Here is a 576,716-nt window from a genome sequence, read left to right as displayed (position 1 = left end):
TCTTTATTATTATTGTATTTATTAACAATAATAGAAGACAATGTTATCTCTGCTTCTAATAGTCTAATTGAAATAAATCAAATTGAAAGTTGTAAATAATTAATCTTTTTATTATCTTAGCTCATTAAGAAAAACGAAATTCTTCTATTAATTACATTTTTCAACATTTATTTCGACAGTTTTTTTTTCTTGAGAACAAGTGTAAAACGGTTGCGAAAACCCAATTTTTTTGGACAAAATCTTAACCCTGTCATAAATAAAAATCTGGCATGTACTGTAGAGCCTATGTGAAAAGAATTCTAAGCTTTATTCTGAGTTCACATTTTGGAGATGTTCGTAGTATTATTTATGACACTCTAAATCTGAATCAGTGAAAATTTCACAGATTTCAATTTAGTGACCCAGTTTTCTTTGATGAATCAGTGGAATTTCACTGACAATCAGTGGTTTTTACTGATTCTTAGTGAAATCCCACTGATGAATTAAAGAAAACTGGGCCACTAAATTGAAATCAGTGAAATTTTCACTGATTTAGATTTAGAGTGCAGGGTTAAGATTTTGTCGAAAAAAATTGGGTTTTTGCAACCGTTTTACTCTTGTCCTCAAGAAAAAAATGTACAAATAAATGTTGAAAAATGTAATTAATAGAAAAATTTCGTTTTTTTTAATGAGCTAAGATAATAAAAAGATTAATTATTTATTTACAACTTCCAATTTGATTTATTTAAATTGGACTATTAGAACCAGAGATAACATTGTCTCCTATTATTGTTAATAAATACAATAATAATTAAGATTTTTTAATAATTATGAAGCAGATTCGTTTAGACAGATTAAGTTAATAAGTAGTCCTTTTTTCGAATTTTTTGAATATTCGCTTCCGTTTAAAATCTTGTACCAAAGTCGATCATTTTTTAAACTGGCGAAAAATGGGGTACACTGTGATGTAATTTTGCACCTTTACGGTACAAAATTATTTTTTCAATATTATCCTTTCGTATACAAAAATATGAGATTCCACGCTTTCCAAAAATATTTCTTATTTTTTTCAAATAATTTTTTTAACAGAGATATTTCATGTCAAATTTGAACATTTTTTAGGGGCCTATCATTTTCTCGCGGATAGTAGGCAGTTTGCCTACTGCCGGATTATGCTATCTGCCTACGACATATACACGTCATGGCCCAAACAAGAAAACATCTTAACGTATATTTGCAAAAATTTTTACTCAGGGGTTTTTGGGGTCGCTGATCACGATTCTGAAGTCATATTTTTAAAATAAATAATTTTTCGAACAAAATAACCTCCAAAAATTTTGAAAAATTTTAAAAGTGGATAAATTCTTTTAAAAATTCTTACCATTTAAACTTTGAAAAGCTAATAACAGATTCGTAATCAGCGACCCCAAAAACCCCCGAATAACGAATGTTAAGCGTATCCAATGAATTTTTCAAAATCGTGACCGCTATTTTGTATCCGCCATTTTGAATTTAAAAAAAATAATGTCAGATTTGTATTCAGCGACCACGAAAACCCCCGAGTAACGAATTTTAAGCGAATCTAATGAATTTTTTAAAATCGTGTCCGCCATTTTAGATCCTCCATTTTGAATTTTAAAAAACTAATGTCATATTCGTAATCATTGACCACGAAAACCCCCGAGTAACGAATTTTAAGCAAATCCAATGAATTTTTCAAAATTGTGTCCGACATATTGGATCCGCCATTTTGAATTTTTGAATAATAACACCGGAATCGTAATCAGCGACCCCAAAAACCCCTTGTACCTAGTGTCATGAAAATTTATTGACAAGAAGGTCTTACACATTTTGGGACCATTTTGTTATATTTTAGCTACACACTGAAGGGGTTAAAACGCCATGAGAGCAAATTGGGATTTAAGAATCAAAATTTTCTTACTTTTGAATTCTAGAAATATTTCAGAAATGACTTTGAAAAACGATAACAAATTCCTATTTATGAATTAAAATTCTGCTTCTTAAATGTTAGAAATGTTTGGGGTATGTTGTTGCTTTCTATAATTCTATCCGGGCATTACTACGCAAAAACGGGTAAAATGTAAAATCCCATGCGGAAATTTTGGATATGGAATATGGATATGGAAAAATTATACCTACTTGGAAAATGAAAATAGATTTTACTTGGGATTTATTCTTAAAGAAATATAGGGTTTTTTGGGTTTATTTAAAGTATATTTATTAACTAAAATTATTATTAATGGATTAATTGAAATACTAGAAACGCATAAAGTACTACAAATTGACAAATACTATTCTATAAATCTGAATTAGTTAAAAATAATACTTGATAGAAAAAGTCATTTACTGATTCAAATAGTGATATTTTCCTAATGTAATAGTTAATAGTAACTAATTATTAGTTTTTCCCAGTCAAATTAAATTCCCGATTGGTAGACACCTCTTCAAATATATTAGTAAAAACTAAAACCCGTCGAAAACGGGTACGACAGCTAGTCTAAAATAACAAAAAAATAACAGAAAAAAACAAAAAGAACTACTTTAAGTTTTAACACTTTAGGTCAAAATCTTCCAAAATTAAAAAACGGAAGGGGGAGGTGAAGGCTTTTAACTGAATTTTTAGGTTTTTTCCTGAAAAAGTTATATATATATATATATATATATATATATATATATTTATTTACTCTCCCTGCATTATACAGGGTTCGAGATTTCCAACCATACATAAAAACTTAACCTATTATACATTTTTCTTAAAATCTACCGCAACTTATAATACCTAACTTAAAACTACCTACTCTTACAATCTAAAAACAAACTAAAAACTAATTGCGCTTCTTTAACCAGTGCCAGGGCTTCCGTTTCCGGTTCTCTTATGCCCTTTCTGGCATCGTCATATGACTTAATGATCCCTCCCTACGTCACGACACTAAATTAATCCCTCTTTCCTTTTTCTTCTCACTTCCTCTAAATCATTCATCCATCTTTCACCCTGCCCATTCTCATCCAATATCCACATCACTCTTTCAGTTACGCTTTGCCCTTCCTCCATTCGTCCACTACAACACCTTTCCAAAACATGCTCCCAATCCTCTCTTTCATACTCACATATTCTGCATTTTCTTTCATCCTCTTCCATCCAGTACTTACATTCTCTCATACCTTCCCCCATTCTAAACCTACACACCCTACTCCACTTTTCATACTTCATCTTTCTCCCCAAATATTTCGGCAATCCCTCTCCTTTTATCATTTTGTACCATCTGTTGTACCTGGACTCCATTACCTTTTTCCATCTTTCCTCCCTATCACATTTACCCCAAATCTCTATTATTTCTTTCCCTTTTTCTCTACTTTTTCCCCCTTCCCTTAATGCTTTCTTTCTTTCCTTTTCCCACCTTTTACACCCTTCCTCTCCTTCCTTAATTAGTCTCCAACACATCCCTGCTATTTTACTTCCCCTTCCTTGCTCCAGTTTTTCCTCATAATTCCTAGCTCTCCTTCTCTGTTTCGTGACCATCTTCTCCCTACCCAATTCTTCCCTCACCATATACCCCGGGCAATTCCAGCTTACCCCCATCGTCCATCTCAAGAATTTCTCATGCATACTTTCCAATTTTCCTATTTCACTCCATCCCCATACCTCCACTCCATAATTTATTATCGACCATACCAACGCATCAAACAACCACACTCTTTTCTTCCAATCATCCTGAAACCTTCTTTTTCCAATTCCCCATACCTGACCCATAGCTTTGCCCCTCTTTTCTACTCTCATAGCCACATTCAGATCCTGCCTTCCATTGCACATAAACCAATACCCTAAATAACAAAACTCATTCACCTCTTCCACATTCTTCCCATTCATCCTCCATTCTATTTTTTCCTTATCATTCTTTTTTCTGAATCTTACCACTTTCGTTTTCTCTACATTCACACTTAAATCTTTCTCTCTCACATATTTCTCAAACTCTTTCATTAATAATTTCATTTCACTTTCATTCTCAGCCATCAAAACCACATCATCCGCATATGCTAGAGTATATATTCTTCCATTCCTTAAAATCACACCACCCTTCCCTCTCTTACTCATTCTTTCTTCCAGATCCGCAATCAACATGTTGAACAATATTGGACTCAGGGGGCAGCCCTGCCTTAGCCCTCTACCCAACCAAAATTCCCGTCCCAAACTTTCCCCAATTTTTACCCTTTCTTTGGTGTCCTCGTATAGCTCCTTTATCCTCTCCACCAACCCATCCTCTATACCCCTCTCCCTTAAAACCCTCCATAAAATTCCCCTGTTTACTGATGGAAATGCCGCTTTTAGATCCGCAAATGAAGCTACCAACTTTCCATTACTTGTCCCCAAATTCCTATTAACTAAATAATTCAGGACGTAAATATTGTCCATCGTTCCCATTTCCTTTCTGAAGCCAGTTTGGTTATGTGGTATGCATCCTAGCTCTTCTACCTTTTCCTCTAATCTCCTTCTTATTATCTCTGCATACACTTTATAACCAACTGGCATCAACGTCACTCCCCTGTACTCTTCCACTCTCTTTCCTTCTCCCTTTTTTATAATCGGTGCTATTAACCCTGTCTTCCATGCTTCTGGCCATCCCTCCCCACTCCACACCATATTCACGATCCTCAACATCTCCTCTCTTACTACTTTCCCCCCAAATGTTAAACATTCACCCTCCATCCCGTCTTCTCCTGCTGCCTTCCCTCTCTTTAACCTTTGTATCGCCTCATTCACCTCTTCCCTGCTTATCTCTGTCTGCTCCTTTTCTACTTCTCTCTTTCTTCCCTCTCCTCGTATTCTGTGTCCCATTCCCCCACTTAATCCCTTAAAATAGTTCGTCCAATCCTCCATCTTAATCTCTTTATTTATTTCTCTTCCTTTCTTTCTTTCCCCATTAATGACATCCCATTCCCTACCCTCTTCAATTGCCTTTTCCACCTCCTTTAAATAACGCTCCTTACCTTCCTCCCTTTTCTTTTCTACCAACCTCCCGTGCTCCTTGTGCCTTTTATTATACTCTTTTTTACTCATTACCCCTTTTCTCCACTTTTTTATACATTTCCTACCTCTAATTTCGTTATTATCTCTTTCGTCTTTTCATCAGCTATTACGTAATCAATAACCGTCTGACCTTTTCCCACAAACGTAAGCTCTCCCTCCATGTCCCCCTTTGTACACCCATTACAAATCGACCAACCACCCTCCCTTATTAAATTTAACATTTTTCTACCCTCTTTATCTACCCCCTTATGTTTCGATTTCCTTTGATATTGTTGTTCTTCCGGATTCCAATCTCCCCCACCTAACTCTCCCGTCCATGCATTAAAATCCCCTCCAATTATAGTTAATTCATCTTTCCCTCTTTCCATCCATTCCTCTACCACTTTCCAACCCTTATTATCCCCCCTTCTTCTATAAATCCCCATCACATTCAAATTCTGTCCCCCAACCCTAATTCTTCTTACCATACTATCCTCCTTTCTCCATTCCTCTTTGCTCTCAATTTCCTTAATATTATCCTTTACCCCCGAAATCATCCCTCCAGAGCTTCTACCCCTTATGTGATCCCTTTTCGCCTCCTGCATTGTTCTTCTATACCCTTTCGGTAATTTTTTCTTTGTTTTCTCCCAATCCCTCCCCTCCACCCATGTTTCACTCAAAATTATAACATCCCATTTTTTCAAATCTCTCCAAAAACCCTCCTCTTTATTATTTAAACCCGACACATTCCAGAATATTAATTTGAAGCTTCCGGATTCTCCCCTTCTATATCCTCTCTCTCGACTCTTTTCACCCCAAACCCCCTCTCTCTTCTTTCTTCCACCACCTCTTCCGTTCCTTCCTTTACAAACCACTTTATACCCTTAATCCACAAACATTCTCTCCCCCAGTTTACTGGACTCCCTTCTTTTCTCGCCTCCCATGCCTTTCCCAATAGCTATATTTTTCGTAAATTCTATACTCGTTAAACTAAAAATTTCTATATACCAAATTTCAACAACTTAGGTCAAAATTTCTAAAAATTTTAATATTAATTATTAGAAAAATACAATTCGTACCTGGTCTTCTTCTCGACGCACGCCTGTTGTTCATACTTAAGGGTGAATCAATGACATGCAGCTTTTGTACAATGTCTTAGATCAATACCTTTAAATAGTCAGCCTAAATTCCCTCATTTTAAGTAAACTCTCTTTTGGAAAAATAAAACGTTCGCAATTTAAAAGAGAATCGTACGCGCGTGGAACGATTTGTCTATTTAAACGCGCAGACAAAAAACGTACGTTTCAAAACACCCTATAAATGTCAATCGCGATTTTAAAAAAATTCGAAACACTCCCGGAGCTAATTTCCGAAACCGAACGCGGCGCGGCGCGACACGAATAGGATTGCCAATAGAGGTGTGCAAAAAGCCCGAAACGTCGGGTCGGGTCGGGCCGAATTTTTTTCGAGTCGGGTCGGGCCGAGCTCGAGCTTTCTCGATGTATCGTGTACCCGAAAATTTCGAGAACCCAAATGTATTCGGGTACTCGAAAATATCAGGTTCCCCGAAATTTTCGGGTACCCGAATCCATTCGGGTTCTCGAAAAATTCGGGTACCCGAAAAATTCTCGAGAACCCTAATGCAATCGGGTCACCCTAAAATTTCGGGTTACCATTAACTATAATTAAATTCTTAAAGAACTATGCGATCAAGTTTGGCATTCTATTTTTGTGTTCACTACAAAAATGAATAATCTTGATTTGATCTTGGCTAACGCATGCTTAAGCGATTTCGAGAACCGGAATGTAGTCGGGTACCCGATAATTTCGAGAACCCGAATGTAGTCAGGTATCCGAAAATTTTGAGAACCCGAATGTGGTCGGGTACCCGAAAGATTTCGGGTATGTAAACAAGCTCGACCCGGCCCGAGCTCAACCCGAACGCGGAATTAAAAAAAGAGTCGAACACTCCCGGTGCTAAACAGTTTTAATCACTGCAAAACCGAGACGGCACTACCGAGGGCAATCACTATTTGAAATCGCTTACCTGAACACAAAAAAGCAAATATTTATTATCAAGAAATTTAGATAAATAAATAAACATTTATTATCAACAAATTTAGATAAATAAATAAACATTTATTATCAAGATAATTTAAATTCATAAACATTTATTATCAAAAGATAATTTAAATAATCAAATGTGTCGCCCTTTGAAGAAAGATACCCAAAGAAATAAATCATTTTTAGGTTATGCTTGTGTGCTATTTTAACGTAAATTAAAAGTTTTTGCTTCTACCTTTTTTCGGAGCGCGTTACAAATATATTTAACAAAAACATTTCTGGGCAAAATATTAAAATAAATATTTATTGTTAAGATAATTTAAGTAAAGAAATAAATGTTTAAAGTCAAGATAATTTAAATAAACAAAAGTACAGTTTTTGCCAAAAAATATTTTATCACTAAAAAATTAAAAATATAAACCAATGTATATAAATAAACAACATTCAAACTTAAAACAAAGTCGCGAAAGATATTTTCATAGAATTAAAGAAATTTGTTTTCCTGAACTTAGAACTAAATTTCATTTCTATGTCCTGGCCTTGATAAAGTATATCTCTATAGTGAATTTATAAAAATTGCAGAGAAACTCGGCCATCCGCGTGTGCCGAGCATTTGATAACCTCCTACACTCGTGTCATAAATTCTTATTATCTTCAAACTAACAAGGCAATAAAATTGTTTGTCAGAAATATTAATAGCAGTTATATTTGAGAGCAGTCGATCACGCAATTTTTTTCTCTCCTTTTGTAACATCCTAATCGCAAAAAATAAAATATCGATTGTTTCAATCGAAACAGTACGTATCAACATTTGACAGATGTTGCATCATTTTTATACACATGTTTATTCGGATCGAAATATTTCAAAATTCTTCTGAAATGAAATAAAAAATAAATATTAAAAGTTATTAAAAAAAACTGTATGACCAAAAAAAGGTTTCCGTGCTTTTCTATTCCGATAAAAATAAAAATTTTTTAATAAGATATATTTGTCGATATGTGTCAATTTTAGAACGCACCAAATAGTCATCGTGTTCTGATAAATTTTTAATACCCTTCGCGGCTTATTGAATGGCGCATAATTTACGTGAAACGAATATATAGGTACTAAAATTTAAATGAAAGAATGAAAATTCTATGGAATGCATAATAAGCCCTTGAATTACACATTCCAAGTGATTCAGTTGGTGATCGAATTTGAATTTGGAATAGGTTGAGAGCACGACACCATATGGTCATCATAATTCAGAAAATTTTGTCTCCCTCAAGAATATATTTATATATGTTATATGTATAAAGCCCGAAATTGTTCATAGCGCGCGGGGTGTACAAGCCAATTTGTAAAGAGCTGAAATTTCTGGGCTTTGTACATAGAATTTTCTGTACTGAGCTGGCTCGGTACAATAGTTTTTGTACAGGGCCTTCGATACCAACAGAAAGTCGATTTAAATGATGTTTATTATTTACGTTCGATCCATTAATTGTAGTGTTTTGATAGCATGTGAATAGATTGTAAGTATCTGCGATTATGAGCAATCGATTATTGTATAGAAAAAAATTAAAATGTGACAGAATACACATTTAACGACTATACATTTTGATAAATGTATGTTTCTATATTCTATTAATTTTATTATAACTATATAGTTTATCAAAAAGTACTTTATAAATAAACATTTAAGTATTTATTTAATTTATTATTTGACATCGTTAAAAATAAAACGCTACAACGAACGAAGGACCAGATTCAAACTAGAGGTTATTTTTTAACGAAAAGTTTTGTTTTCTTCAGAATGACATTATTTAATAACGATGTGTTATAAACTCTTTATATTTCATTTATAAAATTTTAAGACACATGAAACCGTTTTTCTGGGTTGTTTCTTTTTGGACGGAGTTGTGTTCATTCCCAATAAACTGAAACAACTAGGTTTGTTTTTCGTAACAATCGATAGTAACGAGGGTTAGAAAAACGAATCAGTTCCAAATCATTTTAGCATGTGTTCTGTTTTAATGGTTTAGGAGCAGACAATTTTGAAGCACGAAAAATATTTAATGACAGTTTTTCTAGTTTTTTGACAAACAACGAATGTTTATTTTAAAATATAATTAACAATTGGTTTTTAAGGTACCATTCACTTGAACAGCGAATTGGACATTACAAAACGAATAGATAAGTGTGGAAAAAGGGTCAAATCCAGTTGGCGGCGACGTTCAATAGCGTTGGGAATTTAAAACCCAGTGGATCATACCACAAATAATAAGTCTGAATATGCGAGAAGGTTGACAGAAAATTTATTTTCTGATTCAATCAAGGAAACAAATTGTTTCGATAATTCAGAATGTTATAAATGACTTTATAATTTCTACAGGTGCTAAACGATTGGTAAACGAATAGAAAACGTATTGTTTACGACAGTATGCGAATAACGAATGTGTATACGATTTATTAATATCTAACGACTGTACGAGGGGGTTGTCGACAACATAAATTTAAATGACTGTTCTATATAAACTTTTTAATTTGTCTGGTAAATGTGTCACCAGAAGAAAGTATAGGACCTAGAAGCAGCTACTACGAAGAAAATTGATTAACGAAATGATTGATATTTTGATCTCTCAGAACGAAACTGAGACAATTAGTAACGACTGTTATTCATAGACAACACTGTCAAAGAGGGTTATAACAACAAATTATAAAACGACATGTGTTATAACGACAGTAGAGACGATTGTTAATTAAATAATAATAATTAATCATTTTTATAAATTAAACAATGTCATACAATAGGAAGACAGTAAATACGAAAGTTAATATGGAGACAGTAAATAAGAAAGAAAATTAAAAAAACGAATGTTCATAATTTAAATGATATGCAATATAAATTTATAAAAAAAAATAAAAGTATTGTTAATAAAAACGATGGTGATCACGATAAGTTGAAAGACAGTATTGACGATCAATCAGAGACGATAAAGGCGGTAAGTCAGGCAATAACGAAAGGATATTTGTTAATTTTTAATTATAAATAACAGTTTAAATATAAACGATAGTGCTGACTCAAATTGACTGAATCTTACCCCCTTTCTTATATGACCTTGACGATGCATAATAAAAATAAAACTACAGATTCAGCAACGAATGAACGATGAAGAATAGCTAAAGCGACTTAGAATTATAGATAAATCTATTTGTTCAGTACTCTTAGATAATGACTGTTCCTTTAATTCAGACGAAATTTAAAAAATAAATAAATTTAAAAAAAGGACATAAATAAACAAATTGTAAACGAAAAATTAAACGACAATTACTAATAATAACTTTAAACCAAATGACTGATCTTTCCATGAATTAATTTGCTTCAGAAAAAAAACTTAAAATAAATTTTTATTAGCGAATTAGTAACGACAGTATAGTATTAATAATTTAATAATTAATAATGGTTTCAATAAATTATAATTATTCTATAATTTAATAATTAATTTAATTGTTAACGAATAAATAATTAAACTTTAAATTAATCTATAACCTTATGTGTATTTTTACGAGTTGTTGGCGGATAAATTACAGACGATAGATTTGTTTCATATTTTAAATACGACAGTTATTTCCTTAAAATTCTCTTTAACAATAAATAAAAAAACGAACTTAAATTGCAAGAAATTCTCATAAATGGAATAAGTATAGTTCATTGTATGATAATTTTCTATACTTACGATAAAAACGAAACATTAAGTAAAGTAAACAAACGATGCGAAATAAAATTTAACGAGTGTAACTAAAACAAATATAATTAATTAAATATGATACGAAATGAGATTCTATAAATTTTCTTTTTAATAGACGTGAGAAACTTATTTCTAATTATAAAAACAAAAAATAACGAGAAGAGAAGAAAAACAATTCTTGTTTTAAAAGGTTTAAATAATGAAAAACAGACGAAACTCTTTTTAATTTAATAACGAATAAAGTATTAATTGTTTTTAAAATTCTATTGTTTTGGACTAAAACAAATCGAATACTGTCAGTTTACAAAAATCCTTTAGATTTTAATGTGATAGTAATTATTTTAAATTACTTGAAACTTAAACAAAACGAAATGTTCAAATAAACGATATAAGTCACAAAAAAACGATCGCTCTTGAAAGAATCAAGAATTCAAAAACAATATTTTTACGAATGTCAAAACTACTTTTTATAAGACTGCCATCAGACTATGACCACTGTCGCTCAATAAAAAATTATAATTAAAAAAAAATGTTAGGAAAACAAAGAGGTATTACCGGTAAGAGTTTAGTCAGCTCGAATAATAAGCCTAAGTGTTACTGATTCAGCCAATAATGAAAGACAGTTTTCAAAATTAAATATTATGTCGAAAATGTTAATTTTAATCTATTTGAATGATCTTGTAATAATATTATGGTAAACACTTTTACAAAAAAAAGTAACGACAGTCAACTATTAAAACAATTTGATTATAAAATGACAGTTTAAAAACTCAACAACGAAAGACACAAACAAGTACGAATGGATAACTAAAAATTGATTTCACAGAACATCGGAACCGAAATGTAAGAATGTTAAATCAAATCATTATTCCGTCAATGCCTAATAACATTTTCACCTTGGTAGAAAAATATAATTCAACTAATTATTTCTTCAACCATAAGAAAGTCCGATTATAAATGCAGCAATAATTATAACGATATGTCTCGAAAATAATATTTATTATTTCGATAATAATAAAATAATAATAAACAATTAGTTTGTCCTAAAGTAATCACAAGATTGATTTAAAAATATAAATACACGAATTTATGTTTTCAAAGAAACAGTAATCATTTCGACTATTATTTTAGACAGGTTTTTCAATTTATTTAAACGGTATTTATGTAAATAGTTTTACTCCTAAAACGAACGAATTGTTTGCATCAAACTTATATATACAAAACTTTATAGGTTTAACACTTCAGATACTTCGTATTGTTTTTGACACTACTGTAAATTACAAAAAAAAGCAAATCAAAATAACGAAATTCTCAAAAATAAGTGAAAGCCGAAATAACGATTGTACAAAAAACGACTTAATGAAAACAACTGAAAAATATATTAATACTCTAAAAATTACATTTTTACCAAATTTTACAAAAGGACAATGATAAAATGGTTAACGAAAGTTTCTAAAATGTCAGCAATTGCAAAGGTTCAAATTTTTATATCACAATAAAAAAGCGAAAATTAACGAACGTAAGTAAACAATATTCTAGATGAATTCAAATTATTCTCATAACGATTTTGTTAAAACAAATAAAGCTAATATATTGTAGCGTATACAAACTGATTAAATAACTATTGGTTATTTACGAAAGTTAGAGGAATATAATAGAAATAAAATAAAAGCCTAAAATCTAAATAATTTTCGACGACAGCCTTCTAAATTGTAATAAATACATATATGTAAGAATTTATACGAAAAAGTTTTTACAATACAAAAATATATATGACAGTTTAATAATTTCGATATTTCTTGACAAATAGAATCCTAGAAAGATTTAACCAAATGATACGATAAATAAATTAACTTTCGAATTTCTCTAAGTAAATTTATAATAAACGATTATTTTAACGAAATAAAATTAAACGATTCAAATGTTTAGATTATTTGTCAATAACAAAAAAAAAAATGTTCATAGTAAGAGATGATAAAATAAATACTTAAAGCAGAACAATTCCATAAACGAATTTGTCATTAAACGATTGGTTCATTAAAATAAAAATTAATAAGACCGTAAATTTTTAGAAAACCAATGATATATTATTAAAAACGGAGGGAGTTAAAATAAAGAACAGTTTACTAAACCTTAAAGACGAATTATTAGAAACGGAGGAAGATGAATAAAACAAAAGTATAAAAAAATAAATATAAATCAAATTCACACGAGAAAATTACGAGACTCATATAGTCAGAAAACAGTTTAAATTGGTAAAAACTAAATTTTCTGAATTTACGATTGTTTTAAAGAATCTAATATAAAAGACGAAAAAGAACAGAAAATAAGACATAGAAATTTTATTTTACATTTATATTAAAGATTAGTAAAAACCAGTTGACTGTTAAACAAACGATAGAGTCTAAAAATTAAAACGATTGGTTGAGAAGAATTAATAACCAATTGTATTTGACGACAACGTATAAATTATATTCTATAATAGATTAACTAATGATAGTTAAGAATAGTAAAAGGTCAAAATATTTATTTAAGATGAGTTTTTTCAATCGAAAATACGACAGTTTAAGATCTCTTAAATTGAAAGCAAGGTCAAATAATTCCAATATTTAAAACGTAAAAATTTATATGATTTAAAATAAATTTATGCGACAGTATCTAAATATTAATTTTATACCAACAGTGTTAACAACGATAACTCATAACGATCTTAATTAAACTTATGTGAACCTGAATGTCTGTCAGATATGAAAATACGACTTAGAGACAACAAAAAGCATGACAGTTATACAAGAAGCAGATGTGAACGAAATTCTGATCAGCTAATAAATTTTATAAAATCAACGTATTAGAACAGTTATCAAATCAAGTACAAAAGGAACGTGGAAATAAATAACAGTTTGGAATTCTATGAAAAAGCTCTTGATATTCCGTAAAGAATAACGATTGATTAGTTTTCTATCACGTAGATAAAACTATAAGTTAAGATAAAATTTATATTATAATCTTACTGGAAACGAGTGGAACTTGATCAAATGAATAATTTAACGTTTGACTGAAATTAAAATTATATTTGAACTTCATAAGTAGACGAAACGATCTGTTTGCTAATTTGAACATAAGTTTCTTTTTCTAACAGCAAATAATGTTTTTCAAATGTGATTCTTGTAATGCGACGGTTTCAAGACATTATCTCTTCAAATACTAATAATCAAATTTACATTGTTTATTGAAATTTGAGATTGAATATTGCTATTGATGAAAGTCAATATTGTAACAAAATTATGACGATAAGCGAATCCCCGACGAAAAAGTTTGACAAAGTTTTATTTACAACGACTAGTTAAATATGATAATAAAGCTGCAACGATATGTACAAAACTATTGGCGAAATAAATTAAGGCATATGACATGACGGATGTTCATCAAGAATGTATGAAATAATATGTTAAGTACGATTGTATAAATATCGAATGTTTTTCAATTACATAATAATTGGCTGATATAATAACGAACATCAAAGTTGTGTGATAAAATTTCAATGCGTAACTATTAGAGTTGTGCAAAAAGCTCGAAGCTCGAGGCTCGATCGAGCTTTTTCGAGCTTTTCATTTTTCGAGCCGAGCCGAGCTGTGTAAAAAGCTCGAATATTTCGAGTACTCGAGTTAATTCGAGTACTCGAATTTTTCGAGCACTGGAGGGAATTCGAGTACTCGAATTTTTTCGAGCTCTGAATAAATTCGAGTTCTAGAGAAAATTCATAGAATTTTCGCATTTATTATATTTAGCAAATAGAAATATTGATTCAGTGATTCAAATAAATTTGAAATTTTTTACTTATTAATAGTTTTTTTAGTAAGTCAAAAGCTCGAATCCATTCGAGTACTCGAATTTTTCGAATACTCGAATTCACTCGAGTGCTCGAATTTAATCGAGTACTCGAATTCTTCGAGTACTCGATACATCGAGCCGGCTTGGGCTCGGCTCGAAAAAATTTCGTCTCGGCTCGACTTTTCAAGCTTTTTTTATATATATATATATATATATTCAGATTCCTCTGAGGTAATTTCAAAAAAACCAACTAATATATAAGACAGTTTCTCTTCTAGACAGTTTGAATAAACAAATGATTAAACGACAGTTCTTCTAAGAAAAATTTAAATGAACAACTGAAATACACGACAGGATACGATATGTGACGATGGTAATAAATATACTTAAATGACAAAATTAATTTTTTTAAATAATTTTCAGATACTGAATAAAACTCAGACATAATGATTGGTAGATTGGTAGATGAACTGTTCGAAAGGTGTCCTAAGATTTACAGAAGTTATATATGACGGGTTCCACGTCAAGTGACCCAGGTCAAAAATTTACATGGAATATTTGAAAAATTTGTAATTTCTGTAAAACAAAACGAAAATACGTTTTCTATTTTGGGTTTTGCTGCTGTTTTTCAACACTTTCTAATAGTGTGAACAAATGTAGAGAAAAAAAATTATTTGACCTTGAAAAATTAAATTAAAAAATAAAATTTCATTTTTTTATCAAATGGGCAGTTTTTATTTTTTTAAAAAAAATTTTATCATAAAGGTGAGGTTTTTTCCTAAAAAAAATGTATAGGTCAAAACGTGGGACAAGAACTTTTAACTGGTCAAATTAAGCATTTACTTCTGCCGTGCACCGTCCCACAGTGGAATTTTTTTTACAATTTACTATTAAAAAATGTCTATAGCTTACAATTTTAAACCGATTTGAGTGTTCTTTGTCTTAAATTAAAGGGGAATAAATTCTTAAGACATCCTTCGAGGCCGATTTTGGAGATTTTAATTATTTATAATTTTTTTTAAATCAAAGTTAACAAATTAATACACTTTTTTAAAAAAGGAGGTTTATTTTCTTATTCCGTTGATGCACATGATCTAAATAAATTTAAATTCATCCAATATGACCACCAGATAATTAATAAAGCATAAAATAATTTATTTCAATTGTTATAAACAATATATAGCCCAACAACGAGCAGGGGCGGTGGATTGCAGAAGTAAATGTTTATTTTGACCAGTTAAAAGTTCTTGTCCCACGTTTTGACCTATACATTTTTTTTAGGAAAAAACCTCACCTTTATGATAAAATTTTTTTTTTAAAAATAAAAACTGTCCATTTGATGAAAAAATGAAATTTTATTTTTTAATTTAATTTTTCAAGGTCAAACATTTTTTTTCTCTACATTTGTTTACACCGTTAGAAAGTGTTGAAAAACAGCAGAAAAACCCAAAATAGAAAACGTATTTTCGTTTTGTTTTAAAGAAACTACAAATTTTTCAAATATTCCATGTTAGACCAAAAATTTAAACTTTGACCCCCTCCAGTTTTTATATTTGTTTAAATAAATTAATAATATTTGGTATTTTTAATTGTATCTAATAGGACTACTGTTTTTGCAAAATTTTTACCCGATCCCAAACATTTAAAATTTTGACCTGGGTCACTTAACGTGGAACCCGTCATATGTATATTAAATTCGACAATTCTGAAATGTCCAGAATATTCAATTTGAGAAAGGATGGACTTGAAACGACTATATTTAAAATAAATTGAGAAACTTATAAATTATTTTAGCTTGAAATTTGTAAAGTTGATAATTTTTATTTATATTGTAAACGAGTCAATCTCGGGAGGGAGTGTTGAAATATTGTATATTCGCGCCTAATATCTCGCTTGACTCTAACAGTAGTTGAATCTACGTCACTGCCGTGTGCGCACGCACTCCTTCATCTTCTCGATATCGCTTCGACCGTAAACGTCTCTATCGTCAACGAGCTCTTAATAAACGACCGATTTCATCCGTATTTGTGTATTATTATTGACTACATCCTGCTCTAAATAATCTACATGCCAACAATATTATAGTGTGGCACTTCGTTAGAGGACTATTGTTTGTTGAACGGAGCAACATAAAAATATCCTCTGGGTAATGAGGCCCATATTTTGATCCTGAGTTCACCTAAATCCCAGGAAAATCTTTTCTCACAATCTTGCATCACCCCAAAAAGGAATTCGAGAGTCTTGATGAGTGAGAAGTAATTCTTTAATGAAAAATCAACGAATTTAACAAAAGTATTGTGGTAATGTACAACTCAGCTGTGCCTTTATTTATAAAAATTCTTTGGAGTGAATGATTACTATCATATTTAATTTAATATTATTTCAAGAATAAATTACTCAAGTTAAAATGAAATACGTATGATTATTTAAATTTATAATATTTTTATACACAATTTAATTTATAAAAAAAATAATTTAATATTAATTGAATTATTGTGAATTCTTTAAAATTTATTTTCGTATTTAATTTTAATATATAAAATTTGAAAATTTTTCTTTTAAACTATTAAATTATTACATATTACAATTTTTAAAAGAATTGTGACTTTGAGATCAAACGAAAGATTCATTTTCAAGTTTTTACCATTGACTCTGTAAATTTATATAATTAACGTTTTTTTTGATAAAATTATTTTGAAAAATCTGTTACCAATATTTTACTTCTCCTAACTTTTCTCTGACCTGTGGCAACCCTATTTAAAAATATATATATTTTTCTACTGATGGCTTATAGATTTTTAAACTTTCCTAATTTTCTTTTCTTTTTTCCCTAAAAAATATTTGTCGAGGGTGAAATTTTCAATAAAAGACGAAGGGGTGCACAATATAGACTGTATGCTACTATCATCTTCTACTTATATGAGAAAATAGATGTGAAATGGGATATAAGATGGGTGAATTGAAGACGTAAGTCAGCGGGCGATAAAAGCTGCTCTAAATAAAGCGGTATGTATATGGTAATCGCGGAAAGAAGAGCCGATAAGATGATGCTACGTCGAACATATTCTATCAGACTGATAGCTCTCAGTGGGACACTCAAATGGTGTGGTGGGGGTGTTTAGCGGATGCGTTGATATATCTAATACTGTACACCTTTAATGCTCAAGCAACCCTCTGCCTGTATTCTTGCTATATGACTAAACTTTCCATATAAGTAGAGCGCCACCTGGTAAATAAGAGTACGAGCAGTGTGCGTCTTGGGCACCATTTTATCCTTATATGCAGCTGCACCATCCTCCATATACCGTTTTTCGATACTTAGAATATGAAATATTTAAATGAATTTTTCGATAAAAAATACTCATAAATATTCTCGTTATACCTTAAATTACAGTTTCATGAAAATAAAAACAAGGTAGGTAATAAATTACCTACTTGATTGAAAGAAGTGATTTTTATCCTTAAGGGTATGTCCAAGGTGTGAAATGTAAACAAACCAAAAGGTAAACAAACCCAACACAAAAATCGCACTTTTGTAACAGCCATTTCTCCTACAAAAATTAACATTCTTACACTTTCTTTACAAAAATGGAAAATTAGAGTTTCAAAGTGTCCAAAAAAATCATTTTTGACTATGAGTAATAAAAGGCAATTAGTAAAATAACTAATTAAAATGACCTGTAAAATGGCATTTTTGACGCGTCGCGAAATTAAACTGTTTGACTATATCAACTGCACGGATGATGAAGAAGTCTTATGTCAGCGATTGGACCTTCAATATGTGGAAAGGGAAATTTTTCCCTTTCCTCCTTGAAATTACAAGAGAAAGGGTAAAAACTTCTTCATCGTCCGTGCGGTTGATATAGTCAAACACTTTATTTTTTCGCGACCTGAGACTTTGTTGCTCTCTGCGCAAGCGCAGAGCGTACTAAGAATGCATTGACAGCACCATGTGGAAGTGCACATTTTGTTTTGATTGATACTCAGTGGTTTTCTCATTTTTTTCAGCTATGCAAGGCGTAGTAACCAAATTCAATACGTCAGTTCATCATTTTTAAAAAGAAAATGTGAATTTCTATTTATGTACGAAAATGAGACGTACAAAAATGCTTCACTATTCGCTATTTTGAAGCATTTTTGCACGACGTCTCATTTTCGTACATAAATAGAAATTCACATTTTCTTTTTAAAAATGATGAACTGACGTATTGAATTTGGTTACTACGCGGTTGTAGAGAAAGTGTAAGAATGTTAATTTTTGTAGGAGAAATGGCTGGTACAAAAGTGCGATTTTTGTGTTGGGTTTGTTTACCTTTTGGTTTGTTTACATTTCACACCTTGGACATACCCTTAATTTGGAATTTGTTTCTTGTTTTCGGTTTCCAATCGACATCTGGGTAATAATGCTGTTCAAAAACCAGTAAGGGAACCTACATCTTTGGGTTTCGTGGCATAAATAAAAAATCTAATTAGTTATACACAAAAAGTATTAGACACATCTTACAACCTAAAATATCATCTGGTATTTTAAGACATCAGACTTAATAAAATAATTATAGGTAATTAACATCGAAGACACAATTTTTAACCTTATATATCTTATTCGCCCACTTTAAGACGCAACGAGAAGAAAAAAGAAATTACGTAAAATTTTTATAATAATAGAAATATTTTCGAAATCATTAAAAATTCATTTATAAACTCGTTCATGAAAATGGAAATGTCTTGTTTGAAGGGAAAGGAAAAAAATGCGCCTTTGTACTCCCTCCTTTTGGCGCGCTAAGGAAAAATGTCCTTCGAGTGCCGACAGCATGCCTTAATTACAGGCAACAAATCTCTCGAGCATCTTCGCGAATACTGTCGCTCTAACGCACACTCTATGTCTTTCAAGGAAGTTGTCTTTGTTGGTCGACTTCTAAATTAAATTTTATTCAATTCATTCACCTCGTGCCAAGAAGCAAGGAACGCGCGTCGAAGACAGTCGATGAGTTTCTGCTCATGACAGCCACTGTCTATTTGCAATGCGCGCGTTCCCATTATACTTTTTAAATTGGAAATTGAGAGGGGGACCTTAAAATTCAATTCAATCGTAGACAATATATCGATAATTTACTTATATAAATATACTTCTCTTATATTCACTTATATTATATATTTGGGGATGTTAATTACGTAAGATATCTTTCTTGGCAATTTTAACCTTCCTTAAGGTCAATGTAAAAAAGTGTTACATACATTAGGGGTATTTTTTTCGTTTCCGTTTTATGTAATTTATTTTCCGCTCTGCTTTTGTACAAAATAATTATATAAAATATTTTATGTAAAAATTGAAGATTCTCATGCTTAAAACAGATGATGGTTATCTAATTACAAGTACGTAACTAATTGTGCTTTTGGGCAAAGCGGAATTTGAATGATGGGGTTCATAAGCTTAGGGATTCGATATTTAAAAATTGTGTTCTTGAAATCTTGAATTAGAGGAAACATCCACTGGTTGGACGAACCCGATTTTCTGCATTGCATTTATACAAAACTAGCTTTCGTAACCGTCTTCGACAGGTTTTAGTTTCTACTAATATATTTGAAGAAATGTCTACCAATCGAGAATTTAATTTGACTAGGAAAAACTAATAATTAGTTACCATTGACTATTTCATTAGGAAAATATTATTATTTGAATAAGTAAATAACTTTTGTATTTCAATTAATGTATTAAAAATTAATCCTAAATTTCCACCAGCTTTTGGAGTTATGTAGAATCTAATTCAAACTAATTGTATCGCAAGTAGACCATATACGTTACGACTGCTAAAATCTAAAATAAGACCTATATTGTAGGCTAGGGCTTAAATTTTGACAAATAAAAATATTACATCAATAAAAATTAAAACAAAAAGCAATTTTTTAAAAATGAATTAATGTAATAAAACTTTTTTTAATTTCTACTAGCGACATATCCTCACTCGCGAACGCTCGCTCGGTTGTATTTATAATCATTTGTTTTTATTTATTTGAGATAAGTAAATGTTTACTGAACATAAATATTTTATTTTATAGCATCAAATAAATAGTTATTTGTACCAAATATGAAATACTTAAGTATAAATATGCAATAATTAAATATAATATTACTTATTATTAAATATAATAATCAATAATTCATTCATTCTGTTTGTCCATATCTGAAGTTTGACTTTTGCGTATGGTTTTGTTTTTTTTTCTTTAGAAAATATTGTTTGACAAATAGAAAATATGCAGGTATTTTTCATGATTTATAATAAAATAATATTTGAAATTGGAAAATTAAAAATTTTTTTAAAAGTTATGATTAACAAATAAATTTTGTTTTTTATACGCTTTTTATAAGAAACTTCGTTTGACTGATCTAAATTATACAAATTTGAATGCTTTTTAGGGGAGAGTGGGGCAAGACTAGGTACTTCAGGTTTAAAGCGCAAAAAAAACGAAAATTATCGAATATATACTTTATTATTATTTTTAATTATCATCTGTTTCTTAAAAAAGCTTAGGGGAAGTGCGCCGGTTGTGGGCACCCCTACGTAAACTTCGACGGCAAGCAGACTTTACTGATCTAAGTATTGCAAGTCGTGTTCGTTGACAATACGGACTTTTCGTATTGATAACGAAACAAATATATGCATTTGTGTAATAGCTGTGAGCATAATAAAGAAAATTTGCATTAAATAAATAAAAAAGTAATTTTGTATTGTTTTCGAAGAGCAACATATGGGTGTAGATTCGTTCAGAAAAAAGGGTTTAATTTTTTTTTTGCAGTGTTGTCATTATATTTTGTGATTTACCTTCGTGTTTAACCAAAATCCTGCATCACAAAATGTGTTGGTCTTTTTAAAAAATGACTGTCATTCCCGGTTGTGGGCACCTTTATGTTAAGGAGGCTCTACCATCTGACAATGATGAGGACTACTGTCTCATCTATCTAAACTTTCTGCCAAGGAAAGTGACAGCCGCAAACTCTATTAAATGCGATGAATATAGTCGTTCAGTGCATTCGAAGTGCGTTATGTTATGCGTACTAGCTACTTCACATGCAAGCATTATGCTTTTGTTAGCGATGAGCATAGTGTGAAAACGTGTCATCATTTTTGTTCTTTATCCCGGCAAATTCTCTTAAAATAAAGAAACTTTCATTTCTTCTTTATTTGTGTTGGTTTCCTTTAATATTTTTCCATTTTTAGCGGATTTTTCAAGGGTGCCCACAACCGGGTACAAAATTTTTTTTGTCAAAAAATTCCCATTTCACTAAATTTCTAATAAAACTTTTTTATTTAAAGGAATCAATTTAATTCCTTCACTGACAGTCACCTTAGACCTCTAGCTTTAAATTCGTACACATATATTTGTATAATATGCACATGGACAAATGTTATGAGGCAAAAACAAAAGGGTGCCCACAACCGGAACACTTCCCTTATAATTAATAATATTGAAAAAATTGCAAATCTCCCCATCTTGCCCCACCGGCGGGTAAGATGGGGTACTAACAAAAAACAACCTATTTCTGTCGACAAATTTCACAAGTAAACGTAGCATCTTCATCTTCATGTATAACTGCAGTGAGCCCATTGGCCGCAGACAAAAAAGCAGGCCAGCCTTCATTTGAGTCTAAATAATAACCATTACAATAGAGACAAGGTGTATTTTCCACTTTACCATCGCTAATTAATGATTTAACCTGACAAGCTTTTTTCTTTTTGGTCACTCTTATTTTATTCAGTCTTGATTTTAGTAGTTTTCTTAACTTCTCTTATTTCTCTTTTTTTTGCTTAATTTGTGAACCCCGTCTTGCCCCACTCTCCCCTACCCCATCTTGCCCGCACCTACGAAATTTAATAAAACGATTAATTACTACAATTTACGATTCAACAAACAAAAAAAACATATGCTTCTCTTCTTCTGTAACCCTTGACAGTTAGAAAAAAATTTATACAGTTCATTAACTGTTATTATTAAATAATAAACACCTCCTAAAAAAAGTGAAAAAATGACAAGAAAATTGTCGAAAACAGTTTTTTTAGTAAAACAGATAAAAGATTTGTTCTCATGGCTTTTGGGTTTTGTAAATAAGAAACTATCGCCTCGGTGCAGTATTATGTAACATATAATCGCGATTGGTGAATTCGTTTGTTAAATAAGGCCGGTACCCCGTCTTGCCCTACTCTCCCCTATTTATAAAAAATATTAGACAATTGTTAATTGTTAAAAATTATGATTAAGAAATAGGAAATATATCCATTTTATGCATAATTTTTATTTCTCAATGGGTCAGAATTTCTGAAACGGACCACCTAAAACTAAAAAATTTTTTTTTGAACGAAAATAGTTTTTTACTCTTATTTTAAAATTTTTTTTATTTTTTATAATTTTTTATATAATTTGTTTATAAAATGTTAATAAACAAATATGTTCTTCACGTCGTAACAAAAAAATTAAACTTTTATTCTATTCCTTATATCCCAGATAACAAAATGTCCGCTAATAGGGTGCGTATTTGCCGGACCTCGGGCCGATTAATCGGACCGAAATGCCGGCACATAAGCAGCTGAATGTGCGCGCCATAGCTAGCGATATTGCCAGCCCGTCAGTCTGGCACGAACGTGCCTGCTATTTGTAAACCGATAAAATTATATTTTTATTAATTTTAATTATTATTTTTTATTAATTATAAGGAATTATTAATTAATTATTAAATATATTAATCTCTGTGATTTTTCATTCGTTCTGTTCGCAGTGTGAAGTTAGTTGTTGTTTCCTAACATTTTTCATAATTTTCTTTTTCAATATTTTTAATTTTCATTAAAATTAATATATTGAAAATCATTGAATTCTTGCAAAAAATTTTAGAATAATGGAATTCCTTCAAAGAATTTTATTATTTATGAAAATAATTAAATTCTCGCTAAGAATTATTAAAAAATATTTCAAAACCCTAATTAAATTTTTTTAAGAATTATTTTCAATTTTTTTTTAAATAATTTAATTCCTGTGAAAACATTTACTAATTTTTATAAATAATTGAATTCCTTAGCAGAATTTTACAGATTTTAGAAAAATAATTGAATTTCTGTGAAGAATTTTTGAATTCCTACGAATAATTTTACTAATTTTAGAAAATAATTGAAGTCTTTCGAAAAATTGGAATAATTTTTTATTTTTGAAATTAATTGAATTTCTGTGAAGATTTTACTAATTTTTTTTATTCAAGAATTTAATTACATTTTCACAAATATAATAAATTTCCTGGAAAGAATGCAATTATTTTCAACAATTAATAAAATTCCTCACAAAAATGCAATTATTTTCTAAAATTAATAAAATTCTTCACAGGAGTTCAATTATTTTCAAATATTAATAAAATTCTTTAAAGAAATAAATATTGATTTGTGTTTCTTCTTAATAATACAATATTGTCCATAAATAATAGATTTCTTCAGAGTTATTCAATTATTTTCAAAATTCAATTTGAAAATAAAATTTCTTCAGAACAATTTTATTATTTACAAAAATAATTTAATTTAGCAATTAATTTAACTGCAACACTTAAAAATAATGGAATTGCTTCCAAGGACTTATTAAAATTTTAGAAAATAATTTAATTCTATCGAAAATTTTTTTAAAAATTAAAAAAAATGAATTCTTTCGTGAAATTTTATTAAAATCAAATTTATTTTATTGAAAATTATTGGTAATTTTTGCGCAAAATTTTATTATTTCTAAAAATAAGTGAATTTAATTTTTTAAATATTTTATTTATAAAAATAATTTAATTCATACAAAGAATATTGTTCTTTATGAAAATAATTGAATTTTTGCGGAAAGAATTTTATTGAAAATTTAGGAATTAATAAACAAGAATAATTAATTAGTAGATTAGTTAAAAATTTAATTTTTTGAAAGTTTGAATCTGAAACTTTTCAAAAATTCATATTTGAAAATAAAATGTTTTGTAATTTGCATAATAATAATAAATTCAACAAAATATTTCGCGCGTACCATTTACTTGTACATATATTAATTATAAGGATTCAATTTTTATAAAAAAATATTTTTATTATTCGTAATAATACAAAATTATTATTATTATTTTAATAATCTATAATAATTTTTTATATTATATAATTTTATACATTATATATAAATATAAATTTTTAAGAAGAATGACATTCATTTTTTTAATTAATATATTATACCAGAGCAGATAATATAATAATTCAACATTAATTCAAAAGGAACAATGTAACTATTAATTCTGTTAATAATTATTTTAAGTATAGGGTAAGTGTACCAATTGCCGAGGGTGTTCCATTTGTCGATGTTACCATGGTAATAACCAAAAAATATTGTCTAAAATGTCTCATTTGTTTGTTTATATAATATTAATATATTTTTTTCACATTTATAACGCATAAAAAAATTAATATTTATTACTTTTTTTCATTTACAATGTGCTACACTGTTTAAATAAAATTCAAAGTTTGTTTACTCGACAACAGGAACCATCCTCGACAATTGGTACGTTTACCCTATTTATTATTATTTTATTAAAATATATTAAATGTAATTACTAAATAACAAAAAAAAATAATTAATAAATAGCAAATTATAGAGTGTTGGAAACATTCCGGCATATTGCAGGCACACTTGGTCTTGAAAATAATGAACGGCAAGAACGGTGCGTAATAGCCGGCACGCGGTCCGCCGCCCATCGTGCCTGTGACGTGCCAGGCACGTTTGTTATCTGGGTATGTCTCCGAGTGTAAAACCGTTTCGAAAAAAATAAGCCTCAATTAGAAAAAAAGTTATTAATTAAAAACTGCAGCTTTGTAGAGCTTTATATGACGTTAAACACGCCTCGCGCACATATTGGCATTTTTTACAATTTACTGTTTAAAATTGTCTGGAACCTACAAATTTTATCGGATTTTCATGGGTTTGGTCTTAAATTGAAGGGAATAAAATTTCTAAGAGATTCCTCTAAACCAATTTTTGAATTTTAAATTGTTTATATTTTTTTTTGTTATTCAAAGTTAATAATTTACAATATTTTTAGAAAAAATCATGTTAATTTTTTATTTTTTCATTGCAGATGATTGGAATCAATTTAAATTAGTCCAGCATGACCACCAGACAAATAATAATGTATAATAAAATTTATTTAAATTGTTGCAAACAATGTTAATTAACAAATAGAAATTTATTTTATAAAAATTTTTTTTTCACACAAATTTATGTTTATTTAAGTAATATTTGTCGATTTTGGTAAAAATTATTTTGAATTTAACAATTACATTAACAATAATCTAGTTATCAATAATCAAGTAGAGCTTTACATGACTTTAAACTCGTTAACATACAAAAAATAATTTTTCTTTTTGCCGAAATAAGCCATTTATTTGTTTAAAAAGTAAATAATTTGTTTATAACAAATGTAATTGTTTGTGCGAATAAATTTTTAAAGTTTTTGAAAGAATGTACATATTATATAAACATTTTATGTTTAAAAACTGCATAAAATGTTTACAAATGTCAAAGAAACTAGATTATTGTTAATGTAAACATAAATTTGTGTGAAAAAAAAAATTTTATAAAAAAAATTTCTATTTGTTAATTAGTCAGAATTGGCATCTTTCTGCACCCAACCGACGATATATTGATAAATTTAACTAATTTCAAGAAGAATTTGAACTATTAACATTTTGAAAAAATCTAAGTTTTTTAAAGTTTCTAATTACATTTATTAAAAATTGAAAGTTTATGAAATTTCAAATTAAAGCCTTTTGAACTTCATTTATTTTTGAAAATTCTAAACTCAATTCTTTTAAATGGCAATTAATATTGAAATATTTAAATAAAATTATTCAATAAATAATTTATAAATAACAATAATTGTATGATTGTAAAAACATTTAATAAGAAATATTACTGTCGGAAATAGAAAAATTTGAAAGTTTTGTATTAGAATTCGAGGTGATTTCATAGCAAAAAAGAAACCAATTTCGATTTTTTAGGGCAAAAAATTAAGAGTTTCCAGGCAGCTATTTTTTTGAAATTGTGTAGGAATGTTAGGAGACTCACTAGGAGCCATTACCAAAAATAAAATCCTTGGTCAATTGATAACTCTAATTTTCCCATTTTTTTCTCTATTTTTACCTAATTTTTCCATTTTTTAGGGCAAAAAATTCAAAGTTTCCAGGCAGCGATTTTTTTGAAATTCTCCAGGATAATTAGGAAACTCACTAGTAGTCATTTCCAAAAATAAAATCCTTGGTCAATTCATAACTCTAATTTTTACATATGTTGTTGTCAAGTTGGTCTAGTTTGCATACAGATTGTTGGTATTTTTAGTTTGTAAGTTTGTTTTTTTGTTTGTTTTGTTTGTTTGTTGTTTTTTTTTTTTAATTTTTTTTTTTTTTTTTTTTGATTTTGAGTTTTGATATTTGCTTTCTGTTGTGTTTGTGACTTTCCTTTTGATATCTGTTAATAAAATCTTTAAAAAAATTTTTTCGTTGATAAACGTTGTGGACTTCAACGTCGTCCAAAATTCAGAATTTTCTTAGGAATTCATATGTGTGAGTATACCTGAGTATTCGATTTGTGTAAATGTATAAATAAAAAAATATTATATATATATATATATAATATATATAATGTATATTATATATATAATGTATATATATGGTCAAAATCGCGGAGCATGTAACGTACGTAACAGTCTTTTTGTTTTGTCCATAACTTTTAAGGAGGTTCTATCGCTTGACGCAGCTAGTCAAGACAGTGAGAAATATTTAATGTTTTGACTTACTTGGTAACGTCAAACGTTTGGCAACGTCGAATTATTTCTAACCTGTGATGAAAATTATCATTTAAATTTCGCGCTCAAATTTAATGTGTATAGTGCATGCAACGTTGCCAAACGTTATAAGCGTTGTTTATATTTTCAGATGAAACGTAAATTTTGTTTACAAATTGATTTATTGTAAATCTCACAGGTACCTATTGACAATTCTTTTAACCCTTTTAGTCATACATTTTTCATTTCATTGAAATCTATTGAAACTGGTTACTCGGGGGTTTTTGGAGTCGCTGAATACGAATCTGGCATCAGATTTTCAAAATTCAAAATGGCGGATCCAATATGGCGGACGCGAAAATAAAAAATGAACAGAATTTGCTTGGAACTCGTTACTCGGGGGTTTTTGGGGTCGCTGAATACGAATCTGGAATCAGAGTTTCAAAATTCAAAATGGCGGATCCAATATGGCGGACGCGAAAATAAAAAATGAACAGAATTTGCTTGGAACTCGTTACTCGAGGGTTTTTGGGGTCGCTGAATACGAATCTGGCATCAGATTTTCAAAATTCAAAATGGCGGATCCATAATGGCGGACGCGAAAATAAAAAATTAACAGAATTTGCTTGGAACTCGTTACTCGGGGGTTTTTGGGGTTGCTGAATACGAATCTGGCATCAGATTTTCAAAATTCAAAATGGCGGATCCAATATGGCGGACAAACAAACAAATGACAAACGACAGACTTACACGAACGATTCTCTCCACAGATAAGTACCGACTTTAATCAAACAAATGACAATCGACACAATTAACACAAACGATTTCCTCCACAGGTGAGTATCGGCTACAATCGGACAAATCACAATCAACAGACTTACACGAACGATTATCTCCACAGGTAAGTACCGACTTCAAACAAACAAATGACAAACGACAGACTTACACGAACGATTCTCTCCACAGGTAAGTACCGACTTTAATTAAACAAATAAAAATCGACACAATTAACACAAACGATTTCCTCCAAAGGTGAGTATTGGCTATAATCGGACAAATCACAATCAACAGACTTACACGAACGATTATCTCCACAGGTAAGTACCGACTTCAAACAAACAAATGACAAACGACAGACTAACACGAACAAATCCCTCCAAAGGTAAGTATCAACTTCATTCAAACAAACAAAATTCGAGAAACTATTACTAACGATTCTCTCAACAGGTTAATATAGCTTTTTCGTTGAAAGAAGGTATTTTGTTGAGTAGAAGCAGTATTATTGTATGTGTTTTTTTACATCACATCCTGCATTAAGTTTGACATTTTCAGTTACTTATCGGTTAGCAATTCTTTACTAATATCTACAGTTTGTTCAATCGGATTGTCAAAAATGGTACATTATATTCAGTATCCAAAAATTAATTCTTTTTTTTATAGACAGAAATACTATGAAGAGGATTTTTCGTTAAACGAGTTACCTGACTGTGGATTGTCAGGATTCATTCACTTTTGATTTTACTCTTTAATTTTATCCGAACGTTTTGAATTATCTAAGTTTATTAATAAATTTATTAATACTCATGCCAGATTCGTATTCAGCGACCCCAAAAACCCCCAAAAAAACGAGTTCTAAGCAAATTCTGTTCATTTTTTATTTTCGCGTCCGCCATATCGGATCCGCCATTTTGAATTTTGAAAATCTGATGCCAGATTCGTATTCAGAGACCCCAAAAACCCCTGAGTAACCAGTTTCAAGCAAATTCAGTTCATTTTTAATTTTCGCGTCCGCCATATTGGATCCGCCATTTTGAATTTTAAAAATCTGATGCTAGATTCGTATTCAGCGACACCAAAAACCCCCGAGTAACGAATTTTATGAAAATAGGTTTGAAATTTCATCTGAAATACTTTTATTTTATAAAATATTACAAAAAATTGTTATTTATTATTAAAAATTATTTTAAAAAAATTTCAAAAAAGTAATTGTAAATATAGTTTAGGATCTAATTTGTAAAGAAAAAAAATTATTATCATAAAAATTAGTAAGGATAAGTAGAAAATGAATTTTTTCTGAAAAAGAAGCATTATTTTTTGTTATTTATTTGTTTATAATATTTTTATTATTAACAAATTGTGAATCAACAGTTTTCTTACACTTATTTAGGTATGAGGAACATGCCCGGAAAAAAACCCTAAATTTATTAATAAATATGCCATAGAAATACTGAAAACTGAGAAGGAAAAGGTGGGTCGCTGAGCGACCCACTGTGACGCAAATGGTTAACAGATATGTACACGGAGAAAAAGGAATAGTTGACACATCCAGATACATGGATATCACCCGGCCAAAAAACCGTGTACAAGATCATACGTATGAACTTATGCAAGAACATTCACAAGTACTTTGTATGAACTTACACACGTTCGGCCCAAGGATTTGGAACAATGAACATATACAAGAATATGCAAATGTTCTTGCAAATATAACTCAAGATAACGAAAAACACTAGTTCTCTCTTGTATACTTGTACAAGATCGTGTATAAGTTCATGTATAATTAATAATATTATCTTATTATTATCTTTTATTAACTTTTTTATTTATGCAAAATAGAAGGAAATTTTTAACATTGTCTTTAGTCACTCTCCACATGTGCGATCTAAAAATAACTGCGCAGCTTTAGAAGCCATAGGAAACTACTGCGCAGCCTTTAAAGTTTTTAATTAAATTGTACAGGATCTTGCATATGAACTTATATATGATTTGTACAAGTTCATGAGTCTAATAGATAGTTTTACTCACTCTCGGTATGGACTCTTATGCATGTTCTAGCACATGTTATTTGTTCCAAATCCTTGGGCAGAACATACACAAGTTCGTGTGCAAGATCATCTTATCAACGTTCTTGCACATGTTCTTACGTATGATCTTGAGCAAGGATATTCAGCCGGGCACAGCCATATTATATTGAAAAATACGGGATATCCATAGTTAAGGTTGCTGCATCCATATTCTATGGCTGACTGTATATTGTTGGAGCAGCAAAAGATCTATGATTGGGTGATCCATAGTAATGGAAATAGGAAATAAAAAAATTTGAATCACTCAATTAATTAAATTTCATGTCACTTGAGATATTTTATACACATTTTTGTTAATTAATACACACCACTTATTGAATAACCGCATATTTACGAAATAAATTATTAATCGATGTGGGAGACACGAACCCTAGACCTAACGCATACTAAACACTAACGCTATCCACTACACTATACACTCAACTCTAATATTTGAGCATATAATATTCCTTATATACTCTGCACATATTTCATGAAAATGAATTTACATAAACAGTAATAAACAATAATAAATAATAAACAATTATAACACTATTTATACACAATAAACTCACAACGCGATTATATAGACTCGACAGGAGACCGACGCGAAGGACAAATTGAGACGTCCATTTTTAAATGGATGCCATGATAATGAATTGCGCGTAATATGTATCAAAATTTTGAACTAACTATGGATCTCCCAACCAAAGTTTATATGGATGAGGCAGCCATATGTGAAAGTCCATAGCATGAATTGTAAGCCCAACCATGCCTATGGATGTCACATCCATATTTCATTCAACAATATAATATGGCTCCCTCATCCATTGAATATGGAATGTGCTTCCATTCTGAAAATTATCTCTTCCATTGAATTGGATAACACAACAATATTCTGCTCAACAATATTTTTATGGATATCTCTTCCAGACCTTTTCTTTCCGTGTAGACCTAACGCATACTAAACACTAACGCTATCCACTACACTATACACGCAATTACAATATTTAAGCATATAATATTCCTTATATACTCTACACATATTTCATGAAAATGAATTTACATAAACACTAATAGACAATAACGATAATAAATAATAAACAATTATAACACTATTTATACACAATAAACTCACAACGTGATTATATAGACATGACAGGAAACCAACGTGACGGACAAATTGAGACGACCATTTTTAAATGGATGCCATGATAATGAATTGCGCGCAACGTGTATCGAAATTTTGAACTAACTATGGATCTCCCAACCAAAGTTTATATGGATGAGGTAGCCATATGTGAAAATCCATAGCATGAATTGTAAGCCCAACCATGCCTATGGATGTCACATCCATATTTGATTCAACAATATAATATGGCTCCCTCATTTATTGAATATGGAATGTGCTTCCATTCTGAAAATTATCTCTTCCATTGAATTGGATAACACAACAATATTCTGCTCAACAATATTTTTATGGATATCTCTTCCAGACCTTTTCTTTCCGTGTAATTGTTGCATATCGGTTTATTATTTAAAAAATTTAGATCAATATCTGTTCATTTAATACTTTGCAGTTTGTAAATATATATGACAAACTACTTAATTCCCATAAGACTCAATGTAAAATATTGAAAATCAAAAATGTTTATAACTTTTTTCATAGGTACCTAGAGGTCACAAAAATTTAACTACGCCTTTATATTAAGTTTATCTAGCTGCTCATCAAGTTTTATCAAAATCTGTTCATTAAATCAATTATCGATAGAACCTCCTTAAATAACAAGGAACTAATAAATTTTTATGTTTGCATCTTAAAATATATTTTTTTTAACAATATTGCATAGGGATATATATTTTTTTGTATTTATTAGTTAAAAGTTATAAACGTTTTAAAAAGACTGTTACGTTACAAAAGTTTTGTTTTTCGCGATTTTGACCATACACGGAAAGAAAAGGTCTGGAAGAGATATCCATAAAAATATTGTTGAGCAGAATATTGTTGTGTTATCCAATTCGATGGAAGAGACAACTTTCAGAATGGAAGCACATTCCATATTCAATGGATGAGGGAGCCATATTATATTGTTGAATCAAATATGGATGTGACATCCATAGGCATGGTTGGGCTTACAATTCATGCTATGGATTTTCACATATGGCTGCCTCATCCATATAAACTTTGGTTGGGAGATCCATAGTTAGTTCAAAGTTTTGATACATATTGCGCGCAATTCATTATCATGGCATCCATTTAAAAATGGACGTCTCAATTTGTTCGTCGCGTCGGTATCCTGTCACGTCTATATAATCACGTTGTGAGTTTATTGTGTATAAATAGTGTTATAATTGTTCATTATTTATTATCGTTCTTGTCTATGAGTGTTTATGTAAATTCATTTTCATGAAATATGTGCAGAGTATATAAGGAATATTATATGCTCAAATATTGTAGTTGCGTGTATAGTGTAGTGGATAGCGTTAGTGTTTAGTATGCGTTAGGTCTAGGGTTCGTGTCTCCCACATCGATTAATAATTTATTTCGTAAATATGCGGTTATTCAATAAGTGGTGTGTATTAATTAACAAAAATGTGTATAAAATATCTTAAGTGACATAGAATTTAATTAATTGAGTGATTCTAATTTTTTTGTTTCCCATTTCCATTACTATGGATCACCCAACCATAGATCTTTTGCTGCTCCAACAATTTACAGCCAGCCATAGAATATGGATGCAGCAACCTTAACTATGGATATCCCGTATTGTACAATATAATATGGCTGTGATATCCATGTATCTGGATGTGTCAACTATTCCTTTTTCTCCGTGTATATATGTAATATATTATATATGTATATATATTTTTTTAGTGTACATATTGCTGAAAACGTTGATCGAAAAATTTTGTGGACGAAGGAAACATTTTAATATAAGATTTCTAATTTGCTATTTCTCGGATTTTTTTCGTGGTTGATAGACACTTCTTTTAAATGTATTAGTAGAAACTATAAAACGTCTTCGACTCCCACATGGGAATCTACAAAGACCCTACCATCAAAAACCATGTAACAGCCCACTTTCATAAAGGAAACCATATGGATTCCCATGTAAAACCGTATGGGAAATTAAAACACGATTTTAGTTTATAAATATACCTTAATTAAACCCAAAAAACCTATATCCCGTGTAGAAATTGCCATATCTAGGCCATAACATGGCATGAAACACCTTCCCAGATCGGGCCCAAGTCCGGCCAGACTTGGGCCCGATCTGGTTTCATGCCATATGTTATGGCCTACACAATGATCATAAAATCTGGCCCCGATTTGGGCCATGGTTAAATTTCTACACGGGATTACTTTAAAAATACTGATAATTTTAAAGTAATTTATTGTAATAATTGATTTTAAAAATATTAAAACTTTTTCACATCACTGCCCTTCTTTATTGTATTTTAGACTTTTGTACAAAATTTCAGCTCAATTTATTAAATATTTGAAGAGAAAAGTGGTTGAAAAAATTACCATTGGGAGCCTAACAATATCACACGCTGTTAAATACTCTAGAATTTAATAAATAGGGTTAAAATCCCGATATATGTTCCAGGAAATTCCAATACATTAAGGCTATGTCCAAGTTGTGAAATGTAAACAAACCAAAAGGTTACTATACCAGCACTAAAATCGCAATTTTCCGACAGCCAATTCTCCCACAAAAAATATCATTTTTACACTTTCTTTACGAAAATGGAAAATTAGAGTATCAAAGTTTCCAAAAAAATCATTTTTGACTATGAGCAATAAAAAGCAATTAGTAAAATAACTAATTAAAATGACCTGTAAAACAGCATTTTTGACGCGTCGCGAAAAATAAACTGTTTGAGTATATCAACCGCACGGATGATGAAGAAGTTCCATGTCAGCGATTGGACCTTCAACATGTGGAAGGGTAAATTTTTCCCTTTCCTCCTTGAAATTACAAGAGAAAGGGTAAAAACTTCTTCATCGTCCGTGCGGTTGATATAGTCAAACAGTTTAATTTTTCGCGACGTGAACTCTGTTGCTCGCTGCGCGTGCGCAGACCGTACCAAGGTCGCAATGACATTGCCATGCAAAAAGGCACATTTTTTTTTGACTGAATCTCAGTGGTTTTCTCATTTTTTCAGTTATTCAAAGTTTAGTAACCAAATTCGTTACTTTAGTTCACCATTTCAATAAAGAAAATATGAATTTATATTTATTTACGGAAATGGGAACGGCGAAAAAATGCTTCACTATTCGGTCTATAATGAAGCATTTTTTCGCTGTTCCCATTTGCGTAAATAAATATAAATTCACATTTTCTTTATGGAAATGGCGAACTAAAGTATCGAATTTGGTAACTACACCTTGCATAGCTGAAAAAATGAGAAAACCACTGAGTATCATTCAAAACCAAAACTAAGAATGCATTGACAGCACCATGCGAAAATGCACATTTTGTTTTCGACTGAAACTTAGTTATTTTCTCATTTTTTTCAGCTATGCAAGGTGTAGTTACCAAATTCGATACTTTAGTTCGCCATTTCCATAAAGAAAATGTGAATTTATATTGATTTACGCAAATGCGAACAGCGAAAAAATGCCCCATTATAGACCGAATAGTGAAGCATTTTTTCGCGGTTCCCATTTGCGTAAATAAAGATAAATTCACATTTTCTTTATAGAAATGGTGAACTAAAGTATCGAATTTGGTAACTAAACTTTGAATAACTGAAAAAATAAGAAAACCACTGAGATTCAGTCAAAAAAAAAATGTGCCTTTTTGCATGGCAATGTCATTGCGACCTTGGTACGGTCTGCGCACGCGCAGCGAGCAACAGAGTTCACGTCGCGAAAAATTAAACTGTTTGACTATATCAACCGCACGGACGATGAAGAAGTTTTTACCCTTTCTCTTGTAATTTCAAGGAGGAAAGGGAAAAATTTACCCTTCCACATGTTGAAGGTCCAATCGCTGACATGAACTTCTTCATCATCCGTGCGGTTGATATACTCAAACAGTTTATTTTTCGCGACGCGTCAAAAATGCTGTTTTACAGGTCATTTTAATTAGTTATTTTACTAATTGCTTTTTATTGCTCATAGTCAAAAATGATTTTTTTGGAAACTTTGATACTCTAATTTTCCATTTTCGTAAAGAAAGTGTAAAAATGTTATTTTTTGTGGGAGAATTGGCTGTCGGAAAATGTCGATTTTAGTGCTGGTTTAGTAACCTTATGGTTTGTTTACATTTCACAACTTGGACATAGCCTTAAGTATATTTTTTGAAATATTTGAATTTTTTCTAAAAAAAATTGGATTTTTTGACATTTAGACAAATGTAGAGCCAGAAGTTTTTGCAAATGTCCAAACAATTAGTGAAATAAAAGTTTACCAAGTAAAATTTATAACTAAAGTTTTAATATTGAATTGTAACAAATATAAAATTTAATTTAATACGCATTAAGTCCCATGAAGAAACTAGACGTTTTATTTAAAAAGTATAACAATTGGATTCATAGACAAATTGAAAAAAAGATAGACCTGTTTTTTTGTTTTTAATTTCCAATTGTTTAATAAAATAATTGTTAAAACAATTGTTGTTAAACAATTAAAAACAAAAAACAGGTATTTTTTCAATTTTCCTATGAATCCAATTAAGAGCTTATTTTGTCACCTTTCAAACGCTTTTTTAAAAAGCGTTGAACCTCACTTTGACCTAACATTTTAACTTTTAATTCATATTTACTAGGGACCGTTACGAAAGTTTAGTTTCGTTTTAGTTTCTGAGTTGGCACAAAACTATTAAATTAACAAACTGAGTTTAGTTTCGTGTTGAATCGAAACTAAATTAACAAACTGAATTTAGTTTCGTGTCGACCCGAAACTAAATTAACAAATTAGATTTAGTTTCATGTTGACTGGAAAATTAATTAATAAATTGAATTTAGTTTCGTGTCGATTTGAAACTTAACTAAAAAAAATAAATTAGAATTTTAAACACTTGAATTTATTTTAGTACAGATAAAAAAAAATATCTGAGAAACTCAATTATCTAGTTCTAATTAAAAAATCACAGCTAACAATACAATATTTAAAGAAATAGTAGAATAAAAACTTTAATGATAGATATAAAGTAGTATGAGGAGACTTCAATAGAATTATAATTTATTTTCCAGTTGACATGAAACTAAATTAAACTAAAATAAAATTTAATTAATTCATTTTTAATGAAATTCATTAAAAATTTAATCTAAAATTTCAAATTAAAACCTTTTGAAGTTAATTTATATTTATGAAAATTATAAACGCAACTTTTTTAAGAGCATTTGAACCATTATGACGTCTTAGTATGTGCAAAGCATGTGTTTTAGAACTGTGACGTCATTGATGGTTCAATGCCCTTAAAATTCAATTAATTTTGAAATATTCAAGCCAAATTTTTTATTAAATAATTTTATATGGTAGTTCTTGAAGAATTAAGTTACAAGTACGTAACTAATTGTTTAGTGTCTTTCTTCGTTTACGTAATTTCGTGCTTTTGGGTAAAGCGGAATTTGAATGATGAGATTCATTAGCTTATAGGGATTTATTATTTAAAAATTGTGTTCCTGAAATCCTGATTTGGAGGTACCATCCAACTGGTTGGATTTAACAGCTTCCATTCCGATCTATCTTGCACCAGGAGCACTCGGTGAGCACTTGCATGGATTGGAGAGGGAAAAAGGGGTGAGAGGGCATGCATGAAAGCAGCATCCGCGTGGGCGGCCCCATCGAGTCTGTCTGATCGCTCTGGGTGGCAAGCGACTATCCCCGTCGTATCTCATGGCTGCAGCAGAACGAATACTCGCGAATGCATGGACCAGTCAGGTATTATGATAATGCACCACTATCTATGCCTCGTATCGACTTGTCGAGTTATTGTTGCGCCTTTAAACCAATGCTACTCCAGCATTGGGAGTTACCGACTCCATTGGGAGTATAACTTAGCGAGCAATGGTAGCAGTGTCTCCAACACACTTGGAGAGACCCTCTATATCTGATCCTATAAAGTTCAACATTTCCAACGTTGGTTGCCTCTTTATCTTCGCACATTATACAGTGCGTGTCCAGCATATCACCTAGTGAGACAAGCAACCAACCTCATTTACTCAAGAACCTTACTATCTTCCATAGCATGTGCTTCGAACCTCTTTTAACCTCGCTCCTGAACTACAAGAATAACCTCTAAGCATGTATTCTTAAGAGCTCTCACGACACCGCACTAACATCAACTCACTCTTGTTTGTAACTACTTTTATACCTTTATTGTTGGTCATAAAAAGTGAAAATACACAATTCACGCTACGCTGACAGCGTTAATTGGATCCTAAGATAAGAAAAAAGGTTTTCTATTTCACAACCTCTAGAATTTTAACCAAAAATAATGTACAGTATTTAGAGAGTAAATCATGGGGTCATTGGAAACAATTACACTTTGAGATTCTTTTTTTTCTCTTCATGAAAAGACCGCACTGGAATACCGGAGGCTATAATTTCGTGATCGAATCGCAAAGCTGAAACAGCTCTCTCCCTCTAATTTGCAAATAACGCGCGCGTCCCTGAAACCTGAGATTTTTATTCAAACCGCACCGCACCCCTTTTTTTTGATATTGTCAAACCATGTCAAAACTGATCAAGCTGAAAAATATTAAATGTCTAAATTAGTTCATGTAAAGGAAGGGGGGATTCTAAAGAAATTCTGATGATTCGGTCGGACCTCGAGTATCGACCTTTCTTGACCGTGAACTTAACTCTCGCTCGTCACGTTCTTGAGCGCGAAAAATGTAGATCCTTTAGACATAAACGGGTAGTCTGGCAGGTCGACGGACAGGCAGACAAGTAGAATTACGAGGGGTAATTGGTGGTTGCATTTGCTGCCATCTCGTGGCTCGACACCTCGTCAGTCCGCGGTCATTCATCACTTACGAAGTAACACCACAACATTGCTCTCTCTCTCTCTCTCTCTCCTGATTTACGAGAAGTAATTGCACGTGGTGAGACTGCCTCATCGCCTCGTCTCTCTCCTCGATAATTGTACCCACGGGTAACACTTCTAACAAAACAGTTAAATCTACACTATCCCAGAACGGGTCTGTAAACCCTTGATATATGAAGGAAAGTTGGAGAAAGTAAATTTCAGAAAAAAAATCTGTTCGATAAATTTATTACGTCATGATAAGGAAAAAGTTTATAAGAACCAATTTTTGTAACAATATATCGAGTCCCGTAACGAACATCGTGGACTGTCAGTTTCATTTGACTACATCGACAAATATAAGGCTAATAGTTAGATAAATGTTTTTTGTGGAATATTCCACAAATTAAAAAGGAAAAGTAATTTTACTGCAATTTTCTACAAAATAGTAAAACCATATAAATATTATCCAAAGACAATTTTTCACCCAAAAGGAAAGAAACTAATTGGTAGTGTTGTAAAATTCAGTGGTACTATTTTATTTAACGTAATTATAATTTTGCATTTAGATTTAGTATTTAAAAAATATTTTTGTTCACTTGCAAGAATAATACACTACCGTCCACGAGTATCAGGACGATTACACGCGACTCTATAAAAAAACATGTCATCACTTTTTCAATCATACCTCGTAAATAAAAGGAGATATAAAAAAATCATAAATACGGTTAGAAAGCTGATTAAATTTTGTGTAAAATAAGCTGTTTTTGAAGTAATTTCGTTAACTATTTTTTGAGTTGTAGAGTGAGAATGAAATAAAAAAAATTATTAAATTTTCTAATTTTTGTCTCTTGACTTCAACTTTTTCAAAAATCTAAAAAAATTAAGATAAAAGTTTTTTAAAAACAAAAATCTTCGTTAGAATTTCAGCTTTAAAATAAGCCTTCAAAAATTAAAAAAGATTAATCCGTCTTCGATATATCATTAAAAATGTGAAGCAGTGTTTCGATCCATTGGTGGATTGAAATTCAACTCTGACAGCTCGACTAAAATGAGAAAATTTGATAATTTTTTAAATTTCTTTCTCACTCTACAACTCAAAAAATAGTTAACGAAATGACTTCAAAGACGGCTTATTTTACGCAAAATTTAATCAGCTTTCTAACCGGATTTAAATTTTTTTTGTATCTCCTTTTATTTACGAGATATGATTGAAAAAGCGATAGCATGTTTTTTTATAGAGTAGCGTGTAATCGTCCTGATACTCGTAGACGGTAGTGTATATTAAATTAAGTATTTTAAAAATTTGTTCAAAATTTTTTAAGGACATGTCCAAGTTGTGAAATGTAAACAAACCAAACACTAAAATCGCAAATTTGTAACAGCCTTTTCTCCCATAAAAATTAAAATTTTTACACTTTCTTTACGAAAATCGTAAATTAGAGTGAGCGATTGGACGTTCAAAAAAGGGAATAGGAAATTTTTGAACATCCACTCGCTCTCTGGGTGACAATATAAATTTCCATTTTTAATTATTAAAATTTTACTTCAGATTTGTACTCAGTGACCTTAAAAACCGAAATGTCCTTGCATTCAGAATATTTAGAAATATTGCAAACGCAACTTCTCCAAAACGCAATAATTTTTTTTTTTATTCTTACCCAGGTAGAAATTGACGACCGGGATGGTACCGGCCCGGTACAAACGGCGGATTATAAGTGCCGCACAGTGGAAAAAAAGCGACTTATTTTATTCAAAAATTCACCGACAACACAAGTTTCAATGGATCTCTATGATTTTTATTTTAAAATCCTCAGAAAGGATTAGGCTAAAACATGTCACTGCGGAATCGTGGTAATTTCTTAAAATAACCTTAAAAATGTCAAAAACTAAGAGAATTACAAAAACATGGTTGTTTAAATTTGTTGCCTATTGCAAATACTCAAAAGCTAAACACCACAGAATTTTTTAAATCCTTAAGTATAAAATTAGTACCAGATTTTAAAAAGTAAAAAAAGGGAATTAAAAATGGTGCATCAATTTTCCAAGTATTGCTAAATACTTACGAAACTTATTATATGAAAATTTTTGAGATAACTGGTTACGAAAATATGGGGTTTAAATTAAAAATTCCAGATAGCACGTAACCTTGTAACAAACTTGTGGGCAAGCTTGCCATAAGGTTAAAATTTCCCACCTTGCAAACATTTTTCTGTAATTCTCTTAGTTATTGACATTTTTAAGGTGATTTTGAGAAATTGACACGATTCCGCAGTGAAGTGACATGTTTTAGTCCAATCCTTTCTGAGAATTTTAAAATAAAAAACATAGAAATCCATTGAAATTTGTGTTGTCGGTGAATTTTTGAATAAAATAAGTCGCTTTTTTCCCACTGTGTGCCGGGGCGGTACCGGCATAAGACCGTAATTTTTACCGTCTCGGTACCAGCAAATTGCCGGATGATAACTGCGGCAGGTATCCGGCATACGTACCGGGCCGGTACCGAATAATCCACCGGGGCGGTACTGGCCCGGTTATTGTTGGAAGGCATTTGGTGCCGGTTTATTACCGGCTGCACAACCGGCTAGGTACTGGTCCAGTACCGGCATAAGTCTGTTCATTCCACCGGCGCAGTACCGGTAAATTGCCGGATGATAACTTCGGTAGGTATCCGGCAACCGTACCGGGCCGGCACTAATGAATATCTGACACAGTACCGGGCCGGCGCTAAAAAACAACCGGTGTGGTACCAGGCCGGTTAAAAAAATTACATTTCAGTCTGATTAATTGTTTAATTATTATTATTATTATTATTATCAATGTTATTATTAATTTTAAATTGGAAACAGTAAATATATTAAATGCTGAAACAGAGAAACATAAACAATTATAGAAAAATCTGAAGACTCGAGGAATTGAACTCAGGACCCTGAGGCTGCAAAGTCGACACCACATCCGCTAACCTAAACCTGCATATGGAAAGTAAATGCAAAGTGAGCTTATAAAGTCCAACCGACATTCCACCTGACAGCAGTACCGGGCCGGCACTAATATTCAACCGGTGCGGTACCGGGCCAGTATTTGTATTTTCTAATTTATTTTAATTCAATTTAAATCATTAAAAATAAATAAATAAAAATAGTAATTATAAATAATAATAACCGCCCTATTCACCGGCTAAATACCGGGCCGGCACCAATAAGCAACCTACTCGGTATTAATATAATTGCCGGCATAACTAACTAATTAATTTATTATTAATAATTATATTATTAAATTAATTATTAAATTAATTTTTGAATTTTTTTTCCTCTTCTTTAATTCTTTTTCTGCTAGTTTAACATTAGCAAACAACCGGGACGACACTGGGCCAGTAATAATATTTTTGTCGGCAAAACTTCTGTGCCAGTAGAAAGTATTAAGTAAATTTTTGTGCTGGGCGGGTGCTGGGCCGGTACAAATATTATCACCGGCAAATCTCCTTCGTCCGTATAAAAACAAAACCAAATAGTAGTACCGGGCCGGCGCTGCGACGGTACAAATATTATCACCGGCAAATCCCCTTCATCAGTATAACAACAAAACCAAATGGTAGTACCGGTCCGGTGCTGGGCCGGTACAAATATTATCACCGGCAAATCTTCTTTGGCGGTATAAAAACAGAACTAAATTATAGTATCGGGCCGGTGCTGGTCCGGTAAAAATATTATCACCGACAAATCTCCTCCGGCGGTATAAAACAGAGCGAAATGACAGTACCGCGCCGGTGCTGGGCCGGTAAATATATTATCACCGGCAAATCTCCTTCGGCGGTATAAAACAGAGCGAAATGACAGTACCGGGCTGGTGCTACGCCGGTGCTGGGCCGGTAAACATATTATCACCGGCAAATCTCCTCCGGCGGTATAAAACAGAGCGAAATGACAGTACCGGGCCGGTGCTGGGCCGGTAAATATATTATCACCGGCAAATCTCCTTCGGCGGTATAAAACAGAGCGAAATGACAGTACCGGGCCGGTGCTACGCCGGTGCTGGGCCGGTAAAAAAATTATCACCGGCAAATCTTCTTCGGCGGTATAAAAACAGAAGTAAATTATAGTACCGAGCCAGATATTTTTTATCAACCGGCCCGGTACACACTACCAGTACCGGTACAAATCCACATTTACCGCCGGGTCGGTACTGGGCCGGTATTTATTTTATATCCGGCCCGGTACCTTTTTGCCGGTACCGGCATAAGTCCGACTTTACAACCGGTTCGGTACCATGCCGGTCGTTAGTGCTGGCACACCTCCAACTTTTCTGCCTGGGTAAGTAAAATTATTCTCTGCATAATTTATAAATAATAATATTATGAAAGATTTTCAAGAATTAAATTATTCTTTACATATTACATCTATAATATATATATATATATATATATATATATATATATATATATATACATCCTTCTTTACATCTAATTCTTTACATATTATAAACTTTTTTTATTTTAAGAATAAATTCTTAAATTATTTTAATAATATTATTTAATTAATAAATATCAGAAGGTACATTTGAGTAATTTTTGGTTTCTATAGAAGAAATTATTATTTTCTAATGTCCTTATGTATTAGAAACAATTTTAAATCATTTAATTAATTGAAATGATTTAATTTTATGAATTTGCCCCAGATAACAATCGTGCCTCGCACGTTAGTGGACCGATGGTCTGCGGACCACGGTCAGGCTAATGTTATGGCAGTGCACCAGACAATTGGTCCGAAGACCATTCGTGCCTAGCACATTGGTGGACCGATGGTTTCCGGACCATGGTCAGGCTTATGTGCTGACTATGTGCCAGGCAGTTGGTCCGATGACTATTGTGCCAGCATTGTGCATAAATATAATCTGTCTGACTTATTTACAAAGTAAAGAAGTTTTAAACCTGTGTTCAAGTTATATCTTTTCTACAAATTGTTTTTATCAACAATTTAGTCATTTTGACCAATTTATATTACTTTGCACTATTTCTATATATCCCTAGTAGAAATTTGTCCTAGTTATTATGAAGGAACTGTCCAGTCGCGCTTAAAATTGTCTAGTTACTTTACAAGCCAACTGGCTAATAACTGGAATGGAGTGTCACGTTTTTTTCATCAAGTTATTATCTAGCCCAACTTTATAAATTCTGGTCAACGGTTCTGTAGAAAAACTAAACAAATTAATTCTTTTGAAATACTGAAAATTTGTTTAATATTAATATTTACTGTAGTTAACACATTTATTTCATGCAATTAATATAAAATTTCTATTTAGCACCAAAGAAATTCAATAAAAAATATTTTTGGAAAATTTCTGTATGCATTATAATATATACATAATAAATGGAATAGAATAAAAAATTATATAATATTTTATAATTTTTAATTAATTAGTTGAATTATTATATTAAAAAAAATGTGAATAGTAAATTATTACTTATAATTTTCTACATTACTTTTTGATTTTTAATTGAATTAAAAAAAAATTCTTAATTCGAATATCCTAAATATTTACTGTTTTCAAACAACTTTCATTTTTTTAATGCACTATTATTAACAATAACACTGAAACAAATATTTTTTATTAGTATAAACAATTATAATCTATATAAACCTTAAAACGATAACGCAATTTCACCGAAAAAATCTTGGGGGGGGGTAACGGGGAGCGAACCCGGGTCCCGCGGGACTAAAGTCGCACCGCTTAACGCACTCGGCCGTTCAACGCAATGGATACTGAGAATTAATAACCACTGCACATATGTTTCAGTTCAGTGCCGTAACTAGAGATTTTAAGCATTGGTATATACTTTTAATATTTTCTATGTAATAAAACATTTTAGATGATTTTTTACTTATAATAACTTTTTAGTAATTTAATTTGCAACGTTAACAATTAATAAATAAATTGATTACTGTAATTAAACTTTTAATTATTTTTATTAATTTATTATAAATTATTATAAATATTTATTAATTAATTTTATTATTTAATATGATTAATTGATTATTAATTAATAATTATAAATTAATTAAATTTTTAATTAATAGAAAATTATAATTAAACTAAAATGGAATTTAAAAAAATTAATTTTTAACTAATTTTATTCTTTTTATATTTATTATAAATGATTGTAAATATTTATTAATTTATTTTATTAATTATTAATATTACTAATTAATTTTATTAATTAATATTGTTAACTAATTTTATTAATAATTATTAATATTTTTTATTATTAATTAAATTTATTAATTAATATTATTAATTTATAATAATAAATTAATTAAATTTTTAATTAATAACAAATTAAAATGAAAAGTTTTAAAATATTGGAAAGAATAAGAACAAATTTATCTCCAGCAAATAAGCAGTCGAGCTGTCTACTATCCGCGAGAAAATGATAGGCCCCTGAAAAATGTTCGAATTTGACTTGAAATATCTCTGTTAAAAAAATTGGCTTCGGCGTACACGAAAAAGTTGGCTTATATAAAAAGAAATGTTTTTATATAAACCAATCGGCTTTTTAATATTGCATGTTAAAAAAATTGACTGTCTCACAACTGGAGACTCTCCCCTACTTTAAAGTAACGTTAAAAAACTAGACAGAAGTTATGTCTAGCCAATATAAAATTCAACTTGAATCTTTGACGAAGAGCGTTGGTCAGTAACTTTACAGTTACTTACTAGTCCGCCTAGAATCAGCATCCGTGACAAAAACTGTCCAGTAACTTGAACAATCGAGTGGCTCCATGACAAATTTCTACTAGGGATGTGACCTGGTCTATGAAAAGGGCCTGCTTACGTGCCAAAAAAGCATTTTTCACTTTTTTGTTGATTCGAATAGTTTTAAACGTTTTTTAAGATGGTGAAACCAAAAAGCTATACTTTGATTAAAAGTTTTTAAACAAATTTTTTAAAGTCAAAAGAAACAAAGAGCGTAAAATTACGAAAAAACTCATTTTTTGTTATCATACAAATTAAAATAATTAAATATAACTAATTAATAATGTTACTAATATAAATTACATGTGGACGAAATTTTAAACAAATTTTAATTGCAATTTTTAAACAGTATTCATTAAGAAGATTTTCTTTAGTGGCCGACTACTGTCTGGTTTATCCTATTAGTTCATTAAAAAAAATTGCACTGTACCAACATTGTTACTTAATTTCTTTTTGGGAAAAATTAGAATTTATGTTTAGTATTAACCTGACTAATATTTAGATTTATTCAATTTCCAATTAAAAAGTAAAAGTTAATATATTCTAAAATATAAAAATTAAATTTCATAAATTATTTTTGTATTACCTAGATTTAAAAATTCTTTTTTAATCAACTCAATTAACAAATTTAAAATATTTACATTGTAAAAAATTCTTAATATTCGTTATTATTATTCTTTGATTTAAATAATAAACATTTGAAAAATTGTTTAATGACTTTAGAGCAATTCCATGTGAAATGATCGACGATTTTTCGACATTGTTAGCAATTTTCTTGAAACTTTCTTTCCTTGTAGCTATAAGAATAAGATATTATAAAGTGAAGGCGATTTTGAAAATTTCGAAAAAATTTTGAAAATTTATGTAATAATTTTTTAAAATTAAGATAACTCCGATTGTTTTCAATATTTTTTCAAAAATTTTTTTTAAATTTCTCAGTATGACTAGTACTTTTTAAATAAATTTTTTAGAATAAAAATTTATTATATATTATTAAAAATTTTTCAAAAAAAATTTATTTTTATTTTTTGAAAAACACCCCCCCTCCGATTTTTTAAATTTTTTTTATAGTGATAGCCAAAAGTAATAAGAAATTTTTTGTAAAATTTTTATAGTAGGATCGCGATAACTTATCGAGAAATTAACGAAAAAGAAGTGTAAAAGTCTATGGCGCGCCGTTGAGACTGACGCGCTCACGTACGTATATGTCCAAGAAGTTGGCAACGCCATTTCATTTTTTTCTCAACAAAATTTTGATAAAACTAAAAAACGAAAATTGTGCTACACTTAGCAAACGATAACAAATATTGTACTGGAAAAAAAATTAAAATATTTTTTAAAAATTAAAAAAAATTTCTTTTATACTTCCCGTGTGGAAAAATATTGTGGCAGTCTAGAGTCCAATGATTTCCCGATTAGCAATCATCAAGTCCGTCTAATTCTAGACGGTCCATCAAGTCCCGAATCAGTGACTTAACAGATTGGCTTATTAGAAAAAATCTAAGTCAAATATGTCCGTCTAGTACGGTGTTATTAAGACCGTCTAGATTTGGTCTAGGATGTTATATGCGCATGCGTCGATGAATGCCCAGCTGTTAAGTAACATGGCGCCTAATGGCGTCGCGTCGTTTGGCGTCGTTAGATCAGTCAGTGTGTGATGCATTTTGTTTGTGAATTATAGTATTTGTTGTGGTTTCTGTTTTACGTGAATAATAATGTGCTATGTTGTTGTTGTTTTCTGTATAATTTAATTTTAAATGTGCACTGAAAAAAATAGATTTTGATGTGTATCTATGTGTTTTGATTAGTCGGCTGAAGCTAGCAGTCGTACTCAGCATCAATGTTTAGGCGTCATCTACCAATATGCCTCTCCTTCAAATTTTGTAATACTTAATGATTTAAAAAACCATCGAGTATTGTTATTTGAGAATCAATATCCACTAAATAGCAAATTTAGTAAGTTTTTATTTATTAATTTCATTAATTAGTGGTTGACGCCTAAAGATTGGTGCTGAGTACGACTGATAGTTTCATCCGGCTGTTTTGATTTGCAGTAAATTTTATTTTACAAAAAGACTACTATCTCCAATGCCAAAGATTGAGAGGGACACAAAGCCTTACGCTTAAAGAAAGTTGAAGTGAAAAATACAGAAAGTTAAAATATTTTTTAATACTTTTTATATAAAAAAAAGTCATTAAAATTATTTCAAATATAATTAAGTTTTATTATTCTAAGAATAGTTGTCATAACATATAATGAGAAATTTTGAATAGACGTAGATTAGAATTTACTAGCACTGCTGATCAGACCAGAAACGCTGGTCTATTCTAGACGATAGCGTGGAAGTTTCGTTTCAATTCTGAACAGCCGCTCGACAAGACCGTCTGCCCTGGGTCTAGAAAGACGTTAGACAGTCTATTAAGCGCTTGGTCAGCGCCCTAAAATTTTTCCACACGGGTTCAATTTTTTGAATATTTTTCAAAAATCTAAATTTTTAAAAATAAAATTTCTGCTGAATTCTTACAAAAAGCTTTGTATTATTTTTTTATTTAAATTTCATGCAATTTTTTTTTTTTTGGAGTCGAAGTAAAAAAAAAGAAAAAATGTATTAAAATTTTTTTTAAGTAGGCAATTCTTAAAAATTCTTGTAAAAACAATGAAAAATATTTAAATAAAATTTTCAGTGTTGTGAAAAAAATGTTTATAATATATATATATATATATATATATATATATATATATATATATATATATATATATATATATATATATATATATATATATATATATATATATATATATATATATATATATATATATATAGGTTATTCAATAAGGTCCTTCGTTATTTAATTAATAAAACAAAAGTTGTAGCTTAATCTTCGGTTCACAACAACCACTTAAAATGAATTTAAATGTTTTTATTTATGGGATCGTGTATTCTTCTTCTCTTTATATTTTAATTAAAATGAAAATTTTTTAATTTTTTTTTAAAATATATAAATAAAAATATGAAATATAATATTGAATAAGAAAAGTCATAACCCCATTACTACTATATATTCATAGTTTTTGGTAAATATATTATTGTTCAATTTAATTTTTATGTATTTTTATGTCAATTGTAAAAGGTAAATAATAATTTATTTTTACAGTATGTTGTTGGACAATCAACCCCCTAAAGGCAATATAAACGGAGAACTTTCGCATTACACAAAGACTATTTGGAATCCGAAAGCAAAAAATTAATTATTAATGTTGTAAAGTTCAGATGTAGTACTTTTAATATAAGTACTTATCGTTTACTGACAGTACCTAATATAATAAACAGTATTTAAAAAATTTGTTCAAAATTTATTCAACCTTACAAACCAATCTTCCCAAATATGAAAAGGTAAAATTTACTTAAAAATTCCGTACTATTTTACAGTAACAATATCCTAACGTTCGAAGAGAAAAATTCCATAATAATTTAAAAGAGAAATTTTCTAAGAATTTACAAGAGAAATTTTCCAAGGTTGCAAAGGGAAAATTCCCCAAGATTTCAAAGGGAACAGTTCCCAAGGTTGCAAAGGGAAAATTCCATAAGATTTTAAAGGGAAATTTCCTCGAGTTTCTTGGGGAAAATTCCCCAAGATTTCAAAGGGAAAATTCCTCAAGTTTTTTGGGGAAAATTCCCCAAGATTATAAAGGGAAAATTCTCCAAGGTTTTAAAAGGGAAAATTCCACAAGATTTTAAAGGGAAAATTTTTCTAGTTTTCTTGGGGAAAATTCCCCAAGTTTTCTTAGTGGAAATTTACCTTTTTTGGTTAAAATTGCGTCACCAAGATTTTGGGGAATTTTCCCCAAAAATTTTTTACAGTGTATACAAATAAGTTTTTAAAAATTAATAATGTTTAACTCTATACAGTGCAATTGTATACAGACAATTTTGATAAATTTTAAGTATTTAGATTAGTTTAACTGTATACTCTACACAGTTTAATTAAATACGCGTTAATTGTACACAGTTCAACTCTATACAAATAAGTTTTTAAAAATTAATAACGTTTAACTCTATACAGTGCAATTGTATACAGATAAATTTAAGAATTTTTAATTTTTTAGATTTGTTTAATTCTACATAGTTTAATTAAATACGCGTTAATTGTGCACTGTTCAACTCTATACAGATAAATTATTAATAATTAATAACGTTTAACTCTAAACAGTTCAATTGTATATTTTTTTTAGGTTCGTTTAATTCCATACAGTTCAATTCTACACAGGCATTAAAAAATTGTATAATTTTAATTCCATAACAGTTTAATTAAATACGCGTTAATTGTACACAGTTCAACTCTATACAAAGAAGTTTTTAAAAATTAATAACGTTTAACTGTATACGATGCAATTGTATACTAAAAATTTAAAATTTATCAAATTCATCTGTATACAGTTGCACTGTATAGAGTTAAACATAATTAATTTTTAAAAACTTATTTGTATAGAGTTGAACTCTGCACAATTAACGCGTATTCAATTAAACTGTGTAGAGTTAAACAAATCTAAAAAATTAAAAATTTGTTAATTTTTATGTATACAATTGCACCGTATACAGTTAAACGTTATTAATTTTTAAAAACTTATTTATGTAGAGTTGAACTGTGCACAATTAACGCGTATTTAATTAAACTGTATGGAATTAAAAAGTTAATTTTTTTCAATGCCTGTGTAGAGTTGAACTGTATGAAATTAAACAAACCTAAAAAAAATATACAATTGCACTGTATAGAGTTAAACGTTATTAATTATTAATAATTAATTTGTATAGAGTTGAACAGTGCACAATTAACGCGTATTTAATTAAACTGTGTAGAGTTAAAATTAAACTTTTTCAAAATTCGTATGTATAGAGTTGAACTGTATAGAATTAACGGTGTACAGTTGCACTGTATACAATTAAAATGTGTAGAGTTGATACCGCGCCTCAAACTTTGAAATATTGTTTACTAATTTTTTAAAATAATTATTTAACTTTTTGAAAAATTGTTTTGAGATTTTATTATTGTGCTCACGAGCATAATTAGGCACAAATTTTATTTTTCCAAACTTTTAATTTTTCAAAAAGGTTCAAAAAGTGTGATTATTTTAAATAATTATTAACTTGTTGTACAAAGTAGATATACAGGGAGCGTTCCAGACGCAGATCCCTGCACCGACATGTTACCGACACTTTTAGCCCAGACTCAAACCATTGGGGGGGGTTAAGATTCTGATGCTGAGGCGGAAATGACGTCATACACATTCCTGCACCGACACTTTTAGCCCAGATTCAAACCATTGGGGGGGGGGGTAATATTCAGACCATGATTCTGAGGCGGATATAACATCACGGGCGGGGAGCAGACCATGATTCTGAGGCGGATATGACATCATGGGGGGTAATATTCAGACTATGATGGTGAGCCGGAAATGACATCACACTTCCTAGAATTTTTGCTTGTGTAATTTGATATCTTGTTGATTAGATTCTTATCTAAAGAATTTTTACCATTTACTTGTTGTTTATAATGTCTTTGATTTATTGCTTCCGGTTTGGGATTTATCTAAGGAATTTTTCCCACGTGTAATTTGATACCTTTTTATTTCTTGGAATTATTGTCTTTATTTAAGTTATTGTTTTACATGTAATTTGATATCCTGTTTATTAGATTCTTATCTAAGGAATTCTTCCCATGTACTTGTTGTTTATAATATCTTTGATTTATTGCTTCCGGTCTTATTATACAGTTTATTTATTTTGTTTTGACTAAGTTTTATCTAAGGAATTTTTACAAACATTTTCGGTACTTTTCATAAGCTTTTAATCATACCTCAATTCTACGAAATATATAATTAACTTCAAGGAAAAAACAGGTCATATCTTTTGTATATAAAGAGAGCAATTTTTCTAAACAAAATCATTCTTGCAGTTTTAGTTGGCTGATGAACATATTAGCAAATTTTAATTTAAATTGACAATTTAAATACAAGTGATAAAAATGAATTTCGATAAATTAAACAAAGCAAGCAAAGTTATGGAAACTAATAAAAGCTCCAGTTATTGTAAAGATTTTGTGAAAATTATGAACGATGCTTTTAAAACATTAGGTAAAAAAACTACAACGGAAGAATTAAATTTTTGGAAAAATAATAGTGTAAAGAACATTAGATTGCTGAATAAATTGTTAAGAAATGGATCCGTGTCATGTGGAAAGAAAAGAAAGATTTTGTCAACTATTGGACTACTGAAAGCAAACAGCAGAAAGTTTAAGAAATTAAGAAGAACAGGAACGGGTTTATTTAAAAAGGATGAGAGATGGATCAGGTGGGAAAAATTAGAGAATGCTTTCGAGAATCGAATTAGAACAGGTGTAGTTATAAATTTAAAGCATAGATCATAATCATCACCATAATCATCACCGTTATCATCATCATAATCATCATCATAATCATCACCGTTATCGTCATCATCAGAAGCTGTTGCAAATGATAAGTCATCTCTAAAAAATGAATCATTCTCTCTCTTGACTTCTTGATCTTCTTCAAACTCTGAAGGAAGGTCTCCCTTTCTTTCAATTTTTACTGGTCGAATTTGTTTGACAATTTCAATGTCGTCAACTAATTTCTGAATTGGTGTCACTATAGGTTTAAAGGTATTATTTAAAGTGTGTTCAATTTCTTCCTTGCCCAATCTCATCACTCTATGCTTTCGTCGAATAGAATCACTGGCTTTCGCAATTTGACCAAGAATATCTTTTTGCTTTCGCAAATGTTTCAAGTGTATAGAAGACATGTTAATAGACCAATGTCTTGAATGAAACTGTTTACAAAGAATATCATTTCTCTAATTTTATAAAACAATCAAAACATTTTCTATATCTACCTTCATTAATATCACGATCTTTATCAATCACAATAAAATCATGCTTATTTTTCCAACAAGAGTTGCAAAGTTTTTTAAATTCCATAAATGTCATATCAGTATTTATATGATCATCATAAATATGTCTAAGATTCATTTCATCTTGTTTGAATAAAACTAGTAAATTAACATTGTCACGTATTAAATGTTTTGGAATGCGCGCATATGTTTGACATAAATAAAAGCAATCCACCGCTTTGTGTATTCCCATAGCAAAAATGGCCTTAATATTATCTTGTTTTTCACATGCTACGTCATCAAATATAAATATTGAGTTTGGTAACGCATTATTTGGTTCTACAACATCCGCATGTTCATTAAATGGAAAGTAGCCCACACCCTCTACTGGTTGCAAAATGTTTTCTAAAAATTTGTATTTTGGTTGATATAACGATTTTGAGTACACATAAACATTTTCAAATCGTAATCCATTGGGATGTTTAAAAAAAACAAGTAAAGCATTTGTCTTTCCACAATTTGACGGTCCACAAAATATTCCTCGCACACTATTTGGCAATAAATTTCCATGACGATTTTCTGTTTTCTTATTACAATCTTGAACAAGAGTGTCAAAATTGTAGACGGGCAATTTGATCGATTGTGCTTCAAACTCCATTCTTACGATAACTGAGGTTAAAACTATAAATACAAGGTTTTTAATAGTTTCAATGTCAGTTCACTGTAGATACTTGTAACGTTTGAGTGCAAGTCCAATAATGACGTTTATTTGGATCTAATTTCTTAGGAGATGTTTGCGATTTTGTGTCGATGGTTAACTCTTTCATGCTTTGGGCAAGATCCACGTTAGACCCTACTGTCGGAGGCAACTGGGATAATTGACTATTACTGTGATAATTGACTATTACTGTCATAATTTTTTTGCTAGATCATTAAAGGTCGACTGTTTGTAGTCAAATGACAAAAAACTATAAATACATTGGTTATACAGTACGAAAACCTACCACGTCAGTCATGTCCCATGAGTGGGAGTGAGACAGACTTATGCGATTCCCATACTTTCCTATGACTGACGGATAGCTTTTCTTACTGTATAGATTTCCACTTTAGTCTTGAAAAAGTTTTCTCACCGAAAAGAATATAAATATGGGTGTAAATAAAAAACAAACTAGTTTAAAGAAAACTTCGAAAAGAGTAAGACGAGGTAGAGGTGTCTTGAATTGAATTATCAACAAATTACCTTTCGAACTTCATATACCTGGCTATCAATACTGCGGTCCAGGAACAAAGTTGTCAAAAAGATTAGCACGAGGTGATCCAGGAATCAACCCTCTTGACGCTGCTTGTAAACAGCACGATATTTCTTATTCGAAAAATAGGGAAAGTGTAAAAACGAGAAACGCAGCTGATAGAGTACTTGCTGATAAAGCTTGGCAACGTGTGTTTGCTCCTGACGCAAATTATAGTAAAAGAGCTGCAGCTTACGCAATAACAAATGCAATGAAGGTCAAATCAAAATTGGGCATGGGAATCAAGTCAAAAGAAGATAATTATGAAGAAGAAGAGGGAAAATAAAAAATCAACGTTGAGGAAGATTGTAACCGCAGCTAAAAAATCTATGAAATGAGATACAAATGTACAGTCTACTATTAAATCAGCACTTGAAGGTGCACGTTTGGCAGTTAAAATTGCTGGTGGCAGGCGAAAAATTAATAAACCTCGAGTTTTACCGATACCTTCTAAAGCGGGAGAAATTTTACCTTTTCTTATTCCTTTATTTGCTAGTTTAAGTGCAACAGGGGCTCTCGCAGGAGGAGAAGCTGGCATAGCAAAAGCTGTAAATGATGCAAATTCTGCAAAACGTCAACTAGAGGAAAGCAAGCGACATAATGAAACTAGGCCTTCATCTAAAACCATACAAACTAGGACAAGGATACAAAGTCAAAAAACTTGAAGTAAAGCTACCTCACCGTGCGCTAACAGACTTAGATTTATTAAAATTTGCAAAGCGCTTAAAAATTCCATATTTTCGAGGAGGTTTTATGCGAAATGAACTACCTATGCGTGGTCCTAAAGAAAATGAATTTGCAATAATAAATCTAGATGATAAAGCTGGTTCTGGTATACATTGGTGTGCATATAAAAAGAATAAAGATAATATCGTATATTTTGATAGCTTTGGTAATCTTCGACCACCTTCGGATCTTGTTAAATATTTTGGTGTTGGTAGCATAAAATATAATCATAAACGATATCAAAACTATAATACATATATATGCGGACATTTATGTCTTAAATTTTTATGTAATCAATTGAATATTCCTGATTTGTATACTTTGCATATAAATAAATGATATTCTTGTTTTAAATGTCAGTTATTAATTTGACCTTATCATGGACGATTCACTTATTTTAACGTTGTCTGGAAATTCTTTCATCTTAGAATCTCAATTTTTTCCACCAATAGAGTTGTCTAATTTTAAAAATTATGCTCTTTGTCTTGTTGAATTTTTAACTTTTAATTCTATTTCTAATATAGATGTTGGAAAGAATAAATTTTACGTAGGAAATGAAGAAATTATTATACCCACAGGAAGTTATGAAGTTAGTGATATTGATCAAGTTTTGCATTTAATTTTAAAAAATAAAGGAATTAATTTTAGAATCAAACCAAACAATAATACATTGAAATGTACAGTTTATTGTGATGAAGAAATTAATTTTAAACCCAATGATTCTATAAGTAGTTTGTTAGGATTTTCTCCTCGCATATTAAAAGCTCAAGAATTCCATGAGTCTGATCAACCAGTATCAATCATTAAAATAAATTAATTAAGAGTAGAATGTAATATAACAACGGGAGCATACATTAATGGTGAAAAAGTGCATACAATTCATGAATTTTTTTCCTATTGTTCCACCAGGATATAAAATAGTGGAAGTACCAAATCATGTCATTTACTTGCCAGTCGCTGTCAAGACAATAGACTATATTCAGTTGCGAATTGTAGACCAAGACGGAAATTTAGTTAATTTTCGAGGAGAAGCTTTAACAATAAGGCTTCATATTAAATCCTTAAAGTAATGGGTATTGTTTTTAATAATAGAAAAAGGATTGGTTTTGGTTATAAAATTAAGACACCATGCCAGAAGCAAATCAGTCATCGGCGAATCTTGAAGAGATTAACACCTCAGAACATACAACTCCTAAAAATCTCGATCTAAAGATTGTAAAAAAGGAAGAGAGTAAAAAAGAGTTTTAAGGTTATTTTTACTTGTATTTGTGCCTTTGTATTTCAACGTATTATTATTATTTGCTATAGAAGGGGAAATTTTAAATATTGATTCACCAGTAATTTTTGATGAATCTATTGCTCATTATGAAGGTCATGCGCAACAACCATACACCTCATCAACATACAACAATAGTGACGAAATCCGCATTACGGTACAAAATCAGGATCATTGCTTATTTCCAAGCAAAAGCTCGATTCACATAACTGAAAAACTCGTGAAACCTGATGGAACAGCTCTAGAGCGTACAAATTTAATTTGTAATGGTATATGTCATTTATTTGAAGAAGCAAAGTATGAACTTAATGGTGTAGAAATTGATAAAAATAAAAATGTTGGACTTACAAGTTTAATGAAAAATAATATTTCTCTGGATGCTAGTCAAAATAAATTTCTTTAAAATGTTGGTTGGTTAGAATTTACGAATGAACCAACCTTAACAAATGCATAAGGTTATTTTGATGTTTGTATTCCTTTAAGTATGATTTTTGATTTTGCTGAAGATTACCAAAAAGTTATTATTAACGCTAAACATGAGCTTATTTTAATCAGATCAAGAACGGATGCTAACGCAGTGTTGCAAGTAGCACCTTTAGAAGAGTTTAAAATTGTTATTGAAAAAATTGAATGGTTATTACCATACATAAAATTATCAGATGCTCGAAAATTTAAATTATTAAAATATATTGAAAAAGATCCATCTATTCCAATAAGTTTTAGAACTTGGGAATTGTATGAATATCCTTTATTACCAATTACTCCTATAAGCATATTTGGAGTGTAAAAACTTCAAGTCAATTAGAAAAACCTAGATTTATTGTATTAGGGTTTCAGAGAAACAGAAAAAATAATACAGTTCAAAATTCTAGTTGTTTCGATCACTGTGATTTATCTGATGTAAAATTATTTTTAAATTCACAATGTTATCCTTATGGCAACATGAATCTGCAATATTGGTAGAAATCAGTACTCTACTTTATATGAAATGTTTACACATTTTCAAGCATCTTATTATAGTGAAGAGTCTCAAGCAATTTTATCAAAAAAAGAATTTTTACAATATGCTCCTTTAGTTGTAGTAGATTGTTCAAAACAAAATGAGTCTTTAAAAAGTGGACCAGTTGATATTCGCTTAGAATTTGAATCAAAAGAAAATTTTCCCGCCAATACTTCAGCTTATTGCTTAGTTTTGCATGACCGCATCGTTGAATATAAACCAATCAGTAGAATTGTTAAAAAAATTGTTTAACTTTAAGCTTATATATATTTAACTTTTTACGCGTAATGAGATTAGTTGATTTAAAAATGCAGTACTTGATAGATGTGTAAGGATTCAAATTGCCAATTAATAAATTTGTTTTAAAAGAATTAGCTATAGTTTCTGTAAATAATGATTCAATACCAATAAATATGGTTTTCCAACCTCCTTGTCCATGGAATTGCGTCACAAACAAATATAAATGTATCAATCGTTGGTTAGAAAATAATTTCCATGGTATTCGTTGGAATGCTGGTGATGTACCGTACGTTTATTTAAAAGAAATTTTAGAAAATGTGTTTAAAGAAGCAAAGACAATTTATGTTAAAGGTTTAGAGAATAAAAAATGGTTAAAAAAAGTATTTTAGTTTAAAATGTGTATTCTATTTTTTTCCTCAATAAAATTACAAAATATCAATTGGACTGTAATTATTATTCCTAACCTAACCCTATTATTTTCAGGTATAAGAAACAACAATATTTATTTTGATTACATTTATTTATTATAATAAATTACAATATTTTTAAGTATAATTTATTGTAAAAATTGTACAAAGTAAATAATAGAGAACTAATACAAACTAACATTTTATACATCAATTTCATCTATTTCCATTGGCTCTTGGTGTTGGTAACCCCAAGGAAGGGTGTCAGTTTTCCCTGGTATCAAAATTCTTTTATCATCCTGCCAACTTAAAGCAATTTTATTTTGTTTTACAGTAAATACTTCATGTTTTTTGCTGCGTATAAAGTGCTGAGATCGGATCAGGTTTTCATTTTCATTGAGAGTATGCTTAAAATCATCGAATCCTATTTTTTTTAAAGTTGAATATTTTACCCCTTTTGCTTTCTTTTTAGCTTCCTCATCACCCCATAACTTGAATGCATATAGTTTTGATCTTAAACCTATAAATTCGTCTACAATTTTACCGTTATTTTCGTCTTTCATAAGACCCAGGTTTTCTTGTTTGCAAGTGGTATATTATAAATGTTGTTTTCAGGATAATCGGATGTGTCGAATTTATGTAAATCTCTTTTAATATAATCATAAAAATTTGGCACTGTAATATGATAAACAAGACTGTCAGTATCTGTGTAGAGTAATTTTGCAGAATCACTGAAAGTCTCTTTAATGTAATTATAATGAAAGTCATATGTTATTATTTTTGATATGTCTAGAATAGTGAATCCTATGTAAATTGGTTTGTTAAAGTATACCTTTGTTTTATTCATCTCAATAATGACCATATCTTTATCGAATATGGTGCAACTATGAAAGTTTGGTTTAGCAATCAAATTTTTCGCGCAATACCTTTCCTTCCATTTTGTAATTAATCTAACATCTTTGTGTTTTCTAACATTTTCCATTGTCTTGCCAAATACGGAATTGTTCATTAGCTTGTAAAAATTCTTCTCAAATTCATTACTCGATTTTTTTCTAAGCTCGGTATTTAAATCAATGTAGGGTTTTAACAATTGCTTTTGCTTAAATTTTAAAACTCTATGTATTTTAGTTAATTTCATTTCCAAAGATAAATATAGCTTTAAATTTCTATAGTGAATTGTATAGTTCTTCTTTGGTAATAAATTTGGAATTAATTTAGGAATTGTACATTTTGGGAGAGGTGGTATGAAATGTTCAGGACATAAGGGCAAGTCTTTATGTGAATCATGAAGTTGAGTTGGATAATCTAAATCTACTTCAAGAATATATCCTTCAGGAGAATCATCTGGAATATTCAAGAAAAAGTCATTACTATAATTTTCTAACTATTCAAAATCTGTATATAGCAAGCTCTCGCTCATAGAAGCACCATACTGATTATTTATATCAAAATACATAATGTAAGATTCTGGTATTAGGGGATTAAAATCTTTTTCCATAAATCTATTATTAGCTTTCGCGTATCTGTTTGAGCATTGTGAAACTCCACCTCTTATACCTTTTTCAATAAAAAGCAACATTTCCACATCTGTCAACAAATCAAGTTTTATGTCTGCGTACTTGAGCATAGCGTCAAATGCTAGTCCTGGAGCAGTATAGTAATGTAACGCGTCCAAGTTACAAGTTGTAAAACAAGTTTTTCTAAAATTTTCAAAAATTTCAGCAAGTAGAAGAACGTTAGTCTGTATATACAAGTCAGAGTATTCTCCTATTGTTTTTGAATTAAACTTTTTCCATACGTTACAAGCATGCTCATAGTCTTCGTCTGAAATGTGAGAGTCATTTAATTTAGAGTAGAAAGAGTCTTTTACTGGCAATTGACCTTCTTCTAATTTTTCCCAGCTACTAACATATTCGTAAGGAAATATTCCTTTTCTTATTAATAAAGTAAACTCGTCCATATTTTTACAATACTTTTTAGTAATTTTTTTCTCATCATTTTCAAGATAGGAGGATAATTTGTCTAAACTACTTGGCATAAATCTAAATGAATCAAGAAATCTTAATACTACTTTTGTACCTTTGACATACTTTGAAAATGAAATGTACTTTTCCTTGTTTATTGGTAACAGTTTCATTTCACCCTCAACAGACGTTGCTAAAGCTTTAATAATGAAATGTGCACCATATCCTGACAAGTTATGAAAAATTATGGGAACAACATGTGAATCTTTATAATTTACATTGCAACTCTGATGTGCCGGACCATGATATTTTCCCGTGAAGTGACAATGATCGCGGTGTTTAATGTCATCTATTTTAAAAGGTTTTTCACAAATATGACAAACTGTTGCAGTATTAAATTGAATTTGTTGTAAAATAGTTAAATTTTCCATTGGAATAATATTATTATTTTATCACAATCCATTTTATGATTATTAAATGATTTTTCGTGTACAAAATGACATAAACATCTATCACAAAGTAACGTTCTGTGACTGTTTTTTGAGATTTGTGAACTTACTGAACGAGATAAATTATTAATTAATGCAAAATGATAAACTTTGATATTTTGAAAATTATTATTATCATCATCGTCTAAATCAATTTCAGTATTTTCAATCATTAACAAGTGATAAGTAGGTTCATTTGATTTGTTTTTACTTAAATAAAGTGGAACAATTTCATTCTTTTTATTATTTTTATCAATTCCATAAACATTAATACAATAGTTTAAATAAAGACAATAATTCAAAGAAATAAATAGGTATCAAATTACACGTGGGAAAAATTCCTTAGATAAATCCCAAACCGGAAGAAATAAATCAAAGACATTATAAACAACAAGTAACTGGTAAAAATTCCTTAGATAAGAATATATCAAATTACACAAGCAAAAATTCTAGGAAGTGTGACGTCATATCCATCTCAGCATCATGGTCTGAATCGCACCCTCACCCGTGATGTCATATCCGCCTCAGCATCATGGTCTGAATCGCACCCTCACCCGTGATGTCATATCCACCTCAGCATCATAATCTGAATCGCACCCCCGCCCCCAATGGTTTGAGTCTGGGCTAAAAGTGTCGGTGCAGGAATGTGTATGACGACATTTCCGCCTCAGCATCAAAATCTTACCCCCCTTAAGATTTTGAGCCTTGGTTAAGTGGTTTGAGTCTGGGCTAAAAGTGTCGGTAACATGTCGGTGCAAGAATCTGTATGACGTCATTTCCGCCTCAGCATCAAGTTCTTACCCCCCCACAATGGTTTGAGTCTGGGCTAAAAGTGTCGGTAACATGTCGGTGCAGGAATCTGTGTCTAGAACTGGCACTGCCTATCTACTGTACAATTGTTCTTAGACTTTTTTATTGTGCTCGCCGAGCAAAATTCAGCACAAATTTTATTTTTTTTAAATTTTGTTTTTTGAAAAATGTTTAAAAAAATTGAAGTATAAAAGATAATTTTTTTTTAATTTTTAAAAAATATTTAAATTTTTTTTCCAGCACAAAATATTTGTTATCGCTTGCTAGGTGTAGCACAATTTTCGTTTTTTAGTTTTATTATAATTTTGTTGAGAAAAAATGAATTGGCGTTGCCAACTTCTTGGACATACTTTCGTGAGCGTGTCAGTCTCAACGGGGCGCCATAGACTATTTCGTTAATTTCTCGAAAAGTTATCGCGATCCAACTATAAAAATTTTACGAAAAATTTCATATTACTTTTGGCTATCACTATAAAAAAATAAAAAAAATCGGAGGGGGGGGGGTGTTTTTCAAAAAATTAAAATAAATTTTTTTTTAAAATTTTTAATAATTTATAATAAATTTTTATTCTAAAAAATTTATTTAAAAAGTACTAGTCATACTGAGAAATTTAAAAAAAAATTTGAAAAAATATTGAAAACAATCAGAGTTATCTTAATTTTAAAAAATTAGTACATAAATTTTCAAAATTTTTTCGAAATTCTCAAAATCGCCTTCACTTTATATCTTATTCTTATAGCTACAAGGAAAAAAAGTTTCAAGAAAATTGCTAACAATGTCGAAAAATCGTCGATCATTTCACATGGAATTGCTCCTTTGCAAAATAATAAACGTATCTATTTTTCACGTGTTTGTTACGAGGGATATTTTATGAGAAACCATCATAGTCTCCCTTGGTCGAGCGCGTCTAGGCGCCTCCCAGTACGGTTGAGCCCTGTATGGTCGCGTGTTCTAATCTTAGAAGTCTCAATCGTTCGGGAAATTCTGAAAATTTTTTTTTTTATTTATTCTGATTTTTTTATTTTATTAACATTATTAATATCAAATTTAAGCAAAATGTAACACCCTCTTGATTTATTACATTTATTTTAACTGCGAATTATATTTTTATTGGCCAACCGCATTTCAGTCCTTTCGATGGATCGCACCGCGGGCGGGCGATATTGCCAGCAATGGCGCGCACATTTAGCTCATCATGGGCCGGCACGGCGGTCCGCTTGATCGGACCGTGATCCGGCATAAACGCGCCTTAATAGCAAACATTTTGTTATCTGGGTGTAGGGGAAAGGCTTGCAGGTTGCCACACCAAAGCTTTTTTGCTCATAACTCATTAAAAAAAGACAATAACAAATTTGACCCATAGATAATTTAAATTGTCAAAAAATAAAATTTTTATCCCACGTGCATAAAAATGGCGCTTTTAGATAGCTGACGACAGGAAGTAAAGTCACTCATTTGTTCGACCATATGAAAATGGCGTCCATTTTCTCCCGTGTGCAAACATAACAGCTGATCCCATGCGTTATTTTTGCCCATGGGAGAAAACGGCCGCTATTTTCATATAAGTCGAACAAGTGAATGACTTTTACTCCCTGTCGTCTGCTATCTGAAATCGCCACTTTTGTGCATTAGGAATAAAAAATATCGTAAGTAACATGGGAATAAAGGCATCCCGATTTGTTTACGATAATTTTTGTGACACGAGTGAAGGTCTCGGGGCGCCCTCGACCTCCACTCGTGTCACAAAAATCACCGTAAACAAATGGCTGCCTTTATACCATTGTTGCTTAATATACTATTTTACATCTGCGTCAAAATCTCCTGGCTTTCTTTTCAGATCTACACGTTTTTTCAAAAATCAGAGCACGATTAGTGTTTTGTTTAAATCTTTTGTTCTCTCAATTAAATGACTTCCCAGGTGGAAAAGTTAACGTTAGTTAATGCTACTAACGTTAGACTAACGTTAGACTAATGTTTATAATCTGATATTAGTGATCAAAAAATGTCGTTAGACTAACGTTAGCCTAACGTTAGTCTAACGTTAGTAGCATTAGCTAACGTTAACTAACGTTAATTTTTCCACCTGGGTTATGCTTTCAATATTTATAATCCATATTTTGATAAATATGAACAAGATCTGGAGAGAATCCAAAAGAGATTTTTAAAATATTTAGCTTATAAGTCAAATTAATTATACTTGCATTTAAATGATTTAAATTTTAAACGATTATCGAAAAACAAATTCTAGTCTCGCAATTATCTCCGCCAAAATTATTAATTGGTCATACAGATCTAATTTATTTTACGTGCAATCACATTAATTGTATGTACAGACTTTGATCCAAATTTGGATTTATTTTTTTATCACTAAATCAATTTACATCTACAATAAATACTTACATCAAATACTTTTTGTGATTCAACATTGTAAAACTAAGTACCAAATGTTTGTTACGATTATGCTTTTCACTATTATTATAAAATTGATTTTCTGATATTTTTACTTATTTCTTTATTAATTATTTTATATCTTTTATTAGTTGATTACTTAATTATATTATTATCACTGTTTTTGACGATATTTTTGAATTCCCTTTTATGGTCCCTTACAGGACTGCGAGAATAGAGCCACTGATTCTCAGTGAAATTTCATTGATTCAGTTTTAGAGAGTAAATAAATAAATAAAAAGTCAGTTACTAATTCAAATTAGTAAACATTTTGATTAATTTTAGAGATTTTTTTGAATTAGTAAAAATTTTTGCTAATTTGAATTAGTGACTGACTTTTTGCTTTTCAACTGTGTCACAATTCGGTCACAATAATTATGAATAAGACGATAATGTCAAGCAGAAAAGAGTCTCTGAAAACGATCGCGTGCTTTAACGAAGGGAAGATTCAGAGAAGATTGGCTGACGAGGGTTTGCCAATTGCATTTTTTTGCACATAAACTTCTGACCGTGTCGGATGTTAGCTGAACGTGAAGCACGTGAGGCCGATTCGCTTGAGATGCTTATACGATCGTGCAGACGATAAGAGAATTTAATGAGTCGACTGCTAGTTGTTTTGCTTCACCTAATGAACGTTAAGTCCAAGTTTGCCGAGGAGTCACAAGATTAGTGCCCATATCGTTAATAATTTATTTCCCCAGCAAACAAATTTTCTATTACGAATACAGTCTATTCGTGCGTTTAATTCGAAAATTTAATTAATAGCAAAAATTTTTTAACATTTTGTTAAACATTTGTTCCACCTTTAAAAAATATTTCGCATTTTAAAAAAATTCCATGTTCAAAAATAAACTTCCATGCGCATAATTTCAAATTGTGGGAAAAATTATTGGAAAAAAGAATCTAATTCATGACTATAGAAAATAAATAGTTGATGATTTCAGAATGTCAGAGGAGAAAATAGGTTCGTTGTTTATTCCAGGAAATATTTTGCTTCGACGATTTGTTAACTCTCGCAGTGCGGAGAAAAAGCGCTGGGAACAATTTGGGTATATAGTAAAAATCAAAACTGTTGAATAAAACAGAAGATGTTTCCAACTGCTGCACTTACTCCTGGAATTTTTTTTTTACTCTCGACTGTAAATGGAAGAGAATAAACCGCGGTGACTTATTTCTGGTGGGTTGTCTATATAAATATGCAAGAAATAATTTTACACTTAAGGATGACAACTTCTCCTTGGAATAATTTATACTGTGAGAAGAGTCGTTGCTCTGGAGGATTCAAATGTTCAAGAAGCGTGGGCCTATTGTCTTCAAGTCGAAGTCATAATTCGCAACTTTTGTTGATCGTAAAATATCTGCTTGCTCGAGCTTATAACGATTCAAACCAGTTTCCCTTCGGAGCAGAGCATGAGTTATACGTGTCAATTAACATTTCATAAACTTTAGCCACTCCCTATTTATCTTCTCAATTAAAAAGGAAAATGAACAGACCAAAAATGAAAAATTACGGACCATTTGCGGAACAATTACTGACAAAAGTATAACCAGTCCGAGTCAAATGAACGAACATTTTACTTAACACTATAACTTCATGTTTTATAATAATTAAAGATGGCCCAGTGATAAAATCTCATTATTTTATATTTTAAGAATATTGTACTTTTTCAAAACTATTTTCATCATTTCAATTCAATTATTATTTTCAAGACTTTTTAACTAAAATTCTACTTCAAATCAATTACACAGCCACACAAAATAAAAAAAGTGTCAGGGTTGGAAGATCAGAGTACCCTATCCCCATGTATTTTGGACCGCTGAACACAAATCCGGTGTCCGTTTTTGTCCAGCACGTGTACATTTTTTCCTAACCTCAAAAAACATGTCAAATTTTTCGTAGTATACAAATTTTTTTAAAAATTGATGGATTTTGATCAAACTTGGTACCTAGGGGTTTTTGAGGTTGATGATTACGAATATGAAGTTAGATTTTCAAAATTTAAAATGGCGGATGAAATTATTTAGAAATTGATGATTTTTTAGAAATTTTCTTAAAAGTTGATGGATTTTGATGAAACATTTTATCTAGGGATTTTTGAGGTCGCTGATTACGAATATGAAGTCAGATTTTTTAAAATTAAATTGGATGATGAGAATTTGAAAATCTGTTGCATTTTTATGAATCTTGGTATCTGGTAGCTACTCGGGCTGCTAATAGCGAATCTGAAGTGGGGTTTTCAAGATTCAACTGGCAGTTGTATTTTATTATACCTTACCTGTGTCAGCATCCAGGGCACCTCCACGCGGTGACGGTGGGCAACGGAGATTGTCCGCTATCCGTCTCATAATTGTAGCGAAAATCGCCATTTTAAAGTTTGAAAATCTGACTTCATATTCGTAATCAGCGACCTCAAAAATCCCTAGATAACATGTTTCATCAAAATCCATCAATTTTAAAAAAATTTCGTCCGCCATTTTGAATCCGCCATTTTGAATTTTCAAAATCTGACTTTATATTCGTAATCAGAGACCTCAAAAACCCCTAGGTACCAAGTTTTATCAAAATCCATCAACTTTTACGAAAATTTCTAAAAAATCATCAATTTCTAAATAATTTCATCCGCCATTTTGAATTTTGAAAATCTAACTTCATATTCGTAATCAGCAACCTCAAAAACACCTAGCTACCAAGTTTTATCAAAATCCATCAATTTTTAAAAAAATTTGTATACCACAAAAAATTTGACATGTTTTTTGAGGTTAGGAAAAAACGTACACGTGCTGGACCAAAACGGACACCGGATTCGTGTTCAGCGGCCCAAAATACATGGGGATAGGGTACTCTGATTTTCCAACCCCGACACTTTTTTTATTTTGTGTGGCTGTGTTATTTTTAATAATTTTCGAAAAAGTTCTTTGGCAATTTTCAAATCTATTTGTTTACAATATTAAATTTTACGAAATTTCAATTATTCTTAAATTCTTTAATTAAATGCATATTAGAAAATAAAAACTCCAAATAATATAAAAAAATTGAATTAAACTTTCAAGAATAAAATTAATTTCAAAATTCAATTATTTCTGAAAATTCAGGCTATATTACTTTTAATATTTAATTATAATCTAAAATTTTAACTAAAATTCATTATTAAATCAATTTTTATTAGAAATTCTACGAGAATTCCGGAATAGAATATTATAATAAAAAAATATATAAATATATATATATATATATATATATATATATATATACATATATATTAATTATATTATTATAATATTATATTATATTAGGGTAGGGTGGGGCATTACTATTCTTGTTTGGATTTTTGAGTCTAAAAGATGTATTTAAAAAAAAATAAAAAAATGAGTAGGACCGTTTGAAAACTTGACTTCTTAGCTACAATTTTGCTATGTATTATTTTGCTGTAACTCGATTCTGTTCCGAACTACAGCGATTTTACGAAACCCATTTTTTTATGTAGAAAAAAACAAGGGGCGAAACTATTCTTGCAACTACATTAATGATATAATACTAAAAAGAATATAAAAATTAATTTGTTAATTGGAGGAGTTTTTCTGGTTTTTCTCTTCCAATTTCTTACCATTCTAACCTAAAAACAAACACACACAAAAATCCATTTTCATAAAAATTTTGTATTCAGTCTCCAAAAAACTGATAGGAAAATCGAACCTACAACTATATTTTCTGTGGGGTTTAAAGCAAAGGCTTTAAAGAATATTAAAGATAATTATGTTTAACGTTTCAATATTTTACTGCGCATCAAAGAACAATAAAGTTGTACAATAATTTATGAAGGATATGATGATGGCAGATCGATGAGAGAATTGTATATATATATATAGTTGTGAATGATAGTGTACAGCTGGTTGAATCGTCTCATGTCCTTTTCCTTTATATTATTCTCAAAGCAACACACAACATCGATCAGTCTATTAAATAGCAAACTCTCATTCATCACTGTCGTCCCCCTTCTGATCCAAAGCTGAGGGAGCGCAAACATTCGGTTCCAATGTCAGTTTCACGAGAGAAGGTCTAATCACCTTCCCCAAACACAGACAGTTCCGACTCCTCTTGACTTTGGACCGTGTAATCAATATATCGCTGTATCCTATCGAATAAATATGTGATTTATAACCTCAAAGAGAAATGCCTGAAGCAAACATTAAAAGTTAAAGGGACTAATCGAAGCATGTATGCGTATACTGCATACTCAAATTGATAAACTTGTCAATCAAGCTATACACGGAAAGAAAAGGTCTGGAAGAGATATCCATAAAAATATTGTTGAGCAGAATATTGTTGTGTTATCCAATTCAATGGAAGACACAACTTTCAGAATGGAAGCACATTCCATATTCAATGGATGAGGGAGCCATATTATATTGTTGAATCAAATATGGATGTGACATCCATGGGCATGGTTGGGCTTACAATTTATGCTATGGATTTTCACATATGGCTGCCTCATCCATATAAACTTTGGTTGGGAGATCCATAGTTAGTTCAAAATTTCGATACATGTTGCGCGCAATTCATTATCATGGCATCCATTTAAAAATGGTCGTCTCAATTTGTCCGTCGCGTCGGTTTCCTGTCACATCTATATAATCACGTTGTGAGTTTATTGTGTATAAATAGCGTTATAATTGTTTATTATTTATTATCGTTATTGTCTATTAGTGTTTATGTAAATTCATTTTCATGAAATATGTGTAGAGTATATAAGGAATATTATATGCTCAAATATTAGAGTTGAGTGTATAGTGTAGTGGATAGCGTTAGTGTTTAGTATGCGTTAGGTCTAGGGTTCGTGTCTCCCACATCGATTAATAATTTATTTCGTAAATATGCGGTTATTCAATAAGTGGTGTGTATTAATTAACAAAAATGTGTATAAAATATCTTAAGTGACATTGAATTTAATTAATTGAGTGATTCCAATTTTTTGTTTCTTATTTCCATTACTATGGATCACCCAACCATAGATCTTTTGCTGCTCCAACAATATACAGCCAGCCATAGAATATGGATGCAGCAACCTTAACTATGGATATCCCGTATTTTTCAATACAATATGGCTGTGATATCCATGTATCTGAATGTGTCAACTATTCCTTTTTCTCCGTGTATATATAGGAAAATATAACGCACTTCTGTTTACAATATATATGATCATAATTTTTTGATAAAAAATACAGACATACACACCCTTAATAGTGCGATGAGGCAGACAATGAAACTGTTTAGGTGAAATCAAGAAAATGTCAAGGAATTCTACTAAATGTACACGGAAAGAAAAGGTCTGGAAGAGATATCCATAAAAATATTGTTGAGCAGAATATTGTTGTGTTATCCAATTCAATGGAAGACACAACTTTCAGAATGGAAGCACATTCCATATTCAATGGATGAGGGAGCCATATTATATTGTTGAATCAAATATGGATGTGACATCCATAGGCATGGTTGGGCTTACAATTCATGCTATGGATTTTCACATATGGCTGCCTCATCCATATAAACTTTGGTTGGGAGATCCATAGTTAGTTCAAAATTTCGATACATGTTGCGCGCAATTCATTATCATGGCATCCATTTAAAAATGGTCGTCTCAATTTGTCCGTCGCGTCGGTTTCCTGTCACGTCTATATAATCGCGTTGTGAGTTTTTTGTGTATAAATAGTGTTACAATTGTTTATTATTTATTATCGTTATTGTCTATTTGTGTTTATGTAAATTCATTTTCATGAAATATGTGTAGAGTATATAAGGAATATTATATGCTCAAATATTGTAGTTGCGTGTATAGTGTAGTGGATAGCGTTAGTGTTTAGTATGCGTTAGGTCTAGGGTTCGTGTCTCCCCCATCGGTTAATAATTTATTTCATAAATATGCGGTTATTCAATAAGTGGTGTGTATTAATTAACAAAAATGTGTATGAAATAATGGATAATGGACATGGAATTTAATTAATTGAGTGATTCAAATTTTTTTGTTTCCCATTTCCATTACTATGGATCACCCAACCATAGATCTTTTGCTGCTTTAACAATATACAGCCAGCCATAGAATATGGATGCAGCAACCTTAACTATGGATATCCCGTATTTTTCAATATAATATGGCTGTGATATCCATGTATCTGGATGTGTCAACTATTCCTTTTTCTCCGTGTACTTGGAAAAATATCAAATATAGATAATGCCCGGAATCATTTTTAAAATACTTAATACTTTGAATCTAGATTTTTTGGTTTTATACGTTTTTCTTAAAATACTCATTAAAAATGAGTAAACTATAAACTTGAATATCCACCCAATTAAATAAAGTAAAACTTACATTTAGTATTCTTTAATAATTTCTATTAAATTCGGAGAAATTCGCAGATTTTTGCACTTTCTTGTAATAGCCTTACCCAAGTGCGAAATGCCAAGACTCCAAAAACGGCCCATCATTGGAACGTAGATGGTGCGTCAATAGTGCAGCGCGCGCGGTCACAAAAATATTAATAACTTTTGACCTAATGCAGTATACTAACTTTTTTTAGAAATACTCGTGACACTCACACTTTCACCTTCCACTTTTCACTCTCACTTGCCACTTTTAGATAGTGTTGTAATAACCATAAGTGCTGTTGTTTTAAATATTTTTTTGTTTTCTCAAGAAAATGATGTTGTTGTGGGAACAACATGGTTCTAGTTGGAGTGATGTAGTTGCAATAACTACAGTATTTGTACCTTAACCACAGCTATGGTTACAACAGCATTGATATGATTAAATTATTAATCTAATTAATAATTAAAATATTTATATTTTATTTTATTATATTTTAATTATTAATTTGGTTGTGCCAAAACCACAACTATGGTCACTCCAGCGTTTGTATGTTGTTGTGGCAACAACATAGCCTTACTTGCAGTAATGTCAGTGACGGATTATTATTTTCTGAATCATGGGGGTCAGAACCCTGTGGAGTCTGGAATATATATTATATATGTATATGTTACGGTAAATGTACAAACTCTGGTAAATGTGTACATTGACCAGGCTGTTTGGTAAAAGTGAATATAATCCCGTATTCAATGAAGAAATTATTTACATTTACCAAGCAAATTGGTAAATGTGCACAGTATCCATCGTAGGTCGCTAAATGTGAATATTTTGTTTTGTATCGATTTTAATTGATATGAATCAAACTTATACACAGAAATGAAAAAAATTGCAAAATAAACGAATTTTCGATTTATAATTTTAGGTAGTGATGCTAAAATCTCGATACGAGATTTTTAATTATTTCACTTCATATTGATCGTTTTCAAAAAATGTTAAAAAAATAAATACCGTTCATTCACTTGTTTTTTTATATATCGTATCGGACTGAAATATCGATCGACTCCGACCGATAATCTCGGTTTGTATTATAGAAATATAAATAAATATAAACCTGTCATTGCAATGGCAGAAGAGAATTTAGACAATTCTAAAATAGGAAAAGACCTTCTTCAGGGTAAATATTTATATTTTAATTCAAAATACTTTTAATCTGTTGTAAATTTTTAATTAATTGTTAAGACAAAATTTGAGATATATTGATAATTTTACAACCTAACAATTCTGCCGTGTGATATAAAAACTTAGTTAACTGACATTTTGGTAAAAAATGAGTTTTTGGTATCAATGAACTCGTAAGAAAAAACTGCGTCTAATAGTTATAGTTTAAATTTTTTTTGCAAATTATTGTTTGTAAAAAATTAATATTAAAAATCTAAGAAATTGCAGAAAATGAAGAAATATTTGATAAAAAGTTAAGGAAAGGACTTTGCGTAGTCCAAAAAACAAACGAGGCTACGAGCTCGAATGTAAGATTTGAAGGAAAAACTTAGTTAAAGGCATTTGTGTGTTTTTTGTATCAAATAAGTAGTCGAGTCTGAGCGTTGGATTTGAAATAAAAACTTTGCATCTGCAACGCTTGCAATTACCTAAGTTATTCCGTCAAAAAGTCAGTCGAGACAGAGCCGAACGACTACTTAACTGCATTCGGCTAAACTCGGTTTATCCTCGGGACGCAAGCAGCAAGCAGCCGTCCCCTTACCACATGACGTCATTGTCAGTTAGGTAAGTTTTTCCATCAAATCGGAGGACCGAGCTCGCGTACATTTTTGTTGAGCAACTACGCAAAGGACTTTACCTAACTTTTTACTTCATATTTGCATTCGGAAAAACACGCAAGTGCATTTTTTCATATAATTTGTTTAAATAATTAATTTTTTATTTCATAATTAAATAGAGCACCATCATTATACCCAGTATGTGAAGTTGAATTGAACAATTTTTTAATTTTTATTAGGGTTCTGAAAGCAAACAGTTTTTCCTTATTTTCTCGTTTCGATATAAATGTCAGTTAACTGTATTCCTATGAGATAGAAAGAGATAACATACATTACATTGATAACATTACATTGATTTCAATTTTTCAATGGATGGCCCCCCCAAAAACCTTTTTTGGAATGCTTGACCCTCCCCAGAAGCCTTGTCTGGATCCGCCACTGTTTCCAAAAAGATGAAACAGTGAAAATTATTAAAATGAAAGACGGGAATACTGTCGGGACAAACAGACATCTGAAGCTGTATCACAAAGAATATTTTGTAAAGGCTTTTCCAGATACACGGAAAAAAATGGTTTGTTTCCGATAACCAAACTGAGTATGGTTGATGCTAGATAGGTTGTTAGAAACAAAGGGCATGGTTACTTCAACCTATGCAGTTTGGTTGTATCAACCTTAACCGTTTGGTTAGAGCACAATCGGTTATTCAAACCAAACCTTCGGGTTACAATGACCAAACTGTGACAATCCCCACTTTTTTAAATGCGAACTTAGAAAATTTCCGGACTTCCTTTTTTATTTTTTATACAGAATTAAAAAATTCAATTGCTTATTGTTGCAGCAATTAAAATTTTTTTAATAAAGAAGTCACTTTGTATATATATTATTATTATTAGGTATTAGTAATTTTAATTTTAATTATATCTAAACTTTATTTCATAAAAACTGAAAACACCAAAAATTTAATTTCAATTTTAATTAAAATTTTTAATAATTACATTAATAATAATTATATTATTAAAAAATTTATTGAATGTTTTTATAAAATATATTTAATATTTTATGACTTGCGTAAAAATATAATAGTAAAAGCCACGCTATTAAAATTTTTAATTTTAAAATTAATAATTTCTTTATATTTTCGAGTAAAAGGTTTGCAAATAGACCAATCAATGCGATTTTAAATATATTCTTAGGTTGATTCGTTTTTTATGAGAAAGCAATATTAAAAAAATTAATTATTGTATTAAAAGAAAACTCTACTAAACAATATTAATGAGAATAACAAAAATTTAATACTTAAGTTAATTTTTTTACTATAAATTTAATTTAAAGTTAACTTTATTACAACAACAAAATTTCAGATTGTTAATAATTGCAGTAAGTTTTTAATATTGTATAAACTTTTTAAAATTTTCTTTTAAAAAATTTTAAAAAATTTAATTTAATTTACAAGTTTCTCAAAATCTTTTGTCACATAAAACATGTCGTTTTCCTTGCAATAAAAGATGCTGAAAAAAAATATTAGAAAGGAATTTAGTGGTGTTTCGACGTTTGGAAACCACATGTTGGACCATGAATCTGATCCTCTGTAAGGAAAAGTTTAAGTACCCTTACCAATTTCCAAACAACTGAGGGATCTTTTTTTATAGTTTTTAACTTCGGTCCTTTTCGTAAAATATCGGAAAATATAAGAGGCATCTATACTAGTGTTAATCTTTCAAATTTTCCTTTATTTCGCAATATCTCGTTTACGTTTAAAGTCTTTGGTTCTGAAGCTGTAAGCGTCACGGAATAAATATAATTTCTCAGTGCAGTGATAAGTGTTTCTTTAAAAGTAATGTTTAATTGTTTTAAAAATAGTATTTTCGTGTATTGAGTAGAAATTGATTTAATTTTAACAATTTTATTAAATAAAAATTATCAAATAACTATTATCTTAAAAGTGACTACGTGAGATGGATTATAAACAGCTCTTTAAAAAATAGGGGTTTAAAAAAAATATATTGATAAATTTGAGGGTATGATTTTTCTATTTGCAATAAAAATGATGCCTTTTCCTTTTTCTCGTTAATGACAAATGATAATAAATTAACAAGTAATAAATGAATACATTACTTGCATTTTCTAAATTTTATGTAGATAAAATCTTGTAAGAAATCTCAATTCTACAAAAAATACTATTAAAATGAGCCTTTTAGTTAGGATTGATTTAAAAAATTAATTTATTATTATTAATTTATTTTTTCTCAACCTTTTAAATTTCTTTATAGCTTGAAGCGGATTGATGTATCTAGAGACAGAAGATAACTTGCTTTTCTTTTGGCCAATGGAGAAAAAATGTGTCTGTTTCCTTAATTTTAATAAATTATGGTTTCGATGACCATCTAGGGGCAAATGAAATTTAAAATAGCAGTAATTATAAATGTATTTTAATAAATAATTTATTAAATTCTCGTCCATGTATATTATAAATATTTTTATGAATGAAAATAATTAATAAATTTTGTTATTCAAATATGAGAATTTTTACTTTCCGCTGAAAATAATAAATTTTCCATTTTTTTATTTTTTCCAAGCAAAAAATATTTATAAGTAGGGTTGCTTTAAAAAAATTATTTGTTTCACACAACCCAATTTCGAATGGTATTTCCAAACTAACAGTTCGGTTGGATGAACCGAACTCCGTGGAACCAATCTAGTTTGGTCCTGGAATATACAGGAGGAATGGAATGTACAGGAATATACGAGTATATATGCAGGCTAATTGTTTATAACATTTTTATAACAATAGGTCTTTTTTAAAAAATTTTGCAACATATGTTCTTGTAGTAGTTTTTTGCGTAGAATCGGATGGCGCTATCAGTTTTTTATGAAATTCAATTTTTTAAAAAATTTTTTATAACAAATTTAAAAAAAAAATTTTTTAAACAAAATTTTTAACGTCAAAAATTATTATTAGACCCCATGCCAGGATCCCACTTGTTGTTTTTTCGATATCTTTGTTCCTGTGCCCATGGGCATTAATGCACTGAGAAAAATAATATTGTATTGTTAACAAAATCGTTTTGTTGAGCACTTTTTGTTGAGATTACTAAAATTTGGTTGTCTGTACTAAATAATCTACAGAATGCGATTAAATCGTCTGCTGCGCACGCGCTGTTCTAATAAATATGGCTGCTCGTGAAACCATACACACTTTGACAGTTCACGTTGTTTTTTTCTTTCTTTTCATAATTTAACAAAAACAGTAAGATCAACAATATTTTATTGAATTCAATTAATGATATTTATAGTCTTTATTTATAAATTTACATGTTTATACCAAAATACTAGTGTTGAAATTTGTTTTGGAAAAAGTCGACAAAAGATAGCACATTTTGCAACGGCACATTTTGAACACAATTAGCCTAACTTGTGTATCACTATCTTTACATGTGTGAATGGGACTCCCTGTTAGGTGACCATGTTTGAGTCTCGAAGCAGAACCTTCGAGTAGTCCACGCCGGTATCGTCCGATTCCTTATTTAGCAGTCCGAAGAGGTCGAAGCCTAAGGCTTTTAAGACAGGATGACGGCGTCGAACTGCTTCTCTATTTTATTGGGCATCTTTCATCTTCTTTGAGTGGGAACCTTCTCAAAAGTGAATTTTCTTGCATCAGAAGTGCTATTCCATTCCCTCTTTTGGTTGTACTTGACCACTCATATGCTAAGGCATTGATTTGTCAAGCATTGATTTGCTCTGGATAGGAGTGGAAATAGAAAATACTTGTTGTAGGACTATGAAAACCAAAACGACGATAAACTATAAACTAAGGTACAAGCATTTCGACGACCTAGACGTGGTGAATTACTTTATCAACTCGGACGGTTACTTGCAGAGTAACATGGGATTAAAAAGGTCCCGCCCTCACCAAGAAGCCGGAGATGAAGTACCTCTTTGAAAAGAGAAATTCCCTGGAGTTTGGAAGACAAGAAATAAGAAAATAGTCTAGTCGCCGTGTGGTCATGCGGAACAGTTGACTCAGTTATGATCGTACACGGAAAAAATTTATTCAGGAAACATTCCTGAATTAGTTCAAGAACGGTGGATATGAGAAAAAGTCAACAATAATACTTTTACTGTAAGTGAAATAGTTGAAAACATTCTAGAATTATTCCTGACCTTTAAAGGAAAGATTTAAATTAGATACAGTATAGTAGAAATAGGATATACTAATAGTAAGATCAAGACAGAGTTTGAAAAAATTAAGAATGGTTCTGGATTTTTCGAGAAAATCACATTATTTTGAAAAAGATTTCTAGTGTTTCCAAACAGTACCAATCACTGCTTGTTGTGCATGAAAAATTCCCGAACTCTAAACGAAAATTGGAGTGCACAACGGTCACTTTGCGCAGAATATATTCAACAAGTAATTTCGATTATCTATATTTTTTAGTACTTATAATTTTCAATTCTAAATATTTCGTGATAAAACCTTCTTTAAAAACTGACCTTGATATTTAAAAATGTTTTCTTCTTTTTAGAAACAAATTATTTTTTAAATTTATCTTGTTATTTACAAAACAAAGCAATCCAAAAGTGGTGAAATGTCCTATACGTTAGTATATAAGAAAATTCTAAACCAATCGTTCACAGCGATCTTCGTGTAGCGCGTGCGTGCGATATTTCGATAAACGTTGTAGATGCGTGCGTATATGTATATTATGTTTACTAGTATAGGTTATATTCATAAGTATAATTTGTGTTTATATGTGTATTAGATGTATTATATTTACAGTGTATCTTGTTTGAATGTATGTTGGTTTGTGTATGTGAATGAAATGCTGTGTTTCTCTTCAAATCTCTGAATTTTTTTTTCTTGAATGCACCCGGAAATTTTCCCGAACTGAACAAGAGTTGTTGTCGTACTATTCGTATATTTTTACTGAACATGACAAGAGATTGTTAGATTTACCTTATAGTTTCTACTGGTTACAGTATTAGAAAAATTCAATCTATTGCTTTAGAGTCTCTCTTGAATTATTAACGAATTTTCACAGAAATTTAATTATTCTTTCTTGAAATGTGTTTATGATATTTTAAACTAGTTGATCCGTAAATCTTAGCGACTTTTTCTCATATCCACCGTTCTTGAACTAATTCAGGAATGTTTCCTGAATAAATTTTTTCCGTGTACTTCCGAAACGAAACCAACTGTGTACAATGATAGAACACAAATTTACGAATCTACAAACTAAAGTAAAAGAACTGTTACAGAAAAACTCATCTAAAATATCATTTAGTGTTGATGGATGGACTTTAATTGCCCAAAAGTCATTTTATGGAATACAAGGTTAAATATATTTATTAATAAATTTTAATTGTTTAATTAAAATATAGGGGAGAGTGGTCCTAAGTTGGCCGCCTAAGCAAATTGGTCGAAAATAGTAACAAAATGAAATTTAATCACTTCGGCAAGTATATATTAGTGTTCAAACCGACAGATTAGCTCAGTCGGATGGATGCCTCGCTTGGCGGTCGTTTAAGGACCAAGGGTATAAGTACCCTTGGTTCGCGCCCATTTGGCTTGGTATTTTTCCGGCACGTGAGACAATCTGAGCGGGAGGTTTGACGTCGAGGTATAATGATGTGCACCGTCGATTATAATTCAATTATTTTCAAAATTTTCAATTAAAATTCTTCAAAAGTTGATTTTAAAAAATTGTAACAAAATACTTGAAATAAATTAATTATTTTCAATTAAATTTTACAAAATTTTAACTATTCATTTACAATTTTCGAAAGATTTGTTTCGTTATTTTTTGCATTATGAAAATTTCGAATTTTTGAAAATAAGTCGGAAAAGTCTCAATTTTTTTAATTTCCCTGACTTAACTGACAAAACTTTTGTTTTAATGCGCCATGGACATTTTATCATTTATCACCTGTATACAATCGAAAAATTATGGAATTTTATAAGGAGAAATTTGTAGAAACCCTGTTACATTAAATTTTATTTTCTTATTTATTTATTAAATATTTATTTATATTATTATTGTAATTGTATCATTTATTTTATTCTATACCAAAATAATTAGATAGTTTAATTTTTAAATATTAGGGGAGCGTGGTCCTAAGTTTCCCGTGGGCCTAAGTTGGCCACCCTGCATTTCTCAGAGATAGTATACTGGACGAATCTATAATTTTGTGGTATGATATATTGATAAACCATGATATAATTTATGGACCTAATTATAATCTAAGATTCTTCTACGCATTGTGAGGACAATAATATTGTTTACGACCAAAAAAATTTAATTTTTCTTGTTTTTTCGAGAGCAGCTACAAGAGATAAATAATTAAAATTTTCTAAATGAGTGTGTGCGCTAATTCCTTTATTTAATGTTGTAATAAGAGGTTCTGTTGATTTTTTAATTAAATTTTTTTTATTAGCGTAATAATTTGAAACTTGTAAAAATGTACAGTGGTCCTAAGTTGTCCACCTATTGTTTTTGCTTGTTTTCATTTATGTTTTACATCTTTTTTGTGTTTTCATCACGAGAAAGACCGTAAAAGTGTAACGTAGGAATTAAACAAAGACAAAAAACAAAAAAAATGGTTTAAAAACATTAGAAAAGACATACTACAAAAACGCCTGTCTCCACAGCCATCCACCACTCCAAATAAATGAAATAAAACAATGCTTCATTTTCTAAACAAAAATAGTTAAATAATGCGTTTTTATTCTCCTAAATGTATCAAATTTGTAAAATTTCTGCGTAATTGAAAAGAATATGCATTTCTTCCTTATACACAAGCGAAAAAAAGTGGTGGCCAACTTAGGACCGCTATTTCTGAAATGTCCAAAATGCAGCTTTTCACTATTTATTGTATTAAGACTACAAAAGCCATTCTATAACGTTCTAATTACCACAAAATTATAGCAAAACGATCTCTGAACACTAATATATATTATATTTATTGGTTTATACACCTGTCTTCAGCCTTACATTCTTGGCTATTACAATTTTTCTCTAACAAAATATTTCTTATGTACATTTCCTAATACTAAGTTTTTCGCCTACAGAGCGACTTGAAAATTAGGAGTACTTGCATTTGCCTGGACCACCCGTCTAATGGGTTTTCTCGCCAGTGGAGAGAGAAACTGTAGAAAACCTCTCCTGAGTACAACCGGTTTATCGACAGTCGAGTTCTAATGGTGTGTACCGGACAATAATTATCAAAAATTTTAATGAAAAATCTTTAAAGGTAAATTTAAAAATGAAAATAAGCTTCTAATTTTTTAAAATTCAATAATTATAATATTTTCAATTACATATTTCAAAAATAATAGCATTTTAGAACTATTTTTTAAATTTTGGAGAAAACAATAATGTTTAAAATCTCTTATTATATTAAGTTGAAGAACGACCGACCGACCGACCGACCGACCGACCCTAGCCGTATATATATGTATATCTTTTAAAAATAATATTAACACAAATGTATACATATTCACAATGTCACGCATGCGCAGTAGTGTTCTGTCAATGTTACGCATGCGCAGTAGTGTTCTGTCAATGTTACGCATGCGCAGTAGTGTTCTGTCAATGTTACGCATGCGCAGTAGTGTTCTGTCAATGTTACGCATGCGCAGTAGTGTTCTATCACTGTTACGCATGCGCAGTAGTGTTCTGTCAATATTACACATGCGCAGTAGTGTTCTATCACTGTTACGCATGCGCAGTAGTGTTCTGTCAATATTACACATGCGCAGTAGTGTTCTGACAATATTACACATGCGCAGTAGTGTTCTATTAGTGCCACGCATGCGCAGTAGTGTTCTGCCAATATTACACATGCGCAGTAGTGTTCTGTCAATGTTACGCATGCGCAGTAGTGTTCTGTCAATATTACACATGCGCAGTAGTGTTCTATCACTGTTACGCATGCGCAGTAGTGTTCTGTCAATATTACACATGCGCAGTAGTGTTCTATTAGTGCCACGCATGCGCAGTAGTGTTCTGTCAATATTACACATGCGCAGTAGTGTTCTGTCAATATTAGGCATGCGCAGTAGTGTTCTGTCAATATTACGCATGCGCAGTAGTGTTCTGTCAATATTACGCATGCGCAGTAGTGTTCTTTAAATATCAGGCATGCGCAGTAGTGTTCTATGAATATCAGGCATGCGCAGTAGTGTTCTATCAATGTCAGGCATGCGCACTATTGTTCTATGAATGTCAGGCATGCGCAGTAGTGTTCTATCAATGTGAGGAATGCGCAGTAGTGTTCTATGAATATCAGGCATGCGCAGTAGTGTTCTATGAATATCAAGCATGCGCGCATAACACCCACACATGTATACTCACACATATACACTAATCACATGTACATGTATACTCACACATGTTCATAAATTACATACACATGTATACTGCTCATATGCAGATATAAACTCCTACATATACACAAATCACATATATGTATAGATTTAATAAACGATTGATAATATAAATTGTTGAATTTTTTAAGGTTCGTTGATGCACGTAGTGTCTGTTGAAATTTTTTTAAATATACGTAAATACCTCACTCGCTAATGCTGCGCTGTCTGTGTTGTAATGGAACTTATTTATTTACTTGTGTATTTACTTATTTATTTCAGGGTTGCCACAAGACATCGATTTTAAAATTCCATGACTTTTCCAGGTTTTCCAGACCATTTCTTAAAAAATTCCAAACCAGAAATAAAATTGTTTTGGTATGTTTTTAGCTAATTACGACAAAAAGTATAAAATCCTTTAAGTAAATTGTTAACAAAATAAGTTATTAATTTTTAATTTCATTATTAACAAAAAATTAAGTTAAAATTTGTAAGGTTATTTGAGATACGCTCCGAAGAAAGATGAGGAGCAAATCTTTTTAAATTTAAAAATTTAGTTAAGTTTAGAATTTTTCACAATTATTAAACCAGTATTTTAAAAAGCATTTTAATAACATTTTATGAAACTGAAGTTACCTACGTTTATTCAATGACAATTTTTTCTTTGCTAATTATTTATTTTAATGTTAGAAGCCTTTTAAAAAATTTTAAAAGATCGAAGTCGGGGAAATTATTAATTTTGATTTTTTACACAGATTTTCGAAAAATCCATATATTATTTAAACAAAATTATTATTTCCTCACCTCATAAGCAATTTTTTCTTTTACAAATTATTTATTTTAATGTGACAAGTCATTTAAAAAAATTGTAAGAGGATCTAAGGAAGGCAAGGAAATTAGTGATTTTTAATTATTTTTTCGTAGATTTTCCAAATATCCCGAAATTTTAACTAAATTATTATTTCCTTGCTTCAGAAGCAATTTTTTTCGATTGCAGTTTTTTAAAGGGCTTCTTACATTAAATAACAATTAGCAAAAGAAAAAATTTTCATTGCATAAAAGTTGGTAGCTTCAGTTTCATAACATTTTGGGGTTTCTAAAATGTATTAATTTAAAAATTATTTAAAGGAAGATAGAGACCAAAAGAAACTAAAATTTAGAAATGCCATATTGATTTCAATTGTAAGCACTAAATTTAAAATCAAAAAGTTGTATGTCAACTTGAAAACTTGAAATTTTTACGACTCAAATACAAAAAATTGAGCTTTTAGTATCAGGCTTTATAAAATTCCCTGACAATTCCAGATTTTTCAGGTTTTCCATGACTGAAAAAAAATTCCATGACAATTCCGGGTTTCCCAGGTTTTCCAGGTCCGTGGCAACCCTGTATTTGTTTGGCAGACATCAACAATAATTTTTTAAATGGATAATCAGTGAAAAATGACTTATATTTCTGTAAGTTAGTGTTTCACTTCGATCCGCGAATTTCATTTTTTCGAGCGATTATTTGGTTATCGTCTTTGGTTTTCAAACGATCATCTTGTTTATTCTTTTGTTAATTGTCAAATCGTATCGTCTAATTTTCTAATTGTCATCGACCGAACTTCTCGACTGCTTCTCGACTTTCCCATAACTGACAACTAAAAATAATACAATAATAACCTATTTTTTGAAAAAAATCGATATCCAAAAACATTTAAATTCTTTTTTATTAATTCTATTAAAAACTAAAATTAAATTCATTTTAGTGAATTAAAATTATTATATCAAGTTAAAAATTAATTCAAGGTGTCTAGTGAATTATTATTTTTAAATTCCCGGACCAAAAATAAATATTCCCGGATTGATTTTTTAAAACAGCAATTACTATAAAATTTAAATATTAATACTTTTAATAAAGAAATTTTTAAGAAAATCAATTTTAAAAAGTCAATAGACATCTTTATTTAGAGAAATATATATAATATTACTTGTTATATATTACTTAATAAATCTATAACATTGTAATAGTTGGATCTAAATTTAAAATTAACCTACTTTTTTATTTTTCTATTAGTTGGGCTTTTTTGCGGAGTATTATTATTATTTTTAATTGTGTATTTAAATAATAAAAATTAAAAATAATTATTTTAAATTTTTATTATTAAAAAAAAAAAGTTGTCTGTTCATTGAACAAGACCTACATGTCTAATAGTATTTTGGCCCCCTGAATACGAATATGAAGTCAGAATTGCTCCATCACCCTCTGTTTTCTTTTAAATCGAAAAAACTACCCTTAAGTCTAAAATTCAAGAATTAAAGTAAAAAAAATAAAAACACGGCTTTCTTCGGAGTAGAAGAATATATTTATGCGTTTTCTTCTTTCAACAACTCAAATAATGTCAAAATTGCTCCACCACCCCTACTTTTTTTTAAATCGAAGAAAGTACCCTTAAATCTAAAATTCAAGAACTAAAGTGAAAAAAAATGAAATAACCGGTTTTCTTCGGAGTAGAAGAATATATTTATGCGTTTTCTTCTTTCAACAACAAATAATGATAAATTAACTCTGATTCTGCTTTTTAGTTATGAGAACAAAAATAAAGGAACGTATGCTTTTGTCTAAAACTAATTGTTTTTATTGTTGTTAGTATACTCTGGGTTCATACTTAAAGGGGTAGTTTTTTCAATATAAATCAATAAGAGGGTGATGAAGCAATGCTGATGCTTTTTTAAAAAGTACATAAATATATTCTTCTACTTTGGAAAAAACCTGTTATATCATTTTTTACTATAATTCTTGAATTTTAGATTTAAGGGCAGGGGGTGATGGAGCAATTTCGTCATTATTTCTAAATTGTTGAAAGAAAAAAACGCATAAATATATTTTTCGACTTCGCAAAAAAACTGGTTATTTCATTCTTTGACTTTAGTTCTTGAATTTTAGATTTAAGGGTAGTTTCTTCCATTTAAAAGAAACAGGGGTGGTGGAGCAATTTTGACATTATTTCTGAGAGGTTAAAGGAAAAAAACGCATAAATATATTCTTCTACTCCTAAGAAAACCGGTTATTTCATATTTTTTTACTTTAGTTCTTGAATTTTAGATTTAAGGGTAGTTTCTCCCATTTAAAAAAACAGGGGTGGTGGAGCAATTTTGACAATATTTCTGAGTGGTTGAAGGAAGAAAACGCATAAATATATTCTTCTACTTCGCAAAAAAGTGGTTATTTCATTCTTTGACTTTAGTTCTTGAATTTTAGATTTAAGGGTAGTTTCTCCTATTTAAAAAAACAGGGGTGGTGGAGCAATTTTGACATTATTTGAGTTGTTGAAAGAAGAAAACGCACAAATATATTCTTCTACTCCGAAGAAAGCCGTGTTTTTATTTTTTTTTACTTTAATTCTTGAATTTTAGACTTAAGGGTAGTTTTTTCGATTTAAAAAAAACAGAGGGTGCTGGAGCAATTCTGACTTCATGTTCGTATTCAGGGGGCCAAAATACTATAAGACATGTAGGTCTTGTTCAATGAACAGACAACTTTTTTTTTGTGTGCCTGTGATTGTAATCATGCCTAAATTAAAAAAATTTAACATTTTTAGGTATAAAATAATTTTTTAATAAACATTAATAAAAATTTAGTTTTCTAAACATTATTCAAAAGTAGACGAAAGAACAAAGTTTTGTCCTCTTGATGTAATTTTTCTAAATTTTCAATAGATTAAGTTATAGATAATTAGAAATAAGTATACTTAGATTTCTTTGAATAATTTTTTAACACAATTAAATTTTTCAAATATGTCTACAATAGAAACCTTTTTGAATAGTTGAAATTGTGCAAAATTTAATTGAAAATAATTAATTTATTTCAAGTATTTTGTTACAATTTTTTGAAGAATTTTAATTGCAAATTTTGAAAATAATTGAATTACCAAAAATTTAAAAAAAATTTTTAAAGGTAAATTAGGATATAAGAATTATTTTAAGAAATTCAATTATTTTCGAAAAATAACATTATAATATTTTTAAAAACTAATATTATTAGAATTTTTTTATAGTAATTTTTTAAGATTTAATTATCTTCGAATAATGTAAATAAACATTTATGAAAATTTACTTCAATAAGACGAGCGAACATGACAGCTTGGTTATCAAAACAAAAAGAAAATCGTTTTTTTTTCGTTTCTCGGATCGTGTTGCTCGAATGAAACACTACTGTAAGTGTAATTTTCAACTGACTTTTAGTAAAATTATTTGTTTGACAGAAATTTACAATATTAATAAATAAATCACAATAAAATAATAATCAGTGAAGAATGACTGATATTTTAGTACTTTTCAACTGATTTTCAGTAAAATTCCACTGATTATGAATCCAAAGTCACTTTTTAAAAATACAAAATGGCGAATCCAGGATAGCGGACGAAAATGAAAGGTTTAGTAAGAGAATACGTAAAAATAACATTTCGTATAATGTACAATGACATTTTTTGTAAATGTCACTTCATAATTTTTGTCTTATTACACAATGATTTTAAATAAAATAATTTATATTTTTATAAATATTAATAATTTTTTACATTTTCTAACCACTATAAGGTTTTAATTTTGTAAATGTTCAAATTCTGGTTTAGAAAGAAAAATTTATATTATTATACAACTATATTGTCTAGACTTGCAAAAACCCAAAGTCTAGACTTTGTTGTAACAATATTGTTACAATATATATTGTAACAATATTGGTGACGGTGACATGCGTAAGAATAGTGCAGTAAAAATTTCAAAAAAACACCCTGATCATTACCTACAGAAAATCCTATTAGTAAGAAAAGAATGGACGTATCTTCGCCCTTTTCTTACTAATTATTCAGAGAATCAGGCTAACATTCAAAATCTAACCTTCTAAGTTTAGTTATTTCAAAAAAATTATTTTATTGATGCAAATAAATATTTATTTTAATTAAAAACTATGCATTATTTAATCAAGTAATTTTTATAATTGATTTAAAGCAATATTTATTAAATTAAATTATTCTATTTAATTGACTTAAGTAATTTGTATTTGGTTCAAATAACTATTTAATAGATACCATAAATTAAAATATTTATGTCCAGTAAATATTTACTTAGTTCAAATAAAAAAAAAAAATAAGTAAAAACTAATAAGTTTAAATACAACCGAACGAGCGTTAGCGAGTGAGGTATATGTTGCTAGTATTTAATTAAAATTCATCAAAAAATTCATTAGTTATTTTAAATTATACAAAAATTCTTTTAAGAAAAACAATATATGAATGCATCATAATAAATTACAATATATATATATATATATATATATATATATATATATATATATATATATATATATATATATATATGTTAAATACTTTAAAAAAGCCAATTAATTAGGATCCTTCAAGAGGTCGTTCCCTTATATTAAAATTTGACAAAATACACATAGATACACATATGATAAAATACACATAATGTAGAAATCGTTATGGACCTTTTAAACCTATATGTCAAAAATTAGATTAAATTTTGACTTATATTTTGACTCTTTTTAATTTTAAAATTATGTTGGCTTTCCCACCTATTATTTTGACCTAATTTTGACGTTTTATTTTCATTCTCTCACCTATAACTTTTGAACTAAGTTTGAGGTTATGTTTACTGTTTGACATGAACTAATTTTGAGGTTATGTTTACCTTTTAAAAGAAAATTAATTTTAATAGAATTTTTAAAAATACATGTCAGTTTATAACATCTTTTATTGAATAAAAAATTCATGAATAATAATAATAATAATAATAATAATAATAATAATAATAATAATAATAATAATAATAATATAAGGGAACGACCTCTTGAAGGATCCTAATTAATTGGCTTTTTTGAGGTGTAGGTTAAAAAATATGTCAAATTTGACCTAAATTTTAAGGGAAGGTTAGGTCAGAGGGAGTTTTCTCGACAATTTTTGCGGTGTAGATGAAAACTGCCCTTAAAATTTACCTAAATTTTGAGACCTGTAGGTTAAATCTTCCCTTAAAATTTACCTAAATTTTGAGAGCAGAGGGAAATGTTTGTTAATTTTTGACCTCTAGATTAAAACTGGCCTTAAAATTGACCTACATTTTAAGGGCAGAGCGATAAGTGTGTCAATTTTTGACTTTTAAGTCTAAACTACCCTTAAAATTGACTTAAATTTTGAGGGCATAGTGGTTAGTTTGTCATTTTTTATCTGTAGGTTAAATCTGCCCTTAAAACTGACCTACATTTTGAGGGCATAGTGGTTAGTTTGTCATTTTTCTACCTGTAGGTTAAATCTGCCCTTAAAACTGACCTAAATTTTGAGGGTAGAGGGATTAGTTTGTCAATTTTTGACCTGTAGGTTAAAACTGCCCTTAAAATTAACCTGAATTTAGGTCAAATGTAACTTTTTTCTGACGATTTTTTTTAACAGTGGGCCAACCTTGACTATGTTCCCTTTTCTAAGGGACCCTTAGAAATCCTGACTCTGCGGCGGCGAAATGTTTTTATATAATAGGGAGATATATACAAATTTCATAACCCCCCCTAGACCGTCGGCTGGATCCGCCATACTAAGTAATGTAGATTCTATTATGTTAAAAACATTTTTATAAATGGGCAATTCCACGTGAGATTTTAGTCGACCTCTTAAAATCGGCTAAACATATTTTTTTTCTATTCTGTATCGAAAAAAAACAGATGCGTATTTTTTTATTTTTGCTTTATTGTCCAAATTTTCGAGTTATGAATTTTCGAAATTTTGGACTTTTAATTGCAGACCTATATTTAGTAGCTTATAAGTCCAAAAATATTGAGTTTAGGAAAAAGTTGTCTAAGAATGAAAGTTTTAGTTTTCTTTCGTCTTTTAAGAAATGTAAACAAAAAATTTTTTTTAATTTTTTTATTAAAAAATAATTTTTTTTATAAACAAATTAATTTTTTTTAACTTTAAGCCGAATTTTTTTTTATTTTTTTAAAATTGATTTATACCTTATAATATAGAGAAGATTTTCCAAAAAGTCCCGAAATGAGCCTGATGTGTTAAATAAGTTTTAAAACATTTTTAAAAATCACTTGCAAGCATCACAGTGGGATTTTTTTACAATTAACTTTTTAAAACTGTCTACAGCGTAGATCCTTTAATTTAAAACAAAAAACACTCAAATAGATTGAAAATTATACGCTGCAGACAGTTTTAAAAAGTTAATTGTAAAAAAATCCCACTGTGATGCTTGCAAGTGATTTTTGAAAATGTTTTAAAACTCATATAACACATCAGGCCCATTTCAGGACTTCTTGGAAAATCTTCTCTATATTATAAGGTATAAATAAATTTTAAAAAAATAAAAAAAATCCGGCCCAAAGTTAAAAAAAATTATTTTTTAATAAAAAATTAAAAAAAAAATTTTTGTTTACATTTCTTAAAAGTTGAAAGAAAACTAAAACTTTCATTCTTTGACAACTTTTTCCTAAACTCAAAATTTTCGGACTTATAAGCTACTGAATATAGGTCTACAATTAAAAGTCCAAAATTTAGAAAATTTGGACAATTAAACAAAAATAAAAAAATACGTGTCTGTTTTTTCGATATAGAATAGAAAAAAAAATTTGTTGGCTAATTTTAAGAGGTCGACTTAAATCTCACGTGGAATTGCCCAAATGTAAAATGATTCTGACAACAACACTATTCAGTTGTTACAACAACAAAATGCGATTTTGAGACCAAAACTGTTTAGGGAGCGTTCACAAATGATGTCACGCTTTTGGGGAAGGGGGGGGGGTCATACTAAACGTGACACAATGTATTTTTCTTATGTGAAATTGCAAAAATTGCGAGACAGGGGGTAGGGGCGGGGGTGAAAATCTCCAAAAATTGCGTGACATCATTTGTGAACGCTCTCTTATAATTGCCTCAACCACTCAGAACGATACTGGCAACTACACTCTGTGGTTTGGTTAACCACACAAAACGATTTTGACAGCAAGACTGTGTGGTTGTCCCAACAACACGACTTGATTCCGACAACTACATTGGTGCATAAAGTTCAATGTTGTTGTGACAACCACAAATGTAGTTGTCCCGTATTTTACAATTTATTGTGGTTGTGGCAACCATATTTATGGATACCACAAACATTGAGTTTTTACCTTGTTCTTCTCTCACTTTCTACCTTGCACTCTTAATCTTTAATCAGATATTAGTGGGAAGTGAAAGTGTAAACTGGGAGTGAAAAGTGAGAGTTAAAAGTAGAAAGTGAAAGTGGAATGTGGGAAGTCAAAGTGGGAGTAGAAAGAGGAATGTGGTAAGTGAGAGATGAATGTGGAATGTGAGAAGTGCACAGAAAAAAAAGTCTTAAATCTGTGAAGGACTAATTTTTAAATCAGGCTTAATTTTAGTCTGTAACGATATTTTAGCCTCATGATTAACTTAAGAGTACTGTTAACACGCCTTAATCTTAAAGCAATACATCTTTATGACTTATTTTTATATGTAAGTCTTAAATGTAGTCTCAGAGAGACTAGTAGAAACTTTAAGAACTCAACAGATAAAATTAAGTCGAAATGTAGACTAGTTTTTAGTCCCCAAGCGTCTATAGTCTTCTGGAAGGGGAGACGCGCTTGGGCGTGATCACATCAGATGACGTGTCATTAGTTGTCATGGCGTTTCCTTGAGTGTAAGTGTTTTTTTGTCTATTGTTAATCACCTGTAGATATGATATTTTTGTGTACCGAATAAATAAATAAGTTTTTATTATATGAAGTGCAAGCATATAGTTACACTGAACTGAAATGAATTTTATTTAATTAACCGATTTCTTGTCTATTATTAAATAATGATTACTTATAAGGTACATGTTAACAAATGTCATTATGAAAGAATATGAAAAATTGGACTTCAATAATAAAAAATAAATAAGTAATTTCATTTTATTATTTTAAATAGTTAATGTAACTTTTCTTACAGATGCTTCTACACAGGAAAAAAAAGTCTGACTCCGTTTACACCTTAAATTCAGCCCATGTATTTCACATAAGTCTGTCCTTGTTTAATGGGGCTGACTCCGTTTACACCTTAAATTCAGCCTCGAAAACAGGCTAAAAGTCAAACTTTTTTTTTAGTGTGTATTATACAATCTGTTACTAGCATCTCCTAAAACTGCAATAAAAATAGTTAAAAAGCAGTCAAATTAACCAGGTCTTCTTTATGTGTAAAACTCTGACCAGAATTATGATTCATATCTTCTGCTAAACGTTTTTTATTTAGAAAATATAGTTAATAACTATAATTTTATATGCAATAGAAAAATAAATTTGAACTGTATTATTTACTACTTTTAAGTACTTAAGAAAGCTTTATTTTAGTCACTATTTTGACTTGCAGAGTAAATTGAAGTTTAAAAGGAAACTACTTTTAAGTCCACTTTTTGGCTATCAGCTATTTTTAAGACTACATAGCGACTTCATTCAAGCCTGAGTACTGACTTTTTTTAAGAATCTTTTTACAAACTAATTTTAAGTCTACACTGAAAAACTGTTGGTAGAGCAGTTCCGCTATTGACTGTTGTGCAGCGCTACTTAACTTTAAACTCACAGCTCTATCAAAATTAGGCAAGTTGCTCTCCTAAACTTGACTACCAATGGCGTTGGCGAGCGGCTGCTTGACAAAAAGGTCAGCAGCTCTATCAAAAAGGAGAGTTGCTCGCCCAAAAAGGAGAGTAACTCGCCCAAAAATAAAGTGAGCTGTGCGTTTCTTTTTAACGCAGCAGTTCACCGCATTGGGCGAACAGCTCTACCAACAGTTTTTCAGTGTAGGATGACTACTTTTTGTTACATCTTAAAATTAGCTCGTTTGTAGACTTTATTCAAGACTTTTTTTTCTGTGTGGAAGGTGAGAAGTCAAAATGGGTGTGGTAAGTGAGAGTGGGAAAGTTACAGAATGTGCGAAGAAGAAGTGCGAAGTGAGAGTGGAAGGTGGGAAGGGAGAGTGGAAAGTGAGAGTGTGAAGCGGGAGTGGAAGGTGGGAAGTGAGAGTGAAAAGTGGAAGGTGGGAAGTGGGTAGTGAAAGTGGAAATTGGAAGGTGGGAAGTGGGAGTTAGAAGTGAGAGTGAAAAGTGGAAGGTAGGAAGTGAAAGGTGGGAATTGGGAGTGGGTAGTGAGAGTGGAAAGTGGAAGATGGGAAGTGTGAGTGAAAAGTGGAAGGTGGGAAGTGAGAGTGGATAGTGGAAGGTGGAAAGTGGGAGTGGGAAAGTTACAGAATCGACCCCCTGGGTCTATATATAGACGATAGATTCAGGTTTAACGAACATGTGGAAAAGTCACTGCAAAAGGCACGAGCCGCCTTTTTCAGTCACAAGAAATTGTTCTTTTCCTCAAAATTATCTCCGAGTGTGAAAATAATATGTTATATGCTTCTAGTGAGGCCCATTCTGACCTATGGATGCCAGATATGGTACGGAATAGCACCTTCAACTATGGAAAAGATTAGAGTGTTCGAACGTAGTAGTTTACGGGCTTGTCTCGGGAAGTATAGAAGCGCCAAGACTGGTTACGAGAGGTACATATCCAACGCAAGGTTGTACGGGATGGCGGATTAGGCTGTAGTCGACCGATTTGTTGTTAAGCTTATTCGAAATCACATTTCGAATGCTTGCAAAAATCGAGCATATCCGCTTATTTTGTCTCCCTATGCGAAGGATAATAGGCGTTTGAGTAAGTTAGTCTTGGCATTTATTTATTTAGATAAAAGTAGCTTTCTTTCTTAGTAAATAAATAAATCCTAAATTCAGAAATAGTGCCTATTTTGTACCACGTCTCAAAGCACTCATGGGACAGAAAAATCACATACAATGAAAGGGACGTGCTGGAAGATCCTAGCATTTTGAAATACTCTATAATTGTATACCTAAAAAAATTATTTTGCAAATAAAGACATAAAAAATATGATTATTGGTGGCTGCGATAAGTACTAAGTGTGATAAAATGTGAATGATGGATTTTTTTGGAAATTGGCGAATTTGGTGTGCATAACCCATACCTTTTTTTATTTTTGTAACTGCTAATGGAGTTTTTGTTAAAGAATTCTTCTTTTTTTCTCCCCGTGATGTAATAAAAATACACAGACATACATGGGTGATATATATTCAATTCTTATGTTATTAAAGTCACCCCAGGCGCGAAAGACCAATGCTGACGATGGGTTGAAGCTTGATTGAGTCTTGAACGCCCAGCGTGGGTAACCCAGAGTTGAAGCAGTCTTTATATCATTGTCACTCAATATTGGTTCAGCATGGGACACCAATGTTCGTCCCATGCTCGATTCAAGACTCGGTCAATCTTCGTGAGTGAAGCTTAAACATCCCATCTTTATTCAAGCTTGAATCAATCTTGATAGTTTATTTATTACCTTGTGCACTTAACAATATTAGATATAAATATTTATAAATTATTTAATATTTAAATATTTTTTATGGTAATTTTGTATACTATTTAAAAATTATTATTAATTATTATTATTAACCCTTTGACTGTGGATGACGTGTATACACGTCATGAAAAAAACTGGCCCAAACAGTGGATGACGTGTATACACGTCATGGCCCAAGCAAGAAAACATCTTAACGTACATTCGCAAAAAAATTTACTCGGGGGTTTTTGGGGGTCGCTGATCACGATTCTGAAGTCAGATTTTCAAAATAAATAATTTTTCATCCAAAATGGCCGCCAAAAATTTTGGAAAATTTTAAAAGTCGATAAATTCTTTTGAAAATTCTTACTCGGGGGTTTTTGAGGTCGCTGATCACGATTCTAAAGTCATATTTTCAAAATAAATAATTTTTTATCAAAAATGGCCGCCAAAAATTTTGAAAAATTTCAAAAGTGGATAAATTCTTTTAAAAATTCTTACTCGGGGGTATTTGGGGTCGCTGATCACGATTCTGAAGTCATATTTTCAGAATACATAATTTTTCATCTAAAATGGCCGCCAAAAATTTTGAAATAGTTTAAAAGTGGATAAATTCTTTTAAAAATTCTTACTCAGGGATTTTTGGGGTCGCTGATCACGATTCTGAAGTAAGATTTTCAAAATGAATAATTTTTCATACAAAATGGCCGCCAAAAATTTTGAAAAATTTCAAAAGTTGATAAATTCTTTTCATAATTCTTACCATTTAAACTTTGAAAAACTAATAACAGATTCGTAATCAGCGACCCCAAAAACCCTCGAGTAACAAATTTTAAACGAATCCAATGAATTTTTCAAAACCCTGACCGACATATTGGATCCGCCATTTAAAATTTTAAAAAACTAACACCGGAATCGTAATCAGCGACCCCAAACACCCCCGAGTAACAAATTTTAAGCGTATGCAATGAATTTTTCATAATCGTGTCCGCCATTTTGGATCCGCCATTTTGAATTTTAGAAAACTAATGTCAGATTCGTAATCAGCGACCACGAAAATCCCCGAGTAACGATTTTTAAGCGAATCCAATGAATTTTTCAAAATCTTGTCCGCCATATTGGATCCGCCATTTTGTATTTTTGAAAACTAACACCGGAATCGTAATCAGCGACCCCAAAAACCCCTTAGTACCTAGTGTCATGAAAATTTATTCACAAGAAGGTCTTACACATTTTGGGACCATTTTGTTATATTTTAGCTACACACTGAAGGGGTTAAGATATCAATTTGTAAATAAATATTAATATTTATTTAGTGTATAACATTTATATTAATTAATAATAATAATAATAATAATAATAATAATTATTATTATTATTATTATTTTTATATTATTATTATATTATTTATTACTATTAATTATATAAGATTCATGTAAATTAAGTTAAATTATATATTATTATTTTTTTCTTGCACAGTGTCAAATTATTGTTTTCAAAGTTCAAGAGTTTCGTTTTTCTGAAAAATTTTTAGTGAAAAAAATATTCATTAGGGTGTAATAAATATTTATGCCTAGTAGTTGTACACTAGGATCAACTGTTTAGTAAATATTATCAAAAAACTATTTTTTGTCAAACGCGTGCGACTAAATACAAATAACCTTGAGACTTTAGCATTGCCAACTCAAGAGTTTAACGTATGTGTTGAGTTGGTAATGCTGGAGTTTCAAGGTTATTTGTGTTTAGTCGCGCGCAGGGTTGCACGGTTGCGCGCAACTCGAAGTTTTTTACGTATACAGTCAGGTCTCGCCAAGTGTCGTTTTCAGTAAGTGTCATGACTCACAAAGTGTCATCGTTCAAGACCCGACAAGTGTCACTTTCCCCACTTTTTTTTACCCTCTCCAATGCTAAAAATGGACTACCCAAAACCGGTTTGCAACATAAACCAATGAAATGACCACTTTTATTAATGGGGCGTGGCTTAGGCCACTGACACTTACTGAGACAGACGGTCCCAAAAGATTCCCAGTGACGACACTTAGCGAGACCTGACTGTATTACGTAAAATATGTAATATACGTAAGAAACCTGTAATGAATGTAAAAAAAGATGTCGGACAATTAATAATAATAAAAAAAAAAAAAAATAAAAAAAAAATAATAATAATAATAATAATAAATAATAATAATAAAATAAAAAAAAAAAAAAATAATAATAATATAATAAAAATAATAATAATAATAAAAAATAATAATAAATAAAAAAAATAATAATAAAAAATAAAATAAAATAATAATAATAATAATAATAATAATAATAATAAATAATAATAATAATAATAATAATAAAAAAAAAATAATATAAAATAATAATAATAATAATAATAATAATAATAATAATAAAAATAATAATATTAAAATAATAATAATAAAATAATAATAATAATAATAATATAAAATAATATAATAAAAATAAAAAAATAATAAAAAAAATAATAATAATAATAAAAAAAATAATAATAATATTTAAAAATTACATGTACGTCGTCAATGTCATGCAATAAATTCGTCAGATTATTAAATATAAATTATATACAATGAATCGAAAAATGCTTGTTGTGCAAGAAAATTATTCAAACCTCTGCTTATAATCGCCTTATTGCTCACAGGTATATGTAAAGTTTATATTTAAATAAATAATGTTTTGAAAATATGAATTATTATTTTATAACCCAGTAAAAAAAACTAATTCAAATGAATTGAAACGAATTAACATTTTTGGTAGGCTCCAATTCGTATTTGTCACAAAGCGGGATTCACTCAAGCTCTTTGTATATTCAATTGAATTTAATTCAATATGTACCAATTTGTCCAAACGAATTCGCATTCGAAAGAAATGGCCAAGGAATGCATTGAATTCGTGCTAACGAATTGAAAAAAATTAAAGGCTCAAAACTTGTCCAGTGAATTGGTACGGATAGAAGGTTCGGAAGTTCAATACAGTTTCACGAATTCAGGAAAATTGCATCATGGCTCCAATTCGTATTTGTCACAAAGCGGGATTCACGAAAGCTCTTTGTGAATTCTTTTTAATTCATTTCAATTAGTTTTCGTTTACTGGGAATTCATTACTCTTTAAATGTTTAAAAGCGCATGATGAAGATGATTTTGACAGGTTTATGACGGGACAGTATATTGTATAGGTTATGTTTACGAATTCTATTTGTACCATTTGTACATAAATTTAGAAAATTTAGATAAATAAGTAATAAATAAATAACTCAATCATAATTTGTATACATATGTATTCAAAATACATTTGTGACGCTCCACGAGAAAAGGGACCTTATGACAAGAGTAAATAAGGTCCCTTTTCTCGTGGAGCGTCACCAGGAAGGAAGAGTAAGGAGACCGAACTCTGCTTCTACAAATGTCTGAGAAATATGCACGAAAAGTGCCAGACTCACTGTGTTCTAGTTGATCACCAATTAAGTCGATCATGCGCACTGAACTAAAGTTCAGTGTTGACATAGATGAAAAGTGTGGTTATGTCAAGGTAAATATTATATAGTTTAAAAAGTGTTAATTTTAAAAGCAAATTAATTTATTTGCAATTGTGATATTATTTAGATTTTCAAAATAATAAAATTTAATAATATATTTATGAAAAGGGAAAAATTTTGCGAAAATGGTTAAGAAGAATTGTGTTTATAACTAGAGTATATTTACATACCGTAGAAGGATAGAAGAGACTAATGTTTTTAGACTCTTTTTCTTTCTTTACATCCTGGCACACAACACGACATTTTTTAAATAAAATAAATAAATAATTTATTAAAACGAAATGTATTGTATAATTATGTATGTATCTCACTAAGACCGGCTAAATGTAAACATTAGATCTTACATCTCACTCGCACAATTTTTACGAGAAACAGAGACACAACACAGCTTATGCGCATGATCAACTTAATTGGAGGTCGACTAGAACGCAGTGAGCCTGGCACTTTTCGTGCATATTTCTCTGAGATTTTTAAAGCGCTTTCTACACAGAGTTCGGTCTCCTTACTCTTCCTTCCTGAGCGTCACATTTATTCATATAACAACATATGAGGCTCCGGATCTTAAAAGGGCACTTTTACCATTTAAAATCAATGCTGAAAGTGCCCTTTTAAGATCCGGAGCCTCATATAATCTTCATTCAAATTTGAATGTAGGCTCTTATCCTCTCTTCGAATGTATTAGAGAAGGTTTGTTTGCATCCTTGACAAAAAGCCACACTTTTCCCATTTTCCTTTTGTGATATAAATGGTAGTTCATTCCAAAAGTTTTGACGCGGCCTTGCACCTCTAAACATTTTTTAAATGCAATTTGTTGGGACACAGAATAAAGAAATAGTCAACGGCAATCATGTAAACAATTCAGCTATTTTGAAAAAGTAAATTACGTATAAAACTGAGCACGTAAATTACGGACGTAATATACTGTAAAAAACTATGTAATTTACGTCAGGTAAATTACGTACGCAACCCTGGTCGCGCGCGTTTGACAAAAAATAGTTTTTTGATAATATTTACTAAACAGTTCATCCTAGTGTAAAACTACTAAGCACAAACATTTATTACTACCTAATGAACATTTTTTTCACTAAAAATTTTTCAGATAAACGAAACTCTTGAACTTTGAAAATAGTAATTTGACACTGTACAAGAAAAAAAATATATATAATTTAACTTATAAAATTATCATAAAAAATATTTTAATATTAAATAATTTATATAATATTGTACAGTGCACACGGTAATAAAGAAACTGAATATTGTATCAAGATTGACCGAGTCTTGAATCGAGCATGGGACGAACATTGGTGTCCCATGCTGAGCCAATATTGAGTGACGGCACTAGCATTGATATAGTAGATTAGGCGAGAAGCCTTCCAGCCTTCTGTGGCCGAGCGGTTTAAATGCGTGCGTTAGATACTTCCGGTATGCGTTAGGGGTGGGGGGCGTGAGTTCGATCCCACATGCGAGAGCGAATATTTTTCATTCTTTGTTTTAAGCGTCATATAAAATAATAAAATTGTGTGTTGTGTTGTGAATAAAAAATGTGAACATGGTTTGTAAATAATGATAAAAGTCTGTTAAAAAATCAAGAAAAAAATGTATCGATTAACAGAAAAATTGTATTTTTTTACTAAAATTATTTTTTTAGTATTACTATTTCAAATGACATTTATTGTTAGTAATATATTATTTATATGAAAATAATATAATTATTATAATAGTAACTTATTGTCATTAAATATATATATATATATACACATACATGAATTAAAATAATAACAATAATATTTATTATTTAGTATTGTTGAATTTATCACTTGGTAAAATTATATTAGTATAAATAAGAAGTTATCAATCCTCCAAGTCAATCAATAAAAAAAGAAAAAAAAAAGAAAAAAAAAAGAAAAAAAAAGGAAAAAAAAAGAAAGAAAAAAAAAAAAAGAAAAAGAAAGAAAAAGAAAAGATTTTTTCTTTTTTTATTGATTGACTTGGAGGATTGATAACTTCTTATTTATACTAATATTTATTATTATTATTAATAATTCATATATTCATATTATATTGAATAAAAGTGAGAAACGAGTAAATTTGGGAACAGAGGAAGCAGTCTTGTTTCAGTCCTGCATTAGGCGTCCGCAGCATTGATTGAGCATTGGTGTCCAATGCTGAATCAAGGCTCGCGCTGCAGTCTGGAATCGGTGTTACATTAAAGCTTCGATCTTTCCTGCTCTCGCTGATTCACTCATGCTCAATCAATGTTGACCAATGCTCGGCCAATCTTTATAAAGCCTGAACTCGGCGTCACTTCGCGCCTGGAACTGCATTTAAAAAAAACATTCAGAAGAACCAAAAATTCAGCTTTATTTATAGAAATTAAGTAAATCCCCATAAAAATCAGTTTCTTTAACTGCACCCCTCCCCACCAAGCCTGTAAAAAGAGAACACAAACTAACTTTTAGGTCGGACAATGTTTTTCTCCTATTAGATACACCTTAAGGAAGAAAACCTACCACATGGCAGTCCTGGCAATCCAAATACACTAAAATAAACACGGAGAAAAAGAAATAGTTGACACATCCAGATACATGGATATCACAGCCATATTATATTGAAAAATACGGGATATCCATAGTTAAGGTTGCTGCATCCATATTCTATGGCTGGGGTTAAATATCTATGGGGTTAAATGGACCTCGGATTCGGATTCAGCGACCCAAAAACCATAAAGTCTACATAGTGAGACCCCCAGATCAGAACTTTTTTTTTGTGTGGCTGTGTTATTAACCGATGGGGGAGACACGAACCCTAGACCTATAACGCATACTAAACACTAACGCTATCCACTACACTATACACACAACTAACCGATGGTATTGCTCGGTTGGTGGAATCCCGTTGCTTGCGATCACAGAGGTTAAGCCACTTTGAGTGCGGTTAGTACTTGGATGGTGACCCTCTGTGAATATCGCTACAGTCTCGGTTTTTTCGCTGATCGAGATATATCATACGGGAGGTTTGACGCCGAGGCTATGTTTGTGCATTTGTGATGGCTATCCAAATGTACATTCATGACTCGACGTCAATAAACCGGTTGTACTCGGGAAGTTTAGGTTTTCTGCAGATTTCTCTCCCCTGGCCAAATGTCCAGACGAATGCGAGTACTCCTAACCTAAGTCGGCTGCAGCCGCAAAAGTAGGGACCCCAAAGAGTTTGTGAGTTACTCTCTAAATTTGAATCAGCGAAAAGTCGCTGATTCACCAGCCCAGAGTATGCAGCTGATGAAATAGCGTATATACACTGATGAAACAGCGTATATGCACTGATTTTCCAGCGTATATACGCTGTTTCATCAGCTGCATACTCTGGGCAAAAAAAAAGAAAGTTTAGTAGTGATGTTGAAGAGATTGTAAAGACCCGAAAGGGTATAAGTTAAGAGTCTGACGTTTAATTTGCCTATATATTATTTGTGAAAAGGAGGAAAATTATTGCTTTTATAAATAATTAAATTTTATTTATTGACCCGAGTAAGAATTTAATTTCATCTCCGAAGCCTTGCTTTTTATTAAATAATTGAGTATACGAGTAACTTTGACGAAATATTTTTGATGATAATATAAAATTTCAGTGTGAAATTTGTACATTTTACTAAAAAATATATTTTAATTCTGCCCTTATGTGAATAAATGTGAAAAAAAATTTATTTTTCATTTCCGAAGCTTTCATCTCCGAAGAGTTTCCTTGAAATATGTAAGTTTTTCTTTTGTTTTTAGTATTTATCTGCATTGATTTGAAAATATTAACCTAAATAACCATCAAATCAGATACTTTAACTAGATTTATATTTTAAACGAACTGAATATACCCAATGGGAAATGCCAGTGTAGTGCCGTTGTTCACCACTGGCTTAGTACTTAGACGATTGTTCGGCCGTAGTCTAGCCGAGTCTCGACAATTAGTACTTACGCAGTACAGAATTTTTTGTTTCGCCAAAGCTTGAACAAGCCACGGCGGCAAGTGCTGGGTGCTGGCTGAGTATAGAAAAATTGTTCACCACGCTCTTTGCCAACATTGCTTTTTTTACATAAACATCAATTAGATAAGTTTTTCAATTTGGCTGTCCGCCAAGAGATTCGAAATTAAACTTTTTTAAAACTATCATCAAATTCGTAATCAGCGACCCCAAAAACCCCCGAGTAACAAGTTTCAAGTCAATTTAATCAATTTTAAAAAATTCGTCCGCCATATTAAATCCGCCATTTCGAATTTTTGGAAATAAAGTTCATATTCGTAATCAGCGACCCCAAAAACCCCCGAGTTACAAGATTTAAGCCAATAGAATGAAATTTGAAGTTTTTTGTCCGCCATATTGAATCCGCCATTTTGGATTTTTAAAAATGAAGTTGATACTCGTAATCAGCGTCCCCAAAAACTCCCGAGTAACAAGTTTCAAGTGAATTTGATCAATTTTAAAAAATAAATCCGCCATATTGAATCTGCCATTTTGAATTTTTAAAAATGAATTTCATATTCGTAATCAGCGACCCCAAAAACCCCCGAGTGACAAGTTTCAAGTGAATTCGATGAATTTTTATAAAACTCGTCCGCTTTATTGGATCCGACATTTTGAATTTTTGAATATAAAGTTTATATTCGTAATCAGCGACACCACACGAAGAAAATTTGTTCCTTATATTTTACCGAATTTTTCAATAAAGTTGGGATATAGTAGCATAATCGTAATTTTTAATAATTTTTATATTATTTTTTCGGTAACAATATTTAAAATCTAATGTGATATCTTTATTCCTTAAGAACTAGTACTGTAAAAGTTGAAAAAAAATTGAAACTGAACGTTTAATGTAAATTAAATAAATACCTCCTTGATGGGCACTAACGTTTCAGGAATAGTTCGGTAAAACTTTCTTGACTTGCCTAAAGTGTTAGTTTTCAGGAATAGTTCGGTAAAACTTCCTTGACTTGCCTAAAGTTTTAGTTTTCTGGATTGAAATACTTTATTTCAAGTGTCCCGCAGTCAAATGAAAGACTTTCACACTAATAGTTGATTTTTCCAACTTATTTAGACTTAATTAATAATCATTTTATTATTATTATTTAAATTAAAATTCAATTAATTAATTATTTTAAACACTTATTAATTGCCAAATATGTAATAAATGCTTTCAAATCATATAAAAAGAAAATATAAAATAGCAATAAAATACTTATTTTTTTAACATATAATTTATTCATTTTAATTAAACATGAATAATAGTAAGTAAGCAAACAAGCAAACAAGTAAGTAAGCAAGTAAACATAAGTAAGTAAGCAAAAAGGAAATAAATAAGTTAGCAATTAAACATATAAGTAAGTATGTAAGTAAGTAAATAAGTAGGTAAGCAAGTAAGCAAAAAAAACTTGCTTGCTTACTAGTTTACTTTCTTATTTGCATACTTACTTGCTTACCTACTTATTTGCTTACTTGCTTATTTCATTCCTGCTTACTTCCTGCCTTATTTACTTACTTCCTAATTTCCTTCTTGGTTACTTTGCTTACTTTCTTGTTTCCTTTCTGCTTACTTACTTCCTTATATGCTTACTTGCTTACTTTCTTATTTCCTTCTTGCTTACTTGCTTATTTCCTCCTTGCTTACTTTGCTTACTTGCTTATTTCCTTCTTAATTACTTACTTTCTTATTTGCTTACTTTCTTACTTGCTTATTTCCTTCTTGCTTACTTAATGCCTTATTTGCTTACTTGCTTATTTCCTTTTCGCTTTTTAATACCTCACAATTATTATTTAATATTTCAGAAAGATTAATTTTCTATTAATTAATTTAATAATTTCCAACTTGCACTTTTAATATGTATATTTTTAATTTTAAACACAAAAATTTGAAAATAATAAGGATTTTCATAAATTATTGTTTTATTCCATTAAATACAAATTTAAACATTTTTTAATGTAATAATAATAATGTAATTTTAATGTAATTTTAATTTTAATTTAATGTATTTAATAATGTAATAATTTTAAACATTTTTCTTTATAATAATAAAAACATAATTAAAAAATATTTCATAAATTAACCTTGAATATAGTTAGAAATGATTCATTAATATAAATAATTTTTAATTTTGTACAACGATAGTTTATTAATTTGAATCTTTCTCACAAGCGGTGAAATAAAATTGAGATTAATATATAAGGACAGTTGAAACTTCCTGAAGCATTAATGTAAAGCGTGCGATGTGTGTATTAGTGTATGCGTTTAGAATGTACTGTAGGCAGGTGTATCAATTAGTATTTGTTCGTAAACAATTGTAGGGGGTTTAGGTAGTGATTAAAGTAGGTAAATTGAGAGTTACGGCAGTATTAATATAGATCTACTGAAGTAACATTATTTTTTATTTTTGATCTTCAAGTTTTACCGAACTTTCAGTAAATTGCAACTCGTCAGTTTTACCGAAGACTTTATCTTACGTTTTACCGATCTATTCAATAAATATGAATGTAGCGAGCACTTGGCTTACGTTTTACCGAACTGTAAGTGAAGCGTTAATACATGTATCGTGAGCTTTATGATTTTTACATTATTTTTCAATGCAATTTCTTTTACAGTCTAGTTCTTAAAAAATTACTGTTTTGACACTTCATCCCAGCTTTACTGAACTAAATTCAGTAAAATTTCAGAAATAAATTTTCTCCGTGCAAAAACCACCGAGAAGGTAATTTTACTTTACTTTTCTCGAAAGTCTATAATTTTTATGCGAAATTTATTTTTGACACCGAAATTGGAAAGGGCACATCGAAAACCTTTAGAAAATGTACCTCTGGTAATAAATTGTCAACCGTTTTACTTATAATTACGTAGCTTGAAAATGACCAAAGAATGTTTACGAGTTGGGCGTTAATGGGTTAAGAGCTTGAAATAGAAGTTAAAAATCAGCACATTTGGTCGTTAAAGGGTTAAGAAAATAAGCCATATAAATATTATAAATTAATTAGTTAATTAATTAAAAAATATAATTATTTTTTAAATTTTGCCAAGACTGGGGGAGTAATGGCAGCCAGTATTGGGCTATTAATTTCTACCGATCTCGGCTAACGACCGACCGCGGTTATCCTCCCAAGATTCGGTACCAACTTTGCCAATACTTGCCCATTATTGGGCCGTATTTAATTTCGCACTTAGATAAGGTTATTTTCACTTTTTTCAAGTTTTACATGTTTTTTACTCATGTTCAGTGGCAATAAAAATATAACCACTTCAATATTGCTTTGTAGGAAAAATATTAAACTATTATTTAAAGCAAGAACCAAATTAAAATAATTTACTACAAAATTTCTGCATAAAAAAGAATGGCTTGTTCCATATTTACTTTTGATGTTTCTATATATAACTACACCTGTCGATGGTTACTTTAATTTTTTTCTTATACATCTTTATACTAAAAAAAAACTTTATTTGATTCGAATAACCAAATACTTGTCTATTAGCAAATTTAAATATTTATTAGAAGTAGAATTTATCACTCCGTAAAAGGTAGGGTAATGTCACCTTGAGTGGACCGTCTGAGCTTTTAAGTTATCTGACAGCGGAAGCGTGAAATAAATAGTGCGAATAGCAGCACCGCACCGAGAAACCGTAAGAAATTAAGTTCCGCGATAATCATATACGTTATAATATCGTTTGATGTAACGAATTTCTAAGAACACAAACTAAAAAAGAAGTCTCTCTTACAATGAGTGAAGTGATTCGGAAGTGTAAAAGTAGTGTAAAATTTAAGTTTTAAAAGGTAACTTATTTTTTTCCTACTACTTTGAACATTGAAATTGATTGTCTAAGTTTAATTAAGTGATTATTTTGATTAAAAAAAAATTGTGGTGGCTGCCATAAAAAGTTGCATGTCACCATGAATGGACTGCCTGTTTTTTTATATTTTTAATGACAGTTTACCATTTTTATGGATATAAATTGACAATAAATTGTTTTGAAACTATGTTTTATGTTCTTTATTAATTTTTTTATGATATTGATGTGATATGTGCCAAAATTATTAAAAATGGTTTCACTTGTAGACATTGCGACACATACAGGGTCTAAAGCTGCATAAGCACACGGAAAGAAAAGGTCTGGAAGAGATATCCATAAAAATATTGTTGAGCAGAATATTGTTGTGTTATCCAATTCGATGGAAGAGACAACTTTCAGAATGGAAGCACATTCCATATTCAATGGATGAGGGAGCCATATTATATTGTTGAATCAAATATGGATGTGACATCCATAGGCATGGTTGGGCTTACAATTCATGCTATGGATTTTCACATATGGCTGCCTCATCCATATAAACTTTGGTTGGGAGATCCATAGTTAGTTCAAAATTTCGATACATGTTGCGCGCAATTCATTATCATGGCATCCATTTAAAAATGGTCGTCTCAATTTGTCCGTCGCGTCGGTTTCCTGTCACGTCTATATAATCGCGTTGTGAGTTTTTTGTGTATAAATAGTGTTACAATTGTTTATTATTTATTATCGTTATTGTCTATTTGTGTTTATGTAAATTCATTTTCATGAAATATGTGTAGAGTATATAAGGAATATTATATGCTCAAATATTGTAGTTGCGTGTATAGTGTAGTGGATAGCGTTAGTGTTTAGTATGCGTTAGGTCTAGGGTTCGTGTCTCCCCCATCGGTTAATAATTTATTTCATAAATATGCGGTTATTCAATAAGTGGTGTGTATTAATTAACAAAAATGTGTATGAAATATCTCAAGTGACATGGAATTTAATTAATTGAGTGATTCAAATTTTTTTGTTTCCCATTTCCATTACTATGGATCACCCAACCATAGATCTTTTGCTGCTTTAACAATATACAGCCAGCCATAGAATATGGATACAGCAACCTTAACTATGGATATCCCGTATTTTTCAATATAATATGGCTGTGATATCCATGTATCTGGATGTGTCAACTATTCCTTTTTCTCCGTGCATAAATTTTGTTTTAATATATCAGAAATATTAAATACATTAAAGAATTTAGAATAACTTTTGCAATTTTTAGGAGTAGTCCACTCAAGCCTACACTTTTTTCATTCCTTAAAAATTAGCTAAAATAAAAATTATTTGATTCAAGTAAATATTTATTTATAATATCAAGAAAATTATCAATTCTCTAAGTAAATTAAATTAAATTAAATTGTATTTGAACCAATATTTTCATAGTATATGGAGCAAATACCACAATTAATTTATTTAAATAAAAATTATTTGATTTGAGTCAATATTTATTTGATAAATAATCGATTATTTGCCGTAATTAACAATATATATAATATTTATATATAAAAATCGTTTATTTTTTTAGCGTTTCGCTTGTGTATCTTAAGGTGCACGTTTTTTCTCACTTTTCTCAAAATTCTAACGTGATAGGCAATTTTGGGACTCATGGTATAAAAAATAACAAATCCATACTGTTCTGAGTAATTGAATTTTTAGAAAGAAGTAATTAAAATTTTTTAAAATACCTACTTGAAAATTCATAAAATTGTATTAAAAATAATAGAAGTTTTAAAAAATGTTATTGTTTTTTAAAATAATCAAAGAAAGTTGGACACAGTAACTAATTTTAATTTTAAAATATAGACACCCTTAAAGTTTCAAATAAAATTTTTGCTTCTAAAAATTATCTTGTCTTATAATATTGAACTCCTGTTGAATTTTTACATTCTCATCACATGAGAAAGTATTAGTTTTGGTCGAAAATTGACTTTCGCTAATTTCATGAAATCTCGACGTTTTGGGGTCCCCTGAGTCTGAAAAACATGGTCTAAAAAAAGTGTCTGTCCGTATGTCTGTCTTCGTGTCTGTCTGTAGACACAATGGTGTCGCCACGATAACTGTTGAAAAACTTATTGTATCAACTTGCAACTTTGCATGCACAAAGTTGGTGTTAAAATACAGATCGAGTTCGTTACACTGAAAAAAATTCTTAGTAGATTTGACTGCTTTTTAACTACTTTCCTTAGTTCAATAAGTCCCCAAAGATAATTTTGAACTTACATTAATTATCAGATATGTAGTTGAATGAAGTGATAATACAGTTGCATTAACTACTTTTCTTAGTTAAATAGGAACCAATGACAGTTTTGCAGTAGAATTAACTGCTGATATGTAGTTAAAGTTACTAAGATAACTCAGTAATAAAGTAACTACTGAAAATGGTAAAATAAAATTATTTATAATTTATTATAAATATTATCGAGTTGTATTTTTTTATATTTCCCCCTACCCACTTTTGTTTACCTATACCTTATTTATTTAATGTCTATATACCTAACGGAGAAAAATCTCTAAACGTCGGGAGTTGAACGCTCGACCCTAACATTCGTAAACCGATAACCCAACCACCTAACCACGCTCGCTCGCTTCGATGAGTTGCTTAATACTTATAGGCATTCCAGACACAGTTCAACTGATAACTGTAGTTAATTTTACTACTTAAAGTAGTTGCATTTACAACTTTTCACAGTTGATAATCTTCTATAAAAATCTATAACATAAATTGCATTGAAAATAATTCAACTCCTAGAAGAAGTAAAAACTACTACAAAATTAGTCTATCGAAATACTTTAAGTAGTAGAATCTACTACTTTCTGTAGTCATTTCTATAACATACCTGCAGTTACAAAGTTAACTGTAAAATTACATTAATTTAATTAATAATTTTTAACTACATAAAACAGTTAAAATAAGTATCAAAAGTAGCCAGACTAACTAAAAAAGTAGTTCGTTTTATTACTTTTTACTCTACTAAGGGGATGTAGTTGAAAATGTCTCATGTATTTTTTTCAGTGTAGCCAGCCATTTTCGTCGAAAACTACACAAACTACAGTACTTTTAAAATTTTAAAATTTCAATTTTTTCAAATTTCAATATTTTTTACTTTATATTACTTTAGATTAGAAAAGTACAAACAATTTTCCTCTATAACATTTTTTCATAGAAATTTAATTTTTTTAAAAAGTTTTTGGGTCAGGCTAGCTCAACTGGGTTAAAATTGTTTTATTGATTTTATAAAATGTTATAACTAAAATATATTCATAAAAGTTTTAACATTTTAGAAAATCAATGAAATTTTTTTTACACAGTTGGGCTGGTCTGACCTTTTTTTAACATTTCAATTTTTGGTCCTATCTTGTTGGAAATGGTTTTTTACATTCTCATCACATAAGAAGGTATTAGATTTGGTGAAAAATTGACTTTTTATACCTCAGGCACAAAATAGGCGCTTTTAGATAGCATCCAACAGGAACTAAAAGCCATTCATTTGTCCACTTGAATGAAAATGGCGACCTTTTTTTCCCATGGGCAAAAAAAACAGCTAGTACCATGCGTTACTTTTGCTCATGGAAAAAAAGGCCGCCATTTTCATATAAGTCGAACAAGTGAATGACTTTTACTCCCTGTCGTCTGCTAGTAGAAAAACTGTATTTCACATATGAAAGTAACTTTTCAAAATTTTCATTTTTTCGTTCTAATTTTTTAAAAATAACTTTAAAAAAGAAACTAAAATCGCGTTTTAAGCTTGAAACATTTTTTTAGGGTCAATTTGAGATTTTTGATTCACACTGTCTGTATTGATAAAAATTACAAAATATTTCCCAAGTACCCTTAGGGCGTGTTGGCTAATGCAACACGCTATGCATAAAGAGCAACCTACGATACCGACGAAGTGTTCGTTCATTGTAGAAAAAAAGTAAGAGTAATTTAGGGACGTTCGTTTTTTTAAAAGAAAGCTGAGATGCCAGAGTAACTTTTCTAGAAGATAAACACTTAATTAAAACAAAAATGTCCGAGTACATCAACAAAGAGTGAAAAGTCAGCCATTACGCTCCGGTCTACACTACACAAAAACCTTGATACTAATACTTTAAGAATATTTTATCTGCTTCTGCAAATCATGTTTCTGCTAAGAGAGTTAGTATAATTAAAAATAACTTTACAATTTAAATCATCAAGACCAAAAATATACATTTAAATCCACTTTATCTCGCAATCATCAGCAAACAAAAACATGTGATGAGAATGTAATCCTTAAAGTCGTAGTAACTTTAAGAAAAAAAAATGTTTTATGAAACATTTAATAGGAAACAAGAATAATAACACAAATAATGCACAACAATTGCAGACCACCGCGAGCGAAGCGAGCCATTTGCGCGCGAAGCGCGCAACAACACACGGAGCGCGAAGCGCGACGTGTAAAATAATCGCCGGAGCGCGAAGCGCGACGATCAATATTCGCGCGCCCCGAGGCGCGCTGAAACTTGCGAGCGAAGCGCGGATGAGAATGTGTCCGCGCTTGCGCGGGCAGATTTTTTTTTATTATATAGGGTAAGTCCGGGGGAGATGGCCATAGTTTTTTTAAAGTACTGTAAAAATTATAAAAAAGCGATTTATGTCTAAACTTTATTGATCATCTCCGGGGGAGATAGCCATAGTTTTTTTAAAGTACTGTAAAAATTATAAAAAAGCGATTTATGTCTAAACTTTATTGATAATTAAACATTGAGCACTTAACTTAAAAGTAATGAAAAATAAAATAAAATATTTTCATAGGAACAATCTCAAAATTTACCTTTTGTAAAAAGTGCATTTGGCCATCTCTTCCGGACTGTCCGGGAGAGATGGCCAATACTTATAATGTTTTACTTTTAGCCTAAACTTAATCGTTCAAATTACTTTTCTCTTATTTTGGTCACATTTTGAACATTTATGAACACCAAAAATTTCAAATACTGCACTGAATCCAATCTTCAATCAATGTCGTTTGATTGTAACTTTCCACTCAACCTACAAATATTTCTCCATCTCTGGTGTCAATTAGATCAATTATTTTGTTCTCAGACATTCTTAATTTATTTTTCTTTAATATTTCTTAAGTAGGGAAAAGGTGTACGAGATGATCCCCTGGGGCAAGATGATCCTTTTGAATTTTGGAGAGCCTATTAGCGCTACCTTTTAGGCAAATACGGTAATACGTTGCCAATGACATATCTATGAATAAGTCAAACTGTCATGACAACACGCGTCATTAAAAAAATTTTATTGGAAAAAATAAAAATTTTATACTTTTGATCTAAGGAAAGCTTAAGTTTGGGCTTAGATAACTTTTGTTGTAGTAGCTGAAATTCCATGTTTCTTGTACTCACGGCTTCAGTATCTCTTCAACTATAAGTGTTCTGATTAGTATTATGGAATAACAGAGCTCGTAGGTTAAGTTACGAACAAATTACAAAATAGTGGCATTTGGGGCAAGATGATCCCTCAATGGGTGTACAAGATGATCCCCCCTGATTCCCATGTATTTCGTCTCACCTCAAAGTGAATTTTCTAGTATTAATAAAAAATTCAATTTTTCTCGCTTCTTATATGTTTTTATTATGAAAACTAACTTATCTAAAACAAAAAATTGACATCTACATCTATTTCATTAATTTTCTCGTTGTAGACAATGCCTCGTAATTATAAGATAGGAAAACGAATCATGGTGAGTGGTCAAAAGCGTTTATGGCCTAAATAAAGTATATTTAATAGTGATACACTGTTATTCCTTCAATTTAGACTCCTTTTCCAATAATTGGGGTAAGATAACCCTACGGATCATCTAGCCCATAGCATGGGGATCATCTTGGAACCCCCGGTGTCCAAGATGATCCTTTTGTAAGGTTTTAGAAAAATTAAATCTAATAGTAAAATATTAATTAGCTGCAAATATTTCAAATCAGAATTTCAGAGAAAATCAAATTTTTTAGCGAACCTGACGAAGGTTCACAAAAATTACACTTTTTATATTCTTTAAAAGTATTCTCAGTTATTGAATATTAATCAAGTTCTGAAATAATGAAGAAAAAAACGAATGAAATGATGACATACTATTTCACGATAATTAAATTGCGATTGAATGATAATATTTTACAACAGATTATAATCCTTTGGGTGTATATATAAAAACCAGCTTTAAAATTGACTTTATCATTGATCTGCGATTGCATTCACCTACGGGTTTCATAAATGAAAAAAAATTCAACTGTTCAGCATTAATACTTTATCAAATAGATCGACAAGCTGACACGCGATTATACAGTCAATGACATGGTCAAAAAATAGCGATTAAAAACGTGTCGAAGAATCTTGAGTAATCGATCTGCTTGTATATTTTTTTTCTATATAGACTATTTTATATTGTACCATGTGAGTCAACATTGCTACACGGAGAAAACTGGATGTTCAAAAGTAGATATTAAAAAAATATATTAACACTCAACATCATCAATATTAAACTTTAATATCTAGATATTCAAATCACATTCTAGATATTAACGCTTAACATACAGATATTTACTTTTAATATCTAGATAGCTGTCCTTATGTTAAAGAATAAAAATATTAAACTTTAACATCTAGATATATTCAATCCAATTCAAAGACTTAATCGGGAATAATTTTTGTATAATATTGACTTTTTATATTAAAAACAATTTGTATTAAATGCAGATAAATTCAAACTATAAAATATAATTTCGTATTATAAAAACCTGACCAAAACCATAGTTATACACAAACCGCATTGAGTTTGGATTTATCCGGACTAATTCCGAGCGACAAAAACCTGACCATAAGCAGACTGTTTCGGATTAGCTGCGGATTCACTGGTTAAACCAACTGGATTACTTCTGCATTTACTAGTTGCATATAATCTGACTAACTTCGGACTAAATAGGACTAATTACGGATTTAATATAATTATAAAAAACGGTATTGATTTTCAAATGAATTCAGGGTGAAAAACTCCACAATAAACTGTACTATTGCGGACAAATTCCGGATTAGTCCAAAATCGGTCCGACTTTTTATTCAGGGTATTTACTTATGGTAAATAAAATATTTACTTTTACAGTAAATTTGATTTTACACTAGTATTATTAGTTATCTTTTTTAATATTATAATTAACACTGATGCGTTAGTTTTTTGTCATTTCTTTTCGTGGCACTTGATAAATTCCATTATGAATTTAAACTCCCATGCGAGCGTGGTATAGTGGTTAGTGTATTCGATTTCGGTGCGATATAATGTTAGATAGGTGTAGGTTCGAATCCCCAAGCGTTAGAAATTTTAAGTTAATATAAATAAAATTGCGATAGGTAAATCGAAAAATATGTTCAATGTACCATAAAGTAATAATAATTAATATGTGTAACTTGTATAATTATTTTTTTATTAACCTTCACTAAATTGTCTGGACTAATTTTTGACTGTTTCGGACTAATTCCGGATTCACTATAGTTGTATACAAACCGTATTAGCTGACAATAAACCGCACTATTTTGGATAAATTCTGGATTCACTAGTTAAAATTAACTGATTAATTTCGGACTTCATCGGACCAACTCCGGATTCACTAGTTGCTCACAAACCGTATAGAGTTCGGATTTTCCCTGATTAATTTCGGGTGACAAAAACCTGACCATAAACCGCATTGTTTCGGACAAATTTCGGATTAGTCTATATCTAGAAATATGGAGCTATTTATTTAGTTTTTTTGTCAGTTTCTCTTATTTTATGACTAACTAGGAGGGGCAGCAAGATAAAACACGTAAATTACGTAAAAAACGTAAAAATATTTTTTTTAACTTTTGTCGAATTTTTTAAAATATTATTTTTTGCATATTATTATTATTTAACAAGTGAGTAAAACGAATAAAAAGATAAAATACATGAATTACGTGAAATACGTAACATTCCATTAGAAAAAATTCCTACCGTACTTAAAATTTTTTTCATTTTTTTACTTTTTTATTATAACAAGGTTATGATATAAGGTATATTGGTTCGAAATATTCATTAATTAAACTAGTTATCGCCTTACCGATTTAGTGACATCTATGAAGTGTTATTTAAACTTGATCGGTAAAGTATAAAACATCTTTTAATAATATAATATGTATAACAAACACCATGCGTGTCATTACTACCCAACTCTATGTTTATTAGTTTGATTGCCATTTATAAATCCCTGGTGCTAACCTATTTGACAATAATCAACCTTGTTGTCATTTGACTTCAGAGTCTACAACGAGATACTTCGGTATAAAATGGAGTGCAGTCAATGCAAATGAACTCTTTTTGAGTTTTTAAAACTTACGGACAACGTTGACAATTTGTTGGATTTTTTACAAAAACACAATGTTTTTGAAAAATCGATGAATTGTCCAACGTTTGAAAAACCAGCAGTATTTAATAAAAGTGATTTGTTTTGGCGTTGTCAAAAAACAAATCCTTTTAAGGAAGGCAAAAAAATAATTTAAAAAATGCAATTTTAAATTATCGTTAAAAACAAATACTTTTGGTTTGAGAGATCTGCTCTTTCAATAGAACTTTGCTGCAAATTCTTGGCATGGTATGTTTTTCTCCCACCACCTCATCGTCAATTTATATTAATGAGAGAATTGAAAATTAGTGAGCATACTGTTGTGGATTGGGGAAATTTTGGCAGGGAAGCCATATTTTTATGGTGTTTAGAATGCAGTGTTAAAAAGATGGGTGAACCTGGCAAAATTGACGAAGCGAAATTCGGCAAACGTATAAGTATCATCTTGGGCAGAGCTGTAGATGGTGTGAGCGGGACTCTGAGTTAGCGCCACTATAATAGCGCCACTATAATAGTGCTCACTATAATAGCGCCACTATAATAGCGCCACTATAATAGCGCTCACTATAATAGTGCCATAGTGCTCACTATAATAGCGCCACTATAATAGCGTTACTATAATAGCGCTCACTATAATAGCGCTCACTATAATAGCGCCACTATAATAGCGCTCACTATAATAGTGCCATAGCGCCACTATAATAGCGCTCACTATAATAGTGCCATAGCGCCACTATAATAGTGCTCACTATAATAGCGTTACTATAATAGCGCTCACTATATTGGTGCCATAGTGCTCACTATAATAGCGCCACTATAATAGTGCCACTATAATAGCGCTCACTATAATAGTGCCATAGCGCCACTATAATAGTGCTCACTATAATAGCGCCACTATAATAGCGCTCACTATAATAGTGCCATAGTGCTCACTATAATAGCGCCACTATAATAGCGTTACTATAATAGCGCTCACTATAATAGCGCCACTATAATAGCGTTACTATAATAACGCTCACTATAATAGCGCCACTATAATAGCGCTCACTATAATAGCGCCACTATAATAGCGCTCACTATAATAGTGCTCACTATAATAGCGTTACTATAATAGCGCTAACTATATTGGTGCCATAGTGCTCACTATAATAGCGCCACTATAATAGTGCCACTATAATAGCGCTCACTATAATAGTGCCATAGCGCCACTATAATAGTGCTCACTATAATAGCGCCACTATAATAGCGCTCACTATAATAGTGCCATAGTGCTCACTATAATAGCGCCACTATAATAGCGTTACTATAATAGCGCTCACTATAATAGCGCCACTATAATAGCGCTCACTATAATAGCGCCACTATAATAGCGCTCACTATAATAGCGCCACTATAATAGCGCTCACTATAATAGTGCCATAGCGCCACTATAATAGCGCTCACTATAATAGTGCCATAGCGCCACTATAATAGTGCTCACTATAATAGCGTTACTATAATAGCGCTCACTATATTGGTGCCATAGTGCTCACTATAATAGCGCCACTATAATAGTGCCACTATAATAGCGCTCACTATAATAGTGCCATAGCGCCACTATAATAGTGCTCACTATAATAGCGCCACTATAATAGCGCTCACTATAATAGTGCCATAGTGCTCACTATAATAGCGCCACTATAATAGCGTTACTATAATAGCGCTCACTATAATAGCGCCACTATAATAGCGTTACTATAATAGCGCTCACTATAATAGCGCCACTATAATAGCGCTCACTATAATAGCGCCACTATAATAGCGCTCACTATAATAGTGCCATAGCGCCACTATAATAGTGCCACTATAATAGCGCTCACTATAATAGTGCCATCACTGCAAAAACAAGTGTCTCATTTTGAGACGTTTTGTATCATATTTGAAACACATAAGATGTCTTAGTACACATATTTGAAACAGATATGTGGCTCATTTTAATACGTTTCAAAGTGTCTTACACATTTAGCAATGCATTTTGAGACACGAAATGTGTTTCGAGTATCCGTCTCACACTAAGAAGACGTTTTACGTGTCTTATACGCATTGAGTTACTATTGAATTTTTACTTAGTTTTATTCTAGGAGAAATAAAATAAATCAATTTAATAATACACAAAACAAGTATATTTATTTTAATAGAAAAAAGCAAGACAGAGCAATGTACAGAAGTATACAGAATGACTGCTTGTAGTTAACTAACTCATACCTGACAAGGGTTTTTCGCAATTACACTCATTTTACCAGAGACATCCAAATCGGTCTATCGAAAAGTGGGAGGTTTGCATGAACCCTTAAGATATCTGCTAGACATCATAAAAGTGAAAGTTTTACAATTTTAATATTTTTACTACTTTGCCTGGAAAGAAACATTTTTAATCTTCTACACTTAGATTTTAGCACGTTTAAGTTTTTTCCAAATCTACATTCAAAATATAATCCTAAATATAAATCTTATTCTAAATTTATAATCTCAATACTCTCACTTATTTTGAAAGTTCCAATTTTATTTTATTCTCTAATATTTATGCATTCTCTCAAATAAACAAACTGCTGTTTTGCTAGAGGCTTTGTAAAAATGTCAGCTAACTGATCTTTTGATTGAACATAATTAATTTCAATATATCCGCGATTCAAAATATCATGTACAAAATGAAAACGAACATCAATATGCTTAGACCGTTTGTGAAATTCAGAATTTTTAGCTAATCTAATCGCTGATTGATTGTCAACAAAAATCGGTATACAATTGCATGAAATTTTCAAATCACTAAAAATTTGGCGCAGCCAAATTGCCTCTTTTGTTCCGTGAGTTACGGCTACGTACTCAGCTTCAGCAGTTGACAAAGAAACCATTGTTTTTCGTTGACTAGACCACGATATTGGCCCATTATTAAGCAACAAAATGAAACCGCTTCTGGATTTTCTTGTGTCAAGGCACCCTGCATAATCGGCATCTGTAAATCCTTTTATTATATCTGAACTCCCACTGTTTTGAAAAACTATACCGTAATTTCGAGTCCCGACTAAGTATCTTATAATTCTTTTTACAGATTGCCAGTGCTCTTGCTCAAAAGAATCCAGAAATTGGCTTGCATAATTTACAGCATACTCAATGTCCGGTCGACTTACTCTTGAGACAAACAAAAGTGATCCGATTGCTTCGCGATAAGGAACATCTAAACGAACTTCTTTTAATTCGGTCCTTTTTAAAAACTGACCTGGCTCCGCGGGAACACTCAGTAATTTCGCATCTTGCATTCTAAATCTTTCAATCACTTTTTCAACATAATTGCGTTGACTAATTTTAATCATTTTCTTTTCACGATCACGCTCAATTTGCATTCCAATGAACTCACACGCTTCATTCACTGTGATTTTAAATTGATTTTTCAAATGATTTAGCACTTCTTCAATAGCACTTTTGCTAGCACTAATTATCAAGCCATCATCGACATAAAGGGCTAAATAAACTGTGTCATTTCCAATGACACCCACAAACACACACTTGTCACTGTTGATCGCCGTCAAATTGAAATTCTTGAGGAAACCTTTGAATTTTTCGTCCCAACATCTTGGTGATTGTTTTAATCCGTAGAGACTTTTATGCAGTTTTAACACTTTATTATCTCCATCGCCGATGACATATCCTTCTGGTTGCTGTAGGTAAATTTCCTCCTCTAGATCACCATAAAGAAATGCAGTTTTCACATCAAACTGGGATATTTCCAAATCTTCTTTTGCTGACATTGACAAAAGAATCCTAATAGATTCGTGACGCACAACGGGTGAAAAAGTTTCAAAATAGTCAACCCCTTCACGTTGACTATATCATTTTGCCACTAATCTTGCTTTGTATCGATTAATACTGCCATCAGGATTATTTTTAATAGAAAATACCCACTTACTGCCAATTGTCTTCTTTCCTTGAGGTAAAGAGGTCAAACTCCATGTTTTGTTATCCTCCAGAGCTTGGACTTCTTCGATTATGGCCTTTTTCCATAATTTTTCATCTGCGCTAGAAATTGCTTCATTATATGTCATTTGTATGACGTCAGCTAAATACGCAACAGGAATACCGTAATAATCCGGTGCTCTCATCGCGTTTCTGTCTCTCAGCTGTCTTCCTTCTACAACTGGTTCCTCGATTTCTACTTCTGGTTCCGGTTCAGCTGCAGCTTCCTCAGGTTCGTTCTCTTCTTTAACACCAAAATCGATTTCTATATGACAGGTATTGTCATTTTTCTCTTGCTTTTCAACTTTGCCGTTTTCTTGAAAATCAACGTCACTGCTTATATGTATTTTCTGTGTGCTTCCATCCCACAATCGATAGTTCTTTGATTCTCCATCGTATCCTACTAGAATCAATTTCTTACTTTTCGGGTCGAATTTCTTCCTTCTCTCTTTAGGAACATTTAGATATCCATAACTACCGAACACTTTCACATGGCTTATCTCAGGTTTGCGATTAAACCATTTCTCATAGGGAGTTTGTGTCTCACCTTGTTGAAACACAACTCTATTCAAAAGATAACACGCTGTGTTAATTGCTTCTGTCCATAGCTTTCTATCCACATTACTGCCGAAAAGCATGGCTCGCGCACTTTCAACTATTGTTCTTATTTCCCTCTCTGCTCGGCCATTCTGCTGATGAATGTACGGAGAGGAAAATTCATGAATGATTCCTTTTTCGCGTATAAAGTTGCTGAACTCTACCGAAGTGTACTCAGTTCCGTTATCTGAGCGCAAACATTTAATTTTATTCCCGGTCTGTGTTGTTACAAAGTTTTCGAAATCTTTAAACCTCTCAAACACTTCCGACTTATGTCTCAAAAAATAAATTTTTCTAAAACCCGTGCTTTCGTCTTTAAACACTAAAAAATATTTTGATCCTCGCGGGGATTCAATATTAATTGGACCACAAACATCAGTATGAATTCGTTCACCTGGCAAGGCATCACTAACTTTATTTCTCGACGGATGTGGTTTACGTGTTTGCTTCCCGATCACGCATGCTTTACAAAAGAAATCACTGTCTTTATCTCGCGCTATATTGTCAATTTCGTACACTTTACACGTATTTTTTAATGCACAAATATTCACATGTCCCATACGCTCATGCCAAAGCTGTAGCATGTTTTTCTTGTCATTATTGTCACTTTGAGCTACGTTGCACTAAATTGGCACTTTCACTTGAAACAACATACGGAATAAATCTCCGTGGCGAACACCAAGTGATGACAGCTGTCCATCACTATTCCGAATTTCACACTTATGTTCGAATGAATGAAACATAAATTTCTTTTTATTCACTGTCCCGATAGAAAATAAATTTTGTCTCAATTCTGGCACAAATAGCACATCTTGTAATTCTCTTTCAATTATTTTTCCATTTATTTCTTCTTGAATTAACACTGTGCCAACACCTTGTGCTGTTAGAATTTTATCATCTGCGATTACCACAAAATGTTTTTCTTTTACCGGTTCAAAACGAGTAAAAAAGTCTCTTCTGTATGTCGTGTGCTTGCTAGCACCAGTGTCCGCAATCCAGAAATCCTCACTTTTTTCACTTTTTCCGGAATATAGCGCGATTGCTTCAGTAATATATGCTGTTGCCAATTTATTGTTATTGTTCTTATCTTTTTTATCATTTCCAGCTTTTGGACATTCTCGAACCCAATGACCAACTTCCTTACAATATGCACACTTAGTTCGCTTTTTAAGAGCTTCAATCTTCTTATTTTTCCCTTGTGCTTGCTTTCTATTTTCTTCCTTTTTTGTACTCTTGCTGTTAAGAGTTTCTTTAAATTTAAGAGAATTAACCTGCAGTGCAAGTGTAGATACGCTGTCCTCCACATCAGTTAATCGTTTGTCTTCTCTCAAAAGTCTTGAAATAAGATTTTCTTTTTTTCTCTCCGCTTTTGGAGTACACTCCCAGGCCATTCTGAAAGGTGAAAATCTGAGCGGCAAGCTGCTTAATATCTTTGATTCAACCGCTGAATCAGAAAGACTTTCTTTTGCATCGGAAAGCTTTTTACAGATGCTCTCTAATCTTTCTATTTGTAGAGATATGGATTCGCCATCTTTTATTCGAAACGCATAAAACTCTTCCCACGCACTTTGCTTCATATCTTCACTACAATCACAAAAAAGAGTTTGCAATTTATTCCACATTTTCATCGGACTTGAACAGTTTATTAAATGTGGATGTAACTTCTTTTCCACCGACTGAAGTAAAATCATTGAACACGTCGAATTTGCCTTTTCCATTTTTTCCAATCTGCAGGTTTTGTGGCTTTGTCTGGTTCTTCTGCTGTACCATCTATATGATCCATAACATCCTTTGATTCCAAATCAATTGTGACGCCAAATTTCCACATTGCATAGTTGGTACCGTTGAGCTTAGTTATGTCAAACATTTCCTTCTCTTCCGCCATGGTAAAAAAAAACTTAAACCACTCGTATGTTCAACAATGTGGAGAAAAAGTAGTTCACTTGTAAACACGCGGTGTCACAGTTTAAAGGCACTTAGTTTGAGCGAAAAATCACTAACACTTCTATGACGCGAGGATGCTACAACGCGATGCTCAATGTCTCCGACTTTGTTTTTATTTAGTTCTGAAAAATACACTTGCGCAGCAAAAATGTTATGGGCCCATAACCTATTGAATTTTTACTTAGTTTTATTCTAGGAGAAATAAAACAAATCAATTTAATAGTACACAGAACAAGTATATTTATTTTAATAGAAAAAAGCAAGACAGAGCAATGTACAGAAGTATACAAAATAACTGCTTGTAGTCAACTAACTCATACCTGACAAGGGTTTTTCGCAATTACACTCATTTTACCTGAGACATCCAAATCGGTCTATCGAAAAGTGGGAGGTTTTCATGAACCCTTAAGATATCTGCTAGACATCATAAAAGTGAAAGTTTTACAATTTTAATATTTTTACTACTTTGCCTGGAAAGAAACATTTTTAATCTTCTACACTTAGATTTTAGCACGTTTAAGTTTTTTCCAAAACTACATTCAAAATATAATCCTAAATATAAATCTTATTCTAAATTTATAATCTCAATAGTTACCTTTAATGTCTTAAAATGAGACACGAGATGAAATTAAATGTCTCAATATAAAACAGATTTTGTATCTCAATGGTTTAAACACTTAAAGCAACTCATTTTAAGACACGAGTGAGATACCAGTTTTTGCAGTGATAGCGCCACTATAATAGCGCCACTATAATAGTGCTCACTATAATAGCGCCACTATAATAGCGCTCACTATAATAGTGCCATAGTACTCACACTCTAAATCTGAATCAGTGAAATTTTCACTGATTTCAATTCAGTGGCCCAGTTTTCTTTAATTCATCAGTGGGATTTCACTGAGAATCAGTAAAAACCACTGATTGTCAGTGAAATTTCACTGATTCATCAAAGAAAACTGGGCCACTGAATTGAAATCAGTGAAATTTTCACTGATTCAGATTTAGAGTGCACTATAATAGCGCCACTATAAAAGCGCTCACTATTATAGTGAGCACTATTGTAGTGGCGCTATTATAGTGCGCGCTTACTCAGAGTCCCGCTCCTGGCGTGATACCAGAGCAGCCATTCCAACGTACGATCGTCGTGAAGATCACATGGATGGTTACATTGCGGAATACACAGTGCAACACATAAAATGTGCACTAAGTTTTGACTTCAGTTTCTGAAAGTACTTATCGAAACTAGCAAAAACCTATTTCAGATTTGCTAGATTAGCTCGGATTTAAATTTTATCGACATTTGAATTTTTTTTGAATTTGCACATTTTTCAGTTTTCTGATACGGGCGGATGGGAACACTGGCTATTAAAAGTTTATTAAAAAAATTCGCAATGGTCAAAATTTGAAAAGCAATAATCCCTCTTTAATTAGAGAGAAAGAAAAAAAATTTGGTCGAAAATTGTTCCAGTTACGAATTTTTTTTTGGCTTTTTTACATTTTTTGGTTTTATGATAAAGCGGGTGGAAACGCTGGCTATCAAAAGTTTAAAAAAAAATTTGCAATGGTCACCATTTGAAGAGCAGTAATTCCAACCTAGTTTCTGCCATTGAAAAAAAAAATTTGGTCAAAAATTGTTCGATTTATGAATTATTTTCGTACTTTTTCATATTTTTTTTGTTTTTGATCTGAGCGGGTGAGAACGCTGGCTATTAGAAATGAATTAAAAAAATTCACAACGGTCAAATTTTAAAATGCAATAATCCTTCTTTAATTTCTGATAAAAGAAAAAAAATTGGTAGAAAATTATTAGTGTTATTTATTTATTTTTGTACATTTGTATACCCGCGGTCCTGTGCAACCGAGGGTTTTGATTTTTTTTGACTTTTTTCGAAACCAAATATCTCGAATCAAATATTTTATCTTGGGCAGAAATTAAATAGGGATTATTGCTCTTTAAATTGTGCACATTACGAATTATTTTTATAAATTTTTATTATTTAGTATTCCCACTTCCGTTATCATAAAACCGAAAATTAAAAAAAAGTAAAAAAGAATTCATAACTTGAACAATTTTTGACCAAATTTTGTTTTCTTTGTCAGAAATTAAAGAGGAAGTATTGCTCTCCAAAATGTGACCATTGCGTTTTTAAAAAAGAAAAATTTAATAACCAGCGTTCTAACCCGCCCGGATCAAAAACAAAAAAAATTTGAAAAAGTTCGAAAAAAATTCATAACTCGAACAATTTTTGACCAAATTTTTTTTTCAATGTCAGAAATTAGGTTGAAATTACTGCTCTTCAAATGGTGACCATTGCGAATTTTTTTTATAAACTTCTAATAGCCAGCGTTTCCACCCGCTTTATCGAAAAACCGAAAAATGTGAAAAAGTCAAAAGAAAATTCATAACTCGAACAATTTTTGACCAAATTTTTTTGTCTTTATCAGAATTTAAAGAGCGATTATTGCTCTTCAAATGGTGACCACTGCGAAATTTTTTTTAATAATCTTTTAATAGCCAGCTTTCTCACCCGCCCTTTTCATAAAACCAAAAAATGTAAAAAAGCCAAAAAAAATTCGTAACTGGAACAATTTTCGACCAAATTTTTTTTCTTTCTTTGTAATTAAAGAGGGATTATTGCTTTTTAAATTGTGACCATTGCGAATTTTTTTAATAAACTTTTAATAGCCAGTGTTCCCATCCGCCCGTATCAGAAAACTGAAAAATGTGAAAATTCAAAAAAAAATTCAAATGTCGATAAAATTCAAATCCGAGCTAATCTAGCAAAACTGAAATAGGTTTTTGCTAGTTTTGATAAGTACTTTCAGAAACTGAAGTCAAAACTTAGTGCACATTCGATGACCTCAAAAATGTTGCACTGTGATATTTATTCAAAAGAAAATATCCGGACCACACTGAAAGATTTCAGGCAATCTTCAATGTAATTCAGATGTTTAAAGACTTAAGTGAAAAATTCGTCAAAGCTTGAAGTATTCAATTCCAAACGGTCCTCTTAAGGACTACTGCTGTGGTAAATTTTTAATGCCTAAAATTTAAATTCCAATCGGTCCTTTTAAGGACTACCTACTACTGTGGTAAATTTTTAATGCCTAAAATTTAAATTTCAATCAGTCCTTTTTAGGACTACGCTGTGGAAAAATCTAAGATTTATATTTTAATCAGTCCTTTTTAGAACTATGCTGTGGTAAATTTGTAAAACTTAGATTTAAATTTCAATCAGTTCTTTTTAGGACTACGCTGTGGAGCTCACGAAGGCGTCGAAGCCCGCCGCATCTTGATTCCTTCCACGTTTTTAATTTAGAAAGAGAGTCAAATTGACTTCCTAGTTGGTACTAGAAGGTAAACTAAACCCAGACCCGATCCCTCTCCAACGTGTCGTTACAAATAGTATCAACGTATGTTAACTAGAAACTTCTAGTATCAACTAGCAAGTCAATTTGACTCCCTTTCAAAATCAAAAACGCATAAGGAAACAATTACCATAAAAAATTTCAAAAAAGGCAATTTTGTTATTGTTTCCTATCCCTGGTATTCTGAAAATAAATGTTACGCATGTTACGGAACTGATGTGTATTATCCTGCACCTCTCTATTCTCTATTATTATAACATCAGAGAAAACAAACAAAAAAAAGGTAATAATTCTTATTTACGACCTGAATTCCTTAAAAGAAGAGTTACGTAATTTACGTATTTCATCTTTTTATTTTTATTTACTTGTTAAATAATAATAATATGCAAAAAAATAATATTTTCAAAAATTCGACAAAAGTAAAAAAAAAATTTTTACGTTTTTTACGTGTTTTATCTTGCTGCCCCTCCTAGTTAGTCATAATATAATAGAAACTGACAGAAAAAAGTATTAAAAAAGCTCTATATTTCTATACATATACTAATTTTCGTTAGTCTCCTTATGAAGAACTGTAAAATATACTAAATTTGTATATTTGATAGTCTGAATAGCAATTTCTATAACCTATGTCGTTTTTCCCTAGAATCTGACCTAACATACTAAAATGTCTAATCAGTTTTATGAAATAGTGGTATTAAAAGTTTCTCCGTGTAGTGAGCATCAGAAATCGTCAAATTGGACTATAGGACTTTCGTTCCCTAATGATAGAGTGGGAATAAGTTACCCAAGGTTAGGGGGTAAATGATGGTTAATTAACATCAAATTATAATATTTAGGTAAAATTTCAAGAAGGTCGTAAAAAATACAAATAAACTCATTATTTGATGAGCTTACCTTAAATTCAGAAAATGCTTGCACAAAATGAGTTACTTCGTCGTTGGCATTTCGCGCCTCACTCAATTTTCTTTTGTATAGCATCTGCGCAGCAAAAGCCAACAACACCATATAAGCAAGAACGCAGTAAATTCCCGGCAAACGTTTTACTCAGGATCGGTATACTATATGTTCAACACAAATTCCTCGGATAACTCCACCTTATGCCCTCGCAGTCTTAGCACCGGTAACTTCTCGTTCTTCTTTTACTTTATTTGTTTTGTCCCTTTACTTGAACCCTTAATAATAAACGTATGTGTATACACAAATTCAAAAGAGTTTAGATTCATATTTTCGTCTCGTTGCACACTTCAAGGAGTATTTTGTTTTGCCTCTACCAATATAATATCCGTCGCAGTGAATTAGCGAAATTTTTTTTCAGAAACGATCTCCACCTCTCTATTTAAAAAAGAAAATAAAGGCTCGCGCACATTTTGATTTAGTATTGCATGAAAATCAATTTTCTAAAGCGTGTCTTTTGGGTAAAGAAATAAAACTTCATAGGAGGGCTTTCAATCAAAAGACGCGCTACGGGGTTCTCCTGTTATTGAGGGTGGAGACCTAAAAACCAGTATAAGTCTCATTACCTTTTTTTTGTATGCGATCATTTTTTTAAATTTCACATTCACAGAATAGTAATTCGAGACTGAATTTTAATTAACAGGGTTTTGTAATTGCTAGAAATTGATATTTTCACTCTTCAAGCTTTTATAACTGCAAGAATTTTTTTTATTGTTTTCCAGAAATGTGTTTGTGTAACTTTTTTGTCTCTTAACTTAAGCAGACCTCGAACAGTATGACTTTTTACCACTATTCCTTAAAAAATGACACTTTTTTCAACTTTTCCAACTTATTTTTTTAATCAACTTTCCACATATTGCAAAAAAATACTAATTTTCTGGTATAAAATACTAATATTTATTTAAATGGTTAATTAAATCGTTTTTCGACCTTTTTTATACTTTGAATCGACTAAACATTGACAGTTGACGGTGTCAGCTAACAGTAAAAAAAAGTCCAGTCATAAAAATACCCTCTGAATTTATAAAACTTTAATTATCTTGACAACAAGGCGAAATTAGTTAATTCTCCGCCTGTTGCGTAACGAATTATCTTCGACTCACAGTATAAATAAATGTAAACACTATAAAAGAAAATCAGATAAATTGAGAACAAACTCCTATAACACGCTTTACAACAAAAACTATACATAAATTCAGCGAGAATTAAGCCAAGGCTCATTAACTTTAAATTTTATTTGATTTTTATTCCTCTGTAACACAAGCATCTAATTTTTTTTCATACACTTAAATTATTTATATTGAAACTAAATTGTGTATACACATATTGTTTCACGATAAGTTGGATAATTGCATTCATTACGCCTTTAATGGAATAAGTTCAAAATCACAAAAAAAACATATGGCTTTATTACCCAACTTTATATAAATATATGTATACATACAATAATAATGTATTCTTATAAACCGCGCGCACCTTCTTTATATGATGCCAGAGGGGAAAAAGAAAGATTCGTCTAATTGCTATCATTAAATTAATTAGTTGAAAAATATTTTTTTTTACAGAATCTCTCTAAGTTTCGTTGATAAAATCACTATATCATGCATATGCTTTTATCGCCCTTATTATATCCCGCATGTGAGAACCATCCAAGCGATTTATTCTCGTGGAGCGCGCTCGTTAATGAATCGTTTGATATATTAACAATTAACAGAATTTTTTCATTTGGAAATTAAATAATCATTTGCATCTAGATCAAATTGTAATGCAATTTAATTTTTTTTATGGAGTTACTTTTTGTAAGAGAATTTTTTTTTAATTTTTTAGTTACTAATTTTAATATTCAAATTTTGTCAACCGGATAGAAAAAAATGTATTTATAAATAATTAATGTCTAAAAATAAGTTTAAACACAGTATATGAGTATAATACAGACGCTTATAACCATTTCTATTTTGTTGTTGGTTTCATGCAATTTTTATAGATTCTAACTGATATACCCTATTTGGATCATGTGCTTATTAATAATTCCTTGTAATATAGAACAGGCAGTTGTCATTTCTCATGTCAATCAAACTATGTATGCAAAGTAAAGGCTGAGAACTTTTAAGCCAATTATAATTAATTATTTACTAGTGCACTACAATACCTGACATAATTATTTTATTCAAGGATAAATGAATATTTTATAGACGATTTCAATCTAAAGTGAACTTATCGATTTTTTTCTGCTATAAACAATCGTCTATACTTAAATGTTCATAATTATACGTTTAGTTGCAAATTAAATTTTAAACAAGCTTAAAAGTTTAATAAAAAATTGGAATTTTATAGATTATTTGAATATTTTTCGCCATTTTTGTTCTTTTTCCAAATTTTAAAGTAAGAGTAAAAATTTTATTGGTTGTTTCAAATTTTAAAAATTTTATTTTTCTAAGTTATCCAGACCATTATTTATAAAATTTGATGACCAAATATAGAATCATTTGAATAAATTTTTATCCTATACTCTCTTAATCTGAATCAGCGATAAGCATGCCACTATATTCCAATTAGCGTATATGCCCTGTGAATTAGTGAAATTTCACTGATTCAGATTTAGAAAGTATAACGTTAAGGTGAGACTTCGACTACATTTTTAACTATATCGAAAAAATTATTCAAATCTTCCATAAAATTATTTTTCTAGTAATTTTATGAGACAAAATCAATGGTCAGAACATATTCTGACCCTTCTTGAACTTTTGTTTTTTTTAAATTGATAGATTTTAACATCCATTCGTAATTTTTTTAAAAATATGTTTTTGTATCTACAAATAATTACCGAATAAAAAAATGATTTTTATCAGTTTTGAATCATTTAAAAAAATTGTTCTTAGCTTGAAAATGATAAAAAATACCATTGTTATTCAATTTTATATAAGTAAATTTACTTGTTTATTTCTCTAACTAATTACAAATCATAATTTTTAAAATATAAAATATAGAAAATTATGATTTGAAGTTAGTTAGAAAAATGAGCAAGTGAATAACAATATAAAAAATGTATAACAACACGGAAAAAAATTTCATGACGCGAACGAGCAATTTTGGGAATATAATTAAAATAAAGAACGACATAACCAACGTTGTGAATTAAGCTTCACTACATTAGCCGAATGTTTAGCCAATTCAGTGAAAGTGAGCTTGAGTGCAATTTATCAGGCATATTGGAAATATATGGAAACTTACCGCTCTTACCAAGAAATATTTCTAACAGCATAAATATCAACTTTTGTGTTTTTTCAGGTGTTAAAACCGTATTAATTTCAATATTTTACTTTCAAATGATTGTAATTTGAAACATACGATTGAAAAAAATTAAAAATAGGCATTTAATTTTACTTTTCACACAATTTTAATTGTATCTGTCATTTTAGGGTTAGATTGTCTTTGAAGTAAAATTGAATATCGCGATTCTGTCGATAATGCCAATATCGCCTGGCTCGTTTTTGACGAAATGTTTAGCTGATATGGCGAAAAATTTCTCAAATTCAGTTGTACTTTTTTTCCGTGAATGTTTTTTGCATTTTCAACCTAAAAATAATGTTCTTTTGTTAAAAAAAATGATTAAAAAATTGTAAAAAACAATTTTGAGTAAAACATGCAAGAAAAGTGCTACTTTACGTTAGTTATTGATTTCTGTACTTTGAAATGAGTGCAGGAAAGTATACTTTCCCGCACTCTTTTCTGCAAAGCATATAGTATACTATATACTATAGTATACTATTCTTATTATATAGTATACTATATACTATAGTATACTATTCTATAACCGTTTCAAATGACGTTTTTTTATACACAGGTGTTACACAAAGCACAGTATACACCTCGTACGAAAGAAGCTTTTCTTTCCATAGTTTGACAGACTTTGCCAATAGTTCAAAATTTTGATAATAAGCTTTAAAATATAAAAGAACTTTTTTTCTTCTCCCCTTGCTTTGCCATCATTTGCATATTTAACCATGGCATGCGCTCATTAGCAATACTTAGCCATATTTTGTCAATCTTATTGCCATATTTCGCCATTCTTTACCCATAGTTTCCCATAGCGGGCTTTCTTATTGCTGTTTTAACCCTTGGGCGGGCAAGCTGAAAAAATTACGTAAGCGGACAAGCGGTGTCCATTGAACCCTGTAAAATTTAGACGCTTTTGTGAATTAAAAAACGTAGATCTTTGTGTGTTTGGTTTTCTTTTAAATATATTTTGAATTTTAATGCATTAAAGTATAAAAATAATTATTAAAATTTTAAATTTAACAAACAGCAAGCGGGATCCAATGAACCCCGTTGCCCGCCCAAGGGTGAATAAATTTAATTCAAGATATTAAACCGTCTACAATTTTAAAATTGGAAGCTTTTAACAACAAACTTTAAAGTTCTCAATTGTACGATTTAATTTTAAGAAATCAAATTTTAAAAACATTTCATAAAATATTTTTTCCGCAAGTTTTCCCTGCCTAAAAAAATATTCCATATCTCCAGATTTTTTAGAACCGTAGCTTTTTTTATTTAAAAAAGCATGTTTTTCTGCTTCTTTATAGTTAGACACAAAACAATAAAGAAAAATTCAAAACTGACTCTCGGTGTATATTTATGTAGATAAGTTTTTGGGATTTTGTATACCATATATATATATATACATTTTGAATATGTAAATTATTCTTCACCATAAATACAGAATTTTGAGGCCAAAGAGTCTGTGAATAGTTACAGCTGTAAAATTCACAGTTTGTTTCACACTTGAATAATTGCCAATGGTAATGACCATATCTCTCTGAAATTGCCTCTGGACATCTTGGAATGTTATATACGACCCCGCAGGGTAACAAACAAATGAGAGGAACCCTTTTTGAAAAATGCCAGTCTAAAAAGATAATTCTCAATATCTTGTTGATGTTCCATTCAAGTCATATTTCAAAGTAACAATAAACATATATATACGTATATGTTTTGTTGAATTTCATGTCAAAGCGGCAAACAGTGTCATACATGATAAATGCGCGCATAAAATATGTAATAACTTTGTTTGGGTCGCGTACACACAATGGACGACAAGGAAAGGCATTTAGTTTTGAAATTTAAATAAGAAAGTGACATTGCACACTTATTTATGTTGATATTTATACAGCTTCCTGAAATGCTGCTAGAATAAGAGGATTGTAAGAATTTGCAAAAGTTTCTGGTTTGTTGGAAATTGCGTTCATCTCTCTTTCTCTCTTTCTCGCGAAGAGTTTGAAAATCGTGTGGGCTTAACGAATAAAATTAAAAGCTTCCTTCTCGTCACAAGCCTGTTTTGTTACTATATACACATTTTGCAACGCTTGCATTCACTGCATGCGATTCAGTTGCAAATTAGCCTATGATGCATCATTCTGTACTGTCAGAATTCCACAATACATCATCGTTCGAGCGTGACTCGGTTGCACATAAACAAGTTTGGATTCGCTCGTGAACTAGATGCTGTTGATTGATTGATTACCCAGACAAGCTGGTATAACTTCGAAATCAATTTATTATACAAGCAACGATATTCCAATCTCGCGAGTTTGAAAAAATTCGCATATAAACCTACAACTCCGATTATGGGAATTTAAAATAATTTTTACAAATAAAAAAAAATATTTGTGCGCGCGATAAAAATAAAATTAAAATATGAAGAACAGAGCTATAAGGGAAAGAGGGGAAAGAACTAAAGACAAATGATAATTAAAAAAGTTCTCAGCTTTGAAAAGGAGTCAAGGCGGAATAATTTTCGCAGGTGAGGATGAGATGTAGATAAGAGAGTGAAGTTTAAAAAGTTTTCCGCGTCGCAATGCACTGATAGGTACATATATAGTGCGCACATTATTAAGAATGGCTTTCACAATTCCCACGACGATATAGTCGATAGTTTGCTTTACATAAAATAACCAAGATCAGCGGATTCAGGAGTCGCATAAGTACTCATCATCTTGCGTGGTGTGGACCAACCCTCCCTTACATCCTCGGATTCCTCCGAGCGCTCTTCCATTATCGACAGAGCCACCGCATTTATGCATGGCCGCGTACATAATAGGTCCCTTTTCACCGACGGTCTTATTAAAATTTCTGATCAGCTGGTGCTGAGCGGTATGCAAATTGCTTCAAAAGGGCTTCAACACAAGAGAAATGGGGTGCACTTGAATTCTCCATCTCCCTCTCACCCACTTTATTTTCACGTTGTCAGTCTAAAAAAAAACCCATGCAAAGAAATCTCCAATTGTTTGAAGAGTCGATCAGTAAATGAGAATTTCAAAGTTTCTTGTTAAAAGCTTCCAATTTTAAAATTGTATACCCTTTAATATCTTGAATTAAATTTATTAAAACATTAACAAAAACACCCACGTGGAAATGGAAGTATGGGTAAAAGATGGGAAACTATGAGCAAAGATTGATGAAATATGACAATTGGCAAAGTATTGCTAATGAGCGAATCCCATGGTTAAAGAATGGCGAAATTGTTTTTCCATTAAATAAAACAGTTTTTTCTTCTTTTCCTGTTACGCCATACTTTGTCCATAGTTTTTAATATTAAAAAATTGTTTATTTTCATTCCTATGTGTCGCCATACTTTGCTTATAGTTCGAAAATATAAAAAACTTGTTTATTTTTATTCCCAATTTTTTCTTCACCATACTTTGCCCAAAGTTCAAAATTTTGCTAATAAACTTTAAAAATATTTTTAAAAAATATTTTTTTTCTTCTCCGCATTGTTTTTCCATACTTTGGCCATGGTTCAAAAATAAAAAAAATTAAAAGATTTTGTATTTACTTAATGGAAAATTAATTTTTGTTGGCGCCATTCTTTACCCATAGTTTAAGTTTGCTATCTTTAACACGCATACTTCCATTTCCAAGCGGGAAATTAATCTAATTACCATTCTCAGAAAAAAAACACTTATTATAAATCGCACGTTATCAACGAGGTATATTAAAAAAACCTGATTATCATAAAAAGCAAATCCCTTTTCACCGTTCTTGATTCGTAGACAGGTCAATTATGTGAAAAAAATGATTGCAGTAGAGAGATTATAGAGATACTATTATTAAACAAACGTCTAATCACAATTGACAAATAGTACGCTCAGTGATTGTCTTATTTACATTGATTAAATCGCGTGGTAAAAGAAGAAGTCATAAAGAATGCTAATTAATGAATAATTATAAACCATCTCAGTTTATTCTGTATGAAATTCTATTTTTTCAAAGACATAATTATATTTGTGAACAGCAAATAGTCTTTTTATTACATATGAACATAATACACCTATACATGTGATATAGTCTAAAAAGACTCAAAGTGGAACGGAATGAATAAATTGCTTTCTCAAAGTTTCATTGCTGGCAGTTGTATGCGTTATTAGGGCAATATAGCCCGTCATTATACAATTTAAATCGCGACTGACTCCATTGCCGACAAACGTATCGTGGCACATCGCACTGTTATTATCTAGATAAATAACAATGCTTAGTTTACATTTCGCACCCATAAGGGCGTTATATATAATAGTTGCATTAAATTATCATAATGTACTAGCATTCATTATTAGGGGTACCATACACTATTCTGTCTAAAGTAATGTATGAATTGCTCCCAAGAAGTCTTGAGTATCATATAATACTATTTAGGAAATAATCTCCTGACGTGTTTTAAACGTAATTTATAATTGACGCAATTAATTATACAAAAAAATTACGTGTAAATTTTCTGCGGAATTGTATATCATCAAGCTGTATAGTTAACTTTCTTTTTTAAACTTTAATTATTTAACTTAAATTGTGAGAAATTTTCTCTATTATGGTGTTTGATTAACACATCAAAAGTGAGGTTCACTATTACCATTTAGTTCAGTGTAGAATGGATGATTTCCTTCAGTGTGCATGTAAGGAAATAAAACTGTTTTCAGCAGTTGAGTAAATGCTGTGCTGCTTTAATTAAAATCTACTTAATGTGTAAATACTTGAACGAATAAATAGTTGTTCTTAATTTACCAGAATTAGGTACTTAGGTTCGTTTCAAAATTTTCGTTCAAACGAAAAGGGGTGATAATTACTTTGAGTTTCTATTACAGTCTAGAAATGGTTGAATGTCCGAAATAAAAACGGTCGGAAGACTGATCTTATCTCATAAAGCTAATTAGGGTTGGAGAGTTCTAGTTTTATGTAAGCCTGAAGGTATAGATTTTGTGAGATGAATAAAATTTTAAAGGATATTAATTAATTCTTTATATAATCAATTTTTAGAAACGTATCTAATCTTAAAAGAAATAAAATTCTCCTTTTTTATAGAACTATCTGCTCTCTGATTTAACTATATCATAAAATTTGAATATTATTATTCATCGAGATCTATTATTATTGCCTTTGTATATACTATCTTGGAGCATGGCTAGATGACAGCTACGAAAAACAAGACTCCAACTCTATATTTAGGTATAGTATAGATATGTCTTTAAAAGATCTAAGAGGAAGTCGCAAAGATAGTTCAGATTCAAGACATCTAATAGTTAAGTCAGAGGACGTTGAAAGGTGGATTAAAAAACTTTCAGGATCTCATCAGGGAATCAAAGGCAAAGGCTGATGAGCTACAAGCATTTAGAAGCACCTCTTGTCTTTGCAGAAAGAAGCCGAGGAATCGAAGGAAGCGAGTGTATCTATCAACGCCAAGACGTGCTGTCAAAAGGTGGCAAAGATCTATAGAAACTCCGGCAATGTAGTAGACAAAGTCAAAGCCTTAAAAAGGAGAGAAAGAAAAGGAGGAATCGCCACCTGAACAGATGGAGCAAAAGGCGACAAGAAGATCAACACTAATTATCATAGTTGTCAAAGGAATGCTGTGTTAAGCAAACGTTGCTAGGAAGTTAATCAAAACATCAGCGACCAAAGGAGTTGAGAATTGAGACTTATAAGAGATGTAACCTACTCTGGAGTTTATTGAACAAATTCAACATTTGATTGTAATAACCATTTGGGGAACGTTCACAAATGATGTCACGTTTTTGGGGTAGGGGGGTTCTCTACTAAACGTGACACAATGTATTTTTCACATGTAAAATTGCATGAAATTCTGTGACATCATATATGAACGCTCCCTTGGAAGTTTTTTGTTTCCATTGGTAACCAAACTTTAGGACCTTAATAAAACGCTAAACCCAAAGATTCCTTAGAATGTTTTGAGAATGTCCAGAAGACACAGCTTAAAGGATATCTTTCGAACAAAAGTGCCTAAGTACCTTAACCGTGAAGGATAATTCCACCAACCAATATTTCGTAATGTAAGTAGCAGGAAGGAATTATTTCCTACACACCATCTTAACAATGATTATATATTTTTCCGAATCTGCAAAAGAAAACCAGATGCAGACAATCTACACTTATCTATATCTATAATCTCCATCATATCCTTTTTATCAAAAAAGAAAGAATGCAGTACTCTAATTGCAAGACAAATAACGATCAGTCAGATAAAAATGATCAAATCGATTATTAATTTCATTAAGTATAAAGGAGCCTGATGCCGTAAGACTGTGTTCTTAACACATCGGTAAATTTATAAGCTCTCAGTAATGTCCGTTGGGTGTGCGTATTATTTTGTAGATGCATAACATATACTTAAATCCCCCTCGACTTAGTAACGCCTCTTAGTGCCCTCGGTTCCGCAGTATGAGACAGGCGCAATAATACAGACAATACACGAGAACACGAGCATGTTGGAGTATTAACGTAATCGTCGACTCGACGGGCGTCCAACGGCTGCATTAATATCCATGTAAATTATACAACGGCCACAGAAACCTATAATGTTGGAACATTATTCCGTAATTTATTGATGGCATAATAATTACCCGCGACTATCATAATTACTGTAATGTATCATAATACTGTAAACAACGATGAAGCATTACCGGCCGAAGCAAGGTACATCTAATCACCAAGGAATGATTAAGGCGAAAGTTAAACTCCACACACAGAGGCCGGTAAAGGAACGTTTATAATGTGTATGTGCGTACAAAATATTATCGCCACGATGTTCTAACACCTTAACCTTCTCATCCTTCCCGCCGAACATTGCCCTACCTCATTACATTGGGCTTTCAAGGCGATTTCGCCAAATTGGAGAGTGAAATATGTACTTTATGGCCCTTCATATTTCATGCGGAAGATCTATCTTAACTTATATTATACGTAAAGAAGATTCGCTGTTTTCAAGTGAAAAGTAAAAATTACGCTCATTTGTATAAATCTGTGACTCCCGGTGATTTTATACCAGTATGTATACACTACCATTATATGCAAATCAAGAAAAATGTAAAAGCGTAAAATGCAAAGATAGGAAAAATTTTTGCTCTGTAGGATCAAATATCATTAATTTAAACAAATTGCAATTGTAATTTTCTACAAAATAAATTTTACTAGGGTAATGTCACATTGAGTGGACCACCTGAGTTTTTAAGTTATCTGACAGCGGAAACGTGAAATAAATAAAACGAATAGCAGCACCGCACCTAGAAACAGTTAATTAAGTGATAATTTTGACTCAAAAAAAAATTTTGGTGTCTGGCATAAAAAGTTGCATGTCACCATGAGTGGACCACTGTTTGTAACCATGACTAGACTGCCTGTTTTTTATATTTTTAATGTCAGTTTACCATTTTTATGGAAATAAATTGACAATAAATTGGTTTGAAACTGTTTTATGTTCTTTATTAATTTTTTTGTGATTTTGATGTGATATGTGCCAAAATTATTAAAAATGGTTTCACTTTTAAACATTGCGACACAAACATGGTCTGAAGCTGCATAAGCATAAATTTTGTTTCAATAAATCAGAAATATTAAATACATTAAAGAATTTAGAATAACTTTTACAATTTTTTAAGAGTGGTCCTTTTCAAGGTTACACTTTTTTCATTCCTTGAAAATGAGCTATTTTTTTAAAGTCAATTGTTTTTCTCAAATAAAAAAAAATCAATGCTATTATGATATAAACACTTATCTAGGGATCTAAACTAAAGCTTCTCTCTAAATTTGAATCAGCGAAAAGTCGCTGATTCAAATTTAGAGAGTTAGAATAGAAACCTCCGATTAATTTGCTGTCATATAGAATTTTTTAGAAAAAAAGCTTAGGCGGTCCACTCAAGGTGACATTACCCTACCTATTTCATCCATTAAGGATGAACGTGCACGACTTTCCCTGACAAAAATATAAACCTAAAATGAGATTTTTCATATGGGATATATTCATACTTCAGAAAAAAAAATTTTTTTTGTTACTGTCACACACACTAGACAAATTTTACATTTATAGTACCTACATCATTTAAAGATAATTTTGTCAAAATTTGAAAGCTATATGATGAGAAGGAACTGATTGGCACGCGATTTCCGAAGACGCCTTCAAAAAAACCATTTTGCGGTGTTCACTGTAAGTCGAAGCTGGATCATCCGTCAGTTTTGCTCGGATCTGCTTCAAATTTTCACACAATACTCTTGAAATATAGTAGATTAAAATAAAAAAATAAATGAAAAAATAAAAGCTAAAATACTATACCCTCCCCTTAACTCATTCTAAACGGTTAGCTTTAAACGCGAACTGGTTCCTAGGATTCTAAGGGCAATGGGGGACCATGTCCATGTCCATCTCCATAACAAGTTCTCACCTACACATAACATTATTTTAAATAATGTTATGTGTCTTGTCTTTGTGTACACATTTTGTGTATTTTGGAGTGGACATGGCGTAGGATTTTTATTTTTTATTACCATTTAAGCAACATTTTTATGTTTATTATTTATTTTTTCCGTTACAGAACACTTTTCTCAATCCGTTTTTCACAAACTTTTTTTTCCAATAACCAGTATTCCCAAAAACAATTATTCACAATTTTTTTTCCCAAGACCCTTTTTCCCAAAGTATTATAATTATAATATATAATATATGTGACCTGGTAAGTTAAAAGGGACCTTACGCCCAAAATCAAGTTTTTGAGAAAAACATTGTTAAAGTTATCAATTCGATATTCATTCTTCTGCACATTAAATTGGTTTGAAACTTATTATTCGGGATCCAATGAGGAGCCAAAAAAATTTAAGAAGCAAATAGATTCGTATAAAACATTTTGTAAGCTTTAGAGCTGTGCAAAATAAAAATAATAAAATAATAATAATAATAATAATATATAATAATAATATATAATATATAATATAATATAATATTATATATTATATATATATAATATAATTATATATATAATATATAATATATATAATATATAATATATAATAATATATAATAATAATATAAATAATAAAATCGAATTTTTTCGCCTAGTTCGAATTTCGAATATTCGACATTCAAACTAGCCCAGTTCGAATGTCGGTTTTTCGACATTCGAACTAGCCCAGTTCGGATGTCGAATATTCGACATTCGACATTTCGGCGCCCCAAAACCGAACAAAACTCGGTTCGGTTCGAATTTTGCACAGCTCTAGTAAGCTTATCTGATTTATTTGATACTTGCTCGTCGAGGGTTTCTGGAGTCACTGATTATGAATCTGGCACCAGATTTTCCAAATTCCAAATCTGACTTCAGATGTGTAATCAGCGACCTTAAAGACCTTCATGTACTAAGTTTCATAAAAAATCATCAACTTTTTAGTTTAAATGGCCGCCATATTGGATCTGCCATTTTGAATTTTGGAAATCTGATAACAGATTCGTAATTAGCGACTTCATAAACTCCCGAGTAACAAGTTTCAAACAAATCCAACCAATTTTTCAATTAAATACATTGCGCTTCCTTTTAAATAGAATATTATTTTTTTCCCAAATAATTTTGGGGAAAAAAAGGATTTTAATAGAATTAAGAAGAATGTCTTGGGAAAATTATTTTGGGAATTCTTTAGTTGGGAAAAATTGTATTGGGAAAAAAGGATGGGGAAAATTGTACTGTAATCATTTTTTTTATTCCACGCACTTAGGTATTCACTACAAGTAATTTTAACAATGCCAATTTTTAAAAATTATTGAAATATAATTTAGAAATAAAACTTCATATCATTGTATTGTATCTAATGCATTATTTTTTAACTATTGATCATTTTCCTCTGCCTGTATAATGTGTATAATTTTCTATATTTCCTTACGTCCAAGGGAATACTTTATATTACCAATTATATTCATATGCCAAACTACAGTATTATCTTTGCTATATACTGCAAATAATAATTATATACCACTAGTGTTTAGTCCGTTTTATTCTTTCATCTCGAGGAAATATATATCATTGTATCGTCATATCAAAAGTTTTGGGGGATTTATTCAGAACAAAAACTTAAAAAACTTTTATAAATAAACTATACGTGTAACAGTATTTCATTGCGTTTTGCATTTACCGCAATTCATGAGCATAATAGTCACCTGTCAAAAACGAATCGCTCTTATAATATATACTTTACTATCGACAAATCAATACTTATATTTGAAGTCTGTCATCAAATTATATATAATTAGAAAAATTATTTTTCTGAGAAGTTATTCAACGTATTTAAAGCCACTAATTATTGATTCTTGTACATATATTAAAACGAATAATCTTTAACTTCCTTTTACATTTTAATTTTTATTTCACTTTTTAGAAATAATTTGCGTAATTCAGTGGCAAATCGAGTAATATATAAAAACAAATATTTATTAATTTCGATAATATTAAAAAATATAGTACATATAACCAGGAGATTTTAATCCTCGTATTAATGAGAAAATTCGATATTTTATAATTCTCCTCGACCAAGTACAACGAAAATCAATTTAATATTTTAGTATATTTTTGTTTATCAATTTAATAATCGAACACGTACAAAAATATATGTTTTACTTTTACGCATTGTGTGGAAATTTGTCTTGGAAAACTAGAGTTTTTAAATTTTCTATACTGGTAAAGTCAAATTCAACTGTTCACGCAAATCTATCTAGAAATTTTTAATATTCTATCTAGTAATTGTAGACAAAACAATTTTTGACAGAAAAACAAACGTGTCGATTGGATGTTTTTGAAATAAGCTACATGCTTTCAAAGTAGGCTATTCCCAAAATCATAAAAAAAACCACGTATTTTTTTCAATTAAAAATCTATAACTTAAACAACATTTTTTTGGGTTATGGAATTTTGTATATGAACGACTAGATAATTAAGCTACGTATTATACTTTGTCTTAACTCTCTATGGTTTTCTTACCTGCGTTGTGAGCCTTTAAAGTCAGGGGCCTGTTTTTTTTGAGCCGATAGTGGTTGTACGGTTCAAATCGGTACCATTGAAATCGGTCGCGAAACTCCTGGTTGCACTTGCCTGCATAAGACGAATTCCAACACGTGTATCATTCGTGAATCAATTTGCATTAGAAAATTCGAAATAAAAAAGGGAAGGATCTTTGTTAGAGCAGAGAGTATTTTTTTTGAAATCAACCTGGACACATCGCTCAGTACAAGAGAGTAGTTTTTGGAAATTGTTGAAAGAGCAACGATGTTTTTAGAAATAGTATTAGAGAACGATGCTGAAAAATGGTCAAAATTTGCCCCCGAAGGGGATTGTAAAAGAAGTATATGTTTTTATAGATTTTGACCTGCTGAATCCGAAAATCACCCTTAGAAAGTTCTAAACCTTTGGGAAAGGGTTGAAAAACCACCCTTAACTCAGAGACACCGTTTTCAATAAACAACAGTAAAATATGATAAAATTATGTAAATAAGAAACGTTTACACTATAATTTAATAAATTAAGGTAACAGTAATAACAACCGCATAATTTAAATCACGATTACGACCCTTACAGTTTAAAAAACTACCCCATCATACATCAACACTTATGCCAAAACCCCAAAAAGTTATAAAACGTCAATATATTGATACATAACAAAGCAATAATTAATCCTTTAAAAATAAACAACGTTTACCACTACTGTAGAAATATCGGCCACCCCTAAATATGTTAAAAAATCACCCCTAAACAACCAAAAACGAAAAAAAACTTAAAATGTCATGGACTAAGATTCTAATGTTTTTGTTAAAGAGTTATCCCTACCAATAACAAATAACCCTTAATCATGATCAGAAACTACCCCTATATCATCCCTAAAAAATTACCTCTGAAGTTACAAATTAAAAACCAAATTATTTTGCTATTTATGACACTTTAAATAAATATTTGATATGGTGATAATCAATTTATTGCAATCAATAAAGAAAACACATAAAATATTCAAACCTTGAAGGTACAGTCTTTTGTGGTCCAATTAATAAAGATCAGAGTTTATCAGATAAAACCACTGAAGGTAAGAAACATTGTAGTCCAATCAATAAATATAAGGGTTATCAGGTCTAACCACTGAAGGTAAGATACATTGTTGTCCAATCAATGAAGATCAGAGTTATCAGGTCCAACCACTGAAGGTAAGAAACATTGTTGACCACTTAATCAAGATCAGTGTTATCAGGTCCAACCACTGAAGATAAGAAACATTGTTGTCCAATCAATGAAGATCAGGGTTATGGGATCCAACAACTGAAGGTAAGAAACATTGTTAACTAATTAATGAAGATCAGGGTTATCAGGTCCAACCACTGATTAATTGGACAACAATGTTTCTCACCTCCAGTGGTTGGCCCTGATAACACTGATCTTCATTGAGTGGTCAACAATGTTTCTTACCTTCAGTGGTTGGACCTGATAACTCTAATCTTCATTGATTGGTCAACAATGTTTGTTACCTTCAGTGGTTGGTCCTGTTAACACTGATCATCATTGAGTGGTCAACAATATTTCTTACCTTCAGTGGTTGGACCTGATAACCCTGATCTTCATTGATTGGTCAACAATGTATCTTACCTTTAGTGGTTTGATCTGATAACCCTGATCTTCACTGATTGGACAATGTTTCTCACCTCCAGTGGTTGGACCTGATAACATTGATCTTCATTGAGTGGTCCACAATGTTTCTTACCTTCAATGGTTGGATCCAATAGCCCTGATCTTTATTACTGTTACCTTAGTTTATTAAATTATAGTGTAAACATTTCTTATTCAATAATTTTATCATATTTTACTATTTTTTATTGAAAATTGTGTCTCTAAGTTAAGGGTGGTTTTTCAACCCTTTCCCCAAGGTTTAGAACTTTCTTAGGTTGATTTTCGGATTCAGCAGGTTAAAATCTATAAAAACATGTACTTCTTTTACAATCCCCTTAGGGGGCAAATTTTGACCATTTTTCAGCATCGTTCTTTGGAAAGAACATATAACAAACTTTTGAGTACAAATACTTAGGTATGAAAAGTAATAAATAAAGGTTCTAAGGTACGGTAGTCTTTGCCTGACTACAGACGCGAACGGTTACGGATACTTTCTATGAATGTACTCATGTTTTCTCATTTCACTGAACATATTACAATAAATATTATATTGTGTTTTATCCTTACAATTATTGATGATTTTAGCAGATATACGGTAGCACGTTTAATGGAACATAAGAACGAAACTGCTAAACTAATTAAGGAATTTGTTGAATTAATGAGGAATCAACATTCGAAGAAACCAAAAATAATCCGTTCAGATCAAGGAAAGGAATATGTAAATAATGATCTGAAGAATTATTTAAAGCAAGAAGAAATAACCATACAGTATACAGTCGCGTATTCACCGCAACAAAATGGAGTGTCAGAAAGGAAAAATAGGTCACTTATGGAAATGGCAAGATGCATGCTTATAGATGCGGAAATGGATAATAAATATTGGGGTGAGGCAATAGTTACAGCAAGTTATTTACAAAATTTATGGCCTACACGGAGAGAAAAATCAAGCGTTTGTAGTAAGACATGGTCTATACTTAAAAAGCACGGCGCTGTTTATACTCGATTTGTAGAAATCTATGCTAAAAGAGTAGGGACCTATACTCTTTTAGTAGAGACCTATACTCTTTTAGAAACAGAAGAATTTCATGATATTCAAGATAATTTCGACACCAACTCATCAGCAGAATATAGTGCAATCAATTAAACAGAACGCCGGTACCCTGTAAGAACAACGAAGGTATACCTTCCCTGAACCAAAACACAAAGCACGACTTGTAGAACAAGGTTTTTCACAAAATACGGAATCGATTACGATAAAGTATTTGCACCTGTTGCGAGGTCATGTAAGTTTAATTTGACAATGTTAACCATCGCAGGTAAAGAGAAAATAAAATACCACTACGATGTCAAAACAGCATTTATCAATGGGATATAAAGGAAACCATTCTAATGAGTTAACCCGAAGGCTTTGAAGAAAAAGGTAAAGAAAATTCTGTATGTAAATTATTTAATTCAATCTATGGATTAAAACAATTAGCAAAAATTTGAAACGACAAATTAAATGATGTTTTAAAGAAATTAAACTTTATTCAAGGAACAGCTGATTTTTGTTTATATATTAAAGAAAACAAAAATGATAAAATTTATTTAATTATTTATGTTGATGATTTATTAATTACTTATGAAAATGAAATAATCAATATAGGAAATGAACTAAAGAAACATTTTGAGTTAACAAATCTAGAGAAGATTAAAAATTATCTCGGTATTCAAATAAATCAAGATAATGACGGTATTTTTAAAATTAATTAAACTCAATACATAGAAAAAGTAATACAGTTAACAGGATTAGAAGATGCAAAACCTTCGAAAATTCCAATGGATGCAGGCTACATGAAGATGAGGAAGGAAAAAACACCAATGGAAGATATCAACAAATACAGAAAACTCATCGGAAAGCTGCTATACATAGCCATCAATACCAGATCAGATATCATGGCAAGTGTTGCAATATTAAGTCAACACAATTCAAAAGCAACTGGGATAGACTGGAACGAGGCTAAGCGAGTGGACAGGTATTTAAAAAGGACAAAAGATTAAAACCTCAAGCTAGGAGAAACCCAACAACAATGAAGAGTTACTGATTGGATATGCCGATGCTGACTGGGCGCAAGACAGAGAGGACAGAAAATCCAACAGTGGTTTCATCTTTAAATTTTGTGGAGGGTCAATTAGCTGGAAAAGCAAAAAAAATCAAGATTGCGTATCTCTATCGTCAACTGCAGCAGAATATATCTCCGTTGCAGAAGCTGTTCAAAAAGGTGTATGGATCAAACAACTTCTTGAAGATTTTGGTGTAAAACAACAAGTAACATTTAAAATATTCGAAGACAATCAAAGTTGTTTAAAATTGTTGGATAACATACGTTTTAGTAATCGGGCAAAACATATAGCTACTAAATTTCATTATGCTCGGCATTTTAAAGAAAAAGATTGTAGAGTTCGAGTATTGTCTAACAGAATTTATGACAGCTGATTTATTAACAAAACGTTGTGAAAATGTTTTTAGAAATAGTATTAGTAGTTTAGTCGATAGGGTGCAAATAATAACAAATAAAACACAATTATTAAAATTTAACAAATTAACAATTTATTTTCGGATTCTCGGAGCGAGGTTGTGCTCAGGACGAGAACGGGTCTAAGACTGTTTTCAAAAATGGCGATCGCAAAGGAAAGCGTCGCTTCTGAATAGAAAAAAATATAAAAAACACCAAAATTAGTGTATATTAGAAAGAGATAAAAAAAGTAAAGAGAGAGGGTAACGTTATACATTGCAAGTACTTCACCCGAACCGATTTTTATGATCGGGTCTCGGTAGGTACACGTTGACCGCGAAGCCTGAAAAGGTTTTAGAAGTGGAAGAGTGTAAGTTAAGGAAAACTCTAATTTGCATTTAGAAAATTTAGAAAACTACATTTCACAAAAAATAATATTTCCGAGCACAACCAAATATTAAATACAATTACAGAAATTAATTTGTAGTGTGATACATTTTGTGTATGTGTATGTGTGTATGTTTGTGTTTATTTCGTATTAAAATAAAATATTGAAATTAGTTATAAAATAATTTCATGATACTCACACAAATAAATACAAATATTCATATTTCATACTATAAATTTTTCTATTAAAACACAACACTTGTTAAAAATTATACAGTCTCTAAAAATGTCTATTAGAAAAGAGTTTTTACACTGTACCCAGTATTGGCAGTACTGTAGCTCAGTCGCCACAGTACCCCCTTACCAGTGATGAAATCACGAGAAACCAGCTTGAAGGCGATCTGGAAAACGTACTCGTCGACCTGATCGAGTAAGAAAATTTTGATCTGGAACTAGTTCTGGTTCTGGTATTGGAACTGGTACAATTTCTGGTTCTGGTACTGGAACTGGAACAATTTCTGGTACTGGAACCATCTCTGGTGGTGGAACTGGTACGAATCGGTACGAAGAAACACATAATTCGTTGTCATCAAATCCTTGAAAACAAATTGTGTTTTTTTTCGTGCCTGGAACCTTGTGCTGGACGGAATGTTGTCATTTGCTCACGTAGTCCTTGAACAAATGCTGTTTGCGTTTCCAGAGTCGATTTTCCAGAAGATGAAAGAAATTCTCCAGGAAGCCGAAGTGGCTGTCCGTACAGCATCTCTGCGGCTGTGGATTCAATATCCTCTTTCCACGCTGACCTAATTCCTAGCATGACTGATGGTAAAATCTCCGTCCATTGAGAGTGATTATGGCACTTGATGACGGCTTTGAGTTGCCGATGCAGCCTTTCCACCATTCCATTTGCTTGAGGGTGGTAGGCGGTTGTTCTCAGATGAGTTGAACCAGTCAGAGAGTTCAGTTCTCTAAACAGGTGCGATTCAAATTGTCTTCCCTGGTCCGTTGTTACTCTCAGCGGGGTCCCAAAGCGCGAGATCCAAATGGAGTAAAAGGCACGTGCAACCGTTGAAGCTTCTTGGTCCTGCATCGGCGCAACCTCGGGCCAGCGAGAAAATCGATCGATGCAGGTAAGACAGTACCGGTACCCTTCCGAACTCGGCATGATGATAATGTCCAAGTGTACATGTTCGAAACGTTTCGATGGCAGTTGGAAGGTTCCTGTTGCGGAAGTAACATGGCGCGTTACTTTGGCTCGTTGACACTCTAAACAGTGTTTCGCCCAGGTGCTGCAATCCTTTTTAACTGACGGCCAAACATAACGCTGTGTTATCATTTTGACCGTAGCTTTGGTACCAGGATGACTGAGGTTATGTACGGAATTAAAGATCCTTTTCCGAAGTGGTTCCGGAATGTATGGGCGAGCAGATGAAGTGCTTACGTCACACACTAACGACACGTCAGCTTCCGGAATTTTAATCAGTTTTAGTTGCAATAAAACTGATTTTTTATTCTCTAATGTTTTTAACTCGAAGTCATTCTTCTGTGCTGCCTCCAGTTGTTTCAAATCAAAAGCAGGTTCGATTTTTTTAATCTGTGAGAGGGCGTCAGCGACAACATTATCTTTTCCAGAAATGTGTCGGATGTCTGTTGAAAATTGTCCGATAAAGTCCAAATATCGAAACTGGCGTGGAGTGCACTGGGTGTCCTTTTTCTTGAATGCGAAAGTAATTGGCTTATGGTCAGTAAAAATCGAGAAAGTACTTCCTTCAAGCATATGTCGAAAATACTTTACAGCTGCATAGATGGCAAGCAGTTCTCGATCATAAGCAGCGTACTTGCGTTCAGTGGTGCTCAATTTTCTGGAGAATAAAGCCAGAGGTTGCCAAGCACCGTCCAAGTCCTGGTGCAGTGCTGCGCCGATCGTGAAGTCAGATGCATCACAGACAATTGCAAGCGGGCGGTTGACAGCAGGGTGGGCGAGAAGTGTAGCTTGCGCAAGGCTTTCCTTGGTTTCCTCAAACGCAATTTCCGCTTCTTTTTTTCACAAAACCGGAGCTTTGTCTTTCACATTGCCATGAAGAAGCTCATTTAATGGAGCTTAAACTGCTGCAGCCCTAGGTATGAATCTTCGGTAAAAGTTCGTCATGCCTAAGAACCGTCGAAGTTGTTTAACTGTCTGTGGTCGCGGATAGTTTCTTATCATTTCAACCTTATCCGGTGGAGGTTGAGTACGACTTTCACTAACCGTATACCCGAGAAACTTCACACTAGTTTGTCCGAACTCACACTTCGCGGGGTTAATCACCACACCATAGAGTTTTAAACGTTCAAATAAAATGTTCAGATGGTGAAGGTGTTCCTCTAGTGATGAAGATCTGATTAAGATGTCGTCGATGTACGTGTAGCAGAAGTCCAAATCACGCAAAACTTCATCCATGAACCTTTGGAAAGTTTAAGCTGCGTTCCGTAATCCAAAAGTCATGAAGGGAAACTCAAAAAGTCCGAAAGGTGTCGTGATTGCAGTTTTGCAAATGTCCTCTTCTGCGACAGGAATTTGGTGAAAAGCCTTCACCAAGTCGATAGTTGAAAAAATTTTCTTGCCAGCGAGGTCCTGTGAAAAGTCCTGTATGTGACGAACGGGATAGCGGTCAGGTTTGGTGCAAGCATTCAGTCCTCGGTAATCGCCACACGGTCTCTACTCGTCATGGTCCTTTGGCACGAGGTGGAGGGGGGATGACCAACCACTTTTCGATGGGCGCGCGATTCCGAGTTTCACCATTGCACTAAATTCCTTCTTCGCGGCCAGAAGTTTCTCAGGTGATAAGCGTCGTGGTTTGCTCACAACAGGGAGTCCTGCTATTGTTTTAATATGACGCACGGTTTTGTGCTTCATAGATGCAACACCCGCGGGACGCGTGATTTCGGGAAACTTAGTCAGAAGTTCATGGTATACACTCGAACCCGATACAATTTTCACATGAGGCACATCACTGTACACTATTTTTCCGTTAGAACAGAGGTTAGTTTTTCCGTCAATCAAACGTTAATTTTTGACTTCTACGAGCAGCTCGTAAAATGCTAAGAAATCAACTCCGATAATCGGTTTTGTAACATCAGCTACCACAAACCGCCACAAAAATTCGCGACGAAGTCCTGAATTAAGAGATATCGTAGTCGTACCATATGTTGCGATTATTGAACCGTTCGCCGCAGAAAGTTCATATGACGACTTTGCACGAGGCTCACGGATTGAAGTTCGCGGAAAAACACATACATCGGAGCCAGTATCCACGAAAAAATCAAAATGCGAATTTTTATCTTCTATAAAGAGTCGGCGTGAATTTACTGGTCCAGTACCGGCTGACGCCATTATAGACTGGCCAGTGCGTTTCCCGCAACAAATTTAAACGGTTTTGTGCACTTGGTGGGATTGTTCCCGAAACACGCGTGGTACCAACAAACTCCGTCACTCTCGTAAGGGCCACGAGATTGCGATCTACCGTTCGGTTTCTTGTCACTGCGCCCACGAATTTCCGACACTTCCGATTGCAACTTTGTCAGCTCTTGTTGCATAGAACTCATCATCTGGTTAAATTGATGAATTAAGTTTTTAGTTGCTGATGTGGTCTCAGCAACAACAGGACGATTTTTTTGTCAAATCGTGTATGTGATCAGTCATTTTTGCAACTTTGTTTAACTCCGTATCTTTATGTATTGCCAAGATTGGCTGCATACTGGCAGGAAGTCGGCCCGACCATAACGTGCGCATCATCGTATCTGGAATTGAAGAACCCGCGAGAGTTTGAAGATGACGTAAAAACTGTGATGGTTTACGGTCACCGAGTTCCTCTCTTTCTTAAAGTTTCCGAGTCTTTTCCTCTTGTGAGGAACACATTCTTTTAATAATTTATGTTTTTAATTTAGTATACGGAGTCTCTTCTGGTACATTTACCAGTAAGTCACGAACTTCACTAGACACTCGCGAATCTAGCATTTTCGACACATGTGAATATTTTTCACGTTCTGCAGTCACTCCCGATGTAGTGAATGCTTCTTCCGCTTGTGCGAACCACAATTCGGGATCGGAAACATTAAAATTTGGAAGTCTGAGTGAAGGTCTATTACCAGCAAGAGCGCTGCGTAATAAATTCACTAACTCATTTTGATTACCTTCAATCATTTTCAATAATTAAAATGTCACTTTTATATTAAAGAATATAGCACTAAACTTGCACAACACACGTGAAAGTTTAAAAAGTTACGTTACGGAACTTGTGAGACCCGAGTTAAAAAAAATTGCAGGTTTTAAGGTTATTAAAAGCACTCATTATGCAAGACTATAAAGAAAATAATCACTTCGGGGTTACCACTTTAGTCGATAGGGTGCAAATAATAACAAATAAAACACAATTATTAAAATTTAACAAATTAACAATTTATTTTCGGATTCTCGGAGCGAGGTTGTGCTCAGGACGAGAACGGGTCTAAGACTGTTTTCAAAAATGGCGATCGCAAAGGAAAGCGTCGCTTCTGAATAGAAAGAAATATGAAAAACACCAAAATTAGTGTATATTAGAAAGAGATAAAAAAAGTAAAGAGAGAGGGTAACGTTATACATTGCAAGTACTTCACCCGAACCGATTTTTATGATCGGGTCTCGGTAGGTACACGTTGACCGCGAAGCCTGAAAAGGTTTTAGAAGTGGAAGAGTGTAAGTTAAGGAAAACTCTAATTTGCATTTAGAAAATTTAGAAAACTACATTTCACAAAAAATAATATTTCAGAGCACAACCAAATATTAAATACAATTACAGAAATTAATTTGTAGTGTGATACATTTTGTGTATGTGTATGTGTGTATGTTTGTGTTTATTTCGTATTAAAATAAAATATTGAAATTAGTTATAAAATAATTTCATGATACTCACACAAATAAATAAAAATATTCATATTTCATACTATAAATTTTTCTATTAAGGCTATGTCCAAGTTGCGAAATGTAAACAAACCAAAAGATTACTAAACCAGCACTAAAATTGCAATTTTTCGACAGCCAATTCTCCCACAAAAAATAACATTTTTACACTTTCTTTACAAAAATGGAAAATTAGAGTATCAAAGTGTCTAAAAAAATTATTTAGGCTATGAGCAATGAAAAGCAATTAGTAAAATAACTAATTAAAATGACCTGTAAAACAGCATTTTTGACGCGTCGAGAAAAATAAACTGTTTGAGTATATCAACCGCACGGATGATGAAGAAGTTCCATGTCAGCGATTGGACCTTCAACATGTGGAAGGGTAAAGTTTTCCCTTTCCTCCTTGAAATTACAAGAGAAAGGGTAAAGCTTCTTCATCGTTCGTGCAGTTGATATAGTCAAACACTTTATTTTTTCGCGATCTGAGACTCTGTTGCTCTCTGCGCGTGCGCAGACCGTACCAAGGTCGCAATGACATCACCATGCAAAAAGGCACATTTTGTTTTTGACTGAAACTTAGTGGTTTTCTCATTTTTTCAGTTATTCAAAGTTTAGTAACCAAATTCGATACTTTAGTTCGCCATTTCCATTTAGAAAATGTGAATTTATATTGATTTACGCAAATGGGAACCGCGAAAAAATGCTTCACTATTCGGTCTATAATGAAGCATCTTTTTGCGGTTCCCATTTGCGTAAATAAATATAAATTCACATTTTCTTTATGGAAATGGTGAACTGAAGTATCGATCTTGGTTACTAAACTTTGAATAACTGAAAAAATGAGAAAACCACTGAGTTTTAGTCAAAAACAAAATGTGCCTTTTTGCATGGTGATATATCATTGCAACCTTGGTACGGTCTGCGCACGCGCAGCGAGCAACAGAGTTCACGTCGCGAAAAATGAAACTGTTTGACTATATCAACCGCACGGACGATGAAGAAGTTTTTACCCTTTCTCTTGTAATTTCAAGGAGGAAAGGGAAAAATTTACCCTCACACATGTTGAAGGTCCAATCGCTGACATGGAACTTCTTCATCATCCGTGTGGTTGATATACTTAAACAGTTTATTTTTCGCGACGCGTCAAAAATGCTCTTTTACAGGTCATTTTAATTAGTTATTTTACTAATTGCTTTTTATTGCTCATAGTCAATAACAATTTTATTGGAAACTTTGATACTCTAATTTCCCATGTTCGTTAAGAAAGTGTAAAAATGTAATTTTTTGTGGGAGAATTGGCTGTCGAAAAATTGCGATTTTAGTGCTGGTTTAGTAACCTTTTGGTTTGTTTACATATCACAACTTGGACATAGCCTTAAAACACAACACTTGTTAAAAATTACACAGTCTTTAAAAATGTCTTTTAGAAAAGAGTTTTTACACTGTACCCAGTACTGGCCAGTACTGTAGCTCAGTCGCCACAGTAGAAATTTGAAAAGAACTTATAACAAACTTTTGGGTACAAACACTTAGGTATGAAAAGTAATAAATAAAGGGTCTAAGGTACGTTAGTCTTTGCCTGACTACAGACGCGAACGGTTCCGGATACTGTCTATGAATGTACTCATGTTTTCTCATTTCACTAACCATATTACAATAAATATTATATTGTGTTTAATTGGCTGCCTGCATTATTTAACTTCCTGAATATACATTACCTGTGATACGGACAATTCAACTGAAATCAACCTGAATACATCGTCCAGAAGTTAACTAAAGTTCATCCCCAAGTATTATTATTTTTGAAACCATCTTCGGGACAACATCTAGTAAAATACATCGATTTTACCACAAGTAATAAGTGAAACTCAAGAAGAAATAATTTGGAAATAAGTCCAAATTTTAGTAAAAGTTTCAAGACCTAATATTGAGGCTCCTTTGTGTCAACTCCATATCAGCACTTAAGGTCGGAAATCGAGATAACCATCACCAGTTTCAACAATTGCACTAATTGACTTATCCTGTTCCCAAATAAGATTTAATTCTGAAACTATAATTTGAAACGAGAAACGTAGGTATATTTAAAAAGGTTTCAGTTTTGACGTATAACATTACTACAAAAAAAAATATTTAAAATATTAATTTTTTGTGTTGCTGACTGCCTCTAATCCCTTGACATGTAAATATACTTTAAAACCATTTTTAGACATTTTTTAAGAATCTTTCTAAAATAATGTTAAGTTATTATATGTTAATCTCAAAGTTTACAGAAACCTTGCAACGTATGCTTGATGGAAATGGCAAATTTTCCTTACAATTTTAATCCTTTAGGCTTATTGCAAGCTTGCACAGAAAGTTTCGTAAACTTCCTGCAAGCTTGCTTAAAAATTTCAAGATAAATTGGTTCTTTTAGTTAAAAAATATTATTTTTTATGAATGAAATAAAAATTAATTTTTTAAATCTAATCATTATTAATAATCTACTGTAATTATTTAATTAATTAATTTAAATAAAATAGTAATAAATTTTTTTTTTAAATACTTGCATAAAATTTTCTAAAGAAATAAAAAAGAATCTATTACTGTGAAATAATGGTTTTCATATACTATAGAATGGGAGGAAAGAAAGATTAAAATAAAGATTTACAGTGTAATTAAGTTGCTTGACATTTAGAAAAGGACGGAGATAAGTCGTTTCCGTTTGTCGTGATTAGGCACGCGTTGTTAGTTGCTGAAGCGTTTACTAGTCTGATATACTATGTCTATCATTCTGTCAGTTCAAAAAATAATCTAATATTATTCAGTAAAATCTAACAAAAATAATATTAACCCTCTCATCCCTGAGCCTTTCTTTCAGAATGAGGAGGAAATTAAAAAATTAATACTAAGTGGTAATTTGCCCCCTGAGGCTTTCATTTATCTAGACAAAAAAGGTTTCATCATGAACGACGATGGCACCCCTATAATTTATCATATACTAAGACACGCAAGAGACAGAAAAATAAAATATAACAAAATAGATTACAATAATAATTTAACAGAAACAAGATACTCAACAAGCATACCGCTTAGAGATAAAAAAGCAATGAACAAAAACATATTGGCACAGAAATATTGGTGGTTAAATATTAACTAAAATAAGAATTGAAGAAAAATAAATAATATTGTTCTCCGCATTGGCGCGTTTCGCTGGACCGTCTCAGTGAAGGGGGACTTTAAATAGGGAAAAATCTCATAAGCGCATTTATGTAATGTTATACGCACTATAATGTGATGACATGTCACACTTGTAATGGCCCAATCCCCTCCCATACAAGTCGAGTGACTATCGACTTACATTCATGGTAAACATATAATGAAAAATGTAATGCGACGTTTCACAGAATTACCCCTCAAATTTTTATTGTATAAAATCACCAACGATTTATTTGTGTTCAACAAGCAACATTGTAATTTTATATTATCTTTCATTCCCTCTTTCTTTCCCCACCTCATTCCTTAATCCTTTTCTCTTCTCTTTTTTTTTCTTTTTTTACCAAACTTTCTCACAAAAAGTCTATGTCAGTTTTTGTCTCGATTGCTATAGCAGTCCCCCCTTTTTTTCTGACGAAAAAGTTACCAAATTACACAATACCTGCGTTCTCCGCAACAATAATAGTCAAGGCCAGTGAGAATATATTAAACAAACAAACAAAACAAAAATCGACTGTCGACGAAATGACTTGGTCTGTTCGACGAATTAAAAACTCAAATATTTGTTATCGACGCTCTTTTTTTTCTTTATTTATGGCGTTATTAATTATGTATTTTATCTCTTTGTTATATAAATAAATGAAAAAAAAAAAAAAAAAAAAAAAAAGTAGAGCATGAGACTCTTAATCTCAGGGTCGTGGGTTCGAGCCCCACGTTGGGCGAATTTTTTTTAATTTTAGATACTTTTTTACAATAATAAACGTGGCAGAGAGATTATATTTAATAAATAAAATTGATTTTTTAAACATTTTAACTCTTTTAGTTAATTAGTTAATTAATAAACCTAAATGTTTGATAATAAAAATATTTTTTTTCATTTTTACGACACTACTAAATCTTTATTAATTAACATTAATTTTTTATACACATTTTTCAAACTCATATTTGCCAAGAATTTAAAAATTATAGTCTAATTGATTTACGCAAAAAGTATGCATTTTAAAATTTACAATAAAAAATTCAATCACAATAATAGGTAAATAAAGTGTTAAATGCATTTTTAAAATAAAAAAAACAAGTCATTAAAATAAAAATTTGCAATTTTAATTCCAATCATAAAATTTAATATACAACGTTGTAAAAACAACTTTGACATTAATTATTGATATTATTTATCATCAATATAATATTTGCAATACATGATTTATTAATTAACGTCGTAAATGTTCTTTGGAATAATAAAAATTTCTCATTCAATTAATTATATATTCTAGACAATCAAATTTTTTTAGAAGAAAACTATAATTTAGAATTGGATTTTGATGATGTGAAATATTACATGAATTTATAATAAATTTTAATGCAGATAATGATAAATTGTTACTTATTCAACAGTATTGAAATTTTTAGAAATATATCATTATAGATTGTTTAAAGCATTATTTTGTGGTCAGTATATAAGCAAAACTCAAAAATTATATCGAGAATAATTTGAAATTTTTCAAATTCCATTTTCAACCTCACAAATAAAGGGAATTACAAAATCAGTTTTTAACCTACACACAGATCATCACACTGCACTGGGATTATACACTAAAGGTTCGTGTGGGTTAGCGTTAATTGAATCTACCTCTGCGCATTGTTAAGTCAAACAGGATGCTATAAATTTATAATCGAGTTCAGTGGAATATAAAATGTAGATTATTACTCGTTAGCATTTGCATCAATGTGTAACCGGCATCAGCTGCTAATCTTTTTGAAAAAAGGCATATTTAAAATATGCATTCTTACATACATTGTAATTTAACATTCATAATTATTATAAAAAACTAGTAATTTTACTTATCTGTTTCTATGAAACAAATTTTACAGTACGCAATGTTTAATTTTTGAAAAAATTATAAATTAAACTTTATCTATCGCAAGATGCTTATTCCGCATAGTTTATCTGTAAATACATTGTCTTTTGAAAGAAATTATATGAACAACAAACGATTCTTTGTACTGAAATTCAAAAGAAAAAATGATGCTTTTGTCTTGAGACCTGTTCTTGTATATATTTCTCGACTCAAATTTGTAATTTCCATATTTATGACTTTACATAACGCGAAAGTGCTTCTTTCAACTTTTTTCGAATGCATAAATTATAAAACACTTTGAGTTTTGTACAATGTTTTACTGATTGTTAAGTAAACAGAAAGGTATGTTAACATATATAAAATTTTCACTTGCATGGATGAAAATTTATAAATTCTAAAATGAAAGACTAAAAAGGACAAATAACATCCGTGACAAAAATTGCGACATTAGAAAATACTTTTCAAAATTAAGAAGAAAGTTAATCTTAATTTATTAAATTCAAATTTAGGATATATAAAGTGTAAAAATTCGTTTTTGGAATAATACGATCGAATATACTTTATAGTATTTCTTACTTTTATTTTTATTAATTGTTTTATATTTTATTCACTCTTTTACCCTTTGTCAATTACTCTCGACTCAATTTTTATATATAAGCTTATTTTTTGCCAAATTTGGCTAATACAAGCGGAGGTTCGCACTACATAAATTAGTTGATATAATGAATTGAATTTTTATAAGTTAGACGATCATTCATAATTTTCATTAAAAGATTGATAAAAGACTTAATACGTGAGCATTCAAAAAAATCTAGAATAGGTAGACAAACATTATAGGGGAGACCGGGGTGTAATGGCTAAGTGGCGTAATGAATAATTGTAATTTATTTAAAAACCGTAAATCGAAATAATTTCGCTCGATAGACAAGTTATTGTACTTGGTATACTGCAAGTTTGTAGGAAGTTGCATTAATATTCATTTACTATTGTACCGTAGAGTGTTTTCAGGACCTTAATTTTTGTCAAATAAAATTGTTTATATTGTGGCCTCGGGTCCAAAATATTTAAAAAAGTTGTTAAAAATCAGCAATTATTACTTTATTTCATCGAATGCATTTTCACTGTGAACACAGCTCATCAGGACTACAAAAAAAATATAAAAAAGTTGTGTTAATAGAAAATACGAATTCAAGAGCAACATTGTGTGTGGATTAGACTTACCACATTGTTCAATGATACAAATTTATAAAAATTTTAAAAATTTAAATTAGAAAAGTTTTTTTAAGGCCAACATAACCTCAAAGTCGAGACCTGTCAAAAAATGGAATAAAATTTGTTTGGATTTACTGGATTCTTGTTTGAACAAAATCCATTGAGACTTCCTTCATTCCAGAATAAATAAAAATCCAACAGAACATTCCAATTGATAAATAAACATAAAAATAATAAACAAAATAAATAACACATGTCCTCATCATTACAAAGGACAGTGATACAATTTCAAAAAAACATAAAATATACAATAGTAAAGTCTATGACACAACACAAACTTAAGAAGAAAAAATATAAAGATTGATTCACAGTGACAGAAATTCCTTCAAATAATATGAAGGTTATTTCATAGATGTATATGTATGCACCGGAATTATTGTCCTTTAGTGTTCGAAATTCTATCACATGTTCCAATAATGTCAAAATAAATTATTGATAGATTGTCAATATCAGTTCGAAAATTTACGGAATTTGAGTCCTTTGCGAAGTAATACATTTCTAAAAAATTTCTGTTTCTATAAGAACTTTCGACATCTAAGATTTTAACGCTGGTTTGGTCGAAGCAAAATGTATGTTTTAAATTCGTAGAGTGTTTACATAACGCTGTGTTGGTTTTTTTTGCGTAGTTGTGAATGTTTATGAGCAGAAACTCTTTTTCTTAGTTCTTGTATTGTCTGGCCAATATATATGCCGTTACAATCATTACAACTTAATTTATATATAACGTTGGTCTTCTCGAATTTTGGAATTCTGTCCTTAGAGGATGGAAGTAAATTGTTATGAAGTTTCATAAGGGTTGAAAAGACTATTGAGATATTTAATTTTTTACATAGGTTTTTGGTTGGTTTGAGAACATCAGGAACATATGGAATTACTATAGTGCGTAAAGGTTCGATCAATTTTCTGTCAAAATTTATAAAGTTATTATTATTATTTTTTAAAGTCAAAAATTGTATTCTTTGATCGATATTCCTTTTTATGAAATTATAAGGGTAGTTGTTTTGTTTTAATTTTTCAAAAATAAAATTTAAATTTTCAGCATGGAAATGTGGTTCCGATTAATAAAATCAGACATATGAATGTTCCAGACACACATATACTATCATATCTTTGGACGCTGTTGCCATGTTTTCGAATATAGATCCTACTTTGGTCCTTAAATTGCTTGAGGTTAGGTGGAATGTGATTAAAGAGCACACAGATCTGAATTTTAATCAATTTTATGATGGAGTCAGTCTGTGTGTGAATAATGCATATTTTCAGTATGATCACGAGTATTATAGACAAAAGTTCGGCACTCCAATGGGTTCTCCGATTTCATCATTCTTAGCAGAATTGGTGATGCAACATATTCAAGAGGAAATTTTAAATGACAAATCCTTGGATGTCATTTTCTACTTCAGATATGTTGATGATACCATTGTTTGTGTCAGGGAGGGACATATTCGGAGACTGGTAGATGCTTTTAACGAGAAAGGTGGTTCCTTAAAATTTACAGTAGAGTATTCAAAAAATAAAGAAATCAATTTTTTAGATTTAAAATTGATTTTTAAAAAAGGTTTTATTGAGACAAATTGGTACCCAAAACCATATTCCTCGGGTAGATATTTAAATTTTTGGTCTAACCATCATATTAATATTAAAAAGGGAATCATATTTTCTTTAGTGGATAAAACTATTTTACTATCGAAACCACATTTCCATGCTGAAAATTTTAATTTTATTTTTGAAAAATTAAAACAAAACAACTACCCTTATAATTTCATAAAAAGGAATGTCGATCAAAGAATACAATTTTTGACTTTGAAAAATAATAATAATAACTTTATAAATCTTGACAGAAAATTGATCGAACCTTCACGCACTATAGTAATTCCATATGTTCCTGATGTTCTCAAACCAACCATAAACCTATGTAAAAAATTAAATATCTCAATAGTCTTTTCAACCCTTATGAAACTTCATAACAATTTACTTCCATCCTCTAAGGACAGAATTCCAAAATTCGAGAAGACCAACGTTACATATAAATTAAGTTGTAATGATTGTAACGGCATATATATTGGCCAGACAATACAAGAACTAAGAAAAAGAGTTTCTGCTCATAAACATTCACAACTACGCAAAAAAACCAACACAGCGTTATGTAAACACTCTAGGAATTTAAAACATACATTTTGCTTCGACCAAACCAGCGTTAAAATCTTAGATGTCGAAGGTTCTTATAGAAACAGAAATTTTTTAGAAATGTATTACATCGCAAAGGAGTCAAATTCCGTAAATTTTCGAACTGATATTCACAATCTATCAATAATGTATTTTGACATTATTGGAACATGTGATAGAATTTCGAACACTAAAGGACAATAATTCCGGTGCATACATATACATCTATGAAATAACCTTCATATTATTTGAAGAAATTTCTGTCACTGTGAATCAATCTTTATATTTTTTTCTTCTTAAGTTTGTGTTGTGTCATAGACTTTACTATTGTATATTTTATGTTTTTTTGAAATTGTATCACTGTCCTTTGTCCCTTTATGATGAGGACATGTGTTATTTATTTTGTTTATTATTTTTATGTTTATTTATCAATTGGAATGTTCTGTTGGATTTTTATTTATTCTGGAATGAAGGAAGTCTCAATGGATCTTGTTCAAACAAGAATCCAGTAAATCCAAACAAATTTTATTCCATTTTTTGACAGGTCTCGACTTTGAGGTTATGTTGGCCTTAAAAAAACTTTTCTAATTTAAATTTTTAAAATTTTTATAAATTTGTATCATTGAACAATGTGGTAAGTCTAATCCACACACAATGTTGCTCTTGAATTCGTATTTTCTATTTACACAACTTTTTTATATTTTTTCTGTAGTTCTGATGAGCTGTGTTCACAGTGAAAATGCATTCGATGAAATAAAGTAATAATTGCTGATTTTTAACAACTTTTTTTAAATATTTGGGACCCAAGGCCACAATATAAACAATTTTATTTTACTATTGTACGAAATATAGTAGAAAAACTATTTTTGACATACGAAAATAGCTTTTCAAAATATTTTCGTTCTAATTTTTTCAAAAATAGCTTTAAAAAAACTAAAATCAAGTGTTGAACTTGAAACATTTGTTTTTAAGGGCCAATTAAAGATTTTTGATTCACACTTACTGTATTGATAAAAAATTACAAAATATTTGCCAAGTATCCCTGGGGCATAATGGCTAGTTTTTCCCGGGGCGTGTTGGTGAATGCAATACTCTATGTATAAAGAGCAACCTACCATATCGGCGAAGTGTAGGTTCGTTTTCGCGGTTACTTGTCACTTAGTTTAAGTATATTTTGGTGTTTTTGTCAAAATTTTTAAGTTTTGGTCTAAAATTTACAAGTAGTTTAGATTTCAAGCTACGATTATAATAAGAAATTACAAAAAAATGGAGAGAGTGACAATATCACAGGATGTTATCGAAAAAGCGATAGGAGAAGTATTGCTAAATATAAATAGCATTCACGAAATACACAGGAACCTTAATTTACAATATACAATAAGATTGGAAACTGTCACTACGCCCCGGGAGTTATATATATATGTATATATATATTATGGGTGTTTACGAGATTCTCGCCCTAGGGCGCCCAAAGGCGACCAAGGGTTCTCAAAGTCACTTTTATTATTCTTTATTTATATGAAAACAAACGATAATAAAAGTGACTTTGAGAACCTTTGGTCGCCTCGAAGCGCCCTAGGGCGAGCATCTCGTTAACACCCTATATATATCGTAGGCAAATAGAAAAATCCGTCGTTTAGCTTAATTCCTAGGCTTTAAGCCTAGGAATTTTTTTTTAGGAATTTTTTGTGGCCACACTTTAAAATAATTAATAACAAATCTTTTTCCACATAAAATATATATATTTCAAGAAAATTTTCTGAAAATATAGTCCATAAATATAAAGAAATATGCGAATGATAGAACATTTGCGTGAGCTCCTTAAATAAAAATGGTTTCGCGGTGATCACGCTATCTCTTGACTGGATCATCTAAAATCAAATCGCAAAGAAGAAATCGTTAGGTAATGATATAATGCGGTACATGAACGAAGGGATTTGAAAAATTGTGATTTTTCGCAAAATGGCGGATGTTGAAAGTCAAAAATTGTTTTTTGACCAAAATTTTACTCACATTTTCAGCTATAAAAAAATTATTGTAAAAAAAAATACTTCGTTCAAGTACCCGGCCAATTATATAACAAATAAGTGGTAAAAATTTCAAACCGATCGGTAAAGCCGTTCTCAAGTTCTCAAGTTCTCGTTTTTTTCACCGACTCCCAAAACATGGTTTTGAGAAAAACGAGTTGAAAGTTTTGAATCCCGCCGCCTGGCCACAGTAACGGCTGAGACGGCTCCATTCAAAATTCTATATCTCCATAAATAATAGTCCGATTTGTCTCAAATTTTCAGAGAATACTTTTGAAATGGTATACTTTTAAAAAATGCATTTAAAAAAATCGATTTTTTGTAAATCCGAAGTGTACGTAACCCCTTAAGCTAAATGCCTAAAGAGCGCCAGGCGAATAGAGAAGTTGATCTCGATTGATGAATAATAAACATTGTAATGAAATTCCAATTGATAATATTATATTACAGGTTTTTTGAGTTGAAAATCGTTTCTTAATTTCTGTTTATATTCTTTGTTTTCAAATATTCTTAGTTGAAACTACCTTAAAAAAATTTAATATTATAGAATATTCCAAATTATATTTAGTCTCTCTTTGTTTTACACGAGTGCCAGATTACTTTTATTTAAAATGGAAAGTCTTTCTATAAATAGAGATGAGTTTGAGAAAAAATGTAAAGAGACAATTAAAAAAACGGGAAATAATCGGTGTATGTGGAGTCGTAGTCACCTAGAAAAAATTTAATCTATTTTAATGAATGCGAAAAATGGATTAAAGAAAGATGCAGCTCACTACCATTACTTAAGAAAATATAAAATTCTGCATACTGGGAATGAATCACATATTTTGTGAAACAAAAAATGATCTGATCAATTTAATATATGTGACCTGGACAGTGAAAAGGGACCTTACGTGCGAAAACAAGTTTTCGAGAAAACAGCAGTTAAAGTTTAACTTAGAAAAACTCTTGTAACTTTTTTAAATATTAATATTTTTTAATCAATTTAGGCTTATTTTCTTTACCGTGGATCACAGTATCAAAATAAAAAACATACAAGTAATGGAAAATTTTTTTTAATAATTGTTTATATAAATTAATAACATCAAAAAATGAAAAAAAAAAAATAGATTAAATTTTTTTCATTCATTCTCTAAACTTTGCTAAAATGTTACTATTATTAGTAGAAGTGTAAATATTAATTTTTTTTGAATTTGATAAAATATTTTTTGAGTTATGAAGTTTCAAAATTTTGATTTTTTTGAAAATATCTTTTTTTCAATTTAATATATTGATAAGTAAAATTAATTAAATTTAAAGTATGAATAGTGATTTTTAAAGGGGTTTTCACGGGCTGTAAGCTGGTGATGAAAAAAAGTTGTTTTCTTTCAATTTGACCTTGAAATTCAAGGTCAAATTCTTAATTTCAATATATCTCAAAATCGATGTTTTTTATTTTTTTCAAACCTATCCCAATCGAAAACTTACCTTTTTTCCTATGAGCCATGTAAAAATCAGAGTGGGACCATTGAAATTTTTGAAGAAATTAATTATAAATCATCATTTTCTATGTAAAATAATGATAAATTATTATTTGCCTCAAAAATTTCCATGGTCCCACTCTGATTTTTACATGGCTCATAGGAAAAAAGGTAAGCTTTCGATTGGAATAGGTTAGAAAAAAATAAAAAACATCGATTTTGAGATATATTGAAATTAAGAATTTGACCTTTAATTTCAAGGTCAAATTAAAAGAAAACACCTTTTTTCATCACCAGCTTATAGGCGTTAAAAACCCCTTTAAAAATCACTATTCATACTTTAAATTTGATTAATTTTACTTATCAATATATTAAATTGAAAAAAATATATTTTCAAAAAAATCAAAATTTTGAAACTTCATAACTCAAAAAATATTTTATCAAATTCAAAAAAAATTTATATTTACACTTCTACTTATAATAGTAACATTTTAGCAAAGTTTAGAGAAAATTCATTTTTTGACCTGGACAGTTGAGGAATTTTGCCCCATATACGCTCGGGGCGTATTCTGGTACTCTGCATTGCTCCAGGAAAACCATATCAGCAAAAAAGTAAGAATCATATCGGGACGTTTGTAGTTTTAAAAGAAAGCTAATATACCAGAGTAACTTTTTTGGGAGATAAACATTTAATTAGAACAAAAATGTCCGAGTAAAACAACAAAGAGTAAAAAGTTACCCATTACGCCCTAGTCTCCCATACCGATCAAAAGTAAAGGCTGCTTAATAAGTTAGAAAATTCATTTCGAGCTAGTTCAACTCAAAGTAGACAATTTGATTCATCGCGTGTTATTAAGATACCTCGAATAGATTTGCCAAAATTCTCAGGTGATTATCTTGATTGGCAAAATTATCATGATCTTTTCCAGTTAATAATTTACTCAGATCTCGAATTGTCTGACGTTCAAAAAATGCACTACCTTAAATCAAGTTTAGAGGGTGAAGCGGCTCAATTAATAAAACATATGGGTATTACTGCTGCACAAGTTTCAAGTACTTGGGAGATACTTTCTAATCGTTATAATAGTCCAAGAGCACATTATTAACGCACATTTGAATTAATTTTTATATTTTACAACTGCAAAAAAAATTGGCTAAACTTTCTCTAATCGAGTGGGAAAAATATTTAAGTAATTAAAATGATTTTCCTAAATAGGTATAAGGAATTAGGTACTTTCTTAACAACTAGAATTAGAACTTTAGAAGCATTAGAATCCTCAAACAATACACAAAAATTTGATTTACAAAAAAAAGTTCTGTTAGTTTGACAAATAAAGGTCACGTGCTACAAAAATGTTTAATATTGCTTCCTCAAATTCAAAGTGTATGTGTGATAATAATCACTATCTATATCAATGTGATATTTTTAAAAACTCTTCCGTAGCCAGTAGAAAACAATTTGTGAAAGAAAATAAGCTTTGTTTCAATTGTTTTTGAACGAGTCATAATGCACGAAACTGCACTTGGAAAATGACTTGTAAAGTTTGCAAATTAAAACATAATACTTTACTACATGATTCATTGTTAAAAGTGAATCAAAATGTCCAACGACAAAAATTAAGTAATAATGTATTGCCTGAATCCTCTAGTTAACATGATTCCTCCTCCTTAAATAAATGTTTGTTCGGATACATGATCAAAATCAAGTAAGGATGCAGCATGTGCGATGTAATCCAATTCTATTAGTTACAGCTCGAATTTTGTTAATTGGTAAAGAGGGTAGAAAAATTAAAGCACGTGCCTTACTGGATCAGGGATCAGAAATCACTTTTGTTTCTGAACATTTAGTACAAACTCTTCAACAAATGTTTTAACTATAAACAATGTTCAAATAGGAACTGCGAAATCAAGTGTAAATTTATCGATCGGTTCACTTTATAATAAAAAATACCCATATCAGCATTAGTTTTTGCACAGTTAAACAGTTATAAACCTCCTCGTGTAACAGATAAAACATCATAGCATCATTTACAAAATTTACCCCTAGCGGACCCAAACCCGCTAATCAAAAAATAGATATACTAATCGGAGCGGCTCTCTTCTACTATTAATAATAATATTATTATTTGAAAACAGGTCCTTTAGGTACGACGACAGGTCAAAGTACTGAGGGAGAAAGGAATAAATAGGTACTCAAATTATTTTATTAACATAAATAATAGGTTTATTCAAAAATAAGTTATTGTCGATGCATGGTGGGAAAAACGTCTTTTCCAATCGAAAGACCAAGCTGTACTGTCTTTACAGAAAATAGTCAAAAACCCTCTTTGGGTTGTACCACACTTTCAATTATGGTGGGAGGCGAATGAGATGTTTTTCGCAAAGTTTGTATAATTTTTGAAGGCTTAATTTTTGCCTTTTTACCTAGGTTATTCAATTGTAACCCGGATGATAATCCGGGTACCGCAATTAGTAGGGACGTACCGATGTACAGTAATAAAATACTATAAACTTAATCCCTAAAACATGTGCTGAAAAGTAATTAAAGTAAAAGTGTTTCGGAGAAACTAATTTAGAAATATATCCTTGAAAATAAAAAATTCTAAATATTTGAAAGCCTTAATCCTGAAATAACATCTCAGTTTGCTACAGTGCCTTTTTTTTACTTAGGGATTTTTGGGAAATCTGCATACAGATACCTTGGAATCCGCACTCCAAGGTTATGTGGGGTTAGTAAAATAAAAAATAAAACAATATAAAATAATAAGCTTAACAAGCTGGCGACCTACTACCAGCCTCGACCCACTAAAACCCGTAACCCTTATTTTGGAGCCCTTTACCCACCCTCGGAACTGTCTTAATACTTTAGCCTTCGAGGGCTCCTTGCCCTGCGGATCTTCTGCGTCAGTAGTTAAAATTAAAAATAATTCCATGTCAACGCGGAATATACAGCACAATAACAGAATAAAGAACCAAATTGTAAAATATAAAATTGTGACAAGTCAAAAGATAAACTTGTAAACGGACATAAAAACAAAAATAAATTAAATAAACATGGCTGTTTCTATTTCAATTCATGCAGGGCGAATAGGTTGAAAATTCTAAATCAAGTTTAATATGATTTTTCTTGTTTTTAGGACAAATAAAGAGATAAGTATTTTTTGGTTTGGCGAAAAAAAATTTTTTCGCAGAGTTATGAGTATTTGAAAATTTTAAGGCACATAGTGATTTTAGAGTTAAACAGCTGAAAAATTATTTTTAAATCTTTCTAGTTTTTACAAAAATCAATATTTTTCAATTCTGTTTCTTGATTTTAGTAGTGTTTTTGATACTCTTTCTTTACAAACTTGAAAATTTGAAAAATTTTGAAAATTAACAAAATGGCGGCCATTTTTTAAAAAATCAAAAAAGTCAATTTTCTCAAAAACATCATTTTTTAATTTTCTGCAAATTTTTGTGTGGTTTCTAGATGGAAAAATAAACTTTTTCCAAAAGGTCTCATGTTCGCTAAAACTTTTTGGAAGTCGCTATAATTTTTTTTAGAAAATAAAAAAACTCATTATTTTGAGTAATGTGTCGACATATATATTTTTCATGTATACAAGGGTGTTCATCTTTTTTAATAGTGCTTTTGACACTTTTTTTTCAAATTTGCAAATTTCAAAAATTAACAAAATGGCGGCCATTTTTCAAAAAAATATAAGATCTCAATTTTCTCCAAAACATTATTTTTTATTTTTCTGAAAATTTTTTTGGGGTTTCTAGATAAAAAAATAACCCTTTCAAAAAAGGTGACTTTTTCTTAGTAAAGTTAATCTTTAATATTTTATTTATTAATAAATATTACAATAAACATAGTTATTTTTAATAATTTTTAAAAATGGCTGCCATTTAGTTAATTTTTGAAATTTTTCAACTTTACTAAGAAAAGTCACCTTTTTTGAAAGGGTTATTTTTTTATCTAGAAACCACAAAAAAATTTTCAGAAAAAAAGAAAATAAAGTTTTGGAGAAAATTGAGATCTTATATTTTTTGAAAAACGGCCGCCATTTTGTTTAATTTTGTTAATTTTCAATTTTGAAAAGAAAAAGTGTCAAAAGCACTATTAAAAAGATGAACACCCTTGTATACATGAAAAATATATATGTAGACGTCCACATGAAAAAGGCCCATTTTGTTGGTCATTTTCAAAAGTAATCCGTATTTTAAAAATGGAGGTGTGGACAAATTTAAAACCTTTTGATTTTTCATCTTTAAGGTGTCCTGGACTGTAAACAATTCTTATCTGAATAACTTTCTAGAAGTACCAGAGATATTGATGTTAGAGTCTTTTTTTTGTAATTGTCGAAATGAAAATTTGGATATTGCGTCAATTTTTTTATAATAGAGACTGTCCAAATTTTTTAAATAAGTTTAATATCCATTCTTTTTCTTCAAATGACACAATAAAATTGTACCTAATCATTAATCTTGTAAAAAATGTTTTTTTAATAAAAAAAACTGTCCTTTTTAGAAAAGTGACTATATTGTCGATTTTTCGTATTTTCAAAATTAAGAGGGGGGGATGGTTTTAAAAATTAAAAACCTGTTGGTTTTTTATCTTCAAAGTGCCCTGAATTGGAAACAATTCTTATCTGAATAACTTCCAAGAAGAAACAGATATACAACAATTAGTTTGTATCGCAATCTTTAATTCCGTTTTTCTCGAAATGAGGTTTTTGGCGTCGTGAACTTTGAAATTCCGTAACTCAGCAAATTTTTAACCAAAAAAGTTCTAAAACCAATAAAAAATTTTCCAAATTTTGCCAGGAATACGCCCATATAGATAACTCCAATAGTGCCAAAATGGGCCCTTTTCATGTGGACGTCCACACATGTCGACACATTTCTCAAAATAATGAGTTTTTTTATTTTCTGAAAAAAATTATAGCGACTTCCAAAAAGTTTTAGCGAACATGAGACCTTTTGGAAAAAGTTCCTTGTTCCATTTAGAAACCACACAAAAATTTGCAGAAAATTAAAAAATGATATTTTTGAGAAAATTGACTTTTTTGATTTTTTAAAAAATGGCCGCCATTTTGTTAATTTTCAAAAATTTTCAAATTTTCAACTTTGTAAAGAAAAACACTACTAAAATCAAGAAACAGAATTGAAAAATATTGATTTTTGTAAAAACTAAAAAGATTTAAAAATAATTTTTCAGCTGTTTAGCTCTAAAATCACTATGTGCCTTAAAATTTTCAAATACTCATAACTCTGCGAAAAAAATTTTTTTCGCCAAACCAAAAAATACTTATCTCTTTATTTGTCCTAAAAAACAAGAAAAATCATATTAAACTTGATTTAGAATTTTCAACCTATTCGCCCTGCATGAATTGAAATAGAAACAGCCACATATATATGAAGGTCAAAAGACAAAATTGTAAAAGGACAAATAAAAATCACAGAATAAGTCAAATTACAATCCACGACCTGATGATCGACTTCTCCGCACCTAAAGCACGCAGTCGTCGTGTTGCATTCTCTTGCTAGGTGACCGTAGCCGAGGCATCGATGACGCCTCACTATCATAAACCTCCTTCTGATCGGGCATGACATAAAACCAACCTTTATGCGTCCGAGCACCTCCAGCTTCTCAGCCTGATTCTGATCTGTGACAACAAGTCACCGAGTTTCATCTCCCGCTTGTTACACGGAAAGAAAAAGTCTAAAGAATATTCTAATATATTATAGAAAAGTTGGACAAGATGGACAATTTATAATATTTATTTAATTTCCTAAAAATTATTTCAAGATGTCTAAGAAACTTTATGTTGCGTATGATAAAACGTTTGAAATGTATTAAAAAATTATAGATTATAAATATTCTCATATAATAGAAAAAATGTTTTTTAATTGTCGTAAAATTATTATTATATTTTATGAAACTATCAATATACAGAAGTAAAATTATTTTAATACTTACACGGAAAAACCTTTGAGAAGTCTGCCTTCCCACTGTCACAAAATTTCGCTTCTCACTGCATGGAAAGTCTGATCGCCCGCCACTGGGTGCGTAGCATTACCGTTTTCGATAGACAAACTTCCCAAAAAGTTTAGAAAATTACAACTGGGTACGTTGGTCACCCAGTTTGGGAGTGCAGATGAACAAGTTTAGTGGTGGCGCTGACGCATAAGTTTCGGGTGAGCAGACTGCTTAAAGGTTTTTCCGTGTATAAGAAAGATGAGTTCAGATGTGTATTCCAGACAAGTTTAAAAAAAATTACTATACTGTATGAAATATTTTGAAGAATCGCGCACGCGTCAGTTGCGCAGTAGTCTGCTGCGCATACATTTTCACAGTGAGAATGTCCTCTAGTATCGAAGGACCACCTGCAGCGTGCGTTGCGTAGCTAGTTGGTTAGGGTTGCGTTCTATTAATATTAGGGTTGTGCGTTCGATTCCAGTCGTTAGTAGATTTTCTGTTAGGTAGGCTATCATTAAGTATAAATAAATGTTTAGAGTTTATAGTGTATGAATTCTGGGTGCCATATCAAGATACGTGGTGCTTTAAAAAAGTTTAAATCTAAAAGGTAAACTATATAAATTTTTTTAAAATAAATTTTTTGTATGATAAGTTATTATACATTTTATTGTCAGGTTTTACATTTATATACAGTATAGTAATTTACTTTATATTGATTTAACATATTTACTTTACTGTATTAAGAATCTTTCAATGAATGTAAGGATTAAATATTTCATAGAAAGGCTTTGTATTTTAAAACAGTATTGTAATTTATTTCATATTGATCCAAATTTTATTCATATTTGTCTTTATTTTCTTTAAACTTTATTGTAATTGTTATGAATATTATTTAGAGATACAGTATTGAAACATTTTTAAAAAGTGACTCTTGTCCAACTTTTTAATACAAACATTAAAATATTCTTTAGACTTTTTCTTTCCGTGTAGGTCCAAGGATCGTCACCCTTCTGCTTCCTGCCGGTTCCTTCATGAGACCTGATAGTGCCTCCTGCACCTCGTCCTCTTGGGTAAGGCAATCCAGGTCGTGGATCTCCAGAGTGACCTTTCGATCCGCGTTCTGCACCTTACCCATGTCACCCACCACTCTTTTCACTTCCTCAGTAAACCCGTTCTTGTCTGAGGAGCCTCCTATCCTAATGAGAAGGTCTCCCTTCTTGGTTGGTCTTGCTCCAACTACTCTTGTCTGACTTGCCTCTGAGTTCACCTCCTTATGGACCTTTCCCAGAACCTCGACAAATGATCTTCCTTCCGCGACCCTAAGAATCATTGTTGATCCTCCAGCCGCTAAACTCGCCCTACTACCATGATCTGGTCTTGGCTTTGATGTCGTAGAAGGCGCTTCCTTCCTTTTCTTTACCTCCTTTGTCACCTATGGACTACTTTCAATTTTCTTCCTTTTCTTAGAGCACTCCAGCACGACATTTCTAATGACCTTTGCTTGGAATCGCTCTCGTCTTCTCTTCCGATCCTCACGCATCTCTTCCGAAATGGACATACCGAGGTAGAAGCGCGCATCCTACTTCTTCGCGGCTTCATGTTTCTTTCTAACCTCCTGTACAATTTCTGTCAGGATTTGTAGACCGATTTTGATCGTCATATTCACGTTTGTCTGTACCTTGCAGGACTCTAGCATATTGCGTACTTCTTCTTCGATCTTTTCAATGCAAGCCACCTCCTCTTTCTCGCAGCTTAATACACGTGTCCCTGTCCTGATTTTCAATAGCGATAGCATTAGCAGAAGCGTTGCTGAAAACGCTAATGCAGCTGCCCCACTTGAATCGCTACCTCTTCTGGGTCCTAGTATACCACTTTTGTCTACTTGGATTCTTTCCAGGATGATCTATGGAATCTTTAAAGCGTTTTTGCCCTCCTGCATCCACGGGCCACCGGCCATCGCCCCCACGCTATGCGCTTGACGATCAGAACCGGAGAGGGATTTAGCCGAAGCATTACCCTGCAGGTAGTAATTTTCTTTAACGCTCATTTTCATGATTCGTTCTGTTTTATTCCGTGTCGAGGAACGAGCGAGCCTAAACAGGGTACTACCCATCTGTCCAAGATGGACCCTGAACCGCCTTCGTTAGTTACATAGACGTTATAGCATTGCCTAAGCATTGATGCGACGTCTATGATATCCAAGGGCACGTTAACATGTTCGTTCGGACGTGGAGGTCGATGTGTCTCTCCAAGATAGCAGGAATTTTTAGCAGAGAGAGTGCATCCTGGTATCTCTTCCTAGGTCAAAATACCTTACTTGGATAGATAATTTCAGGTCCAATTAACAAGGTTACATCATGTAATAAGTCTCAAATTTCAATTAGACATTGTGTAGGACTGTTGGATATACAAAATGATCTTCAAAAGTTTTAGGAAATCGAAGAAGTTCTGAAACAAACGTTTCTTATTCCCGAAGAATTGGAGTGTGAAGAACATTTTAAAAATACTAACAATCGCAATATTAGTGGGCAATATGTTGTACGACTTCCCGTGTAGAAATTGCCCTACTAGGGCCATAGTAAGGAATGAAACGCCGCGCCCGATCAGGGCCAGATCGGGGCGACAAGAAAATGTGGATTTCCTGATCAGGGCCACATCGGGCGCGGCGTTTCATTCCCTAATAGGTCGGCCCTATCCGGCCCTGATCAGGGCCCCAGCGAAATTTCTACACGGGTTCCTTTTAAAAGCAAAAAAAATTGAGTTAGGAATTTCGTTACGTTTTGCAAAAAGGATGCTTATAAAAACAGAGTATGATGTAAAAAAAATTAGACCTTAAAAAATAGTTATTATGCCTTTCTTAGAAAATATCTCAATCTTCAGCATATGGTAGAAGTAAATCCAGAAAACCTTAGTATAATAAAAAAAATCCTTTCTATATGTCGTAGGCAAATAGAAGAATCCGGCAATAAGCCTACTACCTAGGCAGTAAGCTTACTACCGGCAATTAGACAAATGCACAACGAAGTCGTTTAGATTCATCTATTTGCCTAAGCAGTAGGCCTACTGCCTGAGGCGGGTTCGGCATTTAGACGACTCGCATCAGCATCCACGATGTGTAGTTCACATAGGTGAATTACAATAATAATAATAATTATTATTAAATTATTTTAATTATTTTAATTATTTTATTATTTTATTTTTATTAATTATTATTATTAAGAAATACGGAGAAATGTAATAGAAAGATTGAATTTATTGATAAATAATAATTAATAATTATTATTAATAATTTTTATTTATGTATCAAACTTCTGATAATTGAAGTGATGTCGAATTATTTTTAAATTGTGGATTTTTTACATTTAAAATTTTTAGTGCTATATTTTTATTTATTAGTACACGAATTTGAATTGTGGCTAAAGTATATTATTTTAATCTAATTAAAAGAAATGTTTTGAATTGCTACTTTTGACTAACACTTACTTATAAACACCTACTAGAAATGTAATTTCTTAAGTATAGATAACCAAAGTATATTCACTGGGTAACAAAAAAATGACCATGTCGTATTTATTTCAAAATTTTTGTGTTTATTGAAAGTTTGGGTGTCAATGAACAAGAAAATACCAAAAAAAAAAATTTTATTTATTCAGACCCCTAAAAAGGGGGATTGAATTATTAAAAAATGGTGTTTTTTGCAATTTTTGAAGTCCTGTAAAAAGAAAATGGGAAGACATAAAAAGCTCTAATATGGCTTAAAAGAAAGCTCAAACCTTTATCTTTAAGAACAAAAACTGAAAAGTAATGCAAAAATTGCAGGGAACCTCTATTTACCGACTACGCCCCTAATGTATCATACATTCTGGTAAAAATGACTGGGAATCTAAGCATATCAATTTTTCATAATCGGATTGGCTTCAAATTTCTGTTTGCCTACGACATATATACCACATTTTTCTATTATTCGAGAAACTAGTTCTTCGACTCCTGTAAGAGTAGTTTTCCACGGTTCTCATAAAACTTCAACTGGTTTTTAGAATAACGATACATTACATATTGGCCTAAAGTTACAAAACAACATTACAAGTATTATTTTACGCTGGAGATCATATTTTGTTCTTACTACTGATATTTGTAAAATATTTCGGCAAATATTACTTGATTCTCGTGATGTTGACTTTCAGGGTATAGTTTGTCGCCTTGAGCCACAAGACATAATAAGACATTTTTAGCTACTGACAGTTACATACGGTATGACTTCTTCCCCCTTTTTAGCAAATAGAGTTCTAAGACAAATCGCAGAAGTTGAAGGCCTTAAATTCCCTCTTGCCAAGGAATCACTTATTAGTGATTTCTATGTTGATGATCGTCTTATTGGTGCAGACGATGAGGAGATAGCTCTTGCATTAAAATCCGAACTCATAGAACTATATTCTTCGTTGGACTCAAAAAAATAATTTGAGTTTATGCGAATTACACGGTTTTTCTGAAACCTAAGGTTTTACTTCTTATAGGTAAAACTAAAGTTGCACCACTTAAAACGTTACCGTTACCAAAGTTAGAACTTTGTAGCGTTGTATTATTAACAAAATTAATAAGAAAAGTAGTAGATGACCTCAACTTAAAAGACAAACCAATATGTGGATGGACTGATTCAACAGTGGTTTTATCATGGCTGAGTAAACCACTTTCTTCCTGGCCTGTATTTAATCCAAATAGAGTATCTGAAGTGTTGACATTAATGCTGGAAGTGAAATGGGGTCATGTATCTACAAAAGAAAACCCATCCGACTGTGCATCGCGCGGTTTGTCTCCATCTGCGTTAATTTCTCATGATTTATGGTGTCAAGGTCCACATTGGCTATTAAAATCCGTTTCAAGTTGGCCTTCAGCACCTATTTTAAAGCATCAAATAGAAACTCTTCAAAATACCTGTGTTATACACACAATCGTATCAAAAACAGTCGAACTTCTATTACAAAACATAGTAACTGATTGATCCACATGGCCTCGACTTTTGAGAATTACAGCATATTGCTTTCGTTTTATTAAAATTTGTAAACGGGAGAAAATTAAAAAGGGAAACAATTGTATTACTGCTATTAAATTGAGAGAGGCTAAAATTTGTTGGTTAAAAGTGATTCAAGCAAAACATTTTTCTCAAGAAATTAAGTCTATATGAGAACAAAACTCAATAGGGAACAGTCCTCTTAAGTCATTGTGTCCATTTTTAGATAAAGATAGATTATTACACTACCGTCGGGAATTATCGGTACGGCTGCACGCGCACGGCCTAAAAACATACCAATCTATAAATCACGATATTTTTGTAAATACAAAAGTCAGAAAATTAACAAATATACCATTTAAAAGATTATTAAATTCTACTATTAATGATACATAACTGAAAATTTTAATAATTTATACAAAGATTGCAGCAATCGACAAATTTGACAAAAAAAATTAAAAAATAATTTTTTTTGGAAATTTTTTCAACCCCCGCACATTTTTTAAAAATTGTAGAAAAAATGTGAAACTTACATAAGTGTGATAACTCAACTCTTATCTTTAATTCAAGACCAAAAGAGTTTAAAAATCTTATTCCGTTCGTGAGATATCATTATAAACGTCCGAGCATGTTTTTTGACAAATGCATTGAATTAGTCGATTTTGAACGATTTTAGGCTGGAAATACTCGGCCGTTTATAATGATATTTCGCTAACCGATTAAGATTTTTGAACTATCTTGGTCTTAAATTAAAGATGAGACATAAATGATCACTCTTATGTAAGTTTTAAAATTTTTCTACAATTTTTAAAAAATGTGCAGGGGTTGAAAAAATTTCCAAAAAAATTTTATTTTTTAAATTTTTTTGGCAAATTTGTCGATTGCTGCAATCTGTGTATAAATTATTAAAATTTTTAGTTATGTATCATTAATCGTAGAATTTAATAATCTTTCGAATGGTATATTTTTTAATTTTCTGACATTTGTATTTACAAAAAAATCGTGATTTATAGATTGGTATGTTTTTGGGCCGTGCGCTTGTAGCCGTACCGATAATTCCCGACGGTAGTGTACGTATCACTGGTCGTTTGAATAACGCTTCTATTACTTGGGATGCCAAAAATCCTATTATTTTACCAAAAAACCAAACAAGTAAACTGATTGTAGGGCAGGCACATGTAAGATCGTTATATGGAGGTAATCAGTTAACCCTTTTTTATTAAGTCAAAACTTCTGGATTATTAGTGCTAAAAACATAGTTAGATTTGTCATACACAAATGTGTGACTTGCACAAAACAACGTTCCCAAAATACCTGTACAACTAATGGGAACATTGCCATCCGTAAGAGGGAATCCATCATGAGCATTCTTGCACACCGGAACTGACTACGCTGGCCCCATACAAATTAGACAGGGAAAAGCTTGTGGACATACATCAACAAAAGGATATATTTGTATTTTTATATGCATGTCTACTCGTGCTGTACATATAGAAGCTGTGACCGACTATACAGCTAAAGGCTTTCTTGCAGCTTTTACACGTTTTGTTGCACGTAGGGGTTTACCTTCCGAAATTTACAATGACAACGGAACAAATTTTTGTGCCGCTGACAAGGAATTAAAAAATAATTGGCGACACAAACCATTTCGCTTCGAGAAATATAAATTGGCATTTCAACCCACCATATGCTCCACATTTTGGTGGGTTACGGGAATCAAGTATAAAAAGTATCAAGCAACACTTTCGTAGAGTGGTTGGAGTGTAAAAATTAACATACGAAGAATTGAGTACTTTATTGTGCCAAATTGAAGCATGCTTATATTCGTGATCCATTGGTGCATTCTCTAATGATCCAGATGATTTTACATATTTGACTCCAGGTCACTTTTTAGGAGGTAGGGGAAAGTGGGGCTAGTTGTACCACTTTTTTTAAAAAAATTAATAACTTTTATAATATCAATTATTTCATAGGTTATATACGATAAATTAAAAAAGCAATCACTCATTTATGATTTAAAATTATATATATGTCTCGTTATAAAAAGATTCAATTATGGCAACAACATTGAAAAAAAGTCGCTATTGATGCAAGACGACCCACAGATGGGGCGTCTTGCACCACACTTTTTATAATTAAAGAATTTACATCAAATCCACTATTAAATGTTGTTAAGCACGTTCATTAATTTCAAAAAGGCAATAAATAAACAGTAGACTAAATTTTTTTTTATTATAAAGTAGTTTAATTAGAAAAAAAACATTTTTAAATTAAGTTACGAATATGAGACAAGTCACACCCAGAAAGTCTCCCCCGGACAAGTCCTCCCAGGACAAGTCTCCACAGAGACATAACTCCCCATGGGACAAGTCTTCCCATGGACAGCTCCTCCCAGAGGACAAGTCTTCCCAGGGACATCTCTCCCCAAATGTAAATATTAAATGTAAATAATGCCATGAGTAGACAAGTCTCCCCGGGACATCTCTCCCCATTAAAAAATTGTTTATTAAAACAGTGACAAATTCAAGACAAGTCTCCCCAGGACAAGTCTCCCCGGGACATCTCTCCCCAGTAAAAAATTGTTTATTAAAACAGTGCCAAATTCAGGACAAGTCTCCCCAGGACAAGTCTCCCCGGGACATCTCTCCCCAGTAAAAATAATTTATTAAAATCGTGGCAAATTCAGGACAAGTCTCCCCAGGACAAGTCTCCCCGGGACATCTCTCCCCAGTAAAAATAATTTATTAAAATCGTGGCAAATTCAGGACAAGTCTCCCCAGGACAAGTCTCCCCGGGACATCTCTCCCCAGTAAAAATAATTTATTAAAATCGTGGCAAATTCAGGACAAGTCTCCCCAGGACAAGTCTCCCCGGGACATCTCTCCCCAGTAAAAAATTGTTAATTAAAACAGTGCCAAATTCAGGACAAGTCTCCCCAGGACAAGTCTCCCCGGGACATCTCTCCCCAGTAAAAAATTGTTTATTAAAACAGTGACAAATTCAGGACAAGTCTCCCCAGGACAAGTCTCCCCAGGACAAGTCTCCCCGGGACATCTCTCCCCAGTAAAAATAATTTATTAAAATCGTGGCAAATTCAGGACAAGTCTCCCCAGGACAAGTCTCCCCGGGACATCTCTCCCCAGTAAAAATAATTTATTAAAATCGTGGCAAATTCAGGACAAGTCTCCCCAGGACAAGTCTCCCCGGGACATCTCTCCCCAGTAAAAATAATTTATTAAAATCGTGGCAAATTCAGGACAAGTCTCCCCAGGACAAGTCTCCCCGGGACATCTCTCCCCAGTAAAAAATTGTTAATTAAAACAGTGCCAAATTCAGGACAAGTCTCCCCAGGACAAGTCTCCCCGGGACATCTCTCCCCAGTAAAAAATTGTTTATTAAAACAGTGACAAATTCAGGACAAGTCTCCCCAGGACAAGTCTCCCCGGGACATCTCTCCCCAGTAAAAAATTGTTAATTAAAACAGTGCCAAATTCAGGACAAGTCTCCCCAGGACAAGTCTCCCCGGGACATCTCTCCCCAGTAAAAATAATTTATTAAAATCGTGGCAAATTCAGGACAAGTCTCCCCAGGACAAGTCTCCCCGGGACATCTCTCCCCAGTAAAAAATTGTTTATTAAAACAGTGCCAAATTCAGGACAAGTCTCCCCAGGACAAGTCTCCCCGGGACATCTCTCCCCAGTAAAAATAATTTATTAAAATCGTGGCAAATTCAGGACAAGTCTCCCCGGGACATCTCTCCCCAGTAAAAAATTGTTTATTAAAGCAGTGCCAAATTCAGGACAAGTCTCCCTGGGACATCTTTCCCCAGTAAAAAATTGTTTATTAAAACAGTGCCAAATTCAGGACAAGTCTCCCCGGGACATCTCTCCCCAGTAAAAATAATTTATTAAAATCGTGTCAAATTCAGGACAAGTCTCCCCGGGACATCTCTCCCCAGTAAAAATTATTTTTTAAGGGGGAAGTCTACTGTGACAAGGAAAAGAATAGGCCGATTTTTGCAGATTTTTTTTCTATCAAAATACGACTTCGACATTAAATTAAATTAAACCGGCCTGTATTATATATTCAAGTATTTGTAAAAAAAATTGTAATTCTAAATATTTAAAATTGCCGTGGTGGCACTCCTTTAAGCGCAATTTTATTCTTTTTTAGGTGCACTAACCCATTAACGCCTAAAACTTCAGAAATTTTGCGTTTAATTAAAGATTTAATTTCATATACTAAAAATGCTTCAGGCAAGTAACTAAAGTGTTTCTTTATGTTTTCGGGGTCGCTCGAAATAATGATTAATTATTAAAATATGTAAATAATTATTTCTTACTGAAAACATTTTTTCACACGAATACATGTGTCACAATTTGGCACAAACTTATTGAAGTTTCAAAATATACAAAAGCGAAAATAAAAAAATAAAATGGCGGCTCCAAAATGGCGCTAATTAAAGAAAAAATTATTCAATTTTTTATGGTGCACCGATATTTACCATGGCTATGAAATCTAACAGAACTTAGTGTTTATATGTTTTTGAGGTCGCTCATGACGAATATAATCGTATTTTCAAAATTAAAAATGGCGGATCAAATATGGCCGACAAAATTTTTTGAAATTTACTTGATTGGATTAAATTTTGTTACTCAGGAGTTTTTGAGGTCGCAGATTATGAATCTGCTATCGGATTTTTAAAATTCAAAATGGCGGATCCAATAAAACGGACAAAAATTATTTAAATTTACTAGATTCGATTGATACTTATTTCAAAGGGTTTTTGAGGTCGCTGATTATGAATCTGCAATTGTATTTTTAAAATACAAAATGGCAGATCCAATATGACGGACAAAAATTATTTAAATTTACTAGATGCACTTGAAGATTTCCTATCTGTCATCTCAAATTGTTTCATCAACATTTTCACGTTTTAAGTTTAAAAATATTAAGTCTTATGATAGAACAGTGTTAAAAGAAATTTTCAAAGCTGAGCCAGTTAGATTTGGAACAACAATTTTTTGATTGTGTTCTTCTAATGGATTTTCTTTGTATTTTGCCTTATTCTGACTATTCTGCCTAATAGATGGTCATCATTTTAAAATTTCAGGCGAATAGAATTGATAAAATAATTTTTGTCCGACATATTGGATCCGCCATTTTGTATTTAGAAAATCCAATTGCAGATTCATAATCTGCGACCCCCAAAAACCCCTGGGTAACAAAAATTAAGCGAATCGAGTAAATTTTAAAAAAATTTGGCGGACATATTGGATCCGCCATTTTGAATTTTGAAAATCCGATTATATATTCATCATGAGCGACCTCAAAAACATATAAACATTATGTTCTGTTAGATTTCATAGCCATGGTAAATATCAGTGCACCATAAAAAGAATTAAATAATTTTTTCCTTAAATTAGCGCCATTTAGGAACCGCCATTTTGTTTTTGAATTTCCACTTTTGCATACTTTGAAAGTTGAATAGTTTTTGCCAAATTGTGACACTTGTATACGTGTGAAACAAATGTTTTCAGTAAGAAATAATTATTTAAAATAATTTTTTAATTTTTTTGCAATTTGATGCACAAAATTCGCCATATTTGATTTTCTTTGCAAAAAATTTAAGATCTAAGCCCGGAATCTTGTACAGCGACCCCGAAAACATAAAGAAACACTTCAGTTACTTGCACGGAGGATTTTCTGTATATGAAATTAAATCTTTAATTAAACACAATTTTTTGAGGTTTTAGGCGTTAATAGGTTAAATAAAAAGATATCAACAAATCCTTCATCAGACGAGATTCAATACTATGTAGATGACAACCATATTTTGGTTTTTTTTGGTTTAGATCACCAAGACGTGAGATTTCATGTACACGGTTAGTGCGCCTAAAAAAGGACAAAATTGCGCTTGAAGGAGTGCCACCACGGCAATTTTGAATATTCAGACTTAAATTTTTTTAGAAATACTTTAATAAATAATATAGGACGATTTAATTTAATGTCGAAGTCGTATTTTGTTAGAAAAAAAAATCCGCAAAAATAGGCCTATTCTTTCCCTTGACAAAGTAGACTTCCCCCTTAATAAATTATTTTTACTGGGGAGAGATGTCCCGGGGAGACATGTCCTGAATTTGGCACGGTTTTAATAAATTATTTTAACTGGAAAGAGATGTCCCGGGGAGACTTGTCCTGAATTTGTCACTGTTTTAATAAACAATTTTTTACTGGGGAGAGATGTCCCGGGGAGACACGTCCTGAATTTGGCACGGTTTTAATAAATTATTTTTACTGGGGAGAGATGTCCCGGGGAGACTTGTCCTGAATTTGTCACTGTTTTAATAAACAATTTTTTACTGGGAAGAGATGTCCCGGTGCGACTTGTCCTGGGGAGACTTGTCCTGAATTTGCCACGATTTTAATAAATTATTTTTACTGGGGAGAGATGTCCCGGGGAGACTTGTCCTGTATTTGTCACTGTGTTAATAAACAATTTTTTACTGGGGAGAGATTGTCCCGGGGAGACTTGTCCTGGGGAGACTTGTCCTGAATTTGCCACGATTTTAATAAATTATTTTTACTGGGGAGAGATGTCCCGGGGAGACTTGTCCTGGGGAGACTTGTCCTGAATTTGCCACGATTTTAATAAATTATTTTTACTGGGGAGAGATGTCCCGGGGAGACTTGTCCTGGGGAGACTTGTCCTGAATTTGGCACTGTTTTAATAAACAATTTTTTACTGGGGAGAGATGTCCCGGGGAGACTTGTCCTGGGGAGACTTGTCTTGAATTTGTCACTGTTTTAATAAACAATTTTTTAATGGGGAGAGATGTCCCGGGGAGACTTGTCCTGCGAAAACTTGTCCTGAATTTGCCACGATTTTAATAAATTATTTTTACTGGGGAGAGATGTCCCGGGGAGACTTGTCCTGGGGAGACTTGTCCTGAATTTGGCACTGTTTTAATAAATAATTTTTTACTGGGGAGAGATGTCCCGGGGAGACTTGTCCTGGGGAGACTTGTCTTGAATTTGTCACTGTTTTAATAAACAATTTTTTACTGGGGAGAGATGTCCCGGGGAGACTTGTCCTGGGGAGACTTGTCCTGAATTTGGCACTGTTTTAATTAACAATTTTTTACTGGGGAGAGATGTCCCGGGGAGACTTGTCCTGGGGAGACTTGTCCTGAATTTGCCACGATTTTAATAAATTATTTTTACTGGGGAGAGATGTCCCGGGGAGACTTGTCCTGGGGAGACTTGTCCTGAATTTGCCACGATTTTAATAAATTATTTTTACTGGGGAGAGATGTCCCGGGGAGACTTGTCCTGGGATGACTTGTACTGAATTTGCCACGATTTTAATAAATTATTTTTACTGGGGAGAGATGTCCCGGGGAGACTTGTCCTGGGGAGACTTGTCCTGAATTTGGCACTGTTTTAATAAATAATTTTTTACTGGGGAGAGATGTCCCGGGGAGACTTGTCCTGGGGAGACTTGTCTTGAATTTGTCACTGTTTTAATAAACAATTTTTTAATGGGGAGAGATGTCCCGGGGAGACTTGTCCTGCGGAGACTTGTCCTGAATTTGCCACGATTTTAATAAATTATTTTTACTGGGGAGAGATGTCCCGGGGAGACTTGTCCTGGGGAGACTTGTCCTGAATTTGGCACTGTTTTAATAAATAATTTTTTACTGGGGAGAGATGTCCCGGGGAGACTTGTCCTGGGGAGACTTGTCTTGAATTTGTCACTGTTTTAATAAACAATTTTTTACTGGGGAGAGATGTCCCGGGGAGACTTGTCCTGGGGAGACTTGTCCTGAATTTGGCACTGTTTTAATTAACAATTTTTTACTGGGGAGAGATGTCCCGGGGAGACTTGTCCTGGGGAGACTTGTCCTGAATTTGCCACGATTTTAATAAATTATTTTTACTGGGGAGAGATGTCCCGGGGAGACTTGTCCTGGGGAGACTTGTCCTGAATTTGCCACGATTTTAATAAATTATTTTTACTGGGGAGAGATGTCCCGGGGAGACTTGTCCTGGGATGACTTGTACTGAATTTGCCACGATTTTAATAAATTATTTTTACTGGGGAGAGATGTCCCGGGGAGACTTGTCCTGGGGAGACTTGTCCTGAATTTGGCACTGTTTTAATAAATAATTTTTTACTGGGGAGAGATGTCCCGGGGAGACTTGTCCTGGGGAGACTTGTCTTGAATTTGTCACTGTTTTAATAAACAATTTTTTAATGGGGAGAGATGTCCCGGGGAGACTTGTCCTGGGGAGACTTGTCCTGAATTTGGCACTGTTTTAATAAACAATTTTTTACTGGGGAGAGATGTCCCGGGGAGACTTGTCCTGGGGAGACTTGTCTTGAATTTGTCACTGTTTTAATAAACAATTTTTTAATGGGGAGAGATGTCCCGGGGAGACTTGTCCTGCGGAGACTTGTCCTGAATTTGCCACGATTTTAATAAATTATTTTTACTGGGGAGAGATGTCCCGGGGAGACTTGTCCTGGGGAGACTTGTCCTGAATTTGGCACTGTTTTAATAAATAATTTTTTACTGGGGAGAGATGTCCCGGGGAGACTTGTCCTGGGGAGACTTGTCTTGAATTTGTCACTGTTTTAATAAACAATTTTTTACTGGGGAGAGATGTCCCGGGGAGACTTGTCCTGGGGAGACTTGTCCTGAATTTGGCACTGTTTTAATTAACAATTTTTTACTGGGGAGAGATGTCCCGGGGAGACTTGTCCTGGGGAGACTTGTCCTGAATTTGCCACGATTTTAATAAATTATTTTTACTGGGGAGAGATGTCCCGGGGAGACTTGTCCTGGGGAGACTTGTCCTGAATTTGCCACGATTTTAATAAATTATTTTTACTGGGGAGAGATGTCCCGGGGAGACTTGTCCTGGGATGACTTGTACTGAATTTGCCACGATTTTAATAAATTATTTTTACTGGGGAGAGATGTCCCGGGGAGACTTGTCCTGGGGAGACTTGTCCTGAATTTGGCACTGTTTTAATAAATAATTTTTTACTGGGGAGAGATGTCCCGGGGAGACTTGTCCTGGGGAGACTTGTCTTGAATTTGTCACTGTTTTAATAAACAATTTTTTAATGGGGAGAGATGTCCCGGGGAGACTTGTCCTGGGGAGACTTGTCCTGAATTTGGCACTGTTTAATAAACAATTTTTTACTGGGGAGAGATGTCCCGGGGAGACTTGTCCTGGGGAGACTTGTCTTGAATTTGTCACTGTTTTAATAAACAATTTTTTAATGGGGAGAGATGTCCCGGGGAGACTTGTCCTGCGGAGACTTGTCCTGAATTTGCCACGATTTTAATAAATTATTTTTACTGGGGAGAGATGTCCCGGGGAGACTTGTCCTGGGGAGACTTGTCCTGAATTTGGCACTGTTTTAATAAATAATTTTTTACTGGGGAGAGATGTCCCGGGGAGACTTGTCCTGGGGAGACTTGTCTTGAATTTGTCACTGTTTTAATAAACAATTTTTTACTGGGGAGAGATGTCCCGGGGAGACTTGTCCTGGGGAGACTTGTCCTGAATTTGGCACTGTTTTAATTAACAATTTTTTACTGGGGAGAGATGTCCCGGGGAGACTTGTCCTGGGGAGACTTGTCCTGAATTTGCCACGATTTTAATAAATTATTTTTACTGGGGAGAGATGTCCCGGGGAGACTTGTCCTGGGGAGACTTGTCCTGAATTTGCCACGATTTTAATAAATTATTTTTACTGGGGAGAGATGTCCCGGGGAGACTTGTCCTGGGATGACTTGTACTGAATTTGCCACGATTTTAATAAATTATTTTTACTGGGGAGAGATGTCCCGGGGAGACTTGTCCTGGGGAGACTTGTCCTGAATTTGGCACTGTTTTAATAAATAATTTTTTACTGGGGAGAGATGTCCCGGGGAGACTTGTCCTGGGGAGACTTGTCTTGAATTTGTCACTGTTTTAATAAACAATTTTTTAATGGGGAGAGATGTCCCGGGGAGACTTGTCCTGGGGAGACTTGTCCTGAATTTGGCACTGTTTTAATAAACAATTTTTTACTGGGGAGAGATGTCCCGGGGAGACTTGTCCTGGGGAGACTTGTCTTGAATTTGTCACTGTTTTAATAAACAATTTTTTAATGGGGAGAGATGTCCCGGGGAGACTTGTCCTGCGGAGACTTGTCCTGAATTTGCCACGATTTTAATAAATTATTTTTACTGGGGAGAGATGTCCCGGGGAGACTTGTCCTGGGGAGACTTGTCCTGAATTTGGCACTGTTTTAATAAATAATTTTTTACTGGGGAGAGATGTCCCGGGGAGACTTGTCCTGGGGAGACTTGTCTTGAATTTGTCACTGTTTTAATAAACAATTTTTTACTGGGGAGAGATGTCCCGGGGAGACTTGTCCTGGGGAGACTTGTCCTGAATTTGGCACTGTTTTAATTAACAATTTTTTACTGGGGAGAGATGTCCCGGGGAGACTTGTCCTGGGGAGACTTGTCCTGAATTTGCCACGATTTTAATAAATTATTTTTACTGGGGAGAGATGTCCCGGGGAGACTTGTCCTGGGGAGACTTGTCCTGAATTTGCCACGATTTTAATAAATTATTTTTACTGGGAGAGATGTCCCGGGGAGACTTGTCCTGGGATGACTTGTACTGAATTTGCCACGATTTTAATAAATTATTTTTACTGGGGAGAGATGTCCCGGGGAGACTTGTCCTGGGGAGACTTGTCCTGAATTTGGCACTGTTTTAATAAATAATTTTTTACTGGGGAGAGATGTCCCGGGGAGACTTGTCCTGGGGAGACTTGTCTTGAATTTGTCACTGTTTTAATAAACAATTTTTTAATGGGGAGAGATGTCCCGGGGAGACTTGTCCTGGGGAGACTTGTCCTGAATTTGGCACTGTTTTAATAAACAATTTTTTACTGGGGAGAGATGTCCCGGGGAGACTTGTCCTGGGGAGACTTGTCTTGAATTTGTCACTGTTTTAATAAACAATTTTTTAATGGGGAGAGATGTCCCGGGGAGACTTGTCCTGCGGAGACTTGTCCTGAATTTGCCACGATTTTAATAAATTATTTTTACTGGGGAGAGATGTCCCGGGGAGACTTGTCCTGGGGAGACTTGTCCTGAATTTGGCACTGTTTTAATAAATAATTTTTTACTGGGGAGAGATGTCCCGGGGAGACTTGTCCTGGGGAGACTTGTCTTGAATTTGTCACTGTTTTAATAAACAATTTTTTACTGGGGAGAGATGTCCCGGGGAGACTTGTCCTGGGGAGACTTGTCCTGAATTTGGCACTGTTTTAATTAACAATTTTTTACTGGGGAGAGATGTCCCGGGGAGACTTGTCCTGGGGAGACTTGTCCTGAATTTGCCACGATTTTAATAAATTATTTTTACTGGGGAGAGATGTCCCGGGGAGACTTGTCCTGGGGAGACTTGTCCTGAATTTGCCACGATTTTAATAAATTATTTTTACTGGGGAGAGATGTCCCGGGGAGACTTGTCCTGGGATGACTTGTACTGAATTTGCCACGATTTTAATAAATTATTTTTACTGGGGAGAGATGTCCCGGGGAGACTTGTCCTGGGGAGACTTGTCCTGAATTTGGCACTGTTTTAATAAATAATTTTTTACTGGGGAGAGATGTCCCGGGGAGACTTGTCCTGGGGAGACTTGTCTTGAATTTGTCACTGTTTTAATAAACAATTTTTTAATGGGGAGAGATGTCCCGGGGAGACTTGTCCACTCATGGCATTATTTACATTTAATATTTACATTTGGGGAGAGATGTCCCTGGGAAGACTTGTCCTCTGGGAGGAGCTGTCCATGGGAAGACTTGTCCCATGGGGAGTTATGTCTCTGTGGAGACTTGTCCTGGGAGGACTTGTCCGGGGGAGACTTTCTGGGTGTGACTTGTCCCAACCCCCCTAAGATTACAAAAATGGTATAAATGGTCTAAGATTAATACTAATCTAAAGATTGGAGATCTGGTACTTATACGCAATGCTACTAACGTAAAAATAAATTGGGCCATGGACAGAATAGTCACATGTCATCCTAGAAAAGATGGACTAGTGCGAATAGTATCTGTAAAATCATCGACAGTCATTTATAAAAAGCCCTATAACTGATTTATGTCAACTTCCAGTATCTAACTAAAACTAATTGCATTAATTATGGCATGGTGGACGGACAAAAGCCTAGTTTACTATCACATTATGTTAATTTATAAATTGTATTAATTGTTTCTATGATAATTATATCTTGTTCTATCATTAAAAAATGAATAATACTTTAAGATGATAAGTGTTGTTATATTCAAGTAATATTGTATAGAAAAGAAGTATGACATAAAATTATGTAAAATATGAAACGATGGTTGTAATCAGTTTCTTTACAATCACAACAACAGAAAATTACACAGAGAATTACACTCACAATAACACATACTTTCAATCGAAAATAATAAATGTTTAGTGTTCACAAACTTAAATATAAACAAATATTATTGAAAAAATGTATTGTTTTCTAACTTTAACCTTGAAAAAGGAAAGATTTCTTTGTTTTATTTTATAGCCTTCAAGGTATTAACATTATCGTCTATTGAAGAGAACCTTTTCAAAAGAAGATAACGTTAGCAGAAAAAGGTTTACCTGCAATGGAAAGGTTTTCGGAATAAAAATAAAATTTAAATAGTCAGCACTACAAGAGTGTAATTCTAGAAATATATTTGTTTAGTAATCTTACTTGAACAAAAACTCTTTAAAAAATAAAGATAACCGAGAAGAAAGATAGGATTGTGTACCTGGAAGCAGACTCAAATGAGGATAAATTTAATGCACTGAAAAAAATGATATAGTCTGTATATATATACTGTACCCGAATGTTTCGAGTACTTGATCTGTTCTTTATTTCGCGTAGTAGTATTCAAAGATAAGTCATCCCCTACATTCAATTCGCCCCTTGATATAAGAAAATTTTGCCATTGGGCATACCAGTTTTGTTTGTACTCAGGGTTCTTCTTCACCAGAGACTTCAGCCTTTCGAAGCACAGTCTGGGGTATCTAGAATTTTCCATACGGGAAATTCTGACAATCCAGTTAAGTGTGTACTTCAAGACGTCATGCTCAAGACTCAGAGAAACTGTTTCCAATCTAACTGTGTAACTTGGAGTGTTCAATGTCAACCAAAGTAGTCTCTTTAAAAAGTTTAATTTTACTCTCTCTCTATCAATTGTTAATGCTTAAAACCCTAAACTTGAATTCTATAAAATAATGTGCTCACAGCTAGACTATGAAAAAGTCTACTGTGGACGCTCCAAGGTACATTCCCCAAAGAATTTGTAATCCCGAAAATGCTACCAACATCGGTGTTAGCTTTACTAATTGCCCCTGTTGCCTCCGGGAGAAACAAGCCTAAATTGTCAAAAGGAACACCCAAATATGTATAATACTTTACAACCTGGATTTAATCCTCACCAAATTGGAAAGATTTAAATTTATGCGCCGATGAATTCGCAGATTTTGTAAAAATAATAATTTTAGTTTTTTGCGTATTAACAGATAATTTGTTTAATTTACAATAGGTTTTTAAAGCATTCAGTTTTCTAGAAAGGTCCACAAGAGAATCACAGAGGACATAGTCGTCAGCATAACCAAGAACCAATACCTTATTCTTATTGACAAATGAAAGACCTCTGCAATTATTCTTCAAAAGAAAATCATCAAAATCATAAATGAACAGCAAAAACAAATATGGACTCAGAACCTCTCCCTGTGTAACTTTAACAACTGTAGAATAAAAACTCTTCATAATATTAATCATTTTCGTAATCAATCTGAGACTATAAAATTTGTATCACAATAAAGAATGTGAATCAGATGGGAAGGCCCCCTTGAAGTCAACGCAAGAAGCATAAACCACCGACCCTAGATTTCTTAAATGAATTTGACGAATTAACGATAAAAGCGTAAAGAGATTATGGAGACAACTTCTGCCTTTTCTTAATCCGGATAGTGATTCTGGAATCAAATTGAGTTCTGATGCCCATATTACTCAGATAAATTAACATTACAAATTCGCGAAGAAGTAATTCCTCTTGAGTTTACAATTTTTCAAAATTGACCAGAATCTTTACAATTCTCAAGTTTATTTAATAAATCTTTGCGATAACAATTTGACTTAGCAAATAACAACTTACTGAATTCACTCTTTTTAAATAAAAAATCATCTTTATAATGAGCAGAAAAATTATTAGTTTTGGCCACCTTCAATGCAGATCGAAGTTGATGTTTTGCGACTTCGCATTTCCTGTCAAACCAAGGTTTGTTAATATTACAAGTACAACGTACAGTCTCACGAAAGACTAACATCAATCAAGGTATCATTCAAGCCCTCCACATCCTGAAACATGTCTGACACCTCTCTCATCCATGCCATATATGATTAGCAAAAATGTCTGCCTTTATAATATAAAAAACTCTCTTTTTCTTTCATAAAACAACTGACAGTTATTTACAATATTAAAATCAGAAGATAAAAACAAAGCAACCGGCAGGTAATCAGAGAGTGGGGATGTATAAGACCTGAAAATACCGACTCATAAACAAGCCTTCAAGTGAACATCAAACCAAGTCAATAACACTATGTGACCTTACGCCCGTGCGACAAACATTGCTACGTTAGAAAATACTTTCTAAGAAATTGAAAATAGTACATTTCGTAACAAGTTTGAACTGATGGCGTTTTTGAAACGAGCGCAATGTTTTTGAAACGAGTTATAGGCGAGGCACCGAGCCGGAAACAAGTTTCAAAAACTTGCGCGAGATTTAAAAAGCAGTTCACGCAAGTTACGAACGATACTTTTTATAATAATGTCATAAAAAAGGGTTAAAAACGAGACACCCAGATTTGTCACAAAACTAGTTTACCGATATACATTCAAACGTACAAAAACGTTTTGTCGCGCGGGGGGGTTCGGGGGGTCGCCCCCCGACGGGGTCCAGGGGCGGAGCCCCGGCTAGGGGGTTCGGGGGTCAGAGCCCCCCGACTGCAAAAAAAACGACTCAAAAGATTAATTTTCATTGACAATTTAAAGGTGAACAATTCATTTCAGTATTAATGTTAAAAAACCATTGGTGTGGCCCACAAGGAGAAGGGTACTTCGGGGGGCGAAGCCTCCCGTTCTCAAATAACCATCTCCAAATCATAGGCTCCAAATATTAATTATTCTGACAGTTGATAAAAAAAGTAAGGTTATGTTGAGGAAATGTTTTGACAATGATAGCGAAATCATAGAGATTTTTAGATTTCTAGCGAATCTTAGGTTGGTAGTGCTGTCCATAATTATTGCTATATATATCTACGCCTGCGCAAATGAGTTTATCGCGACGCGTTTTTGCAGTAGTCTGTGTACTACTATTCTCGATAAAAACGTCGACTTATTCTGTCCTTCTCACTTGGTTCATCGCAGTCGTTACATTATTTTTCTTTTACGTACTCTGGGGTAGTCTTATTTGCACTCCGTACGAATAAGAGCTCTTATGACGCTCTGCTCAGGAAAAGGCAGTTTTCTACTTATCTCCGGAGTACCAAAAAACGCCGTTTTTATGACTGAGTTATAAAAAAGCATTTTTGTAATGCTTTTAAAAATTGAGAAGAAAGTTAATCTTAATTTATTAAATTTCAATTAAGGGTGTAGTGTAAACATTATAATTATATTCTATTATTTAAATTTTAATAAGTATATTAAATAAGTAAGTAGGTATGTAAGAAGTTTTTATTAAATTAATTTGTTAGTTTGAGTTTAGTTTCGTCTTGTTAAAAATTTGATAATTACAGTTATAAATTATTTGTATTTCTTTTCCTTCTTTAAATACTCAAATAAATGGCCAAAGAAAATGTATTGTTTCGTTGTAAATAATTGTAATAATTGTAAACTAGAAATGTGTGGGACGGGGTAGGGGATTGTGTGCTTGGAACTCAGGTTGGAGTTTTCTAGAGATTGTGAAAACAAGGAAAAGGTACCTTCTATTTTTTAAGCGTTGATTAAAACTTAAAATTGGAAGGCTCTGTGTTCGAAACTGTTATAAAAAGCAAAATTGAGCACAGAGTGGGGAGCAGGTACTCGGTAGACGAGTAGGCCATAAAGATAAGAAGGGTGAAAACAAAAGGATGGCCTGGGACTCGGTCGAGCTGTTCACTTACCAGTGGAGAAGGGACTCAGGCACAATAAAAATCCCCTCCTTTCGTCAATATACATATTTCTGGTTGAAAAACCTCAGTTTTCTTTTCGACGTTGTAATAAGTGGACATTTAAAATAAAACCAAAAGGCGTTCCTGTATATCTATGTGTTTTCTTGTCATTTATTTAATGCACCCTTCCTTGTAGTCAACGAAATTTAAGAATTTAACAAAAAAAAATTGGTGCCGAAACCCGGGAATAATTTCGGGATTGATCAGTAGTGAAAGTGTGTTAATACATGCAGACAAGAAGCAAGAAAATTTACGGCAACGCAATGTCACAGAGGAATCCGGCTGCTGCTCATGACAGTGGTGCTCGGGCACCAACCTCCAAAAGGTCACGAAGAGTCGCTAACCAGGAAATCGAGGATAGGGGCTTGGAGCAACAATCAGGTTCTTCATTGGTAACACGATCTTGCATAAATGGATCAATGCGAAGAGGGGTAAGTGGTACTAATAATGATGGTATTTCTCATTCTCCACCACCTTCTAGACTGTCACAAATGTCATCTCGTAAAAGAAGGTTAGAATTGGCAGCTGCGGAAAACATGGCTGCCGTTAAACGTAGAGCTATAGAAGAACGCGAGCGCGTAGATTTAGAGTTAATTGAAAGACGTTTAGCCTTTGAGTTAGAAGAAGAGAACTTGTTAAGCGCAGGGAGTAGGGAGGGCTCAGTTGCTGCGATGTTAGCTTTGAAGCACCAAGGCTATCTTCATAGCCCCGAATTGGTGAGAGAAATCCTTTCTAAAATTCCGTCGGCAATGATTTATCATTACAATAGATATGTTTCCTACAGACCAGTTGAAGAACCTCGATTAGTTACCTTATCCGAGTTTTTATACTCAGAAGCAGAGTTGGCCTGTAAAGCAGGAACCACCCGATTGCAATTTTCATCCAATCATTCTAATAACCGTAATACAAATCAGGTTAGAAACTCGCGAGCGGTATTAAATATAATAGAAGAGTTACCTGAAGAGGTAAATAAAGAAAAAGATAAATGCATGCTCTGCGACTCCCACGAACACCCTATCTGCGAGTGCGATGAATTTAAATTAAAGTCTGTTAAGGAGCGCTGGGATTGGTTACGCGGCAAAGGTCTTTGTTTTCGATGTTTAAAAAAAGAACACTTGCGAATTAATTGCAAATCAAAAAAATGTGGCAAAAACGGATGTAAGAAGATGCATCATGCATTGCTACATGAATCTACATCTCAAAATTCAGCATGACAATTAAAACACATTGAATCACCACTTGTCTCAAACCCTGCTTCTGAAGTTGTAAATAATATTAATTCCCAGAGTGAGTTAAGAAATAATAATAAAACGATGCCAAAAATAATTCCGGTTACTATTCGAGGGACTTTAAGAAAAGAAGTAGTTGTAAATGTGTTGTTAGATGAAGGCTCTACGCTGTCGTTAATAGAATCGACGTTAGCTGATGAAATCGGTTCATTAGGAGAAAGGTCGATATTACACTTTAATGGGGTTTGTAACATTCGATCGACGCAGTACGATAGTAAACGGATAGATCTAGAAATACGAGGTCAGTCTAGCAATAAATGGTACAATATGAAAACTGTTCACACTGTAAAGGGTTTACTTTGCCGAAACAATTCCTAAAATATGATGATTTAGGGAACTATAACCACCTCGCGAACGTAAATATAGAATTTTACGAAGAGATTTCACCCAAAATCCTAATAGGCCAAGACCATTGGGATTTGATTGTATCAAGAGAAATACGTCATGCAGGTCGAAATTCTCTAGTTGCTTCGAATACAGCGTTAGGATGGGTGATACATGGCAATATTGATGTAATACAAAGGAACCTTTCAATTAATCATTTATCAATATTATTAAATACTAACGACGAAGCGAGAGAAATTGAAGACAGTACATAATGCGAATTAGTCAGATCGTCGTTTTTGTTAGAATCAATTGGAATTGCTCGAACAGAGAGGACTAACCGTGTAAATGAAAGGGCAATAAAATTATTAAACGAGTATACGCAAAAAACATCTAAGGGATGGGAAACTGGTTTATTACGAAAAGAGAACGCAGCTCCTCTCCCTGACAATAAAACATACGCATTGAAACGGTTAAAAAATATAGAAAATAGGCTAGATAAAGATTCCGAGTTTGCTGAGCATTATTACAGGGAAATGGAAAAATTGTTTACTCGAGGGTACGCGGTAAAGGATGACAATTCATGCGATCGACCAGGAAAAGTATGGTATCTTCCACACTTCGGTGCAATTAACCCACATAAGCCAGGAAAAGTTAGACCTGTGTTTGACTGTTCTGCAAAAGTACAAGGAATTTCTTTAAATGATACATTATTATCAGGGCCCGACCTCCTAAAATCAATCCTTGGGGTATTGCTTCGATTCCGCGAAAAACCTATAGCAATTAAAGGGGATATAAAGGAAATGTTTTTGAGAGTTAAATTACGAGAAAAGGACCAGTGTTCGCAGAAATTTCTATGGCGAGGTAAAGATAGGAGTAAAGAACCAGAAACTTATCGTATGACCACACTCGTGTTCGGTTCGAAATCGTCACCTTGCTCGGCTCTTTACACGAAAGACACGAATGCAAACCAATTTCAATCCCTAATGCCACGTGCAGTTGCAGCTATAAAAAATAAAACATACATGGACGACTTTTTAGACTGCGTTGATTCTGAGATCGAAGCATTAGAGTTAATTAAGCAAGTAACGGAAATAAATAGTCAGGCAGGTTTCGAAATGCACCAATGGGCAAGTAACAGTCCTGAAGTAATGAAAAATATCGCCCCTGAGAAAAGAGCCGAAGGTCTCATAAATTTTACAGTAAAAAGTTCTCTCGAATGCTACGAGAATGCATTAGGTATATTATGGAATCCTCGAAGTGACGTGTTTCGATTTAATATAACGTTTACTACTAACACCGCGAAACTTAACTTAACTCGTTGGATTGGATGAATCATAATTTTTTGTGTTTAAAAATATTTGTAAATTTTTCTTTACTTTTATATGGAGGAGGAAGGAGTCATTCACCTTAGGTTGGAAATTTTTTTTTATCGTAATTTAATTGATTGGAGAGATAATTGTGATATTTATTGTTTTCTATTTAATTCTGAAAAACCCAAGGTGGATAACTCCTTCCCCCTCCACATAAAAGCAGAAAAAAATTTACAAATATTTTTAAACACAAAAAATTATGATTCATCCAATACAACGAGTTAAGGACGCTGCACGGTGGGAAATATTTAAAAGTACGCATAGGCGTAGCGATCGATTTCTCCTCAACTTCCCCTCTTTTCACCTCACTTGGTGCAATTTTTTGACTTTGATAATTAATTTAAAAAAATCCAGATTCAAAATGAAAAAAGGGCGATTTAATGAAAAATAATATTTAATAGTGAATATAAAACAAGTTTTCTTATGACTATTAGATGTTTCTATAGGCGTGAATATCAATCCGCGTTTTACAAAACATATAGCAAACTGACAGCTCAATATGGGAGGTTAGTCATGACCAACTATATCAGGTTGCACCGTTTGCGTAGTACAGTAGGAATGAACGTGAGGAACAAAAATATTAAATATCAATTACACTTATTGTTTACTATTATATTTATTATTTGTTTATTTATTTATTATTGTTATTATATCTTATTATTATTTATTATTATACTTACTTTTTAAAGATATTATTATGAAAAAGTATTAAAACAATAAAGGAAAATTTTTTATGAAAATATTATTAAACATAAATTTAGTAAACAAAAAAAAAATAAATAATAAAAAATTATAAAGTGCATAATTTTTAAAATTTTTTATTGCTATTTTTATTATTGATATTTTTAGGTAGGTATAAAAAAATATAATTTAAATATTCCACAAAATTAGTGTTAAAGTAATTTTTTGTAAGGAATTCAACGGTCATAAAATAAAAGCGGACAGAAAATATTTTGATCCTTTTTCAATTTTCATTTTGCTTAAAAATTGGTGGATTTCGAAACACACGCGTAATTTGGTAGAAAATATGTTTTTAAATCCATAAAAAAATTCCAAATGAAATCGATGATTTTAATAATTACCTAAGAAAGTATTGTTTTGAAAAAAATCTTTGTTTTTAAAGTGAAAATTCTAAAAATAACATTGTTATTCAATTTTTCTATATGGAAAATTTTTTGTTTATTTATTTAATATCTGATCAAAATTTGATCTTAATTTTTCTGTATTTTCTATTTTTCATGAATAAAAATTATGATATGAAATTATTTAGAAAAATAAATTTTTAAAAATGCCCTTTTTAATAAAAGAAAGCAGTAATGTGTTGAAAAAAGACAAAAATTTAATAATCGACTTAAAAAATAGTTGGAAAAAATTTGCAAACATCAACGTCGTTTTCTCAAGACAAAAATGGTTTTCGTAATTGGAAATAAATTCTGAGTACTTCTGTGTTTCGTAAAAAGGACTTTTTTCATAAAAAAGATCCAATTTTATGACAAAAATTATGTTTAATAATATTTTCATAAAAAATTTACATTACTTTTTTTTATACTTTTCCATTATAACATTTCTAAAAAATAAGAATAAAATTAAATAATAATAGATAAATAAACAAATATATATAATTATTTATATAATATTAAATAATAAAAGACTTTTGGTGTAATTTTTGACTTTGATAATTAATTTTTAAAAATCCAGACAGAAAATGAAAAAAGGGCGATTTAGGGAAAAATAATATTTAATAGAGAATATAAAACAAGCTTTTTTATGACGATTAGATGTTTCTATGGGCGTAAATATCAATCCGCGTTTTAGAAAAGATATCAAACCGATAGCTCAATATGAGAAGTTGGACATGGCGGAACATAACAGGTTGCTCCGTTTGCGTGGTACAGTAGGAATGAACGTGAGGAACAAAAATATTAAATGTCAATTACTCTTATTGTTTACTATTATATTTATTATTTATTTATTTATTATTGTTATTATATCTATTATTATTTATTATTATACTTATTTTAAAAAAAAAAATTTTAAACAAAATTATTTCAAATACCAAGATTAATTTTTTTATAGACAATAATATATAATATTGACATATTTAGAAAAATTAAATTTTAATGAATAATTTTTTTCTTTATTCTTTATCAACTATAGTTTATTCCTAAAAAGACTATTTTTAGAAAATAAAATTGGTTTTTTTATTTCTAATGATTTAAAATTTTATGCTTCTATTCCCAAATTTTTACTTTGATAATTTATTTTAAAAAATCCTGAAACATTTTTAAAAAAATTGGCTTTTAGAAATAAACTACAGTCAATAAACATTCTAAGAAAATGTTTTCTTTAATTATTTAATGTTTCTATTACCGTCAATATGAATCCGGGTTTTACAAAGCAATACAAATAAATTGCTGTCTCTATATAGAAAACGTCCTTATATATTTAATTATCACTTCATTGTAAACGATAGTAAACAGACATAGGATAAGTGCGCTAATTATTGCTGCGGATGCTTAAATTTCTGCGCGTTTGTGAAATAAGTCATTATTTATCACTTAAGAAATTATTAATGTTTTAAAAATGTTGAAAAAATTATTTTGAACAATTCTTAATACAATTTTCTTTAAAGATATACATTTAAAATAAAAGTACTTTATTTTAAGTTGCTGCGGACAAAATGATATCTAAATGCATATTATTTTGGCCTCAGAAACTGAACGCGCTCGCACAGCTCTACTGCCTGCAGGTAGTCATGGTAACACATAAGAGTAAGAGAGTCAGAAAATTCAAATTAAATGTTTTTTCTCCCTTACTCTCATTGCTCCTGCCTGCGCAGGCAGGCAGGCAGGCAGTAGAGGTGAGAGAGCAGAGCTGGGTAAAATGGTTTTTCATATCTATTTAAAATACAAAACGCCAAATAGGTTCATAAAACCTATTTAAAATGGAAAATTATTTTCTGTTTCTTATTTAAAATGAAAAATGCAAAATGTGTATTTGAAATAGATTAACATAAAATGCAAAATGGTTTTTTTTAATATTTATTATAAAATCTGTATTATGTTGACAGTTTTAAAATAAAATACCGTACCACGGTCAAAATTGTAAGTCTATTCATTTTCAAGGAAATAAAAAAAGTTTTTAAAAATAAAATTTATGAAAACTAAAATTTGTTTCGACATATGGTTTGAAAGATGATAAAATTTTGAAAATAATAAGACCTTACAGAAGTAATTTGGCCAGTATTTTAATTAGATCCTTAATATGAAACGAGTAGATATGCAAATTAGGTAAAGAGAGACAGTTTAATGTTGCTTATCCTCGAAAGAGAAAGAAAGCAATAGCGTTATATTTTCTGCGTTATAAACAGAGACCGATTTATGTTAATTCTATTTGGAAAGAGGAGGAAAGCAATAGCGTTAGATTTTCTGCGTTATAAACAGGGACCGATTTATGTTATTTATTTAGAGAGAAGAAGACAGAAAGATATTTGAAAGATATATATATATATATAAAATTTAAAGAGAAACGAAAGGTCTGCTCGAGTATCTGGTCTATTGTTTGAAGGGTTTCTTTCAACCAGTAGGCAGTCTATTGAGTGACCAGAGAGAGAGAGAGAGAGAGAGAGGGGGGGGGGGAGTTGGTAGTCTATTTTATACTTGAGTATACATATATACACTGTAAAACATTTAGGGAGTTAACGGACTCGGGAGTTTGGAGTGAAATTTTTCGAGTTAAAAATAAACTCCAAAAGAGAGTTAATTTCTAACTCCCTTTATTCAACACCCGCGCGAGTTATTTTTTCATTGGGGAGTTAGCATTTGGGTGTGAAGTTTTAACTCTCTTTATTTAACTCCCCTGGCATTAACTCCCCAATGGGTGCGACTTTTATAGAATCCCCTGGGGAGTTAAAATTTAACTCTCTTTTTTTACAGTGTAGTTATAGTTTATTAACAGATTTTCGCATTATATAATACAGAAAAATAAAAGTGCAATGTGAAGAACACATTTTTTTTTTAAATTAAAAGACGAAAAAAATTTTTGTGATTAAAAATAAGGATAAGGAGGTAAGTTTTTAAAAATTGTGTAAAATACTACTTTTAAGTGATATAAAGTGATTTTTCTTTTTTGTAATTAAGAAATGCAAGTAATAAATTAACAACTTTCCCGTCTAAGTCACTAACATTATCTACTTTTTCAACAATTAAACTTGTAAAGAAATTTAAATAACTTTCTAGAATCATTTTAAAAATGCTTGATCTCGTCCTTTAGTTTGCCTTGTTTTATTAAAAAATTAATATAATTTCAGAAATACTTTACATGGTTTAATATTTTTTTAATAAATCTTAAACCAGTACCCAGTTTTTTATTATAAAAAAGTTTATGTTGTCTTAAACAAAAAAAGAATATTTTTTATTTCAGTTCAAAATTAGAGTCTTGAAGGTAATAAACAGGTGCCATAATAATAAGGTGCCAGTTTTAGAATCATTATAATAATAATATTTATTTGCCAAAATATGACTATCAAATAAACACAATTTAATAGCTTCAACAAGAGCATTAAAATTGATTTCTTCTGAATCAATTGACTTTTTTCCACTTGACATGCCCAAAAATACTAGAAAAAAAATAAAAACAACATTTAAATAGTATGCCTGCAAAGTCGTATTTTTTATGCTGCCCAGATGGGTGTTGACACCGTCTCACAACTGGTGATATGCCGTGTCTCACACCCAGAAATTGGCGCTATTTTGAAAAAGGAAAATTAAATTATTTTCAACCGTAGATTGGAACAATGCAATATTGCATCACAAAATATAAAGAAAACACTAAAAGAAAATGCATTACATTTACCTTTTCCAATTAATTAACTTGGAAAAAAAGTACTTTTCATTTATTGAAAAAACGCTTTTTAGTCGATTATCACACACAGTGTTGGTATTTAACAAAAACAGTTTTTATATATCCGCTTCGGCGTACACGAAAAAGTTGGCTCATATAAAAAGAAATGTTTTTATATAAACCAATCGGCTTTTTAATATTGCATGTTAAAAAAATTGACTGTCTCACAACTGGAGGTGTCTCACAACTGGAGACTCTCCCCTAAATATCAATTTTTGATACTATTTTTTTAAATGCGTTTTTCTCAAAACAGGATTTTTAAAATTGCCGTGCAGTGTAGCTCAAAAAGTTATTGACCGATTTTAAAATGAAAAATTGGAAATTGTTCGTTATTAAATTTATTATTAAGTGAACTAAACTTAAAAAGAAAAAAAATTTTAGTACCTTTTTTAAAATAAAAAAGTTGCAAAAAAGTAGGCAAAAAATCGAATTTTTTTTAAAGTAGTGTCAATTTTTAATATTTTTACTTAAAAGTTAGTTCACTTAATAATAAAATATTTATAAAATATGAATAAACTTGATTTTTTGCTTTCGGACAAAATTTGTGGGCTCAGGACTGCACGGCAGTCATGAACTCCGGCGGAGCAGCTCTATATGCAATAGCTCCTAATTTGGAAGATTTTTGATATAAACGCTTATAAAAAATATGAGTTACAGTTAAATATATGAACAACATAGTAGAAATGTTTTATTTCATTCAAAAAAATTCTTACTTTAAAAAAAAATTCACGAAAAACGGCAAAAAACATTTTATATTGTAAATGTTTTGAAACAGACAATTTTTGTTTTAGCTTGATACTTTTTTTAACTAGAAATGGCCAAGCATTGAAGTTAGGATAATACATAAAATTCTGTCATGTTTGGCTTTTTTATTTACATATTTACTTGTACATTTTAATGTTAAATACTATTAGCATAAATTAATACTATTAACATTAATTGTATTAAAATAAACTGAATGCTTATTTCAGCTTTATCTAAAGAACATTAAAACATGTAAAGTATTTCCAAAATTATATTAATTTTATTAAACAAGACAAAGTCAAGAAATTTTTTAATGATTTTGGAAAGTTAATTAAATTTTACTTTTAAGTTTAATTTTTGAATACTTATATTGAGCAAAATGAAAAAATTATTTATAGCACTAAAATGTAGCATTTACATAATTTTTGCAGATAGTGTACAATTAATTAAAATTGATTTAATAAATGGTAATAAATCATTAATTAGAGAATAATTTAATCCCAACAAAAACATCTTTGATGTTTTAATATAATGGGTTTTGACCCAATAAGGAAAAAATAAATTTTTTCCAATAAGGGAAACTTTTTCAAAAAAAAATTGTATTGTTAAAGTAATTTGGTGTTAAAGTTTTAGATCATTTTATTTTCATGTTATTATTACTTTGAAACAAATAAAGAAACCGCTGCCAAGTTGTATATTTTTTATAATTTTGATGCGCTCATTTCATGAACACTTTGCTTCCATAATAATAATAGGAAAATATATGAATAACTTTTTATAAATATGGTAAAAGTGATTAAATCTTAGGTCAATCAATGTATTTTTAAACACTCTACAAGATAGTTATAATAGTTTAATAGTTAAACAAAAATTTTCAAACAAAAAAGTTGAGAAAATGTCATTTTCCACAATTTTTGGTTTTTAAAATACCAATAATTTCGAAATTTATTATCGAATTAGGTTCAAAAATAAGTCAATCGAATCGTTTTATAATGCTCTACAAGTTGGTAACGATAATTTTAAGATTACTTCTACATTTTTTAACAAAATTTTCAAAAAAATATTTTTTTCCAAAATTTATGATTTGTAAAAGTTTAATATCTCCGGTAATATGGACGAAAAATGTTCAATTAGAACTCAAAAGATGCGTTTAAAAAAACTCTACAAAATTATGGAAAAACATTTATAGGTGTCCTAACATTTTTTTAAAGTTATGGGCAAAAAACGTGTTTTTGGAAAATTAAAAATCCAAAAAAAATTTAGTTAAACTTTATTAATCTATCACAAAGTTCGCTCACTTTATGTCCGCAACTCCTGAGGTCAAATAACATAAAGATATATCAAAAAATCGAACTCGAAAAATTTTGGTATTACAATACTTTCTCTATGAGGAAGTAATAATTAAGTAATTTTTTTTAATTAAAGCTTAAAGTTTATACTTTAATGATAAAATAAAGGGATTGTTAAAAAATGAAATTTTAAAATTGTTATTAACAATTCTTTAAAACAATTGCAAATTCAAGAATGTTCTCAATATTTTGGGAAAATTAAATTACCCTGTATTGATGTGCAAAACTCCAAGTATTAATTTAAAAAAAATTTCGCCTGTATTTTGGCAGAAAAATCTACACAATTTCTGTAATATAGAAGGTTACTGATTTTTCTCTTTTTAAATTAATCCTTGGAGTTTGTACATAATTTTTCAAGTCATTTAATCAATATTTTATTTAGACATTTCTAAAAAATGATAATTTTCAATGTTTTACAAAAATTTTAATGACTTCTAAAATACTGAATGCTTTTAATGATTTTAGGCTTATTTTAAAGGTGATTTTCTCCAGAATGAGAATTTTTTATAGGCATTAACGTGTAATTTTTTATAGAAAATTCAATTCGTCAAACTTAGATTAAAAAAATTAAAAAATTTTTAAACAATCTTATTAACAGAAAAATAATTATTAAAATATAAACATATATTTTTTTATTAAATTAAGATTTAATGTAAGGTTACATTAAGGTTTTATTTTGTGTGTCAAAGGACCAGGAGTGGGCGCGCAACGCGCGCCCTTTTGGTTCTAGTATTTTAATAAAATAATAATTTTCAATGATATGGTGTAGATTTTTTAAGAAAATTTAATAAAAAAATATTTTTGAATTTTAAAAATTATTTTTCTGTTCAAAAGATTGTTTCAAATTTTTAAAATTTTTTTGGTCTAACTTTGACGACCTGCATTTTCAAAGAAAAAAATTATACGTTAATGACTATAAATAATCCTCATTCTGTAAAAAATGACCTTTAAAATAAGCTTAATATCATTAAATAGCGTTCATTACATTAGAAGTTATTCAAATTTTTGTAAAACATTGAAAATTATTATTTTTAGGGTTCCGTACACCTACGGTGTATCGGCGGAACCCTGTTGGTGAGACTCTTGTGTCTGTAGCCAAATCGTGCCCCCCTAGCAGCTAAACTATTTGACCTAAAGAGCTCAAATTTTGTCCAGATATGTATTTTCACTCGTAGATTACAGGAAAAATATAGCGCATGTGATTGGACGTGATGGTCATAGCGTTGTCAAGGAAATAAGAAAATTTTTGGCCAAAAATGCATAAAAAGTGACCATTCCCCCCCCTTAACTTCTAAACTATTCGACATGGAGAGCTGAAATTTTGCATGCTGGTGTATCCTAGTGTATTATTATAGTCTGACGACAAAAAATTTATTAAAGGAACTTTTTTAAAAAAAATAAAAAAAAAAATTTTTTTAATTTTTTTTAGTTTAAACACGTGGCATTAAATATTTTAAGGAAGAGTGAAGTTTTTAAGAGAATTCTTCTTCTCCTTATTCTTCTTAAATGACTTCTGGCTCAGCAAACTGTTAGAACAAACAAAATAGAATAGAAGAGTGTAAAGTGATTGTATTTGATTCGTGTCCATGTGTACATGACTTTAGTTAAGAGTAAATCCTGTCCAATTCAGCAGGATGTGTCCAACCCATTTGAATGTCTTTTAGGATAAGGAAAATAAGGAATAGGCAGTCCACATAGTCAGTCTAGTTGTTGTCTATATAGTCTAAGTATGTATCTGTCAAGAGTCTTTTGTTCTGTTTCAAAAAAATATTGCGAGAAAAAAATAAAAAACATTCTTTAAGGATAGTACTGCCAGGGATTTTTTTTTTGGATCAAAGAGAAAAAGAGCCGCAGCACCATACATCAATCCCTCCCCTTACTTGGGTCCTTTATTTAATTAATTCATAGTAAGTGATCGTTTGATATTACATGAACGGTCCGAAGAAGCAGAGGGAATGAGCACCAAGGCACTCGACCCCATATCTCACAGATTAGTTCCGCCAGAGGTTATGAAGCCTCCCAGCTCTCTGACAAGTTCCTCATCTGGATTGTACACTAAGTCATCCATCAAGATCTCTCTCGGATTCAAACCTGGAAATTTTTTATTCAAAAATCGGATGTATTTTGGTCTTGCTTGTTCCAAAATGGGACAATCATAAAGAATATGCTCGAGACTTCTCCACATCGATCCACATCCGCAGGTCAGGTTCGCATTATTATAAAATCTACTTAGATGATCCGCAGTTGAGATGTGTGTTGATCTCAGTCTAGTTATAGTTACAATTTCCCTTCTGGGTCGCGATATATCCTTGAACCAGGGTCTGCTAGATTCAAAGTTTACTCTACCAAAATAGATATTATTAGATTGTACCTCTGTGTAGGGTCACAACTTTGAGAGCCATGCTTCCATATCAGGAAGGATGACTTCTTTTTTAAGATCTTCAATTGGAGGTTTAAAATATATACGTTTTGTATAGCAATTTGTTAGCTTCGCAGTCATATCAACCCTTTCGTTACCTACTAGGCCTGAGTGACCAGGAACCCACAAAAAGCTTATTTTGTTGTTTATGGAGGAGTTTGTAAAAGTATAAATATGTGTGAGTATTTTGTAAGTAGTTTCTGGTATATTTTTAAATTTTAGGCAATTAGAAATGATACTTAACGCCGATAATGAGTCAGACACAATGAGGACCATTGTTAGTGAGTGCATCTCAGCGTACAGCATCGCTCTAAAAATGGCATACAATTCCGCCGTAAGAACTGAGGTACCAAACTGGAGGGGGGTTCCAGAGTGGTAGTCCCGTTCCTCGACAAAAATTGCAGCTGAGGCCTCAGAATGCTTCCTGTTGTATTAAGCGTCAGTGTAAATGACAGTATAGTCCCGATATTCCTTTTAAATATGCTCTCTAAAAATCTTTCAGAGTGAGGATTATTTTTAAATTTATAACCAGTCAAGAGATCACAGTCCACCGGGGAGGAAATCGCTCTCCAATCCCAGTCGAAATATGAAGTCGAAATGGGGGTAGACCTCACAAGTCCTAGAGCTATCCTGAGGGAAGCGTTTTGTACTCTCTCTAGTATTTTTAAATTAGTTTTTGTAGTGTCAGCAAATAAGGGCGAGCCCCAGTCTAGTATCGCGCGAATTAAACCCTTATATACCATTAACGCCAGAGTTGGATTAGTTCCCCAGAATGTTCTGGTCGTAATTTTAAGAATTCCCAAGGCCCTTGTAGCTTTGTTTGCTATGTATGTTGTATGTGGTAACGAAGTTAATTTTCTATCCATAATTATTCCCAGCAATTTTAGTGAATGTTCACATTTAACGAGTGTGTTCCCAACGTAAACTCCCAGATTATCAAATTGAGTTCTGGATCTTGAGAACACGCAGCAAAAAGTTTTGCTAGGTGAAATCTCAAGGCCCAGGTTTTCGAGCCAGGTACTAAGGGTATTTAGGACCGCAGTGGCCTCTTCGGCAACCAAGTCGGGGTCATCAAATTTTACATATAAAAGCAAGTCATCCGCATACATGACATATTTAAAATTGATTGGTAGTATATTTCCGATTTTTCTAAGATAGATATTAAATAATAATGGAGAAAGAACACCACCCTGTGGCACACCGATACCACAGAGTTTTCTATCTGGTCCGTTTGAGAAGGTGATCCATCTTTTTGTTGTTAAAAAAGTAATAAAATTGATATAATGTGGATTTATATTTAGGGCAATGAGGTGTCTATGCAAAATTGAAGGTCGCACGTTATTAAAGGCCCCCTTAATATCTATTGAAATAGCTAAAGTGTGTGCAGATTCCGCAAAACCTCCCAGAATGTCAGCCACAAAGGTGGACACACAGTCAACTGAGGACCTCTCCCTCCTAAAGCCAAACTGGTATTTAGGAATAGCTCGAGATGTCTCAACATCATGCTCCAACCTTCGCTGGATCAGCCCCTTGAATATCTTGCAGAAGACGGATGTAAGGGCAATAGGGCGGAATCCCTTTCCACCAGGTTTAGAAATTGGAATGACCATGGTCTCCTGCCAGTCCTCCGGGAAGGATGAAAATAATAACATTCTATTATATATTAGAAGAAGGAACTCCAAAGAAATAGAACCTATTTTTTAATTACTTCACCAGTGATTTTATCCTGTCCCGGAGCAGAGTCAGGTTTGGTAGATGATAAGACAGCATCAAATTCGTTTTTTGTGAAAGGAGAGAAATCCTCCGTGTAAATGTGAGATGTAGGTAGGAATTCCAGTTCTGAGGGTGGTATGTCTTCTCTAATAAGGTCATTCTTGAATTTAGTCATATCAGGATGTGTAGGGTCTGTGGTGATGTTAGTATACCTTGATCCCGATCTAGAGGATAATGCTTTTATTGTTCTCCACAGCACCTGTGTTCCACGTGCTGGGGAGATAGTCTCACAAAATTTCTTAAAACCTAACGTCTTTTGAGCTCTAAGTAACTTTTTAATCTCTTCATCTTTTCTTTTAAACTCAATTCTATTATTTAAGTTTTGATTATTTTGATACCATTTATAATTTTCCCTCCTGATTTTTATGATTCTGTCACATTCTGCATTCCACCAGAGTGGTTTGGAATTGTTAATATTATGTGTAATTCCTTTAGGAATGTAAGCCCCACATTCCAAGAGTCGGTTCTTGATGTTAGTGACAAAGCGATTGTATATAACACTTGGACTTATTTCATTAATTATGACATCTTATAGGTGGAGTAACTACCAAAGTTAAATTAAATGAAAATCTAGAAATCAATATTGTATCAGGAAAGTTAACTCCATAAAAAGTAAATTCAATTTGTTCTGATAAAGTTTTTTCATAGGTAGTTCTTCTTCGTATAGATATGATTCGTGTCAGAATAATTATTATTTGTAAGAGTAGGAAAATCATGATCTTTTGTAGAGGGGTCTATTGTACCTGGAATATAAGGGATAAGTTTTATTTGTGTATGATTAAGTAAATTAGTTTGTTGGGTATTTTGTGTAACTTGAGGAGTTTTTAATTTTTTAGTTGTAGGGCTTCTTCCATTTAGGGAGAGAGCAGGAGATGTTTCATTATGAGTTCTTTTAGTTGGAGAGTTTTGTGGAGATGACAATTCTATACTTTCTATAGTTTTAGTAGAGGTTGTAGCAGATCCTGGTTCAAACTGTTGTACACGTCTATTATAATTGATTCTTACAATTTTGACCGTGGTACGGAATTTTATTTTAAAACTGTCAACATAATACAGATTTTATAATAAATATTTAAAAAAACCATTTTGCATTTTATGTTAATCTATTTCAAATACACATTTTGCATTTTTCATTTTAAATAAGAAACAGAAAATAATTTTCCATTTTAAATAGGTTTTATGAACCTATTTGGCGTTTTGTATTTTAAATAGATATGAAAAACCATTTTACCCAGCTCTGCTCTCTCACCTCTACTGCCTGCCTGCCTGCGCAGGCAGGAGCAATGAGAGTAAGGGAGAAAAAACATTTAATTTGAATTTTCTGACTCTCTTACTCTTATGTGTTACCATGACTACCTGCAGGCAGTAGAGCTGTGCGAGCGCGTTCAGTTTCTGAGGCCAAAATAATATGCATTTAGATATCATTTTGTCCGCAGCAACTTAAAATAAAGTACTTTTATTTTAAATGTATATCTTTAAAGAAAATTGTATTAAGAATTGTTCAAAATAATTTTTTCAATATTTTTAAAACATTAATATTTTCTTAAGTGATAAATAATGACTTATTTCACATTTTACATTGAAGTGATAATTAAATATATAAGGACGTTTTCTATATAGAGACAGCAATTTATTTGTATTGCTTTGTAAAACCCGGATTCATATTGACTGTCATAGAAACATTAAATAATTAAAGAAAATATTTTCTTAGAATGTTTATTGACTGTAGTTTTTTTCTAAAAGCCAATTTTTTAAAAAATGTTTCAGGATTTTTTAAAATAAATTATCAAAGTGAAAAATTTGGGTATAGAAGCATAAAATTTTAAATCATTAGAAATAAAAAAACCAAATTTTTTCTCTAAAATTAGTCTTTTTAGTACAGTCAATCTGGCATTTTTGATGGAAAAAAATACCTTACTCGAGATTATTTCATAAATCGTTAGTGGTATATGTGACTAGCTTAAAACCAAAAAGTTGGGACACCCCCCCCTTGGGGAAGGGGGGGAAACTCAAAATTTCTTTGGATTCGATTTTGTGCAAAAACCGTAAGTCTTACTAAAAAATTTCTCAAACAAAAGTTGTAGAGAACATATTTCTCTACATTTTATCTCATTGGGCCACTACTGTACAACTTAATGTGCGCAAGCTAGAGGGCGCCAAAATTGCTAAGAATCAGTTTTTCCCCTTTTTCGTACCAAAAAAACCATTTTTGCGTTTTGGTGTAAATAGAAAAGTTGTAGAGCTCAAAAAAACCTACAAAATTCATATACATAATTTTTTTCCACGTTGCACTCTTTCGGAGTTACAGGCTGTTTACTAATTGTTACGTATAGGTAATACATATAATTGGCGGGAATGGAATGACCGAAGTTCTATTTATTGTTCTCGAAGTTTGTGATTATAGCAAAATGTTAAATTTGGTTTACTATTTTAGCGGAAAAAAGTGTTTTATTGAAAAAATGACAGTTATTTGAAAATCATCCATATATTATAAATAGTAGTTTAGTAACGTTCGAGTTGAAACCGGGCGAGTGCACTGTAAAAAAAGGGAGTTAAATTTTAACTCCCCAGGGGATTCTATAAAAGTCGCACCCATTAGAGAGTTAATGCCAGGGGAGTTAAATAAAGAGAGTTAAAAATTCACACCCAAATGCTAACTCCCCAAGGAAAAAATAACTCGCGCGGGTGTTGAATGAAGGGAGTTCGAAATTAACTCTCTTTTGAAGTTGATTTTTAACTCGAAAAATTTAACTCCTAACTCCCGAGTCCGTTAACTCCCTAAATTTTTTACACTGTGTAAAGACGAGTTCGTAGATCATTTTTCAAAGGAAAAAACGAGGTCCACCCTTGATTATACAATACTTTGTCATATATGATCAAAAGCGTAAAGTCATCCTAACCTAAAAATTTCGACTGAATCGTAAATTTTCGAAAAGAATGCACAATTAATAATCTAATCGAAATTTTTAGGTTAGGATGACTTCACGATTTTGAATTTGAACAATGTTCTACGAACTCGTCTTTACACTCGCCCGGTTTCAACGCGAACGTTACTAAACTGCGCTTTACACCCTTGGTGCATAATACACTATTATGTCAGCGTTATATTTATATTTATAATATAAGGATGATTTTCAAATAACTGTCATTTTTTATTAAAAACACTTTTTTCCGCTAAAATAGTAAACCAAATTTAACATTTTGCTGTAATCACAAACCTCGAGAACAATAAATAGAACTTCGGTCATTCTATTCCCGCCAATTATATGTATTACCTATACGTAACAATTAATAAACAGCCTGTAACTCCGAAAGAGTGTAGGTTTTTTTGAGCTCTACAACTTTTCTATGTACACCAAAACGCAAAAATGGTTTTTTTGGTACGAAAAAGGGGAAAAACTGATTCTTAGCAATTTTGGCGCCCTCTAGCTTGCGCACATTAAGTTGTACAGTAGTGGCCTAATAAGATAAAATGTAGAGAAATATGTTCTCTACAACTTTTGTTTAAGAAATTTTTTAGTAAGACTTACGGTTTTTGCACAAAATTGAATCCAAAGAAATTTTGAGTTTTCCCCCCTTCCCCAAGGGGGGGTGACCCAACTTTTTGGTTTTAAGCTAGTCACATATACCACTAACGATTTATGAAATAATCTCGAGTAAGGTATTTTTTTCCATAAAAACGGCTTTTTCAAGCTAGATTGACTGTACTATTTTAGGAATAAACTATAGTTGATAAAGAATAAAGAAAAAAATTATGCATTAAAATTTAATTTTTCTAAATATGTCAATATTATATATTATTGTCTATAAAAAAATTAATCTTGGTATTTGAAATAATTTTGTTTAAAAAATTTTTTTTAAAAAGTAAGTATAATAATAAATAATAATAGATATAATAACAATAATAAATAAATAAATAATAAATATAATAGTAAACAATAAGCGTAATTGACATTTAATATTTTTGTTCCTCACGTTCATTCCTACTGTACCACGCAAACAGAGCAACCTGTTATGGTCCGCCATGTCCAACTTCTCATATTGAGCTATCGGTTTGATATGTTTCGTAAAACGCGGATTGATATTTACGCCCATAGAAACATCTAATCGTCATAAGAAAGCTTGTTTTATATTCTCTATTAAATATTATTTTTCCCTAAATCGCCCTTTTTTCATTTTCTGTCTGTATTTTTAAAAATTAATTATCAAAGTCAAAAATTACACCAAAAGAGGGGAAGTTTTCGACTTCAATAATTAATTTTTAAAAATTTAGACAGAAAATGAAGAAAAGGGCGATTTAAGGAAAAATAATATTTAATTGGAAATATAATTCAAACTTACTAATGACGATTAGATGTTTCTAGGAGCGTAAATATGAATCCGCGTATTACAAAACAAAGCAACAGCTCGATGTAGGACATGGCCGACCATAACAGGTTGCACCGTTGTCGTGTTGGAAGTGTTTACGCTATGGTAGTGTAGGGACGTAGATGATCAACAAAAATAATAAGTTATTACTTTTATTATTTAATATTATATAAATAATTATATTTATTTGTTTATTTATCTATTATTATTTAATATTATTCTTATTTTTTAGAAATGTTATAATGGAAAAGTAATGTAAATTTTTTATGAAAAAATTATTAAACATAATTTTTTCATAAAATTGGATCTTTTTTATGAAAAAAGTCCTTTTTACGAAACACAGAAGTACTCAGAATTTATTTCCAATTACGAAAACCATTTTTGTCTTGAGAAAACGACGTTGATGTTTGCAAATTTTTTCTAACAATTTTTGAAGTCGATTATTAAATTTTCGTCTTTTTTCAACACATTACTGCTTTTTTTTATTAAAAAGGGCATTTTTTTTAAATTTATTTTTCTAAATAATTTCATATCATAATTTTTTTTCATGAAAAATAGAAAATACAGAATAATTAAGATCAAATTTTGATCAGATATTAAATAAATAAACAAATAATTTTCCATATAGAAAAATTGAATAACAATGTTATTTTTAGAATTTTCAGTTTAAAAACAAAGATTTTTTTCAAAACAATACTTTTTTAGGTAATTATGAAAATCATCGATTTCATTTGGAATTTTTTTTATGGATTTAAAAACATATTTTCTACAAAATTACGCGTGTGTTTCGAAATTCACCAATTTTTAAGCAAAATGAAAATTGAAAAAGGGTCAAAATATTTTCTTTCCGCTTTTATTTTATGACCGTTGAATTCCTTACAAAAAATTACTTTAAAACTAATTTTGTGGAATATTTAAATTATATTTTTCTTATACCTACTTAAAAATATCAATAATAAAAATAACAATAAAATATTTAAAAAATTATGCACTTCATAATTTTTTATTATTTTTTTTTTGTTTACTAAATTTATGTTTAATAATATTTTCATAAAAAATTTTCCTTTATTGTTTTAATACTTTTTCATAATAATATTTTTAAAAAGTAAGTATAATAATAAATAATAATAAGATATAATAACAATAATAAATAAATAAACAAATAATAAATATAATAGTAAATAATAAGTGTAATTGATGTTTAATATTTTTGTTCCTCACGTTCATTCCTACTGTACTACGCAAACGGTGCAACCTGATATAGTCGGCCATGACTAACCTCCCATATTGAGCTGTCAGTTTGCTATGTTTTGTAAAACGCGGATTGATATTCACGCCTATAGAAACATCTAATCGTTATAAGAAAACTTGTTTTATATTCACTATTAAATATTATTTTTCCTTAAATCGCCCTTTTTTTCATTTTCAATCTGGATTTTTTTTAATTAATTATCAAAGTCAAAAAATTGTACCAAGAGAGGTGAAAAGAGGGGAAAAGAGTGGAAGTTGAGGAGAAATCGCCGCTCGCTACGCCTATGCGTACTTTTAAATATTTCCCACCGTGCAGCGTCCTTAAAAGCAAAAAACCACAATTTTATGGTGTTTTTTTATGGTTTTTACCATAAAGATGACCTAGTCGCCAATTTTTACTATGATTTTCGTAATCAGGGCACAAAATTACGTAAGTATACCAACATTCATTAAAATCGGAAGTATGAGCTTTTCGGAAATATATAATATATTACAATTATAAAACTCAAACGAACCATACATTTTACTATAAGGTCACGTTTGATAAAGAAAAATTTTTTTAATTAAGCAAAATACAGAGAAAAGTGAGTTAAAAAGAAAAATGACATTTTAATTTCGCCAAGAAAATAAGAATTTGCTATTAATATATTATTTTATGACTCTGTTCTAACAGTTAATGCCATTGGTAAAGTTGAGAAAAATAGTTTTATGTCTATTTATTTACCATTTTAGAATTTGTTGAAGGTAAAACTTGGGCTAAAGGTTTGGGACACTCAACCCATTTCAATTAACTTGTTACATTGATTCTTCAACAAAGTTTATGTGGTGAAAATTTTTATACATGTTTGTGTGCATTTTTATTTTTATGCAAAGCAAGAATCTAAACTGAACTTTAGGGACATTTATACATAAACAAAAAAATTTTAAATTGTAATGCAATTGACATACAACTTGTTACTCGGCGGTTTTTGGGGTATTACGAAACTGAAGTCGGATTTCAAAAATTCAAAATGGCGAATCCAATATGACGAAAGAATTTTGTAAAACTCATAGAATTGAGTTGAAACTCGTTACTCGGGGGTTTTCGGGATCGCTGATTACGAATTTGAAGTTGAATTTCAAAATGTCGGAATCCGACTAACGAGTTTCAACTGAATTCCATGAGTTTTTACAAAACTCGTCCGCAGTACTGGATCCGACATTTTTAATTTTTGAACTCCGACTTCAGATTCATAATCCGCAAACCCGAAAACCCCCGAGTAACGAGTTTTAATTGAATTCCATGAGTTCTACAAAATTCTTTTGCCATATTGGATCCGACATTTTGAATATTTAACATCCGACTTCAAATTCGAAATTAGCGAATCCAAAAACCTTCGAGTACAAAGTTTTAAGTCAATTGCATTATAATTTGGATTTTTTATTGTGCCTTTTCCACACCCTTTTTTGAAAAAAACACTTAGTATCAAAAGGCTAATCTGTCCAAAGCTCCCCCGTTTCGCCTAAAATCGACAAAAATATAATTCTTATTTATTGTATTTTTCAAATTCGTCAGTGTGGAACTTTCTTAAATGCCCAGTAAAAAAGTTCGATACACGGACCGCGGAGTTCGTATACGAGCTCGGTAGCTCGTATGAGAAATATGAGAAATCTCTCATACGAGCCTTTTCCGTAATGAGAAGTGTATAGATGCTTGTATACGAGGTGACTTTTAAAGCATTTTTCTTAATATAACACCATTTTAAAGTAAATGTAGATAATAGAAATGAATTTTTAAAGTAAAACAAAGCTAAATTTACCTATAAGGGAAATGAAGTTTTAAGAAAAAAAGGATAATTTTGTTCAAAGAATTTATTCACACTGAAAAAAGGTTAGAATTTGATAATTCCTTGTTACTCTAACTTACCGACATTAGATATTTCTCGGATGCGGTAAGCACGATTTTGTATTGGCGGTAGAATAAATAAGTTTTTCTTCATTGCTAATTAATAATATATTATTATTTATTTATTAAATAAATGTTCATATAAAATAATTAAATTTAATACAAAATCGTGCTTACCGCATCCGAGAAATATCTAATGTCGGTAAGTTAGAGTAACAAGGAATTACCAAATTCTAACCTTTTTTCAGTGTGAATAAATTCTTTGAACAAAATTATCCTTTTTTTCTTAAAACTCTATTTTCCTTATAAATTTAGCTTTGTTTTACTTTGAAAATTTATTTCTATTATCTACATTTACTTTAAAATAGTGTTATATTAAGAAAAATGCTTTAAAAGTCACCTCGTATACAAGCATCTATACACTTCTCATTACGGAAAAGGCTCTTATGAGAGATTTCTCATATTTCTCATACGAGCTACCGAGCTCGTATATAAACTCCGCGGTCCGTGTATCGAATTTTTTTTTACTGGGTTCACTGCAAAAAATGGCGTCTAAAAGTAAGACGTTTAGACGTTTATAAACGTCTTATGTAAATAAGCGTCTTATTTGAGCGTCTTAAATGAAAAACATAACCTCCAAATACATGCATTTTAGAAGGCAAATAAGACGCTTATAAACGTCTTCAATGTGACCACGTAAACGTCTTAAACCAAGACGCTCTTTTTTTACAGTGTTTTTGTTTATATCTATGAACAGGTTATATTTTGTATATCGACAAATCTGGTCTCATTCGAAAGAGAATCCAAAACTATTATTAATTTCATTCTGATATTGAATATAAAATATTAATTTACCCATTTTAAGACGGGACACTCATATGACAGTTTTCTAATTACATTAAAATCTTTTTTTTCTGCCACAACGTAAAACTTTCACATTTGGAAACACGACATTCAATTTTTGGAAGTTGATTCGTCGTTATCTTTTGCTGCGTATTCGTCAGTAAAACAGCTTTTTTGCTCACTGGATAAATTTTTAATCACGCATAAATACAAAATTTTGCATTCAAAGTAAAATAATGTAAAAGTGAGGGACACGTCATTTTTATTTTTTTAGAAAGGTTAAACAATTAAATAAAGTTATCAGCAGATTGTTATCATTGATTTTAATCTTTTATTAAATAATACTACAGTTTTTTTATCATTTCTATTCGTCCCCTCTCAACTAACCTCCGAGCCACACTTTTAGCTCAGTTTTTGAAAAACTATGCACTTTTTATGCACTTATTACACAAAATAGTGTACGATACTCGTTCCCGAAAGCGGAATTTATAGAAAATATTTCTTTAATTTAATAAAACTAAGTCAATCTCGATCTTTAAATTTCAGTAATAATTATGGTTGGTGTAACAACTTGAATAATTGAGGCATTTTTTGAAAGTCAAGATTTGTTACTAATAATTTATTTATCTTATTAAATTTTTGTTACCTTAGATATAAATAATAAACTATTGTTACGTAATGAAAAAGGCTTAATTCACGAATCACTAACTTTGTTCTTTGTATTTTTTGAAATATTCCAAAATCGTAAATACCATAAAGGGATAAATTATTGTTAAGCAAAAGAATTATTTAAAGTCCAATAAATTTCAATCTAAAAACCATGAAGACTAACTAAAAGTTGGTAAAGAACCAAATATTATACGACTTGGGTGAAAATATTAATACTATTCCCAAGAATAGAAGTGGTTAATTTAATAGATAAATAACGATTATTACTTAATCGTTGGTTACTATCTTTATGATAATCAGATAGAATATATATCCCAAAGGATTTGCGCGCAGATGATATCAGTTTTTTAGTGGGATGAAATAAATGGAGAGAAATAAACAGAGACCGCGCGTTAGAGATTAAGGAGCGTTGCCTAGTAATTTGACTCGAGCAAACTATAAATCCATAGGGATATCTTACGTCGTAAAGAGCATGAAGAGAAAAACTGCGAACCAAAGGAGTCGTGTCGACTTTGGTCTCCAGCAGTTGCTCCATGTATATATAAGAATTGAGTCGGGAGTAGTGGACAAAGGGTAAAAGAGTGAATAAGGTTTCAGCCCACCTCCGATCTCTCGTAAATTTATTATACGAAAATATCGGTGGGCAATGTCTCGTAAAACAACGCCTACTAAACGAGCCGCTGCTCGCGGACTTTCGTATATCTCTCTATATTATCCCTTTTCTCAACGCGCACACACTAGTTTGCCCAGTTATTTAAGGTAAAGCCTCCTTAATCTCCGTTATAGCTGTCGGAGCCGCCAGTAAGATGAAACAATTGCCGCCACTGTATGACAGCTCAACGCATATGTCTTTTTAATCTTTTTTCTAACATGTTTCTTGTTTTCTTTTTTGCACATCATCCACGACATTTGTACACGCGTGATCCTATACGCTACAAGTGTTAATCCCTGACAGATTGAGAGAATATCAAATCAATTTCTTTTAACAAAATATACCAAATAACTCACCTTGTTGGTTCATGATGTAGTAGCAGCACAGTAGTAGCACATGATGGGGTCACTTCCCCAGAACGAGACTAAACAGTTAAAAATGATAATCATGATTAGTTTATCTAATCATCCAATGTCAATTCCGTTGTTTCCTCCATTCTGACGAAGTATGCACACTGAAAAACTGTTGGTAGAGTTGTTCGCCTAATGCGGTGAACTGCTGCGTTAAATAGAAACGCACAGCTCACTTTATTTTTGGGCGAGTTACTCTCCTTTTTGGGCTAGCAACTCTCCTTTTTGATAGAGCTGCTGACCTTTTTGTCAAGCAGCAGCTCGCCAACGCCATTGGTAGTCAAGTTTAGGAGAGCAACTCGCCTAATTTTGATAGAGCTGTAAGTTTAAAGTTAAGTAGCGCTGCACAACAGTCAATAGCGGAACTGCTCTACCAACAGTTTTTCAGTGCAGGGACCCGGGTATTCGATCGTATTATTCCAAAAATGAGTTTTTTCACTACTACCCTAATAGAGCGCAATTTAAAAAAGTTTTCAAACACTCCCGAAGCTATTATAACTGGTGCTCATGATGATAATTTCCTATTCCTTGTCTCCATGCTCATCTTCTTCATTTGAATCTAAAACAAAAAATTTTGTCGCAATTACAAAATATCCAAATGCTCTGGGAACAAATACATTTTAACCACCTGTGGTAAACAATTTGGAAAAAAAATTTCAACCCCGTTATATCTCGGAACTTGCCGACCTCGGTTTCTAGCAACTCGTGATGTTATTATCTCGCAAAAAAATATACACGACAATTTAGTATGTAAATTGAGCGTTTATCCGGCAAGTAATGCGCGATAAAAATTAACATATTTAACACTTAGTCCGGAACTGTGGGGCGACAGCCACGTCTGCTGAATCCAAAGAGATAAGATACACCATTTGCCCCATCTCATTTTCAAACCAAGCCAGAACTACACTCCCTTATTCGAGGCGGTCATATTAATGCCCCGCTAACCCGGAGATTGCGGCATTCACTAAATTAAAATACCCTGTGTAAATTAAAACCCATAGCAAATGCCATAGTCAGTCGTTAGTCATGGTTTTTGGTTCTTAAAGAGAATAAAAAGAAGAGTAAAATAAACATTTTAAAAATAAATTCTCTTCCTCTTTTTTTCGAAATGCAAAGTAAAATCATGTTTGGACTTTTTTCATCGAGCCTAATTAAAGGGACCTTTTAATACATTATGCATTTTGTATAATGTTGGTTCCACTTTTTTATTTATTTGCCTTCCTTTCGAATTACTAGCGACTAATTTAAATTGGTTACGTTTAATTCAAATGTTGTTTTAAAAGAACATTTCGAGAGTCATTATAAATCACGGATATAAATACTTTAATTTAGAAAATTTGATTTGAAATTCTTCAAAATCTAATTCCTTTTGTCTACCATGTTAAATTCGTAAAATCTAACACCATATTTGTAATCAGCGGCCCAATAAACCTCGAGTAACGAACTTCAGGCATATTTAAACAATTTTTTTAATTTTATCATCTTCTTAACCATTATAAATATTTTTGTAAATTCACACCAATCCCCCTTGGATTTTCACTTTTTTATAAATTTTAAATTTTGACGTAACGTAACGGACCCTAGGGGAGGCGTTACTTTGAATGTCCCTTGAAGTCTAGGTAAAAAATAGGTCACATTTGACGTAACGGATATAAGTACTGCTGGAGTAATCAAATGACCTTTAAATTTAGAGAAAAAATAGTCGCTTTACAATTGCAGCAGTTTCGCGAAGCAGTGATGTCATGTAAAATACACCCACTGCACTCAATATTTCACCACCGTGATATAAATAATATAATATTAGAAACAATAGAACCAATAACAAGAGGAAAAAATATACACATCAATATTAATTGACACTTATGGCATTATATATATATATATATATATATATATATATATATATATATATATATATATATATATATATATACGACTATTGAATGATTTATATAAAAATATCATATTCATTAACAAAAATAAAAGCAGAGAGGTATTTTTGGGAATGACAAATTTTTTTTGATAAATGTCAGTAAAATGGAAATGTAATGAATAAAATATGTTACATTTCGACTGTCAGCGATTTTTCGGGTGCTTTATATATAATAAAACCGACAACTTCAATATATATGGGAGGGATGGAAACAGAAAGAGAGAAAGAGCGTCACGCAAACATTAGCAAGTCGAACGGGCCGTCTATCTCTGCCAGATAACACGATTAAAGTCACGGTGTGGTGCAGTCACACAGCCGTCGCTCACTTTTTTCCAAAACACGAGATTGCATTACGAACTGTCACGGAACGCGACAACCGTGTGTCAATTTTCCCTCCTTTCGTTGCCAGTTTTAGGTTAGAAGGCGTCCATAAAATAACTACGACTGCTGATGCAAAAAAAATCTCTCTAGAGATACAAACTGGATTTAAATATTTTTTAAATACACTAAAAAACTCTTAAATCAATACAATATTTGGAAAGAAGACTATAGTCTTCAAAATTAATTTACAAGAATGAAATTGTAATCTAAATTTCTAATTTAAAAGGTTAAGGGACATTAATTACGCAAGACATTTTTGGGAAATTTTAACACACCCTCTACATTATAAAATTTTATTATACTTACTTAAAATATTCTAGCAGTAATTTGAAAAGAGTTCCTAAATTTTCTAATAATTAAGTTGATGATCTGCTGATCTACACGGAGAGAAAAAAAAGTTGTAACTGCTTTCTTTTGACTTGGGTATCAGAGATTATGTTAACGCCTGTGTCGGTCAAGTAGTTTTAACCTGGGTCTCCGGTTGGTATAACCTAAATTTTTTCTCCGTGTATATACACTTTAGTCTGGATGAGTTAACCCATTAATGCCCATGGGAACAGAAACGCAGATATCGAAAAAACAACAAGTGGGATCCTGGCATGGGGTCTAATAATAATTTTTGACGTTAAAAATTTTGTTTAAACAATTTTTTTTAAACAATTTGTTATAAACAAATTAAGAAAAATTGATTTTCATAAAAAACTGATAGCGCCATTCGATTCTACGCGAAAAACTACTACGAGAACATATGTTGCAAAATTTTTTTAAAAAGACCTATTGTTATAAAAATGTTATAAACAATTAGCCTGCATATATACTCGTTCCAGCCCATAGGCACAAAAAAGAAGATATCGAAAAAACAACAAGTGGGATCCTGGCATGGGGCCTAATAATAATTTTTGACCTTAAAAATTTTGTTTAAAAAATTTTTTTTAAACAATTTGTTATAAACAAATTATGAAAATTAGATTTTCCTAAAAAACTGATAGCGCCATTTGATTCTACACGAAAAACTACTACGAGAACATATGTTACATATTTTTTTAACAATTTCTTGTAAACAAATATAGAAAATTTAAGTGAAATTTTTTAGTATTGGAGTATTTACATTATTTACAGCATATCTATTATACAATTTATTATAAATAAATATGAAAATGTTGAATTTTTTAAATTCAACCATGTTGTTGCATGTGAATTGTGCATAAGTAAATGTTGCACTTTTTACAGAATTTTTCTGTTCTTTTATTACATTTCGAATTATTTTCGACCACATAGGAGCATCTAGACTGTACCCCTAATCTTATATCATGATTGTCGGAGGATTTAGAATCATTACTATTTTTAGGTTTCTCAGCTGTTCTTTGCCGTTGTAAATTTTGTAAATAGTGTTGGCATATAGTTCCTCTACAACATCTTTGGTACCTTTACGATCTTCAGGATGTAGCAAATTTTATAATACAGTTGCGTTTGTCACTGAAGCTTGCAAAAGTCTTTTAAATAAGCACCATGTCCACTTTTTACCGCCAACTTCTGGAAGTACTGCATTGCAATGTTGGTCGTGTAAATCCACTCCTCCCATTTTTCTGTTATACTGTGAGAAAGCATCAGGAAAATTTATAATTCGTTGCGATTTATCAACCCAACGTTTCATTTGTGCCTTAGGTTCGATTCCATACGTCGTAGATAAAATAGACACAGGCCGAGAGTCCATTACTGTAATATAATTTATCTTTGAATTTGAATCAAAAACACTTGAGAAAGTTCCTCTAACACACTTGTTTAGAATGTTAATTTTAGTATTGACTCGATTTTGTCGTACTGTGCCAGTTACAGAAATTCCAATTTTCTTTAGATGAACCAGTAAGTCGGGGGAAGTGAAAAAGTTATCGATAAGTAAATCATAATTGTGTAGTTTATCACTATAGGAACTGATTCCAAAAGATTATGCAGCATTTTCAGGACCATACTCGAGAACCTAGCTCAATATTTTGTAAAGCAGTATCAGTTGTAGAATGTGACTTCCCAGTGTAGATTTCTAAATCAAAAATGTAACCTGTAACTGAACAAATAGCCCATAACTTTATACCAAATCTAATGGGCTTATTTCTTATACATTGTTTTATGCCGAAATGTCCGAAGTATTTCACCATAACTTCATCAACTGATAATAATCTGTGGCTAAACCAACCAAACTGTTGTATATTTTTGCGAAACAAATTATAAAGGCATCTCACTTTCCACACTTTATCATTAGTATTTCGATCGTCATCAGTGTAAAACTTAAGTTTACTTTTTATACTGCAAAATTCATTTTGCGACATAGTTTTTTGAACTAATGGACAACATTATATTAATTTGGTAGACCAATAATCGCGGTAGGATTTTCTGCTATTCATTATTGACAATAAAATAATCCCTAAAAACTTATCAAGTGAGTCATATGATAAATCAAAATCGTTTTCTTTAGTAGCTTTTACAATATGATCTTTCATTCATTTCGAAAAAAAAGTTTGAATAGGTCAACGGAGGTTTTTGTTGTAAAGCTTCGCGAAAATTTTCATCAATCGAATCATCATCGTCAGTCATTGCATTGTTTTGAGAACAACCTTCCTTCCAATTATAAATGTGATCCATTTCCAATTTTTTCTGTGTGCTATTGTAGCTACATTTTACGTGTTCGTAATAACCGCGAGGCAATGCAGTATTATTACTGATATCTTCTGTATCAGAATCAGTGCTTGAGCCACTGTTTGTGTCGCTGTCAGGAATAAAAGCAATATCAACAGTTTCTTTATTATTTATATCGTCCTCAGAAACAAAAGTTTCTAAATCTTTTACTCTTCGAGTAGATTTTCTTTTTTTAGGTGGCATGTTTGTTAGAAAGAAATTATTACCTATGAAGAAACACAAGGAAATCAAAAAACTAACAATAAAAACACAAACAAATGAAAATAAAAAATTCTGATCACCAAGGGAAAAAAAGGAAATAGTAATGAGGGAAATAAAAAAAGTACAAACCAATACTTACAACTGTCACCGAATATGAGTAAAAATTATTGAATAGCAGTTCGAAAAAGAACTAAATAAGAGGTAAATAGCACATAAAAAGTGACCAACAAATTACAATAAAAAATAAAACCACTGATACAGCACTAAATCACAAAATAATGAAACCAACCAATCTAGCCTGAGAACAAAACCCTATATATCTGCTAAGCAACAAAAAAATATTATAGTAGGGAATTTAAAGCCAAAGAAACAATTCTAAAAACAAAATAAGAAAAAAATTTTATGCTGACACACACAAAAAACAATTGTCCTCTAATACAGAAAAAACAAATGAAGACATACATCTACTATCCGCGAGAAAATGATAGGCCCCTGAAAAATGTTCGAGTTTGACTTGAAATATCTCTGTTAAAAAAATTATTTGAAAAAAATGAGAAATATTTTTGAAAAGCGTGAAATCTCATATGTTTGTATACGAAAGGCCAATATTGAAAAAAAAAAATTTTGCACCGTACAGGTGCAAAATTACATCACAGTGTACCCCATTTTTCGACATTTTCAAAAATGGTCGACTTTGGTACAAGATTTTAGATGGAAGCGATTATTCAAAAAATTCTAAAAAAGAACTATTTATTAACTGAATCTGTCTAAACGAATTTGCTTTATAGTTATTAATAAATCTTAATTATTATTGTATTTATTAACAATAATAGGAGGCAATGTTATCTCTGGTTCTAAGAGTCTAATTGAAATAAATCAAATTGGATGTTGTAAATAATTAATCTTTTTATTATCTTAGCTCATTAAAAAGAACGAAATTCTTCTATTAACTACATTTTTCAACATATATTTGGACAGTTTTTTTTCTTGAGAACAAGTGTAAAACGGTTGCAAAACCCCAATTTTTTCGACAAAATCTTAACCCTGTCATAAATAATACTACGAACTTCTCCAAAATGTGGACTCAGAATAAAGCTTAGAAATTTTTTCACATAGGCTATACAGTGCATGCCAGATTTTTATTTATGACAGGGTTAAGATTTTGTCAAAAAAAAATTGGGTTTTCGCAACCGTTTTACACTTGTTCTCAAGAAAAAAAAACTGTCCAAATAAATGTTGAAAAATGTAATTAATAGAAGAATTTCGTTTTTCTTAATGAGCTAATATAGTAAAAAGATTAATTATTTACAACATCCAATTTGATTTATTTCAATTAGAGTAATAGAACCAGAGATAACATTGTCTCCTATTATTGTTAATAAATATAAAAATAATTAAGATTTTTTAAAAATTATAAAGCAAATTCGTTTGGACAGATTCAGTTAATAAATAGTCTTTTTTCGGATTTTTCGAATAATCGATTCCATGTAAAATCTTGTACCAAAGTCGACCATTTTTGAAAATGGCAAAAAATGGGGTACACTGCTGTGTAATTTTGCACCTGTACGGTGCAAAATTTTTTTTCCAATATTGGCCTTTCGTATACAAACATATGAGATTCCACGCTTTTCAAAAATATTTCTCATTTTTTTCAAATAATTTTTTTAACAGAGATATTTCAAGTCAAACTCGAACATTTTTCAGGGGCCTATCATTTTCTCGCGGAAAGTATAGTGAAATATGTTTAAAGATTTAAAGGCAACAGATAAACATATTTTAAATTTAGAGTTTTCAAGACAAAAACGGAAAAACGGTTTACTGATACACTATAAAACATCGTCTTTACAAAAAACCAAAAATGAAGAGATTCCATAAAATTCTTTTCTTTGAAATCTCTGCAAGAACTTCTTTTTCGAGAAACATTTAAAACGTATCAAACATTTTCTAAGAAATTTCGCATAGAATAGAATAGCGCTATTAGCTTTTTATGATAATCAATTTTTCATTGCTTAGAACAAAGTTTATAACAAGTTTAAAACAAATTAACAAATAAAATTTTATAACTTTTAGCGTCAAAAATTAGTATTATACCCCATGCCAGGATTCCAATTGTTAATTTTTTATATCTGCATTTCTTTGCCCATGGGCTGGAACGAGTTTATATGCAGGCTAATTGTTTATAACATTTTTATAACAATACACGGAAAGAAAAGGTCTGGAAGAGATATCCATAAAAATATTGTTAAGCAGAATATTGTTGTGTTATCCAATTCAATGGAAGAGACAACTTTCAAAATGGAAGCACATTCCATATTCAATGGATGAGGGAGCCATATTATATTGTTGAATCAAATATGGATGTGACATCCATAGGCATGGTTGGGCTAACAATTCATGCTATGGACTTTCACATATGGCTGCCTCATCCATATAAACTTTGGTTGGGAGATCCATAGTTAGTTCAAAATTTTGATACATATTGCGCGCAATTCATTATCATGGCATCCATTTAAAAATGGACGTCTCAATTTGTCCTTCGCGTCGGTCTCCTGTCGAGTCTATATAATCGCGTTGTGAGTTTATTGTGTATAAATAGTGTTATAATTGTTTATTATTTATTATTGTTATTGTCTATTACTGTTTATGTAAATTCATTTTCATGAAATATGTGTAGAGTATATAAGGAATATTATATGCTCAAATATTGTAGTTTTGTGTATAGTGTAGAGGATAGCGTTAGTGTTTAGTATGCGTTAGGTCTAGGGTTCGTGTCTCCCCCATCGGTTAATAATTTATTTCGTATATGAGGCATTCTCTAACATAAAAGCCACCCTTAAAAAATTTCTTTTTGGAAATGAAGTATTTTAAAGTATACATAAAAACAAGTATGTATAGTAGGTTTTTAGGTCTGTGTAGTGCGTCGTTGCCATGTTATCAGGGGCTCAATTTTTTTAGTATAATTTTCAAATGGCAATATCTTTTACCTATATCAATGGATTTTAAAGTTGTACAAGTGTTTTTAGTAGAGAATTTTCCAAACTTTTGAATGAAATTACTAATTATTTAAAAAATGTAGTTTCATCAAAAGAAATTAAAAAAAATTTTTTTTCAATTTCCCTCCCTCTTTCCCCCTTTCAAATTTTTTTAAAAATACCCAAAAATGTTCCTTATTTTATAAGCTTTTTACCCCTCAAAAGCCATTTTGGGACATTGAAATGCGTACAAGCTACAGATGATTTTGTAACCCGGTGCAACTTATCAATTTTGCCCTTATTATTATAATTTTTACCATAGTGTTGTGCAGTGACAGTCAATTAGGAATTTTTTAGTAAAATATATTGTTTGGAACATGGGAAGTAGGTGTTTTACATTGCACTATTAAAAATTCATTATTTAAAGAAAATTCTAGACTACAAATCTGTGTTTAATTATACTTTAAAAAATACTGAATCACCATATGTCGTCGGGTTGGTGGAAAACTGTACCATTTCGGTAAATGTTATTAAAACATACCAATTCAAGAAAAAAGTTTTTTTCTTTTTTCCAAGTTTGTCAACACTGCTGCTAGACATAAAATAAGGTTATGCATTTTTAAAAAGCGGTATCTTAAATATTCTCTTGTTCATCTTTTCAATGTATTAATTCAAAATTTCTAATAATTTAAATTAATTGCTTGTGAATCATTATAAATTCTTTAATGCGACGCTTTTCTAGATCTTCATCGAAATTGTATGTTTTATAATAAACTTTGAAATGGTATTGTATATAACGAATTCTTGAAATGGTACAGTTTTCCACCAAGCCAAAGATGTATTTTACTTATTCATAACACTTCATGTAATTAGAATATCACTGCTTTTATAGAATTTCGTTAATATCAGTAGTTATATTAGTTGTAATATATATATATATATATATATTACAACTAATAGTAAAGTAAATATATTTATTTACTGTGTAAAAATCAACGGATATTAACGAAATTCTATAAAAGCAGTGATATTCTAATCACATGAAGTGTTATGAATAAGAAAAATACATATTAGGGTGGTTCTTATTTTGGAAAAGTTGGAATTTCTTAGGTCGCCGGCCGTAATTTGAATTAAAATGTGAAAAAAATGAGCTACCCACAAGAACAGTCCATTTGATATAGGTATTTAATATATTTTGGCAGTTGACAGCTATCAACCGTCAAAGTGTATTAAATTGCTAGATATAAACTGAAATTTTCACAAGAAACCGTTTTATTCGTAGAAGTTATTGTAAAAGTCGTGAAAACTCTCATTTTCAAAATTTGACAGCTTTTTGACAACCGGTAGCTGTCAAAAGATATTTTTGACATCATATTCGTGTTCAGCGTATGAAAAACTGTGGGAATACATAGACCCAAGTCAAATTTTTAAGAAATAAAAAAGTTATAATACAAAGTTTGCAGAAGTGCACCAAACCCATGTTAAACCCCATTTAAACTTTAACCCTTCGTCGGCACGGGTAAATATTTATCAAATGGGCTGTTCTTGTGGGTAGCTTATTTTTTTGCATTTTAATTCAAATTCCGGCCGGTGACATAAAAAATTCCAAATTTTTCAAAAATAAGAACCACCCTAATTAATACATATGGTGATTCAGTATTTTTTAAAGGAATTAAACACAGATTTGAAGTCTAGATTTTTTTTAAATAATGAATTTTTAATAGTGTAATGTGAAACACCTACTTCCCATGTTCCAAACAATATATTTTACTAAAAAATTCCTAATTGACAGTCACTGCACAACACTATGGTAAAAATTATAATAATAAGGGCAAAATTGATGAGTTACACCAAATTACAAAATCATCTGGTAGCTTGTACGCATTTCAATGTCCCAAAATGGCTTTTGAGGAATAAAAAGCTTATAAAATAAGGAACATTTTCGGGTATTTTTAAAAAAATTTGAAGGAGGGAAAGAGGGAGGGAAATTGAAAAAAAAAATTTTTTAATTTTTTTTTATGAAACTACATTTTTTTAAATAATTAGTAATTTCATTCAAATGTTTGGAAAATTCTCTACTAAAATCACTTATACAACTTTAAAATCCATTGATATGGGTAAAAGATATTGCCATTTGAAAATTATACTGAAAAAAATTGAGCCCCTGATAACATAGCAACCACGCATTACACATATCTAAAAACCTACTATACATACTTGTTTTTATGTATACTTTAACCAAATTCATTTCCAAAAAGAAATTTTTTTAGGGTGGCTTTTATGTTAGAGAATGCCTCATATATGCGGTTATTCAATAAGTGGTGTGTATTAATTAACAAAAATGTGTATAAAATATCTCAAGTGACATGAAATTTAATTAATTGAGTGGTTCAAATTTTTTTATTTCCTACTTCCATTACTATGGATCACCCAACCATAGATCTTTTGCTGCTCCAACAATATACAGCCAGCCATAGAATATGGATGCAGCAACCTTAACTATGGATATCCCGTATTTTTCAATATAATATGGCTGTGATATCCATGTATCTGGATGTGTCAACTATTCCTTTCTTTCCGTGTAGGTCTTTTTTAAAAAATTTTGCAACATATGTTCTTGTAATAGTTTTTTGCGTAGAATCGAATGGCGCTATCAGTTTTTTATGAAAATCAATTTTTTTTAATTTGTTTATAACAAATTGTTTTAAAAAAATTTTTTAAACAAAATTTTTAACGTCAAAAATTATTATTAGACCCCATGCCAGGATCCCACTTGTTGTTTTTTCGATATCTTTGTTCCTGTGCCCATGGGCATTAATGGGTTAAGTGAGAATTTAAAGCTGATTAAAGCGGACATTCTTTCCGTCTGTGATTGTACAAAAGTTAGTATCTTTCTAAAACTTATGCAATCTTAATGGGGTCTATACATGGTACGTTAACTCTATTTGATTTGAGTGACTTTCCTCCCATTAAAATAGATTAATGCAAGTTCCGGTAATAGAAATACATACCCTCATGTGTTATTTGATGATGTCAAACATTAAATGTTATAAATTAAATTGCAGTTTGGAGCTGTTAAATAATATATATTCTAAGGAACTTTTTTCGATCTAGGGGCAATTAGAGACTATGTCTATCTCCATAACAAGTTCTCACCTACACATAACCTACCTGAGACTAGAGTTATAGTGTTCTGAAGAAGTAGGTAGTGCCATGGTATACTGTCAGATCAAATAATTACATAGCCGCAGTCATGCGTTCCATAAAAGTCATCAGCAACGGCACATTTTGAACACATTTAGCCTATCTTGTGTATCACTATCTTTACATGTGTGAATGGGACTCCCTGTTAGGTGACCATGTTTGAGTCTCGAAGCAGAACCTTCGAGTAGTTCACGCCGGTATCGTCCGAATCCTTATTTAGCAGTCCGAAGAGGTCGAAACCTAAGGCTTTTAAGACAAAATGACGGCGTCGAACTGCTTCTCTATTTTATTGGGCATCTTTCATCTTCTTTGAGTGGGATAACCTTCTCAAAAGTGAATTTTCTTGCATCAGAAGCGCTATCCCATTCCCTCTTTTGGTTGTACTTGACCACTCATATGCTAAGGCATTGATTTGTCAAGCATTGATTTGTTCTGGATAGGAGTGGAAATAGAAAATACTTGTTGTAAGACTATTTGCTCCACGCCGCAAATTAATTAGAAACTCATTTGTAATATATCTATGTATATATTAAGTATAACATATAATGTTGGCCATCATCAGATAACAGATGAGGTACCTTGTCACCCTCAAGATTCAGGTATGATTTGAAATTTAATCATTTAAAAACCTTCAGCTGAGTAACTGCATTTACTCGTGTTTCTTGTTAAACTTATGTACTTATTGTCACGAAGACTGTATTATAGAAATAAACATATTTCATATTTATTAAACAAATTTCAGTGTTTTAATCTGTGGAAACTAATAACCCAACACGTATATCAATATTTTATGTATTATATTAGATTGTTCAAATTTTATTATTAGCTAAATAGTTTTTCGATTTCAAGAAGTTCAAAGAGTAAAATATACCTATTGTAGAGAACAAAGGAATTAATTAATAAACTACCCGAGTCGAAATTTAAGCCCTACTTTCACCCTGAATTTTCAGGGTCTATTGAGTGTTAGGAGTAGTAAAGTAGGGTCTAATTCTAATACAATTAGACCCTACTTTGACTCCCAAAATAGGCGGAAATTTGCCAATCTTCCATTTGGAGAAGCAAAGGAGGGTCTACTTCTAAGAAACCTATACCGTACTTTTAAACCTCGTAGACCCTACTTTCATACTCCTAGACCCTACATTCTAAAAGAAAATTTAGAATTGTTTTTTAATGCATTACTTGAAACACTGCAAATGCAAAAAGTACTCCAAATTCATAAATACTGATGTGTTTTATAGCGTCTATATACACTTCGTGTATATAGACGCTATAAAACACATAAAATTCCACTTTTACTCATCCCTAGTGCTTCAATTGAATCTGAGCAAATCTCCAAATTTTTCTTTTTCTAATTGTAGGGTCTAGGAGTATGAAAGTAGGGTCTACGAGGTTTAAAAGTACGGTATAGGCTTCTTAGAAGTAGACCCTCCTTTGCTTCTCCAAATGGAAGATTGGCAAATTTCAGCCTATTTTGGGAGTCAAAGGAGGGTCTAGTTTTTAAAAATTGTATTGAAATCAGACCCTACTTTACGACTGCTAAACCTGAATAAGCCCTACATTTTCAGAGGCTAAGTAGGGTCTAAATTTCGACTCGGGTATATTTACTGGTGAGTAATCAAAAACCATTTCAATAATATATCATGCTGTAGACATTTGGGGGACATTTTAACTGGAGAGTTGAATATGTGCAGAGGTTAACGAGTGTCAATAGTGTTACTATTAGAAATTCGGGAGTTGTAGTTGACGTTTATGAGCAATGTTCCTTCTACCCCTAAACTATTTTCATTGTCATGTCAATGATTTCCATGTGCCATAAACCCCTCAATTTCATGACAAGCTCTTTACTACTGAAATAAATCACATATGCAGCTCGTACTACATTAATAGAACTTATTTTTAGTTTATTCTAGGAAATAAATTTTTCAAATTGAAGACGATGAATTAAAAATTAAGGTACTACTACTTTTTAAGAATTCAAAAAACACCTCCTAAAGTGTTCACAACCAATTGTAAATTATAAAAATAAATTTTTTTAAAAGTATTCAATAAATATATAATGAGCCATTGACAAATTAAGTAAGGCTTTAAGGGGATGGTGGGGGTCTAGCTATTTGTTACGACCAGCAGAAACAGTGGGGCTAATGTATGTAACAGAGTCTGACATGCGAGAAGTGAAGGGATTTCAATTTCCAAAAAAATTTTAGGTAATTTATGAATGGCCTCTAACGATACATATAAGTTTAAACGCGTTTTTCTCAAAATAATGTTTTCTCAAATGGCGGACACTTCATCTCTAAATCTACTGAACCGATTTTCATAAATCTTAGGTCATTTTGTTTGTTAGCTGGTCCTGTATGTGAATTCACCAAAAAATAGTCCAAAAATTCTAAAAAACATTTTTGCAGACTAGAAAAATAATGACAAACATAATGGTATATTTTGAAACAAAATATTGAAACATTTGCTATTTTTTATTTTAATCGATTTTTCATTATTGGTGGTGGATTTCTATGCAAGACACCTTCCTTTCTAAATGGCAGTTTAAATTTTTTGTTTAGGATTTGTCAATCTTGAGATTAACTGTCCGCCATTGGACAGTTAACTTTTTGAAGATTCGAACTTGATGCTATCTGTAGATTATGATATTAAATAAAAATTAAAAACAAACCATTAATTTTATTCTCCAAATATGTACTAAGGTGGTCAAAAAGTTTTTTTTACATAATTATTTATAATAAAAGAGCTAAAAAAACTTAAAAATTTGGTTTTTTAAGAGCCTTCTAAAGTGTAGTAGTACCTTAAGTCCCATTTTAATTAAATAGTAAACTTAGATTAAATTATTTCAATTATATATTTTACTACTATTTACTACATGGAGGTGAAACTATTTTCTAAATTTTAATAGTCACTTGATGAAGACTCTAGTGATACTTTACTAGGTGGGGTCAATCTAGCACTAGAGAATTAGCCTCTGGTCAAAAAATAACCACATCTCCCAATTTCAATACCAAATCAAAAATGTGTCACAATTTAACGGAGCAGTTACAAAGTAAGAAAAGTGGAAAATGAGATGACAAGATGATGGTTTATAGAGGGCGGGAACTTAAAAAATTGAAGTGGCGGTAAATGTATATATGCCGACAAGGGGTGAAGGCGGACACGATGGGTGTATTTTGCAAGAGGGATGGCGCGAGGGGAAGGGAACTTGGCCATAAAACAACGGGCGCAGTCTGCTTGTTATCCAGACGCCGTAAACTCTGAATATGAATCTGAATTATGGAATTATACGGAGCAGTAATTCATATCGTTGGCGCATGTAGGGTGGGCTTGGAGAGACCCCCTTAAATCATTCGCTACACTCGTTTGCTGAGTCTCCAGAAGCGAGGTGCTCGCTTAGCAGCAAAGGAGGACACGGGACCCTATAAAGAGACGCGTTGACGCACCTCATAAAGGCGGACCGAGACCGATGCCGCGGGAGAACTTGCAATGGACATTAATAGCCTCCATAAAGATCTGGACTATCCTCTGTCCAAGGCGTATCCACTCGGTTTATGTATATATTTAAACACACACATTCTCTTTCTATCTACACTCTGGGGGTGCTCTCGGAATCTGCTGACAATCCCTTAGGCTCAAAATCCCTAAAGTTAACTAAAACTATTGGAGATAAGGGTTTGCTTCACTATTCTCGAAATTGTTTAAGATTCTGATGCTCGAGGTTGATTTTACAATGAGCGAAAGGTATTAACTGCCGTTACGTTAAACCAATCCCGTCAACACCAAAGATTTAAGGAAACGTATTAATTGCTAAATATGGACGTACTTTAACGAGTCGGGTAATTACCCGAAGCTTCTGATAATTTCTAGTGGTAACTGCAATAAGTAAGACCAAAACTGCCATGACGTTGACATTGATTATTATTGACAGGATTGTCAATGCTAAATATTTAAGGCGATATGTAGCCACTAATGTAGACGTTCCTTAAAGTGAGTGTAGTTACTCGACGCCACCGAGAGAGACGCTAACTTTTCACGACTTGAAAACCACGCCCCGGGATAAATAACTATAGATGTTAATTTTTCTCCTACAATTACACAAATATTACTTTGACGCCTCCCGTTCATATAATATGCTTACCCACATAGCACAGTTTTTTCCGGGAAGTTTCCCACGTTAAGTTCGGAAATTTGACGTGTTAAGTTCCTGGAAACTTGATATGTCTCAAGATTTAAAGTTTCCACTGTTAACTTCCAGGAAATTATCAATGGAAATTTCCTGAAAAATTTAAGGAAGTTTTTTTGGAAGTTTCTCTAAAATTATTTCTGTTAATTTCACAATTGTTCAGTAAAGTTTCTTGTATAATTTATTCGTTAATTTTACATTAATTATTATTTAAAATAATAATAAATATTTAATACTTATACAAAATGGAGTTTTTTCATAAAAATAAAATTTAAAAAATTATTTAATTAACTTATTTATACTTTTCCCGCAGTTGTTTCTACTATTTTTGTTTTTGGAAACCTTATATTAAAGAAGACAAACTTTGAAAATAAATTCGGGGGAACGGGGAATCGAACGCGGGTTTCGACGGACGCAACGCAACTACCTAACCAACTACGCTAAACTAACATGTGTGTAGAGGAAAAGAAAATCTTTCTCTTAAGGTACAAGTAATCTTAATGGTTGGTAAATATGAATGGCGGAATAATTTAAAAATTTTATTCTCTCAATTCAAATATATCTTATATATAATTGTTAGAATTTCATTTTTATGGAGATTAATAATTTTAAATAGTGCTTATTACTGATTATTTTATACATATGAGAATAATTAAACAAGTAATACAAGCAGTTTTAATACGTGAAATTAAGATATATTAAATACAAGTTTTTCTTTACCAGCATTAATTCTTTTCATTGAAATAGTCTGCCTATTGAAATTGAAATCAATATTAAATGCATTTGTTTTTAATAAATGCATTTCATATTATTATTATTTTAATAATAATTAATAATTGTAATGATAGAAATTAAAAAAATAATATATCATAATAATATTATTATAATTCACTCGCGCTAACGTTCGTTCGGTTGCATTTAAAGTTACTTGTTTTTATTTATTAATTTGTTTTTATTATATTTTGAGATAAGTAAATATTTACTGGACATAAATGTTGTAATTTTAATTAATTACTATTATTAATTATTAACTATAATTATCTTCGCACTTCATTCTTTCATTCATGCCACAGTTTGACGTTATAATTGTTGTGTATGCTTTTGCTTTTTTTTCCTTCGGAAAATATTGGAAAATAGTGTTTGAAAAATCGAAAATATGCAGGTATTTTTCAAGATTTATAATAAAATAATATTTGAAATTAGAAAATTTAAACAAAAAGTTATGATTAACAAATAAATTTTGTTTTTATATGCTTTTTTACAACAAATTTCGCTTGACTGATCTTTAAGTAATTCTCATTCTGTAGAAAATGACCTTTAAAATAAGCTCAAGAGCATTAAAAAGTGTTCATAATTTTAGAAATTATTCAAATTTATGAAAAACGTTGAAAATGACGATTTTTTAAGCATATTTTGGAAAAATACTGTCCAAATGACTTCTGTAAGGTCTTATTCTTTTCACAATTTTATCATCTTTCAAAAAATAAAAATAAAAAAATTTAATTTGCATAAAATTTTGTTTTAAAAGTTTTTTCATTCACCTGAAAATGAGTGGTATTTCAATTTTGACCGATAGTGTATTTCTAATAATAATAATTAAACAAAATACATACAATTTTAATTAAATTCGTTAAAAAAATTTGATAAAGAAAAAATTTCACATTCTACAAAAAAGTGAAAAATTCGTCAATTTAGATGAATTTTTTTTAAACAATATTATCACAAAACAAATTTGAGTTCGTGAAAATTTGAACTAATTAAAACAAAAGTGATACAAATTTTCTAAAAATTAATTTTTAAATAATATATGAAGTTAATAAAAGATAAAAATAGATAAGATTACATTTTCTTATACAAGCTTGTATTAATATTAATTAGTTTTCAACTACAATAATTTATAAATAACTATTTATATATTTTCGAATGTTAAATTATTATTATTTATATTAATATTGATTGAATTTCAAAAACTTTCAAATTAATGTTTCAGAAAAGTTGAAAATTGTAAAAAAATGAAATTTATTATTTTCTAGAATTTTTAACTAAAATTCTTCTCTAAATCAACTATATTTAATAATTTTTGAAAAAGTTCTTTGAGAATTTGGAAAAATTCCCATGTTTTGAAAAATTGCCATATGTAACTTCCATGTAACTTCAAATTATTTTTTTTAAAAATTAAATTAAATTTTTTCAAAAAAATTAATTCTTTAACTTGTGAGTTAAAAGTGTACAAAATTCAAATTTTCATATATTTTAATTTGAAACCTTTTCAAAATTATTTACATATTTAAATACAGAAGTAAACAATTTTTTGAATAATAATTCTTATAAAGAATTTTATCAACAAATTTTTAAATAATTGAATTCTTTTGACGAATTTTAATCAAATTTTTAAGAATAATTACATTTTTCTACATAGGAATTCGATTAAAATTAAACTAAAATAATTAAAATTTTGCGACTAGTTTTAATTTAGGAAAATAATTTAATTCCTAAAACAAAATAATTTATTAATCAAAAAAAAAATTTTTATTCATAAAAAAAGTTTATTATTTATGAAATTATTTGAATTATTGCGAAGAAATTTATAAAAAATTTATTAATAATTGAATTGCTGTGAAATATTTATTATTTATGAAAATAATTAAATGCTTGAGTACAATTTTATACAAACTTTTTCTAAATATTTAAATTCTTTTGGGTTTATTAAAATAGTAGATATTGAAAATCATTGATGTGAGCAAAATTTTTGAATGTAATTGATATAATGCTGGTAAAGAAAAACTTGTATTTAATATATCTTAATTTCACGTATTAAAACTGCTTGTATGTATTACTTGTTTAATTATTCTCATATGTATAAAATAATCAGTAATAAGCACTATTTAAAATTATTAATCTTCATAAAAATGAAATTCTAACAATTATATATAAGAAATATTTGAATTGTGAGAATAAAATTTTTAAATTATTCCGCCATTCATATTTACCAACCATTAAGATTACTTGTACCTTAAGGCCGCAGTCCCATGGCAGCGTTTTGCGTTGCGTTGTAATAAGAGAGAATGCAGCAAACGTATATTTGCGTCTTTTTCTCTCCCATTACGACGCAACGCAAAACGCTGTCATGGGACTCCACCCTAAGAGAAAGATTTTCTTTTCCTCTACACACATGTTCCCGTGTAGAAATTTCGCTGGGGCCCTGATCAGGGCCGGATAGGGCCGACCTATTAGGGAATAAAACGCCGCGCCCGATGTGGCCCTGATCAGGAAATCCACATTTTCTTGTCGCCCCGATCTGGCCCTGATCGGGCGCGGCGTTTCATTCCTTACTATGGCCCTAGTAGGGCAATTTCTACACGGGTTAGTTTAGCGTAGTTGGTTAGGTAGTTGCGTTGCGTCCGTCGAAACCCGCGTTCGATTCCCCGTTCCCCCGAATTTATTTTCAAAGTTTGTCTTCTTTAATATAAGGTTTCCAAAAACAAAAATAGTAGAAACAACTTCGGGAAAAGTATAAATAAGTTAATTAAATAATTTTTTCAATTTTATTTTTATGAAAAAACTCCATTTTGTATAAGTATTAAATATTTATTATTATTGTAAATAATAATTAATGTAAAATTAACGAATAAATTATACAAGAAACTTTACTGAACAATTGTGAAATTAACAGAAATAATTTTAGAGAAACGTCCAAAAAAACTTCCTTAAATTTTTCAGGAAATTTCCAGTCCTTTTTCCAGGAAAATTCCAATGATAATTTTCTGGAAGTTAACAGTGGAAACTTTAAATCTTGAGACATATCAAGTTTCCAGGAACTTAACACGTCAAATTTCCGAACTTAACGTGGGAAACTTCCTGGAAACTTCCCGGAAAAAACTGTGCTATGTGGGTATAGAAAAACAAAATATGCAAGATCATTCTTATTCATATTTTGATGCAAGATATAATTTTTAGTAGATTTTCCATGCAATAAAAGTCTTATTCAAAATTGTGTCCAAAACAATTGCCATTGACAGAACTATAAATGTAACCTAAATCTTCCTTCTAATATTATATTACATTTATTTTTCTGATAATTTCAGTGGATATCTATTGTTTATAAGAAGCTTTAAATAAATATCCTCTCTTATGTAATAACATAATTATTTTATAAGCAATTGTAATTAAAAATTACATTAAACTGAATATTTCATAAAATTCATAGTGTAAGCTAATTTCAGAGTGTTTTTTTCGCATAGAATTTTGAATAAGCATTTTATTGCAGGGACACTCCAATAAGAATTATCTTGCATTAAAGGTTGAATAAGAATGATCTTCCATTTGTTTTTCTATAAGCATTATAATTATGAACAGGAGGCGTCGACTTATATTTATCTATGCACGTCAACAAATTAAATAAACGCGTAAACTTCTTAAGTAACCGTACCTTAACGTGAAAGTAATTACCCAACGCCATCGTGAGAGGCGCTGACGATAATTTAAATTTTACTCCCCGATTCTTTTATTTATTCTTTTATTTAACTATATTGTCATTTTTTTGTAATTTATGTCAAATCATTCTGACAAAACATATATTATCGAATATAAAAAAAATTACTATTCATCACTCTAAGGGGAATTCGTAAACAGTCAGGAAATAACCAGAATTCAAATTTGGCCCACAACCAATATACAAGAGACTAATTCAATATGCAAGTTACGTCCGACAATGACTGACCAAGAGAGCGAATGAAATATTGTTCTCAAAATCTCACTGGACATATACTTTGAAAAAAATGAATCTCTCGTTATTTTCGTGGAGTAATAAAAAATAACTGTCAAAAGAAACGCTTACAAATATATTCAAGGCATTTATACTTGAAATTGCATAATTTTATTGCTTTATTTTTTTCAAGAGCCATTAACTTTTTCTTTTATTTTACGTTATTATTCTAGTTTATATTTTTATAAAAGCGATGAAATAATTGGAACATAATATAATGGAGGAGAATGAATTGGACATGCGTAATAGCACTCTGTTCATAACAGGCATGCGCAGAGAATTATTCTGCATTGTAGGCATGCGCAATAGGATTTTATCGACAATAGGCATGCGCAATAAATTATTTTGCATTGCAGACGTACGCAGTAAGACTGCATCTATCAAAAACATGTGCAATCAATTATTTTGAATTGTAGACATGCCCAATAAGATTACAAACATGTTTATAAACTTTATGAACATATTTAGAAAATGTAGCAATTTTTTAATGTGAAAGTTTTATAAATATAATCCGAAAAGTTCAATTGTATCGGTTCCTATAAAAAATAGAGTTAAAATTGTATGTTTAGAAAAAATTTATTTTTTCTCTGAGTGGATTTCTTTTTTAAATCCCTCATTTCTTCGGTGTTCTTTAGCATGTTGATGGTAAATGGCAGGGGCTTTCGTCAAACGTGATTTAATTCCACGCGTTGACGACCAAGTGTTTACGCGTCAAAACGAGCCACCTCAAAGCTCACGAGGCGTCATAAAGAGTCTCGAATTAGACTTGCTTTATTTTATTTTCCATGGAGTTTTGACCATACGCACACACTTTTTGACAATATGTGTGTGCAACTTGCCGCTCCACATTGCAACCATGAAAGCCTATGTATTTTCAGGCACATAAACTTGTGTGTGCCCGGTATTTGTTTCACGCCTATATCCTGTTTTATGAGTTTGTGCCACATGGTATATTACACTTTTGGTATAGCAGCGACGCACACTCGCTCCTTTGGCTTTTATAACCATCAAGAAGAATTTCAATGTGCCGTGAAAATGTTGGCGTGTTGAGAAACACCTAGCCATGTAGTTTTCCTCACCTTCCTCTCTTTGTTTGGGTACTTTTCAACTCTCTTAGATATTTTGCCAATTTACAAAAACCTCTTTACACTTTACAGACTCTTAAAGGCGCGGAAGATTGTTTATCTTTCTCTCACTATCTTTCTCTTTCTCTCTGAAAGCTAGAACATAAGCTTTCCCTTACAAGTATATATGTTTTACGAAAATTTTAAATACGCAAATGTTGTTTTACCATCAGAGATTTTCTTCACAATAGATAATTTACTGTCTATTTTCTCATGCACTTGAAAATTTACACAAAAGTAAATAAGGTTAGTGTGTTTTTTGTAGAATAAAAAATCCTCATCGCTAATAAATTCAAAATGACGAGAATTAATCATACTTAAATTTTGCTGATTAGAATTTGCAGTGCGCTCTAGAATTCTCTCTATTTCGAATAAAATTAGACAAGATAATCGAGTTTAACACCTCATTCATTACACAACTTAGTGAACAATGCTCTAATTTTCATTTGATTTGGTCAAATGCCAAGTAAGACTATAACTTTATGCATATTACTAATGTCTACAGAAGAATTTATGTCTCTTAAATGTATATAAATAAAGATAATTTTTCAAAAATTTTTATTTAAATATTTTTAATACAAATCTAAATCGAATAAAAAATATGTACTATTTATCTTTTATCACGCAAGGAACAAATTTTGATCATTGAAATCATAATTACATGATATTTAATATTTATCATTAATCTTGTAAGTAAAGTCAAAAATTTTACTATATTTTTTCAATAAAATTGTTAGAATTCAAAAAGAAAAAAAAGACTTTGTAATATAGGGGAGACTGGGGTAAACCCGCTCACTTTTTTTCAGATCGGTAAAAATCTAGGAAATTATTCTCTAAATCCAAGTTAATTTATATCATTTGAAAGCTTATGATTTCTACTAAAAAAATATAAAAGAGTTTTTGATTTATCTTTTTTAGTTTTACTTAGAGAAACTTTTTAATACACATATACCAAATTTCGAAATCACAATTTTCCAGGGTAAACCCGCTCACTTTATCTTTTCAAGACGGAACAGTTTTATTTTTTAAATATTGAAATTCGTCTTATTCCCGTCTTAAGTATGATTTATTATTGATAATTTATGAGTTATATAAACATTTCTATAAACAACAAATTGGTTTAATAAATAATGAACATAGATTTCATGAATTACAACTATGGATTTAAATAGTGTTATATCTTATTAAGAGAAAGTGAAATGTAGTTACAATTTTGGTTTTAATAAGTCATAAATTGTGTTATTGTTGAAATATAATACGTGAAATTATTTTATTCTAAATTTTAAATTTAAAACTAAGTGAGCGGCTTTACCTCGAATGTATTCCTCACATTTCAGAATAAATTTAATTAAATCTTTTTGAAATAAGATAAAACTATACATGTACTTCGAAAAAGGACACCCAATAGCAACAAAAAAAAATTTGCCAAATAAATTAAGGGTCCGTACACATAGTACGTCACGCGGCTAGGGGGAGGGAGGGGGTCTGAGAATTGTGACTAAGTGTGACATGGGGGAGGGGGGGGGGGTAACTCATGTGTTACGTCACAATCTTTTAAATTCAAAGATTATAAGAAATTATATGTGACAATGTCACTTTTTCTAAATAAAACAAGTTAAAAATGATTTGAACTATTTAATATCTATTATGTACCTGTTTAACATTTATTCGTATATTATTTATAATATGATAAATAATATATTCTCTTAATTTGAATCAGTTAAAAATCATGGTTTTAACTGACAATCAGCAGTGACTGACTTTTCTAAATATGTATGCAAATCTAAAGATTTGCTTGCATACTTCGAAAAATTTACTTGCAAAGTTTAGTTAAAATTGTGTAAAGATTTAAATTTTTCACTCCAATAAATGTTTATTGTCAAATTTTCTTAAAAATATAGCTTAAAACTTTCCTGAACATTTGAATTACATTTTCGACTATATATGCTTTCGTGAAAATTTTCCTGAAAATTTAAGTTAAATTTTCAGGAAAGTTTCGCGCTCAACATTTATTGAAGTGGGATATTTAAATCTTTACACAATTTTCACTAAACTTTGCATTTAAATATTTCGAAGCTTGCGAGTAAATCTTTAGTAAATTTTTAGGAAAGTTTCGGTGCTACACGGAGAGAAATTTATAGTAGTGGGTAACATAATTGTGGTTAGGGTGACCATCTTTAATGCTACGTATACAGACAGTTATCTAGATAGTCACCGTTACCATCAATATCATCAGGAGTAACATCTTGGTAGTACGGGGTAGCATAACTATATTTTTTTTAGCATCTGTGATGGTTGGCAGTAGCATAATGATAGTATCGTGTAACATCATCTTTTTAACATCAAAATCTGACTATCCATTTCTCTCAGTGTATGTAGTTAAACGTGACTAATTGAATCAATCAAAAACACTTGTATTGAAAAATCAGTTATTTTTAACTAATTGTCAGAAAAAAAATATTACCATTTGAATTAGTGACTGACTTTTTGCTCCTAAATCAGTTATTTTTAACTGATTCAATAATTTAGAGTGTAGGATATAATATATAATATCCAATGTATAAAAATTACAGTGAAATAACGTGTGTGACGTGACGTTGTAGGGGGAGGGGGGGGTTCCAGGTTTGTGACGAAGTGTGACATAGGGGGTGGGAGGGGTTAAAAATGGTCAAAAATCGCGTGACGTATTATGTGTACGGCCCCTAAGACTCAAAAATAATGATCGAAAAACTTAAAAATCCAAAAAACGTTTTTTTTTCTGATACCTCTAAAAACATTTGATTGCCTCTGATTCTATGTTGAATTTATGAAACTAAACGAAAGTTCGTTAATATAAGTTGAATGGTAAGTACTATTCACAGTATCAATATCTCCATCTTAAGTTGAGTTCATCGCGTTAAATCGCTGGTGAGCGGGTTTACCCTGTGCGCGGGTTTACCCCAGTCTCCCCTACGTTTATTTTCCTATTAAACGAGACATAATATTAAACAAGGATGATATATTGCTTCATGATTCACAGTTACAGTAATTAGAGATAATTCTCAACTATGTAGAAAACAGCGCGGTTAAAAGGTAGAAATAAAGATCATGTCTTGTTGACCTCGCTGTTTTTCAAAAGCTGTTAATAAACAATTTCTACTCGATCAAGGTTTTACACCATTAAAAGTTTATACACAACTTTAAGGAGAAGGAGAAGAAGAAGAGAGAAAAATATAGAAGAGGTGTATTTACCGTTAAACTTGGAAAGAAACGACTTCTTCATCTACGCGCAACGTACGATCGTTAAAATTTTATTACTGTCCTTAATCCAGTCATATTCCAGACCAATTTACTTACAATCCCAGAAGCAAGCATGTCGTGTTAAGGAAATCGTTTCTTCGTTCCAAGCTCCATATACTTAATATTCCTCTCAACCCAATGCTTCATGGCTCTCACTCTTCCACCTTGTACTTAATCACATTGCTGGATATATATACACATGGATATATAGTACATGTATATATATATATATAATATTCTTGTTCTGATAAATGCATTTATCTGTTTCTGACAGCTTCACACATTCACTTAACTAGCATTCAACCTTTTTAATCTGTGAATTTCTCTTTGATCATTAAAAAAATGCACTGTTGAGTCAATTTCGATGCTTTCACTCTTATTATTTAAAGCAAAAAAAAATAAAATTATATATTGGCACTTATAAAGCAGTAAAAATTTTTGATCGTGTTAAAATTCGCAGTTGTTAACTCAGACATCATTAGCTTCAAATAATATTCTCAACAAATTTTATATCATTAAAAAAATCAAAAAATTTTTTCGTTTAAATAATTTTGTTTTGAGTAATAAAAATGTAAATTTAGTGCTAAAAATCTTAATGCACTGATATAGAGAAGAGCAGCAAAAATAACAATAAAATAAGCAACCGTAAGATAAACGACAATAACAAAATCAACACAAGAAAAAAAAGTCTGACTCCGTTTACACCTTAAATTCAGCCCATGTATTTCACATAAGTCTGTCCTTGTTTAATGGGGCTGACTCCCTTTACACCTTAAATTCAGCCTCGAAAACAGGCTTAAAGTAAAACTTTTTTTTTAGTGTGAAGACTATTTGCGAACAATATCAAAAGGCAATAAACATAAAGAAAATAATAAACTAAAAACAACACTAATAATAAAAAATAAAATAATAAAAAGTAATAACAAAAACAAGAAAAGTAACAATAAACCGAAAAAAAGTGGAAAGGTCGAATGTATTGAAAATTTAGGGAATGCGAAGTCGATTTCGATTATCGACTAAAATCGATTATATAACTAAAATCAGCTTCGATTAGTCGATAACTATGTAGTCGAATACGGAATTTCGATTATTTAGAAAAATCGAATATTCCTGTCGATTAGTCAAAATTCTCTGTCACTTTCACTCCAATTGACTTTCTCTGTTCTAACAGTAATTGGCCCAGCTTTACCACTTCAGCGGCATAGCGTTCCAATTGGCGTTGCGTGAGAAGGTGACAGAAGCGGCAAAAAATCCTCTCAATTAGTTCATCGCAACTTAAACACGTACGAAATTGTGAATCATCGCGTGATGTGTGGACCAAGCTACAAACCATCTACGCATCTCAAGGACCAACTCGAAAAGCAACGCTGCTTGAACAATTATTATCGCAAAAAATGCGCGAGGGAGATGACGTACAAGATTATTTATCACGCTTCATGTCGACTGTCGATAACTTGCAACAGATGAACGTCGATATAAACGGTGACTTGCTTACCATAATGCTCCTGCACAGTTTACCAAGTAGTTACGACAATTTCTGTTGCGCAATAAAATAGCGTGATACTCTTCCCAACGACAAGAAACTAATGGAAAAAAAATTGAAGAAAGCTTTGCGAGAGAGCACAAATTCGACGATAGTGGCGGCGCTAATCAACGACGTTCAAATTCAGGGAATCAATCCAAATGGCGCGACGACCAAAAATCTCACAATGCTCCAGATCATCGAGGGAAAGAAAAATGTAATTTCTGCGGAAAGACAGGTCATCGTACTTCGAGATGTTTTAAAAAGAAACGAGCTGAAAATCAAAAAGCCAACACAGTTGACGACGCCTTCATCACAATTGAAAGTTCGAAGTGTCATATAATTCACCGTTTAGTGCCGTGATCCACTAATCAAATAAATGGTGCCTTGACAGTGGATCAACATCACACATTTGCAAGGATTTACATCTATTCACAGATTCTCACAACGTTAAAAGTGACGTGAAACTCGCGAGTGATGCCGTTGCAGAAGTGACTACAAAAGGTAGTGTTCGTATAACTGCTTCAAATAGTGAAGAGGATCGATTCTTTACACTTAAAGATATCCTTTTCGTGCCTAAATTACGTACCAATCTTTTGTCCGTGTCCAAAATTGTTGATAAGAACCACAGTGTCACTTTCACTAAAACGTGTGCTTATATAAAAGACGGGAACGGTGATTTAAATATTACCGCGGATCGCGAAGGTGATCTCTTTTTAGTAAAAACTGAACCCGAAATCGTTAACGCCGCTACCCGTGCCAAAAGTGACGAAGTGAAGTTGCATATTCGTTTAGGACACTTAAATCGCAGAGATTTAAATTTGATGATGCAAAAAGAAGCAGCTACGGGTTTAAGATTCAAGACTGACGCCGCTTTTCCATCCTGTGACACCTGCGCTGCCGGAAAAATCACCTCCACACCTTTTCCCAAGAGATCACTAGGAGCATCCACATTGCTCGAGATAGTTCACACCGATATTTGCTGCCCCATGAGAACAGAATCAAAAGGCAGACCTCGCTATATCCTCACCTTCACGGACGACTACAGTCGTTGGACAGAGATCTATCCTGCCGTCCTTTTTAAAAAAGACACTATCTACATTTTAGCTCAATCGGAGATATTGAAGGAAACGCGTCTGGATCTCTTAATAAAATTAAAAATTTTGTAAACAAACTTATGTTCTTGACTAATTCGTACACGCTCTTTTCATTGGTGCAAAAAAAAATTATTAATTTTAATTATTTATTAATAAAACTGTAGATAGTGCACATTTTTTATCCAAAAATTATGGAGAATACACGAAAAGTGCACTATATGTGGTAGATAGTACGTTTAAAATTGCTTTGTCGGTCCACTTTCCTGTTTAAAGCGTCACCATCTACATTATTTTCTAACACAATCCTTTATTTCTGTTATATTTTTATTATTATTTTATATTTTATTTTATTTATAATTATACTATATTTTTTAATTTTGAAAATACTGAACGAAAAATGACGAACAATAGAGGGGCTGATAGTAAAAATGGTTTATAATAATAATAATGGAAGCAAAAGTAGAATAAGTGACTTGAGAGCAAAAACGGGTGAAAATGATTATGTATTTTCTTGATAAATTAATTATATTAATGCTTAAAAAATATTGTCAATAATAAAAAAAACTTATTTTATTTGAATTAATATTTTGTAATTATTATAATTAATTTATCAAGAAATTACACAATCATTTTAATCGGTTTTTGCTTCTAAGTCACTTATTCTACTTTTGCTCCCGTTATTATTTTAAACCATTTTTACTATCAGCCCCTCAATACATAAATTTTATTTACCATTATAACTTTATTTTATTTGATTATTATGTTCTGCATGAAATTTTTATTAAATTAAATGTTAACTTTACAAAAAGAATAATTAAAATTGCTTTTAATTTGCATTAAATATATGTGTTAATACAAAATAAAACCTTTATTTGCAAATTATTGTATTATTTTTATTTTATTTGCATAATTAAACTTGTAGATAGTGCTCTCTCTCGCGGAAAGTTAACCAAAGTTCGAAAAAAATATGTACGAAAAACGTCACTAAGTACATAGTTCTCTACTTTTGTGACTAATTATTATCTTCTAATCTAATTAAAATTTTCAATTACGAATACGACTATTAGATTCGTCTTTTCATTACGAATCCAACGGTATAAAAAACTCATTTTTCATAAAATATGTAGATAGTGCCTTTTTTAAACTGGACGGCAGTATCTACTTCGCCGCAAATCTGAGATTACCGAAAAATTCATTGAATATAAGAACTACGTCGAGACACACACTGAAATGAAAATCAAAACTCTCCAATCTGACAACGGTCGGAAATTTATTAACTCAGATATGGATCGAATATTAAAGAACTCAGGAATCCGAAATCGTCTGACAGCTCCATACACCCCGCAACAAAACGGTATTGCGGAGCGCAAAAACCGGACACTCGTAGAACCAGCAAGTTAGTTATTGATCGACTCTGGATTGCCAACATCATTCTGGGGGAGGTAGTTTCAGCAACATGTTATATCAAAAATCAATTCATCACCAAACCATTACGTCTTCAAACACCTTACGAGAGATGGACCGGAAAACGCCCTGACGTTCGACACCTGAGAAAATTCGGAACAAAAACATTTATTTTGGACAAATCGATTAACAGAGACAAATTGAAACCGCGTAGCATTGAAGGAATTCTCGTTGGCTACTCGAATTCAGCCAAAGCATACAGAATATAGGTATTTGCAGAGATAAAAATTCGTATCATACGCGACGTTCATTTCATGGACGAGACTCCGGACGAAACACTCCTGAAGGATCCAGCAATCAAATGTGACGTCGAATTTTTCTACGATCAATAAGAGCATCCGGAACAGGATTTTGGAATCGATCAAGCGCCAATCTTGCCTAACCCTCCTCCAAATCTCGAAAATCCTCCCGAAGTCTTAATCGAGCAGAAACGAGGACCAAGAAAATCACGAACCAGCTCAGGCGAGCTCCGACGACGTCGACGAATTCCTCGGCTGGGAAAGTGCCGAATTGGTCATGAGTGCCTGCGAAATTTACATTGATCACGCCTTGTCAGGACGTGACAGCGGAGAATGGGAAGATGCCATTTACGCAGAAACGCGACGGAGAATTGGAGAAAAGGAAAGCACGTGTTATTGCAAAGGGTTTCGCCAGTTGGATTTCGAAACGGCTTACTTGAATAGTAAGATGGATACGGTCGTGCACATGGAGCAGCCAGAACTTTTGGAAAAGATGCTTCGACGGATGACTTCTGAAGATCCAGATCTTACTCAACGAGTCAACAGCATGCTAAGTGAGATGAAAGGAAAAAATGCCAAGTAATGCCGATCCGTGTGTGAATATCGACAAAGAGATAATGACATATGTTTTGGTATTTGTCGACGATATTCTCATTATCTCAAATAACCAAGGAAGAGAAAATCAAATCAAAATGTTGCTTTCCAAGGAATTCAAAATCAAAGATCTCAATGATGCTCGCTACTGTTTGGGTTTAGAGATATCTCAGGACAAGGATGGTGTGACACTTTCGCAAACAGGTTATATCAAGGAAATTCTAAAGAAATTTGGAATGAGCTACTGCAAAGCTGCAAGTACTCCAGTCGCTCCAGGATCGAAACTAACGAACGACCTCGACAAAGAAATAAACGACGTTTTTCCCTACAGAGAGCTAATTGGAGCGCTCATGTATGCCATCAGTGTCCTTGGCCAGTTCAGCAGTGATCCAAAACGTCAACATTGGACTTCCGCAAAACGCGTGTTGCGATAACTTCAAAGGATCGCTGATTTTGGACTAAAATATAAAAAAAACGAACCCTTGACTTGGTACGTCGACGCCGATTGGGGAAATTGCGTCATGGATAGACGCTCCTTAACAGGATCAGTTATCATTTTCAGCGGAGCAGCAAACTCATGGGAGTTGCGTAAACAGCAAACAGTCGCGCTGTCCTCCACCGAGGCGGAATATATGGCCATTACCGATGCCGCCAAGGAGGCCATTCACGTTACCAATTTCCTGCGGGATTCTGCAGCTTTCGAAATTCGCGAAAGTAAATATGTACAACAACAATCAAAGTGCCGGGAAGCTAGCCGAAAATCCAGTTTATCACGCGAGGTCTAAACAGATAGACATTAAACACCACTTCATTTATCAGGATTTAAAGGCACATCCAATCGAGTTGAACTATCTTCCTACCGAGATGATAGTTGCAGATTCTTTGACTAAACCTGTACCGAACTCAAAGCTCATCGAACTTGGGTTGATGTCAAATAATTCAATTAGGGCTGCTAATTAAGGGGGGCTGTTGAGATTTGCAATGCGAGCCCTTCGATTATTCATTTAATTTCATATAGACGTCGTATTTATCGCCTTTCTTTCTTTTCATTCAAATCTATACGTTTTTCATTCGTTCGCGATACGTCGTGACTAACGCGTCTTGTTTTGATATTTTGAACATTCCTAATGTATAATAAAGTTTGTTTAATTAAAGTTATTTAATACTTAATATCGTTTATACAACTCAGGCGTATTATGTACAGGTGCGTACTAAGTTCCCCCTTATAACCCAGCAGTCAATAAAGTAACCATTATAGCCCTAGGGAGATAAAGGGTATATTATTGACCGCTCACAGGTCAATAAAGTACCCTTTATCTCCCAAGGGCAATAATGGTTACTTTATTGACCAGCTGGGTTATATGGGAGAACTTAGCATGCACCGGTACAGGTAGCATAGAGTAACCATAATACGCCTTTGTTGTATAAAGCAAAGTATGCAACAAGGGAGGTAACCTCGTTTATGACCTCGCACAATATTAAAAAATTCGTCTTCGCACTCGTTTTTCAATATTGTGCTCGGTACATAAACTCGGACGTACCTCCCTTGTTGCATAATGTACTATTTTATTATTCGTCAGACCACTCTTGCTTTTATACTTTATATATATCGAGATATATATATATGGGCAATTCCACGTGAGATTTCAGTCGACCTTTTAAAATCGGCCAAAAATATTTTTATTCTATTCTGTATTGAGAGAAAACAGATGCATACTTTTTTTAGAGGCAAAATTTTTGAGTTATGAAATTCGAAATTTTGGACTTGTAATTGTAGACCTACATTCAGTAGCTTATAAGACCGAAAATATTGAGTTTAGAAAAAAGTTGTCTAAGAATGAAACTTTTAGTTTTCTTTTGACTTTTAAGAAATGTAAAAAAAATTTCCTTTATAAACAAATTAATTTTTTTTAACTTTAAGCCAAATTTTTTTTTATTTTTTTAGAATTTATTTATACCTTATAATGTAGAGAAGATTTTCCAAAAAGTCCCGAATTAGGCCTGATGTTCTAAATGAGTTCTAAAACATTTTAAAAAATCACTTGCAACTATCACAGTGGGATTTTTTTACAATTAACTTTTCAAAACTGTCTACAGCCTACAATTTTTAATCTATTTGAGTGTTCGTTGCTTTAAATTAAAGGTGAATTATAATAACACAGCCCCACAAAAAAAGTGTCATGTACTTTTAACCGGAATACCCTAGCCGTATGTATTTTGACGCGCTGAACACGAATCCGAAATCCGTTTTGCTCCATCACGACAGGATTTTTTTCTATAACTTCAAAAAACATGTCGGATTTTGAGAGGTAGGTGATTTTTTTAAAAATTGCTGGATTTACTTCAAACTTGGTATCTGGGGTTTTTTTGGGTCGCTGATTACGAATCTGAAGTTTAGATTTTCAAAATTCAAAATGGCGGACGAATTTTGAAAAAATTTTAAGATTTACTTCAAACTTGGTATCTAGGGGTTTTTAAGGTCACTGATTGCAAATCTGACGTCAGATTTAAAAATTTTCAAATGGCGGATCCAATATGGCGGCCAAATTAAAAAAAAACATATTTTTAAAATAATTCTTTAATATTGAATCAGACATATCGAACTTGAAAATCTGACGTCAGATTCGCAATCAGCGACCCCAAAAACCCCTAGATACCAAGTTTGAAGTAAATCTTAAAATTTTTTCAAAATTCGTCCGCCATATCGGATCCGCCATTTTGAATTTTGAAAATCTAACTTCAGATTTGTAATCAGCGACCCAAAAAACCTTCAGATACCAAGTTTGAAGTAAATCCATCAATTTTTAAAAAATCGCCTACCTCTCAAAATCCGACATGTTTTTTGAGGATAGAAAAAAAATCCTGACGTAATGGAGCGAATTCGATACAGAATAGAAAAAAATATTTTTGGCCGATTTTAAGAGGACGACAGAAGTCTCACGTGGAATTGCCCATATATAAATTTACCAGAGTTAAAATTGTGAAAATTAAACAGAAGAGAAAACGTACAAGTCTGCGGTACGAATGAATTTGAATAAACAGAAAAATTATTTTTCAAAAATATTTCAATTTCGCGCCTAAAGATTAATTCCAAACTATCCGATAGATCGATGTTTTTTCACAGTGAAGCTAAATCTAGTTTGTTAAGGTACGGTCTCATCTCGGCTGCCTGGCTGCAGGTTTTCATGGTAACACATAAGAGAAAGAGGAGTCAGACATTTCAAATAAATTATATGTTTTCTCTCCCTTACTCTAGTTGCGGCTGCCTGCGCAGGCAGTAGAAACAATTGAAAATTAAACAAAAATTAAAAAAAAAGGACTTTTTTTATAAAAAACATTAATAACTTTTTTGTTTATAAATTTTTGATTCTTTTTATAACGCCATTCGATAGAACGCATATGAAAACATAAGAAATTATGATTGATGGATTTTTCTTTTGATTTTTGAGTACCGAAATAAGTCCTCAAACTTCATGTCAAAATTTTGTACATTTGAGCGTTTAAGGGTTAAGAAGATAAATATATTCATCTTTAAGATAAACTTTTTAAGATTATAATTGACCAGCAAAAAAGTTGAATACTCTAAAAATATTGTTTTCTCCAAATTCAAAAGAATTAAATAAAAAAATTTTCAAATTTGAATTTATATAAAAATACATTTAAATAATATGGCTATATAAAACAAGAGTATCGATAAAATTTTTTTTCAAAATTCATCATATGCGACATAGGTCAAATGGTTAACAGCTTTCATGACACAGTGATGTACAAGCTTTTGGCAGTAAGCGATTTTTGACGTTCCCACGGACAGGCTGACACCTATAAATCGCTCCTCATGTTTTCTAAATTAGTGAACGGGCGCGCGCGTTGTTAGGGTGAAACGTGATAATTAATTCTGGCAGGGCTCAGTGCTGCTGCCTCGCTAGAAGGTGGAACGGGGGTGGACAGATCCGTGAACGTGATTGTGCCACTTACACAAGTGACGAAATTGTATATATCTGTGAGTACGCTGTTCCGCCACCAGTTGCTAAGTACAGTCTTCACTAAAAACGTTTAATACTACGGGGGGTTTATTTTATATATAACGTCATCACTGACGTCTTATAAAAATTCGGTTTATAAAAATTCAGAATGGCGGCTAGAATATGGCGCCAAAGTTGGGCAAAAACACGTCCGTGGACAAATTAACTTTTAGAAGACAATTTTTAACCAATTGACACAGTTTTTTAAATAAAAGATAATAAAATTTTGTATAAAATGTATACTTTTTTATTATTTGAAAAAATTACGTTAATTGTTTATTAAGCATTAAATAAATAAAAAGATATTTCTTGACTTTAAACAAATATTGTTGCTTATGAAAGGCTATATAATATTATAAATAAGAACTAATAACATCATAAATACACTTATCTATTTTGTCTAAAAAAATTGTTTAATTTGTTATAAGCAAATAAATAAACAATTAAGTTAATTGTTTAATATTATATAAATATAGTGATTAAATTTAACATAATTTTCTATATATAATAAAGCAAGTGAATACCAATGAAATTTATTGTTATAAACAATCAATTTTTGTTATGTATAAACAATTTACTTGTTAACAATTTTTATTTTTTAACACAAAGTTGATGATATTGATGATATTATAATTTTTCCGAATCAATCTCACAAATAACACAGCCACACAAAAAAAATAAATTGTCTTGAACTGGGGTCGAGACATATGTATTCCGATGTATATCGATGCGCTAAATCCGAATCCGCCATCAGAATTTTGCCAATGGGTCTTGGTTTCGCCCTAACCTCAAAAAATACCCTAAAATCGTTAAAATGGTCACTTTTGATTCATCAAAATTGAATCAAATTGAATCTAACCGCATATTGATAATTTTCTAAGATCCCTTAATTTAAATAAATTATTCTATAAGCTTTTCAATTGAAAATTCATACAAAACATTAAATCTATCGAACCTAACCTCAAAAACACATCTAAGATTCAAAACAAACAAATTATACCATACACGGCGTAATAAAAAATAGGTAAGCTCATAAAAGTTACAACTTAGGTGTTTCTATGATTGCTGATTACGAATCCGGTGTTAGTTTATCAAAATTCAAATTGGCGGATCCAATATGGCGGACAATGTAATTAAAATTTGTTTGGATTGGCTTGAAAATCCTTACTCGAGGGTTTTAGGGGTCGCAGATGATGAATCCCATGTCGCTTTCTAAAAATTCAAAATGGCAGATCCAATATGACGGTCTTTATTATTTTAACGATTTTTTTAAATTTATTACACGCAGATTTTTGGGACCTTTGATAACGAATCCTATGTCAATTTTTATAATCTTAAAATCTTACGAATTGTTAGAAAAAATGTTAGAAAACAATTCGTAAGACTTTAAGATTATAAAAATTGATATATGATTCGTTATCAAAGGTCCCGAAAAACCGCGTATAATAAATTTGAAAAAATCGTTAAAATAATAAAGACCGTCATAATGGATCCGCCATTTTGAATTTTTAGAAAGCGACATGGGATTTATCATCTGTGACCCCGAAAACCCTCGAGTAAGGATTTTCAAGCCAATCCAAACAAATTTTAATTCCATTGTCCGCCATATTGGATCCACCATTTTGAATTTTGATAAACTAACACCGGATTCGTAGTCAGCAATCATAGAAACACCTAAGTTGTAACTTTTATGAGCTTACCTATTTTTTATTGCGCCGTGTATGGTATAATTTGTTTGTTTTGAATCTTAGATGTGTTTTTGAGGTTAGGTTCGATAGATTTAATGTTTTATATGAATTTTCAATTGAAAAGCTTATAGAATATAGTTAATTTTTTTTTTTTTATTGTTTATACTCCTGCCCTATTGGCCTTACGCACTTCGACAAGAGTCCCCGAGAAATACTTTTTTGGATTAAGCATAACCATTCTACATATTAAAATTCTATATATTAACCTAATTTTGCGTCTACAGCCGACTTTATTAGGAGTACTCGCATTCGCCTGGACCACCCGTTAATGGGTTTTTTCGCCAGAGAAGAGGGAAAACTGTAGAAAACCTCTCTCCTGAGTACACTGCAAAAACAGGTGTCTATATTTGAGACACTTTTGTCCTCATTTGTAAGACGTTTTGGGATGTCTTTCAGGAAGACGTTAAAAGTGACTATTTTGGAGACGTTTAAAGTGTCTTCATTCAGATGAAATTTCTGCTTGAATCGATACATAACCTAAAAATGCATGTATGCATTGATATTGCGCGGGAAACTTTCATCGAGACGAGGCAAGACGAATATTACCGAAGATACTCGAATACAAAAAATGTCTTTTATTCAAAGTGTCTTACTTCGAAAACGTCTTAAATTAGCAAAAATGACTTAAATGTAGACACTTTTACCGTCTACATTATATGTCTTAAATTATAAGCACTGAAAGTGACTTGTTTACATTTGTAAGACGCAAGAAGTGTCTCAAATTTTTAGACACTTTGCATGAAAGACAGATGAATTAGTCATTTATTCCAGACTAGACGTTTTCAAAACGTCTAATGTCTTAAAATAAGACGTTTCGAAGACGCTAGTTTTTGCAGTGTACAACCGGTTTATCGACAGTCGAGTTCTAATGGTGTGTACCGGACAATAATCGACGGTGCACATCATTATACCTCGACGTCAAACCTCCCGCTCAGATTATCTCACACTGTTAGAAATTTTTGTTGGAATTTTCAGAAAAAAGCAACTGAAGTTTTCTGCAGTTACGTTTTACGTAAAATTTTGAAACATTTCATAATTTTCAGAACCATGTGACTGCATAAATCTTTAATCACAAGTCACTGAAAATTTTGTTACAGTTTCGTAATTTTACGAAACACGTAACTGCATAAAACTTCAGTTGCTTATTTTGGAAATTTTGTTACAGTTTCGTAAATTTCTGGAACACGTAACTGCAGAAAACTTCAGTTGCTTATTTTGGAAATTATGTTACAATTTCGTAAATTTCTGGAACACGCAATACAATAATACTTCCGTTACATACCTTATTGAAAAATATGTTACAGATTCGAAAAATGCAATTAATTCTTGGAAATTTTATTAAAATTCTTCAAAAGAATTCAATTTTAATAAATTTTGATTAAGTTCCTTATAATAATTAAATTTTATGAAAATTCAATAAATTATATTTATTTTTGTATTTAAATAATAATTGAGTTCTCGTAGAATTTTTTTATAAAAATTTATTTCAAAATGAATTTAAGTTAAAATTTTTGATAATAATTGAATATTAAAAGCATTACAGCATAAATTTTTAAAAATAATTAAATTTTTGTATCACGTTACAGCTTAAACTTGCTGTTGCTCCTTTCCGAAATTTTTTTTTAGTTTCATAATATTTCATAACATGTCATAGCTTGAATTTTTTTATTTTTACTAAAAATTTTGCTACCGCTTTTTCCAGTTTTGATTATTAAACAATAATATGTAACTCAAATGTTACATATTGCTTAATAATCAGAACTGAACAAAACTGAAACAATAAATTTTAATGACACTCATCAGTGATAGCGAACATAATTTACATTAAAATACAAAGTACAATTTAATATGTATAACTTCATTATTTCTAAGTTTGTCTCACAATTTTTTCTATCCCACTAGATTTTCAGTAAAAAATTATTTAAACTTAAAAATATTTAATAATAATGTTATTGTTTAAAAATTATTTATTTATGGTTTATAAATAAATTTGATCAAAAAACAACTGGTAAATAATATAAATAATATTTATTTCTCACTTTTTATGCACAAAAGTATTTATTCAATCAAATAATATTAATCATTCATTTATTAATAAAGTATCAAAAGTATCATAACTTTGATTGCTCTGAATATCAATAAGCTCATCATAGTTACGGTACTGGTTCCTAGCATGGACATTCCATTTTGCAGGAAGATTTTTCTTCAAAAATATCTAGTACGTGTAATGGAGCATGAATAAAAATAGATTTTGTACATACTTTTTATATGTGGAAATATGCTTCAACTTTTTAATCCCAAGAATGATCACTTATGAAACTTTAAAAATAATTTATAACACTTTTTTACTTATTTAAATAACTTTATACAATGAAACATTTTCTACGCACAACCACTTTTTCGAAGGGCATTTTCAGTTATGTATTTCCTGCAACAGACCCAAGCGGCGCGAAAGTAATTGTGCGCATCTTAATTCAGCTGTGGTAACTGAAAATTTTGTTACAGTTTCGTAATTTTCAGTTACTCTTTATACTTTTTGAAACTATTCCCAAATTTTCAGTTACATTTCATTAAATTTCCTTAACTAGTTACTGATTTTAGTTTGGCTGAAGTTAGAATTCCGTTACTCATAAGGATTTTTACTAAAAATTTTGAATTTTGAGTAACATTTAGAAATCATAAGAAACGTGTAGTAAATTTCAAGCAAATGTAACATATAAATGCTTTCAGTACCATCATTTGGAAAATTTTGTTACATTTGTGTCTGAATTTTATCGGAATATTCAGAACATTTTTAACAGTGCACGTGCCGGAAAAATACCAAGCCAAATGGGCGCGAACCAAGGGTACTTATACTTATTCTTGGGATTAAAAAGTAGAAGCATATTTCTACAGATAAAAAGTATGTACAAAATCTATTTTTATTCATACTCCATTACACGTATTAAATATTTTTGAAGAAAAATCGTCCTGCAGAAAGGAATGTCCATGCTAGGAACCAGTACCGTAACTATGATGAGCGTGATATTCAGAGGAATCAAAGGAACGATACATTTTGTCAAAGAAAACTTTTGTTTCAAACTATTAATTGAATTATATTTATGAAATTTAATTACTAATAAATGAATGATTAATATTATGTGATTTAATAAATAGTTTTGTGTATAAAAAGTAAGAAATAAATATTATTAATATTATTTACCAGTTATTTTTTGACCAAATTTATTTATAAACCGTAAATAAATCATTTTTAAACATTAGCATTATTATTAAATATTTTTAAGTTTAAATAATTTTTATACTGAAAATTTAGTGGAATAGAAAAAATTTTAAGACAAACTTAGAAATAATGAAGTTGTACATTTTAAATTATACTTTGTATTTTAATGTAAATTATGTTCTATTTAGCTATCACTGATGAGTGTCATTGAAAATATTTTTTGAGTTCTGTTCAGTTCTGATTATTAAACAATATGTAACATTTAAGTTACATATTGTTAATTCATCAAAACTGAACAAAACTGTTGCAAAATTTTCAGGAAAAATTAAAAAAATTTCAAGCTAATGACGTGTTACGAAAAATTACGAAACTGTAACAAAATTTTCAGGAAGGAGCAACGGCAAATTCAAGCTGTGACGTGTTACAAAAAATTACGAAACTGTAACAAAATTTTCAGAAAATAGCAACGGAAGTTTTATGCTGTTACGCGTTACTGAAAATTACGAAACGGTTACAAAATTTTTGGTGAATTGGACTGAATATTTGTTCAGTCTTATGTATCTGAAAATAATTAAACGTTTCTAAATTTTACGTAACATGTAACAGCATAAAACTTCCGTTGCTTGTTTCTAAAAAATCCTACAAAAATTTTTAACAGTGTATCCGACTGAGCTAATCCGTCGGTCATAGAATAGTTCATTTAAATCAAGGGATCTTAGAAAATTATCAATATGCGGTTAGATTCAATTTTGATAATTCAAAAGTAACCATTTTAACGATTTTAGGGTATTTTTGAGGTTAGAGCAAAACCGGGACCCATTGGCCAAATTCTGATGGCGGATTCGGATTCAGCGCATCGGGATACATATGTCTCGACTTCAGATCAAGACACTTTATTTTTTTGTGTGGCTGTGTAAATCTCTTAAATAAGTTCATGAGTTTCATATGATGTATCGACAGCACAGCTGCCCTAATACAGAAACCTGCTTAATCTGAAAAATATTTTTCGAAATTAATTAATAATTTCAAAATTATCAAAGAACTCAGAAAAAACGGTAGCATGGTGGGATACAAGCCCACGACCTTCCTATTGCCGGTAGACTGCTCTGACCACTGAGCTAAATGCACACCGAGAATAATCAAATAATGTAGGAAGTTAGTATATTTCAAGGAACTCGGAGAATCTCGGTATGCATGTAGCTCAGTGGTCAGAGCAGCCTACCCGCAATAGAAAGGTCGTGGGCTCGTATCCCACCATGCTACCGTTTTTTCTGAGTTCTTTGATAATTTTGAAATTATTAATTAATTTCGAAAAATATTTTTCATATTAAGCAGGTTTCTGTATTAGGGCAGCTGTGCTGTCCATACATCATATGAAACTCATAAGCTTATTCAAGAGATTTATTTGTGAGATTGTTTCGGAAAAATTGTTAACTTCTACCACCTTTAATATTGATTACCGAATGATAAATTCATTTCCTTTGATTATTATTGTTATAAGTTACGATTGATAGGAAGTACTTTTCAGTTTCATTTATTAAATCAACATTGTTTAAACAAAGCTTAATTAACAATTTCATAGTCTCTTTATTTTAATTGTTAAGCCTCATTTTCTTTTAATATTTCCTTGTATGTAAAGTACTTTCTTACCATCTTAACTTTCACGTTTGTTATTAATTGAAATTGTTATTAACAATTTTTTAAAAATATTTAAGAAAAAGTACTTTTAAAACATAGTGTGGAACCCAAGCAGAAGTCAAGCATTCATTTAAGAAAATAACAATTGGATTCACACGGAAAAAAAAAGTTTGAGGATTATTCGGGAACTTCGTTCTTAACTCTTGGATACGGCGGGTAGTACACAGATAACTAAAGGTTGCCTCGTTTAAATATGTAATTTACTATTTCTCTACAAATTATAACTATTTCACCACTTCTCAGCAAACTGTTCTTGAAAAAGTCGGGAACTGTTCAAGAAAATCGAAAAGTTAGGCGAATGCAAGAAAAAATGGATTCTGCTTCCCCCCTCCCACTTCCCCTCCTTGACACGTGCACACACACACACACACACATTTATCCTTGAAGGTCACATACAATTTTTATTTTTTATTAAGTTTCTGAAATAGAAAAAACCATATTAGAGAAAAATCGACGGCGGCTGGAACAGAACTCGCGTACCCGAGAATAGAAGTCCGGCGTCTTATCCAGCTGAGCTAAACAGGCGAGTTAAATACCTCAGCATAAAATAAATATATAAGGCACGCAAGTCTTACTGACGGTGAGACTTGTTGAGACTGGTGCGCACAGTTTCTGCGCACCAAGATTCCTTGACGAGTTCCCGAATATTTCAGAAACAGTTGCGGCCAGTGCCATGAACTTTACATGAGAAAGTAATGAAAAAGAGACTAATGGACTATTTATAGCTTTTTCTAATACAGTTCCCGAATTTCTTTCAAACATTCATTGATTACCATTGAATGTTCGTCGCTAGTTCAGAGCTGTTACCACGTATCCAAGAGTTAGGAAATAATTCCTGAAATATATGGGAACGTTTTTTTCCGTGCATAAGCAAATAAAAAAACACTTGTATTTTTTAAGTTATCATTTGAATTTTTTTTTTGAATTTTTTTTTAAGTTATTTAAGGCTATGTCCAAGTTGTGAAATGTAAACAAACCATAAGGTTACTAAACCAGCACTAAAATCGACATTTTGCGACAGCCAATTCTCCCACAAAAAATATCATTTTTACACTTTCTTTACGAAAATGGAAAATTAGAGTATCAAAGTTTCCAAAAAAATCATTTTTTACTATGAGCAATAAAAAGCAATTAGTAAAATAACTAATTAAAATGACCTGTAAAACAGCATTTTTGACGCGTCGCGAAAAATAAACTGTTTGAGTATATCAACCGCACGGATGATGAAGAAGTTCCATGTCAGCGATTGGACCTTCAACATGTGGAAGGGTAAATTTTTCCCTTTCCTCCTTGAAATTACAAGAGAAAGGGTAAAAACTTCTTCATCGTCCGTGCGGTTGATATAGTCAAACAGTTTAATTTTTCGCGACGTGAACTCTGTTGCTCGCTGCGCGTGCGCAGACCGTACCAAGGTCGCAATGACATCACCATGCAAAAAGGCACATTTTGTTTTTGACTGAAACTCAGTGGTTTTCTCATTTTTTCAGTTATTCAAAGTTTAGTAACCAAATTCGATACTTTAGTTCGCCATTTCCATAAGGAAAATGTGAATTTATATTTACTTACGCAAATGGGAACGGCGAAAAAATGCTTCACTATTCGGTCTATAATGAAGCATTTTTTCGCCGCTCCCATTAGCGTAAATAAATATAAATTCACATTTTCTTTTTGGAAATGGTGAACTAAAGTATCGAATTTGGTTACTAAACCTTGCATAACTGAAAGCATGAGAAAACCACTGAGTATCATTGAAAAGAGAATGTGCACTTCTACATGGTGCTGTCAATGCATTCTTAGTACGGTCTGCGCAGGCGCAGAGAGCAACAGGGTCTCAGGTTGCGAAAAATTAAAGTGTTTGACTATATCAACCGCACGGACGATGAAGAAGTTTTTACCCTTTCTCTTGTAATTTCAAGGAGGAAAGGGAAAAATTTCCCTTTCCACATGTTGAAGGTCCAATCGCTGACATAAGACTTCTTCATCATCCGTGCGGTTGATATACTCAAACAGTTTATTTTTCGTGACGCGTCAAAAATGCTGTTTTACAGGTCATTTTAATTAGTTATTTTACTAATTGCTTTTTATTGCTCATAGTCAAAAATGATTTTTTTTGGAAACTTTGATACTCTAATTTTCCATTTTCGTAAAGAAAGTGTAAAAATGATATTTTTTGTGGGAGAATTGTCTGTCGCAAAATTGCGATTTTAGTGCTGGTATAGTAACCTTTTGGTTTGTTTACATTTCACAACTTGGACATAGCCTTAATAACTGTTTAAACAAATTCTGGTTTTTGGTTATTATTAATACTATTATAGCCTTTCATAAGCAACAATATTTGTTTAAAGTCTCGAAATTTCTCTTTATTTTATTTAATCTTTAATTAACAGTTAACAATTATTAATTATAAATAAATTAATAATTAATTATAAACAATTATTCTTATGTAAAATTAATTAATAGTTGAGCTAAGCTTTTGAAAATCACTTACAGGGTGTTTGTGCTGTCAAACATATTTTAACCCAAATTTTTAAATATTAAAAATAACCACTGAATTTGTATCGACAAAGTCAAGCAATCTTAAAATGCGTAAAATTTCTAAGAAAAGAATATAATTATTAATACTTTTTTAGAAATTTTACTCACTTTAACACATTAAACACATTTGTAATCTTTAAATAAATATTTGTCCATAAATGTTAATATCTTTCTTAGATTTTTCACACAAAGCAATAAATTAACTACTTAATTATAATTTTACGTCCAATGATAGATAAAAAAAAGTCGTAAATTTTAAAAATACCATTATAAGAAATAATATATAAACCTGTATGCGTGCGGATCTAACATTTTTATGAGTGTTTTTACACGTTTCTTTGCTTTAAAAAAAAACTACGACTATATGGTCCATTAAGGGAAACACACGTGACGATAATAATTTTTGACGTAGATTTTAAAATGTTTCGAGTTAAAATCCAATTTTTACTCGCCTTTTTGAGGGGGTCACATATATATATATATATATATATATATATATATATATATATACAATATATATATATATATATATATATATATATATATATATATATATATATATATATATATATACGAAACAGAGTCTCTTAATTAAATACTATACACAAAATGTTTTCTTAACAAATTGCCGCGGTAACTTAACGGCATTCAAGATGAAAGGGACACGCTAGATGAGAGAAGATTACTGAACAGCTGTTGACATACATCACCATCTATTAAAGTTAAAAAAAATTAACTTAAAAATTTTATCCGTTTCTCGAATTTTGTGAAAAAGGAGAAAGAGATTCATTGCGGGATTAATCTAAATCTGCGATACGTGTGGTTTCTGAGAAACAAACTGACATTCAAAGTGAATAAATTTTCAGAAATCCATTACATAAATTTTTCACTTTATCTACAGGAAATCTTTTGTAATTGAAATCTTAAATTTCGAAATTTTTATATATCAATATACTTTGTTTGAAAAACTTATTTATATACTTAAGTATAAATATTACGTGAAAAAAATACGATAATTTAATTATTGAAATATATTGTATATGCCTTTATATATTTCATACAAAGAACAATATTTCTTTTTTCCCGTCAATAATATTTCGAATCTATTATTTATAGGAGAAGATGAAGGGCTGGAGGAATATTTATAGCTTACAGCGATTGGTTAAATCTCTTGGAGAAGTAAATGCAACAAACTGTGACAGTGTCGACTGACAATTTCTTTACGATTTCCTCTCGAATCCATGTATTTTATGGGCGACAGGTTTATATTCTTGAAAACTTCTTTAAAAAAAAAGTTTTTAAGTCCTTTAAGATGTTGTAAAGCAAACTTTACCTTTTCTTAAATAGAAATCTACGAAGATTATCTCAGATCCTAAGATTCATTATCACGATATATGTGTTCTATCCTCCATAAATAGATGTTATTTTAACATATATTGACTATTTAGTAACACACAAAACGATTTCGAAGAAAATTTATTAATATCATTCAAAAATTTTCGACATAATAATTCTATTCAACGATTTGCATCTTTGAGATTTTAAATAATTATTTAAAATTAATCTCAAAGATGCAAATCGTATATAAAAATATAAACATTCTTGAAATTAAAAAGCGGATTCAAAGGAAAAAAACGAGACTGAATTGAAGCACTTTACCGGTTTTTTTTATTAAATTTCTTCCCCTTTGGATATAATCCGTGACATTTGTCTTCTCATGGAGGACAAAACTATTTATCGTCTTTGGGGTTTGCCTAAAAAAAAGAGGAGAAAGGTGTCATCTCGTAAATTGGAGCAAGACGAACAAACGGAGATCGTTGGAAGATAAACGAGGAACGAAGGGTGAATGCGAAGGGTGTAACGATCTGTCCTACTAGACAGATAGAAACAAGCACGTAAAGAAGTCCATGTTGAAGAATAGTGAGTGAACGAGCGACGCCTTTCACCCTCGACCCTATATAGAGCTTTGGCGAACTTCTTAGCCTCACGAGGGAGAAAAAGGAGGAGAGAGAGAGAGAGAGAGAGAGAGAGAGAGAGAGAGAGAGAGTGAGTAACAGAGATGGTGTGATGTATGAGCGAAGCGATTGCATGTGGACTTTAACTATAAATCCCTGCTAGAGACCCAGACCAACCCCCAGGATCTCGTCTCTTCCGAAAACCCTCCACAATATTTTTCTTTCAAAATGCGGACATAAAAAATGTGTACAGATTGTTACTCGACGACCAGAAAAAAGAAATCTCTTCACTTTATTATATATCTAAAGGAAAATCTTGACAACATTATAATAGGATATATATATATATATATATATATATATATATATATATATATATATATATATATAAGAAGGAAAAAATATATTTGAAAAAGTACTTAAATTTTTTTAAATTAATCATTTCTCTTCATTTATTATCCAGAGAAAGAAAAAACAGAAATTATGAGGGTCGTGTGCTCAATTGAAATAGATAGCCACTATTTAAAATTACAATATATATATTTGAAAAATGAAACTAATTTTCCTGAATTAGGAAATAAATTATTCTTTTCAAGCAACCCACGTCGTTTTTTGTGGAAAGCCCAGTTCTAAAATTCAATGAACAGATGAATAAGATCTAAAATTAAGTGCCATGGCTTTTACATTGAGTTATAATTTCCATAAATACTCATTTTAAAAGCAATTAATTAGACATATTTTTTTCACAAATATAAATAAATTATGGATGAATTTTAAAGATCAAGTATTTAAGGAAAAGTGGTAACAAAGTAGTTATATCAGTAACGATAAACATAATGTCGGAGTGGAAATTTTTGTGAAATGTCTTAAACTCGCTTGACAACAACTTTGGGTCTAACTTCACGGAAACAATGTTCGAGGACCATATGATAACCATATGGTCTATGCTAGACAAGGACAGCGAGGGAGAGGAATTTGGCGACTCCCAAGGAAAGCGCGGTTTTCCAAGGGATGACTTGGGCAGTTGCCGTTTTGGGTCCGAAGTGTCAAGATGCACTTTATCTGTTTGAGAATTCGGCATCTCAAAATATAATTTAACTTGGCGATTCATGTATCCTGATTCGAGCTTCGTGGAATAAATTCTTTATTAATTTAAAAGCTGTGTTTGATTTATTTATTAAATTGATATTATTATTATTTATTTATTGTGGTAAAAACACTTTACCACAATAATAAGAACGGAAATATCAATAACAATAAAAATAGCAGCAACATAAATAACTAAAAAAATATAACAAAATTACAATAACATCAATAATAAATGCAGTGTTAATATACTAGAAGCAATAGAAGTAATATCAACATCAATTAATATTAAGTGTTATTGACATTAATCAATGCCTGCAGTAGAAGAAACACCAATAAAAATAACAGCAATATTAACGACAGAAAATATTAACAAAACAATAGCACTTTCAACAATAAAACAAATTATAAAAACAACATCTACAACCAGTAACAAAATCATTGCCAAAGCAACAATAATTTTTACAAGAACAGTAACATTAATATCAATAACAGAATTGTCATAGTAGCGACAAGATAGAACGTCAATGTAACAGTTACAACATTTGCAACAGCAGCATCAAGGTTACACGGAGAAACTTTTTCTTCTAATATTAAATATATTTGGTTATCTTTATTCTAAAAGTTCTTTAGAATATGGGGATTTTTAGTGCATTGTGTTAATAATTTCAACATTAATACGAAAATATGATAAGTTCGTTATATATTAAGTAACCTTCGGTGTACAAAAATTACTATCTGCATTAGAAATACATGTTCGCAACCGAATTTTAAAATGAAAAAAATAGTACTTATTCATTGATTATCACTGAGTAATATTCCGTTAAGAAAAAAAATGGCACGGCTTTGACAACTGATTTATTTAAACATTGTTGATCCTGATCAGGACGGGATTTACATGTGACGTCACGCACAACTGTCCTTTGACGCGAGAATATAAAAGAATATCAAAAAACCTATTAAAATAGGTAATATTTAAGTGTTTCTTATGCACGAAAAAAAAATAACAATTTATAAAATTATTTAAACAATTAATTATTATTTCTTCATGAACTTTACTTAGGGCTAGAAATTTCTAGTTTTTTTTCAATTGTGCAATTTTTCAATCAGTAAAACATCTAGGGGAGAGTGGGGCAAAATGGGGTAGGCGGGTCAAATGGGGTCTGTTTTTCTATGATATACTTTTAATTTTTTTATCCCCGACATATATCATTCATGTTGATGAGAAACTGTTATTAACCACTTCACTGGCGGGGCGTTCCAAATGGCGTTCCACGCGCCGAGGCCCAGACTGGCAAAAACACCGAAATGGCGTTCCTAATAAAACTTTATTTTTAAAGAGTGTACACTACTTTTTACTACTACAAAGCAATATTTCTATAGTTTAGACATCAGGGAACAAGATTATCACAATGAAAATTTCAGTTTTTGAGATTTTCAATGTTTCTTCGAACGTTGAAATAGTCGATTTTTAACACTTTTTAACAAATGGCGTTCCACTTTTGTTATTATTAATAATTATTAAATTTTATTTATTAATTATTTATATTTATTTTTTACTTATTACATTATTATAATATAATGTTTTGTATGTAAATATATTTTTTAAATAAAAAATATTAGTTTTACTGTGTAAAAATTAAAAAAAAGTGGAACGCCATTTAATGAAAAGTGGTAAAAATGGACTATTTCAACGTATGAAAACACATTGAAAATCCCAAAAACTGAAATTTTCATTGTGATAATCTTGTTCCCTGATGTCTAAACTATAGAAATATTGCTTTGTATAAGTTAAAAGTAGTGTACACTCTTTAAAAATAAAGTTTTATTAGGAACGCCATTTCGGTGTTTTTGCCAGTCTGGGCCTCGGCGCGTGGAACGCCATTTGGAACGCCCCGCCAGTGAAGTGGTTAATTATGAAGACACACAAAGAAACATTTTTTTTTAAAGTTATACAACTTTTAAGTTTTAAGCAAAAAGAAATGAATGTTTTTTGAAATTAAAGTGCTTACAAAAGTTTTTGGGATAATGCATTTAATTTGGCAAGTGTGGGATCTTTTTAAGTACTTATTCTAGAGTAATTTCCAATAGAATAGATTGTTAAATTGGGGACGCATGATTATTCCCCAAATGTCATTTTTCCGAAATGTCATTTTACCGAACTGCACTTTTGCGAATAGTCATTTTTGCGAAAAGCCATTTTTGCGAAATGTCATTTTTACGAATAGTAATTTTTGCGAAAAGCCATTTTTGCGAATAGTAATTTTTGCGAAAAGTCATTTTTACGAATTTTCATTTTTGCGAATTGTCACTTTTGCGAATCGACATTTTTACGAAATGTCATTTTTGCGAATGGCCATTTTTGCGAAAAGTAATTTTTACGAATTGTCGTTTTTGCGAATTGTCATTTTTGCGAAAAGCTATTTTTGCGAATGTCGATTCGCATAAGTGACAATTCGTAAAAATGGCGATTCGTAAAAATGTCGATTCGCAAAAGTGACAATTCGTAAAAATGGCGATTCGCAAAAATGACAATTCGCAAAAATGAAAATTCGTAAAAATGACTTTTCGCAAAAATTACTATTCGCAAAAATGGCTTTTTGCAAAACTGACAATTCGCAAAAACGACAATTCGTAAAAATTACTTTTCGCAAAAATGGCCATTCGCAAAAATGACATTTCGTAAAAATGTCGATTCGCAAAAGTGACAATTCGTAAAAATGGCGATTCGCAAAAATGACAATTCGCAAAAATGAAAATTCGTAAAAATGACTTTTCGCAAAAATTACTATTCGCAAAAATGGCTTTTTGCAAAACTGACTATTCGTAAAAATGACATTTCGCAAAAATGGATTTTCGCAAAAATGACTATTCGCAAAAGTGCAGTTCGGTAAAATGACATTTCGGAAAAATGACATTTGGGGAATAATCATGCGTCCCGTTAAATTGTTTACAATAACTTAGAAACATTGCATTTTGTTTTAATATGCAGTGTTGGGCAGAATGGGGTACCTAAGTGTGGGGCATGCCGAAAGCTACGCCGTTTCATTAAAACTATTTAAAAACATTATATTATTATGTATATTTAAAGGTTTCCTGCAGAAGAATCAATATTTTTGTCTCGAGACATTTATACTATCGATGTTTCACTATCGATATATCGACATTTTGCAATATCGATGTTTTTTGTTAAATTCTAATAAATATTACTTGTCTTTTCATAGTAATAAAGAATCCTACTTTTTGTTTGTATTTTTAATCTCATACAACATCATAATTTCCTCAAAGCTAAGTGTACAAAGAACAATTTTGAAGTTTAGCTGAATCGGTTTATTCGTTCGGGTCTCTGTAAACAGCCAATTTCAAAAAGGTACCCCATTTTGCCCCACTCTCCCCTACTAATGATAAAAAATAAATTAATTAAACATTTTTTAAACAATTAACTGTTGTTATTTTTTCATAAACTTTACTTAGGGCAGGAAATTTCTAGTTTTTTCTCAATTATGCAATTTATCAGGATTAAAATATATCTATTAACCCCTTCAGTACGTAGATAAAATATAACAAAATGGTCGCAAAATGTGTAAGCCTTTTTTGTGAATAGATTTTTATGACACTAGGTACTAAGGGGTTTTTGGGTCGCTGATTACGATTCCGGTGTTAGTTTTTTGAAATTCAAAATGGCGGATCTAATATGGCGGACACGATTTTGAAAAATTCATTGGATTCGATTAAAATTCGTTACTCGGGGGTTTTCGTGGTCGCTGATTAGGAATCTGACATTACTTTTTTTAAATTCAAAATGGCGGATCCAAAATGGCAAAAATTATTTTGAAAAATTCATTGAATACGCTTAAAATTCGTAACTTGGGGGTTTTTGGGGTCGCTGATTTTAAGGAAAATTTATCCACTAGGTATTTTAGATTTTAGTTTATTTTATTATTTCTAGATTTTAGTAAAGCTTTTGACTCGGTACCTCATACTATCTTGCTATCGAAACTTAATAAGATGGTTTGCTTCGTACTTGTCAGGTAGAACCCAGGCTGTTGTGGGTCCAGATGGAGAGTTATCTGAGTGGGGACATATTGGAACTGGAGTTCCTCAAGGATCAGTGCTCGGCCCTCTATTGTTCCTACTTTATACTAATGACTTTAGGGGTGTTCTCAAGTATTCTAAGCATATGTATTTTGTGGATGATTTGCAATTCTATATACATTCCAGTTTGGAAGACTTGCAGAATAATATAAGGTTAATAAATGAGGATGTTAAGGCTGTATTTGATTGGGCGAAAGTAAATATTCTTAAAATAAATTTTAATAATACTTATTCTATGATAATCGGCTCTACTTGGTATGTAAACAAAATAAATTTGAGTGATTTCTCTGTAATAAAAATTAATAATAATATCATCCCTTTTGTTGATTTAGTTAAAAATTTGGGTGTTATCTTTACGCCAACTCTTTCTTGGGATAAGCAGGTTGGCAAAATGTGCAAGAGCGTCTATGCCACCTTATCACAATTCAAAACAAATAGGAAAGCCCTTACTGTTGAATTGTAGACGAAACTTGTTACGTCATTGGTTTTCCCCTATTTTGATTACTGTTGTGTTGTATATAATTATATGACTGAAGAATTAAATTCTAAACTTGAGAAACTCCTAAATTCATGTACAGTAAAACCTCGTTATCACGAATTCTTAGGGGGAAAGAGAGTCGTTCATGTTAACCGGAATTTCGAGTTAACGAGGAAAGGAGCTCCCCATTTAACACAAATTTTTCGGGTTAACTGACACAAAATAAAATATGTATATTGTTAAAAGTCGTTTTTTATTTCAACGATGATATAAATGTATATATATTTAGAATATTAAAAAACATTATAGTCATCTTTTAATTTGCGCATAAAATAATTAAATTACTTTTTTTCAAAGAAAGATTTTATACTTGTTTGGGTTTTAAGATTACGCGAATAAAATACACTCCAATCAGATAGAATCCAAACAACTTATAAATTTTCTAGAGACAATGTTAGTATTACCATCATACTTGATGATAATTCGTATTAACCAGGTAATAATGAAAGTGGGGGACCAAATCAGACCAAATTGACTTCGTGTTACGTGTAAAGCGGGATTTTCGTGTTAATGATAGGTTTTGCCCCATACTTGCAGAAGTACATAGGTACTTCTGCCGGGGACAGAGATGTCGTTCGTGTTAGAGCGAAATTCGTGTTAAGCGGGTACGTGTTAACGAGGTTTTACTGTATAAGATTTATAGTTGATTTAAAGAGGAATGAACATGTAACTCCATATAGGTTACAGCTAGGTTGGCTTAGTGTTAGTAACAGACGACTTTGTCCGGTTCGGTACCCTTCCCGAATATAGACGGGAGGCTGTCATACCGATATCTCGAGATTGGTGCAACCTCGTATTGAGCACGCGGTATTCTCTCGCGGTGAGGTAGTGTTTCCTTGAGAGCTAATCTCCCTTCCGAAATCGGGATAGTACTTACCATCTGATCTGTGTGGTAGCTACATTCGTAGATAATGTATAGCGACAGAGAATTTTTTTCAGTGTACTACACTTTAGAATTCAAAAAAATTTTATTTTTTAATTTTATTTTTTAACCTCTTATGACTTCAGAAAACACCTCCTAAAGTATTTATAACCAATTGTAAAAAATAAAAGTAAATTTTTCAAAAAATATTCAATTAATGTAAAAAGTCATTGACAAATTAAGTAAGTCTTTAAGGGGATGGTGGGGTCCAGCTTTTTGTTACGACCAGTAGAAACATTGGTGCCAAAGAAAGTAACAGTGTCTGACATAAAAAAAATGGTGGGGTTTCAATTTGCAAAAGAATTTTGGGTAATTTATGGATGGCCTCTAACGATACATATAAGGTTTAAACGCGTTTTTCTCAAATTGCGGACAGTTTATCTCTGAATCTACTGAACCGATTTTAATAAATAATAACTCTTTTTGTTTGTTGGCATGTCCTGTGTAAGAATTCACCAGAAAATGGTCAAAAAATTTTTAAAAAACATTTTTGCAGACTAGAAAAATACTGAAAGACATAGTGTATTTTGACAAAAATTATTGAAACATATGCTATTTTTTTATTTTAGTCCATTTTTCATTATTGGTGGTAGATTTCTATGCAAGACACCTTCCTTTTTAAAAAGAAATTTGGATTTTTCGTTTCCGATTTGTCAATCTTGAGATAAACTGTCCGCAATTGGACGTTGGATGTATAGAGTATATAGAGTGTATCTTGAATGGTATGTTATCTGTATGTAAGTTGCTGTGATAATTTGTAAATCAAAGTATTTTATTGTCTTGATGAGATGTATATGGCTTTATTTAACTTTATACGATATATATTTTATTAATTACTGTATTTTCAATGGTTGTCCTCGTGGTATTTACCTAGGACATAATAAATATATTCTATTCTATTTCTATTCTAAAATTTTGAAAAAATTTTGGTGGCTATTTTGGATTAAAAATCATGTATTTTGAAAATCTGACTTCAGAATCGTGATCAGCGACCCCATAAACCCCCAAGTAAGAATTTTTAAAAGAATTTATCCTCTTTTGAAATTTTTACAAATTTTTGGCGGCCATTTTGGATGAAAAATTATTTATTTTGAAAATCTGACTTCAGAATCGTGATCAGCGATCCCAAAAACCCCCGAGTAAGAATTTTTGCGAATATACGTTATGATGTTTTTTTGTTTGAGCTGGGTCATTTCATTTAAATTGTCATTTTCATCCTCAACAAAAGTTGAAGTAGCAAGTTTCGATTCTGTAATTTAAACCAAATTCTTCAAACAATTATATATATTAGATTAACGAAATTCATAGTGGTCGCGCAATTAAAGTGATATATTTCACATAAGAGACATTTTTCGTCAGAAATAGTAAAAATTTTCAAAACAAAATTTTCTGCAATTTTCCATTTAATGATGATTAATTTGTTAGGGACAAGTATTGTTTCGTTACTCTTACAATTATGAAACTCAAACGAATCATAAATTTTACTATAAGGTCACGTTTGATAAAGAAAAAATTTTAAATTAAGCAAAATACAGAGAAAAGTAAGTTCAAATGATAAAATTACATTTTTATTTCGCCAAGAAAATAAGAATTTGCTATTAATATATTATTTTATGACTCTGTTCTAACAGTTAATGCCATTGGTAAAGTTATGAAAAATAGTTTTATACCTATTTATTTAATATTTTAGAATTGTTCAAAGGTAAAACTTGGGCTAAAGGTTTGGGACACTCATGACATAATACAACACTCATTACATTCGTTGGGAAAAAAATATTCAACCCATTTCAATTAAATTGTTACATTGATTCTCCAACAAAGTTTATGTGGTGAAAAATTTTTATACATGTTTGTGTGCATTTTTATTTTTATGCAAAGCAAGAATCTAAACTGAACTTTAGGGACATTTATACATTAACAAAACAATTTAAAATTGTAATGCAATTGACATACAACTTGTTACTCTGCGGTTTTTGGGGAACTGATTACGAAACTGAAGTCGGATTTCAAAAATTCAAAATGGCGAATCCAATATGGCGAACGAATTTTGTAAAACTCATAGATTACGAATTTTAACTTGAATTTCAAAATGTCGGAATCCGACTAACAAGTTTCAACTGAATTTCATGAGTTTTTACAAAACTCGTCCGTCATATTGGATCCGACATTTTGAATTTTCGAACGCCGACTTCAGATTCGTAATCCGCAACCCCGAAAACCCCCGAGTAACGAGCTTTAATTGAATTCTATGAGTTCTACAAAATTCTTTCGCCATATTGGATCCGCCATTTTGAATTTTTAATATCCGACTTCAAATTCGAAATCAACGAGTCCAAAAACCCCCGAGTACAAAGTTTTAAGTCAATTAACTATAATAATCTTCGTATTCTTTCATTCAGTCTGTCCAGAGCGTGTACATTCTGTCCGCAGTGAGAGAGAAAGGTTGATAGAGAGAAAGAGAGGTAAGTATCGCCTGTCCTTTTAGTTTAGAGTAGAAGCGAAAGAGAGGCGAATATTATTATTATATCTATATATATATTAAGTTAGTCTTTCCTTATATACTCTGTTCACAGTGAGAGAGAAAGAGAGGGAGGGAGGTATTGTCTCTCCTTTTAGTTTAGAGTAGGAGAGAAAGAGAGACGAATAGTTAAGAAAGTAATTCCCACTTTTTGGGTTTAGAAGAGGGTACCATGTTTTCTCCATTTTCCGTGTCAGGTAGAAAAAGAGGAACAGAATTTGATAGGGGAAGGAAAAGTGGGGAATTTTACTTTCAAGCCAAAATACGAAATGGGCGTCTTATTTCCTTATTGGCTAATTATTTTTCTTTTTTCACTCACAGATAGATTAAGGAGTAAAAGAAAGGCAGATCGAGAACGAAGTATGAGTGAGAGGTATAAATTTTATCGTTGTTCCATAAACCAAATGGACAATAATTTTTCATCAATTTTTGACTCCCACCCCGCCTCCAGTTGTGAACAATCGCAAATATTTTAAAAAACTAATTCGTATAATTATTTAAGATTCAATTATTTTTGAACAATGGGTAAGGCTTTCTGAAGTGTACCGATGGTTTTTTAAGCCTGTTACGCGCTGTAAAAAAGACATGGAGCGTGCAGTTTTGCGGGCGGTTGCACTGCCGCGTTACATGCGTTGAATTGGTTTCAATTTGTTAGTTAATGCTTTATTTATTAAGCATTTGACACATAATTTCGAAAATTTTACTTAAAATTAAATTCAAAACGGCGGATCCAATATGGCGAATAATATGGCGCTTAACAAAAATATAGCTTTATTTTGTAAATAAAATGCGGGCCCAGAAATTTTTTTTTTTTTTATTTTCGGATTTTTTATAGTGTCAAGAATACTCTCCTAAAATAATATTGCAAAATTCGAAGTAAAACAAAAATTATACATCCTTATTCTTCGCCATGTCAAAGATGTTTTTGTATGCGGATAAGCAATCGTATGATTTAAATGTTTTCTCATTTGCATTTTTTAAAAAAGACAAACAAAAATGTATTTGGTGTTGCTGATCAAAAATTAGATATAAAATTTTCAAAATTGAAAATGGGGGATCCAACAGGGCGGAAAAGAAAATTTTTTTATTTTAATTTTTTTTTTCGTTTAATTTTTTTTTCGTCCACCATATTGTATCCGCCATTTTTAATCTTTAAAAAATTATGTCATATTCGTAATCAGCGACCCCAAAACCCCCTGTAACGATTTTCAAGCAAATCCAATGATTTTAAAAAAAGAATGTCCGCCATATTGGATTCGCCATTTTGAATTTTAAAAATCTGATTCAATATTCGTAATTAGCGACCTCGAAAACCCCCGAGTAACGATTTTCAAGCAAATCCGATAATTTTTAAAAAAAAATTTCAAAACTTATGAACAAAGACTTAAAATGCGTTTTTCTCAAAATGTCTTTTTTTGATCTGGAAAGAGTGATATCTCGAGTTCTTCTAAAGCGATTTTAAAAAATCAAACGGCTTTTGATTCAGCGTCATCATGCCTATAAGTGGAACCTCAAAAACTGGAAAATTTCAAACTCTCTTTATTTTATAAGGGAAATTCTGAATAAAAACACCTTTTTGCATATTTTAGAGAAAAAGTACTCTAAAAAAAGAGGGGGAAGAAAATTCCACTTTTTTGAGGTTCCACACCTAAAGAAATATCTAACGAAGAGAATGCCACTTCGTTTTTGGTTTTATCTGTTATAGAAAGTTTGGAATCGATCTTACCACCGAGAATGGGCATTTTCGAAAATAGCGTATATCGCCGCCATTTTGAAATAAAATTGAAAAATTTTTTTTTACAAATTCTTAAATAAATTATTTTTTACATGTAAAAGAAATTTTTTAAATAAATGTCATAGTTATTTTAATAATATATACTAAAAAAGCCTTCTTTTTGCCTGTTTTGAACAGTCATTTATTTGTTCGACCGTATGAAAATAGCGATTTTTTTCCAAGGGCAAAAAAACAGTTGGTCCCATGCTTTTTTTGCCCAAGGTAAAAAGCCCGCCGTTTTCATACAAGTCGAACAAGTGAATGACTTTTACTCCCTGTCGTATGCTATCTGAAATCGACACTTTTGTGCATTAGAAATAAAAAATATCGTATGTAATACGGGAATAAAGGCAGCCAATTTGTTCACGATGATTTTTGTGACACGAGTGGAGGTCTCGGGGCGCCCTCGACCTCGACTAGTGTCACAAAAATCATTGTAAACAAATGGCTGCATTTATACCCTTGTTGCTTAATATAATATTTTTACAAGATTAATGATTAGGTACAATAATTTTATTGTGTCATTTGAAGAAAAAGAATAGATATTAATCTTATTTAAAATTTTTTTACAGTATTTATTGTGAAAAAATTGATGCAATATCCAAATTTCCATTTCGACAATTACACAATTACACCTCCATTTTTAAAATAAGGATTTTTTTTGCAAATGACCGACAAAATGGGCCCTTTTCATTTTTTTAAAGATCCAATGAAATCTATCAGTTTAATTATCGATAAATTAATGAAAACCGCAAATTCCTGGTAATGAGAAAATTATGAAAAACATGTTTCCCGACATGAATTTTTAGGGAAATAAGAATTTAATATAAGTGAAAAAAATTTTAATTTACTTAAAATAAAAAAACCTTTTCATTTTTACAACTCTTTTTAGTTTATTTATTTTATATTTTGACTGACTCGATTATAAGATTGCAAACTTTTTTTTATATAAAGATACTAGTGCACCAATAGAACCTTTTGCTACAACGTCATCGAATTACGAAAAAAGTAGCCATGGTTCCTCGAAACGTCCAGAAAAGAAGAAAGAAAGTGCAAGAAAACTTGATATCTGCCTTGCAAGTCTTAACTACCAAGACAGAAAATCTGGTATTTCAATAATTATAGAAAAAATTACTATTTACATGAAGAGAATAATTTAAGAAGGGAACCAGTCAAATTTTAACTTATTGAAATTATTACTGTTTGCCCCATACGCTCATTTTGAGTATAAATGTTAGTTTAAAAATAAGGTATACTACACATGGTTGTTTTGAAATTCTAAACAACAGTTTTGACAATCTCGACATTTCGGAGATATTGACATCTGGACGGTCTGTCCCACTCTCCCCAAATATTATAATATTATTTTAATGATTAACCCATTAACGCCTAAAATAAGAAAATTCTTTGCGCAAATTCAACCTATACTTTTATGAATAAAACAGATTATATTTTATACCGCAAGTATGTTTCTTATAGGTATTGAGTGTGCTCTTTTCGATTCCGGGGTGAAAAAAAATAATTTCGTTTAAAACAAAAATTAAATATAGCGGTTTTATCTTTAAAAACAGAAAAGAAATTTCATTTTTTCAAGTTTGGTTATTTTTTTTACCCATTTACCCATCCAAATATTTGGATTCAGTAACCTTAAAAACATAAAATATAATGATATCTGTCATTAAAAGAAATAAAAAAATTTAGCAAAGTTGTGACACGAAAACTTTATTTTGACTACTCTGCTAAGGAGTTAAACGTGCGTGAATAATATTCAATTCTCATCCATAGAGGCACAAAAATTGTATACTTTTAAAAAAAGTAAATTAGAATGTAAAATTTAAAGATGGCGGACCAAATATGGCCTAAAATATGAAGGGAACTTTGAAAGGGGTGGTGACTATTTTTCAAAATACTAAAATGTAATTAAATTCGCCTAAGTTTTCCTACTTGAAGGCTTTTGGGGTCACTGATTACTAATTTAATGTTATTTTTAAGAAATTCAAGATAGCGGATTTAATATATAGAACAAAATTTTTTTAAATTTATGCAATAAACCTTAATTTTGTCACTCGGGAATTTTTGTGGTTGCTGATTACGAATTCAATTTTAGTTTCCCATAAATCAAAATGGCGGATCTAATATGGAACAGAATGTTTACTTTATGCAATTAATCTTAATTTTGTCACTCGGTGGTTTTTAGGGTCGCTGATTACGAATGCGATGTTTGTTTTTAAAATTTCAAATGACTAATATAATATGGGAAAGAGAAATTAAAAAAAATTTTCTATACACGCTCGCTGGTCGTGAATCGACGCAAGTGCTAAAATAATTGTCAGTAAGCGCTCCTATGACATTTACAGCTAACTGACTGGTATTAGAACTCTCGAGTAACAAAATTAAGGTCAATTGCATAAATCTAAAAGAAAATTCTGCCATATTGAATACACCATTTTAAATTTATGAAAACTTACATCAAATTCGTAATCAGCGTCCCTAAAAACCACCGAGTGACAAAATTAAGGTCCATTGCATAAAGTAAAAATTTGTGTTCCATATTGGATGGGGGGAGGGTCAAAAATTAATAAAAAATTGTCCTCGTGGTTAATGGACGGCTTATACCTCGACTTATATCATGACTATTAATAAATCTCGGTGTCAATGTTTTAACAAAGAAGGAAGAATATACTGTATAAAACATGAAATTTTTTTACAAATTAATTTATTGCAACTCTCACAGGTACCTAATGACACTTTTTAAACAGATATTTAACCATTATATATCTGTCTCGTATTAAAAAATGTTTTATTAATTTCTTAATTTTAAGTACTTTGTGGTGAGTAAATATGTTTGAAAATGTACTCAATTCCCACAAAACTCAATGTTAAAAGTTAAAAACAAAGACGCTTATAACTTTTTTCACAAGTCCCCACAGGTCTAAAAAATTTAACTACATTTTTTAAAAACTTTTATCTAACAGTGGTACAAATTTCAACAAATTGGTAATGTTAATTCTATTTGCGAAAAAACCTTTCTATTATCTTGAAAAAATCTGTAATTACCTTAACGTTTTATAAACATTTTACAATATAGCCCAGTGTGTTAAATTTAATTTTTGGTTTTCGTGTTTTATGTTTTTTAATTCTTCAAAAAAAAATTGTAATCTTTTTCCAATATTTTAGAAAAAGAAGAAAACGGATCATAAGGTCTTACATTTTTATATACACACAATAAAATAAGGTCTTGAGTATCAAAAGACAGAAACAGAAATATCGCGCGCGCTTTAGCGCGCGTAGCTCTGCTAGTTGCATTATAATTTAGAAATTTTTTTGTGCCTTTTCCACATCCTTTTTTTGAAAAAAAAATTTGTATCAAATTTGATACTTTAAAGGCTGATCTGGCCAAAACACCCCCGTTTCGACTAAAATCGACAAAAGTATAATTCTTATTTATGAAAATATACATTTTAATTATTTAAATCAAAACCCCAAATAGCCAAAATATAAGCATAGAAAAAACTTGGACTCATTTTTGTTGCAACTCAAAATCAGTCCATGTTAAGTGACATAGAACGTGGCGCCATCTGCCCTACTCATTTTTGTTGCAGCTCATAATGAGTCACTTTTCCGACTCATTTTGAGTTCAGTTTTTTTCTGTGAGCCTTATGGGACCTTCTCCTTTGTGGGACGCTCATGACATGGACACTCATGACATTTTGCTCGTTTTTGCTTATATCTATGAACAGGTTATATTTATATCGACGATTCTGGTCTCATTCGAAACAGAATTCAAAACTATTATTAATTTCATTCTGATATTGAATATTAAATATTAATTTACCAATTTTTAAGACGGGAAACTCATGACAGTTTTCTAATTACATTAAAATCTTTTCGTTTCTGCCACAACGTCAAACTTTCACATTTGGAAACACGGCATTCAATTTTTTTGAAGTTGATTCGTCGTTATCTTCTGCTGCGGATTCGTCAGTAAAACAACTTTTTGTTCCCTGGATAAATCTTTAAACACGCATAAATACAAAATTTTGCATTCCAAGTAAAATAGTGTAAAAGTGAGGGACACATCATTCTTATTTTTTTAGAAGGGTTTAACAATTACTAAAATTATCAGTAGTTAATTTTTCTTACATATGTAAGTTATAGTTCACTGCAAAATTTTTGTTTACTTGTGATAAATTAATATAACGAAAATACGTGCACTTGAAAACTAATAATTCACTCCTGGACATGGGACACTCATGACATTTTGCTTGCATTTCGTTCTGCCATTATTATACATAGCATCTTTACATGCTTGCAAGTTGAAAAAATGTTAAAAGAGATTGCATTTCACGACATTGGAAAATAAATTTTACCAAAAACTATAACAAATAGTTTTTATTGGCAAAGGAAATGATTATGACAATTTAAATGAAATGACACATGCACGTAAGTAAGTAAATAAGTAGGTAAGCAAGTAAGTAAGTAAGTGCCCACCGTGCCCACTCTCCCCTACCAATTAAAAATAAAAGTGTAAACAAAGCAGCAATAATTTTTACAAAAATATTAATAGTAAAAGTATCTGTAGCAATAGCAAATATCATTAAAGTAAAAAACAAAAATAACAGTATACCAACATTAATTACATATAAGATGTGATTAAAGCATCAGTAATTATTATTATTTGTATTATTATTATAAACAATAAATTTGATTAAATCAACAGTAACAACAATATGAATAAAGTCAGCGAGACTATAACAAGAGCAGCAACAATAATAACAGTCTTGATGGCAGTATAGCTATAAAAAAGTAACAGCATAGCAATTATTTTAGTAAAAATAGAGAAACAATAAAATAAAAATAATAATAACAGTAACAACAACATCAAGAATAACAAAAATCATAATTAGAACCAAAGAAATAGCAATAAACAACAATTAATGTTAATTGTTTTCGATGTCAATCAATGCCAACAATAAAAGTAACATTTAAAAAACACCAAAAGGTGGTCGAAAAGGACTATACCAGTCAGACATCAGTGAGAGGCCTAGAGGCGCTTACTATTGTCTGGCTGGTATAGTCCCTTTCAACCATTCGTAGCAGGCAGTTATCCCTTCCACGCCCTCAATTAAATTCTAATTTACAACCATAAACGAATTTGATTACTATTTAAAAAATACAACTGAATTAGATTTACATTTACAAAATACAACTCAAATTTGATTTCTATTTACAAATAACTAAATTAAACAACAATTTTTCACTGATTATGGATGGATTCAAAGAAAAATATCCTAAGGATATATAAAGTTTAAAAAATGAAAGTGTCGCTTATTTTTAGAAATCTCGTTTCCTGGTGAATTCACGAAGAAAACATGTATGTGACCCTTGAACAGAGGGGTTAGAGGCTCAATGGGATGACGAAGGTGGTCGCTGTTGGCTGGTGATGGATGGACGACCTCCGACAGCCAGCCATTAGTTTCCATCCAACGTTGCCTGCCACCTACGTTTCTTGCTCGATAACTTTGAGCGCTAACGATTGTTTGTTTGTTACACTTTATCAGGAGCTTAGCTTCCTCCTTTCTCTCTCTCCTTAACCTCTAAACCTCTTATTGGAAAACTCCTCATATTACATCGTGTGCAGTAAAACTTGATTATTAAATTGTGTCAACCACATCATTCCAAAAGTAATCGACACAATCTGCATCAATCCATAAACATCGCATTTACGAAATACTCACTTTCTATAATTGACAATTAAAACCCACGAAAAATATTTCAACGAAATATTTCAACTACTTAAAATAAATTGTATATCTATATTTGTAAGTCGATTTATGATAATTTTATTTTTAATATATTGAAAGTATTTGTTAGAAATTTTAATTAATATAATTAAAATATAAAAATAATAATTGAGAATATGAATTTTCTATGAAGTCAATTTGGAAAAAGAGGAGAATTTAATGGTAGTTGGAAAATCGTATATCGTTAACAAAAGTGTGCTAGTGAGTGTGAACAGCAGTTAGGTGGCCAGTGAAGCTTCATGGCATATGCCAGTATTATACAAAAAGCCAGGAGGATGGACAATTTCATTGTCTGCATTGTGCCATGGTTGGATGTCCCTGTCGGACGTTACGGCAGGCGTATGTCACCAGATAAACTTCAACGTCAATCGACTCAACACGCAGTGTGTGTTCACTTTTCAATATATTTCGCCACCTACGCGAGCATAATTCTCTGAATCACACACGAGATTGTGACGTCGATCCGTAAACGTTACAAAATAACAAAAAATCCAGATTAAAAAGTCAGACACGTCAAATTTTTATATTACAACATTTTATTTATACAACATTTTTATATTACAAAAGGGGTCTCTTTGTTTACTCGACATCTAAACTTTAGTTTAGAGCTAATAAAAGCTTTAGTTTAGATGTCGAATTTTCAAAAACTCGCCATCTAAACTAAAATTTTTAATCGCTCTAAAGTACCTACAATTTATTAATTTGAATAAAGGTATTAGGAAAGTTATAAGACGCTACTGAGAGAGGCGCTGCTGATGGTGCTTAAACGCAGGGAGTTTCAAGTTTAGAAGTTTATTAGAAAAAATATGCTAATGAGGTTACATGACGCCACCGGAAGAAGGAATTTTGAATTAATTAATTAAAGTCCGTATTCCGTTCGCATATATATATTTTGTCTGTTTGCATTTATTTTGTCTGTTCGCAGATATTTTGTCTGTTCGCAGTAAAGGCGCGTATCCACTAGACGAGCGCAACACGAGCTCAACACGAATGACCGATATTTTTCTATTGTGTGTTCGATTCGGCCCATGCTCCAAGTCGATCCACCAAATTTTCCATGCAAAGTCACAGGGTTTCAACGTTCGTCTAGCCTTGCAAGAAAATGTGTGCTACATGTGTAGTTATTTTGAAGCATTCGTCAATATTTTTATGTACATGTAGAAAAAAGGGTAGAAAAAAATTTGGGTCCGTTCGGTTCGCGCTCGAAGCCGATCCATCGGCTGTCGGTTTATGACAATACCTCAAAGCAACAATAAAAATGTGTCCCCATTTTTCTATTTGCGAGTCCACTAGTAAACCTAAATTTCCCATAAACAAAAAAATTTATTTATTATTGAAAAAATAATTATCAGAAAAATTTTTGCTAATATTTTTCTTTGCAACTATTAAAAAATAACTCATTAAAAAAAGGAAACCAAAATACTAATTATTACAAAAAATTACTTATTTTAAAAAAAGAAATTTTTGTAAATTTGTCGAATTTAACTAATTATATTAATAAACATTTAGTCGCCTTTAACTGATTCAAATTAAGGTAACGTATTATTATTAAAAATTAATTTTTACTTTAAAAAGTAATTAAGAGTATTAATTATATATATGATTATAATTAAATTAATCACCTGAAATTTTATTTATCTTTTACTATATAATAGTTAAAAAATAGTACTTTCTGAACTCTACTGATTTCTTACTAAAATTATACATATTTTCTAGATTAGGAAATAATTTTAAAAAATGTAAACTTTTTTTTACAATTTTTTTAGAAATTAATTAAAAAGTTCAAATTTTTCAATTTAGATTTTTAAATTTCAGAACAAAATCTTTATTAATTATCGGCGTCATTATTTTTGCATAGCCAATAAAAATTGTGAACATAAAATTTTTTAATTTATGACAGAAATAAAGAAGTGTCGAAAAACTTTAAAAAAAATCATGAGTTGAGCCCTTTTCGAAGTTTCCCCTTTTTTTTCTTGTACATTTACACATAAAAGAATTTTAAATTCTAACTTTTCTAAATCTTTATTCTTTAAATGTTCGCTCAACGTTTTGGTACGTCCCAACTGGGTAACGTTCGGTTCGTGTTGCGCTCGTCTAGTGGATACGCGCCTTTAAGAAGGGACCAAGCGTCCCCCGCTGCGAGCGCTACTTGGAATTGAGTCCCGAGCAACCTTCACAGCGGGGGTCGCTCGGATCCTTAAACCCTCATTAAGGAAAACTGTTAATGACTTTTCTATAATAATAAAAATATAAATTTTTAAATAGTAACATTTTTAATTTTTAAATTAACATATTTCAATTCCTTACTTTTTCACGATTTTATACAAATGTTGTCTACCAAAAAAATGTTAAAATTTAAAAATTAAGTTAAATGGTATTTGCTTTAAATACTGCAAATATTGGGTCAAATAGAATTAAAGTGATTTAGATAAAATCTATGTGATACAGTAAATATTTATTTAATAATAGGTATATGGTTTTTGGTAGAGTTAACTTTATTCTATGTATCTGGAAAAAATAATAAATTTTTTTAATTTTAACTTTTTTTGGTAAACATCATATGTATAGAATTGTGAGAAAGTAAGGAATTTAAATATGTTAATGAAATGTGTCCCTCTTCTCTGGCGAGAAAACCCATTGACGGGTGGTCCAGGCACAATGCGAGTACTCCTAATAAAAGTCGGCTGTAGACGCAAATTAGGTTAATATATAGAAAATTTATGTAGAATGGTTATGCTTAATCCAAAAAAAAAGTATTTCTCGGGGACTCTTGTCGAAGTGCGTAAGGCCAATAGGGCAGGAGTATAAACAATAAAAAAAAATATGTTAATGAAAAATAAAAAATGTTACTATTTAAAAAACTTATATTTTATAGAAAAAGTCATGAACAGTTTTCCTTAATGAGGGTTTAAGGAGTCAGTTTCGACTTGGTGTGCCGTATGGTGGGGGAAGGCTACTTCCCCTCACGGGACTAACTTGGACATCTTTCCTTGTATGTACACTGAAAGAATTTTGGGGAGGCTGCTGACTTTTCATGTCCGAAATTAGTGCCCCTTGCTCAGGGCTCGCAGCTCACCTCAAAAAAGCGAGCATCTACTCCCGAAAGGAGAGCTGCTGCCCCTGAGAAGTTGCTGCTTACCTTTCGGGAGTAGATTCTCGCCTTTTTGAGGTTAACTGCGAGCTTGAGGCAGCGAGTTCTAGCGGCACTCATGTAAAGCCTGCAGCCTCCCCAAAATTCTTTCTGTGTAGTGTAGAGAGTTAACGATCGTGTTTCGTGAGTGGTATATTCATTTTTTGAATATATCACATTATTATTTGATATATTTTTTTTTATTTTGGATAACATTAGATATTTTCTTTTTTTTATATAATTTCTCTACAATTTGTAGAGAGTTAATTAAAGTGTTTCGTGAGTGGTATAGTTATATTTTTTTAAATATTATATTATCATTATAGTTTTTTCATTTTGAATTTAAAGGATAAAGATATTGACATTTTTTTTTTTCTGTTTTGAATAAGATTTGATATTTTTTCTGTTTTGAATAACATTTGATTTTTTTTATTAAAAGATAAGAAAATAAATATTGGATAAAATTGAAATTTCGATTGATTGGATATTGGATGGAATTTGAAGTATTTAAAATGTATTAAAGAGAAATATATTGGAATTTGACGTATTTAAAATAGATTAAAGAGAATACATTGGATAAAATTGGAATTTGGCGAATTTAAAATAGATTAAATAGAATATATTGGATTCGTTTTTTTGAAGTATTAGGGGTCGCTGATTTCGATAACGAATGAGTTTCAAGCGAATCTAAATTTTTTTTTAAATTTTTGTAGTCGCCATTTTGGGTCCGCCATTTTGAATTTTTTTAATGTGACATCAGATTCGTAATCAGCGACCTAGAAAACCTACAAGAAATAAATTTCTGTTGAAACGCATCAATTTTAAAATTATCTACCATATTGGATCTGCTATTTTGAATTTTAAAAAACTAACCTCAAATTCGAATTCAGTGACCCCAAAAACCTTATATATCATTAAATCATATTTTTTTGTAAACTTTTTTTCGGACCGTTGTTGGACCATAAGCGGTTTTTAACTGGACTGCGAAGGGGTTAAAATAAATATTACAATTTTTTGTAATTCACTATTTTTTTAATTGTAGCAGGATCTATTCGAAATAGAAGGCAATTTATTGCAAATTAATTAGTTAACTTTTATAAGAACTTCATAAAATTTTCTAAGTGGGAAATATATGTCTGAAATATCTAGACAAAAAATTTATTGAAGCAGAAACAATTAAAAAAATGTTTAGGCAAAATTAAGTTCGATGCATAAAATAGTCCCATCCCGGGGGTTATTTTGTGCACGACTTTGAACGACTACAACCTAGACAAAAAAAAATTTTTTATTGCCCAACTCATAGGAAATCTTTAGAAGAATGTCCACAAAATATATCAATAATTGATTTTCTTTTTTCATTTAATTCTGAATTTGAATAAATCATTGAGTCAAAAAAACGCTATTTGGTGCACAAAATAGCCCCAGTTGACGGTATGTTATAAAAAATAACGGTAGAAAAGCAAAAACATTAAATAAATTGAAATTTTTTTTAAAAAGTGATTTTTCTCAATACCAAATTTATCGATTTTCGATTTTTTCCTTTCATTACAATCACTGATATTAATGAAATTTTTCCCACTTATGCTTAATACGTGTTCTTTTGGGTTTAAATGATATTTAAAATTATGTCAGTCGTTGAACAGTTTTATTCACTTGCTAGAAAATTAACGACTGACATAATTTTAAATATCATTTTAACCCTAAAAAAACACCACTTTGGCATAAATTGGAAAAATTTCTTTATTTATCAGAGGTTCTAAATTCTAATGAAAGAAAAAAATCGATTACTTCGGTTATGAGAAAAGTCACTTTTCAGAAGAAATTTCAATTTATTTAATGTTTTTGATTTTTAACCTTTTTTTATTACATATTTGAAATATTCAAGAAAAAATAAATAATTTCCATACATTAGGGGAGACTGGGGTAAACCCGCTAACTAGCGATTTGACGCTATGAACTCATATTGGTACTGCAAATAGTACTTAACATTCAACTTATATTAACGAACTTTAGTTTAGTTTCATGAATTCAACATAAAATCAGAGCCGATCAAATGTTTTTAGAGGTGTCAGAATAAAAACAGTCTTTGCTTTTTTAAGTTTTTTGATAATTATTTTTGAGCCTTAATTTATTTGGCTAACTTTTTTTATGCTATTGGATGTCCATTTTCGAAGTACATAATTATATAGTTTTGTCTGATTTCAAAAAGATTTAATTAAATTCATTCTGAAATGTGAGGAATACATTCGAGGTAAAGCCGCTCACTTAGTTTTAAATTTAAAATTTAGAATAAAATAATAAAATTTATAACTTGTTAAAACCAAAATTATAACTACATTTCACTTTCTCTTAATAAAATGCAACATTATTTAAATCCATAGTTGTAATTCATAAAACTAAAAATGATACATTAAATCCCTATTTAATTAAATTATTTAATGCAAATACTGGATTATTTAAGGGGGGGTAAGGTTTGTTTCGTCTAAAAAAGACCTTTTTTCATGAATTTTTTAGAAGAAATTATTGCTGTCGATTTATTTTACATATTATTATATGATAGTGTAACATTTGAAGAATATTAAAAAAAAATTTTGTTAAAAAGTAGATAGAAATAACGAAGTTATTGCAGATCTCCGCAGGTGCCTAGAAAAAAGTGTTTGTGCGGTGACCAGCCTACAGCATCACTGGATCAACTAAAACCAAAAAGTGAAAATGTTTTGTTTAGTTTATTACTTTATCTCTCAAGTGACAAAGAGTTTTTTAAATTTTTTAAATTTTGACACCATTTTGAAGTCAAAATGACGATTTTTGACGAAAAAATCGACCTATTTGTTATTGTAAAATTGTTAATAGTTTTAAAAAATTTAAAAACTCGACGTCACTTGAGAGCTATTTATATGTAGAATAAGTGTACAAAATTTCAAAACGATCGGTTCAGTAGTTTTTCCGGTAGGCTGGTCACCGACTTTAAAAATGACACTTTTGGGAAAATAGATTTAAAGTTTTGTACACTAAAAAAATTAAAATATCTTTAAAAAGCTGGACTTTCTTATAAAATACGTACGTGTCATCATCGATGCCGGGTCCATACAGAACGTCATCTAAGGCAGCTTTTTGCTCCTTTCTACGTAAAATTCTGCCTTCTTTGGTCAAAAAAGGCGCGCCAAACTAAGTTTGAGGTACGGTCATAACCTACTGTAACTTCGTTAGTTTTGCTCTGAATGGTCTAAAAATTTAATACAATATTCCTCAGATATTGTACTTTCAGTAAAAAAAATAAAAAAAAAATGGAAAAAAAGTTGTCAAACCTTACCCCCCCTGAATGCAAATAAAGTAGTTAACGAAAACAAATAAAAAAATATTTAGATAAAATAAGTCGGTTCCGTTAACGATGTAGTTTATTTTTTCTCTTTCTTTAGTACAGCAGAGTTAGGAGTCTTGGGCTAAATAAGTACGCCTAGGTTTCGATCCCGTAGATTTCAAATTTTAATTATATTGTAAGGATTTAACCCTTAAAGCGCACACTTACGAATCCATCCCTAAACCGCACACTGGGTGTGCGACACCCGGGGACTTTTAAGTGTGTTCTTTAAGCTGGAATAGAATATTATCTTTTGGAAAAATTATCTCATGTAGCTCAGTACATTTATTTTGAAAAAATAGGTTTCATAATGATATGTTTAATTTCAATAATTAAAAAAGAATTTTTTAAAACTACTGAAATTACCTTAAACCAAAAATTGGGTGTCAAACAAGCAGAGATTTTTCGCCGTCAACTTCATAATGTTATCAATTACACAAAGACACTTGACAGACTAATATCACTCACGAAACATAAAGTTAAGTACAAAATGTACTGTCCAATATCAACACATGTTCAATTATCACGAATTTAAATGAGATATTAGAGTATAAAGCTAGAATATGGGTGTCGCACACCCAGGGTGCGGTTTAAGGGTTAATGTTAATATTTCCAAGCATGTGAGTCCTTAGAAGCATTTGAGATAAATAATTAATTATTTTACCCAATGAATGGTATATTAGTCTCAAATAAAATAATGATTTATTATGAATATTTGATACAAATAAATCTGTAGTTCTTTGAAAAAAATTATTTTCTTGATTCAAATAAATATTTGAATTAAAATAACATGAATTACTGAATCAAGCAATTTTTATAATTGATATGAAGCAATATTTATTAATTCGAATTATTCCATTTATTTGACCTAAGTAATGGGTATTTGGTAAAAATAACTAAGTAATAGATAATAGACAAATAAAATATTTAATTAAATCAAACTATTTTTTTCAATTTTATTATTAATAATATTAATAATAATAATTCAATATTAATAATACTATAAAGAAAAGGGCCCCACGATGGTCATGGTTTTAATTTAATTTTCTACAATTTGAACTGTATAAAATATTTTTTAAATTGTATGTTGAATAAAAGTAGGGGAGGATGGGGCAAGAATAGTTAGGTAAGACCTTTTCGGATCATGTTATAAAAAATCAGTAAATTTTCGTTTTCTTTATTTTATTGGATTTAGACTATTTATTTTATTTATTTAACATACACTTGTCTAGTGAACAAGAAGTTCATACAAGGCGAGTTCGATATAGCGCGAAAACAAAAAGAAAAAACTAAATGATTGGACACGAAAATAACATATACAGCTCACACTACACACCAATGGCACTACTCTCTAAATTTGAATCAGCGAAAAGTCGCTGATTCACCAGCCCAGAGTATGCAGCTGATGAAACAGCGTATATATGCTGGAAAATCAGTGCATATACGCTGTTTCATCAATGTATATACGCTATTTCATCAGCTGCATACTCTGGGCTGGTGAATCAGCGACTTTTCGCTGATTCAAATTTAGAGAGTACTAATACGGATCTTTCCCTTTTAACATCAAAATAAACATTTTTAACATCTCCTTGATTAAAATGAGATCCGAAGACGACATGATTTCGAACAATCTATTGTAGGTTTCAGTAGACGCATTTAAGGGAAACAATGACTCGCGAACACACATCCAAGCAGGACAATCAACAATTAGGTGATGCAGACTTTCATAGTCTTGCCGACAGCATCTACATAATTTTTCCGGACTAAACACAAACTTGACTATTTCAATCAAAATTCTGGTAACATAAACGGGACCCATGAATATTCCCCAAATTGAACTTGCAACAATTTTTGTGGTATCGAAATAAAAAACTTAAAATATCTACTTATTAGAACTGCAATAATTCGAGTTTTCTTTTAAACAAATTTTTATCACAAGAAATTAGTATTTGAAGAAATATTTATTAACTACTTTTTTCATTTGACTGTATTTTAATTTATAAAAATATCCATGTAGGGAAATATGAAAGAATAGAACATTAAGTTGTTCATAGTTTTTTATAGTATGTATTTTAAAAAATAAAAATTTTGCTTAAATGAAATTTTAAGTACATAAAAGTTTATATAAAAGGATTATAACCTAAAAAATTTGTCAATTATCAGAATTTTTATATCGTAGTATTTCTATATTATCGAATTTTTATGTAACGTAAAATACCTATATGTAATCAAGTTATAATCTCACAGAATTTATATTTAACATAATTTTGATGTACAACTATTTATATTTAGTTGAAATTATATTTAAAATAATTTTTATTTAATCAAATTTTTATTTAACCATATCTGTAGTTAACCAAATTTTTGTATGAGTGAATTTTCAAAGTACCAAATTTATAAAACATAGAATTTTCAAAACGTCGAATTTCTAAAGCATTAAACTTTTAGAATGTCGAATTTACTACAGATATGGTTAAATAAAAATTTGATTAAATAAAAATTATTTTAAACATAATTTCAACTAAATATAAATAGTTGTACATCAAAATTATATGTTAAATATAAATTCTGTGAGATTATAACTCGATTACATATATTTTACGTTACATAAAAATTCGATAATATAGAAATACTACGATATAAAAATTCTGATAATTGACAAATTTTTTAGGTTATAATCCTTTTATATAAACTTTTATGTACATAAAATTTCATTTAAGCAAAATTTTTATTTTTTAAAATACATACTATAAAAAACTATGAACAACTTAATGTTCTATTCTTTCATATTTCCCTACATGGATATTTTTATAAATTAAAATACAGTCAAATGAAAAAAGTAGTTAATAAATATTTCTTCAAATACTAATTTCTTGTGATAAAAATTTGTTTAAAAGAAAACTTGAATTATTGCAGTTCTAATAAGTAGATATTTTAAGTTTTTTATTTCGATACCACAAAAATTGTTGCAAGTTCAATGTGGGGAATATTCATGCGTCCCACATAAACATTCGACAATCGTAGTTAGGCAAAAATTCTCTTATAAAAAAGACTCAGTTTAGACACCAAATATGGCTGCGTACCCGGAGACAAGGAAAGAGAAGGATAAAACAATAAGCTACTCGATGAAGACAATCTCTCTCTATCCCTGTCTCCAAGATGCGCCCGGTATAACACGAGAATGTTCCCGCAGTCCAGGCTCTTGATATCTTGAAAAAATTTATCCCAATGAGGGGTCAAGTCCTCGTAATAAAAAAAGACCTGCAACTGATTAATCTAGTTAAACCTATTATCCGGATCCTTGCGGGACAAGCTCATTAATCTTATCAAACAAAGCTTGGGGAAACGCGAATTGATCATCGTAGCAATCCTTGTTATCCAGGATAAGATGTTTTTTAAAATTATAAAGGATAGGTGTAACGATCCCGATTCTATCCTCAACTCGTAACCCGGGGTATTAGCCTGCAGCCACATTTGCCGCGCTAGTAAATTTATTTGCCGCCATCAAAAACGAACAATCTCCACAAAAAGGTACACCTAAGTATTCGTAGCAATCGACTACATCAATTTAACTTTCCGCGTATTTAAACGACTTAAAATTTCTTGCAGGAGAATTACGCTTTCTAGAAAAAATTACAATTTTAGTTTTGTTAGTGTTAACCGTCATCTGATTAAGGACGAAATAGGAGTGAAGCGCATTTAGTTTCTTATTAACCTTAAGAGGCGTATCTGACAAAATAACATAGTCGTCTGCATAACCAATTACAATAACTTCACTATTAATGGAAAGGCCCCTGCATCCTTGGGCGACAAAGTGGTCCTCGAAATCGCTTATAAACAAGAGAAACTCCAATGGACTTAAAACCTCACCATGGGGGACAGTACCTGAGTAAAAAGTTTCGCGATATTTTTAACCAATGAAATCTGTCTATAAATTTCTGGGTCCTCTGGGTCGCCCTTTTTAAAAATCATTCTAGTTAAGATTTTGCCCCAATCTTTTGGGACAGATTCCGAGTCCATAATTTTATTAAAAAAACTACAGATAAAAAGAATCCAATTCTGAGGTAAATTCTTATAAAAGTCGACCGGAATGCCGTCCGAACCAGGAGCCTTCCCACTTTTCGACCTTCTCACGCTATCAACAATCTCTTCCAAAGTTATGGCGCCATCCAAAATTGGATGAGACACCTTTATAAAAGCGATATTACACGAAACAGGAAGACTGATACCCAGATAGCATTTACATAAATATTCCTGCCATGTCTTGAGATCGATGTCCGATCCACGAAAAGGTCTACACCTGAACGAATTAATGACCCTCCAAAACTGCGCAGAGCTCCCACAATTAGCCAAAGCATCTATTTGTTAGTTACGGTAATCCCTCTTCTTCCCTTTTAGAATTTTTTTTAACTTGTTTTTTGAAGAAAGATATGACCTTTTTGAATCTTTAGAAAAATCCGAAGCCCTGCACAGTCCTAGACAATCAGAAACCGCCCTCCTAGCGACCCTACACTCGCGATCAAACCATGGTTTACTCTTAGAACAGTTATTAAAAGAACGATTATGTTTCACCATACCCAGATCTGTAGCCACCAAACCTATCAAAGAGATAAGTACATCATTCAGGTCATTCACGCTGCCATCCAGATGACCCACCTCACTTCTGAACGCCATCGAAGTTGAAAACTCTTGTGCTTTATCCGATTTAAACAAAAAAGTAAGGGTGTCTAGGTCATATATGACGTAAGGGATGGGGGGGGGACTTTGAAACCAATCCAGTTTAACAGGCAGATGATCCGACAGTGTAGGCATCTCCAAAACCTCAAAATCCTTAAACAGTTGAAGACCGCTGATGGAACACCAAACGAGGTCGACGACACTCTCACCCTGAGGACCAACAAAGGTAAAGCAGGCCGGAGAATCAAGGCGGGAACGACTATTTAAGAGAACAAGCCCATTAGACTCCATCATTTCAACAAGTAGCCTTTCTCTACTGTAGATAACAGGGGCCAAAGATTTCCTTTCGCAATAGAAAGGTAGCATACTTTGACAGAGATCTGCGCTTACTTGGTTAAGATCAGCTACTCTGCAATTGAAGTCACCAACGATCACAATGGGTAACTCAGGGTGAGAATTTGTTATACAATTTAAGGTAGCACACAATTCCTCTAGATTCTCTTTACAGTCCAAGATCGGGGACCAATATACAGCACCAAGAATAAAAACAGAGTTAAAATATATAAACTTTACGAACAAATGTGCAGCAGAATTACTAGATAACTGCTTGGAAACAGATAGATCTGCATTATTATTCCTCGTAGCGACCGAGCTTATAAAATAATCAAGAGTCTTCGACTGAACCGGGTCCAAAGAAGCTTTAAAAGATTTTCCCTTCTTAGGGGTTACAGTTTGGGATGTTTCTTTACTCGAAATTTTTCTCTAACGTAAGATTTTAAGAGTTGCTGGTGAAGAGGAAACTGAGTCGTTCACGTTCGAATCTTTAAGAAATGCAGGGTTTGTCTCCTTGGCCTTAGCCATTTGGTTTATTAGTGAATCAAGAGAAGGTAAGTCCAGGAGCTTCTCATTTATTAGAACTCGATTACCCTTCAATTTCGCTAGTATACCAAAATCGTTCAACTTAATGACTCTACTTCTTAAAATTCTGATTTCCTCCCTCTCCTCCTTAGATCTGTCATTTGCTATGGAAATATTATATTTCCTAAAGTCCCTGACCTTAATGAAAACATTCCTAACCCACCTTTCAGCGATAAATTTAATTAATATTGGTCGGTTACCTTTGACCTTACCAAGTCGGAAAAATAGCTCTAACTATTTTTGACCCATGGGGAAGCAAGAAACCCATATTTCAAATTTTCCTAAATTTTGTGGAACAGCGTGAATTTAATTAAAAATAAATACGATATTCGTGTTCAGCAAGAATATAATAAAGCGTGATTAAGATTACGTTGACTTTTTAGAAAAACAGGTGTTTTATAAAAATAAACTCCTAACTTCGCAAATGGTGTCAGATTGACTTCCAATTTTACTCTTATCTGTTAGGGGTCGTCCATAAGCCACGTAGCCCAATTTTTTGGGAATTTTGACCCTCCCCCCATGTAGTACGCTATTACATGTATTAGCGCCATTTTTTCCTCTTGTCGTAGTCAATTGCTTGACCCCCCCTTCCCCTCAAGAGGTTACATGGTTTATGAATGGCCCCTTAGTGTTAAGACACGAAAATATCATGAATGTTTTAACGTTTAACATGGTTCTTAGAATTGTTAAAATTTCGACATCCATTCTTACATTTGTGGAACGCTATCAGATTTAATTTTCTAAATATTACTAAAAAGAGGAATGAAATTAGTTTGAAAAATATGTTAAAGACTAAATAAACACACGATTAATTAATGGAAAAGTAATATTTATTATAATGAATTGGAAATACACGAAGTGCACATTTCGTCATGACTCGCCATGACGCCGATTATATCGGAACTGAAAATTATACGCCTACTTCCGGCTTTGTAAGTTCCTAGTTAGTACAAGGAATAAATGTCCCTAACATTCGGCCATCCGAAATTTAAATCTCGACCTCGAGATCGTAGTTATAAATGAAAATGATTAACGTAGAATTATAAATGAACATAATAAAATATAATTTTGATTTAAACAAACGTATGATATTTTTTTGACTAACTGACATTTTTTAAGTTCATAAAATAAAAATTTTCTTTATTTCTTTTAATCGTTAATGCCTAAACGTTTCAAGGGTTTTTTCAATCTTTTTGGTCTTGAACGTGATTCTTTATCGTCCGAGATGGTCTTCAATGGTTTCGTTTCCGAGTTGCTCTTGACGCATTTCGTATCGTCATTTTCGGAAGTTGATGAGTCTGAATTCGAGTCAATCTCGATCAAATCCAATGAGTTGTCGGGTTTCCACATTTTTATTTGGCTAACGTGTGATGTTGATGCGTATCTTCTGCCTCGGCCATCGTTTCGAAGTGTAGGGACTCCATAAGTGTCGCCTGGTTTAATTTTCATTATGACCAGTGGTTTGTACCTTGCTCGAACCTTCGATGATTCTCCCGATGCATATTTCGTTGCTTGCATCATGACTATGTCGCCTATTTTGAATTTGACGTTTTTGACTCGGTTTTTGTCGAATCGTGATTTATATTCATTTTGTCCATCTTCAATCTTGGCTCGAATTTCGTTTTGGATAATTTCGGGAAGTGTGTAACGGCTGTCGTCGTCTAACGTGAGCTTCCTTAGTTCTCCTTCATCATGTCGATTTATAAATCCGTAGAGCATTTCAAATGGACTTTTTCCTGTTGTTTTGTTCGGGGATTCGTTGAGATCTCTCTGCACTTGCTTTAATCTTAAATCCCAATCTCGCCCCTTTGAATGTCGAATACTGGCAAGAATTGCTGGCATCAAGGTGCTGTTCGTTCTTTCGACCATTCCGTTTGCCTGCGGATGTCGGCTGGAGTTCAAGATGTGTCGAATACCGTGTTTTTCACAAAACGATTTAAATTCCTCTGATGTGAAGCTGGTACCTCTGTCTGAAATAATTCTAACAGGTGCTCCAAAGTCTAAAATTACATCTTCTAAAATTCTAATCGTTGATTCAGATTGAACGTTTTTTACTGCCTTAATTATTACAAACCTTGTGAGATTATCGGTGATTACCAGAATGTACTGGTTTTTACGTGCCGTGGTTGGGAGTGGACCTTCATGATCAATGTGAATCGTTGCAAACGGACGTCCTCCTGGTGGTATTGGGTGTAGTTCGCCTGCTTGTCTTCCAGTTTTGGGGTTTGTCATCAAACATTGCAAACAGGAGTAGATATGTTGTTTCACGTATCTTCTCATGTGCGGGAAAAAATAAAATTCTCTCATTTTAGCTAAAGTTCTGTCGACTCCTCCGTGGCTGCTGAAATCATGAAATCGTAAAGTGATACTTTTGCGTAATCGATCGGGTACAACATAGATACGTTTTCCATTTTCGCGTTTGTACAAAATTTTGTTTACGAGTTCGTAATTTGCTACCTCCGATTCTTCACGTTGTGTCCGTTTTTTTTTTTTTGCTTCAATAAGATTGATTTTTTTCTATCGAGTTTTTCGTCTGCATATTGATATAGAAGAATTTCTTCGTCCGGTTGAATGATTGTGAATACACTTGCTCTATTTTCGATGTCCTTCATGTCTTCCGGTGGTGAAACTGGATCTCTGTTTAAGGCATCGACATGAGCCATTTTAATTCCTGCTCGATGAACTAACTCGAATCTATACTCACTTAATTGATTTTGCCAACGAATGACTTGAGGGTTTTTAATTTTTTGCGAATTAAGATAAACTGCGGCTTGACAATCTGTCACTACTTTGAATAGAATACTGATTAGAAAAATTCGAAGTCTATTTATCGCCCATACTATCGCAAGGAGTTCTAATTTGGAAGAGTGGTAGAATTTTTCGCAATCGTTTGTACGTCGACTGATGGAGTAGACCATGTGGAATTTATCATCGAGTCCCTTTTTAAGGAGCATTGCTCCTAAACCTTTAAAACTTGCGTCCGTGTGTAGTTCTGTTTCGGCGTTTGCGTTGTACAATTGCAAGATAGGTTTACTACACATTATGTCAATAAATTTTCGAAAAACTTGTTCTTGCTCATTTGTCCAATTAAATTTTATATTTTTTTTAATAATCAAAATAACGGTTCATCAATTTCTGAAAATTTCGGATTAAATTTCCAAAAAATTCCTAACATTCCGAGAAAGCGACGTATTCCGTGAATGTCTATCGGTCGTGGAAAATCTCTAATACTGTCTAATTTTGATTCGGTTGGCTTTATTCCGTTTTTTGACAAATTAAATCCGAGATACTCTACTTCGCTTTTCAAAAATTTACATTTCGATAATTTTAAAGTTAATTTGGCCTTTTTTAGTTCGTTGAAAACTAAAATGAGTTTTTCTTTCATTTCTGACCAAACCGTGGCTGTAATCAAAAAATCATCTAAATAAAATTTTACAATGTTATTTAGTGGTCCTAAAACTTTTTCAATGAGTTTACAAAAATAAAACGGAGCATTTTTAAGGCCGAAATAAACTCGAGTAAATTCACCTGTCTCATCGGGTGTTATAAATGCTGTTTTTTCACGTGCTTCTTTCGATAGTGGTATCTGAATATAACCTTGAGCTAAATCGAGAACTGTAAACATTGAACATTCCCCTATTCCTGCTAAGTGTTCCTCTACATTTGGTAGCGGAAAATTAATATCTTCGGTTTGACTATTTACTTTTCTATAATCAACAACTACTCTGGGATCTCTATTTGGTTGTCTCCTTAAAAAAGCGGGGCTTGCATATCGCGATTCTGTATCTACTACAATACCTGCTGCTCTATAATTTGCGAAAATTTTTTTCATATCCTTACGGTGTTCGTCGCTCGTATGATGCGGTTTCAGACTTACTGGTTGACTTCCTGGTTTTTCGATTATGTTCATTTCGAGTACATTTGTGCAACCTAACTCACTTAAGTTTTTTGAAAAACACTCGCGATTGTCATTTAATAATTTTAATAAATCATCCACTACCTCTTCTGATGCTGCTTCTCCAACATCGATTTCTTCTTTCTTGATAGGACTGCGTAAGAATAACTCTGGAATTGTTGTCGGTGGTTCTCGAAGTTCTTCGTAGGTGATGGGTCCATTGCTTGAGAGTTATCGGGAACAATACAAATTGGAATATTTTTCACAATGACACCATCCACTGATATATCCGCATTGACAATTTCCGTTGAAATCACTTTAAAGTCTTCTGGTCCAAATGATTTAAGTTTTGTTCTCACATTTTCGGTTTTAAAATTAGAGTTTCGAACAGCTGATTTCCTCATGGTGCAGTCCGAACTTCCGGTGTCAATAAAGGCCTTGAATTTGCTGTCGTTGATCGTCACTTCCTTTAAAAAATTTTAAATTGTATCGTTTGCTGAATTAAAGATTTGCAGTGTCTCACCTTGTTTTTCGCGTGTTACCGTGCAGTGTCTTCTCGTGTGACCTTTCCTATGACAGCTTGTACATTCCAATTCTTTCTTTGGTTCGGGACAGTCTTTGGCAATATGTCCATATGTGTTGCAGTTGTAACATTTTAACTCTCCTTTTTTATTTTTCAATGGTGGACGTTTGTCGGGGTTATGCTTTTTAATCGTTTGTCGTTGATCTTTCTCGAAGTTTTCAAATGTTTTCTCGGTCGTTGAATTTTCCTTCGGTTTGTTTTTCTCTAAGGTTTTTTGAATTCGGATTCCTCGTTGTGTTAATAATGTTTCTTGTCGTTGTAGATCGTGAAGAAGATCGTCCGTGTTGAGGTGAGTTTTTGCTGTCAGTGCTGAAACCAGATCCTTCGACCAAAGTCCCAGAAGAATTTGTTCTTTTGTGTCTTCCATTGAATGGTTCATCTTTTTGCACAAGGTGTATTTCTACAAAAAATATGAGATGAGAGATTCTTCTTTTCGTTGACATCTTTCAATTAGTCTATTCCATTTTTCATTCATAAACTCGGATCCGATGAAAGTGTTCCTGAAAGCTGTTTCAAAACTTTCCCAAGTTTTAAGTTCTTGAAATCTTGCTTTGTACCAATAAAGTGCACCTCCTTTCATATGACTGCGTGCGGACTCTAGAGCGACTCCTTCTGGCCATCTGTGTAAAATTGGCATTCGTTTTAGATTTTCTATCCATTCTATCGCTGCACTGACGCCTTATTCGCCGTTGAAATCCATGATTGCTTTGCTCAAATCGGTCATGATATGAAAAAGGTCTGACGTTGCTGGTGTCGCATTTGTTGCATTCGGTGAAATGGTTAATTGTCCTAGAATGTTTATAAGTAGATCATCACGTCGTCTATTGTCTTCTATTATATGGGCCATTACCTGTTCAAGATTATTACTCGAATTTTGTCCTAAGTTGAATATTTTCTGGTTGACTGATTCGTTATCGACTTGTTCGTTATTTGTTTTTCTGGATTGTTGACGATTTCTCTGTTCGTATAGATATGAATTATCAAAATCACTGAATGGAGTTAAAATCTCGTTTCTCGGTGTATGTGCTTCTGGTTTCGTTTTTTGTGATGTAGAACTGAAAAGATCTGCTTCGTGTTTCATCCTGATATCTACTTGTGAAAGATATTTGCTATGATCGTTCACCGCAGAAGGGCTAAATGTCACTAAGCTGTTACATGATGAAAAATCAGAGAAATTCATTGTACTCCTTGAGTTTTGCTCATCGATTTGATTTTGACTTCCTTGATGTTGATTTTGTAATGAATTGTCGTTTCCTTGGACACTTCTAACGAATCGTTCGAATTCGTCCTGAGGTGATTCCGCCATGTTTGTTGTTGACAGTAGCTCTACTCGTTGTATACTGTTAACTAGCGCGCTCTGGTAGATTTTCGGGGAAACAATTTAATAGGTCGCACATGCGCACAAATTTTTCGTACTTTTTCGAAATTATTCTCATAAATTTCTATTCACTTTTTAATATTTTCCCTATCCGAACTTTATGACAGCTTTTTATTCCACGCACAATAGGTATCACATTGACTCTCTTTTTCTTTTAAGAAACACTCTCTTTTCTTTTTAAAAAAGACTTTTTTTCTTTTTAAACGCACATTAGCCGCACTTTCACATAGACGTAATTTCAAGTTCTCGCACTCTTGATTTTCGTAAAACCGCACTCCTAAATATTTTTAGATTGATCCGAAAAAAATGTCCAGTCTCTTTTTGCACATTTCGTACAATTTTCAAGTTCTTTTATCAAAAGGCGCACTCAATTGTTAGTCGGCGTCCCCATGACCACGCCGTCGACTAACCTCACTTTTTTCTATCTCACTTTCGCACGAAAAGAAAAATTTTAGCGAGCATTTTCGGTTATAATCCCACTTCTGATATGTTAAAGACTAAATAAACACACGATTAATTAATGGGAAAATAATATTTATTATAATGAATTGGAAATACACGAAGTGCACATTTCGTCATGACTCGCCATGACGCCGATTATATCTGAACTGAAAATTATACGCCTACTTCCGGCTTTGTAAGTTCCTAGTTACTACAAGGAATAAATGTCCCTAACAAATACTTAATTGAAGTATTATTGTTTCTGTTTGACGATAAATATTACTATTTAGAAATATGATACAAACCTTTTTTAAAAAAAGGTTTATGAGAAATAGTATTCAATATTATGATTTGTTTATTTTATGAAGTAGACAGAAAATTTTCCAATAATTGTTAAGTAATTATTATATAAGACTATGTAAAAATTATGCATAATTTGTTAATTTTTTTTAAATGATATTGAATGCATTGGGCACAATTAATTAAAATTATTGCAAAATCTATTTATTTTCTTACATTATTTTTAAGGTAATCAAGGTTCTTATGTTATGGCAGTTGTGCCCAGCAAGTATTCACGCGCGTTTGTTTTAGCTAGTTAAAGTTTAATTGCATTTTACTAAAATTCATCAAAAACTAATTACTTTAATATTTTAGCGAATAAATAATTATTCTATTTTTCTTTCCTGCAAATCTGGTATCTTTGGTTTCCACTATAAAACAATAATTTAGAAGGAGTTTATTCCGAGACATTTGTTACTGAAGTTATATGACGCCACCGTTAGATGCGCTGCAGATATTCCTTAGATGCGGAAGTTAATTAAAATATCTATATGGGCAAATCTGAAAAACTCTGTATTTTTCATTGATCAGATCAATAGTAGAGTATGCTATAGTCATTTGGGTACCATATTACACCTATAATATTATAAGATTTGAACGCATTCAGAATAGGTTTCTTCGTTTCATTGCGCGCCAACTTCACATACCATTCGATTTACATGCTCATGATTACTGCAGCTTGCGTTCTGTGCTGAATATACAAAGGGTTTCTTTAATATTCCTATAATGGGTGATTCTCCAAAAACCGGTCACTTTTAAGTTGATAAAAATTTTTTTTTAATGTTTAAAAATTGAACTTTCTTTTATTAATTACTGTTCATTGGGATTTAAATAAACTATATTTGAAGTAGGTACTCAACAAAACTATTTAAAGTTTAAAAATAATATTAAAATTATTTAAATTTCACCAGGATCATTTTGAATTTTTTCACGTCGCTCTTTTTCGACATTTGCTTTTTTCTGTTTGTTTAATTATTCTTTTATGTTAGACAATCCATATCAACTATATTTATTTTAAATTACATTTATTAATAAACATTAGTTTTCGTGTAATTAGCACTTTTCGCGTAATTGAAATGAGATGTGAAAAGTAAACAGGAAAACTAACCTCATCAGAGGCGTATCATCGAGGGGCACTGAAATTCATATTTCTTCTATATAGGTATTATTAATTGAATTAAATGATTTATTTTTATCATTTTTAAAATTATATTTAAAAATATATGAAAAGATTAGATAAATTTCAACTTTATTACCTATTTTAAAAAAAGTTTTAGGCACGGGCATACTTTTTACTTGTTTCGCACCTGCCACGTGCAAATGTTTTGACACGACAAAGGACTCCACGACAATGGAAATTTGTACGAATTCCATTAATACATATTTTAAACAAAAGTAAATAAAAAATGGCTAGGTTTACACTTTTGTCCTACCAAACTGTAAGTTTTCATCAGTTTTTTATTGATATTTATATTGAAATATTAAAGTTATGACAGCGCACGACAAAGGAATGAATAAAAATACGCAGTGTTTTTCTAGTGTTTTTTCTTAAAAATATGAAAAATATAATTTATTTTCCAATTTCTCTTGGAGATTTGAAAAGTGACATGTTTTTTCTTTAATTTCCAATTGATTTTTATAAAAAAAGTGCACGTCTTATAGTTTATTTATACACGTTTATCCTTTGTCGTGCCAGCATGGAGATTTTTAAAGACACTTATATTTTAATAATTATCAATAACTATATTGATGTATTAAAAAATTTCATCGATAAAAATTGAAGCTTTTGAGTTAATCTTTCATAATATTTATTGAATAATTAAAGATAGTTCTTTTTTTATAAGTAATAGTACTTTAAAGTTTGGTACTCAGAGGTAAAGACATATTGAATTGCTGTTTTCCAGCTGTTAAATGTTGTTTTCCACTAAATTTGTGTTAAAAAATTATCGTTTTTTATAAAGGGTATAATAAGTGATGTTTAAATAATATGTTTGTCCAATGTTAATATTTAAATGTTAAGTTGTTTAGAAGATATAATTCAAAGACATGAAATTGCCCACTTTCAGGAGAATCACCCATATAGTGATTTATCATTTTTATATAAATTATTAATTAATTTACGTGTGCCATTAAGACCTTCTAGGTATTTTTCTTTATTCTCTGTTCCATTTCATAGAACGAATCATGGAAATCATTCTTTGATGACTAGGTTCAGCCACTTATGTTTCATTTTTGATAATATTTAGTAATTTTGCTTAGTGCAATAAAATTAGTATTAAGAGTACTTTGTACGAAAGGGCATAGTCCCGTTTACTACTCAAATAAATAAATCTGAAAAACATGCTCACTTCGACAAAAAAAGGGAAATTTTTTAATTTGTGAGCACTTATGCATTATTTACATCATTTTACTCATAATCATTCAACAATTCAGAAAATATTAATGTAATTAATGTTCATAAATTGCTTCAAAAGTTAGACAGAAAATAAACTTTGGGTTTGTTATATCACAGCTACGAACGACCTGAGGTGTGAAATATTAATCAAGAAATAAATAAAATTCTATTTATATTTTATTATTCTTACACGGAGAGAAAATTTATTACATATTAACACATATCATATATATTTTGTAAAAGTTTTTACAGTTTAGGGAAAAAGTGCACCAAACCGAAATTTTGGTATCAAAAATACTAAACAGTGAAAGAAATAATTTGAAATTTAGTAAAGTTAGGTTAAAATTCTTGATATTTGATATTATTATACTAAATTTCATATTATTCCTTTCACTGTTTAGTATTTTTGATACCAAAATTTCGCCTTGTCGCATTTTTTCCCTAAATTGAGAAGCACTTTTACAAAATTTAATATAATTTTCTTTCCGTGTAGCATTATATTCTAATTTTCTTAAACATTCTTCTTCCCTTTCCAATGATAGTTTTTTTCTTTTTTCTCTCATTCTATTCCGTTTGAGAATTTTTAAATCTAGCGAAACTATTAAAAAATACATGTCATCAGCAAATGCTAATCAAGAAAAAAAGTAGTTTTAAATTTAATAAAAAAGTATAGAAGACTATTAAATTACCTGAAAACATTGCGTTTTCTTTATTTTTGACGTTAGTGAATAGGTTACAATTCACAATTCCTATGAATATCGTCATTTACAAAAAAACATAAGAGTTGTCTAATTTAAAAATCATAACTTTGCGTCAACTTCAAAATAGATACATGAACAACCACACGATGCAGCAAATCATGATTTTTATGCATTCCTAATAAAAAAATTTTTTGAAGCATTTTACGAGTATATGTAAAACTAAGAAAAATATCAGTTACAAAAGGAATTAGGTGGTTTTGAATTATTTTGTAAGAGTGCCTTCAAATAAGGTGTCATTTAAATTAAAATTACACTCTACTTATCAGAATATTTTACCATTAAAGGTCAATTTATTTTACTGGCACACGTTTTGTTAACGTACCAAATTGTTCATAATCATTTGTCAAATACAATGTGTAGGGGAGGATGGTGCAAGGATAGTTAGTTGCTGTTATGCTTAGACGGCTTGCTCAAAAATCGCGTAATTCATAGTAATTCGCGTCTTAACACCAAAAGATGATAGTAAAAATTGGAAGACAATCTGTTTTTTTCGAAGTTAGGAGTTTATTTTTGAAAAAAGTCTGTTTTGCTAAAATGTCAACGTAATGTTTATCATATTGTTTTCTACATTAGAGTTTCAGAATATTTATTTACTGATTTTCTATAACATTTTTAGCATTCGAATTCTTTTAACTATCTTTACCCCGGTGCTGGGGCAAGGATAGTTAAAATTTTTTTTTTACTTTTTCATTCGTATCTTGTAGGGATTTGAGTCTACAGTAAAATAATTTATAGCAAAATTATAGCCAAATAACTAGGCTTTCCAAAAATACTTTTCGTTTACAGATACATATTCAAGTTTGGCCGTTAGATCTGAAAAGGTCTTACCTAACTATCCTTGCCCCATCCTCCCCTATTTAGAAATTTTTAAAAATAAAATGCTTCAAAAACTACATGCAAAAAACCTATAAATTTTATTATGGTTGAAAGTAGAATCACACCTTATTAAAAACTCACCATTTCGCTATTCTTTAATGCACACTTTTCTCACCTAGTATATTATTTGAAATTAATAAATAAGAACTAATAATGCACAAAATAACAGATTAATACATCAATTGCTTCAAAAGTTATTTTCAGTTCAATTTTCCATCGCCTAAAAATCATAGAGAAATTTTTGAGTTTTTCTATTACTTTTTGACTTCTAAGTCGCATAACACATAAATTATTCAATCAACCACTCCAAACTTTTTGTGAGGCTTTAAGGAGTACTGTATGTATTTTATCCAGAAGGAATAAGGTTTGCTGTAGGCCATTCGTACAGAAAAAAGGAAAATCACATGAAAGTTGACTGTTTTTTAGATTTGTCCATATAAATAAAACACACACAAACTTTTGTCTGTACATTGCTTAGAATTTGTAAATTCATGTTTAGTTTTTTGTTTCGAATAGTAAGAATTCCAAAAATGCCAATAAAAAAAATTATGTGTGTATGTAGGGGAACGTGGGGGAATTGGAGCTCCTTAAGGAAAATTATTAAAAAAACCAACTTATCTTTATACCCAGACAGCACGTAATGTTTCAGTAAGCTTGCCGCGTAAGATTGCCAATATTGCCGAGCAAGCTTGCGGCAATATTGTGGCAAGCTTCAAATGTCCCACCTACAGGAAGCTTGCCGCGTAAGCTTGCAGCAATATTGCCTTGTAAACTTGCTGTAATATTGCACGGCAATATTGCCGCAATGTTGCACTGTAAGGTTGTGGTAAGGTTACACGTAAGGTTGTTGTAAGGTTGAGGTGAGGTTGTGGTAAGTTTACAAATTATGGAAAAAAATTAACAAAATAATTAATAATTTAAATAATTAATAAATATTAATTAAAAAATGAAGTTTGTTGCTCTTCTATATTTTTGATACCTAACATGAAACAGAAAATTTTGAAAACAAACTTGGGGGCACTGGGATTTGAACCCGGGATCGACGCGCATAAACCTAATACCCTAACTAACTGAGCTAAGTGGGGAACTGAGGAAGAGAAACTCAATTTTGCTTTTAAGGTGTTAGTTAGCTTCTTGGTGCACCTTAAGAGCAAAATTGAGTTTCTCTTCCTCAGTTCCCCACTTAGCTCAGTTAGTTAAGGTATTAGGTTTATGCGCGTCGATCCCGGGTTCAAATCCCAGTGCCCCCAAGTTTGTTTTCAAAATTTTCTGTTTCATGTTAGGTATCAAAAATATAGAAGAGCAACAAACTTCATTTTTTAATTAATATTTATTAATTATTTAAATTATTAATTATTTTGTTAATTTTTTTCCATAATTTGTAAACTTACCACAACCTCACCTCAACCTTACAACAACCTTACGTGTAACCTTACCACAACCTTACAGTGCAACATTGCGGCAATATTGCCGTGCAATATTACAGCAAGCTTACAAGGCAATATTGCTGCAAGCTTACGCGGCAAGCTTCCTGTAGGTGGGACATTTGAAGCTTGCCACAATATTGCCGCAAGCTTGCTCGGCAATATTGGCAATCTTAAGCGGCAAGCTTGCCACAAGCTTGCTGAAACATTACGTGCTGTCTGGGTAATAATATGTGGACGTCCACATGAAAAGGGCCCATATTGTCGGTTCCAGTTTTCGAGATAATCGCAATTTAGTAATTTTAGAGCAAAATCTTAATTTTTTTTTATTTTTTATTATCAATCTACATGTTTTGATAAGTCGAATCATGCGGTTTTCATTAATTTATCGATAATTTAACTGTTTGATTTCATTGGTTCTTTACAAAAATAAAAAGGCATTTTGTCGGTCATTTGCAAAAGTAATCCGAATTTTAAAAATGGAGGTGGGTCAGTCCATTATATTTCACCTGAAGCCATTGCGGCCTATTTTTAAAAAAATCTCATAATTTGTAAAAATGATGTTTAATATCCATAGAATTCATTTTTGAGAATTCTTTTATAAAATTTTTTGAATTAAACTTAGAATTTTAATTTTTAAGTTGAGTTGCACAGTAAAAAGGTTAGATTGACAGTTATGAAAATTTAATAAAAAAGCATAGAAATAATTTAGATAATACAAATTTCTTGATTAATATTTGTTAAAAATAAGCTAATTTACTTGTATAAATAGATTATTATGTAAACATACCTAAAATAATAGATAAAAATTGATTTTAAAATTTACCTATGAAATGTCAAAAGTCACTACATTTTATTTACACTTTTCTAATATGTGCTAACTTTTTAATTTTATAATATAGAAATATAAAAAATTTTACGTTTAATATTGAGTGTTTCATGATTTTCAGTGATTTTAATCACTTATTTCTTCTCAGGTGCAAGACCAAAAAATCCCATTTTGGTCTTAATATTAAAGTTTGATCTTCTTTTCCATTCTATTAAATTTTGGTGATGGAGAACAAATTACTTTTCAGTTTAAAAAATCTGCTGAAAAGACGAATTTGTTGGTTAAAATGCAAGTAGATTTTTGCAAAACTATTGAGATAGCCAACTTCAGTGTTATAAAATTACCTGCATTTTAACCAACTAACTCGCTTTTGGAAGCAGATTTTTTAAACATGAATAAAACTACAAAGTAGCTCGTTCTCCATCACCAAAATTTAATAGAATGGAAAAGAAGGTCAAACTTAAATATTAAGACAAAAATGGGATTTTTTAGTCTTGCACCTGAGAAGAAATAAGTGATTAAAATCACTGAAAATCATGAAACATTCAATATTAAAGGTAAAATTTTTCATATTTCTTTATTATAAAACTAAAAAGTTAGCACATAATATGAAAGTATATTGAAAGTACTTTACATTATGTAGTAATAAATTTTTTAATATTTATAAACTTTTTAGAAAAGTGTAAATAAAATGTAGTGACTTTTGACATTTTATAGTTAAGTTTTAAAATCAATTTTTATCTATTATTTTGGGTATGTTTACATAATAATCTATTTATACAAGTAAATTAGCTCATTTTTAACAAATATCAATCAATAAATTTGTATTATCTAAATTATTTCCATGCTTTTTTATTAAATTTTCAGAACTGTCAATCTATCCTTTTTACTGTGCAACTCAACTTAAAAATTAAAATTCTAAGTTTAATTCAAAAAATTTTATAAAAGAATTCTCAAAAATGAATTCTATGAATATTAAACATCATTTTTACAAATTATGAGATTTTTTTAAAAATAGGCCGCAACGGCTTCAGGTGAAATATAATGGACTGACCCAGGTGTAGAAAAATTTAAAACCTCTTGATTTTTCATCTCTAAGGTGTCCTGGACTGTAAACAATTCTTATCTGAATAACTTCCGAGAAGAACCAGAGATATTGAAGTTAGAATCTTTTTTTTGTAATTTTCGAAATGGAAATTTAGATATTGCGTCAATTTTTTCATAATAGAGACTGTCAAAAAATTTTTAATAAGTGTAAGATCTATTCTTTTTTTTCAAATCACACAATAAAATTCTACCTAATCATTAATCTTGTAAAAAAATGGTTTTTTAATAGAAAAATTCTCCTTTTTAGAAAAGGGCCCATATTGTCGGTTTTTCGTATTTTCAAAATTAAGAGGGGGCGGATGGTTTTAAAAATTTAAAACCTATTGGTTTTTAATCTTTTAGGTACCCTGGAATGTTAAAAATTCTTATCTAAATAACTTCCCAAAAGAACCAGAGATCTTGATGTTAGAGTCTTTTTTTCGTAATTGTCGAAATGAAAATTTGGATATTGCGTCATTTTTTTCATAATAGAGACTGTCAAAAATGTTTTAATAAGTTTAATATATATTTTTTTTCTTCAAATTGCACAATAAAATTGTACCTAATCATTAATCTTGTAAAAAATGGTTTTTTAATAGAAAAATTCTCCTTTTTAGAAAAGGGCCCATCCCAGGCGGAAATTTCCAACCGGCGCGGATCCTAGCCCGTACTGACGCCGGTGTAACTGTACTGGCTCGGAACCGCCTGCCAACCGAATGTGAACGGGCATTCTACCGAATAGTGACTAGGCCAGGAGCGCGCTGGCAACCGGCTCGGAACTGGCATTCTACCGCCCGCTGACCGGCCGGGAGAAGCCGTTCCGTGTATAATTCAACCGGCTGGGATCTGGCACTCTACCGACCGTGGATTTTTCATTTAATAGCCAGCCGAGCGCTGGCATTCTACCAACTGACAACCGGATCGGATCCAAATGATAATTTCAACAAATATCAATAAAAAAAATAATAATTAATTGCAAAAGATAAATACTGATGACAATTCATTGACAGTTCACTTTACACATTTTTTTTATTTTTTTATACACTTAAACGCAATTTTTTATTACATACACATTTGAAAAATCCTAACGCTTGGAGGTACGAACCTACGCCTAACCGAATATTTATGCACCGAAATCTCGCACGCTAACCACTATGCTACGCTCGCATGGGACTCTCAAATCTTAAATACTCTCAAGTGTCACTAGCTCAAATAAAACTTGCAGAATTACTACGCGTCAATGATACCGCTATATTTTCAATACTTTATTGAATGTATATTTACCCAATGGGAAATTTACAACTGGCGTAGTACTGCGCCAGCACTGGCAGCACTGGCGGCAAGGCTGAGAGCCAGCATTGGCATGGCACTGGGATGATAACGCCGTCTGGCGCTGCCGAAGTACTGTTTGTCAGTGCTGCCAGACAGTGCTGGCTGAGAATATTGCGACAATAAATGCCGTATTGTTATTAATTAGTCGCAAATTAATAATTATAAATAATTTAACAACAAAATGGTAAATAATATTAATAAATAGTTATTATTCATAAAATATTTCTCTTCTTAAAGAAATTGTATTAAAGATGGAGACTAACAATGGATATAGTAAATGAAGTAGAAAAAAATTGTTTATAACATTTAAAAATTAAATAATAAACAATTACAGTAAGTGTGCATTTGGTTTTCATATTTTAGTACCTAACGATTGGAATCTAGAAATATCGCAAACCCATGAAAATAAACAAAATTGCTGACGAGGGGAATCGAACCTATGACCTACGGACTAACAGACTAACGCTCTAACCACTATGCTAACGACACATGTGTACAGTAAAGTATTAATATCTCAGTATCATTCAGACATACAATTATTGAGTCAAAGATGAGAAAAAAATAGGGATACGTTAGAAATAATAAATTGAAATAAAATAAATTAAACTAAATTTTTAAAAATTAAATTACTTTACTTATTGCATTTAACATTTTACGTAATTCTTAAATTACGTCGTAATTTTTTAATAATTTTTTATTCATAGTAAGAAGTATAATAGTATTTTAATAGAAACCAAATTATTATTGAGATTAAAGTTTAAATTTTGTTTATAATTTTAATTTGTTTAAATAATTTATTATTTGCAAAATTAGACAATTGTGTTAAATTGTTATTATTAAATTTAATAAGAATAAAAAATGAACAACTGAAAAGTAAAATATTAATTTTTTTCAATAAATTTATATTTATAAACATTTATAAACTTTTTTTATAATTTTTTTCAAGTTTATGTCAAAAAAGCAATGTTGGCAAAGAGCGTTGTGAACAATTTTTCTATACTCAGCCAGCACTTGCCGCCGTGGCTTGTCCAAGCTTTGGCGAAACAAAAATTCTGTACTGCGCCAGCACTAATTGTCGAGGCTCGGCTAGACTACGCCGAACAATCGTCTGAGTACTAAGCCAGTGGTGAACATCGGCACTACACTGGCATTTCCCATTGGGTAGGACTATTTCAATATTTCGTTAAAAAAGAAACTTGTTATATTTTTATTATTATATAATACATATTATATTGAATAATTGTTTTTCAATATAATAATATTGAACGTAATAATATTAATAATTTTAATTAACATGTCAATAATAATAAATTTAGTATTATTAAGATATTATTAATTAACATTAATATTGTTGAGAATTAATAATAAATTATCAATATTAATATTAATTAATAATATATCAATAACAATAAATTTATTATTATTAAGATATTAATTAAAATTATTAATATCATTACCTTCAATATTATTATATTGAGAAACAATTATTCAATTATTATTGAGATATTATTAATTAATATTATTATTAATATAAATAATTTATTATTAATTCTCAATAATATTAATGTTAATTAATAATATATAATATTAATTAATAACGAATTTTTTTAATTATTTAATTTTTAAAAAAGTCTCAATAAATAATTACTTAATATATTGATTAGATTTATTTAATAATAATTATTTTCTAAAATAATGCAATTACTTGTAATAATTATTTAATTTATAATGTGACAATAAATGACGAGATCCGCAGTCGGATCCTCCCCAGTACCGAGCCAGTACTGACAATAGTGGGAAGACGGTTCCGACAGTCGGAGCATAATCTGTACCGCGCCGGTTGCTTTTTCAGATCCGAATCGGTACAGACCGTCGGTACTTGCGGTCTGTACGGGCGCGGATCCCAGCCGGTTGTAAACTCCGACGTTCGTCCGACTTTTCCGCCTGGGATATTGTCGATTTTTAGTACTTAAGTACGAAATTTTTGAAAATTAAGAGGGGGGATGGTTTTAAAAATTTAAAACCTGTTGGTTTTATATCTTCAAGGTGCCCTGAACTGGAAACAATTTTATCTGAATAACTTCCAAGAAGAACCAGAGATACAACAATTAGTTGATATCGCAATCTTTAATTCCGTTTTTCTCGAAATGAGGTTTGTGGCGTTCTAAACTTTGAAATTTCGTAACTCAGCGAATTTTTAACCAAAAAAGTTCTAAGTCCACTCAAAATTTTCCAAATTTTGCCAGGAATACGCCCATATAGATAACTCCAATAGTGCCAAAATGGGCCCTTTTCATGTAGACGTCCACATATATTGTTTTTATCTATTTTTACTCATTTCGTTATTTATATTTAACCACTTGAGCGGCAGGGCGTCAGAATTGGCGTCAGCGTGCAAGTGACAGAAGCGGCAAAAATGCGTAAAAGGCGTCAAAATTTGACTACTATTTTCTCATTCTGTAAGGAGATTTATAATATCACAACAAAGTATTTTTCTTTTTTAAAGTAAATGAGCAGATCTTTAAACAAAAAAATGCTTTTTTAAATATTTCGATTTCGTGAAGAAAAATTGGACTTTTTGTGGTAGAAATTGAAACGCCACTAATATCAAACTATTAAATATTGTTAGCTTTGATCCTTGAAAACTTATTTAAATATTTTAAAAAACATTTTTTTTGCTTACAGGTCTGTTCTTTCACTTTAAGAAAGAAAAATACTTTGTTGTGATATTATAAATCTCCTTACAGAATGAGAAAATAGTAGTCAAATTTTGACGCCTTTTACGCATTTTTGCCGCTTCTGTCACTTGCACGCTGACGCCAATTCTGACGCACTGCCGCTCAAGTGGTTAAATTATGTTTAATTAGAAACTTAGAAAAAGAAAGTAAATTTGAAAAAAAAATTTCAAGAAAAATACATTTTTTGCTATCACCCAATTTGTGGGGTATTGGGAACTTTCACTTGAAATTCAAAAAAATTTATTTAATTTCTATTTTTTAGGAATATTTTTGTTTTCTAATAGAAAAAAGTGCTAATACTTAAAATCAAGCAAAAACTTTATACTTACAATAAATTTTTCCCTAAACTATAATTGAATAAAAAATTTTAGATATACATTTGTTCCACCAAAATTTTTTTTTTACTTAAAAGTTGTTTCATAAGATGATATCTTTTACAATTTTCAGAGAAATAAGAAAATCCGTAACATGGTAACAAAAATTCTCTGGGCTGACACTAATTCTTCCATTACCCCACAGAATTCTTACAGGCCATAATTTGTATAAAAAAATAAAAACAAACAAATTTTATTATTACTTGGACTTTTATACATGTATACATATCTGCACATATTCACCAATAATAAAATGATAAAATATATAATTATAAATAATACAATTTTAACTGCTTATTGTGATGTTTGGAATTATTTCCCCTACAGGAGTGTCTACAAATGCCTTGTACTCTAAACAATGGATTCAATAATAATTTTATTGTTTAGCAAAAACTTCAAGGCAAATAAAGCATTTGTAGATTCTACTTATGTCTGTTCTCAATATGTTTTCCGGGAATAAAAGAAAAACGGCTCGATCGATTAAAATCAATGAAAGGCATAAATTTTGATAATTCCATAGAATGTATTGTCATATTTAACGTAGAAAATAAAAAATATATAATATATATTTTTGAACATATTATGTTCAATAAAAAGGATACAGTAAAAGTATCAGTAAAACTGAAATTTGACTTCAGCGGGCATTAGGAAATAAAATATCCTTAGGGCGCCATTGGAGCAAATTGGGATTTATGAATCAAAATTTTCTTATTTTTGAATTATAGAAATATTTTAGAAATGACTTTTAAAATAAATAACAAATTCTTATTTATAAATTAAAATTTTTTTTCTTGAATTTTAGAAATGTTTGGAGTCGATCCAATTGACATGGGATACTAAGTCAAAAATCATGTAAAATCTCACTTCCATAAAGGAAATCATATGGATTCCTCTGTAAAACCGTATGGGAAATATGTGATATGAAATCCTATGTGAAATCTCGCATGAAATTCTATGTCGAACCTTATATGCAATCCTATGTTAAATCTCATATGAAACTCTAATATGTAAAATCCCATGTGGAAATATTCAGTATAGGGATATGGAAAAATTGTACCGGAAAAATGGAAATGGATTTTACATGGGATTTGATGTAAGATTTAATATGGAAATATTTTTTAAAAATAAAAAAATTGCACATGAGGAATGATATAGAAAAATTATTGTCTAGAAATGAAAGTGTAATTCACATGAGATTTGACTTGGGAAATATGCATTAAAAATTTTCTTGAAGAAATATAGGGGTTTTATACAGAGACGAACGTTTTAAATTTCCTATGTATATTTCCTACCTGAAATAGTGTCTCAATTTCCCATACTGTTTTGCATGGGAAATCATAAGATTTCCATTAAGGAAGTGGGCTTTTACATGGTTTTTGAAATAAGGTCCCATATGTAGATTTCCATGTTATAGGTTAGAGTTATAGGACGCTACCGACAGAGGCGCTGATGATCACCCCCCAAATGCGGATTAATTTTTAAATTCATGTTCTAAATACAGTGATTTATCAAAAGTTTAGTAATCCTTCTCAGAAATTAACCATTAATTAATAATAATTATTCCTTTTGCTAATTTTTCTTTTCATATTGTAGTAAATTATTCACATTTTTCTGAAACATCCTGTTCCAATATCTTTAATTTTAAAAATTAGGAATTCGTAAATTTTTATGTCGTTTTTTCGAATGAAAGTGTTCGTGAAATAGGAAAACACAAAAGGTGTTGCAGCATTAAACATAAATTTAGAGAGTCTTTTAGTGTAGTTATAGGATGCCACTTTTCGATTCCATACTGCATTAAATATAAATTTAGAGAGAGTCTTTTTGAATAGAAATTTAAATGTAGTTATAGGACGCCACCAAGAGAGGAGCTGCTTACCTCTGAACTAGTGATGCATTACGAGCGAGTATCGTCGAAAAAGACGAAAAAGACAATGAAAACAATTCAATTGTTTTCATTGCCTTCTTCGACATATTCTCGTTTTCGCCGAGACGATACTCGCTCGTTATGCATCATTACTCCGAACGCGGAACTTTTGAACTCACTTTTCGATTCCAGTGCTCTGTCCAATAGTTTTGTAATTTTACCAGAAATTAACGATTTGCTATTTATTTAACAATTTATACTATAGCGAAAAACAATCTTTCACTTTCAAAAAGTAACATATTGAAACCTGTGTCGCAACAATATACAACATTGCCGGCAATTTGATTTTCTTTCAATTGCTGACAATTTCAGAATAATGAAAGATCATTTAAAGTTAAGATCTTCTATGTTAACTCAAGGAGGAATATAATTTTAACAGTTACAAAAGAAGCTGTTCGCAACTGATTAAGTGCATAGATATAGAAAATAGCGTTTTGCTATGGGATATTATGCAAAATGGAACCGCAAGGAGCATTACCGTCATTCAGATAAGCTGATCATAAAAGATGTCAACCCATTCGCAGTCGGAGGAGGAAAATATAACCAACCATTTCGTGGCATCTGATTGGCTTAATGATCCCTCCTATCTTCTCGTAAATATCCTCCGATAAACACTATGCGATGCGCTAGGTGTTCTCGGCATGTTTAAACGGCACTATATTTTCTATAGTAGAAAAGAGGTCACAATGTAGATAACTAACTTTACACTTTTAACAGGTACATATATGTATGTATACCTTCAAAGTGCAACTATCCATTCAATATATTTGCCTCTATATACACAATTCCAATGTATTTAAATTTTCTTCGAAACAAAATCATAATGTACGAAATTTTTATTTTAAAAAATACTTTTCTTTATTTCATCTTTTTTTGGTCTTTTGATTTTATTTCAAATCACCTAATAACTTTTAAAAATAAGAAAGAAAATATTGCGTAAATAAGAGGAGAATATAAATCAATAACTTAAGAAAGATTTTCTAACTGAACCATAAAAGAGTCTCAAATTATTACTGGAAGCGCTTTTAAAATAAATGTCAACTATACAAAATGACAAGGGTTACGCTATTAACTCCACTTTAATCAATTATAACTTTATTCGTTCAGAGAAGTAATTGACAATAACTATATTTCATTTCGTTTATTGTATAAGTACCATAAAATCAAGTATTCTTATGTGACAATGTATAAATATAGTCACTTCTTCAACACATTGATTTTAATTTGTAAATATCGTTCCTTAAATAAAGAGCATAAAAATTATTCTTTTATTTTACAACCTGATCTCAATTATCAAAAAATCAAAAATAGAGTAAAAAAATTATTTCACAACCGAAATAGTAGATGTTAAATAGATGTTAAATGTTATAGGGAATCTTTTTAAGAATGAACGGTGACGATGAACAACGAGTGTCTTCTCGTCCATTATAACCAACATGCACTCATGGGGCGATATAGCCTCCAACTGCGACTTGTGTGGCTTGAAATACCTTAATAAATTATTTATAAAGAGAGGATTTATTTGCGCTAAGTGGCAACCAGAGGAGTCAGAAGCATCTTATTACAGCCACACGTGCATTTGTGTCCAATTGCAAAAATAAAATAAAAATCAGTAATTGATGAGGGGAAATGAAAAATAGAGAAGAGAAATATTGAACATGTCTCATAAAGTGCAAAACGTCTTTTTGCGCAATTTATTTAGTTATTGAGGTAATTATTCAACTGTTTCTCTGTGTATTTCGTTACGAGTGGAAATGTTAGTGAAGTTACGGGACGCCACTAAGAGAGGCGCTGGTGATGATTCGTATTCTTACTTGTTTATTTACTAATTTTTATAACAAATAAAAAATTTCTTTTCATAAACATGATTGATTTGATAGTAAGAAACAATATCATCTAAAAGAATTTGATAAAATATGAATTGCACCTTTTAAACAATGTTAATTAAAAAGATTGCTTCAGGTGACCGACTACTGTCGTATTCTAACTTGTTTATTTGTAAATCTTTTTAACGAATAAGAAATTTTTTTTGTAAACATGATTGGTATAATAGTTTTGTAGGATCATAAGAAAAATTTCGAGTGCAGGAACCTTTTATAAAAACCCATTTCAGGCGCACCGTGGACTTGTTTGAATATAAACTTTTGATTTCTAAAGGTTTTAATCGGTATGAAATGAGAAAAAATTTTCGATTTTTTTACGTGTTTAACCCTTTGCCAGACGTACTTTCCCAGTAATAAGGGGTGAATTAAAGTGGATTGGCACTTTAATGCTCTTAAATTACAAACCAATTCCGTTTTTGTCCGCAATCTTAATGAATTCCTTTTCTATTGTTAAATTGATAATTTCTATCCAATTCAATTCTCTGTAACCACGTGACCAGAATTTGAATCCCCTTTAATGCCCTTTAAAGAATTCAATGTTAATTAAAAGGCATTAACTCCACACAAAATGATTCCCTTAAACGGCATTAAAGTAAATTCAGACTCTGGTCACGTGGTTACAGAGAATTGAATTAGATAGAAATTATCAATTTAACAATAGAAAAGGAATTCATTAAGATTGCGGACAAAAACGGAATTGGTTTGGAATTTAAGGGCATAAAAGTACCAATCCACTTTAATTCACCCCTTATTACTGGGTTGCCCCACCCCAGAATTGCCAGACGCACATTTTTACACTCGTGTAGGTGTAAACTTTCGAGTTATGAAGGTTTTAATCGGTATGAAATGAGAATATTTTACATTATTTTTCACCTACTCGCCCCCCTGCCCCAGCACCGGCCTGCCAGACGTGGGTTTCTGTTATTTACATGTCTTCAGTAATCTATACTCAAATTTTCAGCCGGTATGAAATAAGATAGTTGATTTGGTCGCTAGCTCCCGGACTATTACATAACGCCACCAAGAGAGATATTAATTTTGGGGTATCCTAATTTTGTTATGAACTGTCAAATTTTCAAAAAATCAAGTTTTTCAAATTCGGAAAAAAATAGAAAATTTTTTGAAGAAATGTAAAGTAGATCACAGAAATTTTCTTTTTGAATTGTCAACTTGTCAACGAATCGATAATCTGTTGAAGATGACGCCACCGAAAGAGGCGCTGGTAGTGGTTCCTTCACGCGGGAAATTTCGAATTCCAAAACATAATGTGACGCGATCTGAAGAAAGGGACCTTAGAAGCAAAAAATTATAGGTTATGTTTGCAACTTTTTAAATGAAAATACAAAAAAAGGATCAACTGTCAATATAAATCATTGATGTTTAAGTCTTCATTAAAACTAAAATATTTAATAAACACTGATTTTAATTCGAAATAAGTAAAAAGAAACTTTCAAACAAAAAAAAAGTAACTCTAACCCAACCTTAAAATGATTTGCTTCTAAGGTCCCTTTCTTCAGATCGCGTCACAATTATACCTACATAATACTCAAATTTCTATAAAAAAATTTTACCAGGATATTAATTTTGTTCAAATTGTTATCAACTGGCAAATTTTCGAAAAATTATGTTATTCAAATCAGGAAAATAAAAGAGAATGCTTTTTGGGAAGTTATTTGTCAACGAATCGGGAAAATCTGTTGGTGAAGTTACCCAAGTAGCACGTAATATTGGGAACATCCCAGCAATATGCCACAACATTGAGGCAATATTGGTAATGTTAAGGCAATGCTCCCAATATCGCTGTAATATTACGTGCTTCTGGGGTACATGACACCACCGAAAAAGGCGTTGGTAATTAAAAATCTTATTCATAGCATTCAAATTTCTAAAAAAATGACTTAAATATTTATTTAGTTTTTCAGTAACAATTCCATTTTACCTATTCTACAAGTTTGTCATTATACATTTATTATACATTCCAAACAAAATGTTTGGGGGAAATTTTGAATTCTGAAACTTATTTATACCTGCATAGTACTCAAATTTCTGTAAAAGTATTAATCTGGATACGTATTTCGCTTTTCAGTAATTATCTCATTTTTCCTTTTCAAAAAGTTCCTTCTATTCCATTCCAGAACATAAGTTTCAACTAAACTATAAGTTTAAACGTAAGGTATTACATAAGTGTAGAAAGCTTTCGAACTGAGATTATACGGTAGTCATATAACGCCACCCAGAGAGGCGCTGTCGATCGCCTCTAAAGCAGATAATTTTTTTTATTTTAATTCCATTGATTTCTTGAACAGTTCAGTAATCAAATTTCTCAGAAATTAACGATTTGTTATTTACTTAATTATTAGAGTAAATTATTCAACTTTTTCATCTACATTTGTTAATTATTTTAACATTACAGTAAAATATTCTTTTTTTCGCTTCTCAAAATTATATTTAATTCTAAAAAATGTTAAAAATAAGTTAACATGGTGCATTTTGAACAGGGGTGTTAGTGAAGTTATACGACGGCACTGTGAGTGGAGCTGCTGTTGGTTCTTAGACGCGTGGAATTTCGAATTAAATATTTTGTTTAATTGTATTTTATTCGAATTCATTTAAAAAACTATTTAAACTCATCATATCGTCACGAAATCAGGACCTCCTATTTCCTGTAAGGCGAGAAGGTTGGCACCAGATAAGTTCAAAATCGCAAAACATGAATTCGAGACTATGGTTAAAATGGGAATTGCTAGGCGTTCTAAAAGTAAATTTGCTTCGCCTCTTCATCTTGTTCCTAAAAAGGACGGAGGTTGGAGACCTTGCGGAGATTATAGAGGTGTTAACAATATCACGGAACCCGATAATTATCCTCCTAGAAATCTTCAAGATTTTTCCGCTAATCTTGCTGGTAAAATAATATTTTCTAAAATCGATTTAATGCGAGCTTTTAATCAGATTCCAGTTCACCCACCAGATATAGAGAAAACTGCAGTTATTACACCGTTTGGTCTATATGAATTTCCTTTCATGACCTTTGGGCTTTCTAATGCTGCACAAACTTTCCAGCGATTTATTGATGAGGTGACAGATGGACTCGATTTTTGTTTTCCGTATATAGACGATATTTTAATTGCGTCTAAAAATGAGAAAGAACACGAGGCTCATATTAGAGAATTATTCCAGAGATTAGAAAATTTTGGTGTAGTTATTAACATTTCTAAATGTACTTTTGGAGTTTCAACATTGGAATTTCTTGGTCATACTATTTCAGTCGATGGTATTAAACCCCCTGAATCTCGTGTTAAAGCTTTACTAAATTGCCCACCTCCTAAAGATGTCAAACAATTGCGTAGATTTTTAGGTTCTTTCAATTTTTACAGACGAATTATTCCGAATGCGGCGACTATTCTCGCTCCATTAAACGAATGTCTCAAAGGACCTAAAAGCAAAGGGAAGAAACTTATCGTGTGGACACCTGAATTGTCTTCTGCTTTCGAGGAGTGTAAGAAAAAGTTTGCTGAAGCTTCACTCCTGGCCCATCCAGACATTAACCTTCCTTGGGCTCTTTTTACCGACGCTTCAAATACCGCTATAGGAGCTGTTCTTCAACAGAAATCTGTATTTGGATGGCAACCTTTGGCATATTTCTCGAAAGGTTTGAATCTCACGCAACGTAAGTATAGCACTTACGATCGAGAATTACTAGCTATTTATAAAGCTATTAAATATTTCAGTTTTATGCTCGAAGGTCGAAATTTCGTAATTTATACCGACCATAAACCTCTTGTATTTGCTTTTAAGCAAAAACCCGAAAAAAGTACGCCGAGACAATTTAATCACCTCGATTATATTTCTCAGTTCACGACAAAAATTTACCATATTTCCGGAGCTGATAATATTGTTGCCGATATGCTTTCTAGAGTAGAATCTATTGCTTTACCTGTTAGTTCGGAAGAGCTTTCAGCTGCTCAAAATGATGATAAAGAGTTAAAAATTATTTTAAAATCTGATTCTTCTTTAAAACTAATTAAACATAAGGAAACTAATGTTTATTGTGATTTCTCTACAGGCACATTACGTCCTTTTGTACCCTTGCAACTTCGACACAGAATTTTTGAAAGTCTGCACAGCTTAAGTCATCCTGGCTGTAAAGCATCTGTAAAATTAGTTTCGGATAAATATGTTTGGCCAAATATCAAAAAAGATTGTTCGGAGTGGACACGTGTTTGTATTCCTTGTCAACGTTCAAAGATCACTCGACATTCAGTTACTCCACTCAGTGAATTTTCTGCACCATCAGCTCGTTTTGAACATATTCATATCGACCTGGTTGGACCTCTTACTGTTTCACGAGAATTTAGATATTGTTTAACAATTGTTGATCGATTTTCCAGATGGCCAGAAGCTTTCCCGCTTAAAAATATTGAATCCAAAACTGTAGCTCGACAACTCTTTTCTGGTTGGTTTTCTCGATATGGAATTCCCCTTCGAATCACCTCAGATCAAGGTAGACAGTTTACCTCAGATCTTTTTCAATCGTTGGCAAAATTTTTTGGTATTAATCATCTTCGCACTACTTCTTACCATCCACAAGCGAATGGGATGGTGGAACGTTTGCATCGTCAGTTAAAGGCAGCTATAGAGTGTCATGAGGATGAAAATTGGGTTGATTCTCTTCCTATTGTACTTTTAGGAATTAGATCGTCTTTTAAGCCTGATATCAATTCTACTCCGGCAGAGTTAGTTTTTGGAGAACCGATTCGAATTCCAGGAGAATTTTTGACTCCAGCAAAAACTGAAAATTCGCAAATAGAATTTGTTAATAATCTTAAAATGCATTTCAGATCACTTCAACCTAAACCTGTTCTTCGTCATGGTACTCAATCAACTTTTGTGCATAAAGATTTGGATCAATCAACTCACGTTTTCGTTCGACGAGGATCAAGAATGGTACTTCAACAACCGTACGAAGGACCGTTTGAAGTAATTAAACGTACATCAAAATATTTTGTTATACGAATACGTGAAAAGGATTCAACAGTATCGATTGATCGACTTAAACCTGCTTATTTGTTGTCAGACGATGTCTCTGATTTAGAGAATGTTCAGAAAAATCCGAATATTATTAGTAATAAACTTTCGTTACTGCCTACGAATTCTTGTAAAGAATTTACTACGACTCGATCAGGACGTAAAGTTCGGTTTCCTGATCGATTGACATTTTCATAACTTATATCAAGTTATTGGGAAGGGAGTAATGTGGTGTATTCGAATGTCTTATCATCGAATGTGATTTTTCGGTACATTACGAGACACCTTTCGTCTTTCAAGTGGACCTATGTTTCATTTCATTTTCACACGCACACACATATGTTTTTCCCCTCTTTATATATTTTTGTATTCACGAAGTTGTGCGTTGCTACGACAATCGCGCATGACTTAGATTCTTATCTTCCTTCGAGAGATTTACTTGTTCGTGATACTACGATTTCTAAGTTTCAATTTATCAAGAATTTTATATCTAAAATTATCAGTGTAATTTCAATTAATCCGAAATTGATTGTTCAATAAAATTAAATTGTTTATTTTATTGATTTTTGAAATATTAAATAAATTCTATTATTTGGTTATTAATTCTGTGATTTTCCTTAAAAGAATTTAAAGCACATGTTCGTTAAAACATAACCCCACAAGGGGAAACGCTTGCAGGTTGTCCCACTTCCGTTATTTTTTATTCTAAAAGTGCCATAATTAAAAACGCGATTGATATTGTTGTCAAATGATTAGTTATTATTTTTTATGCTCTTTTGGACCAAAAAGAAGCAATAAAAATGTTCTTGTTAACCACTTCGGCGGCATGGCGTTCCAATTGGCGTTCCATGAGTAAGTGGCAGAAGCGGCACAAAATGCGAAAATGGCGTTCCTACTTGAACTCGATTTCAAAAGTCTGTAGTCAAGTTAAACTTGCCAAAATTGAATATTCTTATTATTTAAGATAAATGAAGATGAATAGACCAAAAAAAATTATTTTTTGGAGGTGTTAAATGGTTTTATAAAGGTTTTAATGTAGCCAATTTTTAACACTTTTTACGAATGGCGTTCCAATATTCACCCAAAATAGTTCACAATATTGGATCCGCCTATTTGAATTTTTGAAAATCAATTTAAGATTCATAATCTCAAATAATAAAAAACATTTGGTTTGGTAAACTTAATTTGTTTACAGAGTTTAGAAATCAAGTTTAAATTGGAACGCCATTTTCGCATTTTTTGCCGCTTCTGTCACCTACTCACGCGACGCCAATTGGAACGTCATGCCGCTGAAGTGGTTAAACAAATTCTGAAATTGACTTGTGGAAAAATTGAAAAATTAAAATTGTGACTTTCCATGTGCTAACAAATTAAATATTTTTATAGATAATTTAAGTTACAATTTTTTCTGAGTTGTTTTTAAATCAATTTGGATAAAAAAAGGAATTTTTAAAATATCATGAATTATTATTTTAATAATAATTAATAATAATAATAATAATGCAGTTGATAATTTGGAGTAAATTTACACGATTTCCGAAATTTAATTTTTTTCCACATTTCTTGTTTTTCGTTTAATTTTTAATTAAAAACCAAATTTTTATTTTTCAAAATTTTTTTTTTTATTTTTAATTTTATTTACAAATAAATTGTTTAAAAAATTTTATTTAAAATTATTATGTTCAGAAACATTAAATGTAAGTGAAACTTAATAAATTTATTTGAGTTTTTCCACATTATTATCAATTTTTGAAGGTTGGTCAACTTGCAAGCCTAAATTTCAAAACGTTGATTTTACATCATTTTTAAAATTTGATATGAACATTTTATTTTTTGTCAATTTAAATTATTTATAGGTCAAATTTGTAGCTTTTCAGGTCCTCTTTCTGATGGTATGTTGATATAAATTAATTATTTTTATTTAATGAGTTATGAGCAAAAAATCTTAGGTGGATCAATCTGCAAGCCTATACTTTAATATTTTAGCTAGTAAATAATTTTATTTTTTTTATCCATCAAATCTGTTTTTTTCGTTTCTACAATAAAACTGAAATTTAGAAGGGGTTTATTCCAAAAAATATCCTAATGTATTTATTTGACGCCACCGGAAGAGGCGCTGCTTTTGGTCCATAGACGCAGAAAATTTCGAATTAAATATTATGTTTAATAGTATACTACTCAAGTTTCCTGCTAATCTGTTTTTTTGTTTCTACAATATAACAGGAATTTAGAAAGTGTTTATTCTAAAAGAATATAAAGTTATATGACGCGACCATAAGAGGCGCTGCTGATGTTCCACAGATGCGGAAATTAATTAAAATATATAATAACAATATAAATAATTTCTTTGATATTTGTTTAGTTAATGCACAGGTTCAGACACCCATTCCGTAAAAATTTCCGTACGGAAATTTTGCAAATATTCCACATTGTATATTTTTGTAGAATTTTCGATAACTTTTAAAAAACTGTTAAACTGTTACCAACTCCAATTGGAGTTGGTACCAGTTTAAAAGTTTTCTATCATCTAAGGATTTTTTTTCGTGTAAAATTGATAGAAAAAATTGAAAATTAAAAAAATATAATAATAAGGAAATAATATTAATAATTATAAAAAACTGAAAATTACATATAAAACTGAAAAATTTAACGGTTTTTATCAACTAAGGATTTTTTTTCATGTAAAATTAATAAAAAAAGTATTAAAATTTTTTAAAAATATAATAATAAGGAAATAAGATTAAAAAGTATAAAAAACTGTTACCAACTCCAATTAGAGTTGGTACCTGTTTAACAGTATTTTAAAAGTTATCAATAACTCTGCAAAAATATAGAATGTGGAATATTTGCAAAAATTCCGTACGGAAATTTTTTACGGAATTCCATAAGGAATTTCCATAGAACAGTTTCCGTAGAATCGTTTCACGTGTTAGTGTAGTTGCAGGACGTCACCGCTAGAAGCATGGACAATTTTAATACCACATTCCCCTACACTGCAGTTTTAGCATTGTAAAACTGTAGAAGTAGCAGGAAAGCCATGCTAATACTGCAGTGTTTCACACAATCGTTTCAGCATGCCATGGCGTTTCTAAACACTGTCAAATTTCAATGAGTAAACGGCGCCATTTTGGCAGTTTTTTTCTTTCAGTGTATAATTAATTTCTCCCAAAATATCAAATGTTTTCTGAAAAGAAAAATTATCGAATGTCAAGAATAAAAAAAATTTTTCAATGTCTATCAGAAAAGAAAGAAAAGAAATCTATTTTGATAATGTATGGTTATGTTAACATTGGACAGAAAACGATTATCGAATCCTAAAGCCCAACGCACAATAGGTTCGTGAAAGTCGTTCGCGAAAGAGACGCATGAGATAGACAAGGACACAAATATATCTCTGTCCTTTTCTAACTCATGCTTTGCGTTCGCGAATGACTTTCGCGAACCTATTGTGCTTAGGCCATAATTCTTAACATTTATCAAATGTTTTTACGGCAAGCAATTTTCCCTTTTACGCCCCGTGTAACATGCTCCATTCGGAGTGTTGGTTGTTTTTTACCTCTTGCCGAAGAAATAAATTGTCGCGCGTCAAGTCCATCTGTGGTCTGTGCCGTTTATATTAATGTTTCATAGTGGAGGGCAAAATGTCTGTTGTAGTTTTTCTCTTAGCGGGAAGCGCCGCGCGACGACTTTGTCCAGGCGAGTAATTAAGCGCAGATAGTCACCGGTCCTCGGAGGAGGCCCAAGTAAAGCCTGGACAACAAATGATTAACAAGGAAGATAAAAAGCGGGACACGATGTTAATGTGGCGTAACGACTCGAGACCCTGTATAAATATATATATATATATATATATATATATATATATATATATATAGTGTCAGAGAAGAGGTAGGTCCGCCGCGCCGTGTCTGATATATAAACGCCCTGGGAATGAGACTTTCCATCGAATTAAGCGATATTCATCAGGCGACCTAGCGAAATCCAGGAACCGAAGAACGAAGAAAACGTGTCTGAAACCCAGAATCAATTCTTATCTTCTAACATTGTAAGCTCATTAAAGATGTACTTGCTTTAACACTCACTAAAAAGGGGTTATTTTTTACCCTTTTCTTATTATCAAAAGAACTTAATTTTTATCGCTTCTTCGGATTTTTATGGGAGGATAAAATCTTCTTTGAATCTTGACAACTATCAAACTAGTGTCTAATCCTAAAGTCTTGATTGTATGAATTAACTCGTTTGTTCCATTGGTAAACTCGATTTACAGAATTCACCTAATTGCAACGGCAGGGTTTCATTTACTCGGACACAAATGAGATTTACACTGATGTGAACTGCTACAGATCCCATTCCACGATTTCAACCCTTCCAAGTTAGAACTTTGGAATTCAATTCTAATTAGCTCCTTGTTATCCAATAGGACGTTTTCAATTAAGTTAAAATTTCGTGTTCTATTAGTTGCACTCAATTTGATAACAAATAATTCTCTAAAAGGATTGCGGTTTAATAAATTCTCGTCAATTTATTCAAATATGAATAAATAACCAAAAAACGATGAGGCGGATTAAAATTCCAATAGGAGTGGTAAAGATAAATTAACTGCACTGGAAACTAATAATTTTGTTGGAAATACTTAGCGACGATTAATTGGTCGAACCGTGAAAGTGAACTTGATAAAGGAATTACGTAACAGACCATCGTTTCGATCTCTAAAGTAGCATGAACCTAGAGAGCCACAGGAGCGAGGTATAATTTACAAAGTGTCGTTGGAGCGTTGTGTTAATCGAGTAACACGCCGCTAACGAGGCGAGTATGTTTAGTTCACATCTCCCACCCACTGTACCCTCCAATTCCCGAAGCAGCGTGTAAACTCACCATCCACAGCGAGCCAGCCAGCGCTCCTCATATTTCTAGCTAATTGCCAGCATCTAATCTCCTCGAGCCCTCTAGCAAGGAACACCACTTCGCATCCGTTATCGGGGTTAAAGTTGTCGCACTCTCAACCCTTCTATACCTGCTTTACTCTGTCGCGATGCTTTTCCTTAACCCACACCTAAAACCATTCCTGTAACCCCTTTCGCCACTTAGACTAAGAACTGATAAGCATAACTGTCTACAACTTGAAAGCGTTAACTACTTAGTTTCATCTAATGTCTATTTAAAAGTAAACATTTACATTTCATTTTTCTCTTTATTTTCACATTTTCAAACCAATAAAATAAAAAAATGCACTCAAAAGAAAATCATCTATCTCTTTTTCTTCCTTTTTTGCTTTTTATGGCCTCTTGTAGAAAGAAATAACCAGTACCATATAAAATTATCTATCTCAAATAATAGCAACAACAGCATTACCAATAAATAATAAAATCATTAACAAAACAACAATAATTTTTACAAGAACGTTAAGATTAATAACAAAAGTATCTATAACATCCATCCCCTCAATTGCAAATCACATCAACGTAAAAAACAAATTAAGCAGTAACATTATGGAACTAAAGTGATTGAAGAATAGAATGTCAGTAATAACATCGTTGATAACAGCTAGTAGTAGCAATAAAAGTAACAGCAGCAACAATTAACATTATAAGTGTTATTGACGTTAGTCAATGTCAAAAATAAAAGAAATATCAAGAAAAACAACAATTTACAACATTTAAAACAGCAACACTAAAGACAGTAATAGTTACAATAGCAACATTAATAACAAGAGTAACAATATCAACAAAAAAAATATCAGTAAAAACAATAAAATATCAAGAATAATAACAGTAATAAGAGCATTAACAGCAATAGAAAAAATAAAAGTAGCAATAGTAGTACGAGAAAAATCAGTTACAATAACAAGAACATGCATGAAAAAAATAATATTATCAGAAGAATAAACAATAATATCTAAAAAAAACAGCAGCATAGTTAGAAACAAATAATTATGAAAACGAAAACATTAACAATAGAGTCAAAATACGTGAAGAGTACCAGTAAATTTCAAATTTACTGAAGTCTATTGAAAACACATAAAATGCAAGCTTCATTATGAGTTTATTAAACAGTTCAAAGGATTTTTTAAAAAATTAAAATTTCTCTGAGTTATAAACAATTAAATTTTTTTACAATGCTTAATTAAGAAATTCATATCTCGTGATAGAATCAATGGATTTTAATGAAGGGATGTCTTAAGAATTTATTCCCCTTTAATTTAAAACAAAGAACACTCAAATCGGTTAAAAATTGTAGTCTGTGGGCAATTTTGAACAGTAAATTGTAAAAGCATGAACACTGTGTGGACGCGCTGTCAGTTAACGTGCTGCGCGGTAAAAAGACGTACCGCCCGCCAGAAAAAATGTAACTACTTCTTTCCTAATTGCGGCTCACGAAATTTGGAAACGGGTATTGAATCTTTATAAAATTCTCTTTCCAATAGAATTTGATCGAACTTTCTAAAATGTTGAGAACATTGTTAATTTTGTGCTGGTACACTTAACGTATTTTGACTCAATAACATCATCTTAGAAAACAAGAATAGCAGAAACAGTTACAACATCAACATTAATAATATAAGTAATGATTAAACAATAGAAACAACAATAACAGTATATGTAAGAGCAGAAAAAATAACAATAACAACAACAAGAATAACAAAAATGTCTATTAAAACAAAAGAAACAACAAAAAAACAATTATTAATGTTAATAATTATGGATGTTAATACATGGTATTACAATAAAAACAATAAAAACAATAAAAATACCAGTAGATGGAACAGCAATCAGAATAACTAATTTAAACACCAAAAGAATTATTATCAAGAACAGTAGCAATATTAACAATAGCAAAAAAATATCAATAACAACCAGTAATAAAAGCATTAACAAAGCAACAATAATTTATACAAATACATTAATATTAATAACAAAAGTTTTTATGACAAAATAAAAAAAATCACTAGCCTAAATAACAATAGCAATATAAATCGCAAAACTGTCACTAAGACTAAAAACGATAGTGACAACAACGAAATCTATTTTTTTCCGAATAAGTTACGTAGTAATTACGGAATGGAAATTTCTGAAAATCAACAAATCTTTAATTAGACCCAAAATTAAGTGCCTGTACTTGCATTGAGTCATAATGTCAAAAAGTTTTCATTTTAAAAGCGAATTAGTACAGAATCGGCAAGGTAGATATCTATCCATTGCTAGATTAAATAGCTAAATTATATTCCTATTTACAAACATAACCGAATTAGATTTCTATTTACAAAATACAACTGTATTTTATTTCTGTTTACAAATAACTAAATTAAACATAATTTTGTCCCGAATTTTTTAAGCATAAAATTAAGGAAAAGTGCCGTGTACTTTTAGAAATCCCTAATCCCCTCCTAAAAAACCATCTATCCCAAATCGTTTAAATTATACAAGTCGAGTGACATTTTCCAATTACACTTTCCATTCAAAAAAAGAACTTTAAAAAAAAATGCTATATCCCGAGATGAAATATTGTGACCACAGCGGGAGTCGGTTATTTCCAAAAGATCAGCATCATCAACACGCTTCACTTTGGTCCGCGGTGTTAAACCAATGGAAAATGACAAACGGACCGTGCGTGTGCCGAGAGTTTTATATATATATATATATATATATATATATATATATATATATATATATATACACAAAAGGGTCGAAGCAAGAATAAACCTCGGATGGAGCTCTTTGGAATGAACGAGAGAAGTCAGCTCGTGTACAAGATAAGAATATCGTTGATTTAGAAGCGTGTGGATCTCCTGCTGCGCTGTCATGACGAATGGAATATGAAAGCACCGCCACCTCTGAGGATAACTATTTACCGCCAAAGACTTCTACATGCTACCAACTCGATGCCATCAACGCCGTACGTTAGAAAAGTAAATTATTATTCCAAACTCGAAAAATATACAAACTTTTCTATCAGGGTAATTAATATCTCATACATGTTAGGAAGAGATATTTTTGTTTTTGTAAGAAAATTTTTTTATAGTGCATAAAATATTGGTATTCGTTTCTAAATATTCTCTGCGTTTAAAGATAAATTGCCAGCAAGGGTTCCATCCTTTAGAATCTCTTTAATCTTAAACTTTGACTTTAGCCGTAAACTTAATTATATATTTGAAGCCTTACTTTGCGCCTAAGATAAAGCCTTGTCTATTTTCAATATCAGCTTTAGGTTTAGTCCTAATTATAGTTTAGCCTTTATTCTAGCCTCACGAGTAGCTTAAGCCATAACTTTGTTAGCTTAAATTTTGTCCATTTTGAATTTTAGCCTCAGTTAAAGGCTGAATTTCAGCATCAATTTTAGTCATAATTTTACTTTTAGCCTTAATTTTTGCCTAAACTTTAGTCATGGTCTTTATTTAAAATTTTCCCTCAGCCTTTAGTTTGCAACTCTTATTTGACTTTGGCCTTAGTATTATTTTTATCTTCAGATAATAATTTTTTATCGGAAAACAAAAAATTACTAAACTTCAATAAAATCTTTTTAGATTTTCGTAATTAATAACTGAACTATCCAAAAAATTGTGTAACCTAGTGGCTATGTAATTTTTTCGACAATTCAATTATTGTGATAAAAAAACGATTAGTTGAGATTTAGCAAAAACAAATCGAAAAGATCTCGTAAAAGATTGATTCAACGAATTCGAGTGATAAATAGCAAACAATTTTCGTCGAATTGTTTTATGAAGATGAATTTTTGCATTAATGATTCTGATCGTACATCTTGAAACAGAAGACTTGTCACCGGAATACACACATAAACAAGAGAGGGATATAAAGTGTGCGCGCGAGTACGCGCAGAGAAAGAGAGTTTCGAGGCAGGCGACCTCGCCGGTTGCGGAAATTAATGAGCCATCGCGAAGACAATTGCCAGTCGTTAGTCACTCCAAGTATCCTGCATGGATCCCGGAGAACCCAAAGAGGAAAGGTGGAACTTAATGGGGAATGAGAAAGGAAAGCAGGTGTTATATAGTCACAGAACAAATCACGCAAATATTATCTGATACATAGAAGACTTTCATTTCAGTAATTACTTCAATTTGTTATACTCATCATCAATTTTCCTTCTCCTTTTACAACAAAAAATATTGTTCTCTAATTGTTCCCGAATCAATCAGTTTAGAAAAATTTTTCTTATAGAAAATTTTATTAAAAGTCTGGGAAAAATTGGATTATTCAAATATTGGAGTAACGAAATAGTAGAAGATATATTATGAAGTAGATGAGAGAAGTTACATGACGCCACAGAAAGAGGCGTTGGTTGTCACCAGCGTCATGTAACTTCATGTTCAAGCTGGAAATTTCTTATTTATAAAACTGAAATTCTTTTAAAAATACTGACTTCGATATTTATTTACTTTGTAATTATTCAATTCTTCCCTCTTTACAAGTTTATTAGATTTCAATTAAAACTTGCGGCATTAAACATAAATTTAAGAATATTTTTTAGGGACCGTACCCATAATACGTCACGCGATTTTTGACCATTTTCGACATCCCCCCTCCCCATGTCATACACTGTTCCATATATTAGCGCCATTTTTCTATAGATCGTCACAAATGTCTTGACCCCCCCCTCTCCCTGTTAGAGATTGAAGCTTAGTTTTAAGTTTAGGACGCCACCGAAAGAGGTGCTGAACGCGGGTAATTTTAAATTTGTATTTAAATTTCAGTTACTTCTCTAACAATTTAGAAATCAAATTTCTCAGAAATTGAAGATTCGTTACTTATTTAAATATTAACACAAATCACTCATCAACTTTTTCTTCAACATTTTGTTGCATTTTGTTCCACTATCAAAAACTACCGTAAGTGAGGCTAAATTCGCTCAATTTTTCAATTCTTTTTTAAATAACTTCGGGAAACGATGAAAATAAACATTGGCACTGAAAATATATAATCTTTAACCCTTTATCTTTCCTATTACTGCATAAAGAAATTGAAATATGTTGCAGAAAATTATTTATAAGCCGTTTTTTTGTGAGCGAATTTACCTTTAAATGATGGGTAAATTCGCTCACCATTATTATTCTGGCAAAATATATTATAATCTGCAAAAATGAAACTAAATATTCTTTAGAATCAATAAAGAAAAAAATTAAGAACTATATTCAAAGTTATTGGAATAAATATTTAATATTGTTTTATCAATAAGTAATTAGATTCAATCATTCAATCAAACGTACTCATAACCATAAAAAAACAAGGTTAAGTTTGACAGTTTAGTGCTTAAACCGTTTTAAATCGTTTAATTTTCAGTTATAAGAGTACTATTATTTCAAAAAATCGAATTATAAATTAAAGTAATTAACATACTTAAAATATCCAGGCCCAAACATCTTTTTTGTAGACTTATTTCCTGAGCGAATTTACACAACAAATTTGAATTTTTTTTTTTAATTGATTTTTTGCAGAATCTGTTTATTGCTTTAATTTTTGTGCTTTATGAATATCATGTTGGAGATACAGGAAATGTAATGTTCAGAAGTATTCAGCTTAAAAATTTTGAAGTAAAGCTTTATTTCCTACTTTTTCATACTACTTGTTCAATATGAAAATTATTCACTTGTGTTTTAAATATAATTTCTACTGAAAGTTACCAATGAATTTGCTGCAAATAAATTTTAAATTAAAGTTTACCATTTATATTAACCAAAACAATTGTAAATCTTAAATATTTCTGTCTAAAAAGTATGTTAATCGAATTTTAAAAAATAGACATCGGTTGAGCGAATTTACCCTACATGAGCGAATTTAGCCTCACTTACGGTATATAAAAAATGAAGTATTTGTAAATTTAGATATATTTTTGAATTTAAAAAATTATTAAATGTTAAATTTCTGATTGTGTTAATTTTTAAATTCGGAAAATTAAATAGACAGGAAGAAGTTTGTTAAATGCCAAATCTAATTTTTATAAAACTTAGTATATAAGGGTTTTTCAGTTTACTCATTATATTACTTTTGAATCAAAGCAGTAGATGTTTTCTATATATATTGGGACTAGGCTTATAAACTAATTTCAATTAAACAAAATCATCTAAAATTATTTTTGTATTTGAATTAATTATGTTTTCTCAGTGAAGTTGCTATCATTTTTTAATAATAAACTATGTTCATTTAATTTCAGCAGCAATTTTTCTTAGCTTGCCCGTCGTTCGTACCGACAATTTCTCACGGTACTGTATTTTAAGATTTATTTATTTTAATTTATTTATTATCCTAGAATTTTTTTTAAATAAAATTATATTTATATTATAAGAAGGTTTAATAATGTAGCGATATAGTATTATGAGAGAGTAAGAGAATGATGTTATTAAAGTATGCGTAAAGGCAGAGTATCGAAAACTATATGTGAGTGCAAAAATCCGGAAAGCCTCGAAAATGCCTTCGGGAACCGACGTAGAAATAAGTAGGGAGAGACGATTGAATTTTATATTTCGTCGTTTTAATAGCTAATGTCTCGTCGCCCTTTGGTCGAGTGAGCGATCTTCGCCACAGCTTATGTATCTCGCCGAGAACTCATAAGGTAAAAGTGTAAAGTTGAATCTATATTGAGTGATCGGTTGTAAAATATTATTTTGTCTTATAGAGTGGCGAATTATTTGGGAAAATCGTTCCGCTTTTGATGGTTGTGATTTGGGAGATTTTTGATGCACAATTGGGATTTTTGCTTGCAAAACCACATTGCTAGAAGAATCACCTGTACGATTTAGCGTTTGCAGTTGTCATTACTCCGGATAAATCTTGGGAACATTGTCATCTAACGTAACCACGGAAATAAACCGTCAATCTCCAACCTGAGATCATACCACAAATCCAGGCGATCGATCTAATTAACCTTTCGAGGGCGGCGAACATCAAATGACATTGGTCCGTATTTTACTGTATTTTTTATAACGTTTGTTCCTCTCTCTTTGATATATGTAAAATTGAATATGTGTGTATAGAATGAATGTGTGTATGATATCTTATTGTATGTGTGTGTATAATATTTTATGTTTATCGTGATACTTCGTTTAATCGAACGTTGAATATTGATAATTGATTATAAAGTGAATAAAACGATATCTCTCTTTGTTAAATAATTTTATAATAATTTTATGTCTATGCTTTTGAATTAATTTGTTCTTTTTGCTTCATTTGCTCGAGTTATTCTAATTGAAATCTTATAATTATTTATGTGACCATTTGTTCGTGATTTTTTTATGTTCGATATTTCTGTAAAAGTAAATTGTATGGTTACAATAATAAATAATAGGGGAAAGTTTAATTTCGTGTCGACTCAAAACTAAATTAACAAACTGATTTTAGTTTCCTGTCGACTTGAAAGTTAATTCAGTTTATTAATTTAGTTTCGAGTCGACATGAATCAGTGAAATTCCCCTGAAGATCAGTTAAAATTTATTTAAATTTCAGTCATATTTTCCTGATTGGTCAATTAAATAATGACTGAAATTTCAAGTAACTTTCTAATTAGCCAAGCAGTGAAAAATGACTGATATTTCAGTGATTTTGAACTGATTTTCAGTGAAAAATGACTGATTCAAATCGCGAGAATAGAGTCACCGATTTTCAGTGAAATTTCACTAATCTTAAGCAGAATTTCACTGATTCAGATTTATAAATACATTTATTTATTTTATAATAATTTTTCCCTTAATGTTTGTATAATATTTTAGTTATTATATACAAAAAATTTATTTTATTTTTTCTTCATTTTTAAAAAATTTATTTGATTAAAATTAGGCCTAATTTTTAAAGATTTTGTTCGTATTACTTCATGTGTAAAAATAATTAATGAATGTTTTTTACACTAAACAAAATTGATCATTTATTTTATATAAGTATTTCTATTTTTTATAAATTATTTTTAATTACACTACCGTCCAAAAGTATCAGGACGATTACATTCGACTCTATGAAAAAACATGCCATCACTTTTTCAATCATATCTCGTAAATAAAAGGTGATAAAAGAAAAACTTAAATACGGTTAGAAAGCTGATTAAATTCTGCGTAAAATAAGCCGTCTTTGAAGTCATTTCGTTAATTATTTTTTAAGTTGTAGAGTGAGAAAGAAATAAAAAAAATTATCAAATTTTCTCATTTTTGTCTCTTGACTTCAACTTTTTCATAAATCTAGAAAAATTTTTCTAAAAACACAGAAATCTTCGTTAGAATTTCAGCTTTAAAATAAGTTTTCGAAAATTAAAAAAGGTTAATCCGTCTTTGATATATCATTAAAAATGTGAAGGCGTGTTTCGACCGATTGGTGCATTGAAATTCAACTGTGACGACTCGATTGTGGCTTCGCGCGGCAGCGAATGAGAGATTTATCTCCAGCAAAAATTCGTCCCTGTTTTCTCTCATTCGCTGCCGCGCGAAGCCAGAATCGAGTTGTCACAGCCTAAGTAGAAATGTCCGGAGTTAGAACGGAGTTAAACACCGGCATGGTACTGACTCAGTACTGACCGTCGGTACTGACTTTCAGAACCCGATCAGTACTGGGAGTATACTGACTCCAAAACCGAATCAGTAATACGTCGGAGTTAAAAAAATATTAAAATCAGTACTGGCAGAAAACTGGCATAACACCAAATCAGTACTGCGAAGGAGTTAAAAAACATACAAGATTTGTTATAATGGCATTAAACCGGCCACTATTAATAACAACATCGTTTGATTTATTAACTATTAAAATATTTTCCAAAATTTTTAAAAACATTATTCATCAACAATAACATCAAACACTTAATTAATATATTATTAATTATTAATTATTTTTACTATTATGTATTATTAATAATAAAATTAAAAAAAAATTTTTTTTTAAATGTATAAATATATACATTTTTTATTATTATTTTAATAAATAAGGGAAGTGTTCCGGTTGTGGGCACCCTTTTGTTTTTGCCTCATAACATTTGTCCATGTGCATATTATTCAAATATATGTGTACGAATTTAAAGCTAGAGGTCTAAGGTGACTGTCAGTGAAGGAATTAAATTGATTCCTTTAAATAAAAAAGTTTTATTAGAAATTTAGTGAAATGGGAATTTTTTGACAAAAAAAATTTTGTACCCGGTTGTGGGCACCATTGAAAAATCCGCTAAAAATGGAAAAATATTAAAGGAAACCAACACAAATAAAGAAGAAATGAAAGTTTCTTTATTTTAAGAGAATTTGCCGGGATAAAGAACAAAAATGATGACACGTTTTCACACTATGCTCATCGCTAACAAAAGCATAATGCTTGCATGTGAAGTAGCTAGTACGCATACCATAACGCACTTCTAATGCACTGAACGACTATATTCATCGCATTTAATGGAGTTTGCGGCTGTCACTTTCCTTGGCAGAAAGTTTAGATAGATGAGACAGTAGTCCTCATCATTGTCAGATGGTAGAGCCTCCTTAACATAAAGGTGCCCACAACCGGGAATGACAGTCATTTTTTAAAAAGACCAACACATTTTGTGATGCAGGATTTTGGTTAAACACGAAGGTAAATCACAAAATATAATGACAACACTGCAAAAAAAAAATTAAACCCTTTTTTTCTGAACGAATCTACATCCATATGTTGCTCTTCGAAAACAATACAAAATTACTTTTTTATTTATTTAATGCAAATTTTCTTTATTATGCTCACAGCTATTACACAAATGCATATATTTGTTTCGTTATCAATACGAAAAGTCCGTATTGTCAACGAACACGACTTGCAATACTTAGTTCAGTAAAGTCTGCTTGCCGTCGAAGTTTACGTAGGGGTGCCCACAACCGGAGGGTGCCCACAACCGGCGCACTTCCCCTAATTAAATAATTTAAAAATAATAAATAAATAATTAAATTAATAATTTGTACCATATTTTTATGCTATACCTATTAATTAATATATAATGAGAATGTCTTGTTAAAATGTATATAAATATGTAAAACATATATTTATAATAATTTTTCTTTAAATAAATATAATATACAGTGAATTCATTATTATAGCACTGTATATATCCTTCCCATAGATCAAAAGGAAGTTTGAGTAAAATCACTTCCAAGCTTGTGTTGCTGTGCGGTTAGTGTATTCGACTTGCGTCCTCGAGGTCTAGGGTTCGATTCCCCGTGCGTGCGATATTTTTCCGTCTTAGTTCTTAGTGTTAAGTGTATAATTCTCAACAGTGTTACATAAAATATAAATTTAAATAATTATAAACAATAATAATAATAATTTAGTAAATAATTAAAATAAATAAGATTGTATCAATTAATGAAAAAAAAAGAAAAATTTTTTTTTAAAACTTATTTCAATAAAAGCAATTTTGCTAATTATTTACATTTTTATTGTTACTCATAAAAGTTTGTTTACTACAGAAATATTAATAATAATTATTAGTATTCAATAAATTACTCCTTTTTCTTTAATACTGACTTAGTGCTGACTGCCAGTAAAAAATCAGTACTGGACAGCGTTACCAGCCAGGGATTTCCCAGTACTGATTTAGTACTGGAGTCAGTACTGCTATACTGGCAGTCAGTACTGGGTCAGTACTATGCCAGTATTACATTTCTCTTGGGAGTTGAATTTCAATGCACCAATCGGTCGAAACACGGCTTCACTTTTTTAATGATGTATCGAAGACGGATTAACCTTTTAAATTTCCGAAGGCTTATTTTAAAGCTGAAATTCTAACGAAGATTTTTGTGTTTTTAGAAAAATTTTATCTAAATTATTCTAGATTTTTGAAAAAGTTAAAGTCAAGAGACAAAAATGAGAAAATTTGATAATTTTTTTTATTTCTTTGTCACTCTACAACTTAAAAAATAATTAACGAAATGACTTCAACGACAGCTTAAGGTACACTCTCACCTCTACTGCCTGCCTGCCTGTGCAGGCAGGCGCCATAAGAGTGAGAGAGAAAAAACATTTAATTTGAATTTTCTGACTCTCTTACTCTTATGTGTTACCATGTCAACCTGCAGGCAGGCAGTAGGAACTGTGCTAGCGCCTTTATTTTACGCAGAATTTAATCAGCTTTCTAACCGTATTTAAGTTTTTTTTGTACCTCCTTTTATTTCCGAGATATGATTGAAAAAGTGATGGCATGTTTTTTCATAGAGTCGAATGTAATCGTCCTGATACTTTTGGACGGTAGTGTATGTGTTAAAAATTAATTTTTCATTACCAAATGCTAAATACCGTTGGCGCGCGCAATTTTCGTCTAGTATACAAAAAATGTGTGGTGCTTCGTGCTAAAAACGTCCCCGTTAGCGATGGCGAACAGCTTGCATAACCATTAGTATTCTTCACGACGGGAAGTAAAGGCGATAAAAACGTGCGAAGAACGGTACACTATTTAAGTAACTAAATCATTCTAATCGTCGAGACTAGTTGCGGGATTAAGATACTCTTGATCGATTTAATCCCACGATCTTATTCGAGATAGGGACAAAATTTACACATTACTATCATAGTGACAGCGAGAGATACATAAAAATAAAGAACATTAAAAGCTGCCTCGCCCAGGTAGAAAAATTTAATGAAAGCCTAGATATATGCTAGCGCCACCACTGGAATTTGCATGGTAGTTTATCTCGCCGACGTCTTCTAGCACCTTGCATGGCGCGAGCACTTTCCGCTAGAATGCAATATAACCTCAAATTTCTGTTGCATAAAGTGTCAAAGGTGTTTGTTTTTATTTTTAAAGTAAAAGGAAATGTTTGCTTGTAGAATATTGTCGTATTTAAAAACAATATATATATATTAAAGGATTGTAAGTATTTATATATTTGTAATTGTATTAAATTTAAACATAAATTAATATTGCATTATAAATTTCTTGTTCATTCGTTAATTTATACACTTATTTATAATAGAATTTTTAGTATATGAATGTTTTATTCAACCTCCAAGAAAATTTTTAAATATATTTTAAGTAATTAATCTAACGATTTATCACCAAGAGTAACAATATAAATACTTTTTGATGGATCAAATATATTATTAATTTTTCTCCATTCGAATTAGAAAACATAACCTCAAACTGAATTTATTTTTTCTTTATTTTTAATTCACCTGACAGAAAAGATTTACTGATTTTAAATAGGAACTTAATTTTTGCAATTTTTATTATTATTATAAAAGAAATTGGTTAATTTCAAAAATTTTAATTTCAATGTTTAACATGTGTAACTATTTTTGACACTGTTACTGTAAAGAAATAAATAATTTTTAATGGAAATTTAATAATAATTTATTCTTAAAATTTCCATATTTGAAAAACAATTTTATACAGCAAATAATGATCAAAATTTTGATTATAGGCTTGGGATTAAGAAAAGGTTGCCGTTTTCTAAATTAAAATCTTACCATAACTTTAAACGAAACGTGTATTAACTCTTCAAATACGTTAAAACTTCATTGTAGGCAGATAATTAGTAAATGTTTTTTATATGTACACGATTTTTTTAATTATATTCGGCAAAAGAAATGACATAGGAATCATTTTTTAATTCGCGAAATAAAGTTTTGGCAGGTGAGGTTATGTTCATTCTAGCACTGCGAGCAGAATGCGAGAAAGGCGCTAGACTAAAAAAGTGTTTCAAATGCTCTCAGCGCCACTACAGCGCAATGGAACGCAAGAGTGGCACCATGCTATAGCGCCACCAAATTTTTCTACTAGGGTCATGAAAATTATATAATTATATAGCGTTATACTTGCAATTTTCTGAAAATAATTACACTACAAAAATTAGCATACTAGAGTGAGTAGAACAAATTTTATTATTATTATATTATTTTCCCGAACAGCATAATATTGCGTGTGTTAATTTGTATTTTGAAAGCATATAAATATCTCTATATTTTACTTTACTGAGAATGTAATAAAAATGGATTTAAAGACCATAGAACTTCAAAGCCGCAAGCTTGCTGCAATATTTCGAGTTATCCAGTGAGTCATTTTTCATTTTAAATAAACTTGATTAAAAAAATTCAAATAATTGAAATCAATTTGATATGTTTAACATCCAAATAAATTTATTTAAACCATTTTTTAAAATAATTTATATTTAAATTAATTTTTTTTAGTGTCAGGTTATGAATATAAAGGATATCCTACAATTTCCGGCATGTGGTTTGTTTTTTCACTTTTTTGAGGGAAAATTTTTGTGTAAAGAAAAAAAGAGAGAGGTCGTCAAAACCAAGTTCTATGGTACATCTTCCAATGAGGGTTTATTTTTGGGGGGGCCATGCCTTTTTTTTCTACCTGCACTATCGCGGCTATAAACGAATCCCTAAGGATTGGTTTATAACACAGATAGGATAAAGTGATTCATTGCGTCAGAAGGGGAACAAAAGTTAAAAACATTAAAAAAAAGAAATTTTCAGCTTTTTCTCTCGTCAGTTTTATGAAAAAAATTTTCGTTTCATTAAAGAGGAAAGAAAATTGTTTGATAAAGTTTTTTGGAAAAAATTATCTTCTTTTTTAAGAGAAAAATTGTAAAAATGATATTAAGTATATATGGGGCAAGTGTTAGAATTTGTTTTAGTTTAGATTTAGTTTAAAAGAGGTTTTTTGAGGTAGAGAAGAAGAAGAAGGAGGAGAATGGAAAGCCGAGCGGAAAGTGAGGGCAGAGGAGTCAAGAGTCAAGAAGATGAACAGAGAGGATAACGCGGGGTTAACGGGGACGCGAGCAGAGAGATTAGGGAGGCGTTGGCCCGGGGGCACCGTGGATAAATCACCCTCTGGTGCTACTTTGCTCGATCTCGTTTCTCCTGGCTTGTCCTTCTCTAACTTTAGTTTCTTCTCTTTTGCACGGCACGACACACTACCTCGAAATAATGGACGAACAAATGTGCTCCGACACATAAGTCTTCCGGCCCATCAATAGAAACGCCGACAACTGCGTTTTCAAGGCTGACTCGTTTTTTTCAGGAGTGGGGGCGGGGGTGGAGAGAAGGCTCTCTATACTATATTGCATTTGTCGCCTCCGCCTCTTTTTATTGCCCTGGAACCATCTAATCCAACAATTCCCAATGTCGATTTCTTCGGTATTCCAACTTTTCTTACGAAAAATTTCCAATTCTCATTTCCACTTTATTCTCCTTGCTTTATTGTGTCAAATACAGATCAGTGGATTTAAGATATATTTTATTGAAAAGAAATTTCCGTTATTTAGTATTTATAGATTTTGACTTGAGATTTGTAATCTATGACCACGAAATGGTTTGAAAAGCAAGTTTCTAGGAAGTTTAATGGATTTTTAGAAAATTTACCGCTGTACGTATACTTTATTTACTATGAGACAGTTTACACGGAAGCCTTAAATATATATGCCTCCGCGTGCATAAACGGATATACCTCCAGGAGCATATATTTGCGCCTGCGCGAACACGTGGTCAAGGCAAACTCTTTCACAACACAGCTGCAGGCAAACACTTTGCGCAGACGCGAGTATATGCTCATGGAGGCATATCCGTTTATGCTCGCGGAGGCTTATATTTAAGGCTTACGGTGTAAACTCCTTCTATACTTTTTTTATGTTTTGTTCGACTTTCGACTCTGAATTTGTTATCTTGACAGATTTCAATTTTTTATAGTGAATTTTACAGCATTTGTTGTATACTTTTCAATTCAAAAACTCTTTTTCAAAACTAAACCTTATTTTTCAATTTTCACAAAGATTACCTATTTTTTAAATTTTTTATCATTTTCATTGCACGGAAAAAAAAGTACGTGAATCCTTCCTTGAAAGTGCTTGACTTTTGGATAGGACACAAAATACAAGGCTGTATTATATACTTTTTATTAGAAAATATAGAAAAGTCCTAGAGTTATTCTAGTAATAGTATGGACAACAGTGTTTTTTAAATTTTAACGAAAAGTCATTTGTTCAGTTTTATAAAGTACGTGAAAGATTAGTTGACTGCGCTTGAAAATTCTGTAGAGCATGCGCAGTGTGCGTTGCGCGATTCTACCCAAGGTAAATGCCAGCTGATCGTCTGTTTCCATTTGTGTTAATTTCAGATGTGAATATACTATTATTTTATGAAAAACAAATAGTGTTAATATATATTTGTCTTCAAGAATTGACTTTCAAAAAAATATTTTTAATTTTGTGTTTCTCACAAAACAGAATGTTATGTACACGGAGAGAAAAATCAAGCGTTTGTAGTAAGACATGGTCTATACTTAAAAAGCACGGCGCTGTTTATACTCGATTTGTAGAAATCTATGCTAAGAGAGTATAGGTCTACTAAAACCCAGGCGCGAGCTGACAGTCAGTTCAGGCTTTACGAAGCTTGATTGAGGGTTGGTCAGTATTGGTCAAAGCTTGGTGGGACAGCGAAAGCAAGGCTGCTTGAGTCCGGAATAGTAACATCGATGTAAACCTGACGCTCAGTCTTTGTTGAAGACTGGCGCTCAATCTTCAATCAATGCTGCGGAAGCCGAAAGCAGGACTGAACAAGACTGCTTCCACTGTTCCCAAATTTACACGCTTCTCACGCGTTCATTCAATATAACGTGAATATATTAATTATTATTAATAATAAACAGTATTGTTATTAATATATATGTATTTACATATTTAATGACAATAAGTTATTATTATAATAATTATATTATTTTCATATAAATATTATATTACTAACAATAAATGTCATTCAACATAATAATATTGAAAAATAATTTTAGCAAAAAAAGACAATTTGTGATAATTGGTACATTTTTTAACTTCATTTTTAACAGACTTTTAATATTATTTACAAACAAGTTCACAAGTTTTTTTTCACAACACTTATTAATTATACAGATTAAATAGTAATTTTATTATTTTATGTAAACGCTTATAATGAAAAAATCCGCTCGCATGTGGGATCGAACTCACGTCCCCCCGCACCAGACGCATTCCGGAAGTCCTTGACGCAACCATACTTAAACCGCATGGCCACTGAGTCTCGATGAGAACTCGGGCAAATCTAATATATTAATGCCAGTGCCGTATATTTTGTTACTTATAAGGGCAAAGTGAAAACTATGACTAAAAATTTTACACATACTAATCCTGAATTATTTTAATTATTAAAAATGAATATTAAATAACTCATAATAAAATTATAATCATTACAAAATTCAACTTTTAAAACATTTTAAAATTAAAAATATTTAATGAATAATTTAATAAACATCGATAAATAATTGATATTTTTTATTATTCAGTAACAAAACTATTAACATTTATTATTAGATATATTAATAATATATTATTTAAATAAATATAATTTGGAATAATAACACAGGCACACAAAAAAATAAAAAAGTCAAAACCCAGAGGTCACATCCCCCTATCCCCATGTTTTTGGGGTCGCTGAAACCGAATAAGACCATGAAAATTTTTTTTCATCGGCCATTTTCCCGCTACCACCCCCTTACACCTGCTCCCGGGGATTGGAATTTCAGTTTAAAAAAAAGTGGAGTAGGGTGTCTATTCCTATGTTTTTTGGGTCGCTAAAACCAAAAAAGACTACCAAAAACAAATTCTTTCCTCCCTTAATCCCCTACAACCCCCTTAACACCCGAAAGGTGGGGGGTCGAAATTCGAATTTTCACGAAAAGTCGATTACGGTGTCTAAACCTACGTTTTTTGGGTCGCCGAAACCAAAAAAGACTACCTAAATCAAATCCTTTCCACCCTCAACATCCTACAACCCCGTGCAATAATTTTTGATAATTAATATTTAATTTTCAATCTCCCAAAAATCGGTTCGTTTTATTTGAAAAAAATTATTACAGGGGGTTGTAGGGGATCGGGGTGGAAAAGATTTGATTTAGGGAATCTTTTTTGGCTTCAGCGATTAAAAAAACGTAGGTTTAGACATCGTAATCGACTTTTCGTGAAAATTCGAATTTCGACCACCCACCTTTCGGGTGTTAAGGGGGTTGTAGGGGGTTAATGGAGGGAAGAATTTGTTTTTGGTAGTCTTTTTTGGTTTTAGCGACCCAAAAAACATAGGAATAGACACCCTACTCCACTTTTTTTAAAACTGAAATTCCAACCCCCGGGAGCAGGTGTAAGGGAGTGGTAGCGGGAAAATGGCCGATGAAAAAAAATTTTCATGGTCATATTCGGTTTCAGCGACCCCAAAAACATGGGGTAAGGGGGGTGTAACCTCTGGGTTTTGACTTTTTTATTTTTTTGTGTGCCTGTGTAATGAATTATAATGTTAAATATTATAATTATTATTAATCAGTTTGATTATGGCTTTCAAGCTGTACGGACGTGTCAACAATCGTTCCGCTTTTCATATAGTATATTTACGTATATTTATATTTTGTGCTAGTCTTGTGAATCTTTTTTCGTATTTTCAATCTTGTTTTTGTTAAATATAAGCCTAAAAAATGGCTACAAACGACGACATAATGAAGTTGCTTTTAGAAATAAAAGTGGACGTTAATAATAGTAAACAATCTTTGTCAACTGTCGCTGCTGATATATCAAGTTTGAAAGAGGTAAATGAAAATTTATCATCGGCTTTGGAAGACTGCATGCACAAATATAAAGTAGTTAAAAACGAAAATCGCCAATTAAAGAGAAGATTGGACCAAACAGAATCGGCTATTCATTATCTTATGAGAAAGGATAAGGAAAAAAATATCGTTATGTTTGGCATCGAGGAAACCGAAAACGAGGATCTCTCAAGTGTAGTGACCAATGTTTTTGATTCAATAGATGTGCATCTCAAGAAGGAGGATATTTGTTCTATTAAAAGACTAGGCATCAATCCTGGATCAAGACCTCTTCTGATTGCATTCAAGGAAGTCCTTTTCAAATCATTGGTATTTAAAAATGTAACGAAATTCAAAGATCGAAAAATTTTCGTTTCTAATGACCTTACAAAGGAGCAGAGAATCGATAACAAAAGAATCCGCGAGTGTCTCTTTGAATATAAACAGAAGCTCGATTCTATAGGAAAAATTTCACACGTTCATAATACAAAATTATTGTGTGAGAATAAATTGTATGACGAACATTCGGCATTGAAATTTATACCGTCTTTAAATTTGGTCGATGACAAGGAGAGAGAAGATGATAGTGACAGCGCGGAATCCATCAAATCGAGTGTTTCAACAATTCCTACCATTACTCGAAAGAGGGGAAGACCTGAGGGGTCAAAAAATAAGTCTTTAAAATTCAAAAAATTAAAAAACTCTAAGAAAAGTTCGTCGATTCCACCTTCAGGTAACTTAAAGGATTTTTTCCAAAAAGAGATAACTGATGTTAAGGAAACAAAAACCACCCCCGAGGCCTGACAATCCAACCACAAGCTGGGCCCTAGGATTCTCTTCTGGAATACAAGAGGAAGGAAAAACATCTCAGAGTTATTGGAAAATTCATCGAATGAAGATATCTTGTGTTTGACGGAAATTTGGTCCACATCTTTGCCAAAATTAAAAATTTGTCATCCAAACTACAAATTGGAGCCTATTTTTTCTCCGGCAACGAAGTGTGAGGGAAGAGGAAGGCCCAAAGGAGGTATGCTCATTTTAATCAACGCGCGAATTTATAATGTTAAAATTTTACATAAAAGTGACTCATTTATTTTTATTTTTATTTCTGACAGGAATTGTAATGTCAGATTTATAGTAGGCCTTTTATATTTTAACCCCACTGATCCTATCTCTAATAATTTGGAAATTTTAAATGATATTTTTGATACTATAAATGAGAATCTTATAGACACGCCTATATTCATTGGTGGGGACATGAACTCTAGAGTTGGCAATTTAAACCAAATTGATAAAGATATAAACTTACTTAATAATAATTTATTTAATGATAGATTAACCTTCGACAAAGAAATAAATAATAGGGGAAATAAATTAGTAGCTTGTTTTGAGAGTTTGGGTATGATTTTAATGAATGGGAGAACCACCGGAGATATACCGGCGACTTATACATTCATGAATGCTATAGGCGGAAAATCGATAATAGATTTGGTTTGGACTAATATGTTCAGTACATTTATGATTAATAATTTAAAAGTAATGAATATGGTGTCTGGGTCTGATCATTTTCCGGTGGCTCTTTCACTTAGTTTTGAGAATGAAGTTATAGTTAATAAAGCAAAATATAAATGGAATGATAATTTTATCTCTGAATATAACAATGCTCTCTCATTGTCTCTAAAATCTTTACAAACTGACGCTGACATTGACTCTCTATCTACGAATTTTGTAAATACTATTAAAAATGTTGCTGATAATTTGGGTATGTTGCATGTTCGGAATAATAGAATTGGCTTCTCTAAAGTATGGTACGATATGGAGTGTTTAGAAAAAAGAAAGTTTTTGAAAAGTAAGTTAAAAGAGTGTAGACTGCAAAATTTTCCTCCAGAGTTGACTAAAGAATATAATAATCTTAGGAGGAGTTACGTAAATTTATTAGAGAAAAAGAAAAAAGTTTATAATGATTATCGCATTGAAATTTTAGCGTCGGCAAAAGATCCGACAACCTTCTGGAAAATTGTTAATAAATCCCGCCGTAAAGCTAACGTAATAAATCTTTTGGACCTGAAATCATGGGCGAAATTTTTTAGTGAATCTTTTCCACAAAGGAGCGCTAATCTCTATATTTTGAACAATTCTGAGTCTTATAATGAATTTGTTGACCCTCCTATAACAAAAGAGGAAGTAATTATTAGTCTCAGAAATTGTAAATTTAATAAGGCACCGGGGCCCGATGGTATAACATATGAATTTCTGAAGGGTCTGCCTGATAATGGAATTGATTATTTGGTAAAATTATTTAATAAAATAATGGATTCACAAAAAGTTCCTGAAGATTGGACAAATATTGATTTAATAATGATTCATAAAAAAGGAGATAAATTTGATCATTTAAATTATAGGCCAATCGCTTTATTAAATTCCACACTTAAGGTTTTCACGCAGATTCTTTCGAAACGTCTTTCCTCATGGATAAATGCGAATAACTTAATGCCTGAATCGCAGTCGGGTTTTCGAGAAAAGCGCTCCTGTTTGGATAATTTATTTACGCTGAATGCTATGATTCAGAATAGAATAAATCTGAAGAAGGGGAAATTATTTGTCTTGTTTATAGACTTTAAAGGCGCATTCCCATCTTTGTCTCACTATCTAATTAAAAAGAAATTGAACAATCTGGGCATTGGCTCGAAATTCATCAGAATACTGATGAGTTTGTATTCTAGGGCATCCGTTTCAGTGAAAGGGAGGGATGGTAACTCCGCTAATGTTGAGGCCACTGAAGGAGTGATGCAGGGTGAAGTTTTGAGTCCTTGGATTTTCAATTTATTTATTTCTGATTTAGATAAATTTTTGATTGATAGAGGGGTAAGGGGAGTTGCTATTAACCATTTAAAAGAAATTCTCACTCAAGCCTACGCAGATGACATAGCCATTCTTGCAGATAATATAATTAAAATGAAAAAAATAATTGAAATTCTCCAAGATTACTGTCAAATTAACAAATTAACAATAAATGTCAAAAAAACAAAAGTCATGGTTTTCCAGAAGGGTGGTCGAGGTCACACTAAAAAATATCCTCCTCTAATATTTGATAAAGAAGAAATTGAAATTGTAAACTCGTACACATACCTAGGAATACCGTTTGCGGAATCTGCTCTCTTTGCATCAGCGACGCAGCAAGCAGTATCTAATTCAAAACTAGCGATTGGTACTACGATCCCTCTTATTAATAATCTTAATCTTCACTCTTGGCGACCTATTGATAGATTTTTTGATAGTCTTATTGCCAGCATATTATTGTATGGAGTTATAATTTGGGGACTTAGGTATTTAGAGGATATAGAAAAAATGCATTTAAATTTTTATAAAAGAGTTCTTAACCTTCCCCGGAATACTCCAAATTATGCGGTTAGAATAGAGACAGGGAGTCATCATATCTCTCTAAGAATATTTAAAATGTTATTAAATTGGTTAGAAAAAATTTATGATATGGAAGTTGAGAGATATCCTAGAATCTGTTTTGAGCGTCTTAAATTTTTGTCGGATTGTAACAAGAGTGAAGAGAAGTATAATTGGGCCTCTCAAGTCAAAAGAATATTTTTTGATAGCATAGGGGAGGAGGAGACCTGGATTAATTTATCACCTGAATTATTAAAATTTTCTAAAAGTAAATTATTGGAAAAATATAAAAACTTCTTATTTAATGAGGATATATTGAGTCTCCAAAAGTCCTCCTCCCTTAAGCTTTATAATCAATTAAATTTATATGACGGTACTCAGCCATACTTATTGGCAAGATTACCATTAGAGATCATGAAGGCATTAGCGCAATATAGATTACTCAATGTTTTTCAATGTAGAATAATAATAAAAAATAAATGTTTTAAACTCTCTAAACAACAAAAATGTAATTGCGAAGATCAGAAACTGATTTCTGATGAATATCATCTCCTTGTTCAATGTAAGGCTTTGGTGGGTATTAGGAATAAATATTTTGTTAATCCTGACGATGAGGAATGTGTGAGAGTGTCTTGGCTAGAGTTGTTAAATGATAGAAATCCTGCTTCGTCTAAGAAAGTGGTATACTATGTTTACGAAATTTTAAGTAACATCTTTTACGAGTAAAATTCTTTTTTTTTTGTATTTAGTTTTTAAGTATTATGTATCAAACTCTTTTGTATGGGTTCTCAAGCAACCCTATAACAAATAAATAATAATAATTATTATTAATTATAATAATATTTATTAATTGAATAATAATTATTTATAATTATATCTAATAATTAATTAAATTAATATTAAAAGTTAACATAATTAATAAAGTTTTTAAATATGATGCAGTGCCAGGAATATTTATTGCACATTTTAATTATTATTTATTAATTATCTATAATAATTTTAAAAACATTTATAAAAAAAAATTTTCCATTTAACTTTTTTTAAATATGAATGTTACAATTATAATAATATATTTATACTAAATAAATATAAATATTCATTTATCAATTGATAATTTAATGTTAATTATTATTATTTGAAACAATTATTATAATTATAATTATTATAATATTATTTAATTAAGTGAACACGGTAATAAATAAAGATAAACTGAATATTGTGTAAAGATTGATTCAAGCTTGAATCAAGATTAGATGTTCGAGCTTCACTCATAAAGATTGACCGAGTCTTGAATCGAGCATGGGACGAGCATTGGGTCCAATGTTGAACCAATATTGAACTAATATTGATGCAGTGATGTAAAGACTGCTTCTACTGTGAGTTACCCACACTGAGCGTTCAAGACTCAATCAACCTTTAATCTATCGTCAGCATTGGTCTTTCGCGCCTGGGAAGAGTATAGGTCCCTACTCTTTTAGCATAGATTTCTACAAATCGAGTATAAACAGCGCCGTGCTTTTTAAGTATAGACCATGTCTTACTACAAACGCTTGATTTTTCTCTCCGTGTAAGTATCAGTTTTCAGTGAAATAGCATGTCTCAGAAGTCGTGAAAAATTTCACCATGTGGTATATAAGAACAATTCGATACGTACTTTTAAGTGTTAAGTGTGTGTTTATATTTAAGTTATACGCGAATATATGTGTGTGTTATAGGTTAGTTCATAAGTGTTGACGAACGTCGAAAAGTGATACAATAATTGTTCTTTGTTTGTGTGATTAATTATCAATATATGTGAATGAATGAGTGAATTTCAGAAAAACTGTGTGAACAAGTGGAAATTATTTTTTTTATTTTACAATTTTTTTGAAAGTCAATGAAATTCTCAAGCAAGGTACTAGAATATTTCATTGACTGCTTTTGAAACTCTCATGGAAAATGACTAGACTGTTTTTAGTATTTTGTGTCGTATCCAAAAGTCAAGTACCAAGTCAATGAAACTTTCACGTACTTTTTTTTCCGTGTGGAAGATGAAATTTTTCACATAAATTATGTAAATTTAAGAAATGGGATAACAATGAGTTTTCAAGAAAATAAAAAACATAAACTTTTTAAACACTTTTTGTTTATTTTATAGAAAACCCACTGTTATCCCATTTTTTAACTTTAGGATAGGTGCGGTCGTTACGCTGTGCAGTTGTTACAAATGAAATATCTCAAAAACAGTTAATTATAAAGATGGGGTTCCAAAGGGAAAAATGTTTACTTTTTATGTACGAACTTACTGCAATATGTTTAAAAATTATATGCAAACTTTACAAGTAAAAAAATAGGCATATTGGTTATTAGAGGCCAAAAGTAAATATTTCTCTGCTTGATATTTTTTAAATAATTAATAGACCTTTATACTTAACAAAATAAATTTTTTAATATGATTTTCTATGGGGATTAAGCTTCAAAAAACTACCTTGGTTGTCCATATTTAGTGTATACTTTTTAATAAAGTGATTTAATGTATAAAATGTACATGTTGTGCAGTTGTTACAAGTGATGATGAGAACGGATATTTTTTCAAAAATTCAGCAGATTCGTTTGAAATGTAAAATATTTGTCAAAAATGTAATTACACTCATTTTTTATGAAATATCTCATGTTTTTTCTAAATTTGACTTAAAAATGAATGAAAAAACAACTTTAAATTTTTTTTTAATTTTTAAATAATATTATTGCTGTTATCTCTATGGAACTGTCACGTACGTGACATACGTCGAGCCAAACATTATGAATAATTAATAAAAGTTGTTATAAAAAAGTATTTGTCTTCAGTTTATAAATGTTATAGATGATTCTTGGTATTGTAACAACCGAAATTCACTTTGTGCAGTTGTTACACGTTGTAAAAAGAAAGGTACTAATTTAGTACCAATTTTGGTACTAAATCGTAATTTGGTTCTATTTTAATACCGAAATCAGCTCTAATTTAGAACCTTTTTTTATAGTGGCAATTTAGACGCTGTCACTCAAATGCTTCTAGTTAATTAAATAATAGATATAAAGCTAAATCAATTATGGCCTTTTAGAACTAGATAATATACCTTTAATTCAATCGTATGACCAAATAAATTGGAGTTAAACTCTAATCACTTTAACTGATTTTATCAAAATTGTAACAACTGCACCTAGTCTCCTCTACATAATTTACATAACAATGTCCCTTAAAATCTAAGTTGTTTTTATTGGTTTAGTTAAGGCGTACTTGCGTTTGCGAAGGCAAAAAATGGGCCCCACATAAATATTTTTTTTTCACAGTCATTTTATTTAAAATATTAAAAACGATTTTTGCACCTTAAAGTACATTATAAAAACTAAAAAAAGAAAAAATTGTTTCGTTTTTTAACCGTTATTTACGATTCGTAGAGTGCCCCAAAAATTGTCGATCTCAAATTTGTAAGAGTTTGCGGTGCCCCGCATAGAGCCTCTCCTGACTGTCTAAAATCAAAAAAACAAAATTTATTCTTTAGTATACATTAATACCTAGTGGACTAACCTGATGAAATTAAAAAAAAGTAAAAAAACGAAAATGCGGTACTTTTAAAGTCAAAAATTCAAAAGATCAAAATCATCATTTCTTAAAAATTGACTTTAAAAGTACCGCATTTTCGTTTTTTTTACTTTTTTTTAATTTCATCAGGTTAGTCCACTAGGTATTAATGTATACTAAAGAATAAATTTTGTTTTTTTGATTTTAGACAGTCAGGAGAGGCTCTATGCGGGGCACCGCAAACTCTTACAAATTTGAGATCGCAATGTTTGGGGCCCTCTACAAATCGTAAATAACGGTTAAAAATCGAAAAAAAAATTTCTTTTTTTGTTTTTATAATGTACTTTAAGGTGCAAAAATCGTTTTTAATATTTTAAATAAAATGACTGTGAAAAAAAATATTAAAGTGGGGCCTATTTTTTGCCTTCGCAAACGCAAGTACGCCTTAACGTGGAATTGTTCACACTGCAAAAAGAGGTGTCTTATTTTGAGACGTTTTTAATGTCTTAGACACCAAAAACGTCTTAATTTAAGACGTTTTTGGTGTCTTAGACACTAAATACGTCTCAAAATAAGACATCTTTGTTTGAAGTGCAATAATAAACATTTATACTCTATCAATAGTGACTGATTATAAATTGTGTTTAGATTTTCTTGCAAATGATAACCTTTAAATAAAAAATGTATAAAACAAAATATTACCAGGTTATGAAAAAAAATACAGAGTGGAGAACCAAGGAGAAAGAGGTTCTTTTATAAGGACCAACGCAACGGGAGAATAGTTAGCTTTGCACGGAGGTATCGATTTACTTAAATCAAATCATCCTTTTACTTAATTAAAACAAATTGATGAAGTTGAAGCTGGCACCCAGTTATCAGCAACCAGTTAATTTTTAAAAATTTTGTGTAAGCAATAAAACAAAAGAAAACTAACGTCAGGCGCTCAACTGGCTCTAAAGGAATGCAAACAATTCAATTAATATTCAATAATAAAATTAAATATCATTAGCAAATACAAATAATACATAATTATTATTTATATAATTATATTATTATATAAATAATAAATAATTGTAGTTTGAAAGAAATATTAATATTATAATAATATAAATAAATAATTTTATTTTTTTCAAGATAAAAAAAGTTTAAAAATATAGAAAACATTTCCATTTTTTTCCTTGACTAACAATAAATGGTGAACTATTTTTTCTTATGCTTCTGGGAGCAAAATAAAGTACAAAAGCATATTTAGCAAAAATTAGAAATTTAAAAAAAATTTTATAAAAATTTTTTTCAGAAAAAATAAAATTTTTGCTATCCAATGTTCGCGTCTTCTAACCAAAAATAATTTATCTACTTTATTCTTCTCCTAGAAGTATAAAAAATAGTGCACCACTTATTTTAGTCCAATTTATTTCAGAAAAAATTGATTTTTTGCTATTCAAAGTTCGCGTCTTCTAACCAAACATGATTTTTCTACTTTATTCTACTCCCAGAAGTATAAGAAAAAATAGTGCACCACTTATTTTTAGTCAAGGAAAAAATTAAAAAAAAAAATTTTTTTTAATTTTTTTCAGAAAAAATTGATTTTTTGCTATTCAAAGTTCGCGTCTTCTAACCAAACATGACTTTTCTACTTTATTCTACTCCCAGAAGTAAAAAAAAAATAGTGCACCACTTATTTTTAGTCAAGGAAAAAATTGGAAATTTTTTAAAAAAATTTTCCAGTTTTTTTTAGAAAAAATTGATTTTTTGCTACTCAAAATTCGCGTCTTCTAACCAAGCATAACTTTTCTACATTATTTTACTTTCAAAAGTATAAGCAAAAATAGTGCACCACTTATTTTTAGTCAAGGAAACAATTGGAAATTTTTTAAAAAAATTTTTTCAGTTTTTTTTAGAAAAAGTTGATTTTTTGCTATTTAAATTTCGCGTCTTCTAACCAAACATGATTTTTCTACTTTATACTACACCCAGAAGTATAAAAAAAAATAGTGCACAACTTATTTTTAGTCGAGGAAAAAATTGGAAATTTTTTAAAAAAATTTTTCCAGTTTTTTTTAGAAAAAATTGATTTATTGCTACTCAAAGTTCGCGTCGTCTAACCAAACATGATTTTTCTACTTTATACTACTCCTAAAAGTATAAGGTAAAATACTGCACCCCTTATTTTTAGTCAAGGAAAAAATTGGAAATTTAAAAAAAAAATTTTTTAATTTTTTTCAGAAAAAATTGATTTTTGCTAATCAAAGTTCGCGTCTTCTAGCCAAACATGATTTTTCTACTTTATACTACTCTCAGAAGTATAAGAAAAAAAGTGCACCACTTATTTTTAGTAAAGGAAAAAATTGGAAATTTTTTAAAAAGATTTTTCCAGCTTTTTTTAGAGAAAATTGATTTTTTGCTATTCAAAGTTCTTCTCTTCTAGCCAAACATGATTTTTCTACTTTATACTACTTTCAGAAGTATAAGAAAAAATAGTGCACCACTTATTTTTAGTCAAGGAAAAAATTGGAAATTTTTTAAAAAGATTTTTCCAGTTTTTTTTAGAAAAAATTGATCTTTTGCTACTCAAAGTTCGCGTCTTCTAACCAAACATGACTTTTCTGACCTTATTCTACTCCCAGAAGTATAAGAAAAAATAGTACACCACTTGTTTTTAGTTAAGGAAAAAATTAGGAATTTTAAAAAAAAATTTTTTCCAATTTGTTTCAGAACAAAATGATTTTTTGCTATTTAAAGAAGGCGTCATCTAACCAACCATGATTTTTCTACTTTATTTCACTCCCAGAAGTATAAGAAAAAATAGTGCACCACTTATTTTTAGTCGAGGAAAAAAATGGAAATTTTTTTAAAAAATTTTTCCAGTTTTTTTCAGAAAAAATTAAGTTTTTGCTACTCAAAATTGGCGTCTTCTAACCAAGCATGATTTTTTTACTTTATTCTACTCCTAGAAGTATAAGAAAAAATAGTACACCACTTATTTTTAGTCAAGTAAAAAATTAGAAATTTAATAAAAAATTTTTTTAAATTTTTTTCAGAAAAAATTGATTTTTTGATATTCAAAGTTCGCGTCTTCTAACCAAACATGATTTTTCTGCTTTATACTACTCCCAGAAGTATAAGAAAAAATAGTGCACCACTTATTTTTAGTCAAGGAAAAAGTTAGACATTTTTTAAAAAAAATTTTCCTGTTTTTTTCAGAAAAAATTGATTTTTTGCTATTTAAAGTTCGCGTCTTCTAACCAAACATGATTTTTTTCTTTATTCTACTCCTAGAAGTATAAGATAAAATAGTACAACACTTATTTTTAGTCAGGGAAAAAATTAAAAATTTTTTAAAAAAATTTTTCCAGTTTTTTTCAAAAAAAATTGATTTTTTGCTATTCAAAGTTCGCGTCTTCTAACCAAACATGATTTTTCTACTTTATACTACGGCTAGAAGTATATGGTAAAATAGTGCACCACTTATTTTCAGTCAAGGAAAAATTGGAAATTTTTTTTAAAAATTTTTCCAGTTTTTTTAAGAAAAAATTGATTTTTTGCTATTCAAAGTTCTCGACTTCTAACTATACATGACTTTTCTACTTTATTCTACTCCTAAAAGTATAAGAAAAAATAGTACACCACTTATTTTTAGTCAAGGAAAAAATTAAAAATTTTTTAAAAAAATTTTTCCAGTTTTTTTTTTTAGAAAAAATTGATTTTTTGCTACTCAAAGTTCGCGTCTTCTAATTAAACATGATTTTTTTACTTTATACTACTCCTAGAAGTATAAGATAAAATAGTACACCACTTAATTTTAGACAAGGAAAAAATTTTTCCAGTTTTTTTCAGAAAAAAATGATTTTTTGCTATTCAAAGTTCGCGTCTTCTAACCAAACATGATTTTTCTACTTTATTCTACTCCTAGAAGCTTAGGAAAAATTAGTGCACCACTTATTTTAAGTCAAGGGAAAAATTAGAACTTTTTAAAAAAAATTTTTTCAATTTTTTTCAGAAAAAATTTAATTTTTTGCTATTCAAAGTTCGCGTCTTCTAACCAAACATGATTTTTCTACTCTATTCTACTTTTAGAAGCATATAAAAAATAGTGCAGCACTTATTTTTAGTCAAGGGAAAAATTAGAAATTTTTGAAAAAAATTTTTCAAATTTTTTTCAGAAAAAGTTGATTTTTTGCTTTTCAAAGTTCGTGTCTTCCAAACAAACATGATTTTTCTACTTTATTCTACTCCCAGAAGCATAGAAAAAACCACTTATTTTTAGTCAAGGAAAAAATTAGAAATTTTAAAAAATATTTTTTCTAATTTTTCTCGGAAAATATTGATTTTTTGCTATTTAAAGTTTGCGTCTTCTAACCAAACATGATTTTTTTCTTTATTCTACTCCTAGAAGTATAAGATAAAATAGTACAACACTTATTTTTAGTCAAGGAAAAAATTAAATTTTTTTAAAAAAATTTTTCCAGTTTTTTTTCAGAAAAAATTAATTTTTTGCTATTCAAAGTTCGCGTCTTCTAATTAAACATGATTTTTCTACTTCAATCTCCTCTTAGAAGTATAAGAATAAATAGTGCACCATTTAATTTTAGTCAAGGAATAAATTAGAAATTTTTTCCAATTTATTTAAAGAAAAATTTGATTTTTTCTATTCAAAGTTTGCGTCTTCTAACCAAACATGATTTTTCTACTTTATTCTACTCCCAGAAGTATAAGATAAAATAGTACACCACTTATTTTTAGTCAAGGAAAAAATTGGAAATTTTTTAAAAAAATTTTTCCAGTTTTTTTCAGAAAAAAATGATTTTTTGCTATTCAAAGTTCGCGTCTTCTAACCAAACATGATTTTTTTACTTTATTCTACTTCTAGAAGTATAAGATAAAATAGTACACCACTTATTTTTAGTCAAGGAAAAAATTAAAAATTTTTTAAAAAGATTTTTCCAGCTTTTTTTAGAAAAAATTAATTTTTTGCTATTCAAAGTTCGCCTCTTCTAGCCAAACATGACTTTTCTGACCTTATTCTACTCCCAAAAGTATAAGAAAAAATAGTACACTACTTGTTTTTAGTTAAGGAAAAAATTAGAAATTTTTTTAAAAAATTTTTTCCAATTTGTTTCAGAACAAAATGATTTTTTGCTATTTAAAGTTCGCGTCTTCTGACCAACCATGATTTTTCTACTTAATTTTACTCCCAGAAGTATAAGAAAAAATAGTGCACCACTTATTTTTAGTCAAGGAAAAAGTTAGACATTTTTTAAAAAAAATTTTCCTGTTTTTTTCAGAAAAAATTGATTTTTTGCTATTTAAAGTTCGCGTCTTCTAACCAAACATGATTTTTTTCTTTATTCTACTCCTAGAAGTATAAGATAAAATAGTACAACACTTATTTTTAGTCAGGGAAAAAATTAAAAATTTTTTAAAAAAATTTTTCCAGTTTTTTTCAAAAAAAATTGATTTTTTGCTATTCAAAGTTCGCGTCTTCTAACCAAACATGATTTTTTCACTTTATTCTACTCCTAGAAGTATAAGATAAAATAGTACACCACTTATTTTTAGTCAAGGAAAAAATTAAATTTTTTTAAAAAAATTTTTCCAGTTTTTTTTTCAGAAAAAATTAATTTTTTGCTATTCAAAGTTCGCGTCTTCTAATTAAACATGATTTTTCTACTTCAATCTCCTCTTAGAAGTATAAGAATAAATAGTGCACCATTTAATTTTAGTCAAGGAATAAATTAGAAATTTTTTCCAATTTATTTAAAGAAAAATTTGATTTTTTCTATTCAAAGTTCGCGTCTTCTAACCAAACATGATTTTTTTACTTTATTCTACTCCTAGAAGTATAAGATAAAATAGTACACCACTTAATTTTAGACAAGGAAAAAATTTGAAATTTTTTAAAAAAATTTTTCCAGTTTTTTTCAGAAAAAAATGATTTTTTGCTATTCAAAGTTCGCGTCTTCTAACCAAACATGATTTTTCTACTCTATTCTACTTTTAGAAGCATAGAAAAAATAGTGCACCACTTATTTTTAGTCAAGGGAAAAATTAGAAATTTTTTAAAAAAATTTTTCAAATTTTTTTCAGAAAAAGTTGATTTTTTGCTTTTCAAAGTTCGCGTCTTCTAACCAAACATGATTTTTCTGACCTTATTCTACTCCCAGAAGTATAAGAAAAAATAGTACACTACTTGTTTTTAGTTAAGGAAAAAATTAGAAATTTTTTAAAAAAATTTTTTCCAATTTGTTTCAGAACAAAATGATTTTTTGCTATTTAAAGTTCGCGTCTTCTAACCAACCATGATTTTTCTACTTAATTTTACTCCTAGAAGTATAAGAAAAAATAGTGCACCACTTATTTTTAGTCAAGGAAAAAATTGGAAATTTTTTAAAAAAATTTTTCCAGTTTTTTCAGAAAAAAATGATTTTTTGCTATTCAAAGTTCGCGTCGTCTAACAAAACATGATTTTTCTACTTTATACTACTCCTAGAAGTATGAGGTAAAATAGTGCACCACTTATTTTTAGTCAAGGAAAAAATTGGAAATTTTAAAAAAAAATTTTTTTAATTTTTTTCAGAAAAAATTGATTTTTTGCTATTCAAAGTTGCGTCTTCTAACCAAACATGATTTTTTTACTTTATTCTACTTCTAGAAGTATAAGATAAAATAGTACACCACTTATTTTTAGTCAAGGAAAAAATTAAAAATTTTTTAAAAAAATTTTTCCAGTTTTTTTTTCAGAAAAAATTAATTTTTTGCTATTCAAAGTTCGCGTCTTCTAATTAAACATGATTTTTCTACTTCAATCTCCTCTTAGAAGTATAAGAATAAATAGTGCACCATTTAATTTTAGTCAAGGAATAAATTAGAAATTTTTTCCAATTTATTTAAAGAAAAATTTGATTTTTTCTATTCAAAGTTTGCGTCTTCTAACCAAACATGATTTTTCTACTTTATTCTACTCCTAGAAGCTTAGGAAAAATTAGTGCACCACTTATTTTAAGTCAAGGGAAAAATTAGAAATTTAAAAAAAAAACTTTTTCAATTTTTTTCAGAAAAAATTTAATTTTTTGCTATTCAAAGTTCGCGTCTTCTAACCAAACATGATTTTTCTACTCTATTCTACTTTTAGAAGCATAGAAAAAATAGTGCACCACTTATTTTTAGTCAAGGGAAAAATTAGAAATTTTTTTAAAAAATTTTTCAAATTTTTTTCAGAAAAAGTTGATTTTTTGCTTTTCAAAGTTCGTGTCTTCCAAACAAACATGATTTTTCTACTTTATTCTACTCCCAGAAGCATAGAAAAAACCACTTATTTTTAGTCAAGGAAAAAATTAGAAATTTTAAAAAATATTTTTTCTAATTTTTCTCAGAAAATATTGATTTTTTGCTATTCAAAGTTCGCGTCTTCTAACCAAACATGATTTTTCTACTTTATTCTACTCCTGGAAGCATAGAAAAAAATAGTGCACTACTTATTTTTAGTCAAGGAAAAAATTAGAAATTTTTTTAAAAATTTTTTCCATTTTTTTTCAGAAAAAATTGATTTCTTGCTAACTAATGTTCGCGTCTTCTAACCAAGTATCATTTTTCTACTTTATTGCTTCCTTATAAAGGAAGCTTTGTATTAGCAAAATTTTGGATTGTCATTTTTTGACATATTTATAAATTTTTTTTATTTCGCCTAATACTTTAGTATTTTATATATGCACAGGAACTCCCCGTATAAATGTTCTAAATAAATAAAAAAAAATTTCGACGTATTTTGATCTCCTAAGTCCAAAAAATGGATTTTAAAAATTTGTCCTGATGTGTGTGTGTGATTCTTTACGGTGATTTTTGTGACACGAGTGGAGGTCGAGGGCGCCGTAGGCGCCCCGAGACCGGAACGAGTGTCACAAAAATCATCGTAAAGAAATTGGCTGCCTTTATTCTCGTGTTACTTACGATATTTTTTATTCCTAATGCACAAAAGCGGCGATTTCAGTTAGCAGACGACAGGGAGTAAAAGTCATTCACTTGTTCGATTTGTATGAAAATGGCGGCCGTCTTCTCCCTTGGGCAAGAAAAATGCATGTGAACAGCTAATTTTCTTGCCCTTGGGAGAACACGGCCGCCATTTTCATACGATCGAAGAAATGAATGACTTTCCTCCCTGTCGACTGCTATCAGAAAGCGCCGTTTTTGTGCATGTGGGATAAAAAGAGTATTTTTAGCCCGATTCATGAAGTTTAACTATTTTTTTTTGCAAATTTATATTACAATATTATCTTTTTATAAATAAAATTTTACAAAATCCTCAAACTGAAAGGATTTTTAAAAAATTTCTTTTATATCTACTATATAAATTACAATGTAATTTTTTTATAAAATAAATTTTATAAAAATCCTTTCAGTTTGAGTAAAATTTTTTTTACCTTCACGTAATTTTGAACAAAATTTTACCACATTATGCTACCGAGCAGATTGCATTAAAACACTCATTAAAATTTTAATCTGTTTAGTAGTAAAATATATTGTATTACTACTTTTTGGAGTTCTACCCGAACCTTCGTAAGAGTCAGACGTGTTTGTTGTTTGCTCGTTCGAAACGGTCGTTTAATTTAATAAGTTCTTTTAATTGTATCTCGCTGTCTAATTTTATCGAGTTATTTTATCCTGAACTTATGGTGAACTTTATGGTGTGAAGTGTTGGTGTCGTGTAAAGTGGTTTTCTCCTCGAATTTGTTGTGTGGTTCTTTTTTTTATGAATTTTGTTCAATCATAATGGAGCTCTCCATACAAAAACAATTAAGTAAGCTCACGGAGTGTATCCAGAATTTAACGAAATCACACTCGGACTTGAGGCTGGATGTAAAAAATTCGTGCAATTTTATACAGAATCTAAATGAAAAGGTCTCGGCTCTCGAGAAAAGCACGGTTTCTTTGGAAAAAGGTCTCGACATCGTAAACCACAAAGACAGAGCCAACAATGTCATTGTTTTTGGCTTAGAGGACAATGAAGCTAATAACACGAACTTGTGCTCAACTATGATGTCGATTTTCAATGACACTAACACTGATATACCAGAGATAGCAGTTGCTGACACTTATAGACTGGGAAAATTTGCGGGAAACCGTCCTGTGCTCATAAAGTTCATCGCTTCAAGATGGGTGAAGGTCATCTTTACAAAGGTTGCTGAGTTTCGCAAACTTAATTTGTCAATTTCCAACGACCGCAGCAAGCAAGAAAGAGAGTTGCGTAAATCTCTTAGATCGCAAGCTGAATTAATTAAAAAATCGGGTAGAGAGGCATTTATAAAAAATAACAAAATAATTATAGACGGCAAGCTGTTGAATCTGGAGGAAGCGATGGACTTGTCAAGAAGTTTCGATAAAGATCAGGATCGTGAGAAAAAAGAAGAAGACAGGGAGACATTTACTACCCCCGGTATGGAGTCGAAGAGGGGTTCAGGGCGTCCAACTAAAAAAGATGTATTGAAAGAATCTGCTACCATGGACAAATACTTGAATAAGGGCGACGCCACATCTGTGTCCTTCAAAAATCTGCGTTCACGCAATCTCTCCCAAGCTTAGCATCTAACGCCCTACATACAAGAGGAAGTCGATTTGAAGGTGCCAAGTCCGGATCGGTACAGAAGTCATGTGCAGACAAAAATCATCTTTTGGAATATGCGCGGGATTGCGAACATCGACGACATCGGTCATCTTTTTCGAAGCCACGACGTCGTTTGCTTATGCGAATCTTGGTCGGAGTATGATGTCGCAAGATCGGTGAGGTTTCCAGATTTTTTGGATGTTTTTTATGCTCCAGCGGTGAGGGATGCGAAGAAGGGAAGAGCTAAAGGAGGTTTGATTTTAACTGTAAATAAAAGATTTTATTCTTCGCATTTGATTTTGTCAGAACCGGATATTATGATTGTAAAGTTATGTTTTAACAGTTTTTCGTTTTTAATTGTATTTGTATATGTTTCACCCGCAACAGAAAGTATTAGTTTTTTAACAATTTTAATTTGAAATTGAACTCCCTGCAAGCGGATTTTGAGGATCTCCCTATAGTCATTGGAGGTGATTTTAATGGCAGGGTGTCTAATTTAAATTATCTCGATGATAGTATTTTTGAAGGAAATAATCATTTTACTGCCAGCAGATCGTCGAGTGACTCATTTGTTAATTTCAGAGGTAGATTTTTAATTGATTGTATGGAGGAGAACGAGTTGATTTTGTGTAACGGGAGGTCTACAAGCGACTCGCCAGCGCACCATACATATTTTAGCAGCCTAGGTACGAGTGTAATAGACTTAGTTTGGTGCTCATTGTCATTTCTACCGTTTATTCGAGATCTTAAGGTATTGGAGTTGGTCACGTGCTCTGATCACCTCCCGGTCGCGGTTCACCTGTGCCTCCCCTCCCCTTCGACTGGTTCGAGGTCTCAGGGTCCTGAGAAGTAGAAATTTTATTTTGACTTCGGTAGGGCGGATGAGTACACCGAGCTAATGAGATGGAGGGGGGAGGTGGGGATGGGCGCTGGTGGGGGGATCGAGGAGTCTAGCGAACTTTTGTCAACGGCGATAGTTGAAGTTGCGACGAATTTAAATATGAGAAAGAGTGTTTCACGTTCTGACATCATTGTATCGCAAAACAAACCATGGTTTGACGCTGAATGCAGAATGATGAAAAACGGCCTAATCGACTCCTTTTCTTTGTATAAAAATTCTAAATTTGATCCTACCTTTCGTTTGCAATATACCAAGTTACAATCTGATTACAGAAAATTGTTAATCGCCAAAAAAAATATGTATGCAACCGTACTGACAAACCAACTTTCCCAGGCAAGAAACTCTAAAGATTTTTGGGCTGTAATTAATAAAAGGAGAAGAAAATGTAATATAAATAACAAAATTAGCGTCGAGAATTGGTACAGTTTTTTAAGAGATTTATATCCTATTAAGGTCTCAAGGTTCTTTTCGGCTCCCTCGGTGAAACACCCTATTCTGGATAGTGCTATCTCGCGCGATAAAATTTGTAATAGTCTTAGAAAATGTAAGGAATCCAAGTCGCCCGGTTGTGACGGAATTAATTACAGTTTTTATAAAAACCTCCCTGAGAATTGGATTATTTTCTTAGAAAATTTTTTTAACATAATTCTTGATTCTGAATCAGTCCCAAACTCTTGGGGACAGTTAAAAATGTGCATGCTTCACAAAAAGGGGGACTTTGATTCTCCTGAAAACTACAGACCAATTACTCTAGTTAATTGCGTAGTAAAAATATTCACTCAAATTTTAGCGAATAGACTTTTGGCCTGGGAAAGAGAATATAAAACAATTCCGGAATTCCAATCTGGTTTCAGGAGAGGTAGGGGCTGCGTGGACAATTTATTTACACTTTTCGCGCTGTTGCAGATTCATTTAAGTTACCCAAAGACGATTGTCTACGCAGTCTTTATAGATTTCAAGAGTGCATTTCCCTCGGTGAACCACGATATTCTTTGGCATGAGTTGCACTCTCTCGGAGTCAGTACAAAATTTATTAATTTATTAAAGAATTTTTATGATAGTTCTATGGCCGGCATAAGTACTCGTAAAGGGGATACTGAGTTTGTGAGGGTTTCACAGGGGGTCCTGCAAGGGGAGACTCTTAGTCCACACCTGTTTTCCTTATTTACGAGTGACTTCGAGAATTTCTTAATTGATAAAGGCTGTAGAGGTTTGTCAGTAAACAGTGCGCCGGAAGTGATCTTACTCGCATACGCAGACGATATAGTACTATTGTCAGATACCCCCACCGAACTGAATAGAAAACTGAAAGCTCTGTGTGAATATTGTGAAAAAAAGCAACTGGTTGTCAATACCGAAAAGACCAAAATTGTTATTTTTAGGAAAGGGATGAATTCTTCTGTGAAAAATTTTAAGGCTTTTAATTTTGGAAAAGAAAAAATAGAGGTTGTGGATAGCTACACCTACTTGGGAGTTATCTTTAAGAATTCGTGTTCCTTTGAAACTGCAAAAAATAAATCTGTTGGGTCGGCAACTATAGCGTCAGGTTCCACTCTACAATTAATTAATAGCTTCAAGGCGGACACATGGGCAACTTGTGACAGACTATATGAGAGTTTTGTTTGTAGTAACCTTTTGTACGCGATCCAGGTTTGGGGACTGAATTACTGTCAGGATATTGAGAAAGTTCAGTTGACCTTCTTCAAGAGACTATTGCACCTTCCCAGATGTACCCCTAATTATGCTGTACGTTTGGAGACCGGAGTGCTGCCTTTGTCATGTAGAGTCCTTGGTAGATCTCTCTCTTGGATTGAGAAAATTTCCAATATGGATAGTTCTCGATATCCGAGGGGGTGTCTGCTGAGACTAATGTCACTGGCTCGCTGAAATCGGTCGAAAATGAGACACAATTGGTTTGGGCAGTTAAAGCAGTTTTTTGTGGGAGAGGATTTGCAGGTTTTATGGCAGACTGGTCCACTGGACTTGATAGTGAGTAACCTAAGTAAAATTAAGCTCAACTACGAGAAGTTCTGTTTTGAAAAATGATATTAGCTCACGTTCAAGATCTAAGAGTCTACAGGTCTGGCCGTTTGTCCGCCTGTTCCCGGGAACTCAACCTTACTTAAAAAAGAGACTGCAACTGCAGGTGAAGAGATCGTATGCTCAATGTCGGTTAGTCAATTGTCATAATCGGTTTTTTAGAGTGGACCTGGAAAGAATGGAACTTCCTAGTTCTGAGCGCTGTATGTGGTGTGCTGAAGAGAGTGAAGATTTCCATCATATGTTATTTGTGTGCAATAAATACTCCACCATTAGAGAGAGCATTTTCCCTGAGATACTATCTTACGAAAACCTTAACATCTTTTGGACAGAAATTTTATCATGTGATGAAGTAAGATTGATTAAGAAATGTACGAGGATGCTCAAAGCTATTTTGTTATGTCGTCGAGGATTATAGTGTGGTAGAACATCGTTTATTATATTTGTATATTTTTCAAATTTTAGTTTATTTGTATGTAGGCCGAATAGCCAAATAAAGAACCAATAATAAAAAAATAAAAAAAATATTACTACTTTTTAATTTTAATAGGTACGGAAGTTTGAAATCGATCGACCTTGAAATTGATCTTATGTGACGTGCGGCAGGTGTGACACCCTTGAAATTGATCTTACGTGACGTGTGACAGGCGTGACACATTCAAAATTGATCATACAGGACATGCGGCAGGTGTAACACCCTTTAAATTGATCTTACGTGACGTGTGACAGGTGTGACACATCCATAATTGATCGCACGTGACGTGTGACAGGCGTGACACACTTTACATTGGTCATACGTAACATGTGACAGGTGTGACATGTGACAGGTTTGATCATACATGACGTGTGACATGTGTGACACCCTCAAAATTGATCGTACGTGACGTGTGACATGTGTGACACATTTGGAATTGGTCATGTGTGACATGTGACAGGTGTGACATTTGTGACATGTCTGTTCTTTTTTAAATAGGAATAGGTACGGAAGTTTACAAGTAAATTAAAAATATTTTTAAATTATATAATACAAAAAAATTAGTTAAAGCTTGTTTTTCTGGAAGCAAGAAATATTCAACTGAAAACAATTAAACAATAAACTTAAAATAGATTACATAAATAAATATAAATAAAATAATATATTACTAATTTTATTATAAACAAGTATTCCAATTGAATTTTAGATCAAAACATACAAACCAAATTTGAAAAAAATTATGAAAAAAACCTTCCAAAATAAACAAGTTAAAGCGTGCAAAGCGGGGCACACGACATTCGTCAGACGCGGGAGCCCACATCACGGAGCTTGCGCGCGCTTACAAAAAAATTCATAATTAATAAAATATTTGCTTGAAAGAATTTTTTCTTTTTGATATGCAATCCTTAATAAATTCTCTTAAAGTTCTTATTTATAAAATTGAATATGGTTATCCAAAACACGTTTTATTTTTAATTTGTTTATAATAAATAATTATTTTTTATAACAAATTAAGAGCTTCGATGGAGTAAACATTATTTTTATAAAGTTTGGAATTGCTGATTACGAATTTTATGTAAATTTTCAAAAATTTAAAATAACGGATTCAATGTGCCTGGCGAAATTTTTAAATGTCTATAATTTTAATAAAAATATGTGCAAATATAGATTTAATGGTGAATAGACAAAAGTAAACCATTTAATTTTATCTATTAAATTTTATTTGATCTAAAGAAACTTTTTTCCGTGTGAAATAACTGATAAAACTTCGTTTATTCGATTTTTTTCTTAAATTTCTGTTTGTTTGAAAATTAGCAGGAATTCTTTGAATAAAAAATAAATTAGGAAAAAGTTCAAGTGCCCTATTGTAACCACCCTCGTTTCTTCGTATTTACACACACACATATATATAGTCTCCAATAATTCAGACGATCCATTGCGAAGCTGTTTTAAAATGCAAATCGGAACGTTAAATTAATTCAAGAACCTCTTATTCTTCTCTTTCAACCCCTGAACGAGAGTCTCGCGTCGATTTGACTCCGAAACCCTGTGAACGATCGGTCCTTCGTAATTACGCGTCTCAACTGTATTTTATGTTTGGCTTTTATTTAACAAGCTTCGTATTTATTAATTCCTATTTGATCAATTGAAATCAATTAATTGAATCAATTAATAATAATCGCATTATTCTCCGAGGAGACATATGTACATATATATTTTCACAGATAAATTATCAATTAAAAATGGGAATGATTCAAAATTTACATATTTAAATATAGTATTTAGAATAACATGGTTGCAAAAATAGAAATAAATGTTACTTATTTCCTTCTTTGAATTTACATCATAAAACACTTGAATTTTCTCAGGAAACTTCTCATACACAAAAGAATTCATTAAAAACTTCTTTCAAACAAAAAAAAAGAAAAAGAAATAAAAAAAGGAAAGATAAATTTTTTTACTCCTTTTGACATTTAATCTTTATAGTTGATTTTTACTGCCTTGAAATAAAAATGATTGATTTTGATGGCAAACTAAAGATTATCGTCAAAAATAAATATGATTGATACTATTGTCAATAAAAAAGAAAAATATTTATTTTAGCTGGTTCTTGTTAAAGTAATTAGTATTTTGATTAATTGAATGCCCGTATACGTTACTATTATTAATTATATTAAGACATCTATCAGAGCTAAAGAAATTATAAATAGTTTAATAATATTTTAATTAATTCCATATATCAACATAAAATATTCTTTTAAATTAAATATTCTACTAATTATGCAATTTTAGCTTTTATCTGCTCAAAAAAGTGAATTTGTTTAAACAATAATAATTCTTTAAAAAATAACTGTATAAAATAATAATTCTTTAAGAAATGTTTTAAACAACTATAAATGAAATAATTAATGTTTAAAAAATTATTATTTGAAGTATAATAGAACAATAATAATTAATTAAATAATTGTTTAAATACTTCCTGAAATAATAATTGTTCTTGCAATTATTATTTTAACAATTTTAATTTAAATAATAAATGTTAAAACAATTGTTGTTCTATATAATAATAATTATTATTTAAATAATTCGTGCAAAATTCAGTAAAATAAATATTTTTAAAAATAAATATTTAAACATAATTAGTACTTTTTAAAAACTTTTTCAATTATTTATAGTATTGATAACACACAATTTTTTATAACAACTTATTACAACCAGTACGTAGATAACAGATGTTCAGATATGTAAATATTTTTTTCATTAACAGTAAAATAAATTTTAAAAAAACAATATCAGTTATTAAAGATAAAAAAATTTTAAAACATGTATTTAAAAAGTAATTGTTTAAACAATTAGAGCAAACATTCTTTTGAGTAATAAAATTTCTTCTTATAAATTACATTTATTAGTAGAATTATTTACAAAAATTCTAATTTTCAAATATAGAGAATTATTTAGAGAATTATTTATAATAATTTATAAACAAATACTACTTTGAGATGTATATTTATTTTTAAAAATGCATTATTTCAGTAAAATTATTTACAAAAAATGCAAAATGGAAGCTGATTGAATCCTAGACATGAAAATAGTTATTTTTAATTATTTATAAACAAATACTAATATAAGTTGTATATTTCGTTTTAAAAATTCCTTTTCGTAGTTGAATTATTTGTAAAAATTATAGATTTCAAACTGTTTACAATACACGAAATGTAAACAATTATTTATAAACAAATTTATAAACAATTATACTATTTTTCGATGTATAAATTTATTTTTAAAAATTCATTTTTTCAGTGAAATTATTTACAAAGAATGCAAAACTAAATATTTTTAAATAATCCTAGACATGAAAATAATAATTTTTAATTATTTATTAACAAATTTATAAACAAATACTATAGTATAATTTGAATATTTAGTTTTAAAAATTCGTTTTTGTAGTAGAATTATTTGCAAAAATTATAGTTTTCAAACTTTTTAAAATACACGGAATGTAATTAATTATTTCTAATACGTTATAAACAAACTTAAAAACAAATACAACTTTTAGCTATGTATATTTATTTTTAAAAATTCAATTTTCCAATGAAATTATGTACCTACAGAGAATGCAAAATAAAATAATTTTATATCCTAGACATAAAAATACCTATAGTTATTTTTAATTAGTCATAAACAAATTTAAAAGCAAATACTAGCATTAGTTGTATATTTATGTTTAAGGGGTCTTGTAACTTTTTCAGGCATTAAAATCGGAAGTTTTTTAAAAAAATTTTGCTGATAAGTTTTAAAATATAATTGATTAAAAGTTTTTACATGTCATTGTGTATGTTAAGAAGTCTTAAAAAAAGAATTTCAAATTTGAAAAAATATATATATCTTTCTTCTACAGAGGGCGCTTTGGCTACTGGTAAAAATTACTGGTTGTCATTGTAGCTCATAGCAGAATCGTCTAAAATTAAAAAATCAAATTTTATTTCAAAATGGACGACTTAATACAGGACCTAAACTATTTACTACTAATGTTAAAAATTACATTTTTTGTGTATCATTTATGTTAAAAAAATTGTGTTTTTCAGATTTTTAGATTCAAAAGCTTGCCATTTTCTTAATTTTTTATGTTTTTGAGTATTTCGAGGTTCATGTCCTGTATTAAGTCATCTATTTTGAAATTATGTTTGATTTTTTTATTTAAGATAATTCTGCTATATGAGCTACAGTTAAAATTGTTGAAAATTTTTTTGAAGAAAATTTCCAGTTTAAAATTTTAAATTAAAAATGTTTAATTTTAAAGTCTAATATTTTTTAAACTCTTGCATAAAAGTCCTGGAATAATTAATATTCTCATGACAAAATTAGCCTTCACTTTTTAATATAAGGAAATCGTTAATTTTTTCTATTTATCGCGTTATAATATCAAATTAGTGGAAAGTGTCTACCGCGTATAAACTTAATAAATCTTTCTCCATGAGAATCGCGTGTTTTATAAATTCACTGTGCATGCGACATGATGGCGGCGATCTTCTCGTTATAAAATCCATAAAACCAGCGCCCGAGTTCTCAATCAAAGTTTTATATCGTAATCGCAAACTTGTGCTCATTTGTTATAAAATAAGAAAATGGTGCAAGTATATAACCGCACCACACCGCTCTCTCTCTCTCTTTTTTTATGATTCATAAAATCTCCCAACAAGTTATTGCGCACACCTTGCATTAATTTTTTTCTGCTCAATAATTTTTTTTATTCGAAAAAAATATTTTTTTGTTTAAAAAAAAAATTGCTCACTAGTATTAATATTGATAACACAGGCACAAACAAAAGTCAAAATCCAGAGGTCACATCCCCCTATCCCCATGTTTTTGGGGTCGCTGAAACCGAATATGACCATGAAAAATTTTTTTCATTGGCCATTTTCCCGCTACCACCCCCTTACACCTGCTCCCGAGGGTTGGAATTTCAGTTTAAAAAAAAGTGGAGTAGGGTGTCTATTCCTATGCTTTTTAGGTCGCTAAAACCAAAAAAGACTACCAAAAACAAATTCTTCCCTCCCTTAACCCCCTACAACCCCCTTAACTCCTTGGCAGTCGATGAAGTGTATACACGAGGTGCAGGTGAGCTCAAACTGTCGATGACGTGTATAGACGCAAGCAGATTTTTGGCTACAAAAACACACAGATTTGTCCACAAATTGATACTCGGGGGTTTTTGGGGTCGCTGATTACGATACCGTTTTCAGATTTTAAAAATTCAAAATGGCGGATCCAATATGGCGGACGACATTTTCAAAAATTCATCGGATTCACTTGAAACTTGTTACTCAAGAGTTTTCGGGGTCGCTGATTACGAATCCGATATCAGATTTTGAAAATTCAAAATGGCGGATCCAATATGGCGGACATTTTCAAAAATTCATCGGATTCACTCGAAACTTGTTACTCAGGGGTTTTCGGGGTCGCTGAATACAAATATGATATCAGATTTTGAAAATTAAAAATGGCGGATCCAATATGGCGGACATTTTAAAAAATTCATCGGATTCACTTGAAACTTGTTACTCGGGGGTTTTTAGGGTCGCTGATTATAAATCCGATTTCAGATTTTAAAAATTCAAAATGGCGGATCCAATATAGCGGACGACATTTTTAAAAACTCGTCCGATTCATTTAAAACTCGTTACTCGGGGGTTTTCAGGGTCGCTGATTACGAATCCGATTTCCGATTTTAAAAATTCAAAATGGCGGATCCAATATGGCGGACGACATTTTTAAAAACTCGTCCGGTTCATTTAAAACTCGTTACTCGACGGTTTTCGGGGTCGCTGATTACGAATCTAGCATCAGATTTTTAAAATACAATGTGGCGGTTCGAATATGGCTATAGCGCCATTTTAAAAAATTTATCAGATTTACTTAAAAGTTATTACTTGGGATTTATTGATGTGGTAGATTAAAAATGTAATATCGGTTTTGAAAATGGCGGATCCAATATAAGAAAAAACAAAAAAAATATTTAAAAAACAAAATAAATAAAAAAGTGTAAAATCCGACCGCATACTTCCACGTGGTAAACTCTGGGGTCGTAAGTAAAGTAGTAGATTTAACAACTGACTGCGGCGGAAAATTTTGTATTTATTATCGTTTCAAAAGTTTTTCGTAATCAGCGAAAACCCTCTAGTAACGAGTTTCAAATGAAAACGATGAATTTTAAAAAACTTCATTCGCCATATTGGATCCGCTAATATGAATTTAAAAATCTGAAATCGGATTGGTAATCAGCGACCCTAAAAACCCTCGAGTAAAAAGTTTCAAGTGAATCTGATGAATTTTAAAAAATGGTGTCCGACATATTGGATCCACCATTTTGAATTTTCAAAATCTGATATTGGATTCGTAATCAGCGACCCCAAAAACCCCTGAGTCACAAGTTTCAAGTGAATTCAGTCGATTTTTCATTTTCATGTCCGCCATATTGGATCCGCCATTTTGAATTTTCAAAATCTGATATCGGATTCGTAATCAGCGACTTCAAATACAATAGTATGCTCGTTTGCGCAAATTTTAGTTTTCTAAAAAGTTGTCGACATTTTAAGCCCACTCTTGAGATTTTAGTCTTGACTGCGAAGGGGTTAACAACCCCAGGGTGAGGGGTCGAAATTCGAATTTTCACGAAAAGTCGATTGCGGTGTCTAAACCTAAGTTTTTTGGGTCGCTAAAACCAAAAAAGACTACCAAATTCAAATCCTTCCACCCTCAACCCCCTACAACCCCCTGCAATAATTTTTGATAATTAATATTTAACCCTTAAACCGCACACTGCCGAATCCATCCTTAAACCGCACACTGGGTGTGCGACACCCGGGGACTTTTAAGTGTGTTCTCCAAGCTGGAATAGGATATTATCTTTCGGAAAAATTATCTTGTATAGCTCATTACATCTATTTTGAAGGAAAATAGGTTTCATAATGATTTATTTAATTTTAATAATTAAAAAATTGTTTTTTAAAACTACTGAAATTACCTTAAACCAAAAACTGGGTGTCAAACAAGCAGAAATTCTTCGCCGACAACTTCATAAAGTTATCAAATACACAAAGACACTTGGAAGACTAATGTCCCTCACGGAACATAAAGTTAAGTACAAAATGTATCGTCCAATAACGACACATGTTCAATTTTTACGAACTTAACCGAAATATTAGAGTAAAAAGCTAGAATTTGGGTGTCGCACACCCAGGGTGCGGTTTAAGGGTTAATTTTCAATTTCCCAAAAATCGGTCCGTTTTATTTGAAAAAAATTATTGCAGGGGGTAGTAGGGGGTTAAGGGTGGAAAGGATTTGATTTTGGTAGCCTTTTTTGTTTCCAAAAAACGTAGGTTTAGACACCGCAATCGACTTTTCGTGAAAATTCGAATTTCAACCCATCACCCTGGGGTTGTAGGGGGTTAAGGGAGGGAAGAATTTGTTTTTTAGTAGTCTTTTTTGGTTTTAGCGACCCCAAAAACATGGGGATAGGGGTGTGTGACCTCTGGGTTTTGACTTTTTTTTGTGCCTGTGTAATTGTTGTTAACCAAATTATTTTCATAATTCTTCAGCCTTAACATGACAGAGAGATTAAATCATTTCTCCTCATCGTTAAAATATCAACGTCATATATAAAAAAAACACGCAGATGCACAAATGACACTTGAAAATTGATCACACCATGCAGAAAGAAATTCCACGAAATTGACGATAAAATGTGTCAATAGTAAAGATTAGTTATTACTCAACTGTTTCCTATGATTGATAAGGTTTATTACAGACGTAATTATTCTTTTTTTTTACCAAAATTGACATTTATTAATTATTTTTTTATTAATAATTTTTCAATTGACGATTTTTCATTAAATATTTGCAAATTGAAAAATTTTCGTGTCACTTTATAATTTAATAAATTTTCGTTATAATAATATTTTCATCCAATAATTCTCCATTCCAATTTTAGAGAAATATTATACAAGAATGAATTAAAATTTATAAAGTTATAAATAAATTAAAATATTCGCGTCTCAGAAAGTAATTTTTAAATAAATCAATATTATTTCCTATTACACAATGAATGTCTTAAGTCGAGAAATATATTTGACACACCTGACAGATTACGATGAATTAATTATAATTACGGTAATATCTCTTATCATCATATACAGGAACGGTTTTTGCAATAGATTGAGAAAACAGGTGTAGGCTTGTTGGTATATAAATACAAAGTGTTACGGAAGTTGTAATTAATCTGACGTTACGATCATGGGCGGTCCATGTTTCGTGAAAGATTACATCCTTTACTTGTCATTGTTTATCAAATATATTAAGAATGATAATTTTCATTCTCTATTTACTAACTATTCACTATTAGAATTTTAAATTATAAAAATATAAATAACAGGACTCACCAAATATTCGCGAGATAAAACCCATTTCATTTAAAGTGAAATATTCTTTTTCAAGTGCGCCAAGAGAAGTAAATCAATTAAAATGTGTAAAAGAAAGCAAAATATAATAATAACGTAAAATTAAAAATTTAATGTAATTATAAATTTTTTTTAAACAAAAATGAATAAATGACTAAAAAGTAATTAATTATACGCCATCTTAGTTATAAAACCAGAGATAAAATAAAACCGGAAATAAACTTCATTTGACAATAAAGCCAATTAACGTAATTCTCATTTCACATAAATTTCATATTAGGGGAGACTAGGGGCGGTTGTTACGCTGTGCAGTTGTTACAAATGGAATATCTCAAAAACAGTGAATTATAGAGATGGGGTCCAAAGGGAAAAATGTTTAGTTGACATAAATAATAGGCACATTGGTTTTTAGAGGTCAAAAGTAAATATTTCTCCGGTTGATATTTTTTAAATAACTAATAGACCTTAATATCAATTCTATGAGGATTTAGCTTTAACAAACTGCCTTGTTTGTCCACATTTAGTGTATACTTTTTTAATAAAGTGATTTATTGTAAAAAATGTACTTGTTGTGCAGTTGTTACAAGTGATGATGAGAACAGATATTTTTACAAAAATTTTAAACAATATTAGTGCTGCCATCTCTATAACACTGTCACGCACTATTACGTTGAGTCAAAATTATGAATAATTAATAAAAGTTGTTATAAGAAATTATTTGTCTTTAATTTAGAAATGTTATAGATGATTCTTGGTATTGTGACAACCAACATTCTAGATAATATAGGGGAGGATGGGTCAAGGATAGAGGTAAGACGTTTTCGGATCTAGCGGTCAAACTTGAATATATGTATATGCAAACGAAAAGTATTTTTCGGAAAGCCTGGTTATTTGGCTATAATTTTGCTATACATTATTTTTCTGTAGACTCAAACCCCTACGAGATACTAATGAAGAAGTAAAAAAAAAATTTTAACTATCCTTGCCCCAGTACCGAGGCAAGGACATAATAGACATAATAGATATTTATTTATTTATTTGGTAGATAAACGGGTGAAAAATACCCTTTACATAATATAATATATATGATTAATATCTAGATACTATAAATTAAACATTGGCCAGAACAGAAAAATATCGAAACCTTGTGTGTAACTTAGGAATTTTTAATTGCGAACGTAAAGCATCATAGTTATGGGAAAAAAAATCGTAACCAATACCAAGTTGCCTAGCAAATAGTTTAAAGCATTTTTAACTTGTTTTATTTAGAAAAAGTGGCATTGTCACAAATAATTTCTTATAATCTTTTAATTTAAAAGATTGTGACGTAACACATGAGTTCATTCCCCCATGTCACACTTAGTCACAATTTTCAGACCCCCTCCCTCCCCCTAGCCGCGTGACTTATTATGTGTACGACCCCAGATGCCATTTATGTTTAAGGACTATTACGTCAAATGAATTTTATGTCAAATATAATATTTATGCTCTACTAATTTTACGTCAAATGAACTTTATGTCAAATAAAACTTATGACAAAATGAAGTTCATGTCAAATGACATTAATTAATGTTAAATTTATGCTAAATAAGATTTGGGGAACATTCATACAGGTAGACAAGTACAACTCAAAATTTGTCAATTTAAAAAAAACAGATGTCGAAAAAGAAACCATCTATTTCTGTAAATTTTAAACTGCAAAAAAATGTTTCTCGTGAAAGTGGTAAAATTGTGAAAATCGTGAAAATATGTCGACCCATTGAAATAACACAACGTTAAACATATTTAACGTGCCCACGAGAGTAACAATTAATTATATGCTCGCTATCTATGAACACTCGAACAGACAGGACGGCAATGCACATTTGCATGACTAAATCATTCAAGAGAGTGAAATGCATTAACAAGAGTGTGATAATTTTTTGTATATAACATACGATCGTGTCGATGCTTTCACTCTCATAAGCGGTGCTTAGACAAATTTATTAAATGCGGATATGTGTGTAAGTGAAAAACCCAGTAAAAAAAGAAAAGAAAAAAAAAAGAAAACGAAGATGGAGCTCCGAAGGGTAAAGAGAAAAATCGTGTAATGTACCAGATCCCATGAGATTTACTTTCACTGAATCGTAAAGTACAACTGCGCGATTTATCCTCGAATAACGTGCCACGCTCGTATTGTCAGTATTTGTTTTCCAAAAGGCCATTATGCCGTGATTTACTCGCGCAAACTCTTTGGATACATTCGTGCTTAAAATTGAAAACTAATGTGTGTAAGCGAAAACTATATATTAAAGTTTCGTTCATCCAAAAATTTTTTCCTGTCATAAATTTTTTTCTTTTTTGTTTTACGAAACAAAAATTAGACCAAGAATTTATTGCTTTTGTTCCTGTATACTTAATTAACGAATAAATAGTGAATACAATTTTTTTATATACTATATTTAATTAATATTACACTTTGTATAGGGTAAGTCCGGGGGAGATGGCCATATGGGAGAGATGGCCAGTCAAAATATTTTACAGAATTTGTTAATAAATATCACTCATTATGGGTTATTCTTCAACCTTTTGTGACTACTAATAAATGTAAAAAACAAATTGATAGATTTTGTTAATATTTTGTTATTTTGAAGTGTTCAGGGTCCTAATTAAGTATGCCAAACAGTTTTTTAAAATTTCGATTATTTTGCAAGATATTTGCAATTAAACAATTATGACACTTTTTAAAGATTTTTTTTTTAGTAAACTATTGGTCGTAGAAAAAATTGTTGTTAATACAAATAATAGAGAATAAACTTAAATTCAATAATATTATTTTTAAAAATTTATAAATTCAATTTTCAAATAATTTGTTTAAACAATAATTTTTAATTGTTAATTTAAAACATGTTACCGGTGATGAATTTTTTTAAAACTTTTTTAAAATAAACTTCGATATGTTATAAAAATGTAGTATAAATATAAAAATGGGTTTTTCGTCTTTTTCGAGAAATGAATTTTTTAATTTTGCTCTGCATTAGACACTCCGTGCGGCGTCATGGAATTCGTCAATACAGCAATGGAAATTAACTGTGACTCTTAATTAGTACATTTGAATTGATATTTTTCTTCTTTCATATCATATTATTAATGAATTAACATTTCTTTGTTAACAATTATACTCATTTCTGCACCACCTAGGAGGTAGAGTAGGGAAAGGCTTGCAGTTGACATATCTAAGCTTTTTTGCTCATAACTCATTAAAAAAAATAATAATTTCAATGAACATACCTTCTGAAAGAGGACCTAAAAAGCTACAAATTTGACAAAGTGTCAACCTGCAATTTTGAACTCTATTTTTAAATCGATGAAAAAAATATTAATTTATGATATTTTAAAAATTCCTTTTGGATTATCAAAATGAATTAAAAATCAACTCAGAAAAAAATTGTAACTTAAAATTATCCATAAAAATATTTCATTTGTAAGCACATGAAAAAGTCACATTTTTAATTTTTCCACAAGTCAATTTCAGAATTTGGTCAACAATAACATTTTTATTGCTTCTTTTTGCTCCAAAAATCATAAATAGTAATAAATAGTCATTTGACAACAATATCAATCGCGTTTTTAATAATGGCATTTCTACAATAAAAAATAACGCAATGGGACAACCTGCAAGCCGGAAAACTTGCAAGCCTTTCCCCTACTTTTGGCGCGTTAGTTTTTCACGTGTAGAAATTTTTTTTAACAAAACTTTATTTAAATAAATAATATTTTAAGAAGAAAAAATTTAATTTTTTGTTAATTACTGTTACGATTTTAACCCATTAACGCCCGAATGTACAATTTTTTGGACCTAAGTTTGACACTATATTTTAACATAAAAACTCAACAGAAAAAATTCCGCAATTGTAATTTCTTATTGGCCAAAAACCACTCTTTCGAATAGCGTTCCAAAAAATTTTATAAATTTATAAATAAACAAATTACGTATGTTTTAAAAAAAATCAGTCATAGAAGCAGGCGAAATGCGCCTACATTATAGGGTTTCGTGGCCTAAAATGACAAAAAAATAAATAATAATTTATTAAGAAATTTTTTTTGTACTTAAGATTGAAATTTTTTTTTATTACCAAAGTAACGGTTGCCATGGCAACGGTTATTATGACAACCATTAACATAACAACGGTTGTTATGTCAACCATTAACATAGCAACGGTTGCCATGGCAACGGTAGTTATGTTGTCTTAAGACTTAAGGCATAAGACTTAATACATAAGACTTAAAACTTAAGACGTAAGAACTACGGACGAACACCGAAGTCTCGCTATAAGGGTTTTGGCCTTTGGCCACGAAACCCTGAAAAAATGAAATTTATAGGTTTTTTTTTAGTTTCTCTAATTTTAGTACAGGTATTCGTATTGGAACACATCTAAAAGCCCTAAATAACGCGTCAAAAATATATTTCCTATCAGATAGGGGTATTCCGAAAATTGTTTTTTCAAATGGCGGACATAACACTGCAAAAACAAGTGTCTCATTTTGACGTTTTGTCCACATATTTGAAACACGTATGTAGATGTCTTGTGTCCACATATTTGAAACAGATATGTGTCTCATTTTAAGACGTTACAAAGTGTCTCACACATTTGGCATTGCATTTTGAGACACTTTATGTGTTTCGAGTATCCGTCTCACAGTAAGAAGACGTTTTATGTGTCTTATACGCATTGAGTCACCTTTAATGTCTTAAAATAAGACACGAGATGAAATTAAATGTCTCAATATAAGACAGATTTTGTATCTCAATAGTTTAAACACTTGAAACAACTCATTTTAAGACACGAGTGAGATACCAGTTTTTGCAGTGAAAATGGCGTCTAAAGTGAATTTTTATTTGCAATATCGTAGCCATGTGAACAAAATCGGAAACCTTGATAGATTTCATTAAAATTTGGCAGCTAAGTGTTTTTGATGTCCCTGATCACGAAAATAAAGTCAGAGTTTAAAAATTCAAAATGGCGGATCCAACATGGCGGACGAAATTTTTTGAAAATCTGAGGATTCGCTTGAAATTTGTTATTGGATTTGACTGAAAATTGATACTTGGGGGTTTTTAGGGTCGCTGATTACGAATCCAAAGTCAAATTTTGAAAATTCAAAATGGCGGATCTAATATGGCGGATAAAATTCAATAGGGCGAATAAAATTGTTAAAAACTTATTGGATTCACTTGAAAATTGTTGCTCAGGAGTTTTCAGGATCGCTGATTACGAATTCAAAGTCAGATTTAGAATATTCAAAATGGTTAGTGTTTCATTCGAACACGACACGATACGAGTAACGATCTCAAAACCGATTTTGTTTTTGGTTGACAACTGAACTGTTACCGATAATTGTTTTATATAAATGAACTTCTCGCCAAGTCAATCGATCTGAAACACAAACCGAGAAGCTCGGTTCAAAATATTAAAATTTTGAACTTAGTAGTTATATATTTAATGAATAAAATAGAATATATTAAAAACCGCATGAAATAATTTTCTCAATAACATATATATTATTATAATAGTAATTTATGTTTTATACTTTTATTTATTAAATGTATCGTTCGATTTATTTATATTACTTATTTTTATATTATTATTTATTTATATTATTTTATAGTGTTGTATGTGATTTTACAGAATTTTTTAAAGAATATATATTTTTATTTAATCGAGGTATTATATTTAAAAAACTCACTATATACTCCAAAGATTATGTATTTTAAACTAATATATTATTCATATAAATATTTATTGTTTAAGTATTTTGTATTAATTATCTTTGGAAGATTTTATAATAAAAAAATTGTTTGTCTCTTACACGGAAAAAAAAAGTTCACGAATCTCTCGTGAACTAGTATATCACTTTTGGATAGGACACAAAATTCTTGAAAATCAACAAACACAGTTCGTCAAAATTTCATCAACTCCTTCACTAGAAACATAGTACGGTTTCCGAACTTTTCGTCAAAGTTAACGAAAAATTCGTGAACTTTTAAAAAATGCTAAAAACAAGAAAACCTTTAATTTATTTTATGAATTATTTGTTTCACAAAAGAAATTACCAAACAAAAATATTCACTAAATAATAAAAAACACTGTTTCTAAATAATAACTTTCATCAAAGAATTTGCCCGAATGTAAACACCGATGACACCGACTGAATGATGAATGCTTGATCAACCATATTTGATGCGCATTACGAACTGCGCATACTACTGAAACTCGCCAGTTCACGATTTTTTCGTGAACTTGTACCTCTACTTTTGACGAACTACTCATCTTTAACACAGTTCATCAAAAATTCATTAACTTTGTTTCAGTTTTTCGTTGACGTTCGCCATTTCTAATCAAAAGTGAATGAAAATTTTGAAATTTTGTGTCCCATCCAAAAGTGAGAGATTCGTGAACTTTTTTTTCCGTGTATGCAGCATTGTTTTATTAGAACTGATTTATTTTCTAGTAAACAATAATAATACAACGATGAGAATTATCTACAATTAATCACAGACAGTAATGATTGTAAATAGATAAATTTTTACGTAAGAAAAACATAAAACAAGGACAATTTTTAAATGAAAAATCAATCTATTAATTTTTTAAATTTTTAATTAGAGCATTGGAAAACTGAATACGTTTTCTTTTCATGCCAATCGTGTAGGCAAAGAAGTTCTCGAGCAATATCATTTTTCAACCTATTTCGATGTTTCCGTATAATAAGAAAGAAGATCGGGAAAATAGGCGTTCGACAGGTACCGATGTCGCTTGGATGCATAAAAAATCGCGTGCCATGAGCGCTAAATTTGGAAAAGTTTTTTCGAGACTTTTCCACCATGAAAGAACGTTGACAGTTTCATCCGCTCGATCCGTTTTTATATACTTTTCGATTTCTTTCCTTCATTCTTCTTGAGGTTTATTCCTACGTCCACGTACTTTACGATTATATTCATTATCGTCCTTTCTAAAAAACTGAAATATGTCAATTTGATCTTCAGAATCCGAATCTTGAATTTGCTCAACAATGGTACCAGTCGGAGATCCCTTGTCATTGTTCTCCTGCACTGGTGGAATATAATATTCATTTTTATAAATTCCTTAAAATTTTTTGACTGATTCTGCCTTCATGCTTTTTTCCCATTCCGTTCTGTCAAACATTTCAATTTTAAATCTAGGGTCGAGAATAAGAACAATACAGTAAATCCAGTTACACTTGTTGTAATGTTTTACTAGTCACTATTTTTGCGCGCTGCGCACGCCCCTTTTCTTTCTGCTATTAAAAATGGAAATGTTTTTACACCGAAAAGTCTCTAATATTACTCTAAAGATACACACATAGTTATTAAAAACATTTTATCTTTAAAGGATTAAATTTTATTTTAAATTTTGTGTAGCTATTCCCTTTTTGAATAATATGTTCTGGTAATATAATATTATTATCTGCATCATTTAATTCACCATTGACAATTTTAAGTAAAAAATCTACAAATTTCGTTTCTTGTTTCTTCTTGCTCTCATATTATCAGTTAATGTGTAATTTTTGAAATATTTCTATAGTGTACTATTTTTTATTGAAAAATTTACTATTTCTGATTTAGTACCCCGTTCTTTAATTGGTAAAGTTTGTCGAAAATCTCCGCCTAGAATTACAATTTTACCACCAAAAGGTTCGTTGGAATAGATAACACAGGTCAACAAAAAAAGACTTACTTTTTTTATGAGATAGCGGAATGGTTTCCTATGTATTTTTGGACGCTAAACACGATCCCGACTTCCAAAATTGCCCATCACTCTTTAACCTGACGTGCTAGAGACTTCCACAAGGTCTTAAATTAAAGCTTGTAATGTGCACTAAAAGACCAATATCCATAAAATAAAAAAAATTAAGATTTTTTTCAAAAAATGGGGTTGAAGACACCAAAAATTTGTGTTTTTGGATTGCTTTAATAGACTTCTTGCAATCGCTTGGATTCGCTTGAAAATGGGTACATGGGGTTTTTGGGATCGCTGATTACGAATCCGATATTAGTTTGCAAAAATTAAAAATGGCGGATTGGTAATCAGCGACCCCAAAAACCCTGAAATAACAATTTTCAAGCGAATCCAAGCAATTCTTAATTTTTACATCTGCCATCTTGGTTTCGCCGTTTTAAATTTTTGCAAACAAATATCGGATTCGTAATCAGCGACCCCAAAAACCCCAAGTACCCATTTTCAAGCGAATCCAAGCGATTGCAAGAAGTCTATTAAAGCAATCCAAAAACACAAATTTTTGGTGTCTTCAACCCCATTTTTTGAAAAAAATTTTAATTTTTTTTTATTTTATGGATATTGGTCTTGTAGTGCACATTACAAGCTTTAATTTAAGACCTTGTGGAAGTCTCTAGCACGTCAGGTTAAAGAGAAAAGAAATGTTGAAAATCCTCAAAAAAGCGTTTTTGGGCTCTTTACCCCCCACTTTTCTCAAAATCCTGACGTGATAGGCAAATTGGAAGTCGGGATCGTGTTCAGCGTCCAAAAATACATAGGAAACCATTCCGCTATCTCATAAAAAGAAAGTAAGTCTTTTTTTGTTTACCTGTGTAATCCATAATTTCTAAAGCATATTTTGGAGCCATTGGTGCTTCATCCTAAATAAAAACATCTATATTTTTTAAAAAGAGGCTTTCTAAAGATTGAACTTTAATGTTTGAAGATAAATCACTGTATAATAGAACGGGTAAGTGTTAAACTTTATAAACAGTTTTTCCATTAGGAAGCAGAGTCGCAGCTATACCTGTAAATGCCATGTTGCAAACATTTATTCCTTTACTTCTTAACAATTGCAATAGAACCATCAAAAGAAGAATCCTTTAGGGCATCAAGTACATAATCAACTTCAAGTTTTTGTTTTACATTTAATTTAGCATAATTCTGTTCTCCTATGTTAATATGTTCTGCAATATTTATATCATTAACTTGTTCAGTAAAAATTGCATCTTGTATATCTAATAACCCCTGAAAGTCAGTTAAATTATATCCTTCGTTAAATAACATTGTTTTAATATTTCTACAAGCCCTTTGTTCAGCTTCAATGTCGTTTATTTTTTAATAATCTTCTGACATTTGACCCTTAAATTGTTCCCATATATAGTTTATCCTGATGTACAGGATGACATTGAATTAAAATTCTTGTGAATAATTGGCGAAGTGAATGTGGCATCATCCATAATGCAGCTTCTTCGATTGTCCTAATCCACTCACTATCATCTTCTACAAGTCCTAATGCCAAACAAGCAGTTCCCTACATAAACTGTCGTATTCAAAAGTATTGCTTTGCATTGGCGATAACATGCCTTGAATCGCGTTATTCGACAATTACGCAATCAAACACAAAGTTAATATTTTTTAATGTGAAAGCTCACATTACATCTAATGCAATTGAATGTCAGTGAATACAAGAGCAATTTTAAAAGAATGTGAATACTATTTAATACTGTTTATCGCTTTGAAAGAAATGTGATTTAATACACGAAAAATACAAAAAAATATGAATATTTTTTATTATGAAACTTTGCATTACTTTCAATGCAATTAAATGCGACTGTATACAAGAGAAATTCTTAGGAAATATGAATGCTATTTAATACAGTTTATCAATTTCGTTTGAATGCGATTAAATATTACTTTATACAAGACTCGTTCAAAATAACAATCAATACATTTTAATGCAATTTAAAGAATTTAATTCGCATTAAACTTGATGAAGTTGAATACATTTTAATACTTTTAATGGCGTTTCGACGCATCAGAAAACGGGATTAAAAACGCATTCAAATTATCAATACATTTAAATACTTTTGAATGCGACGTTTTATGTAGGGTTGTAAAAGATTCATGAACAACTCCATTAACTGTTCTTAAACTTTCAAAAGAAGTTGCTCCTTTTACTGTAAGCAACAATAATTTAAGATGAAATAACTCCAATTGATGTGGATTAACTAAATACATTCTTCCCTATACTTTTACTTTACAAATTCTTTGTTTCCATTCAAGAGATTTTGTTACCCATGTATAATGCTCTGGTATTTTTGAATAATAATACTTTTGAGCATTACTATCTCGTTGGTTAAGTTAAGCGATTAACGCTATGACTCTTTTTCTCTAAAGGTTTACTTAGAATTCTCCAAACTGCCTCAGCACTACCAAGATATCTATTTTCTTCATAATGATGTATTTCATTACGATTAACAGTTACCTCACCATTCGCATTTGTGATAACAATAGATGCATCATCATGCCCTTTGAGAATATATTTATATAAATATTTAACAGACTTGATACTCGAAACTATTCCTACATTAATATGGCAATTAAATTTTTTTGAAAGTTTAGGGCAATACGGAACAACATTAGAATTATCAACAATAAATCCATTTGGTCGTTCATACGCTTTATTATTATTTCTTCGACGACAATGAACATAGCAATTTCCTTCAATTGTAGTTTCTTCTTGGTAACTTTTTGGAAATTTTTTTGAATATTTCTCATCAATTAAACACTAATCTCCACAAGGTCCGTGAATATTATTTTGCATTATTATTTTATGTAAAATAGGATTTATATTTCCATCAGGAATTTCTGCAGAAATATAACGATCAACACTTTCAACTGTTAATATTTTAGAATTTTCTTTCAATATAACTAAAAAATAAATGTGTGGCAATCGTCGCTTTTGAAATTCAATAACATAAACATAATATTTGACTTCTCCAAATAATTTATTATCAACAATAGGTTTAAGTAGATGTTTAACTTTTAATGCGAAAACCCTAGTTACTATATCAGGTCTATCAGCAGCAGTTTGATAGGGGAATAAATTTTCCTGTATCTCTTTCTAATTTGGAAATTTATTGTGATAAATAAATCTGATCTACCATGACGAGCAACAATAGCCATCGAATCCTGATATTGTTGCATCATATAACGAGGTGATCCTATAAAAGTAGAAGGCAATATAAGCGTTTTTCACATGTGTACATCATTTTCCAACACATGATTGTGTAAATAATCCATCAGTCCTTTATATCTTTCACATCTCACTTGAGCGTGATTATTTGCACAAAATCTTAATCTATCATTTTCTATTTTTACATCATTTTTAACCACCCATTGTTGAAACAATCCACCTCCATATAAAAATTGATTAAATTCTTTATCTCTTACAGCAATTTTGTATTTAATGAAGGCCGACCTAGAAATAGTATGATTTCTAATTATCTAATCACTATCACTACGAATCATATTAATATTATAACCCTTATTTCCAAGTGGATAACATATGGGATAAATCCATGGTTCAACATTCGGATCTAAATTACTAACGAATTTCAATTCATTTGTAGATTTATTATAAACCGTTACATAAGATTTTGTTGTTTCTCCTTTAGAGTTTGTATTAAAAATTGCAGCAACTTTATTAAAACTTTGAGAATTGTATCTATTTTTATCAAAGCTTTTTTTCAACGTGAACAATAATTGTAACTCAGGAATTTCTTCATTATTTGTCTTGCTAATTCAGCTTCTATTTGAATTACCTCTGACATCATCAAGTGAGATTTTGTGTATGCATTAGAATTTCTCATAATATTTTCTATATAGATTTTAAACGGTTTTCATCCAAATTTTCGTTACTTTTTAATCTGTATCTGATTGATTCCTCAGGGTCATAAATAAATAATTGACCAAAACATGGATCCTCACCTTTATCCGGATATAAAGCACTATTAATTTGATACTAAATTTGACCTTGAATTTTGTAACAAAATGGTCCTTTTCTTCTGCCATTAAAATTAATTACATTAGCATTTGAAGATGCAAAAAAAATAATTATTATACAGCCTTATATTCTTTTTAAAACGACCTGATTTTTTATGAAACCCTTCTAACAAAAGCCTTAATTTATCTGGATATTGTATTAAAGTTAACACAACACCTCCATGACTGCAACAGACATTAAAACTAACTTTTTTACCAGTAACTTTTTCATCTTTAAAATGTTTAGCTTGACAATGTGTGCAGTAATTATTTATCGGACCTAGATAATCTTTAACATTCAACTTATTTTGAATTAGAAGCTTTAATACTCCTTCACAATAATTTCTTTGACATCGAGTATTCTTTGTTTTTAAAAAAGAACTTGTATCACTATTTTTATTTTTTAATTTAAGGTTGTCAGCATATTCTATTTTGGATTCGACTTGAAGTTTTTTCTTAGTTGAAGTGTGTTTTTCACTTAATAATTTACGTTATCAATTGTACGTTTTAATTTTTGCCTCTCACGATAATTTTTTTTAATTTCAGCCCTACTTTCTTTACGTGTTTTTGATGCAATATTTCTTTCTTTATTTCATTTATAATTCTCGGGAAAGAAATGGATGTGTATGCTTCCTCTGAATAATTTTCATTATTAATTTTTCGTTTTAATTTTTGCCTCTCACGATAACTTTTTTGAATTTCAGCCCTACTTTGTTTAAGGGTAAAAATTTGCCAAGTGATATCGCCAAAAATTTTATAGTCTCCAATTTTTGTATAATTACTTTTAAATTGTAGTATTAGTGGACCTCTTTGAAATCTGTAAAAATGGCTGACCTAGTATGACGGGTTGCCAAGTTACAGGGGCCCGAATTTATCAGATTTCATTGCGCACGGTGAATTTCAATTAATCATAACTTTCATTACAATTAGTCGATTTTAATTTTTGATGAGTGCTTTTTAAAGCATTTTTTACCAGATTTTCAAAAATGCTATTAGTTTTTTTTAAATAAAAAATTTAAGTAATTTTTTTTGAATTTTAATAATATTTTATAATATTTATGTGTTTTTCTCCCCATGGGCCCATTTTGATTTTTTAAAAACTATAATATATCGAAAGCTTGACTCTTTTCCTACAAAAACATGTAAATCCGAAAATGGGATTGAAAGAATTAATATTTTTTAGAAGGTTTTTCATACGCGTGAGAACGCTACTTAAGTAGCCGCAGTGTTATAAAGCGTTTAACAGTATTTATTTAAGTTACAAGTGCTAACTGAAAGTTAAATATTAATATTTTATGAAGTTATCATTCCCTATGGCTAATACAGATGACTAAAAATTTTCACTTCTTGATTAAGTTAAAAATAACATTGTTTTTAGATTGGAGTTTTTGACCGTTAATCCAGCTTTATTATATTTTCATGGCGTATGCGTATGTCGCTACTTCTTGATGTGTACGTTGAGTTAAAGTTGAAGTTTTGTATTAGTTGCTCGCTGTAGCTTGAGTTTATTTTCAGTGCTTTTAAACTGTAATTATTAAATTTCTTTGAAGAACTTCATATACATTCCTTAGTAGCTGGATACGTAACAATATTGTATAGAATAACAAGTTTTGATTTTTCTTTGTAGTACTGACATAATGAAACGACAGAAAAGTCATAGTGATCGATGTTATAATCATTTTAAAAAGGATCATCACAGATCTTGTGGTGATATAAGAACGATGTCTAAAAATTTAAGAAAAAAATATATTAATGTTCCACTCGATGCAAAATTATGCTCATCATGCAGAAAGGAAATGTCACTACTTTCCTCTATGTCCCCTTTACAGGAGAGTAAAAAAGTGTCAGTTAACAACGATTCTGAATTTTTCGTAAGTGAAAACGAAAGCGAAAATGCAGTCAATACTAAAACATCATCAAAAGTTGCTTCCGATATTGATGATTTTATAGAAGATGAGCCTTATCTTCTTTCTTCTTTAAAAAAATTAAAAATGCTTGTGATGACGAACTGCATAAAGCAGAGATTGAGGTTTTCGCTACGACCCCAAGATTTAGGGGCAAAGGGTTAAAAGTAATACTTTCTCTAAATGACTTGTACAGATTTTAAATTTTTCTTTAATTTGATCGAAAATCTCAATCGCTGCTTTATGCTGTTCGTCATCACTAGCATTTTTTAATTTTTTTGAAGAAGAAAGATAAGGCTTATCTTCTATAAAATCATCAATATCGGAACCAACTTTTTATGATGTTTCAGTATTGACTGCATTTTCGCATTCGTTTTCACTTACGAAAAATGCAGAATCATTTTTAACTGACACTGTTTCACTCTTCTGTAAAGGGGACATAGAGGAAAGTAGTGACATTTCCTTTCTGCATGATAAGCATAATTTTGCATCGAGTGGAACATTAATATAATTTTTTCTCAAATTTTTAGACACCGTTCTCATATCATCACAAGATCCGTGATGATCCTTTTCAAAACGATTATAACATCGATCACTATGACTTTTTCGTCGTTTTATTATGTCAGAACTACAAAGAAAAATAAAAACTTGTTATTCTATACAATATTGTTACGTATCCAGCTACTAAGAAATGTATATGAAGTACCTAAAAGAAATTTGATAATTACAGTTTAAAAGCACTAAAAATAAACTCAAGCTACAGCGAGCGACTAATACAAAACTTCAACTTTAACTCAACGTACACATCAAGCAGTAGCGACATACGCATACGCCATGAAAATATAATAAAGCTGGATTAACGGTCAAAAACTCCAATCTAAAAACAATGTTATTTTTAACTTAATCAAGAAGTGAAAATTTTTAGTCATCTGTATTAGCTATAGGGAATGATAACTTCATAAAATATTAATATTTAACTTTCAGTTAGCGCTTGTAACTTTAATAAATACTGTTAAACGCTTTATAACACTGCGGCTACTTAAGTAGCGTACTCATGCGTATGAAAAACCTTCTAAAAAATATTAATTCTTTCAATCCCATTTTCAGATTTACATGTTTTTGTAGAGAAAGAGTCAAGCTTTCGATATATTATATTTTTTTAAAAAATCAAAATGGGCCCATGGGGAGAAAAACACAAAAATATTATAAAATATTATTAAAATTAAAAAAAAATTACTTAAATTTTTTATTTTTAAAAAAACTAATAGCATTTTTGAAAATCTGGTAAAAAATGCTTTAAAAAGCACCCATCAAAAATTAAAATCGACTAATTGTAATGAAAGTTATGATTAATTGAAATTCACCGTGCGCAATGAAAGCAGATAAATTCGGGCCCCTGTAACTTGGCAACCCGTCATACTAGGTCAGCCATTTTTACAGATTTCAAAAAGGTCCACTAATACTACAATTTAAAAGTAATTACACAAAAATTGGAGACTATAAAATTTTTGGCGGTATCACTTAGAAAATTTTTACCCTTAAGTGTTGTTGATGCAATATTTCCTTCATTTATTTCATTTATTATTCTCGAGAAAGAAATTTCTTTCTTAATAGAGTTTTTAGAAAAGATTGATTCTCCATACTGAAGTTGAATATCTTTTTTATTTAAAAGGCAATTTCAGTCATACACAACTATGCAAGATCTTCTATAAGAAAGTTGTACAGAGGGAAATTTTCATAAACTATTGTTTTCGAACATTAACATTAAATGATTTCTAATATTACAATAATAGTAATTGACACAGTGGGGCAGAATATTAAAAAACAACGATGTTGCAAATGCTATTGCATATACTCCATAAGAAAGACTGTATTCTGGTTGTTAATCAACAGTTGTGAAAACTACTGGTGGTTCAAAAGGATATAATCTAATTAAATAACCTCTTTGATCATAATTTAAACATTTTTTATTAAGACTATCAAAAATGTAAAGGCTTATTCTACAATAATAAGTACAAATCCAATGACCAGATTTATAAGATCCACTAAAAAGTATTTGAATGTGCTGCTTACTTTTCTCGATTGGAACTATCAAATCAATTGTTTGTAAACACAAAGTATTTTGCATATTATAAAAAAATTTGATTGTCTTCGCAATAGCTTTTGAAATTCATACATATGATCATTATTTAGCATTGCTCCTTTAGTGACAACAATACTTAAATCATGAGTAGTCGAATTAACAGTTTCTCCTTTATAATCAATGAATTTATCACTTGGTTAAAATTTAATACGAAACAAGATGTAAAAATATCAATCCTCCAAGTCAAATTATAGTGTTATTTTAAATAAATAAAACACAAAAAACTTATTTAACGTTTCGACGGTCCCACCGTCCTCATCAGAAACTATAAAAAATGTTTATAACAATAAACATAAAAAAAAAACAAAAACATAAACAAACATAAACAACATAACATAACATAACATAAACAATAAACATTTTTTTTTTTTTTTTTTTTTAACATTTTTCATTAACAAATGAAGACAAATTAAAAATTACATAACAAAATTAACAAATTTTTTTTGAATTTTGCACTAAAACTAATATAACATTTACCATTAGAAATTTCGATTTCCCGTGTGATCAACACAAGAACGTTCGATTGACTGAAGAAATTACAAACAATTAATCGATCAATATAAGTAAATACACACATATACACATGGGGCATTCTTTCTGAATCCGGCCATTCCCCTGCACACTTTATTTTTGAAGATAAAATGTTGTAAGTATACTCAAAATTTGCGTAAGAAAGTCAAGTTTTTGATGCCGTCTGGTGAATTTTATTTCCATTTAGGGGTTGGGCAGTATGTCCAAAAAATCGCCCAAACTATTCTAAAAAAATGGCCAATTGAGTGAATAACAAAGAAAAATAAATTAATCTTACTTGTAACAGAGAAAAACATTTTATTTATGTAGTTTTAACACTTTACCCTCAAAATAATAAAAACCACCCCTAAAAATTACCCCCTAAACATAGGTTTAAAAAAGTTCCAATTTTACTTTAAAAAACTGGCTAAAAAAAAATAAATAACATTTATGAGGCTCGTGATTTAATCAGAATATATTTTAATCAAATTTACCCCTATAAAAATAATTACCAATGAACAAAAATTATCCCCTGTACAGTATTTGGTCAATTTTGTAATTATTCTCATGAACATAAAGATAACATTTTTTTATACATTCTATAAGTTATGAAATTTTCTCACAATATATTATGTTTAAACTAAAACTAATATTAATAAAAACAACCCCTAAAAATCATCCCCTAATCATAATTTTCACAAATTTCCAATTATTCTTAAATAAATTGTGTACAAAAAATTTAAATACGGTTTCTAAGGTCTAAAATATTTGTTCTGAGTATACATATTTCAATCAAATTCACCCCTATAAAAATAATGACCAATGAACAAAAATCATCCTCTGTACATTAGTTGCCCAATTTGGTAATTATTGTCCTGATCATCGTATTTAAATTTTTTGTACACAATTTATTTAAGAATAATTGGAAATTTGTGAAAATTATGTTTAGGGGATGATTTTTAGGGGTTGTTTTTATTAACATTAATTTTAGTTTAAACATAATATATTGTGAGAAAATTCTATAACTTATAGAATGTATAAAAAAATGTTATGTCTATGTTCATGAGAATTATTACAAAATTGCGCAACTAATGTACAGGGGATAATTTTTGTTCATTAGTCATTATTTTTATTGGTGTGAATTTAATTGAAATATATTCAGAACAAATATCCTAGACCTCAGAAACCGTATTTAAATTTTTTGTACACAATTTATTTAAGAATAATTGGAAATTTGTAAAAATTATGATTAGGGGATGATTTTTAGTAGTTGTTTTTATTAATATTAGTTTTAGTTTAAACATAATTTATTGTGAGAAAATACCATAGTTTATAAAATGTATAAGAAATGTCATGTCTATGTTCAAGAGAATTATTACCAAATTGCGCAACTAATGTACAGGGGATGATTTTTGTTCATTAATAATTATTTTTAATGGTGTGAATTTGATTTAAATATATTCAAAACAAATATTTTAGACCTCAGAAACGATATTTAAATTTTTTGTACACAATTTAATTAAGAATAATTGGAAATTTGTGAAAATTATGATTAGGGGATGATTTTTAGGGGTTGTTTTTATTAATATTAGTTTTAGTTTAAACATAATTTATTGTGAGAAAATTCCATAGTTTATAAAATGTATAAAAAAATGTCATGTCTATTGTTACGTCCGTAACCTATTACTCTATAAATTATATTACTAATGTATGTGTGTTCTTATAATATATTGTATTTACCTTATATATTTTTAACTCTTATAATCTATATTTTAATTATTGCATTATATTCAGTATATTTCTCTATTAAAATATTGTAATTATCATTTATACACATTTCTATTTTAGTATTATATTTAATACATTTTTCTATTTTAATATTGTATTCTATTGTCATATATTATTTGCATATTTTACTATGTATTTTGAAACTGTAACAATCCAAGAAAGGAAAGTAATATTATTACTCATGTAAAAAGAATAACGATGAAGCGACAATTCGACAACCTTCTAAAACATAGGCCGGACGAAAGAAAGGAAAAGCAGCAAACCCCGAGAAGTTTAGGTGAACAACAAACGCCGAGAAACTTAATGAAAGGCGATGCGTACAATCTCCTGGAGAAAATATCGACAACGCATAGAGAAATTCTTTCGCTATTAACTAGCACAAGGAGAAACAAATTTTAGCACGTGTACAATTTTTCGGCATCATTACAGTTATGAAAATCCAATATAAAAAGGGCAAGCAGTTTCATTAAAGCAGAGAGTAATAATTTGAAAGCCAACCTCATAACATCTTCAGTACAGAGAGTAATTTTTTGGGAATCAACCTGTACACATCGATCTAGTATTGCTCTAGTGTAAAGAGTATATCATCAACGAGTGAATTATATTTTCAAGTTTTATTTTGAAACAAAGTTCGAATCAGTATTTTAAAGTACAACTTAACCAGGCGAGCTTAAGGTAGGGTAAAATTTACCCTGTAAAATATTCATTTCTCCATAATTCGAATTTGAATTGATGAATTTACCTGTAATTTTTAATAGCTGCACTGAATACGGTAACAAATCAATAAAGAATAAAAAATTTTTTTTTTGCATTTCTTATTATTTATTTATAATTATTGTCAACACATGCACCCTGAATATAAAACCCACTACGAGTATTGTTCTTTGTATAATTTAAAAAAAAGTTGCAATCATGAATGAATTTCACTATTATTGTTTACTAAAGATAAATAATGTACTTTACTATCATTACAATTAAATTTTTATTTGTTTAAACAAATTATTATTGTTAATTTATAACAATTCCAAAAACAAAATAGAGAAAAGTAAATTTCTGACAATTTGGCAGCTGATATCGGTATTTTTTAATGCTAAATTAATAAATTCAATAAAACATTAAATTAAATTTGCTATAGTTATTAATTAACATTGTTTAAACAATAAATTGTTGTTATTTATTAACTTTTTTTTTTAAATACAAATAAATATATATAAATAAAATAAATAATAATAATAATAATAATATAATAATAATATAATAATAATATTATAATATAATTATGTTAATATATTAATATATATATATATATATATATATATATATATATATATATATATATATATATATATATATATATATATATATTAATATATATATATATTAATATATTAACATAATTATATTATAATATAATTATAATAATATAATAATAATAATAATAATAATATTTAAATATATAATTTTTTTTTTATTTTTTAACTTTTTTTTTTTTTTTACCTAACAAGGTGCAGTTTTTTTCTAATTTTGCAATTTTGGACCTAAGATAGTAACCGATAATTATTAAATGTCAATTTGATATGTTAACAATTGTTTAAACAATTAATTGTTGTTATTTATTAACATTTTTTCTATTGCGCCTAGAAAAGTGCAGTTTTTTTTTTAATTTTGCAATTTTGGATCTAAGATAATATACGTTGATAATAAACGTTGTTGTTGTTGTAAACCTTACCAACGTTTTTGTTGGTTAGAAAAAACTGCATCTTCCTAGGTGCAATAGAAAAAAAGTTAATAAATAGCAACAATTAATTGTTTAAACAATTGTTAACATATCGAATTGACATTTAATAATTATCGGTTATTATCTTAGGTCCAAAATTGCAAAATTAAAAAAAACTGCATCTTTCTAAGTGCAATAGAAAAAAGTTAATAAATAGCAACAATTAATTGTTTAAACAATGTTAATTAATAACTATAGCAAATTTAATTTATTACCAAATTGACCAAATAATGTACAGGGGATGATTTTTGTTTATTAATCATTATTTTTATGGCGGTAAATTTGATTAAAATATATTCAGAACAAATTCTGGACCTCAGAGACCGTATTCAAATTTTTTGTACACAATTTATTTAAGAATAATTGTGTTTAGAGAATGTCACGTATTTTTATTTAAGGAAAATGATAATAATTTAAACACAGAAATACACCAAAATATGCTTAGTTTATTATTGTTTAATAAAGGATAACATCACTGATTTTCGATGATAACACAATAAAGAGCGTGATAACTTAGAACAAGGTGACCACACGTTTAATAGATTGATAACTTTCAAGAGAATAATAACTACGTTAGAGAATAACCTTTTTAGAGAATGATAACCTTTTTAGACAATGATAACTTTGTTAGAGAATGATAACCTTGTAAGACAATGATAACTTTGTTAGAGAATAACCGTTTTTAAGAATGATATCTTTGAGAAAATGATAACACTATTATTATTATTATTAGTAAAATTGTATTCAAAATAGCAACAAATTATTACTTTTTGAAAAGGAGAAAAATCAGAAAGGGCTTGTATTTTTTCAAATTCGTCAGTGTGAAACTTTCTTAAATGCCCAGTAAAAAAATTCGATACACGGACCGCGGAGTTCGTATACGAGCTCGGTAGCTCGTATGAGAAATATGAGAAATCTCTCATACGATAGCCTTTTCCGTAATGAGAAGTGTATAGATGCTTGTATACGAGGTGACTTTTAAAGCATTTTTATTAATGTAACACTATTTTAAAGTAAATGTAGATAATAGAAATGAATTTTCTCATCTAAAACAAAGCTAAATTCATAAGGGAAATGAAGTTATAAGAAAAAAAGGACAATTTTGTTCAAAAAATTTATTCACACTGAAAAAAGGTTAGAATTTGATAATTCCTTGTTACTCTTACTTACAGACATTAGATATTTCTCGGATGCAGTAAGCACGATTTTGTATTAGCGGTAGAATAAATAAGTTTTTCTTCATTACTAATTAATAATATATTATTATTTATTTATTATATAAATGTTCTTATATAAAATAATTAAATTTAATACAAAATCGTGCTTACCGCATCCGAGAAATATCTAATGTCGGTAAGTAAGAGAAACAAGGAATTACCAAATTCTAACCTTTTTTCAGTGTGAATAAATTTTTTGAACAAAATTATCCTTTTTTTCTTAAAACTTCATTTCCCTTATGAATTTAGCTTTGTTTTAGATGAGAAAATTCATTTCTATTATCTACATTTACTTTAAAATAGTGTTACATTAATAAAAATGCTTTAAAAGTCACCTCGTATACAAGCATCTATACACTTCTCATTACGGAAAAGGCTCGTATGAGAGATTTCTCATATTTCTCATACGAGCTACCGAGCTCGTATACGAACTCCGCGGTCCGTGTATCGAATTTTTTTTACTGGGTGCCGCATTGTCCTGGTCGTGTTACCATCCTTCATTTTTATTACAATTTCATTTTCCAAAACAGAACATTTTCTGCATTTCGCGAATTTTTCTTTATTGTCTGTGTAACCATATTCGAAAATAGTTTCATGAATTTCGCGTTTTCTCTTCTTTTTATTTTAAAATTTTTTTATAATTTTTAAAATTTTTAAATAATTTTTAAAATTTTTAAATAAGTTTAATTTCTATTCTTTTTCTTCAAATGACACAATAAAATTTCACCCAATCATTAACCTTGTTAAAAATGGTTTATTAATAAAAAACGCCCTTTTTAGAAAAGGGCCCATTTTGGCGAATTTTCGTATTTTTCAAAATTGAGGGGGGGGGGGGTTGGTTTTAAAAATTTAAAACCTATTGGTTTTTTATCTTAAAGGTGTCCTGGACTAGAAACAATTCTTATCTGAATAACTTCCCAGAAGAACCAGAGATATCACCATATCAATTGGTATCACAATCTTTAATTCCGTTTTTCTCGAAATGAGGTTTTGGCGTTCTAATCTTTGAAATTCTGTAACTCATCGAATTTTTTACCAAAAAAGTTCTATGACCACTCAAAATGTTCCAAATTTTGCAAGAAATTCGCCCATGTAGATAAGTCCAATAGTGTAAAAATGGGCCCTTTTCTCTCTAAATCAGAATCAGCGAAAACTCACTGATTCTCAGCGGATAGTCGCTAATTCAAATAGCTATAAGTATGCCACTGAGAATCAGCGAATAGTCGCTGGTCCAATCAGCGGTTACGTATTATCGAATATGGCAGCTGTATTAATTTTCTTTTCAATCAATTTATAACCAACAATTATAAAATTTTGCAATAATATGTGTCTAAAATGTTTACGGGTATATGATTTATTATTTTTTATTATACTTAAAACACTAATATTTTTGTGAATTTAGAGTTAGATTTTCATTATAAATTTATTTTTCCAATTCAAGGAAAACCACTTTAAAATTTATTAAATTCACCACCGAAAATATGCTCACTTTAATGTTTACTTTAATCACTACTCACTAATCACTAATTTCATCCAATTTAAATTAATTTTGTCACTAATGTAAAAAAAAACATTCCGCGTAACGTGACACATTTGCATATAAATGACGCTACGAGCATTTTACACTTCTGCGCACACGCAGAGTTTACTGATTGCTTCAGTGACATCCACTGATCTTCAGTAAATTCCACTATTTTTCAGTGAAAACTTCGTTCACTGGTTAAAACAGCGCTTTTTTCGCTGATTCAGATTTAGAGAGTTCATGTGGATGTCCACATATTGTTATTTTTTAACGGATTTTTTAATTTGAAGTTTTATTGAGTAATTCATAACCCACGCTTCGAAATAAACAAAAAATGAATGGAAAAATTATTTTATTTATTTAATATTTTGATGTTTACTTTCATCATGATTTATTGGGTGAGATGGCCATTAATGACTTTTATGTAAAATTTTTTATGTTAATGTTAGATACTTAAGAAATATTAAAAAAAAACAAATTGAAAATGTCTGAGAACAAAATAATTGATCTAATTGACACCAGAGATGGATTAATATTTGTAGGTTGAGTCGAAAGTTACAATCAAACGACATTGATTGAAGATTGGATTTAGTGCAGCATTTAAAATTTTTGGCTACATGAAAACTGCACTGAATCCCATAATAAATGTTCAAAATGTGACCAGAATAAGAGAAAAGTAATTTTCAACGATTAAAAATTAAGTTTAAGCTAAAAGCCAAAAGTTGTAAGTATTGGCCATCTCTCCCGCACACATGTGGCCATCTCTCCCGGAATGTCCGTTAGAGATGGCCAAATGCACTTTTTACAAAATGTAAATTTTTAGATGGTTCCTATGAAAATATTTTATTTTATTTTTAGTTACTTTAAAGTTAAGTGTTCAATGTTTAATTATCAATAAAAGTTTAGATATAAATCGCTTCTTTACAATTTTTACAGTACTTTAAAAAAAACTATGGCCATCTCCCGTGCAGAAATTTTAAACCGGGCATTATAAGGTTCGGATAAGGTTGCCTTATTATTGTTAGGGACCCTGTAGGGCAATCCTATGCGGTCCCTATAATATTTGTCCCGCAGTAGCTTATCCGGGCCCTATTAGTAAACCCATTTTCACCCTAAATATATTTAGAACCTAAAAAAATTATTAAAAAATACAATAATATTGTTATTAATTATTTAATGTTACATTTTACTTATTATTATTAATATTAAACACAGAATGCTTTGAATTACGATAGAAAAATCTTGCACACACTGGGGACCGAACCCTAGACCTCGAGGACGCAAACCGAATACGCATACCGCATAGCCACGCAAGCTTGGAAGAAACTTTTTGTATATTCTCTTTTGAATGAAGGGACGGTATTATCCACTGTTAGAATAATGAATTGACTTTAATGTATTTTCATTTTTCCTTCTAACAATATTGTATAGATTATTATTATTATTATTATTATTATTATTATTAAGAAGAGGGTTGTGGACCTAGGACCTTGCAGGTCAACGCCACTAACGCTTGGGTAATCCCTTTACGTTCCCCATAACCACCCCTATATCCGAAGTCCTTTCCACAACAGGAGGACTTCGGCCAGGTTTCTGGTAGCGATAACGGTCTCTCCCAGAAAGAAGTAGCCCGTAATGTGTTCCCGCTCCTTCACAAGTGCAGGGCAGTGACACAAGATGTGTATCGGGGTTTCATATTCCTCTCCACACCTACGGCACTTCGGGTCATCTAGGATCCCCATTTTGTGCCTATGATAGCGCAGATCACCATGGCCAGTTAATAGCCCCGTTATGATATTTGCCTCTTTTCTATTTAATTTGCGGAATTCCGCTTTCCTCATAGGGTTAATACTACTTCCCATGAGTACCTTGGCTTGTCTACAGCCCTTAGTTACCTGCCATTCCCTTTGGTGTTCCGCAGCTATCCACTGTTTAATTTCCAGTGTCAAGCATTTGTTGGAAACACCAATGGGAGGTTCAGGTCCAATAAGTTGTTTTCTAGCCCCTTCTTTGGCTAGCTCATCCGCCCTATCGTTTCCCGCGAATCCACTGTGACCAGGGATCCACAGGAGGGTAACGCGGTTCGTTTCAGCTAGTTTGTTAAGTGATTCATGACAATCACCGACCAGCCGTGATGTTGATACGTATCGTTTCAAGGAGAAAATGGCCGCCTTGCTATCCGAAAGGATAAAAATATCTTTGTTGTGACAATTTTTCAAGGCTTCAACAGCACCATAAAATATTGCCACAATTTCGGCTTATAACACAGTAACAGTGGTCCCTAACTTAAAGGAGTGTCCCATTTGGGAGGTTACATGATAGATTCCTGCACCGACTCCATTCCCGCCTTTTGATCCATCTGTGTACCAGACTTCACCGTCAGCTGGAATACTTGTCAGTCCATTTATCCAATCTTTTCTACTAGGTATATTAATCCTATACTTTTTGTCGAAGAGATACAAAGGGACAGTTCTGTCCCTAATCATACTTAGAAGGGGGATTCTCACCAATTTCTTTGGGAGACGCCATCTGCCCACCTCCCTGCAGCCCACAGGACCACTCAACCGCAGGGCAGCCTTAACCGCCGCTGCTTTAATTGTAAGGTGTAAGGGTTCTAGCCCCAAGAGGGCACCAAGGGCAGCAGTGGGAGTTGTACGCACCGCCCCCGTTATGCCTCTAAGTACCATCCCCCTTACCCTTTCCAATTCTGTTTGTGCTGTTTTTAGCTCAACTCTACCCCACCAGACCACACAAGCATAGGTCAGCCTAGGGAGCAGAATTGCTTCATAGATCCACAATAGTGTATCCGGTTTCAGACCCCAGCTACCACCAATGGCCCTTCTACATTGCCAAAGAGCAGCTGTAAGTTTCTTACATTTTTCCTCTAAATGCTTTTTCCAGAGCAGTTTGCTATCCAGGATTACTCCTAGATATTTTGCCTGCTCTGTGTATTTGATCTCTTTTCCGGACAGCGTAAGTGAGCACGAGGCTTTCCACTTGTACCGTCTGGTAAAGATAACCGCTTCCGTTTTCCCCGGATTTACAGATAAACCCACCTTCTCACACCATTTATCTACCAGGTTTAACGCTTTTTGGGCCACTTCGAGTATAACTTCAAGGTGGGGACCGCGAACGATTAACAAAATGTCATCCGCATAACCAATTACATGGTATCCTGCTTCGGTCAGAATTCTCAGTAGTTCATCCACTACCAAGGACCAGAGCAAGGGTGAAAGAACACCTCCTTGGGGGCATCCAGAGTTGACTGTCCCTTTCAGGACTGAGTCTCCTTTAGTTGATAAGAGGTTCCTGTTTTTTAACATATGACAGGTCCAATCAACCACTCCTGTAGGAATATTAAAAGCTGTCATAGCTCTTTTTATGGATTCCGGAGAGGCCTGACTAAAAGCTCCTTCTATGTCCATAAAAACACCCACAGCAAAGCCCTGATTCTGCAGTTGCCCATCAATTAGGTCTACTGCTCTAGCCAGAGCTGTTTCCGTAGAGCATCCCGCTCTATACGCATATTGATCCTTTTGTGGCGGGAACCGCTCCAAAATCTCACTGCGAATATATCTATCCACCAACCTTTCAACTAATTTTAGGATAAAGGATGTAAGGCTAATAGGACGGAAATCCTTCGGTGAGGTATAACCGTTCTTGCCCGCTTTAGGTATGAATACAACTTTTGTACCCCTCCACGCTACTGGGACATATCCCAGAGTCAGACTCGCCCTAGCAAGTCTTACCAATGGTCCAACAGCCTCATCTATCGCTCTTTGCAAGAGGACAGGGTAGACGCCATCAGGACCCGGAGACTTGTAAGGGCTGAAAGATTCCGTGGCCCATCTGATCCTCTCGGCAGTCACAATCCTGTTAGCCAACTGCCTCCGAGACCGGTAATCAGCCTGCGGAAGGTTTGTTGGCGGCTCAGGATCGGATCCGCCCTCCCCAGACCTCGAAAAGCCCGGGAAGTGTTCCTGGACCAGGCAAGCCAAGGTTCCATCGTCCGACTCAGAGAAAGTCCCGTCCGGCAACATTAAATTGCCCAGAATTGCATCAGGGTTCTTAGCGAGCAGCTTATCCAATCTGGCCGCCTCTTTCCCTTTTTCGATGCTAGAGCAGAAAGCATTCCAACTGTCTTGTTTTGCTTTCCTTACTTCATACCTATAGTCGTCTCTCATTTTCGTAAAATCAGACCAACCATTAGTCGTGCGCCTTTTCTTGGCACGCTTAAAGAGTCTCCTCGTTTCTCTCCTGAGATGTTCTAATCTCTCGTTCCACCAGCACACCTCTTTTCCCGAGAATACTTTTGTCGGTTTGCAGCTACTTTCATAAGCTGCCTTAATAGCCTTTGTAAAATCATTGGCCGCCTCATCCAGGGTCTGATAATCTCTTATCTTACCCGGTAAACCAGAAAGTGTCCTTCGAAGTTCTGAGATATAACTAGCCCAATCCGTCCTTCTGGGATTACGAATCCACTTAGTTTCGGATCGGACCGCAGACTCCACCTCGAAGACTATCTGTGAATGATCAGAAAGAGAAGGTTCATTAGAAACTTTCCATCTTCTTACCTTATTTCCAATGCTTTTGGAGCAGAGAGTGATATCAATCACTTCCTGCCTAATCGCATTGCTAAAAGTCGGGGTCGAACCCGTGTTGAGAATATCTAGATTCGTTCCGATTAGATATTCCAGTAGCTCCTGTCCTCTCTGGTTGTCCTTTGAGCTCCCCCACACCGTATGTTGTGAGTTTGCATCGCAGCCCAGCAGCAGAGGAAGTCCTTTTTCCATACAGTAGTCCACCAACCTACGAACTTCAATTTGCGGATTATTTTTATTATCATATGGAAAATATGCCGATCCTACGACCGTCTTACCTATACCCTCCAGGTTAGTTACCACCACCATTAGGTCCCTTGAACACAGATCCAATAGTGGAGTTGCGTTGACACCCTTAGTAAGAATGCACGCTCTGGGTTTGGCAGCTCTGCAGTCCCTGTAACAAACTAGACCAACCCCACCAAGCCCCCTAATGACACCTCTTACTAACCATGGTTCTTGGATTAGTGAGATGCCTGTGTGCAACTTAGCCATGCTCCTCGTCAGTACTGATGAGGCGCCTTTGCTATGATGCAAGTTAATCTGAATAGCGGAGAGTTTGCAAACAGTGAATTATGTTTGCTCTTCTCCCTCCTCTACATTGCTTGTGCCGTCACGATCAGGGACAGTTACCTTAAAGGTTATCCGCCCGAAGTGATAGTGAGGCTTAAATTCGAGGGCCTCTATAGCCCTCGCCTGACTTTCAGGGACTTGAGCGACAAGAAGAAAACTCTTGTCCCCCCTGTTCGCCACCTGAGACCCATCAACATTCAGCAAACGCCAAGTCGATGTCTTCAACGTGGGGTTGAAAGCCTCCAAATGTCTCAAGACCGTCCGCGCGTCCGCCGTTTCTCCCGGGAACCACGCAGTAGCCTTTACCATTCTTTGGAGCATCTCAACCCCACCAATTTTCAACCTCGCTCCCTTCCAGGGCTCATGGTCGGCCACACATTTTGTCAGCCATTCCACAGCCTCCGAATCTCCTCCCCCACCTAAGACCACATTACCATCAGATCCCGAAGAACCCGAAGGAGCAGCCAAAGAGGAGGGGGGAGACTGACCCACGACTTCAGGATTCGAGACCGTCACATCCACAACTTCCGAGGAGGTTGTAGACGCAGCCAACGAGACCCCTTTGTCACCCAAATTTAAATTGTTGAATTGATTCTCCATTTGAAGACCCACGAGTAGCAAGGGAAAAGAAAGTCCACTCCTGCAGAGCCCCGCTTGCAGGAGTAAGGCTAATACTACCGGAAGGTCGCCCGGTGTTCCGGAGCCGCCGTTTAAGACACCTCCGTTCACATCACGCCAAGACCAGCCGCCCGCCCGCCTGCCGGAACCCCAGCCGGATCGCTCCCCCGAGCTTTACGGGATCACTCACCGACCAGTACAATCCCGAGAGACAGACAGGCGGCTGGCCCGTCGTGAGCGACAGATTTGGTAACCCTAGTGCCATTCATCCATCGACACGGCAGAAACATCTTGGATTAGGGGACCGTTTCTTAGTTGGGGCCCCGCAGGCAGTACACCCCTCCGCTTCCAGTGGTGATCATTTCTGAACGCCCAAAGGTTGCTTCCTCACCATTCTTACCCTCTACTCCATGGAGCTGGTCTATTGGGCGGTCCCTCCCTTATGAGGAGCAGGCCGCCGCAAACGACCAACGAGGGAAAGAACGGGGTCCAGAGGTACTCCCCGATTAGGCCTTTAAGCCACCCCACCAGCTGCAAGGTCCTACGATCCCTAGGGGTAGTATTGTATAGATAATTACTTTAAATTATTGTTACGTCCATGTGACTTTATAATAACTAATGATTATTAACAATTAATTATTATATATTTTAATTTTAAATTTAATATATTTTTCTTAAATAATAATAAATATTTATAATAATTTATTGTTTAATAAATGAAATAATGGATCTATACATAATTGTTTATAATAATTAATTAACAATAGTTGAAAACATTAATTGATTGACTCATTAGTTAACTTAGGTTTTCAACTGTTAATTAATATTATAAACAATTAGGTATTGATCCATTAATTCATTGTGTCAATTATAAGATAATTTATTAAACAATAATAGTATATTAAGCAACAAGAGGAGAAAGGCAGCCATTTCTTTACGGTGATTTTTGTGACACGAGTGGAGGTCGAGGGCGCCCCGAGACCGGAACGAGTGTCACAAAAATCATCGTAAAGAAATTGGCTGCCTTTATTCTCGTGTTACTTACGATATTTTTTATTCCTAATGCACAAAAGCGGCGATTTCAGATAGCAGACGACAGGGAGTAAAAGTCATTCACTTGTTCGATTTGTATGAAAATGGCGGCCGATTTCTCCCTTGGGCAAGAAAAATGCATGTGAACAGCTAATTTTCTTGCCCTTGGGAGAACACGGCCGCCATTTTCATACGGTCGAAGAAATGAATGACTTTCCTCCCTGTCGGCTGCTATCAGAAAGCGCCGTTTTTGTGCATGTGGGATAAAAATTATTATATTATCACATGGATATATATGACATAATTTATAATTCCAACATTTTTTAAAAGCAAATTTTGTTTTACTTTAAACAATAATTTTAAATAATTCATATTGTTTATAGTAGTTAATAATAATTAATAAATGACACTATAATATTTATTTATGATTTATTCAAGTCTTTTTGAATTTTATATCATAGAATAGATTTAGGGCACATGTAGGAACCCAATCAGGACCGTAAAAAGGGACCGTATTTTCTTGCCTGATAAATAAATAAGGTAACCTGAAAGGGAAATTATAGGGTCCTTATAAGGCTAGATTGGGAAATTCGTTAGTAAGGCAACCTTATAAGGACCTTACAGAAGCCGTAATATTAATAAGGCAATTTACGGCAGTTTCTACACGGGTTTCCCCAGACTTACCGTACCTATTCATTTTTAATAAACTAATTTATAAATATAATAATTTAATATTAATTAATTTTAGTACTTTTAATATTTTTATGCCAGTAATTAAATATTAACAACAATTTAACAATTAAATATTTCCAATGTTAATTTTTCGACCATTTTTCTCTTAAAATATAAAATAAAAATCTCTTCTTTGCATTAATTCTCTCCCCTTATACACGCACCTTGAAGAATAGGTATACATAGAAATTCTATCAAGGGAAGATATTTATCTGACGTGTCAAAACCAGAAAAATCGTCAATGCTAAAAATTGTTGTAATTTCATGTATACAGACACGTTTATATTTATATATACGGGAAAGTATAGTGGCTCGTCGTCATCCAAAGAATAGAAAATGAAGCATCATTCGCGGAGAAGCGTGTGATTACGCCAAGTGATAATGGTACTTAATGGGACCCTCAGGACGAATAATGTTTCATGATTTATAAGCTGGCATCAATGGCAACACATGTGCAGTCATTAATTATTGTATTATACAATTATGTGCTCGCACTATACACGAGCATTGAGTCTGATCACCAAGTATAATGTACCATATATATATATATATATATATATATATATATACTTTCTAGGAATTTTTTAGGACTTTCTAGGAATTAATAAATCATTATTATCGTGTTCATTATTACACACGACTAGGATGAACAACTTTTACACTTAAACAAAAAAGCACGGAAAAAAAGAATAATGATCACTTGTAACTATTTTACAACTGACAAGAAACTTTCTACACATATTTCATTATTAGTTGATGTGATTATTGAAAGGAGGGACAATATTTATCTATATTTATGCTTAAAAGAATAAATACATTATAGTATATTTTATTCAATTCGAAATAATAAATAAATTTCACTTAAAAAAATGAAAACAAAATTTTCATCTTTATAAAGGAAAGAAAAAATTTTTTTAATTAAAATATATTACACTCGAGAATGAGATATGATTCTCGAATTATAAATTTGGGGAATGAATATTAATCGTCGCTTCTTTAAATTTAAAAAGAGAATATACATCATTCAGCACACCAACTTTGGCTGCCATATATTTTATGATTAATTCAATTGGAACCAAGTCTAATTTGTTTCTATATCAATGAAGGCTGCAAGGTATATTCCGGAAGATAAATATACATTTAAATAAGTATACAAAAATGAAAAATACGAACAATTGATGTTTCGTTTTTTTATTTTCCGCTTACGAGTTGAACGTCTGCCACATTGACTAATGACTAACGACTCAAAATGCCAGTAGTGTAAATGTGAAACTATTATAATTAGACACTATAAATTCACGCGATAATGTCTCTCTTAACAATAAATATGGGCAATTTAAACAATCAAAAATGCATTAGATGTAAATAATTTCTAATTTTGGTTAATTTATATATACTTTATTTGAAAAATGTAACTATTAATGTTAAGACGAAATTAGATAAAAGAAAATAATACTTAAGAAGTATGTGTACATTTTGAAAATAAATTCTATAAATTTGTTATTCGTATACTTTGGATTTTCGAAATAAACAGTAATTTTGGTAGCGAATGCTATATTATGACAATGTTTACTATACAATAGTAGAGCTTAATGGAAAGTCTGTGCGCGCATACAAGGTTATCCCCACTCTTTATAAGAGACGAGCTTAATAAGACCGATTCCACAATAAACTGCTAAACGCAGTTTAGCATGACAGTGTGTTTTTACGAAATAATTATTTATTTAACAAAAATTATGTAATTTTCTATATTCTGTTAGTCAAGTTTAACTAACTTTAAAGTTATTTCCTACTGATAATCCATCATTCTTCACTGAAAATTAGTTATTTTGACTGATTGCAGAAGCAAAATGTCGGACACAAAATGTCGCCAAAAGTGAAATTTTATTTGATAATCACCAGACTTTACAATCGATAATTAATTTTAAAAAAAGTAGCAAAAAGTAGCTTTCAAACTAAAAAAAGTAGCTATCGAAAAATGAAACTTGACGACCAAAAAAACTTGTTTTAGAAATTTCACAAAACTGACAAAAATTCCATTCTATATTTCATTTTTATCACTTTTTCCTATTCCTGCAACGAATTTTATTATTCATGAAAGAATTTAAATATTTATAAATATAATTTAATTCTTGCAAAGAATTTTTAAAAATGTTTAAATCATTGATTTCTTTCGATTATTTTTATGCAAATTCTAATTTACATAAAGGAATTCCTGAGAAATTTTTATTATTCATGAAAAGAATTAAACTCTGTTTATTAAAATGAATTCTATTAAAATTTTTTTAAATAATTGAATGTCTGTGGGGTATTTTATTAAATCTTTCAAAAATAACATTTTATTTTTTATATTATTATATTTTTATTTTCAAAAATAATTGAATTTTTGCGAACGATTTTATTAAAATTTTTTAAAATAATTGAATTTCCAAGAAAAAATTTGTTACTTTTAAAAATAATTGAATTCTTGTGATGAATATTGTTATTTATGAAAATAATTGATTTATTCATTTATAAACGGGCAAAGTTTTAGTAGTGCCCAGTCGTACAAAGTACTATGAGTATTAAGTGAATGCATAATCAAATTAAATTTAGTAAAATAATTGAATTTTCAAAGAATTTTATTAAAATACGTCAAAATAATTGAGTTTTCGGGAATAACTTTGTTATTTAACGACATAATTGAATTATTTCTAAAAAAAATTAATTAAAATTATATTTAAAATAATTGATTTCTTTCGAACAATTTTATTTAAATATTTGTAAGTAATTGAATCCTATAAAAAATTCTAATATTTTTGTAAATAATTGAATTCTTCCAAAAAAAACATTTTTTAAAAATAATTTATTAAGACTCTCCCTGCAGTCGCAGTGTTCGAGACTCCCAAGTACATACCTATACATAAATCAACTTATTCTATATTTACAAAAATTATTCTTACAACTAAACATTCTGCTCATACAACTTAATCTACTCGCATCTCTCTTAACCTCTCAATTCGCCAATGCCCGAGCTTTCGTTTCCAGTTTCACAGTAAAAAGAAAGTCTTATTTTAAGGCAGGAAAGCAGCCTTCAATTAAGACGCAACATTTTTAAGACAGTCAATGCTGAATTTATGCAATGGATTTTGTATGATTTAACATTAGAGTAGACAGTGCTGAATTTAAGACTGATCATAAATTAAAATTTACTTTTTACTGTGTTCTTTTATGCCCATTAATATAAAATTATTAATTATTGGCAACTTTTGAGCCTTGAAAAATTGTTTAAATGTTTGAAAAACCATTTTTTTATAATAGGTCTGTTCATTTATTTTCAAAACAAGAATACTTTGTTTTGGTATTAGAAATCTCCTTATAGAATTAGAAAATCGTAGTCAAGTTTTGACGCCTTTTTCGCATTTTTGCCGGTTCTGTAACTTCCATGCCCAACGCCAATTCTGACGCCCTACCGCTCAAGTGGTTAATTTTTTTTAAATAATTGAATTCTTTTGCGAAAGTTTATAAAAACATACTAGATACTGAAAATAATTGAATTTCGAATATATTTTTAAAATAATTGAATCGTTTTAAAGAATTTGATTATAATTTTTTAAGACAGGTTTTTGATTTTTAATACAGGCAAACCTCTCTACGGCGGAAAGCAATTAGACGATTCCGCCGTAGAAAGGTTCGCTAAAATGCTATTAGTGAGTAAAAAATCAGGTATGTATCAACCATTTTAAATCATATGATCTTTAAATATGAAATATAAGTTATGATTATTATTTATGGAAATAATCGAATTCTCGCGAAAAATTCAATTAAAATTTATAAAAATCCTAATTAAATTCTTTTGAAGAATATTTTTAAACTTTTTTAAAATAATGGAGTTTCTTTAATAGTTATAATTCAAAATTTTGAAAGTAATTGAATTATACAAAGAATTTTTTCAACTTTTTAAAATAATCGTGTCTGTTAATAATTTTAAATATTTGACTTTTAAAGTTTATTAAAATTGTATTGAAAAATAATTGAATTCCTCAGGAGAATTTTATTATTTATAAAAAATAATTTAATTTTTGCGATGAATTTTAAAAATAATTATTTTTTTAAAAATTACTTTTATGTTCATTTTTTATTAAAAGTATAAATCAAATATAAATTAAATAATTTAAATAAAAAAACATCCGTGTAAATTTACAATTCGAAACTTTTCGGCCCTGAATTTCATGGCACTCATACAGTCACAACTCTCACTGATATAATCCCTTCTATTTCTACTTGGCGAGTTTCTGCCGTATAGAAGTCCGCCGTAGAGAGGTTTTCCTGTATTAGCGAATTTAAAGTAGCAGCAATAAAAAAAAAACAAAAATAGTATGGTGAATAAAATTGTTAAAAACTAATTGGATTTATATGAAAATTGTTGCTTGGGGGTTTTTGGAGTCCCTAAATACAGTAAAAATTCTGTTAAATGGAAATTAAGGTAAATAAAAATTTCGAAGACAAGATAATCTGATGTTCAATTCATAAGAAATTAGTTAATTTAATATTCTTTTGAATAGAATTAAATTGAATTGAATTTAATTGAATAGAATTCAATTGAATTCGTTGAAATAAAAATTCGATTCAATAAATTTGGAAACACTGGAAATTCGTTTTAATTATATAAATTTTCATGCGCAACAAATTTTCCATGATTCCATGAACCAAATTAAAAATTCCATGACAATTCCATGATTTTCAGATTTTTCAAAACTTCTAGAAACACAGTAAATATTATAAATAAAAAATATAGTAACCATTCAATCTTTTGTCACTCCGTAATTAATGAATATAAAAGATTTCAATTTAAAAAAAATATTTTTGTATAAAAAAATTAATCGGCGGTTTCAATTTGAAAACAACAACAACATAGTAATCATTTTACACTGAAAGATGTATCGTATGATAGATTTTCTGAGGACAGCGCGCAGTTGTCAGACAACCATTCATGAATGATGATCATTTATCTTGTTGGCATTATCCCAAAACTTCTCTTCATGATAAATTCAAATAAATCTTTTATATACATATATACTTTCGCAATCGAATCAGATATTACATAATGATGATTTTCAAGTAAACACTTGTTATCTGCTTTATAAGTGTGTATGGGTATAATAATATTTATTGAAAGACGGGTTAAAGTTGTATCATAAATAATACAATATTAAAGACAGGTGAAAGGATATATATATATATATATATATATATATATATATAGATTATATTATAGAGAAAGAGAGAGAGAGAGAGAGAGAAATACTTTCAAACGTCTCTTAATAATTTCAATTATATACACCTTATCGACGGATATCAGTGTCTGCAATTTTATTCGCACATTTATTAAATGCCAAGCTATAAAAATGCCAGTTTGAATCGATTCACGTTAGAAACATACCCATATAGTCATAAATTGTTCATTATGCAGCTTCGAGTAACGGCCTATACTCTACGGAATGCAATTAATTCGACAAATTAGAATCTTGGCAAAGGAAGAATTTTATTATTGATATTGAAGCTGAAATTTCTAAATTATTTCTCATTTCTCACTAAATTGACTAATAAAAAAAATTCACGTTTTTAAACAAAATAGAAATTTTACAATATCCAAAATTTAATTTTCTTTTTCTTTTCTTTGCTAATCAGATTTTAATTCTAATTTTATAATACAGCTCAAAATCATTAGTTTCAAAAGACCAAAAAGGTTAAAAAGCAGTTACCGACAAATGGAGTGAAACAAAAGATAATCTTAATTGAATGTCAAAAAAATTGCAGCTGGAAGTATACATATAACGCAAGACCACACTACATACATACATACATACATACACTTTAGGCGATAAAGGAGTCAATTTAATAATAATCTAACGTTCCTGCTGAAATTAATTGCTAAACTTATCACAAAAATTCGAATGAAAAAAAATCCGCATAACTTATCGTCAGAAATAGAGATGAAAAAAATAGATTTGCAATTTTTTCTTTTCTAATTAATAATTACTATTTACAATAAATAGTATTCATCGCAGTAAATTTATAATTCAAGCAGATTATTTATGCAGCTTTTTTTAATTAGACGCAACAAACTTATAAACATATTGTATACGTAATCATAATAAAGTCTACTCGATATAATTTATTTTAATGTAATTAAAATATTTAATCCGGTAATAAAACGAAAGGTAAGAATAAGTGAAGAAATATTTATATTCAAACAATTTAAGACATTATTCACAATATAATAATTCAATATTGCGCATTAAACTTTTAAAAAATACGTTATATATATATATATATATATATATATATATATATACATTTATGAAACGAGAGATGTATATTTTATGTTTCCTTTAAGAAAATGATAATTTATACTGGTTAAAAAATATTGTTACGATTATTACCAACGTATATTTACCATTTTTATCCACCCCTCAAGGGAAGTCGAAACTTTTTTTCCCCATCATTTACATTCGGCCGATAATCCTCAACATATAACCATTTTGTCTTCTATTCTTTAATTAATGAAATCGATTTACGACTTTTATCTTTTGCTGCATATATATATATATATGTGTAAGCGAATAATAAATTATTTATAGATAGTTCTAATTGATTGTTCTGTTGTAAGCGAATAAGTCACTGCTCGTAATAATGCCAATAAATCTTTTTCAAGAGTCGTAAAACAATCATGAAATACGAAAGAATCTTTCATATACGTTTCGTTCTCCATATTTAAACTTTTGTCAGTCGAGTCAGAGTCTGTGTCAGATATAGAGTTTGTGTGTTTTAAATCCCTATAAGTGTGATATGTCAGACTGCTAAATATTATTTTGTGTCGGGTGTAAATGAATGTTTCACGTAACAATACGACAAGATTATTCAGAGAAATAGTTTATTTTATTGAGAAAACTAAGACTTACTAACACGCGTAGTCTAGTTACCATTTAATGAATCAAACATATCAAATGTTGTTTATTCGTTGAAGAATAAATCTTTAGTCGAAACGCGTCAAAACCGTGAATAAATTTTTTTTATATTTTTTTTAAAAGTCAGAACATTTATGAAAATCTGTAGTTCACAGCAAACCAAAAAAACACTTTCAACCGTTTTTCAAAATTTTAAATATTTATACATTTTTTTTATAATAAAAAATTTTTGCATTATTTAAAAAAAAATTAATAACTCATTACTGTTTTGCTAGAAATTAATGGCAATTTTTTTGGTAGTCATTGAATAGCCACTCTTTTAAATAAACTTAATTGTGAAAAAAAATTTTTAAATTTTTAAATTTTTAATAACAATTTTATAAACAATTAGTGTTTTTTATGCTTTTTAGAGCAAGGATTTTGATGAAATTTATATGTAAGATACATTAAACCTACATCTTTATATTCCCGAAAAAAAATTTTATTTCAAATTACAACCGAAGATTTTGAATTTTTTGTTGCGCCGTGCACCGTCTGCTCGTTTACCGCGGCATTTATCACAGCGATGGATGACGCGGTAAACGAGCAGACGGCGCACGGCGCAACAAAAAATTCAAAATCTACGGTTGTAATTGGAAATACAAATTTTTTTTTTGGGAATATAAAGATGTAGGTTTAATGTATCTTACATATAAATTTTATCAAAATCCTTGCTCTAGAAAGCATAAAAAACACTAATTGTACATAAAATTGTTATTAAAAATTAAAAAATTTTATAAATTTTTTTTCACAATTAAGTTTATTTAAAAGAGTGGCTATTCAATGACTACGAAAAAAATTGCCATTAATTTCTAGCAAAACAGTAATGAGTTATTAATTTTTTTTTAAATAATGCAAAAATTTTTTATTATAAAAAAAGGTATAAATATTTAAAATTTTAAAAAACGGTTAAAAGTGTTTTTTTGGTTTTCTGTGAACTACAGATTTTCATAAATGTTCTGACTTTTCCAAAAATATTAAAAAAAATTATTCACGATTGACGCGTTTTGACTCTCTTACGTATTTCTGCTTCTTCTGGACCCTGGTAATGTGTGAAGAGTGGCCGTAGACACTGCTGCAAAACACCCGAAGTAAGCGACTGACGTATCTGCCTGGATCTCCAATTGGATGAAATTCCTCCAGAAGTCTTATTGTCTATATCGACAAGCTCAAGCACCTCAATTAATATGACATATTAAATTTCTCGAAGGTATCCGTAGAGTACCCACGGAGCCTTTCCTCCTTTGGTTGAACAATTATATTTTCCGTAGAAAAACAGGTTCAAAATCGAAGGTAGCACAGTTTGACGATTTATTATTACGTCGTTTGTTGCTATCCTGGCAGGATCGCCAAAATGTTACGGTCTAATTTATTAAATAGACACACTTTACTTTTTAACATTCCTGAGAGTGACAATTTATTATAATAATCAAGATTACACTTTAAAGGGAGGAATAAGACTGAGTTGCAAAAACGTTTGCAACTCATGTCGAATATGAAACAATACAGATGGGGATATATATTTTTGCTGACTATAACAGGGACAAGGATACGATTTTTTTTAATGAAAGCTGAGGTTTTTTACTAAAAGGACATATATATGCAAAAGTGGGCCTAGACTGTGTAAACATTGAAAAAAAAAATTTCTACTGACCGGAGGGCTCAAAACCCGGTTTTTGGCTACGTTTGGTAGAAATCTCTTTTTTTCAGTGTTTAAACATTCTAGGCCCACTTTTGCATATATATGTGACTGTCCACGATAAAATACGGCTTAGGTCCAAAAAATCAATTTTGAGTTTTTTATGGTAATCGACAGATTTTATGTAGCTTTTTCAAATGCAAAAGCCAAAAGTTAAAAATATCAATTACTTTCGACAATATATCGTTTTAAAGATGGGTATGTCAAGCGTAGTTAACTTCAATCATAGTACTTCAATCGCTCGCCCTGTGAAATTCACGTTTGGGAGCTAAGCCGCGTTTTCTCGTGGACAGTTACATATATGTCCTTTTAGTAAAAAACCTCAGCTTTCATTTAAAAAAATCGTATCCTTCCCCCCAAAGAGGTTATGTCGCACGCGGTAAACTTGAAATTAATCGAGAGCGACTGTGTATACTGCAAATGATGTATGATACGGCACTGCTGATTTGAATTTCACTAACACATAAAACGAAGCACTTTCATTGGCTAGTCTCTTTCTCTAGGTGCGAATTGTCGTTTTTTGTCGATAAAGACACTCGCACAGCTCTACTGCCTGCCTGCCTGCAGGTCGTCATGGTAACACATAAGAGTAAGAGAGTCAGAAAATTCAAATTAAATGTTTTTTCTCCCTTACTCTCATTGCGCCTGCCTGCGCGAGTGCGCAGGCAGGCAGTAGAGGTAAGAGAGTACCTTAACGGTCACTTTAGTAGACAGAGGGTTAATAAGTGGAAAATTCCGAATTTATGCGAATTACTGAATCAGTAAAGTAAATAAATCTTCAATTTCAAAGTGTATTTCAATTTGCTAATTATAATATATGCGAAGATTATATGAATTTTCTCTAAAACTCGAATTTACTCAAGAGCTCGAAAACATTCCAGTACTTGGAATTATTCGAGCTTTTTACACAGCTCGGTTCGGCTCGAAAAATTAAAAGCTCGATTGAGATTCGAGCTTTTTGCACACCTCTAAATTCCAGCTTACAGAACAAACTTTACAGCCCTGGGTGTCAAATACCCATGTTTTACTGGTTTTCAGTAAACTATTTATAAATTTCGCAATTCTACTGAAGTAATAACTATTTGAAGCGATACAAGTGCTCCTGGCAAATGTGACCGGTCCGACTTCCAAGTATTCTTTTAAATTATTATAATTTGCTTGTCCTCTAATATTTAGACAGTAGTGGGGGTTTAGCGTTAAATTGCGGGGTCGATGAAAAGTGCGATCAATTAATTTATTAAGGCACTTTTCCTATGTGACGGCCGAAATTTCAGGCTTTTTTCAGGAATTTTTTTTTCATAGAAAATAAAATATAATTCTATAACTTATTTTACATGTTATAATTGGTGTCTAAAAATATACAAAAATATTTTTTTAGTGATTTTTCAAATCATTTAATAATTATTTTTATGAGTCAAAAGTTGAAAATGCACTTGAAAAAATTTGAAAATGCACGGGTGAACGGTCGCAACGATAACTTTCTTCAGTATTGTCTGAAATAAAAAAATCAAACGTAGTTTTACTCAGTAGGCTTACTGTTATCGTGTGAACCTCAATAAACAATTTATCTTAATAAATAACAAAATGGCGGACTGTTAAAAAAAAATTTCAAAAATCGCTTGTTTTTTCGTAAGTAGGGGAGAGTGGGGCAATGGCGCTATGCGGGGCAAAGACGTTTTTTAAAATATCTCCTTTATTTTCTGTCTATTCCAATTGGTATTAAAAATTAAGTTGCAGTGCAATCAGACCAATTGATTAAAAAAAGAAAAACCTAAAAATATCTAATATTTTGAGAAATATAACAAAAAATTTTTTTTGCAAAAATAAAATGATAATTTTACTGAACAAACTTTTATTTTTTATAACATAAGTTTAAGTATTTAATTTTTTTAAACGTAACATATAAATAAATTAAATATTTCTCTACACAACTGGCGTGGTGTTTTAGTTTAATTTTGTATCTAAATATTTTTAATTTAAAGTAAAAAAGTTTGTTATGTGGGGCAAAGGCAATATTGAACATAATTTGGTTAAAAACAATTAAATATTCGAATTTTCTATGTATTAATTCACAATATAAGGTTAAAATCACTAAAAGTTTTTATTTTTTATGTAAATAGTTTAATTCTTTTAATAATATGTTGTTAACCTTATGTTTCGTAAATATTACTTGTTAATTTTTTTAAGGCTTATAAATGCTTTCTTTTAGAAATATAAGCGAAAACGTCGCTGCCCCAGCGTGTGGGGCAAAGGCATTTTTTGCATTGTTTTTAAATTTCATTAAATAATGTATTTATAATTATAATATAGTAAATAACAACTATTAAAATTTCTTGTTGATTAGTTTTCGATTAAGGGTTCATACCACTTTACACGCTTGAAAATGAAGCTATTTTCTAGAATTTTTTTTACGATTCCTATGGATTATATTAATCTGCATTTTTTTAGTTCAATAAATACACTCTTTAACTGTATAAAAAACCTTATTTTATTTAAAAAATGTTATTTGTTTATTTAAAATTTAACAATAATTTTATACCTGCTAAAAATACCGATGCCAGCTGCGGGATTGATTTCTCAGGTTAGAAAAATCTAAAACACAAAATTCAAATTGATTTATCTTCACTAGGACTGTGCCTATCGTCCGAACTAGAATTTTTAATTTTTATGCAAAAATAACAAAATGGCGGCAATTTAAAATTTTTTTTCGAAAATTAAAGTTTTATTTTGCAGTTTTTCGGTTTAAAAAAATAGTAAAAATTAATATTTTTAAATAATTCTAGTTCCGGCGATACCCACCCATGTGACGAAGATTTTCGTAAAAAAATTTTGAGAATTGGTCCAGTAGTTGCCGAGAAAAACATCCCGCAGCATGGAAAAATATGGTTTTGAGAAAAACGCGTTTAAAGTTTTTGTTTTATACTTACATAGCCGTGTACGCGCTCAAATAGCATTGAAAAAAATATATTTTGAGTGATGGGATCTTTCTAAAAATTTTACACCACATTTTTGACATATTTTACTTTCGAAATCCGTAATAGAAAAATTTTTGCTTTTTTGAAGATGACAAAGTGGTATGAACCCATAATGAAAAACAAAGACCGCATAAATTAATTGCTTAATTTAAAAAATATACATCGATAAATGTAAATCTAGCGCCTTTGCCCCACTCTCCCCTAATTGTTTAAAAAAATAGGAAAATGTTTATGTAAAATCATGACCGAGGTTCACAAGAGAGCGACTCATGTGTAGAATAATGCCTCTAAATTGCAGACCGATCGATTAAATAGATTTTGAGTAATCCTTGTCACCAGTTAGAAAAAAGTAGTTTTGAGAAAAACGCGTTTAAAGTTTTGGTAGCTGTAGCTCGCGCCCGTGCTCTGTTTAATTCTACAACATGCAAAAAAAATCGATTTTTTCAAACCGTCACATAGGAAAAGTGCCTTAATTGACTTTCGCAATTCGTCGACACCGGTTCAACAACGGCTAAGCTCTCACGTGCCGGCCGAGGCGAGGACACGGAAGGTAGTTTTCTTCTTTAAATTCAAATTGTTCAATTTTTAGTTTATTCTTGTTGTTTATAAAATATTTGCATTTTGTGTTTAAAAATAAAGTGTGGCCGTTTGTATCCGTTTGGAATTTTGAAGATCATTAAGATGACGTTAAGTTATCTAATCCATGTAAATTTGGAAGTCGTAACAACTCACAAAGCCTGGACTTTCCCTCGTTATGACTACTGTTGGGAAGTTCGTACGAGTTTCCAGTAAGTTTGACTGATACCAAAGATAATTTGAGATGTATGAAATAATAATGAGAATGTCTGAGTTTAAGAGATGATTTTTATAATTATTTTTGACGGATTTAATAAGAGAGTGAAAGTAGTCGTGCGGCGAATTGTGAATTTCTTATTTTATTTGTCTCGTTTTTAATTTATTATTGTTTATTTTGATTATATTTTATCGTGAAAATTTCCTTTGCATATTTTTAATTTGTATGTGTGTATGTATTTAATTTATTTATTTATTGTATGTTTATTTCTATAATGTATTTTGTATATTTTATGTAATTTCGTTATTTTATTCATTTATTTGAAATCTTTTATTTTATCATTTTGCTTATTTTTTAAATTTTTATTGTCGCTGTTTTTATTTATTTTCTCAAATAAGAAAATCGTTACATATTTAACCCATTAACGCCCATGATTAGACAAATAAAAAAAATATCACCAAAGTTATTATTGGAAATAGGACTGCGGATATAATAATGACTTTTGACGTCAAAAATTGTTTTAAAAATAATTTGTTGATAAAAATTGTTATAAACAAATGGAGAAAATTGATAAAATTTTAAAAACTAATAGCGCCATCCGATTCTACGCGAAAAATTACTAAAGAAACATGTATAACTTTTAACAAATTTTCTCTCTATTTGTTGTAAATAAATAATTCATAAACAAATAATGCACTATCATGTACCTATTAGAGCCCATCATTATGCAAATGAAAATTTCAGCAAAATTGTTATTGGAAACAGGACTGAGGATCAAATGATGTCTTTTGACGTTAAAAATGGTTTAAAAAATAATTTGTTTAAACAAATTGTTATAAACGAATAGAGAAAATTGATAAAATTTTAAAAACTCGCGCCATTCGATTCTACGCGAAAAATTACTAAAGGAACTAAGAAAACCTCCCATCACATCAGGATTTTGAGAAAAGTGAGAGTTGTCATAGGAGTTAAATTAAAGCCTAAACCCTGTACTTTAAGAAGATAAAGTGATATTGTTGACAACAAACTAAATTAGCCGTCAAAAATTATTTTTTTAACAGTTGGCAAGCATAAAAATTGGCTCACACAGTCCGTAAACTATTTTAAAAAATGATTGGATTCGCTTAAAATTTGTTACTCGGGGGTTTTCGGGGTAGCTGATTACGAATATATTGTCAGATTTTCAAAATTCAAAATGTCGGATCCAGTATGGCGAACTTAGTTATTCAAAATTGATCAAATTCACTTTAAGGCTTTAATTTTACTACTATGACATGTCTCTAGCACGTCGGATATACCCGGTAGAAATTTTCAAAAACATCGAAAAACAAGATTTTTGGAAATTTAACCCCACTTTTCTCAAAATCCTGACGTTATGGGAGGTTTTCGATGCCAGATTCGGATTCAGCGCACCAAATACTGCGGGAAATGACTTCTCGATCTCAGACAACGGGAATTTTTTTTTTTTTGCAGACTTCTGTAATTTATAAACAAATAATGCACTCTCATGTACCTATTAGAGCCCATCATTAGACAAATGAAAATTTTAGCAAAATTATTCTTGGAAACAGGACTGCGGATCAAATGATAACTTTTGACGTAAATAATTGTTTAAAAAATAATTTGTTATACATGTTTCTTTAGTAATTTTTCCCGCAGAATCAAATGGCGGTATTAGTTTTAAAAATTTTATTAATTTTCTCTATTTGATTATAACAATTTGTTTATACAAATTAATTTTTAAACAATTTTTAACGTCAAAAGTCATCATTTGATCCGCAGTCCTGTTTCCAATAATAATTTTGCTGAAATTTTAATTTGTCTAATGATGGGCTCTAATAGGTACATGAGAGCCCTGGTAAAAATTTCGGACTAATTCCGGATTAAATACGGACATATTAGTACGGATTAGTCCGAAAATTGTACGAAAAATGCCCGAAAATGATCCGCGATAGTCTGATATCAATCCGAACGAAAACCTAAATCCAAAAACACTCCGGAGTAATCCTGAATTTCTACGAATGCAGTCCGTAATTAGTCCGCAACAATCCGAATTTATGACCGGTGAAGAATTCTTCTAAAATAAGTACGGAATTATCCGATATCAATATGTAAAGAATACGGAATCAGTCCGCAACAATCCGAGTTTAATCTAGTTAAAAGAACTTAATCCGCAAAATGTCCGGAGCAATTCGAACTCTGTAAGCAAAAAATCCGGTATTAGTCCGCAACAATTTGAAACTAAGTGTGGCAAAATCCTATTCCGAAAGAAGTACGAAACAATCCGAAATCTGTATGCTAAGAATCCGAAAATTGTCGCAACAATCCAGATTTAATCCAACTAAAAGGTATAATCCGAAACAAATACGAAATAATCCGAAATCAATATGTAAAGAATACGAAATCAGTCCGCAATGATCCAAATTTAATCCTGTTAAAAGATTTAATCCGAAACAAGTATGGAACAATCCGAAATCTGTATGCAAAGAATTCGGTAATAGTCAGCGTCAATCCTAATAATATCCGATCAAAACACCCCAGTCCGAAAATAAGTCTTATTATTATAAGAATTTGTAAATATGTACAATCCACAGACAGTTCAAAACAATCCATATTCAATCTAATTCAAAGACTTAATCCAGAATGATTTTGTTATAATATTGAATTTGTATATTAAAAACAATTTGTATTAAATGCAGTTAAATTCAAACTATAATTATAATTTCGTATGACAAAAACCTGACCAAAACCAGATTAATTCCGGATTTAATAATTTCACATTTGCAAGTTGCGTATTATCAGACTAACTTCGGACTAGATCGGACTAATTCCGGATTCACTGGTTATATACAAACCGCATTGAGTTTGAATTTATCCGGACAAATTCCGAGCGACAAAAACCTGTCCATAAGCAGACTGTTTCGGATTAGCTGCGGATTCACTGGTTAAACCAACCGGATTACTTCTGCATTTACTAGTTGCATATGATCTGACTAATTTCGGACTATACCGGACTAGTTACGGATTCAATAGTTATAAAAAACGGTATTGATTTCAAACTTAATTCATGGTAAAAAAAACTCCACAATAAACCGTACTGTTGCGGAAAAAATCCGGATTAGTCCGAAATCGGTCCCACTTTTTATTCAGGGTATTTATTTATCGTAAATAAAATATTTAATTCTGCAGTCAATTTGTTTTTACAAATTTACTAGTATTATTAGTTATCTTGTTTCAATATTAAAATTCACACTGATGTGTTAGTTTCTTGTCATTTCTTTTCGTGGCACTTGATAAATTCTATAATGAATATGAACTCTCATGCGAGCGTGGTATAGTGGTTAGTGTATTCGATTTCGGTGCGATATAATGTTAGATAGGTGTAGGTTCGAATCCCCAAGCGTTAGAAATTTTAAGTTAATGTAAATAAAATTGCGATAGGTAAATCGAAAAATATTATGAATGTAGCATAAAGTAATAATAATTAATATGTAAAACTTGTATAATAATTTTTTGTATAATTATTTTTTTATTAACATTCACTAAATTGTCCGGACTAACTTTTGACTGTTTCGGACTAATTCCGGATTCACTAGTTAAAATTAACTGATTAATTTCGGACTTCATCAGACCAACTCCGGTTTCACTAGTTGTTCACAAACCGTATATAGAATTCGAATTTTTCCGGATTAATTGCGGGTGACAAAAACCTGACCATAAACCGCATTGTTACGGACAAATTTCGGATTAGTCCGAAATCTGTCCGGTTTTTTAACCAGTGTTACGTCCCAAAAATAATATTATGGTTCGCAACAATACTTTGTTTAAAATAAATTAAATATTAAATTTAATTAATTTAAATTTTGTTTTTAGCCTGGATTTTTACATCCAATAGCTAAGGAACACTTTCTTTTGTTTCTCCTTTTATTATTTAATTAAAGAAAAAAAATTTAAGGAATATTGAGTTTAATAAAAAAAGGATGAGATTTTTCTTCAACAAATATCGAGTAAATACTGGATCTCGGCTTCAAAGGTCCTTTTTGTATTAGGAGTCAGTTTTAATTTAATTAAAATTTGGATTAAATGGAATATTCATATACTGAGATTGACGGAGTATATTCCTATTCCTTAAAAAAAAAATATGACAAGATTGTAGACAGAAATGATATAAGACAGCAATTTTTAAATTGTACTTACTTTTATTATAATATTGGAGTTGAATTCGAAACTGGAACTGGAAGCAGAGATGGAGTTGATGTTGAATTCTTCTTTTTTTTATTAAAATTTGAAATAGAACTTGAACTTGAAAAATAGAAATTGAATTTGAAATAGAACTTGAATTTGAATAAAACTTGAATTTGAACTTGAATACGAACTTGAATACGAACTTGAACTTTGAAAAATAGAATTTGAATTTGAAATAGGACTTGAAATTTGAATGAACACTTGAAGAATTAAACTTGAGAGGACTCTAAGTTTAATTGATAGCTGTTCGAGAACTCTAGTTTGAGTTGATAGCTTTTCGAGCTCTGAATTTTCCTTAAGGAACACGTATATTTATGTAACAGTTCCCACTTCTGATTTTCTCAAGGGAGGAAAATTCGGGGATGAAAATATTGTAGAAAGGGAAAAAGAGGTTGGTTAATTTTGGATTGGTTTAAGAAAAAGAAAATGGAGAGAAAATGCATTAAGAAATGGGCCTGATAGGCGAATTTTGGGTCCGTCCCATTTTTATCAGTTTTAAGCGTAGGAGGATCTTTGAAAAGGGGCTGAGTCTTATCGTTCCTCAACTTCATCTCCCTTCCAACTCCAATTTCTAGAATTTACAGAAATAGCATTTTTTCTTAATTTTAACATATTTCTAAATGTAAAATATTCAACATATTAATAAACGGTTGTTTATAATAATTATTTTAACAATTGCAATTATTATTATTAACAATTATTAAATTATTAATTATTTAGTTAATACAAACAATTCGATGAAATTTACGTTATTAAATAATTATCAAATCAATTTGTTAATTAATACAATGTTTAAATATTAATTGTCAATAATTTGTTTAAACATTTATAATTATTAAAGATAACAACAATAAAATTAATGATTTCAATAATTACCTATTTATTCTAACTAATTCGATAACATTCTGATTATTATTTTATTACTTAATAGTTATAATAATAATTTGTTAATTAATATTTTATTTAACAGTAAACTGGATAATTTGTTTAAACATTCTATTAATTAATAAAACAAATAATCAAAATTGTTATTTAATAATTTCGGACTTTAATATTTTAACTGTTCAACAATTAATTCTAATTGTTGTTAATTGTTTATTGTTAATTATTTGTTTATAATATTCGAAACATCAAAATTAACTAATTAATTTATGTCAATTTTTATATAGTTAGAAATATTTTTAATTTGTTAAAAACAATTATTTTGTTAATAATTTTTATTGTTAATTAGTAATAATTAATTAATTTGACATTTTGAATTTTATTAACATTATTTAAATTTAAACAGAATATATTTTAAAAGAATTGAATATTATTTTCATGAAAACATATTTTGATGAAGTTGTGTAAAAAGGGACTGTTGTAAATAATAAGGTTCATCTTAAAAGAATTTTATCTTCCTTTTAGCGGTATAGACTAAAAGAAAATAGTTTCAAGAAATCTCTATTTGTGTGTGGAGACGAAGATAGTATACTCTAAGATTAAAACTCAAAATTTTAGAGTATTGATTTTTAGGCTTACAACTATCTTCTCTCAGTTTAGATATTTTCCTGAAAATATGTTTTTGTATAAAATATAGAAATTCGAAATATTTTAAAAGTGACGTCATCGTTACAGGACGTTACACCAGGGAGTGCATTATTTGTTTATAAATTATTTCTTTACAACAAATAGAGAGAAAATTTTTAAAAAGTCATACATGTTCCTTTATTAATTTTTCGCGTAGAATCGAATGGCGGTAATAGATTTTAAAATTTTATCAATTTTCTCCATTTGTTTATAACAATTTTTATAAACAAATTATTTTTTAAACAATTTTTGACTGCTGTCAGAACAGAATAAATTGTCTGAATCAGTTTCTTTCTTTCTTCAACTGTACACTGTAGAAAATTTCGGAATTTTTTCCGATAAAAAACTAGGATATTTTTCCGAAATTAGGTGTAAATTACAGTTTTCCGAATATTTAGTAGGAAATATTTCCGAAATCAGTAGGAGAAATCCTTTTTCACAGAAAAATGGAAATTCTTCCTCAATATTCGGAAAATTTTCCGAAAATGATGGATTTTTTTCCAATATTTGTCGGAAATATTTCCGAGAAAAAATGGAAAAATATTTCTTCCACAGTAAAACGGAAATTATTCCTAAATATTCGGAGAATTTTCCGGGCCTTACGGATTTCTTTCCAATATTTATAGGAAATATTTCCGAGGAAAGTAGGAAAATTATTTTTTTCACATTTAATTTATAATTATTAGTTAACGTTTTTTTCACTAATTACTAAAGAAAAAAATCCGATATGTGTATTATAAATAAGTCTACATACACGTACTTTTTTGCGTGAAAGACTTTTGACGTAACTTTTCTAAGCGAATTTTTACTTACTTAAATTTAAAGAGTAATAATTAGTTTATTTTTATTGATTTAAATTTAAAAACTGATAAATTAGAAAAATAATTTTTCTACAAAATTGTGTCTGTGTATGCAGTAAGTAGTTCTTAAATATTCCTCAAAAATCTAAAAATATATAATAAATTTAACGGAAATGTGAAAAGAAAAATCTTAACAATACTATGAATCGGTTGGTCAACAGTTTTAAAGAGATTGAATCTTTCGAAATTCCATAGAAGTTAGAAAGAACAGATTTTTTATCCCACATGCACAAAAACGGCGCTTTCTGATAGCAGCCGACAGGGAGGAAAGTCATTCATTTCTTCGACCGTATGAAAATGGCGGCCGTGTTCTCCCAAGGGCAAGAAAATTAGCTGTTCACATGCATTTTTCTTGCCCAAGGGAGAAATCGGCCGCCATTTTCATACAAATCGAACAAGTGAATGACTTTTACTCCCTGTCGTCTGCTATCTGAAATCGCCGCTTTTGTGCATTAGGAATAAAAAATATCGTAAGTAACACGAGAATAAAGGCAGCCAATTTCTTTACGATGATTTTTGTGACACTCGTTCCGGTCTCGGGGCGCCCTCGACCTCCACTCGTGTCACAAAAATCACCGTAAAGAAATGGCTGCCTTTCTCCTCTTGTTGCTTAATATACTATTACTCCACATGTTTCTTAAAACTGATACTTTGCAGCAGATTCTCATAGCCTCCCTTGGTCGAGCGCGTCTAGGCGCGCGCTCCCAATGGTTGAAGGCTCCATTAAAAACAAACTCTACGCACAGACAGCACTATAAGGCTGAGAGTTCAAATCGTGGTAGATTGATAAATAGATACTTGCGTAAAAATGTAAATAATAATTTTTTTTAAATTAATTTACATTTATTTTAATATATCAGAATACAATATAAACAGTTTTGATTTTTTACATAAATATTCAAATGATTTAAATAGAATTTCCGAATAAATAGTAGGAAATATAAAAACTATGAAGAATTACTAATAGTATCACTGAAAAAATATATTTATGGTACTGCCATAAATGTGTCCAATTCTCACATATTATATTGGTTGATATGGATCAGCCATACAGTGTTGCTGTTTCAGCCATACACAGTGTAGAACAGCCATATGTATGTAAGAGACAGTAATATGTATGTGAAGAACACCAATACTGTATTTGAAGAACAGAAATACAGTATTGCTATTTCAGCTACAGTCAACTCTATGAATAGTGCCGCAAAATTGCACAGCGTTTACGACTTTTCTTGGAACTGTAGTACCCCCACTGTTTGTATATTTCTCTCTTAGGGGAAACTCGAAATTCAGAAGCCGTGCTAGAGTCGCTAAGGTGGGGATAGAGCTCGAGCGAGAAAGAGGAGAAGTGGCACTATTGATAGCGGCACTATTGGTGGAGTTGACTGTATACGTACTTACTATACTCGTATCACAAAATCGACAATATCATTTTTTTCAGTGTAGTTATTCAAACCAAAGAAAATTAAAATCTTTGAAGGTAAAAATCAGTTTTTTATTCTTAAAAAACAGAAAACGTTAAAGTAGCTACATTTAAGAATGTTTCCATGCAAATTTTTCTTAAACTAATTATAAACTCGCGTGAAATGAAGAATTCAGATTGAGATTTAATCAACAAGAGTTATTTCTGGATTTTTTACACAAAAAAAACCCTGAAAGAAAGAGACTCTTGACTGCAATAATTAACACGTTTCAAAACTCGCGATGGTATTATTTCAATTTTGCTTTAAATGCAGATTTTTTTTCATTTAGGCATCATTATTGCTTACCGCTTATATTTGCCAAGTTTAGTCGTTGAAAGAGAGAGAGAACTTGAAAATGTCTGAAAATGTCCTAACGCAAAACCCGCCACCAGTGTAGTAGTAGTAGTTAACAGGGCGAGTAATTTATTTCAGAACGTGCTGCGGGCTAATTACTTTAGAATTTCCTGCCCCGCAATTATTCTACTTCCACGTCAAAAGCAATGCGACGAGAGGGGAGTTTCCCAGCAGTGTGGAAACTAGCTACATAATCATATATATATATATATATACATATATATGTATATAAGAACTGGGCCGTTAATCAGGCAGCCGGTTAAGCTGTGATCAGCACTCGTAAAAATTAATGACACTCGCAAAAGCGAATTATTAATCTCAGTCTTTGAGGTGAGTGCGCAATTCATGTTTGTCTCTTATTGTAAATAATTTCAGAGAAATTAAATATATTTCATTATATGCCATTAAATGGTTTCTAAAGTGCAGCGGAAGTATGCAGTTGTTCCTTTTAAGTCGTTCTGCTAATTTTATGCTAGTAGTTTATCATTGCCACTGCATCCGACGCTACCATACCAACTGCAGGTAATAAAAAGAAACCAAAATATGCCCTCAAAAAACCGACAGATTAGCTCAGTCGGATAAATGCCTCGCTCGGCGGACGCTTAGGACCAAGGGTACTTGGTTCGCGCCCATTAGCCTGGGATTTTTCCGGCACGTGAGATAATCTGAGCGGGAGATTTGAACGTCGAGGACTTGGTTGTGTAATATTCGAGACTTCGAATTTATACATCCAAGACTCGGCGTCGATAAATCGGCTGTACTCAGTTAAGGTTTTCCGTAGTTTCCCTTGACTATGGCTAGAGAGGGCCATGTGAATACGAGTACTTCTAATAAAAGCCGGCTACGGACCGCAAATAGGGGGTATTGGGAATCTGGGGAAAATTGGAGAATATTTAGGGGTTGTCGTATATGTAAAAACCCAAATAGGGTATACATGAAGAACAATAAAAAAAAAAAAAAAAAAAAAAAAATATGCCCTCAAACCTAAAATTTTCAACTCTGGACCACAATTACCCAAAAAAAATTCCATATGAACTTCTAAAACAATCAAAAGACGAAGAAAACGTTCATCAACATTTAAAAAATCGATCGTCAATTATCAGAAACCATTTATAAGTGAAACAATCAACACTTGGCGAAAAATTAATGACACACATCAAGGGTGATATTATTAATTTGAATCATTGAACGGGCGGGGATGATTGCCGCTTTGTAAATACGTGAAATTAATTAAACATTTTAGCAGTTAGTAACTACAGTTACACACCTCCGGGATTCCAGGCAACAACCAGTTTGTGTCGGCGAATGCCATATAATATCTTAATCTGGCGATCTTATCGCGTACATTAACTTGGGAATATATGGAAGTGGTTTTAGTGTCACATAAATTAAGATTAGTCAGTCGGCACTTGCCATTAACATTTGCCATTACGGCTATTAACATTAATTATAAACGGGCTTCCAAGCTATAAAGCATGACGTTCATCATATCTCATTCAAACCAACGACTATAAGACGAAGACGAAGACTCCTTTCAAAATCATTAAATCTTGAAACAATTTCACTTTAATTTTCACACGGGATTGCTCAAGTTGATTCTTTTCAATTTCAATGCACAGAATAATATTACATCACAATCTTTAACATTTAAATTAAGAGAGGCTCTTATAAATACATAGGACTATTTAGAAAAAGGGGAATTTAATTTAATTTTTCATGATACGTTTAAGAATACATAAATTAGTAATCAAAATTGCTGCCAAGTTGTCATAAACTTGCATTTTTGGAAATAAACTTTTCGACTATGGTGCCATCTCTCCACTCATTATCGGATAATAGTTTCCTTTCTATCAAAAATAGTTTATGACTATCCCAAAAAGTCATTAAAGGATTAAGAATGAACAAAACTGTCTACAGCAATAAAATATTTGTAATTGTAATTCTTACGTTTAAAAATTATTCGTTTTTGTTTTCAGTTTTCAAACAAAAAATTTTTGTAAATAAATTAAAAAAGATCTCATCTTAATACACCTTCACGATTTTATTGAATTATAAATTTCTCCCTAATTACAAATTCCAGTTAATGTGAATCGGATTCTTTTAAAAATAATGTACGTTTTCAAATTTTTCTACAGATATAAAACATATTTATACTTTAATTACTAATTTAAAGCAATTTAAAAGCAATAAATTTGAAAATTCAAAACACCAAACAGGCTATTCTACTGTCTGTGTGTGTTATTTAAAATGTTCTTTTTATAATACTTAATGCGACGATATAATGCATAATCAGCCAATTAATATGCAATGTTAATGATGCCAAGAAAATTAACGAATATACTTTCTATTTATAAAGTGTTCAATCGCATAACGGAAATGAGGAACTTGTGCAGTTTACGCGTTTTTCAAGGCCTTATCGCAACGCTCGTCTATAGATGCAAAGTTGGATAAATTAGACTCTTTAATTGCAATATAAGTAAAACATGAATTATTTATTATCATATTCTATCGATGTCGTCAACTATTATGGGAGTCATAATAAAAAAATAATGAAAATATAAAGAAATTATGAGAACATAAATTACAAAAAATTGAACTCCTCTTACAGGAATTATAATTCTTAAAAATTATTAAAGCACTTCAATAATCGATTCTAATAAAAAATTTTAATTTCACATTCTGAAATTTTAATAATTTATATGATAAGTTTTATATTAAGAAATCTTTAAGGAGAAGAAAAAAATAAATATTTAACCCAAAAAAATTTTCTCTTTTTTAGGAAAAAAATATTACCTACAGGATTATGGAACGAGTGTAATAAATAATTAATTTTTTTATTCCGTTGCCACACATTTTACGATCAATTTTTTACATAATCGGACAATATAGAGAATATATATATTGAAAAAAGGAGAATGTACATAAAAAATTGTTTTTTTATAATACGTAAGTCAAGTGGCAACACTAACGTCAAATTTAGACTTACGTTTCAGTCTGTCATTAGCATATACTCGAAATATATCTTAATTTTACAATCGCGGCATTACCAAGGGCACACATACATATCGTGATATACGATCTGGCAGCCACAATAAAACCATGGACACGCCAACATATAACCGATTGCTCAGAGTATAAACCATGATTTACGAGAAGGCTTACGTGATAATTATTTTCACTCTTAAATCCAAGGATTAAAGACACACGTCAGCTCAGTTCGATTAAAAAAAGAAAGAGAAGAGAGAATCGAGCTAATGGCTGTCTCTCTAATCTCCAGATCGTCTCCAAACAATTTATCCACACATGTAGATCGAAAGGAAATTTATATATTTAATGAAAAATAATGGAACTTAATTTATGAAAAATTCTATGCGGATCTTAATATCTCATCTCTCTATATACATTATTATTCGAAGAATTTTAATTCATCCATTAAATTGCATTTCAAGATTCTTTGTGTATAATCAATTTTAATATTAAATTTATAAAATTTATTGCCGATAAACGCATTCAATATTTTCACTTTATTTAAAGTATCGGAGGAAATATTTTTTTTTAGCCATTGAATTAGGGAAATAGTTTAAATTTTTAAGAAGTAATTGACTTCGGTTATTATTTTTTTATTCTGGCCTCAAATAACACAATTATTATTTCATTAGGTGTATATGTGTATATGTGTTTTTCTATAATTGAAAATTAACATAACCTATTTTTTGCCTTTCAGAAAATCAAGATAAACGCTCTAATTACTAACTAATCACAATTACAACTAATTTCAATATTAAGAAAATATTTATAAGTAAATACATTTTTTAAATCTTAATTTCAAGATAAAATTAAAAAGTAATGATTTTAAAAGTTTTTAGCTAATCTTTTTAATTTTTACATACCCAAATTGAAAAAAGGTGAAGGAAAAACGATTAAGTAACGCCATCTACGATCGACAACCATAAACTTGTTCATAGGAAGGAAACTCGCGAGTAAAAATAAAAGCATATACAGATGGAGCTGACGCCGTAAAGTTTAACTGTCTCGGTGCTAAAATATTGGCTAACCATATATCCGTAAAAAAATGAACGTCAAAAAAAATTAATACATCAAAAAGTTAACTCTCCACATTTTTAACTACATAATAAAAAATATGCCCACTTAAAAAATACATTTACTAATAATATTTAAACACTTTCAATAAAAGCGATATCGGGAATGTAAATAAAGTTACGTAAACCCATTAGTCTTAATGAATTTATTGACAAGTGTTTTAAAGTTATCCCATTAACCATAAAGGCAGGTAATAATAAAAAGCAGTATGCGCTGAAAAGCGGCGACAGTTGACAGCTCTGAAAGTATTACATTAAAAATGATACTTAATTGCGTTTGTTCTAGCGCAAGCTATATAATTAAGGATAATAAAATATCTCTCTCCTCCGCACATACGTGTAATTCCAACAAAATAGCAACAACCACGAACCATGGAATAATTATTATAATTACATTCACGTATTAATCGTCATAAAAAACATAATCAACCTGTTATTTATAAATGTATTATATTTTCGAATTTATACTACAAGTTTGGAGAAAAATCGTTTTTTGTCATCATATGAAAAAAGGTTGACTTAAAATAAAAATTAGGTATACATAACTACCTGACATTGTTGAGGGGATACATATTAGGGTGGTCCAAAAAACTAAAAGTCAGAATTTTTTGCTCTCACCCCCCAGAATTGCAGTTTATAGAAAAAAAAATACCCCTGTTTTTTTTCTTCATAATAAAATAATATTAACCCGTGCCACAAAGCCCCTCAATTTTCTTATGTATTTTAAATGAGAAAAAAAACATTCTTCGTAAATTTAATATAAAATCTAGAGAAAATTTTTTTTTTCACTCGGTTAAGGATGTTTTTCTTCTAGAGTATTTAAGGAATAAAATTCTTTTACATATTTAACAAATTTTTTATTTTCTATATTTTTTTTTATTTTTGAAAAATTCTCAAAAAAGCAAAAAACGGTAATTTATTATTTTTTATTCGTTATTTTATTTTTTTCTCATTGATTGTAATACAATGGTTTTATGAATTTAATATTTGATAGATTCATAAAAGCGAATTGAATTACAATAGATGAGAAAAAATGATAATAAGTAATAAAAAATAATATATTACCGTTTTTTGAGAATTTTTCAAAACTAAAAAAAAAATAAAAAATATGTTAAATATGTAAAAGGATTTTATTCCTTAAACACTCTAGAAGAAAAGCATCCTTAACCGAGTGAAAAAAAATTTTCTCTAGATTTTATATTAAATTTACGAAAAGTGGTTTTTTTCTCATTTAAAATACATAAGAAATTTGAAAGGCTTTGAGGCACGGGTTAATATTATTTTATTATGAAGAAAAAAAACAAGGGTATTTTTTTTCCTACAAACTTCAATCCTGGGAGGTGAGAGCAAAAAAATTCCGACTTTTTTTTCTTAACGTATTTTTGGACCACCCCAATACATATGTTGTAAAATCAAATTAACCTTATCGATCTCTTTGAATCTAATTAGCCTGACCAGTCGAAATGTAATGATGCATGCAATCTGACAGTTCAATTAATTATCCACAGTGAAATCAAGTAAGACCATAAATGTTGGATGTTTACGAGCACATAAATGGAGAGACGACGAATTGCATAAAATGAAAACAATTTCTCAAGATACAAATTTTCAATTAAAGTATGATCAAACTTTCATATCTGGTAATGTAATTTAATGTTCAACAGTGATTGTATTTTGTATATCGTAAAAGGTTAAAAGAAAATTGTAACAAGATTTATGATTGTAAATTATTGTGTTTAACTTAATCAAAGTCAAAACCAAGGATACTGGGAATGGAAAAAAGTTATGTGGTTGTATTTTTTATGGTTTCCAAATAGAATTAGAGAAAAGTAAAAATTATCTACATAGATAGAAACCCAGTGTGCAAAATTACAGAATAATTATATAACTATTCTAGAACAAAAAGAACAAGTTCTGTAACTGGTGAGGAACAGGCAGGTCAAAATGTCGTCCCCCTGGAGACACAAAATAGGAACCAAAGTCTGTAACAATTCTAGAACAAAACTAGAACATTGTTTTAGAACAAATATATAACAATTCTATAACAAAAACAATTTATCATAAATAATACCCAAGCAGAAATTTAATAGTTGCATAGAACAAATAAATGTTTATGAGTATGAATAAAAATATGAATAATTAATAGAATATCTTTTTTTGCAATAAGTTTTTAAAAAATATTTTTCTTATTTTTTTTTTAATAATTTAAACAGACTATCTTATTTATTTAAATTAATGACTAAATTATTATTATCATTGTTAATAATTATTTAAACTTATACTTTATGTAACAATATTTAGAATTATACACAGAACACTTAAAACTAAGAATGAAAAATTTCGCACGCACGGGGGATCGAAACCTAGACCTAGAGGACACAAGTCGAATACGCATACCGCATAGCCACGCAAGCTTGGAAGTGATTTTACTTCAACTTCCTTTTGAATTGTGGGACCGTTATGTGCAGTGATAAAATTATAAATTGAAATGTAACATACTTAATAAAAAAATAACTATATATGGGGCATTCCAGGCCAAATCGGAAATTATTTTGCTTTTGCATCTTAAATTTTTTTTAAACATTTTCTTTCTTTTAGTACTCTTTGAAATGAGCTATCTTAAATTTTTTCAAATTTTTTCATAAAGCGGTTCAGGAGATACAGATTTATGAAAAATGACGTTTTTTACTTAAATTTTTTTTTAAATGCTTATAACTCGGTCAAAAATTGATCAAATTGGACGTTTTTATAATGAAAAGTTTTGTTTTCACACGTAGTTTTTAATAAAAATATTTTTGAGATGCAAAAGCAAAATAATTTCCGATTTGGCCTGGAATGACCCATATATATATATATATACATATATATATATATATATATATATATATATAAATAAATTTTTTTATTACAAATAATAATATATAATTATGCTACAAATAATAACAAATTTTAATTAATTAGTTAATAATAATAATTTATTATTGTATTTTTATGATATACCTATTAATTAATAATTGATAATAAATTAATTAAATATTTGATGTTATTGTTGGTGAATAATGTTTTTAAAAATCTTGAAAATTTATGCAAGCTGACAGTGAAAAATTATTTAATTTTTCACGAATCATCGATACGAGTCTTTCTAAGTATCTAAATTCAAAAGATTTTTTGTAATTCATGCAAAAACGCGGCTGCACTCTACACAGAAAGAAAGTTATTATATTAGTTATTATATTAGAAGTATTAAACTTTAATAAAAATTATACTATATTTAGTAAAGTTATAGCAAATATCGAAAACTTTTAACAAATTTTAATATAACTTTACTAAATTTTATATACCCAGATAACCAGCGTAGTACCCTACTAAAAATCCCTGTATAAGATCTTGTACAAGAAAATGCACACGTTCAGCAGCTGAACTTGTACAAGTTCTGGTAAGAACATGTACAATTTCTTGTACCAGGATTTGGTACAAGTTCTTGTATTAGAACTTATACAAAAAAATGTACGAGTACTTGTACAAGAAAATAAACTTGTACAAGAAAATGTACAAGATCTTGTACAAGTTCAAGTACAAGTATTTGTACATGAACACGTTCATGTTCTTGCACAAGTATATTTATAAATAATTTTTTTTTAGAAAATTGGATCAAGTAAATTAATAAATTTTTTTTTTTAAATTGGCATTTTTATAACTTATAAGCATTAAGACTCCACTTTAGGCAAGCCAAAAACTATTGCGCAGCTCTAAAAGCTTATAAAAACTACTGCGCAGCCTTTAATGTTTTTAATTTTTACAACTTAAAAATAATGTTTAAAAAAAATGTACAAGTACTTGCACATGAACCCGTACAAGATCTTGTACAAGATCTTGTACAAAATCTTGTACGGGTTCATGTGCAAGTTTATTTTCTTGTACAAGTTACTCGTACATTTTCTTGTACAAGTTCTAATACAAGAACTTGTTCCAAATCCTGGTACAAGAAATTGTACATTTTCTAACCAGAACTTGTACAAGTTCAGCTGCTGAACGTGTGCATTTTCTTGTACAAGATCTTATACAGGGATTTTTAGTAGGGTAGTAGTGTACCAGCCATGTACCTTCGCACTGTACCAGGTACTGTACTGGTATATCGTACAGATAATGGCGGAAAAGCATTGTAAATTAATAACCTAAAATCTCAATTAGTTTGGCGAACTGGTATTGTACTTAGTGTTATACTTGTACGGAGTACTTTGGCAATTTCATAATTCTATCCGTATGACATACCGTTATTATACTAGTATCGTACTGGTATGTACATACCTTATTATTTCGTGCTAGTGCAATATGAGTACGATACTAATACGCTGTACTAAAAACAATAATTAGTACGCTTGGCTATCTGGGTAGGTACGTTTTGTTAAAGTTTCACAGTAAAAAGAAAGTCTTATTTTAAAGCAGGAAAGCAGCCTTAAATTAAGATACAACATTTTTGTATTCTTTAACATTATAGCAGACAGTGCTGAATTTAAGACCGATCTTAAATTAAGATTTACTGTGTTAGTTTTGTTGATAGCAAAATTTTCCTTTGTCGCATTTTGTCCTACACTTGTAAAATACTTTTATAAAATTTAATAATATCTTTCCATGTAGTGAAAATAAACACGAGTTTATAGTGAAAGAACAGTTATATTAAATTTTTGTAACAGTGTTCTAGAACACTGCAGGAACAATGTTACTTAAAAATTCTATAACTAATTTAGAACAAATGTTACATGTCTGTTATAGAACAGATACAGAACAACTGTTCCAGAACAAATTTAGAACAAAGCTCTAGAACTGTTCTATAATAAAATTGTAACACTTATTCTAGAACACTGTTTTTTTTTTGGTCTAGAACAGTTATAGTACGTGCACACTGGGAAGAGCGCCTCTCTCGGTGGCGTCTAGTAACTAATCGACTTAGATAGAGAAAAACTATAGTTGTTCTTTATTGTATTATCATCATAATATATTGACTATATATGATATAATACAGTTGGGCTAGTTTGTGTTTGTTGCTGATGCAATTTGATCTTTTGATTGATTTTTTTTTTCTTTTTTCTGTCCTCTTATATATTTTATTTCTTATTTATTTATTTATTTGTTATTTATTTATTTATTTTTTTTTGATAATACCCTAATATAATAGGACACGACATTTGAGATCATTTTCGGGACCGGATCAACAGTTTGATTTCGTCTTTTTATTTTTGCTGGATCCGCTTTTTGCTGTCACACGGATATATTATGGCCCCTTCTCCACACCGTAGACCAGTCGGCCATAAAATGCCTCCTTCACCGAGGTTAGCCCCCGCTTCGACCATACCATCACGCGGTAGATCTACAAAACTCCGTGGTTCATCGAGAACAATTGACTCTTCAAATAAAAAGCCTGGATTTTCGAATTTAATTAAGGATAAAATTGTCACCCTGGTTGAGAGTGAACTTCAGAATTTCCCCACTTCTTTACCCTCATCCTCAACATCTTTAATGAATTCCAATAATTCTCAAGTATCAGCTGTTGCAACAAGTCAACTCCCCGGTACCGACTTGACGCTACCTCCAACCACTTCACTAGATTTAACAGAACAACATCCTACGGATAATATTAAAGTCAACGCTACAAACAACTCTACAGACAACTCTATTGACAACGCTACTGACAATTTTACTCCAATAACCTCTGCTCCAATCACATACGATCTTTTTTGGTATAATGAAAACTATCATGATGATCCAAGATTTTTAATCTCTTCTCCTCCCCCTTTTACCATCCTTATAGAATCTACTTTCGAACATAAAAAGATAGGTAAATACAACCGCGTTGCTTTTGCTGATTACCTGGAAACCTTGGTGAGCGATCCTGAGCGCACCATAGTCTCCAACGGACTTAACCAGCTTCGCGTTTCCTCGTCATCCTGGGATCTAGCCAACGAGCTCCTTGATTCTACCATCCTCCGCTCTAAAGGATATAAATCATTTATCCCCACGTCCCTAGTCAGTCGTAAGGCTCTAGCTCATGACGTCGATTTAGATCTCTCTCCGCACTCCATCAGCACCAAACTCCTGCCTGAGACGCTTGAGGGGATAATCTCGATTCGCAGAAGGACTCTGAATCCGAAAGAAATTTCTGGACTTGTCGAGTTTGTCTTCTCCGGTGTCTCTATTCCTGACTCGATCCTCATTTCCAGGGCCATATTCAAACTCACCTTATGTGTTCCCCCTCCCAAGCGCTGCCATAAGTGCCAGCGCTTCAGGCATATGAAAGACCAATGCAGATCGACTCATTTTACGTGCGAATTTTGCGGTGACCCCCATGAGCAGAAAGACTGTCCCAAACGCAACCATACCTCACATTGTTCTAATTGTTCGGGCAAGCACGCTGCTTCTGCCCATGTATGTCCTTTTTATAAGTTCGAATTCTTGGTTATGAGGCGTAGACTCGAACGAAATATTGGCTATGAAGAAGCGGAGAATCTCTTACTGAACGAGGGTATCCCCAGACCAGGATACGAAATCATCTGGGATACCGAGGTGAACCGTATAGATTTGGCTTCAGATTTCCCCACTGAAGTTGCGGGTTCTTCCCCACCCCTTGTTAACAACTTTCCTTCAACTCAGTCTGAACTCTCTAACACATCTTCCAACGCTAATGATAACCAGCCTATCGACTCTGAGTCACCTATCGATCTCAGCTCCGAGAAAATGGAGGAGGAATCTACTTGAAGTGTCTCTTCAATTGTCGTGTGTCGTCCTGTGTACTTATTCATTTGTTATTCGTTCTCTGAATCATTCTATTATTTATTAATCTACTCTATTACTTAGTTTTTATATTGATTTACTTTTGAATATCTGACCAACATCTAATAGTCTCTCTTATAAAGTCTATTATTAGTTTAATTTTTTATCTAATTGTTCCTAACTAACACATTCCCGCTTTCCTTTTCCCTTTAATCCCTGTTTTTTTTTCTTTTATACAACATGACGCCCCAAAATACTACATCCCTACACAAATCTTTTTCTTTAGTCCTATGGAATGCTCGTAGTATCATTCCCAAAAGATCGGAATTTGAGACCTTGCTGTGGACCCATAACCCGGACATTATTTGTGTCACGGAAACCTGGCTGAATGCTCATTCCCACTTCGAGATTCCTAATTTTATCACGGTTAGACAGGATCGCCCCAACGGAAGGGGTGGTGGTGTAATGATCCTCATACGCAGGGAAATTGCCTTCCTTATCACAAATTCCTCTTCCCTCCAACAACCGAATTTGTTGATAGACCTGGTTTCAATCTCAGTTCCAACCATGTATGGTAAAACACAGGTCACTTGCGTATACGCTCCCCCTGGTGGCGATATATCCCCAAAAATCTGGGAAGATATTTTCGACTCACTCCCGCACGCCTCAAACCACATTTTTTGTGGTGACTTTAATGCCCGCAACACTTGCTGGGGTGATTCTCGCACCAACATAAGAGGCTCGTCCCTACTAACTTTTTCTTTATCTAGGGACCTCTTTGCGTCAAATACCTCCATTCCTACTAGATACCAGGATCCTAATGTTCCTGGCAGTAACCTTGATATAGTTTTCTGTTCCTCAACCATTCTACAGTCGTCGGTTACTTCGGTTATTTCGGACGCTTTTTCTTCGGACCACCTCTCTGTGCTCTTGACTGCTGATATTAGACCTAAAAAAATTCTCCCTTCGAGTTCTAAATTCAACCTGAAAGACCTCAATTGGCCTGACCTTCGCGCTTCGGTAGATCAGGTTGCTTTGGACCTGACCTCATCCTTGAGTTCCTCTGCCACCCCTGCAGAAATATACGACGACTTTATTCTCAATCTAAAGCGTTGTCTGTTGAACCATGGAGCCTTTATTCCTCAAGCCTTATCCTACAAACCATTCGCTAAACCTTTATGGTGGAATTCCATATGCGATCAGGCTCTCTTGGACCGTAGAAACAACTATAGGTGGTACCAGGCTAACCAGTCTGCTGATAACAGGGCTGAATTTAATAGAAGAAACGAAGCTATAAAGCATATTTTGAGAACACAAAAAACCCAGGCCTTCAGAAAATTTTGTGAATCCATGACTCCAGACAGAGGCTCCTCGGTTCTGTGGCGCACCCTTAAGGCCCTTTCTTCACGATCCTGCCAACTCTCAACAAACATTTCCACAGACTCTCAATCTCCTAACATCAAAAAGTTCCGTGATGACCTAATCCGTAATGATATCCCTCCCATCAATATTCCTTTTATCAATACTCCTAAAGCTTACAAAGATAATAATTTCGCCCCCTTCACCAACTTGGAATTTAAGTCTGCCATTCACACATGCAAAACCAAGACTGCACCAGGACTGGATGGAATCTCAGGCGAGATTATTAGGGGTCTTTCTCCAACCACACACGAATTTCTGTCTACTCTATTTAGCCGCATGGCCCTGTTTAGCTCTTATCCGTCCTCTTGGCTCTCGACTCGAGTCATCCTCTTGCCTAAGTCTGGTGGCAGGGGCTATCGTCCTATCGCTCTCACCTCGGTTTTCTCAAAAATTTTTGAAAAACTTATTCAACTCAGACTGGAACACGAGGTGGAATCGCGCGGCCTTATTCCTCGTCACCAATACGGCTTTCGTAAGAGACGGTCCAGCGTTGATTCCGTGGCTGCATTTGTCACGGATATCTACAATGGTTTCTTTAAGTCGCAGAGCACATTAGCTATCTCCATAGTCATTAAGGGTGCATTTAATAATGTTCGCCCTAACATCCTTAATAACCAATTAAAAAACCTAAACATCAATCCTATCATTATAAATTTTATAAATTTTATGACAACCAAGAGATACATCTCATTTAACCCTGATGGCTCTGATGCTCGGACCTGTGGTGTGGGCGTTCCTCAAGGTGGAGTGCTTTCTCCGCTCCTCTTCAACTTGTACCTTCGCGATATCCTGAATGTGCTACCACATGACATGAAGTTCACCATGTACGCAGACGACCTGCTCCTATACATTAGATTCAGGAGGGACGAGGACGTCTCGGACAGGGTGAACTCCATTTTGCGTGATTTGGTTGACTGGTTGGGGACTCTGGGGATGGACGTATCTCCATCAAAGACCACTGCTTGCGTTTTCTCTAGATCAAACACCTCTTTTGACCATCTTCACATTAACATCTCCAATATAAACATTGACTGCGGTAGAACCTTAAAGCACCTAGGGTATTCTCTTAGACAGGCGCCTCACTTGGGAGGGCCATATCCGTATGCTAGCCGATAAGGCCACCAGAGCCCTATGTCTCCTTAAGATCATCTCAAGAGCCACCTGGGGCACTTCCCCTGACATAGCCCTTCTGGCATATAGAAACTTGATTAGAGCCATCATGGACTGGGGTGCTCCCCTCTTCGCCGACGCTGCGGTCTCTAATCTAAAGATCTTGGACAGAGTTCAATCAGCCGCGTTAAGAACTGTCCTGGGAGCGATGAAATCAACTCCCATCTTTCTTCTCCTATTGGAATCAGATGAGACCCCCTTGGCTATTAGGCGTGCGTATCTTTCCAATTCTTTCTTTGTTAGAAACCTTTCTTGGAGTGAGAACCCCCTGATCCCTAAAATCCGTCTGTTGGATGAGAGGGAGGCAAATGGTTTCTTTTCATTCAGATCGAGCAATCTAACTCTGCTTAACACATTCCGTCGTATTTCCCCAATTTCCGAATCCTTTCTCAGAACTAAAAAACCTGCTTACTTTGACTGGAGCTGGCACTCTCTGTCCGCTCCAGTTACCTGTGACACTCAATCTGGTCCATGCATCCAGGCCTCCGCCAATCCTGAACAACAGTTCCGGGCTTGCGTGAACTCCCACTTTCCTGATTTTCACATCCTTTATACAGATGCCACACTCAATCCGAATACAAACCATTCTGCCTCTGCCTTTGTGGATGAGGTTCGCGATTTTACATGTTGCACCCCGCTTCAACCCTTTATCACCATTCTTAGTGCTGAACTATACGCGATCTTGAGAGCTGTTCTGCATGGTCAAAGACACCACAACTCCAAGACCTTGATTGTCACTGATTCCCTTTCCTCACTTAACAGAATCAGAGACTGCTTGCTCTATAAGGACAATTCCGAATTAGTCTACAGGATTCGCGATCGCATTTTTCATAACCATCCTTCCGTTAAAGGTCTCCAATTTGCTTTCATGTGGGTCCCCTCCCATTCCGGCATCTTATAGGGAATGAAAAAGCTGATGTCGCCTGTCGTGCGGCGAATTTACACGATGGCCGCGTCAATTTCGGCGCTTCCCTAACTGACATTAACAAAACCATCCTTATTCCCGACCGCTTGTCTTGGACTCAACACTTGTGGCCTTTTACCGACGCTGACCGTGACAATCACAGATACCTCTCCAGGGTTTCAATTAAGTCTACAAGACCTTGGTATGGTGAACTCTCGTTTCCTCGAAACTGGATTAACACAATAACAAGGTTAAGATTTTTTCACATGTACACCGCTGACCATTTTGAGCGGATTGGATGGGAAGTGGTGGCTGACTGCAGGTGCGGTGCAGAGAGGAGGACTTTGCCTCATATCCTGCACGACTGCCCTAGATTAAATCTTCACAGACCTAATTTTTACAACTATCTTACTAGAAAATTTCCAGGTATTAACCCGAGAGAGGTCTCAATTGTTGATTTAATTTTTAACCCCAATGATGAATTGGTTAGGGAGCTGGGAGGCTTTATCTGCAGGGATAATCAGATCGTATAATAAGAGTCCGGTTAACTGGAATACTGTCAAAAAAAAAAAAAAAGAATAAATAACTGTAATAGAATAAAGCATAAATGAATAAAAGTCCTAAACTGATTTCTCATATGCAGAATTGCATCCTGACCGCCCCCTAATTCTACCTTCCTTACGGCTGCATCCACAACCAACTCAAGACTAAGGGTCCACGCACTAACCTTATTGACGTCTCATCGTGTGACTCCTTAACGCCAACTGCTGCACTGTTTCGACTCTGACCACGTTTTGCCGAATCGATTTTCAACTTTACTACATAGACTAATTATAACCAACAAAATTTTTCTTCTTCATTTGGTGTTTGTTCTGACAGTTGGCTAAGCCTCAAGTCATTTAAGAAGAAGAAGAAGTAGAAGAAGAAATCGGGAAATTTATGCACCCTTATGATACATATAATTTTGACTTTATTGTTTTTAATTATTGACAATTGATAACTTTTATCATTTTTGGACTATTTTGTTAAAAGTAAATGTATGTAATAAAGTTTTCATAGATTTTAAAACGAATTTATAAATAATGTTTAAGTAACAAATTTCCTAAGGGCTCTTAGAGTTTCACATTTAGTCCTGACAGTATAGTTGCGTGGTGGGGCTTTCATTTTACCCAACTTTTGGTAAATATGTACCAAATCGTTCAGTCAAATTATTCGAAAAAGAAGGCATATCAGGTTTTATCTCAGGACCGCAATTTTTTTGCTTAAACCCTTCATTTTGGAATCATAATAAAGGGCCTAAATTTGGTTCTTTAAACTCCGTCGGGAAAGCAAAAAATTTTTGCAAAATAGGTGCAAAAAATCAGTTTTTTGAAAACTACCGCTTTCCATTACATTTAAGGGTAAAAATAGTTATTATAAAAATAAAGTGTATAAAATTCTGAGCAATTTACAAAAAAGTGAACTTTTTAGCTCAAAAATTGACCGAGATATGCCCTCCGCATAAAACCAGTTTTTTTCGTGATTTTAGCCAAAATTCGCTATTTTTCAGTTATCTTAGAATAACTTCTAAAATATTGATTTTTTTAAAAATGACCAACAGAGGACTTAAAGCTGACTAAATTACTGACAATTTGCGATAAAGAACAATAAAATAGCTTTAATAGTTTTTAAGATACAGTCTTTCAAAGTTGACCCTTTTTGAGGTTAAATTGCAAAAACTGTGTTTTTCGCAAATAACTTTAAGTTTTTGTTATGTTTTAAATCTAGACATACAAACGTTATTAAACATGATTAAATTATGTGTGGATGAACTGTAAAATAAACAAACCACTTCAAAATACATGACCGTTTAATAGTAAAATTTCGTTCTTTTTAAAATTTTCCGTAATTGAGTATATTTACATGTTTTTTATTAACTTAATAATAGTTTAATAACGTTTGTGTATGTCTAGATTTAAAACATAACAAAAACTTAAAATTATTTGCGAAAAACACAGTTTTTGCAATTTAACCTCAAAAAGGGTCAACTTTGAGAGACTGTATCTTGAAAACTATTAGAGCTATTTTATTGTTCTTTATCGCAAATTGTCAGGAATTTAGTCAGCTTTAAGTCCTCTGTTGGTCATTTTTTAAAAAAATCAATATTTTATAAGTTATTATGAGAAAACTGAAAAACAGCGAATTTTGGCTAAAATCACGAAAAAAACGGGTTACTTGCGGAGGGCATATCTCGGTCAATTTTCGAGCTACTAGGTTCACTTTTTTGGTAAATTGCTCAGAATTTTATACACTTTATCTTTTATAATAACTATTTTTACCCTTAAATGTAATGGAAAGCGGTAATTTTTAAAAAACTGCTTTTTTGCTTTCCCGACGGAGTTCGAAGAACCAAATTTAGGCCCTTTATTTTGACCCCAAAATGAAGTTTAAGTAGAAAAATTGCGGTCCTGAGTTAAAAACTCTAAAAATACTAATTTGACTGGACTAAAAGTACAGCATAAAGTATTACAAATACACGGAAAAAATTTATTCAGAAAACATTTCTGAATTAGTTCAAGAACGGTGGATATGAGAAAAAGTCGACAATAATACTTTTACTGTAAGTGAAATAGTTGAAAACATTCTAGAATTATTCCTGACCTTAAAAGGAAAGATTTAAATTAGATACAGTATAGTAGAAATAGGATATACTAATAGTAAGATCAAGACAGAGTTTGAAAAAATTAATAATAGTTCTGGATTTTTCGAGAAAATCACATTATTTTGAAAAAGATTTCTAGTGTTTCCAAACAGTAACAATCACTGCTTGTTGTGCATGAAAAATTCCCGAACTCTAAACGAAAATTGGAGTGCACAACGATCACTTTGCGCAGAATATATTCAACAAGTAATTTCGATTATCTATATTTTTTAGTACTTATAATTTTCAATTCTAAATATTTCGTGATAAAACCTTTTTTAAAAACTGACCTTGATATTTAAAAATGTTTTCTTCTTTTTAGAAACAAATTATTTTTAAAATTTATCTTGTTATTTACAAAACAAAGCAATCCAAAAGTGGTGAAATATCCTATACGTTAATATATAAGAAAAATCTAAACCACTCGTTCACAGCGATCTTCGTGTAGCGCGTGCGTGCGATATTTCGATAAACGTTGTAGATGCGATCGTATATGTATATTATATTTACTAGTATAGGTTATATATTTATAAGTATAATTTGTGTTTTTATGTGTATTAGATGTATTATATTTACAGTGTATCTTGTTTGTATGTATGTTGGTTTGTGTATGTGAATGAAATGCTGTGTTTCTCTTCAAATCTCTGAATTTTTTTTCTTGAATGCACTCGGAAATTTTCCCGAACTGAACAAGAGTTGTTGTCGTACGGTTCGTATATTTTCACTGAACATGACAAGAGATTGTTAGATTTACCTTATAGTTTTTTTCTTAAAATGTGTTTATGATATTTTAAACTAGTTGATCCGTAAATCTTAGCGACTTTTTCTCATATCGACCGTTCTTGAACTAATTCAGGAATGTTCCCTGAATAAATTTTTTCCGTGTAGTAAATCAATTTATAATCAAATGCATACCAAAGTTTAATCTAACGTCTGTTTTAATCTTTAAATTACTTATTTTTGAACATTCTTTGGGAAATGCATTTTAATAACCATACAAGAGAATTTTAAACATTATTAAAATGCCTATGTGTAGCTATTTTAACCAAATTTTGACTAAACTTTATGCAAAATATTTTCTCAGTGTAATAGTTTTCACATGAGAGGATTTTCCTCTCGCATATTATTTTCCAATGAAGGTTATAAACTGTTATAAAAAAAGTAATTTTAATGCACCAAATTAAATGTTTTTAATTAAAGAAATATAATTACCCTCACAGCACCGGGATATTCAAGATATCCCAGAGACGTCCTGGGGATATCGATTTGTTTTCGGAAGTTTGGATATCTCTGGGATATCCTAGGGACGTCCATGGATATCCAGAGGATATTCCAGGGATATCCAAACTTCCGAAAACAAATCGATATCCCCAGGACGTCTCTGGAATATCCTGAATATCCCGATGCTGTGAGGGTAATGATTAATAGTTATAATTACTTACATTAAGTAATAAATTCATTTATTTAATTATTTGACATTAGAACCTCAGAAAATTGTTTTGTATTATGCTTTTATTGTTAACCACCAAAGATTAAAATAATATTCCATACATTCAAGTGGAATCCTTTTGTTGAGAGGAAAAATTGAGAAAATATTTAGAGAGGATTTTTTCTCTAAATATGAGATTACTTTTTTTAGGGTATGCAATGAAAATATTATTTGCAAAATATTCAGAAATGACAATGTAACAATGAGCAATTTATAAGGTTTTAATATGTTCTTAATAGGTTGTAAAATTAATAATTCAGAAGGATCCTAATATTTTCTACAAGGTTTCTAAAAGTATAAAAAATTCTACGAGGTTGAACAATGTTTCTAATGTAAAGTTTTTTTCAAGCAAATATGAATAAATGTATTGATATTTGTATTGGTTTTCTATGAGGTTTTATATGACGTTCTATATTTAAGAAAATTTAATTTCGTAATATTGCTTGTAAATAATGTTAAGAAATATTTCAAATGTGAATTATTATTAATAAAATAATAATGGATGTAATTAAATAAATTTATAACAATAAAAATATCAAAATTTATAACGTCTTTAATAATTTGTTTGTTAACATTTTTTAAAGAATATATGGAGCATTCTATTTCAAAGTTACACATAAACAATTGTCAATGGAAGGCAATTTTTAAATAATTATTTCTCCTACTAATTAAAATCAAACTTTATTTACTATTAGTGGTTTTTAAAGAAAAATTTCTCAACTTTTCGATGGTAAAAATTTTTTTTTAAATAATAAAATCGAGAATAAAATTTATGATAAAAATTAAGTTTGAAAGATAACCTTTTGAATATCTTAAAACACGTCGCCTCCGAATTTTTTTTAAATTTATGTCAAAGTAAAGCTTAAATATTCAAATTTCATTCCCTGTAAAAATTATAATGGGCAATAATTCAGGGAAATTTAAGAATTTAATTAAATTTTACAAAGATGTCAGGTTAAACTGTGTAAAAATTTGGAAAAAAATCAAATTCCGCTCGGTGTATACATTATAACCTTTGAAATTATTGTAAAATTTATTTAATTTCTCAAATTTTCATGAATTGCCCCCATTATTATAATGTTTACAGGGAATAAAACTATAATATTTAAGCTTCAATATGACATAAGTAGGGGAGACTGGGGTAAACCCGCTCACTAGAGATTTGACGCTATGAACTCAACTTAAGATGAAGATATTGGTACTGTGAACAGTACTAAACATTCAACTTATATTAACGAACTTTCGTTTAGTTAGAGTCAGAGTCAGAGGCGATCAAATGTTTTTAGAGGTATGTCAGAAAGAAAACGTTTTTGGATTTTTAAGTTTTTCGATCATTATTTTTGAGTCTTAATTTATTTGGAAAATTTTTATTGTTGATATTGGATGTCCTTATTCGAAGTACATATTTAGTTTTGTCTTATTTCAAAAATATTTAATTAAATTTATTCTGAAATGTGAGGAATACACTTGGGGTAAAGTCGCTCACGTGAAGTCGGGGTAAAGCCGCTCACTTAGTTTTAAATTTAAAATTTAGAATAAAATAATTTCACGTATTATATTTTAACAATAACAAAATTTGTGACTTGTTAAAACCAAAATTGTAACTACATTTCACTTTCTCTTAATAAAATATAACATTATTTAAATCCATAATTGTAATTCATGAAACCTATATTCATTATTTATCAAACCAATTTGTTGTTTATAGAATTGTTTATAGAACTTATAGTTTATCAATAATAAATCATACTAAAGACGGGAATAAGACGAATTTTAATATTTAAAAAATAAAACTGTTCCGTCTTGAAAAAATATAGTGAGCGGATTCACCCTGGAAAATTGTGATTTCGAAATTTGGTATATGTGTATTAAAAAGTTTCTCTAAGTAAAACTAAAAAAGATAAATCAAAAACTCTTTTTTATTTTTTTAGTAGAAATCATAAGCTTTCAAATGATATAAATTAACTTGAATTTAGAGAATAATTTCCTAGATTTTTACCGATCTGAAAAAAAGTGAGCGGGTTTACCCCAGTCTCCCCTATCAAGAAAATCGGAGGCGACGTGTTTTGAGATATTCAAAAAGGTTATCTTTTAAACTTAATTTTTTTCATAAATTATATTATTTAAAAAAAAAACTTTTACTATCGTAAAAAAACAATGGCAATTGTTTATGAGGTTGGTCACTTTGAAATAGAATGCCCCAAATATATATTAAAAATTATTTTAGGAATTTTAATAAAATTCTTTGTAAAATTTAATTATTTTAATAAATAATTATTTTAAAAAATTGTTATAAAACTCTTGAACATAATAAATTTCAGTAAAATTTTAAATAAATTCCTTAAAAGAAATTAATTATTTACAAAAGTTTTTAGTAAAATTCTTCGTAAAAATTAAATTTTAAGAAACATTCAATTATTGAATAAATAAATTATTTCTTTTTCTTTTTAAATAAATGAATTCTCGTAGAATTTTCTAATAAAAATTAATTTAAAATTGTAAATAATAATTTAATAATAAAAGCATTATTGCGTGAATTTTTGAAAAATAATTGAATTTAAATAATGAAAATAATTTCAAAAGCAGTTAAAGTAAATTCTAAATTAAAATCATGAAGCACTTGTCGAATTTCATCATTTGTTTTTCGTATACACTTCTCCAAAAAAACGATATTTTTGTGTACGTTCATATGATGACATTTTGTAATCGCATACTATGACATAACCAAAAGATGTACAGTCAGGTCCCCATACTGTTAGATTCCAAACTGTTATGTCCTCAGTAGTGTTATGTTTTTGCATAACCTCCAAATTCAGAAGTGTTAGGTGACGTCACCAATTTTCAGGGCCGTATTCTTAAGCCCAAAGAAAAGGGGGCATATACTTCTAGGCCAAACTTGAGGTTTATATATTTACGTTCCTGAAAGGTGCGCAGTAGGCATACTTTGAGCACATGACAAAGCTGAGTCTGGAGGAGTGGGAAATTTCTGGAAATGTAACAGTATGGGGACCCGACTGTACGTTTAAAGAACAAAATGAAATCACCACAACAGTGACATTTGCGTTGAGACTGCAGTCGTTGGCCCACACTGTAAAAACAGTGTCTCAATAATGTAAAACGTTTCTGTCCCCACTTTTGAAACATTTGAGGTGTTTTACCTTAATAATTTTGAGATAAAACACCTCAAATGTTTTAAAAGTGGGGACAAAATGTCTTACATTGAGACACTTGTTTTTACAGTGCAAATGTGGCTGATGGTTGGGCCGACCATCAAAAAGTAGGTAATTAAGTTTTTCATATTAAAAAAATGGACAGAATACGACGATTATTATAGTTAATATTAAATAAATAAATAATAAAATTTTCATCAATTAAAGATAAATATTTAAAATATTAAAGATTAAACAATATTGTAATGAAATTTTTAATTTACATATTTACATAATATAAATAAATTGTCCAGTAAATTGTTAAAATATTGAAAAATATTTGTTTCGAAATTATTAAATTCACTTTATATAATTTGATGTTTTTTAGCGGTACTGTATATCAGCGGATTGTTATGTTCAGATTCCCAAGCGAATGAATAGCTTAGTGGTTAGCGTATTAGACTTCGGCGCGTAGATTAAGATAGGCCGGAGGTTCGAATCCCCCTGAGAGCGTTAGAAGTTTTAATGTGTACAAAAATGTTTTAAGTCTGTAGAAAATGCTTCAAATGATTTATAATAGTACATTACGCACCAAGGATCGTAAGTTCATCTTTATGAACGAGCGTGAAGTTCGCAGAACGAGTCGGGCTCGCGCGAAGCGCCCGCGAGTTCTGTGATCACGCGAGTGTCATGAAGATGAATACGATCCGAGGTGCATACGACTGTTTATGCAACACAGACTGTAATAAAAAAAGCTTAGATCGAAAACACTTTTTTTATTTACAAACACTTGAAGACAAAAACGAGATAATATGTGACATACTACTAGTGTACCGATATACATTCAAACGTACTAAAACGTTTTGTCGCGCGGGGGGGTTCGGGGGGTCTCCCCCCGACGGGGTCCAGGGGCGGAGCCCCGGTCAGGGGGTTCGGGGGGCTTCGCCCCCCGACCACAAAAAAACCAACTTAAAAGAATAATATTAATAATGTTTTTTGACATTTCAAAGAACCGCATTTAATAATACCCCAAGCCACCGGACGCATCGGGGGGCGAAGCCCCCCGAAACCTAGTCATGTGCTTCGACATATTAATAAAAATAATATCATTAAAGAACAAAAACAGAATTTTTCACACGAGCGATCGCGAATCTTAGGTTAGGTTTTGACAGTAGAGTTGGTTGCCAGGGACCCTCACCAAGCGCGAATGCGCATACATTTGGTGAGAGTCTCTGGGAACTGTGCGTCTGACAGCATCTAGTTACATTATATCCAACTTTTGTACAGAAATAGTAACATTATAACCCGGTTATTGGGTTTATAATGTAACTAGGGTCTATAATGTAACTAACACGAAATAAAGTGTACTCCCCTCCAGCATTATTCGCACCGGGCTATAATAAGTAACTTACAACCTGCAAAACAGGTGGCGTAAAGTGCGTATTACAGTGCTGTGTTGCATAAATAAATATTAATTAACATGCACCTTGCATAGTTAATTTAACATTTTTTTTATTTTAATTTTCAATAGAGAATATAATTTTTTTCGATATTTTTAAATTCTCATTAACCTCTTGGCTGTCAACGAGATTTCCACTGTTTGGGCCAAAAGTGTGTTGAAAAAATTTTTAATGGATTTTTATGAAACTTTGAAGGAGTTTACACCGTAAGCCTTAAATATAAGCCTCCGCGAGCATAAACGGATATGCCTCCATGAGCATATACTCGCGTCTGCGCAAAGTGTTTGCCTGCAGCTGTGTTGTGAAAGAGTTTGCCTTGACCACGTGTTCGCGCAGGCGCAAATATATGCTCCTGGAGGTATATCCGTTTATGCACGCGGAGGCATATATATTTAAGGCTTCCGTGTAAACTGTCTCTTAGTACCCTAAGGATTCTGGGGTCGCTGATTACGAATCTGACATCAGTTTTTCGAAATTCAAAATATCTAAATTTTTTCAAAATTCGTCGAATTTGCTTGAAACTTGTTACTCGGGGGTTTTAAGGGTCGCTGATTACGAATCTAACATTAGTTTTTCAAAATTTAAAATGGCGGATCCAATATGGCAGACAACGAAATAAAGAATAGATCAGATTGGCTTGAAACTGAATACTTGGGGATTTTCAGGGTCGCTGATTACGAATCTGAAATCAGTTTTTCAAAATTAAAAATATCTGGTTCAATATGGCGGATAATTTTTTAAAATTTATTTAATTTGTTTGAAACTGGGTAATCTGACATCAGTATAATAATTTTTGGTAAAATCAAATTTCGATAAATACCCTGAAAAAATAATGACAGATTCGTAATCAGAGACCCTAAAAACCCCGAGTATTCAGTTTCAAGCCATTATAATTAATTTTTTATTTTGTCGTCCGCCATATTGGATCCGCCATTTTGAATTTTGGAAAACTAATGTTAGATTCGTAATCAGCGACCCCAAAAACCCACAGTACTACGTTTCAAGTCAATCTGATCAATTTTTTATTTTGTTGTCCGCCATATTGGATCCGCCATTTTGAATTTTGGAAAACGAATATCATATTCGTAATCAGCGACCTCGAAAACCCCTCAGTAACCGGTTTCAGGAACATTTAAGAAGTTTTTAATACCCTTTTTTAAGTTGCGCATATATGCGTCATGAACCATTTTGGCCAGTTTAGTTTTGCGCATATATGAGTCAGCGACAGTCAACGGGTTAAAAACATCGTAGAAACATCTTACAAACGTTGTAGAAATATAGAATAATATTAGAAATAATAGATGCCACAATAATAGGAGCCGTTATATGGCAAATTAAATGTATTTAAAGTTTTTAACCCTCATAAATACCTTGTAAAAACCTCGTAGAAACATTTTAAAAAAATATTATAAAACTTATCGGAACCTCATAAAAAAATTGGACAAATCTCTACTACAATCCCTCATTGAAACTATTAGAAACCTAAGTCTAACATGTTCCTATAGTTTTTTAAGGTGTATTTGTAGCAGGGTACCACTCTTGTCAGGGTCTATTATCTTTATTCAATTAAATGAAGAGAGACGATGACGTCATTTGAGCGGCACTGGTGGTGGCGTCTGGTGACTAATAAAAAAATATATAGTAAATATAATAAAATATAATAAAAATATATAAAGATAGTTAATTGTACAGCAGCGCCTTTTTCTGTAGCGTTAACAAAATAATTTTACCCCAAACAACTGCGCATACTCTTTATTTGCTAATAAGAAAATTTTTTTTCAGTTGGTTATTAAATTCGAAAAGTTAATTTAATACATAAATCATGCTAAAAGAAGTTTGGTGGCGTGAAATAATTAACCTGACCCAAAAAAATTGTATCGTCTTCAGTCATTACAATTATTCACTCTACTTTCTTTTTCACTTTCATAATATTAAACTATAAAAGCGTCTATTCACAAATTTAATTAAATAAATTGAGACACAGACATGACATAGCGCCACTCAGCGGTGGCGTCTACTAACTAATCTTACCAAAAACGATTTTAAACTCTTTCTTGACCAATAAAAATCATTTCTTTTAAGTTATCAATGAAACTATTAAATTCGAAAACTTATTTAAATATAGAAATCATACAAAAAATCTTTGAGTAAAGATAAAAATCGAAACACAAAGAGTAATAATAGACATTTCATAAAAAATATATTAGGGGAGACTGAGGTAAACCCGCGCACAGGGTAAACCCGCTCACTAGCGATTTGACGCTATGAACTGAACTTAAAATGGAAATATTGGTGCTGTGAATAGTACTTAACATTCAACTTATATTAACGAACTTTCGTTTAGTTTCATGAATTCAACATAGAATCAGAGACGATCAAATATTTTTAGAGGTGTCGGAAAAAAAACGTATTTTGGATTTTTAAGTTTTTCGATCATTATTTTTGAGTATTAATTTATCTGGCAAATTTTTTTTGTTGCCATTGGATGTCCTTCTTCGAAGTACATATATAGTTTTGTCTTATTTTAAAAAGATTTAAGGCTATGTCCAAGTTGTGAAATGTAAACAAACTAAAAGGTTACTACACCAGCACTAAAAACGCAATTTTGCGACAGCCAATTCTCCCACAAAAAAAAAAATTTTTACACTTTCTTTACGAAAATGGAAAATTAGAGTATCAAAGTTTCCAAAAAAATCATTTTTGAATATAAGCAATAAAAAGCAATTAGTAAAATAACTAATTATAATGAGCTGTAAAATGGCATTTTTGACGCGTCGCGAAAAATAAACTGTTTGAGTATATCAACCGCACTGACGATGAAGAAGTCTCATGTCAGCGATTGGACCTTCAACATGTGGAAAGGGAAATTTTTCCCTTTCCTCCTTGAAATTACAAGAGAAAGGGTAAAAACTTCTTCATCGTCCGTGCGGTTGATATAGACAAACAGTTTCATTTTTCGCGACGTGAACTCTGTTGCTCGCTGCGCGTGCGCAGACCGTACCAAGGTCGCAATGACATTGCCATGCAAAAAGGCACATTTTTTTTTTGATTGAATCTCAGTGGTTTTCTCATTTTTTCAGTTATTCAAAGTTTAGTAACCAAATTCGTTACTTTAGTTCACCATTTCAATAAAGAAAATATGAATTTATATTTATTTACGGAAATGGGAACGGCGAAAAAATGCTTCACTATTCGGTCTATAATGAAGCATTTTTTCGCTGTTCCCATTTGCGTAAATAAATATAAATTCACATTTTCTTTATGGAAATGGCGAACTTAAGTATCGAATTTGGTAACTACACCTTGCATAGCTAAAAAAATGAGAAAACCACTGAGTACCATTCAAAACCAAAACTAAGAATGCATTGACAGCACCATGCGAAAATGCACATTTTGTTTTCTACTGAAACTTAGTTATTTTCTCATTTTTTTCAGCTATGCAAGGTGTAGTTACCAAATTCGATACTTTAGTTCGCCATTTCCATAAAGAAAATGTGAATTTATATTTATTTACGCAAATGTTGAAGGTCCAATCGCTGACATGGAACTTCTTCATCGTCAGTGCGGTTGATATACTCAAACAGTTTATTTTTCGCGACGCGTCAAAAATGCTGTTTTACAGGTCATTTTAATTAGTTATTTTATGCAACACAGCACTGTAATACGCACTTTACGCCACCTGTTTTGCAGGTTGTAAGTTACTGATTATAGCCCGGTGCGAATAATGCTGGAGGGGAGTACACTTTATTTCGTGTTAGTTACATTATAGACCCTAGTTACATTATAAACCCAATAACCGGGTTATAATGTTACTATTTCTGTACAAAAGTTGGATATAATGTAACTAGATGCTGTCAGACGCACAGTTCCCAGAGACTCTCACCAAATGTATGCGCATGCGCATTCGCGCTTGGTGAGGGTCCCTGGCAACCGATAGATCATGGCTGTATGTACAAGGCTTTAGTCCACAGTACGTTGCCAATGTGTCGTGAGTTGTGTTCAACCCATGACTATAATAAGAAGAAGAAGAAGAAGAAGTCCCTGGCAACCAACTCTACTGTCAAAACCTAACCTAAGATTCGCGATCGCTCGTGTGAAAAATTCTGTTTTTGTTCTTTAATGATATTATTTTTATTAATATGTCGAAGCACATGACTAGGTTTCGGGGGGCTTCGCCCCCCGATGCGTGCGGTGGCTTGGGGTATTATTAAATGCGGTTCTTTGAAATGTCAAAAAACATTATTAATATTATTCTTTTAAGTTGGTTTTTTTGTGGTCGGGGGGCGAAGCCCCCCGAACCCCCTGACCGGGGCTCCGCCCCTGGACCCCGTCGGGGGGAGACCCCCCGAACCCCCCCGCGCGACAAAACGTTTTAGTACGTTTGAATGTATATCGGTACACTAGTAGTATGTCACATATTATCTCGTTTTTGTCTTCAGGTGTTTGTAAATAAAAAAAGTGTTTTCGATCTAAGCTTTTTTTATTACAGTCTGTGTTGCATAAACAGTCGTATGCACCTCGGATCGTATTCATCTTCATGACACTCGCGTGATCACAGAACTCGCGGGCTCGCGCTTCGCGCGAGCCCGACTCGTTCTGCGAACGTCACGCTCGTTCATAAAGATGAACTTACGATCCTTGGTGCATAATGTACTATTACTAATTGCTTTTTATTGCTCATAGTCAAAAATGATTTTTTTGGAAACTTTGATACTCTAATTTACCATTTTCGTAAAGAAAGTGTAAAAATGTTATTTTTTGTGGGAGAATTGGATGTCACAAAATTGCGTTTTTAGTGCTGGTGTAGTGACCTTTTGGTTTGTTTACATTTCACAACTTGGACATAGCCTTAATTAAATTTATTCTGAAATGTGAGGAATACACTCGGGGTAAAGCCGCTTACTTAGTTTTAAATTTAAAATTTAGAATAAAATAATTTCACGTATTATATTTCAACAATAACACAATTTATGACTTATTAAAACCAAAATTGTAACTACATTTCACTTTCTCTTAATAAAATATAACACTATTTAAATCCATAGTTGTAATTCATGAAATCTATGTTCATTATTTATTAAACCAATTTGTTGTTTATAGAATTGTTTATATAACTCATAAATTAGCAATAATAAATCATACTTAAGACGGGAATAAGACAAACTTTAATATTTAAAAAATAAAACTGTTCCGTCTTGAAAAGATAAAGTGAGCGGGTTTACCCTGGAAAATTGTGATTTCGAAATTTGGTATATGTTTATTAAAAAGTTTCTCTAAGTTAAACTAAAAAAGATAAATCAAAAACTCTTTTTTATTTTTTTAGTAGAAATCATAAGCTTTCAAATGATATAAATTAACTTGGATTTAGAGAATAATTTCCTAGATTTTAGCCATTCTGAAAAAAAGTGAGCGGGTTTACCCCAGTCTCCCCTACTCATGTAGTTGTCAAATATTCACTGTAATCAATCAAAAGTTACAGAATAAAATTAATAAGATTTATTAATTCTATATATAAAAGTAACTAACATTTACGTCAATTGGCAATTTTTTTACTCCCCTTTCAACATTAAAAAGATAATTTCAATTTTGAAAGACCCGTGCGTAATTATTATAAAAAAATATAGCTGTAAATTTCTATATATACACGATTAATGAAATGACAGTGCGAGAGCAGTGAAAGATTAAGTGGATAATTTATAGATAAACTACCTAGTCATTAGTTTGTAGCTTAGACAGCTCAGCGAGGCGTATACTGATCAGATATGGAAATCGCGATAAGCACATGAATACGCCTCCTAACACTCGTCCGCGATGGTGTTAGCCTGTGCATTTTGCACAATCGCACAATCTACAAACTTGTATTTGTATTGTTTTCTTTTGTTTCGCTCTCACTGAAAAGTTATACTTTCCACATGCGAATACTTATCATAATCGATAAATTGTATTGTCAGTAAGATTATATCGGCACTTTCGAAAAATTAAAATTCAAACTCTTATATATAAGCTATTACTGACAAAAGTTTATTTACAATAATGATCTGAGAATATTATTTGTATTGTTATTAGTTCATGTGTATATAAATTATTATATGTACGGAGCTATGAGCTCATTAGGAAATTCTCTATTATTTTATTATTGGCTGGAATTGATAAAAATTTTCACAATCTGCAATTTTTTCTTTTTTTAAAATTGAGTAACGTTAGAAATATCCTTTTGTAAAAACAAGGTGCGTAAGATCGACTAACTTCAAGTGTAGAACTTTTTCTTGATTGGCTCTTTTTCAAAATCCTTTACTTTGATTGGATATAATCGTCACATTACTTACTGATGTCAAAGCAGCTAACTTCAAGTGTAGAACTTTTTTCTCATTGGCTGATTTTATAATGAGTGTTCCTTATTGGCTGAATTTTATAATGATTGTGACCTCACACTTTTATATTTTCGTTTTTCTTTTTTAAAATTAAAAAAATAATTAATTAAAATTATTAATTAAAAGTTAACAAAAGTAATTTACTATAATAATTTTCATTTATGGTTTGGTTTGTAATAAATTAAAAGTTTAAGATTAAAACATATTTAATTTTATGATTCATTTTAGACGCTTCAAAATTGTTGCGCGCGCATCTTTTTTCCAAACAATTGTTTGTTCGCTACAGCCATGTAACCTCACCTCAGTGTGAAATGCATAGTTTTTGGTACGAAAAATTACAAAATGTTACAAGTGTTAGCAACTGTCAGCCATTTGCAAAGTGTGAAACGTGTATCCTTTCGATAAGAAGTATTGACTGTTATTTGCCGAGTGATTTTTCTTCTGAAAATGTTGATTGTGAATTTTGAGGTTTTGTTTTTTGTACATTGAAAAAAGTTAAAGTACATTACATACGTTACGTACGTAAGTATTAAAATACATGTAAATACAAATTAAATTTTTTATTAATATTATTTGTATATTTATTAGGAGGAGTTTGTAAATATAATGTGAATTATTTGATTTATTATTTTGAAGGATTTAATTAATTTAAGTAAAGTTAAAGACATTAATTTAATTAAAGTTTAAAGGAATAAAGGACATTTGCCTGTTATTTTGATTTCTGAATGTAGAATATTGATTGATTTTTTTAAATTCTGATGTTTGTACATTACATAATTATATTATAGGGGTAATAATTGTGATTTAATATTGATTTATATTTGTTTTCTTAATCTTAATTATTAATTTTTTAAAATTTTGGTAGTTAATTATTATTATTTGGAAAAAACTTTATAAATATTAAAGATAAGTACTAAAAATAACATGTGATTACGAGATACCAAATACTTGGTAAACAGAGATTTAGCCAAGAGCTACTAGATTAACAGATACTAGAATAAAAGATAAAAAAATAAAAAATATAAACAGATACAAAACAAAAAAACTTACCAAAAATATACTTATATTTATTCTTGAGAAAGTATAAACAAAAACATAACAAATTTAGATGAAAAGATCAATAGATACCTTTTTTACATTCTTGAGATAAGACGAAATTAGATTAATGGATGAAGCTACATTCTTTACATTTTTAATGTAAAATGTTAAATTTTAATGTAAAATGTTAAATGTGACAATAGTAACATTATTTACATGTGTTCTGAATTAATTAATTTTATGAAAAACTATTTTTTAGAAGCGATATCTTTTCAATAAATTGAAAGAATTTATTTAGTCCGATTAAAAAGGTAAAAAGCATATTCAAATACTTTTTAGTGGACCTATCAAGAAAGGTCATTGGATTTGCACTTATTATGATGGAATGAGACTTTATATTTATGATAGTCTTAATGAAGGATGTTTAAATGAAGATCAAAGGAAATATTTAAGTAGATTATATCCTTTTAAACCTCCAGTAGTTTTCACAACTGTTGATCAACAACCAAACAATAGTCTTGCTTGTGGAATATATGCAATAGCATTCGCAACATCGATATTTTTTAATATTATGCCCCACTCTGTCAATTACTACTATTGTAACATGAGAAATCATTTAATGTTAATGTTAAAAAACAATCGTTTAAGTAAATTTCTGTCAGTAAGGTCGACTAATATTAGTACTATGACTGTTGAATATAATTGGCAGTGTCTTCTTAGGAATTGAGCTAGAGAAAAAAGTTTCCAAAATGAAGAAAATAAAATTGTTGACAATAATTAATCATCGTTGAATTTAACCAGCAATGTTTGTAATGAAAATTTTGTTGATAGTTGTATAGAAAGTTTGCCTTTAATTCCAGCAAATGATGTTAATAATATTTCTATTGATTCAAGCAATGGAATGAAAGATACAAGATTAATAATAACTGAGAAGCAAGGAGAAAAAAGAGCTATGGTTCATTCTCCTGAAGAAGAAGAAAAATATAAAATCATAAAACGTCAAAAAAAGCTGCTTATAAAAAAAATATTGACAAAAAAAGCAAGAAAATAATAAAATTGTTCGCTCTGAATCATTGGATTCTAATGAATTCATTAGCGCAGAACAAACTTTAAATATGAGGCCCCAAAGCACATCCACAGCTTTATCATCAGCAGAAGAAAAATATTTCTACTTCTAAAGTTAAAACGTCAATTCGTGACAGAAATGTTGCTTACAAGCGCACCTCTCGACAAAATAAACATACATCTGTTCAAAAACAAAATCAGTCTGATATTATTTCAAAGTCACATATAGAGATGGGTTATTGTAATGAAATGAACATTACACGTGATCATTCTTATGTAAAACTTTGTGAACATAAAGTTAACAGTGAATTATTTAAAAAATCAAAAACTAATAGAAATGAGGGAGAAATTATTATAAACAGAAGTTTGCAAAGTATGCCTTTAACATCAGCGCAGAATACTAATAGTACATCAGGAGAAGTAATACACAAAGGAAATTATAAAGACAAAGATAATGTAATTATTGAAAGTGCAACAATTAATTCAAAAATCAACAGTTCAAAGGAAAATTTTAATAATAGACCATTACAATGCATGACTTCGAGATCATTAGATAATTGTATTGATTCAAGAAATGTTACAAAATATACTAATTTAAAAAATAAAAATCAAGTAAAAAAATAATAATAATACGTTTTTTAGAGGAAGAAGAACAACATCAAGTCATGAAACGTCAAAAGAAAGCTGCTTTTCAAAAAAAGTTTTTACAAAAAAAAGATAATAATAGAATTCTTAATCCTCAAACAAACCAAACAAAGGATAGTATTATTACAGTGGCTGAACCAAATATAAATTCAGCAAAATCCTCTACAACTGTTAATACATCTTTAGCAAAAGATAATGTAACTGTTACAGCAAATTTATCAAATACTAATATTTCTGGTCGTCAAAAAAATGCAGCTTATCAAAGAACTCATCGCAAAAAAAAACGTAATTCTGCACAGAATCAAAATTTCTCTGACAGTATTTTAGTCTCGCATATAGAAGAACATTTTGCTGGTGCGATGAGCATTTCATGTGAGCATTGTAATGCTAAACATTTCCAAGCAGAAAGAGTATCTAATAAAAAAATTCATTTCATGATTGTTGTAAACATGGGGAAGTCATTCTTAAAGATCTACCTGCTTCACTACTGCATTTTCTTCATAATATACGACCTTACAATAATTCATTTGGTTTTGCTTCTTTCAACGCTAACTTAGTTAATTTTAACAATTGATGACCAGGACCATATTGTTTCAAAATACATGGTCAGGTTTATTATCAAATGAATACATCTTTGTATGTAGAAAGAAACGAGACGCATGCTTATTCCCGAAATCTTTTTTGACCAAATAGTTATTTGATATAAAACTACTTAACTTAAAATTCACATAATATGCACATTATTTAACATAAATTTCATTGCACACAAAAACCATTTAACATAAATATCATTTGTCATAGAATTCATTAAACAGAAATATTATGTTACATAAAACTCAGATAACTTAATTCCCATTTGACTTAAAAATTATGTAACATAAATTTCTATTGACATAAAAATCATTTAACATAAATTTCTTTTAACATAAAATTAATTTAACGTAAATTTTATTTGTTATAAAATTCATTTGACATCAATTTCATTTGGCATAAATGTCGTTTAACGTAATTCTCATTTGACATAAATATCATTAGACATAAAATTAGCTTGACATAAATTTCATTTGACGTGAATATCATTTAACATAATTATTATTTAACGTAAAATTAAATTTATATAAATTTCATTTAGCATAAATGCCAATTAACATAATTCTCATTTGACATAAAATTTACTTGACATAAATTTCATTTGGTGTAAATCCCATTTAACATAATTTTGATTTGATTTTCATTTGATATAAAAAACATTTAACACAATTCTCATTTGTCATAAAAGTCATTTAACAAAATTCTCATTTGACATAAAAATGTCAGTTATTTATTGTTGATAAAAACGAAGCTTTCGAAATGATGGAATAGATACAGCCCTTCGGGATTGTAACCTATTTGCACAGTCCTAACGTATGATGCATGAAGAAATTAAAAAAACAATGACTGAAAATAATGCAGAAATTGAGCCTGAGATGCAATTATTATTTTCATTAAAGCCTGGGATGAATAGTAGACGTTATAATTTACAAAGTGTGAATGAAGTTGCAGCAATTTTTACTACAACTGCTGATGGTGATCTTGATTATCATTCTCATAAACATTTCTTTTTCAATTTTTCTTTAAAACATTTATTATATTTGCGCCATTATTCTCATTGTAAGTACTTTTGTTTAAAAAAATTAAAATATTAAAAAAAGGAATGCGCAAGAGAAAAAACGCGCGCGCTGGAGCGCGCGATCGTTCTCGTTTATAGAAAAAATGAGGTTGGAAGGAGATGAGAGACAGAGATACTGCATGAGCTCCTCGATGACGCCTAGTCTAGTAACTAAACAGACCAAAAAGCTGCCCTCTCCGATTAATTCTATAATGTTAACGATCATCCTCCTGACTCTATGCAGATTAAATCCCACGAAACGAATATATTTATAAATAATCTGTTGAATCCTAAATATTTAACTTCCCATGAATATCAATATCAATCACGATTAGTATGTAATCGGAACGTTTTCATCTACCTGAATTATGGCTTCACGAAGAAAATGTTTAATTAATTGGTTCATTCATTGCCTGAAAGCGGAGTATATCGATAGTTGGCTAGCTGTCAATGAATACCTAATAATATTAGAGTGTCAGTTGTCAAAGTATAGAGGAGGAAACAACAGAAACTCTCCCGTCCGCGAGGTAATAAAGTACATTTGCGGTACTGGAAACCTGACAGCTAATATGGCTTCCAAATTTAACGATGAGAATACAGGACGTTTAATGCCCACATAAATAAACATATTCCGAGAACATTGAATTTTCAATTGATGATGAATGATGGTACAACGATGACTCGTGGTAAAATTAGGTAAATTATTATTAATCAAACTCAATGTCAAAAATGAACAGTGTAAATTATAGCAACGCATACTATTCTCTTATCATGTTTTGTAGTAATTTTCATCTTCGTGTGGTTAATTCATTTAATTAAAAATGAAGTATATCAGCAAAGAAGATACCGAGTTCTCTAATTAGGATCAGAAAAGAATGAAGATCGATCAAGATGCCGACTCTTTATAAAAGACCTCTCCTTGCTACACCGTAAATGTTCATCTCATTTTTTTGCCATACATTTAAATACTTTCATGTCGCAGTTCTCAACTAGCAGCACAGTTCTGACATTCCAAATACGATTCCCTTATCTTTTTATATTACACTTACTCTCCCCATGATCACGTACTGAGAATTTACTGCTGCCATTCATTATTCGCAAACCAATTTTATATGGCGAATTTCTCTGAACAGAATTTTTAATTTGTATCATTCATTAAGAATATTAATTTGCCGAAATAGATCAGAAAAATTAAAAAGTTTTGAATATATACTATGTTACGCAAAATACACGTTTGGATGCTGTTGTTTTTTATTTGTAAATTACGTGCTGAAACAGAAGCTCGCCAAACCAGCAAATCAATTATGCAACTCGCATTCCTTCCAATGGCGGCGTGTGGTAACAGTGCGGAATTCCGATTAACGTTGAATTTCGGAGTGTCGCATCGTCTCTACTGGAGAAAGAGAAGTGTTTGGCGGGAAAGAAAAAGAAGTGCAGTAGCTGGAGGGAACATTCTTAAGGGACTCAAAGGCGGCCCCATTTCATTGCTCGCGTCTTTCCGACAAAGGAAGTTGTTTATCCTTACACGACGCGCCGAAGATGGCCGGCTCATCAGTCAACCGAGAAACGGACAAGCCGCGGAAAGAAACTTGCTTTTATACCAACTCCAAACCTCTATCACAAGATCACTAAGCGACTTGAACATTTATTTGATAATTAAGAAAGAGCGTGACGACTTGCGTTCCATTGAGACGATCCACAAGCTACAAATAATTCGATAGAATGAAAAGCGCGTCTACTCAACCAAAAAGAAGGCAAACACGGTATTCGTAAAATTTTCCCTTCCATTATAATTATCAACTATACTAAATTGCTCAGAAAAAATTCCTACTTGTAGAAAAACAAGCACACAAATCTTTTCGGAACACATCTAATTACAACATACTCTATTGTCATAAATCCATCATGTTAATGATGATGCAATCTTATACCTTCCATAAAATTGATCGCATCATTTGTGATCAGAAATTCAGAACAGGATTTTGGATTATTAACAGCTGATGGGAAGAAGAAAAATTATGCCCTACGGTCAGAGAAAGGTAAACTTTTGCGGTAGCAATCAGGATCATAACGTAAAACCAGTGGCAAACATTAGTATTCGTATTTTGTATATACATATTGACGCGTACACGCAGGGGAAGACCGGCGTAAATCAAAGTAATTAAAATAAATAACAGGGGAATAAATTATAGCTCGACAATCGAAAAAAAATCCCAAAAACTAAGTTTGATTAAAAATTTTTTTCACTTTAAGAAATTTTCTCTAATAAATGTAAATTCATGAAAATACAATTACAATCAGCGAATTATAACAACAATTTGCGATGATTTCTTTTCCAGCAATGTGTATAGACAACATTCTTGTGGATACAAATTTCATTGAAAAAGAGAAAAGAACTGGGAGGTCTTTGGGGGCCAGTCGTACCATTTTGATTGTCGGACATTCCGTTGTGTTTGTTTCTCCAATATTACCATCTTTGTCGCATAAATATCGAAACACCAGGATTCCTAAACGGTATGGCGTGATTTATATTCCCTGGGGGACAACTCCTCTGCGAATTGCAGCACAACGAGTTAAGACCATCAAGTAAAATATGAAGAAGTTTTGATTTCGTTTCAAAATTAAGGAGATAATTGGGAGATTAGCTTTTGGAATTATAACTCTTTCGTGAAAATTAAGACAGAAGAGGTATTTCTTCATGGTATTTTTTAATTTTAGGTCCGGGACCTTCTGCTGAAGATTGGCATCTTTGTTCTGGTTCAAAAATTATCGAGCTAGGGAGATCTTTTAGGGTACTTTTCGGGTCATTATTAAAATCCGAAATCTCTGGAAAAATGGTTAATTTTTTTAGGTTCGACACAAGAAAAGTGTTTTCGACGCCAAATTCATGGAGCTAAATGAAGCTAAAATTTCGCGAGTGTCTTGAAGCGAGATTCATTTAACACACACTTTCTCCTTGCTCGAAACATCAATTTAGGTACTCGTGTGCTCGTGTGGCATTTCCTTCCCGAGGGAAAAAGTAGTGGCTCGTTAGGCGAACGAACGTTGTCTTAAGAGTGATTGATGGCCAGTCGCTACACGCGTTGTGTCCTATAAAAGAAAAACATTACACTCTGGCGTAGAATCACGCATCTCGCGATTGCCTCTCTCGGCCTTATCGGTTCAACACACGGCCCAAGAGCCACCCTGCAAGGCTAATGTAAAAAAGTCAACATAAAAAGTACCCGTTGAATGTGACGTTCTGTCCATAGCATATAATACTATATTCAGGGATGGTCGACGACTCCTTTTTTTTATTTTTATTTTCCCTTCACTCTGCCCACTTTGGTGGTGGGCTGTTTGATGCACGCAGGTTCGTGCTACCTGACCAAACAAGTGCTAATTACCGTTGGTGAATAAGTGGGCCCCTGCTTTCATCTATATACAATATACCTCTGTATATGTTGACCGTCACGCAAGATACGTAATTCATGACTTTATTATTACGTGCTCGGTGTGTGTGTGAAGCAAACATTTTTTGCAACTAACGGCATCTATATACATGCTACGACATTAAAACCCCTTCGCGATGTGACCTAAGAAGGCACTTTGTACATATATACACATAAGACAAAAAAACAACAAATTCACATCTGAACAAAGAATTCCTCATGTCAACTATGTATTTTTACACTATTTTCTTTCGTTTAGTTTTGTAATTCAGAATTGTTGTCAATGTGATAAAAACTTGTACAATGGCATTTCATCAACGGAATGAAACTATTTCGAAAATGTTCTGCCTTTAAATTAACTTAATTTTTCACTTTGTTTTTATCATCACGAAAAAGAAATTTTTCATCGCAAAATCTTATTCTAACTTTAAATTATTAAAACAATTCTTGAATTCACCTAGACAGGTGAAAATAATTTGTATAATTTAAAACGAATAAATTATTTCCATTGTGACAGTAGGAAATGAATGCATAAAGCATTGCAATGGAGATTTTACCATTAAAGGAGAGTGATAAGGCGCGAAAATATTGTGACTTTAATGTAATACTACTACCAGCTGTCACTGTTTTTATTGCCACACTGTAAACTGAGGGGGAATGGACATATTTTTTTCTGCTTTCGCTCATAATGTTTGCTACATTCGGAATGAAAAATGAAACTGTTGTCACTATTAATCACAAAATTCATTAAAAAATAGAATTTTATCGATATTTGTAAATTATAATATCTCTAAGAAGTTCATAATGGAAAATTGATAATAAATCGATAGGGAAAATATTAAATAAAACGTTTCAACTAAAAGACGAGCTATTAAGTGATTGTTTGGCAAGAAATATATATATATATATATATATATATATATATATATATATATATATATATATATATATATATATATATATATTCCTAATCATGTAGTCAAGTGAGGTCGATGCAGGCACGATACACTGTAATTTCCGATTTTAGCAATAACTCACGCGAAACTTTGGTAACTGTCACTCGATAATATCCATTTCATTTCCGTTTTGACCCGAATTTCCTGTAAGGTCGGCGAATTTATAGGGCACGCTTTAGCAAATGTGTTATTGCCTTTCTTGAAAGCTTAAATGTCACAACATATTGTGCTCAAATGTTCTCCTTTAATTCACTATAACAATTTCGTGACTATTTCAAATAACAAATTTCGATACTATTTCATTTAATCGTGTGTCACAATTCTATTGAAAATTAATTTATTTTCTTTCGCAAAAATATATTTAATTTATATATAGAATATTTTTGAATTCAAAAGAAAAAAATAGTATCGAATTGACTTTTAAGGCGTAACAACAATTTTAAGAAGGAATATTTTTATTTTTAATTTATATAATTTTACTTTTTGTTTTCTCTGGTGTCAGATTTTAAAATCATCGACCTTATTTTAGTAGAAAATGATTACCATATCAGCTAGGTTTATTTTGAAAAATAATTCAAATTTTGATTTTGAAATTCAAAATTTTTGACCTTGAGAATCAAAATTAAAATTTTTTGAATAAAAATTATAACTTTTCGAATTTCAGACTATAAGACATTGAAATTTTTTGAGTTTATTAAAATAAAGAAAATTGTATGCTACAAATATGAACAAAAAATTTTTTTTTTAAATTATCAAAGTCAAAAATAAATTTTTCAAAAATGTTCAAAATTACTTTTTTTTAAACTAGCGCCTACGATGGCCACATTCGGCCGTCTACGGTGCTAGTTTTTATATGTCCATTGTCCAAGTCCATTATTTTATTAATAATATATATATATAATACAGACATTATAATATTCAAATTTTTTCAATTAATAATTTGCTTACTTATATTTTAAATGTTGACGTTTTTCTGACAATGCAAAATAAGATTTATTATGAGTTAATAACGAAAATAAAATTTATATATTCGCGCTCTTTTTACATAACATACGACTGCAGTTTCACCTGCAAAAGTCCTTACAATTTTAAAACACTCTTCTATTAAGATTTTACATTCTCCTTGCCTATTCTTTACTTCGATACAGTCGACCTTTCCACTCCATGTCTTTTTTAAGAAAGGATTGAGGACTTGTATCGAAGAACTCGCTCGACACGCAGAGAAAAAGGATAATACCAGTCAGGCAGCAGTGAGGGCCTCTGGGCCGTTCACTGCTACCTTGCTAACCGCGCCACAGTGGGGTAAATAGCACTTTTCAGGGACAAAAATCTAGCGCTCTTAAAATTTTTAACGGATTTTGTTAAATTTTTTAAAAAATAATCTTGAGTTTCCGCAGAATACAATGCGTCTGCTAATAATTTATTTGAACTATTTGTTTATTTATTTATTTAAAAACAATGTAGACGAAAATTATTTTCTAACTTATTTGATTTAGTGTCCTAAATTTGAATTTCACTTAAAATTGATATTCAGAGATGTAGTTAAACATAATTAATCAGTTTATACTCACTAGAATGGTAATAAAAAATGTTAATATTGTTATAAACAAATTATATAAACAAATTATTAGTTTGAGAAATGACTGCACTAGATTTCGACGAAACTGATTACTCAAGGGTTTTTGAGGTCGCTGATCACGAATCTGAAGCTTGTTTTTCAAAATGGCGGATCCAATATGGCGGACGACATTTTAAAAAAATGATTGAAGTCACATGAAACTTGTTACTCGGGGGGCTTTCGTGGTTGCTGATTACGAATCTGTTATTTGTTTTTCAAAATTCAAAATGCCAGATCTAATATGGCAAACGACATTTTTTATAAACAATTCACTTTATTCGAAACTTGTTACAAGGGGGTTTTTGTGGCTGTTGGTCACAAATTGGCTATTGGATTTTAAAAATTTGAAAGCGGGTTTTTAATATATAAGAGAAATTTTTTTCAAATTCATTAAAGTACTACTACACTTTCGAATTTAAAAAAATTTTATTTTTTTTATTGTATTTTTTAACTCCTTATGACTTCAGAAAACATCTCCTAAAGTATTTATAACCAATTGTAAAAAATAAAAGTAAATTTTTCAAAAAATATTGAATTAATGTAAAAAGTCTGACAAATTAAGTAAGTCTTTAAGGAGATGGTGGGGTCCAGCTTTTTGTTACGACCAGTAGAAACATTGGTGCTAATGAATGTAACAGTGTCTGGCATAAAAAAATGGTGGGGTTTCAATTTGCAAAAGAATTTTAGGTAATTTATGGATGGCCTCTAACGATACATATAAGTTTAAACGCGTTTTTCTCAAAATAACGTTTTCTCAAATTGCGGACAGTTTATCTCTGAATCTACTGAACCGATTTTAATAAATAATAATTCTTTTTCATTTGTAAGATAATGAAAAGGCCTATTTTACGGTTTTACGGTCAAACAAACAAAAATCACTAATAATTCTTTTTGTTTGTTAGCATGTCCTGTGTGAGAATTTACCAGAAAATGGTCAAAAAATTAAAAAAAACATTTTTGCAGACTAGAAAAATACTGAAATCTGCTATTTTTTTATTTTAGTCCATTTTGCATTAATGGTGGTGGATTTCTAAGCAAGACACCTTCCTTTTTAAAAAGCAATTTGGATTTTTTGTTTCCGATTTGTCAATCTTGAGATAAACTGTCCGCAATTGGACAACTAACTTTTTGGAGTTTCGATCTGAATGCTGTCTGCAGATTATGATATTAAATAAAAATTAAAAACAAACCATTATTTTTATTCTCCAAATATGTACTAATATAGGCAAAAAAGTTTTTTAAACATTTATAATAAAATACCTAAGAAATTTTTTTTTTAAATTTGGTCTTTTAAGGGGAGGTTCTCATTGCAAAGGCCAAAATAAACACAAACTTTGACAATTTTTTGCGAGGAGCGGCTATGACTTAGCGATGTAGTTCTTTTTTCTAAATAAAGATACATTCTTGAACTTTTAAAACATATATTTCATTTTAAAAAGAATGCAAAATGGCGGCCAATATGGCGCATCTGGAAAATAATGTTTTTTTAAACATGGAAAACGGTGGGCATTCTACACTGCGCAATTTTTAGTCTAAAACAAAAACTCAAAATTTTTTATAAAGATGACATCCTAAAGAATAGGTTATACCTATAAAATAGTTAAAAAGTTAACAAAATGACAAAATGGCGGACACATTTTTAAAAAAACTGCGTTTTTGCATTATTTTTCTATATTTGACCTCTTGTAAAAATCTCTATTGTTAACAATTTTACCATATTATAGGTATAACCCCAGTAGAATTTAGTTACCTTTAATTAGCCGCAAACCCGAAGTTGATTGATTAAATAGTTTAGACGCTACGATGCCCACCAGTTTGAAAAATCTTGTTTCGAGAAAAGCGTTTAAAAGCGTTTAAAGTTTGAGAAACATTTTTGTGCAATAATTAAATTCTTTCCAATTCTTTGTTCAATTTGCGTATATGATAAATATCTATAGGTATTTAGGGTCACTCTTTACGATTCTGAGGTCAGATTTGCAAAATTTTTAAAAATCGATTCGATTTGCCTGACATTTGTTATTCAGTGCTCGGGATGCCGGTGAGTTCAAGTCTCCATAAAAACGAAAATATTCTTCGGATCAAAAAATCGCTATACGCACATATTCTACATATATATAGCTTTCAAAAAATACAATAAAAAAGAAATAAAGTTTTTTGATTCCCGCAATGGGAACCTCCCCTTAAGAGCCTTCTAAAGTGTAGTAGTACCTTAAATTTGCATAATAAGGTTTTATGAATTAAATATTTTATAAAAAATGTTTTAATTTTTAAAAAAGAAATAATCACAATGTATAATTAATGTCGTTTGCCATATTGGATCTGGCATTTTAAATTTTTAAAAACAAATAACAGATTCGTAATCAGCAACCACGAAAGCCCCCCGAGTAACAAGTTTCATGTGACTTCAATCATTTTTTTAAAATGTCGTCCGCCATATTGGATCCGCCATTTTGAAAAACAAGCTTCAGATTCGTGATCAGCGACCTCAAAAACCCTTGAGTAATCAGTTGCGTCGAAATCTAGTGCAGTCATTTCTCAAACTAATAATTTGTTTATATAATTTGTTTATAACAATATTAACATTTTTTATTACCATTCTAGTGAGTATAAACTGATTAATTATGTTTAACTACATCTCTGAATATCAATTTTAAGTGAAATTCAAATTTAGGACACTAAATGTCTATCAAATAAGTTAGAAAATAATTTTCGTCTACATTGTTTTTAAATAAATAAATAAACAATTAGTTTAAATAAATTATTAGCAGACGCATTGTATTCTGCGAAAACTCAAGATTATTTTTAAAAAAAATTAACAAAATCCGTTAAAAATTGTAAGAGCGCTAGATTTTTGTCCCTGAAAAGTGCTATTTGCCCCACTGTGGCGCGCGTAGCGGCACATATTGTATCCATACCCTCACTTGTTATGCTGTTACTATTTTTATGGCTATACTGTCATTAAAGCTGTTATTATTCTTTTACTAAATATAAATTAACCTTTTTTTTAAAAATATGTTTAATTGTTAGAAAAAGAATAATTACCATATCGATAAGGTTTATTTAAAAAGAAAAATTCAAATTTCGATTTTGAAAATGAGAATTTTAATTTTTTTTTTACCGACAGATTGGCTCAGTCGGATAGATGCCACGCATTGGCGGTCGTTTAAGGACCAAGGTTATAAGTATCCTTGGTTCGCGCCCACTTGGCTTGGTATTTTTCCGGCACGTGAGACAATCTGAGCGGGAGGTTTGACGTCGAGGTATAATAATGTGCACCGTCGATTCTTGTCCGGTACACACCATTAGAACTCGACTGTCGATAAACCGGTTGTACTCAGAGAGGTTTCCTACAGTTTCCCTCTTCTCTGGCGAGAAAACCCATTGACGGGTGGTCCAGGCGTAATGCGAGTACTCCTAATAAAGTCGGCTGTAGACTATGTAAGGCATAGAAAGTTTTTGATTTAATTATGAAAATAAAGAAAATTGTAGGTTAGAAAAATTCACAAAATTTAAAAAAAATGATAAATTCAAAAATAAATTTTCAAAAATGTTTAAAACTGCATTTTTTTCAAGTAAGTTGTATTTTATGCAATACTATTTACTTTTATATACTAAAAGACTAGTCGTATTTTGTTAAAATAAGTGGAAACTTAGTAGAAAAAGTCATGAAATACAAGGCCTAGGGACGGTAATTGCAATTTGCTTAAGTGTGGGAAAAAGTTTAGCGAGAATAGTTGATTAATTTTCATTTACACCTATGAGGGTCTTAATTAGTTTCTTGGAATGCTTGAAACACTTGAGTACCAGTGTTTAGCTCGAGCTTCATGAGCATTGAATAACCTTTACAAACTGCACACAAAAAAAACGTTTTCTAACAACCCGTTGGGATTTTAAAACAGCCATACGAGTGTTACATATCAGCTATAGATCCAAAGGGTCATGCCTTAGCTTCCAAGAAGAAAGGATCGCGATTCCGCGTCGAAAGCATGCAGCTGTTTGATCGCTGTTACCATCTTAGGCAATTAATAGCGCGGCTTCTAATAAAAGAGACGAAGACCTGCATTCGATAATAATTCAACTCCATTGAAAACAAACAAAAACAAAAATAGACATATCCAGTAATGGATTTTTATTTTCATTTTCTTATATTATAATATATCCCACAATAAGAGGTGATATTCGGAGCGCGGGGTGAAAACGGAAAAAAACAGGCATTATTCAAGAAACCAATTTTATTTCCTACCGTAAATCTTTTGTGGCTTTAAAATTTGCATGGAATTTTTTCATAATCAAATTTTGAAGAGATTTCACACCCCTTTTCTCACATCCTGTGTGTGTACGTTATGGAGTTATGTTCAACGTCGTGGCAAACCAATTGTGCGTATATCATAATAATTTATAGCTACGCGTATATACGTTTCACGTTCATCGCGTATACGTATATATGTATATACTCTACCACTACTACTATATTATTTTTTCCGCCTGAATATATATACAGAAGAGAGTCAGAATTTTCGAACGGGATAAGAAAGATAACCACATAAGCGGTCCCTTTTTACTACTGCTATAAATCTTATTTGCGAATCCCGATACTTCGGCATCGCTGAAGAAAATGCTCTCTTGCATTTCTGCAACCTTTTACGATATCTACTGCGTACCCATATAAACCATCCTTCCGTATTACACTTACAAATAGTAAACGTCAACTTACTTTGGGAAAAAAATTTATTTACATCCACAAAATCAAAGGAATTGGCTAGAATATTCTCTTACTTCCTCATGCTCAAAGAATAAGAATCAGAACTGTAAAATACTCTATTTTTGTACCAAATTTCGGTACACTAGCTTTGATATTTTGAATTTTACAAATCTGATGCCAAATTCGTAATCAGTGATCTCAAAAATCCCCGAGTAACGAGTCTCAAGCAAAACAGTCCATTTTTTAATTTTGCCGGCCATACTATTAATTTATTATTATTTATTTATTTATTTATTTATTTATTTAACAAGTATACGGGACAAGCCCTTTCGTACATAGTACTCTTACAATCTAAAAGTTGCAACCGCAACTTATATTATACAATATTAACTGTGTAATCAACGCTAGGTACCCAGTGTGCACGTACTATAACTGTTCTAGACCAAAAAAGAACAGTGTTCTAGAATAAGTGTTACAATTTTATTATAGAACAGTTCTAGAGCTTTGTTCTAAATTTGTTCTGGAACAGTTGTTCTGTATCTGTTCTATAACAGACATGTAACATTTGTTCTAAATTAGTTATAGAATTTTGAAGTAACATTGTTCCTACAGTGTTCTAGAACACTGTTACAAAAATTTAATATAACTGTTCTTTCACTATAAACTCGTGTTTATTTTCACTACACGGAAAGATATTATTAAATTTTATAAAATTATTTTACATAGGACAAAATGCGACAAAGGAAAATTTTGCTATCAACAAAACTAACACAGTAAATCTTAATTTAAGATCGGTCTTAAATTCAGCACTGTCTGCTATAATGTTAAAGGATACAAAAATGTTGTATCTTAATTTAAGGCTGCTTTCCTGCTTTAAAATAAGACTTTCTTTTTACTGTGAAACTTTAACAAAACGTACCTATATAAAATTTAGTAAAGTTACATTAAAATTTGTTAAAAGTTTTCGATATTTGATATAACTTTACTAAATATAGTAAAATTTTTATTAAAGTTTAATACTTCTAATATAATAACTAATATAATAACTTTCTTTCCGTGTAAAGTGCAGCCGCGTTTTTGCATGAATTACAAAAAAACTTTTGAATTTAGATACTTAGAAAGACTCGTATCGATGATTCGTGAAAAATTTAATAATTTTTCACTGTCAGCTTGCATAAATTTTTAATATTTTTAAAAACATTATTCACCAACAATGACATCAAATATTTAATTAATTTATTATCAATTATTAATTAATAGGTATATCACAAAAATACAATAATAAATTATTATTATTAACTAATTAATTAAAATTTTGCTTTTGCATCTCAAAAATATTTTTATTAAAAACTACGTGTGAAAACAAAACTTTTCATTATAAAAACGTCCAATTTGATCAATTTTTGACCGAGTTATAAGCATTTAAAAAAAAATTTACGTAAAAAACGTCATTTTTCATAAATCTGTATCTCCTGAACCGCTTTATGAAAAAATTTAAGGTAGCTCATTTCAAAGAGTACTAAAAGAAAAAAAAAGTTTAAAAAAATTTGAGATGCAAAAGCAAAATAATTTCCGATTTGTCCTGGAATGCCCCATATATAGTTATTTTTTTTATTAAGTATGTTACATTTCAATTTATAATTTTAGCACTGCACATAACGGTCCCACAATTCAAAAGGAAGTTGAAGTAAAATCACTTCCAAGCTTGCGTGGCTATGCGGTATGCGTATTCGACTTGTGTCCTCTAGGTCTAGGTTTCGATCCCCCGTGCGTGCGAAATTTTTCATTCTTAGTTTTAAGTGTTCTGTGTATAATTCTGAATATTGTTACATAAAGTATAAGTTTAAATAATTATTAACAATAATAATAATAATTTAGTCATTAATTTAAATAAGTAAGATAGTCTATTTAAATTATTAAAGAAAATAAGAAAAATATTTTTTAAAAACTTATTGCAAAAAAAGATATTCTATTAATTATTCATATTTTAATTCATACTCATAAACATTTATTTGTTCTATGCAACTATTAAATTTCTGCTTGGGTATTATTTATGATAAATCGTTTTTGTTATAGAATTGTTATATATTTGTTCTAAAACAATGTTCTAGTTTTGTTCTAGAATTGTTACAGACTTTGGTTCCTATTTTGTGCCTCCAGGGGACGACATTTTGACCTGCCTGTTCCTCACCAGTTACAGAACTTGTTCTTTTTGTTCTGGAATAGTTATAGAATTATTCTGTAACTTTGCACACTGGGTAGTTTTAACTCGAAAGTCTAAAATAAACCCACGCAATGAAGAGGTGAATCTTAAGAAGTTACTATCAAAAAAGTCAACAATATTTGACATCGAATTAGCCTCTCTACTTAATCTTTTTACAAAAGAGTGATATCCGTAGTTTGTTCGATGAAAGGACTCCAAAAACAGTGTATAATTTCTAGTTGCCCTTATAGGGACAGACATATTAAATAATGATAATAAATTTGAACAATTATTTATACCATTCATAATCTTATAAAAAAAAGTCAAGTCATTAAAAAGAAATCTGGATGCAATTAGTGGAGTATTAAATGATAATCTCAATGTACTGTAGTCATGGGAGTATCTGTCAAATTGAACATTAAATTGTCTCGCTACAAAACGAAGAAATCTATTTTAAATTCTTTCAATTCTAATTATGTTAAAATCATAAAATGGCACCCATATTCTGCCGTCCTTTTTAAAAAAGACACTATCTACATTTTAGCTCAATCGGAGATATTGAAGGAAACGCGTTTGCATCTGGATCTCTTAATAAAATTAAAAATTTGGTAAACAAACTTATGTTCTTGACTAATATGGACACGCTCTTTACATTGGTGCAAAAAAAAAATATTAATTTTAATAATTTATTAACAAAACTGTAGATAGTGCACATTTTTTATCCAAAAATTATGGAGAATACATGAAAAGTGCACTATGTGGTAGATAGTACGTTTAAAATTGCTTTGTCGGTCCACTTTACTGTTTAAAGCGTCACCATCTACATTATTTTCTAACACAATCCTTTATTTCTGTTATATTTTTATTATTATTTTATATTTTATTTTATTTATAATTATATTATATTTTTTAATTTTGAAAATACCGAACCAAAAAATGACGAACAATAGAGGGGCTGATAGTAAAAATGGTTTATAATAATAATAATGGAAGCAAAAGTAGAATAAGTGACTTGAGAGCAAAAACGGGTGAAAATGATTATGTAATTTCTTGATAAATTAATTATATTAATGCTTAAAAAATATTGTCAATAATAAAAAAAAACTTATTTTATTTGAATTAATATTTTGTAATTATTATAATTAATTTATGAAGAAATTACACAATCATTTTAATCTGTTTTTGCTTCTAAGTCACTTATTCTACTTTTGTTCCCGTTATTATTTTAATCCATTTTTACTATCAGCCCCTCAATACATAAATTTTATTTACCATTATACCTAGGTGCGATTTTTTGGTCGGCCCATAGTTGGGCCAACTTCTACAAAGTCGGTCCAACTTCTTTGGACTCAAAGTTGGACCAACTTACAATGCATATGTTGTGCCAACTATACATTTCAATGGTTGGTCCAAAGACTGACGCCAAAGTTTGCACAACTTTAGATGCGTAAGTTGGGCCAACCACAATTTTCAAAGTTTGGCCAACTTCAACAGCCAAAGGTAAAAAATTATTAAAAAACTAAATTATTTAAACAATTAACAGGTTATTATTAGCGGGAACATCAGATATAACCTTTACCTATTATTATTAAACACAATCTCATACATACATTTTCGGAAATATCTAACGCTCGCTGGGATCGAACCCCTAACCTAACGCACCGAAGACTTATACACTGACCACTACGCTACGCTCACATGGGAGTGCATAACGCAAAATGTATATTAAAGCTGTAACAGTCGGGCCAACCGTGGCCCAGAGTTCGGCCAACCAAGAAAGTTTAAGTCATTTAAACTGCATTTGACAAAGTTTTGCCAACCGTTGGGCCAACCGTGGCCCAGAGTTCGGCCGACCAAAATAATGTAAGTCAATTAAACTGCGTTTCACATAGTTTTACCAACCGTCGGGCCAACCGTGGCCCAGAGTTCGGCCGACCAAGAAAGTTTAAGTCATTTAAACTGCATTTGACAAAGTTTTGCCAACCGTGGCCCAGAGTTCGGCCAACCAAGAAAAATCAAGTCATTTAAACTGCATTTGACAAAGTTTTGCAAACCGTTGGGCCAACCGTGGCCCAGAGTTCGGCCAACCAAGAAAGTTTAAGTCATTTAAACTGCATTTGACAAAGTTTTGCCAACCGTTGGGCCAACCGTGACCCAGAGTTCGGCCAACCAAGAAAGTTTAAGTCAATGAAACTGCGTTTCTAGAGTTTTGGCAACCGTTGGGCCAACCATGGCCCAGAGTTTGGCCGACCAAAAAACTATAAGTCAATTATACCGCTTTTCTTGAGTTTTGCCAACCGTCGGACCAACCGTGGCCCAGAGTTCGGCCAACCGAAACTGAAAGTCTTTTAAACTACGTTTTGATGAGTTGTGCCAACCTTTGTCGCCAAAGTTGGCCCGACGGTTGGTTAAACTCTGCATTTAATGGTTGGCTTGCAAAGTCGGGCCAACTGTGGGCACTAGAACTTGCCAAAGTTGGGCAAACTCTGCAACCAAAACTTCGCTTGCCAAAGTTAGGCCAACCTTGGGCCAACCTTCAAACTCTGGCGGCCAACCTAAATTCGCACCTGGGTAAGTTATAACTTTATTTGATTTGATTATTATGTTCTGCATGAAATTTTTATTAAATTAAATGTTAACTTTACAAAAAGAATAATTAAAATTGCTTTTAATTTGCATTAAATATATGTGTTAATACAAAATAAAAGCTTTATTGGCAAATTATTGTATTATTTTTATTTTATTTGCATAATTAAACTTGTAGATAGTGCTCTCTCTCGCAGAAAGTTAACCAAAGTTCGAGAAAAATATGTACGAAAAACGTCACTATGTACATAGTTCTCTACTTTTGTGACTTTTGAGACCAGTTTACTGACTTACCTATGTACATAGTGCTCGTGAATCAGGATTTCAGGGGTCAAGTGGGTTGAAAATCCTGAACATTTTGTAGATAGGTCGTCTCCTTCTGCAGATAGTGACACTTTAAAAAATATTTCTTAAAAATCTCTGTAGATAGTTTAATTGACCGCTAATTATCTTCTAATCTAATTAAAATTTTCAATTACGAATACGACTATTAGATTCGTCTTTTCATTACGAATCCAACGGTATAAAAAACTCATTTTTCATAAAATATGTAGATAGTGTCTTTTTTAAACTGGACGGCAGAATAAATCAGAGTACTTTTTTTGAAAATGAAATGACATAACTTTCTTTTACATTTATAGACATTTTATTACTGTCACACCATTGAATCACTCGGTCAAAATCAGCTTGAATATTTTGTGGACTTGACCAACAACATTATAAAGTTTAAGATCGTCAGCGTAAAGTAAAAAATGAGATTTTTTAAAAATAATTTTAATGTCATTGATATAAAGAACAAACAAGAGCGGTCCAAGATTCGAGCCCTGAGGGACACCAGAAACTGCTAAAAATGCTTCTGAGTACTCATTTTTAAACTTAACCATTTGAAATCTTCCTGATAAATAACTTTCCAAAAATAAAACTATATTTGAAGACAATCCCATTCTACGCAATTTCTCAATAAGTATAATATGATTAACTTTATCGAAGGCCTTTGTAAAATCAGCGTATATTGCATCCACCTGATGTCCATTTTCTAAATTTGTTTCCAGAAAATTTGTGAAAATACTGAGGTTAGTAATCGTAGAGCGACCACGAACAAACCCATGTTGCTCATCAATTATTATATTAGAAACAGCAAGATACAATGACTCACAAATAAGACCTTCAAATATTTTTGATATTGAATTAAGGCTATGTCCAAGTTGTGAAATGTAAACAAACTAAAAGTCACTACACCAGCACTAAAAACGCAATTTTGTGACATCCAATTCTCCCACAAAAAATAACATTTTTACACTTTCTTTACGAAAATGGTAAATTAGAGTATCAAAGTTTCCAAAAAAATCATTTTTGACTATGAGCAATAAAAAGCAATTAGTAAAATAACTAATTAAAATGACCTGTAAAACAGCATTTTTGACGCGTCGCGAAAAATAAGCTGTTTGAGTATATCAACCGCACTGACGATGAAGAAGTCTCATGTCAGCGATTGGACCTTCAACATGTGGAAAGGGAAATTTTTCCCTTTCCTCCTTGAAATTACAAGAGAAAGGGTAAAAACTTCTTCATCGTCCGTGCGGTTGATATAGTCAAACAGTTTAATTTTTCGCGACGTGAACTCTGTTGCTCGCTGCGCGTGCGCAGACCGTACCAAGGTCGCAATGACATTGCCATGCAAAAAGGCACATTTTTTTTTTTGACTGAATCTCAGTGGTTTTCTCATTTTTTCAGTTATTCAAAGTTTAGTAACCAAATTCGTTACTTTAGTTCACCATTTCAATAAAGAAAATATGAATTTATATTTATTTACGGAAATAGGAACGGCGAAAAAATGCTTCACTATTCGGTCTATAATGAAGCATTTTTTCGCTGTTCCCATTTGCGTAAATCAATATAAATTCACATTTTCTTTATGGAAATGGCGAACTAAAGTATCGAATTTGGTAACTACACCTTGCATAGCTGAAAAAATGAGAAAACCACTGAGTATCATTCAAAACCAAAACTAAGAATGCATTGACAGCACCATGCGAAAATGCACATTTTGTTTTCTACTGAAACTTAGTTATTTTCTCATTTTTTTCAGCTATGCAAGGTGTAGTTACCAAATTCGATACTTTAGTTCGCCATTTCCATAAAGAAAATGTGAATTTATATTGATTTACGCAAATGGGAACAGCGAAAAAATGCTTCACTATTCGGTCTATAATGGGGCATTTTTTCGCTGTTTGCATTTGCGTAAATCAATATAAATTCACATTTTCTTTATGGAAATGGCGAACTAAAGTATCGAATTTGGTTACTAAACTTTGAATAACTGAAAAAATGAGAAAACTACTGAGTTTCAGTCAAAAACAAAATGTGCCTTTTTGCATGGTGATGTCATTGCGACCTTGGTACGGTCTGCGCACGCGCAGCGAGCAACAGAGTTCACGTCGCGAAAAATTAAAGTGTTTGACTATATCAACCGCACGGACGATGAAGAAGATTTTACCCTTTCTCTTGTAATTTCAAGGAGGAAAGGGAAAAATTTACCCTTCCACATGTTGAAGGTCCAATCGCTGACATTTAACTTCTTCATCATCCGTGCGGTTGATATACTCAAACAGTTTATTTTTCGCGACGCGTCAAAAATGCTATTTTACAGGTCATTTTAATTAGTTATTTTACTAATTGCTTTTTATTGCTCATAGTCAAAAACAATTTTATTGGAAATTTTGATACTCTAATTTTCCATTTTCGTAAAGAAAGTGTAAAAATGTTATTTTTTGTGGGAGAATTGGCTGTCGCAAAATTGCGTTTTTAATGCTGGTGTAGTAACCTTTTGGTTTGTTTACATTTCACAACTTGGACATAGCCTTAAGTAAAGTTATTGGCCTGTAGTTTTCAATATTGTTTTTATTGCCATCCTTAAATATCGGAGATATAAATCCCTTTTTCCATTCATTAGGAAATTTATTTGACTCTAATGATTTATTAAACAAGATAAACAGTGGTTCAACAAACGCAAAACCACATGAACGAATTAATGATGGAGGGATTTTATCCGGACCGGCTCCTTTATTTACATCCAAATCTCTTATTTTAACAAAGATGTTATTTCTCGATATCTGAATAGAATGAAGATTCACCTCACTATGTTCATCAAATGTAACATTATTAGTTTGCAATGTAGAAGTATTATAAACTGATTGGAAATATTTTGCAAAAAGATTAGCAATTTCGACAGAAGATTCACTACTTTCATCTTTTAAATACATAATGTCTGGCAAAGAATGACATTGTCTATTCAACTTTATGAATTTCCAAAAATATTTCGGGTTATCGACTATTGAATTTTCAGTGTATGAGATGAAATTATTATAACATGACCTTGATAATGCTTTACAATCAGATCTTATTTTAGAAAATGCTAAATAATTACAATTATTTTTTTCTCTTTTATAAATATTATGTAGTTTCTTTTTTTGTAGAACCAAGTCTTTTAATTCTTGTGTAAACCATGGTGGCAATATTTTCGAGCTTATGAATTTTAAGGGTACAAAATTATCAAACGCCTCATATATTATATTATAAAATATGTCGACAGCATCATCCATATCATCAACATTAAGTACAGTATTCCAGACAATGTTACTAAGAAAGGAAGTTATTTCTGAAATATTAGCGTTATTAAAGTCATATTTAACGTTATTAATATTATTATGTGGAATGTAATTGTTAAAAGAATTATGTATATTTATAACAAAAGGTGGATGATAGCTGTCAACAACTAAATGTGAGTCACTTAATGTAGTTACAGAAAAATTATCAGGATTACAGAAAACCAAATCTAAAAGAGAGCTGTGTAAATTAAAATTATAATTAATTTGAAATAATCCCAATAAATCAATTACATCAATAATTTCAGTTGCGATTAATAATTGCTGATTTGTCAAGCCATGACTTATTGCACAAGACAAATTATTATTATTATTATAATCAAAGTTCCAAACTATAAAAGGTAAATTAAAATCACCAAGAATACATATCGTAGCTTCACAAAATCCATTATTAATAAATTCAAGTATTTTACTGACTTCTTTATAAGAACTAATCGTTGAATTTGGAGGAATGTAAAAACATCCGAAACAGCATTATAATGCTGGATTCGTAATCAAGGACCCCAAAAACCCCTAAGTGACAAGTTTAAAAAACCAATGAATTTTTAAAACTTTGTCCGCCATCTTGGCTCCGCCATATTAATTTTTTGAAATTTTAATGCCACGATCTTCATCAGTGACCTTTGAGTAACGTGTTTCAAGAAAAACAATTAATTTTTAATCTTTGTCCGCCATCTTCAAACCGCCTTTTCGAAATACTAATGCCAGATTCGTAATCAGCCACCCAAAAAACTACTAAATAATAAATCTCCTCCCACTTTAAAGTCCCGATCAGAAATAAATATCAGAAAGTAAAAAATTTATCATCAACTTTTGCAGCAAATTTTTGGGCTCTGGGTCAAAATGATCAGGTTTTGGACGAAAAACTATAAAAAGAATTAAACAAATAGTTGCATATACTGAAATTAAACATAACGAAGTAAATTATAACTTTCCATCTTCAATGTTGGGATTTTTTTGATGGGTAATAATTTAGAATGAGAAAAACAGGGAAGTTATACTCCTTCGTGAAAAGTTGAATACATTGTTTAAGTTTGAACTTAATGGTAAATAAATTACGTTTAATGACAGAAGAGCGGAAGGAAAAAGGGTCACTCGTCGAGACTGTCTCATTCACATCATGGAGGAGCTCATTATCTTCACGTGTTACTTTATGGCAAATGCCATTATCACGACAACATTTCTATGAGCCTGTCACTCAATAACATCATCTGCCCACATTCTCACTGCATTAAATAGAATATAATAAACCACTCACATCTTTGTATAAAAGACCCAAAGAAAAGTCTTGCTTCGAAAGGTCAAATAACTTAACATATGATGACTCCTACGCCTTTCATCAACTATCATTTTGCGTCGACGAATTAATCGTTCATTATCCCACGCTCGCAGGATGAAAATAAAATCTCCCTCTATTAAAAATTGTCTTGCACAATTTTTATTGACTGCCTTTCCGTTATTTATTAACGCTCATTTTTACCATCAGACTATATTTGTATATAAAATTTCTATATTATAGTAATAAACGTTCATAAAAATTATTTTAATATCATTAATTACCAAAATTCAAGACAGGTTAAAATTTTCAAGATCATCATCAATCAAGAGGGAGAATTTATAGTGTGATATTTATCCAAAAATGAAGAAATCAATTTAAAGTGATGTGGAAAGTCTGCTCGAGTGTAGTTGACGACAACTTGCGGTTGAATCTATAGTCACTGATGACTACCAGCGATAAGTCTTCTTTCACTAGTTCAGTCTTTTTTTTTTTTTTTTCAGTCTTTTTTCACTAATCGGAATATGTATATAGTAAGAGATATCATCAACAATTCCATAGAGCGGGGATTATTCGTTCTGACAGAATGATTCATTATGCAATTTTTCCCTGTTGTTGGAAATATAATGGAGAAAACTTGACACGATAATCTATAAGAGAGATGACGTCGTCAGATGTGCACGCAATATTTCAGGGTGTAAGCTTGTCAAATAGAGGAAAACGTTAAAAAATGCCTTAGCAGTATATAGACCTAACCAAATAGATATATTAAACCTGACATGCTTCTAAAACGATATTAAATAATAATTATATCAGTAAACAATGCTTCTTAATGCGTGCAGGTATTTTTAACACTTTAGAATGTTTCTTTCATAGTGAAACTATTTTTTTTGTGATATGAGTGTAAAGAAAACTGACTTATGAACTAACACATTATGACATTGTAAAATTCTTTGATTGTAAAACTCATCAAAATCATTTATTTTATTCGTAATTAAGGATGAGTCTAAAGACCGAGAAAACGATGATTAAAAAGAAAGAGTTTGCAAATTTTTAGGTCTCTAGATAAAAGAAACTGTACGCCAGGGGAAATTCGAATCGAATTATCTCCGATTCGAATTTTCTATTGTCGAGTCGATTAATGTTCGGTTCGACTCGATTAAATGCACACCTCTACTGAAAACACTATGAAGATCAACATCAATTATTTTTGCCACATTTTTCCTGAAATCTACACATAAAAATACATAAAAATGCCTAAATCAGTCCACTAGATCAAGAATTGTGAGAACAGCACGGAAAAAGTTTATTAAGGGAACATTCCTGAATTAGTTCCAGAACGGTAGATATGAGAAAAAGTCGCTAAGATTTACGGATCAACTAGTTTAAAATATCATGTACACATTTCAAGAAAGAATAATTAAATTTCTGTGAAAATCCGTTAATAACACAGCCACACAAAAAAAAAGTTCTGATCTGGGGGTCTCACTATGTAGACTTTATGGTTTTTGGGTCGCTGAATCCGAATCCGAGGTCCATTTAACCTCATCAGATCAGGATTTTGACATAACCTCAAAAAACCAATATGGCGGACACATTTTTGAAAAGTTTATCGGATTCGCTTGAAATTCGTTACTCGGGGGTTTTTGGGGTCGCTGATTACGAATTTAAAGTCTGATTTCAAAAATTCAAAATGGCGGATCCACTATGGCAGACACGTTTTTGAAAAATTCATCGGATTCGCTTGAAATTCGTTACTCTGGGGTTTTTGGGGTCGCTGATTACGAATCTGATGTCGGTTTTTCAAAATTCAAAATGGCGGATCCAATATGGCTGACACAGACATATTGGATCCGCCATTTTGAAATTTTTAAATCTGACTTTAAATTCGTAATCAGCGACCCCAAAAACCCCAGAGTAACGAATTTCAAGCGAATCCGATGAATTTTTCAAAAATGTGTCCGCCATATTGGTTTTTTGAGGTTATGTCAAAATCCTGATCTGATGAGGTTAAATGGACCTCGGATTCGGATTCAGCGACCCAAAAACCATAAAGTCTACATAGTGAGACCCCCAGATCAGAACTTTTTTTTTGTGTGGCTGTGTAATTCAAGAGAGACTCTAAAGTAATAGATTGAATTTTTCTAATACTGTAACCAGTAGAAACAATAAGGTAAATCTAACAATTTCTTGTCATGTTCAGTAGAAATATACGAACCGTACGACAACAACTGTTGTTAAGTTCGGGATAATTTCGGGGTGCATTAAAAAAAATTCAGAGACTTGAAGAGAAACACAGCGTTTCATTAACATACACAAACCAACATACATTCAAACAAGATACACTGTAAATCTAACACATCTAATATATACACATATAAACACAAACAATACTTATAAATATTATACGCTCGCAACTACAACGTTTATCGAAATATCGCACGCACGCGCTACACGAAGATCGCTCTGAACGAGTGGCTTAGAATTTTCTTATATACTAACGTCTATACGTTATTATTTCACCACTTTTGGATTGCTTTGTTTTGTAAATAACAAGATAAATTTTAAAAATAATTTGTTTCTACACGAAGAGACCCACATTTGTAAAAATTACTAAAAATGGTTGCAATGACCGGAAATAAGGGGACTTTTAGCATAATGTACTACAGAATTAGATAAATTTACAAAAGAAATAGATAAATTTGCTACATTGAAATAGCAAGTTTTAATATTTTGTGTAAGAGTTGTAAATGTAACGAAAATTGATTATAGTTTTATCTAATTTCATTAGACAAAATCTGACAAATGAAAACATTTTCCACTAAAACCTACTATCCACTGTAGTAATTTTTGGTGAGCAAGTGTGGCTAGGGAGTGCAGTCATATGGCGCCTGCATTTCTATTGGTTGCTAACTTCGTCAATCTCCGTAAATGAGCCGATGCCATCCGATCATTGACAGTGACTATGTTTTGCGTATGTAAAATAAATTTGGATATTATCTACAATAATTAAATATATAGTGAAACGTAGGTCGTTCGTTATCTCAGAAATTGACCATTATAAATTAATAAATTTTGCATTTATTCCTGTCCCAAGAACTATGTCTCATAATAAGTTGTTAAAAGTAAACTGCTTTCTCGTAAGTGCTATAAATTTTCATCATTCAATATATAAGGAAACAAAGATGTATACTTTCAGTGAAATTCGTTCTCGTGCGTGCAGTTGTGTATTAATTAACCGCGTCTATACATATAAGTGAAATAAACATGTGTGTGTCTTCAAATATTTATCCAACAAATATATAAGTGTGTGTGTGTCTGTGTATGTAAAAATCCTTTCAGTTTATCTCCATTAGTCAAGAATTGACGGGAAACCGGCGATAAAAATCCGTATTTTTTCTTTCACTCTTTCTTTCTGCATTTACAAACGACTATAGTAATTTTACGTACACAATATTTCTGTGTTTACTACAGTTGTTTGGAACTATTTGACGAAATAGTAAGAAACTTTGCTAATTTGGTGAACATTTGTCGGATTAGTGACTTAGTGTAGAAAATAGTAAAAAATACAAAAAGTCCCCTTATTTCCGGTGTTTGCAATGTGAAAATAGTAAATTCTAGTGTGATTTTATACAAAAATTAATAATCTCGGTCTCTCCGTGTAAAAAGAAGAAAACATTTTTAAATATCAAGGTCAGTTTTTAAAGAAGGTTTTATCACGAAATATTTCGAATTGAAAATTATAGGTACTGAAACATATAGATCATCGAAATTAATTATAATTACAAGTTGTACATCAGGTAAATTTATTAGTATACATTGTTGTAAATATATTTTAGAGAAATTTTTAAAAAACTAAAATAGAAAATTTTTTCGAAAAATCCAGAACCATTATTAATTTTTTCAAACTCTGTCTTGATCTTACCATTAGTATATCCTATTTCTACTATACTTTATCTAATTTAAATCTTTCCTTTTAAGGTCAGGAATAATTCTAGAATGTTTTCAACTATTTCACTTAAAGTAAAAGTATTATTGTCGACTTTTTCTCATATCAACCGTTCTTGAACTAATTCAGGAATGTTACCTGAATAAATGTTTTTTGTGAGGGTTGACACAAAAATTTAATTTTTATTATCCCTGACTTTTCCCTGATTTCCAGACAGAACTTTGACTTTTTCCCAGACCCTAAAGAATATTCTGATTCACTCTAAAAATGATTAGATACTCAAAAAAATGTTGTAGGGGAGAGTGGGGCTAAGACGCTATGAGGGGCAACGACGTTTTTAAAATATCTCCTTTATGTTTTGTCTATTCCAATTGAGGCCTTGGATCGAATAACTCGCCCGACGCTCGGAGCAACGCACAACTGCCAGTCAGTGAGCAGTTAGTACCTCTGGGCTACTCACTGCTACCCGACTGGTATTAGCGCGTGTCTTCGACCGTCGGGCGAGTTATTCAATCCAAGGCCTCAATTGGTGTTAAAAAATTAGTTTCAATGCAATCAGACCAATTGTTTAAAAAAAGAAAAACTTAAAAATATAAAATATTTTAAGAAATATAACAAAAAAAATAGTTTTCACAAAGATGAAATGATAATTTTACTGAGCAAACTCATATTTTTTAAAACATAAGTTTACTCTCTAAATTTGAATCAGCGAAAAGTCGCTGATTCACCAGCCCAGAGTATGCAGCTGATGAAACAGCGTATATACGCTGGAAAATCAGTGCATATACGCTGTTTTATCAGTGTATATACGCTATTTCATCAGCTGCATACTCTGGGCTGGTGAATCAGCGACTTTTCGCTGATTCAAATTTAGAGAGTAAGCATTTAATTTTTAAAAACATAACGTGTAAATAAATTTAACATTTCTCTACACAACTGGCTTGGTGTTTTAATTTAATTTTGTATCTAAATGTTTCAAATTTAAATTAATAAAAAAAAGTATTAGAATTTTCTGTTTATTAATTCAATGTCATTTAAATTTTTTTTTTAATTTTTGATGCATTTAGTTGTTAATTGTAAGTATGAAGATGTGGGAAGAATAAAACTTGTGAATTAATGAATATGAATATATAAAGAGTGCATTTAACATATTTTCTTTTTTTCAATTATTGGTTATTGTTTTTTTTATATAAAATTGACGAAGTGAATAAAAGGAAACACTCGTTTCGCGTCGCGTTTGGAACTAAGGCCCTCTATACACTTTACGCAATACCCTAAGATACTTGATGGAAATGAATTAATGTACTTTTACTAGACTGAGTCCTGTTTTTTCAATATTGACTCCCAGTTTTTCAAACTCCATTTTTCTCCGTGCACTACCGTCCACGAGTATCAGGACGATTACACGCGACTCTATAAAAAAACATGACATCACTTTTTCAATCATATCTCGTAAATAAAAGGAGATACAAAAAAACTTAAATACAGTTAAAAAGCTGATTAAATTTAGCGTAAAATAAGCCGTCTTTGAAGTCATTTCGTTAACTATTTTTTGAGTTGTAGAGTAAGAAAAAAATTTAAAAAATAATCAAATTTTCTCATTTTCGTCTCTTGACTTCAACTTTTTCAAAAATCTAGAAAAATTTAGATAAAGTTTTTCTAAAAACACATAAATCTTCGTTAGAATTTCAGCTTTAAAATAAGCCTTCGAAAATTAAAAAAGGTTAATCGGTCTTTGATGTATCATTAAAAATATGAAGCCGTGTTTCGACGATTGGTGCATTGGAATTTAACTATGACGACTCGATTGTAGCTTCCCGTGGCTGCGAATGGAAGAGAAAACAGGGACGGATTTATGCTGGTAATAATAAATAATTATGTTAACGAAATGACTTCAAAGACGGCTTATTTTACACAAAATTTAATCAGCTTTCTAACCGTATTTAAGTTTTTTTGTATCTCCTTTTATTTACGAGATATGATTGAAAAAGTGATGTCATGTTTTTGCATAGAGTCGCGTGTAATCGTCCTGATACTCGTGGACGGTAGTGTAATTATAATATATTAAATAACTATTAAAATTTGTTGCTGATTAGTTTTAGAATCATGGAAAACAAAGACTGCATAAATTAATTGCTTAATGTAAAATAGATAGATTTCCTTAATTGTAAAATTATTAAAAAACACCAATAACTTCATTTTTAAATAAATATTTAATCATTATTATTTTTTCATAGAAATTAAGTTTTTCACAAATTTCTAATTTAAACCTTTTTGAAATTCAACTTATATAAAAATATTATTTATGTTTAATAATAATTAAAGATGATCAAGTCAATAAATCATTATTTTATATTATAATAATGTTGTTACTGTAACTTCTTCAAAATTATTTTCTAAAAATTTTCAATTATTTTCAATTATTTCAACTAAATTTCTTTTTTAAATCAATTATTTTTAATAATTCTTGATAAAGTTCTTTTGAGAACTTTCAAATTCATTTGTTTACAGTTCAATTTTACAAAATTTCGACTATTCGGAAATTCTTTAATTAAATGTACTTAAAAAATAAAAACTTGAAATAATTTTAAAAAGTTTGATTAAGCTTTTTGAAAAAAATTAGTTTCATAGAATTTTTAATTTAAAATATGAAAAATTCAGATTTTCAGAGATTTTAATTTGAAACCTTTAAGGGGGGAGAATGGTCACTTTTTATGCATTTTTGGCCAAAAATCTTGTTATTTCTTTGACAACGATATGACCTGTGGCAACCCTGGATAACTATTAGGGGTAAAAGTATTTTTAACCCTTAGGTACGAATTGAAGGGCTGACTGCAATAAGGGGACGAACGCAAGACTTGGAAGGGATACTACCAGTCGGGTAGCAGTGACAAGCCTTGAGCCGCTCGCTGCTACCTGACTGATTAATATCCCTTTCAACCACGCGTTCGTCCCTTTATTGCAGCCAGCCCTTCAATTAATCATCACAATTTCTCATCCTTCTCATCATATATATCCATTTCTACATTTTTTGGGATGCTGATTATGAAGATGATGTCCGTTTTTAAAAATTTTAAATGACGTATCCAATATGGCGACCAAAATTAAACAAAAATTTCGGATTTACTTAAAACACGTTACTTGGGGGTTTACGGGGTCGCTTATTACGAATATATGATGTCCGTTTTTAAAAATTCAAAATGTCGGATCCAATACAGCGGCCAAAGTTTACAAAATTTTACGGATTAACTTAAGCCTGTAGAAAGAGTTTTTAGTTGTAATTATTTGGAAATGAACCATATAATGTGCATAGTGCAAGACAGAATATGTATGACTAAACCCAAAATGTACTCAGGTACAAGTACATAGCTTTTCCCTTTCCCTTAAATTTTACTTTAACTTATTTGCTATGTCTGAAAATACTATATTGTGCTTGTGATTCCAATACGAATATTAAATCCTATTTTTTACTCTTTGCGGAAAAATTTAAAAAATTTCGTTACATCCTTCCACAACATAAATCTCATGTTTATTTTCAAACGCTTAGTCTCATAGCCACGTTAATATTAAATATTTTAGATAATTTTCGGTAATTAGCCTGGTGGTCCTTATTTACTCGGAATTGGAATTTCAATTCAAATGAGTTACAAAAACATAAATTTACCTGGAAGAACAATATCGACAATTGAAAAGTTATTATAGATACTTTATTTAGACGACACTTTCTGTTTATGTTTAACCCTCAGGGTACTGACTATAAAAATGTAACGTTGCGTACTGACATGGGTTAGCGTAACCCAGCAACTTTGATCGCCTGTATCTTGGGCTGTAATTGATGAATTTAAACTCTTTTTTTGTAATCTGTTTAAAATTTCCCCAGGAATATGCCGGATTTGTCGGATTAGTGATATTTTTTTATTTATAAAAGTTATTGTTAAAAATACAAATGGTTTTCAAAAAATTTTCATGAAAAAAAAATATTTTTTTCAAAAGCTCGTATTTTTATGAAAAAAAAGATAAAATCATTTTATATAGGTGTTTTGGAAAGGTGAAAAGTTGATCTTTAAGATAGCGTTAGCCGTTTTTTAATTAATCTTAAAAAGTATATTTTTTTTAGATTTGAAAATGCTCTATTTTTGACATGTAAAAAAAAGTCAAACGATAAATTCATTAAAAATATCGCGAAAATTTACAAACCCAAATTCACCAAATTTACAAAATCCTTCCGCTTTACACTTTATGAACTTTTAAATGTAATTTATGAATAATTTTCGATTAATTTAATGAGATTTTACAATTCACAAAAACATGGATTTTATAACATAGCGTACTGACTGGGTGTAATTCACCCGAATACAAATTTCAATAATTCGCAGCTTGAACTGCAAGTGCCGACAAGCTCTGCCAAATCAGCTACTTTCGGCTCTAATCTCAAAGTTCCCCCCCCCCCCCCGGTCCGAGCCGCCTCCATCGATTTGTTTAGAAATGGCGCAACTTTCGAAATTCGCCTGGGTTACGCTAACCCAGTCAGTACCCTGAGGGTTAAATAGAAGAATGAAATTTCTTCATGAAAAATTGGTTTAGGCGTTTACTCGCACACGTTTTGGGTCATAAATCGTGAACTGTTCGTGTCACGAAACGCAAGACATGTAATCCTCGAGCCCTTTAATGTGCAATAAGTCTATGGAAGAAAGCTTCGCGCATGATTTACGGACCCGCGGGGGTGTGTGTGTATATATCCTAGTGGTGTATTTACGTTTATGGCTCCTATACTATTTTCCAAGTAAACTGTTTGTATGTGTTTGTTAAGTTAACCGCCATTCTTCATGTCGCAGGAAATAGCGGTCGTCAATCACAACATGTGACATGCTTTGAAAACACATACATATACAGCAACAACCTTTTTGGAGAATCACTTTACGTGCTTACTGATGTCATACTTTATATATATTTTATCCAAGTTTTTTTCGTTTTCAAAATTTCATTTTTTCTCTCAACTCAAAAAGAAAATGATAAAATCGAATTAGAACGTGTGACATTATATAAATTCAAAATTGTTTTAATTTCCGGAATATTAAGTTTCATGCTAATATAGGCAGTAATAATTTTTTAGTTGTTTTTAAGATTAAAGATCTTTCCGCGCGAAAAGTCATCAACAAACTAACGCCTGATTCATAGTAAAGCCTCCCATTGTATGCCGATTCGTTATGGACTAAAGCGTTTTACCCACGCTGTCATAAATTAACATTTTACGTGTCCATAGACACTAGATTGCGTGCGTATGGACTTTAACGTGAATTGAATATCCGCCAACTCCGGATACAGTACTGCGTTTACGATTTCATTTACGACAGAAATTAGTGGGTATAATTTCTGAGCGACCGGAACGAGGAATCCCCTTTCCGCTAAATGAATTTTTATCTGCCGATTACCATAAATATTATGTAAGCCTTAATGGGACATTCAAATGCAAAGTAAAGAATTTACGAAGGTGTTAATATACCAGATCTACCCCAATAAAGCTCTCCAACTTCGTTCCAGATAACGATGATTCGACTTTCAACATCTAACATCTTCAAACAAATTTGTTATGTACCAATATTTCTTATATTACAAACATTTCTTACTAAATTCCTAGACATCCTTAATAAACACAAAAATTTAGAGATTTTTAGCAGAGTATTTTCCACCAACTTGCTTCAGATTAGACTGAAAATACTTAAGATTCCTACAAAACTTTGAGGCGAACTGTTCCCATTATATCGTAATGTTCAAATCCTGAGGTTTAACGACTAACGTTTGTAGCGCCGCCTCGCAACCATTTTAACAAGGGTAGACCAATCCTAGAGTTCATAACTATAATCATAATATTCCGTCTATATTGAGTCATAAATGTCCATTGTGATGGATATTTCGGTGCATCAAATATTACACCATTAATTCCTCTACATTTGTTGAGTACGTAATAAAATTATAATTTATCGTGTAAAAGGTGGAATCTCCTAATCCTTCTGAAATTTGATGCAATCAGTGTGTTCACGAATGTCAGTACATTGTGAATAACTAAACCTTTTATATTCTGTTATACTTCCCAGTGGGCAAAGTTCCTGGGACATTGTTTTAAATATTTATTAACGGAAATGAATAGTTTACTAAAATGAGTTTTCGTGCAAGAACAAGTTTTCGAAGAAACAGCTGTTAAAGTTAAACAACTTTCCGGAAAGTAAGTAATGCATATCCGTTACCTAACATCGCAAAGGTTCTCTTGTGAAATTTGAATTTGAATAATTTGGCGCATGAATAACAGTCAGCAAGTGTTACATAACCAATGACACATTCCAAGACCGGAAGTACCAAGAACGGAAAGTACAACCACTTCATAAAATATTTTAACGACAATAGTGTTTTCAACCGAAAGTTTATTATAATAATAGTATAATTTTTTAAAACGATTAATTATTAAAAATTAACAATTTTAACAATACCAATAAACAACAATTTAACAGTTTAAACAAATTAAAAACAAACAAAAACAACAATTTAACAATTTTAACAATTAAAACAATTTTAAACAAAAAAAACAATTTAACAATTTTAACAATTTAACAATTTTTAATAAAACATATATTTAGTCGTAAATAAAGATACATTTTATCTTAACATTGTTATTAAAATATATTACATGTAATTTTGGACGACAGGGAGGTAAAGTACTTTTCTCTCCCCGCTCTGACGTCACGGGGAGGTAAAGTATACTTTTCTCTCCCCGTTATGACGTCAGAGGGAGGTAAAGTAACATTCCCTCCCTCTCGTCGGAAAAGACATACTTTCCACCCTTTACACAGGTAAGAAATTATGTACTTTCCGTGCGTGTGTTAGAAAAAAAAGTTTTTCCTCATTTTTCGAAGGAAAAATAAGAAAACAAAATGACGAGGTAGCCTAACAGGGATAATGAGATTTATTAAAGAGTTTACTTTTATATTTTGTTTTGTTAATGATTTCAAAGTTTAATTTCGCTTTTATATTAATTGAGTATTTTATTTACATTTGTGATGTGTCGTGAACAGGAAGAGAGTGCAAAAAGTGTTAGAATTTGGTAGCGTCTCAACGGACAATTTTTAAAAGGTACGTTCGGGTCGAACGTGATCTTAGAGCTGTTTGCCTTGCAAATTTTGTCTTTGCAGAATCCTCCGATGTGATGTGCGGTAATTTATTAGTGTCGGAGTAATTGAGATTTCTAGTTAGTGATGTATTTTTTTTTTTATTTTAAATTGACCATTGCAAATTCAACCCTTATAAGTCTCAAAAGCCCTCCCCAGGGGTTTCAAGACCTTGCCGTTGGTGGAAAGCGCACGAGGGGCTTTTACCCAGTGGGAGGCTACTTCTCGATATCTCTCGTGGGGACTGAGGGGGCGAACCCTTCAAAATGGGTCGGCCGCTACAGAAACCGAATCTTCTGTGTTTCGCTGGGCAGTGTCCCAGGGCACGGGGATTTAGAGAGATATCGAGAGAGACGGGATGGACAGAGGCTTAACCGCGGGTCCATTCCGAAGACTTCCTACTGGTGGAAGTCTGACCAAGAAGAAACCCTTCCATGGTTACGTTGGCTGTGCCATGGCGATTGAGGCGCGAGTCTCTGCCACCCAATCCGTGATGAACTCGTGTCCATGGATGAATGATACTAGGGTTAACAAATCCGTCGGGTTCCTCCGTGGGGAGGGGGTTGGACGGTGGACGACCTTTGCTGGGCACAATTAACCGTAAACCGTAAAGCTCGGGAACGGTTGTGTTACAGGAAGGGCCCGTCTTCTGGACGACCCGTCCCTGGGGTGGGGCTCTAATGGAGGTATCTTGAACGAGACTCTGAGATACCAGGCGAACTTTCAGACGTAATTTAGCCTTTTCCTTAATTAGAGGCTCTTTAAGGATTGACCTTTCTTTCCTCTTTTCTCGTGGGACCATAATTGATACTACAGAAATTAATAAAAATAAAACCACACACGTGAGCGTCGAAGAGCCCTTTTTGGGGGATCACGATGCTGGCGATCAAGGTGTGGACGCGACAGAGGGGACCGTGAGTCAGTCTTAAATATGGCTGCTTCCGGGATCCACTGTATGCAGATTAACTTGCATTATTGTAAAGGCGCTTCGGCGATTCTAGCCAGGAACTTTGCAAGGATGCAGGCAGCTATATCCTTTGTTCAAAAACCTTGGGTTTACAAGGGTAAGATTAGAGGTCTAAGTGGCTGTAGGGTGCTAGTTAGTTCACCACAGGAACCAGTTCCAAGGGCTTGTCTGATCTATAAAGGTCTAGATGCTTTCCCTCTATTGGAATTAACTACCAGGGACGTAGTTGTTGTTAAGGCTAAGTACCTAGAAAAGAACGGAAATAAAAGGGAGGTTGTAGTAGCTTCCGCATATTTTCCGGGATCGGGGGATGACCCCGCACCACCTACAGAGGTAGAGAAGTTGGTAGATTATTGTCAACGGCAAGGTCTCCCTTTGATAATAGGTTGTGATGCCAATGACTTTTAGATTTTCTGATAGATACAGATTTAGATATTTTAAATTAGGGTAATGAGCCGACTTTCGTTACTGTTAACAGAAAAGAGGTGTTGGATATTACGATCTGTTTCAAGTCTTTGTGTGATGGCGTGAGCGACTGGAGGGTGTCTGATAAAGATTCCCTCTCGGACCACAGGCTTATAACGTTCAGATTGGAATCGAAGGATCCGGAACAGGAGTGGGGACGTAATCCCAGGAGTACTGATTGGGCTTCATATATTGAAGACCTCAAGACCTCCATGGCATGCTTCCCCACTTTGTATGGAACGAGGGAGGAGTTGGAACTTGCAGCGGAATACCTGCGAGATTCTATTATCTGCTTCTTTGAAAGGAACTGTGTAGTTAAGAAAATGGGCTTCAATGGGGGTAGTAAGTGGTGGACCCCCCGTTTGGAGGAGCATAGAAAAACAGAAGAAAGCTTTTTAATAAAGCCAAGAAACGTAGGCATCAGCGAGCATGGGATGAATATCATACCGCTCGCGATTCTTACAAGAAAGAAGTAGAGAGGACAAGGAGTGTCAGCTGGAGAAGTTTTTGCGAAGGAATCGAGAGGGTACCAGAAGCATCAAGACTTCATAAAGTACTAGCTGGAGACCCAATGGCAAAATTAACTACTATTAAGCTGCCCATTGGCAGTATGCCCAGGATAAAAGGGAGTGTATAAAGCACCTAATGGAGGTAAACTTCCCGGACTTTAGAGAAGGTTCGGAGAACAGCCATTGCATAGGACCAGGTAGGAACCGAGGATATCGGGAACACTGGAAAGTAGCAGCCAGGATCGTAACTCCGAAAGGGATTGATTGGGCAATAAGCACTTTCAAACCATTTAAGGCTTTAGGGGGGACGGTATATATCCGGTTCTTTTGCAAAAGGGATTGGAGTGTCTACTAGAGTACCTCTGTGTAAAATTATGAGAGCGTGTATAGCTCTTGGTTACACACCGGAGTCTTAGAATAAGACGAGGGTTGTGTTTATTCCGAAGGCCGGTCGGTCAGGGTATACTGCGGCGAAGGACTTCAGGCCAATCAGCTTAACTTCTTTTATATTAAAGACGTTAGAGAAACTGGTGGATAATTTTATTAGGCAGGAATGTCTTAGAGATTATCCCCTACATCAGGGACAGCATGCATATAGAGCAGGCTTCTCAGTAGAAACAGCCCTCCATTCAGCAGTAGGTAGAATAGAGGGACAAATCAGCAGTGGTGGCTATGCGGTTGGTACCTTTCTTGATATCGAAGGTGCCTTCCCTAATACCTCTAGCAAAGCTATCTGTAGGGCAGCCAGGATGCGAGGTGTGCCCGAGCCGCTAGTTAAGTGGATCGACAGCATGCTTCGCGAAAGGGCCCTTGAAGCGAAGTATGGTGAGGCTAAGGTAACAGGCCTTGTCTCAAAAGGGTGCCCACAAGGAGGAGTCCTCTCTCCTTTATTGTGGTGCTTAGTGGCAGATGAGTTAATTAGAAACCTCAATAGCCAGGGATATTATACGCAAAGTTATGCGGATGATTTCCTTATAATTATAAAAGGGCACTCAATTGAAACCCTCTTAGAACTTACAGAACGTGCACTTAAGATTGTCAAGGATTGGTGCAATCTGACTGGACTTTCTGTAAACCCAAAGAAAACGAATATAGTAGTTTTCACAAGAAAATATAAGGTACCGAGTTTGAAGAAACCGATATTTTATAGAAAAGAAATTTCTTTTTCTGAATCGGCTAAGTATGTGGGAGTAATCCTGGATAAAAAGTTGATTTGGAAGGAACATTTTGAATATCAGTATAGAAGGTTCTGTACTGCTTTTTGGGCGTGTAGAAGGGAGATAGGGTCATCGTGGGGAATAAGGCCTAATATGGTCAACTGGCTCTATCAGATGATTTTAAAACCCAGGTTTCTTCACGCGGTGGTTGTTTGGTGGTCTAGGACTCAACTGATAACGGTTAAAGAGAAACTGGACCAACTGCAAGCAATGATTTTCAGGGGTATTACGGGAGCCATGAGAACCACGCCAACAGCTGCGTTGGGATTCATGCTAGCCGAAGTACCTCTGCACATTGCCGCGGTGAAAAAGGCGGCTCTTACTATGAGCAGGTTAACCGCGCATGGAAGGTGGAAGGTTGGTGGTATACACACCAAGCTTCCACGCTCAATTCTATCAATACCAGAATTAAGTATGGTGCAAGACAGAATGATCAAGAGGGTGAAATTTAAATCCCGCTTTAAGATCATTACACCTTCTAGAATGGACTGGAAGAAAGGTTTTCCACTTGGGGACGAAGTCTGGTATACAGACAGCTCCAAGATGGACTGCGGTGCAGGCTTCGGAATCTATCGAAAAACTGGCTGCATTAAAGTGGCTGAGTCACTAGGACAATATGCCACGGTCTGGCAGACAGAGGTCTGTGCGATATTAACTTGCGCCCAAATATCCATTCAAAATGGAACAAAGGGCAAGAGGATTAGTATTTGTGTGGATAGTCAGGCGGCCTTGGGGGCTCTGAAAAATCCCACAATAGAATCAAAACTCGTCTGGGAATGCCGCAGCGTACTAGATGAGTTGGGTTTAGCAAATAAACTTTCATTGATTTGGGTACCGGGTCATTTGGGAATCAAGGGTAATGAAAGAGTAGACGTCTTGGCAAAAATCGGTTCCGAGACGGAATTTATAGGTCCAGAAACAGCAGTGGCAATAATGCCGTGCTTGGTTTAGGGAGCTATAGAAAGATGGGGTCAAAAGGAACATGAGAAGTATTGGGCGAACGTTAGGGTGGGAAGGCAAGCGAAAACTCTGTTGGGGCTAGCACTCAACAAGAGGCGAGCGAGCGATCTCCTAAAACTCGATAAGATCAGAGTTAGAATCGTAGTTCGTCTACTTACGGGTCATGGACTATTGAATTACCATCAGCATAAAATAGGCAGATAAGTTTCACCTATGTGCAGACTGTGTGGGGAGAGTAACGAAACTTCGACTCACATATTATATGAATGCCCAGCGCTAGCTAGGATTAGGCTATCTAGTTGGGGTCAAGCAATTATTGACCCTAAACAGGTGAGCAACCTATCGATAGAAGAGATACTGGACTTCTGGAGAAGAACAGGACTCTAAGGGGTTGCTATAAACGAGCGAGCTGGAGTCTGGTAGAATGGGTTTTATAACCTAGGTGCTTACTTTCCCCTCTTGAGGAAAATCCAGCTCGATCTCGGTTGTTAGATTAGATTAGATTAGAAGTCTCAAAAGAGAAGTAGAAGTCCTCGTAGTCCAGAGTCGACAAAAGACTCAAAAATGAAGAGGCGGGAGGAACTTCTTCTAAAAACATCCGTAGGCAAAATTTTAGACAAGGTGTCGAAGTCAAGTCGAAGCTGTAAAGATAAGAGAGCGTTAGCAATGATAGTTGGAGTCGCTGAAGACTCTACGTATTTGGTGGTGTTAGGGAAGCTTCGTAAAGAGGTGAATCCTGAAACCAGCCAAACAAAAGTGGTGAGAGCAAGATCCACGAAAAAGCGAGACCTTCTCATTCAGATAAAGGGCTCCGCTGATAAGGACAAATTTACGAAAGAGGTGACCATATATCCTTGCATAATACCAAACATTAAAATACAATAATTAATAATAATTACAATAATTAATAATAATTAATACAATAATTAATAATAATTAATACAATAATTAATATAATTAATACAATAATTAATATAATTAATACAATGATACATAAAATAATAAAAATCAAACATAATAAAATTTCGAATAAAACAAAGAACAAAGATGTTCCTGTTACAATAAAAGAGTTTTTGTATTGCTCAGTTTTACATTTAGGAATTCTTAGTAAATTAGAACATCTAAGTTCTCTGAAAGTAATTTCAGATCTAAAAATGAGTTTAGCAAATAAGTATTTTGGTTTTTTAGTATTTAGAATTGCATACATTAAACTTCCAATGAATAATAAACGTCTATTTTTTACATTGAGCCACCCAAGTCTTTTCGATAAGGAGTTATATGTTCATCCCCCTACAAATTAAAAATAAATCTTATGCATGAGTTGAGGAGCTTCTCAAGTTTACAATTCAATTCATATGTCAGATTGTTATACACAGCACAGCAGTAATCAAAGTGAGGCAATATAAGTGAAGAAACTAGTTGGATTTTTAAATTTACTGAAAGAGCTTTTCTATTGAATAAGTTGTAATGTCGCATAAACACTTTTATGAATGTGACCAATATGTTTATCCCAGAATAAAGTAGGCCTAAAAATAACTCCTAAATTTTTAAAAGATTGAACATAAGTAATCACAGTGTTTTTGATCATAACTAGGGGACAAGTATTTAAATTTAAACTATTTAAATTCCAAGTGGAACCAACAATCATTGAATGAGTTTTGTTCAAATTTATTTTTAAGTGATTTGACTCCGCCCAGCCTTGTACTGCCTTTACATCTTTTTCAATTAATGATAAATTTTCATTGAGATCATTAATACTGGTGTGCCTGTAGATCTGAAGATCATCAACATAGAACATATACTTGGAGTGCTCAAGAACACATCTGAAATCATTAGTAGGGGAGAATGGGGAGTTATGAAGCATGGGGAGTTGTGAAGCACGGCCATAGATCTCGCATAGTAATTGTTTTGATAGATGTCACTTACTCTCAATATTTTTTCACCTAATATCTTCGTTTTGTAATTGGATTCATTCCGATAGCAGATATTTTGCATATCTTTCAAGACAGTGTGTTCAACCTTTCGTTTATAAAGTTTTTTTTGAGTGCTACTTTTTGTAGAATTCTTACAAAATTCTCGAACAAATCAAAAAGATAAGTTCACCCATATAATGACCAGCAATGATTAGGTTTTCGATATTCAAAAGGATTTATGCAAAATCTCAATAAAGAATATTTACCAAGAAATATAATTTTTAGCGATTTTTAGTAGTGCTTCACAACTCCCCATGATTTTTAAAAACTTGAGAAAGCAGCGTTTTGGCCTAACTTAAAAAAATTGTCGATTTTATTTTATTTCATGCAAATTCTTCAACCAGTAAGCATATTTGAAGACCCTCTAGAGATTCAAGTGGAGAAAATTTGAAAAAAATAATTTTTTTTGAAGTTACAACTCATAAACAAAGCGTGCTTCATAACTCCCCATTCTCCCCTAAATAATAAAAATAGTAAAAGACCCCTGTAGTACACCCGTTCCAATATTACCCGATTGAGACCTTTCACCATTAGGTCTAATAACAGATTGACTTCTACCGGAAAGATATGAAGCAAACCATTTCAAAACCGAACTAGACAATCCAAATGATTTTAATTTAAACAACAATATGTTGTGAGAAACCATGTCAAAGGCTTTACTATAATCAAAAAAGATTATTATAGTTACCATCCGATTATCTACAGCCTCAAGTATATTATCAGCAACCTTTAACAAAAGAGTTTAAGTACTTAATCCCTTTCTATAACCAGATTGAAATAGATAGAAAATTATTTAAATCAATATATTTAATCAACTGATTATATACTATTCTTTCCAGTACCTTTGACAAAGAACAGAGAATTGCAGTAGGTCGGTAGTCCGAAGGATGCTTCGGGGTCTCCACTTTGTTAATAGGCTTAATAAGGGTTTTTTCAATCATCAGGAAAGAATGAGGTTTAAAGAGACATATTAAAAAAATCAAGTATATGTGAGAACAGAGTTGGCAAGGCTTTCATTACAACTCTTATAGAGATGCCATCAGTTCCCTGAGCTTCCGTCTTAATGCTTTTTAGAGCATCAACGACAGCAGAGGGGCATATGTCTTCAAAGAAAAAATGAGAATCGTCAAATTCAATATCAGAAAGAAGCTCAGAAAGAATGTGAGGTGTTACATTGAAAAATGAGTCACCAGTAGATAGAAAATAAGCATTAATTTCATTAACTGGAAAGAATATATGCTATTCATAAATGGAAAAAATTTTGTTCCTAATTTGTAATCAAATATGTATGAAAATGTCCCTTAAAAATGATACTTTATAAAATGTATGTACTTTCACTAGTCTCTATGATGTTATTAACAATGGAAAAAATTTACAAAACGTACGGCAGATTTGTTAATAATTAACCTTTACATAGAAGTTCAAAAGATCCTAAAATTATGTTAATTATCGTTGTAATGAGCATTTTTATGCTAATGTGCTATCTGGCTTTAGAATAAAGATACAGCTTTGCGACAAATTGTAAAATATCCAGTACAACATTTAAAAATATTTAAGCTAAAAAGTTGTTAATTAATAATTTTAATTTTGAAGAAAAACGGCATTTTTTGGATTGAATATTGAATTGAAAAAAATGTCAGAAAAAATTTAGTGCCACTTGCTGCTCGAAAACATGGCTCACCAGTAAACTATACCTGGGCTTTGGGAGTCAGGGATGTATAATGGAATATTGCAGTAGGTTAAGCCCCTTTAACATAAAAATATTTACGACTATTCTGATTTTCCATGACACATGCCTGAGTTTAAAAACCTACAAAGGTTTGGTCTTGAAATTGACCGTAAGAAACTCTCCGGTCGGCAAGTTGCACTTGTCTATGTGACCCTTTTTTCTACGTTTTTTTTGCTAAAAGTGAAATCGACACCTCATTAAAAATTGAAAATTTTCTAAAGGGATAAAGAGTTTTGTAAATTTTCTTCATTGTTAATAACATCACAGGGACTAGTGAAAGTACATACATTTTATAAAGTATCATTTTTAAGGGGCATTTTCATACATATTTGATTACAAATTAGGAACAAAATTTTTTCCATTTATGAATAGCATATATTTATTTGCACAGATAAACTACGCTTCATTAACTGTTTATTCCAAAATTAAAAAAAAAAATTTAAAAGAGTTATAAGCTTGCAAAGTTAACAAATTCTGAGGGGCAAAGACTTTTTGTGCCGACATTAGTACTGAACGACTACTAGCCAACAACGCATCATGAAGTTTGGCAGGAGGGTTTTTAGATACCATTCTGAAAGTCTGAACAATTTCCACTGAAGAAAAGACAACATTTAACACATAAACAACAGCACAGATAACCTGTCTCAAGTTTTCGCCAACTGACTTAGGTAATCCGGATTGCTTTACTTCAGTCTTCTTCAAACGTGTATTAACCTTTTCTCGTTCGCTTCGGTATGAAGCTCCTGTATTTTAACTTTCAAAGACTCATTCACCTCCGAAATTTCAGATACCCTACTTGATAAAACAACGGTTTGCAAAGAAATCTCATTTAACTTTACAGAGTTCTCCTAAATTTTTTCCTGCAAGGAAGGAAGAAACGCATCCTTCACTTTAATGTCAGTTAGATCTGCTGTAAGTGTTTGCAGACATAATTTGATTGAAGTATCCATATTCAAACTTGTTGGCAGTTATTTCCTTCTTGCAAAATCTACATACTTGCGACATATTTAAAGAACGATCCATATACACATAAGAACAAAACTCTAATGAGCACCCAACAATAGGCAACCAAACATATACAAAGATCAAATGTTAATGAGCACCTAAAAATAGGCAACCTAACATGAATATTGAAAATGAAGATTACTAATAGGTGCAATCAAATGGTATGGCAAGATTCTCTGACAACTCTTAAAAGAATATTCACAGATGGCACTTACGCAAACAATCAAGAAAATATGACGTCAAAAAAAAGTTTAAACTGAACGTTGTAACGATCCAAATCGTTTTCCTTATTTTTGTAAATATGCCGTTCTTGTAGTTTCTCCGTCTTACAACTTATCGCGCCCAGCAATAGCCCATAAGGTACCGCAACCTTCGGCAATTGACCGAATTATATATTCGGGTGTCATCGGGCCACACACGAAACGTGTTATGGATTACGATGTCGATCTCAAGCGATTCTTTCATCAGAGAGAAGCGAGACTTCAAACCGCGATTTTCCGCGCGTAATCGATGCGCTGCGTCGCATCCTCGTTATTTTGTATATAATTTAAGTTTATTCTTTAATTAAATGTTTTTCAATTATTAATCTTATTGTTTTTCTTGTGTTGTGTGCCTTCTTCATAATAGGATTATTTTTCGTCTTATCAGCGATCCAACAATCTGCGAACTTAGTAAGTTTGATCAATCTTTACTCATCTATGTGGCTCGTCTCGATTCGCAACTGCTCATCGAACTACGTCGCAGGTTGGATTGCCTTTTTATTGGATTATGGAATCTCTGCTGACTTTATTGTGTCGGCTATCGCGAGCCGAACCTGACTTTCGCTCTTTTAAAAATATACAAAGACTCGTGAAGTTCGTCACAACGTTTAATGTAAATTAAATAAATACCTCCTTGATGGACACTAATGTTTCAGGAATAGTTCGGTAAAACTATCTGGACTTGTCTAAAGTGTTAGTTTTCAGGAATAGTTCGGTAAAACTTCCTTGACTTGCCTAAAGTGTTAGTTTTCTGGATTAAAATACTTTATTTCAAGTGTCCCGCAGTCAAATGAAAGACTTTCACACTAATAGTTGATTTTTCTAACCTATTTAGACTTAATTAATAATAATTTTATTATTATTTAAATTCAATTAATTAATTATTTTAAATACTTATTAATTGCCAAATATGTAATAAATGCTTTTAAATCATATAAAAAGAAAACATAAAATAGCAATAACATACTTATTTTTTTAACATAAACTTTGGTTTTTCGTCGTGGAGTCCCCATAATTATTAAAATCCCTCCCCGCAAACGTACTTCTACTCTCACACTTCAGATTGGCGGGTAAACAGTTAGCCAATTCAACTGTAACACCTAGTTTTGGCTTAATTCTTCTGTCTTCTCTTCAGTGTTATGTATTCAGCAAATTTTTTGTGTGTGGAATTTTTTAGTTAAACTCATTTAGAGTATTGTGCCTTATTTTTCAAAATAACATTTTGTTAAGTAAACAATCTTTATGTTACTCATTTAATTTTTTAAATATTTTTACAGTTTCTATAACGTTTAGAACATCTTATTTCATTCAGAATTTTTAATTATATTTTTTATGTAATTTTACTAATTGTTTAAAATTAATTTGGACAGAGAAACAAATTTATAATTTATCGTTTAATAACATTATATTGATACTCTTCTATTAAACTGTAATATTCACTAAAATAACTAATTTTCTAACTCAGTGGAGAAACAAAAATATCTTATTATATTACTTCATTTTCATTATTACACTACAAGATTCACTAAAATGGTGTTCACATTTATACCGAACTTAAGTATGTAAGTAAGTAAATAAGTAGGTAAGAAAGTAAGCAAGTAAGCAAATAGGAAATAACTTGCTTGCTTACTACCTTACTTCCTTATTTGCATACTTACTTGCTTATTTCCTTCTTGCTTACTTTCTTACCCACTTATTTGCTTACTTGCTTGTTTCCTTCTTTCTTACTTTGCTTATTTCCTTCCTGCTTACTTCCTGCCTTATTTGCTTACTTCCTAATTTCCTTCTTGCTTACTTTGCTTACTTGCTTGTTTCCTTCTTTCTTACTTTGCTTATTTCCTTCCTGCTTACTTCCTGCCTTATTTGCTTACTTCCTAATTTCTTTCTTGCTTACTTTGCTTACATTCTTATTTCCGTCTTGCTTACTTTGCTTACTTGCTTATTTCCTTCTTGATTACTTACTTTCTTATTTGCTTACTTTCTTACTTGCTTATTTCCTTCTTGCTTACTTACTGCTTTATGATGCTTATTTCCTTTTCGCTTTTTAATACCTCACAATTATTATTTAATATTTCAGAAAGATTAATTTTCTATTAATTAATTTAATAATTTCCAACTTGCACTTTTATTCAAAATATGTATATTATATACATATTTTTAATTTTTAACAGACAAATTTGACAATAATAAGGATTTTCATAAATTATTGTTTTATTCCATTACATACAAATTGAAACATTTTTTTTATAATAATAAAAACAGAATTTAAAAATATTTCATAAATTGACATTGAATATAGTTAGAAATGATTCAATAACCCCTTCGCAGTCAAGACCAAAATCTCATAAGTGGGCTCAAAATGTCGACAACTTTTTAGAAAACTAAAATTTGCGCAAACGAGTATACTATTGTATTTGAAGTCGCTGATTACGAATCCGATATCAGATTTTGAAAATTCAAAATGGTGGATCCAATATAGCGAACATGAAAATTAAAAATCGACTGAATTCACTTGAAACTTGTTACTCAGGGGTTTCGGGGTCGCTGATTACAAATCCGATATCAGATTTTGAAAATTCAAAATGGTGGTTCCAATATGGCGGACAACATTTCCTAAAATTCATCGGATTCACTCGAAACTTTTTACTCGGGGGTTTTCAGGGTCGCTGATTACGAAACCGATTTTAGATTTTAAAAATTCAAAATGGCGGATCCAATATAGAGGACGAAATTTTCTAAAATTCATCGGATTTACTTAAAACTTTTTACTCGGGGGGTTTCGGGGTCGCTGATTACGAATCCGATTTCAGATTTTGAAAATGCATAATAGCGGATCCAATATGACGAATGAAATTTTCTAAAATTCATCAGATTCATTTGAAACTTGTTATTAGAGGGTTTTCGCTGATTACGAAAATATGCAGTCGGATTTTACACTCCTTTATTTATTTTGTTTTTTTATATTTTTTCGGTTTGTTCTTATATTGGATCCGCCATTATCAAAACCGATATTACATTTTTAATCTACGACATCAATAAATCCCAAGTAACAATTTTAAGTAACTCTGATAAATTTTTTAAAATGGCGCCAGCCATATTTGAAACGCCACATTGTATTTTAAAAATCTTATGCTAGATTGGTAATCAGTGACCCTGAAAACCCCCGAGTAACGAGTTTCAAGTGAATCCGATGAATTTTAAAAAATGTCTTCCGCCATATTGGATCCGTCATTTTAAATTTTCAAAATCTGATATCAAATTTGTAATCAGCGACCCCGAAAACCCCTGAGTAACAAGTTTCAAGTGAATTTGATGAACTTTTAAAATTGTCTGCCATATTGGATCCGCCATTTTGAATTTTCAAAATCTGATATCGGATTCGTAATCAGCGACCCCGAAAACTCCTGACTAACAAGTTTCAAGTGAATCCGATGAATTTTAGAAAATGTCTTCCGCCATATTGGATCCACTATTTTGAATTTTCAAAATCTGATATCAAATTTGTAATCAGCGACCCCGAAAACCTCTGAGTAACAAAAGTTTTAAGTGAATTTGTTGAATTTTTTTAAATGTCTGCCATATTGGATCAGCTATTTTGAATTTTCAAATTCTGATATCGGATTCGTAATCAGCGACCCCGAAAACTCCTGAGTAACAAGTTTCAAGTGAATCCGATGAATTTTTGAAAATGTCGTCCACCATATTGGATCCGCCATTTTGAATTTTTAAAATCTGAAAACGAATTCGTAATCAGTGACCCCGAAAACCCCCGAGTAAAAATTTGTGGACAAATCTGTTTGTTTTTGTAGCCAAAAATCTGCTTGCGTCTATACACGTCATCGACAGTTTGAGCCCACCTGCACCATGACGTGTATACACGTCATCGACTGCCAAGAGGTTAATATAAATAATTTTTAATTTTGTACAACGATAGTTTATTAATTTAAATCTTTCTCACAAGCGGTGAAATAAAATTGAGATTAATATACACTACCGTCCACGAGTATCAGGACGATTACATTCGACTCTATGAAAAAACATGCCATCACTTTTTCAATCATATCTCGGAAATAAGAGAAGTTGCAAAAAAACTTAAATACGGTTAGAAAGCTGATTAAATTCTGCGTAAAATAAGCCGTCTTTGAAGTAATTTCCTTAACTATTTTTTGAGTTGTAGAGTGAGAAAGAAATAAAAAAAATTACCAAATTTTCTCATTTTTGTCTCTTGATTTTTGTCCGTCTTCGATATATCATTAAAAATGTGAAGCCGTGTTTCTACCGATTGGTGCATTGAAATTCAACTGTGACGACTCGATTCTGGCTTCGCGCGGCAGCGAATGAGAGAGGAAACAGGGACGATTTTATGCTGGAGAATAATAAATAATGATGTTTCACGAGTAATATAAAGAAACTTAAAAGTTCATCGTTCCCCGCATGATTTCGTTCCTGTTTTCTTTCTCATTCGCTGCCGCGCGAAGCCAGAATCGAGTCGTCACAGTTGAATTTCAATGCACCAATCAGTAGAAACACGGCTTCACATTTTTAATGATATATCGAAGACGGATTAACCTTTTTTAATTTTCGAAGGCTTATTTTAAAGCTGAAATTCTAACAAAGATTTCTGTGTTTTTTGAAAAATTTTATCTACATTTTTCTAGATTTTTGAAAAAGTTGAAGTCAAGAGACAAAAATGAGAAAATTTGATAATTCTTTTTATTTCTTTCTCACTCTACAACTCAAAAAATAGTTAACGAAATGACTTCAAAGACGGCTTATTTTATGCAGAATTTATTCAGCTTTCTAACCGTATTTAAGTTTTTTTGTACCTCCTTTTATTTTCGAGTTATGATTAAAAAAGTGATGGCATGTTTTTTCATAGAGTCGAATGTAATCGTCCTGATACTCGTGGACGGTAGTGTATAAGGACAGTTCAAACTTTCTGAAGCAATAATGTAAAGCGTGCGATATTAGTGTATGCGTTTAGAATGTACTGTAGGCAGGTGTATCAATTAGTATTTGTTCGTAAACAATTGTAGGGGGTTTAGGTAGTGATTGAAGTAGGTAAATTTAGATTTACGGCAGTATTAATATAGATCTACTGAATTAATAACATTATTTTTTATTTTTGTTCTTCAAGTTTTACCGAACTTTCAGTAAATTGCAACTGATTCTATTTAACCGAAGACTTTATCTTATGTTTTGCCGAACTATTCAATAAATTGCAACTCGTCAGTTTTACCGAATACTTTATCTTACGTTTTACTGAACTATTCAATAAATATGAATGTAGCGAGCACTTAGCTTACGTTTTACCGAACTGTAAGTGAAGCGCTAATACATGTATCATAAGGTTTATGGTTTTTACATTATTTTTCAATGCAATTTCTTTTACATTTTAGTTCTTGAAAAATTACTGTTTTGACAGTTCATCCCAGTTTTACCGAACTAAATTCAGTAAAATTTCAGGAATAAATTTTCTCTGTGTGGAAAAAGAGCTCCAAACAAAGGCTTACGGGTTTAGTGGGTCGGAGTTGGTAGTAGGTCGCTAGCTGTTTATATTATAACGTTTTATTTGTTTACTTATTACTTTTTCCTTTACACCAACCTCACCTAATCGTGCTTGGATCCGCCATTTAAAATTTTGAAAAACTGACATTGGATTCGTAATTAGCGACCCTAAAAACCTCCGAGTAACAAGTTTCAATCGAATCTGATGTGCCGTGGTGTGCGGTATCCAAAGTATCTGCACGGAAAAAAATTAGTTTGCTATTATATATGAATAGCTAATTTTCAGTTATAGCAGTTAATAATTAGCTGTTGCAGCAAAAAAATTAGCTGTGAGACTGAATTATTAGCTGTAATAGCTAACAATAATTGCTATCCATATAATAGCAATTAAGGTTAGCTAAGCTATTTCCAAGTGATTAATCAAAACTTGTTTTAATTTAAATTCATTTTATTGGCTAAAAGCACCATATTTGCAATAATTGTTATAAACAATAATGGAACACGAATTTTTTCTAACACCATTTTTTTTAATATTGAGAAATCAATAAAACATATTCTTAAGAAAAAATCCATCGGACTAATTTTGTAAACAAAAAGACCTATTTTTTTAATAATGAAAAACAAGAAAATTTGCAGTTAACCCCTTCTGCTTATAAGAAAAAAGGCGTGATGCTGTTTAGGATGAAGGGTCTTGACGAGATATTATCCGCTCACGTCGACGTACGATAAATAGAGAAAATGAGAAAACGTCTGTCGGAGTGAATACGCATGGCTTCTCTCCGACAGGCTGTCACGATGCTGGCATGGCGTCGCAATGCTGTACGTCATTTCTGTTGCCTGTCTCACACACATTCGCTTGACAAATATCCCAATGATTTGACGGTGAAGAACCGCGAAAGTCACAGGATTTAACGCTACGAATATTGAAATTTTCTGTGGTAAATGTGTACTACCTGACTGATGTGTCTCGAGTGCCAAAAAAGAAAATAATTTAAAAGCAATTCATGATGTATGAGTGCGTTTGATTTTAGAACATTTATAGTAATATTTTTTCCCAACATCTGCATAAGATCGTTAATAAAATAATTTGTATCAAAAAATAATCGTGATAAATTACAATCTGGATCGAAACTTTTGTTAGGTGACGAACACACCATAGGATCTTTAAAATATGCACTTCTTTAAAGATTTTAAAAACCAATAAATATAATGATTTATATTTCCGGAAAAAAATTCTGGTGATTCTAAATTGAAATTTCGAAATAAGCCAACTTTTTATCCACGAGGGGCAATAAAATTGATTCCCCGATTTTGTTTGTCAGGAATTGGACAAGAGCCATAAAATGTATCTGATAATTCACTCTCCCTTATATTTGTATTTCACTCGACTCTGAGTCTTCACCCCAGTCCCAAATGTAAATCCCTTGGGTGGTTGCACGGATTGATGCAACACTTTGGGATAAATTGGGTTTATAGAATTTCGGCAAGAAGAAAAGGCAAATGCCAGTTCGTGAGTATTTCAGAAGGGTAGGTATGGTCGACGTAACGTTTGTACCAGCGTTTGTTGAGTACCTACTGGGGATAAGTGGAACATCAATCACTCATTTTGACAGTAACATGCTAAGTAATAAGCTCATGCACGACATTAACAGCCCTAACATTACTAACTGCTTAATTTTCACTGTCTCAAATTTCTCTCGATTATATATTCTACGCAGTCTGTTAATAAAGATTTGGTGGAGATTTTTTTGGCTCGCGATCTTTTAGGTTAAGCAACTGTAAGTAGAGTTGGTGCTTTAGAGGGCTTTTCTTTTTTACACTTCTCTTCGGTATTTTAGGTTTCGTTACCTGTTTTAATATCTCTACAGATTTTCAAAAATTTCGTGGATAAGAAATGTCATTTTAACTGTGAACGTCAAACACGAAACATCGAGTGCCTCTTCTGGATAAAAAAGTAAGTTGAAACTTTAAATGCATTTTTCTCAAAATGACATTTTTAAAGACTTTAAATTTAAATAACCTTAAAGTGCAAAATCCTAGGTATCTGTAAATAGATTTCTCAAAAGTCCCTACGCAGAAAAAAGACACCGAAGAAAATACAATTCAGAAATAATTGATTGAAATAAAATAAATTAAACACAACCCTCGTATCTTGATAAGTCAACCTGACATATTATCTTTAAAATAAGTTCTATAAAAGACTCCCTGACATCGGTTTCTTAAAGACATCTATAGACGTTAAATCAATACCAAGTTCATTTTTCAGATTCCGTGTTAATGATAACTGCTATCAAGTTATCTGTCAACTTCTTTAAATTTCCCCCACATATTATGTCTTTCAATAAATTATCATATTGAATTTATAATTTTGAATTTAGAAGTGAACAAATTGTATCAGAGACATATTCCATCAGCCATTCTTTCATCTTTTTATTTATAGAGATAAATTGTAGATATAAAGTGACAATTCTTTCACCGCAATCAATTTGGAATGAAACTGATGTTAATGGTGTTGTCAGCACGTAAATATACTGACCGTAATAATCTAGGACAAGTCGTTTTAAAAATATGGACACTAATAGCATTATGAATAAAAAAGGAATAAAAAGGTTGCGAGGGCTGACCACTCATTTTGACAGTAATAAACGTGAGAAGTGACATTGACTGACATACACGTTGACGTATAGCGGGTTGCTGTCTTTCAGGATCCAACATTTTTATCAAAGGCATTTCAAGAAAATGTAGAAATAACAAAATAATGAAGTAACTTTGATTTTTCTAATAGACACAACAGAGTCGAATTTATTTATATTTATTCGAAATTTTTTAAACTATATCTACGGTCATTTACATAATATATTTAAGGGACGATTATGTATCACATTCTACCGTCTTTATCTTTTAATTATTAATACATTTTTCACATATCTTCTACTATTGTATTATATTCAACCATATATTTCTTATGTATTTTCTAAAATTGTATATTCTCTTTATATTTCAAATGATTTATAACAAATTCAAGAAAGAACGGTAAAATTTCAACGAATGTAATAAAAGAGTGATAACGATTACGCATCAAATACGAAGTAAAATGAGGTCACATACGTTAGAACAAGCAAGAAGGATTTGCATTCATATTTAATTAATGCAGAATATAAACAAAAAAAAAGAAAGTTAAGAGTGCAACAATGAAATATACACAGAGAGACCGAAATTACTAATTTTTGTATAAAATCACACTAGAATTTACTATTTTCACATTGCAACCACCGGAAATAAGGGGACTTTTTGTATTTTTTACTATTTTCTACACTAAGTCACTAATCCCGACAAATGTTCACCAAATTAGCAAAGTTTCTTACTATTTCGTCCAATAGTTCCAAATAACTGTAGTAAACTCAGATGCATTGTGTACGTAAAATTACTACAGTCGTTTGTAAATGCAGAAAGAAAGAGTGAAAGAAAAAATACGGATTTTCGTCGCCGGTTTCCCGTCAATTCTTGACTAATGGAGGTAAACTGGAAGAATTTTTACATACACAGACACACACACACTTATATATTTGTTGGATAAATATTTGAAGACACACACATGTTTATTTCACTTATATGTATAGACGCGGTTAATTAATACACTAATACACAACTGCACGCACGACAACGAATTTCACTGAAAGTATACATCTTTGTTTCCTTATATAATGAATGATGAAAATTTACAGCACTTACGAGAAAGCAGTTTACTTTTAACAACTTATTATAAGACATAGTTCTTGGGACAGGAATAAATGCAAAGTTTATTAATTTATAATGGTCAATTTCTGAGATACCGAACGACCTACCCCAGGCGAGAACTGACGCTGGATTCAGGCTTTACGGAACCTTCGTTGAGGCTTGGTCAACATTGATCAAGCCTTGGTGAGACGGCGGAACGAAGGTTGCTTCTAGCTATAATGTAACACTTATTTAAGACTGACGCTCCAGTCTTTGTTGTAGATTGGCGTTCAATGTTCAATCAATGCTGCGGAACCCTATAATGCAGGACTGAAACAAGGCTGCTTCCACTGCTCCCAAATTTACGCGTCTCTCGCGCTCATTCAATATAATATGGATATATGAATTGTATATAATAATAATATTAATAATAATAATAATAATTATTATTATTATAGTAATGAATATTATTGATATTATTTTTATTCATGTTATATGCGTTTGTTTGGAAATAAGTTACTATTATAATAATTATATTATTTTCATATAAATAATATATTACTAACAATAAATGTCATTTGAAATAGTAATATTAAAAAAAAAATTTTAGTAAAAAAATACAATTTTTCTGTTAATCGATACATTTTTTTCTCGATTTTTTAGCAGACTTTTTAACATTATTTACAAACATGTTCACAAGTTTTTATTCACAACACAACACACAATTTTATTATTTTATATAACGCTTAAAACAAAGAATGAAAAATATTCGCTCGTATGTGGGATCGAACTCACGACTCCCACCCCCCTAACGCATACCGGAAGTATTCAACGCACGCATTTAAACCGCTCGGCCACAGAAGGCTGGAAGGCACCTCGCCTAATCTACTATTTCAATGCCAGCGTCGTATATTCTGTATATACGGCGCGTCACTCAATATTTGTTCAGCATGGGACACCAATGTTCGTCCCATGCTCGATTAAAGACTCGGTCAATCTTGATACAATATTCACTTTCTTTATTACCGTGTGCACTAAACAATATAAAATATCAATATTTATAAATTATTTATTATTAAAATATTTTTTATGATAATTTTATAAGTTAAATTGAGCCCGCGCGTGCAATAACAGCAAGTGCGCTCGACCACATCTTCTGTCTCTTTTTTCACAAGATAAATCGACGAAAAAATTATCTGAAATGAAAAATTAAAAAAAAAAAATAAATAAAAATAGTTTTCAATAAAGGAACTATAGATACACCTTTTTTGTTAATAAAAATTTTTTACCTGACTTATATTTTCATAGATAAAAAATAAAAACTAAAATTTTGCTACTCTCAAAAATAATTAAGTTTTCACAAAAAACTCGTGATATTTCGTTATCAGTTCAACTTAAAAATTTTAAATTTCACTTACCTTACCAAAAAACCTTCCTGAATCCAATGAACTAATCAAAATTGCAAAAAAAAACTGTAAATTATTAATAATTATTGTATATAAAGTGACTGCGTCATTATTTGTGTTTTAATATTTTTAAAAAATAAAAGTCAGTGACGAAAATTCAAATTTTGAAAACTTCCAGTGACAAAGTTGTTCACAAGGGTGTAAAGAAGTTTTTCAGAAAATATTATTTTTGTTAATGAAAAATTGTAGCTCTTACAACAATTTGTTTAACGGCGCTATCACACTAAGAGTCATATTTTAAGCACTTCCAGATATTGGAAGAGAGTGTTTAAAATAAATAAGAGATTTAATTGTGGTTAATAATAAAATTAACGCAAATTGTTTATATTATAATAAAATATAATTGTTTATATTATAATTAACAATTAATAATAATTTTATTCTTTAATGCATTTTGTAAAATATAATTTTCTTAACAGATTTTGTTATCATAGGTAGTATTACATAAAATTTTTTTCGCTTTTAAATTTTCATAAACATGAGAAACTCAATTATATAAACATTTAATAATAAAATATTTATAAAAGAATAACAAATGAAGTAAGTGTGAATAATACAGAGTAAATTAAACATTTTAATATAATTCACATATATTCAATTGTCTTATTCAGTGAATGTTGTGAATGACAAATATCTTTTACTTTAAATTCTGATTGTTTATATTCGTTTTAAATTTATTGACAAGCTAATAAACAGTTCGTAATTAATTGAAAGTGGGGACTATTGCTTCTTGTTGTATAGTAATTTTATTTGCGAAAACGTCTTTTACATTTCTGTGTTTATAATAGCAGATGTTCATTTTTCATTTAATTCACAAAGAATTATTTTTTCTTTCGTTTCTTTATTATTGTACATTTTGGCTACAGTCAGTTTTTAGCAAAATATATTTTCTTATATATTTGAAATCTGTAAATAAAAAATGTGTACTGCAGAAACGATTCTTGGTCGAAAAAAAAGGAAAAGTGTGGATAGCTGGAAACGCAATGTTGCAAAAAAATTACGAAATGAGGTTAGTTAAATTTTGCTGTATGTAATTTAAAGAAAATTCTTAAATTTTTCTTATATACTATTAAATATGTAGCTTTTACTAATAAAAATTACGAATTGCATGTAAATATGAGCTTACTCAAAAGTTATTCAATGATTCATTCATTGTTACAATGGCTTAATTTTCTGTTATTGACAAATAGATTTTTAAAGTTTTGATTTCAAATAGTAATAGTTATTCATGAAATACTCCTATTTTGAATTTTTCTAAGAATAAAATGTTTTCTATAAAAATAATATTTAATATTAATTTACTGCAGTTTAAAATTAAAATTAATTTAACTTCAATTTAATTTTTTTTAATTGTTATTAAGCGTGACATATATAGTTTCATTTTGACTCTTGTAATATAAGTTCAATTTTTTATTATTATTTTTTTTTAATTCAGGGAAACGAATATATCTCCTTATTAACTGGGGAATCTGTTCCTGCAAAAACATTTATAACTCCCACTTCTTGTTGCTCGAGGAAATGTTTCTTGAAAATTGAAAGCAGATATCAGGAGAAGTTATTTATTCAATTTTGGAAACTTGGAGACTATAAAGTTCAAAATATTTTATTAAGCTCTTTTATAAAGGAGAAAAAATTAAGCAAAGAAAAAAAAGTAATTCTAGAAAAATTGTAAAATGGAATTATTATTTTCCTAGTATGTTTCAAGGCAACGATGTAGTTGAAGTTTGTGAATCTTTCTTGTTAGCTGTCATTAACATAAAAAGAGGAAGAATGAGGACAATAAAAGAAAAATTGATAAATGATTTAAGTTTCAATGATAATAGAGGAAAGTCACTTAAATTCAATAAGTTGACAGAAGAACTCAAACTTCTAATTCATCAGCACTGCAAAAGCCTGCCTCATTCAACATCCCATTACAAAAGTACGAAATTAAATTATTTTACAGATAGTAGCTTAACTATCAAAAGTTTATATAGGAAATTTATTGACTTTTATATGTTAGAAACAGAAAATGAAAGTACACCAATTTCAGAGTCGACATATGCTAAGTATTTTAATTATTTTGTCAATTTTACTTTTGATGTTCCAAGAACCGACTATTGTAATCAATGTTACGAAAGTGAAAAGCTTGGAAAAGAAAATGACTTTGAATTTTTAGAACATAAAAATAAAATTGCTCAACATATGTCACTAAAAAAGAAATGATATCAACCTGTAAAGAAAATTTGTGTCTTGAATTCGACTTTGGACAAAATCTTCCACTTCCTAAACTGCCAGTCACAGAACAATTTTATTTAAGACTAATTTGGCTGCATATATTCAATGTTCACGTTCATGTAGAAAAAAATGAAGTTAGTCATAGTTATATGTTTCCATTCATGGAAGGTTTTTTAAAAAAAGGGGGGAACACTGTTTTTAATTTAATTTTACATGTCATAATGAAAGAGTTTGAGGCAAACTATTACAACAAGATTTTTTTATTTTCTGATTCTTGCGGCGGCCAAAATAAAAATTATAACATAATGATATTTTTATCGCTTCTGTCACAAAAATTGCAAGTTCCGATTCATCATTTGTACCCGGTCAGGGGCCACTCATACTGTCAATGTGACCGTAATTTTGGTATGTATGGTCAAAAAAAAAAAATGACCGAGACAATTGAGACAGAAAAGGAATATGTAGAATTAATAAAAAATTCCAAAAACAATCCGTTCATCGTGGTAGAGCAAAACAATTTAAAAATAAAAGATTTCGAGACAGAAATTAAAAATAAATATAAAGTTCCTAAAGATCTTTTAATTAGTAAAGCTGTTAAAATCGAATACTATCCAAACGGTAAAATTAGTATTTTTAAAAACTATACCAGTGAATCAATCACACATTACATTCAAAATTCTTTGAGTTTTGATGAATTAGAAAATGTCGCACAACTTTCTAAAAAAGTAGGAATATCTACAGAAAAAGTTAAAGATTTACAGTCGTTAATGCATTATTTAACACCTCAGGCTCATGAGTACTTTAAAAATTACTTACAAGAAGTAGGGGTAAAGTCGAAAAAAGATGTTTAAAACGTCTAAATGTATTGAAAATGTTGTAAATTCGTCTATAATGTATTTTAAGAAAATGACTAATATGTTCCCTACTGAAAAAGAACGACTGTAAATACGAGCGTAAATATGACTGTGAATATGACCCTAAATACGAGCCTTAGAAGGGTAGTGTAATTGAAACAGCAAATACAGCCGTATTTATGCCCGTATTTACGGTCATATATGAATACCATTTTTAAAAAAAAATATATATATACCCCCACAGCACCGAAACTTTCCTAAAAATTTATTGAATATTTACTTGTAATATTCGGCATATTTAACTGAAATGTTTAGTGAAAATTGTTCTTTACACAACTTTCAATAAACATTGCAATTACATATTCCGAACATTGCAAGTAAATATGTTTAATCAGAAAGCTTCAAAAGTAGTCAGGTTTTTTATACAAAGTCGACACCCTTTTTTACCTGGAAAAAGGTCAACTGACCGTCATAAAATTAAAGGAAAATATTTTTATTTGTTTATATTCATATTTATTTAAACATTATACTTGTTTTTCATCGACTTAGAATTCATCTAACAATATGCTCTTATTATGTATGCAATATATCCTTTAGAACTTAAATTCAAAAATGATATCCTTTTTTATTTATCAATTACGGTTTTCGAGATACGTTACAGTATTCTTAAAAAAATGTTTTTTTATAATAAATTTTAGATATTTGTAATTGTGGAGATTTCTAGATTTTGAATTTATATTCATTTTACTTGAAATTTTAAAATTGCAAAACTTTTCAGCAATAAAAATTAGGTTAGAGACCAAAAGCTTCAGGAAACGTCAAAGTAGTCACAAAACATCAAAATTTCTGACGTTTTCTCTTTATTCCTGATTTTATTTTTAGCAGGGGTTGCATGATTACAAATATCTAAAATTCAGTATAAGAAATTTTTAATTAAAAAAGTTATAAACTATCTAGCAAACTCTAATTGTTACGTAAAAACGGATATTATTTTTGAATTTAGGTTCTTATGAATATTTAGCATTCATAATAATTACTTGCAAAGAATCTGAGTTGATGAAAAACAAATATAATGTTGAAATATAAATAAAAAATATTTTTAACATTAACAAAGAAATATTCGTCCTTCAACTTAATGACGGTCAGGCCATAAACATCACCTATAGCGACCCTTTTGCAGGTAATTTTTCCCAGTACAATTTCAATGCTGAAACGCAGCAAATTTTCACTGAAATAGCACTGAGCTCTCAGTACTAATTCCCCAGTACAATTTCAGTCCATTCTTCCGGCAGGGTATTGAAATACGATTTATTCTTATAATAAATGCATAACAAACAAATATATAAATGTCACTTTATTTTAATCACAAACACACATATACACATGGTACAATTATTTATTAAAAATTGTAATTTTTATTATTTTTATTATAAGAGAAAAAATACTTGTACGCACAATAAAAACACTTGTACATTTTTCAACAGCTAAATAAAAACCACAAATGACGCGAATCACATGTAAGCACTGTTGTAAAAAAGGTTGGGTCTATATAGGGATGGGTAGTTGCACGTAACTTGAAATATTAATACTAAATTTGTTTGTTTTTAAAATAGTGATTAAACTTTTTAATTACATCTAATTCATAAATATACTATTATTATTTCTGTTAGTATTATTATGACATTTATTATTAATATTTCAAATTACGTGCAACTACTCATCCCTATAGACCCAACCTTTTTTACAATAGTGCTTACATGTGATTCGCGTCATTTGTGGTTTTTATTTAGCTGTTGAAAAATGTACAAGTGTTTTTATTGTGCGTACAAGTATTTTTTCTCTTATAATAAAAATAATAAAAATTAAAATTTTTAATAAATAATTGTACCATGTGTATATGTGTGTTTGTGATTAAAATAAAGTGACATTTATATATTTGTTTGTTATGCATTTATTATAAGAATAAATCGTATTTCTATACTTACCTTAAATAATATTTATTTTAGTTGCAATATTATATTTAATATATTAAATTAATAATAATTAATGATGTTTCATTATATATATATATATATATACCCCCATAGCACCGAAACTTTCCTAAAAATTTATTAAATATTTACTTGCAATGTTTGGAATATGTAATTGCAATGTTTATTGAAAGTTATGTAAAGAACAATTTTCACTAAACATTTCAGTTAAATATGCCGAATATTACAAGTAAATATTCAATAAATTTTTAGGAAAGTTTCGGTGCTGTGGGGGTATATATATTTTTTTTTAAAAATGGTATTCATATATGACCGTAAATACGACCCTAAATACGGGCATAAATACGGCTGTATTTGCTGTTTCAATTACACTACCCTTCTAAGGCCCGTATTTAGGGTCGTATTCACAGTAATATTTACGCTCGTATTTACAGTCGTTCTTTTTCAGTAGGGTAGGTTGGAAAAATTATAAAATATTTAAAATCTATAAAGTTTTATTTAATATGATGATGTTTTAATGTCAAAAATATATTAATATTAAGCATTAAATGTTTATATAATTGAGTTTCTCATGTTTATGAAAATTTAAAAGCGAAAAAAATTTTATGTAATACTACCTATGATAACAAAATCTGTTAAGAAAATTATATTTTACAAAATGCATTAAAGAATAAAATTATTATTAATTGTTAATTATAATATAAATAATTATATTTTATTATAATATAAACAATTTGCGTTAATTTTATTATTAACCACAATTAAATCTCTTATTTATTTTAAACACTCTCTTCCAATATCTGGAAGTGCTTAAAATATGACTCTTAGTGTGATAGCGCCGTTAAACAAATTGTTGTAAGAGCTACAATTTTTCATTAACAAAAATAATATTTTCTGAAAAACTTCTTTACACCCTTGTGAACAACTTTGTCACTGGAAGTTTTCAAAATTTGAACTTTCGTCACTGACTTTTATTTTTTAAAAATATTAAAACACAAATAATGACGCAGCCACTTTATATACAATAATTATTAACAATTTACAGTTTTTTTGCAATTTTGATTAGTTCATTGGATTCAGGAAGGTTTTTTGGTAAAGTAAGTGAAAATTAAAATTTTAAAGTTGAACTGATAACGAAATATCACGAGTTTTTTGTGAAAACTTAATTATTTTTGAGAGTAGCAAAATTTTAGTTTTTATTTTTTATCTATGAAAATATAAGTCAGGTGGGTCAAAATAAGTGAAACCGGCCACTTGAAAAATTTTTATCTCCAATTTTCAAGTTATCTATGATTTTTAGTAGATATATGAGTACACTTTTTCCCCCTAAAATATTTTTCAAAAAAAAATTTTATTTTTGAAGTAATCAGGTATTGAAGTTTTAGGTCATTTTATTTTCATTTTATTATTACTTTGAAACAAATAAAGATAATTAAGTAATTTTTTTTTAAATTAAAGCTTAAAGTCTATACTTTAAAGATGAAATAAAGCGATTGCTAAAAAATGAAAATTTATAATTGTTATTAACAATTCTTTTAAACAATTGCAAATTGAAGAATGTTCTCAATGTTTTTGAAAGATTAAATTACGATATATTGATGCGCAAAACTTTAAGGATTCATTTAAAAAAAAGAAAAATGAGTAACCTCCAATATTATAGAAATTGTGTAGATTTTTCTGCCAAAATGCAGGCCAAAATCGATTTTTAATCTTAAAAATCTGCTTGAAAGCGTGAAGTTTCTAACAAAACAAAAGAAGATCTTATTTATTCGTTTGCAATTTTATCTTTTTCCAGGAACTTGAGTCAATTTTTGCTTGCATTTTGTCAGCAAAATTTACATAATTTCTATAATATTGGAAGTTACTCATTTTTCTTTTTTTTAAATGAATCCTTATAGTTTTGCGCATCAATATATCGTAATTTAATCTTTCAAAAACATTGAGAACATTCTTCAATTTGCAATTGTTTAAAAGAATTGTTAATAACAATTATAAATTTTCATTTTTTAGCAATCGCTTTATTTCATCTTTAAAGTATAGACTTTAAGCTTTAATTTAAAAAAAAAATTACTTAATTATCTTTATTTGTTTCAAAGTAATAATAAAATGAAAATAAAATGACCTAAAACTTCAATACCTAATTACCTCAAAAATAAAATTTTTTTTTGAAAAATATTTTAGGGGGAAAAAGTGTACTCATATATCTACTAAAAATCATAGATAACTTGAAAATTGGAGATAAAAATTTTTCAAGTGGCCGGTTTCACTTATTTTGACCCAGGTAAAAAATTTTTATTAACAAAAAAGGTGTATCTATAGTTCCTTTATTGAAAACTATTTTTATTTATTTTTTTTTTTAATTTTTCATTTCAGATAATTTTTTCGTCGATTTATCTTGTGAAAAAAGAGACAGAAATAAACTGTCTGAGTATATCAACTGCACTGACGATGAAGAAGTCCCATGTCAGCGATTAGACCTTCAACATGTGGAAGGGAAAATTTTTTCCTTTCCTCCTTGAAATTACAAGGGAAAGGGTAAAACCTTCTTCATCGTCCGTGCGCACAGTAGAACCAAACTGCAATTTACTGTTCATAATAGTCTAGAGCCTTCATTTTTTAACCGATTTTACTGAACTTTGTTTTAAGTGAAAGATTATTAAATTTGAAAGAGATTTGTCGAGTCCGAATTTTAAATTTCAATTTGTTTATATTTATTTTTTTATTGCAAAGTTTAACAAAAGCATCTATTTTTAAGAAAAAGTTATCTCCAGCCTCTATAATAGAATGGCACGAGCTAAAAACTTTTTAGAAACACACCTAGAGTACTCTGTAAATTGTAAAAAATTTGTGCAGGTAAATATTCGAATGTTATAAACAATTTATATTAACAAATAATTAAGTTTACAACAAATTGTTAATGTGGACAAACGCTTTGATAGATTTTAATGAAAAATTGTATACCTAAAGGTTTTTGGGGTCGCTGATTACGAATCCAATGTTAGTTTTTCAAAATTCAAAATGGCGGATCCAATATGGCGGATGCTTTTTTCGAAAATCGATTCAATTTGGCTAAAAATCGTTACTCGGGGGTCTTTGGGGACGCTGATTACGAATCCGATGTTGGTTTTTCAATATTCAAAATTGCGGATCCAATATGGCGGATGCTTTTTTTTAAATCGATTCAATTTGGCTGAAAATCGTTACTCGGGGATTTTTGGGGTCGCTGATTACGAATCTGTAATTAGTTTTTCAAAATTTTTAATGAACGATATAATGTGTAAGGCGCTTTTCTGAAAAATTGATTAGATGTACTTGAAACTTATTACTCGGAGAGGTTTTTTTGGGGTTTTTTAAGTATAAACAATATTTTTAGTATATCAATATCTTTTACATTATTAATTCACAAATGTAATACCATATTTAGAGCGCACTTGAAGAAACATTTCCTCAAAATTTAAATAAAATTGGAAGAAAATCGATTTTTTTCAAGAGTAGCAGCCGGAGAACGTCCTTAAACATACTTTAAAGTGTACAAATTAATCACAATTTGTAAAAAATTATTACTGTTTTGAATTATTCAGTATCAAAATAAGTATAAATAAATAAAATTGTCAAAACAAGACTATAAAAATCTTCAGTAAATTTTGTAACCTTTATTTAAAAACGTATATAAAATCAATTTAAAAATTAACGTATAAAACATAATTTAAATTTGGTTTTTATCACATTATCAACGCCACTTTGTATTCTTACAAATCTGACGTCATATTTGTAATCAGCGACCTCAAAAACCCCCGAGTAACGATATTTAGCCAAATTGAATCGATTTAAAAAAAAGCATCCGTCATATTGGATCCGACATTTTGAATATAGAAAAACCAACATCGGATTTGTAATCAGCGACCCCAAAGATCCCCAAGTAACGATTTTTAGCCAAATTGAATCGATTTAAAAAAAAGCATCCGCCATATTGGATCCGCCATTTTGAATTTTGAAAAACCAACATTCGATTCGTAATCAGCGACCCCAAAAACCCTTAAGTATCAAATTTCATCAAAATCTATCAAAGCGTTTGCCCACAATAACAATTTGTTGTAAACTTAATTATTTGTAAATATAAATTGTTTATAACATTCGAATATTTATCTGCACAATTTTTTTACAATTTACAGAGTACTCTAGGTGTGTTACTAAAAAGTTTTTAGCACGTGCCATTCGATTATAGAGGCTGGAGATAACTTTTTCTTAAAAATAGATGGTTTTGTTAAACTTTGCAATAACAAAATAAATATAAACAAATTGAAATTTAAAATTTGGCCTCGACAAATCTCTTCCAAATTTAATAATCTTTCATTTAAAACAAAGTTCAGTAAAATCGGTTAAAAAATGAAGGCTCTAGACTATTATGAACAGTAAATTGCAGTTTGGTCCCACTGTGGTGCAGTTGATATAGTCAAACACTTTAATTTTTGGCGACCTGAGACTCTGTTGCTCTCTGCTCATGCGCAGACCGAACTAAGAATGCATTGACAGCACCATGTGGAAGTGCACATTTTGTTTTAGAATAAAACTTGGTTGTTTTTTCATGCTTTCAGTTATGCAAGGCGTAATTACCAAATTCAATACGTCAGTTCACCATTTTCATAAAGAAAATGTGAATTTATATTTATGTACGAAAATGAGACCTCGTGCAAAAATGCTTCACTATTTACTATTTTGAAGCATTTTTGCACGAGGTCTCATTTTCGTAATTAAATATAAATTCACATTTTCTTTATGAAAATGGTGACTAAAGGGTTACAAATAACAATAGACCCAGTATAGAAAAAGAAAACGCGGGGACTTGTCATAGGAGTCAAATTAAAGCCTGAACCCTGTACTTTACAAAGATATATCAGTTTTGCTAATAACAAACTAAATTAGCAGTCAAAAATGATTTTTTAACAGTTGGCAGGAATAAAAATTGACTCACACTTTTCGTGAAGACAACTATTGTAAAAAAAGATTGGATTCACTTAAAATTTGTTACTCGATGTTTTTCGAGGTCACTGATTACAAATATGATGACAAAATAAAAAACTCTGTGGTTAGATTTGTAGTCAGAGACTCCAGACTGCCCCGAAATTTTTCTACACGAGATTACCTATCGCAATTTAATTTACATTAACTTAAAATTTCTAACACTTGGGTTAATTCAGTGTTAATTGTAATATTGAAACAAGATAACTAATAATATTAAATTTGTAAAAACAAATTATGACTGCAGAATTAAATATTTTATTTACCATAAGTAAATACCCTGAATAAAAAGTAGGACCGATTTCGGACTAATCCGAAATTTATCCGCAACAGTACGGTTTATTGTGGAGATTTTTCACCATGAATTAAGTTTGAAATCAATACCGTTTTTTATAACTATTGAATCCGTAATTAGTCCGAAGTTAGTCATATCATATGCAACTAGTAAATGCAGAAGTAATCCGGTTGGTTTAATCAGTGAATCCGCAGCTACTCCGAAACAGTCTGCTTATTATCAGCAGGGCGTGGTTCTTATTTCGGCGATGTTTTCAAATTATCGGTCTCATCCCAAAAAATTAATCAAGGTATAACAAAAAAATTTTCCTAAAAGTTTAAAGCAAATCGAACAATATTAACACGTGCCTCTAGTCGACTGAAATTTTAAATGGAAAATACATGTAATTTTTCCTGGAAATCACACAAAAATTTTTTCAGCTAATACAAATTTATTTAAAATTCTCTAACTTTGGGTGCTTTTAGTACACGATAAGAGGTAAAACTTCCAATTATTCATAAAAATTTTTAAAGTATTTGCTCCATTTACAAGCTTGATAAATATGCCGCTATCACAGTAAACAGGACTAGTATATTAACCCTTATATGCACACATTTTTTATTAATTTAAATTTGACGAAACTCGGTACTGGGGGGGGGGGGTTCGGAATGCTGATTACGAATCTGAGGTCAATTTAAAAAATTTCAAAATGGCGGCACCAATATGGTGGATATATGAAATAAAAAGTCATTCAATTGGACAGAAACTCGGTACTCGGAGGTTTTTGGAATCGCTGATTACGAATCTAAGGTTTTATTTTTTTTACATTTTGTTGTATTTTTCGATTGAAAATCTTGGAAGAGTTGGTGAATCATAAAGTGCCACAATTGAACGGAAGAAAACGTTGACACGAATTTCTTTAATCACAAAAAAAGCAAAATAAATATAAAAAAATGTAACTAAAATCTCGTCACTTCCTCGCTGTTAGTTCCAGGTAACGCTAAAAACGAGTAAGAAGATCCGCCATATTGGCTCCAACATTTCGAATTTTTTCAAAATGATCTTAGATACGAATCAGCGATTCCAAAAACCTCCGATTACCGAGTTTCAGTCCAATTGAACGATTTTTTATGTCCGCCATATTAGATCCGCCATTCTGAATTTTTTTAAAACTGACATCAGATTCGTAATCAGCGCCCCCAGAAAGCTCCGAGTACCGAGTTTCAGTCGAATTGAACGACTTTTTATTTTTTTATGTCCGCCATATTGGATCAGCCATTTTGAAATTTTTTAAAATGACCTCAGACTCGTAATCAGCGGCACGAAAAACCCCCTGAGTACCGTGTTTCGTCAAATTTAAATGAATAAAAAAATGTGTGCATCTGAGGGTTAATTTTTCTAGTCCTGTTTACTGTGATAGCGGCATATTCATCAAACTTGTATATGAAGCAAATACTTTTAAAAATTTTTGAATAATTGGATGTTTTACCTCTTATCGTGTACTAAAAGCACCCAAAGTTAGAGAATCCTCTATATCCTCTATATTACATTAATCCTCTATATTATATTAAGTTAGAGAACGACCGACCGACTCACACCTCTTTCTATTCTGTCTAACTATCTTCCAGAATACTTCACTTACACACGTCCAAAAAACACATACCCATGTATGTTACACATATACACAAAACACATACATGTCATGTCAGGCATGCGCAGTAGTGTTCTATTAATGTCAGGCATGCGCAGTAGTGTTCTATCAATTTTAGGCATGTGCAATAGTGTTCTATGAATATCAGACATGCGCAGTAGTGTTATATCATTGCGCACAAATCACCCACACATATGTATGTATACTCACACATGTACATAAATTACATACACATGTATACTCACACATGTACATAAATTATATACACATGTACACTCACTCATATGCAGATATAAACTTCTACATATACACAAATCACATATATAGATTTAATAAACGATTGATAATACACTGAGAAAAATAAACGTAACTATGTATTGTCCGGACAGGAATGATCCCTGTCCAAAAATTTTTTTCGTTTGGACAGTACTCTTTGCTTTCTGGACGGGAACCATTCCTGTCCAGAAAGGACTCAGTAATGTCTTAGACATTAGTAAAGCAGACAGTAATGAACAATGTCTGGACAGGAACCATTCCTGTCCAGTCCTAAATGGTCCTAAATATAATTATCATTGAAATACAATATATTACATACAATTTATTACACAACTATAACAAAAATTATTGGCATGTTAAGAATGTCTAAATTTATTATTATAAATTGATAAAAGCATTTAAAAATATAAAATAATAAATAAAATTATATCCTAAAGTTCATCAGTAAAATAACCTAATTACTATTTTCAAAATTTTTTAATTTTGAGTCTGGACCCGGGACCAAAGTGAAAGTTATAGTGTGCATTTAATTAGTGATAATTTAATTATTCCTGAAAGTCACATGTTTTTCAGATTTTCTCCAAACAAGTTAGACGCATTTGAAAAACGTGAAAATGGACAAAGTAACAATTTTATTTTACGTAATTTTTTATTTGACGAGACATTGGAAGAAAACTTTAAATAAAAACTGAAAGTTTATTACAACTTTCTAATATTCCGTTTTTTTACTAAATTGTATGCCTTATATTTAGAGTTGTGCAAAAAGCTCGAGGCTCGAGGCTCGAGCGAGCTTTTTCGAGCTTTTCATTTTTCGGGCCGAGCCGAGCCGAGCCTAATCAGTTCGAGCTCGAGCCGAGTTCGAGCCGAGCCGAGCTGTGTAAAAAGCTCGAATAGTTTCGAGTACTCGAGTTAATTCGAGTACTCGAATTTTTCGAGCACTCGAGGGAATTCGAGTACTCGAATTTTTTCGAGCTCTGAGTAAATTCGAGTTCTAGAGAAAATTCATAGAATTTTCGCATTTATTATATTTAGCAAATAGAAATATTGATTCAGTAATTCAAAAAAATTCGAAATTTTTTACTTATTAATAGTTTTTTTAGTAAGTCAAAAGCTCGAATCCATTCGAGTACTCGAAAAATTCGAGTACTCGAATTCACTCGAGTGCTCGAATTTAATCGAGTACTCGAATTTACCCGAGTACTCGAATTTTTCGAGTACTCGAAGTCACTCGAGTACTCGAAAATTTCGAGTACTCGATACATCGAGCCGGCTCGGGCTCGGCTCGGCTCGGCCCGAAAAAATTTCGGCTCGGCTCGGCTCGACTTTTCGAGCTTTTTGCACATCTCTACTTATATTATAATTATTTTATACTGGAAAAAATTATAAAGATAAAATATTTTTTTGAAAAAATCTTTTCATTTTGTGACTTTAGTAACATTAAAATCATTTTTGCAGAATATTACAATATTACAAAATGGATTGACCCAGTTATAAAATCTTTTTTTAATAAAGTAAAATCTAAGGTGATTTACGGTTAAATGTTTTTAATGATTATTATATGTATGTACACTGATTTTTTGAATGCGGCGAGTTGCCATTTAGGTCTTGACAGGATCATTCCTGTCCGGACAGTACCCAGTTATGTTTATTTTTCTCAGTGTATAAGTTGTTGAATTTTTGAAGGTTCGTTGATGCACGTAGTGTCTGCTGAAAATTTGTTAAAAAATACGTAAATACCTCACTCGCTAATGCTGTCTGTGTTGGAAGGGAACTTATTTATTTACTTGTGTATTTACTTATTTATTTGTTTGGCAGAAATTAAAAATAATTTTTTAAATGGATAATCAGTGAAAAATGACTAATATTTCTGTAAGTATAATTTTCAACTGATTTTCAGTAAAATTATTTGTTTAACAGAAATTTACAATAATAAATAAAACACAATAAAATGACAATCAGTGAAGAATAACTAATATTTTAGTAATTTTTAACTGATTTTCAGTGAAATTCCACTGATTATGAATCCAAAGTCACTTTCTAAAAATACAACATGGTATATCCAGGATGGCGGACGAAAATGAAAAATTCAGTAAGAGAATACGTAAAAATAACATTTCGTATAATGTACAATGAGAATTTCCTTAAATGTACCTTCATAATAAATACAATTCGATTAATTGACATTTCGCAAAAATAAATATTCAGCTAAATGCAGTTCATATAATGTAATTTGGGGAATATTTAAATGCACCTCTTAATTATCACTAATACACGCAGAAAAATAGTTGGATATAGTATACTATGTGTTAGATATCCCATCTATTTTAGATAGTGCCCACATAGCACCATATTTTGCGGGAAGCTAACGGGAAACTAACCATGTTAGCTTCTATAGCTAACATGGTTAGCTTCCCGTTAGCTTCCCTTGGCCTATAAATGTCCTACGCTTTTTAGTTTTCCGTGTTAGCTTGCAGAAAGTTATCTAAGAAACTTTTCTGAAAACAAGTAGAGAAAAGTTCTTTAAAACTATCTCTGGTAAGTATCTGTAAGCATTAGAAGTTAGTTTCTAGTAAGCGTCATAATGTAAGTAATATAATATAAATTGATATTATACAAATAATCATTTACGGAATTTCCATAATTATCTATTTAATTTGCACTTAAACTTATTTAATATTTCAGTTTACTTATAGCTAAGAAAATAGTATTTATAAATTTAATAAAAATATAAAATAAAAAATATTTCTCTCTATAATTTATTTATTGCCGCGAACTGATTACTTATATATTCCTCAATATCAATATTATATTATTGAAGAATAATTTTGAAAATAAATTTGGAGGGACTGGGGGTAGAACCCGGGTTCACAACGCAGAAAGCAACAACCTAACCAACTAACCTAATCAACCATGTGTAGGGAAGAATATTTCGGGTCCTTTTAAGCTTCAAGTGATCTCATTGGTTGGCGTCACTAATGGCGGGATAATTTAAAAAAGGATTCACAAAGATATTTGAATTTTCTCATTACAATAAATAATTTAATTTCTAATATTATTTATTAATTAAATCTTCAAAAAATAAGAATAAATAAATTATTAAAAATGAAAATATTAAATTAGAAAGTTAATAGATAAGCATTAAACTAAACTTTATTTTTTTCCTTACTTAATTTGACTTCACATCTATTTGCAATTTGAAGTTAGTTGTTTCTGTTTGCATTTTGTTCTCTAGTTTTTTTTATAATTAATTTATTATTCTTTTTAATATTTTAATATTTAAAATTAATGAAAATTCTAATGTATAATAAAATGCTTTCAATATTAGAAAAGCAATTAAACAAAATTTTTGTCAATTAAAATATTCCTTATGCGTTATTTCTTACTTAATTTTATAATTTTTAACCTGCAATAATTTAATTTTTACAAAAAAATAAATCCAAAATTTTCAAAATAATTAAATTTTTTGCGAAAAATTAAAATAAAATCTTTTAAAAAAGTTTATTCTTACGCAAAATTTAATTAGAATAATATTTAAAATATTTAAATTTTTATAAAGAGTTTTATCAAAATTTCTTATAATAATTTAATTCTTTTGTGAAATGTTATTAATTAATTATGAAACTAATTGAATTTCTGAGAAGAATAATTTTATTAAAATCTTTGAAAATCCTAATTAAATTCATTTGAATTTTTTTTCAAATAATGGAGTTTCTTTAATAATTTCAATCGAAGATTTTGAAAGTAATTGAAAATTATGAACATTTTTATTTTGTTATTTGCATAATAATAGTAAATCATTCCGTGCATAACATTTGCTGATTTATTCATAACTTTTGCAAAATAAAATTTGTAAATACGTTAAGAATATTAAAATTTGAAAAAAGAATAGCAATTTTTATTAATGAATTATTTAATAATAGAAATAATTTATTCTTTAAATTATATTTATTTTACTATTTTTTTAAATCATTTTTATTTTATTTATTCATTTGAAATGTTTTTATTTAAAGAATCGATTTTAAAAAAAATATAATTTAAACAATAAATTATTTCTATTACAGGATTGCCAGAGGCAAGGGAAGTCACGGAAAAGTCAGAGATTTTTATTAAAGTACTGGAAATAATTAAATTTTGGATAAGTTACAAACGATTGCAGAAATTCAATTATTTTTAAAAGTAATGAAATTCTTCGCAGAAATTCAATTATATTCAAAAATTAAAAAAAATTCTCCTCAAAATTCAATTATCTTTAAAAATAATAAAATTCAATGATTTTCAATATCTAATATTTTAATAAAATTTTTCAAAAGAATTCAAATATTTATAAAAAAATAATCATAAAATTCTAAGCAAACATTAAATTATTTTCATAAATAATAAAAATTTCACAGGAGTTCAACTATTTACAAAATTTTTTATAAATTTCTTCGCAATAATTCAGTTATTTTCATAAATAATATTTTTTTTAAAAAATTCAATTATTTTCATGAATAATAAAACTCATCATAGATTTCAATTTTTTAATACAATTTTAATTGAATTTCTCGAAAAAATTAATTATTCTTGAAAATTTTATTAAAATTCCTCGAAAAAATTCAATTTTGTTGATAAAATTCTTTATGTTAATTCAATTTCGAGAAACATTTATTTATTCAATAAATTATTTATTTTTATATTTAAATAATTGAATTCTTGTAGAATTTTTCAATAAAAATTGATTTAAAAATGAATATCAGTTAAAATTTTAGATATAATTGAATATTAAAAGCATTATGGCATGAATTTTTAAAAATAATTTATAATTGAATTCTTTTGAAGAATTTTAATCAAATTTTTGAAAATAATTGCATTTTTCGAAGAATTTACTTAAAATTGTATAAAAAATAATTGAAATCCTGTGAAGAATTTTATTTATTTAATCAAAGTAATTGAATTCTTGCAATGAATTATTTCAAATTTTTGTTTAAATAATTAAAATAATGTAAAGAATCTTACCTATTATTTATGAAAATAATTGAATTCCTGCAATGAATTTTATTACATTTTTTTTAATAATTGCATTCTTTTGAGAACTTTTATTAAAATAGTAGATTTTGAAAATATTTGAATTTCAACGAAGAATTTCATTATATTCGTGAAATGTAATTAAATTCTTGCAACAAAATTTTTGCAGATAATTTCATTTTTCGAGAAATTTATTAAAAATTGTATTAAAAATAATTGAAATCCTGTGAAAAATTTTATTATTTATGAAAATAATTGAATTCGTGCAACGAATTTTATTATACCTAATGTTTGTAAATAATTTAACTTTTTCGAAATATTTTATATTCCGAGTCGAAGACTCAGAGTGATTGATATCTTTATGTTTTATAATAATATTCTTATATAAGTTGTTAAATTTTAAAAATGTTTGAATTTGAATGTTTTGAAGAATTTTAATTTCTATGGGAAAATAATAATTAAATGTTTATTTAAAAATTTAGTTATTGATGTTTGCGAATAATTTTACAATTTAAGAAATTCGTAAGTAAATGTAATAGAATATTTTTTTTATCTAATAATTTTTTAAGTAAATAATTTTTTGTGGCAACCCTGTAATATTAAATAATTCATTAATGAAAATTGCTATTCTTTTTTCAAATTTTAATATTCTTAACCCGTGTGGAAATAGCCCGAGTTAGCCATGACAACGTTAGGTTTCTGGTCAGGGGCTAGCCTGTAGTTGGGCTCCCCGGACATAGCATGGCTAGCGCCCAGATTCAATTTCCACACGGGAACGTATTTACAAATTTTATTTTGCAAAAGTTATGAATAAATCAGCAAATGTTATGCACGGAATGATTTACTATTATTATGCAAATAACAAAATAAAAATGTTCATAATTTTCAATTACTTTCAAAATCTTCGATTGAAATTATTAAAGAAACTCCATTATTTGAAAAAAAATTCAAATGAATTTAATTAGGATTTTCAAAGATTTTAATAAAATTATTCTTCTCAGAAATTCAATTAGTTTCATAATTAATTAATAACATTTCACAAAAGAATTAAATTATTATAAGAAATTTTGATAAAACTCTTTATAAAAATTTAAATATTTTAAATATTATTCTAATTAAATTTTGCGTAAGAATAAACTTTTTTAAAAGATTTTATTTTAATTTTTCGCAAAAAATTTAATTATTTTGAAAATTTTGGATTTATTTTTTTGTAAAAATTAAATTATTGCAGGTTAAAAATTATAAAATTAAGTAAGAAATAACGCATAAGGAATATTTTTAATTGACAAAAATTTTGTTTAATTGCTTTTCTAATATTGAAAGCATTTTATTATACATTAGAATTTTCATTAATTTTAAATATTAAAATATTAAAAAGAATAATAAATTAATTATAAAAAAAACTAGAGAACAAAATGCAAACAGAAACAACTAACTTCAAATTGCAAATAGATGTGAAGTCAAATTAAGTAAGGAAAAAAATAAAGTTTAGTTTAATGCTTATCTATTAACTTTCTAATTTAATATTTTCATTTTTAATAATTTATTTATTCTTATTTTTTGAAGATTTAATTAATAAATAATATTAGAAATTAAATTATTTATTGTAATGAGAAAATTCAAATATCTTTGTGAATCCTTTTTTAAATTATCCCGCCATTAGTGACGCCAACCAATGAGATCACTTGAAGCTTAAAAGGACCCGAAATATTCTTCCCTACACATGGTTGATTAGGTTAGTTGGTTAGGTTGTTGCTTTCTGCGTTGTGAACCCGGGTTCTACCCCCAGTCCCTCCAAATTTATTTTCAAAATTATTCTTCAATAATATAATATTGATATTGAGGAATATATAAGTAATCAGTTCGCGGCAATAAATAAATTATAGAGAGAAATATTTTTTATTTTATATTTTTATTAAATTTATAAATACTATTTTCTTAGCTATAAGTAAACTGAAATATTAAATAAGTTTAAGTGCAAATTAAATAGATAATTATGGAAATTCCGTAAATGATTATTTGTATAATATCAATTTATATTATATTACTTACATTATGACGCTTACTAGAAACTAACTTCTAATGCTTACAGATACTTACCAGAGATAGTTTTAAAGAACTTTTCTCTACTTGTTTTCAGAAAAGTTTCTTAGATAACTTTCTGCAAGCTAACACGGAAAACTAAAAAGCGTAGGACATTTATAGGCCAAGGCCCAGGTGCGAATTTTGGTCGGCCGCCAGAGTTGGCAGGTCGGGCCCAGGTCGGCCCATCTATGGCTGCCAATAGGTCGGCAGCCAAAGTCGGGCCGACTTTGGTTACTGTTTCCACCCAAGGTTGGGCCGACTATGGGTGCCAGAGTTTAGAGAACCTAATTTTAGTTGGTCGGGCCGACTCTGGCCTGAGTCGGGCCGATGGTCGGCAAAACTATGGCAGCCAGAGTGTAAAAAACCTAATTTCTGTTGGTCGGGCCGACTCTGGCCTGAGTCGGGCCGATGGTCGGTAAAACTATGGCAGCCAGAGTGAAAAAAACCTAATTTCTGTTGGTCGGGCCGACTCTGGCCTGAGTCGGGCCGATGGTCGGTAAAACTATGGCAGCCAGAGTGTAAAAAACCTAATTTCTGTTGGTCGGGCCGACTCTGGCCTGAGTCGGGCCGATGGTCGGTAAAACTATGGCAGCCAGAGTTTAAAAAACCTAATTTCTGTTGGTCGGGCCGACTCTGGCCTGAGTCGGGCCGATGGTCGGTAAAACTATGGCAGCCAGAGTGAAAAAAACCTAATTTCTGTTGGTCGGGCCGACTCTGGCCTGAGTCGGGCCGATGGTCGGTAAAACTATGGCAGCCAGAGTTTAAAAAACCTAATTTCTGTTGGTCGGGCCGACTCTGGCCTGAGTCGGGCCGATGGTCGGTAAAACTATGGCAGCCAGAGTGTAAAAAACCTAATTTCTGTTGGTCGGGCCGACTCTGGCCTGAGTCGGGCCGATGGTCGGTAAAACTATGGCAGCCAGAGTTTAAAAAACCTAATTTCTGTTGGTCGGGCCGACTCTGGCCTGAGTCGGGCCGATGGTCGGTAAAACTATGGCAGCCAGAGTGTAAAAAACCTAATTTCTGTTGGTCGGGCCGACTCTGGCCTGAGTCGGGCCGATGGTCGGTAAAACTATGGCAGCCAGAGTTTAAAAAACCTAATTTCTGTTGGTCGGGCCGACTCTGGCCTGAGTCGGGCCGATGGTCGGTAAAACTATGGCAGCCAGAGTGTAAAAAACCTAATTTCTGTTGGTCGGGCCGACTCTGGCCTGAGTCGGGCCGATGGTCGGTAAAACTATGGCAGCCAGAGTTTAAAAAACCTAATTTCTGTTGGTCGGGCCGACTCTGGCCTGAGTCGGGCCGATGGTCGGTAAAACTATGGCAGCCAGAGTGTAAAAAACCTAATTTCTGTTGGTCGGGCCGACTCTGGCCACGGTTGGCCCGACCATCTTAAAAAACATTTCTATACTGCCATGGTAGAAATTAAAAGTTTTTGTGTTAATTATTTTAGCTAAAATGGATTAAACAAAAACTAATAAACGTTATCTGATTTATTAATCGTTATGAATTACAAATTTCTTTTTTTAAATTGCAGCTTATAAATTCATTTTTGTTCTTAGGCTTTCATGTAAGCGTAGCGTAATGGTTAGCGTGTTAGACTTCGGTGCCTTAGGTTGCGAGTTCGATCCCTGCGAGCGTTAGAAATTTTAATTTGTATTTATGTATAAGATTGCGTCTAGTGTTAAGATGAATGCGATAAATAAATAAATAAATAATGAATATTAAGATATCACTTAATATCTGTTAATTGTAAAGTTAATAATTTTTTGCAAACGGTCGGCCGACTATTGGCTGCCAAGGTCGGCACGACCATGGTTGCCAAAATGAAGCCGACCTTCTTTCTCATGGTCGGGAAAACTTTGGCACCCCTGGTCGGCCCGACTTTGGCAACCATAGTCGGCCCGACCATGTCAGCCACTGGACGGCGGGTGTTACAATTCGCTAGTTCGGCCGACCTTTGGCTGCCAAGGTCGGCACGACCATGGTTGCCAAAATGAAGCCGACCTTCTTTCTCATGGTCGGGAAAACTTTGGCACCCCTGGTCGGCCCGACTTTGGCACCCATGGTCGGCCCGACCATGTTAGCCACTGGACGGCGGGTGTTACAATTCACTAGTTCGGCCGACCTTTGGCTGCCAAGGTCGGCACGACTATCCACTTGGTCGGCGCGACCATGGCCCGACCAACTTTTCGCACCTGGGGGGAAGCTAACGGGAAGCTAACCATGTTAGCTATAGAAGCTAACATGGTTAGTTTCCCGTTAGCTTCCCGCAAAATATGGTGCTATGTGGGTGTCTGGAGCGCGATCTATTTAGTTGGACAGTACATCCAATTTAATTGGATCCCTAGATGTTGGATATACTATCCAACTCTGATGGATATGGGGGCCAATTTGTTTTGTGAACCGTCTAATTCTTATTATCACTACTTTTAAGTTGGATAATGCAATTATTTTCTAATAGTGAAATAACCATTTATATTTTACATATTTAATTAAATTTACACACGAATATTAATAAAATTATTTGTTATTCAAAATTATAGAGAAAACATTGAACTTTAATAATATTATTTTTAAAAATGACAAAAAATAATTTTTTAACAATTTGTTTAAACAATAATTTTTTTAAGTTATTATGTTTTATGAAGATGGTGATGGAATTTTTTTATTTTTTAAAAATAAACTTTATTATGTACTGAACCGACGGTGTAAATATAAAAATGGTAATTTTTGATTTGATCCAAATAATTAATTATTGATACCTATTTTTGTCTTATTACACAATGATTTTAAATAAAATAATTTATATTTTTATAAATATTAATAATTTTTAATTGTAATTAGATGTAGTTTTTTTGTTTCGACTTGTGGCTGAATATATCATATGTAAGGTGTAAGCAATAGTTTCTTATCAAGTCAATTTCATGAAAGTCCTATTTATTATAGAAGCTTTTCGATTAGGTCTACGCTAATCATCTGCAGTATTACTAAAAAATAAATGTTCATAAAAAATTATATTAACAAAAAAACGAACATTCTATAGAGAGAGACAAAATTATTTTCATGTTACAAACCTATGCTAATATGGTAAATTATACATGTTATTATTACGATGATGACAAGACGAGGCCAAATTGCCGAAAACATTTCACATATTTGAAACAACTATCACAGGCATATTGCATGCTAAGACATTAAAAAACATCAAAAACATTGAAAATTCAGTTTTGCTGTCAACATTAGCATGATAGAAGAAGTCATTAAAAAGAAATTCGTAGGTTAGGCTAAGTTGGTATAGTTAAAGTGTTATACACAGTTTATGCAAGCCTAAAGTACAGATCACAGTCTGTTAGGTTTGGGTCTTATTTTAAAATTATAATTAATATTTCCTAGTACTAAAAATAAAATTTTTATATGATCTATTTAAAAATTGCGTGTCGGTTTTTACATTGACAGAGTTCGGATTTCTCATGATGTAGAACATTTCTAAGAAATTCCGTTTGTACCAATTTACTTCAGAATCCAAGATTCTTGTATTATTAAAATTAAACAGGTGATCTAAATCATGAGAGTGATGAACTAATCGCTTGCTGGGTGTAAAAATATGATACATCGGATTGGCGTTGAAAAACATGATACCTCGGACTTGACTTGAAAAACATGACATATCGTCGTTTGAGTTGAAGAACATGACACGTCGAAAAAGAAAATTTTTTATTCAAATTTCAGTTGGTACAATATAACGTGTACAGTTTTAATTCCACACATATTTACACCTCCAAATTCCCTGTCTCTTTTTTTCTCTGACAAATAACCTTTTTTGGAATATGGTCACTTTATTATTATTTCATAGAAGTTTCAAAGATTTGAGACATTTTAAGATTCGCGGTCAGTGGTACCTACCGAAATTTGAATAAAAAATTTTCGTTTTCGACGTGTCATGTTCTTCAACTCAAACGACGATATGTCATGTTTTTCAAGTCAAATCCGAGGTATTATGTTTTTCAACGCCAATCCGATGTATCATGTTTTTACACCCAGCAAGCGTAATGCTGTTGTACTAGTGTCTTTCCCACAATCTCTTTTGTGTTCGTAGATTCTTTTTCTAAGCTTCCTGCGCGTTTGACCAATATATACGCCATTACAACTATTACATGGTATTTCGTATATCACATTTGATTTGTCAAGTAGTATTGTAGGATCCTTCGTGAAACGGAAAACATCAATTTCACACTTTTCAGTTTGTTAAACTGGTATTAAATCGTGTTTTTTGCAGATACCATTCAGCTTTCTATGAAGTTCATTCACATATGGTAAAATCACTATTTTTTCAAACTGAATGGTATTCCTGACACGACTACTCAGTCTGTTATAATCATTAAAAATTACATTTAATCTTTTATATATGCACTTATTGATAAATTCTATAGGGTAATTGTTCAAAATCAAAATTTCTTTTATTAGGTTTATGTTTTCATTATGAAATCTATTGTTTGACAACTTTATAGCACGATCAATTAGACTGTTGATAGTGCTAACCTTGAATTTAATGGAAGTGTTAGAGTGATAATTAAGGTATCTTCCGGACCAGGTCGGTTTCCTGTACCAATTTGTGATGATTTTATCGTTTTCAATTATCAAAGTAACGTCTAAGAAGTTTATTTCTAAATTTCCAACTTCCATGGTGAATTGGATTCTTGAGTGACACTTATTAAATTCATCCAAAAGATGGTCAGTTTTGTCCGAAGGTATAATAGCACAAATATCGTCAACATATCGTTTGAAAAAGGCTGGTTCGAAATCCAAATGTTCAATGGCAATATCCTCAAGGTCAATAACATGTATAATTTACCATATTAGCATAGGTTTGTAACATGAAAATAATTTTGTCTCTCTCTATAGAATGTTCGTTTTTTTTGTTAATATAATTTTTTATGAACATTTATTTTTTAGTAATACTGAAGATGATCAGCGTTGACCTGATCGAAAAGCTTCTATAATAAATAGGACTTTCATGAAATTGACTTGAGAAGAAACTATTGCTTACATATGATTAATAATTTTTTACATTTTCTAACCACTCCCAAGTGCGAAATTAAAAACGACCCAAAACTGGCCCAGTGACGGCATAGTCAGTGCCTACTCTTGGCAGCCAATTATCGGTATTTTTTTATTTAATTAATTTAATTAACTAATTAATTTTTAATATTTATACAGCTATTATTTCTCTAAATTAAACGCAAACTTACAAATATTTGAAAAATTCTTACCGCTCGCGGGGATCGATACCTGAACCTGATGCACCACAGACTAACACTCTGACCACTCTGCTACTGTAACCTGAAGTCGAGAAAGCAAAAGGGTTCTTATAAGATACACTACACTGGCCGATACTCTGCCATTATTGGGCCGAGCTACATCCCAATATTGGCAATTATAATTTGCCATCATAGATACAAAATGTTAGACAATAATTTACCGTTATTGGGCCAAGCTACGCCCCAATTCTGGCAATTATAATTTGCCATCAAAGACACAAAATTTTGCCATTAAAGTGCCACTAATGTCCATAAGTGGACCGATCTTCGTCACATCACTGGCAATTGAATATTGACATTAAAGATTGATCAACTTTGCCGTGAATGTGCCATTATTGGGCCGAGAGCTGGCCCAGTCTTAAGAAATTTGAAAATCTGACCATCGGCGCCATCATTGGCCCATCAATGGGACGTTTTGAACACCAGTAACTACTGGCAATTCTCGGCAGACATTACTGTACCAATGATGGGTCGTTTTTGTCATCTTGGCAATTCGCACTTGGGCTATAGGTTTTAATTTTGTAAAAAATATTTATATTATTATACAACTATATTGTCTAGACTTGCAAAAACTCAAAGTCTAGACAAATTTGTCGTAACAATATTGTTACAATATATTGTAACAATATTGGTGAATTTTGTAAATGTTCAAACTTTGGTTTAGAAAGAAAAATTTATATTATTATACAACTATATTGTCTAGACTTGCAAAAACCCAAAGTCTAGAGAAATTTGTCGTAACAATATTGTTACAATATATTGTAACAATATTGGTGACGGTGACGTGCGTAAGAATAGTGCAGTAAAAATTTCAAAAACCAGCATTTTTATATTTACACAGTCAGTTCAGTACATAATGAAGTTTATTTTAAAAAAATTTAAAAATTATATCACCATCTTCATAAAAAATATTAACATTAAAAAATTATTGTTTAAACAAATTATTGTTAAAAAATTAAGTTTTGTCATTTTTAAAAATAATATTATTAATGTTCAATATTTTCTCTATAATTTTTAATAACAAAATTTTTTTCTACGATTAATACCCAATGGGAAATAGCCATTAGTCTACCATTGGTGCATTAATGGCCCAATATTGGGAGCCATTGGTTTTCTCTAGGTTTATTATTAACAACCAATAATGGACTACTAATGGTAAAATCGTGGGATGTCCACGCCGATGCCAATAATTGGCAACCATTATTGGCTGCTATTAAAAAACCAATAATAAAAAAAGAATTTTATTAAATTTTATCAAATAATAAATTTATTTATTTAATTATTATTTTATTTATTACTAGCTGTCGTACCCGTCTTCGACGGGTTTTAGTTTCTGCAAATACATTCAATAGTGTGTCTACCAGTCTCGAAAAATGGAAAATAGCGGGGAATTTAATTTGACCGGAAAAAATAATAATTAGCTACCATTAACTATTTCATTAGAAAAAAATATTACCATTTTAAATCAGTGATTGACTTTTTATCATCAAATAATTTATTTTTAATTAATTAAAATGCAGAGAACATTGTTTGTCAATTATTTGTAGAAATTTAATTATTGTATTATAAGTTAACCCAAAATTTCCACCAGTTCTTGGAGTTGTAGTAAAGTCAAATTCGAATTAATTGTACCATAATTGCTAAAATCTAAAATAATACCTACATTGCATGCTGAATTCACAGTTTTCCCCGATTAAATTAAATTCCTGCATATTTCCCGTTTTTTCCAGTTGGTAGAACCCCTGTTAAAAGTATTAGTAAAAACAAAAACCCGTCGAAGAGTATTTTCATAAAATAAGTGAATTTTTGTAGCCACTTGTAGTTTTATTTATTATTAATACTTATCAAGAAAATTTATATTTGATGAGAAAAGATACACCTGGAAAAATTTGGACAAAGCTGGGAAAAACCGGATAGTTTGTGAAACAAAAATAATAATAGACACCCTGTTTAACTTTTGCCTTTGGTGTATTCCACGTCAGTTCAACACAAAAAATTTTATTAGGTTTTGGGATTCGGTTGAAATTGGGTAGATTATATCCTCTGGTGGTAATAAATAAAATCCCCAAGCGATTTTAAAAAATTTCAAAAACTGGCGGACATATTGGATTTTTAATTTTTTTGTACTTTTTTTTGAAAAATATATATCTCTGCTTCTTCTTAACGGATTTTAGTTTATGACCTCTTAAATTGTTCGTATTGAAATATGCTTTTATTTAAAAAATTAAAATTAAAAAAATTATTTAAATTTTTTGTTTAAAAAATTAATTTAATTTTTTGAAAAGCCATAGAAAAAATATGCTACCTTCAATTTTTATCATTTTTTTACTATTTGTAGCCATAAATGTGTTGAACTTGTCCTGAAATTTTCATCGTGGGACAGCCAGTAGTTTTTGAGAAAAAAAATAAAACGTAAATCCTCGCATAGCGCTGTAGCGCTCAGTTTTAATGCCGCACGATTGTAAATGGAGTTTTAATGAAAGTACGAGTTTTTATTAACCCTAGAACTAAAATATGATTTTTTTATAGACTAACGAAAAACTGGGGAGGTTTGGTACCCCAGATTTGAAACAATTGTAAAAGGTTACCTTTTTTGTAATTTTTTTAATTTGTCAACAATGTGGCTAATTTACACAGGAAAAAAAAAGTCTGACTCCGTTTACACCTTAAATTCAGCCCATGTATTTCACATAAGTCTGTCCTTGTTTAATGGGGCTGACTCCGTTTACACCTTAAATTCAGCCTCGAAAACAGGCTAAAAGTAAAACTTTTTTTTTAGTGTGTAAAAAAATTAAACGGATTTTAAAAGGTAAATAAAGAAAAACTGTAAGACCTCGGAAACTCCCCCGTAAAAAATAGAAACCTCCTTTGTAATAAATGATTTTTATTCTATTTTAAAATCATTTAACATTTGTATATATTGTAAATAATATTTAAATTTTCAAGTTGCCTTAATCAAAATAAAATTGTCTCTATTTACCTTTTAAAATCCGTTTAATTTTTTCAAATTAGCCACATTGTTGACAAATTAAAAAAATTACAAAAAAGGTAACCTTTTACAATTGTTTCAAATCTGGGGTACCAAACCTCCCCAGTTTTTCGTTAGTCTATAAAAAAATCATATTTTAGTTCTAGGGTTAATAAAAACTCGTACTTTCATTAAAATTCCATTTACAATCGTGCGGCATTAAAACTGAGCGCTACAGCGTTATGCGAGGATTTACGTTTTATTTTTTTTCTCAAAAACTACTGGCTGTCCCACGATGAAAAATTCAGGACAAGTTCAACACATTTATGGCTACAAATGGTAAAAAAATGATAAAAATTGAAGGTAGCATATTTTTTCTATGGCTTTTCAAAAAATTAAATTACTTTTTTTAAACAAAAAATTTAAATAATTTTTTTAATTTTTTAAATAAAAGCATATTTCAATACGAACAATTTAAGAGGTCATAAACTAAAATCCGTTAAGAAGAAGCAGAGATATATATTTTTCAAAAAAAAGTACAAAAAAATTAAAAATCCAATATGTCCGCCAGTTTTTGAAATTTTTTAAAATCGCTTAGGGATTTTATTTATTACCACCAGAGGATATAATCTACCCAATTTCAACCGAATCCCAAAACCTAATAAAATTTTTTGTGTTGAACTGACGTGGAATACACCCTTTACAATGCTCAAAACATCCCTAAAAGTTAAATCTAAAACTAAAATAACTAAACTTTTTACTATCTAAGTTTTTCCCAGTAGCATAATGCAAGTATCGTATCACAGGTATATTCTTGAATTCCTGCAGTATCAATTTTATCATAAAAATCTCCATTTTGAATATTTTCGAAATTTTTGCAATTAAACAATTTTTGATTAATTGGATAAACAAATAATTCTAAATTGCATTATTTTGACGTCAAAAATTTATCAGAGGCTCCAAAAATACTACTGAATTAAGCTTTATAGCCAGGGCCGCCAAGCTGTAATGTAAGTAACCAATATACTGTATAGTTCGTCGCCCCTGGGATGGAGGCGCTTCTGTCGCCACTCACACATAAGAAATATGTGTAACGATAGAGCGGGGCTTATGTAGTAGTGTGTAAACAAAATTTTTAACCTTTATTATAATCGTTTGTTTAGTAAAAAATATTAAATATACATCATTTGAAAACGTTTCACTGAAAAAAATTAAAAAGAAAATACTATATGAAGGGAAAAATGAGAACAATTTTTGTTAGTCTATGTAAGTATTCCTTAGGAAAATATTTCAATTTTTTTATGCTGGCATTTTGACAGTAAGCAATCTCTTAATTATTAAAAGATAATTTATGTTATTCTGTTAAAATTTTGTTAATCAATCACTGTTATATATTAAATTTGTTATATTTATTACTGATATTATTATTAAATGATAGAAATACAAAGACTAAGGAAAATGAAAATGTAAACTGACAGTTATAATGCCGGTATATGTTTGCAAAAAATTAAAATATTTACTTAAGCAATACTGATAGAATAGAACAAAGTCATTTTCACCCTTCTATTCACATTAAATTTGTTCAATAAAACGTGTTCAAATGATGTATTTTAAATATTTTTTACTTAAGGGGATTTGAACCTTGATGACGTCACAGTTTGTGCAAAGCATTAGTTTTAAATCTGTGACGTCATCATGGTTCAAATGCCCTTAACAAACGATTATAATAAAGGTTAAAAATTTTGTTTACACACTACTACATAAGCCCCGCTCTATCTTTACACATATTTCTTATGAGTGAGTGGCGACAGAAGCGCCTCCATCCCAGGGGCGACGAACTATACAGTATATTGGTTACTTACATTACAGCTTGGCGGCCCTGTTTATAGCAATTGGTCTGTCAATTATAATTTTTCAATTTTTTGATATTAAAAACATTTTTATACTTAGGACATGAAGGAGTATAAGGAGAAGTATGTATATGTATCCCTATTGACTGTACTTGACTGCGTAAAATCGCCATGCACGAAAATTGGCATACCGGAAATTTGTTCACTGATATTAGCGCCCCTACAGGAGAAAATATATACCCTCCATGCTGTCCATGATAAAAGTTTTGTTTACGTAGTTTTTTTAACAATAAAATAATAGTAATATGAATTGTTTTATAAAAAATTGCATGTCTAGTTATAAAGCAAATAAAAATGCTTCTGAAAAAAGTGTTTTTACAAAGCACCGAGAATGATAAGTTTATTTAATATACTATTTTGTAAGGGTAAAAGTTTTTATACTTTTACCAACAGACATTTATGAATTTAATGCAAAGAATTTTTGGTTGTTTATTTGAAGTCCTTTCTATTTATATAACGTATAAAACAATTTAATTCTGTTCATCTATTTTACAATACAACACTCAGAGGATCCTCTAACTTTAAATATCAATCAGCTGTCAAAGATAAAAATACTTAAAATGTAAAATTGCACTTATTTCTCCCGTTTGGCGGCGCTGTTATCAGTGAACATGAGGCTATTACTTTTCGCGTACCTGTCGATTTTACTGCAGAGAAGTACAGTCAATATCAGGAAATTTTCCCATTGGAGATGTCTCCTTATACTCCTTCATGACTTAGGACTTCCATCTTATAGTTATAGAACAGTGTTTTTTTCAAAATTGTGCTAAAATATGATTAAATAACATGTAATATTTAATTACAGAAAGTTTAAAAAATATACATTAAAAAATAAAAAATTTGGAAATTTTCCATTTTTTTAATTTTTTGAAAAAATTGAATACCTCCCGTTCCAATTAATATATTTAAAATCTGTAAATTTATTGTTTATTGTTTATACTGATTAATTTACAGCAATCTGTCAAAATTTTTAAGAAAATTTGAATTTTCTCAAAAATTCATAATTTTTTTTCATATTAATATCATTTTTTAATTCAATTTATTTTTATATATCTTTAAAATCATTTATATTATTAATAAATTAAAAAATTTATGCCAATCTGCAAAAATTGAAAAAAAAATTTTTTTTGAATTTTTTGAAAAATTCATAACTTTTGTTCAGCTCAATATTTTTTCATCAAATATAGCTAATATTTTAAGTTAGACCAATACCTAAAAGATTGCCAAATTTTACTTCAATCGGTCAAGATGTTTTTAAGTTATACGCGAACAAAATTTTGCGGACATACATACATACATACATACATACATACACACATACATACATACAGACAGGAAATTTTCTATTACCATTTTTGGATTCTCCGTTGTTCAAATAAGTAAATTATGCTAGAAAAAATTAATTTCGTGCAATGTACAGACAAAAGTCTGATTTTATTAATATAGATTATTATTTATTATTAAAAATATTAATTTCTTTAATTAATTATTTTATAGAAATGGTTATTATTTTCTATCACATCGAAATGTGAATAACCCTTTCGTTCAGAGTCTAAAAATTATTTACCTCACATCCATCAGTGCAAAAATAGAAGAGGACGGGCACAATAAAATTCCACAAATATTCGTGAGAATGCTGCCTCCTTATATACTTTACAAGTTTCATGTTAGTTGCGAGAGAGTTTGAAACAACACCTCCTACGGAGCGTTGAGCGAACTATGTACATACCCGCGCTGCAGAAATTATGATAAGGTAAGTATGTAGTTCGCTCAACGTCCCATAGGAGGTGTTGCTTGAAACTCTCTCGCAACTAACACGAAACTTGAAAAGTATACATATAAGGAGGCAGCATTCTTACGAATATTTGTGGAATTTTATTCTGCCCTTTCTCTACTATTTTTGCACTGATGGATGTGAGATAAATAATTTTTAGACTCTGAATTAAAGGGTTATTCACATTTCGATGTGATAGAAAATAATAACCATTTCTATAAAATAATTAATTAAAAAAATTAATATTTTTAATAATAAATAATAATAATAAATAAAATAATTATTAAATAAATAAATTTATTATTTAATAAAATTTAATAAAATTTTTTTTTTATTATTGGTTTTTTAATGGCAGCCAATAATGTGCCAATAATGGTTGCCAATTATTGGCATCGGCGTGGACATCCCACGATTGTACCATTAGTGGTCCATTATTGGGTGCCAATAATGGGACAATAATGGAATGGTGGCTCCCATTATTGGGCCATTAATGTGCTAATGGTCTTTTTCCCATTGGGTAGTTTACGAGATAAAAATTTCTGAAAAAAGGTATCGAAATTATTTGATTGTAAATATCTTGCAAAATATTAAAAATTTTGTAAAACTTTTTGGCACAATTATTTAGGACTCTAAACACTATCGAATTACAAAGTGTAAACAAAACCAAAATTTCGTCGGTGCATAGAGTCATGGAACGCCCCATATAGCATATTAAGATGATTCACATTTTAAGCAACTTGAAACCTACGATATTGGTTGGTTTTAATAAAAAGTTTAGAAGGAAATGGGTCAAAACTACTTAATGATGGGCAAATATTATTTTTGAAATATCTTTTTTATTTTTTGTGTATAATAATTTGTGTTTAAAGATTTTCAATGCGATAAGAGCAATTGTTTAAAAGATAAAAAACACAAACTGTTAGAGGCAAAAAAGGAGATATTTAAAAAAAATCCTTTTTTCCCCACTTAACCCTTTGAAGCATACATTTTTCTAGTCAATGAATTTAATAACCAAGTACACTTTAGGGGGTTTTCAAGGTCGCTGATTAAGAATCTGAAGTCGGATTTCTCATATATTCAAAATTCAAAATGGCGGATCCAATATGGCGGACTTATTTTCTTAAAATTGATCAAATTCGCTTTAAATTTGTTACTCGGGTGTTTTTGGGGTCCCTGAATGAAAATCTGACTTGATATTCGTAATCAGCGCCTAAAAACCCCTGAGTAACAAGTTTCATGTGAATTTGAGCAATTCTAAAAAATAAATCCGCCATTTTGAATTTTTAAAAACTGACCCCAGATTCGTAATCAGCGACCCCAAAAACTGTCTAGACATGATCGTCAAAGTATTTCATATTGTTGGTTAGACACAATTACATTTATTGTAAAAAAACTGCTTTTTTTAAAGTTTATTTATTTATAACAATAATTTTATCAACAAAAAATATATTTTTTCTTCTTTGCTATAGTAAGGAATGTTCCCTGATACATGTAAAATGCTTTTTTTCATTGAAACAAATAAAATAGCGCTTGCAAAATGCAAAAAAGTGGAGAAAAAAGGTGACACTCAGGAGTGTCATTATGCCGCAAAGGGTTAATTTAGACTAATATCAAACATCGGAAGAAAACCTCGATACATGGAAAATATCGAAATTAAAACATCGAGGTTTGAAACATCGATGCTTCGATGTTACCGATGTCGATGTCCCATCATTACAGAAAATCCTATTAGTAAGAAAATAACACAGGCACACAAAAAAAAAAGTGTCGTGGCCGAGACACTACAGTAGTATATTCCCATGTATTTTTGGCCGCTGAATCCGAATCTGAAGTCCGAATGCTCAAATTGGTTCTTTTTTTTGAGTTATACTCAAAAAACGACTCAAAACACGAATTTGAACCAAAAAAATTAAAAAATTTTTTTGTGACATGACAATAGCATATTTCCATGTATTTTTTCCCGCTGAATCCGGATTCGAAGTCAAAATTGACAGATTTGCTCAAAATTTTGAGATAAACTCAAAAAACCACTCAAAAAAAGACTCAAAAAACCGAATTAAGATGAAAAAAATTTTTTATGACACTACACTACTATATTCCCATGTACTTTTTCCCGCTGAATCCGAATTCGCAGTCAGAATTGACAGATTTGCTCAAAATTTTGAGATAAGCTCAAAGAACTGATAAAAAAAGCGATTTAAAATAAAGAAATGGAAATTTTTTGCTATGACACTACATTACAGTATTTCCATATCGGATCTCGCATTTAAAGTCAGAATTGACAGATTTATGACTGATTTGCTAAAAATTTTGATATATTAAAAAAACTGATAAAAATGTAATTTAATATGAATAAAGGACATTTTTTGCTATGACACTACACTGGTGTATTCCCATGTATTTTTTCACTGTGATTCCAAAGTCAGAATTTTTAAAGTGGCTCAAAATTTTGGATTTCATTAAAAGTGCTCAAAAACATGCATACTTGTACCTGTAACCAGGGTTTGAGTTCTAAAAAATTTTATGTCATTCTGATAATTCTAACTTCGAATTTGTATTCAGCGTATATAAAATTCATGAGAATACACTACCGAATACCAAAAAAATGAACTCTTTTGCATTAAATTAAATTTTGAGCATTTTTGGATTTAACTTAAAATTTTGAGCCAATTTAATAATTTTAACTTTGAATTTAGAAGCAGATGTAAAAACATGAGAATATACTAATGTAGTGTACTAGCAAGAAAAGTAGAGTTTCTTGACTTTAATTTTTGTAACTTAACAGATTTTCTTGTGTGTCTCAAAATTTTGAGCCATTAGAATAATTCTGACTTCAAATGCGAGATCCGAGTGTAAAAATATATGGAAATACTGTAATGTAGTGTCATAGCAAAAAATTGCCATTTCTTTATTTTAAATCGCTTTTTTTATCAGTTCTTTGAGCTTATCTCAAAATTTTTAACAAATCTGTCAATTCTGACTGCGAATACGGATTCAGCGGGAAAAAGTACATGGGAATATTACTATATTACACTACTGTGTAGTGTCATAAAAATTTTTTTCATCTTAATTCGGTTTTTTGAGTCTTTTTCTGAGTGGTTTTTTGAGTTTATCTCAAAATTTTGAGCAAATCTGTCAATTTTGACTCCGAATTCGGATTCAGCATGCAAAAATACATAGGAATATACTTTTGCAATGTCACAGAAAAAATTTTTCATTTTCGTCATTTTAATTCGGTTTTTTGAGTCGTTTTTTGAGTTTAGCTCATAATTTTGAGCACATCTGTCAATTCTGACTTCGAATCCGGATTCAGCGGGAAAAAATACATGGAAATATGCTATTGTCATGTCACAAAAAAATTTTTTAATTTTTTTGGTTCAAATTCGTGTTTTGAGTCGTTTTTTGAGTATAACTAAAAAAAAGAACCAATTTGAGCATTCGGACTTCAGATTCGGATTCAGCGGCCAAAAATACATGGGAATATACTACTGTAGTGTCTCGGCCACGACACTTTTTTTTTTGTGTGCCTGTGTAATAGACGTATCTTTATCCTTTTTCTTACTAAGTATCCAGAGAAACAGTCTAACATTCAAAACTTCTAAGTTTAACCCTTTATTTTTCTCCGTGTACAAATAAATATTTAGTTATTTCAAAAAAATTATTATATTGATGCAAATAAATATTTATTTTAATTAAAAACTATGCATTATTAAGTCAAGTAATTTTCATAATTTATTTAAAGCAATATTTATTAGATCAAATTATTCCATTCAATTGACTTAAGTAATTTGTATTTGGTACAAAAAACTATTTATTTGATACCATAAATTAAAATATTTGTCCAGTAAATATTTACTTAGTTGAAATAAATAAAAATAAATAAGTAAAAACAAATAAGTTTAAATACAACCGAACGAGCGTTAGCGAGTGAGGTATAAGTTGCTAGTTTTAAATAAATTTGTATAAGCTAGAAATTTTTTTTTGTGATTTCCAGGAAAAATTACATGTATTTTTCATTTAAAATTTCAGTCGACTAGAGGCACGTGTTAATATTGTTCGATTTGATTCAAACTTTTAGGAAAATTTTTTTTTATACCTTGATTAATTTTCTGGGGTGAGACCGATGATTTGGAAACATCGCCAAAATAAGAACCAACCTGATGGTCAGGTTTTTGTCACTCGGAATTAGTCCGGATAAATCCAAACTCAATACGGTTTGTGTATAACCAGTGAATCCGGAATTAGTCCGATCTAGTCCGAAGTTAGTCTAATAATACGCAACTTGCAAATGTGAAATTAGTCCGATTAAATCCGGAATTAATCTGGTTATGGTCAGGTTTTTGTCATACCAAATTATAATTATAGTTTGAATTTAATACAAATTGTTTTTAATATACACTACCGTCCACGAGTATCAGGACGACTACAAGCGTCTCTATGAAAAAACATGCCATCTTTTTTTCAATCATATCTCTGAAGTAAAAGGAGTTACAAAAACAACTTAAATACGGTTAGAAAGCTGATTAAATTTTTCTTAAAATAAGCCGTCTTTGAAGTCATTTTGTTAACTATTTTTTAAGTTCTAGAGTAAGAAAGAAATAAAAAAAATTATCAAATTTTCTTAATTTTGTCTCTTGACATCAACCTTTTCAAAAATCTAGAAAAATGTAGATAACATTTTTCTAAAAACATAGAAATCTTCGTTGGAATTTCAGCTTTAAAATAAGCCTTCGAAAATTAAAAAAAGGTTAATCCGTCTTTGATATATCATTAAAAATGTGAAGCCGTGTTTCGACCGATTGGTGCATTGAAATTCAACTGTGACGACTCGATTCTGGCTTCGCGCGGCAGCAAATGAGATAGAAAGCAGGGACGAATTCATGCGGGGGATCGATAATTTTTCGAGTTTCTTTATATTACTCGTGAAACATCATTATTTATTATTCCCCAGCATAAATCCGTCTATGTTTTCTCTCCCATTCGCAGCCGTGCAAAGCTAGAATCGAATCGTCACAGTTGAATTTCAATGCACCCCAACGGGAAGTTGCCAATGTTAACGATTGGTTCAATAATGGGCCATGCTTGGTACCCAATGGTTTTTTCTTGGCAAAACAATTGGCAACCATCATTGGACCACCAATGGTTTAAACTTGGGATGATCACGCTACTGCCAATGATCGGTAGCCAAGCATCGGGCCAATATTAGTTGCCAAGGAATTGCCAAGGAAACAAAATCGATTTTCAAAAGCTTGATTTTTTATTGGCAGCCAACAAAAAACCAAGGTTTTGAAAATTTATTTTTTTTAATTATTAATTAAAATTTATTTTTCAAAAATTTATATTTAAAAAAAATATATTTTTCAAAAATTTATTTTAAAAAAATATATTTTTTTAAATTAATAGAACATATTAATTTAATTTGTCACCTCTGGTAAAACAAAGATGAAAGACTGATAAATTCCCTCACTTTATATTTTACAGTGGAGGGATAACTGTGAATGTCTTTGCGAGAGAGGAGCAGGTACTTATAGAGTCAGTGAAACAGGTCACAAGCGAGAAGGAATCACTAGCATGCACTCTGGCGGCGCTTGTCGAAAGTGGCCCAACGTTGGTTGCCAAGCGCTGTGTCGATAATGTCAGGATATGCATGCGCGCCAGAAAACAGTTCCGACAAGCGCCGCCAGAGTGCATGCTAGTGATTTCTTCTCGCTTGTGACCTGTTTCACTGGCTCTATAAGTACCTGCTCCTCTCTCGCAAAGACATTCACAGTTATCCCTCCACTGTGAGATACGGTGAGGGAATTTTTATCAGTCTTTCACCTTTGTTTTACCAGAGGTGAAAAATTAAATTAATATGTTCTATTAATTTAAAAAAATATATATTTTTGAAAAATATATTTTTTTAAAATAAATTTTTGAAAAATATATTTTTTAAAAATAAATTTTAATTAATAATTAAAAAAAATAAATTTTCAAAACCTTAGTTTTTTGTTGGCTGCTAATAAAAAATCAAGCTTTTGAAAATCGATTTTGTTTCCTTGGCAATTCCTTGGCAACTAATATTGGCCCGATGCTTGGCTACCGATCATTGGCAGTAGCGTGATCATCCCAAGTTTAAACCATTGGTGGTCCAATGATGGTTGCCATTAATGTTCCAATAATGGAACGGAGTTCGCCAAGCATGGCCCATTATTGAACCAATCGTTTACTTCCCATTGGGACCGATCGGTCGCAACACAACTTCACACTTTTAATGATAAATCGAAGACGGATTAACCTTTTTGAATTTTCGAAGGCTTATTTTAAAGATGAAATTCTAACGAAGATTTTTCTGTTTTTAACAAAATTTTATTTAAATTTTTTTAGATTTTTGAAAAAGTTGAAGTCAAGAGACCAAAATGAGAAAATTTAATAATTTCTTTTATTTCTTTCTTACTGTATAACTCAAAAAATAGTCAAGGAAATGACTTTAAAGAGGGCTTATTTTACGCAAAATTTAATCAGCTTTCTAACCGTATTTAAGTTTTTTTGTATCTCCTTTTATTTAAGAGATATGATTGAAATAGTGATGGCATGTTTTTTCATAGAGTCGCGTGTAATCGTCCTGATACTCGTGGACGGTAGTGTACAAATTCAATATTATACCAAAATCATTCCGGAATAAGTCTTTGAATTGGATTGAATATGGATTGTTTTGGACTGTCTGTGGATTGTATATATTTACAAATTCCATATTATTATAAGACTTATTTTCGAACTGGGGTGTTTTGATCGGATATTTTTCGGATTGCCGCTGACTATTACCGGATTCTTTACATACCGTCAACTGGGGCTATTTTGTGCACCAAATAGCTTTTTTTGACTCAAAGATTTATTAAAATTCAAAATTAAAAAAAAAAGAAAATCAACTTTTGCTATATGTTGTTGACATCCTTCTGAAGGTTTCATATGAATTTGGCAAAGAAAAAAATTTTTTTGTCTGAGTTATAGTCATTGAAAGTTCTGTTGTGCATACAATAGCTCCCGGGATGGGACTATTTTGTGCATCGAACTTTGTCTTTCTATAATGTTTCGTAAACATTTTTTTAATCGTTTCTGCTTTATTAAATCTTTTGTGTATATATTTCAAAGTAAATTAAAACAAGAATGACCTAGTAAAAATTTTTTTTTGTAGATATTATACGAAAAAATGTAAAATAAAACACTAAGATTTTCCTAAAATCTGGATTTACTAAAAATTAACAATCTTTTTTAAAATTATATATTACGCAGATATTAAATAACATTTTTTTCTTTTTAGGGTTCCGTACACCTACAGTGTATCGGCGGAACCCCCCCTTAACTTCTAAACTACTGGACATGGAGAGCTGAAATTTTGCATACTGGTGTATTTTTACTCGAATATTACAGGAAAAATATAGAGAACTTGATATGTAATGATGGCCATAGCGTTGTCAAGGAAAAACTAAACAATTTAAAAAAAAAAAATTTTTTCCTAACTTTTACATTATTTGACCTAATGAGCTGAAAATTAGTATCCTAGTGTATTATTACAGTCTGACGACAAAAAATTTATTTAAGAAACTTTTTGAAAAAAAATCAAAAAAAATATTTTAAAATTTTTTTAGTTTAAACACGTGGCATTAAATATTTTAAGGAAGAGTGAAATTTTAAGAGAATAAATGACAGATTGTTTTCTGACTTTAATTTCTTAACTTAAAATAAAAAAAATTGGACAAGTGCGAGTTGTACTCGCACTACAATGGCGGGTTCCGTACAAAAATATTAAAACAATACTTGCAACACTTATCGGTAATTGGTAGAGTTAAAATAAACAATTAAAAAAATATATTAAAATTATTTGATAAAAAAAATTAAAGTATTGTAGGTCTGTGAAGCTGGCCGAACCACTTTCATAAAAATGAATTTGAATTATACCATTAATTAGTGCTCAATTATTGCTATTTTTGTACCATATTGCCGAATTTAGTGCTCAATGTTCTGGTTGAACATTGAATACTGAACATTGAACACTTCAGCAGAACACTGGTTCTGCTGAATGGACGTTCCGCTGGCCGGACCATAACGAAAAACGCTTTAAAAACGCCAACAGAATATTTATAAATAGCCTATTATTTAGTGCTTAATTAGTGCTCAGAGATTAACAAAATAAAAAATTTTTTTATTAATTATTTATTTAAAAAAAAACTTATTCGAATGAGTGAGTAATCCGCTGGCCAGACCATAACAAAAAACGCGTTAAAAACACCAACAAAATATTAATCGATAGCCTATTATTTAGTGCTCAATTAGTGCTCAAAGATTAACAAAATAAAATTTTTTTTAATTAATTACACTGGGGTGAAAAAGTTTCAGTACATATGTACTGATTACTTTTAAATGCTCGCTTCACTTCAAAGTCAAATATTTCTGTAAAAATAGATGTTAGAGATATCAAACTAGGATCATTTTAAAGTTCAATAAATTTAGAGTCAAATAGGCTAAGATATAACCAATTTAATAGTGTAAATATTAAAAATATAATCCTTTAAAGTTAAAGATTTTTTGTGAAAATTGCGATTTTGAAATCTGGAATTCAAGCGCACGCCAATTAAAGAAACAATTTTTTTAAGATTTGATAGTTGCACAATATCAAGTATAAAGTCTATTCTTTAATTCTAGACCAAAATAATTCACATATATTAAGTATTTTTTTCAAATTCTATAAAAATAACTTCCCTTGCTCTCGAAATTTTTCAAAGAATATTAATTGCGAATTCGTCGTTTCCGTTTACTTGTTTTATCAATTAACCACACTTTTGAAAAATATGCACCTTTTTGTTATTGTAAAATAAAAAATAGTCACCTGGAAAGAAATTAAGGAATAATGATAGAGTTAAAATTTATAAAACTATAAGAAGAGGGATAAATTTCATGTAAATATCTTAAATTTTCTTAGATGAAGAGGTTCTATATTTTTTAAAAGTGTGGTTATTTGGTAGAACAAGTGAATGAAAACGACGAATTTGCAATTTATATTCTTCGAAAAATTTAGAGCAAGAGATATTATTTTTATAGAATTTGAAGAAAATACTTAATATATGTAAATGATTTTGGTCTAGAATTAAAGAATTAAATTTGTACTTTTTATTGTGCAACTATCAAAACTTAAAAAAATTTTTTCTTCAATTGGCGTACGCTTGAATTCCAGATTTCAAAATCGCAATTTTCACAAAAAATCTCTAACTTTAAGGAATTATCCCTATTGAAAATCCCCATATGGGAAACCACATGGGAAACCACATGCGATCCTATGTCAAAAACCATGTAAAACCACGTGGTTTACCATGTGGTTTCCCATGTCAAACCATATGGGAAATTGAGACAGGATTTTAGTAAGGAATAGACATAGGAAATTTGAACAGTTCATCTATGCATAAAACCATATTAAATCCCACATGTTTTTCCCAGTCAAATCCTAACCAGATTCCCATGTGAAAAACAGTATCATTTATTTATAATTATTTTCCCATGTCAAATCCTAAACCAAATCCCATGTGAAAAACATTATCCGCCTTATTGAATATCCCTACATGGAAATCCACTTGGAATTTTACAAGGGATTTCACATAGGATTTTATATGGGAATTAACATAGGATTTCATGCAAGATTTCACCTAGGATTTAATGAGATATCACATAGTATTTTATTAAAGATCCAATGAAGAAATTTTCAAAGGATTAAAAATTATTTAATAAAAAATTAAATAATAAATAGTATTAGTGTTACAAGTCATCAAAAAAGTAAAAAAACGATCATTTGAAACACGTCCTCTCTGCTACAGGTTCTCAGCTTTTATATACTTCCAGAATCGTCTCAACAGCGAGAGAAGTCACTTTCGCCACCTAGCGGTGAAAGTATAGGAGCGACAGTAATCTTTATCATTACTAAGGAAACCATGTGGAATACCACGTAGGATTCCATGTGGTTTCCTACGTGGGGATTTACATGGGATTTTACTTAGGAATTTAAGTACAAATAAATTCCCAAATGAATTCCTAAGTAAAATCCCATGTAAATCCCCACGTAGGAAACCACATGGAATCCTACGTGGTATTCCACATGGTTTCCTTAGTAATGTTAAAGATTACTGTCGCTCCTATACTTTCGCCGCTAGGTGGCGAAAGTGACTTCTCTCGCTGTTGAGAAGATTCTGGAAGTATATAAAAGCCAGGGAGTAAGACTAAGGAGACTGAACTAATGCTATGGAAGTGAAACCATTCGTCGCATTGAAACTATACGTAAGACTGAAAATTATGGTTTTCGCGCATGCGCACATGCAATATATTTGTCTCTGTCTTTCTCAGTAACTCAGATGCGACTGAGAAAATCATTATAAGCTACAAGTTGAGAAGGTTATGTTTAATGTTTGTGAATGTTGTGCGTTTCAGGAAATATTATTAATAATAACTATTAGTAAATTGAAAAAAAAATTAATTTAATGAATATAAATGTGCATACAAAAATATATACTAAAGAGTGTATATTTTTCAGTGATAAGTAATATATTAATAATATAATGAAATATTTATAAATGTTCAGAATCAATTTTTTTGGTATATAACTACAAAGTGTTTTATTCTTTGTGGAAACAATTGAACAATTCCTAAATAAATAATATTTACGAATTTGTAATTTACTTTAATTATATACTTTATAAATAAACAGCTTTAAATGTCACATAAAAGTTATCAATAAGTTAATTTATTCGTTTGTCGATCATTGTAATATGATGTTTTGCATCCTGGTATGCAACAAACCATAATTTTGAAATTTTATTTTAGGAATCATATGTCAAAACATAACCATAACCTATTGATAAGTTTTTGTTCTCTCACTTGCTTATATTTTACGATATAAAGAGAGAGAGCAATATGCGCATGTACTGCGCATGCGCGCGGAGCATAAGTTTTGTCATTCTGCGAGTATAGTTCCCCTACAGAAAAAGGTTTCATTTTTGAGAGACTTCACACAGTCAGTTCGGTCTCCTTAGTCTTACTCCCTGATAAAAGCTGAGAACCTGTAGCAGAGAGGACGTGTTTCAAATGATCGTTTTTTTACTTTTTTGATGACTTGTAACACTAATACTATTTATTATTTAATTTTTTATTAAATAATTTTTAATCCTTTGAAAATTTCTTTATTGGATCTTTAATAAAATACTATGTGATATCTCATATTAAATCCTAGGTGAAATCTTGCATGAAATCCTATGTCAATTCCCATATAAAATCCTATGTGAAATCCCTTGTAAAATTCCAAGTGGATTCCCATGTAGGGATATTCAATAAGGCGGATACTATTTTTCACATGGGATTTGGTTTAGGATTTGACATGGGAAAATCATTATAAATAAATGATACTGTTCTTCACTTGGGGATTGACTTGGGAAAATAATTATAAATAAATGATACTGTTTTTCACATGGGATTCGGTTTAGGATTTGACTGGGAAAAACATGTGGGATTTGATATGGTTTTATGCATAGATTAACTGTTCAAATTTCCTATGTCTATTCCTAACTAAAATCCTGTCTCAATTTCCCATATGGTTTGACATGGGAAACCACATGGTAAACCACGTGGTTTCCTTCATAGAAGTAGGGTTTTACATGGTTTTTGACATAGGATCGCATGTGGTTTCCCATGTGGTTTCCCATATGGGGATTTTCAATAGGGATATTTTTAATATTTACACTATTAAATTGGTTATATCTTATCCTATTTGACTCTAAATTCATTGAACTTTAAAATGATCCTACTTTGATAGCTCTTACATCTATTTTTACAGAAATATTTGAATTTTAAGTGAAGCGAGCACTTAACAGTAATCAGTACAAATGTACTGAAACTTTTTGACCCCAGTGTACACTACCGTCGGGAATTATCGGTACGGCTGCACGCGCACGGCCCAAAAACATACCAATCTTTAAATCACGATTCTTTTGTAAATACAAATGTCAGAAAATTAACAAATATACCATTCGGAAGATTATTAAATTCTACGATTAACAGTACATAACTGAAAATTTTAATAATTTATACAAAGATTGCAGCAATTGACAAATTGACAAAAAATTGACAATTGACAAAAAAATTTTTAAAATAAAATTTTTTTGGAAATTTTTTCAACCCCTGCACATTTTTTAAAAATTGCAGAAAAAATTTTAAACTTATATAGGTGTGATCATTCAAGTCTCATCTATAATTTAAGATCAAAAGAATTCTAAAATCTTAATCGGTTAGCGAGATATCATTATAAACGGACGAGCATTTTCAGCCAAAAACCGTTCAAAATCGACTAATTCAATGCATTAGTCAAATAACATGCTCGGACGTTTATAATGATATCTCACGAACCGAATAAGATTTTTGAATTCTTTTGGTCTTAAATTAAAGATGAGACTTGAATGATCACACCTATATAAGTTTCAAATTTTTTCTGAAATTTTTAAAAAATGTGCAGGGGTGGAAAAAATTTCCAAAAAAATTGTATTTTAAAAATTTTTTGTCAAATTTGTCAATTGCTGCCATCTTTGTATAAATTATTAAAATGTTTAGTTATGTACCATTAATATTAATATTAATATCAGTATCAATGGATGGTAATGCAGATTCCTACCATAAATATTGACTCGATCGGTAAAGTAGGGAACTGTTTTACCAACATGCTTCAACCCTCGTCTGTGTTATCAGTTGCATATGTGTTAGTGCAATTTGCTATGTGTGAATCTGTGTTATCAGTTGCATATGTGTTAGTGCAATTTGCTATGTGTGAATCTGTGATTTGGGTATAAATATCAGGAATTCAATGGAGTTCACATTCGTAGCAGCGTCTTCGAGTCAACCGGATCAACCAGCAGAAGCAGAGAGGATCAACCAGCAGAAGAAGAATATTATATGCAAAGTTGGAGAGAAGGAGCGAGAGAGAGAGAGTCTTAGCGTAGGAGAGAGGAGAGGAGAGTACCTTGGCGTGAGAGAGAAGGAGAGAGCGAGCGAGAGAGAGAGGAGTGGAGAGCACCGTCAGAAGGAGTTGCTGTGAGAGAGAGTGAGAGGGAGATAGAGTCTCAGCGCAGCAGAAAGAGAAAGGCTCCACCGCTACAAGTCGGCACTAGCTGTGGCGTGTAGAAGGGAGACTCCTTGAATGCTTAGGTGACGCGCAGCAGTAGGCAGCATCGTTGTAATTTTAGGTGGCAGCACCGTTCAATTTAACAGCTTTTAAATACAATTTTCAGAGTAAGATTTTATATCAAAATTTGTTAAGACTTTATAGTTTGAATTATATCTTAAACAATATATTTAAACTATAAAATAAATTTTGAAAAACTGAATTTAAAAAAAAATATTTTTTCTTTAAATTGTAGAATGGCTGGTAAACGACAGGGAAAAACAAACTTGAAGCCTGAGGTCGCAGAAAAGTTAAGAAAAACCAATTCATCGCTTCTTCAGGAGATTGAAACTATTCTTCATGCTGCAGAAGATGGCTTTAATTTGGTGAACTCAACTAAAACGGAAATCGACTGGACTCAAAACATCGCAGGATGGATGACTACGTGTGAAAAATATATTGCGAATTTAAGGGAAATATTAAATGGACCTAATTCTTCAGCAGGAAGCAAAAAATGTCTTAACCTAATTCAGCAATTTATTTGTCTAAATACAAAGTTTGAATTTTATTTGAAACAACGATTTGGAATGGGAGAAAATTTTAAAAAATCAGAATCTCCAGCGGCAGAAATGGATAACATTACGGATCGTGTTCGTTGGAGCAATTGCAAAAGTGCTTTCAAATGTCGTCTTCAAACTAGTTTCATTATTAACTTGGTACACATAGATGTAAAAGCATTTTTAGATGATGCTTTCATACTTTTCGAAGAACATATCCCAGATATTATAAAGAGACATGGACCACTAAAAGTTTATGCTGTTCTTGCTGCAAAATTTAGGAAAGTTGCAAATGATGAAGAAAAAATTGAATCAAAATATTTCAACGTAAAAAATGAACCAATTTTCCCAACAACAGTTTTAAATGATTGGTACAACAAGAATATTAAGGAGCCAATATTGCAGAAAGTGGAGGAGTTTGCAGAGAAGGAATCACAATGGACATTACATTCCATAATGAAATTAGAAATTAATATAAATAAGTACAATGCGATACGTGTAGGTTCATACATCGATTTACCACGTCAAATAAAATCAAAAAAGGCTTGCATCAACGTTAAAAATTATGATCAAAAGTGTTTCAAGTGAGCCGTGTTATCAGCACTTCACCAACAAGATAATAATCCAACATATCTCTACAATTATTATCAATTTGAAAATGAATTAAACTTTGATGGAATAGATTTTCCTGTAAAACTAAAGGATATTTCGAAATTTGAAAAACAAAATAATGAAATCTCCATCAATTTATATGGACTACGATTAAAAGGCAAGAATTTTATTACTGTTCCATTGCACTTGACTGCTGAGAAAAAGGAGAAGCATGTCAATTTGTTAAGAGTTGATAGTCATTATGAAGATGAGGGTTCTAGTGATAATGATAATAATGAAGTCATCTCACTAGATTATCAGTACGTGTGGATCAAGAATTTGTCTCGTCTCGTGAGTTCTCAAGTCTCTAAAAACAGAAGTAAAAAATACATTTGCGACCGATGTCTTCATTACTTTATCACAGAGGAAACACTAACAAAACACGTAGACGAGTGTCGAACATTAAATTAATGCAGAATTAACCTACCCAAACCCGGAAAGAATTTCATTTATTTTAAAAATCATGGAAATAAAGAAAAAGTTCCATTTGTAATCTACGCAGATTGTGAGTGCCTTCTAAAACCTGTTAGAGATGAGGAAAATAATACTAATACAGAAATTATTCAACGACATGAAATGTTGAGCATTGGATATTATATTAAATGCAGCTATGATGACTCACTTTCCGGTTATAATTCAAGTCCAGAAGGAGTGAATCCTGCCAAGTGGTTCTCCCAGGTGTTGCAGAAAATTGCTCAAAACGTTGACGCAATTATGAAAAATCCAATTCCAATGGATAGATTGACAGCAGAGGAAATTGAGAAATTTGCAGTATCAACAACATGTCACATTTGTGATGGGCAAATTTCTTCACTTGACAAGAAAGTTCGAGATCATTCACATTTAACAGGTAAATATCGAGGCCCTGCACATGAAGCATGTAATTGAAATTATCAAGATTCACGAGTAATACCTGTTGTATTTCATAATTTAAGTGGGTATGATGCTCATTTTATAATTGAAGATATTTGCTTAGAATTTGAAGGCAGAATTGAACTATTACCGTTAAATAAAGAAAAGTATATTTCATTTAGCAAGCATGTAAAAGGAACTGAAATTAAATTTCGATTTATCAACTCTTTCAAATTCATGACATCATCTTTAGAAAAATTAGCATCATACCTTACAGAATATAAAACAGTCAAACAAGCTTTTTCTAACTTCACTTTAGAGGAAATAAATTTATTAACGCGTAAAGGAGTTTTACCTTACGAATATTTAGATAATCTAGTAAAGTTGAAAGAAACTAGATTACCAGATAAAGAAAATTTTTATAGTACATTAAATGATAGTGGGATTTCTGATGATGATTATTTACATGCTCAACGTGTATGGTCTACATTTAATTGTTCTAATCTCGGAGAATATGTAGATTTATACATGAAAACTGATGTCTTGTTATTAACGGATATCTTTGAAAATTTCAGAGATCAATGCCTACTCGATTATGGACTTGATCCTGCTCACTACTATACAACACCAGGATTGACGTGGGACGCGATGTTAAAATTTACTAAAGTGAGGTTAGAACTGCTTACAGACATTGATAAGCTAATGTTTTTTGAACGTGGTGTGCGAGGAGGTATTAGTCAATGTAGCAATCGTTATGCTTGTGCTAATAACCCTTTTATGGAAAATTTTAATGAGAATGAGGAAATCAAGTATATTATGTATTTTGATGCAAACAATTTGTATGGGTGGGGTATGGTTCAACCACTGCCTTATGGTGGATTTGAGTGGATTCCGGTTTCAGATGATTTTGATTTTAATATTCAAGATGATGAAGCTTTTAGCTACATTTTAGAAGTTGATTTAGATTATCAGCAAGATTTGCATGACAGTCACAGTGATTTCCCATTTTGTTCTGAACACACAAATCCACCATCAGAATTAAAGCTAGCGAAACTTTTGACAACTTTGAATCATAAGCGGAAATATATTATTCATTGCAGGGTATTGAAACAGGTTATAGCTAATGGGTTAAAGTTAGTAAAAATTCATAGAATCATGAAATCCAATCAATCAACATGGCTTAAGTCATATATAGATTTTAATACTTCGATGAGAGCTAAGGCAAAAAACGAATTTGAAAAGAACCTTTTTAAACTCATGAATAATGCTGTATATAGAAAAACGATGGAAAATGTTCGGAAACATGTCGACGTTAAACTTGTAACTAAATGGAATGGCCGCTATGGTGCTGAGGCTCTCATTTCCAAACCCAACTTTCACAGTCGGTCAATATTTAATGAAAATTTAGTAGCGATTGAACTTAGAAAAACAGAAATTTTAATGAACAAACCAATTTACATTGGTTTTTCGGTACTTGATTTGTCAAAGACGCTTATTTATGACTTTCATTATGATTATATGTTAAAAAAGTATGGTAAATCTTGCAAATTGATGTACACAGATACGGATAGCTTAATTTACGAAGTAAAATGCGATAACATTTTTGCTGATATGAGGGAAGATATTCACAAATTTGATACGTCAGACTATCCAAAGGATAATATTTATAATATTCCGCAAGCCAACAATAAAATTCTTGGACTCATGAAAGATGAGTGTAGTGGAAAAATTATTACTGAATTTGTTGGCTTGCGGAGTAAAATGTATAGCATTCGTGTAAATGGTCAAGATTTTAGGAAAAAAGCAAAAGGTGTAAAAGCATCAGTTGTGAAGAAAAATATAGAATTTGATGATTATATTGATTGTTTACATAACTATTCAATTCAAATGAGAACTCAACATGTTATCAGATCACGATTTCACAAAGTTGAAACTGTTAAACAAATTAAGGTAGCTTTAAGTCCGATGGATAACAAGCGTTATTTGTTACCAGAAAGTAGTGACACTCTCGCTTGGGGACATTATAAAATAAAGAGAAATGATGATGAAGTATGAATGTCAACGACTTGTCAATGTGTGTATGTGTTTGTGTGTTCAAATGTAAATAATAATATTAAATAAACATATACTTGTAATATGTATAATTGGTTTTATTTATTTATTACCTTAAAAGTTTTACATTTATTTTATTAATTTAACATTGATGTATAATTAATTCATTATTAATTCATTGTTGATTCATTATTGATTCATTATTGATTCATTGTTGATTCAGTGTTGATTCATTATTGATTCATTGTTGATTCATTATTGATTCATTGTTGATTCTTTATTGATTCATTAATGATTCATTAATGATTCATTGTTGATTCATAATGATTCATTGTTGATTCATTAATGATTCATTATTGATTCATTATTGATTCATTAATGATTCATTAATGATTCATTGTTGATTTGCTTTATCTATCCAACTATTATGAGAATTATCAAAGCCTAACCATTTTACAAATATTTTATTTCCACGAGTCTTTAAAACTTTTTCTACAAGATATATATCCGCATATTTTACTTTAAGAAGTTCCTCTTCATAGAATTCACCACTGATTGGTTGATCTTGGTAATCCTTGAGTTTGTAAGTCACAGGTGTAGTTGATGCAATTTTGTCAATGGTAAATATTTCAGTTGTCCAATTTGGAGTATAACCTTTTTCAAAGACGTTTTTGAATTTGCTGACTCGTACGTTATCACCAATTTTAAACTTTGGTCTTCGCTGCGGTATTTTCCTTAATTTTAAAAATCTTCCTTTTAAAGTATCAACATCTTCTGAAGTTACATCTTTCGGTTTCATTCCAATTGTTCGATGTTTGGAATCATTATAATTAGCAATCAGATTTGATAATATATCATACCACTTGTAATTGCCTCGTAAACTAAACTGCATCCACATTTTTCTCTTTAGTGTTCGATTAAATCGTTCAACAATGGACGCTTTCAGATTACTGTATGTTGAATAAAAATTAATTTTATGCATTTTCATTAATGCTTCAAATTGGGAATTGTAGAATTCTTTTCCCTTATCTGAATGCAGGTTTTTTGGAATACGTTTCTTTGCAAATATAGATTTCATTGCTTCAACAACATCTTTTCCACTTTTACTCTTTACTGGAACAGCCCAAGCATACTTTGAGAAAATATCTATAACTGTAAGTAAGTACTTAAATCCTTTATTTACTTTAGAGTAGGGTATCATTTCTACTAAATCAGCTTGCCAAGTATCATCAATACCACGCATTTCTACTCGACGTCGAGGATAATTTTTTCGAGCTTGTGTATGAAGCTCATGCACTACTGTTAATTTGTTATCATTCATTTTCCAAAGTTCTTAAACGAGCATCCAATTCACTAATTATTTCAGCGTTTCGATATGACAAATCTGGACTTATTTGTCTTTCAATATTTTTTAATTTCTCTGTTACAGGGTCCCCAAACGTCTTTATCAACACTTGACTGTCGTCAACAATTAAAATATTTTTATTTAATTGCTTTTCAAGGTTTCTGATGTCACTTTCGAGAGCTCTTAAACGAGTATCTAATTCACCAATAATTTCAGCGTTTCGATAGGATAAATCTTGATTTATTTGTTTTTGAATATTTTGTAAATTTTCTACTGTAGACGATTCAATAATTTTTAACAAAACGTTACTCTTATCAATATCTGATCGTAATGAAGATGTGATATCATGCACTGGTCTTACTTCGTTTTCTATCATACTCCGAGCAAGAAATAAATTAACTACGTCTCCCTCCTCTTCAGCATTTGCAACGCTGCAAATTCTTCTTCCTTCAACTTCGTAGTCGCCTTGTGAATTAATCTTAAAGCCAACTCCTGGTGGTCCAGGTGGTCCTCTTTTTGCTACAGTTGTTCCTCCTCGATTAAGAGGATGTCCGAATACATCGATGCTCATTTTGAAACTGATCTCAACTCGAGAAAACAATTACTAATATATAATTTTAGCTTCCCGTAACTCCTCAATAATGGACATAATTTCATTATTGTGACTTGGATTACCAGCTTCTTGAGATGCAGTAAGCAATTTTAAACGCTCAACTAACTCATTTGGATCATCCCAATAAATGTAGTCTGGGGTCCTATTCTGTAACTTCACTTCACATTCACTTCACATTCACTTCACATTCACTTCACATTCACTTCACTTTCACTTCACTTTCACTTCACTTTCACTTCACTTTCACTTCACTTTCACTTCACTTTCACTTCACATTCACTTCACTTTCACTTCACTTTCACTTCACATTCACTTCACATTCACTTCACTTTCATTTCACTTTCACTTCACATTCACTTCACATTCACTTCACATTCACTTCACTTTCACTTCACTTCACTTTCACTTCACATTCACTTCACTTTCACTTCACTTTCACTTCACATTCACTTCACTTTCACTTCACATTCACTTCACTTACAATGTGAAGTGAAAGTGAAAGTGAAGTGAAGGTGAAGTGAAAGTGAAGTGAATGTGAAGTGAATGTGAAGTGAATGTGAAGTGAATGTGAAGTGAATGTGAAGTGAATGTGAAGTGAATGTGAAGTGAATGTGAAGTGAAAGTGAAGTGAATGTGAAGTGAATGTGAAGTGAATGTGAAGTGATTGTGAAGTGAAGTTACAGAATAGCACCCCAGGTTGAAAATTTTGCTTTGTAATCATAAACTTTGGAAGAGATGTACCAGTTTTTAATTGCTCTTTAGAAGTTCCATTATTAGGAAAAAGTTTGGATATAATATTACTGTACTTTAAACTTTTACTTGTATTGATTGGTTCAGAAGATTTATATTTTCTTTTGTGTGCATTTGACATAATAAGAATTTGATTATAATTATTCATGTCATCTTCACTAATGTATGCGTCTTTTGTTTTATTTTTAAATAAAAGTTCCAACAATCCAGTGGTAATATTAAAACGTTTGTTTCCAACATTTACAACATTATCTTTAAAATATATTGTTGTATCACCCATCATAAGCTATCCATTTTCATTTTTGTATACTCCATAAATTTGATCCAAACATTGCTTTCTATTGTGATTTATCAAGTAAATATATTTTCCTAGTACTTTATCATAGTCAAAGTCTGGAATTATTGTTATATCAATCTCATTAGTATTCATAAAACCCATAAAATCATCTTCAACATCATCATAATCATTTTCACCATTATATTCCTCTTCAACTTCAACTTTCTTTTCTCTCTTTTCAATGTCGGCATTTTCAAGTTTAATATCATTTATAGAAATAATTTTTTGTAAAGGTTCAACTATAGGTTTGAATGTTGTAGTCAAGATATTTTCAGCATCTTCTTTTCCTAATTTAAACATGCGATGCTTACGTCTTATTGCCTCACTTGCTTTGGCAATTTGACGTAAATATTCTTTTTCTTTATTATACATCTTGATGTAACAAGGTCTCAACTTGAACTAAAATAAATTTAATAATTGTTCTTATTTATAGTGAAACAAAACAATCAAAACCTTTCCTGTATCTTCCTTCATTCATATTTCTATCCTTATCAATTACAACAAAGCCATACTTGTCAGAATTCCAACAAGCTGAACACAATTCTCGAAATTGAGAAAATTTCATATCCGTATTTACATGATCATCATACACATGCTTTAAATTCTTTTCATATTGACGAAAAAGAACTAGCAAATTAACATTATCTCGCACCAAATGTTTTGGAATTCTTGCATAAGTCTGACATAGATAGAAACTATCAACACTTACATGTCTACCCATGCAAAAGAAAGCCCTTATATTATCTTGCTTTTCACAATTGGATGGTCCACAGAATATTCCGGGAATACTACCCGATAGTAAACTACCATGACGTTTTATTTTTTTCTCTTGTTGTTCAACAATAGTATCCAGATTTACAACTGGAAGTTTTTGAGGTTGTTTATCGAATCGCATCATGAGACGGACTGATGGAAAAGTATAAATATTGGGTTTATATACTTTTCAAGTCATTCTAATCTCAACTGCCGTAGAGTACAGTATGATTGTACATCGCAGAATTCGAGGTAAAGGTCTAGTTAATAGTCTCATTAATAAGTTGCCATTTGAATTTCATCTGCCTGGTTATCAATACTGTGGACCAGGCACAAAATTAGCAAAACGTTTAGCACGTGGTGATCTAGGAATAAATCCTTTAGACGCAGCTTGTAAGCAGCACGATATTTCATATTCTCAGAATCGAGAAAGCGTTGGAGCAAGAAACATTGCTGATAGAGTCCTAGCGGATAAATCTTGGCAACGTGTTTGGGCTCCTGACGCAAGCTATGGTGAGAGAGCTGCAGCTTATGCAGTAACTAACGCTATGAAAGTAAAATCTAAATTTGGTATGGGAATTGGAAGGGAAAAGAAGAAGAACAAGAAAAGAAGTAGAAGAAGAAACAAGAAAAGAAAAGGAATTTGTAAAAAACGAACTGCATTAACAAAAATTGTTACTGCTGCTAGAAAATCAATAATTCCTGGAAATGATGCTCGAACCACAATTCTTGCTGCTGTTAAATCTGCTAGAAAAGCTATCAAGGAAGCAGGTGGTAAATCGAAAATTTCATCACCTCGAATTTTATCAATACCTTCAAAAGTTGGTGGTATCTTACCATTAATTCCAATATTTGCTGGTTTAAGTGCTCTTGGAGCTCTTGCTGGAGGAGCTGCTGGAATAAAAAAAGCTATAAATGAAGCGAGTGCAGCTAAAGAACAATTGAAAGAAGCTCAACGTCATAATAGAACAATGGAATCTGTTGCACTTGGAAAAGGGCTTCATTTAAAACCATATCGACAAGGGTTAGGACTTCACTTAAAACCCTATCAAAGAGGACAAGGAATGCATTTAAAACCGTATCGGCAAGGGTTAGGACTAAACTTAAAACCCTATCAAAGAGGACAAGGAATGAGAAAAAAAAACGTAAAAATTCCTCAACGTGCATTAACAAACTATGATTTACTCAAGTACTCTAAGAAGTTAAATATTCCTTATTTTCGAGGTGTTTTTATGCGAAATGAATTACCAAAAAGAGGACCTCGAAAGATTGAGTCAGCCATTATTAACCTTGACGATAAAAATGGTCCTGGAACACATTGGGTAGCATATAAAAAGGTTAATAACAATGTAGTGTACTTTGACAGTTTTGGAAATCTTCAACCACCATTGGAGCTTGTCAACTATTTTGGTGATGATATTTTAATAATGTATAATTATGAAAATTATCAAGATTATGGTACTTTTAATTGTGGTCATTTGTGTCTCAAATTTTTATGTAAACAAATAGAAGTGAATAAAATGTCTATATAAATGAAGTAAAAAAGTTTTATTAATCAGTTTTCAAAAAGACTTCATCATGGATGAATCGTTTACTATAACAATATCTGGTTGTTCATCTGTATTAGAGGCTGAATATTTTCCACCAATTGAATTATTACCTAAAAAAACTATATTCTTGGACTTGTAGAACTTTTAACATTTAATTCAATTCCTAATATTGATGAAGGAAATAATAAATTTTATATTGGTAATCAAGTAATCACTATTCCACCTGGCAGTTATGAAATTGAAGATATTGAAAAATATATTCAACATTCTGTTGCTAATGGAACTAAAGCTATAAGTATAAAACCTAATAATAATACCCTACGTAGTGAAATACGAAGCAGTCTTAAAATAAATTTTGAAAAAAAAGATTCTATTGGACAGCTATTGGGATTTGCACCACGACAATTAGAACCTAATAAAACTCATACATCTGATTTACCAGTATCTATACTCAAGGTAAATTCTATCCGAGTAGAATGTAGTATTACAACTGGTGCATATATTAATAATAAAAAAGTCCATACCATTCACGAGTTTTTTCCAATAGTACCAGCTGGATATAAGATTGTAGAAGTACCTTCACACGTCATTTATCTTCCAGTCGCCGTGAAGACAATACGTAATATTCAACTCAGAATTGTTGATCAGGACGGAGATTTAGTAAATTTCAGAGATGAAACAATAACAATTAGACTACACGTGAAAACAACGTAATGGGCATTGTGTTTGACAGAAAATCTGGTGGAAGTTATATAAACGAGTCAAAATGTCAGAAAACATTCAGTCTCGATCCAGTTCGCAAGAGATTAACATCTCAGAACATACGTTTTCTGAAACAGCTCGGTCTGAAAATTCGTCAAGAGAGAAGAAGAAGAAAATAAAACCTTTTATAAGTGCACTTTTTATTTGCTGTTGTTGCAATCAAAATGGCAGAGACTTTGAATATACTAAGCCCTGTAAAATATGATGATTCATTAGCACATTATGAGATTCATTCTCATCAACCATATGTTTCATCAGCATTTAATAACAGTGATGAGATTAGAATTGCAGTACAACATCAAGATTTGTATATTTTACCCTGTAAAAGTACATTACATATACATGGAAGAATTTCAAAACCTGATAATACCAATGTGACAAACACAAAAATAACTAGCAATGGAATTTGCCATTTATTTAATGATATACGTTATGAACTTAATGGTGTTGAAATTGATGGTTGCAAAAATGTTGGTATCTCAACCAACATGAAATTTTACATTTCACAAACACCTAATCAATTTATCAGGGTGTCTACTGGTCCTTGAAGTCCTGGAATTCCTGGAAATGTCCTGGAATTTGAAAAAATGTCCTGAAATGACCTTAAATGTCCTGGATTTTGAACTTTTGTCCTTGAATTTACCATATTTTGCTTTTCAATATTCAATAATTTAAAAATTTTTCTCAAATTTAAAAAAATAATTTTTTTGATCCATCAAAAAATAATTTTAATTTGTCATTTGATTAAAGAAACTGGTATATACAATATTAATTTTTAACTTTCTTTATAATAAAATAGATATTTTTGTTCAAGTAGGTTAATTTAAATTATGTTAATCGTAATATGAAATAATATTACACAGGGTTCCCAGAAAATTTTAATTTTGTTTTTCCCTGATTTCCAGACAAAATTTTCAAAGATTTTAATTTTAACCCTTTTCAAAATCTAATTATGTATTTCTGAAAATTCACGCTATAATGTTTTTAATATTCAATTATAATTTAAACTTTTAAGTGAAATTCATTTTTTAATCAATTTTTATTAGAAAACTTCCCGAGAATTCAATTATTTAAATACAAAAATCAATAATTTATTCAGTAATTGCATATTTTTTAAAATTGAATTTTTATGAAGATTTATCAAAATTTTTAGTAATAATTGAATTCTTTCGGCGAATTTAGAAAAAAAATTGTAAGAATAAATGCAATTTTCTATCATTTTATTTAAAATTTTATAAAAATAATTGAAATTCTGCGATAACTCTTGTTATTTATGAAAATAATTGAATTCTTGCAACGAATTTTATTAAAAATCTTTTTAAAGAATTGAATTCCAGAGAAAAATATTATTATTTATGAAAATAATTAATTTCTGTGAAGAATTTTATTCAAATTTTTTTAAATAATTAAATTTTTCAGAATTTTTAAAACTTTTTAAAAATAATTAAATTTCATCTAGAAATTTCATTAAAAAATTGAAAATATTTTAAATCTGACAAAGAATTTGAAAAAATTTTTTTTTAAATAATTGAATTCCTGTGAAAATGTTTATTTTTGAAAAAAAAATTAAATTTTTGGGAAGAATTTTATTAAAATTTCTTAAATAATTGAATTGCTTAGAAGAATTTTATTTTTTTCAAAAATTTATCAAAATTTTTAAAAATAAATTTTTAAAAATAATTAAATTCTCAAGAAAGAAAATAATTGATTTCTAGCGAAGAATTTTATTCAAATTCTATTAAATTATTGAATTCTCATAAAAAATGTATTATTTGTATTAAAAACAATTTAATTGTATAGGAAAATTTTATTAAAATTGCAATTTAATGAACTAAATCTTGCAAAGAATTTTATTTTAAATTTTTGGAAAAATTGAATTTTTCAGACTATTTTTTAAAATTTTCTTTATATATTTGAATTCTTTCGAGAAACTTCATTAAAAAATTTTGAATAATTGAATTGATGCGAAGAAATTGGTAAGTAATTGAATTCCTGTTAAATTTTTATTAAAATTTTGTTTAAATAATAGAATTCTTTTGGAAAATTTTATTAAAATAGTAGATATCGAAAATAATTGAAATGAGGAAATTTTTTGAAAATAATTGAAATTTTGCCAAGAATTTTATTAAATTTTTTGAAAATAATTGAATTTTGGAGAAGAATTTTATTATTTATATAGATAATTGAAATTTTGTCGAGAATTTAAAAAATTTTTTGAATATAATTGAATTTATGCGAAGTTATTTACAAATAAATTATTGTCAAAAGTAGAAAAAATTGAAGGGTTTGTATTAGAATTCTTGATAATTTCATAGTTTATAAGGCAAACAAAAAAAAACACAAAAATTCAGAATTTTCCTATAAATTCTAAAAATTCAATTTTTTTCAGTACTTTTAGTAAAAATCCCTGACTTTTCCCTGAATTTCTTGACTTCCCTGACTTGTGGCAACCCTGTTACACATAATATAAATGTCCTGGAAAAATAAGAAATTTTTCCTGGAATGTCCTGAAAATGTCCTAGAATTTGAAGTCATATTTTCAGTAGACACCCTGTTTATGTATGCTGAGAATGCTGGTCATCTAAATTTTGATGATACTAGTAGAGTAACGGACATCTACACAGGTCGAGAAACCTCGATATGTTATCCTTGGTTTTCAAACAAATAGAAAAGATAATCATGCAAGATATGCAAACCTTTTTGATGCCTGTAATCTCATAAACGTAAAACTTTTTCTAAACTCACAGTACTATCCATATGGTAGTTTAAATTTAAATTTTAATCAAAACAAATTCTCTATACTCTATGACATGTATTGTAATTTTCAAAAGTCATATTATGGAAAAGATTCTGAGCCCATATTATCTAGAAAAGATTTTAAAGATTATGCACCATTGGCTGTTATAGATTGCTCAAAGCAAAATGAATTTCTCAAACAAGCTTCTGTAGATGTGAGATTGGAATTTGAATCTAGTGTAAATTTTCCCGCTAATACAGCGGCATATTGCTTGATTCTTCATGATCGTATTATACAGTATAAACCAATCAGCGGTCTGGTTAAGAAAGTAACATAAGTAGTGGGGGTAAACCGCTAGTATAAAAGTGAAGAATTAACACAGAAATTCTCATTCTGCTGTAACCATGGACTTCATTGTGGACATCCAAGGCTTCAAGAAACCCTACAACGACTTCATCTTCAAGGAGCTGGCCATTATTCCTCTCGAAGAAGATGCTCAACCGATGGTATTCCTGTTTGAACCACCATGCAGTTGGAGTTCTCTACCTGGACGATATAAGAGTGAAAATACGTGGTTGATGCACAACTATCATGGACTAAAATGGACTGCCGGCGATGTGCCATATGACCAATTACAATCACTTCTACAAGATTTGTTAGCTGGTGCTCGTACGATTTATGTAAAGGTATTGGAGAAAAAGAAATTGCTTGAAAGATATGTAATTAATGTACGAAACCTTGAAGATTTTAATTGTCCTTTGCTTAAAAAACTTAAATTGGAATCATCGGCATATGTATGTACCTATCATACTCTATGTAATAAATGGTGTGCAGCAAGTAATGGATTAATGTTACGAAATTGGTTTTTCAAATCTGCAAAGGAATGTTTTGTAAGAAATGTTGATGGAGGTGTTGATGAAGTCGATAATGACAGTGAATATTTTACTGCGAGTTCTACTGAATCGCTTAAAGAATATTATGAAAGTTCTAAACATTTATATTAATGAAAAAAAATTTTTAGGAGAAATTATAAGAATTTGTCTATGAATTTTATCCCATCATATTAGTTTAAGACTATTGCTCATGCGCAAAATATAAAAGTAGGGTATAAATTAAGTCGTCTTCAGTATATATGCTCATTAATCGTTAGACAGTTTATATAATAACAATGAATTCTTCAAATCAACAAAAACCAGTGCCAGCACCAAGGCAGCCAAAACCAGTGCCAGCACCAAGACAATCAAAGCCAGAGCCTGCGTCAAGGCCACCAAAACCTGTGCCAGCACCGAGAAAAAAGTAAAGTGGGGATATTTCATAGAGTGGGGGTAACCGTGATGAGTGGGGATCAATTCTCTTGAGCATATAATTCTGCGCAATTTAGAGTGGGAGAGAAAATGAATTGGTGGGGTTATCTCGCCAGGAAAGGCTTTAAAAGGGAACGCGAAAAGACGATTTCTCATTCAACTGCTCCAAGCTGAACGGCAACCACCTCCAAGGGCAAGCTGAACGACAGACACCTCCAAGGACAAGCCTGAGAAACAACATGGACTTCCAAAAAATCAATGCTGTTGGACGGATGGAGAGTAACTTCTTGCCCACGAAGCCGCTGTCCGAGCTATCTGCAGGAAGCGAATTCACTGTCACAAAACTTAAAAAAGTTCAATCCAAATATGGAGATAGGATTGTTGCTGAATTAAACAAAAGTTTCAACATTTTCCTGCCTGCCAGATTTTACAAAGTATTTGAAGTTAAGAGCGCCACCTGGATAGCAATGCAAGATGCAGCTGTGAACAATACTCTAACATTGGTCTACCTTGGAGGACCTTATAATAATATTGAATTCAAAAACAACCATTTAATGTAAAAAAAAATTCAATTTTTTAATGTCAATTAATAAACAAAAACTATGAATTTAACAAAGTTTTTATTATTTTACCTCAACATAATCTTATTTTAGTAATAATAAAAGCAAACATTTCAAATATAAAAATTTATTTCAATAAAATATTTTTTTCTATATGAAAACAACATTTTTAAGGGAAAAAAATTATCTTAACCTAATTTCAGTCTGAATTTGACAACAATAATACAGTTTTTTTTAATAAAATAATTAATATATATAAACAATGAATCTTATTCTAATCTAAATATAACTTTGGTGTAAATAATGAAAAAATTAATATAAAAAAAATAGAATTTCTTAACCTAATAAGTTCACATTTGGTATAAAAAAATGTCTTTATAAAATCTTTATAGAATATAAAAAAAATATAGAAAAATTAATATAAAAATAGTTTCTTTTAACCTAATAACCTCACATTTGGTATAAAAATAATAACTTTAAATATATATAAAAAAACCTATCATATAAAAATATTATGAGTAATACTAATTTTGCTTTAAAAAAATGAAAAAGAGAAGCGTCTCACTTTAAATCGTCTTTGGTTGACTTTGGTTCCTTTAATTGTAATTTTGTATTTTTGTTTTTTAATGCAGTGATTTCAGTCTCTTTGGTTGGTGTTGTTGGTGTTCGTGGAGGAGTCAATTTCTTAGAATTTAATTTTATATTTCTTTTCTGTTCTGTATAAAAAAAATCAGGTGTTTGTGTAGATTTGGATGTAGATGGCGTTGGATTTAATGGTGATGGTGGTGAGTCGGGTGCGTATGATTCTCGTAATGGTGCTAAATTATTGCCGATTTGTTCGTGGAGTGGTGGCGACATTGGTGATAGTGAAAAGGTGGTAATTTTTTTCTTTGGTGGTGCTGGTAGTAAAAATGTAGATGGCGTTTCAATTTTATTATGAAAAATCAGTCGAGTACGATGTGGAAAAAGATTGTTGGATGAAACAAAAGATGAACCCATTTCTTCGGGAATCGGTTGAAAAATTTCACCTTCTACGGGTAGCGGAAATCGTGCAACCGGTTCTGCTACTGGAGGAAATTGGTCCTTGTCCTGTTAAAAAAATAAATTTTGTATGAAAAACGGAAAAAAATGGTTTCATAACTTTATTGCAGTAAAAGAACCATTATTCTATAAGAGTGAGAGAGATGGAAACAGCTTAAGATTACTCTTTCTCTCTCTAACACATTGCGTAGTCTTACGTTCACAGCTTGGACACCGCTTGCGTAGGCAACCGCAACGAGAGTAAGAGAGAGTATCTCTGTCTCCCTCACACCAATGCGTGCTGCTTTACGGTACACCCACAGCTTGTTACCGCTCACGCATGCATTCAAGCGGTTGCCAAGTTCTGAATGCACCTTAAGTCAAACAACATAAGAGTCTACTCACTACATGTTACACTATCTATGTTTTAAAAATTTGAATTTAGAAAAACCAATTATTGTTTTTAATAATTTATACTATTAACTTTCAAATATATTAAACATTTAAGAAAAAAATCTTTTACTTTCAATTTCTTTGATGTAGGCAAATGCTTTCGCTCTTGAGTTTATGTGCTCTGGCAATATTCTCAGGTCTGGTATGCGCGGTGCTTTCGAAATATACCTGCCAATTTCCTCCTGTCGCAGTTCCTGAGGAATCTATAATATTTATTTTTATTAATTTTTAGAAATATTTACATCTAATTATTATTATAAAAAAAATTGTTAAAAAATAATAATACATTTTTTTTCATTTGTTTATTAAAATTTGTTAGACTATAAAAATAATTTTCAAAAATATTACTTATTACTTTAAATTTAAAACATAATTTTTATTATTATTTTAATTTTAATAATTTATACTTTTTTCTTGTTTTAATATTTTCATTAAATATAACTAAATATTTTAAAAATAATTATTAAATACTTACTTCTCGAGCTCTCCTTTGAAATTCTTGTTGTAAAGTTGTTATTAACAACACATTAGCACCAAATGTAAATTTTGGTAATGGTAAATCCATTACCTCTCTGTATCCATTTCCCGATTTTCTTGGATCTTTTAAAACAGTGTGTGTCACAGTCGCAGTCACTTTTGCTCTTTCCATTTTTTAATTTTAATAGTAACTCTAATTTTTTATAATAATTTTTAATTTTAACAATAAAAGAATAATTTTTTTAATAACAATTATAAATTTTTAATGCTAAATACAATAATATTTACGAAAATTTAAAGTTAAATAATTCTCCTATCAAAAAAGAAAAATACTATTCCAGTTGAAAATCGCTTTAATACTGATTTTATTCATTACATCTCTATCATGTTGACAGATTTGTTTATGTGTTCCTCGAATTTGAAATTTGATCAGGCGCCACATACTTGAAAATTTTAGAGGGTTTTGTCTATATATTTTTTAAAGGTATATTCGTATGAAAAATCATATACATGAAATGGACAGCGCATGTGCGACGGCCCTGATGCTTTAAGCTAGTCTCATGAGTATGCTGCCGCATAGCTTTAAGATAGTCTCACGTTGCTCTGACGTCACACTGGCAGCCGCAACTAGTGTAAGAGAGAAAGTTACTCTGTCTCCCTCACACCAATGCGCTGCATATAACGGTAGGCTCACAACTTTGTCCAACAAAACTGCGCCACAGCGGTGATTTAGGGAAACACAATAGATCGATTTTTTAAGTGACAATCAATAGTGTAATCTATACAGTATAGCTACAGTCTTGATCTTTATTTTTAATGTTAGCAGAAGTCAATGTGCAATGTTTTTGTTTACAACATGAGTTTTATTATTAATGATGAAACGTTTAAACGATAAGTATAATTTTATAAAAATTAGTAAATTAAAAATTATAATTTTAAAATTGTAAAATTATTATTTCCTTTGTAAACAAATTACTTCTAACCTTAAAAGATTTTGTATTATTTTCAATGTTTTGATATTTTCAATGGAAAATTTTACTTTTTTTTATAAAGAAATTAATTGCAAATAATGAATTAATAATAGTTAAATAATTTGCATTCTTTATTTAGAAAACTATTTTAAGGTTATATTCTTAAAAATTTTTAATTAACAATAGTTTATGAATTTGTATAGTTTAGTTTAAAAAATGATTTTGAGGTTATGTTTATAAAAATAGTTTTAGGTTATATAAAATGTCAAAAGTATATATATTTTCTTGAAAAATAATTTTCTTTTTTTATTTAATATTTATAGTTTGACATTTTTTTTTGTTTGTAGTTGAGAATTGAAAAAAAGTATTGTTATTTAAAAAAATATTTTAATATTTTTATTTTAAAAAATGTAAAAAAATATACTGAATTTTTTTTTCTTTTTTTAAATTTCATATGAAAATTGAAAAAATTTAAATTCGTAAATTTTGATGGGATCGACGATGATGATGATGATAATGATTACGATCACGACGATGATGATTGCGACGATGATCATGACTCTGACGACGACGATGATGATTATCTCGAACATGATGCCTACAGTAATGGCAACGACGATGATGCCTACGGTCCCTGCGCCTACGCCTGCAAAAACATTTGGTACACTCCTCCGATATATTCTCCTTATCCTCATCAAATTGAGAAGTAGGAACTCGAATTGGAGAAATAGCTGCTTCCGGAGTAATTGGACGGACTGGTGACATACTCATTGCTCGAAGCTGAAAATTTTAAAATTTTTTATTTTTCATACTATACTCGAAAAAAGTATGAATTTTCTTTTAAAATTAAAAAAAATTACATTTTCAGCTTCATCGTCTTGTTGATCCGTCTGTGTAGACGAATCATGGACCCAGACAACTCTCAAGTAGCCCGGAACATCATCAACAGCTCTCGACTGGTCCGAAACATCATCAACAGCATCGTCAGAGTCTTCCCAATTCAAAAGTTCCTCATCCCGGTACAGAGCGCTGCGAGATGGACTCCAAATATCATCATCATCCGAAGTCAGGAGAATCGTTGTTGCCGGGCTGCTTTCCATCTCTGCTGCTGAGTTCTGCATGGTGCTCTGCTATGATATGCGAAGTGATTCGCTTCGCGGATCTCGCGGGCTTTTCATAGCTCCGTCCACTCTCCCACCATTCGCGAAAGACCCCACCACCTCTTGGTGGGTGGTGATCACAGCCCCACCACAAGTGAAAGGTGTAAAAAGGGTTAGGTAGAAATTTAACAATTTCAAATATACGCGCCATAACCGACTGCAGCGCTAGTGGCGGCCTCGCGAACTAATTTCAAAAACGCGCGCCATTCACCGATTGCAGCGCTAGTGGCGCCTCTAGCGGCGGCCTTGCGAACTATCACCGAGAACTCACATTGTCTAACTACTTTAAACGATACTTTATAATGTGTAGAATAGAAATTATATCATTAGGGATGATTTAGAAATTTTTTTGTGTGAAAAAAATCAAAATCAGCAAAAGGTTTCCAAGAACGCTTCAAGTGCTTTCAAAATTTAAACGCGTTTTTCTCGAAATAACGTTTTTAAAAACGGTGGGCAGTCTAGCCAAAACAAGTTTTTTTATAGGAATTTACTAGTGCTTTCGAGTACGTAAAGTATTTTTTTTTTTGGTTTCTTTGTTTTTTTTGGCAACAGATATTTTGACAAATTTTCGCCTTAAGAATCGACTTTTTACTTCAAACAACTGCTAAATACACAAAAATTAATATTTCTTAAAAATCCTACGTACTCGAAAGCTAAATCTATCTCAGATTCAGAAAAACTTTGAATTTTTCATTTAGATTAAACGGTCTAACCGGAATCTTGCCCACCGATTTGCTCTGCAGAGAAAGAAGACCAACTTCGGCGCCCTCTATAGGCAACAAATTTAAACTTTTTTACGTATAAATATATTTTTGTAAACTTAAAAAGTTAACAAATAAATCCCTCAAAACCAAATTTTGTTTACTTTATTCCCGTGTCTTAAAAAAATTCATGAAAAACAGGTTCCAAAGAGGCCTCAAAGGTGTCACTCCCCCTTAATCGGTTAGTGAGATATCATTATAAACGGCCGAGCATTTTCAGCCAAAAACCGTTCAAAATCGACTAATTCAATGCATTTGTCAAAAAACATGCTCGGACGTTTATAATGATATCTTACGAACCGAATAATATTTTTCAACTCTTTTGGTCTTAAATTAAAGATGAGACTTGAATGATCACACTTATAAAAGTTTCAAATTTTTTCTACAATTTTTAAAAAATGTGCAGAGGTTGAAAAAATTTCCAAAAAAATTTTATTTTTAAAATTTTTTTGTCAAATTTGTTAATTGCTGCAATCTTTGTATAAATTATTAAAATTTTCAGTTATGTACCATTAATCGTAGAATCTAATAACACAGCCACACAAAAAAAATAAAGTGTCTTGATCTGGGGTCGAGATATATGTATTCCGATGTATTTCGATGCGCTGAATCCGAACCCGCCATAAGTATTTGGCCGATGGGTCCTGGTTTCGCCCTAACCTCAAAAAATACCCTAAAATCGTTAAAATGATCACTTTTGAATTATCACAATTGAATCTAACCGCATATTTATAATTTTCTAAGATCCCTTAATTTAAATAAACTATACTATAAGCTTTTCAATGAAAAATTCATATAAAACATTAAATCTATTGAACCTAACATTAAAAACACATCTAAAAATATAACGCAATGAAAAATAGTTAAGATCATGAAAGTTACAACTTAGGTGTTTATATGATTGCTGATTACAATGCCAGTGTTAGTTTATCAAAATTCAAAATGGCGGATCAAATATGGCAAACAATATAAATAAAATCTGATTGGATTGGCTTGAAAATCGTTACTCGGGGGTTTTCGGGGTCGCTGATTACGAATCCCATGTCGGTTTCTAAAAATTCAAAATGTCGGATCCAATATGGCTGTTATGGTTTTTTCTGTTAGGGAGAGTCCAATTCTGGATGCTCTCGTTGTTTCTCGTTATTCTTCGCCTTTTTGGCCTCCTTTTCATTATGTCTGGGATTGGTAGATCGGTCTCGTGATGTGTCAAAGGTTCCGCCCAGATCCTGTCCCCCTCTTTTTCAAATGTCGGTGCCAAACTGCTCAGTTACTTTTCTCTCGTCTTGCTGAGTGGAGCTGAGAGTCACCTGTTCTGACGTGAGCGTCACCTGCCGCCATTTTTGCCACGTGGAAACCTCTAGTCTCAACGACGTCATTCGCCACGTGCAAGATACTATTCTATTTTCAACTCTTTTTTTTGTAAGTTCTTACGCTGTTAAATTCTACGTTTGTGAAAACCAAAAGGTTAAAAGGAAATATACCTTTTTAAACTAATCGACGAATCCGTTTATTATCGACCCTTCTCTATTCGCAATCCAAGATCCCACCTTTTTTTCTCCTCTTTTTTCCGCAACAATGGCGATCTTTATTATTTTAATGATTTTTTCAAATTTATTACTCGCGGTTTTTCGGGACCTTTGATAACTAATCCTATATTAATTTTAATAATCTTAAAGTCTTACGAATTGTTTTCTATCAATTTTTTCTAACAATTCGTAAGATTTTAAGATTATTAAAATTGATATAGGATTCGTTATCAAAGGTCCCGAAAAACCTGAAACATGCGTATATTGGTTAACAGACCGAGGGAAGTATATATCTATATATTTTTCCTTTATTTTGATTTAAAAAAGGTTGAAACATACGTATATTAGTTAACAGACCGAGGGAAGTATATATCTATATATTTTTCCTTTATTTTGATTTAATAGCCCATTGCACGGTGATATACTGAAAACCTACGTGTTTCAAACATGAGAATTATCTCACACTTACGTATTTGACAATTCTCATTATTGTATCATATGTTTGATATAATAGAAAGAATGTTATTGTTGAATTTAAAAGGACATTGTTTCCCAAATTTAAGGATCATCTAACAATGAGTCACGCGTCGAACTATATCAACTGATAAGATCTGTTTTGACAACATATAGTAATAGATTTTATGAATGAAAATTATGTAATCTAATTTCTCTTTAATTAAATATTATATTTTATTTTTAAGAAAATTTGTCGCTTTGTAACTAAATTAGAAGAATCTGCTCCAATAATTATTCGGTAATTCAGCTTTTTATTCTTTCTAATTTATCCACTACTAAATAAGATATATTTATCTTCTGTTCGTAGGATAAATATATAAAATAATAAATTAATAAATCAAAGTTAAATTATAATTATTAACACAATTATTTAACTATAAAGAAATCTTTTCTTATGATATAGTTTTTATATATAAATAATTTAGTAAGTTCGGTTGCTATGTATGTTCTATATAAATCGACTTAATATCAACAAAATAAAACAAAATAAATAATAAAGTTCATTCACCTTAGAATGTATTCCCCTTTCACTTAAGACCGGTAATTACTTAATTTCTCCTTTATTACAAATCTACAAACAAAAATTTAAATAAAATTTAATAATAAAATTTTATAAATCCTGCCTACAACAACGAGGTCAAGTTTTCCCTATTCCCTGAATTCACTATTTTCTAACTAAATAAATATTCTTCATAAATATAAATTATGCAATTTTTTATTTATTTTAGATATTATAAATTATAACCGACATGGTATTCGTCATCAGCGACCCCGAAAACCCCCAAGTAACGATGTTTAAGCCAATCCAAACAAATTTTAATTATATTGTCCGCCATATTGGATCCGCCATTTTGAATTTTGATAAACTAACACCGGCTTTGTAATCAGCAATCATAGGAACACCTAAGTTGTAACTTTTATGAGCTTTCCTATTTTTTATTGCGTTGTGTATGGTATAATTTGTTTGTTTGGAATCTTAGATGTGTTTTTGAGGTTAGGTTCGATAAATTTAATGTTTTATATGAATTTTTAATTAAAAAGCTTATAGAATAGTTTATTTAAATTAAGGGATCTTAGAAAATTATAAATATGCGGTTAGATTCAATTTTGATAATTCAAAAGTGATCATTTTAAGGATTTTAGGGTATTTTTGAGGTTAGGGCGAAACCAGGACCCATTGGCCAAATTCTGATGGCGGATTCGGATTCAGCGCATCGAAATACATCGGAATACATATGTCTTGACCCCAGATCAAGACACTTTATTTTTTTTGTGTGGCTGTATAATCTTTCGAATGGTATATTTGTTAATTTTCTGACATTTGTATTTACAAAAATATCGTGATTTAAAGATTGGTATTTTTTTGGGCCGTGCGTGTGCAGCCGTACCTATAATTCCCGAGGGTAGTGTATAATTACGCACCATTCTGTATATCAACCTAAAATGAACAATTAAACACTTTTTTAAAATTTGCAATGGCATTAACAGGATTTTACCGTGCCGTATTATCATTAATTATCCTTGCCCCTTAAGTCCATATTTCTGTTTTTCTAAATTTTATGGAACAACGTGAATTAATTTGAAAATGAATACGATATTCATGTTCAGCAGAAAATTCCACTCCGGAAAACACTTACGTAAATAAATATTCTGAAACTCTAATGTAGAAAACAATATGATAAACATAACGTTGGCATTTTAGCAAAATAGACTTTTTTCAAAAATAAGCTCCTAACTTCGCAAATGATGACAGATTGACTTCCAATTTTTACTACTATCTTTTGGTGTTAAAATGCGAATATACCATGAATTACTTGATTTTTGAGCAAGCCGTTTAAGCATAAAAGCAACTTACTATCCTTGCCCCATCCTTCCCTGTATAAAATAATAAAAGTAAAAAAATATATAAAAATTTTAATAAACTATAAAAATTAAATTCACCAGCTTATGTCAGGGTATTTAACGACATTTGATTTTACCAAAAATTATCATACTGATGTCAGATTAACCAGTTTCAAATAAATTCAATAAATTTTAAAATATTTTCCGCTATATTGAATCAGATATTTTGAATTTTGAAAAACTGATTTCAGATTCGTAATCAGCGACTCTGAAAATCCCCAAGTATTCAGTTTCAAGTCAATCTGATCAATTTTTTATTTCGTTGTCCGTCAAATTGGATCCGCCATTTTGAATTTTGGAAAACTAATGTCAGATTCGTTAATAGGGACCCTAGAAACCTTAAGGTACCAAGTTTCATAAAAATCCATTAGAAATTTTTTCAACATACTTTTGGCCCCAACAGTGGAAATCTCGTTGACTGACAAGGGGTTAATTTGTTAATAACTTTCGAAATTTTGCAGAACTCTTGTTCTTTTGGTAGAGAACTGTAGAACTCTTTATTCTCTTTCAGAATATGAGGACAAAACTCTTTTTTGCATAAATAATAGTGCTATGCAAAGTTAACACTAAGTTTTTTCATTGTCGCTTTTTTTGTTATCAATCATCAGAACTATTTAAATAATAATCGTTATAGAACTCTAGAACTATTGCTAAAGGGCCCAGAACTCTTGTTAAAATTTTGATTTTTTTAAAAATTAGTGCCAACTTTACATGACTGAGTGTTTGAACTTATTCAATTATTCAAAAACAAATTCATTTCAAACATTAAAGTCTTGTAATTCAGTAGTTTTTGGGTTTTGAGAAAATTGTTATTAGGGTTTTTTCTCGAACTCCATGGGTGGCTTACAGAACTCTGATCAGAACTACAAGAACTCTTAATTTAAAAAAAACAAATTTTTTTGAATCTTCAATGTCTTGTAGTTCAGTAGTTTTTAGGTTTTGAAAAAATTCTTATTAGGGTTTTTTATCAAACACTATTGGGGGTTCACAAAACTCTGATCAGAACTCATAGAACTTTCAATTTAAAAAAAAGACATTTTTTTTGAAACATAAAAGTCTTGTAGTTTAATAGTTTTTAGGTTTTGAAAAAATTGGTTTCAGGGTTTTTTATGGAACACTATTGAAAGCTTGCAGAGCTCTCATCAGAACTCTTAGAACTCTAAGTTTAACAAAAAAATGAATTTTTTTGAAACTTTAAAGTCTTGTAATTCAGTAGTTTTTGGGTCTTAAGAAAATTGTTATTATAGTTATTTTATCGAACACTATTGGGGGCTCACAGAAATCTGATTAGAACTCATAGAACATTCAATTGAAAAAAAAATTTTCTTTTAAAACATGAAAGTTTTGTAGTTTTTAGGTTCTGAAAAATTGTTATAAGAGTTTTTTATCGATCTAGATGGGGGGCTAACGGAACTCTAATCAGAACTCTTGTCACGTACACGGAGAGACCGAGATTACTAATTTTTGTATAAAATCACACTAGAATTTACTATTTTCACATTGCAACCACCGGAAATAAGGGGACTTTTTGTATTTTTTACTATTTTCTACACTAAGTCACTAATCCCGACAAATGTTTACCAAATTAGCAAAGTTTCTTACTATTTCGTCCAATAGTTCCAAATAACTGTAGTAAACTCAGAAGCATTGTGTACGTAAAATTACTACAGTCGTTTGTAAATGCAGAAAGAAAGAGTGAAAGAAAAAATACGGATTTTTGTCGCCGGTTTCCCGTCAATTCTTGACTAATGGAGACAAACTGGAAGGATTTTTACATACACAGACACACACACACTTATATATTTGTTGTATAAATATTTGAAGACACACACATGTTTATTTCACTTATATGTATAGACGCGGTTAATTAATACACAAATACACAACTGCACGCACGACAACGAATTTCACTGAAAGTATACATCTTTGTTTCCTTATATATTGAATGATGAAAATTTACAGCACTTACGAGAAAGCAATTTACTTTTAACAACTTATTATAAGACATAGTTCTTGGGACAGGAATAAATGCAAAGTTTATTAATTTATAATGGTCAATTTCTGAGATACCGAACGACCTACGTTTCACTTTATATTTAATTATTGTAGATAATATCCAAATTTATTTTACATACGCGAAACATAGTCACTGTCAATGATCGGATGGCATCGGCTCATTTACGGAGATTGACGAAGTTAGCAACCAATAGAAATGCAGGCGCCATATGACTGCACTCGCTAGCCACACTTGCTCACCAAAAATTACTACAGTGGATCGTAGGTTTTAGTGGAAAATGTTTTCATTTGTCAGATTTTGTCTAATTAAATTAGAGAAAACTATAATCAATTTTTGCTACATTTACAACTCTTACACAAAATATTAAAACTTGCTATTTCAATGTAGCAAATTTATCTATTTCTTTTGTAAATTTATCTAATTCTGTAGCACATTATGCTAAAAGTCCCCTTATTTCCGGTCATTGCAACCATTTTTAGTAATTTTTACGAATGTGGGTCTCTCCGTGTAACATTTTAGATTTTTTGAAAAATTCTCGTGTTTTCAATTATTTTTTTAAGACTTCGGATTATCAGAACTATTCGAATAAAATGTAGAGAACTCTAAAACTCTATTAAAAGAACTCAAAACTCTAATTATAAATCTATTTTTTCAATAGTGAGGGACTGCGTGAAGTTGGCCCCCTATTATGAAAAAACTTATTTTTTACCATTTAATTGCCGAAACTATTTCTAAAAACTATCAGGAATTCTAGAATTATTGAAGAAATGTTTTTTATAAATAAATAATTAATAAACAAATTTTGAATTGTGTTAATCTTTGAGCACTAATTTAGCACTAAATAATAGGCTAATTGTATATATTTCGTTGGCGTTTTTAAAGCGTTTTTCGTTATGGTCCGGCCAGCGGATCGCTCAGTCAGACGAATAAGTTTGTTTTTTAAATAAATAATTAATAAACAAATTTTGAATTGTGTTCACCTTTCAGCACTAATTCAGCACTAAATAATAGACTATTGATAACTATTTCGTTGTCGTTTTTAGCGTGTTTTTCGTAATGGTGCGGTTAGCATATAGCTTAGTCAGACGAATAAGTTAGTTTTTTAAATAAATAATTAATAAATAAATTTTGTATTGTGTTGATCTTTCAGCACTAATTGAGCACTAAATAATATGCTATTGATAACTATATTGTTGGCGTTTTTAATGTGTGTTTCGTAATGGTGCGGATAGCGGTTTGCTCACTTATTTGAATAAGTTTGTCTTCTAAATAAGTAATAATTAAAAAAAATATTTTATTTTGTTAATCTGCGAACACTATTTGAGCCCTAAATTATAGGCTATTAATAAAACAAATTTAAAACATTTTTAAAGTGTTCTCTTTTTCGAAAAAATGTTTTTTATAAATAAATAATTAATAAACAATTTTTTATTGTGTTAATATTTAAGCACTAATTGAGCACTAAATTTTAGGCTATTGATAAATATTTTGTTGTTGTTTTTGACGCGTCTGTCGTAATGGTGCGGTTAGCGGATTACTCACTCAATCGAATAATTTTTTTTTAAATAAATAATTAATTAAAAAAATTTTTATTTTGTTAATCTTTGAGCACTAATTGAGCACTAAATAATAGGCTATCGATAAATATTTTGTTGGTGTTTTTAACGCGTTTTTCGTTATGGTCTGGCCAGCGGATTACTCACTCATTCGAATAAGTTTTTTTTTAAATAAATAATTAATAAAAAAATTTTTTATTTTGTTAATCTTTGAGCACTAATTGAGCACTAAATAATAGGCTATTTATAAATATTCTGTTGACGTTTTTAAAGCGTTTTTCGTTATAAAATTTTTTTTTTAAATAAACATTGAGCACTAAATTCGGCAATATGGTACAAAAATAGCACTAATTGAGCACTAATTAATAGTATAATTCAAATTCATTTTTATGAAAGTGGTTTGGCCAGCTTCACAGACCTAAGTATTGTATATCTAATATTGTAAACAATAATAAGCAGAGGAACTATAATTTTGAAAATTTTATTCCTCTGCTTATTATTGTTTACAATATTAGATGTATACAATACTTTATTTTTTTAAATTATTTTTTTTATCAAATGATTTGAATATATTTTTTTAATTGTTTATTTTAATTCTACCAATTACCGATAAATGTTGCAAGTATTGTTTTAATATTTGTGTACGGAACCCGCCATTGCAGTGCGAGTACAACTCGCACTTGTCCAATTTTTTTAATATATATTTTATAATAATATATTAATATAATTATAAAATTATCGTTTAAACACTTGTAAATAACTTTAAAACATCATTTCAATAGGAGCTTTTTTAATCGTTTTGAAGGATATTTTTCAAAAACTTGAAGTTAATATTTTGAAGGTTAAATAGATAACAATTTAATAGAGATGTGCAAAAAGCCCGAAACCCGACCGGGTAATTTCGGGCTTTTCACTTTTCGGGTCGGGTCGGGCTTGATCAGTTTGGGTTTGGGCCGAGCTCGGGCCGGGTCGAGCTTGTTTACATACCCGAAATCTTTCGGGTACCCGACTGAGTTCGGGTACCCTACCACATTCGGGTTATCAAAATTTTCGGATACCCGACTACATTCGGGTTCTCGAAATTTTCGGGTACCCGACTACATTCCGGTTCTCGAAATCGCTTAAGCATGCGTTAGCCAAAATCAAATCAAGGTTATTCATTTTTGTAGGAACACAAAAATAGGATGCCAAACTTGATCGCATAGTTCTTTAAGAATTTAATTATAGTTAATGGTAACCCGAAATTTTCGGGTGACCCGATTGCATTCGGGTTCTCGAGAATTTTTCGGGTACCCGAATTTTTCGAGAACCCGAATAGATTCGGGTACCCGAAAATTTCGGAGAACCCGATATTTTCGAGTACCCGAATACATTCGGGTTCTCGAAATTTTCGGGTACCCGATACATCGAGAAAGCTCGAGCTCAGCCCGACCCGACTCGAAAAATATTCGGCCCGACCCGACCTGACGTTTCGGGCTTTTTGCACACCTCTACAATTTAATATCTAATATACTTTTCAAGTTATTTTAAGAGAAACGAGAGTAATAGTTTTAAAACTAATTTGAAAAACTTATAAATATTAATTAAAGTTTACTTTTTGAGGTTACGTTGCACCGGTTGAGGTTTTAATCGTTTTAATGATTTTAATTGACGTATTTATATTTTTTTGACTGAAAAGTAAGACAAAAATGTATAAAAATGATACACAGAATCTTCTTTACTTACTAAATAACAAATTTCTGAAAAACATTTGATTTTTTTTAAGTGCACAAAATAGCCCCATGAAATCCTGGTTTTTCAGTTTTTCCACTTTTCTCTTAAAATAATCAATAAAAAGTTAGCGCATTACGTATGTATCATCACAACACAATTGACAACAAATATCTAACTCAGTTTTTGAGACACATTAAGAGTCTAGAAGGTCTGGTATAATTTTTCCGAACTTTTAAAATTTTTGACACAAATTTTCCGTTATTAGAAATTTTTTTCTGTCAACTGACAAAGAATTAAATAATAACATTTGGTGCTCTCTATTGTCATGTAATCAAACTTTAATTTAACAAAATAGCAGATTTAAATAATTCATTTTAATAATGTTATTCATTAAAAACCTCGCGTGCACAAAATAGCCCCAGTTGACGGTACAGATTTTGGATTGTTCCATACTTGTTTCGGATTAAATGTTTTAACTGGATTAAAGTCGGATTATTGCCGACTGATTTCGTATTCTTTACATATTGATTTCGAATTATTTCGTATTTATTTTAGATGAGTTTTTTGTCGGACATAATTTCGGATTGAAGCGGACTAATGTCGGATTCATTGTGTACAGATTTCGGATTATTTCGTATTTATTTCGGTTTCTACCTTTTAATTGGATTAAATCCGGATTGTTGCAGACAATTTTCGGATTCTTAGCATACAGATTTCGGATTGTTTCGTACTTCTTTCGGAATTGGATTTTGCCACATTTAATTTCAAATTGTTGCGGACTAATACCGGATTTCTAGCTTTTAGAGTTCGGATTGCTCCGGACATTTTGCGGATTAATTTTTTTTAACTAGATTAAACTCGGATTGTTACGGACTGATTCCGTATTCTTTACATATTGATTTTGGATAATTCCGTACTTATTTTAGAAGAATTCTTCACCGGTCATAAATTTGAATTGTTGCGGACTAATTACGGACTGAATTCGTAGACATTCAGGATTACTCTCACAGAGAACGTCTCATAGATTTGTTTGTTGTAAAAATTGTAAAACTACATGGGGAAGAAATGTTAATAGTGGAATGTGGAAAGAACGTTCTAAATATCGGATTGATAAATGAAGAAATACCCGGCAAGAAGGCTGGAATTGGATGGATTTAAAGTTATCTCACGTTCGTACATGGAGGTGAAAATTTTTAATTCTTTTTAATACCTGATTTTTCCACTTTTTCTAGTTCAACGGAGTAGGATAAATCGCCAACAAAGTGAATTCCACATAATTTTAAAATTTAAAAGCTATTATCAGTCGTAAATTTGTTTTCTGTTAAAAAGAATAGAATAGAATTAAAAATTTAAATAATTTTTTATTTAATTTAATTTAATTAATTTCTTTTAATTTTAAAATAAATAAGACATAAAAAATAAAATAAATAAAAAATTAATTATAGAAATAGGTTAATAACAAATATAATAATAACAAACACTTTCTAGGCAAACAAAAAATTAACCAATCAAAATGGTTACTGAAAAAAACGATGAAAAGAGAAAAGAGATAAATGGTTTTGTTCAAGGTGATTTCAGTCAGATTTGTAACAAGTTGTAATGTGCTTGTTTTTTTAACCGGCTTTACGTGCATATATAATATGGTACAAATTAAAACTTTGTTATATTTTAATAAATAAGAAGATTACAATTATGTTGTTGATGTCAATAAAAGTGATTAATAATCAGTTCAAGTTCTTCGAGTTTTTGATATGCATGTCATTCGAACCTTTGTAGGTAAGAATGACACGCATCTCTCACGTAATTTGAATTTTCTGAATTGCAGTAATTCTCTTTCAAATTTTAGGTTAGGTGTTCTTCATTTATAAATCTTTTATTTAACCTATTATATTTTTCTTTATTTCAGTAAATGATTTATTAGTTTCAATTTAAAATACTTTTTATTATTATTTTTTAAATATTTATTGAAAAAGAATTATAAATATTATTCATATTCAATACATAAGTTTGAATTCCGTTTTACGTTTTGCTTGAACGGAATAAAAAGGTATTTAACTTGGCTGTTATCTATTCCTTACGTAGACTTACGAAGTATTGGAAAAATCAGGTATTAAATGGAATTCATTTTTTTAATTCCAATCAATTCCAGCCTTCTTGCCGGGTAATCCCTCGACATGGACCATTCAAGAATTGCACATTCAGATTTCAGATTAATTAAAAAACAACATGGCCGTTGCATTTCCGGCCGAACAAAGAATATCAGGTGCCCGTAAATTCAACCGCGTGTCGTAAGAGGCGACCAAAGAGGAAAAACACTCCAGAAATATGTTTCAAGGTATTTCATTAAATATTTTTATGTAAAAATTAATACTTTCTCATATATATATGATGTTATAGTTGAAGAACGTTATTAATAAAATATTTCTTTTTACAGGAAACTCACTCCAGAGGACCAGCGTCCAAAGCGTTCTGACCTCTAGAATTTTAGGGCATTGGCAATTCTTGGAGTGGACATGGCGTGGGATTTTTATTTTATATTACTACTTTAGCAACATTTTTATGTTTATTATTTCTCTTTTTTATCCCACGTAGAGGTATCCCCTACAAGTAATAATAGAGAAAAGAGGGACTGAACTAACTAAAATTGTACTATCTTAAATATTTACTATTCAAAAACGAAAACAAAACATTGATTCTCATTCATTCCAAAAAAGTTAACAAAAATAAGGAGAATCTAAGTGTGCAGCGTTTAAATTTAAAATTGAAATCCGGCGTGTATGAGGAAATATAAAAAATAATACAAATATGATAAATATTATATTCATTGAATTTATAACAAATTGAAAAATTATCAGGAAGAAAAATAATGAATTAATAATAATATAACTAACAATAATGATAAGCCGGGGATTACCTGATTTCTTATGCTCAGATGTTTATTATCTCCAATTAACATATAACAAAATGTTGTACTCCATTTTGAGTATATAAGTTATTCACAAATTTTTGAAATCTATCATTTGCAGTTTAATGTTTAAACAGTAAACAGCAGTAAGTTCACCATTTTTATTTTATTTTAAAATTTAAATTTTTTTAAATATTAGGGTAAACTATATAAATTTATTAATAAATACCTGAATATAAATATTAATAATTTTTCTGATTGATTGTATTAACAAGCAGATTTAAAGGAATCCCCTCCGCAACGTCAAAATTTTAAAATAACAGTTTGTAATAATAAAATAAAAATTTTGGTAAAATTTCAGATTGTAGACAATGAAGGGTTTCTTGGCGATTTTTCTACTCATTGCTGTTACATTAGCAGTGACAAATGCTTATCGATCACCAGTTCATAAACCTAAACCAAAACAACCAGCATTTCCTACATTTCCAGGTCAAGGACCGTGGAACCCAAAAATTAAACCATACCCAGTGAGTATTAATTAAAAGATTACCAAAATACTCTTTTAAAATTAATTCCGCATTTATATTGATTTATCTTTCAAATATCAAAAAGGTTAGGGTAGCAAGATCTTCAGAGAAAAAAGGTCATGTTAAAGTCGAAGCACAAAAAGATGGCAAGAAGTCATCATACAATGTAGACGTAGGACATAAAATTTACAAAAATAAACATGGCAGTATAAGCATCAGTGGAGGAGTCAGAAAGGATCCTTATAGTAAACCACAACAAACCATTGGCATTCAGGGCAGTTTCAGTTTTTAAGACAAGAGAATACGATTTAAACTCAACTATATGTATATTATAATTTTACACATTTGTAATGATTTGTTAATAAAATTAATAACGAAACATTAAAAGAGACGTTACTTGGAAAAAGTTCATTTGTTTAAAACTTTAAATGTGAATTAATCAAATTAAATTATTAATGGGAGGAAAAATTGATTTTCAGTTAAAACCTATATTTCTTGAATATTTAATAATAAAACATTTTAATATTTAAATGTAAAATGCAATTTGGACTTTTATCATTAAATATTTTTGAATAAATTATTCTTAAATTTATATTTTTCATTTGATTGTCATTTAGTAATTTTATTTCAGGAAGAGATAAATTTCGTTTCTAAATTAAAAAAAAATTGTTCTTGTCGAGATGGAGCTTGGACTTTTCTTGGCGTTTGCTAACTTTAGAAACAACTTCAACAATTTTTACAAAAAATTAGTAAGAATAAAAACTTGTGCTTATAACCAAACAAACGACAGTACTATCGGCTTTAGTTGACTGTCGTTGCCGTTCAAGTGGAAATTCAAAATCACTAAGGAAATTGCTTCCTGGTACTTACAATTGGATAAGATTCCCGATTATTATCCAAGAATGCCAGGAAGGCGATTCTAGTATACAGTATTATGCACCTGTTAAAACAACAGGTGCGGCCTTATTTTGAATTTGAAATCGTAAGATAATTCCCCAACATGCAGTATCATCGGCGAAGAATAAATAAAAACATAAATATAGTATTTAATTCTATTGGGACTCACCGAAAAGAAAGATCGTCTTTGTAGTAAAGCTTCTATAAATTGTAAAATATTTGATATTTCATTTGGCACTCAACATGTCAGTTTATTTTTACTATGTGTTCTGCTTAAGTTTAAATACTTTTAATTCCAACGTAATCGCAATAACTTTCCTGAAAGCAAAAAAACTTAACGGGTTAGTATCTGACATATTTTTGAAAAATTCGTTTTTGTTGCATTTCAAGTAAAGGGAAGAGTTTTCATCTTTCAATATAGGTTTCTGGTTTCACTGTTGTTGAAGCTTATCAGTGCTACATAAATTAACCTTATCAGTATACCAAAACGTATTTACAAGTTAAGGGAGTTACACTTTTTACGCATGTATTACAACAATACTCAAAGAAGTTTTCAGTTATGACCTAAATAATTAAATGAGGTTATATTTTAAGAAAAGTAATTGCCAAATTAAACTCATTACCAAACTAGCTAAAAGTTTATGTAAAATTATTAACTAAATATTTTATTCTCAAAGAAATCATTAGCCCTAATTTACAATTGGATTATCATTCAGATTGCACCTTTTTGCAAAATAGGTAAATAATATGTACAATTCATATTAGTTTCATATGATCGAAGTTCTATCCTCGATTAAGCTCCAAATTTGAATTTACGATAGTTTGGAAGAGCTATATAGTTAATGGCTTTTGATAATAATATATCATACACTGATAGTTAAATATTATAGTAATTCCAAACAATCGCAACTTTAGTGAATGCTTGTCACAATTAATGGGAATTGCAAATAAAAATGATAATCAAGTGATTGACAAATGAAATATTTAATTACATGAAACCTAAAGAAAGGAATTATACAGAGATTTGTAAAAAAGAAAAGAAAAATTATACTACTATCAAAGTCAGTTCTATATAACAAAGTGAATAAGGGAAATCATAAATGTCATGTTTGTAATTAAGAAAATTCCATTTATCAGATGAAAGTAAATATAGCGATTTCACAAAATCGTGTGGGTTGTGGTATAAAAGAAAGGGGCATGATGCGAAAAACGAATACGACACGTTGCCTCACATGAAAAGAGTCCTGGCCCCCTTATATTGTTTTTAGACATTAATGTGACCAGACGGCTGTCAGAAGAGAAATCCGCCACTAAAAATGTGAAACGTGCGTCCAAAACGACGGATCTTCTAACGAGGATGTACGTTCTCAGTAATTTTAATTTTCACCACCGTGATCACGTTTATGCATCATCTCTCTTTCTGCTATTACCCTAATTTTATACATATATAAATACATTTGAATTTTTCATAAAACTAAAATTATAAGTTCTTATCGAACACAAAAATAATAATCAAAAAATAAAAATCTGCTTTCTAGTATGTACTATATTCACAGGACCAAAAATAAATAGACAGTTGATGGCCCCTAAGGGCAGTTTTTATTATTTACCGACCATTACAGCCGTTTCTCATTTCAAAGCTGTCAATAGTACATTGTCAAAAATGACAGGCACCTGAACGCCTCAGGGTGGAAGTGTGGAACAAGCAATTTGTAAGATATAACATAAAACAGTGACCCGCGGATTTTTCAGACGCACACACATGTAACAAATGTAAAAGGAAAATATACAATTCTTCCTTTTTGTTACGTATGACTTCATAACTATTTTTAATTATTTTTAATTTTTATACTCAAATATTAACAAATACATATATAACTTTATTTAAAAAATAGCTAAAATTTAACTATTTTTGCTATTTTTTGGTGCTTCCAAATTTAAACGCATTTGAAGTTTTGACATATCTAAAAATTAGAGTATGCTAAGGTGCTTTTTGAAAAAATGCTTGGAGTTCAAATGATCTACTTCTAATGACATCTTTTAATAAATAAGTTTCTTCTCATTCTATGGATATCAATGAATTTTTGAAACGAAAAAAATTCCAATTTTTCAAAATTCTACAGCGGTTTAAATAAAAGATAAAACACCTATGTAAATTAAAGACCATTTATGTCATAATTATGCAAATATCAGACTACATTACGTTACCGCATTTGGAGAAATTAAACCGAATAATTATTCAGCACACCCTCCAAGTTGTCATATGGCTGACGATTATTG

General features: G+C 31.0%; 2 protein-coding genes across 8 annotated transcripts; both read left to right on the top strand.

Annotated features, from left to right (window-relative positions):
* Positions 1-320,798: 320,798 nt before the first annotated feature.
* On the top strand, positions 320,799-573,924 carry LOC122510539. 7 transcript variants are annotated; one of them, XM_043625278.1, is made up of 6 exons: positions 320,799-320,902; positions 320,966-321,246; positions 572,310-572,442; positions 572,542-572,625; positions 573,374-573,539; positions 573,625-573,924. In XM_043625278.1, exons 5-6 carry the CDS (start codon positions 573,384-573,386, stop codon positions 573,829-573,831), a joined length of 363 nt encoding a protein of 120 aa, XP_043481213.1. In that variant the 5' UTR covers positions 320,799-320,902; positions 320,966-321,246; positions 572,310-572,442; positions 572,542-572,625; positions 573,374-573,383; the 3' UTR covers positions 573,832-573,924. The 7 variants fall into 7 exon arrangements, with proteins under 7 accessions (XP_043481213.1, XP_043481219.1, XP_043481217.1 ...); XM_043625282.1 differs by lacking the exons at positions 320,799-320,902; positions 320,966-321,246 and adding an exon at positions 362,501-362,562; XM_043625280.1 differs by lacking the exons at positions 320,799-320,902; positions 320,966-321,246 and adding an exon at positions 411,725-411,805.
* LOC122510555 lies at positions 497,490-498,423 on the top strand. Its single transcript, XM_043625312.1, has 3 exons — positions 497,490-497,715; positions 498,142-498,343; positions 498,401-498,423. Exons 1-3 carry the CDS (start codon positions 497,626-497,628, stop codon positions 498,421-498,423), a joined length of 315 nt encoding a protein of 104 aa, XP_043481247.1. The 5' UTR covers positions 497,490-497,625.
* Positions 573,925-576,716: the final 2,792 nt, after the last annotated feature.

This window comes from Leptopilina heterotoma, unplaced genomic scaffold (genome assembly GCF_015476425.1).
Source record: "Leptopilina heterotoma isolate Lh14 unplaced genomic scaffold, ASM1547642v1 Lhet_70, whole genome shotgun sequence".
NCBI lineage: Eukaryota > Metazoa > Arthropoda > Insecta > Hymenoptera > Figitidae > Leptopilina > Leptopilina heterotoma.
Note: the sequence above shows the minus strand (reverse complement) of the source record. Positions and strands in the feature narration are given on the sequence as shown.

Bases quoted from the DNA above. Each gene is read 5' to 3' on its own strand.
- LOC122510539 (XM_043625284.1), top strand. From the start codon at position 573,384: ATGAAGGGTTTCTTGGCGATTTTTCTACTCATTGCTGTTACATTAGCA. The intron at 573,540-573,624 runs GTGAGTATTAAT...AATATCAAAAAG, and splicing joins CAAAAATTAAACCATACCCA to GTTAGGGTAGCAAGATCTTC.
- LOC122510555 (XM_043625312.1), top strand. From the start codon at position 497,626: ATGTGTACTGCAGAAACGATTCTTGGTCGAAAAAAAAGGAAAAGTGTG. The intron at 497,716-498,141 runs GTTAGTTAAATT...TTTTTAATTCAG, and splicing joins CAAAAAAATTACGAAATGAG to GGAAACGAATATATCTCCTT. The intron at 498,344-498,400 runs GCAAAGAAAAAA...TTATTTTCCTAG, and splicing joins TATAAAGGAGAAAAAATTAA to TATGTTTCAAGGCAACGATG.